Source organism: Dendropsophus ebraccatus, chromosome 8 (assembly GCF_027789765.1).
Source record: "Dendropsophus ebraccatus isolate aDenEbr1 chromosome 8, aDenEbr1.pat, whole genome shotgun sequence".
Classification (NCBI taxonomy): Eukaryota; Metazoa; Chordata; class Amphibia; order Anura; family Hylidae; genus Dendropsophus; species Dendropsophus ebraccatus.
The window spans coordinates 28,884,956-29,458,488 of record NC_091461.1 but is presented as its reverse complement, the minus strand read 5'-3'; the positions used below and the strand labels follow the sequence as shown (position 1 = coordinate 29,458,488).

Genomic DNA, 573,533 nt, shown 5'->3' with positions numbered 1-573,533 from the left:
TGCTCCTGATCCTGAGAAATCTATTGATCACAACACCAGCATCACCTCCTAATGACTCATAATAACATCTTCTATAGCAACAGAGAATGTTGGAGAGTTATTCTCATCTGATGACCTATTGCTCACCTATTGCTTTGGCACTGGGGGGATGGGGGGCTCATGGGGCGGGATGCAGCAATACTGAGCTGAATCAGCTCGGCATTGCTGTGCCTCCCACCGAGGTTACACATGTCTCTAGGGACAATCCAAGCCCTGGAGATGTGTATAAGCTGAGTGGGAGACGTAGAGGGAGTGAAAGTACTTACCGCACCCAAGGATCCAAGCCTCCGCTCTCACAGCTAAGAGAGGTGGTCGGGAACCTAGGCAATGAGCTGTCAGCTGTACAGGGAGAGAAAGGGGCCAGACTACAAAGAAAGCAATTTTGCTGATGCAAAGCATATGCAAAATTGCTTTATTTCACGCTCCCTATCACCTAACAAAAGTTTACCCAGTTTATGAGATTACCCAGGGCCGTCTTAACAGCATTATGGGCCCCTGGGCAGAGCTGTGAATTGCCCCCTCACCCCAGCCTTGCAACCTCTCCAGCCTTTCCAGCCATATCGGAAGCCACCCTACTCCATTTCCCCAGACCGCCCCTAGCCACTTACTCTCTTACTGCTTTTGAGGCCCCACCTGGCATACCCACTCACGATAATTATGATGATATAATTGTGCGGTGTGTGGGTCAGTCAACCTCTCGTCACAGGGATTTGTGAAGTGCAGCTTCTAGTAAGTTCTGGGGGGGGGGGGGGGGAGACAACTGACCCACCACGAGGCTGCCCGCAGGGGAACCAGGGAAGTCTCAAACCCCTGAGCAAGAATGCCTTCCAGTCAGCAAGTCCACCGCCAAGGTGCAGGACCGGGAACTTCCTATGCAGGTGCTGCCTACACAGTCAGAAGCTCACAGAGTAGATAAAGGTACCAAAGCCTCAGAAGTAGAGAGAAACAGTAACAAAGGTGATGTAATACTATACAGGGACACTGAGGGGGCCTATCTACTAAACAGGGACACAGAGAGGGCCTAACTACTAAACAGGGACACAGAGAGGGCCTATCTACTAAACAGGGGCAGGTAGGGGCTTATAGTAGACAGGGAGCACAAGAGTAGAGGGGGCTAACTCCTGTATGGGGGTACAGAGTAGCATAAAGGTATACAGAGGCAAAGGGGGGCTGATATTAGATCTACTATATGGGGGGGCACAAAGTAGGCATGCCATATTAATGCCTATAAACCGCACTGATTGCTAGATATAGCAGACACATACAGCTGTACACCTCACTCCCCCGACTCGCTGTTCAATCCGACTTGTATCAGAAGGCGACCTCCATAGACTTGCAATGGAGCCACTCTCAGGGAGTGAAGCGCATAGTTGAACACTTCTCCCAGCCATTTAGTGATCAGAGTGGCTTTCAGCAGAGACCCCAACCAATAAAAAAATTTGTGTGACTTGTCATATTTCCCTTTAAGTGACAGTATTATTGCTTTTAAGTCAAAGAGTTTATTGTTCTTATTCCAGCAACGTTTTCTTGAAGAATATGTAAAGGTCACACTAAATTATTCGAAGCTCTTTGCTTACAGGACTAACTGATTTTTTTTTTTTTTTTGTCCTGGGGCAAATTCCAGACGTTACAGCTCTTCATATGTGCAGCACAGTTTCTCCAGACAATCACTGGCAGTAAGCGCTGATATACTCATCTATACGCAATGACATTGACAGTCTATTGATCCGCCATGAATAGCAGGGAGCGCCTTCTGGAAGATGTTAATAACTAGAATATTTTCTTACTACATTGGCTTTGAACTAAGGGTGGTATTCCACGGTCCGATGATAACTGTAAACGAGCGCCGATCTGCTAGATCGGCTCTCGTTTACTGGGCCTATTCCACGGCACGATTATCGTTTAACAAGGGCTGCATGGACATCGTTACCAATTACCTTGCAGCCCTTGCTTAAACTTTATACATTACCTGTCCAGGCTGCAGGGCTCCTCTTGCGGTCTTCTTCTCCCCGGGTCCCGCACACTTCAGCTTCAGAGCAGCCTGTCTCAGCTGACAGGCCGCTCAGCCAATCACTGGCTGCGGCGGTCCCGGCCATTGATTGGCTGAGCGGCCTGTCAGCTCAGAAAGGCCGCTCTGAATCTGGTGCGTGCAGGATCCGGGGAGAAGACCGCAAGAGGAGCCCTGCAGCCTGGACAGGTAATGTAAATGGTCAGTCGCCGGTCGCGCACCGCTATTACAAGTAGAGATGCACGGTCAGCGCCCGACAATTATAGGTTCAAACCTATATCAAGGATCAGCCGATAATCATTGTCATCGGCTGATCGTTGTATTTATTACACGAAGCGATAATAGGCCGAATTGGACCGATTCCTCCGATTATCGGTCTGTGTAATAGAACCCTTAGTTGTGCTTACTTCTAATTACAAAGCAATGGGGACAGAGGCAGAATCCTCCATGAAAGGATCTATGTCTGGGAAGAACAGCTGATGTGGGGTCAGTGGAGTTTCCACTTGCCAGGAGCTTCTCAGCATTACTTGGAATATCACAGTGCAGGAGGAGAAGATGTCATCTTCTATTCCATATAGTGCTGCACCATTACCCTGATTCATCTGGATGGATTTGGCTTTGTTTTCTGAAGACCCTGCGGTTTGCCCTTCATGGACACGGACCAACCAAATGTAACCTTCTATTGTTCATAATGTCTCATAATATGGAAAATATATCTTGTAAATAGAGTATTTTTGCATTATAACTGGCCTGTTAGGGCACGTTAACAACATAGAGAGGGGTCGGTCTTTCATGAAATAAAATTCCAGACTACTTTATTAGAATTCATGCGAACGGGCGACATGCATTATTATATTACCTCTAAAAAACTTTGATCTTGGACAAACTGATCAGACCCTCTAAGACAGCAGTAAGGAACCTTGGCTCTCCAGCTGTTGCAAAACTACAACTCCCATCATGCCTGGACAGCCAAAGCTAAAGCTTTGGCTGTCCAGGCATGATGGGAGTTGTAGTTTTGCAACAGCTGGAGAGCCAAGGTTCCCTACCGCCGCTCTAAGGGGTTATCCTATTCTTCAGAATAGGCCTTGAAGGGGTTATCCAGTGAAAATCTTTTTCTTTCATGTCAATTGGTTTCAGAAGGTTACACTGATTTGTAATTTAATTTTATTTAAAAATCTCAAGTCTTCCCATACTTATCAGCTGCTGTTTGTCCTGCAGGAAGTGTTTTTTTTTTGTTTTTTTGCCTGACACAGTGCTCTTTGCTGCCACCTCTGTCCATGTCAGGAACTGTCCAGAGAAGTACAGGTTTGCTGCTGCTCTGGACAGTTATTGTCTCGGACAGAGGTGGCAGCAGAGAGCAGTGTGTCAGGCTGGAAAGACATTTTCTACAAGACATACAGCAGCTGATAAGTATGGGAAAAGTTGTAATTTCTAAATAGAAGTAAATTACAAATCTATATAACTTTCTGACACCAGTTGATTTGAAAGAAATTTTTTTTACTGGACAACCCCTTTAAATATTACATTGTCAAGGATCCTACTTCTAGCCCCCTCTGCAAGTGAATATTTCAAAGGACCTATGGTGTTTACCAGTGCTCTGTAGCTGCAATCCCAGTATCGGCAGCAGTGGTGCAAGATACTTCAATATACTTGTTCTTTCCATTCTCTCCTTGAATGGGACAACACCACTTAGCTTGCACCACCTCTACTAATAGTGAATGCAGGTACAGGGCACTTGTATATACCGCAACTGTCACACAACTGATGGGGTGCCGTGAGTCAGACTCCCGCCCATCTAATATCGATGACCTATCCAGAAAGTAGGCCATCGATTTTGAAGGCTGGATAACCAACTACATCATAGACGTCTATTGGGAGAAGGGAGGTTGCCTAAACCAGTGTCGGACTTGGGTATCTGGGGGCCGCCAGAGGAAATGATCCTGGGGGCCCACTAATAAAGAACCAGGGAGAAACAACATATCAGTCAGTGTTTGTGCAGGTTCTAAGGCTGGGGCCCAATGGAGGATTCTCCCGTCCTCCGGTGGGCTAGTCCGACACTGGCCTAAACCCTATTCTTCGAGCCGAGGTCATTGACAACACACACAGGAGATTTAAAAAGTGAGGTGCACCTATAGGTGGCGCTCTCCACAGAAGTCTATAAGGGGGCAAATACAGGTGAGACCCCGGTCTATTAGACATCTGGGATAGTTATTGTACACACCTCTGATCACCGATCACCCCCATTGATCCATCATTTTCGTGATCAATGAAGTTCCCAGCACCTGAACCACCACTGACCTGTTACTAGGACTTTGATTCTGTTATAATTTCATTTAAGCCTGCTAGGAGCTGTAATGGCAGCTATAGTGATAGTCACCCAGCTTTCCTAGGAACTGAACACTTAAAGGGGTTATCCAGCGCTACAAAAACATGGCCACTTCACTTTTACCACGCTCTTGTCTCGAGATTGGGTGGGGTTTGAAACTCAGTTCCATTGAAGTAAATGGAGCATTATTGCAAACCACACCTGACCTGGAGACAAGAGAGGGGAAAAGTGGCCATGTTTTTGTAGCGCTGGATAATCCCTTTAAGTGTAAGGAGAGAAGAGAATGTAATTTGTATCCTTTATTATTCCCTATAGGTGACTGTGCGGCCGGCTGTGCTGAGGCGTCCCCCCCCCCCCCTTGACCCCCGGGCCGCAGGCTCCGCCCCCTGACACTCCGCACCGCACCACCGATCAACCCTTGTTATTGTTTATTATTTTGCTCTAATGCCGCTGTCATGACGTCACCTCTCAGCCGCTTAAGACGCGGCTTCCTATTGGCCGCCAGCCCCACGCAGCTCAGCCAATCGCAGTCGTCTCCGGCCTCGGGTGCAGGGTGACGTCACGCAGTTCCCGTCTGCTTTATTTTGCTTCTTCGGTCTCCGGAGCCGCCATTACAGGAAGGGGGAGAAAAATAACGAGAAGAACCGAGCCGAGCTGGAGAACTCCGGAGCGGGACAGAGCTGGGGGGACCGGACGAGCGGAAACGAGGGGGAGTCCGGTCCCGGGGGAGATGAACGGGGGAGGGAAGCCGGCAACGGGATAAAGCCAGGTGAGCGCCCGGTGAGCCGCGGAGTGTACACCGGAGGCCACTCTTCTAGTCACTTCCATGGAGCGGGGTGGGGGGCGGTCGCCATGGAGACCCCCGAGGGCCCCGCGGTGGCAGCCGTTAGAGTGTAAGCTCTTGGGTCGGGCCGCTGTGAGGGGACACCTGTCCGGCTGCTGTACCGGTCCTCAGCCGCCATAGGCATAGGAGTCCTTGAGCCGTCCTCTCCCCTTAGTGTCTGGGAAAGCTGGGTGACCTCCCTCATAGCCGCCATGACACTTCCCTCAGGGATGCTCACCCAGCTTTCCCAGACCCCTGCTACCTGATGGGTTAATCCAGTGCAGGATTTCCTATGCGGCGCTCTATGGCAGGGGCCGGACTACAACTCCCATCATCCTCTGATAGGTAACTGATTACAGAACTACAACTCCCATCATGCCCTGATAGGTAACTGGTTATAGAACTACAACTCCCATCATGCCCTGATAGGTAACTGGTTATAGAACTACAACTCCCATCATGCCCTGATAGGTAACTGGTTATAGAACTACAACTCCCATCATGCCCTGATGGGTTAATGGTTATAGAACTACAACTCTCATGAGTTGCCAGCTGAAGGGTTACAGAACTACAACCCCTATCATCCCCTGACAGCTGAAGGGTTTCAGAACTACAACTCTCATGATAGACAAATGGTTTATAGAACTACAGCTCCCGTCATCCACTGACAACTGAAGGGTTATAGATCTACAACTCTCATGATAGGTAAAGGGTGATAGAAGCACAACCCCCATCATGCCCTGATAGGTAAAGGGTTATAGAAGCACAACCCCCATCATGCCCTGATAGGTAAAGGGTTATAGAAGTACAACCCCCATCATGCCCTGATAGGTAAAGGGTGATAGAAGCACAACCCCCATCATGCCCTGATAGGTAAATGGTTATAGAAGTACAACCCCCATCATGCCCTGATAGGTAAAGGGTGATAGAAGCACAACCCCCATCATGCCCTGATAGGTAAAGGGTGATAGAAGCACAACCCCCATCATGCCCTGACAGCTATAGGGTTATGAAACTACAAATCCAATCATGCCCTGATAGGTTAAGGGTTACAGAATTACAACTCCCATCATTCCCTGACAACTACAAGGTGACAGAACTACAACTTCCATCATGCCCCAACCACTGAAGGGCTCTAAACATGTCAAAAGGCTCTGGTTGCATGATGAGAGTTGTTGTTTTGCTGTAACTGCAGGTAGGGGCGGAGCCTGGCCTGTCGGCTGTTCCCACCAATAGGAATTGCAGTTAACAGTTGCGGTGATACCCATTGGCTTAGCATGTTTGGTTGACAGTCTGTCTCTTGGATGTCAGCTCCCATAGAGAATGCATGCACTGGATGGAGTCTGGGTCCCATTCTGAAGATTGCAGGGGCTCCCAGCTTTTTGGACCCTCTGCGATCTTATCCCCTTTCTGCAAGACGAGTTACTTTAACCTCTGACCTCTGGGACCCCCCCCAGTCATAAGAACAGAGATCAGTTGCTCCATGAGTGAATGGCTCCACAGTGTACATGGTCGGTGTACAATGTACATGATGAAGTTCACTGGTCAGCAATGTTCTGAAGCCCCATAGAGAATGGGTGGCTGGAGGCTCCCCATTCTTGTGGGCAGAGCCCCCGCCATCAGCTGGTTTTCCCCCATGTGGATAGGGGATGGCGTTTCATTTTGTGGTTGGCGTTTTGGAATTGGCCTGTGGCTTTCTGTATATTGGTATAGACTAGAAATCTGCTTACAAAAGAGTCATCTTCTATCTATACATCTATCTTATGTAAAGGGCCTGGTTCCAGCGCAGGGGGCCAGGGGAAAGGGAAGGGAATATTGCAGAATTTATTCCCCTAGTATTGTACCGGCTGTCGGCACAGGTTACTGTAGAACACAGGTGTCAAACTCCCATCATGCCTGGAGAGTTAAAGCTTTGGTTGTCCAGGCATGATGGGAATTGTAGTTTTGTGACAGCTGGAGGGCCACAGCTTTGACACCCCAGCTGTAGAAGTTGTTGGAGGAGTGGAGGATCAGGACCTTCCCAGTTCTTGTTCTCAGAGAGATTAGCCGCCACTGTGTAACTTACCTCGCCCCTCTCCATTCAAAACACCTGATCCCTTAAAGGGGTTATCCAGCGCTACAAAAACATGGCTACTTTTCCCCCTCTCTTGTCTCCAGGTCAGGTGCGGTTTGCAACTAAGCTCCATTTACTTAAATGAAACTGCGTTTGAAATCCCACCCAGTCTGGAGACAAGAGGGGGGAAAGTGGCCATGTTTTTGTAGCGCTGGATATCCCCTTTAAAACTCCACACACCTGATCTTTCTGTTTTCGGTCCTCCTCTGCCACTGGTGGGTCAGGAGGCCCCCATACAAATTAGACAGTCAGCCTGTCTTTCTCAAATTGGTAGGTTCAGTTGACTGTCATCTAATTTGTGTGAGGGCCTTAAAATCGCCTGGACTATTGAATTCTGCATAAAAATATGAAACAGTAAACCTATTGTCACAGTTTAGAGCTGTATTGAGAACAACTAGAAACTATGTCCAATACATGTTCTTACTTATTATTCTGGACGTTACTGCTCTCCATGCGTCATGTATTACTATACACACACACTGGTTATTGTTATTTATGGTGATATAAGGTATATACTGCGGTAATAACAGGTTTACCTGCTGACTAGTGAGGTTACTCTGTCCGCTGCACTCCTTTAGTCAGTTCTTGTATGAGATATCACCTTCAAGGCGCTCATCAATCATATGTGCATGATGCAAGCGCAGCCACATAACAGCGTGTCCTGAGACGCCAGCGTTACTCACTACACATGTGAATAGATGGGACAGTCACCTTGGGCAGAAGTAACCCGCACCGCAGAGCCGTATATCACCGTCACTTCCACTTCCACCAAACACAATGTGAATAATGTTTACTATGGGAAACCATCCAGCCAAGTGTAAAGACTGGAGTACAATGCTGTGACATAGGAGCCAGCGCTCTGCTGTCACCGTGCCCCATGTTGACAGGCCATCTCTATAAGGGGGATGGGCGAGCTTGTCGACCCAGTGTTTTCTGCAGTTTCCACCCAGTCTGACCATTGTAGCAGAGAATAAGAGAATTAGCTGCACATTGTGTGACCTGTGCATATGCCTCTGTGATGACAGCTGATGCTGATAATGGCCTGTAAACCACTGGGCTCATCCAGCGCAGGCTCCCCACATGCTTTTCACTAGATTTGGGTTTGCATTCCAATTTTGGCTGCATTTGCTTTACACCCTGTTGTACTAGTTTCACCCCCCCCCCCCTTTGATGTGATTGTATGATGACTTGTCTTGTGACTCAACCGTTCCCTCCGACTAATATTTACATTGTGCCGGGATCTGGTTCTGGCGCGTCTATTATTGGACATGACGCGTCTTTAGCTGTCAGAATAAATCCTTTACTGGGGACGTTACCAATAGTTATATATGCTGCCAATTCTTTCCAGTCTAAGCTGTTCTTGGAAGCCTGGGTGACTACCTTTCAGGCTAAATATAGTTGTGTATGTATGTATAATTATATATATATATATATATATATATATATACATATATATATATCATAGGTCACAGCTGCAGGCTATCTGGACATGTATTGTAGCTGTACAGATAGTTTGGTGATGCCCAACCAGAGGCTCTCTACCTTTTGTGAAACTACAACTCCCAGCATGCCCGGACAGCTGGAGAGCCACAGGCTGGGCATGACTGATGTGGAGGAAACATGAGATCCTAGTTCAATGTATATGTTCTTATTTGCTGAGCACTAAATGGGGAATCTGGATGTTCTCTGCTGCCCTCTTAGATCCTGCACCAAGCGTAACAATGGATCAGACTTGCCTGGAGCGCTCCTATAATTGCTTGAAAGTTGTGCTGCAGTGTTACTATATTCATCAGCTATACTACATTTGTTCTGTTTTGAATCCTTTGTAGTAATATACTTAGATAGTGAGTGTAAGGGAAAGGTCAAAATCCAGGGCTCAAAGCCATAAAGATGTGCAAAGGTTACTCCTGCTATGTTACCTAAGTCCTTGTTCACATTATGCTTTTTGCCGTTTGTTGGCCTTCTGTCAAAAAGGGGATACCCATAGTGATATTCCCAGGCCAATAGAGCTAAATGTAGCCTCATTGTGACTGTGTTCATATATTCTCTGTGTTCAGTATTTGCTGATATAAAATAGAGACTGCTTGGTGCAAAGCAGAACAGCCATCTATAGAGTATGCCAGCCAAATGTTCACTCAGCAGATAACCATGCCTCCCAACCACATCAGCCGGGCATGCACATGTTCTGTGAAGGGATAGGGGGATAAGCCAGAGTTTGTGAGCCCCGGGAATAAAAGGATCAGGCATGTTGAAATCCAACTGGCTGATCGTTCTCTTCCCCTAACATCTGCTGTTAGTAGCCCCCATATACATTATATCACAGGTGTCAAACTTGCAATTTCCATCATGCTAAAGCAGGGATGAGGAACCTTCAGCCCTCCAGCTGTTGCAAAACTACAATACCCATCATGCTTGGTAAGCCAAAGCTTTAGCTGTCCAGGCATGATGGGAATTGTAGTTTTGCAATTGCTGGGGGGCTGAAGGTTCACCATCTATGTGCTAAAGCTTTGGCTGTCCGGGCATGATGGGAATTGTAGCTTTACAACAGCTGGAGGGTTATGAATTTGACACCGGCACCATAGAGCTTGTGGGGCACAGCAAATGTGTTAGTTGCGTGAAGGCCATGCCCCTTTGACACTTTCCTCAAGAAACTTTAAGGGTACAAACCCACACACCGTATACGCAGCAATTACGCAGCAGATTTGATGGTGCAGATTTGATGCTGTGTTCAGTTATTTAGATCTAATCTGCTGTGTATCGCAGCAGTAAATACGCTGCATATACGGTGTGTGGGTTTATACCCTAAGAGGTTATCCAGCATTAGAAAAACATGGCCATTTTCTTCTAGAGACTGCACCGCTCTTGTCTCCAGCTCAGGTGTAGTTTGCAGTTAAGCTCCATTCATTTCAATGGAATAGAGTTGCAAAACCTCCACCCAGACTGGAGACAAGAGTTGTGTTGTATCTGGAAGAAAGTGGCCATGGGGTGTTCCAGGATTAGAAAAACCTGGGCACTTTCTTCCAGAAACAGCGCTACTCCTGTCCTTGGTTTGGGTGGGGCTTTTCAGCTCCGTTCCATTAAGAGGAATGGAGGTGAATTGTAATACCACATATAACGTGAAGACAGGGGTTGCACTGTCTTTGCAGGAAAGTAGATGTGCTTTTTCTAATTCTGGATAACCCCTTTAATCTCTGTCCTCTTTTTAGTGGCATAAAACCAGAAAGTGTCAAATCTTCTGTACATAAACCTGGCATACAAAGTGTAATAAAGGGATACAGTATATTCAAGCTCCATTGCTGTGTGCATGAGAACTAAAACTGCCAGGAGACCTACAGTGTGTACTTTAGCAGCTGCTCTGTTTGTGGTACTTGAGGTAAAATTGATGCCAGGGTGTTGTGGTGAGTTGCGGCCTCCATTGCCTTCAGTCCCTCCATTCAGCAGAGCTGCTGTTTACATGACTATTCTGGGTGCAGAGGTCAGGCCTGTTAGCTGATATTTGCAGTAAGGGTTAAGGGGCGAATGTATTTTGAGGCCCTTGTCTGGGCCGCCGGGAGGAGCGTGGATGCGAATTGCCTTGTAGCGTGGTAACAGGATTCCACAGAGCATGGCCGTCCCTTCACACGTCTATTGCTGTCTGTGGAATGCGGCTTACATGCTTCTACATTACAACGTGATCACACATTCCTCTCCTGGATGTCCTTCACTTCATGGGGGAATTATCCTTTATTACATTCTTGTCTTATGAGTGGAATCGAAGTCGGGTGGATCCGAGGCCAATGGATTTCCAGTGTGAATGTGCATCAGGTTTGGCGGGAACCTCCTCGTTTGTAAATATGCCAGGGCCGTGTATATGGAGCTAATGGCCGTGTTCACACTGCAGAACCACAGCAGATTTGATCTAAATAACTGAACACTGCATGAAATCTGCTGTGGTTCCTGTACGTGTGAATGCACCCTTAAAGGGGTTATCCACCCCTACAAAAACATGGCCACTTTTCCCCCTCTCTTGTCTCCAGATTGGATGGGGTTTCAAACTCTGTTCCATTGAAGTAAATGGAGCTTAATTGCAAACCACACCTGAACTGGAGACTAGAGTGGGGGAAAAGTGGCCATGTTTTTGTAGCACTGGATAACCCTTTTTAAGCGACTATTAAACCACAATCTAAACCCCACAAACCACTTGTACCGTCAGATAGCTGCTTTTAATCCAAGATCTGTCCTGGTGTCCGTTTGGCAGGTGATGCAGTTATTGTCCTAAAAAACAACTTTTAGGGTACAAACCCACTTACCGGATCTGCAGCGAGTCTCCTTGCTGCGTTTTTGCAGCGAGACTCGCTGCAGATCCCAGCCCTATACTTTCATTAGCAGAGAAACTCGCAGCAGGGATGTACATCCCTGCTGCGATTTTGTCTGCAGCCCTCCCCATTAACCCCCTAGCCGCCGGACATTATACATTACCGGGTCCCCGTTCCTGCTTGCTTCGGGGCTCCCGATGTCTTCACGGGCCCCCCGGCCAATCAGTGCGCTGCGGCAGGGCAGCGCACTGATTGGCCGGGCGGAACGTGCCGGGAGCCGCCGAAGCAAGCAGGAGCGGGGACCTGGTAATGTATATCCTGCCCGCCCCCCCTGCAGCCCCGATCGCCCCCAGCCCCCGGCCGCATGATCGCCCCCCGCACCCCCCTGGCCGCATTATCGCCCCCCGCACCCCCCGGCCGCATGATCGACCCCCGGCTGCACGATCGCCCCCGGCCGCACTGGCTGCGGGGGGCGATCATGCGGCCAGGGGCTGCGGGGGGCGATCGTACGGCCGGGGGGTGCGGGGGGCGATCATGTGGCTGGGGGCGATCGGGGCTGCAGGGGATGCGGGCAGGATATACATTACTAGGTCCCCGCTCCTGCTTGCTTCGGCGGCTCCCGGCACGTTCCGCCCGGCCAATCAGTGCGCTGCCCCGCCGCAGCGCACTGATTGGCCGGGCGGGCCGTGAAGACATCGGGAGCCCCGAAGCAAGCAGGAACGGGGACCCGGTAATGTATAATGTCCGGCGGCTAGGGAGTTAATGGGGAGGGCTGCAGACAAAATCGCAGCAGGGATGTACATCCCTGCTGCGAGTTTCTCTGCTAATGAAAGTATAGGGCTGGGATCTGCAGCGAGTCTCGCTGCAAAAACGCAGCAAGGAGGCTCGCTGCAGATCAGGCAAGTGGGTTTGAACCCTTAAACTTGCAGCCCTGTGCCCAACAGCCATGGCCTAAATTGTGTATGCATCAGGCTGGCACAACCTCTCCGTCCCTCCTCCCCACCCTCCTCATCATTAGGAATGCTCCAGGCAGATTTTCTCCTATTCATTAGCTGTGTGAGCACGGCACATGGGCTGGATTGTTAAGACACCTGTGCAGTTTTCACTGCAGAGGAATAGGAAAAAATCCTGCCAGTGGCATTCCTAATGATAATGAGGGTGGGGAGGAGGGACGGAGGGGTGGTGCAAGGTTAGGGCACGGATATTCTAGGCCACGGCCGTTTGGCACAGGGCTGCAAGTTTAAGGGAACAAACACACACACCGTATACACAGCGGATACGCAGCAGATCTGCAGCAGATTTGATGGTGCAGATTTGATGCTGTGTTCAGGTACAAGCGGTTTGGGAGGACAGATTGTGGGTACAGAGTCACTTTAAAGGGGTTATCCAGCAGTACAAAAAATAGGCACTTTCTTCCAGAGACAGCACCATTCTTGTCCCTGTTTGGGCGGGGTTCTGTAACTCTGGCTATGTGTTGCTTGGTAGCAGATAAGACCATACGAGAATAAAGACCTAATGTGAAGTTTTAGGTTTCTTTACCCAAAAATCAATATGGTTGCATAACTTGCACCGTGTTGCATTGATGTGAATTGTCCCTTTTAGACCATCAGTCAGTTTTACCTTGTCAGCTATTACTGTGTAGATGACTGAACCCTCCTGTTTACAAGCAGTGAGAACAGACATCAGGCTGTTCACTTGACAGCAGTGATCAATGGTAATGATTCCTGCAAGTAAAGCTGTTCACACTTTAGTCTCCATTGGTCTCTAGTTACCCATACACATGCAATAGTTGTTGACTAATCCCACCCCGATCCTTCCAAACGCCTGAATGTTGGGCTTGGCCAAGCAGTCATGTGTTCTGAATGGAGAGACGGCGTAAGCTGGTGGCGGCTTATTACAGGAACAAAACTTTACCATAGACGTCTGCCATCTATCACTCTCTTTCGGGTCACCAAAAATGGTCTGAATCTGCTTTCAGGTGTCCAAAATGTCTATTGTCTGGCCAGTTGTGTGTGCATGTAAAGCCTTCCTCCTCCATAGGGATGAAGCACTAAGACATCAGGCTGTATAGTCTGCACTGTATATATGAGGTGCCTGTGCACATTGTGAGGTTTGGGTGTGAAGGCGACGCTTGTTACATGGATAGGCACACTATGTGGGTAGAAACTTGGCAGTCTTACTATGTGAAGCTTGCGCCCATCCTACGTGATGTGTAACACTCATCTTTTGTATCCTGATGAAGCGTTCCTTTTAGACATTGTCCGTCCAGTTTTGTAGCTTCACACACAAGATGTGGCCACAATTTGCCTTAATAGACTTGCCATATGTGTGTATATATAGATTGTGCTACGTGTACGTGAATGCATAAAAGCCTCCGTGCTCCCTACATTGAGATATTGGGGGCAGGGATTTCAGACATTACATAACGTGATGTGAAGGCGTCTGCGAGATGGAATATGTCGGCCTATATGGACATCTCTGATTAAGAAGCATAGATGACGACGCATTAATCCTCTAGCGTCAGAGGAAATCCTTTATCCTGCTTGTAGAGGCTGCAAGGCTTATACTCGGCTGGCCAATACAAAACAGGAGGCTTTGATTTTTTTTTTTTCCCCCTAAGACACTTGATGGTAAATTACACTTTGAAGGACTTTCAGAAGTGAAGATCAGGATGTTGTCCATGGTACATCATGTGATCAGCAGGTGACAACTGCTGGGACACGTCTGTCGCCAGTGAAGAATTTCTAAGAAATGAACTTGATCTTGGAATGACTTGTCTCTGTCGGCTTGTGTTTCACCGCTCCGCAAGCCACATTCTTATCCATGCCAGAGGTGCCCGTTACGGAGTTTTAATTATTAAGCGCATGCCACTTTATCCCCTGTTCTGTATTACGTCCAGATAGGAGATAAGCACGTATTAATCACGGAGGGTAGTATGCTTTATTCCAGCTAGGAGAGCTCTGCTTGTCTACTGTGTGCCAGGCCGTCTGGCTGAAGGTGATAGGATGGGCTTCATGGGGCACGGTGAAATCTGATATGATTTTATCTGAAACGATAATAAATGGACTAATGCAGAGCTAGACAAAGACGGAGCCGGGTATCGGAGCACCTAGAAATCTGATGCCAGTTCCTTATTACGGTCCACCACATATTACATAGCGCTGCAGCATTGATGAGATAAGAGCCAGTTTGTTAGCTTGATACTACTAAATAGATGCGGAATAAAAGCGTCAGCTGCCACACAAAGCCCCTGGGGGGGGGGGGGGGTTCTCTGGATTAAAGGGGTATTTTGAAATCAGTAGAAACCCAAAAACGCATAACCTACCAATTAATGCCACAGACAGAGGAGCAGACAAGGAATGGCACAGCTGCTGGTGCATACCTGCTGTGTAGAGCGATGTTCTGCAGCAGCTCTGACTGGGAAATTGGTGGGAGTGCTATAGAGAGGGGTGGCAGAGCTTGAAGAAAGCAGTGCATTCTGGGAATTGTAGTACTGAGCAACTGCTAAACCAGAAAGCATACTATCCGGTATGGGAAGAGACCCACAAACACTCTAAACACATACAGCTAGGGCAGATGGGTAAGCCATGCTGTCGGCTACTGCAGTTTGAATACCCCCTTAAAAACAATATCACACCTGTCCTCTGGTTGTGTGTGGTATTACAGCTTGGCTCCAGTGTGGGACGGAGCTGCAATACCACAAATGAACTGAGGACAAAAGTGATGCTCTTATTGGAAGAAAGGAACTATGTTTAGTTTTTTTTCCTTAATTTTGCCTAATCCCAGTGTATATCCTATAGTATCACCTATAGCAGGGAACCCCCTGGTGCGGAAGAACAGGGACGTTTACATTGAGCTGTGGTGAAACGTGCCCTGCCTCTCAATTTACAGTCCATTGGATTAGTAGTGAGAAAAGAAGCCACTACCACTCCTGTCTAATCCCAGTAATATATGTTACCTATCCTATAGGAAATCCAATTGATCCAGCCTTCCCTAACCTGTGGCTGTTGCAAAACTCCGACTCCTATCCTGCCCGCACAGCCTAGAGCAGGATGGTGGGAATACTTATCTGTAACTGAGTACGTTGGTAGAGGAGCAGATGGGAGCATAGTCTCCTTATTGAATTATCATTGGTTTGGCCTTGTAGCTATAATGTTGCTTTACATCAGGCATCCTGTTTTATGGGTTAACAATCCATAGACACTCTCCTAAGCTGCATAGAGGTGACTGGAGCTGATCTCCTGGATGCCAGCTGTGCCGCGGATGACAGGCCGGGTACAGCCGCTCTAGCATTGGATGGCGCAGGTTTGCAGTCTGTGTGGATTGCTGGAAGATGTCACAGCACATGTTGTACTATCAGCTGGACGTCACAGAAATGTTTGTGTCCTGCCACGCAGGATAAAACTGTTCTTAATGTGAGAAGGTAAAGTGTCGTGCAGGGTCAAAGAACAGAAGTCGCAGCATTTCCTTGCGCCTTTGTTAGTTTCTTTGGTTTCCCTGTGAAAGTGATGAAGGGCTGATCTGATGTCGTGTTCCCATGACCTCTATACTGTGCTTTCTGACAGTCTGCGTATTGTCACTGACTTTCACTCCTTAGCCACTTGATGCTGCATACATACATGATGTCTCTCCTAGCCATACAGGTTTTCATGCACCTCTTGAACACCTCTCTATTAATATGGTGAGTCCCAGTGATTGATTCCTCCCTTGATCAGACACTTAGAGCCCTATTCCACCGGACGATTATCGTTAAATCGTTCGAATCTAAACGATAATCGTTTGGTTGAAATGCAGTTAACGATTAACGACCGAACGAGAAATCGTTGATCGCTTTTATCGTTGCTCGTTCGCAAAACGTTTGAAAATCGTTCGCATTGAATAACACATCGTTCGCAATAGATACGACCGCAATAGCGAATAAATAGCGAAGAAAAAACTATCGCAATTACGATCATAAGTAACGATTATCGTTCCATGGAAATGAGTGAACGTTTTCAGGTCTTTCGCAATAGCGGTCTTTTGAGATCGTTAATCATTAACGATTATGCAAGCGATAATTGTCCGGTGGAATAGGACCCTTACAGCATTGCTCAGATCCGTATCAGATTGGTCAGAGGGTCATAGGCTGCTATAACACCAATCAGCTGTTTGATAGGGGGTCTGGGGAGTGCAGCATCCCCATCACTATTTGCCTGGCACATGTCCATGCTTTTAGTAGTGCTGGTGTGTGATATTACACTTTACTACTGTAAACTGCGATTCTACCATGGACTGCATACGTCTGCCACCATAAAGGCAATTATGACCGCCAAGTCTTCTTAAAGGGCATAAGAATAGAAGTTGATTTAAAAAAAAAAAAAAAAAAAAAAAAAATGTCCTAGAGAGATGTCAAAGGTTTTGCCTGGTCAGGTCTGGGTGAAGGCATAACTTTTTGTATGTTGCTGCCCATTGTAAGACTAACAATTCATTCCATACTTGTTATCTATTCAGTCTCCTTCCCCCAGTTCTGAGCTGTCTGAGACTTGTACGAAGTACACACAAATCTGCGTGTGAGCTTTTCTCTTAATCTCTCACTCTTCCTCCTCCTCCTCCTAACTACAGTGAGTTCATCAGCACCTTTATATCAGATTTAGGCCTTCCTGCATTACAAAGAGGCTAAATAGTTGCAGATACAGCCTGCCAGGGACTTGTTTACATCAGCCGAATCAAAAAGGGAGGGAGACGGAGAGAAAAGCTCCCACACAGATTTTTGTGTCTTCAGCAGAAAGCGGCAGATGAGAACTGGGGGAAGGAGACTGAATAGATAGGTATGGAATGAATTGTTAGTCTCACCATGTGCGGCAACATATGAAAAGTTATGTTTGAAAACCCCTTTAATTCCACCACAAATGCAGGAGATGTTTTCAGCTAGACTCTTCATTCCCGATGGGCACCATAGACTTACTATGGAGGCAGCGAAGTCGGGGAGTGAAGTGCTTAGGTGAGTTCTTCTCCTTGTCTGTATCAGATCCAACTAATCAGAACATTTGTCTCTAGAAAGTGTTTTTTTTGAGAATGCCCATTAAAGGGGTTATTCCAAGATCAAAGGTTTTGTCGTCTCCACAGGGTGGCAGATAACTTGCTTGTCGGCAGTGGTCAGACCACTGATCTTTACCCCTGGTATAATGGCGCCTGACATGAGCATACCCAATGACATGTGAGTCTATGGACATGGTGACTATAGTGAAATGTGTACTCGGGGACTTTCCACATCTTCTCCATTACAGTGAAATGAATACAAAGCATATTCTCTGTCGGATATTTTCTAATGGCCGGCTATATTTGGCCTCAGCCTGCTCTGATGCATCACTGGGTGACATTGCCGAGCAGTTTTATTAATGGTTTTATCTCTTTTGGCCGGAACCTTTCCAAACATGGCAAATAAGGAAGTTGTCTAATAGGATTTCACGCTGTAAAGTTTTTGCTTTTAGGAGTCTGGTGAATGTTCAGGAAGACCCAGCAGGACAGGGATTATGTCTTTAGCCCACATGGTTTATTGCGGTACCGGGAAGCTGTCATCTCCATTATATATAGTTCACTTGCGTCATTGGTGACATGTCAGCTTGGCTGTATGTGGGCATCCAGTCATGGCATCACATAGACAGGGCAGAGCTATAGGCTCAGGGCGACAATCACATCCATGTATATCCTTGATCTGAGCAGTGCCGTGAAAGACGTCTCTGATCTTTTGCTGCCTTTACATTTGTGCATTTGACAGATTGGGATGAAGGCATTGAGCGAATGCTAAACATGGAGCCACTCTGCAGTGCTGCGGGGGTTAAGAAGCCCATCTTGGAGCTGTGGGCTATAAGCACAGATGAACACCATGTACAATACATTGCACATATTCTATGATGCTGAATAGATTGTATAATGGTGGAGGGTTCCCTGCGTGTTATTCTCTTGTGTTCCTGCTGTGTGGGCATTTCATACATGGCGTATATAATGCATATAACCAGTGTGTAAAATCTCCCTCCATAAGGGAACAATGTCAGCTCTGAGCGCAGATAAGGATGCATGTCGGATGGGAAGAGACTGCATTCTGCAGATTTCTTATAGATTACATTGATAGACCATGCACATCAGGTCATCCATGTACTTCTGAGAAAACCTCTTCCTCCTGGAGATGCAATAGCAGAGGTTGTAAGACTCATGAGTATTAATGGCTTAAAGGGGTTATCAGGATTAGAAAAAGCACAGCTATTTTCTTGCAAAAAGAGCGTCCGTCTGTCCTCAGGTTGTGTGTGGTATTACAGTTCAGCTCCATTCACTTTAAAGGGGTACTCCGGCAAACACTTTTTTTCTTTCAAATTAACTTGTTTCAGAAAGTTTATATAGATTTGCAATTTACTTCTGTTTAAAAATCTCCAGTCTTCCAGTACTTATCAGCTGCTGTATGTCCCGCAGGAAGTGGTGTATTCTTTCCAGCCTGACACAGTGCTCTCTACTGCCACCTCTTTCCAAGTCAGAAACTGTCCAGAGCAGGAGAGATTTTCTATGTGGATTTGCTACTGCTCTGGACAGTTCCTGACCTGGACAGCGGTGGCAGCGGAGAGCACTGTCAGGCTGGAAAGAATACACCACTTCCTGCAAGACATACAGCAGCTGATAAGTACTGGAAGACTTGATATTTTTTAATAGAGGTAAATTACAAATCTATATAACTTTCTGAAACCAGTTGATTTTGAAAGAAAAATATTTTCTCCGGAGTACCCCTTTAATGGAACTGAGCTGAAAGACTACACCTAAACTGAAGACAGGAGTGGTGCTGTTTCTGAAAAGTGTTGCCTTGTCTTTTTGAGCCTTGATAACCCCTTTAACAGTATTCCCCTATTTCCTTTCAGTGTCTGTGCTCTATGGTGCTTCTACATTGCAGACTGTGTGTATTGTGACTCCTCAGATGAGCCAGTACTGAATGTTCAGCAGGATGGGGGAGTAGGTGCCGGTCTTATGTTCCTGTCTTCAGTGTTTCTTCGCTTTCATACGGCGCTGTGTGTAATAGCCTACCCAGTACAATGGTTATGTCATCTCCTGGTGCCGTCTTGTTTAGTCCCTGCTGCGTTTAGCAATTTCTCGGGTTATGACTGTTCTATCAAGTGACCTATTCACCTAAAGTGTCAAGTGTGCACTTTATTCTGTAATGGTAATGTTGTCTTCGGAAAGGATACTACTATATAATGTAGCACAGGCCAGAGGGTACAGTGCGCTGATAGAGTCGGGATGCTAGCAAATAAGTGTCCACAAAATACAAGAGCCAAAGTTATCAAGGATCAGAGAGAATATAATCTGCGTCTTTCAAAAACAGCGCCCCTCTTGTTCTCCGCTTGTGTGTGGTATTGCACTCTGTTGATGTGAAGTGAATGGAGTTGTAATGCTCCAGGACAAGTGTGGTGCTGTTTTTGGGAGAAGTTAAAGGGGTATTTTGGCCAGGGAGGGGGTGAATGAAAGCAACGACGTCCCCCTTACCTCCCAGGTTCCAGCGCTGCTCCGGCTTCCGGTTCTCAGACGCTTCTTCGTTCATGATGCAGCTTGAGACGTGACGTTCTAAGCCTGCTCAGCCATTCAGCTGCTGGGGTCCTGCCTCTACCGCTGAATGGCTGATCAAGCTCAAAATGTCAAAAGCTAAAGATCTGGCTGTCCAGACATGATGGGAATTGTAGTTTAGCAACAGCTGGAGGACCACAAGTTTGACACCCTTGTACTAGACCAGCACTGGTCACTTTCTAGACTGGTCTTCATATTGTTATACTGTGTTCTCCAGCTGTTGCAAAACTACAACTCCCATCATACCGGTGCATCCCCCACCCACCCCCAAATATCTCCAGCCTACAGCTGACAGTTCATGATGGGAGTTGTAGTTATGAGAACACTTCTTTTTATTGTACTCAATAATAACCCTGTATTTGGTAAGTACTGGCATCCTGGATTAGAATATATTTGGCTATGTCACATTGGTGCCAGCGCTGTCCGCTTTCAGCTGTTACAGCTCATTTACTTCAATGGAGTTGAACTGCAATACCAGACTCAATCTGTGGACAGGGGTGGTGCAGTTTTTATGAAGAAATTAGTAATGTTATTAATCATATAAAACTCCTTTTAACTCTAGGCACTGTTGGCATCTAGGAGCCAAATGACATCTTAACTTCTATTTGGCTTCATAAGATGAGTAGACGGTCTACTACGCGTTTAATGCTTTTGGTGCCTTTTCCACCATGGCCAGACAATCCCATTATGAAATTTTTTTTCCCCTCCTTTTTTGCAAAAGCCATCTGGCACTGTATCCCAAGGGGATTCTTCTAATGATAGAAAGCTGACCTAGTATATGTTCCCCATATTGTCATGCCTTCCAGTTACATCATGATGTCATCAGCAGTTACCATAGCAACTCCCGGTGAGTGATGCGTTTCAGCCGTCGTACATCTGGGAGCTCGAAGCGCTCCAAGACACATTTGTGTGGCTGGGAGCCGTCAGTAGATGCATAAAACATAGATGTTTGCCTTTAAAAGAAAACCAGATCCCCAGGCGCTCTATGGATAAGTGCAGAAACCCACTTAAAAGCTGAGTTTTTCTGCCGTTCAGGCAAACCTTAATAGAAAGTCCATCAGAGGGAAGATGGAGCGGCAGCTCTTAGCTGTCATTGTTAGGATACCGCCCGGAGCAGGTTTTAGTGGTCGCAGTCCAAAGGTTTAAATAGATACTGGGCTGGAGGTTTTCACTGCTAACCAAAACAGTGTCAGGTTTTATGGCTGAGCTCTGTGTTAAAGTCGCCATAAGAAGGGAGAACCCCTGGTCCGATTGGACCCAGTATTAGGAATGGATCACTAAGGGCAAAACCTGACTTGATCTCTGGGGAATCTTATCTGAATATGCCCTAATAGTCTTATTGTACAGCCCAACCCCTGCCCAACACACTGGGGGGATCTACTAAATCGGTTAACATTTACTGAGCCTATTACATAGTATCTGTGCAGCCCTTTACTACTTTTCATCAACCATGCATTTTCTTTTGCACGGGGAGATGTGCAGCTTACAAATGAGGATTTTTCGGATGGGTTAAAACCAGCCGACCTATGACGAGACGCTTATTCATTGGCTGAACACACAGATCTATCCCATTCAGCTGCTAATAATAATGTGATAGGGCACTAAAGGCCCCATTACACAATACGATTATCAGCTGTATTTGGCCGATTATCTTTGTGTAATAAAAGACAACTGTCAGCCGACATGCACGATGTTGGCTAATCGTTGTCTTTCAGCATGTTGAAGAAGAAACTATTTGGATAGCAATGATCTGCTGCCGTCTCCCCGGCGGCAGCAGACCTCCTTTTCCATACCCCACTTTGGATTATCACGCAAGGTATGGTTCACTTCACACTGCGTTTTTGTTTTCATTTAACATCTTCAGTGTTCAGTCCCATAAGGCCCAATTACACAAAGCGATTATCAGCCGTATGTCAGCTGATCGTTGTCTTTCAATGCCCCCGCCAACACTGCTGTCGGTGCGATTGGCCAATGTAATAGGGGCTTTAAATACCAGTGATTGGCAGAGCAGCAGTGTCTTGTACCAATCCCAGCATCATAGTGAAGATCCATGATAGTGACAGCTGCAAAATCAGTCTCCTCCCCCCTCTGGCAGATGGGAGTATAACCTCCTCTAATTTCCCAACAGCCAGGTAACATAGGATGTGAAGTAGTGCCGACCTGTACTGTTATTGTACCTACAATGTGCACTTAAAGGAGAAGTCCGGAGAAAATTTTTATTAAAGTATTGCTCCCTTGCATTACAGGAAATGCTTATAAAAGTGCTTTTTTTCCCTGCACCTACTACTGCATCAAGGCTTCACTTCCTGGATAAAATGGTGATGTCACCACCCAAATCCCAGAGCTGTGCGGCTGTGGCTGCTGGAGAGGATGATGGCAGAGATGGTGGCTCAGTGTCCCTCCAGTGCCCTGTGTCCCTCAGTGTCCCCCTGCCGTCGTCCTCTCCAGCAGACACGGCCCGCACAGCTCTGGGAGTCTGGTAGTGACATCACCATGTTATCCGGGAAGTGACATCACCATGTTATCCAGGAAGTGAAGCTTTGATGCAGTAGTAAGTGCAAGGAAAAAAGCACTTCATGTGTATTTCCTGTAATAAGTGTATATTGGTGATTTGTATAACTTTTTTGGGGGGGGGGGCAATACAATACGTTAATAAATTTTTTAAAAACCAGTAAAAAGGTAATGAAACTAAACATAGACTGAGCATGTGCAAGGTTCCCGTCCCTGGGGTGTGACTGAGCATGTGTGTCCTCCATCACTCAGATCAGTGCACATGCACATCCGGTGACACCATACGGCGTAAGTTAATGTCATAATAACCCTTCGCAGGCTTGTTTACCAGCTTGTAAACATAGTTCATCTTTTATGCTTTGTATAATGAATATATTTAATGGTGGGAGAGCCACTTGAAGCCAGCTATTAATAGTAAAGCTATGCAGATGATTCATGTATTGGTTATCTATTAATATGCAGAAGGGAGGTTATTGTGGAGCTAGTCATGGCGGACTTTTATTGTAACATCTTGTTTGACTTAGCAGTCCTATATATACACACTCTAGTAGATGTATTTGGGATAAGTAGTGTTTAGTTTTAGTGCCTAATCTAGGGGTAAAGGAGATGTGCTGTTTATGTCTATATCTCCTCTTACAAGACTGGTTAGTGGAGACTTCTGCCCGCGTCAGTCTGGCTCCATTGCTTCTGGGTATAGTAGTTACATCTCGTGTTTGTGTACAGCGATCAGCGTAGGTATGTTCTTCAGGATTACTCTCCCCCCTCTTGTGCTGGAAAATCCTATTTATAACATTAGGTAACACATGCTGTATACCAGGGATAGGGAACCTCCCACTGTTGCAAAACTACAATTCCCATCATGCCTGGTCAGCAAAAGCTAAAGCTTTGGCTGTCCAGGCCCAATGGGAATTGTAGTTTTGCAGCTGGAGCTTTATATAAACAGTAAGCGCTCTATTACACGGGATGATTTTCGTTCCACAAAAAATCATTTAGTGTAATAGCAGACAACGATTAAACGACTAACGAGAAATCGTTGGTCGTTTGATAGAATTTGGATCTATTTTTATCGCTGATTGTTTGCAAATCATCCGCATGGAATAAGACGTCGTTTGCAGTAGCGACACCAAGCCGACCACAAGAACGATCATAAGTAACAATCAACGTTCCGTGTAATTGGGTGGACGATTTCTGGTTCGTTTGAGATCATTTATCGCCGAAAAATCACTTTGTGTAATAGTACCCTAAGACCCTATGAATTGCCTGCTGATGCTAGCCTCAGGTTTGCATCTAGGATGTGAGTGTTACACGGGTTTAACCTCCGTCCCGTCACTTGTGAGCAGTAGTGGTGAGCACAGGATCATGTAACCCATCTGAATATTACCATTCCCAGTTTTCTAGCCGCCACAAAAAAAAAAGGGAAAAAAAAAGGTTAGTTTCCTTGTTACTTATTGTGTAAGGAAACAATTCCTGCTGATTTCCTGTCTCTATTTAGATATCAATGATCAGGATCGCATGGACCTCATTCAGCACAGGCCGCTGTGGCTCTGCCTGCCAGGATGTAGGGGCAAGAAGCCGAGCTGGGTGTTTCTTGGGAAAGAATGTCAAAGATTTTCATGAGAGATATTTTATTTTATTCCTTTGTTTCGGCAAAAAGAATTGTACAGAGACTGTGTTAGCAGCTATTACATCAGGAGAGTACAACAAAGCAGTACCCTCGCGGAGGCAATGTGACACTATGTAGGATGAGGACAGATCAAGACGTGGGTCTACGAAGAAATGTGAAGTGCCTTATGTGCTGTAAACAGGATCATGACATAGGGCCAATAACCACTAGAAGGGCGAGGATGGCTTTGTAGGTGGTAGACCATTGTTATAGTAAGCAACAAGACATCTGGAAGCAGAGCTCTGTTTTGCACCGGTGCACTATGGACTCATTCCTATTTTCCTATTACAGTCCCGGTTTGAGATGTCTGTTCAGGTCAGCAAAACAGAAACTGTCTGTATTACACTAGTGTAAAACCAGCCCAAGGTGACTGTTCCCAAAGGAGATGTAAAGCAGCTGAAGCCATGCCGACCCGCATCAGCCAAGTTGGTTAGGGACTTGGCAACAAATAGTGTAAATTGGGAGGGGGTAGAGGCCTCAGACTAAGGTACTGCATGGTAGAAAAGTGGTTGGGTACAGTGCATGGAAACCCTCTTGCCTAAAGATACCAAGTGTCAAGGTGGTCCAGGAGCCTTCTGGAAACTCCCTTTCCTACTCTTAGGGTGCATTCCCACGTTCCGTGATCCTGACTGATCACGGACGTGGAATGCCAGTACCGGAGTCCCCCCCCCCCCCCCCCGCACCCGGACAGCATCTGTAATTAGATGCTGGGAGCGGGGGAGACTGTATTCATAAGTGCCGTGCTGTAATGAAGCAGCCGCGCGGTGCTGTTACTACAGCGCGGCGCTTATGAATACAGTCTCCCCCGCTCTCAGCATCTAATTACAGATGCTGTCCAGCCGCGGGGGGACTCCGGTACATGCATTCCACGTCCGTGATCCGTCAAGATCACGGAACGTGGGAATGCAGCCTTAGTAGAATTTTTTTCGTTTTGAAACAGATTACGCTCCATCTATGGTAATTAAACTGTCTCTGTAAAAAAAAAAACTTGCCAAAAGTAGTTTAATCTGTGGCTATCTTGGTTTTCAGACCCCCATAGTTTACTAGGTAGAGGTAGAAGAATTGCTCTGGGTGTTCCTCTCCCCAAATTGTGGTGGTTTCTGTTTTACTCAGGAGACTTTATAGATCTACAAAAGAGACCTGTCTCCTGCAATGAGTCAGGGAGTGAAGCGCTCAGCAGTGCACTTCTCCTGGCGCTCTATAAAATTCAGTGCAGGTCTGAACACCCAGATCCAGACCAATCAAAACTGTTGACATGTCTCTGTCTCATCTATGATAAATACATGTAAACTTGATTTATGCCAAGAAAATCCAACATCTTATGAAAATTGATTCGCATTGGGAATTTGCATGGGTTTGTCATGGCTTTTCCCCATTGTACTCAGTTGAATAGAGGAAATCCACAGTCCGATCCTAGTGTTGTCTTAACTGCGCAACCGCAAATATTAAGAATATTGGGAAAAGACACATAAAACCTTCCATACACTCCTATCTGCAGTCACATGAGTATAGTTGAGAGCAATGGAGGGGACCAGGGAAGTGACGCCAAGGGAGAAGAATGGGAAGGTATACTCTGCAATAGATTGGGAAGGTATACATTATATAGAGTATACTGTAGTAAGTCAACAAATAGGTAATTGGCTTGGTAAAGGCCTACTTAGCTAAATTCCCTTTTGTGACCTAGGAACAGACCTATGCAGAGAGAAGAGCTAGTAGTCTGTGGGTGTAGTTGTCATCTACCTCCTTTATTACACCACTATCTATGCACCTTGCAGCATATATTTTACATATGGTCAGCCCCTTTTAATAGGGTTCTTCAACTTAAGTTATCCAGCGTTACCAAAACATGGCCACTTTTCCCCTTCTCTTGTCTCCAGATTGGGTGGGGTTTCAAACTCAGTTCCATTAAAGAGTAACTGTCATGTTGTTGTTTTTTTATTGCAGACATCAGTAGTATAAGCGATTTTAAGAAACTCTGTAATAGGTTTCATCAGCCAAAAAAGCCTCCTTCTGTACTCAAGAAGCAATCTCCCTGCCTCCCCCCCCTGACTTCTTATCTGTGCATTATCTGGCAAACATGTCTTCATTACAGGGAAGCCAGTGAAGACGGGTTCTGCTCTCTCCATTCTATCCTTATGGAGGGGGGAGGGGCCGAGGGAGATGAGGGAGCAGGAAGAGGTGACATGAAGGTCAGCTGTTTGTAGACTCTCTGGGCACCTAAAACGCTAAATTCAGGTGTCAGAAAGGTCAGTGCTTATCTATGAACTTACTGAGAGAAGATTGCAGGGTGTTGTGCTTTGCAGGACTGCTCCGTGCTCAGTCACTCCTAACAGCCCCTCCCCTCTCCATAGCCACATAATGGAGACAGAAATCCTGCTTCATTTGATGTGAGGGGGGAGGCTGGGAGATTGCTTTTTCACTACAGAAGGAAACTCTTTTAGTACATAAAACCTATTACAGAGTTTCTTAAAATCGCTTGTACTGTTGATATTTAATGTTTTCAGAAAAATGACCCTGAAATGACAGTTACTCTTTAAAGTAAATGGAGCTTAATTGCAAACCAAACCGGAACTGGAGACAAGAGAGGGGGAAAAGTGGCCATGTTCTTGTAGCGCTGGATAACCCCTTTAATAAAAAAGCAAACCACATGCTGCTAGGGGTATACATAAACTATAATGTACTCACCTTGCCCAGTCCCTGTTTACTTCCCCAATGACTCCCAGTGAGGTTCCACATCCTGCAGCCTTAGTGATAGGCATTACCCAATAATAGATGGATACAACACCTGTCACAGAGGGCGCTCTTGTGGCAGTCTGAAGCAGGTGTAATGCCCTCCCTGAGTGCCCGCATGTGCCATAGTAAATAGGGCAGGTTAGCCTTTAGTGACCCTTCCCTTATATAACAATTCATAGTATTTTAGGCGGCCTGTATGTACATTTACTAGGAGAGGTTTTCCTTGCACAGGACTTGCTGCCTTTGCTTGCGCTGCATCCGTCCTCTGGAATTTGTTCTCTGCTTCTATTCCCAAACAATGTAACCTGAGAAGCAGAAGCTTTATAGGAGTCTGGATCGGCTGCCAGGGTCCACCCTTCCTCCTCAGGCCTCTTTTACAACACAACAGAAACTCTCCCCGGTCTCCCCGCAGTGTGCTCATTGTGGGGTTACTTGCTACCCATAAATGTTGGTTGCTTTCTGCCGTCTCTTGCTGCGCTTTACTGGAGCTTGGGAAAGTGAGAAGATTTAGTCACTGCTCTGGAAGGAGAATTATTGTTTGCATACGTTTTATGACTGACATTAGTGGGGGAGGGGGGGTCTGGTTTTAGTATACTTATTAATGTATAATTAATCTACATATAATAATGTATACAATTTTTTTTTTTTTTTTTAAGAACCCCCCCCCTCCCCTTTTATATATCAAATCCTGGTTTTCAAACTTGCATCGATTAGGATGGGGGGGGGGGGGGGGGGTAAAGGTCGGGGAATACATAGGATGAGAAGTGTCTGAGGTCAGACAACCTCTTATGATCATCTGTAGATTTGACTGGATTTCCTTGTCTCTCTGTTCCAAAAATACCATGAAGGCTTAAGGGGGGTCCTGATATGTCATTGGTTGCTTAGAAGCTGTATAGAATGTGCTTTTGGTGTAACCAGTGACTCAGACATTTGCATTTTATTTTTCTTTTAGTAGAGGAAGTCATGTAAGCAGGGAATGTTTCTGGATATATACAGAGAAGTCGGGTTACATTGTAATTTTCTTCTGGTACAGAGAGTGGCATTATTATGTAATATAAGGAAAGCCGCGGTACATCCATTTATTGGAGGAAAGAACTGGGTGAAACAATATAAAATCTGAGCGAGGCAGGAAACCCGAGTGTACGGAAGAGAGGGTGCCAGCAGGAATTCGACATGTGTTTCTCCCCCCCCCCCCCCCCTTTTCTTGTGCAGAATCCCTTAGTATTCAGGCTAGGTTCACGCAACGTCACTTTTTTTTGGGGGGGGGGGCCGTTTGGCGTCCGTCTTTTTCAATGTCCATCATTTTGGATGATGGTTGTTCAAAAAGATGGCCCTCAAAAAATATGGTGTGTGAACCTAGCCCCAAGGTGTTGTCATGCTTAATAACATTTTTTTATTACGGCAGCCAAATGTTTGATAGCTGCCAATTGGAAGTCCACGACCCCCCCCTTTTAGAGAGCAATTACTGGGGAAAATAGCAGATATAAGGCAAATGGAATATCTCTCGGCTCTTAATAATTCAAGAATGGATAAGTTTAGACAGATTTGGGACTCCTGGGACCTGGTCCATGGCAGCAAGATAAGACCTACTACCTCCACCCCTCCTCCCTGCTTTCCTATTGTTTTCCCCCCTTTGTGTTTAGTAATGTCCTCGATGTAGTTTATAACCTTTATGTGTTTCCTATTCTTTTCGTAGTTTGAATTTTGTTACGGATTTACAATGTTTATGTGATTCCCTCAGCTGGAGTCCGGAGTTCCCCTATCAGCAGTTACCAGTTTATTGAGGTGGCACATTACAGGCAGTTAGGGACAAACACTGTTAAGGAAATGGTGTTCAGATTGTATTTTTTTCTTTATATCCTACTCTCATAGATGATTAGTTATACTTTGATTGCTAAAGTTTGGTAAGAAATGTTTGCTATCACTACCACTCCTGGACTTGGAATGTATTGTGTTATTGTAAAATAAAAAAACTGAACAATAAACAGTTTAAAAAAAATAACATTTTTTTAGCTATGGTCTCAGTCTGAATTAAAAATGGGAGAGATTCTCTTGCTGAGTCTCCCACTGCTGTCATCCTTGTGCCTAGCAAATCTTCCACTACAACCAGTCATTGGCTAAGCAGACCTTTTCTTGTGATGCTCAGCCATGAACGGGCCCCATCAGGATGGCAGCGGCCAGTGATCACTCAGGGGTTATCCAGTCAGGTAAAATAAATGTTGAATCCCCCCCCCCTCTCTGTAGCTGTTGAACTCCTCTTAGGGTGGTATTACACGGACCGATGGGGGCCCGATAATACCTGTAAACGAGCAGCGATCTGCTAGATCGTCGCTCGTTTACTGGGCCTATTACACGGCCCGATAATCGTTTAACACGTTACCGTTACCGATGTCCTTGCAGCACTTGTTTAAACTGCATACATTACCTATCCACGTTCTAGGGCTGCTCCTGCGCTCTGCTTCTCCACAGGTCCTGCTCGCTCTAGCTTCAGAGTGGCCTGTCAGCCGACAGGCCGCTCAGCCAATCACAGGCAGGGACCGCCGCGGCCTGTGATTGGCCGGGCGGCCTGTCAGCTGACAGCCCACTCTAAAGCTAGAGCGCACAGGACCCGGGAAGAAGGCGGCAGGAGCAGCCCTGGAACGTGGATAGGTAATGTATATCATCAGTCGCCGGCCGCGCACAGCTATTACACATAGCGGTGCGTGGTCGGCACCCGACGAAAAAGGGTCAGAACCTATATCAACGATCAGTCGATCGTTGTATTTATTACATGGAGCGATAATCGACCGAATCGGGCCGATTATCGTTCCATGTAATAGTACACTTACAGTCTTCTCACGCTTATGTGTCGCAGTTCTCGTGACACTCAACACTATAAAAACATGCAAATCTGCTTGTTGGGCACGCTTGGGGGCATTCCTTGCCCCCCCCCCCCCCCCAAGCAACCGCCCTCGCCTCCAATGCCTACACCTATTGATGCATACCAGCAGGCTGAAATATACATCTGGACGGGTCAGCAGAACACCCCCCCCCCCCAGTGCTTCTAACAAATGAATGCAATTTTGCAATTTTTATATACGGTAATTATCAAGAAATCTGTTGCACTAAAAGAGTGCAAGCTACTGTATGCATGATCCTGCTTTTCATTAAAGGGGTTTTCCAGGTAAAATAGACCGAACTATCCACCATTAGTCACTGATCAGAGTCTGCACTATACAGTAAGCAGGGCTGTAAGCAGTTGGCTCTGTTTCCTGTGTAGTGGCCGAACCTGGTTACTGCATCAGCTCCCGTTTACTTGAATGGGAACTGAGCTTGAGCTGCAGTTACAGGACACCTCCACTATACAGTGAACAGAGCCAATTGCATCCAGCCTTGTTCACTGTGTAGTGTCATTTAGCGACCAGTTGATGCCAAAGATGCCGTATGTCACACGTACAGGATCTGCAGCCGATTTGATGAGGCACATTGGAAGTTGCTGCAGATCCTGTACGTGTGAATGCACCCTTAAGATCAGCATTAATAAAATCCCCCAGTATGCCCTGCCATTCTCCTGAAAGAAGTGCTGCAACGAGATATCTGTACTTGGAAAAGGTGACGCTGAGACTAGCAGTTGGAAAGCCCCTTTAAGACCTTTTATAGTAAAGTATTGTCTGACAGTGGTTACTTATTTCCACATTCTCGTCGCTTATTTAGAAAGACTTCCTGTTAATCTGATCCGATTGGGTTGTTTTTCATTATTACCGCTTCTCTGCTTCCCACTGTTTACGGGAGGGTGCGGATCACGGCACTGACGCCTATGTACAAGCACATGGTGACATAGTACATTACAATCTAAAAACTATTTTTGGCCTGTCAGTCTTGGCCTATTTCTGGACAATAATAACCCTTGAGCTCTGCGTTTTCCACGGCTGAGAATCCTCTATTCTGATTTAGGATAATGATGGGGCCGGGGCCTGACACGCTGCGTGTCGGTGTAGTGTTCACGCTTTATGGCACAATGATGCAATGAGGAGACAGCGATAGCATGAAGGGTTGTCCCCTTTTTTAGATGCCCTCTATGTGCTCTCTAAGCAAAATCTTGTTAGTGAACCACACTGGGAAAGTTTGCCTGAGCAGGAGGTCACCTCTGTGTGGTTCTACCCTTTGGCATATAGCGGGGGTCCTGAACATTAGGCACAAAACTTATAAAAGCCATTCAGAAAACTTCTTGCAGGACTAGACCACAGAAGGCACCCACTCAGGACAGGTGCCTCGCCTCTGCCCTGTGCCCTAGTTGGATGTGTGGATATTTTACAAGCCAGCGTGTAATATTTATAAAGGCCGTGCACGGACTTTGCTCCTCTGGTTGCTGGCAGAGACTGGATCATTCTTGTGAGGCTTCAGCTCCATTACAGACATATTATTTAGTCTATTGTTCTGTAGTTTGGAATAGTTGTGGGAAATGGTTCTAAATAAAGCGAAACCAGGAATTTGAGCGTTGTATGTGTAAGGTTTGGCGTCCTTATCCTGGTACGCATGAGATGTAAAGTGTCCTGTGTGTCCTAGAAAACTGCTGAGTGTTGCCGGTGGGTGACGTCAGGTCCAGACAGTCGCTGTTGCACTAGTAATGACATGGTTCCATCTTCTTATCTAATATACTTTGATTTTTCTTTTTTTTTTCTTTTCCAGCTTCCTGACAGACACAATTGTCCGACCCTGGGAGTGTCACAATGACTGAGCATGGCATAAAGTGGGCTTGCGAATATTGTACCTATGAGAACTGGCCGTCTGCCATCAAGTGCACAATGTGTCGTGCTCAAAGACCCAGCGGTGCTATCATCACAGAAGAACCATTCAAAAGTAGCGCCCCGAGTGTGGGTACTATAGAAAGAAGTGGGGGCAGTCCATTAATATGCCCCGACTCCAGCGCCAGACCACGCGTAAAAACCTCATTTAGCATGGAAAACAGCAGTAAGTGGTCATGCCACATGTGTACCTACCTGAACTGGCCCAGGGCCATCCGATGCACACAGTGTTTGTCTCAACGTAGGACACGTAGCCCAACAGAATCTCCACAATCCTCTGGATCAGGTTTACGCTCTGTTCCCAGCCCCGTTGACCCATGTGAGGAATATAATGACCGCAATAAACTGAACATTAAAGGTCAGCACTGGACTTGTTCAGCTTGTACGTACGAGAATGGTGCAAAGGCCAAAAAATGTGTTGTATGTGACCACCCTTCTCCCAACAACATAGACTCCATAGAGCTGGCAGATACTGATGAGGCCTCCTCTATTATAAACGAGCAAGACCGGGCTCGCTGGAGAAGTGGCTGCAGCAGCGGTGGCAACAGCCAGCGCCGCTCCCCACCCATGTCCAAGCGGGATTCGGAGATGGATTTCCAAAGGATTGAACTTGCTGGGGCGGTGGGCAGCAAGGACGAGCTGGAACTGGACCTCAAGAAATTGAAGCAAATTAAAAACCGAATGAGGAAGACAGACTGGCTGTTCCTGAACGCATGTGTGGGTAAGTGCTGGTGTCTAGCAGGGGTACAGTACCTTGCGAGCCTTCAGAATCGCTGTACATGTTACACAGTACAAGATCATTAACAGCCTTCACCATTCACACAGAAAATATTGGCACCTACTAACATGCACTTCATTACCTGAGATCTCAAGGATCGTGTGAATCTACAGTAAGGACCCTACAACAAATGAGCAGATGTTTGTTAACAGCTCATTGTCCAAGTTACTGACCACCTTTCTGCTCTTAAAGCAGTGTTGCATATGTATAGATAATGTAGATGTATAAAGACCTCGGGGGACACTTATAAAGGCTGCGGCTGGGTTTTATGCCAAGGAGAAGGCGTAAATTTGCCCCGGCGTACGCCTGCTGTATTGCCTGATAGGCGGGCGGGGGGGGGGAAGGACACGGCAAGGCAGGGAGGATTTATCATAATTTATGCCTGTTCGCTGGAAGCAGGTGTAGATTTGTTGCGCTGAGCCGGCCAGGTTTACTAAGAAGCCGCTTAGTAAATCTGTCAGTGAAAAAGAGGAAGGGGCTTTATTTAATACCAGCGTACTCTTAGGAGGGGGGAAGTTTGCTAAATGAATGTATTTGCAGAAATATATAACTTGAGTCTTACCTCTATATTGATTGAGCTGGTAATACCCGTTTAAAGGGGTTATCCATTGCTACAAAAACATGGCCACTTTTCCCCCTCTTGTCTCCAGTTCAGGTGTGGTTTGCAATTAAGCTCCATTTTCGTCAATGGAACTGAGTTTGAAACCTCACCCAATCTGGAGACAAGAGAGGGAGGAAAAGTGGCCATGTTTTTGTAGCGCTGGATAACCCCTTTAAGCCTTGTAATAGGCTCTGTAAATGATCACCCATTCACTACATCCACACTAGTGATGGAGCCCTAGGAGTCACTGAACCTGTATTGGCCCTCAGTATTTCTTAGACTTATAAAAGTTGTTTTGATTCCCCCAGAGAGGTTTGGGATGAGACTCTGGACACGGATACCAGGCATCTCTGAGGAATCAGAACAATTGGAAAACAAGAACTTTTACAATACGCTTTTTTCAGGTTGGACGCTTACTGAAGATTTGCTCCCCTCTAGTCCCCATCACTTTGCCTCCTTTCTCTGCCTTACACACAGACTTTATCCACAGGGTTAATACCCATCAGCAGTGGATGTCTGCTCCTCTTCTGAAGAGCGATGTTTACTGTCTCTTACCTAAATGTGTTACAAGAACGGCAGGAGGAGACAGATGTGCGCTGAATGTTTGTGCTTGATGGAGTGGCTGGGATTTCTATATATAGTGTGGGATGAGTCACGGCTCGGCCTGTGTAAAGTGCATGCACTGGAGCCAGCCATCTGAATGTGTGGGTTGTGTTCTACATTTACTGTAATTGCCTTTGTCCAGTTGTTTTTCTCCTTTGTAGTTGCTCACACTCCTATTATTCCCGCTCCAACTTGTCCTGTATACTCCTGGCTGCAGTTTAATGTTGAAAATAATGTGACTATAGATAGTTACTATGCATGTATTACATTAACAATACCTCTAGTAAAACCAATGCAATCAATTAGTACAGGTACGATAGAGATAGAAAAGAGGAGCATCATTACCTCGTGTGCCAAGAGGCTTATGGTATCACATGGTTTCCTTGGCAATTGTACCGCTATCTGCGTCTCCCACCATCAGAGTGCTTGAGACATGACGTTTCAAGCCCGCTCAGCAAGCCAGTCAGTGGCAGAGGTGGGATCCTGCCTCTGCCACTGACTGGCTGAGCGGACTTGAAACGTCACGTCTCTAGACCCTGCAGAGACCAGGAAGTGGCCGGGCAGCGCTGACCAGGAGCGGGGAGGTAAGCGGACGTCATTGACCTCATCCACCTCCTCCCCGGCCATAGGAAAAAAAGCCCTCCAGCCCGGAGTACCCCTTTAAGAAGACATTTTAGAAGACACACAGGCTTTATACAGGTCTATATCAAATGTGCAGCATCTAAGCTTGTGGATGGTGCAGAAAACCGTGCATAGTGTAAGGGGGGTGACAGCATCACTTTGACTGTGTGCTCCAGACTAGCTTGCTGACCCTGACCCTGGCTGTCCACAATTCCGGCTGCTCCCTTAGGCTAAGGCCACAAATCTATTCAGAGTTCCTGATAAGAAATCTGATAGAGATGAGTGAACTGGGTTCGGGTTCGAGTCCATCCGAACCCGAACGTTCGGCATTTGATTAGCGGGGGCTGCTGAACTTGGATAGAGCTCTAAGGTTGTCTGGAAAACATGGATACAGCCAATGACTGTCCATGTCTTCCACATAGCCTGAGGGCTTTATTCAACTTCAGCAGCCACCGCTAATCAAATGCTGAAAAGTTCGGGTTTGGATTGACTCGAGCATGCTCCAGGTTCGCTCATCTCTAAAATCTGATTTTCCTGACATGTTCATTTGAGGACATATATCTATGCCATGGCTGATGCCCCATGGGCATGTATTATAACAGGGCCATAGCAGTGTGTTATCTCTAACCATGGGTCATGTTACTGCTTCCTCTTAGGGCCTTATGACACCAACAGATTATCTGACAGATTTTTAGACAGGTCAGCACTCGCTTGCTCCTCCAGATTGGCCTGTGTAATAGGGGCTTAAAATCACAAGTGTGATAAATGTACATTATGAAGCTCCCGCTATGGATAATATAAGAGCTAGTTATTCCTGGGCTACAAATCCACCTATGTGCCCATTTTGTTGGTGATTATTGGCACAGGATTCTGCAGTGATAGAAATCCACAGCCTTGTAGCAGAAGCTGTCAGACAACGTAACCACCTCCATTTTATTAAGATAAAACTCCTTAAGTCCTGTAAGGCTCCATACACCTCTTTTGGGGCCTCATCAGGTTTTCTGCAGCATGGTGCTACGACATGGTTGTGTTTTAAGGTCCTTGTCCATTGAAGACAATTGGACAGTGAAGGCTTGGTGCCCCCTGGTGGCCTCTCCTGTCAATAACAACCTAAGATTTCAGTAACACATGGGGTAAAGTCAGGAAAGTCATCATAGTCTTACCTGATTGCATCCAATGGACAATGTATATGGTAACCGGTCATTTCGGTTGGTACTTTACACTTGAGGTGACCTTCTCACAGCTAAGCAGATAGTACGTGATGGTTTTATTGCTTCCTCAATTGTCTAAACTGAACTCTTGTTTCAGGGAGTTCTCTCTACTATCACAGGTTTATTCTCTACCTATGACGCATCGCTCTACTTTATTATCTTATGAGTCATTCTCTGGTGTGAATGGTAGCGGGGATGAGGAGGAGAGAGCCTTGTCAGGTTGCGTAGTAAGTGTAGCCCCCACTAGCATTAAAGGGAACCAAACATCCCTGCGGTATTGCATACAGTGATATATATATATATATATATATATATATATATATATATAATAATGTTATATGATCAGAATCTGTGCTGGGGCTTTAAAGGATTGTAAAGTTGTCTCAACAAGACAACCACTTATCAGAAATAAAGACAGCCCACCTTCATGTGACTGCCAGAAGTATTTAAGGTGCCAGGCATGAAAATCAGCTGGTTGGTGTCAGGGCCAGCTATACATTTGCTGCAGGGAACACTTGTACTATTACACATGCTGCCTAGTAGGAGACGCACTTTCTTTGAACTCCATAGTAAGACATGAACACAAGCATTAATATTATGGTCGTAATTTTAATGTCATTTCATGATGACCTATTGCTAAAAATCTGTGTGTGATCATATCTAATGGGGTCAAGTATTGTTGTATTGTCTCCAGCTTGTAGAAACCATGTCCTGTCTTTTAGGTGTGGTGGAGGGCGACCTGTCAGCAGTGGAAGCTTACAAGACATCAGGAGGAGACATCGCTCGGCAACTTTCAGCCGATGAAGTTCGTCTATTGAACCGTCCGTCGGCCTTTGATGTGGGTTACACTCTGGTGCATCTATCTATTCGCTTCCAGAGGCAGGACATGCTGGCCATACTTCTAACAGAAGTGAGCAGCTTTTATAGTCTGGCTTGGTGCTTCCTTCCTGTGTTACACCTATGTACAGAATGTTTCATCATCTATATTATCATGCTGATAACTTTTTATTAATTTAAGGTATTTTGGAAGATTCTCGTTTTAAATCTCGTGGGTTTTTTTTTCTCTTTTGCTAAACAGAATGATTGATTTTTTCTCCTTGCAGCATCAGATACTATTTTAATGACATTTGAGACAGCAACTATATTGCTTTGCACTGTGAAAGTGCTCCTCCTGTGCCCCATATAAGTAGTTTCCCCCAATATGTACCACTCTGTGCTCCCATATAGTATTGGAGATCTGCTTTGTGCCTCCATCTAGGTAGGGTGTAATAGTGGAGGTATAGTGGATGAGGGGTGTAGTACTAGTAGTACAGGTATAGATGAGGAGTGACTGGGGCAGCTGGGGGTGACTGAGGGGAGCTAGGGTCGACTGGTGCAGCTGGGAGAGACTGAGGGGGGACTGGGGCAGCTGGGGGTGACTAAGATGGGACTGGGGCAGCTGGACACACACCTCTCCTGCTCTCACACCCGACACAGGCGCTCTCCTCCCGGACACACATGGAGCTCTCTGGTCTCTGGAGGAGGCTGCGGGGACTGCAGGGTAAGGTGATCGCGTCGCTGAAGGTCCTGGGGCTGTACAGCAGGATCGGGGGTCTGCACTGCACCCCCTGATTCTGCTGAACAGCTCCAGGACTCGCAGTGATGCGATCACCTTACCCTGCAGTGCCCACAGCCTCCTCCAGAGACCAGGGAGCTTCATGTTCGGCCGCCGCTGCACACACTGCCACCTGCAATGATTTTTTTGTGAAAATCGAATTTACGATTTTCACAAAATCTGTTCTAAAATTCTGGGCGAATTAGATTTATCGCCCATCCCTACCCTAGTGATGTCCAGACACTAGACCATTCACTGTAGCCTCCTTGGGAACAATGATGCGAAGGCTTGTTGTGTGTTTTGGTGTATGTCACTATCGCAGGGGCTGAATAACATCCAATATCAGGATTATTCCTGAAATAAAAGGCTACCATTATATAATGCCTGGTGACAAATGGTTCATGTTCTTGTGTAACTCATATGTGGCTTATATAATTGCAGGTTTCTCAGCATGCAGCCAAATGTATCCCAGCCATGGTGTGTCCTGAACTTACAGAGCAGATCAGGAGGGAAATCGCAGCTTCCATGCACCAGAGGAAAGGCGACTTTGCATGTTACTTCCTGACAGACCTTGTCACTTTCACTTTACCTGCAGGTAAATATTTGGCGATGTTGCTTGCCTGAGAATAATGTGTTCTAATAACAGAGCCATTGTGTTGACCCATTTATTCATTAATCTTAGTGGGTGATACTGCTCTAGTATAGTCACTCCTGGTATACATGTCCATGGAGGAATATATTGGGAAGAGGACAGTGTGTCTTTCCAGGATGTCCATAGCTGGAAAAGTAGGCACATGTTGATGGATTTGTCACACAAAAGGTCCTAGTACAAGAAACAATTATCGACTGCACTTGGCCAATTAACCCCTTCAGGACCAGGCAAATTTTTGTTTTTGCGGTTTCATTTTTTTTCCTCCTAGTCTTTAAAAGGTCATGGCACTTGCATTTTTTCACCTACAGACCCACATGAGCCTTTATATTTTGCGCCACTAATTGTACTTTACAGTGGATCAGATTATTGCTGTATTAGTCTGGTCTGCAGCAGACCAGATAGATGGATTGCTGGGATCAGTGTCAGTGCGACACTGAGCCCCGGCCCGGTAAGCAGGGAAAGGGGCAGATCATTTAAATGTAGCTGTCAGTTTTGACAGCTGCATTTAAATGTATAATTAGCGAGCGCAACAATAGGACTGCCGCGGTCCCGGGCTACACATAGCACCTGGGGTCGCGGTGGTTCAGAGCGTGGTCGCTGCCTGACCCCTCTCTGATTCCCCACCTCCCGCATCAGGACGTAAATGTACTGACTGATGCGGGAAGGGGTTAATCAGTCTTAACAGTTGGTAGTGTAATAGTGCGTGTTGGAAGGCAACAATCAGCTGGCGTGCACAATGTCAGCTGATCGTGGTCTTTTAATATGCTGAAAAATCACGATTATGTCACAGACTGCCTACTGACATATTAGGGCCAGAAGCAGCAGCAGACCGCCGCGGATGTCAATGGGTAGCTTGAACAAGCAACCCTCCTACTCCTCCCCGCTCTGTTTGTACATGTACATGCACAGGCAGCCAGCTGAAAACTAGGGGGAAGAGAGTGCCGACCTGACAGGTTGGCGCTCGCTTCCCCTGTAAAATCATGCTGTGTAATGCGGCCTTAACTTCTGCAGATCTGTTACATATCCTGTATATGCAAATTGGTTTTGAAATTCTTGCACACATAGGCAATGGATTTTCTGTTGCAGAAATTTCTGGAATAAATCTGCTATGTGACTTGCCCTTTAAGGAAAACCTTGTTATCCGGTACCCACTGGTGTATCTGTTTCCAGCTGTATTGATCTACTCGCTCTTCACTGTGTAGCGAGGTGAAATATTATGCTGTTGACTCATTATTGACTTCTCTGTTTGCAGACATCGAGGATCTGCCTCCCTCCGTTCAGGAGAAACTGTTTGATGAAGTTCTGGACCGGGATGTTCAGAAAGGCAAGTCTTGTGCTTAGTGTACAAACATCCTATCTAACCCTATGCTGAATAATTCACTTACCTGCCTGCTCCATTGCAGAGCTAGAGGAGGAATCTCCTATTATTAATTGGTCACTTGAGCTGGGGACCCGTCTGGACAGCAGACTTTATGCACTTTGGAACCGCACTGCAGGTGACTGCCTGCTGGACTCTGTACTACAAGCAACCTGGGGCATCTACGACAAAGACTCGGTGCTAAGAAAGGCTCTGCACGACAGCCTCCACGACTGCTCCCACTGGTAAGTGCAGCGGGAAAACCTTACAGTTTCTGTTTCTGCTATTTAGAAGTTGTCTGCTTATTGGCCTGATCCGTAAGTTTAGAGTTTTGTGTTCTTGTCATAGTGATTTGTTCTGATTAGATCTTCTAAAATTGTTTGTTATAGCATTAAGTGTGACGTAGATGACGCTTGATTACTGAATCTCCTGACCGGCTTTACCATTACCCCTTTTTTGTTCAGGTTTTACAGCCGTTGGAAGGAGTGGGAATCTTGGTACTCGCAGAGCTTTGGACTACACTTCTCTCTAAGAGAGGAACAATGGCAGGAAGACTGGGCTTTTATTCTCTCGCTAGCAAGCCAGGTAAGTAGTGGAATTCCTGATACAGGTGCACATTTTAGGCTATATTCACACGTTCAGAACGCGGACGTGGAATGCCTGTAACACTCTTCCCCCGCCCAGGCAGCATCTGTGATAAGATGCTGGGAGTAGGGGAACTGTACAGATATGCGCTGTAATGAATCAGCCGCGCTGTCATTACAGTGCGGAGCATATCTGTACAGTTCCCCTGCTCCCAGCATCTTATCACAGATGCTGCCTGGGCAGGGGGAGAGTCCATTACTGGCATTCCACGTCCGTGTTCTATGCGGAACACGGAATGTGAATCCAGCCTTACTGACATGTGCCTGTCAGGCTTCAGGACATTTCAACCTATGTCGGCAGCTTGGAAGTTCAAAGTGTCTGAGTTTTGTGCTCGAGTCTATGGCAACCTAAACTTCTGATAGCAGCTGCACATGGAAGTTCCGGAGCCTAAACCTTGACTGGCGCACTTAAATGAGTTCCCATTATGTATCCAAGCTTGTATGTAGTATATAGACTTGGTGGTGACAAATTACATTTTCTCACAGCCATGCCACTATTTCCTACAGATTCACAGGTTCCAGAATTACAGTCTGTGCATGGAAGAGATGTTATGGAGCGGAATCTAAAACCCTTTAAATCTTTGGGCTACTATATTGATGCGGTGTCAGTACAGTAGCGTAAAGATTTTAACAGTTTCCAAGCTCCTAGCATCATAATGATTGATGATGCCGGAATCTTCATCTCCATTCCATGGCACATTGGCCATATTAACAGGCTGTGCACGGAACATGTGACCTCTAACTATGCAGAATTTTAATTCGAATAACAATATGTCTGCCTACGCAAGAGTAACGAAGCTAAAGGTTTTCTGTGAAGTTTGTTGCTTTTTATTAGCACAAACTTTGCATGATTCCCCATAAGCGGTATGGGTCCCTCTAATACAATTCTCCACCTCACAATCCCATACTCCCTGCTCTCTGAACGAGAGAGGTTATTGAAGATGTAAACATGAGGACGGCGTTTCAAGCTGTCCTCTTTCTGGTGCAGTTTTGTAAACGCATTGTAGCAAGTCCATTGGTTTGTGTGCTCTGTTATACAGCACCATTAGAACATGTTATGTGTGTGATCTCTCTTCTGTAAATTATTTATTGACCTGTCTTATGTAAAGCCACTTATTGACCCAGTGTGTTTTTATCTTTTTGTTGTAGCCAGGGGCCAGCCTGGAACAAACGCACATCTTTGTTCTTGCGCATATTCTCAGAAGACCAATCATAGTATATGGAGTTAAATATTACAAGAGCTTCCGTGGGGAGACATTGGGATACACTCGATTTCAAGGTATTGCTAATGTCTAGTATATCATGGATAATCTATGTACACTTATGCCCATGTCCAGGTCAAGTCATGTATGGGCACCAGAATAACACACAATTCTGTCTCCTTTACTCAAGCTTAAAGTGACTCTGTACCCCTAATCTGACCCCCCAAAACCACTTGTACCTTTTAATCTAAGATCTGTCCTGGGGTCCGTTTGGCAGGTGATGCAGTTATTGTCCTAAGAAAATACTTTTAAACTTGAAGCCCCGTGCCAAACGGGAGTATCTGTGCCCGAACTTTGCACCACCCCTCCGTCCCTCCTCCCCACCCTCTTCATCATTAGGAATGCTCCAGGCAGATTGCTTCCTATTCCCCACCTGTATCATCCCGGCACATGGGCTGGATCGTTAAGGACCTGTGCAATGTTAAGCATGGAGAAAATGTTTCAGTGGCATTCCTAATGATGAAGAGGGTGGAGGGGTGGTGCAAAGTTAGGGCACAGATACTCCAGTTTGGCACGGGGCTTCAAATTTAAAAGTATTTTTTTAGGACAATAACTGCATCACCTGCCGAACGGACCCCAGGACAGATCTTGGATTAAAAGCAGCTATCTGGAGGTACAATTGTTTTTGTTTTTTTTTGGGGGGGGGGGTCAGATTGTGGGTACAGAGTCGCTTTAATGTTCACCTATCTTGTAATGGACATGGGAATACTTCATTAAATCCTTTGCAGATATGTGGATGCCAAAAAACAATATGCTGCTGATGTTTTAGGTTTTTAGACTCCTGCTTAGGCTGGAATCGGTAATATAGGCATAAGACACCCATGTGGGCATGTAAAGCAACGGGAAACCTACATATAAGTATGGGATTTGCAGCTGATCACCTTGATGCTCTCTCTTTTCCAGGAGTGTATTTGCCACTTCTGTGGGAGCAGAGTTTCTGCTGGAAAAGCCCAATTGCTTTGGGCTACACAAGGGGACACTTCTCTGCCCTGGTAGCAATGGAGAACGATGGCTATGACAATCGCGGGGCTGGTGCAAATCTGAACACAGACGACGATGTAACGGTTACATTTCTGCCTCTGGTAGACAGTGAACGGAAGCTCTTACACATTCACTTCTTATCAGCGCAAGAGGTAAGAGGTCATGGTAATCCCATAATAGCTCGATGCTTTGCACATAGATGCCTGTCTATATGTCTGAGCCTATCCTTAGAAATGATGTTAGTCTTCTAGACAAACAGATGCCCTAATAATGAAAAGTTGGTTATGATGTTTGCAGCCATGAGCTGCTTACTCTAATCCCTGATTGAGAGCAGTCCAGCTCTATAGGCTGAACAGCCTGGGATCCATCACTGGCACCATTGATGAAGCTTAGAAACCGGATGGACCCAGTTGTAAGTCCGTTAGATGGCTGTCGTGGCTTTATGAATGAAAGCCATGATTGTAGTGTAAACACAGGCTTAGATTTTTATTTAGATTCTACCATTTCCCTTTGTAAACTGAGCATTACATATGGCACAAACTGTGAGCTGAGAAAACAGAGCACTTTAATCTCTGCTGCTTTCTTGCAAAGATACTACATCACGTTTGCTGCTTTAGAAGTAGTGGATACAGTCACTTTGTGTCTGTCCCCTTGATGCCAGATCTTCAGCATATTTTTCCTTGTACTTGTCCTTTATCGATGCAGTCCATTAATGACCTTATACTATGTGCCCAAAGTTCTATTCTATTGTGTAGATGAGTCTTAAGTATGCATACTCATGTTGACATATCCTACATCCCCCCACCATAAAAAGCTTATTACACAAGTGTTCCTTGTCTTTCAGCTTGGCAACGAGGACCAGCAGGAAAAGCTCCTGCGCGAATGGTTGGATTGTTGTGTGACTGAAGGTGGCGTGTTGGTAGCCATGCAGAAAAGCTCTCGCCGTCGTAACCACCCCCTAGTGACGCAGATGGTGGAAAAATGGCTAGATGGTTATCGTCAGATCCGCCCGTGTACGGCACTGTCTGATGGAGAGGAAGATGAAGATGATGAGGATGAGTGAGAAGAAGCTGTAGTGTTGAAGGCTATATGTATGAACCGCACATGATGTGGGTCATGACTGGGACCTGAGGTAATGGGACCCTGCCTCAACTACTTGAGGCCTGACACAGGGAGGAATGCTCGAGCCCACCTAATCCTGAGGAGATGGCACCTGTAGCTCTGAAGAAGACATCCTTGTCATTGGGACTGGACACTATTTTTCATTTTGTCTCTCCCTCCTCCTCTGGATTGTAAATCTTGGCGTATAATGCATGTGTTGTGCAATGGTGGGGGGGAGAGTATTCTGAAGGTGAAAACCCCATGGTCAACCCATAAGTATAATGGGCTGGTCACTTTTTGCTTTCCCCTAGTTCCTGACCTTCTTTTTTTTTTTTTTTTTTTTTTTCCTTTTTAATTTTTTTCCATTTCACTTCTTTTAATTGCCCCTCACTCAATTTTTAACCCTGGCATTACTGGACAGGCCAAGATCCGTATATTGCACAGTTACAGACAAAAGGCTTGTGTCTGTCTTAAGCAATAAAGGGGTTAATCCATTACCTTTTTTTTTTTTTAGGATGCTATTCACAAGTGGTAAGAACACAGATCAGGCTAAGCGGCCTGCCTTCCTGCACAAGCAATGATGGTCTCAGATGTCAGACCGAATCAGTTTTGGTTTTATTTTCCTTTTGTTTTGTGGTATTGAAATAGTTAAGGGTTCAGTGGAGAAAGGTTGAATACATTATTTCTGTTTTGGGTCCCCCCTTTTTTTTTTTTTTTTTTTTTTAATTCCCCTTCATCTTACACCCAAGTATTTTTTGTTGTCCTTTGCAGAAACCTTTTTATATTTATTTGTCCTTAGACACTTGTCCCTTCCCCTTCATGCAGGAATTAGGTTCTAAAGCGATTGTGTGCAGTTTTCCAGCTTGGACTTGATTGCGAATGTGGCACAAATACATCGTCTTGCTGTGAACATCTCGCACTGCTTTCTGTGTCACTTTGTACTTACTTTGATCTGGAAGGATTGAACCTTCTAAGGCATTTCTCACTAGGAAAAGGTCTCTTTACATCTGTTACATTAACAAGATGTGTTATTACACCAAATTACTGCCTGCAATTCAGTCACCACAGGCCCATCCGCCCACTTCAGTAGACTTGGGATGGGTCCCTTGATGCTCCTTCCTCCAAGCATGTTAGAGTAAAACCTTGTGTTGCTGTCAAGTAAAGATTTGATTAAAGGGGTTCTCCAGGCTTACAAAAACACAGCCACTTTTTTCACAAAAAGTGCCACTCTAGCTCCATTCCCTTCAATGTAACTGAGCTGCAACACCCACACTAAGAGCAAAAGTGTAATACCGCACTCAAGAAATTAAGATTATTATTTTTTTTTAAATAATAATTCTGGATAACCCCTTTAAAGCGACTCTGTACTCACAATCTGTCCCCCCCCCAAAGCCAATTGTACCTTCAGATAGCTGCTTTTAATCCAAGATCTGTCCTGGGGTCCGTTCGGCAGGGGTTGCAGTTATAGTGATGAAAACAACTTTTAATCCTGCAGCGCTGTGTCTAACGGCCGGGGCTTACATTTGTATATGCATTAGGCTGACACAACCTCTCTGTCCTTCCTCCCCACCCCCCTCATCATTAGGAATACTCCAGGCAGATTGCTTCCTATTCCCCACCTGTGGCAGCATGGCACATGGGCTGGATCGTTAATACACCTGTGCAAAGCTCAAACAGCAGTAACTGTTCCTGGATCATTCCTAATAATGAGGAGGGTGGGGAGGAAGGACAGAGAGGTGGTGCCAGCCTAATGCATATACAAATGTCATCCCCGGCCCTTAGACACAGCGCTGCTGGATTAAAAGTTGTTTTTAGGACAATAACTGCATCCCCTACCGAACGGACCACAGGACAGATCTTGGATTAAAAGCAGCTATCTGACAGTACAAGTGGTTTGGGGGGGACAGATTGTGGGTACAGAGTCTCTTTAAGTGCTTCTTGCCTTGTTGCACATCACAGCTCCATAGACTTTGAAAAAATGGGAGAGGGAAAGAAGAGTTTAGCAGAGCACTTCTCCCTTTCCGTTCTAATGTTGGGATTTTAGCACCCAGACCCCAATCAATCAATTTTTTTTTACTGGTTTTCCCCTGTAATTCCCTTACCTTAACTAGCATTTTATGGGTGCAGTGACTGGACAATAAAATAAGGTGTTATACTGTAAAGGGAGCCTGTCCTGATGATAGTCTTTTACATTCTGATTTGACACTGGTGACGGGGTTAGTAACACCTGGCTCAGTCGTTGACCCTGTGACTCCCTATATATGAGCATGCTTGGAGTTGTAGTTCTGCAACAACTACAATCCTGACTCGCTGCTTCTATATCCATTTATTGTCTCATAGTTGTCAATCCAAAATTAGAACAAAAAAAATTCCATATTGGATCTTCTTTTGCTGAGATCCTGTACTGGGCCATGTTCAGATGGGGCAGATGTGACTCCCTTTGCTGTGGACTGTGCTGCAGATTTCACTCCATACAATTTGCAGGGCCTGCATTTACCACATGCATAAGGTTTCCACTACGAAAGTTGCTAACTGTACATCAACCTTACAAACTGCGCCTCTCCTGTTCATACACTGCATTACATCTAGAACACATGAGACCTGCACCAGCTTTTTTACATTTTATTTGTACTTCAAAGTGACTGGGCTAGTTTTCCGTCGCCTGAATTTATAGTCCATTTCAAAAATGACAACCCAGTTGAGAACACACAGTATGAGGTGAAACGCTAGAGTCATTCTAGGAGGACCTAAGGGTAAAATGGACATATAAAGAAAAATAGTGGAATCCAGAATAACAAAATACAGTTACTTTGTATGTAGACGATAGACTTGAGATTTCCTGAGCCAGTGGATCATAAGGACAAACGAGAGACAAACATCACACTAATAGATCCCGTCCAGTCTGGTGTCATACGAATGCAGGACTAATCTGTCACGTTGCTGCTGTAGAGATGTTCCTGTATCGTACCTTGGTCCCTCCACAGGTTGCACTGAACAGTAGGCTATGGTTTGTGATTCACATTAGTTGCATGGTAAAATGGATGTAGAGTCTGCTTCTTAACCCTGTCGTGTCTGGTTCCCCAGTATGTTGAGGCTGTACTGGCTGCTGGTTTATGACCTTGTGACCATGTTTTGTTAGCTGCACTTTTTTTTGTCCCGAGTTGCAACATGGTCCCTTTGTCAGTCAGTAGCCTGTGTGATTGCCAGAGCCGCTTCCTATTGCTAAATGCAGTGCAGCCTTTGTGTGTGAGGCTGCTGGACGGTATGGGCACTGAGGGATGAGAAGAGTCAGGTGTATCCCTTGTAGTGGGGTAATCCTGACTGCAGGAGGGCTGGCGGGAGCTGATAAGGGACCTGGAGGGAGAATGAACAAAGAGTTAACAAAAGTTACTGAACAAATTCTATTACTCTTGTGAGAGATTTAGCATGTTTCAATGCAAGTTTTTATACAGGAAATCTTTAAAATCAATTGCTAACTGAGTTGATGGTCTGTACATGGCTTATATCTCAGATTCAACTCCGGTCACCATGGAAGATCAGCTGCTCAAATCCTGATCAGCACAGCGCTGTAGATTTTGCGGTGGCTGCTCCTGGTACTGCACGTAGTTCCTTTCACTGGAATAGGGCTGAGCAGTGATACCAGCCCACAATATGTACAAAGTCTGCAGCATGATCCTCACTGATCATCTATTGAGGGTCCATCCTAACATATATAACACTACATTCTTCGGTCATGAACCCATTTTAGCCACTGTGCATTAGTCGGGTTAGTGTAACCTGTCTGTACTAATACACACCCGTTTCTTCATAATATCACTGCTATGGGCTTTGCAGGAGATTTCTTAGTGTGTGGTGTGAATGTATCCCCAAGTTTATTTTCATTTTATCTTGTATGATTTCAATAACCCCAACCGTGTGGGCTAATGATGAGAACATCAATAGGTAAGAATGCTATATACCATATTGCTTGTGTATTTTATTACTACATTAAAGATCTCGCACCTGCAACATTTCTTAGTAGTAATAGATTAGTCTGTACATCTAGGTCCCAGTCTACCTGGTGTTACATAGGGGGAATGTACTGTATCTGCCCGGTAACAGACAGGCCACAGATTATACACTACACTGAGACCAGAGTATACAGGGGGTTTACTTTATTAGCTTTATTAGAAGAATATTCTTATAAACTAAAGTTTACACTTGGGAACTGGCTGCAAATAACTATCTTGGTTATTCTAATGCAGCTCTGAAAAAGAGAAACCACATTAGGTTTATTGAGCTAGCTCTGGGGTGGGGAACCTTGACTCTCCCGCTGTTGCAAAACTACAACTCCCATCATGCCTGGACAGCCAAAGCTTCAGCTGTTGCGAAACTATAACTCTCATCATGCCTGGACAGTTAAAGCTTTGGCTGTCCAGGCATGATGGGAGTTGTAGTTTTGCAACAGCTGGAGAGCTTCCCTGAGCTTGAGGCTGATGTACTCACTAGCAGTCTTCAAAGTTTACATACATATGAAGTTAGTAGTAGTTATATAGAGCTACATTGGATAGGGAATGCCCTGGTGACAATACTGCTTTCCTCATTTCCTTTGAACACAGGGTCAATCTAGCTGCATTGTCTGACAATCTGGGTGCTAGGGCTATGCTGCCTGCAACCCTTTACTGGTTGTCAAGCAGAATAGAGCTAGCAACCAGTTCATCTTTCATTCCTGTTCAGCTTTAGGCTGGTATCAGACTATAAGGCCACAAGTCCTGGGCTGATGGTGGGTCTGGTAACCCTATCTGACTATATCATTTACTACCATGCAGTCAGCCTGGGTCACTAGACCACCTTGTTAGACCATCACTTGCAGCCTTAATACATGTGTCAAGGAGGAGGCTTGTTATGCCTCTCAGCCCCTTACTTGTCTTAAAAAAATATATATATATATATATATATTATAAAGCCAGTTTAAAAAAAAAAAAACCTTTATACCAATACAAGACTCAATCTTGTGTACTGGATCTTATATTCCAAATATGCTTAAACTGTAGTGAAGATCTTTACCAACCCTAATAAAAAGGAAATGTTACTTTGAAGAACATGGATGTGCATATTTACTTACCTGATGTATATTTGTAACAGAAAGCTGCAGTAACACAAGCAGCCACATGGTGTCAGCAGCCTTATTAAATAGAATGTTATACAGAAACTGATCTGACAATGTAACCAGCCACAACTTAGGTTTGGAATAATGTAATTCCTTGATGTTTCTAAAATCTCTAGTTAGTGAAACTAATTCACATCCATGTGGGAGAACCCACACAGGCTTAAAGGAGTATTCTGTCCCTAGAGTGGAAAAAAAAAAAATGAATATGCTGCCAGGGGAATTTCATTCCAATTCGCTTCCATTTAGGCCCCAGTTCTCACTTCTGTTGAGCGAGCTGGACCTGCTTCCAAGTGCTCATCAGCAATCACTTGCTGTGGTGGTGTCCTGTCAGTGATTGGCTAAGACAGCGGAACCAAGCACTATTATTGGAAAACGGACGAAAGTAAGGTGATTGGGGCTAGATAAGTATATTTCTTACTCAAGGGCTGGAATATCCTTTAAGGCTATGTTCACGGGGGGCATGAACATCAACTGGATACGTATCACTTGATTTTAATTGGAATGAGGGCACACTAAGGTATGGCCTTGAGCCATACTTTATACTGAGCATAGCCTATTTTCTATGGCTGCTGGTCAATGGACTGCAGATGTAGTAAACAGATTTGTTATTTACTACGGCCGTAGCGTTCCTTACACTTCAATGTAATTGTGTGCTGTCACTAAACAACGGCCATTTATTGCAAAGAAAAATCCAGTGTGTGCACCTAATACTGCAGCCACCTGAGGAATTGTTAGTTGTATCCTATGCAGTTTCTCATGTCTCACAGCTAAATGTTTGCTGCACTCTATTGGGTAAGAGTTCTATTGTGGGTTTTGTCCACCTACAAGCTGCATTATTAATGGAGAGGGGAAAAAAACCAACCCCCCCCTCCATAGGGAAACATTGAGGTTGCTTTAGACTTATGTCTGCACAACATTTTTGCAAGAACATTGTCATTTACTGACAGTAAACAGGGAGAAGTTGGCATATTCTCTCCTGAATGTAGATGGTGCCCTTGCCCCCAAGGGGTGTGGCTTTATACAATGGTCTACATCTAAACTTGGACTAGACAGTCTTCAGATACCAGATTTATCTATCACACATTGGAAGACAAAGCTTGAAGATTTCAAATATTAAATGGTTTTCATAGATCCAGGCCCCTCCTTCTTAGGTTGAGGTGTTTCAGCTTTGCCTAGACCTGTAATGTAGCTGCTGAATGTGGATGGTGCCTCAGTGATCCAAGAATAGATGTCTACATGAAACCGCTCACTATCAGTTGTATGAAAATGTTTGAGTTTGATTGAACCTATGTCTTCCCGGCCCGTGGGGAAGGAGGACACAGCCCGAGTACGGCCTAAAATTCCAGGCAGTACCCGGGCTGTCTCCTTCCCCACGGGCCGGGAAGGCATCGGAAATCAAATGCTGCACGTTTGAAAATGTGAGTTTAATCGAACCTAAGATTTCCCAATGTTCGATCATCTCTAATCACATATTAGGCTTTTAGAGAAAACATAGCCTTATTGTAAAGGTGCCATAGAACATCACTGCCCCTGGATTATCAGGGTATCTTTACACAAAGTTTCATCGCATTAACACAATGAAGGACGGCTATACAGTAGTTAATTGCAGTAATTAATCATGTAAGAGATGCATTACTGCATGTGGGAACACATCCTCAGACAGTCAACTAAAGCAGGCAAGTTTTATTTCTGTATTTTTTATTTTACATTGGAGAAGGTATATTGCTCTACAGATGTAATAATTATCATCTGTAATTCAAGGATTAGAAAAACATACAAGCTTTCTACCAGAAAAGGCGCCACACTGGTATTTAGATTGTATGGGCTGTTGGAGCTTAGTTCTATTGATGTGAATGAAGCGAAGCTGTAATACCACACATACAACCGGACCGTGAATAACCTTTTTAAAAAGGTGCCCATTGTTTGAATTAAAAGGAAATATTTTTTTTTTGTATTTTTATTTTTTCAGAGAGATCTATCAACTGTAATTCACATTCCAATGAACACATTCATTGTGGAAGAGGAGAGGCACAAGAGAAATCCCATTAAGCAAAAGAGGCTGAATTTACAAATGACTCCATGTGCAAGGGCCCATACAGCATATCAGGGGATTGGGAAAGCCTCTAACTCCTTGTACCAGAGAATAAAAGCATTTTCTATGTTCTGGAAGCACAGACAGATATATAAGGAGACACATGGCACCTTTCATATAACAGTGGCAGCAGTTTGGAACATGAATTACAGCTGACAGATTTACCATAAATTGAGAGGGGGGCTATGACTTTCTCCATTGTAGTGTTAAAGTGTTACTTTTTATTGAATTTTTATCATTAGAAATGTTGTCATTAGAATTTTTATCATGAAAAAGCAGTTTACTTTCTCTTTCTCCATAGGAAAACCATAAAGACAGGGGGAGAGCTTCAGAGGCAGCAAAACAGAACAACAAAGAGTTATTTTACATTCACATTACAGGCTCTCTCCTCTGCAGTCCCCACTAACCTCTCTGACCTCTGAATAGCACTCTAAATAGCTCCCCTGCTGTGCAATACTTTGTTCTCGGCTCTCAGCTGCCCGCTGATCTCGCTCCTTCCCCCTCCCCTCTTCATAGACCAGACAGATCCGACTGATGAAAAAAACAGTCGAGATTTCCTGATTCTGAGGAGTGGATGACAGAAAGGAGAGAAGGGGGGGGGGGGCCTGGGAAAAGGCTTTACTACACTTGCGATATGGAACACTGCCTGAACAAGGCTGGTGCAGCCCTGCTGTTCATGACCCAGTCATTGGTGGGCTGTCACTTGTAATTTTTCTAAACATTTTTTAGGCCGGGTTAACACTACATAAGACACCGGACTGTACTACAGTACTGTACGAATGAACTTCAATTCTATTGAATTGGGATGTGGACGCATCCGTGTGTGCCCACATCCCAATTCACTATAGAAGACAATGGAGAGTGCGGCCGGAGCAGCACTTTCCATTGTGTGAACAGCAGGGCTGTGGAGTCGGGGGTCAGAGCTAGCTTTGGCTGGAGTAGGAAAAAAATGTAACCGACTCAGACTACAGTTTTAAAAGACAAAACTTAGAACAATTCAGAATGAATTGTTAGAATGTTGCTCATAATATATATTCATGAGCAAAACTTAGAATAGGACATTGGCCCTATTACATAAGGGGGGGGTCATGGTAAAGTTGTAAGTCACTATTTGGCAGTTTGTTTCTGAGCTATGGCTGCAGCAGGCTGTGTGTGTGTGTGTGTGTGTGTGTGTGTGTGTGTGTGTGTGTGTGCGTGCATGCTATGGCTGCCGCAGGCTGTGTGTGTGTGTGTATGTGCGTGCTATGGCTGCAGCAGGCTGTGTGTGTGTGTGTGTATGTGCGTGCTATGGCTGCAGCAGGCTGTGTGTGTGCGTGCTATGGCTGCAGCAGGCTGTGTGTGTGTGTGTGTGAGTGCTATGGCTGCAGCAGGCTGTGTGTGTGCGTGTGTGTGTGTATGTACTATGGCTGCAGCAGTGTGTGTGTGTGTGTATGTATGTACTATGGCTGCAGCAGTGTGTGTGTGTGTGTGTGTGTGTGTGTGTGTGTGTACTATGGCTGCAGCAGTGTGTGTGTGTGTGTGTGTATGTACTATGGCTGCAGCAGTGTGTGTGTGTGTGTGTGTGTGTGTGTATGTACTATGGCTGCAGCAGTGTGTGTGTGTGTGTGTGTGTGTGTGTGTGTGTGTGTGTGTGTGTGTGTGTGTGTGTGCGCGCACGCGCGCTCGCTATGGCTGCATCAGGCTGTGTGAGTGTGCGCTATGGCTGCAGCAGGCTGTGTGTGCGCGCTATGGCGTGCCCCCACACCCACAGGCACCCCTCTATATCACTATGTTTGACCTCTATATTACAGGTATCTGGCATTATTAGCAGTATTACTAAGTGTATGGTGAATATTTAGTTAGAAACTAAAAGACCACCTGCTCCTTCTAGTCTAATTGTGAATAGTTCAGGACATGGAGGCTGGAGACTGGCTGCATCCACTGCACACATAGGAAAATCTGCTTTATATCTTCCCTCATTCCCTCAGAAGTCGCCCCAGGATCATGTAGGACATTAGGGAGAAGCTGCTGAGCCAGTGTGATAAATAACTCCCCTGGTATCTGACCGGCCATTTATGAAGGAGCCGGACCTGATAAAATTCAGGAGTCTGAGTCACAGCTTACCGACTCCACAGCCCTAATGCAATGTGAAGTTTCTATTAATCATGGCCATGATTAATAGAAATTTTATGTTGTGTGAACTTAACTGTAAAAAAAAATGTAAGGCTATTACGCCAAATATTTTAATGACGTACTCGCCCGGATCCCCCTGGGCTGCCATACATTGTGTGACATGGTGTGACCTTGGCTCCTGTACCTGCACTCCTTAGCAGTGGGTGTCGACTGCAATGGCTGTGATTGGGGGGTAGGGCCTGAGAAGATGCCAGTGTTACACTGACCGGTACAATCTGCTGCAGAACAGAATTAAGACAGTGTATTACAGGAGCGATACAATGACTTCTCAAACTTTTTGTACCTGGACCTCACTAGGCATCTATCCATGTTCATGCTGGGGCTCCTTCAACAAACACTTATTACTGCATATTGTCAAATACCACCATGTAATGCAATTAATACAGACCCAGCTGTAGTATAACTGCCGCCAGGTGGGCATGGGGGCAGTGTTGGTTTATCTTCCTAACCCCCAATAGTAGCTAACCTCTCCCCTCTTTCACAGCTCAAACGGGGTAAAGTGCTGTAGGGGAACAAAGATATATTGTAGGACAGTAAGGTCCAGGGAGAAGTGGACAGGCTAGGGGGTGATGCTGCAGGAGGGTCCCTCTGGTTATCTCTTATAGCACATTTTTTTACATCTTGTCGCCATTAGAAAACAAACATATTCTCACCTCTCTGCGCTCCCTCGCCTTCCTCACTCCCAAGAAGAGCTTGTCTCATAAGTAATTGCAGCTACAATCACTGGCTGCGGAGCTGTCCCATCTTAGTCAGTTTCTAATATGGCAGCAAGGTATATTAAAAAAAAAAATATATATATATATGCTAGCGCCGGATAACCCCTTTAAGTTTCTGCAGAGCCATTTACTCTTGCACTGCCCCCTAGGTCATGGGTCTCCAGACTTTGGTTCTCCAGCTGTTGCAATACTACATTTCCCCATCATGCCGGGCATGATGGGAATTGTGCCCATGCCCTCCTAGGTAAAGGACCATGTCCGTAAGTGCAGAGTCTGCATGGAAAACGGAGAGCTGCCATTGTAGCCTCTGTTCTGGAGTCCCTGCCGTGTACACATTATGGGGCATGGTGCGTCAACACTGGAATTTGGAGGGAAGATTTTTATTATACAAACTTAGCGAAAACAGTACAAAATTTAAAAATGTGAAAAAGTCAGACGTGCTAGGTTTTTTGTTCTTCCATCTCTCCAAGTAAGAAGCAGTTATATGTACACTAAACAGGGCTGAAATGAAAATTACAAGTCGTCCTGTAAATAAAAAAAAAAAAACAACAAAAGACATCAAGTAGCCATCAACAGAAAAAAAAAAGCGGTCTCAGCACCTAATACCCACTGATTAAAACTTCTGCTGTGTCAGAGGTTTACTTTAACGTGTACCTGTACATCCCTGTGCACAACACATGAAGTCATTTAGAAAGAACTATTGTGCACAGTGCAGCCCCCCCCCCCCAACAAACAAAAAAATAAGGTGTAGTAAGGCCTTACACACACACACGCACACGTTCTACATTCACAGGCATGCCATCCACTGAAGGCCTGTGGTGGAGTCCCCTGCGGCTGCTTCATTACAGTGATGTGAATATTATAAGGCTTTCCCCACTCCCAGCATCATATTGGTAGAGGATACCGTGTGGGGTGGGGGACCCCACTACAGGGCTTCCACGGACAGCACCTCCATGAAACATGGAACGTGTGTATAAGGCCTAAAGGGGATAAAATAATACGTATATAAAAAGGCAAAAACTATTCAGTACGAAATATACAAGGAGGCAAATACTTCCTAAAGATAATGCATCATCTGAAAATAACCCAGTGTTTACATCCAGTTTTTTATATTAAAAATCTTTGTGTAAGAATTTAGATGTTTTTCTAATTTTCCATTACACTACTCCCAGACTGTGTTGCCTATGTCCATGAAGTTCATCTCCAACAGCTCAAGCAAGATGGATGGCCACATATTTAAAGTGATTCTGTCATTTTTCAGAAGTCAATAAATTGTACAAGCAATTTTAGGAAAAGCTGTAATAGGTTTTATTAAGCAAAGTTTCTTTCTGTAATAAAAAAAAGCTGTTTTCCTACCTCCCCCTCACTTCAGAAGAAGCAGGATTTCTGTGTCCATTATGCTCTATGGAGATGGGAGGGGGTCGAGGGGGGAGGAGTCAAGGTGGAGGGGTGAGCACAGACAGGAGAGAAGGCAGCCCTCTAAAACACTACATCCTGCAATATTATCTCACCATGTTCCCAGATATGCACTGACCTTTCTGACCTGTGAATCCAGCTTTTTCTGTGCCCAGACAGAGCAAAGAACTCCCTGCTCACTGATCCCCCTCGATCCCTCCCCCCTCCATAGGTTATAATGCACTCAGCAAACCAGTCTTCAGTATAGAGAAGCAAAATGAAGACGGCTTTGCCCGATAAGCTGGAAAACAACTTTTTGAGTAAAGAAAGAGGCTTAAAATCACTTGTACTATTGATTTCTGCAAAAATTACACGTTTGTAAATTAAAAGTTTACACTTAAAAGCACACAGGAAAATTGGGGTTACAATATCACTTTTTTTGTACACTAGTCATTGTTGGACAGTGTCACTAAGGAAGAGGTTAGCCTCTGTTGAACCCCCTCTCCCCGCCTCATCACAGGGAAAGCGTGGATAACAGCACTGGACAGAGTCAGGCAGAGGGTGTGCAACGGACATTGTCCAACAATGATAAAATGTACACAGGAAAACTGGGGAATCAGTATGACATTAAGGGGGGGGAAAAAAAAAGTACATTGAAACCATTTAAAAAAAAAGTAGAAGTAGAAGAGGAAAAAAAAAACAAAAAAAAAAAAATGAACATGCATCAGTATATGATTTTAAGTCAGTAAAAAAAAAATATTTAGGCAGTACCTTCAATTTTAACACATGGCAAGAAGATAGGGGGGCTGTCAGGTACTTACATAGTGGAAGCTGTGATCAGCGCTTCTCTCCCTGGAGAGGCTGCACACACACGGATCTAGACAAACACAAATGTGAATCTTGTCATTGATGCTTATTACAGTCTAATAAATGTTCTTCATAAGCGACTGGCATCTCGTTTATTGTCTTATTCTGATCTTTGCAATATAATAAATGGCATCTTACCTGTAGGGGGCGCCATTCAGATCCATGTTGGTCCCTGTTTGCTCAATGGTAGGCCACTGTGTTGTTGCCACTAAAAATTCTTTGTTTACACAATTTCGTAGACTGTCTGGAATTCGACCTTTAGGACAATTGAAATCAGAGTATTTGTAGATAACTGAATAATCATGACTGTACACCACAGATCCTAGATCCATACAGTATGGGGATAGCAGGTAAGGAACGGACCACCTCACATTCATGGCAGGGACTATGGAGTAGAGGTCAATATCCTGCCAGACCTGACAATTAACACAGGTCTCTTTTTCTTCCCTTAAAGAGACTTTCCAAGGAAAAAAAAAAAAAAAAAAGAAGGATGACCCATTCTCAGGGTAGAACAGCTCAACATTTTTTCCCCCAGTAAACCAGTGAAGGAGGCGGGATCCGAGCAGACTTCAAAAGGATCCCGCCTCCTTCACTGAGTGGCTTAGCGGCCCTGAGATGTAGCGTCAGACACCAGGAAGCGGCCGGGAACCGGGGACCGGAGCGCCGCGATGAGTGACCCGCCGCTGGAACCGGGGAGGTGAGTGGACGTCTTTTATTTCAGCCACCTCCTCCCCAAAAAGTGCCCCCAGGCTGGAGCACCCCTTTAATCAGGTTCCTAGGGATCTCTGAAGCTGAGATCTGGGCTGTTGTATGTAGGGTTCTTACTGAGGTACTGCTTGCATGCTTGGGCTATAAAGAAGAGAAGCTAGTAGTTTGGCTAGATTGATACTAGGTTTTCGTAGCCATCAAAACAGGCGCAGTGTCCTTCACAACAGGTAAAACATACTGACAGGATCCTGTTCTTTTTGCCCTTTTCTGGACGCATACTGGGCCTTAAAGAGATATTTTCATCTCAACTAATATAGTTATACTTGTAGGGCTTGTAAAATTATATATTTTTGCAAGTACATTAATTTAGTCTCCTGATATGCCGCTTCTTCTCTTCCGTGGTCGACAGCTCGTTGTATAGGTTACCGACCACCACTCTGCTCTGAAAACAATGGTCTGGCTGGATATAGAGATAGATATAGAGATTATATATATATATATATATATATATATATATATATATATATATATATATATATATATTTATTATAATATATCTATTATTATATATTATAATATATATATATTATTATATATTATAATATATATATATATTATGCCTTGGATTACGAGCATAATTCGTTCCGGGACGGTGCTTGTAATCCAAATCCACTCTTAAACCAAAGCAAATTTTCCCATAAGAAATCATGTAAATGCAGGCAATTGGTTCCACACCCCAAAAATAATGATTTTATATTCTGAATAACATGTAGAACAGATCAAACAAACAATTATAAACAGCTGAATATGTGATATTATAAGTTACTGTACAGAATAGCAATCAGCATGTGGAGTATAATGTATAGTAACTGCATAAACCTGAAAAACAGCAGCAGTTTGTAGATACAGGATGGAACTGCAGATCCCTATAATGTAGTAGTGTAGTACAACAGGCTAGAATAGAGAAGCAGGGCTGCTGTCAGAGGTTTGTGTGGTCACATGACAGCAATGGGGAAAGGGGTGGGTTCAGCATGGACCCATTAAGACTGACAGAGACTGCAGGGAGACTGAAGGAATGAGCAGTGCAGATGTGGGCACAATGTAGCAGCACTTTCTGTCCGAGAAGACGGGTTACAGCTATGGCGAGATTACCTCCACAGTCCTGTCCCCTGATGCAAGCCCCAGCCTGAAGTGTATCTGCTATGATTTGGAAGGTGAGGGAGACTTCAGAGGTCAGAGTACAGGGCTATATACCCTGCAATACAGAATATGCCCCTCACCAACTCGCCCTCCCACCCAGTACAGGGAGCTCTTAAACCAAAACAATGCTCTTAAACCAAGTCACAATTTTGAAAAACTGTGAGCTCTTAAACCGAAACGCTCTTAAACCAAGTTACTCTTAAACCAAGGTACCACTGTGTATATATATATTTGTGTATACATATACACTCACCCTCTATACACCTACATTATAGCTATATATACACACACACCAGCCAGACCACTGCTCTTAGAGCAGACAAACCTAGACAAAAAGCTGTCCCCAATGGGAAGGAAAAAGCAGCTTAAAAAGGATTTAACTTGACAAGTCCTACAAGTGTTACTAGGTTAGTCGAGATGAGATGAGGTAATCCAGGATTTTAAAACTGCAGAAGCTCAGAACTACTGATAACAAGTTTAGGGAGAGAGTAACAGTTACTACTAAATGGAAGTTTCAAAACTTCCTCTATATTTTACCCCATCCTAGAATAAGCGATCCTCTTACCTGTGACAGCTCTGCGCATCTCGGTGGCTGCAGCTTCTCTCATCTCCAGGGATGCCTGCTCACTGTACCATGCTGTATGCGGGGTGCAGATCAGATTGGGGGCATCCTTTAGTGGACCCTGAGCGTATCTGTAAGGTACAAGAAATTCTGGTAACAATACTGAATACTGTTGGATGCAGCTCTAAGGCTCCCTTGAAAACATGGATACAACTATAGGCCATAGGCTGTATCCATGTTTTACAGGACTTCTGGGGCTGCATCCAACTTCTTCAGCTACCGGTAAGCCAATGCAAAGCGTTCAGGTTCGCTTATCTATAATATACACTTTTTTTTGACCCTGGACACCCCCTTTAATGCATACTTGGGATATGGATGGGTTGCATGTGCAATACTCACATGAAAGGTTCAGACTCGTGAACATCTAGAGCGGCTCCTCTGATTCTGCCTTCCTTCAGTGCCTGAGCCAAAGCCTTTTCATCTACTAAACCTCCGCGAGCTGTATTCACAAGGAAAGCTCCTTGCCTCATCTGCAGACATAGAGTAGATTGAACATTATGACTATGGCCTGCTCTAAGTATAGGAATACCAAAGTGATAGTCATATGCATCACCTGTACTAGAAATTGTCCCTTTTTCATGTGGACAATCTCAGAACTAGAGAACAACAACATTTTCCCTCCACTGAAGACAATAATATCCTTTTATTGTTTTATGCAATTTTCTTTAGTATGTTTTTGTAACTCAATTGACTTTAAATTAATCTGTGAGCTTTGCTATATAGATTGGGACGGAGGCAGCAGAGGACAATGGATGATGGCTTAATTATATTTCTGGAGGCCTAAATAACCCTATACACAGAGATAAGCAGGGCCGTATTTACCACTAGGCACCAGGGGGAAAGGGGAAGGAAACTAATTTTTTTTTTTGCCCCCACCTCCCGTTTGGACTAGCCAGTAAATCTAGTGTATTTTCAAGGAGGGGGGGGGTTTAAATGTCAGGCCTGGAGCTATTACCTACCAATCCTGTGGTGAGAATTCTCTCAGACTTTATGCAGACCGCTCTATTCTTTGATTCAATTTGGAAATTTGTTTTTGTTTTAAGCAGTTAAAAAACGAGAAAAAACACGATTCAAACAATGTTTCTCCCCCAGCTCCGGGGCGTCTTCAGGTTTAGTGCCTAGGGCAGCAGCAGCTGTTAATATGGCCCTGGAGATAAGGCTGTGTATGCAACTCTCCCTGGTCTTGGGGTTATACTCCATTACTTCCTGAAGCCTATTCACACTAAAAGTTCTAATACACCGCAACGAAACCCAACAGGCCCCATTATATTAGTGGGGTCCACTGGGCACAGTGGTCAGTCATTGCCACCGTGGTTTCTGTTGTAATACAAGCAGTGTCTTGACCCTACTGCACTGTCTATACACCCCATACATGAATTTAATTAAATTAAAAGGAAAATAAATATTATGCTCAAACATTAATTGGTTGTGATTTACCTACACTTGTTCCACTAGGTACTTTTATAAGTACTGCCATAGACTGTATCCAACTTCAACAACCAGTATTCAAATGCTGAATAATCAGACTCTAGCATGCTCAAGTAATGATCGATCAGTGATGATAACTAGCCATTTAGCAGCGGACGATTCTGATGTTATTGCATTTACAGATTGCCGTTATAAACCATCATTTTTATGGCCGTTAATCATTCCTCAGGACAACCCACACAGCATGTTTTATCTGCGAATGACTTATTACACAAGCAGATTTGCGAACGATCCAGCCATAACTTTGACATGTTGAAAGACAACAACAATTAGATTTTTTTTTTTTAATTTTTGATTGTTGAGCGTTTATCATTTAGTGCGATTCTCTGCATTAAAAACACTGGAACCATCTAGCACTGTGCAGGTCCTCAGATTATATCCACTGTAAGGGTATATTCACACTAAGCAAACGTGGCGGAATTCAGCGCTGCCTATGGAAGGTCTCGCGCACCTCAGCTGGAAGAATTGACATGTCATTGATATGTCCCTCCCATAGAGATAGTGTCACACTGAGGCAGACGGGATTCCGCCACATTTGCTCAGTGTGAACATACCCTAATGTACATAGACCTATAACCCCGTGTGTGATTGACAGTCAGAAGTGATATAGCCGTCATTTACCTGTTTGATTGTGAAGTCGTTTATGAGGTGGTGGTTGTGTTCATTCAGGTTGCAGTGCAGAGACACGCAGTCGCTTTGGTAAAGCAAGTCCTGCAGTGTGTACACCCTCTGCACGCCCAGCGAGCGCTCCGTCCCGTCCTGCAGGTATGGGTCATAAAAGATAACATTGAAGCCAAACACCTTGGCCCTTACAGCCACTGCCTGTCCTACACGACCTGCGAGAGAAAAACATCACCGGAGAGGAGGAGTCAGCTGAACTATACTCACCGCATACAACACTCCACTAAAAACATGGCTCTAAAATAACAACACTTATTCATTCATAGGGAAGGAAAATGCTGGACTGCTAACAGATTGCATAGAACAGTTTATTGATTCATCTGACTTCTGCACTCTGTAAGCCAATGTATGGACTGAGCAGATCTGGCAAAAGTTAACCCTGGGGAATATATCTAATGCCCCAGGATAGCGGGTCGGAGTTAGACGTCATGTAAGCGTTCTATCTACAGCAGGTTAGCCAATTACGTGCAGTGAGTGCTAAGAAGATATAAGCTGCAGAGTACAGGGGATTACAGATTACGAACAGAAAGCCAGAGTTAATAACTCAACTGTTGACACAGTTTACATCTGTGCCAGTGCAAGTAAATATCAACATACAGGGAAGGTGTGGTGCTCCACCACTGGTATTTCTCTTGTGCACCTGTCCTAAAGTTTGCACTCAGTGGGGAAACTGAAGTACTACATCCACCACTTAACCCAAGTGTCCCTACTGTATTTATATATGTATTATTTCTTAACATATGAACTTCATCCTATCACCATCTTCCTCTCTCTTACCCAGACTTAACCCCTACCACTCACAGGAGGGTTTAGATTGTACCTCTGTAGGAGGATTTACACTGGTGGAGGAAGTGAGTTGTCTAGTCCTAGTTTCTAGTGAGAGAGGCCACAACAAACCAAGTTCCTGCGGAAGTTAAGCCAGGGACTAGCTTTGGCCAGGACCCCTGAAAGAAGATTTCTCTATGCAAGTAACCACTAGTGCTAAGCCACTGTAGGGGAGAGCAGCCACAAAAGGAATACCCTAGCCCATTCCAGAAACTTCTCAAAAATGTGCAGGGCGATATCCTGTTAACAGAGAGATCGAGCGCAGTAGGACAAAGCTACCAGTCTTTAAAAAAGGTCTACGTATCCTACTGCGCAGTGCATGTCGACTGGGAAAACTCCGGCACCTTGCTAAACCCAGATAACCAACAACTGAGGCTCAAGCTACCCACTTAGAACCGGTTCTACGTAGCTAGGAGGCAGAAGGCCATAGGTCTAAACGTGAGTAAGAGTATAACTTATCTACTTATATCTACACTACAGTTCCAGCAGAGTACAGGATCTACACTGGGCAAGGGCTCCACTGGCAAACTCCTCTCCTCTCCACAAAACACTACTACTTTTACCTAAGCTCCTATACTTTTCAAGCGCCTACTTCTAAAGCACTAAGTCAGCACCATTTCCAAAGCGTGTACTGTTCACCTGCAACATTATACAGTAAATTGTTATACTTTTGTACGCACAGGACTCTGTCTCTATCCGCACCTGCACCCATACACACCACCGTACACCTTGGCTTACTTTTCCAATTCTCTGTGGGTGGTGGTACAGACTTCCTGGGTGGGTCAACTACCAACAAGGCCAGAGGTTGCCGACCATTTGGGGACATTTGAAACCGGCCATATACAAAGCAGGTACCAACATCACACCTGTGCACTGTTACAGTGCTGGAGTCACGACAAGTAACATCTACATCACTGGCAGAGTACCAGAAAGGGAATAAACACTATTACAGTGGGAATATAAAATATACAAAGTTGCACTGGCCAAACACATAAGACAAGCAGTAGTCTGAGCTCTTGTTAATAGTTTAATCTCTCTCAGTAAACCCATCCACATGGATGCTCAGCTAAGAGTGCACTTGTCTTCAATTGGAAGAGGAGAGAAATTTGCTGTCAGGCTGGTGGTGGCGGCTTCTCTCCCCAAGAATATTAAAAGTTAATAGTCAATATTCCTGATCCTTCTTCCCTTTAACATTGGCCATTGTGTGATGGTCATACCCCACCACAAAACATGTGTATAATGTGTATGGTCAGCTTCAACGATTGGTACGGCATAAGGAACTGCTCCACCTGATCAACAGGAACAAGTGATCCTGAACTGATCTGGAGGAGGAAGCTGAACATAATTAGCCAATGGTGCTCAGCTTCCTGCAAGGATAACACTGGAGGAATAAAGATACATAGAGGACAGTGACTTTTGGTCTGTCCAACAAAAAAAAAGCTGAACGGAAGACAACACCACACCGGGAGGCAGGGATCAACCCAGCTAAGTAGGTGCGTCACATTCTTGGCCTCTTTAATGGCATGTTAAAGTGTCTGGTCAGACCTTGCTCCCTGGCGCTCAGCTCGTATACACCAGGGAGACGCCAGCCACTAAGTGATCAGCTGATCTTTGACATCCTTTCATTAGTCTAGCTGGGGTGTTACAATAACCTAGACCACAAAGGCTAACAAATTAGAGGCATGGTACTATTATCCTCTATACTTAAAACCAAAATGCATACCTCCAAACAGTCCCGGATCCAGCGGGACAGTCCCGGTTTTGGGGTGATTTCCCGCAGTCCCGGAACGGCCCCCATGTGTCCCGCTGTCCCCCACCCCAGCACCGGCAGCTGCCGGGTGCAGACTGCGGCCCTTACACTGAGCGCTCCTAAAGAGCGCTCACATCGACACCTACTGGCCGGGCGTACGCCGCTCCCGACGCTGAGGAGGCCAAGGAGATGATGCACAGGCTTCTGGTGCAGGCTTCCTCTTCCAGCCCCGCGGCGCCCACACTCCTCTCCTGATTGGCACAGATGATGTGAGAAGAGTGCAGGCGCTGTGGAGCTGGAAAAGGAAGCCCATAGTTGCCAACAGTATGACCCGGTAAGCCCCGCCCCCTGTGCCCACCACATGGCTAACTAACCAGCAGAGTATCCCGGGCCAGAGGAGGAGAGACGCCATGGACAACATTAAATATGGTAAGTGTAATGGGTCAGTCTCTTACCATATTTCTAGTTGTCCATGGCGTCTCTCCTCCTCTGGCCCTGTGTACTCTGCTGGTTAGTTAGCCCCGCGGTGGGCACCGGGGGTGGGGCTTACCGGGTCATACTGTTTGCAACTATGGAAGCCTGCACCAGAAGATTGAGTACTAAGGGGCATACTAAGAAGGTACTAAGGGGGTACACTAAGAAGGTACTAAGGGACATACTAAGGGGGTACTAAGAAGGTAAAAATGGGGGTACTAAAGGGCATACTGAGGGGGTACTAAGAGGCATTCTAAGAGGGTACTAAGGGCGTACTAATGGGCATACTAAAAGGATACTAAGAGGCATACAACATAGGGGCATGCTATATACCATGTGGGGGCTAAAAAGGAGGGGTTATATTATGTGGGGGCTATACTATGTGCCTTTTGGGGGGCTCCTGCACACGAATGGGGCCTATACTATATAGGGGCTGCTACAGGGGAGGGCTATACTCTATGGGGACTGCTGCACAGGGGGAAGGGAAAGATGGCAAGAAACACAAAACTGAAGCAGAGAAGACTTCCCCTGTGAGTCACTGAATACCTGCAATACAATCACCTATAAGGTCTGCAGGTGTACAGACTCATCTACCACTATATTGTCACTGCTGAGGGAGAGTACTGCTCTGTGTACAGCCTCATCTACCGCTATATTGTCACTGCTGAGGGAGAGTAATGCTCTGTGTATACTGGATGTTATGTAGTAATGGTATAAGGGGATAAGTCACTATCTGGTGAAGATCTATTATTTGTTTCTTATGTAATGGTAACAGGTGATGCGGTTATGAGGGACGTGGCACATTGCCGTGACTGTCCCTCTTTGCTCTGCTCAAAAGTTGGGAGGTATGCAAAATGGAATACCACCAAGACGCTCTACCCACATAGACCACCTGGCACCTGACTTTATCTAGTCATACTTATGTTGTATAACACTATTTATCTGGGGCCTACAAGTACAGACAAAGTTCAGAGGCAAATTATTTGGTTAGTAAGAATGGGTTCACTTATGTCTGGTGATCCAGAACCATCCCTGATGGTAATGGATGAGGACACTGGATGCCACAAGCTGGGTCTTTAGCATCCAGCATCCACTCTAAAGGCACATTATCCACCGTATTTGCCATCCGGCACGGATTCACTGGATCAAAAAAAACAATACGTACAATGCTTATTGATCCTATGCCTGCCCACCGCATAGCAAATATGCCGGATGATGGAGATATGTGTCACACAGATTACAAGACAAAGGCTTACAGGGAACACCAACTACAACCTATTAGGGATACAACCAATAAACGTGATAAATTCATCAAAGCCTGCAGTTAATCACTTACCAAATCCTATCAAGCCTAGAGTCTCCCCACGGACACGGGCCGCCCCAGATGCCGCCTCTCTTATCTGTTCTACGCTGTGTACCCTTGTCCCCTCCCGCAATGCTTGATACAGCCATGTGTTCCTCCGATACAGATTCAGAATATGGCAGATAGTAGAATCGGCCGTCTCCTCCACAGCAGCCGAAGGGATATTACACACCGCCACTCCTGGAATAAGGAAATGTACACAATACACATTCTGATGATAAATGTGTAGAACAATTAGTAATATAAAACATCTAAAAGCTAATACTGCAAAATGTATTTACTGCTGCAAAAACTGCACGAAAGAGAAAGAGAGAGAGAGAGAGAGAGAGAGAGAGAGAGAGAGAGAGAGAGAGAGAGAGACAGAGAGAGAGAGAGAGAGCGAAAGAAAGAAAGAGAAGGAAAGAGAGAAAGAAAGAAAAAAAGAAAGAAAGAAAGAAAAAAAAAAGAAAAAAAGAAAAAAAAAGAAAGAAAAAAAGAAAGAAAGAAAAAAAAAAAAAGAAAGAAAGAAAGAAAGAAAGAAAGAAAGAAAGAAAGTGAACGATACACATAGCATAGTACTGCAGAAGTATAGGTATAATGGTAGAGAAGCGAGGAACGCCGCTCACCTTGGGCGCACCGCCAGAAGCTTAGAATAGATATAGCAATCTGCTGCCTTTCCATGGGACCGTATAGAAGATCTAAGGGAATTAGAACCCTGAAGACAGACCAGACATGCAGGAGATCCGGGATGTGTAGACGCTGATCAGGTGAGCACTTAAAGGATGATGGGAGTTGTGGTGAACGTAAAAACAAGTCTTTATTCAATGGGCAAGATGTTTTGAGGCATACCCTCTCCATCAGGTGTCCCTCGAAATGCGTTGTCCATTGAATAAAGCCTTGTTTTTAAACGTTCACCATGACTCCCATCATCCTTATTGAGCTAACCTCCAACTTGCCGATCAGCACCTACCCATGCCAGATTGCCTGTCTGGACCTCCAGGGTGCTAATTCTCTTCGAGGTTGTAGCAAAAATTGTAATACCGTGCCCCCTTCTCCTCGTGATTCCCCAATATTCTGGTAAAGCCACTTTGCAGTGGATATGAATGCTCACAATGCAAAGGTGTCGGCCACACCAGCACTATACAGCAGGCTAGAGAAATCTCCAACTATTATTGCACAGTAACCAGCTGTTCTGTAGTGTATGGCTACCGCAGGCTAGTTAGCAGATTTTGGAATCAATGTTGTAAAGTGCGGGGTTGGTTTATATCCAGGTATAGCGCAAGGGAGGGGGATGTACATTTTTACACCTTCTCTACCCATAGACTGTCATTAATCTCTCTTTACTAAAACAGCACAGCCCCCCTGATAGTCTCATAGGCCCAATCTCTCCCCCTTTACCACTATAACATCCTGCAGTGGTGCGCTAAGGCTGAACAGTTTCGGTGTTTAAAGGCAATATTGCCAATTAAAATATCATGAAGGTAATGCGCCTGCAGAGCGTACAGCATATTGTTGAATTATTAACCAGCCAGAACCACCGAGGTGAATCGCTAATGATCCGATATTCCTAAGAATTACTGCAAACCAGTGACATCACGGAGCTCCGGGGCATCGGACTAGCTGCGGAATGATTATTCATGTGACTGGAGAGCTATTAGGTTACAGTAATATACTGGAGGAGTAGATGGTATAAGGATATTATATAAGGCTACTAGGAAATATTCAGCTAATGCGTTCCCAGGAAATTCTCTGCATCTGTCATCATCTATGTAACAATGATAAAGTATCCACACCAGCTACTGCCAGCTAATGATAGAGCCGGGACAGTTCTGGCATCTCCACACTTCACCGACGGCAAATAGAGTGAAAGAACAGGAGACAGAGTTCCGCAGTACCTACCCAGATCTCCGGCGGCCTTGATGTCAATGTTGTCATATCCGCTGCCTATCCGCACTATGACACGAAGAGACTTAAACTTCTCCAAGTCTTCACGTGTCAGTGTAATAGTGTGATACATCATGGCGCCCACCGCTTCATTCAGAACCTACAACACAGATATTGTCATATTCATTAGCCGTTATTTACATAGTGCTGACATATACCGCAGCATTGTACATAGAGAACATGAACAAACAATCAGTTATTGTTCCTGGTGAGCTTCACAATCAATCTCCAGATCCACAAGAAGCCAAATGACACTGACAGGTGTGGAATGTTAACAAAATGCAATATTGCCATTTTGGGGGGTTAAGGGGTGGGGGGGGGTTATGCTAGTTACTGCAGTAAAGAACTTACATGTTAACTCTACTCTGCAGGTTGGTATGAGCAGTAGCAGCAAACTTAAAGGGGTATTCCACTCAAACATAACTTTTGATATGTTGCTGCCCATGGTGAGATAACAACAAGTATGGAAGGAATTGTTTATCTATTCTGTCTCCTTCCCCTAGCTCTAAGCTGCTGCTTTCTGCTGAAGACACAAACCCTGTGTGTGGGTTTTTCTCTCTGTCTCCCCCTCCCTTCTGAGACAGCTGATGTAACCAAGCCCCTGGATGGCTTCATCTGCAACTTTTGTAGCTTCTTTCAATGCTGGGAGGGTTATTATGAGGTCAAGTTGCTGATAAGCTCATTGTTATCCCTCCCAGCATTATAAAGTTGCAGATAGGGACTTGTTTACATTATCTGTCTCAGAAAGGAGGGGGGAGGAGGGGGAAACAATCTCACCCACAGATTTCTGTGTCTTCAGCAGAAAGCAGCAGCTCAGAACTGGGAGAAGGAGACTGAATAAATAATAAGTATGAAAGGAATTGTTAGTCTCACCATGGCCAGCAACACATGGAAAGTTATGTTTGAGCGGAATACCCCTTTAACATTTTAACAGTCAAAATATAATGTAATTTAATCCCCTATGTTCAATAACATTTATATTTCTTTCTTTTCAATCATCTTTTTATCGAGTTTCAGAATAAGCAGACAGCACATCTGCTTGTAACAAAACGTTAAAAAAAAAATCTCAAGCCTTTCATTACATATCAGCTGCTGTAGGTCCTGCAGGAGAGGTTTTTTATGGTTATTTGCTCCGGCTCTGGACAGTTCCTGACATAAACAGAGGTGGCAGCAGGGCGCACTGTGTCAGACTTAGAATACACCACTTCCTGCAGGACATACAGCAGCTGATAAGTATGGGAAGACTTGAGACTGTTTAATAGAAATTGGTACCAGTTGATTTGAAAGATAGGTCATTTTACTGAACTATCCCTCAAAAATTAAAAAAAATTATGCAAGTGTTTACACCAGTAGCAGATGTCTCTTAAAGAGTCACTGTCATCATAGAATACTTTTGATATGTCTCTATTGGTCTGAGTCTGAGTGTTCAGACCCGTAGCGATCATCAGAACGAGCTGCGAGAGGATGTGCTGCAGCGTGTCTGCTCCCCGCTCTGTGTCAGCATAATCAGTCGGGCTCTATAGACTTACATTATGAGCAAGACTGATCACATGACACAGAGCGGGGAGACGGCCGGTGAATGGTGACCGTGACACCAAGTATGATAAAACACCCCCACAATAGACCACGCCGCATAGAACACACCCACAGTGGGATGTTCAGCAAAACATTATCCAATCTTGGGCTGAGGGGGATTTGGTAGATTTTTAAAATTTCTTTAAAAACTTTGCCAGAAATTCTGGAGTATTCTGCATGTCCACCATACATGCATGTAAGCCCCTACAACAGAAATCTGAAGTGGAAGGGAAGTAGAAGTGGAAGGTTTTTTTTTTCTGGTGTAATATACCATCTAGTGAATTTTGTATGTGTTAACAGTTAGAGGGGTCATGTGTGGATTGGTATATAAGCGATTCCTGGTGAAATTGTTTTGCCTAGATCTTTCTCCCATTGGAGGACATAATCTCCTTTCAGAGTGGTGTTTATGGAGAGTAGATGGGAATACAGGGTAGACTGAAGTTTCTAAACTTCTTGTTCTTCTATGTGAGACTCTTTCAGAAGTACTGAGATGGCCGGCACTAGGACCCCAGCTGCCACCTTAAAAAAAAAGTGTCCTTGTTACCCCTCCACCCCACCTCCCACTTGACTCTACACAATCTCAGTCCAGCGTATTATAAGTCTAAAAGTCAATAGGGCTGTCCAGAGAAGCTAGATGGAGCTCGCTGTGAACTGGAGCATGATGCACTTCTTCCTGCTTGTGGGGATCTGAGCACTGACAATCTGACTAATCAAAACTTTACATTTCCCTGTCATTTAAAAAAAGAGTTTGGCACCTGCAGTGTGTGAACTTGGCTCCACCACACTTCATTCTTAAAACATATGTGGTAGTTGTCCTGCCCTGCGACCGGTCACTTGCTAGATGGTGATGTGTGACGCCACTTCTATGGTGGATGGTCGGTGGAATATAGCTCAGCCAGTTAGGACGTTGTGGTGACGCCAGTGCTAACTCAGCACACAGGTGTGATGGTATACATGCTTTTAGTTTTTTGTAGCTGGCTATATTGATCCCCAATGGTGGGTGACCTGTTATGATGGGTCCCTTGGGCGCTTATCACGGTGGTCCAGTGTGGAGATATGACCCACCCGGACTGTCGGTACTGCCACCCACAGAAAGGGGAAATGACCCAAGGACAGTGTAGCTTGTGTGTGTAGGTGCTGGTGCAATGATCACTGAGTCCCAGTAGAATAAATAAAGCTGTTCTTGGCTTAACTGTACTTGGCTGATACTACTAGATCTGTACTGAGAGTTGCTGAGGTGGAGAGTAAGATAGCGATGCTGACTTTGTTACATGCTGAGAAGAGTAGAGAGTTCAGAGAAGTGGAGAGGAGTTTGTCTTGAGAGTCCCAACCCAATGTAGTACTGTGCTCTGCCAGAACTTAAGAGATACTTGAGAAGTGAATACTTGAAGGAAAAAGAATACTTGTGCCTGTGTTTCGACCTTTGTCGCTATATCACCTTCTACCCAGTGTCAAGCTACCTGTCCTACAAGGGTGACACAAGCCCCAGTCGTAGTTACCCGAGTTGAGCAAAGTGTCCAAAAATATCCGGTGTCATCTGCGCTGCGAGATAGAGTACGTAGACCATTGCGGTAGCTTTGCTCTATCCGGATCAGTTACTCTGCCTTAGGGTACGGTCCTGCACTGTGTAGATATGTTCACAGCGTGGGTTGGGGTGTCCTCTGACTCATCCTCTCTTTAGTGTTTAGCACTGCATTGTTGGTTGAAGCGTTGCTTTAAGAAAGAAAGTCTGTGTGTTCTCTTTCCCAGACAGGGAACCTGGCAGAGCTAAGCTCAGCAGGGATCTGTGTTCTACTCTTCAGAGAATCAGAGAACTACTGAACTGCACTTCCTCTCCCCATGTGACTACTACCTCCTACTGTAATCTATGCATTCTCTTCTCCACCACTCACAGAGGTTACATACAGAAGAGAAAAAAAACAGGGATAGGTAGAGAAAGAACCGCATCTCTCCTTGGTGTACAGGATCCCAAAATACAATACAGTAACCCTTAGGTGACTACAGCTGTGCAGCATCTATACATAGTGACATCTAAATGGCAAAACTTATACAATACTTCGTCACCACTTAACTTTTGAAGTATCAGGCTTTTGCAAGGGGTTTTCAAAACAAACACCACACGTTCATGTACATAAAATGTCAGGAAGAGTAAATAAAATAGCACTACAGCTTTACATGGGTTGTCTCTGGTATTGTAGTTTGACGCCATTGAAGTGAATAGGGCTGAGCTGCAATATCAAAAACACAACCTGTGGACAGGTGGGGCAATCCACTTTAGACAAATCCACTTGTTAGGAGGGCCAGACATAAACAAGCCATGGCATAGTCCTTGTGGTCCAGCACTGTGCTCAAACTCCACATATAATTGCTACATTGCCACCACATTTCTCTTCTCTACTCATATCCCTTGAATTTTTCTCCATTACCTTTTCATGGATCTCCTGTGTAGACTGGGCATCACAAAATGCCACAGTGGCCAAGTCTTTTAGGATTGGCATCTCCACTGTGCAGTCCCTTCCATCCAACAGAGCAATAAGTGGGCGAGGATGCATCGGACCATTGACTGTCTGGGGCCTCATACCTAGAAGATAGAAACAAAGTAGGAAGATCAGATGAATGACATACAAGCCTATAGAGATACACGGGATGCCGATGGGCAATTACATCATAGCATAGCTCCCGGCCAAAATTAAATAAATAAGGGATGGAGGAATACAATGGAATTTGATGTGACATCTACTGTAAACTGTTTTACATCTCCCCGTATTCTTCCCAGATTGTCACCACGGTTCTAATTTACACATACACTAAACATTTTCACCGTATTTCTATATCCTTCATCTGCACTCTCCTAAACTCTTGCTCAGTGTGTAACAAACTCACAAAGTTTCAGGATCTCTTCATCACCAAATCCCTCACCCTTCTGGCTTTCCCTGAAACCTGGCTACAACCATACGAGACTGCTTCCCCTGCTGCTCTATCCTATGGTGGTCTTCATCACTCCCACGCCTGAGGGTAGGCATGGTGGAGGAGTTTGTGTTCTTCCCTCCCCACACTTTCCTGGTCATTTCCCCTGAACCCTCACTCTCACTAGGCTCCTTTGAGGTTCACACCCTCAATCTCGTCTGCCCACTTTCCTTCAGAGTTGCTGTTATCTATAGCCCTCCTGGCTCACCCCAACAATTCCTCAACCACTTTGCCACCTGGCTCCCTCACTACTTATTCACAGATGTTCCCACAATAATAGTCTGAGATTTCAACATTCCCATCTGTATCCGAATCTCCTTTCCCACCTCTCATCTCCTCTCCTTCACCTCTTCTTTTTTGGCCTCTTGCAGCTAATCAAATCTGCTAGACAGAAGGGTGGAAAAACACTAATCATCTTCCGTCAATTTCAAACTTTCCAAATGACCATTTTAGTTATCAGACCACAGTGTTCTCTCTTTCTCAGTCACAAACATCTGCCCCACTCTTGACACTGCTTCCCCATCCATATACAGAAATACGCGTGGTATTAACACTCGTCAACTCCAAGACTCCCTGCATGCATGACCCCCAATCACATCCCTCACCTGGCCCAATATGGTGGCCAAACACTCTTTAAGCTAAAAGCTCAGACACCCATCACTGACCTCTTTGCTGAAGACCTGGCCTCCTGCTTCAAATCTAAAATGGACACTGATCTGCTTTGACATCACCCCAGCTCCAAAGTCCCATAGATTCCATTCCCTCTACTACTTCATGATTCCCAGTTTTTGATCCAGTGACAGAGGATGGAGTCTCCAAGCTTCGCTCTTCCTCTCATCCAACTGCCCTAGTGACCTATGCCCTAACACCTTATCCAGTTACTCTCTCCTGCAGTCACTACTCCTCACTAAAATATTCAACCTCTTCCTCTCTGGTATCTTTTCCTCCTCCTTCAAACATTATATTATAACCTCACTACTGGAGGGAAAACACACACACACACACACACACACACACACACCTTTGCATCTAACCATCGACCGGTCTCTGATCTACCTTTCATCTCTAAACTCCTGGAGTGTGTGGTCTATTCTCGCCTAGCCCGCTAGCTTTCTGATAACTTTCTAATCGACCTCTTTAGTCCAGTTTCCGATCCCTTCACTCCACTGAAATCGCTCTAACCAAGGTGTCAAGAGATCTCCTGAAGGCCAAGTCACAAGGAAGCTACTCCTTGCCGATTCTCCTTAATCTCAGCAGCGTTTGACACCGTATACCACCCTGGTGTCCCCCCACAGTTGCTTTTGCCTCTCCTTGCACCTCTCAAAAAGTCTCCTCAACAGGTTAAGTGGTGATAAAGAGTAATTTGCAGTTTTACCACTAGATGTCAGTGTTGTGCATTTCTATGTATTGCACAGCTGAGGAGGATATTGGGTTACTGTTCTATGTGTACCATGTACCGATAGGAGGTGTTTTCTTCTTCTGACCTCTCTTCCCCCCCCCCCCCCTCTTTTGCACACACTCATCCCCACCACTCACAGGGTAGATTACTTAGCCCCTGTAGGAAGTTAGTCACTTGGTGGAGGAAGTACAAATGAGTCTTATCCAGATTCTTGTTGGAGAAAGACACACAGAGCAAGTGTCCCTGCTGTAGCCAAGCCAGGGCCTGGCTTATGCCAGGCCCTTTGTCCGGGACCAAAGTGCAGTCTAGTCTAGACACCCCAGTGTTCAAATGCAGCTAGAGACAACCAGTTTGTTTACTACTGATACTATATCTACCATGCAGTGCTAAGCACTTAAAGGGAGAAGAGTCCAGGACCACCCTAACCCACAATGTAAACCAGTCTAGAAAGTGCAGGGCAATATCCAGAAACACAAGAGGAACTAGCCTGGATAGGACAAAGCTACCAAGGAAGATCTACATACCCCACCTCTCAGTGCAGGTAACTGGGACACCCCCAGAAATTTAGCTTCACCCAGATAACCATGACTAGGGCTTGTATCACCCTATTAGGACGGGTCACTGGACACTGTAGGGTGGAAGGTGGTCAGACAGTCTATACACGGTTAAAAGGAAACGCCTCACTACAGTTTTTCTCCAATGTTCTGGCAGAGTACATTGCAAAATTGGGTTAGGACCCCCTCTACAATCTCTTCTCTACTCTCAAGGTGTGTTGTACTATTGAAAGACTGCACAGTAAAGCTGTTCTATTTTTCCGCTTCCATTATTTTTCCGCTTCCTGTGGATGGTGGTACAGATAGTTCGGTGGGTCAATTGCCACTCAGGACTACCGTGACAAGAGCCCAAGGGACCCACTACAACCCAGCAGGTTACCAACCATTGGGGAATACAGCCAGCCACATAAACAAGCAGGGACAAACATTACACCTGTGTGCTGGACAAGCACTGGCGTCACAACACTAACACCTTTGGCTGAGCTGACGCAACCACCAGTCATAACATCACCCGGTGGATCATCATTCATCTTGCCCGCCACCACACCACCAGCTCCGTGCTCATTCTCTTGGCCTCAATGGCTCTGCCTTTTCCTGTTTTTCTTCCTACCTCTGACCACTCCTTAAGTGTTCTTCTCCTTTACCTTTTACTGTTGGGGTCCCCCAGGGATCAGTCCTTGGTCCCCTCCTTTCTTCCCTCTATACAGCCCCATCTGACAGACCATCAGCAGGTTTGGCCTTAAAGGGGTTATCCAGGGCTACAAAAACATGGCCACTTTCTTTCAGAGACAGCACGACTCTTGTCTTCAGTTCAGGTGCGGTTTGCAAATAAGTTCCATTCACTTCAATGGAATTGGAGCAGCAAAACCACGCCCAAGCTGGAGACAAGAGTGGGGCTGTCTCTGGAAGAAAGTGGCCATGTATTTGTAGCACTGGATAACCCCTTTAAATACCATCTTTACGCTGAGGACACCCAGCTATACACCTCTTCTCGTGACATCACCAGTGTCTATCTGCTCTCTCTAATATTATGATCTATTTCTCAAACTTAATCTTTCTAAAACAGAACTTCTTGTATTCCCTCCCTCTAACCAACCTCAACCCGACATCTCACTCTCGGTCTGTGCTGCTAGTATAACTGCATCAAGCTCAATGTCTGGGGGTTATGCTAGACTCTGATCTATCTTTTACTGCTTATATTCAAGCTCTTGCAGCTCCTGTCACCTACACCTCAAAAAGATCTCCAGAATCCGTCCATTTCTTACCATTGACACAGATCCCTTCTAGTCTTGACTACTGCAACTCCCTACTAAAGCTATACAAAATTACTATTATTTAACCAGATTTATATTTCCTTTTTTTAGCACCATTATGTTCTGCAGGTCGTACAAGGAACATTTCCAATCATATCAACCCCCGATACCAACTGGATTTACAATGTAATATCGGCCATCAGCCATAACATTAAAGGAGAAGTCTGGCAATTTTTTTTTTAATTAAAGTATTGTATGGCACCCCATAAGTTATACAAATTACCAATATACACTTTTTCCCTGCACTTACTACTACATCAAGGCTTCACTTCCTGGATAACATGGTGATGTCACGACCCGACTCCCAGAGCTGTGCGGGCTGTGGCTGCTGGAGAGGATGATGGCAGGGAGACACTGAGGGACACAGGGCACTGGAGGGACACTGAGCTCTGCCATCATCCTCTCCAGCAGTCACAGCCCACACAGCTCTGGGAGTCGGGTCGTGACGTCACCATGTTATCCAGGAAGTGACACCATGTTATCCAGGAAGTGAAGCCTTGATGCAGCAGTAAGTACAGGGAAAAAAGCACTTTATAAGCATTTCCTGTAATAAGTGTATATTTGTGATTTGTAAAACTTCTGGGGGGGGGGGGGGGGGCAATATAATACTTTAATAAAAATTTTCACTGGACTTAAAGAGTGTAGTGAGTAACGTGGATTATCAGGGGACAACAGCGCCTTAAAGGGGTGAGATACGAGGCAGAAAGTGATCAATCAGCTATTGAATTTGGAAGGAAGGAATAATGGGCAATAGAAAATGTTCAAACAACTTCTAATGCTTACAACTCAGCGCTGGAGTGATGGATTAAAATAGGAGTAATCTCTTCCAATTCAAGGCAAGCATCCATATTGTAAACAGCCTTTACTTCAGTCAATACAAATAAGATAAGAGATCCGCTTTAAGGGTCCATTCATACATAACGTATAGCAGCAGAGTTCACGCTATACTGATTTCTATCAAAGCCCACGGCACTCCATTGGATTTTCATTCCGCTGCAAAAGTACATAGTGACATAGCCTTGTAAAAAAGTTAACTATTTAGCTTCCACTCCCCAAGAGCAAAAAATATATATATATTTAATAATAAAAAAAAAATTACAGCAACATGCCAAAGGGGTTTAACCATCAGACAATTATGCCCCATCCACAGACCTTTTAACTATATAATTTGGAACTGACAGTCAATATGACAGCACTTGGGAGGGGTCCATTTCAGTTGTCGCTCAATGAAGGGCAAGGAGCAAGATAGTCCGGAGGAGCAGCCACAATGAAAGCATTGACAGGTCTGACACATACTAGAGGGGAGCACATAAGATAGGCCCTTGTCCCATGAACCTGGTCAAAACCAGATATTGTCTGCGTGTGTATAACCTGCTACTTTGGACTTCAGGATTAGGATATAGTATGAAATCTGCTCTGTTACACACCAGTCTAGACCTTGCATACAACCAGGTCGATGAGATTACGAAACAGTCAACTGTGCCTGACAATATATAACAAAGGTTAGAGTCCCCGTTATATTGTGGGATAAGTTACATGAGGTCATCTGCTTTTTAAAATTGCTTTAAAGGGGGTGGGGGGAACTGTTGACCAGGTTATGTATATTTGTAGATGTTTTGTATATTTAGTGAAGTAAAACATGGCACCGACCTTCTAAACACGTAGAGATCTTTACTTCCATAAGCTTTAAGGAATGTTAGCTCTAGTGCCATGCAAGTAACTCTTTTCGTACCTCAGCCAATGAAGTACTGACAAGTCTTTGTAGAAGAGCACCTGCCCCCAGGATATATATACTGGCTGCCATCTTTGAATAAGCAAGATCAACTTTGACCATCAGTGTGTCCGGATGATTCTTTAGTGCGCACTATAAACCTAACAAGGTAATTTGAAAGAAACAGTCGATATCACAGCACTCTTGGGGTGCATCCATTCCAGTACTACTGTTTGTAAACATAACACATCAGTTTAACCAAAATAGCTCCTAAGTAATATCGTTTTCTCAGTGCTGTGCCGCCACCACAGTAACACACCACTGGATGCTGATGTGTGCTACCGTAACAGTTGAACACACATCAAGAATGTATTGCTGTGACCGCAACGACACTGGGATATACTGAAGATGCAGATGTCCACACAACAGTCAATAGGAAGGCTGGGCAACGCAAAATGAGTAAAAGTCGCTTCACGTGGAAAAAAGTTGTAATCTAATATTGTCGCTAATAACAGCAAAGAAGCAAAGGGAGGACAAGTTATCAGAAATATTGACCTCTATAGGTTGCACATTGATATTTAAGGCCCTATTCCACCAACAGATCTGACGACAGATTATCTGCCAAAGATTTGAAGCCAAACCCAGGAGTGGATTTGAAAAGAGGAGAAATCCAGTCTTTCCTTTATGACCTGTTCTCTGATTATAGTCTGTTCCTGGGTTTGGCTTCAAATCTTTGGCAGATAATCTGTCGTCAGATCTGTTGGTGGAATAGGGCCTTTACAGTGGTAGCCTAGAACTAAAAGGCACCCCGCTCAGACCTCCGTCTACAGGGTGGAAAGCAGATAAAGAGAATGCCCCTCACTCTGGAGGAAGCATCATGTCCATGCTTTACACAAATAGCTCCTCGCTTCAAATAGTAACAGTCTAGTACTTAGAGGTCTATACCCATTTCCTAAAGTTACTCCAGATCCACAAAAAGAATGAATGGAGTGCTGGCTGTGCAAGTATAGTGAGCACCATTCATTCTTGTGTTTGGTGGGGATGCACCAATGATCAGCTTATTATCCCCTAATGCATTTATTTAATTCTGGGAACAATTCACTAGTTATGTAGGGAAGCTTCAAGGTGTTCAGTTACTCCTCTTCCCCTGCAGCAGCAACTGTCAGTGTGCAGCTTCTCCACTCCTCTTCCTCTGTTCAGACATTGGAGGGGAGCAGGAAGAAGCCTGAGCTCATAGTGAGGAGGTGGGGGAGGGGCCCAGGGGTGCAAGGGAGGTGTCTCTACACCTTCCTGCCCATCATAATCAATGTTTCTATACAGTAGGATGCCAGGCTTTTGAATTTAACTTTTAAAGCTTGTATCTGAGCACTGGAGCGACAGATTGAAATAAGAGTTATAGCTCCTGATTAAGAAGCCATATTGTACACTACTTTAAACCTATAAAAAGGTGTACTGTATATTTAAGTTAGTTGCACACACACTTAAATTAGAATATTATTCTTTCCCAATTTGTAGGTGTTTTATATACTTTTACTTTAGTCAGCAAAACTTTGACAAGTTGACAAGGACAACATTTTGACAAGTTTACAAAACATTTCACATTCCTTGCTATGTACTTAAAGGGGATTTCTGGGATAAGCTATTAATCTATGCTGTGGCTGAGGCTATGGGGGACAGTACACTCTGGGTGCTTCGCGTTTGTTACACCTGTAACAAAAGAGGTCAGTACATATATTAACCTATGGGAGATGCTCTTTCTTTCTGGCCTATCACTCTTTTCTTTGTACACATTCCTTACCACCACTTACAGGGTGAATGACACATCCCCTGTAGGAGGTTACTTGGTGGGAGAAGGTGTAGCATCAGTTCTACCTAGATTCTTGTGGGAGGGCACACCGAGCAGACATCTGTGCTGTAGCCAAGCCAGGGCCTGGCTCTGCCAGGACACTAGTCCAAAAAAGTTCAGTTTAGACGGAGTCTAATATGTGCTAGGCTAAAATAAATTTAAAAAAAAGGCGCCATAAGGCGATATTGTCAGGCAATAATATGAACAAGGGGAGCACAAATGGTTATGCTCACCTTTTGATGTTGTACAGAGAGTACGACACCTTTTAGCGCTATCAGTGATGGTAAAGATATCCGCAGCAGCCAGTCCAAACGCACGGTCTAGGATCTTGAGCCACGAGATCCCAGACTCCAAATGGATAGGAAGGTGTGTCACAGCCTTGGAGTTTACTTGGGATGAGGTATGGAGGACTTGATTCGCCGCTGGACGGTATTCAACACAATTATTTAAGATGTCAGTTATTTATTGTCTCATTAAAACCTATGAGACAAATAACTGACATTTTAGGTCAGCAGTGGGGAACCTCCGGCCCCTGAGACCTCCCGATGCGGCTCCCGTGATGTACGCGCTGCTCTGGTGGGGCAGGAGCTGGCATTCACAGCATCCTCCTGTGTGCGACCGCTGCCAGACACAGGAGAATGCTGAGAGTGCCGCCCCCGTCCCCACCAGAACGGCGGACGTCTTCCTTCTCCTGCGGGCCGCGCGCAATGACGTCATTTCATCGCGTGCCGCCTGCAAGAGAAGATGGGCACTGGTTAGAGGAGAGAGAAGAGGACCTAGGCAGCGTGGGAGCGGAGGAAAGATGAGTGGGATGTTTATTTTTTTTTATTTGGGACAGGCACTGGGGGTTAACTAGGCTACAAGGGGCATCACTGGGGGTTAACTACAATAGCAGGGGCACTAGGATAACTAACTGCCGTGCACAGTATGCAGCCCTCGACTGATTTTGTTAATGCCCGACTGGCCCTCTACATGAAGAAGGCTCCCCACCAGTTTTAAATAATCGTGTTGAATATCATCCAGTCCTGAATCAAGTCCTCCATACCTCATCCCCGGTAAACTCAGAGGCTGTGACACACTCCTATCCTAGTCTGAGTCTAAGACACACGTGTATGCAGAAGCAACCAGAGACACTCAATTCTTTCAATATTCCTACTAGATCTACTATGCAGTGCTAGAGACACTACAAGAGGGAGAAAAGTCAGGGGATCAACCTAGCCCACACCGTGAACCAATCTAAAAGGTGCAGAGCAGTATCCTACTACACAAGAGGAACTAGCCTGGATAGAACAAAGCTACCAGAAGGTCTATGTATTCTATCTCGCAGTGCAAGTACACCGGGAAACCTCGGACACTTCAGCTTCACCCAGGTAACTTCACCAGGGGCTTGTATCACCCTATTAGGACGAGTACCTCGACACTGTAGGGCAAGAGGTGGTCAGACCATAGTCTAAACATGGGTAAAAGTAAACTTCTCACTCTCAAGTATTCTTCTAAAGTTCTGGCACAGCAGAGTACTACATTGGCATGAACCGCAGTGAACCATGGACCTGCATGAACCAAGTTCTGTACAAAGATTATCTATTTGCTGCCAAAGTGTTTTGCATTTTCAAGAGACTATATACTGTAAAGATGTTCTATTTTTCCTTCACTGGGGCTCTATCATCCTTTCCTCAGCACCAGCATCTATACACACTAGCCATACACCTTAGGTTAATTTTCCCCTTTCTGTGGGTGGCGGTATGGATAGTCCGGGTGGGTTGATTGCCACTCAGGACTACTGTGACAAGAGCCGAAGGGGCCCATCACAGCCCGGCAGGTCACCAACCTTTTCAGGGGAATACAGTCAGCCACTCTACAAAGCAGGTACTAGCATCACACCTGTGTGCTGGAGTAGCACTGGCGTCACAACACTATCATCTCTGGCTGAGCTGTATCATGCCACTAACAATATCTCCCTCCCAGTGGTCACCACAGTATACCTACCTGTCCCACTTTGGCACAGCTGCTGGCTCCTGGCCTCTCACTTTCCTTTGCTCTTCGTCATGGTCAGTGTTTTCACAACATCCACTGACGCGCCATACCCACAGGAAATGGCCACTTAGCTTAGTATAGACAACATGCAGTCTATGCTGAGTGGCCATTCTGGTGGGAGTGGAATATCTGCAGATGTAGTGAAAACACGGACCACGACGAAGAGCAAAGGAAAGTGAGAGGCCAGGAGCCAGCAGCTGTGCCAAAGTGGGAGAGGTAAGTATACCACAGTGTAGTGCAAGCTGTAGCCCACAAATTCATAGTTTATCCCAGACATCCCCTTTAAAAAGGTTCTGTCATCTCTCTTGACCTGTCCATTTTGGTAAATACACGTACTTCCCATGAAATAACCATTTTTTCATCAACGAAACACTGTTAAAATGCGTGTATGTATACATTGATTATTTCTCTCTGTACATCATTGTATACCCAAGTGAATTTGCTATAATTTAATGGGCATCATGCGACCCCATACTTTAGGTCTCTCCTTTTCTGTATTGTGTGTGGATCTTTTCTTATAGCTCAATAACAAAGTGGGTTGTCAACTCAGCACATCACAAAAGCTATAGAAATAGGAGATCCAGAATAATTTCATGGGCAGATATAATTTTTGCTAAAACATACAGGTCAGGAGTGGTGACAGATGCTTTTTGAAGGGGTTATCCCAAGATTAAAAGTTATTCTAGGACAAGGAACAGCTACCTGATCAGTAGGAGTGCGAGCACTGGGACAGCCCCTAATCACAGTAACAGAGCAGCAACTGACGTAGAGACACTTCTCGATGGAGCTTCCGATCAGAGCACTGAGGAAATATTGGGAAGCCCCACAAAGGATGATTGGAGGGAAGACTGAACATGAGGCGGCCGCTACTTTACCCCCATGAGGCAAGTGACCTCCGGCCTTGTAATTGGCAGGAAGTTGGGACCCCAACAGAGGGAATAACTCAATCTTGTGCCAACCCTTTTAAAGGGAATCTGTTATATAGCAGTTAGGTCAGGAAGACACACAGTACCTTTTATATAGCGGTCTGTGCTTCCATAACATATACCTTTATTCTATAGTGTAACGTGCCAAAAGAGGCGTTCCCAAGCCACTTGCTGCAATCTGGAATGCTTCCTCACTCCCCCTACCATCCCCGCCCCTGCTTGATTGACAGCAGGTCAAGGATTAGATTTTTTTTTTTTTTTTTTGGGGGGGGGGGGGGGGGGGGGGGGTACTAAACATTCCAGATTGCAGCATTTTAGGAGCTTAGGAATGTTTTTTTTATGTTTTGGATGCTCGAATACATAAAAAAGTGTCCTAACAGCTATCTAATGGTGCCTTTACACAGAGAGATTTATCTGACAGATTTCGGAAGCCAAAGCCAGGAATGGATTTGGAAAGAGGAGAGATCTCAGTTTTTCCTTTATGACTTGTCCCCTGTTTATAGTCTGTTCCTGGCTTTGGCTTCAAAAATCTGTGAGATAAATCTCTGTGTAAACGCACCATAACAGGGTCATCACTTTGGCATGTGAACTGTAGCTGAAAGATTCACTTTAAATCCTAAATGATAGATACATATTAGGAACCCCACTCACTTTATTTGGCATTAATGCTTCTAAATACAGAAAATGTGAATGAGACAAACCCAATTGTACAAGGACAACTCTGCAACACGTTCACCTGCAGCCCCAACATGACTGCTGCCATACTCAAAAGTCTGTGTCCCAACACATATACATGTCCATCAAGTCCAGCCTATAATATTTAAGTACCAACTGGCCCATACTAGAAGAAAAAATCCTTCCCAACAACAAAATGCCTGGACGAATGTCCCATCTGCAGAAACCAAGCACCAGAACCTGTAATATATTCCTCAAGACTTTCAGGCCCCTCTTAAATTTGTTCAGGGAATCAACCATCACATATCATGTAGTGTTCCACATCTCACTGCTGTTACAGTAAAGAATCCGCATCTGTGGTGATGGTGACATGGTCTTTCCTCTTAAAAACAGATTTTACCCTCTTGTCACAATGGACAAACAAACAAAATCATCCCAGTCATGTAGTCCAGTCTGAAATGAATGTGACGGCCAAAGCACAGATCAGACGCTGAGGATCAGATCTGAAAATCACACCGTGACTGTATCAGCCAATCAGATAACGGCTTTTACATTCTAAGTAGAATCATTTAACTAGTTGCTATGGAAACCCCCACTATGCATCCATAACATTATCCCCTCTGTGCGTGTTGGCTTCAGAATACAGCACACATGTATATGACGTATTCTACATCTACACGCTTTTCGTTCATAGTACAGATATTTTGAAAGTAGAATGGTCCAATCTAAGCGACTTTTTACACAACCGACCTGGTGTCACAAACCAGATCAGAACTCATTTAAAGGGGTTATCCAGTGCTACAAAAACATGGCCACTTTTCCCCCTCTCTTTTCTCCAGATTGGGTGGGCTTTCAAACTCTGTTCTATTGAAGTAAATGGAGCTTAATTGCAAACCACACCTGACCTGGAGACAAGAGAGGGGGAAAAAGTGGCCATGTTTTTGTAGCGCTGGATAATCCCTTTAAAGAGACTGTACAAGGCTCAATAAATCGGCTGCACAAATGATCAGTGTATCGTTCCTGTGGCTCATTAATATCATAGTCATGGCCCACTCCAGTTTACATGGGAAGATGTGCAACCAACCGGCAATGATTTTATGGGCTCTACAAGAGATGCAATGCTGATCGCTGGCCCTTTTACACAGGCTGATGATCAACAATATGCACTCCTGCCTGCAGATCAGCCTGTGCAAGAAGGCCTTAACACTAACACCCCACTATAAGCAGAGACTACTGTATAACTGTATATAGGTGTCTTTTCAGCTGATAAACTCTAAGGCTGGGTTCACACGCTGCCATAAATTGCTTAATGACCAATTACCACAAAGCAAAACTGCATGTGTCCTACTGTGAATTGGCTGCACAGACTTTACAGATGAAAAAAAAAAAAACTAGTTAATTGTAAACTCCGCCTAAAGATCTTATGGACGTCACCGACGCCACACACCCAACACGTAAAATTTACTACTGCTGCTCACACGTGGCAGATTAACGGCAAAACTTTATGTATCCATCCCATGCATGTGAACAGGGCAGTTTCTGTAAGCTCCAGTCAGATAAATGGGATAGCTGCAGATCTGCAACGTGTAGCTATAACTCTAAGCAAAAAGGTGTAAAAATCACTTCCCTCCAGCCGCTGCAAAACTACAATTCCCATCATGCCTGGACAGCCAAAGCTTTGGCTGTCCAGGCATGATGGGAATTGTAGTTTTGCAATGGCTGGAGGGAAGAGAGTTTGACACCTTTGCCCTAAAGGGCTCACAGAGGGTGCCCCTAGGGAATCTATCCCCTAGTTAATTCTTATAAAAACAAAAGCACCAAGTACTATACACGTCACCCAGACAGAATGCACCTTTGTAATGTAAAAATAATAAAGTAATTTCTTGGCTTTTTTTAAAACAATAAGGCCGGGTTCACATATAGTATTTGCATCACTATTTTTAGCCAAAACAGGAGCAGAAACATAAAGAGCAGAGCTATAATGGAAAGATTTGCACATTTTTCTATGTTTGGATCCACTCCTGGTTAAGGTTATAAGTACCAACCAAAATGCTGAGTGTGAACCCAGCCCAATAGTGAGAAATGACTTACAGATAGACACTAGACAGGCATCTGCTGCCTATAGCCTAAGGTCAATCTGCAGGCCCAGCCACTAAATAGTATACAGTGCTATAAGACCTAAGAAAGTGACTATATAATTGGGAATAAAACATATTCAATTGGGAGACAAGCTAGCATTCACATTACTATCATCAGGATGGGGTACAGTTTATAAAGTAATTTTGGAGCTAAATAAACTAGAATTACTTGGCTCTGGAGATGCCATGGTGGAGACAATGATGGGTGGTCCAGTCCGTCTGGTTACTTTCTGGTAGGGCGAGTGGAGAGAGGGCTGACTGGCTATATTAGGTGGCTGGTAGTTTAGTGAGGTCTCCAGATGGCTCCCCTGTTTGCGTAGTAGTTGTGGGCTGCAGTGTGGGCTGTGCACCGGTGAGGTGGGAGGGAGGCGCTCTCTCTTCATCAGCTCCATGGGCACAGTGTAGCTTGTAGGGTAAGCCGTCTTTGGCCCAGTGCTGACATTGGTGTGTACAACAGTCATTGGGATGCCGGACTGAGCGGGGTAAGCAGAAGCAGGTCGAGGCTGCACAGGAACAGAGTAAGCTGCAGTTTGCATGAACTGTGGATTATGGACACCCATTCCAGTTGGGTAGCTGGCAGTTTCCAACAGGTGCTGGGATGGGGCACTAGATGGCCGGCGGTTTAGTTCAGCCATGCGGGGCGAAACTGGTTGCAAAGACAAGGAATGGGGTGGAAGAGGAGCTCCATCCATCACTGCATTGCTAAGAGGCTGTGTATTGAATTCACCGCGTAGAAGATCTCCGCGATGACTAAAGCTGTTGGAGCGAGCTCGGGCTCTCAGAGAGTTGTTTTTCTGCTGGTCTTGTCTCAGCAGCTGCAGATCTGTCCTGTAGCTCTTGATGAGTCCTGAAAGCAGTCTTGCCTGGCCAAGATTAGCAGCTACTGATTTAATGTCGTGTTCTTCCATGACAGCCAATGAACTGGGCGTGTCAAAGCCTTGCTGTATTAGCGCGCTAATAGTACTTTCCGAGAGGCCTTCGTTTCGCAGGACCGCAAAGAACTCCATATCCACAGTCCTCTTCAGTTCAGATCCAGAGAGTGACATAGGAATCTGGACATGAGCTGGAGCTACAGAGTTATCATAGGTGTCATAAGCCATCTTTGCACCGATGCTCTCTCTTGCCGAGCCATGATAACCACGATTTGCAGAAATAGATGAAGTCCCTAGTGTGCCATCCATAGCAGCGGATTCACTGGGCTCCACCACAAGGCAGGTAGGAGCAGTCTGCCTCCCTGTCGAGGGATCAATGGATCTTTCCATCATCTCATTATACAGCTGTCTACTGGGGAACGTGGATGCCTCAGAGCCATACCTGGGGTTGGGCGTTTCTATGGTGTATCTGGCAGGGGAAGAATCACGACTTCTTGAACGCTGTCCCTCAGTGATGACTCTCCCTGTAGGATCTCTATACATGCGGCCCACTTCTTGTGGGTGATAGGGACGTACAGGAGACTGATCCCAGGCTGTCCGGCTTGTAGGGGGCGCATAAGTGTGTCCAGCACGGTTAAGCATTGGGTCTCTATAATATCGAGGATCCTCCAGGGACCTACCCGGCAAAGAAGGCTCATTATAATAATCGTGAGTGTGCAAAGATCCACGCCCAGACATTGCCACCTGTCTCTCGTAGGGATTGCTGAAGTCTGGAACGGAGTTATTCCTTACTGGCCTGCGATCCTGACGCACTAAGTGACCTTGCTGACCTCGGATATATGCGTCTGGGTAGGAAGACACGTCCGCCTTTATCTCCAAGCTGCCTGGCACGATAATATCGCGGGATCTGCTGCTTGGCAGCTTGTAGAAAGCTTCCTCTCCGTTGTAGGTCAGAGAATTGTTTATGCCGGCTGCTCTGTGATATCCTGATGAGACGTCTCCCTCCCAGCTGCCTTCATACCAACCTGCAGCATCCCAGCTACGAGAACGGCTGATGTTTGTATGCTTGCTTGGAACCGGCATTGGAAAAAAAAAAACCTCTCGGCTTAGATACTTAGAGGAGGAGGCAAGGAATCGTCTCAGCTAAAATCTTCTGTTACACGTATTAAAAAAAAAAAAAAAACCTACACACAATAAACAGACGTAGCTGCACCTGAGCTCTCTGGAGGCACAGACAGAAACAGGCGGCTTGAGTTACAAAAGTATCGGCTGAATTATTAATCCCAGGTAATAGAAGATGACACAGTACGACACCCCGTAGATAGCGGTTTCAGCAGGCTTCAGGCACAGACTGGGTGCCCACAACTAATCCTCCCAGCTCTGCCTGGACGCGGAGGGGACATTTTATTTGTATGGATAACTGTGTGCAGATTAGAAAACCTGCAAAGCCCTAATCCTGTGTGACAGAGTGGGCCCAGCGAGAGACCCTCCCAGCATGGCAGTAGACTGCTGATCTCTCGTGTCAGAAGGAAAAAAAAAAAAGAAAACATCTCCAACCAAATCTCACCAATGAAAGAGTCATCCAGCAGAGGAAGGGTTTAATAATGGCACGATACAGCGCTGGGCGGCTTTTCTCTGAGAGATTTGGGGGGATTGAGAGAAAACACTGATGAACACTGACACGCTGAGTAAAAACTGCAGTAGAGGAGGGACTGTACCAACATCACCAGGCAACATCTCGTCTTCATTCTTCAGCCCTAACAGAACAATCTACCGTAAATAATGTGCAGATTTATTCATCCAGAAAGTACAACATAGGAAAAGCAACTCCTGTTTAATATACTGCAAACAAATATTATATGTCAGTACCCTATGTGAATATATACGGAACATATAATGCACGGGCAGCCCCCCCCCCCCCATCCATACCCTAAATCCTTGAAGAAGATCCTGTATCCAGGATTGCTTGAAGCCTCCTCTATATCTAGTAATATGTATCAGCTTAGGTTTACTATACCAAGCTATTTATGAGTAGTAAAGTGTATAGATGGATGTCTGGCAATAGATGAATAAGGAATATTTCCTGTGTCGTTGATCTAGTATTTAGGAGGCTAAAGGAAGCCATTCCACCTGAAGACCCAAATCCATTTACACTTAAATGCATCCTTAGCATAATGAATTTCCTGATCCAGCTTGTCACTACCCAAACCAGCGGCTTATTGCTGCCCATCACACTAACTCACACTGACCTTAATCCCTGCAGGATCACGCCGTAATCCCTAAATCTATATGCAGAGGACAAATATACGGCACAGGCAGGCATCATGGTGTAATTGCTATCATACAGAAAGTTACTCTGTGCCTACTGAAAATAGTCGTCATTGCGTGGAATTCCTCTACATTTCAGCGGTTGCAGTACTTGCCTTGAAGACCGTACAGCGCAAAACATAAACTCCCGAGAAAACATGGAGGTAGCAGATGTGCGTCTTATTAGCTCGCCATGTTGAGATTAGGCGGGATTTAACCCATTCACAGCTGTTTAACCCTTCCAAAATGGGTCACGGCAAATGGCTGTTATGTAAGATTTCATGCGGCGACCAAGCTTCATCATCTACTACAGGATTAAGAGTAATGGAGGTTAAATATCCTCCTTCATGGAGAATTACCAAGAAAGGAGCTTGCAGGGCGTCATCCAAGAAAGGTTAGGACAGGGGGCACACTTTGTCTCCAATTCCTTAGCACAAACGTTACATCATATGCTGCACTGCCACAGCAACCTGGTCCATAGCCTGGTTGCCTAAGGGCCCTATTCCACCGGACAATTATCGTTCAGATTATCGTTAAATCGTTCGAATCTAAACGATAATCGTTCAGTTAAAATGCAGTTAACAATTAACGACCGAACGAGAAATCGTTGATCGCTTTGTAAGACCTGGACCTATTTTTATCGTTGCTCGTTCGCAAATCGTTCGCATTGAATAAGACATCGTTCGGTCGTTCGCAATAGATACGAACGCAATAAATAGCAAAGAAAAAAATCGCAATTACGATCATAAGTAACGATTATCGTTCCATGGAAATGAGTGAACGTTTTCAGGTCTTTCTCTCAATAGCAGTCGTTTGAGATTGTTAATCGTTAACGATTATGCAAACGATAATCGTCCGGTGAAATAGGGCCCTAAACCTGTTCTTCAGACAGCTTCTTCTTAGTAGGGCTGTGGAGTCGGTAAGCCGCAGCTCCGACTCCAACTCCTGAATTTTATCAGGACCGACTCAGACTCCCGACTCCTGCTACTTCATAAATGGCCAGTCATATACCAGGGGAGTTATTTATCACACTGGCTCAGCAGCTTCTCCCTAATGTCCTACATGATTTCTGAGGGAATAAGGAAACATATAAAGCAGCTTCTCCTGTGTGTGCAGTGGATGCAGCCAGTCTCCAGCCTCCATGTCCTGAACAACTCAGAACTAGACTAGATAGAGCAGGTAATCTTTTCCTGCTGACAGTCTATGTTTCTGACTAATTATTCACCATACACACAGAAACACTGCTAACAATGCTAAATACTGTACCTGTAATATAGAGGCCAGCCATAGTGATATACAGGGGTTCACACATAGTGATATAGAGAAGGGTCACACAGTGATATAGAAGGTCACTGTGGGGGCACGCCATAGCATACACACACAGCCTGCTGCAGCCATAGCGCACACACACACACAGCTTGCTGCAGCCATAGCACAGACACACACAGCTTGCTGCAGCCATAGCGCACACCACACACACACACACGCACACACACACACAGCCTACTGCAGCCATAGTACACACACAGCCTACCGCAGCCATAGTACACACACAGCCTACCGCAGCCATAGCGCACACACACAGCCTACTGCAGCCATACCACATACACACAGCTGCAGCCATTGAACACTGAAGAAAAACACACAATATTCTCCTAAAGAGAAGACACCACACTGAGGACAGAGGTTACTGCTATACTACTTATGTCTTCTCCTCCTCCTCTATATTACACAGGATATCTTCATATTACACTGCTGCTCATATACAGTCATCCAGCATCCAGGAAGAGAACAGCACAGATCTCCCCCCACACAATGGACTCTTCCTGCTCAGAAACAAACTGCCAAAAAGTGACCGACAACTTTTCCATGACCCTCCCCTTATGTAATAGGGCCAGTGTCCTATTAGAATGTTGCTCATAATATATATTCATGAGCAAAACTTATTTAAAATTCATATCAAAATTCAATTCTACATCTTTAAAGATTTTTTTTTTAAAGCTGGAGTCGGAACATTTTTTTTTCTGACTCCAACTCCGACTCCAGCCAAAACTAGCTCCGACTCAGACTCCACAGCCCTGCTTCCTAGTGACAATATACTTAAAGGAGAAGTCTGGGGAATTTTTTTTTTTTTTTAAGTATTGTATTTTCCCCAAAAAGTTATACAAATCACCAATATACACTTATTATGGGAAATGCTTATAAAGAGCTTTTCTCCCTGCACTTACTACTGCATCAAGGCTTCACTTCCTGGATAAAATGGTGATGTTACTTCCTGGATAACATGGTGATGTCACGACCAGACTTCCAGAGCTGTGCGGGCTGTGGCTGCTGGAGAGGATGATGGAAGGAAGTGACATCACCATGTTATCCAGGAAGTGAAGCCTTGATGCAGTAGTAAGTGCAGGGAAAAAAAGCAATTTATAAGCATTTCCTATAATAAGTGTATATTGATCAAGTTTTGGGGGACAATACAATACTTTAATAAAAATGGTCGCTGGACTTCTCTTTTAAAGAAATCATCCCCCTTATTAGATAGAAGTGGGGGAAAAAATATATATAAAATAAATAAATTTCCATATTTTGCCCTTGTTCATGCACAGGTTTCAGCTACTTTTTGATGCTGAGAATATCAGACTACTGCATTACTTTTTCCTGAAAAATAAAAATAATTTGGAAATTCAATGGGGATAAGAATATGGGATCTGCCGGGATCTATTACACAATGGATGTGCTATGACTGCTGTAATAAGATCATCAACAGATCATTACCAGTCATGAATCATCAATGCTTTATCAATTGAAGTAACCAATATTACAGACAGGTTGTGAAAACCACTATGGAACCTTTTACTATGATTATCAATGTCAAGTATCACATGCATCTTATATCATCATTTTACTTTAATCCAGTTTTTTGGGACCAACTCTTATAGGGGCACACTGGGGCCGTCACGGTCATTGTGCCGAGCTGTCACTGTGGCTTTCCATGGAAGTACTGTAGCCATCATTGTTAGGAGGACTGGCCCTGTATTTCTCTATCTATCTATCTATCTATCCATCTATCTATATATTCTAAAAAAAGACTCCTAGATAAAAAAAAAAAAAAAAAAAAGTCCTGAAACTAAATGAATTGTCCAAAAAATGAATGGTCTGAAACATACTGTCTGCTACAGCAAGTATCCTTCAATCTGTCTGAGGATTAGCAGACTGTGTCAGTGTTAACTAAAGTATCCATTTCTACAGGAACATGATCGCTCGCTGGTTATGTTCACGTCCGCACTGTTTCCAAAGCAGAGGAGTCTTCATCATACAGTGTGCTACAAACCGAAGGGACAGGAGGACAAAAGCTCATCAACCCCCAAAGGAGGGCACAGCTCTCATATCAGGAAGGTTAAAGGGCACAGGGATCTGTTACTGATCAGCAGAGGCCCATAAATAAATAACACCATGATGAATGCATCGCTGATCACGTTTCAAAACGTCGCAACAACAAAGTAACCAGGAATAACATTAAATGCTGGGACATGGGGATGATCTACACATTAGGAGGGCGAGCTCAACTGATCAAAAAAAATAAAATAAAAATTATATTACATATATATATTAATTAATATTATTATAATAATTCGGCCCATTGTTAAATAACTTTTCCACACAAGATAACAGGAGAGGGGTCTCTTTTTTTTTTTTTTTTTTCAAATTTGAGGAAACCCGTTGTGCAAGACAGGTACAATAACATTGCAATGGCTGGGATTGAAGAAAACTCAGATCCTGCCTACATAATCTTTGCAATGCAGCAATCACTTGTGACTGTACATGACTATTTATATATTTCATCCTCCTTTCTCATTGTCAGTTCTCGAACATGCTTGGAGAGAGCCATAGGCTGTATCAAAGTTTTCCCAGACTCTCTAGGGCTGCATCCAACTTCTTCAGCCACCGGTAATTAAACGCCACGCGCTCTGGTTCGGAGGGACCCTAGCATGGTCGAGTTGCGTTCAGCTCTAACAAGGAACCCATATAGTCTCGTAGATTTCTGGACACAGTCAAAAGCCTTCATACATATTAGATCACAAGTGTCAGACTGCAGCCCACCATCTGTTTGCTAAACTTTAATTCCCATCATGCCTGGAGAGCTAAAGCTTTGGCTGTCCATGCATGATGGGAATTGTAGTTCTGCTGGAGAGCCATGAGTTTGACACCCCAGCATTAGATTAATAATGAAAAGTCCATCAGCTCCCAGTATTTCAGTCCCAATGCAGGAGGTCACCAGTCCCAGGTTCGCTGACCAATATAAAACATTGTAGAAAAAGGCCGACAGCATCAGTGGTGGTTCAGAGGTTCATATTGTTTTTTATTGTGTGACCTGGTACAGATACAACGTTTCAACGTCTTGGTTCTTTATCAAGTTTGTCAACAAAATAAATCTGGAAAATAAGTTTGTAGGAGTCTGGGAGCTAACAATGACCTGGAGATGGAGAGAGTCCACTGGGCACTTACTGCCCTCACTTGTAACCCATTCCTTCATGATGTGCACTTCACATGTAAGGGGTTAACAGTGCTAGCACACAATTTCCTACATGCAATGCTTGTTAAATTATGTATATTCCTAGTTTTATAAAGGAAAGACATCTGCAGCCGTGTCTGAGAGTGAGGAATCCTATCTGTTGCTGCAACGTGTATAATGGAAGATATCACTGTGATATCCAACTATAAGAGTCCGGATCACATAATCTGGAGTATATAGGCTATACTAGGAATCAGGACTCCTGCTATTAAGCTCTGCCAGTATTTTCCAAGTTGACTGCTCAGTACTGGGCACATCACTCAAGATGCACAGTACAACCCTCCAAGTATCACCCCACCTGAATGTAAAATTCATTACTATGAGTCACGGGGGTGACATGAGGACAACAATCTGCAGGAAATGAAATACTTTAGCTGGCCATACACATTAGACGCGTGGCCGCTGAAACCATGGGTTTTGCCAGGAATACCTACTATCTAATATGCATGGGTTCTTCCTGACTGCCCATAATGTAGTCACTACCACACTTTCCCATATTGCCTCCTAAGATAAGGCATGGTGAAATCCAACTTACCTGATACTTTGGTGTCCCATGGGTGTTTCTTGTCTGTACACCCTTCGCAAAAGTCTGTACTTCAAAGTGGAAGTGGTAATGAAGTAGTACCTAAGTTTTGCCACTAGATGTCGCTAGTATGTATATTGTGTACCTAAGTATTGCACAGCTGTAGGTAACCAAAGGGTTATTGTTTTTAGTACCTGTGCTCTCTCTTTTCACCCACTCACAGCACACATTATAGATGCTGTAGAAGGAAGTCACATGGGGAAAGGAAGTGTAGCTACACCTTTAGTAAGTCTTATGGTGCGTTTACACAGAAAGATTTATCTGACAGATTTTTGAAGCCAAAACCAGGAACAGACTATAAACAGGGGACAGGTCATAAAAAAAGACTGAGATTTTTCCTCTTTCCAAATCAATTCGTGGCTTTGGCTTCCAAAATCTGCCAGATAAATCTGTCTGTGTAAACACACCATTACTCTAGCTTGGCAGAGGAAGGACGCAAGCCAAAATGGTCCTTGTCATAGCCAAGTAGGGCCCTGGCTTATGCCAGGTCCCCTGTGGAGAGTCTTGGGTTGGTCTCTGTAGAGAACGGACACACATGAGACACCTTAGCACTTGTTTCTTGAGAGCAGCACTTCTATACACTATGCAGTGCTGAATGCTCACTTAGAGGATCACCCCACCCCACGCCGAGAACCAGTATAACCACGTAGGACAGTATCCTGAAGGAAGAGGAACTGATCCGGATAGAGCAAAGTTGATAAAAGCCTACGAATTCTCTCTCTCGCAGCGCAGATGTCAGAGAACTCTGACCACTCTGCTCATCCCAGGTGACAAGGTCTGGGGCTTGTGTCTCCCTCTAGCACGAGTTGCCCGACACTGGTGGGCAATAGGTGGTGCAAAGACCAAAGAGACAAAAAATGGGCACAAGTATTCTGTCTACTCTCAAATATTCTATATATTCTCCTTCTAAAGTTCCGGCAGAGAACAGTACTACATTAGGTTGGGACTCTCTTGACATCCTCCTCTCTGCTTCTCTAAACCTCTTCTATCTCTCAGCACGCAACTCAGTCAGCACCACTGTACCTCTCTAAGCTCTCAGCACAGGTCGTGTCATTAAAGGGGTTATCCAGCGCTACAGAAACATGGCAACTTTCCCCTTACAGTTGTCTCCAGTTTGGGTGGGGTTTTGAAACTCCGTTCCATTGAAGTAAATGGAGCTTAATTGCAAACCACACCTGAACTAGAGACAACAGTAGGGGGAAAAGTGGCCATGTTTTTGTAGCGCTGGATAACCCCTTTAAAGATTAAAAGTATATCATCAAGTCAAGATCCTACTGTATATCACCGTATTAAGCCTTCCTGCAATGAAGTTAATTCTTTCTATCTGGACTCAGTGGTTATTTGTGAAGCACTTACACAGCCATTACATCTTCCTTGGGTCATCTCCCCTTTCTGTGGGTGGCAATACCAATAGTCCGGGTGGGTCATAACTCCACTCCAGACCACCGTGATAAGCGCCCAACGGACCCCCAAACAATTCTGGCAGGTTACTGACCACAGGGGAAAGGGTATAGCCAGCCTACCAAAAATAAAAGCAGGTGTGCCACCATACCCGTGTGCCCAACCAGCACTGACGTCACGACTACCTAACATCTGGCTGAGGCTATCCCCTGACCAACCGCTACTGTAGTGGAGTCACACTTCACCATCTGGCAAGTGACCGGTCGTGCCACCACATCAGTGGCTTACCACACATCACAATACTACTCAGGACACCCCATACACAAGATATGGTCCTGATGAAATCTGCAGGTTTGGCTGATTTTACTCCAATGTGCAATATTATACATAGGAGAAACACATATAGGAAAAACTTCCTGAGTAAAATAAATAAATAAAAATCTTACACAGTCCAGTCTGGATAAACCAGTAGTCCTAGACTACTAACCTAATGATCAGGCAAAGCTCTTATAAAGCTCCAAACCTCACTAAATTAGGCAGCCATTTACTGCTGTACCGTTCTGTTCCACCTCCTTCCGGGCTCTGATCTATGGGGAGGAAAGGAAGCTGGATGCAATGTGCACTTGGCATCCAACTTCCTAACATGACAGAGCAACATACTACAATAGTTTATGGAGGTTAAAATTAGACCAAAATGTCAGGCAGAAGTCACTGAGGGTCTTTCAACTACAACCTACTAAGGGAATTGTCCTTATTAAAATCAGTTTATGTGCATGTTAGTGCTGTAGAGCTGTGTGTATGTTCATGCAGCAGCCGTATGTATATGTAGAAAAGTTGTATAACAAACACACAATACTTTGGAACTTCATTTTTCCCTAAGGCCTCATTCACACGTCAGTATATTTTTGCAGACTATATTTTCTGTGTGCATTTTTGCATCCGCAATCTGCTAGACCATTCAAAGTGCACACCCATAGTGTCCGGGGTTTTTTTGCGGATCCCCAGAAATTGTACGGTGTAGTCAATATTCAGACAATAAAACTGAACTAGCTGTTTTGTGATCTGCATTTTATTGCAGATGTTTTGCTGATTGTGGAGGCTCGAACAGATTTCTGTGCCGCAATTGCTGTCTGCACTACAACCAGTCTTTATTGCCTCACGTAATAGCAGAGCCAAAACATGCAGACGTGGCAATGGCCCCATTGAAAACAATGCGTTCTAAATTTGGCCACGATTGCAGATGCTTAATTGCAGACGTGTGAATTCCATTTTTTGGAATGACCAAATTCTGGCCTTGAAGGGAAACTGAAGAATCTAACCTGTAGATAGATAGTAAGATCCTTATGACAATTGGGTGGTTTGGACCACTGGTGTCAGGACTACCTAGCCCCTGACCGCCTCTTGTGATAAAAATCAAGGAAGCGTATCTGCAGAGCCGGATCAATGTTCTGGAGGTGGTAGCTCCTTCCCCAGTGCTCCAAACCGCCTGATTAGCATAAGGATCTAACTATTAACTGCACAGGAATGGCACTGACGATGAAGGCGAGAGAGACTTACCGCTTGACTTACTTTCCTTTTAAAAGGACCACCAGAATTTGTTTTTCTTTAATTATGCTACAAAATTAAATTTTTTTTTCCAAACCCTGTTTACCACAACTGTCAAAATAACACTATGTCCAATTATGAGTTGGCATGCACCAGTCAGGACCCAGTTCAAGATCATGGGGAATCCTAGCGAACGTACCCTCCATTATCTGACACTAAAGAGGCATTTTTAACTTGGAATAACCCCTTTAAATCCGGGAGCAATCCATCTTCTGCTTTGCAAGGTTCTTTCTCTACAGTTTTTTTTTTTTTTTTTAAATATTATAATTATTTGTATTCTTTACAGTGGGTAAAGTGCTCTCAAGTTCTAACCGGTTTAACACTAGCACAATATAAATGAATATTTGCGTCTATGTTACAGCTGCAAGTCCGAACTTGACTATGGCTCTAAAGCTCCAAGCTGACAGCTGTCAGTTTTGGTCATTAGATCCATGGTCAGGACTGGCAGCTGTAACACGGGGGCAAAAATGCATCCATATTAAGCTAGTGTGAAAGCAGCTTAAAGTTTACTATATAGGTTACTTGTGCTCCTAAACAGAAGGGCTAAAACCTAAGAAACAAGACACTAATCCTATTCTGTATAACCGCTCAAAGTCTGTACAAGGCATACTCCTCTGCTTTAAGAACACCCTACTGTTTAGTGTACAATGTAGCAGAGCTAAAGGTGTACCAGAGCCGACAGGTAAACCATTCACAAACACAACTCTGCTACACCGTCAGATCAGGATTATATTAATCAGGAACTTGAGCAGCACGACTAACAGACATAAGAAGCAGCAAGCAGATTTCACTACAACGCAACCTCCCTACTCTCTTTTTTTGGAAGCACCGCAGGCGAATGGCGTTCCTTTCTAATAATTGCATCATGTGAATACACATCCTGTATCAGAGGGATCAGCTGGTCCTGCATCTATTTATATACACAATATCCAGGTGCAGATCCTGTAATAACGCGCATTACGTCACTATTTACCGAGCACATCTGTGACTTATTCATGTCGCTGGCTGCATAGTGAGTGGCAGATGGTGCAGCAGGAAGGATTGGGAAGCAGAGTCTTGTGTGCCCCCTACTGAGCGGCCACTTAAGGTAAAGACTAGAGATTACAGAGCCCAGCTAAGGACGCCTTAGTCATGGCATGGGAACAAACGTCAACCTGGAATATTTTAAGAGACTGTGACTTAGGGTGCGATTTTGCATCTTAAAGGGCAGTGGTAGCCATCTTGTGGGCTGTATAAGCACTTAAACACTTGTGATTTAGTATAATATAAAAGAAAATCCTGACCTCTGTGTATGTATGTATGTATGTATGTATGTATGTATGTATGTATATATATATGTATGTGTAATATATATTACATAACTAGGTTTAGATGGCAAATCTGCCCAACCAAAAGAGCACGCCAGAGACTGAAAAAAAAAAAAAATATATCAAATACATTGCTTTAATAACATTATACTACTGTGTAATGCTGTGACCCTCTGCTGCCACCAAGGTTTGTGTCAGGAACTACAGCCACAGGATCCTGTTGCCCTTGAGCATGCTTGAGTCCGATCGTTCAGCATTTAAATACTGATGGCTGAAGAAGTTTGATGCAGCCGTAGGGAGTCCAGGCAAACATGGATACAGCCATATTTGGCATTAAAATGCTGAACCATCAGACCCATGCATGCTTCATTACTATTGTAAAACTTTTCACAGAATACCACAGTAAGTATACCATTCTGTTATGTACCCTGCAAACCCAGCTCTCATTACAATAATATATATCTATTTATATATCAAAACCTAACATGGAGGTTTAAACCCATTGCCTTGACGAAACTTTGAATCATGTATCTATGCCTTCGATACTAAATGTTGTATACAAAAAAATGGTATACTGTAGTAGGAAACAGTTCCTGTTTTTCCCCCACGAACAGCACCATCTTGTCTATTGGCTGTGCCTGGTATTGCACCATTTACCAGATCCAGTTTTTTAACCAGAGCAGCATCTATCAAGGACCCCCCCCCCTTTTTAACTTCATACACCTCCTCTAAGGGTATATTCACACGGGCGGGCTCGCAGCGAGATTCTCGCTGCGAGCCCGGCAGGTCCTGTCAGTTCCCATAAAGTACATACTTGCTGCGGTCTAAACGACCGCAGCGAGTATGTAATTATACCGCGCTTAACCCCTTCTACTCCCGCCGGCCCCCCCGCTGTAAGCAGCATACATTACCGGTCCTTGCTGCACGGGTCCGGCGTCCTGCTCTCCCGCCCGGCCAATCAGTGGCTGCGGCTGGGCAACACACTAATTGGCCGGACGGGAGAGCAGGACGCCGGACCCGTGCAGCAAGGACAGGTAATGTATGCTGCTTACAGCCGGCGGGAGTAGAAGGGGTTAAGCGCGGTATAATTACATACTCGCTGCGGTCGTTTAGACCGCAGCAAGTATGTAGTTTATGGGAACTGACAGGACCTGCCGGGCTCGCAGCGAGAATCTCGCTGCGAGCCCGCCCGTGTGAATATACCCTAAAGCAGTGCTTCTCAATTACAGTCCTCAGGCCTCACCAACAGGTCATGTTTTGAGGATATCCCATACAAAGAACACCTGTCAGAATACCAGATGCACTGAGTATAATTATATCACCTGTGAAATACTAAGGAAATCCTCAAAACATGACCTGTGGGTGAGGCCTGAGGACTGGAATTGAGAAGCACTGCTCTAAAGCATTGCCCCAGCTACCTACAAAACAACTCAGTATGTGTGCCCTCACATACATATGTAGAAACAGCAGATGGACCACCACCTGGTCCATCTAGTCCACCTTTATATCATTTGCTTTTTTATTATCTTAGGATAGATATATGGTTATGCCAGGCAGGTTTAAACTCAGTTGTTGTAGATTTACCAACCACATCTGCTGGGAGTTTCTACCAAGAAAAAAAAATATATTTCCTCTTGTTACTTCCAGTCTTTCCTCCAGCTAACCTCATATTGTGCCCCCTTCTTGTGCTCAGTTACCCCTCCCTCCTGCCCCTCATTTATCCCTTTAATATACAGACACATGCCTGGGCCACAGAAGGGAAGGAGCACAGCGGGCTCAGGGTGAGGACCATCCATCCCTGCACATGCTTTTCAGTTCAACATTTCTGTAATGCCTTGTGTACAGCGCCCTCTTCAGGTCATAGTGCAGCATCTCAATAGGCGTAAGGTCATTGTGTTTTGTCATCCCAAACCTCTCAAGCCTTAGGTCATGAACTGCTGCCTTTAAAAAGTATCAAATCTTTTTACAGGAGATTTTACTTCCCTTAATAGTCTCAAGGCGTCCAGGGCCTGAAGCAGCCCCCAACCATCCTGCGCCCTCCACCGGGACTCACAGATGTAACAAGGTTTCGATGTAAAGTGCAGCATTCTCCTTCATCTATACACAGCATTGTGCAATTGTCAGAGTTACCTCCATGTCTTATTTGTCCATTTTTCCAGAAGCTTAGAACAAGCATGACGTTTGTGGTGGCCCATCTGAGGTTTCCTTGAGACCACCTGGATGTTTCTCTGTCTTTTCAAACAGTGGATACATGAACAGTTTCTATTGCTTTTTTATGCCCTTCTAAATTGTACTCTTGGAGTGATCCTAAACAGGATGGGAAGCCAGAGGTACAAAAATTGTTGACGAATGGGGAAAATTCTGGGTTTTTGTGAATCGACTCATCTGTAGCAGGGATCATGTAGATTTTTCTAGCTTCATGCACCTCTTCTGAATGTTGTTTGCACTGAGGCACAGTTTACACTAACCAAGAAATTATGCACCAGACCCTTTATTTAAGGTGTCTATTTTTGTCTATGATTGTGATGATAAAAGGGACCACATTTCATAATCATCATTGCAGAAATCCAGGTAATTCAAAAGGGTTCACTTATTTTTTGTATCAGCATTCTGTGGAAGCGGACTGGACATACTACTCCTCATTTCCATTGCTCATCAATAAGCCTTGGGAGCCCATGGGCCTGACAGGTTTTTCTTCCCAGGTCCATTTATGGTAGGTACTAACTACTATATACCAAGAAAACCACAATAGTCCTGCCATTCTGAAGATACTATCACACATCAAATATCAACCTGGTACACAAAGTTCCAGAAATCACAAAGTAGTGAATGATAGCTTATGAAAATAGTTGCATCAAAACCAAAATGTGTAGAAACTCTTTGCAAGTTAGATAGTTTTGCTGGAACTTTACCGACGACCTATCCTCAGGATGTATTATCACCTGACTGACCCCCCTACTGATAGTTTGCCAGAACAGCAGTGCCTGTTTCTGCAGCTCCCATTCCAATGTGGCCACTACACAATGTAAGGAACCATCTGCTTCTGGCTCTATCCTATATGTATGTGGATGCCATGGCTCTAAAAGCTGACCAGCAGGGGTGCAGAGTATCAGACGAGTAACCACATGCAGAATGCCTATCATACAGAAAATAATCGGTATCCAATGTTTTGTACGGTGGGCATCCACATGTGGTCTAGCACACCTTGTGTGCGTATTTATTCTATATATTTGTTTATCTTTATTCTGTCTCTATTGAACCCGAAAAGGAAGTTTCTAAACCCCAAAACACACTTATTTCCCCAAGAGCACAGAGGCCTCAAAAACTCTTAAACTGAAGAAGACAACCAGGACCTAGCTGGCTACCACACCAAAGTAATTGGTGGAGAAGGGCCATGGTAAGAGATGTGACCAAGAACCCAATGGTCACTATGGCGGAGCTCCAAAGATCGTGTGTGCAGGTGGCAGAAACTTCCAGAAGGTCACCATCACTGCAGCCTCCACCAGTCCAGGCACTATTGCAGTGTGGCCAAAACAAATGAACACATGAAAGCCGCCTAAAGTTTGCATCTAAAAAGGTCTTGAGACTGAGAAACAAGAATCTCTGGTCTGAGAAAGCCAAGATTGAACTTTTTGGCCTTAATTCTAAGCGTCATCTCTAAAGAACACCAGGCCCCTGCCCTGTACCAGCCCTACAGTGAGACATGGTGGGTCCGCATCGTACTGTGGGGTTGCCTTTCAGGAGCTGGTCAAGGTTAAGGGAGAACTAAATGGAGCAAAGTAAAGAGATATAACTGCAGACCTGTGGACCTCAGTCTGGGCTGACTGCTCACCTAGAAGATAACAGGGGAATTATCAAACCTTGCAGGAAGGAAGAGTGGAATAGTTACCCATAGCAACCAGATTCCAGCTTTCATATTTTAGGCCTTTTTGAAAGTGAAAGCTGATTGGTTGCTATGGACAACTGCTCCATTGTTTCTTTGCACTAGGCTTGATAAATCTCTCCCAAGACAAAAAGGGGGTGGCGTAGGGACAGCTCTGAATGCCCCTAAGTGACCCAGTAGCCAAATCCCTGACCTGGACCCCATCAAACATCTCTGAAGACCCAAAAATAGCGCCCACTGATGGTCCCCATCCACCCTGATAGAGCCTGCAGAGAAGAATGGCAGAAAATACCCTAATCCGGGTATAAACCCTTGTGGCCTCATAGACAAGACGACTGGGGGCTGGAAACACTGCCAAAAGGCCCCAGCTAAGTACTGAGTAAAGGTTCCAAATACTTCAATAATGCAATGTTTCAGTTTCTCATTTTCAATAAGTTTGCAAAGATTTTAGTTTTTCTCATGATGGGATACAAAGTGCAGAATGATGGGAGAAGACTTGATTTTTTAAATTTAACACAAGGCCTCAACATAAGTGAAAAGGTCTGAAGAGTCTCTGCATGCATGTTCAGCGATCCGCTCACCTTCACAGATCTGGTCCAGCCGCAGCCTCTTGACTTTCTGCCTTTCCAGCATGTCCATCTTCTGCGGTGGGCACTGTGCTATACCCTGGCATATCTATCCCATGTCACCACTCGCCAGGCTGCAAAGAAGCAAGAAGTCAAATAGGTTGTGGAAGAAGAAGATCAGCTGGTATGATGATACTGCTATACAATATAACAGCAGGTACATACAGCCAGATGAAGGAACAGGCTCTGCATGTGCAACAGAACATTATATTGTTACATAAGACGACACCAAGATTGCTTATATGTTACTGACAGACATGGACCAACACCACAACACATGGAAGAGCACACACACATTGTCCCAAAATCCCCCTTCCTTGCAGGCTCAGCAGAGACCAATTGCTATCACTACCTGGAGATTGCAGTTGATTGAGGAGGTCTCGCCCAACTTAGTGGGTTATACCCATGGGCAACAGTTTTATCAAAACAATGCAGGTAGAAATACATGTCGCTTCACAAAAGGGAGGGCAGATAATCACATTGGGGGACAGTCGGCCCACCTCCAGTGCTTCATGCCGTGCACGGGATTCTGGCCGCAGTTTTAAAAAAAAAAAAAAAAATGCTTCATGCCTATGGTCTATTCATGTAAAAAACAAAAGCAATGTACCAGTAGTACATTCCCTTTAAATATATTAAAAATCAGTTTAGTCCTAATTTTCTTAATGACACAACCACCTGTACTATTGTCTTTTGGACACGCCAGATTCTGTGGATTGTTTCCCCAACATCGGCATCATAATTCTTTATTTCATTTCACACTGGCTGGGCATGATGGGACTTTTGCTGAAGCACCAGAGATTGTGGAACACTGACTTAAAACTTATGTGTCACTCTGTTAAGTAAAATGATAACAGTGTAAGGGGCCTATTCCACGGAGCGATTGTTCATTTAGGTTCAGACCTAAAATCATCGTTCGCCACCAGCGCATCACTACGGTGGAATAGCGGTGCACGGCGGCGACAGACAATTTCAGCAGCATCATACATTACCTGTCTGGGCTGCAGCTCTTCTTCTCCCGGTCCCGCGCCACAGCAGCTTCGGAGCGGGGCTGTCTAAACTGACAGACCCGTTTAGCCAATCACTGGCCGCCCGGACAGGTAATGTATGAAACAAGGGATGCAAGGACAGGTAACAATGTCCCTGCACCCTTTGCTTAACAATCATCGGGGCCGTGGAATAGGCCCAGTAAACAAGCGCCGATCTAGCAGATCAGCGCTCGTTTACATTGTTGATCGGGCCCTGCTCGGCCAATAGAATAGGTCCCTAAGTGCCATCACTTCTCTAACAAATCTGACATCATTTCTATTGTCACCACTAGAGGGCAGTGTTACACTAGAAGTCTTCAAAGGCAGCTAGTACTGGATTTAAATTTTACTTTGTATATTTTGCGTATATTGTTTACTTTGTTATTATTTGGATTAACCCCTTCCGGCTGCTGCTGGTTTGTGCCCTAATGACCAAACTAATTTTTCCAAATCTAACATGCCTCCTTTATGTAGGTATAGCTCTGTGATGCTTTAACTTATGTTCGGGATTCAGAGAAAGTTTCTATCTTCCGGGTCTGATGCCAAAGTGTGGAGTGTAGGCATCGATTATAGTGGACCTCTGCCATCCCTCCTTGGGCCAATTTTGGTATCTAATATGTATATATACACACACACACACACACACACCTGGAACACCCTACAAGACCTGACATTCTGCAGATGCGGTGACCCAGTCATCTTAACATCACATATTGGTTTTCGTCAAAGTTGCTCAGATTCTTCCATCTGCCCATGATTCCTTCTACAGACTGACAATATGCTGCCTAACACATCCCACACCTTGACAGGGGCCATGGTCTCCAGATAATCAGTGCTATTCACTTCAGGGGTTTTTAATGTTATGGCTGATCTGTATCAATCATACATCAATGAGGAGAGTAAATGAACAGTAAATAAACACATTTATTTAGCATGTTTTACACATGTCTACTAAGCACAATCAGGGATAAAATTGCTTACAGTGTTTAAAGAAGCCCTCCGGGCTTTGGTTGTTTTGTTTTCATATAAAGCACACTCTCCATCTCTTGTCCTACACAGCCATCTATTTCATTCCTTCATCATTGTAACTGGGTCATGTGATCACCAGCCTGACCCACAGAAAATCACAGTGTTCAATGTGTCAGATGAAGTGGTCTGCCCTGGCTTAGTAGAGTTCACTTATGTGAACTCCAGAACCAGCAGCCCAATTAGGTGAACTGTGATGAGACTCCACCCCTTAGATCTGCAAAGCCAGATGCATCATGGGATGTGTAGGCATTTCCCTGGGTGCTCCTTTAATGTGATGCCCAACTGCGTAATCTAAGACAACTCACAGAAAACACATTTATATCCTAACACGTGTTCCGGATGGCAGTAAATGTGTGAGAGGATGTAGACTGGATTTACATTGTTCTGTGTTCTGATGATAACAATACATGATATACCCCCTCAGAAAAGCATCTATATCTAATCATTAGAGGATACCATGTTGTCACCCATAAACTACAAACATTTCAGGCACCGAGCACACAAAAGCCGACATCTCTGAAGGTCATTATAAGAGAGTTGCTAAGCAACATAATGGAGAATTACAACTTAAATATGCAACGGGAAGCGTGATTTTATTAGCCTTGACAGTCATGTTTCCTGACAAGTTCTGCCTCATCCTCCTGCTATTGATAGTCACGTTACACACAGTCAATGGGGATAAGATATTGGGGACCCAAACTAACATAGGGCAAAGGTCAGTTACACGGATATTAGCTTTCCAGCTGATAAAACATTACAACTCCCTTTGTGTCCCAACAGTCACAGGTCAGAAAACAGTGGCATAAAGCATATAGTGTTACCCTAAACAGGGCCGGCGTCAACACAGGGCTCCTAAGGGCCCAGAGATAGGGGCCTGGTGGTGTATGTTCAGCCCCCTCACTGTAGTGCAGGGTGAGCAGGTTGAACATCAAAAGACATAGGTGACAAGCAGGACCTGAGAGAGAAAAGGGTGAAGGACCCGATCACATGACCTGAAGGTCCTCAACCTTACAGTGTGGAGAGCAGTTCAACAGAGAAGTCAGTGTAGTGTCTGTGTGTATGTGTATGTGTATGTTAGTGGTGTCTCTCAAGTGATTGTACATAGTGAATGGATGAGGTGCCCGCAGAGTCTGTTGTCCAAGGGCCCACAAAAAAACAGGTGCCAGCCCTGCCCTTAAAGCTCTAGTGGTTGAATTTTGAAACTGTGGCTTTTTACAACAAAGGGTTTATCCCATGATAAGAATGTATAACCTATATAGAGGATAGGTAAGGAGTATCTAATTGGGGGGGTCTGACCTCCAGGGTCACCACTGATCAAGAGAAGTGGAGATGTGGTTGGACATTGACGGCAGCTTCATTCACTAGCTGTGGCACTGCTAAATACAGCCAAGAGCTGCATGGAAGTACAGGGTCGGGAGCTCTATATCAATAACCCCTCTCTAATTGTACAATGGGTAAGATATTTTGCCAAAATAGCTATACAGCATCAATATAGCTCCATTAATCTGGTCACATATTGATGTTCTCGCCCTACAATACAGTGCCTACATAGTGTCGGAGACAACGTAATAGAGAGTCCCTGTGTTCTTTAATCATACAGCAATACTGTGCTCATAGGACGCCAAATAGTACATAGAGCTAAACAATGTAAACAGTGCCACACCGCCCCAACCTGTGATCAGATATAGCATACAGTGGTCCCTCAACATACGATATTAATTGGTTCCAGGACGACCATTGTGAGACCAAAACTCTATGGAAAACTGGTAATTGCTTCTAAAATCCCCCAAAATGAGAAAAAAATTTTAAAGGAAAATAAGCAGCTAACTAATATGGATACAGCCAGGGCCGCTTCTGCCATGAGGCAGAATGAGTATCCTCAGACGGCAGATTCTGCGGTCTCGGAGGGGGCGGCATAATCTTCCACACCGCTGTCATTTTAGTTAAGTTTAACTTAACTAAAATGACAGCAGCCAGGGCCCCTCTCAGTCAGAGTGTAGCTGCTCACCTATCCCAATGTCCTGCTGCCCGTGCTCACCGCCATCTGGAAGTACCGCCGGGCTCTGTCTCTGACGTCACCCGGCAACCTTCCAGCAATCAGCTGGCGGCAGGACGTCGGGACAGGTGAGCAGCTACCCTCAGACTGAGAGGGGCCCTGGTTGCTGACATTTTAGTTAAGTTAAACTTAACTAAAATTACAGCGGCGTGGAAGATTATGCCAAAGTGCAGAAGGAGGTGGGTGATGAGAGTGCAGCTCTCAATCAGGTGCGTGTGCCGCGGCCATACGCTGCAGAGCTGCACTCTCATCACCCACCTCCTCCTGCACTTTAGTGAGTATACTCACGGGTGGGCAGGTAGCACGCTGGGGTTGGGGGGGGGCGGCGGCAGCTCAGGTTTGCCCCAGGCGGCAGAAAGCCTATAAACAGCCCTGGATAAAGAAAGTCCTTACATATAACAGTCAGAAAGAAATTTAGAGTCTGTTGTAGCTCTTTCTATGTAGAGGACTGGAGCATTTTCAGGGTTTTGTACAGGTCACGCAGGGTCCCAAAAAATAAAGTTAAGCCACCCTCACCTGGTGCTCAAAAGGCACAGCTCATCCTGGTACAGGTAAAGAACAGTACAGGACATGTAGTATCACACTGTACTGTAGAGAAGAGATACCAGACAGCCAACCAGTACCGGCACTTCACTAATAGTGGGATTTTATCAGTAAAATGGCCACTTTCATTGGTCGATCAGCTTGGTTTTTTTTACAGGTTCCACAGATCTGGACTGTCTGTAGCATTGTATGTTGAGTCTGGTCTCAATTTATGATGGTCCAGAAAGGAACACTGCATGTTGAAAATATTGTATCTTGAGGCTATTGTAAGATGGATCACTGTACTTTGATACGGTGCTGATGAAGTGGTAAGGCTGTGTTCACTCCTAAAACGGAAGAAGAAAGGAGACAAAAAAAAAAAGAAGACTAAAGAAAGAAGACGACCAGGGCCCAATTGAGCACATTGACTTCACAGGGGCCCTCTGGTTTCCAGCATGGTGTTTTTGTAGCATTATCTCCAATTTTGTTCAGAAGGAGAGAGAGAGGAAAAAAAAAAAAAAAGTTTTTCAGCTCTGTCCACGAGATACTGAAATGTGGTTTTCAATAGGAAGGCGCTGTAGGATTATTTGCCTTGAACGCCTTCTGAAAATGAGCAGTTCTTAAAAGCCTGCCCCCCTGCTGATAGCTTATGATACATCATTATCGCCGTACAAGAAGAACATAATAGGGTTAGCACCCCCCGAAACGCTCCCACCGTATGTAACTACCGCCACATATTTACAAAGCTCTGCTACATATGGCGTATACAATTACACTGAAGACGATTGGAAGCCGGCTCTCCCCATTGTGGCCACCGCTGCCTGATTGTATTATTGACACGCTATTGATCTCGTTTTCTGGACCTATCAAGACGGTTCATTAAAGATTCAATAAGAGCGATAATTGACTTGGAAGGGGCTCTCCACTATGAAGCACATTGGGATAGAGCCTAACAAAGACCTCTGTGTAATAACTATAGACACTGAGGTGAAATAACCTGACACAGCCCCTGTGACTCCTGATCCTATACATTAAGGTGGTCACCCTGGGTAACATTAGCACTCAGGAGGGTGGTGAACAAACTGGAAGGTCACAACGCCAACCAAGAGGAGATGCCACCGAATCCTAGAAACACTGCCCGATCTTATCCGGAAGAAAAATAGTCATAGCAGCCCAATAAGGAGGTCCAGCACGTCAATCCAGAAAGGGCCCCTGGGGTGCATCACTAGCCACCAGGGCCATTGTTATGTCAATACACAGACAGCACCCTTATGAGATTCAAGTCACTGGAACAATGTTTTTTTTTTTTTGTTTTTTTGCATAAGTCATCTCCATAACCACACATCCTTACGACAGGAACATCACTTAGAATCTCTAAGACAAGGAGAGGCCACAGTTGTTCTCTGGAGAGATAATAAAAGGCACTTAGAGGGGAAAATGTGTTCTGTAAACGACAAGATAAATATTCACAAGGGTTCAACAAAATACTACAGACTAGGAGCCGTACACAGACCCCCCTCCTGGAGCCACCCGTGTATCCTTAGGGGCCCATCTAGAAGAGGACTCATAAGGTCAATAGAAAAATAAAAGAAAAATTAGGTGCTAGGAGAACATTTCTGGATGCAGTGACTACCTGGCCCCTGCAGTTGGTTCATTGATGATCATTCAACTAGTTCACATTGACAGTCTTTTTTTTTTTAATCAAATCTAAAATGAAAGATTACTGCAGTTACTATGGTAACAGACAACCAATAAATCCAGGGTAGTCTGATCCTGCAGTCATATTCCCACCCATTCATCCTCTACTTTTTCTACACATTTGTTGGTTCACTTAGTGAAAAGTACAGTAAAAGTAAGGACAGACAGACGGGAGTATGAGCATGACCAGACTACACAGGGAGTGTTTGTTGTCTGTTACTATGGAGACACATAGGTCTGTACGGGAGCTTGGAAAAAATAAATAAATATTTACCTAAAAGATTGTTTGTGAAGGTGGAAAGTGCCTTTGAAGTGCTGTTATTAAACTCCTGATGTGTGGGGGTCCTGCTGCCAAGACCCACACCACTTGCTAGAATTTAGCCAGAGCCAACTAATCAACTTCTGTCTGTATGCCATGGGCTAGTCTACATTGATTACCTGACTGATTCCCATTGACATTAGTGGTTGTTGCATAAATAGCACTGTAGACCAAGGTGTAGGGGCCAGGGGTCTTGATTGGGAAACAGGTGTAAAGGCACTTATACACAGATTATTGAAGCCAAAGCCAGGAATGAGTTTGAAAAGAGAGGAAATCTCAGTCTTACCTTTAGGACCTGTTTATAGCCTGTTCTTTGGCAATAATCAGTCAGATATCTGTGTGTATTAGGGCCTTAAAGGGGTTGTCCAGCAAAAAATTTTCTTTCAAATCAATTGGTTTCAGAAAGTTATATAGATTTGTAGTTTACTTCAATTTCAAAATCTCAAGTCTTCCCATATGTATCAGCTGCTGTATGCCCTGTAGGAAATTTCTCCTTTTCAGGCCGACACGGTGCTCTCTGCTGCCACCTCTGTCCAGACAGGAGAGGTTTTCTATGGGAATTTGCTGCTGCTCTGGACAGTTCCTGACATGGACAGAGGTGGCAGCAGAGAGCTCTGTGTCAGACTGAAAAGAATACACCACTTCCCAAACAATATCAGCTGCTGTATGTCCTGCAGGAAGACTTGAGATTTCGAAATAGAAGTAAATTACAAATCTATATAAAATGTTCTGAAACCAGTTGTTTCGAAAGAAAAAGATTTTAGCTGGATAACCCCTCGCAGGTACAGTAGGACCCGTATTTAGCAGACATTTATAACACAGCCATAAACATCCCCCTGGGAATACCCCTTTAAGGCCTAACAAACACAGCAGAGCCATGTGCAGGATGCTGCACTGTACAGTGTATCGCTGCATAGGGCTTGGTTTGTATTACAGAATTATTCTCCCCTAGAGTAAAAATATGACATCAAATGAAGCATGCCCCTATAAGACTGAAAGCAAACAGAAGGCCCCATAGGAAGCTATGGCATATAACACTTCCATACATCTCGGAGGCTGGACAGTGCTGCTATACTATAAATTGCCTGCTTTAATCACATCTCCTAATGCACAGAGCACAATACAGCCTTATGGACAAGACAGAACATAGACTGATCCTATCTGTATAATGTAATGATAGAGTGATTGTCCTCTGCTCAGGGTATAATGTCGTTTTCTGTATGCTCTGACGTCTCTCCAGGATACACTATAATCCCCCATGCCATCCAGATGCCAGACCCCCCAAGTCCTTCCTATTTTCTAATTGTACTGCTAATGAAAGAGACAGAACTCACAGGGTACAGGCAGGAGCTGGCAGCAGCAGCGCTGTCATCCATTACGGGGCTCTGGCGGCTCCATTCACTGAACACTAATTGGCAGCTAATGTCCATTGAATACAAGGCAATCTGAGCGCTAATAACCTGACAAAGAGCGTTACGGCCTCTGGTGATCACCGGCACACAGCAGGCCCTGCAGGGCCCTGTAGTAGGGGTACACTAGGAGGACTGTAGATCCAGGAGTGGTGGAAAGCTTATTTTCAGGCCATTTGCAACCCCCACTCCAGGATTACAGATGACTATATTTATGTGTTTACATCTGCCATTAAACTCAATGGCATGACATAAGATAATTTTTTTTTTAAGGCCTCGCGCACAATGTTGCACATACGGAATCAGATTCCCAACACCAGCCGCCGCCAATCTGTTTAAAGGGGCTGTGGTACTCAAACATGGCAGCCTCTTCATGGATTGGCATCACTTGCCCTAGTCTGGGCACCTTCAAACACCTCATCAGTGGGGGTAAATTGAGTTTGACACCTGTCAATCTAATGTTGTTCTAGATAGGCCATCAGTTTTTACAGGATGGATAACCCCTTTAACTACTTTACAACCACCAGCTGTAAATACATATCTACATATGCTGGGCTTTGTGCACAGCCAGAATAAATCACTGGATCAACATCCCTTCTCCAGACTGGATTAACCTGCAATATTAGGCTTTAGGCCCCTTTGGTCTCTTTTATTGAGTTCACCATGACTACTTCCTCTGGCACAGTTTGCCACAGTGTCACTGCTCTTACAGTAAAGAAGCCCTTACTATGCTGGTGTAGAAAGATTCTTTCCTCTAGGCATAGACAATATAGATATAGTTGTGGGTGACAATATCAATCATAGGAAAAGTCTCTGTGTTACCCCAGATATATTTCTACATATAGCTATTAATATCAGGTCCAGGTTAGCTCACTGGAATCCTGATGCCACTACCAGCTTCTGGTCCTGGTGTCTCTCACGGGCACAGATGTGAATCCTGTGATCACCATCATTATGCTCACAGACAAAGTTTGTAGTAGCAGCACATATCCCCGTGGTCTGTGATGAATAAAATCCAATCTAGTCAGAGAGATAGGAAAAGAGAAGCGCTTACATAGGACATTAAAGGGGAACTCTGGCAAAACTTTTTTGTCTCTCAAATCAACTGGTGTCAAAAAGTTATATAGATTTGTAAATTTCTTCCATTTAAAAATCTCCAGTCTTCCAGTACTTCTCAGCTGCTGAATGTCCTGCAGGAAGTGGTGTATTCTCTCCAGCTTGACACAGTGCTCTCTGCTGACACCTCTCTCCATGACAGGAACTGTACAAAGCAGCAGCAAATCCCCATAGAAATCCTCTCCTGCTCTGTACAGTTCCTGTCACAGACAGAGGTGGCAGCAGAGAGCACTGTGTCAGACTAGAAAACAGCACATCCTGCACGATATACAGCAGCTGATAAGTACTGGAGAACCTGAGATTTTTAAATAGAGGCAAATTACAAATCTATATTACTTTCTACACCAGCCGATTTGAGAGAAAATATTTTTTCTGCCAGAGCACCCCTTTAACCCCTCCTGGCAGTGTTACTTAAATTACCTCTATTTTACATGTGCATTACCATCAGGTATATCATGCAGTGGGCAACCCTGTGCTGTGACACGGCAGTGTGCTTCACTCTTCAACTTTAAGTTGGATGGAGCAGCGAGCTGGGCAGTGAGGCACATTTCCCTGGCTACATCTGGGGCTATTAATAAAGGTCTCAGCACTGGGACCCCCACATCTAAAGTATTTTTTAACATCACAGTAACGCTTTAAATGTGACAAAATCTGCTAAGTTTCAGTGTGAAAGTAATCCAATTTATGGCAATACAGAAGTATAACACCGGCTGTTCTGTGATCCGGTTGGGACACAGAACGGCCAGTGTTACTGAAGATCATACCGGCCGGTACTGCAGAACCAGCCGGATGATCTTCACTTCTGCTGAATTCGGATGCGGGCGCACCCCTGTGTGCTCGCATCCAGATTCACCGCTGCACACAATGGAACGTGCAGCCGGAGCCGCACGCTCCATTGTGCAAACTGACAAGGTTCTCTGCAGCCGGCATTCAATGAATAGCCATATGTCAGTTTTTTGCATGGCCGCTATCACTCCTGGCCGAAGTGTATACTAAGTGTATACACTCCGGCCGTGATTCCATAGACGGCAGCACAAAATTTCATATTAATCACCGCCAAATCGGCAACAACGGCAGTGACTAATATGAAACTTATGTAGTATGAACATAGCCTATAGATCAGGGGTGGGGAACCTCCGGCCCGCGGGCCGCATCCGGCCCCTGACACCTCCGGATGTGGCCCGCGGCTCCCCTGTGACATGCGCCGCTCTGGAGGAGAAGGAGCCGACACACACGGCATCCTCCTGTGTCTGTGACAGTTACCAGGAGGATGCTGTGAGTGTTGGCTCCTTCCCCTCAGAGCGGTGCACATCTTCTGACTCCTGCCCTCCTGTGACGTGCGCCGCGCTGGTGAGGCAGGAGCTGGCACAGACACAGGAAGATGTGTTGTATGCCAGCTCCTGCCTTACCAGCGCGGCGCAGAGCGGCGCACGTCTTCTGACTCCTGCGGGCCGCGCGCGATGACGTAATTTCATCGCGCGCCGCCTGCAGGAGAAGACCGGCACAGAAGAGAGGAGGGAGAAGAGGACCTGGACAGGGTGGGAGCGGAGGAAAGGTGAGTGGGATGTTTATTTTTTTCATTTGGGGCAGACACTGGGGGTTAACTAGGCCACCAGGGACATGACTGGGGGGTTAACTAGGCCACAAGGGACATGACTGGGGGGTTAACTAGGCCACCAGGGACATGACTGGGGGGTTAACTAGGCTACCAGGGACATGACTGGGGGGGGGGGTTAACTAGGCTACCAGGGACATGACTGGGGGGGGGGGGGGTTAACTATGCCACCAGGGACATGACTGGGGGGTTAACTAGGCTACCAGGGACATGACCGGGGGGGGGTTAACTAGGCCACCAGGGACATGACTGGGGGGTTAACTAGGCTACCAGGGACATGACCGGGGGGGGGTTAACTAGGCCACCAGGGACATGACTGGGGGGTTAACTAGGCTACCAGGGACATGACTGAGGAGTTAACTAGGCTACCAGGGACATGACTGGGGGGAGTTAACTAGGCCACCAGGGACATGACTGGGGGGTTAACTAGGCCACCAGGGACATGACTGGGGGGTTAACTAGGCTACCAGGGACATGACTGGGGGGTTAACTAGGCTACCAGGGACATGACTGGGGGGGGGGGGGTTAACTAGGCTACCAGGGACATGACTGGGGGGGGTTAACTAGGCCACCAGGGACATGACTGGGGGGTTAACTAGGCCACCAGGGACATGACTGGGGGGTTAACTAGGCTACCAGGGACATGACTGGGGGGGGGTTAACTAGGCCACCAGGGACATGACTGGGGGGGGGGTTAACTAGGCCACCAGGGACATGACTGGGGGGGGGGTTAACTAGGCCACCAGGGACATGACTGGGGGGTTAACTAGGCTACCAGGGACATGACTGAGGAGTTAACTAGGCTACCAGGGACATGACTGGGGGGAGTTAACTAGGCCACCAGGGACATGGCTGGGGGGTTAACTAGGCTACCAGGGTATCACTAAGGATTCAAATCAGGTACAAGGGGCATCACAGAGGGTTAACTACAATAGCAGGGGCATTAGGGGAACAATACTTTGCCTTGTTCGGGTGCTGCAAACCCCCGCTACTAACTGCCGCGCACGGTATAACATTGAGTGCGGCCCTCGAATGATTTTATTAAGGCCCGACCGGCCCTCGACATGGAAAAGGTTCCCCACCCCTGCTATAGATGGTGCAAACAGACTAAAGAATCTGTAGATGAGCAGAGTGTAAGAATGTGGCTTAATACAATTTATTGTCCTTCATTCTTCATGGCTTCCTAGCACAGGAGCACAGTAATCCTCTGTAATCCTCAACATGATGACATAGTGGACGTGAAGATGAAGGTTGAGGAAAAGATCTAGATCGCTCCCATAGCCCATCATCCAACATAAGAGTCCCGGCTTTGGTATTCCCCGAGCTAGATTATGATCTAATAACTGGGCCGTAATGGGTAATCGCATCTCATCCTGTTCTATGTAAGCCAAGAACCGGAAGAGAAAAATTAATTTGTATATTTTATATCAATACACTTTTATATAGTATACTATAAATCCTACAATGTATAACCAGAAGCTTGGTCGTGCCAGCAGGGTGAATATCTGACGGGGTTACTATACTGTATCATGTACTGTTTGCATACATTTATACGTTCTTTGCATTAATAGAAATGTAATAGCAGACCCCCGCCCCTCCCCCGACCTCCTGCAGTCTGAAAAAAAAAAAAAAAAAAAAAAAAAAAAAAAGAAAAAAAGTCATCTTACTGCTGAAAATTCAAGTGAATATACGTCTAAAAAAAAAAAGAAAAAGGCGCAGTGTAAGTGAACAATGATCTTTAACATATGCCGGGGCTGCTATTTATAGAGAACTGACTCCTCTCACAGACTTTGTTACAAGAAGTACAGAAAAAGCTCAATAATTATTAGCTGACAACTACAGATGCATCAATGGAGCCACAATGGAGAATCCGCTTGTGTTTTGGCAATTGTCCTTGTGTACGCGGAAATGAGCAAGTATTACAGAGCTGTATGTACGGTGCACGATGGCCTGCAAAACCACCATGTGTATAAGTTTACACCACCACATACTGGCTCCTATATAGTGACCAATGGTCACATGTTGTATCAGCAAAATCGAAATACACAAAAGTAGCTTTAAAAAGGTTATCTAGTATTAGAAATTAAAAAAATAAAAATGCGCCACTCTTCTTGTAAGTTTGTGTGTGGTACTGCTGCTCAGGTTCATTAAAAGTGAAGAAAGAAAAGTTGTAATTAAGAGATGAGCGAACCTGGAGCATGCTCGAGTCGATCCGAACCCGAACTTTCGGCATTTGATTAGCGGTGGCTGCTGAAGTTGGATAAAGCCCTAAGGCTATGTGGAAAACATGGATATAGTCATTGGCTGTATCTATGTTTTCCAGACAACCTTAGAGCTTTATCCAAGTTCAGCAGCCACCGCTAATCAAATGCCGAACGTTCGGGTTCGGATCGACTCGAACCCGAACCCGGTTCGCTCATCTCTAGTCGTAATACCACACGTGAGGACACAGGTATGGCGCACAGGTACTGTATGGCAGGGTGTGGTGCCTCACCCATCAAAACTTTGACAAGTCCAAAATTAGTTAAAAGGGGTTATCTGGCACTCGCACATTTTTGACATATTGCCGCCATATAAGAAACAAACATGCTATGCTTACCTCTCTGTGTTCCCACAGTGTCCTGACGTCTGCAACCACCATTACTTCTCAGACAAGAGACTGCTCAACAAGCCCCTGGCCGCGGCGCTGTCCCGTCTCAGTCAGAGATTGGCTGATGGGCTGAAACTTCTGAGACTAACTCATGTCGGAAGTAACAGTGGCTACAGACAGCGGGGGACCCCCGGCAACACCACACAGGATACATGGGGATCACGGAGAGGTAAGCATAACATGTTTCATAGGTTTTCATAAATGGCAGCAACATGTTCTAAACGTGGTAGCGCCGGATAACCCCTTTAAATGACAGAGGCACTTTCAAGGTCTTTAACTAAGTCCTTTTGTGGTCCTCTTCAACCAAATTCTTCTACAGTCAATGTGAACTCAGTGGCCCAGTGGCCTTCAAGGATCGACAGAAGAGAACCTACACAACCTGTCCATATCAGAGCAGGAAAAAGGAGCGCATCGAGGGGGGCAAAGGGCTGCCATATGTGTCGGGCCCCTTCATTCTGCTGATCAATGGGGGTCCTTGCAGTGAACCCCCACTTATCACCCAGCATTCACTATTATGTACTCTCATCTAATACAACTTAAGGCTACGTTCACACTATGTAAAACAACTGTTATTTCTGAAAAAGTGTGAACATAGGCTAAGAATAAACTAGACTAAACACATGAAAACTTTTGCTTGTAAGAGAGAATGGCCTCGGCACTACTAGTTCGTGGCAATCAACATCGGCTGTGCAGGTGAGTTTAGGAAAAACATGGGGTGGGCTGGTGTTTGCAATTATATGGTGGTGCTCAACTTGAGAAACACAGTCTTTGATAAATGCAAGTCAAAAAGAATTCAGTGGCACTCACCAATAGAAATTTGCAAGCTTAGTTTCTTTATTTCATCACTGGTCACTGGGATGGGTGCAAACAGGCGACGATCGTTTCGCGTGCTCAGCTGATGCACGCTTTGTCTCAGCCTCAAGCCTCAAGAGGCTGAGACAAAGCGTGCATCAGCTGAGCACGCGAAACGATCGTCGCCTGTTTGCACCCATCCCAGTGACCAGTGATGAAATAAAGAAACTAAGCTTGCAAATTTCTATTGGTGAGTGCCACTGAATTCTTTTTGACTTACATGAAAACTTTTGATATGTCAGAAGTTTTCTGCAATGACAATCACACTAAATTAGGAGAGAACTCTGCATGTAACACATCGCCATGGCATAAACATCCACTGAATCTATTGCAGTACAGTTGTCAGAGCCATGCAGCTCAATGGTCATCACGTGGCCAGGACAGACTTTGGGTATGTGCACACTACGGAAATGACGCATATAACTTGCCACAGATTCACTCTCCGTCCATCCCACAGACTCCATTCTTTGGTCAGGCGGATTCCACCGTCCGTCCATAGAATGTACAGGTTCATTCTTTTGGCGGACGGCGGAATCTGCCTGACCTTAGAATGGAGTCTATGGGATGGATGGAAAGTAAAGTTGGAGCGTGCAGCAGAATCCTCGGCAAATTATCCGCATGATTTCCATAGTGTGCACATACACGTATAGGCCATGCTTTTGTCCTGCAGGCTACTGTCGTGTCTCAGACTGCTTGCCTTTGTATTCTTATTAAGCAGACGTTACCCATACACCTATTTACTATAATAACCCTATTACCACAGCAGGGTATATTCACCAATGTAGATACAGTGCAGTGCATACTGGAGGAACATGGCGCCACAATAGATCTATGCCAGGTTCAGTCATTGATATAAATTGCTTCCTGTCATGTGACAGACGGCTTGTGACACAGAGCAGTATCTCATCCCATGCTGTGCCCCTCACCCCCATGTGCTCATCACATGACCAGGACACATAAAAGGTTAAGAATAAAGATCAGCACTCAGCAAGCAGAGATACTGAAAACCAGATATGGAAAATATATAGGCTGACAGCATGGCTGTAGCTATTCTGCAACCTCCAGGCATCTAATAGCATCACAGATCTGCCGCAACCTCTTTGTCTTGCCGGCAGGTAAACTTTACGTTGTGTCCCGCAAGGGCGTCTGTACGAGAGGCGCAATTTATATGCAACCGTAATCCATTACTAACTTGACTGGGAGAGCGGAATATAAATGGTTTCCATAAATTGGGTGGACAGTAAATGCGAAATGTATCCTTAATCTGGGGGAGATAAACAGGTTTCCCCGCCGCCTATCACCTTATTAAGCGGAATCCTCATGCATACAAATTAGCAACAAGCAGTGACATTTCCGAGATGAAACCTTCTCATTTACAAACTATTCTGGAGCGCTTTAAAGCTGTCACATTCATTTCCCTCTGCAGATCTTGTAAATGTCACAGATCCTGGAAGAGGGATGGCGGCATTGTTTTTTAAATGTGCTGTTTTATTTGGTCCAAGGTGAATCATCAATCGGTCACGGAGAGCGCCTGACATCTGCAGTGATTATGGCTTCACTTTCTGCCTCTTCTTCTTCAGGGAGCTGATGAATGGTTTGTCACACAAGATAAGGACGCAGCCCTTTCTGGCCAGGACCATAGCCGCTTAATGGCATGGGCCAATTGAATTAACTCCTATACGACCGCCACACACCCTACGGCCCCTTTTATCTCACACCCTAATGTTTAATGCACTGGTACAACCACCACAATAGTGTCACTACAGGAAGTGGAGAGTACAGAGAGTTTACTGTTCTCAATTGAATCAACTATTTCACGGCTCAACCACTGGCCAAGGGTTGTTGTACTGATGGGACATTGCTAAGATAGGTCCAGGTCAGACTACTGTGACCCCTGAAGACTGCTGCAAGCCTAGGAAAGGTCCATGACACCAGTGTATCTATTTTACTAAGAGACTCAGAAGTTCTCATACTGCAAACAGTCAAATTCAGGGTGTTTTCACATATTGTACAGAAGTAACATGTGTAGAACAGATTTTACAGTATCGAAAACAGACAAATAACGAGGACATATCTATGTAGTTTGCCCTTATATTTTGTTTTTTAGTACTTCAAAATAGACAGCCCTGCATATATTGTTGCCCATGAAAGGCGGGGGGGAGGGGGGATGAGACCTCCATTGTAGTCATTGTGGTCCCATCGCTCGAACCTCGACCAGACACGTCACCATAGATGAGCGCCTTTTACTGGAAAACCCATTTGAAGAGGAACCCCAGCCATCACTGTGATTATAGGCAGAGATAAGCAAATCGCTTTGTTTGATCAGAATGCGATCAGCCTGCTGCCCTTTAACTCTGTTCCGCTCCCCGACACTCCTCACCGGGTGTTGGGAAAAGCTGGAACCAGCCCAGGCGCCTTGTGTATTACCTCAGGTACAAGGGAGAAAAAGTAGATGCAACGCTGTCCACCCCTTGGGCTTTATGCACATCACCCTAATCAGATGTGGGGTACACCGAAGATCAGGAGCCAGGAAGATGGTTCCTCCTTTGTCCAAGTTTACTTGTGTAGTTCCAGGACTGTAGGGACTGCAGACGTTGACTGTACCAATAGACGGGATGCTCCCAGACAGGGGCCCGTACAAAGCAATAAACCAATTTAAAAACAAAATGGAAAAGAAATGGTACTAGCAGTGGTCAGCGCGGTCCCAAAGAGTCCAGACAGATTGCTGGGGGAAAACTGTAAAATTTACTGTACAGCACCAGCTAGAACAACCCATGCTACTACCATTTCTTTTCCATTTTTTTTTTTTTTTTTTGTTCATCAAAAATTTGATCCCTCAAAAAAAAAAAAAAAAAGGGGGGGGGGGGGGGAAATGGACAGGAATCATGGTAAACTAGTTCTTTGAAGAGTCACAGTCATTTGTGTGTCAAATATATTCCAAAAGTTTTGATCAGTAAGATACATTGCCATGACTCCCTAAGATTGTTGGAAATAGTAGGGAGAAGTGTTCCGCTACTCTCTTCTCTCCCCTCCTAAGTTCATGGATCGCGCCCCCTATGTGGTGAGGAGAGGGATAGCGGGAAAAGCACTTAACTTAGAACTTCTCCTGTTTTGTTCTATCAGTAAGTGTCACAGCACCCAGACCCTGACCAATAAAGGCTTTTGTCAGGCATCCATGACACATCAAAAGTAGTTGGTTTCTTTTAATGATCGTTACACTGGACCTGTGGTCTCATGACAAGTCCTTAGTAAACAGTTCTCCGTTAGGTTATATGTCCACACAGTTTGTAGCATATGTTTAGAGATGTACTGTAAAACATTGCAGTTTACATTGTAAGGGTCCTATTTCACGGGCCTATGGGGGCCCGATCAATAATGTAAACGGGCGCCGATCTGCTAGATCTGCTCGTTTACTGGGCCGATTACACGGCCCGATAATCGTTTAGCGAGGACTGCAGGGACATTGTTGTCCTTGCAGCCCTTGTTTAAACACAATACTTTACCTAAACATGCTGCAGGTCTTCTCCTGCACTCCTTCTTCCCCACGTTCCGGTACCAGCTGAGCGGTCTGTCAGCTCAGACAGGCCGCACCGAAGCTGCTGCTGCACGCGGGGCCGGGAGGAAGAAGGAGCGCAGGAGAAGACCTGCAACATGCTAGGTAAAGTATGGTGCTTCTAAAATAGTCGGCCGCCGTGCATCGCTATTCCACGCAGTACGGTCGGTGCCCGATTATTTTATTGCTATTTATTGCTATTTCACAAAGCAATAATCGGCCCGATTTGCAAATAATGGGCGTTGTTTGCGCAACTACGGCTGTTAGTATGAAATATGGCCGTGTTTTTTACGTAGTGCGAACCCGGCCTAAGGTTGAAAACACACAGCAGTTTTTTGGGGAAAACTGTCGTTGCGGTTTTTGTGCCAAAATCAGAAGATCCAACAGAAAAGAGGAGTACAAGATCCCCCCCCTCCCACTATATATTCCCATCCCATTTGAATCCACCTCTGGTTTTGGCACACAAAACCGTCTTGATTTTATCTGACACCCTCCACCATTTTTCTGGCAAGTCTTTGGACCCATTCTATTTTATCAATATCTTTATGTAGGTGAGGTCTCCAGAACTGGATGCAGTATTCCAGATGTGGTCTCACTAGGACTCTGAACCACAACTGTAATCTTCCTGAGCCCTTTTCCCACTAGTTATACTTTTATGTTGCTGCTATTGTTTATTAAAAACAAAAACATAGAACGTGACGTGCTAAGAAGCAATAATACTAAAGGCCAGTTCACACCTCCCCAGCATAGTGACACAGTATTGCTGCAATCCTGCCCCACAGTCATAAGATGAACTGCTCCAAGATGCACACTGGAAATAATACAATATTTTGTATTTTTGAATTTATCACTCAAACACAAAAATATTATAAATCTCCATGTATCCACCCATTATATTGTTCTCCCCAGCACACATATTCAGTGATTATACATGGGAGGGTGGAGGCCAGGAGCTGGGGCTGTCACATCACCGCTGCAGGGCGAGCTGCCTACAAGACATGGCGGATTCTAATTAAAAGACAAAATATTACAAAACTGCTCTCCTGGAGGCTGCACTATAATATCTATCAAATTTAATGAATTTTGCAAGGAAATTTCCACTAAGCCTGATGTAGCACAATCTGGATGAACTCCAAAAAGGATGCAGGACAGCTGGAGGCGTGATGGACGGAAGCTGAAAGTGACATCCACGGCTGCTGGCCCGACCTACACACATGATCACACAACTAGTTCAGTCACTAGAACTTGTGTGTGTGTGTGTGTGTGTATTATATATATATATATATATATATATATATATATATATAACCAATAGTGACACCTAAAATTCTGTAGCCCCCCCCCCTGAACCAGCTCTGACCTGTTGAGGCCTGTACTATACATAACCTGTGATATCCGGCAACAAGACGCTAGAATCAGATCCTATAAGTTATGAGATGGGATCTCCGTGGATTGGAGATAGAGGCTCCTTGATCTGTCATGTTCACACTAGCTCTGCCCATAGTAATCCTGGAGCCATCCCGTCTCCTGCTAAGTCACACACATGCACCTGGGCGTGCATATGATATAGAAGAAGAAATAATTCATCAGGCCGCTTTCTTCCATAGCTCCATGTTCCAGTCCTGATGCTGATGTGCCCCATGTAGAGCTATTGGCAGTGAACTGGGGTCAGCACGGACATCCTGACCACTCTGCAGCTACACCACCTCATATAAAGCACCACTGACAACTTTCTACTAGAGATGAGCAAACCGGGTTCGGGTTCGAGTCGATACGATCCCGAACGTTCGGTATTTGATTAGCTGTGGCTGCTGAACTTGGATAAAGCTCTAAGGTTGTCTGGAAAACATGGATACAGCCAATGACTATATCCATGTTTTCCACATAGCCTTAGGGCTTTATCCAAGTTCAGCAGCCACCGCTAATCAAATGCCGAAAGTTCGGGTTCGGATCGACTCAGCATTTCAGCATCAAACTATTTGAAGGGGATTCAACCACTGGGACCCCCTGAAATCTTGAGATCAGGTTCCCAAATTTTCACTTGGTCACAATCAAAGCACATCGGCTATCCATAGCCCCTAATGTGTTTTAATGGCCATGACCCTCTCACCAACATCAACTTCACGAACTGATTGATCACTCGCTGCCTCATACAAATAGTCAGGGCTAGTCATTTTCCCTGTCAGTGGTTTTAATGTTATGGCTGATCAGTGTACATTACAGTATACAGTATATAGACACACAAAGGGAACAGCACTATATCCAGTGTAGACAAATCCCTGGGGACTGTAGGGGCAGGTAGAACACCTGGGGAACCAGCTGAACGGCAGTGTGGTTGAGCAATAAGAAATTCTAGCAAAATCAACCCAAAAAAGTTATCAGCTCTGTAGCTGCATCGGCCGCCGACTCCTGTTCTAGCTGTAACCTGTTATTCCAGGACACAAGGCAGGAAGGTAATACAGCAGGTTCACACTTATTTATACCAGAATACATCACACATTATTACAGGGCACACAATGCATTATGCATGGTACACACATACACCATCATTGTTATCACACCCAACACATCATATACTAATACCTTCCATACATGATAGTATATGGGGGAAATAGGTACAATAACCTATCACTATACATTACATAGAAGACATATCATATTGCACAGATATTACTACACTGTACTCATCATATATTACTATAGTCCACACACCATACATTATTATACTGAAAACATATACTACATGGCACACATATATCTCACATTATTGTACATCACACATCCCATACCACACGCATTATGATCCATCACCCATACATTACTCTCTATCACGCGCCACATACATTACTGTAGAGCACACACATACATGATTTTCCATCACCCATACCGTTCTCTCTATTACCCATACATACTCTCCATCACACATACATACAGTACCCTCCATCACCCATACAATGTACATCACCCATACATACAGTACCTTCCATCATACATACAATGTCAATCACCCATACATACAGTATCTATTATATCTAGTATACATACAATATCCATCACACATACAGTCCTCTCCATCACCCATACAATATCCATCATACATACAGTACCATCCATCACCCATACATACAGTACCCTCCATCACCCATAGAGCACACATCTGCCCCCGGCCTCCCCCTCTCACAGCCCGGATCACTGACACAAAGGCTTCTTCTCTCCGGTAAAGTTGCTTCTCCCCGGTGCCCGCCCCCATCCCTGCCCGTGGGCACAGCCATGCTCCGTGTGCCCTCCTGCCCCCCAGGCTGCTGCCATGTACGCGGCGTCTCCCCAGCAGACAATGAGCCGCACACGTGCCCGTAGAGCAGAGCTGTGTATGTACCTGGCTCCATGCTGGGGCCCCGCACCGATCCCGCCGCCCCGATACACTCCTGCTCACACTGCGCGGTCCTCTGCGGCACTGAGCCGGACACCGAGCTGCAGGGGGCTCCTTCCTCCCGACCACCTCCCCTCACTTTTGGTTAGGCGTGGCCTGGGAGTGCAGACCAATAACACGGGACTGGGCAGCCGGACGGTGGGCACACGGTACCGGGGCTAAGGACCCCCTACCCTAACCGTATGGACCGGCACCTGTGCAGGGGTCACCCCCGGCTCCTCACGCAGCAATTGGAAAAACGCAACGCAAGTTTCAAGCATTTTAGCGGTTTTTCATTTTGTTACATTGGCTACAGTCACACATGGCAGAAACCACACAGTGGCACACAGTGCGGATTTATTGCGGATTTTCTCCAAAGACTTCAATTAGGGAAAGTCAAGGTATATTCACACGCTGCAGTTTTTTTCCTTATTGAAGTTAATTGGTAAAATCTGCAACGTGTGAACAAACCCTAAGGGAGCAAAAACCAGGAACAGGTCATAAAGGAAAGACTGCGATTTTTCCTCTTTTCAAATCCATCCCTGGCTTTGGCTTCAATAATCTGTCAGAAATCTTTATGTGTAAAGGCACCATCAGAAACAGAAGATTGTCAGCAGAAAAATTGTGTGTGTGTCCAAGACATGTTTACATTCAGTTATTGTAGATTTACCTACCACATCTGCTGGAAGTTTGTTTCAAGTATCTACTACTCTTTTAGTGAAATAATTTCTGCTTTGGGGCTAAAATAATAAGCTGTCCAAAAAGTGGCCATAAAACCATTAAAAAAAACAGCCTAAGGGTGCGTTCACACCTACAGGATCTGCAGCAGATTTGATGCTGTGTTCAGTTATTTAAATGAAATCTGCTGCAGAAAATCAGCTGCAGATCCTGTAGGTGTGAACGCACCATAAGGGTATAAACCCACACACCGTATAAGCAGCGTATTTACTGCTGCGATACGCAGCAAATACGCAGCAAAAACGCAGCAGATTATATCTAAATAACTGAACACAGCATCAAATCTGTACCAACAAATCTGCTGCGTATTTGCTGCGTATTTGTTGCGTATCTGCTGTGTGGGTTTGTACCCTAAGGGTACAAACACACACACACACCGTATATGCAGCAGATCTGCAGCATATTTGATTGTGCAGATTTGATGCTGTGTTCAGTTATTTAGATCTAATCTGCTGCATATCTGCTGTGTATCGCAGCATGAAATACGCTGCGTTTACGGTGTGTGTGTGTGTGTTTGTACCCTAAGGGTACAAACACACACCGTATACGCAGCTGATACGCAGCAGATTTGATGGAGTGTTCAGTTATTTAGATCTAATCTGCTGCGTATTTGTTGCGTATTTGCTGCGTATTGCAGCAGTAAATACCCTGTATATACGGTGTGTGTGTTTATACCCTCAGGGTGCGTTCACACCTACAGGATCTGCAGCAGATTTGATGCTGTGTTCAGTTATTTTAATGAAATCTGCTGCAGATCCGCAGCAGAAAATCAGCTGCGGATCCGGTAAGTGTGAACGTACCCTTAAAGGTTTTGATTATTTCCCTCATTCCCTTCAGACTATACAGATTTAAATCCTTAAAAAGGGGTTATTCAGAAATGAAAAATAAGTACTTTCAAATCAACTGGTGCCAGAAAGTTGCATATTACTTCTACTTAAAAAAAAAAAAAAAAAATCTCCAGTCTTCCAGTACTTATCAGCTGCTGTATGTCCTGCAGGACGTGGTGTATTCTTTCCAATCTAACAGTGCTCTCTGCTGCCACCTCTGTCCATGTCAGGAACTGTCCAGAGCAGTAGCTCTCCAAACTGGAAAGAATACACCACTTCCTCCAGGACATACAGCAGCTAATAAGTATTGGAAGACTTGAGATTACTTTAATAGAAGTAAAATTAAAAATTTCTGACACAGATAATTTGAAAGAAAAATGCTGAACTACCCCTTTAAATCTTAACTTCTGCCCCCCCCCCCCCCCCATCCCACCAGACTCCCTGCTCCTGTAGAGTACTGTAACATGAGAGGCAATGCATATACACAGCAGCGTCACATTATTATAACCAGTAGTTAGGGCCATGTACGGAGCAGCTAGCTGGGTGTGGAGTTAAGGCCCTATTCCACGGAACAATTATCGGGCGTTACGGCCGATAATCTTCTCGTAGAATAGAAGGCAACAATCAGCCGACATCGTTCATGTCGGCTGATCGTTGCAATTGTTTGTTTTCCAACATGTTGAAAAATAAACAACTGATACAGCAACGATCTGCTGCAGTCGCTCCGTGGAATAGGAGCGGCGACAGAAGTCCGCTGCTGTATGCTATGGGCTGCCCAGACAATCTAGCGATCACCCCCCTGCACCTCCCCCAGGACTCACCCGCTCGCTGCTGCCGCGCGGAATTGCTGCGGCAGCGAGCGGGGAATGAGGTGCAAACGAGCGCTGATAGTGCTTGTTTGCTCCTCATAGTCGCCCCATGGAATAGGGCCTTTACTCTAGGTCCTGGTAGGTGTTACAGGTGTGTGGAGCCATGCTGACTGCATCCCACAGCTACTGGAGGGTAAGTGGGGGAGGGACAAGACCATTAAAGGGGTACTCCGGCCCAGCTGTATAATCCGTTTCTGGCTGGGGAGGGGGTGGAAATAGAAGGCTCCGGGGACTTACCTCCCCGGTTCCAGTGCCGGCTCCTGGATCGCGCCACCCCGTACTCCCGTCCTGCGGCCGCTTCCTGGTCAGAGCTGCTGCATGTGACGTTTCAAGGCAGCTCAGCCATTCAGCGGTCGTAGCGGAGTCCTGCCTTGGCCGCTGAGCTGCCACAGCTTAGTCCAGGAAGTGGCCGCACGATCCGGGAGCCGCAACCGGGGAGGTAAGTCACCAGAGCCTTCTATTCCCTCCCCGGACAGATACGGATTATACAACTGGCGCAGAGTACCCCTTTAAGGTGCTTCCACACAAGCTCAATAGGGTTCAAGTCTGGGGAATAAGTGACCCCTAATTTCCCAGACTTGAACCCAATTGAGCTTATGTGGAAGCACCTTAATGGTCTTGTCCCTCCCCCACTCACCCTCCAGCCGCTGTGGGATGCAGTCAGCATGGCTGCACATACCTGTAGTATGCTTGGAAGTCATGGTCATGTTGGACGTTCCCAGCTGGATGACATGTCGTATAGTCTTGCTGGAAGATCCTATCCACCACAGGTGAAACAATCAGCATGTATGGAAGGACTCCTACCCATATGGGCTGAGAGCACCTCCACATGGATGCTGGGCCCAGAGCATGCCATGACCACACAACATGCCCAGGCCGGAACACTGCCCCCACCAGCTTGTGTTTTTCCAGCAATGGTTGCAGGTTGTTTGTTCTCTAATGTTTCTCACCTGATCACAGCCAAAGTCCATCCATTCTTTACCAATCAGCAGGGGCCCAATGCTGCCAATATGTGGCCCCCACAACCCACCCCAAGCCGCCGGTACCTTTTGGCAGTTGATAATAAAAGAAATCCATGGCTGCGTTCATAGAAGTTGTCTGTGCTGTTATGTGTGGGGGGGAAAAAAAGGACTTTTATTCTGATGGGCAGGAGGGGTCAAAGAGGCGGGGCCTAGGGCTGCCACACCTCCCTGCCGTTCAGCAACGCCCCCTGGGCTTTATCAAACATGGCGTAAAGTGAAACTGGCTCAGTTGCCCCTAGCAACCAATCAGATTCCACCTTTCATTTTCCAAAGAGTCTGTGAGGAATGAAAGGAGGACTCCACATAGGGATAGACCCATATAGAAGCATCTAATGCAGGGGTAGGGAACCTTGGGCTGTCCAGACATGATGGGAGTTGTAGTTTTGCAACAGCTGGAAAGCCAAGGTTCCCAACCCCTGATCTAGTGACTGTAAAACTGTGCCATTAGAACAACTGGTATGAGACCTCAGGGTCGGAGTTCTTGCACAAGTTTCTCCTTACAGGGTTGGGTTTGGGCGCTGTATCTTCCAACATCATCCCAAAAACACTTAAAAAGATTGATGTATCTGAAACCTCTTCAAGACAACCAGGCAGCATATAAAGGATATAAGGGAGCTGTAAACCCACCCACTAATCTATGTCAGGGTGGTCTTTGGCCGTTTTCACCATATGTGCAGTATACATAAAATACTGAAAACAGCCTCCATGTTATGAAGCTAATTCCATCCTGATCTCTGCTGTTTCCCTATAATCCCATATGGTGTAATGTGCTCCATAAAGGCCGCCATTCCGCTTCCGGCCCATAGCGCTGTGCACGCAGGCAGATTTCATTACATCTGTAAACTCTTTCCTTGAGAGCGAACATGCACTGTTTTTGCCCTGGCCCCAGGCTGTTTTTGTCACTGTATATTTGACATTGCAGGCGGTGACCCATGAGCTGAGAGCGTTCAACTCCTCCAGCTGAATTAATAAATGAACAGGAACATGGAAAACGCTAGTTCATAGGGACACAGAAAAGCTGTACCCCATACTGAGACAACATGGCAGTATAAGGGAGGGAGGGAGGGGGGGTCACCATTGCCGAAACCAGAAGCGGAACATACACAGGGTGTCAGTATATCGGAAAGTTGTATGGTTTTTGGATCCACTCCTGGTTTTGGCTAATACTACTGACTGAAATCCTGTCATGTTTGCCCTAGGATGATCTAACATTTAGGCGATTTTCTTATCTTAGCTTCACCCGTTATTATGCTGCTTCCTGGTCTGTGTGGGGTCCCATCTCAGCCGCAGACCAGGAAGCGGCTGGGGGATCGGGAACTGGAGCAGGGCACGGCGGACCCCTGTGCTGGAGCCGGGGAGGTAGGTGCATGTTGTTCTGTTCAGCCCAGGCTGTTTTTAAAAAAAAAATGTCTGACACTGGACTCCCCCTTAAAGGCGCTCTGAAATCTATTTAGTGCAACTCACTTATTACTAGACAAATGTTTCCTGCCTCATAGTTTATCATGTACGTACACCAGCATATTCATCACTAGTATATGCAGCACTGCCATACTAGCCACAATCCATCTTTTTTCAATCCTGCTGGATTGGAGTGGCTTCACACATAATATATGCACAGTACAATGTATGCAATCAGCTGCGCATACTTTCAGTGGATTTGACAGTGCTGATTTGATGCTGTGTTCATTCATTTAGGGTACTATTACACTGAACGATAATCGGTCCGATTCGGCCGATTATTGCTCCATGTAATAAATACAACGATCAGCCGATGACAACAATCATCAGCTGATCGTTGATATAGGTTTGGACCTATATTCGTCGGGCGCCGACTGTGCACCGCTACGTGTTACCTATTCACGTTCCAGGGCTGCTCCTGCGGTCTTCTTCTCCCCGGGTCCCGCGCGCTCTAACTTCAGAGTGGCCTGTCAGCTGACAGACTGCCCGGCCAATCACAGGCCGCGGCGGTTCCGGGATGTGATTGGCTAAGCGGCCTGTCAGCTGACAGGCCACTCTGAAGTTAGAGCGCGCGGGACCCGTGGAGAAGAAGACCACACAGCAGCCCTGGAACGTGGATAGGTATTGTATATAGTTAAGCAAGGACATCGGTAACGATGTCCCTGCAGCCCTTGTTTTACGATTATTGGGCCGTGTAATAGGTCCAGTAAATGAGCGACAATCTAGCAGATCGCTGCTCATTTACAGGTATTATCGGGCCCCCATCGGCCCGTGTAATACTACCCTTATGGTCCTTTTACACGGAACGATTTATCGTTCGAATTTGCACAATAACGATCTAATTCAAGCGATAATCGTACATGTAAACGCAGTGAACGATCAAACGACAAGCGATAAATCGTTCATTTTGATCTTTCAACATGTTCACAAATCATCGTTGATCGTTCGCAAAAAATTCACAGATCGTTCAGTGTAAACAGTCTCAACGATTTCACCTATGTGTGAGATAGGCTTAAATGATCGCATAGCGAATTTTCCGTATGATGTATCGTTCCGTCTAAACGCTGATCGTTATAAAAAAACATTGATCATTCAAAATCGTTAATCATGCGATTGGGCGAATTATCGCTCCGTGTAAAAGTACCATTAGTCGAATCTGCTGCCAATCAGCAGCAGAAAATCCACTGCGATACGGTACGTGTGAAGCTACCCTAAGGGTAGCATCACACATACCAGATCTGCAGCGGATATCACACTGCAAGTTTGCAGCGAAATCCGCTGCGGATGCTGGTAGTGTGAAGGTCTATAGGGTTACATATCCGCAGCGGAATTTTCGTTCCACTGCGGATATGTAACGCGGCCCCTTTAACCGCCCACAGCACTTTTTACACAGCATTATTCTAATTTGTGTTTTTAGGGTGCCTTCACACGTAACGGATCCGCAGCAGATTTCACAATGCGAAATCAGCTGCAGATCCAGTGCCATTCATCCCTATGAGAACACATACTCGCAGCGGGATTGACAGTAAGTTAACCAAACTCCAAACTGCTGTTGCAAAACTACATTTCCCATCATGCCTGGACAGCCAAATCCAAAGCTTTAGCTGTCCAGGCATGATGGGAGTTGTGGTTTCGCAACAGCTGGAGGGCCGCAGTTTGGAGACCCATGCATTACCTGCTCAGCGCCGTGGCTGCATACGAGGCTCCCGGCTCCGGTCAGCTGCGGCACTGAGTAAGTAATGTATACTCTCAGCGGCGGGGGTGGGTGAGTTAACTCACATACTCGCAGGGATGTCAATCCCACTGCGGGTATGTGTTCGCATAGGAATGAATGGCACTGGATCCGCAGTGTGAAATCCACTGCAGATCTGCTCCGTGTGAAGGCGTTAAGCCAAAACCAGGAATGGATGTTGTATCTAGTTCTCCAGAAACCAAGGAGAACACGGACTCTTCACTGGCTCAATGAGATGTTTATCTGTTCTATAATACCTCCAGTTAGGCCATGTACTAAGTGGAAGTAATACAGCTCAGAGACAGCTGAGGATTGTGTCAGTGAAGCAGTCATATTCTAGGTTTCTGTGACGTAACCGGAGGAACTCATTGGGACTTGAGCTGGTGCAGGCAGCACCTGTAAACTCTTTCCTCTAATGCTGGATTTACACGGAACGATTATCGTGCAAATTTGCACGATAACATTTGAATTCGAACGATTATCGTACATGTAAACGCAGCGAAACGATCAATCAACGAGCAAGAAATTGTTCATTTTGATCTTTGAACATGTTCTTAAATCGTCGCTGGTCGTTCGCAAAAAATTCGCACATCATTCCGTGTAAACAGTCGTTCACCGATTGAACCTATGTGCGAGATAGGCTTAAGCGATCGCAAAATGATCGCAAAACGATTTTTCCGTACAATATATCCTTCCGTCTAAATGCTGATCGTTATTTAAAAAATCCTTACTTTGAAATCGCTAATCGTACGATCGGGCGAATTATCGCTCCGTGTAAACCCAGCATAAGGCTACTGTGGTGCCCTGAGCGTATATCTATACTTTTATTACCACTGCCAGTGATGTATCCGAGTAACATCGCCTGTTTTATCTTCATTTACTATACAGACTACATACACACGTTCCGTAAGTTTGTCTGTAATTGCAGGTCCACAATTATGGACATATTTAGGGTCCACTGATTTCTATCGGGCTGTTCACACTGTCTGTAATTTTAAGGATCCGTCATCAATGTTTTACAGATCTGCAAAAATTACTGACAAGCTGTAGTACGGACCAAATTGTCCCATAGAAGTCTATGGGGACGTCCATAATTTTTATGGAAAAATCTGTAACATCCAAAAATCCGTAAAAAAAAAATGGATGTTATCATTCTATACCATTATCAGTTATTTAACTATCACCTTCCCCTTCCTTGCTGATCCACAAAAAAATACAGATTATGGATACTTTACGTATGAATTGTTTGCAGATTGCGGATGATTGCAGACATCATATACGGTCCTGAAAAATTAATGTGTGAATGTCAGCCAATCGGTGCGCTGTCGTGCCGCAGCCACCTATTGGCTGAGTGGGGCGTGCAGATGCCAGGACCCCCCAGAAGCAAGCCTGAGCGCGAAGCACATAATGTAAGCTCCGGCCGGCGGGGGGTTAACTTGCATACTTACAGTGGGATGTCAATCCCACTGCAAGCATGTATTCTCATAGAAAATACAGGGCAATGGATCCGCAGCGGATTTTGCTGCCAATTCGCAGCGTTAAATCCACTGCGGATCCGGTATGTGTAAAGTCACCCTACAGCCGGGAATAGAATCTATCTATCTATCTATAGAACTGTAAGGCTATGTTCACACTACATATGTATCCGGCCGTAGTGCGAACCGCGAATATTCGCACGTAGTTTTGTGGTTGATGCGTTCGCTTGAAAGTATACGATCTACGTCCTCACAATGCACACTACGTATGAGCTTACGGCCGGATCGTATACGGCGCCGTGAAAAATGAACAAGGCCATTGTTTGAGGAAATGTTGAAACTCACGGCCGTGGATTCCCATGCGGTCCTGTACGAAGTACTTATTTCAGCCAAATTGAACTTGAGTTTTAGATCCAAAAGGTTCTGTGTGGTTTACAGGGCTGGGCGAAGATTTCCAAGTAAATGACCTGTTTCAGATCACCTCGAAACAAGCTAGGGAAGCATAACTGTACTACTGGCGTATGTTCGCGGTGCGTACGCATCCAGCCACATGTCGATTTTTCGCACGCCCGTAGTTTCAGCCGCACATGTACGGCAGCGTAAGACCTGCGTATGGATTCGTACGCAGTGTGAACATAGCCTAAAGGGCATTCACACGTACAGGATCCACAGCAGGTTTGATGCTTTGTTCAGTTAGTCAAATCTGCTGCGGATTCTGTATGTGTAAAGCAACCCAAAAGGCAAGATTTGTATCCCTTCTGTAGTTTTGGCTAGTACCAGTATACACTGTCTCCTGTGTAGCAGCTATGCAATATATTGCTGTTTGGTTGCTTGCTTTAATGTGCCCATCTTAGAGTCAGTACCAGGACTTTCCTTTCCCCCTGGAGGTTCATATCCAGCTCCAGCCCCTAAAGTGACAGCAAAAAGTGCAATAATGAAGCATAATGCAGGGTGTCAGCCGCTCCCCCATCGCCCATGATCACTAATGTGTGAATAAGCAACCTGCAAACATTTTAGACCTGGCAGCCACATGCAGACAATAAGGCTGTTATTATGCTGTTTCCATGGTCACCACATTAGCATTAATGAATAGGTAATGACAGGGACTTTGTTACATAGGAGTTGGGCTAGTTGTTACATTATGTGAACAATGAATTCAGCAAGAGAAACATATTATATCAATATATATTTACATCCCCTACAAGCAAAGTGGAAGAAAACTGGAGGAGAATCAAGTATGCATTGGCCCCTCCATTAGTCCTCTGCCTGCCAGTATGGTTGGCTGTGCCACACTCTCGCTTTACTGCCAATAACGTGACAATGAGCCCTGGGTTCCAAACACATTCACTTTTTATCACTTCTGTATAAAAATATCCTGAGGCTTCATGGTTATATATGTTACAGAGTGACTGAGGGACAAAACTGGGTTCATTACACAGGACATGGGGGACCGGCAATGTCATTTATACCCACAAACCCCATTTATATCGCTGTACATATAATAAGGACAAAGGATACCCCATGTATCCCCCAGGTACTGCAGGGTATTATATGAACAGTCAAGAGATCACACATTTTGACCCAGTGGACCGCGCCAATGTTCATTTTTGTGTTTTCATTTTTTTCATTTTTTTCATTTTTCTATCTACAGGGCCATGTGAGGGCTTGTTTTTTTTCAGGAATACTTGTACTTTGTTATGGCGGGTTCACACTTCGGAATTCTTGCGGATAAACTCAGCGGAATTCCGCAGAGTTTATCCGCGGGAATTCCTCAATGTGAACCCACCCTTATGGCGCCTTTCATTCTACCACAACATGTATGATGGAACCCCCAAAATATTATTTATGAAGATATAAATTGGTGAAATTGGGAAAAAAAATGCAATATGGTAACTTTTCCTGTGGCTACGTAATGCACATGTTCAAAGATCAAAATTAACAATTTCTTGCTCGTCGCTTGATCGTTTCGCTGCGTTTACATGTACGATAATCGTTCGAATTCAAACGTTATCGTGCAATATGGTAACTTTTCCTGTGTCTACGTAATGCACTATATGGTAAAAGCGACATGATACCATTATTCTATAGGTCAGTCCGAACACAACCATATGCAGGTTACACAGATTCCTTTATGTTATATATTTGTTTCTTATGAAATCCTTTTTTTTTTTTGCAATTAATTATTAATAAAACGGCCCTATTGTGACGCTTATAATAAGTTTTATTTTTCACCTACAAAGTACACTTGGTCCTTAAAGAACAAGCCCTTACATGGCCCTCTACTGTAGATGGAGAAATACCAGCGCTATAGCTCTTAGAATGTGAGGAGGAAAAAAAGAAAATGCAAAAATTTTAATTGGCGCATTGTTTAACAGCACTGCTTTATTGCATAGCAGTGTATAGAACAACGGCCGTAGTGTACAACGGCTGCACAAAATAACTGACAGGTCTATTTTGTACAACGCTGTTTAGTGAACAAAATAATCTGTGCTCACAGTGTATGGCTCCCGGACGTATTTTACACTGTGGTCTATGGCAAACTGAAGTGCGGGCAAACCCGAATATGCCCAAATTCCAATTAAAATAAATTAATTTTCATCCGGCCGATACTGCAGTATCGGCCGGGTGAACATATCAGACAGCGGCCATCGTTTGACACGGCCGTGGCATACAACGTCCGCTGTACTTACAGTGTCTGAATATGGCCCAAAGTTTTTTTTCAGGTCTTTGATACTGTATTTATGGCATATGAAATCATACTGGTGTATGTCCAACTCCCAGCACCCGCACTGATCATGTGACTGTAGGAGCTAAAGAATGTACACTGCTGGGCCCAGAACTATGGGGAAGCCTTGCTTATCAGGGCCCTGTGACTGCCGTCAATCACCAGATTATTGGGGGTGTCAGGAGTTGGTATAATGATGGCTTATTAAAGACTTGGGATAGAAATAACAGCCTGTGACCACTCTGTATAGAGCCATAGTCTGCCCTCAGGATACGCAGCATCTTACATGAGCCTGCACAGCTTCGGCATCACACTTACACAGAAAGGTCCATTTGTTCCGTTATAATATATTTTGACAGGACATCTTTCTTGGTTACCATGGTAGCAGAATGGAGAGCATTAAGCAGGTGTTAACAGAATTGCAATCAATATGAATCAGTTCATGGCCCATCATCCCAGGGAATGTGTGGGGATAAATCACGTTATATTTGCCTAAAGATTCTCTACTGTGCGCAGTTTATGTCAAAATACAACGGGATGTATTGAACGGCCGCGAACTGGAGCCTCATTTGTCTTGGTTGTCTGATACATCGGGGAGGCAGGTTTTGTGGGACAAAAATGATAAATAAATCCATTTTGTGCACTTTGTTTCCTTTTTATGGATTCTGAGATCGGAACAAAGTGGGATTTATTTCCGTGTATGTGTCATCTACATAATATATATGATATACACCGCTGAGGGTGTTATAGTGCTCAAGTGTATGTATATGTTATGATTTGGTCATGAAAAAGGCAATAAATCCATCCATGTACAGTACCTTGTATGCAGTTGCAAAAAAAAAAAGTAAGTGAACCCCATGTAATTACCTGGATCTCAGCATTGTTTACTAGTAAGATGTGATCTGATGGACTGGGGCATATATAGCCTAACTAATATAATAGCACACAAACATTAGTACTGGTTATGTCTCTTATTTAGCTCAATGGGTAAACATCCACAGTGCAGGGAGAGAAAGTAAGGAAATCATTGAATTTGATAGCCTGTAGATCCCCTTTGCAGCAATCACACCTACTGAACGTTTCCTATAACTGTGAATAACATTTGCACAACATTAGGGAGTAGTGGTAAGCAGATTTGCCTAACTGTTTGGGTTTGGCAATGTTCTCCAAACCTGAACACTGGGCATTTGACTCCTGGAAGATGGAGAAGTTGGATGATACCAAAGTGCTGTCAGGATGCTGCCTTAGTGCTGGCAGAAAAAAAAAAAAAAGGATACAGCCTATGTTTTCCCAGACTGTGCTTGTTTGCTGAGCCTATTACTCGGCTCGATAATCATGCAGCAAGGGCTATATATATAGCCAAAAAGGAAATAGTAGAACGGCACTGTGCAGACTTTAAGTCAAATGGCTTCCAGCTGGTGGGTGCACGTCCGTCAGTAGTCGACCCTCGACTCCACTGGATACTAAATCAGGAACAGGAAGACGGCACTCCAGTTGTGAAAATGCGTGATAGCGTTAGCGATGTCCATGCAGCCTTAGCTGTATATAGTACATAATAAAATATAAACATACACACTCCCTGGTGTTTTTCTTCTGCCCGTTACCTGCAGCTGCCAATGGAACTTTAGGGTGGTATTACACGGAGCGTTCGAAAAATCATTAAATCGTTCGGATTTGAACGATAATCATTTCATGTAACAGCAGGCAACAATTAAACGACCAACGAGAAATTGTTGATCGTTTAATAGGATCCGGACCTATTTTTATCGTTTGATCGTTCGCACATTGTTCGGTGGAATAAGAATTCGCAGCTAAAACGTACGCAATAGCGACAACTAAACAACCGCAAGAACGATCATAAGTAACGATCAACGTTCCGTGTAATTGGGCAAACGATTTCGGGTCGTTTGCCTTAGCGGTCGTTTAAGATCGTTTATCGTTAATCGTTAGTCTCGAAAAATTGCTTCGTGTAATAGTACCCTTAGAGTCGGTCTCTGAGGTGAAAGGTCACTCAGCCAATCACTGCCTGAAACAGGACAGTGCCAAAGCCAGTAATTGGCCTGTCACTTCAGAGACCAGTGTAGAAGCTTCAGAGGCGGGCAGAAGCAAGAAGAACACCGGGGAGTGATGACAGGTACGTAGAGTATACAGTTTTTGCACCGATATTACATGTAGAGATGCACGGTCGTTGGGCGATGATTTATAGGCAGGACCAAAAGACACAATGATCTTTGTCATCTGCTGATCATTGTCTTTAATACAAAGAGTAATAATCTGCCAAATCGGCCTGATTTGATTATTGATTATCGCTCCGTGTAATAGGGCCCTTAAGGTGGCATACAACTTCTTCAGCCACCGGTATTCAAATGCTGAGCGGTCGGAGTTAGATAACGTTGCAGAACCTAAACAGTTCGGCAAATCTGCTCAAAGTGACAGAAAGTGCAAGCAGTGCTGAGCGGAGACAAACAAGCATAACACTCAGCTGAGCACTTCTGCCTATTTATTTTAGTGATTGGTTGGGGTCTTAGCATCTGGGCCCTCACCAATCGAAACTTATGACCTGTCGTTAGAAGAAGTCAAAAGTTTGTTAAAGGGATACTCACTCTGTAAAATTGCTTCTGTAGAAAATAAGAGTGTTTACTAGGTTTCAAAATAATATGATGGATATGGCTGAAAGCACTAAAAAATAATAAGCCATGATTGTCCTATGTATTGTATAAATAGGATTCTTCAATAGCTGCTACATCATGAAAATAACCTTCACTATTAGATGCACAAGGATATGTTTTCTGCCTCCAAATGTAGAAATTATAATTCACTGAGGGAAGTAGGGGTGTAAGTGGTTACCTGTACTTACCTGTACTATAATAGAAACCAAATTTGAAATCAAGGCAAAGAATACCTGAAATGAATATTATATACAATATTAAAGGCAGTATAAACCTAGCTTAAAGAGCTAATATACACTGCTCAAAAAATAAAGGGAACACTTAAACAACACAATATAACTCCAAGTAAATCAAACTTCTGTAAAATTAAACTGTCCACTTAGGAAGCAACACTGATTGACAATCAATTTTACATGCTGTTAGCAAGACACGCTCATTAAAGGAGTGGTTCTACAGGTGGGACCACAGACCACTTCTCAGTACCTCTGCTTTCTGACTGTTTGGGTCACTTTTGAATGTTGGTAGTGCTTTCACACATGTGGTAGCATGAGATGGACTCTACAACCCACACAAGTGGCTCAGGTAGTGCAGCTCATCCAGGATGGCACATCAATGCGAGCTGTGGCAAAGTTTGCTGTGTCTGTCAGAGTAGTGTCCAGAGGCTGGAGGCGCTACCAAGCGACAGGCCAGTATACCAGGAGACGTGGAGGAGGCCGTAGGAGGGCAACAACCCAGCTGCAGGACCGCTACCCTTGCCTTTGTGCAAGGAGGAACTGGAGAAGGACAGCCATAGCCCTGCAAAATGACCTCTAGCAGGCAACAAATGTGCAGTTGTCGGAAAGGAGGATGGTATGTGGGCCCAACGTCCACAGATGGGGGTTGTACTCACAGCCCAACACAGTGCAGGACGCTTGACATTTACCAGAAAACACCAGGATTGGCAAATTCGCCACTGGGGCCCTGTGCTCTTCACAGATCAAAGCAGGTTCACACTGAGCACATGTGACAGACGTGACAGAGTCTGGAGACGCCGCGGAGAATTATCCACTTTTCTGTGGTCTTTTATGCTGGAGGAGTTATATTCAAGAAGGTATAGTATAAAGGAGAGTGATGTGGTTGAATTCCCAGCTAGAGTGTACGCAGGAATAGGAAGTCAGTTACAGTATGCAGAAGGAAATCATGAAAGAACACAAAAGGCAGTACAATAACTTTATTTACCAATATATGTTTATTTATTAGACAATTAAAAGGTATTTCATTATCAGACATCGTTTTTAAAGTGGTAGTCAGCTGGAAAAAAATTCTTTCAAATCAACTAACGTCAGAACTTTATGTAGACTTTTAATTTCCTTCCATTTACAAATCTCAAGTTTTTCAGTACTTATCAGCTGCTGCATGTCCGTCCTGCAGGAAGTGGTGTATTCTTTCAAGTCTGACACAGTGCTCACTACTGCCACCTCTGTCCATGTCAGGAAGTATCCAAAGCAGAAGAGGTGTTTCATGAGGATTTGCTACTGCTCTGGACGGTTCCTGACATGGACAGAGGTGGCAGCACTGGACTAGACTGGAAAGAATACACCACCTCCTGCAGGACATACAGCAGCTCATAAGTACTGGAAGAGTTGAGATTTTTAAATAGAAGTACAATACAATTCTATATAACTTCTTTACACCAGTTCATATAAAAGAACAACATTTTGCCAGAGTTCCCCTTTAAAGCTTTAGAATATTTTCCAGTTCGGTAAAATGCCTGTCTCTGGGTATAGCACATACAACATCTCTGCTGTCTGAGGTACTATTTAGCAGCATGATATATAAAGTGTTCGCACCTAGCTCATTGTATTTAATGTACAAACCAACACCTCTCTCAGCAGCCATAGCAGCGTAGATATGTGTGAATTCTGTATTTGTAATTCAGAGGCTCGCACCTGCATAGATGGACTTCTTGTATAGAAGCATCACTGCGGCTCCTGGAGACGACCTGGACATAAAGAAGAGAAACCATTTATATGACACCGTTCATCTCTGTAGAATACCAGCAGAGTGTATTCTACATGGTATTTGATGTAATAGCTTTCTTGAAGGATCAATACGCCATGTGTCTCTAAATGTAACCAAGTGAATATGTCTGTAAAGAATACTATGTACTGCTGGGGAGGAAGAAGCCTTCTATATAGAATCTATTCATTTTCAGCTTCACATGAGACTGTCATTATCCTGCACAAGTAACAGGGGGAAGCTGCAGGTGGCTGCACACGGGACATGCAGTATATAGAAGAGATAACCATGCGATATGTCATCTATAAATAAAAATAGTTTCACTGCATCACTGTAGAAACCCCACCATTAAAATTTAAAGGGGTTGTCTGGCCGCACAAAATGTTCACAATCCATACAGATTAACATACAGATTAAGGTCACGTTCACACAATGTATATTTTCACTAACTAACGGCGGTTGTTGCTGGATTGCACAGTATACACTCCGGCCGGGATTTCATGCGGCAGCAGTCAAAACTGATATGTCAGTTTTGTGCGGCCGCTATTCATTGAAATTGACAGTGCAGACAATTTCATGAAATTGACAATGCAGACAATGTAAAGTGCGGCTCCGGCTGCACTTTACATTGTCTGCAATGGTTAATAGGAACGTGAATGTGCCCGCATTCCAATTTAAAAGAAATGAAGTTAATCAATTAAGTACTGCAGTACCGGCTGGGTTGAACTTCACAGACAGCGGCCATTATGTGACACATACATTGTTTGAACCCGGCCTAAAGGGGAAGTTAAAGGAAAACTCTGGCACTGCCTTGATTTTTTCAAAAGGCAGGGGGGTGACATAATAACTTCCTCTATTCACCTGTCCCTGTGCCTGTCCAGCACTGAATTGCCGCTCCAGGAACTTCTTCTCAGCTAACGTCATGACCCGCCTGATTGACAGCCCGTTCAGCCAGTCAGTGCCTGGGGCGGGATACCGCTCCAGTCATTGATTGGCTGAGCAGGCAATCCATCAGCCGGGTAAGGCATTTTTCCCCGAGTTGTGACGTCATTACAACTCAGGGTAAAATACCTTCTGGCGGGTCAGCGCCTCACGGGCACAGGAAGAGGTAATTAGTGCTTGGTTATTATGTTCTCCCCTGCCCCTATCGGCAGTTTTTTTTTTAATTGCTGGACCTCCCCTTTAAGACTGTGAGCCCTAATGGGTACACGCACTTATGAAAACTATGTACTGTGCTGCTGAATAAGTTGGCTATATATAAATATATATTTATTTATTTATGTAATACTAACTTTCCTCTTCAATAGTTGCCAGAGAAAAAAATGTATGGGTCAGCCATGGCTTTATTAGCTAGGCCCACATTCATCTGCTGACTACCGGCCGGCTAAGGGGTCACGAGAGAACCAACCCTCTCAAGGACGAATGCAAGTTGAATTTGCAAGATGGAGGATGGTAAACACAAGGTGGAGGAACTCATACTCATTCCAAGCATGTATATAGTTGATATATCAGAAAGTGGCATTGGTAAAACACAGGAGCGGATCTGTACACCATACGTTATGTGATCTATCTCAATTTATTCTCCATGTCCCAATGACAAGCTGAAAGGTGGCCGAGCCCTTGAGTCAACACAACGGGTGTCATGCCTGGCTGCATTCCTATAATCCATGATCTTGACAATACTATAGAAATACTATATTTGTACTTGAGGGACCAAAATGAGCCATTACGCTTTCTTTCCTCTAATTTTTAGCGTTATTGCAAATGGCTGAAAAATCAAATCGATATCTGTTATTGCAATCACGGCTGTCCTTTATATTAAGGAGAAGAAGAAAAAAAGGCCCAACAACAATGTCTGACCCTCGTAAACCTCACCCCGTGCACCCTGGCACCTAGTCCAGATTTAAGTACCATGTGTTTATAATCAAGGCCGTGCAGAAGTTAAGTGAGCAAGTAAATCAGTTATTGATTGCTTGTGCCTTGAGGCATTACCCTTTTATAGGCTCATCATGAAAGCAGCAGGGTCTGGAGGAAAACCAATTTAAATATGAGCAGGCCTAACCCTTTATGTGACATCCGCGCCGCTCTCTGCGGCTCTGCTCAATAACTAGAAACATATACCATTCCGAAACACAACTTTATTTGTTTCAGCAGCGAATTAGTAATGAGACCTTAATACATTATACAGTATAAATGTATTGAATTGCTACCCACACAAATACGCTGAATGGAAGCATTCATTCAGAAATAGTTGGGGCACAGGATGCTATTTTCATAGAGCAGCTCTCTTCTCTGCCTTAATGGATAGCAATTTATTTGGAGGCTTGTGTTTTTATAGCTCTATATAAATTACCATAAGTTCACCCCTCACCAGTGGCTTTTAAGGGGAATGGAATGATGGATTAATCAACTCAGGGTTTTATTATAAAACAGATTTTAAATTTTTATTATTTCATTTTATTTTTTTTGTTTCTTTGAGAGGACTATAATAATAAAAATAAAAGGGCTGACATTTCCTTTTAAAGCTTTGCTGTGTTGACTGGGACAGAGTTAGGACCGTATTACACGACCCAAAATCCTGGGTAATCGAGCAAAAATCTGCTGGATTGGCGCTTACTTACAGAGCCTCGATTATATATAAAATTAGCGATGTCCTTTGCTTTAAAGGTGTAAAATACTAAATATGTACTTACCTGTCCACGTTCCCCCAGTGCCCTCAGCGTTCCCTGTGGGATTCCCCAGTCCCCATCGCAGCTACAACTCACACTTCTTGTCAAGACGGGACAGCGACACAGCCAGTGATTTCTTGAACGGCCTGTAACTTTAGAGACAGGTTCAGAAGGTGGCTGCAGTGAGCAGGGAATCGCAGGAAGAAGGCAGGAGAACACCGGGGGAACATGGACAGGTAAGTATACGTCTCTATTATTTCCTTTACCCTCGCATCAGCCATTGGCCTTGCAACACTATTAGGGCCTGTTCACACTATGGATTCTACTCGGAATCCCCCCAATCCCCCCCCCCCGCCGCGGGCTCCGCAGCGAGTCCCGCCTTCTATTTCTTTTAATGGGAGGCCTCGCCTGCCTCAGCTCTCCGTGCCTTTCCGCTCAAAGAAATGACATCTCCGCACCGATTCCGTAGTGCGAATGGGCCCTTACATGTAACAATGCTTGGCTGGCGGATAATGATTTTTAAACATGTGGAAATAAAACGATCGGTAAATTAGCTGGTCATTGTCTTCGTCAGATAATTGCTCCAAGTAATAGGGCCCTTAGCAGATGATTTGAGATTTATATTGCAAGAGGAGTAGATAAGATGGGATGACAACACTATACACACGGATATGACTCTGAATACTGCTCATGGGTGGGGGGTTGCACTCTTTGTCACTGTTCAATTAATTTCACAGCAGTTTTACACTTGGATATTTGTAAAGAATGATGACAAAATGACAGCTTGTTGCTGATTTAGAGGTGATAATATGGCCTCCTTCTTGTTGACACTTTTCTAAATATACCTGCCACAGCTGAATAGAAAAAGGCCTTTATCTATGTAAATAATACATATGTAATTGCCGAACTTTGGCCATTGCCCTGCTATTTGATATTTACAGAACCCTGATGGATCCCCTTAAAGTGAGTAAGGTTCTTCAGGGTTTGCTAAAACAGATCCAGCATAATTGTCATTGTTATAAGCAAACCCATCATGCTTGGGTGACCAGTCTTAAAGGGGGTTTCTGACTGAAAATCCTCATCGTTTCCTTTCAACTTTCAACTCTTTACATATACATTATAATGGCCAAACAGTGGTCCACTCTCCCTCCGTGCCGATATTTAGGAAGTCCTAGTCCTTTGTGTGTTAACACAAGGAAAGACACTTGTCCATTATGCAGGTTGTATATCAACTGAGGACAATTAACTTTTGCTAATTATATTCTCTGCTCTGCAGCTTACCAGAAGACAATGCTCTTTGTTATTGGAACAATTTAGTCAGTATAATGTCTGGTTACAGAGGTTTTGGTGCTACACGACAGGAGAGCTGACCATACAATGTGAGCACCCCCAGGATTCTCTGCAACTGAATATGGACAGGCAGCAGCTGTATACATGAGCAGTGAAGGGAGACACCTAGTGGCCATATGTATAACATTGACTAACATAACATAAAAAAACTTAAAAAAGAGAGAGTATTGTGCAAAACTGCTTGTGATCACAACCCCTGTTGTTTTTTAAAAAAAATAGCTCTCTTTATTGATCCTTGGGCATGTATTCTAAAAGAGTAGAGGGGAGAGAACCCCTGCCAGCTATCCTTGGTGGAAGACCAAAAGGACTGGGCATGCTGAAATCCTGTCTTGGCCACTATACACATTAGATGGTCGTTTGATTCTGAGAAAATTGGCAAATTCTGCCGACTTTATTGTTCATTCCCAGCTATATTCCTGAAATAATCCTTTAGTGGAAAAAAAAAAACCTTTGGAGAATCCCAGAACAGCAGACCAGCCATACACCGCAGCAGGTGCTCCGCCATTATAACTCCATTAATGGTTATAGATAGATATCTTTTTGCCTGCAGTGATATATTGGCCTTAGATAAGAAGGCTGCTATTAGCGCCCACTCTCCAGGATAATGCCTGCTGTATTCTCCATCACTATCACTAGTGTTTCTTCCCAGTGTGTTTGTATAACAAGGGAGAACCAGAAAAGAAATGTCACTCATGGGTGCGGTAGATGTACTTTCCAATGTAACATCCTTTTGTGTCAGTCCTGCTCTTTGTGAGAGAAAGCAGGGTGGCTGTCCTTGCAGCAGAGGGACATTATCAGAGGACAGTGACAGATGCCATCTGCTTTCTTTGTGATAGAGTCATCGTTGTAGTTTGAACGGCCAGCAGCCGGCCAGACTCGCTATCTCCTCCACACTCTTCACATTCTCCGCCATCTGTTAGGAAAGTGTGTGTATGAACAAGTTCATCATCTGCAGCAGAATGTTCACAGCTTCTGCCATCGCTTGCCACCATCTGCCGCAGTCACATCACCTCCTCGGTGACGTCTGCTTTTTCTATGTACATTTCCGAAAAGGGAAAAAAAAAATATTCGGAGCAAATCTATGTGATTGTATCTCTCCGATTTACAGTAGAATCAATTAATAACTAAGGACTAACAATAATACACAAAAACAGTCAAACAGCCTATCAGTCACCTAAGACCAAGATTTCCTATTCAGGACCCTCCACTACTGCAACTACAACAACTGGAGGGATCAGCACATTGTTACATCATTGCATGGAGCCTATTGATTTGAATGGGAATAGTGCTTCATTTTCCCTTTTGTGTCGCTGCAAGTAGTTTAAAAACATATTGCAGGCTTCCTCCATAGGTTAAATAAGCAGCACATCCTGTAAGTAACATAGTATTAAAGGGGTTGTTTACCCCTTTAATTTACTTCTATTAAAAAAAAAAAAAATCTTCAGTCTTCCAGTACTTATCAGCTGCTGTATGTCCTGCAGGAAGTGGTGTATTCTTTCCAGTCTAGAGAGCAGAATAGGTTTTCAATGGAGATTTGCTCCTGCTCTGGACAGTTCCTGACATAGACAGAGGTGGCAGCAGAGATTACTCTGTAAGACTGGTGAGACTGATAAGTACTGGAAGACTCAAGATTTTTTTTAATCAAAGTAAATTACAAATATCTGGAATTTTCTGGCACCAGTTGATTTGAAAAAAAAAAAAAGAAAAAAAGTTTGGTGAACAACCCTTTTAAAGGATTCTTGTTAACTGGTGACCATGAAACTGGTGTTAACTGGTGACCATGAAAATTAGACTCTTCTTTGGTATAATGTTTGGTATATAGAGCAAGAATCGCTGAGCAGATTTATATTTATCTCTGTAAGAAAAGAATCAATATACAATAACTTATTCATTGAAATCCCTGCAATTTCTATTCTTAGGAGTTCAGTGGGTGGTGTCATTCAATGATAGGACCTCCCACTGGACTCCTAAGCAAGGAAAGACCAGGCCAGCGAGAAGGGAGAAGCAAACGCTAGGTGTATTCTAATATCTGAAGTCTATGGAGCCTGTCTATTGTGTGTGGACAAAGCTCACAGCAAGCTGGGAGGTGAAGTGTACATCACACTCTTCTGTCCTATCATTCTATCAGTACAATTCAGAACACTCAGACCCCGACCAAGTAAAAGTTTTGACATGTCGCTGTAAATGAGAGGACACTTTAAAGTGAATCTGTCAGCTGTAATCCATGTTAATTAAATGCTGACACTATTAGTTAGCTGGTAGATCAAAGAGACACATGGTACCATTTATATATCCATCTGTACTTCCAGGATGTACAAACATAGAAACAGGGTTAGGTATGGGAGGGGGAATAAGGAGGTGTTACACCTTGCTGTACTTCAGGAGCTCGGGAAAGCCTTTTTGACTCTTTGTGCTATAGAATGAAATTATTTTTATATGGCCTGGAAGCACATCTGGACATATGAAAGGTACCATGTGTCCCCGATCTAACAGCCACCTGTGTCAGCAGTGAATTACAGCTGACAGATTCCCTTTAAATGGGCATTGTCATTTGACAATGCCCATTGTACACTGCCTATTATAAATTTCCCTGATTTATTTCCTCTGTATTTATTGAGTGGTGCCCGCCTCTTAATAAATCCAGCATAGTGGAGGCTGTTGTGCAACAGGCTAAAAAATGTTAAGCTAATTTATTTTTTGTAATTGGGGTGCAAATATTGATAAATGTGCCGGGCCCCCTTCCTGCCCATATGGCAAACAAAATGCAAACCTGAGAGGGGAAAAAAAAAAACCCAGGTTTTGTGCACAGGGGTCCTCATGCAAAAAATTGCGCTTTTTGTTTGCACTAAGCACAGAATTTGATTAGTGCTCTCCGCTCAAACAATTGACATGTCAATTCTCTGAGTGGAGAGCGTCAGAATCCGAGGCACGCGAGCCCTCCCATTGAAACAGATGGCAGAAACGGAGCTCTCCACTGCAGAATCCCACCGATTTTACTCTGTGTGAACTGGGCCTAAGGGTATTTCCTCCCAGCTATGTAACATGTGACCAAGATGGACTCGTAATGTAAGCCTATAGAACTGTCCTGGCCCCACAAACACAAAGTGGTCTGTATATTTTCCTTGTATTCTCCATGAAATAACACACCTGGCCCATCTTCTCTTATAGCTCTGTGATGTGCTGTCCATTTATTATTCCTCCTAGAAGTGTATGAGTCAATAACCAACTGGGTGTTACCCACTGGGGGTGTTCCTGGCATGGTTATCTCTTATTGGAGAGTTTAAAACAATGTAGGTACACCCCCCCCCCCCCCCCCCCCCCCCCCCCCCCTTCCACAAGCGGGTAACACTAAGTTGGGAATTTAGTCATGTATTTCTACAACAACAACAACAACAAAAAACACTAAACAAAGGGACAGCACAGGGCAGAGCTATAAGAAACGTTGTTGCATAATTGTTATTTTATTGGTTATACATTAATTTACATAAACAGGTCCACAGGTTCTGGGAGAAAGAAATTTCAGGAAACCGCTTGTGGACATAGAACAGATGATATGGTAGAGGATGGAAACATCTGTATAAGAATATAAATCTACCTTTTTCTCCCAATCTCCTGCATTATGTCATTGCAATGCCTGAATCCCAAACAAAACGGATGCAATTCACGACATCGGTACCTAAAATAAGTATAGGGAAGGCCTGGAGCAGTTTAAATGCAGTTTGTTTCACTTACCAGTCTTCCCAAACACCTTGGTGTTAGACTGCCATCTAGTGGTAGCATTGATTATTACATTAGCAATGGTTAGTGCTTATTTACTGTAATCAGATGATACGGATATGTCTATGATACGGATATGTATACGGATATGTAAGGGTCCATTGTGCCCATAAGCAGATTGAGAAGGACCTAGCCAATCTTTAACAATTACAGAAAAGTTTACCAGCTTTGATATTTAATATAAAAAATATTCTGTTCCTGTTGTTTTCTAATGTGTGGGGCTGCATTCACACTACGTATATTTCAGTCAGTATATTTCAGTCAGTATTGCAACCAAAACCAGGAGTGGATTAAAAACACAGAAAGGATCTGTTCACACAATGGTGAAATTGAGTGGATGGCCGCCATATAACAGTAAATAACGGCCATTATTTCAATATAACAGCCGTTGTTCTAAAATAACAGCAAATATTTGCCATTAAATGGCGGCCATCCACTCAATTACAACATTATGTGAACAGATCCTTTCTGTGTTTTTAATCCACTCCTGGTTTTGGTTGCAATACTGACTGAAATATACATATACTGACTGAAATATACATAGTGTGAACGAAGCCTAATAGGCTATGTTCACACTGCGTATGAATCCGTCCGTAGATCGTACGCCTCCGTACATGTGAGGCTGAAACTACGGCCGTGGTAAAAATCGACATGCGGTCGGATGCGTACGAACGGCGAACATACTCCCGCAGTACAGTTACGCTTCCCTAGCCTGTTTCGAAGCGATCTGAGGCAGGTCATTTACTTGGAAATCTTCGCCCAGCCCCGTAAACCACACAGAACCTTTTGGATTGAAAAATCAAGTTCAATTTGGCTGAAATAAGTACTTTGTACGGGACCGCATGGAAATCCATGGCCGTGAATTTCAACATTTCCATCCTCAAACAATGGTCTTGTTCATTTTTTCATGGCGCCGTATACGATCCGGCCGTAAGCTCATACGTAGTGTGCATTGTGCGGGCGTATATCGTATACTTCCCAGCGAACGCATCAACCTCAAAACTACGTGCGTATATTCGCGTTTCGCTCTACGGACGGATATATACGCAGTGTGAACATAGCCATATGCTGTAATGTATCAGCAACTACAGTAAGCAGCTAATGGTGTGTGTACAATGTAATAGTCCGCTACCTCCTCTGAGCCCACTGTCAGTACTCTTCAGTATAGTTTGGTATCATTGCCACTGTATACCCTGAATGGTTGGAGAAAATGGGATCCAATGTTTTGCACATATGCACCCTCCCTTATTTGTCTGCATCCTGCTGGGAACTGCTTTTACTTGCCCTTGTATCAGGATGTATGACCCTTTTTTGTGATTACATAAACTCTTTACCAAAAATTCTTAGCATTGTCCTCAATATAACATATAAAAATAGCAACAATGCATTCCTACAGGATACGTGTTACCGTATACATAATGTGCATTCATAGCTGGCAAAGCATGCAAATTCACAGCTGCTTACAATGGAGCGTGCGGCCGGAGTCGCACGCTCCATTGTGTGGACTGACAGGTTTTCTGCAACCGCTATTCAATGAATAGCGGGCGCCACAGAAAACGGACATGTCTGTTTTTTGTGTGGCCGCTAGCAATTCCGGCCAGAGTGTATCCTATGTGTATACACTCCGGCCGGGATTCCCTCTAGCTGCAGCACAATGTAAGTTAAGAATTAATCACGACTGTTGTTGCATATCGGCAACAACAGCCGTGATTAATACTTAACTTACGTTGTGTGAACATGGCCTAAATCTGTGTATTGATATGTGGGAAATTGCAGCACTGCCATCTGGTGGTCATCAGTGTTACTTACAGGGCGCATTATATCCATCGAGCAACCTCAGCAGCAGAAATGTTGTAGATGTCTTAAGACAGTGTTCCCTAACCTGAGGCTCTCTGCATATTGAAAAACTGCAACTCCCAGCATGCCCTAGCAAAAACTGATGTAATACTGATTAAGTGCAAATTCGTACACTTTTAAAACATTGTTGTCTTCAGCTGCCAGGGCTCTTGCAACAGCTGGGGAGCCCAAGGTGGAGGTAGACTGTCCTAATATAACTGAACTAATAAACCCAGCTACCTAAATTGTCACCTAAAATGAAGTATGAACATACCGCGGCCCCATCACCTCCATGGCAGTCCAGTGCTGGGTCATTTGATTAATGTGTTCATGTGTATCTGTAATTACACATAAATAGCAAACAACTGGTGAACAGAGGAATTACTACATGTGCTAGCTGAACATTTTATACCATTAGGCTATGTGCAAACTACGGATTACGAACGGAGAACGTCAAGCGGAATCCGCCGCTCGCCTCCGCTTGAAGTCCCGCCTGTCCCATCCACCCAAAGACACTTACATGTCAATTCTTTGGGTTGACGCCTGAGATCACTTGTGGGATTGAGGTACAAGAGACCGATCTGTATATATTTATACACATTGGGGTCTATATACAAGAGTGGCAATATATTTATTATCACAATAATTATATATATTGTATATATTCACCGTTTTCCCCCCAAAATAAGTCAGTGTCTTATTTTCGAGGTATGTCTTCTCTTCTCATCTATGCTTAAGGGCCGGTGAGGCCAGAAACGCGTCAGACGGTGTGTCCTGCATGTTTTTTCTATGGACTTTGTTATACGATTTTAAAGATTATGAATAAATGGATTTTTACCAGCAAGTGCTGACTTCTACAAGTTTCTTCATACTAGTGTGTTCAGGATTCAAAGGTCATCTGGTAGTGCTCTATCCAGGTGAGCTGGTCATCTCCATCTGTTTGCTATGTCTTCTCTGGGGGAGAGAAATAAGACATCCCCCCCCCCCCCCCCGGACCTCCCCGAAATAGTCTCATCCCTGCTTAAGCAAAAGCGCATTAGCAGTGGGACCAAGAGGGCATCAGCAGCGGGACATGTCGGCGGGACATGTGTGATGTGCGGCAAGCATGCGGTGGCGTGCAATGGGACGTGCGGAGGACGTGGGGGATTAGGCGAGTCCTGGGTGGTGGCAAGTGTGGCAACAGGCAGCCTTAGTTTCGGGGGAGCCTTACTTTTAGGGGGTGCCTTAGTTTAGAGTACGTGTGCCCTATTTTCAGGGGGATGCCTTACTTTAGGCTAGGGTAGGGTAGTTGGGGTGTCTTATTTTAGGAGGACTTCTTATTTTCGGGGGCACACGGTATATATTATGTTACACTTTTGTATACACATGTATATATGGTTATACTGTGATGAGAGATCCAACAACACAATTTTTTCTATTGGGTTCGTGTGTGGAGACTGGCTAGGCCACTCCTTCTTACAGAGCCCCTCCTCTCCCTGGCTGTGTGTTTCGGGTCATTGTCATGCTGGAAGAACCAGCCACAACCAATCTTCAATTCTCTTACTGAGAGAAGGAGCCTGTTGGCCCAAATGTTGCGATACATGGCCCATCCATCCTCCCTTTAATATGGTACAGTCGTCCTGTCCTCTTTGCAAAAAAAAATATATATATATATGATCTTTCACCCCCATGCTTCATGGTTGGGACTGTGTTCTTGGGGTTGTACTCATCCTTCTTCTTCCTCCAAACGTGGAGAGTGGACATGTGCTGGTGTAAGCAGGGGGGATTGTGCGTACACAGTAGGATTTTAATCCATGACGGTGTTGTGTGTTACTAATGGTAATTTATGAGACTATGGTAGCTCTATTCAGGTCATTGACCAGGTCCTCCCATGTAGTTCTGGGCTGATTCTTGTCCTCATCTTTACCCCACGAGGCAAGATCTTGCATGGACAGTCATCTTGTGTTTCTTCCATTTTCAAATAATTGTGCCAACAGTTGTTGCCTTCTCATCAAGCTGCTTGCCTTTTTATCCCGTAGCCCATACCAGTCTTGTGCAGGTCTACAATTTTATTCCTGGCCCTTAGACAGCTCACTAGTCTTGGCCATGGTGGAGAGGTTGGAGGTTGGTTGATTGATTGAATGTGTGGACAGGTGTTCTTTTTATACAGGTAATGAGTTCAAACAAGTGCAATTAATACAGATAATGAGTATAGAGTAGGAGGAGCTTCTTAAAGAAAAACTAAGAGGTCTGTGAAAATTACAGACCTCTCCATTCTTTGAAGGTGGGAAAACTTGCGAAATCAGCAGTGTATCAAATGCCTATTTTTATGTATATATCAAAGGATTGAATAAAGATCATACATCCAACACCGGATGAGATGAGCAACGTGTTCCTTAAATCACATGTGTAAGCAGGAGAGGTCCTCTCCTGGTGCCTTCACTCATATGTCATACAGAAACAAGTGTTGCAGGTACATGGTTTATGATATATAACTGTGCAAGCTTTAGGGCATGGGTCACAATTTTTATAACCAAAAGGTCTGGTTTGTCTCTAGCATTATACATTGTTTCCCCTGTACCAACTGCCCCTATAATTAATATGGTGTGTGTGTGTGTGTGTGTGTGTGTGTGTGTGTGTGTGTGTGTGTGTGTGTGTGTGTGTGTGGTGGTGGTGGTGGTGGTGGGGGGGGGGGGGTGCATCCAATTTCCCTGAATAAAACATTAGGAGTCTGTGTAGCATTCAACCATATATATTGGGAGGAAGATATTTACCCATTTACTTCATCCCATGTTGCACCTAGTGTAAGTATCAGCGTGTATTCACAACCTCATCCCTGTATCCATAACTAGAATGCCAAGCTGAGATAATTAAAGCCATACCTGATGAATAGTACTAAAAACAAGTAAACACATCACTCTTCTGTGTTCACTAAGGCTTTATATAGGAATGTAGAATAGTGGTATTTCCATTAGAATTCCATTACTGATGTAGGTTAGTGCAGCTTATTACACTATCTATAACACTAGATGACTTAATAGGAAACTGTTGTAAAGAACAACTCCGGCTAGAATACCAACCACTAATATTATTGTAAGTACTGACCTTGGCGAGAAGACGCCTCCTATACATAAGTCATACATAGCATTGTGAAGCTATTGAGGTCATTTGAGAACCATCACAACACTGTAAAGGTTATCTGGGGTTATTATGTTCCATAGGAAAATGAGTTGATGGTGGATGAATGTTTCTATAAAAACCATCAGTGCTCTAAGGACAAAGGTGGGGTCAATCTAGATGTGATCAACATGTATATCTATACCTGATATCAGGAAATATCGCCTTGCAAGGCTATTTCACCACTGTATAGACTGGATCCAGGGCACAGCTTATTATTCCAACTACAACTACTGAGGCTAGTCTGACATCCCCATAGCACTCCCAGGCAATATGAAGCAATCTCTGATGTTCAGGAATAGGATGGTAACATGGAAAGCTTGTAAAATACTTAAAAATCATCAATGTCATTTTCAACAACTCCTGCCCCATATGATAGCCTATGTGATTCCTAATATAATTGTAAATCACTTAATTTACTAGAAATGACTAATCATCCTTAAAAAAAAAAAATTAAAAGTCTTGTCCACTAGGTGTCAGTCTGCAGTCCTGTTTTAAGAGGAAAACTGTCATTAGTAACAAAAACACCAAGTTAGGCTGGGTTCACGCTACATTTTTGCAATCCGTTTTTTTCATCAAAACTGATCAAAACAGATCCATTTTTTTTAACGTACACCAGAACGTAGTCAACCCTTATTTTTGTGTCCGTTAAAAAAAAAAAAACTGATCCGTTTTAATCCGTTTTTTTTTCTATAATAGAAGTCAATGAAAGAACGGATCAAAACGGAGGCAAACAAATGCATGTTTTTTCATCCATTTTTCATGCATTTTTTTTTTGCAAAAGAAGTATTGCAAAAACGTAGTATAGAATGTAGGAAGTGTGGGGGGTGGGGCTTAGCTTATGCTTTGTGCTGGAGAAAAGAGAGAAAAGGCTGTATACCTGCAAGCTGTTCACCTGAAGAACAACACTATCCCTGTGTAACGCTGCCAAACGAGATTCACCGGCGGCGTTCTTCTGCTGTGCTCCATGCTTGTCCTGGGGCTGCTTGTGTCTTCTGGTGTCTCCTTCCTACTTCTGCTGCAATGACACCTCTCCCCCTGCTACTGCCGTCTGCCAATTCAGAGCCACCTGCACCTATTTAAACCAGCTCCACCTGACCCTTCTTGCCTGAGTGTTGTGCATTTAAGCATTCTAAGCAAAGGTGCGTTTCTGTGATCTTGCTGATTCTCTGTGCCCTGACCTGTGTCTGTTTTTTGAATTACGCCTCCTACCTGACTCATTGTTTAATGTGTGCTTTTCCTGTTGCTGACTCGGATTGTCTGACCTGCCTCTGAAACCACTTACATTAACCCTTCGCTTGTCTAAGACTCCTGTCTCATCCCTGGTAATGCACTGACTCTCCTGCTGAAGACCCGGCCTGCTGACTACGTTTACTTGATCTGTTCTCTGGTGCCTTGCACTGACTCTGCATAAATGGGGACGCTATCGCCCCCACAGTGAATAGAGCGCCCAGCATAATGAGATTAGGATTATGGACCTTTTAATTTGAACTCCCCTGTTGGATCTACACTTCAGATTTAAACAATGTTCAACAACACTCTTATGGGCAAGGGAACTCCAGGATTTAGAGGTCTTTGAGGTTGAAAATTAATAAGAAAAAATAAAATTAATAAAAGACAGTGGGAAACATTTTTCAAACTGATGCATAATGCTACTTATGAATTTCATATCCGCAGGCACCAGGCAGGACTTTGGTCCTGCTCATCTATTCAAATTTTTGGACTTAAATTACAGAGATGATTACACATTACTGGAATATTGTTTGAACTATTAAGTCGTAATCTTTGTTCTTTTCACTCTATCCAATTATGTAAGCCTGCTCCTACTGGAAGACCCCAAGTATCAGACCACCAGCATAATACAGGCCACAGTGTCAGACCACTAGCATAATACAGACCACAGTATCAGACCACCAGCATAATACAGACCACAGTGTCAGACCACCAGCATAATACAGACCCCAGTATCAGACCACCAGCATAATACAGCATTTAATAAACCCCAATATTAAAGCTCTTGTAAATAACAGACCTCAATATTGGGTCCCCAGCATAATACAGACCCCAGTATCAGGCACCCAATATTATACAGGCCCCAGCTTAAAGGGGTAGTGCGGAGCTAAAAAATTATTCACAGAATAACACACATTACAAAGTTATACAACTTTGTAATGTATGTTATGTCTGTGAATAGCCCCCTTCCCCGTGTCCCACCACCCCCGCCCGTGTACCCGGAAGTGTGTGGTGCATTATACATTACCTGATCGAGGGCCGTCCGCCATTTTGTGCCAATCATCATCTTCGGTCGGACGGCCGAATCCCTGCCGCCCGTCCCCCCTTCGCCGCGTCACAACTGTCCTCAGCAGCGATTGGCTGAGCACAGTTATGTTCAGCCAATCGCGGCTGAGCATAGGGTGACGCTGCAGAGGGCGGCCGGCATTCGGAAACAGACGGAGCTGTTCGCCGGCCGGCCGGCCGGCCGAAGAAGACGTCACTGAATGAAGATCAGAGACGGGTGTCAGCACGTGACAGGTGAGTATATTGCACCACACTTCCGGGTACACGGGTGGGGGTGGTGGGACACGGGGAAGGGGGCCATTCACAGACATAACATACATTACAAAGTTGTATAACTTCCCCTACCCCTTTAATACAGATCCTAGTATAAGAAACAATATCTGAACCGCTGCATAATACAGACCCCAGTATCTGGAGCACTGCATAATAAAGATCCCAGTATCCAGACCCCTGGATAATACGTACCGCAGTTTCCGGACCCCTGCATAATACAGACCACAGTATCCGCATCCTTGCATAATACAGACCACTGTATCCAGACCACTGAATTATACAGACCACAGTATCTGAAACCCTGCATAATAGAGACCCCAGTGTAAAGCCCTCAGCACAGTACAGACCCCAGAATCAGGCCTCCAGCATATTATAGACCCCAATGTCAGACCCCCCATATATTACACACCTCAGTATCAGGAATGCAACATCTTATAGACCCCAATATCTGACTTAAGAATCTGACCTAAGAATAATACAATATCTGGCAGAATAATACAGAACCCAGTATCAGGCCTGCAGGATAATACAGAGCCTAGACTAAGATCTCATTATTAGACCCCCAGCATCTTATAGACCTCAGTATCAGGCCCTAAACAAATAATATACCCCACTATTAGACCCCCTGCATATTATACACCCTAGTAACAGGCCACCGGGTTATTATAGACCCCAGCATATTATAGACCCCAATATCAGCTCTCAGCATATTACAGAGCAGACCAAGGTATCAAGGCCTTAGGAAACTATATGCGGTGTCTCATCACAGGTGTTTTTAGTCTTTACACCCTTCACAAAAGTCTGTACTCAGTTTTGCTGCTAGATGTCGCTGTTATGTGTATTATGTACCTAGGTATTGTGTGGCTGGATGTAACTAAAGGGTCATTGTTTTAGGACCTGTGCACCAATGGGAGTTCTTTCTCTTTTCCTCCTATCTCTATCCTTCTCTTTCTCTTGCACTCTTTTCTCACCCACTCACAGCACACCTTATAACGGCTGTAGAAGGAAGTCACATAGGGAGAGGAAGTGTAACCACACCTTAGTGAATCTTACTCTGTTTTTTATATATATATATATATATATATATATATATATTTAATGGTTGTTTTTGGGTGTGGGAGGAAACCGGAGTACCTGGAGGAAACCCACGCAAACACGGAGAGAACATACAAACTCTGCAGATGTTGCCCTTACTCTGGCTTTTGAAGAGGAAGGACGCAAGCCAGATCGGTCCCTGAAATAGCCGAGAAGGGCCCTGGCTCCTGCCAGGTCCCCTGTGGACAGTCTTACTCTGGTCTCTGTAGTGAACAGATGCACATGAGACACCTTAGCACTCTTTTCTTGAAAGCGGCATTTCCACACACTATACAGTGCTGAACACACTCATAGGGTGTGTACACACTACGGAATTCCCGCGTATGACCCCGTAGTGTGCATGCACCCTAGAGAGGACAAGTCAGGGATCACCCCAACCCACGTTGAAAACCAGTCTAAAAGAGCAGGACAGCATACAGCAGAAGAAAGGAACTGATCCAGATAGAGCAAAGTTGCTAGGAGCCTTTGTACTCTATCTAGCAGCGTGGGTGTAATCAGAAAATTCTGCCCAGGTAACAAGGTCTGGGGCTTGTGCCACCCTCTAGGAAGGGTCGTCTGATACTGGTGGGCTATAGGTGGTGCAAAGACCAAAGAGTCAAAACACGGGCACAAGTATTCTCTCTACTCTCAAGTATTCTACTTATTCTCCTTCTAAAGTTTCGGCAGAGCACACTTCTACCCTGGGTTGGGACTCTCTCGACATCCTCCTCTCTACTTCTCAGAACTTCTACTACCTCTCAACACTCAACTCAGTTGGCACGACTGTATCTCTCCCTCACAACTTCCCAGCACAGTTCGAGTTACTAAAGATATTATCAAGTCAAGATCTTCATATATATGACTGTATTGAGTCTTCCTACAGTAATGAAGAGTTTATTTATTTTAACTGGACTCAGTGGTTATTCGCTAAGCACCTACACAGCCATTGCTTCCTCCTTGAGTCATCTCCCCTTTCTGTGGGTGGCGGTACCAATAGTCCGGGTGGGTCATAACTCCACTCCGGACCACCGTCATAAGCACCCAACCCCTTTGAAATAAAAGCAGGTGTGCCAGCATACCTGTGTACCCAACCGGCACTGGCGTTACGACAACCCAACATCTGGCTGAGCTATATTCCGACCAACCACCATAGAAGTGGTGTCACACATTACCACCTAGCAAGTGACTGGTCGAGCGTATATAATAGACCTCAGCATATTACAAACCCCAGTGTTAGGCCCAGCATATTACAGTGTCAGTATAAGACCCACCGGTATAATACAGACTCAAGTATGGCTGCTCCAGCATAATATAGATCTTAGTATTAGACCCACAGCATATTATAGATCTCAGTATTAGACCCACAGCATATTATAGACCTTAATATATACTGACCTCTGATATATACTGCCTCCCAAGGGGCCCCTCTGTCATATATACTGCTCCCATGTGCCTTCTCTACCATATACACTGCTCCCATGTCCCCATCTCACATATATACTAAACTCTTGAGCCCCCCCTTCCATATACTGCTTCTGTATGCCTTCTGTCTCATACACGGCTGTTATTAGCCCCCTACATAGGCTGACCTCCCTCCCAATCCTCTTCCCATCTGCTTTCCTTGTTGCTGCCTTCTCCTCTTCCTCCGTGCTTTATGTACAGTGGAGGTGAAAGGACCTGTGATCACATCATCATGGAGGTTCTTATCCCTCCTTTGTGTTTCTGTGCTGGTCTATGTGACTTATGCAGCCTAAACAGCAAGGGGACATTCTGCAGATTGTTTTGGCAATACCTTAGCTGTTCAGGCACAGATGTCAGGGCCCACAAAAGGAGACGAGAGTCCCAGGACAGTCATTTGCTGCGACTGTTGCTTGGGACAGTTTCCTGAAAGCACCTGGGACCTGGGTTCACGTCCCACCAAGGCAAATATCCGTTAGGAGTTCTATGGTCTCACCGTGTTTGGATTCATCTGGGTACTCCAGTTTCCTCCCCTACTCCAAATGCATACAAATAGGTGAATTTAGATTGTGAGCTTAATGGGAACAGAGGCTGATATATATTCAGTGCAGAGGAGCAAGTTGGGATTATATAAAGAAATTATATATATTATTTGCTTGATTGTAACCTATTCCGGGAATGCCAACAAGCAGCCTGTAGTAGTGTTGAGTGGACTTGCTGGACTGGTCGGGTTCAGCAACATTCTCCGAACACAAACACTTGGCATTGAACTCCCGGTGGCTGGAGAAGTTGGATGCCACCCAAGGGCTGCCAGAAAAGCATGGATACAACCTATGACTGTATCCATGTTTTCCAGGACTCCCTAGGACAGCATTCAACTTCTCCAGCCACCGGGAGTTAAATGCCAAGTGTTTGTGTTCGGAGAATGTTGCTGAACCCGACCAGTCCAGCAAGTCCACTCAACACTAGCCCATAGTTCCCATAGTTCCAGCCAGGTCTGATTTAGCATTGCCCTTTACTGTTGCTCTCAGCTTTCCTCCTTTCTGCACCTGAACATCACGATGCCATTGTGTCTTGGCTTCTGGATGGCAGCATCCTGGCACCTATTTAAAGGGGTCTTTACTGAAGAGAAAGGTATAGCCTTAGCTTGAAATTTTTCATGTTGCTATATTTCCTCATGTCCTTGTTCCCAGATTATGCTCCTGTCTGTCTTCTGACTAGAATTCCATTGTATCCTCCATCTTAGGCTATGTTCACACCTTGTTTGCAACGGCCGTTATTTTGAGGCCAAAACAATGGCCGTAGAATTACTATCGTACGGGCTAGTCGTGAAACTACGGCCATTGTTTAATTTTGATTCCTAGCATGATTATAAACAGGATGAAACAGGTCATTTACTTTAAATACTGCGCCCAGCCCGAGAAACCACTCAGAAATTTTTTTACATCAAAATCAAGTTTAATTCGGCAGATATAAGTTTTACGTTCGCGGCCGCATTGAAATCCACGGCCACTGTTGCAGTATAACCGGCCGGAAATAATTGACATGTTTATTTTTCACGGGGCCGTATAAACAACGGCCGTTATCTGATACGTAGTGTGAACATAGCCCTAATTGCATCAAACACCAATGAGTCATTATGCTAGAGATGGGTGTTCCATGGTATGGCTGAATAACATTGTCTTTTCCATAATCTTTCAGGTAAAATTAAATAATTAAATAATCAGATTATATACTATAATGGGTGTATGTGCATTTAAGGAACACAAATATGTTAATCATAAAAATAATGTGAGTACTTTTAAGCATTTAAACATCTTAGACTTGTGGCACTTGTCAAACTTTTGCACAGCGTGAGATTCATGTGTTTGTTGTTTCTAAACAGATGGTTGGTTTCTCCAGTTATATAAAGTATGTTCAGATATCTTACCGCTATCCCCTGCGACCGTTCCATATGGTCTTGTAACAAGCCACAAAAAATAAACAGTTTAGGAAGCCGGATATTTGGTAAATTCGGGACTGTATTCACTTACGATGTATTACAAGTTTATGGCTGTATAACCCTAAGTACTCTCAAAGAATAAAATAAAGGTCTGGGTCCAACAAAAAAGCTCAGAATTGCATCATCCTCAGGGCAAAGATGACATTAAAGAGGAGATTAAAAAACAGCAGGCGGGGGGGGGGGGGGGGGGGGGTTTGTGAGAGAATAATAAACAAGTAAACTCACCCTTCCCCGGGTCTCCATTGCGCCACTCCTGGGTCACGTTAACGGCCCCGGGCTGTCTACTTCAGCTGGAATCCGGGTAAATTACATGCCCGGCTCTTTCAGCTGCAACATCACGGCCTGGCTGTTTCAGCTGCAATGTCATGGCCTGGCTTAGCAATTGCTCACACAGTCTGTGGCGGCGTTCTGCCCCAGTCACTGATCGGCTGAGCAAGGTATTGTAGTACCACTGGGGCACTTGTCACAGTGGCAAAGGGTGATAGGTTACACACCGCTGGATACACTGACATGGCTGCTGTTGGTTGTAGGGTAGGTGTTGGGGAATGTGTTGAGTAACAAACTTGAAACAGGCAAAGTCTTGCATAACTAGTATTGCACTACAAAGTTAGGGCCCTATTCCACAGGACGATTATCGTTCACATAATCGTTAACGATAAACAATCCAAACGACCGCTATTATGAAAGACCTAAAATCGTTTGCCCATTTACATGGAAAGATAATAGTTACTTATGATCTTTCTTGCGGTCGTCTTGTCGTCGCTATTGCTATGGGACACTACAATAAGGCTGGTGCCAATGCAGATGCATTTTATTGTATCACTGCTGCAAGACCTGGTTCCCACATGGTGCCAGGGTGGGCGTCAGCACCCGACTTACTCGGGCAAGTGCCAGGGACCACAGCACCTCAAGGGGCCCCCTGGAATTGACACCCCCCCCCCCTCCACTCCCCAGGATTCAGGGCCGGCGTCGCAAGTGACAGCAAGTGTCGAGTGACAGCTCCCCCAATCCTCCCCCCCTGGACTCACGCAGGCCAAGTACAAGTGACACATATTGCTGCATGATGTCACTTGCCTCGGCAGCCTTTAGCAGCGCCTCTCTGTTGTTCCACCTCCTGCAGCAAAGACAGCACCTGGTGAGTAATCTGGTGGGGGGGGGGGGGGGGGGGGGTGTTTATGGCATTTTCTAATATCATTATATGGGCCCTTGATACCCCTCCCCCCCAGACCCGCCAACAATGATGCCCCATGATTTGCTAATTTGCTATAAAAAGGGGGCTGCTGAAGCTCTGTCACCCAAGGGCCCACAAAAACCTGGAGCCGGCCCTGCATGATGCTTAAAAGGGTATCCTGATGTTGGGTAAAAAAAAAATGCAAAGACTACATATATATATATATATATATATATATATATATATAGCATTGCTTTTCCTTACCTGTATACATTATGTACACAATACCCGTGTGCCCCTATTCTGAAACCTCCAAATCAGTATTGTGTTTGCAATTCTTTCCCCTTTCATGTCCTCTTAACTACTTTGGTTGAGCAGTTGCTCAGTACAATTCCCAGAATGCATTGCTTTTTTTACGCTCTCCATCACTGTCACTTGTCCATATCCAGAGAAGTAACTACCACCATAGCAGCCATAGTGGCTGCTACGGGACCCACAGGATCAGTAGGCTCACAGCTGCAGTACACTGGGCCCCCTGAGCAGGGCCGGATTAAGGTTGGTGGAGGCCCTGGGCAACAATTTTGTTGGGGCCCCCCCCATTTTCTTCCCCCACAAATAAACCATACAGCAATCTATACAGGTGGCTACTTACTGTAGCGGACTTAGCACATACCCCTCCTCACTCCTGGCTGTATGGCTCAGCATCCTCCTCTGTTCTGCATATGATGGTCCCTAGAGGCTGCAGTCCAGAGGAAGATGCCAGGCCCTAGAGACAGGATGGGGGAGGGGTGAGCATTGCGGTGTGTTCCTACTTAATTCAATGCGAGAACACAGCACTTTAGCACTTTCTGTGCTCTCTTGCCCACTGTGTTAGCCACCACAGCTAGCATATGCAGTTGTGAATCGCAGGCAGAACCTGGACTTGCAAGTCTAGGTCCCATCTTCAGGTCCCAACCATATAAACTACCTGAAGCAGTAAAGAGCAACCAGAAAGTACTTTGTGTAGAATATATAGCGGATATGGTACATGTGAATATACCCTGAGGATCATGGCATATATAGCTGCACACAGGCTACATGTCATATGCTGCACACAGGCTACATGTCATATGCTGCACACAGGCTATATATATATCATACACTGCACACAGGCTACATGTCATATGCTGCACACAGGCTATATACCATACACTGCACACAGGCTATATATCATACACTGCACACAGGCTATTTACCATATGCTGCACACAGGCCATCTACCATACACTGCACACAGGCTGTATATCATACACTGCACACAGGCTATATACCATACACTGCACACAGGCTATATACCATTCACTGCAGACAGGCTATATACCATATGCTGCACACAGGCCGTATACCATACACTGCACACAGGCTGTATATCATACACTGCACACAGGCTACATGTCATATGCTGCACACAGGCTATATATAATAGGCTGCACACAGGCTATATATACACCATATGCTGCACAAAGGCTACAAGTCATATGCTGCACACAGGCTACATATCATATGCTGCACACAGGCTACATATCATATGCTGCACACAGGCTACATATCATATGCTGCATACAGGCTATATAACATACACTGCACACAGGCTATATATCATACACTGCACACAGGCTATATACACTCACCGGCCACTTTATTAGGTACACCTGTCCAACTGCACGTTACCACTTAATTTCTAATCAGCCAATCACATGGCGGCAACTCAGTGCATTTAGGCATGTAGACATGGTCAAGAAAATCTCCTGCAGTTCAAACCGAGCATCAGTATGGGGAAGAAAGGTGATTTGAGTGCCTTTGAACGTGGCATGGTTGTTGGTGCCAGAAGGGCTGGTCTGAGTATTTCAGAAACTGCTGATCTACTGGGATTTTTACGCACAACCATCCTAGGGTTTACAGAGAATGGTCCGAAAAAGAAAAAACATCCAGTGAGCGGCAGTTCTGTGGGCGGAAATGCCTTGTTGATGCCAGAGGACAGAGGAGAATGGGCAGACTGGTTCGAGCTGATAGAAAGGCAACAGTGACTCAAATAGCCAACCGTTACAACCAAAGTAGGCAGAAGAGCATCTCTGAACCCACAGTACGTCGAACTTTGAGGCAGATGGGCTACAGCAGCAGAAGACCACACCGGGTGCCACTCCTTTCAGCTAAGAACAGGAAACTGAGGCTACAATTTGCACAAGCTCATCGAAATTGGACAGTAGAAGATTGGAAAAACGTTGCCTGGTCTGATGAGTCTCGATTTCTGCTGCGACATTCGGATGGTAGGGTCAGAATTTGGCGTCAACAACATGAAAGCATGGATCCATCCTGCCTTGTATCAACGGTTCAGGCTGGTGGTGGTGGTGTCATGGTGTGGGGAATATTTTCTTGCCACTCTTTGGGCCCCTTGGTACCAATTGAGCATCGTTGCAACGCCACAGCCTACCTGAGTATTGTTGCTTACCATGTCCATCCCTTTATGACCACAATGTACCCAACATCTGATGGCTACTTTCAGCAGGATAATGCGCCATGTCATAAAGCTAGAATCATCTCAGACTGGTTTCTTGAACATGACAATGAGTTCACTGTACTCCAATGGCCTGCACAGTCACCAGATCTCAATCCAATAGAGCATCTTTGGGATGTGGTGGAACGGGAGATTCGCATCATGGATGTGCAGCCGACAAATCTGCGGCAACTGTGTGATGCCATCATGTCAATATGGACCAAAATCTCTGAGGAATGCTTCCAGCACCTTGTTGAATCTATGCCACGAAGAATTGAGGCAGTTCTGAAGGCAAAAGGGGGTCCAACCCGTTACTAGCATGGTGTACCTAATAAAGTGGCCGGTGAGTGTATAATAGGCTGCACACAGGCTATATACCATACACTGCACACAGGCTATATATCATACACTGCACACAGGCTATATATCATACACTGCATACAGGCTATATATATCATACACTGCACTCAGGCTACATGTATATATGCTGCACACAGGCTCTGATATATGCCCCCATAGTATATACCCCTGCTCTGATATATGCCCCATAGTATATACCCCTGCTCTGATATATGCCCCATAGTATATGCCCCCTGCTCTTATATATGGCCCTATAGTATATACCCCTGCTCTGATATATGCCCCTATAGTACATACCCCTGATCTGATATATGCCCCCATAGTATATGCCCCCTGCTCTGATATATGCCCCTATAGTATATATCCCTGCTCTGGTGTGCCAATACAAAACAAAGCCTCATACTCACCTGATCTGGGCAGATGACAGGTCTTCTCTCCTCTGGCTCTTCTCTGTTCCTTCAGCCTGAAAGCCACTGTGACAAATCCTCCAGCATGCTTCATGATGTCACATCCCTGCTGGAGAGATTAGGTTTCCTTGCTGAGGTCCCACGCTGTCCTCTTCTCAGAGAGGGGGAGGGGCGAGGGGTGAATGAGGCCCTCGTCAGGAGACAGATACCCAGAAGCTTGACAGGAAGAATCCATTCAAAGACCCACCAGGGGGGAGTCTGAGCCTGCCAGGAGGGAGATGCTTACACAGGATTAACCCTACACCTCCCTCCCTCCCTGGACAGCATGCAGTGTGACCAGTGCTGTGTCCAGGTAGGGTTTCCACATGCTTTTTGCGCGTGGGACTGGCTCCCAGACACCACTTCCAGGTTTGGGCTGGTGGAGGCCCCCTAGTGGTGGAGGCCCCTGAGCACGTGCCCCTGGTACCCTCCCTTTAATCCGGCCCTGCCCCGGAGCCGTCATTATTTGCAGCACCCAGTGGCTGAGCGGGCCTCCTGGATGCTGCAAATCTCCCTTTAACTGTAAGTGCTCCTGGCGAACTCCTGCAGTTAAATGTTTAAGGTTATGACTATGTGGTGTCCAACCACAGGTGTTACTTGTCTTTACATCCCTTGCAAAAGGCTGTACTACAAAGTAGGTAAAGTAGGTAGTGGTAATGAAGTAGTACCTAAGTTTTACCACTAGATGTCGCTAGTATGTATATTGTATGCTTAAGTATTGCACAGCTGTAGGTAACTAAAGTGTTATTGTTTCTGTGATTTGTGCACCAATGAGAGCTCTTTTTCTTCTTTACCTCTCCCTCTTACCTCTTCTTTCTCCTCTTGCACTCTCTTTTATTCCACTCACAGCACATGTTACATATGCTGGGGGAAACCAGAAAATTCTTACCACTCTGCTCCTCCCAGGTAACAAGGTCTGGGGCTTGTGTCACCCTCTAGGACAGGTTGCCCGACACTGGTGGGCAATAGGTGGTGCAAAGACCAAGGAGTCAAAACACGGGCACAGGTATTCTCTCTACTCTCAAGTATTCTACTTCTTAAGTCCTAGCAGAGCACAGTACTACTTTGGGTTGGGTCTCTCTCAACATCCTCCTCCTTACTTCTTTGAACTTACTCTACTTCTCAGCACACAACCAAGCCAGCACGGCTATTCTACCTCTTAAGCTCTCAAGTCTTGTCAGTCAAGTCCAAAGTGTGTTATCAAGCCAAAAGTCTATTGTGTATCAGTGTATCAAGTATTCCTGCAGTAAAGAAAAGTTTATTTATTGTAACAGGATTCTATTATTCTTGTCTAAGCACCTACACAGCCATTGCATTTTCCTTGGATCATCTACCCTTTCTGTGGGTGGCGGTGCCAATAGTCCAGGTGGGTCACAACTCCACTCCAAACCACTGCAATAAGCGTCCAAGGGACCCCCAAACATCCCAGTAGGTTACTGACCACAGCGGAAAGGGTATAGCCAGGCTCACTAAAATAAAAGCAGGAGTGCTTCCATACCTGTGTGCCCAATCGGCACTGGCGTCATGACAACATAACACCTGGCTGAGCTATATCTCGACCACCCACTATATTAGTGAAGTCACACAGCCCCATCTAGTAGGTGACCAGTGGCGCTGCACAGTAGTGCACCACCACAACTACACTTTGGGTTTGTTGTCAGCCGGGGTGGGGGCAATTAAAAGTTTGCTCTGGGGCCCAGCTATTTTTAGTTATACCCCTGTCCATATGATTCCTGCCAGTCCTCCACTCAGAGCTATTCTCTCTCTCTGCATAACAGTTTTGCAAAAGCTGATGTATCATTTCCTGTCTGTTCTGGTGCCCTTGCCATTGCTCAGCACAAGAAAGTATGCTATAAACACCTCATTTCACTCTAAATGTCCCAATAAAGATATATGACTATAACTGGGAGAAGGTTATGTAGGTTTTAGGTGCTGAGCAGAGATGATGACTAGAGATGAGCAAACTTTTCAAAAGTTTGTTCTGACCGGATTTTTTTAAAAAGTTCGGTTCGACCGAATTTCGGATTTCATAGTTTAAAGCATCTATATGATACGGGGGTAGTGTATTTGGTTGAATTTAGGGCTCTAGATGTCAGTAACATCATTATCTTTTCAATATCTCAAAGTCACAATTTTTTTAGACTTCAATATTCACCATTACAGGGTCTATGCAGGAAATTCACCATTACAGGGTCTATGCAGGAAAAAGGTTTTATTCTACACACATGCACGAGGTATATATTTGTGCCTCAGGAAACCACCTATGTCATATACACTCTCGCAAGGGTGACAGTATAGTACTTGGATATCTGTATAGCACGTTTTTGTACTGTGCACCCTTTGCTCTCCTATGCCTAATCTATCTACCTATCTATCTTTCGCCCTCTCTATTTTTCTCTCTCAATCACTATATGTTTCTCATCTCCGCTTTCCTAATAATCTTTTTGTCTTTGCTTTTGTACAATATCTTCTCAGTGCAGCAGCAGCGTTTTGTCACTGACGAGCTCTGTGCACTGCTAACAGTCTCCTTCTTCTCTCTTTGCATACTGCCTCATGCGGTCCGTGTGACCGCTCCTCTTAAAGCAGTGCCGACGTCACACAGGGGGTGAGCTAGTGCAACATCCCTGCTGATTGGATGTGTTCCGGGCATCATAGGAAAGCGCTTTTCCCGCCCAGAACACTTCCTGTTTTCTAAAATGGCGGCTGCTATTTTAGTAAGCAAGAAAAAATAAATTTGGAGCAGACTTCCAAAAATCCGAATCCGACGGGACTTGGACTTTTGGAAAAATCCGAACTGGATCCCATACCGGCCGAACCAGTTCGCTCATCTCTAATGATGACAACACTCAGGGGATGAGGCTAGAGCAAGACAAGATCCAGCAAAGCCTCGTGTGACATCAGAAGATGATGAGTTGTCTTGAGAGGATCCAGGGAGCTGGAGACAATACCCTATTGTGTTGTTCTTCAACTTCCCCTCAGGGATGAATCAAGCAAAAATCTTCTGTAGATTGACAGTGAGCATTATAGCTAATTTATTAAATGTGCTTTCCCATAATCAAAACTCATCACCTGTTAACAATATAGGTCATGTGCCTGATCAATGGCCATCCAACCATGGTGAGACGGCGCCTTGTCCATGTAGCTATAACATGCGCACTGCAGCTCTCTTTATAGCTTCTGTGACTCGGATGGCAGATGTATTTTTCTAAAAGTCTCTGCAGGTCATATACTAAAATCTTGTAAATAATTTAATGTAAAATAAATGTAACCAACGTGAGTATCTAGAACTGCTTTGTAAAGGTAAAGCTTGTACTATTGATCACACTGTCAGTAACAGAACAACATGGGCAACAACATTATAATAAAAAAAATGCAAATGACAATCAACTTGTTCCAATATTACACTCAGGAGAAAAGAGAGGAACAGATCAATCTTATTCTACTATCCAAAGTATAATTCAATCCAGAATGATTATGTGTCTGGTGAAGAACTGGCAGGATATTATACAATATCAGATCCAATCACCTGATGTACAGAGGATGAAGTGTTCTCCTAGGCCCGCTTTCCAGTGGGCACATTTAGTGGCATTACACCATAGTGGTTCAGGGAGTCTTCAGGTCCGCTTATAGGTCTGCTATTTTTACTCCATGATCCGTGAAAAATGGTGAATAACTGCATCTGTAGTGCGTCCGCATCCGCTAAAATTGTACAGTGCTAGTTAATAAAGTTGAACTGGTAAAAAAAATTTTTTCACTGGCTTGCCCATATATGATACACGGACATCACTGATGTCTGCAAAGTTACATGAATCCCATAGACTTCTATTCACTATTCTGCAGTATACGGGCACTAACTTGGTCTGTGATAGCTAAAATTGTACACTGCTAAAGCTGAACTGGTAAAAAATGTTTTTCACGAACGTCACTGATGTCAGCAAAAAACATAATTCCTTAGACTTCTATTGGCTATTCTGTACCACGATCACGATCCGTACTATTTTCCCGCACAATCCACAATTATGATCCACACTTTGTTTTTAGAGAATGGATTGTGGATCCAAGAAAAGGCAGATAGTGTGAATAGCACAATCGAATTAACTAACTTAGTCGGGCACTAACTTAGATTGCGGATCTACAATCACAGACAACTTTTTGGGACATGCGAATAAAGCCTAAGAATGCTTTCAGAAATAGAAATGTCAATTCTTTGAGCGGAGAAGCGCACAAGAGCTCCTATTGAAAGAGATAGTAGGTGGGATTGGGCGCAGAGTCCACGTACAAGGGTTCAGAGTGGAATTTCCGCTCTCTCCCTGTCAGCGCGCTTGGCGGGGATGAGTGACAGGAAAAGAGGTCTGTTACTGGCGCCTCTCCCTGTCACTCATCCTGCTGAACACTCTGACAAGGAGAGAGCGGTGACTAGGCATGGACGGGGAGCTGCTCAGATGACTACCTGCCGCCCCTCTCCCTGCCGCCCCTCTCCCTGCCGCACGCCCAGGGATTAAACCGAATTTTCTCCGGCATAAAGCTGCTGCTGCAGCCGCGAGCTGCACTGCAGCTTTATACAGTGCAGCAGGAAACCTAATCAGCCCCTTTAAGGGTGTTCGTAGCCAATACTACCATATGGGTCAGGAAATCTGTCTGGATTTCTTATTTGTAAAAGGGGCCTCACCAGTGGCCTAAGCCCCGAATGATTTCTGCCTAGCCCCGAAAGTTATTTGCTGCCACGGGCTCTGACCCCTGGCCTGACCCACACGTCTGATTGGCTGCCCTCGGCGAGCGATACCTGAGGGCGCAGCTTCAGTGACATCACCCGTGCATTGAGAAAAAGCAATGTTGAGGCAGCACATCCGAAAAACTTCGCTTTTATTCACACCAGTGCATTGGATTCACCCGTGCATTGGATACAGCCGCGGCGAACGCATCCAATGCACGAGTGACGGGTGACGTCACTGAAGCTGCGCCCTCAGGTTCCGCTCGCTGAGGGCAGCCATGCTCCTGCCCAGCCTAGCCTCTCTCCATGTAATCACCCGGCAAGTTCCTTTGTGATGGGGTGACCCGCTGGGAGTAGTAGTTGTCAGCGGTGGTAGGTCGGACCCGGGTAGCCAGTTGCCAGATGTTAGGTCACGGTTATGGCACGAGGGGAGCTGACTAACCCACGGGGTCCTGACCATGCGGGGCCCAAGCAATGCTTCGTTGCCTCTAGTCATGGCACCAATAACTAGACCAATGCCAGGGTTCAGAAACAACGGTAGTTGTGCGTTTATTATAACGGTAGTAGTCAGTAGCAACCAGGAATAGGTAGACTTGTATATAACTAAGCAGATGGGTGATGCTGCAATAGGCCGTGGTGTGACAGAGTTACTTGGAGTGGAAGGAATCTCAGCGGAGAATGAGGGTAGTAGTTCTCTGGGAATGATGCTGGGTGGAATAGACTGAATAGAATACTTGCTGTTGATGATGATGAGAGAAGTAGTGACTGAAGAACGACACCCAGATCTTGAAAGACTGAAGAATCTTGAAGATGAGACTGGTCAGGACTGGACCGGAATCTGTCTCTGGAACAGGGGAGCGGATCACCCTGAGTTGCGGCCTGGTTTGGAAGCAGCAGAGCACGTTCTCCCTCCTGAAGGTGGAGGAGAGAACAACACGACCTCCTCTCTTGAGGGTAGAGAGAAGACTACTGAGGTAAAAGGGAAGTGACTAACTGACCCCAGCCAAAAGCTCGACAGCTATTGGGGTTACTATGGCAGCCGGGGAAGTCACATGACACTAGGCCAGTTGCATCATCACACCACTAAATAACAGGCAAATGAATATACATAGAGAAATATGAGAAATACCAGACTTGAACACTGGGGGCAACATAACACAACCAGTTTGCAGTGGCCATTAACCCTTTCCAGTACAGGGACAAATGAAATACAAATATACACAGCAGGGGCGTAGCTAGGGGTTAAGCCTAGGGGGGGCGAGCAAGTCTGAGTGGGCCCCCAAACGATTATGTTACCCAAAGGGAACCTCACTTGACGACACTGCTTTCTTAATAATAAAGGGTATATTTTGCTCCATTGCTCATAGTGAATTAAGATTAAGATCAGTGTTAGAGGCTTCTACATTTCACATATATAAACACATTTAAAAAAAATATAACATTATGGACAATTCTTGATTTTAATCTCGATTTTATAATTTTTTTTATTTTTTTTGCTAAATCTATCACTATCTGTACCTATCCCTACTCTTTCCTGCATTATCCCCCCAGCTGCCAGTAGCTGTATATACTGTGTTAGTAGAGTGACTGTATAAACAGCACCAGAGCCAGCACAGTATACATGGAGGAGACAATACAGAGTGTGAATATACTGTGACAGTCTCCTCCATACATGGAGGACTATACATATGAGTATATAGAGAGAGAGTGTGCACTCTGTGTGTATATGTGTATATGTGTCTATGCACAGTGCACACACCTTATAGAGAGAGATCACAGTACACTCTCTCTGAATTGTGCATATGCACAGTGCCACTGTGGTCTTTCTCTATAAGGTGTGTGCACTGTGCATATACACAAATACACACACAGTGCACACTCTCTCTCTATATACTCATATGGATAGTCCTCCATGTATGGAGGAGACTGTCACAGTATATTCAAACTCTGTATTGTCTCCTCCATGTACACTGTGCTGGTACTGTGTACATGGAGGACTATACATATGAGTGTGTGTGTATATACTGTATACTGTGCATGCATATACAGTGCACACACCTTATAGAGAGAAAGACCACAGTGCACACTCTACCTCACTCTATACAGTATATACACACACTCATATGTATAGTCCTCCATGTACACAGTACCAGCACAGTGTACATGGAGGAGACAATACAGAGTTTGAATATACTGTGACAGTCTCCTCCATACATGGAGGACTATCCATATGAGTATATAGAGAGAGAGTGTGCACTGTGTGTGTATATGTGTATATGCACAGTGCACACACCTTATAGAGAAAGACCACAGTGGCACTGTGCATATGCACAATTCAGAGAGAGTGTACTGTGGTCTCTCTCTATAAGGTGTGTGCACTGTGCATATACACATATACACACACAGTGCACACTCTCTCTCTATATACTCATATGTATAGTCCTCCATGTATGGAGGAGACTGTCACAGTATATTCACACTCTGTATTGTCTCCTCCATGTACACTGTGCTGGTACTGTGTACATGGAGGACTATACATATGAGCGTGTGTGTACAGGCCTGTATTTAGAGTTCATGCTGCCCTAGGCACTTTGCATGCCGAGGCGCCCCCCCCCCCCCCCCCCCCGGCGAACTAGTGCCCCCTTCCCCTCGGCACTGGCAGGTTACATGCATGGTGTATACCCTGGCACAGCTGGCAGGCCGGCACTCCAGCACCCAGTACTACTGAGCGGCACCCCCCGACTGTCAGTAGTACTGGGGTGCCCTTTTGCTTGATGCCCGCTCTTCTCATCATCAGACGTGATGGAGGAAGGAGGGCGGGGACTTAATTTGGGGACAGCTTCTGTCCAGTGTCGGACTGGGGCACCTGGAGCCACCAATATAGAACCAGTGAGACGCGACATGCTGACCCCGCTCCTTTCCTGGATTTATCTGTATCTGTGACAAATCTCAGAACACCCTCCATTTATACAGCTCTCAGGGTATGCTGGGATTTGTAGTCTCTGAGAGGACAACCCTTTAATAAATCACTGTGTGCAGAGTCTCCTGGTGGCTGCAATCTGTGGGTGACAACCATCAGCCCTGAGGGTCCAGCAATACATCTGTCTACACTGTACTACAACTCCCAGCATACTCTGAGGGCTGCAGACTGTCAGTACATGCTGGGAGTTGTAGTGCATGCAGCTGTTAGGTCCTAGGAGGCTTGGTGGAAGATCAGAATACATAGATCTGTGGGGTCAGTGCAGGGAAGTGACCCCAGAACATCACTAATAGGGGATAGAACAACAACATCTACTCCTATCCCCTATTAGTGATGTTCTGGGGTCACTTCCCTGCACTGAGCCCCCACAGATCTATGTATTCCTATATGTCGTATAATGCACCTAGGACCCAACTAGAACAGCTGCAGGCACTACAACTCCCAGCATATCCCGAGGGCTGCAGACTCAGTACATGCTGGGAGTTGTAGTGCCTGCAGCTGTTGTAGTTGGGTCCTATACACTGGATGCTTTGTGGCATATAAGAATACATAGATCTGTGGGGGCTCAGTGCAGGGAAGTGACCCCAGAACATCACTAATAGGGATAGGGGGAGATGTTGTTGTTCTATCCCCTATTAGTGATGTTCTGCGGTCACTTCCCTGCACTGAGCCCCTACAAATCTATGTATTCTGATCTCCCACAAAGCACCTAGTGTATAGGACCCAACTACAACAGCTGCAGGCACTACAACTCCCAGCATGTACTGAAAGTCTGCAGCCCTCAGGATATGCTGGGAGTTTTAGTACCTGCAGCTGTTGTAGTTGCATTCTAGTTTAAAAGTTTGTGCTAGTGTACTGTAGTGACCGCAGGGCTGTGTCAGTACACTACCGCAAACAATACACTGACCCATTGAGACCCCAATGGTACACAGGCTCTGCACACTATAGAAGTGATTACAGTGCAGTTACTAATGACTCACAGGTGACGTCTTCTCCGATTGCCGTTGCTCACTTTTTTCTTTCTTCTCCATCTGGTGCAGCCATCATGATGACTTCTCCGACCACAACTGGTCTGCAGGCGGGCAGAGCAGGGTGACTGGGGAAGGGAGGCAGCTGGGTGTAACTGGGGAAAGGAGGCAGCTGGGGATGGCAGGAGGAACAGCTGGGGTGATAGGGGGAGGGGGAGAAGCTGGGGAGTAGCTGGAGTGACAGGGGGAGCAGGAGAAGCTGGGGAACAGGGGGAGCAGCTGGGGCGATGAAGGCAGCTGGGGCAATGGGGAGAAGCTGGGGCGACAGGGGGAGAAGATGGGGTGGCAGATGGGGTGGCAGGGGGAGGGGGATAAGCTGGGGTGACAGGGGGAGGGCGAGAAGCTGGGGAACAGGGGGAGCAGCTGGGGCGACGGGGGAGGGGGAGCAGCTAGGGGTGGCAGGGGGAGAAGATGGGAGGGCAGCTGGGGTGGCAGGGGGAGAAGCTGGGGTGACAGGGGGAGAACCTGGGGCGACAGGGGGAGAACCTGGGGCGACAGGGGGAGCAGCTGGGGAACAGGGGGAGCAGCTGGGGCGACAGGGGGGCAGTCGGGTTAAAAGGGAGGGGAGAAGCTGGGGAACAGGGGGAGAAGCTAGGGGGAGGGGGAGCAGCTAGGGGTGGCAGGGAAAGGCGGAGAAGCTGGGTAACAGGGGCAGCAGCTGGGGCGACAGGGAGGGGGAGCAACTAGGGGTGGCAGGGAAAGGGGGAGAAGCTGGGTAACAGGGGGAGCAGCTGGGGCGACAGGGGGAGGGGGAGCAGGGGGAGAAGATGGGAGGGCAGCTGGGGTGGCAGGGGAGCAGCCGGGGGGGGGGGGGTCAGGGGGACCAGCGGGGGGGGGGGGGGATGGCAGAGGGACCAGCTGGGGGGGATGCAGAGGGACCAGCGGGGGGGGGGGGGGGGATGGCAGAGGGACCAGCTGGGGGGGATGCAGAGGGACCAGCGGGGGGGGGGGGGATGGCAGAGGGACCAGCTGGGGGGGATGCAGAGGGACCAGCTGGGGGGGATGCAGAGGGACCAGCTGGGGGGGATGCAGAGGGACCAGCGGGGGGGGGGGATGGCAGAGGGACCAGCTGGGGGGGATGCAGAGGGACCAGCGGGGGGGGGGGGGGGGGGATGTCAGAGGGACCAGCTGGGGGGGATGCAGAGGGACCAGCTGGGGGGGATGCAGAGGGACCAGCTGGGGGGGATGCAGAGGGACCAGCGGGGGGGGGGGGGGATGGCAGAGGGACCAGCTGGGGGGGATGCAGAGGGACCAGCTGGGGGGGATGCAGAGGGACCAGCTGGAGGGGGGCAGAGGGACCAGCGGGGGGGGGGGGGGCGGGGGATCAGTCGGGCGGCAGGAACAGAGGCAGGCTGGGAAGGAAGGGCCCCCTATGCAGGGCCGGCGTGAGCTTCCGGCACAGACTGTCACACAGGCCGGAAGCTCACAGCGCGGCCCCGCGATGCCCAAACTTCCCTGCTCAGCAGCGTGCGTGTGACGTCATCACGCCGCTGCTGAGCAGGGAAGTTCGGGCATCGCGGTACTGCACTGTGAGCTTCCGGCCTGTGTGACAGTCTATGCCAGAAGCTCACGCCGGCCCTGCATAGGGGGACCTTCCTTCCCAGCCTGCCTCTGTTCCTGCCGCCCGACTGACCCCCCCCCCCCCCCCCCCGCACCACCCGGGCGCGGATGTCAGCGGCGGGGCGGCGGAGGGGGTAAAAAAAAAAAAAAAAATTAAATAAATAAAAGAAATGTGTCCTGCGGGTGCAGCCCCCCGCAGGGCGCCGCCCTAGGCACCGGACCACGGGTGCCTAGTGGCAAATACGGCCCTGTGTGTGTATATACTGTATACTGTGCATGCATATACAGTGCACACACCTTATAGAGAGAAAGACCACAGTGCACACTCTACCTCACTCTATACAGTATATACACACACTCATATGTATAGTCCTCCATGTACACAGTACCAGCACAGTGTACATGGAGGAGACAATACAGAGTTTGAATATACTGTGACAGTCTCCTCCATACATGGAGGACTATACATATGAGTATATAGAGAGAGAGTGTGCACTGTGTGTGTATTTGTGTATATGCACAGTGCACACACCTTATAGAGAAAGACCACAGTGGCACTGTGCATATGCACAATTCAGAGAGAGTGTACTGTGGTCTCTCTCTATAAGGTGTGTGCACTGTGCATATACACATATACACACACAGTGCACACTCTCTCTCTATATACTCATATGTATAGTCCTCCATGTATGGAGGAGACTGTCACAGTATATTCACACTCTGTATTGTCTCCTCCATGTACACTGTGCTGGTACTGTGTACATGGAGGACTATACATATGAGTGTGTGTATATACTGTATAGAGTGAGGTAGAGTGTGCACTGTGGTCTTTCTCTCTATAAGGTGTGTGCACTGTATATGCATGCACAGTATACAGTATATACACACTCATATGTATAGTCCTCCATGTACACAGTACCAGCACAGTGTACATGGAGGAGACAATACAGAGTGTGAATATACTGTGACAGTCTCCTCCATACATGGAGGACTATACATATGAGTATATAGAGAGAGAGAGTGTGCACTGTGTGTGTATATGTGTATATGCACAGTACACACACCTTATAGAGAGAAAGACCACAGTGCAGACACACAGACACACACACAGATCACACCTTAGAGATGAGAACGGGGGCTGTGCGGTGGCCTGGACAGCTGTCCCTGGAGTCCCGGCAGGCTGACACCAGAGTGTGTGTGGCTAGGGCCACAGGCTCTGCAGCGGCGGCCTAGAGAGACCTCCTCCAGACTCCCGGAAGCCAGACAGGCGTGCCTCCCTGTATGACAGGTGCGGGTGTAGCGGGCAGCACTTGGGGCTAGAGGCTGTGCAGCGGCAGCCTGGAGAGGAGTCCCCCAGACTCCCGGTAGGCTGGCCAGTGTGTCCCCTGCGTGGCTGTTTGAAGATCGCGGCCCAGCGGCGATCTCATTGGTCCGGTCGGGCGGCCCAGCAGGTGGCGCTCTGACCTGCAGAGAAGCAGCTTGCCGCTCCAGGCCCCGCTCAGGCCAGGAGCTGCTGGTAACTGCTGCTAAGCGTCCTCTTGTGGCTGGAGGCAGAATTGTTCTGCCTTCGGCCACAGGAATGATTAAATGGCCAGGATCAGCACCCAGCGGGGCCCTGCACTTGCTGAATGCTAGGGGGCCCAATACAGCCAATATTTTCTGGGGATCCCAGTGGGCCCCTGCCAGGGTGGGCCCAGGGGCGGCCGCCCCCTCTGCCCCCACCTAATTTCGCTACTGATACACAGGGATATAGAGAAAAACCTTCTGTACTGGGACACTGCACCTTCACTGTCTGCACCTCCCGCTGACACCCTCACCACCACATGCAGTGACAGGAGGAGCAGGCATCACCACTGGTGCCATCTGCTGCCTGTACTTACCACCTGCAGCCTCCCCCTCCACTGACAGTAACAGTAGGAGCGAGTGCCACCTGCCAGCACCCAAAGCCCCCCCTCCACCACTACACTGACAGCAGGGTCAGGTGTGGCGGCCCTGTTGGCACACTTTTCCATCGCCCCCCAATCCTCCTTCACCCGGCAAGCTCCTTCAAGCAACCGGCAAGAGCCTCTTCACCTCAGGGCACCTGAGGGTCCGGTAGGGGTAGTGTGTTTGTGTATGTGTGTGGGGGGGGGGGTAGTGTATGGGGGTCAGGTGGTGTGTGTGGTGTCAGTTGAGGTAGTTTGTGTGTGGGGGGGTCAGGTTGTGTGTGTGGTGTCAGGTGAGGTAGTGTGTATGGGGGGTCAGGTGGTGTGTGTGTGGTGTCAGGTGAGGTAGTGTGTGTGTGTGTGTGTGGTGTCAGGTAAGGTAGTGTGTGTGGGGGGTGTCAGGTGGTGTTTGTGTGTTGTCAGGTGAGGTAGTATGTGTGTGGTGTCAGTTGAGGTAGTATGTGTGTGGGGGGTCAGGTAGTGTGTGTGTGGTGTGTGTGGTGTCAGGTAAGGTAGTATGTGTGTGGTGTCAGTTGAGGTAGTATGTGTGTGGGGGGTGTCAGGTGAGGTAATATGTGTGTGGGGGTGTCAGATGAGGTAGTATGTGTGGGGGGGTCAGGTGGTGTGTGTGTGTTGTCAGGTGAGGTAGTGTGTGGGGGGGGTCAGGTGGTGTGTATGTGGTGTCAGGTGAGGTAGCATGTGTGTGTGGGGGGTTAGGTGGTGTGTGTGGGGGGGTGTCAGGTGGTGTGTGTGTTCGGTGTCAGGTAAGGTATAGTGTGTGGGGGGTCAGGTGGTGTGGGGGGGGGGGTGGGATGGCGGTCAGGTTAATTGCAGGCTGGGGGAACTAAATTACTATGGTGGGTACAGCAGGAGCATTATTACTATATAGGGACACAGCTGGGGACATTATTACTAAATGGAGGGCACAGCAGGAGACAAATTACTATATAGGGGCACAACAGGGGACATTATTACTATATGGAGGGCACAGTTGAAGGCATTAATACTATATAGGGGCCCACTGGGGGCATTATTGCTATATAGGGGCACAGCAGGAGACATAATTCCTGTATGTAGCACAGCAGGAGGCATTATTACTATATAGGGGCACAACAGGGGGCATTATTACTATATAGGGACACAACAGGGGGCATTATTATATGGAGGGCACACTGGGGGCATTATTACTATTTAGAGGGCACAGCAGGGTCATTATAATTATATGAGGAAACACAACAGGAGCCATTATTACTATATGGGAGCACAGCAGGGGACATTATTACTATATGGAGCACAGCAGGGGCATTATTACTATATGGGGTAACACAACTATAGCCATTATTACTATATGGGGCACAGCAGGGGGCATTATTACTATATAAGGGTGCACAGCAGGGGGCATTTTACAATGTGGGGTAACACAGCAGGAGGCATCATTACTATAGGGCACAACACTGGACATTATTACTATATGGGTGCACAGCAGGGGATCCTACATACAGGGGGCAACACACTTACCTACCTACTCACTGACACCAGGCTGTGTAACTACTAATGTATGGAACCTACAGGTGGGAAAAGGGAAGGAAGTTTAAGGAAAAGTGCAGAGCCTAATATGTTTGTCTGGCAGGTTCTGAAGTGATGAATTGCAGCTTGAAGAAATCATCACGGTGGCCCGTGCTGGATGGCGCGGAAAAGGAAAGTGACCCCTTAGATCAAAGAAGACATCACCTGTGAGGTTTCTGCATTTTGTAGAATGTTATCTGGTAGGAGTTCCCTGAGGCAGAAAAGGTTGGAAACACTGGCCTAGAGCAGTGCTTCTCAATTCCAGTCCTCAGGCCTCACCAACAGGTCATGTTTTGAGGATTTCCTTGGTATTTCACAGGTGATATAATTATACTCAGTGCATCAGGTATTCTCACAGGTGTTCTCTGTATGGGAGATCCTCAAAACATGACCTGTTAGTGAGGCCTGTTAGTGAGGCCTCAGTGCATCAGGTATTAGCACAGGTGATCTCTGTATGGGATATCCTCAAAACATGACCTGTTGGTAAGGCCTTAGGACTGGAATTGAGAAGCACTAGCTTAGAGGATAGGAATTAGGGCAGAACTCCCAGAGGCTGTGTGTACAGGGGGAGCTGTGAAGAAGTTGCCTGGGTAGTGGTGTGCACCACTCCCAGGAGCATCAGTATCAGAATTAAAGGGAACCAATGGTGGAGATATTACAGATAAAGGTATGCAAAAGAGGGGTCCGTGGAGTCTCAGTTACGAGTATCAAAACACGGGAATAGCCGGATATCCCTCCAGGGGAGGGAAGCCTATTGCCAAGGAGGTGCCTCCCAGTGGGGAGATCACCAAACCACCCTGATACCACCCTGGCCCCTTTTATACCACCCTGGTATTTCCCTATTTATTTTCCAATACTCGCAACCGAGTGGGACTTAAGGGGCTACGTATCAGGGTGGTTTGGTGATCTCCCCACTGGGAGGCACCCCCTTGGCAATAGGCTTCCCTCCCCTGGAGGGATATCTGGCTATTCCCGTGTTTTGAGACTCGTAACTGAGACTCCACGGACCCTTCTTTTGCATATTTAAATTTATAGGGGGCAATGCATCAGTGGAGACTCTTCAGTGAGTACTCAATTTGATTTTTTTGTCGCTGGTCTGCCTAAGCTCAGCGATTGCTGTGTTTTACAGATAAATAAATTGCAGTGGACAATAGTTGTGATACTATTATTTCTAACATATCTTTGTCAGCTGCTTTGGTAATGTTAGGGGCAGGAAAACAGACTTTTATTCTGGCGTGTAGGAACGCTAACTAGGCATCAGAGTGGACATCCGCACAGCACAGAGCCCTGCTGATACCCTGCACATGCACCATATTGCCGCACAGGCACAGACAGAGAGTGAGGCCGATGGATAACTCAGCACACTCACTGCCCTTGCACCGCAGGGGAATAGGGGAAAGGAACCTCCATCCCAGCTGTCAGTCTGCCCACACACCTGTGAGACTCTTAACTCTTTGTCTGACATTGTAACAATGCATGTGCTGCTAGGACACATATCTCTTCCTGCATCCCATGCAACAAATGTAAATGAACAGTGTATACACAAGTTTTATTAAAATATTGTATTGCCCCCCCCCCTTCCAAGTTATACAAATCACCAATATACACTTATTACGGGAAATGCACATAAAGTGCTTTTTTCCGTGCACTTACCACTGTATCAAGGCTTCACTTCCTGGATAACATGGTGATGTCACGACTCCCAGAGCTGTGCGGGTTGTGGCTGCTGGAGAGGATGATGGCAGGGGGACACTGAGGGACACAGGGCACTGGAGGGACACTGAGCATCCCCATGCCATCATCCTCTCCAGCAGCCACAGCCCGCACAGCTCTGGGAGTCGGGTCGTGACACCACCATGTTATCCAGGAAGTGACATAACCATTTTATCCAGGAAGTGACATCACCATTTTATCCAGGAAGTGAATCCTTGATACAGTAATAAGTGCAGGGAAAAAAATCACTTTATAAGCATTTCCTGTAATAAGTGTATATTGGTGATTTGTAAAACTTTGGGGGGGGGGGGGGAACCAAAACATTAATAAAAATTTTCGCCGGACTTCTCATTTAAATATTGAGATAGTACAGACCATGGATGAAAAGAACAGAAGGGTGAACAAAGATATCGTGGAGGGTGCAATGCAAAATACACTGATGATATTGCAAGTTTTCCCACTCACAAAGAATGGAGAGGTCTGTAATTTGTATTATATGTACACTTCACCTGTGAGAGACATAATACAATAGAAAAACAGAACCTAATATTTAGTCCTGAAACCTTTGTTTGCAGTTACAGAGGTCAGACGTTTCCTGTTTGCAGACACTGCAGCAGGGATTGTGTCCCCCTCCTCCATACACATCTTCTCCAGATCTTTCAGGTCTTGGGGTCGTCAATGGGCAACATTGAGTTTAGCTTGCTCCCAAGATTTTCTATTGGGTTCAGGCTTGGAGACTGGCTGTGCTGCTCCATGACCTTGAATGCTTCTTACCCCCTTAGTTGTTCCAGGTCATTGTCATGCTGGAAGACCCAGCCACCACCCATCTTTAATCCTCTTACTGAGGAAAGGAGGTTATTGGCCTAAATCTCGCAAGACATGGCCCCATAAATCCTCCTTCAATGCTCTTACTGCACAAAAGAGGTATCGGGCCAAAATTGCCCGATACCTGGCCCCATCCATCATCCTGTCAATACGATGCAGTCGTCCTGTTGCCTTTGGAGAAAAGCACCCCCCAAAGTATGATGTTTCTACCCCCATCTACTCATCGTTCTTCCACAAAACATGGCGAGTGGAGTTCATACCAAAAAGTTCTATAAAGGTTTTATCTGACCATATGACCTTCTCCTATGCCTCCTTTTGGATTATCCAGATGTCACTCACGAACTTCAAACAGGCCTAGAGATGTGCTGGTGTGAATAGGGGGACCTTGCGTACCCTGCAGGATTTTTATCCATGAACCCCCCCCCCATCTTCAGGTCATTGACCAGGTCCTTCTATGTATTATGGGCTGATTCATGACCTTTTCCAAAATCATTCTTACCCCACAAGGAAAGATCTTGCATGGAGCCCCAGACCGAGGAAGTTTGGCAGTCTTCTTTTGTTTCTCCCATTTTTTAACAATTGCAACAACAGTTGTTGCCTTCTCACCAAGCTGCTTGCCTATTGTTCTGTAGCCCACCCCAGCCTTGTGCAGGTCTACAAGTTATACAATGTGATTTTTTTTTTTTTAGGATTTTTTTTAAATAGATTCGGTCTCTCACAGGTGAAGTGTACACATGATAAATATTTTCCCCACTGTATGTAGGTCTCATTCACATAGCCTTGTGCACTTTGGCCAATAATACTGATACAAAGTGGAATACTAAAAGAGAACGTAAAGACATGAGTGTATAGATATTATATTTGAGTTCCCTTTTCAGAACCCAAGAATGAAGATTCTGTATAAGCGCCTCTTGAATTATCTCCATGGAGTTGTTTTGGTATATTAAATATTGTATTGATTAACTGTAGAAAGTGCTGGTATTTGTAATGCCTGGAGTAGTGGATCCACTGGACCGTCACCAGCGATGGCACTAACCTCACCAGGGAGCGGAGTCTAAGGGGCCGCTGGTTTTCACCAGAGCCCGCCGCAAGGCGGGATGGACTTGCTGCGGCAGGCGACCCCCAGGTCGCTACCCCTGGCTTGGTTGCTAGTGATGGCAGGCGAGGCGTGGCAGGAGCAGTAGGCAGGAGATGGTGCTGGCAGAGGACTGTAGGCGTAACCGCAGGAGTCAGGCTGAACACAGGAGCAATGGTATGACAGGGGAGCAGGAACCAGGAACAAGGACTAGGGACCAGGTAGCGGATAGGAATCAGGAACAAGGACTAGGGAACAGGTAGCGGATAGGAATCAGGAACAACAGGGAGCTGGGCCAAACGCTATGGGAAGCATGTAGAGGCTCCAACACCTGTAGTGGGGCAGGGTAGGAATTTATAGGGAGTGGTAGAGTGCAATACCAATTAGGGGCGGACTGGCCCTTTAAATCTGAGACAGCCAGCGCGCGCGCCCTAGGAGGCGGGGACGCGCGCGCCGGCCGGCACAGACGGAGACAGGAGCGGGACCAGGTAAGGCGCCCCCCGGGGCCGAACATGTAGCAGCGCCGGGTCCCTGCACAAGGCCCCCTGCAGCTGCATGGGACAGAGGGAGGTCGCGGCGGCGGCCCGGAGCACGTGCCGCGGCCGTGACAGTACCCCCCCCCCCCTTTGGCCTCCCCCTCTTTCTAGCCTGCAGGAACCTCTTGATGAGATCTTGGTCCAGGATGTTAGCCTCGGGTTCCCAGGACCTCTCCTCAGGACCAAATCCTTTCCAGTCCACCAGGAAGAACCTTCTCCCTCTGACAGTTTTCATGGCCAGAATGTCTTTAACAGCGTAGATGTCGTCAGAGACGGCTTGTGGAGCAGAGAACGAAGACTCGTCGGAGAACCGGTTCAGGACCACTGGTTTTAAGAGGGAAACATGGAAGGCGTTCGGAATCCACATAGTAGGGGGTAGGCGGAGTTTGTAGGTGACAGGGTTGATGCGTCTTAGCACCGAGAAAGGACCGAGGAATCGAGGGCCCAACTTGTAGCTGGGAATCTTGAGTCGGACATATTTGGCCGAGAGCCAGACTTCAGAGAGGCAGAGGAGGACGAGGATGATGCCCGTAGACCACATAGAAAGGAGACTTGCCTGTGGAAGTCGAGTCCAGATGGTTATATGAGAACTCTGCCAATGGAAGTAGATCGGACCAGTTGTCTTGGCGGCTGGAAACAAAATGACGTAGGTAGTTACCCAGAATCTGATTGACTCTCTCCACTTGCCCGTTTGTCTGAGGATGATAGGCCGATGAGAAGTCCAGCTTCACTTGGAGTTGCGAGCAGAGGGCACGCCAAAACTTAGAGACAAATTGAGAGCCTCGGTCGGACACAATGTGAAGAGGAAGTCCATGCAGGCGGAAGATGTGTCGGAAGAACAACTGAGCCAGACGAGGAGCAGAGGGTAGGCCAGGAAGAGCCACGAAGTGAGCCATTTTAGAGAAGCGGTCCGTCACCACCCAAATAACTGTATTGCCCGCAGATGGAGGTAGGTCTGTGATGAAATCCATCCCAATGTGGTGCCAGGGATGGTCTGGGACTGGCAAGGGCAAAAGTAGGCCGGCAGGTCTTAGACGGGGAGACTTATTCCTGGCACAGACTGCACAGGAAGCCACAAAGTCCTTGACATCCTGGAGGAGATTGGGCCACCAGTAGTGACGGGAGATCAATTGCCCGGTCTTTTGAGCTCCTGGATGCCCGGCCACCAAAGAGGAATGCCCCCACTTCAAGATGCGTTTTCGGAGTGCGGGGCGCACATAAGTCTGCAGAGCAGAAGTGGCAACTGGTACTAGGCGGTCGGGAGGTATTATGTGACGAGGAGATTCCTCTTGCCCCATGACATCGGATGCTCGGGATAATGCATCGGCCTTTAAATTCTTCTCGGCTGGACGGAAATGGATGGTAAAGTTGAACCGAGAGAAGAAGAGGGACCACCTGGCCTGCCGGGGATTGAGGCGTTGAGCCGATTGGAGGTAGAGGAGGTTCTTGTGGTCCGTGTAGATGTTAACGGGATGTTTAGCCCCCTCTAGTAGATGACGCCACTCCTCCAGTGCCAACTTAATAGCCAGGAGTTCACGGTCCCCAATTGTATAGTTCCTCTCGGCCGGGGAGAAAGTCTTAGAAAAGAACCCACAGGTTCTGGTCTTGCCTGATGTGTCCCTTTGCGAGAGAACGGCTCCTGTGCCCACAGAAGATGCATCGACTTCAAGAGAAAACGGCCTGGAGACATCCGGGCGGACTAGAGCAGGAGCAGAGGCAAAGGCAGACTTAAGGCTATTGAAGACTTGTTCGGCCTCTGGAGGCCAACGTCTGGGGTCCGCCTTCTTCTTAGTGAGAGCCACTATGGGTGCGACCAGGGTAGAGAAGTGAGGGATGAATTGCCGATAATAGTTGGCGAATCCAAGGAAACGTTGGATAGCTTAAGTCCCACAGGGTGTGGCCATTGGAGGACAGCTGAGAGCTTGGCCGGATCCATTTGTAGACCCTGGTCGGAGACGATATAGCCAAGAAATGGAAGACTGCGCTGATGGAAAACGCACTTCTCTAGCTTGGCGTATAGATGATTGGCCCGTAGTCTTTGTAGGACCTGACGCACTTGTGCCACATGAGTCTGCTGGTCCGGGGAGAAGACCAAAATGTCGTCCAAATAGACAATGACGCAGACATAGAGGAGGTCTCGGAAGATATCGTTCACGAATTCCTGGAAGACCGCTGGGGCATTGCATAGGCCGAATGGCATGACCAGATATTCGTAGTGCCCATCTCTGGTGTTGAAAGCGGTCTTCCATTCCTCTCCTTTACGAATACGGATCAAGTTATACGCTCCCCTGAGATCCAGCTTGGAGAAGATCCTAGCTCCACGAAGACAATCGAATAGTTCGGGAATTAGCGGAAGCGGATAGCGGTTCTTAACAGTCACCTTATTCAAGCCCCGGTAGTCTATGCATGGGCGGAGGGAACCGTCCTTCTTCTGAACAAAGAAAAATCCAGCGCCAGCGGGAGACGTGGATTTACGGATGAAGCCCTTCTGTAAGTTCTCCCGGATGTAGGAGGACATGGCTTCAGTCTCGGGCACAGAGAGAGGGTATACTCGACCACGTGGAGGAGAAGCCCCTGGAAGAAGGTCTATAGGGCAATCATAGGCCCGATGAGGTGGTAGAGAGTCCGCCTCCTTGGCCGAGAAGACATCAACAAAGTCTTGGTAGTCCTCCGGTAGTCCGGATAGAGGCTTGGCATAAGCAGGTGACCTCGTAGAGCAGTTGGGTTGAGGAGACCTCAGACACCTATTTGGACAGTCCTGGCCCCAACTGAGAACCTCCCCAGTTCTCCAGTCCAGCTTAGGGGTATGTAATTGCAGCCAAGGAAGACCCAGCAGGATGTTGGAAGAGGAATGACGCAAGACGTAGAAGGAGATCCTCTCCTGATGTAAGGCGCCCACCTGGAGGACTAGGGGTGCCGTCTGGCAGTGCACAGCTTCGGTAAGAATCTCCCCCGTAACCGAAGAGATAGACCGGGGTTGGGCTAGCTGAATCACGGGTAGCTGCCATCTTTGGACCAACGAAGCAGAAATGAAACTGCCAGCAGCGCCAGAGTCAATAAGGGCAGTAGTCTGGAGAAGCTGCCCTGAGGGTGTCTGGATGGAGACTGGCATAGTCAACCTGGGAGAGGTGGCATTCACACCTAGGGAGGCCTCTCCCACCGGACCTAGGTGCGAGCGTTTCCCGGATGCTGAGGATGTTGGGGACATCTCTGCCTATAGTGATCAGCGCCACCGCAATAGAGGCAGAGATTCAGGTCCAGTCTACGGGTCCTCTCATCAGTCGTCAGGCGAGCTCGTTCCACCTGCATAGGAACTTCTGGAGACGACTGGGACATAGGAGCAACGGGATTCTGGAACACCGGTGCCAGCCGAGGATGGCGACGGGGCAGACTCAGAAGCCGTTCTTGCCGGACCTCCTCCTCTCTCTCGGAAAACCTGGTGTAGACTCTGGTAGCCAGGAGGATGAGTTCGTTCAAAGAGGTAGGCAGGTCTCGGGCAGCGAGCACATCTTTCACTCGGCTGGACAGGCCCTTTTTAAAGGTGGCAATTAGAGCGGACTCATTCCAGTCTAGTTCTGCCGCCAGGGTGCGGAACTGAATGGCATAATCACCAACGAAGGCAGTTCCTTGGGATAGGTTGAGGAGAGCAGTCTCAGCCGAAGACGCACGGGCAGGTTCCTCAAAGACAGAGCGGAACTCGACCAGGAAGGTTCGGAGATTAGCAGCAACAGGGTCTTCACGGTCCCACAGTGGTGTGGCCCAGGCCAGAGCTCTACCTTCCAATAGGCTGATGATGAAAGCCACTTTAGAGCGCTCGGTGGCAAACTGACTGCTTAGAAGTTCGATATGCATGGTGCATTGGGTCAGGAATCCTCTGCACAACTTGGGGTCACCTCCATATTTACTCGGGAGAGCCAGTCGGAGCTTAGCAGAGGCTGCAGGAGGTAATGACTGCTGAGCGGTGGTATGCTGCTGTACGGCTGCAGTCAGTTGTTGGATCAGCTGTGACTGTTGCTGGATTTGTTGAGCCTGTAGGGCGACCATCCGGGCGACTTCGCGGATATCAGGCACCTCGCCGGGATCCATGGTTGGAGCCTACTGTAACGCCTGGAGTAGTGGATCCACTGGACCATCACCAGCGATGGCACTAACCTCACCAGGGAGCGGAGTCTAAGGGGCCGCTGGTTTTCACCAGAGCCCGCCGCAAGGCGGGATGGACTTGCTGCGGCAGGCGACCCCCAGGTCGCTACCCCTGGCTTGGTTGCTAGTGACGGCATGGTGAGGCGTGGCAGGAGCAGTAGGCAGGAGATGGTGCTGGCAGAGGCCTGTAGGCGTAACCGCAGGAGTCAGGCTGAACACAGGAGCAATGGTATGATAGGGGAGCAGGAACCAGGAACAAGGACTAGGGACCAGGTAGAGGATAGGAATCAGGAACAAGGACTAGGGAACAGGTAGCGGATAGGAATCAGGAACAACAGGGAGCTGGGCCAAACGCTATGGGAAGCATGTAGAGGCTTCAACACCTGTAGTGGGGCAGGGTAGGAATTTATAGGGAGTGGTAGAGTGCAACACCAATTAGGGGCGGACTGGCCCTTTAAAACTGAGACAGCCGGCGAGCGCGCGCCCTAGGAGGCGGGGACGCGCGCGCCGGCCGGCACAGACGGAGACAGGAGCGGGACCAGGTAAGGCGCCCCCCGGGGCCGAACATGTAGCAGCGCCGGGTCCCTGCACAAGGACCCCGGCAGCTGCATGGGACAGAAGGAGGTCGCGGCGGTGGGCCGGAGCACGGGACGCCACCGCAGCCGTGACAGTATTCCCCACAAATATATGTTCCAGGTATAAGAACATACCAGAAAGTATACATTGAGAAGCCGTCGCTGTGTGATAGCCAAGGCCAAGCCAATGTTATACATTTTTCACTGAAGAAAAAGTATAAGCCTTTTGACTCGCGCTACAATGTATACACATTCCAGAATGTTTTTCAGGTACAATTCCACATCATGGAGTGTTGTACAGACCCACAATAAGGGATACTAGACCTCCATATGACACTAATATCATACACATTGGGGAAGTTTATCATCAGGGTATTTCTTTTTAGGTTTGTGGTCTCTTGCTGCAGTGTGAGCAATAGGCTGCGGTACTGAAAGTAAAATTTATTAACAGGTGAGCAGCTAGTCTTTTTGAGGATTATTGCTGCATACAACTATTTTTTTTATTTATTTTTTTTACAAAATATCACAAAAGCAGCATACATTTTAATAAAGTCACACATTTTTCTTTGCACAACTACGCAACTTTTGTTTGCTTGTCAATGGGTTTCTTTGATAAATTCCCCCAACGTGGGCATACAACATATAACAGCAAATTGAATGGGAAATAGCTGTTGAATGATCTAATGGTTATTACTGAAAAAGCTGCACAGTACTGGGTTTAGCAGGCAGGTGATATATTATACATAATATACTCAATATACTCGATACATAATATATTCGATTCGACACAACTTCATACTTACAAATGGAATAAGATGGAACCAAATATACCATGTGTTGAGAATAGAAGTTATGTTTTAGAATAAGATGTGCAGTCAGTGTGAAGTAGTTTATTGCATTTCTTAAGGCTTCTGGGCCCCAATTCAAAATCTTCAACTGGGCCCCCAGCTATAATAGTCCACTTACAGTACTGATCTCAAGACCCTATGGGCCCCTTACGTTTGTGGGGCTGGATGCAGCTTCCCATTTTTTACCTGCTATAGCAGGGATAGGGAACCTTGGCTTTCCAGCTGTACAAAGCTACAACTCCCATCATGCCTTGACAGCCAAAGCTAATTTTTTGTCTGTCTAGGCATGATGAGAGTTGTAGTTTTGCAACAGCTTGACAGCCATCGTTCCTTACCCCTGCCTGCCCTATAGTCACCTTCCTAATAGATCATAGGGGGAAATTTATCAAGGGTTTTGTGCCTATTTTTCAGTGAATAATTGGATTTTTCAGCCATTTTTGTTCTATTCTAAGTTCTATTTATAAACCAGTAATTTTCAGGCGAATATTTTTTAAATGCAACTTTTTTTTAATCTGCCTGTTTTGAGTATTCACCCAAAAGTTCATATAATTCGGGATGAGCGCCCAATTTATCATTTGCGACTTTTTGGAAAGTCACACAAACAGGTGCAGGCTTACGTCTGGTCAGTACCAGGTGTATATACTGTAACTGCGCAATTTTTTTTCATATTTGCAACTTTTTACTTAGATACATTTACTATGGCAGTGCTACATATTTTAATGAATCAGTCACAAGATATTGGAACAAAATACACACCAATCTCCATTAGAATAGTTACACACATTAGACTCCTTAATAAATGTCCCCCATAGTGTTTGGGTTGTTAAAAAAAAAAGAATGTTTTGGTGCATTAATGACTAATGTCCACTAGAGGACGCCCAAAGACCATTCTGCTTACATATGAGAGCTCCATAGTGCAATGGACCTGCTAAGTAATATATTTTGTATATTGATCTCTTTTTACATTAATGTCTGTACTGGTGCATTTTGTTTTTTTATTTTCAATGATCATTCATTAGTATAAAACAACATAGAAGAAAATAAACAATCATAAAAAAGGGCAAATTAACCAAAATAATAAAAAAGCAAATGGGGCAGGTTGAGTTGTATGGATAATAAAAAATGAAGTTTTAAGGTAATTTCTCTTCTCCTGTCTGCCTCACATCATCCCAAAATTGTGCAAAAAATAATCATAAATTAAATAGTGCAATACAATAGTGGTAGAGCAGATGCAGTCACAGGCAGACTATCTCCAGAGCTGCAATCCTTGCCTCCTATTGATATTTTGTGGTTATAAATCCATGTAGGGCTGATGACTGTGATCACTGGGTTACAATATATCCAGCTTCTATTATTTGGGCATTAGGTTTGTAATGAAAGGAGAATTTCTCAGGAGCAGAGAGTGTGAATGTGAAGAAGAAGTGCATTTACATGACATCTCTGGGTAATAGGGGACACTTTATCCGGCTATTGTCTGGGTATTCATTCTGTGCAGAGCCGCATCCTGGCTGACAGATCAGCTCTACATATACTCACTGCACAACTTAGGATGATATTACAGGCCCTGACCATACAGAGCCAGAGGAAGGGGTCTATAAAGAGACAGAAGAGCCCCCTGACTGCTGGGCAGCTACTGACAGCAAGGAGACATCCTGAGCACAGCTGCCATGGGATTAACCCCCTACACACCGGGCTGTGCCACAACTGCAGGCTCATTCTCTCTATAGACTCAGAATCTGGCCATAGGTGATGGATGGCATATATATATATATATATATATATATATATATATATATATATATATATATATATATAATATTCATTACCGAAGAATAAGCAGAAGATTTTACATGATAATGAATATAGGAACAGAAAGATTCGTATGGATTGTCAATATTCAGGAATAAAATAAAAAAAATAGTTCATGGTTTTGTATTGTATTTAAATGATTGTTCTCACGTTTTATGTTCAAACAATTAAACAAATATAAAGAATAATAGAATATATAGTTACCCTAAGTTTATATACAATAGTGTTAAAAGTGTTAAAAAATATCTATACTTGTTATTATTATTATTATTATTATTATTACTAATTATTATTATTATTATTATTATTATTATTATAGTATATAAATTAGTCAATGGAACTTTTCTCAGAAAAGTGTTCACTACAAAACTACAGCTCCCATCATGTCCTGACAGCCTTCAGCTGGAGATCAGTGAATTAAGGGGTACAAAATAATAAAATTACAAACAAAAAAAAAATTATGAGCCTAAAGGCTGTCAGGGTATGATGGGAGTTGTAGTGTTGCACCAGATGGAGAGCTACAGGTTGGGGGTTAGTGAATATAGGAAAATAATAATAATAATAATAATAATAATAATAATAATAATATTATAACATAATTGCAATGATACGAATAAATAGAAGGTCTGCATTATTGGTGTTATTTATTTTAATTATTTATCTAATGCGAGCAAATGTTATATGTATAATTTGTTATATTAATTCATAACATTTGTATTATTATTTTTGCTGTTACATTGTTAAAACTATTACATAGTTTCTTGTATAATTATATTTAAAATCAGCTTTTTATGATGATGATTATTATTATTATTATTATTAGTGTAATAAATAAAGATGCTACTACATGTTCTGAATCAAGCTTTCTCCCTCCCAGCTCCATCAAGAGTCTGTCTTCTTTATTCTATAATAAATCCATAATAATCCCCTATATCCGAATGCAGACTACAGGGCAGCAGCCAATGCAGGGGATAAGTGTAATACACACAACAAGTGTCTGCGACAAATCATCATCCAGCGACATCTCCACCAGGAGACACACATCTGCTCTTCTCATATATTGATCGCCTATAATACACAAGCTACTCTCACCTATAATCCAATAGAATGTCAATATCATCCTAATATAATACAAAGGACAGCATCAACTGGTTGTAGGGGGATCAAGGAAAAGCTGTGAGAAAGAACTGCAGGATGAGGGCAAAATCACCAATTCTTTATAATATGTTAAAAAATTGCAAATTGTAACATATATATATATATATATATATATATATATATATATATATATACATACATATATATATATGACATTCTGTGCTATATATATATATATATATATATATATATATATATATATATATATGACATTTGTATGAAAGGAGTTGTTATAGTAGCCGAACATATTCATCCTACAGAGATGAGCTACAGAACCAGACGGAATATATTGTGGCAGAGCTCTGTACCTATATGAGTCCTGCTGAGTGAGCAGGATATAATGCTTTCTAATGATATATTTATTTGTATAAGAATAATATTCATCATAATTCTAATAACCAAGTGCAATAAAACACTAGATCCCAATGTGCAAATCATTACTGCAACAGTTAAACAATTCACTGAATCCAGTCTATGAATTATAATGGGATTAACCCTTTAGGTTTATACAATCAGATGATAAATAAGTAGGGGACACTATATATATCCACCCATATGTTCTGTCATTGATCTGGAGGAGCACAGAATAGCCTATAAAGCAATCAGCTGTAATAGCTGCTGAAACTAGTGTTACATTGTAAAGGATCTGCTGTTATTCTGTATCTGGGGGCACAATGAACATGGATGTGTTATGGTTTTCTCAGAATTTTGCAGCTATTTATGCCTATGGCAGCAGGAGCAGTGATAGGTACAAGTTGTTGTTTTTTTTAACCCGAATCCACTATATTTACAGCGAAAAATGGAAACATGAACGAATCAATGTGAAATATAATCACTATAAAATCATAAGAGAGAACTTTATTCTATGGGGACACAGGAGATGAGTACAGAAATTACATAGCAGAGAACTGAGAATATAAAGACATCAAATATAGAGGACAACTTGTATATACATATATATAGGAGTTCCCTGAGGATGAATGGATAGATAGATAGATAGATAGATAGATAGATAGATAGATAGATAGATAGATAGATAGATAGATAGATAGGCAGGCACATAGGTGGGGGATGTGTAAATGTGCCCTGGGAATCCTGGTGTTTGTGTAATGTATATAGTGTGTATATCCTGTGTATATAATGGGACAGAGGTCTGAGAGGGAATTGGGGACCTTGTCATTTCAGGACTATATTAATGGCAGCAGTTTGTCACTCTGGGCAATCAGGACAGGTCACATCCCATCATTTCTCATTCATTCTGGAAGACAGGCCCTCTCCTATATCCATATATAACCCTCTCCATGTGGAGGGTCTCAGCACAGAATAATATCTCCAGGAGAGGCAGAGAGGGGGCTCTGCAGACTTTTACAATGGAAGCTTCAGAACAAAAGCCCCAATGAGGAGAAGCCATTGTAGTGTGTGACGGCTGGATACACAATCTGCATTTACTGTTTCTATTGTCTTTTGCCTGTAACATACATCCTACCTCCAATGTGTGTGACTGTAATATCCCACCGCCTGCTACATATACTGTCTGCAAAACGGCAGCATTATAGGGTCAATCCAACCTGAAATGGGACATGAGTATATATATATATATATATATATATATATATATAATACAAATATTCTAATAAATAGTAATAATAAGAAACTACAATAATATTGATAATACCAGCAGTAAAATCTGTTATATACTACTACTACTAATAATAATAATAAAAATACTTACAATACTACTACAATAATAATACCAGCTGTAAAATATGTTATATACTACTACTACTACTACTACTATTAATAATAATAATAATAATAATAATAATAATAACAACAACAATAATAATAATAGCAGCAGCAGCAGTAAAATATGTTAATATACTACTACTACTAATAATAATACTAACAACGACAATAATAATAATAATAATAATAATAACAACAATAATAGCAGCAGCAGTAAAATATGTTATACTACTACTACTAATAATAATAATAATACTAACAATAACAACTACAATAATACTACCAGTAAAATGTGATATACTAATAATACTAACAAAAACAAAACAATAAAATAGTACCATTATAAAGTTATATACGAATAATAATGCTAACAATAATAGTGCTACAACCATTCATAATAATAAACCAACAATGAGAACACTAAAACTAATAAAAAACAACAGTTGTAATCCTAAATATAGAAATACTATTCAAACTACTATGTACAGTACTATAGACAACAGTAAATAAATAAACTAATACTAAATGCAACAACACTACAAGCAATGCAGCATCACTATAATTACCAATAACAACAATATTACCACTATATATAGCAATCACACTGATACAAGTATGTATAATACCAATAACACTACTATTGATATCAGCTATACTAATAATATAGCAATAAGAATTTATACTACTAGTGATATAATCTATAGCAGATGCATTGCCATGTCGCATGCAGAATCCCCATCGATGCTACAAGTTGTAGCTGCTTAGAATCAGTGAGCACAATGAGGTCCAGTGGAGATGGATTTGCTCTCAGTGATTTATAAGAACCCAATATATACACGGCTGCTGTTGCTTCCCTGTGTATAATTATTTACTATACATCACTGTAATAGATGCAGGATTATTGTAGTTTATTTTTTTGCCTTTTTAACTAAGACAAATTAATCCTCATCCCATAATGACCATCACATTTCCATCCCCCCCCCCCTTTCTCCCTGTGATGAGATCCAGGGCTATATATTCCCATTTAAAGCCAGAGCCTCACTAAACTCTCATTGAATGGGATTTATTTAGTGGTTGGAGAGATAAATCAGTGTGTGGATTTACAGCCATGTAAAGCACCTGACTTTATCATCAGAGCTTCATTTAGTGCAGGCAGTGACGTGTATGCAGAGCAGGGGCCTGGGCTGAGAGCTGACCAATCAGGGGGCGAGGCTGGCAGGTGGCTGGCCAGTTATCAGTGCATGGGAATGACTGGGTGGCAGTGGGATGTGTGCTGGACTCAGGCTGGGGACACTCAGCTCCTCCAGGATTAATACACTGCACCCAGCAGGAAGCAGCAGCAGCAGCAGCAGCAGCAGCAGGGACACCATAGACTGGATGCTTGTGGCTGATCATTGCTCCAGAGACATCAGTGCCAATCCACAGAAACTTCCCCTGGAGGCTGCAGGACTGGTCTGGCTTTCCACATAGGCTGAGGCAGATCTGGATGCTCAACACCAATGTTAGCTGTGGGGCAGATGGATACTAACAGACAGAGTGCATTCGTGCTTAGCAGTACCCCCCTGGCTGCTCTGCACAACATGGCAGAGATGAAGACCACCTTGTTCCCCTATGCCTTGCAGAACCCTAACTTCAAGGCTCCAAACTTGTCCTCCCTAAACACACAGATCCCCCTGGGGACGCCTCATGGGATTAGTGACATTCTCAGCAGGCCCCTGGGGGCCACACTGGGGGCATCCAGCAACCTGCTCTCCAGCCTGCCTCGTATCAATGGACTTGCCACCTCCACCGGGATGTATTTTAACCCAGCAGCTGTGTCCAGATACCCCAAGCCCTTGGCTGAGCTGCCAGGGAGACCCCCTATCTTCTGGCCGGGAGTTATGCAGACTTCTCCATGGAGGGATCCCAGGCTGGGCTGTCCTGGTAAGTACACGTCTATGCCTGATAGCAGAGGTCCTCCAGAACTACAACTCCCAGCATGCTCACTGCCTTATAGTGTATGAGTGTTTTATTCTGCTATGTAATTCTCTGACCTAATAATTTCAAAATAAATTAATACTATGTATAAAATAGTATAAGCAGTATAGTATAGTAGTATTATTTATCGCACAATAATCTATATCATTAAACCCAATTTTTCCTGGATATTGATATTATTATTATTATTTATTTGTACTTTTGTCACTTTCAGGAGTCAATTGTTTTGATAAATATTGTTGCCTTATATCAAATATTTACAGTAGAAAAAAAATAAGATATAATATATATATATTTCTTTTTCTACTGTAAATATTTATGATATAAGGCAACAATATTTATGAAAAAAATTGACTCCTGAATAAATAAATATATATATATATATATATATATATATATATATATATATATATATATATATATATATATATACATATAACACTGGTACTGACGCTAAGCAACTTGTGGCTCTCCACTTGCTGTGGAACTACAACTCCCAGCACTGGTGTATCGTGTACATTAGTGGACAGTGTATAACTTGCTGTTGTTGGCCATGTCTTTAGCACAAGCCGGGATGGTGCTGGACAAGGATGGGAAGAAGAAGCACTCCAGACCCACATTCTCAGGGCAGCAGATTTTTGCACTGGAGAAAACCTTTGAACAGACTAAATACCTGGCAGGGCCGGAGAGGGCAAGGCTGGCATATTCCCTGGGCATGACCGAGTCTCAGGTCAAGGTAAGAGCTTGCACTCCTATTTGTAATTTACTTTTATCACTATCCACTATTATAACTATATATTGTGTATAGAATAGTATCCCATAGATACATTATTATACAGGTCACACACTATAAGGTTTCTCAGTATAAAAGAAGAGCTCTCACTCCTATATATAATGCACTTGTATTACTATATAGCAGGAAGATTATATATCGTGTGTACTTTATATACTATCACAATTGCATTAGGTTCAATATAAAAAGTTCAATAGTAGAACATTACATAGAGGAGCTTGTACTCCTACTTGTATGCTGCACTTTTATTACTATACAATATATATCGAGTGTTCTTTGCATTAGGTGCATTAAGTTACTACATGTCATTCAAGTTTCTCAGTACAAACATGTTAAAGTGTGTGTGTGTGTGTATATATATATACACACACACACATTATACAAATATATATATATATATATATATATATATATATATATATATATATATATATACATACACACTTTCCTATATTTATTTAACTCGCTATTTTTTACTATGACAGTATGTTCTGTCCCCATCATCTGGAGCTTTATAAAAAGATGATAAAACATACACTGCTCCTAAGAGCTTACAATCCAATATATAATAATGATCCTAATAGCAGTGATCAGGCATTACCATATCATCTGTATTGGACATGATTACCATGAACAGGTCCTGATCGCTACTAATAATTATAGATGACAAGTCCTTTACATGACACATCACTGAGCTGTCACTTATTCTATACATGTCAATTACAGCAGCTCTGGGCTGGACTTCACCAATGTGCTTATGTTATATGAGATCACAGTATTTTACTTTTTTATTATTATCAATTAATTACTGTAAACGTGAGATTTTTTTTTTTTTTAGAACAGAGCGTTACGTTTATCGCTATATATATATATATATATATATATATATATATATATATATATATATATATATACACACACACACACTGGAATATAATGTATGCTGAACTCCAATAATCCGACGCTCATTTTCTACTGTAGTCGCCGAAATATATTTAATTTTTAAACAAAACAGTAGTTTCTTTTTTTTTTTTTTTTTTTTTTTTAAACCAAATCATCTATGTACCGGGTACACAAACCACATAGCCTTAATAGACTGTTTAGAACCTAGTAGCAAATTATAGTATACACACATTATAAAACAGTATACATACGCAATATATATATATATATATATATATATATATATATATATATATATATATATATATATATATATATACTATATTACAGGATTGTAGGTAGGATTTTTAATCGCTGGCAGGATAATATGTGACTGTGCTGGATAATAAAGGGATATGGAGCTACTATCCATGTGGCCATGTGAGTCAGTGGACAGAGCCTACTATATAGCTCATACCTAGAATTATAATCACACATGCAATATAGATTTTACATATTAGATTATAAACAGTAACATGTAAGAGACAGACGTGTAAGGGTTATTGTATTAAAAAATAAATAAATAATACAATACACAAATATGTTGTATAGATTGCACTGACGCAATTTATTTAGCATTTGTCTTCCTATTATTTCATATCTCTCTCTCTCTCTCTCTCTCTCTCTCTCTCTCTCTCTCTCTCTCTCTCTCTCTCTATATATATATATATATATATATATATATATATATATATATATATATAGAATTATTTTTCTTCATGGCAGTGTCATATGGGGCTGGAACTTTTGTTTTCATATATATACACGCATAACTATATATTGTGCACAATGTAGGTGTTGTAAACACTTTACAGACATGAGACTAAATTATTATATTTAATTAGTGTAATGCATTGGTTCACAGTCTTGCTAAGGTCAGGGTCTATATACGACCAGCCCGCACACTGCAGTATATTATTATATAACTTGGTGCTATATAAGAACTAGTATATAATGCATCGATAATACATTGTACATGATATACAATATATAATACGTTATGCTCTTGCAGTACATATTGATATTGTACATATTATACACGTTGTTATATGTATGTGTGTATATATATATAATATATATATATATATATATATCATATGCAATGCGTCTATTTTTTTTATATTTAAAGTGTATTAGTATTTCATAAATAGTTAATGCATTATATATACACATATACATGCAATTGGCATTATACACATACAACTTTCTAGTGTATGTAGATATGTAATTAGTAGTAGCAGTGGGTCACACACACACACATATTATATATATATATATATATATATATATATATATATATATATATATATATATATATATACACACACACACACACTTTACATATAGAGCTGTGATGTGATACAAGGTTTCTCATGCTGCATTGTCTGCTTCTTCCAGGTTTGGTTCCAGAATCGCAGGACAAAGTGGAGGAAAAGACACGCAGCAGAGATGGCCTCGGCCAAGAGGAAGCACGACTCAGAGACTGAGAAGATGAAGGAGAGCTCAGACAATGAGGACGATGATGAATACAATAAACCCCTGGACCCCAACTCAGATGATGAGAAAATCTCCAGGTTGTTGAAAAAGCACAAAACCACAAACTTGAATCTGCTGAGTCCATGCAGCAATAACTCGGACACCTTGTGATCTCCCCCCCCCCCCCCCAGAGACTGCCACTTTCTCCCCTTCTTCATTACTTATCCTCTAGAGACTGCACCTCTTTCTTCCCTCCTTATCCCTCACAGACTGCTCCTCTTTCTTCCCTCCTTATCCCTTACAGACTGCTCCTCTTTCTTCCCTCCTTATCCCTTACAGACTGCACCTCTTTCTTCCCTCCTTATCCCTCACAGACTGCTCCTCTTTCTTCCCTCCTTATCCCTTACAGACTGCACATCTTTCTTCCCTCCTTATCCCTCACAGACTGCACCTCTTTTTTCCCTCCTTATCCCTCAGAGACTGCTCCTCTTTCTTCCCTTCTTTCTTTTCCTCCAGAGATTGATCCCCTTTCCCTTCTTCTCCTTTCTCCCCACCAGGACCTCGCATCCTATTGACCCCCTTCATGCCAGGATCTCTCACCACCCCCCAGACTGTGCCTCAGCCTCCCCCCTCCCCCCTCCTGGAGACTGCACCTCCTCCCTTCCCTCCTCACCCCAGGAACCTCTTTATAAAGCGCTTTACCAGCTGAGATGACCAGGGTATTCACATTATAAATAAGAGTTGTATGTGTATGTAAGTGCTATGTGTTGTACAGACTAAATTGTATGTTGAGATGTATATATATTTTTTACAGAATAAGTTATAAAAAATGATCTTATGGCTTGTGTAATATAGACTGAAGAGGAATCATTCCCTGTCGGGGGGGAAGAAGAAGGGTTAAATAATCCCTCTCCCCCTCGGACCCCCCTGTCATTCAGTTATTATATGGACAGACGTTTTGTTACTTTTTGTACAGATTTCCCTGTCACTTTGTATATAGGAGATTATAAACTTTTTTCTGGTGTGTTCTTTTCCAATGCAATAAAACCAAGCTCTTTTCATTCCTCTCAAGTCCCCCGAAAAGGCCTGTACCCCCCAAACCTGCCAAAAATACAGTGACAGGAAATCAGAATCATTGGATTAAAATATTGTTCTCCAGATACTGGAAAAAAACCAACTTTGTATATTAAAATAAATTATTTAACAACTTATCCGGAGATTGTCGCCTGTGTCCCGTGTCTGCACTGTGACTACAATCGTCTTGCGTGTGACCGTTAAGAGTGACCGTTAATTAACCGAAATATTTTTTTTTTTATTGCTGAGGTTTAAATTTTAAATAACCGTTTTTTTTAAATAATGCAAAACTTTGTTCACAGATTATATATATATATATATATATATATATATATATATATATATATATATATATATATATATTATTAGGCAGATGTGTGGAGCAGTGTCAGAAATTTCTGCGACATATGTGAGCATGTGAATATGTTCTCATCCATGTGGCAGGGTTGTCAGTCACAAGTGATGGTGGTGGGGGGTGGGCTACTGTATCTGCCAAGAGTGGGGCTGACCTCCTAACAGCCATGTCCATTTAATCTGATAGTAAAAGACACTTGCTACTAATATTATTAATAGAGGATATAGAGTAAATTCAGTCTCGTGTTCTTGTTGTGAATATTAAAACACTGACTACAATAGCAAGTAAATGCTAAAGCTATAAATAAAGGTAAAATCTATTGTATGTATGATATAATATATTTTTTAAGGAAGAACACGTAGGATACTATGTATAGACTTATGTGGCTTGCTATTGCAACTAGTGATCATCATCCTACTTATCACCTTACACATGTATCAATGCTTACACCAGAATATTAGCATATAAAACTAAAAAATTGCCGCGCAATGCTTTCATAACATAGAAAAGTCGCATATTCGTATATGTATAAAAGTCGCATACAAGTTCATGAATTGTTGCATGTGTATATAGCTGGAGGGCATGTATTGCACTTTACAACCCCCCTCTGAAGTATATCACCCGGGCTGAGCTTGGCTGTCAAGCAGATTTCTACTGTGGAAAATGTATTTTTTGGGGAAATTTTGAACACACCCTCTAGACCGATTGTGAGATTGTAGAAAAATATGTGAAATAGTGGTGCACATGCTTAGTTATTTATTTATTTCCATTCCAAACCAACTTGAATGATAGGTCTATGTTGTTGTTTTTTTTTTTAAATAAATGTTGTTATTGGTCTTTCATACAGGTAGAATATTTATGTCCCCAATAGTCTCTTGCTTAGGATCTGAGGACTCTGACAAGGGTGACCTCATGATGGCTGGAGGACTGGGTCACAGCATCTGTACAACATAGGTATTGTCAGGTGTTCATGGTGCACAAGGTCTAGTTCCCACCAAAAAGACAATTGGTGAACTGGTGCCAGGGTCATAGGTGGTACAGTGATGTGTGTAGGGGCAAAGGCAGCCTGTCTGGTCTGACCACAGGAAGGTCCTTACCTGCACAAAAGTGCCCACTCCATAGTCTACTGTCTGCACACTGCACTGCCTTATGGCCACTCCATAGTCTACTGTCTGCACACTGCACTGCCTTATGGCCACTCAGCCTTATACATATAACAGAGACTTACAAACCCAGTAAAAACTTGCTGCTGCTGTTATAATAGAGTTAACACTTTGATCCTAAATCAGAAAAAAAAATGTAAGAGTAAATGCAGCCATAATTGTCAGGGGGTGATCACAGGATGGGGATCTGCTGTGGATTTTTTTTGCAACTGATCCACAGGGGATCCCTGTCATTTCCACTCCTGATTTTGGTTGTAAAAAGAACGACCAAAACACTGAGGGAAATACTGTGTGTGAACATAGTCTTAGATTAGGTTCACACAGCGTCTTTTTTTTTTTTTTTTTTTTTTGGCTGTTTGACTCCTGTCTTTTTAGATGTCCATCATTTTGAGGGCAAATATCGTCCGTTATTTTGCAATGAAGCATATGATTTTATAATAACGGACGTCCAAACAGATGGACGTCATATGGCCAAAAAAAGACTAAGGCTATGTTCACACAGTTTTTTTTTCTCTCTTGAAAAGAAAAAAATGACATCTGTCATTTTGAGTTTGAAATGATGGATGTTATTTGCTGTTTGGCCACCTGTTAGTGCAATGACGGCTGTTGGTACGTTCAGGTGGACTGATTGGCCTTTGGATGTGTTTTTAATTCAAAATTCCATTGAATTTAATCATGAAAACAGTGAAAGGACGGTGAAAGAGCAAAACTACGTGAGAACAACTTAAAAATAACATTTGTGTTTGCAAAGACGTCCGAAAAGAATTGTCATGATTATTTTGACGTCCGCATAGACAACTTCCCTCATTTTATACACTGTGTGCATTAGACGTCCGCTATCCCCTTGATTTCAATGCATTGCATTGAAGTCAATTAAATCAGCAAAAACGGACGTCTTTCTAAATAGAAAAAGCAGCCGCCTTTTCTCTTTTTTTTGACATTGTGTGAACATAGCCTAATAGTGTAACGATTGTAAATTATAAGTTTTTTTTTTTCTAAAAAGGTCCAATGTGTCATAAATGTAGGTGGGAGGAAAATGTTGCAAATACTGAATGAATTTCTTAGTAAGAGGTTTCCTTTGTGGTCAGTTTGAGTCCAATAGAAAGGATTAGAATCAGGTGGGTTACATAACAGATGAAAAAACACTCAAAAACTATAATGAAAAGCACAAAAATAAGTAAACCGCCAAAGATTTTCCTGGATTCGCCCTTTTCAGTCCCCCTTAAAAAAAAAAAAAAAAATTATATATATATATATATATATATATATATATATATATATATATATATATATATTTTTTTTTTTTTAATTCTTAACTTCTATGAGACTTTAACTTTTGGACAAGTGCAATAGAGAAAAAAAAACATCTCTTTGATTTCTTATTTATAGCCGATAGATTGATGAGGCCGGGTTAACACTGCATTTGTCCCCTATGTTTAGTGTCTACAGTAAACATATCTATAGTGGTTTATTGGTCAGACACAGTCCTGTCAATATACCACAAAAACCAAATGAAGGATGGAACTGAGCAGTAGACGCTGGTATATCAATAGATAGGATCCTGTACAGAAAACCTATACATTAAACAGACCCCATCTTAGTCTATGGCTGACAGGTGCCAATGGCTTTTCAATAACTTATCACGTATCAGTTAAAAGGGGTATTGTCCTTTCACAAAGTCATAACTAGTGGATCAGTGGGAGTCTGGGTACATCCAATAAGACTCCACAATTCTAGAAAATGCAGGAAAATCATGGCCCAACTAGAACTCCATTCATTCACTATGAACACAGGCCAGAAAAGCAGTGTGAACTACTAATGTACAAAATTATACATCAGTAAGGAAATCACAATGGTACAAACATATTTTTTTTTTTGCTTTTATGATAGTATGAAACATTTTTTCCTCTTTGTGACAATTTTTTTTTTAGTTCAAACACAGCATGTTTTTGGTATAGGGGGTAATTTCTGGTATTCCACACAAGTTAGAGTGAATCTGTCAGCTGTAATTCACTTCAAAGCTGCAGACACTGTAAGGCTGGGTTTACATATATAAGTTGGCATCAGTTCTGTTTTTTGCCTAAAAACTGACCACAACTGATGTCACAACTGATGCCAAAAATGCATCAGTTGTGATCAGTTTTTCTATCCGTCTTTTCGTTAAAAACCATCAGTTTCCATCAGTTCCCATCAGTTGTCACAAGTTGCGCTCATCAGTTGACATTTTTTTCCCCAGTATGTTTTCCTGTCATTTTTAATGGGATTTGCGGGGGAGCGCACGGGGGCTATATACTAAATTGGGGGAGCTCACAGGGGGGCTATACACTACAAGGGGAGAGCGCACAGGGGGGCTATATGGGAGGGGGAGAGCGCACATGGGGGGCTATATACTATTGGGGGAGAGCGCACAGCAATGCTGTATACTAATTGGGGGAGAGCACACAGGGAAGCTAAATATTACTGGGGGGGCAACAGGGGGGCTATATACTACTGGAGGAGAAACAGGGGGGGTGATATACTACTGGGGGACCAAGGGGGGACTATAGGGGAGGGGGAGAGCACACAGGGGGAGATATATGTTTATTTTGTGTACTATTTGCCTGAACGCCGGATGCCAGAGCCGAACGACATGCGTCCTGCCCGGCGAGGCATCCGGCGCTCTATTCGATTGAATTGGTGCGGCGCCGCATCACCGGAGCGGCGGTCCGCCAGGATGCTGCAAGATGCGTCCTAACGCACCGACGGTCCGGCGATGCGGCGGCCACTAGTTCACCGCCGCACATTTTGAAGGATCCCATTGAAAACAATGGGATCAGTTCAAAGATGCGTTTCCCTCCGGCGCCGGAGGGAAACGCCGCCGCACCGCCGGACATATGTAAACCCGGCCTTAGAGTGAATCTGTCAGCTGTAATTCACTTCAAAGCTGCAGACACTGTAAGGCTGGGTTTACATATATAAGGCCGGGTTTACATATGTCCGGCGGCGTTTCCCTCCGGCGCAGGAGAAAAGCGCCGGAGGGAAACGCATCTTTGAACTGATCCCATTGTTTTCAATGGGATCGTTCAAAATGTGCGGCAATGAACTAGTGGCCGCCGCATCGCCGGACCGTCGGTGCGTTAGGACGCATCTTGCAGCGTCCTGGCGGACCGCCGCTCCGGTGATGCGGCGCCGCACCAATTCAATCGAATAGAGCGCCGGATGCCTCGCCGGGCAGGACGCATGCCGTTCGGCTCTGGCATCCGGCGTTCAGGCAAATAGTACACAAAATAAACATATATCTCCCCCTGTGTGCTCTCCCCCTCCCCTATAGTCCCCCCTTGGTCCCCCAGTAGTATATCACCCCCCCTGTTTCTCCTCCAGTAGTATATAGCCCCCCCAGTAATATTTAGCTTCCCTGTGTGCTCTCCCCCAATTAGTATACAGCATTGCTGTGCGCTCTCCCCCAATAGTATATAGCCCCCCATGTGCGCTCTCCCCCTCCCATATAGCCCCCCTGTGCGCTCTCCCCCTCCCATATAGCCCCTCTGTGTGCTCTCCCCCCTCCCATATAGGCCCCTTGTGAGCTCCTCCAATTAGTATATAGCCCCCGTGCGCTCCCCCGCAAATCCCATTGAAAATGACAGGAAAACATACTGGGGAAAAAAATGTCAACTGATGAGCGCAACTTGTGACAACTGATGACAACTGATGGCAACTGATGGTTTTTAATGAAAAGACGGATAGAAAAACTGATCACAACTGATGCATTTTTGGCATCAGTTGTGACATCAGTTGTAGTCAGTTTTTAGGCAAAAAACGCAACTGATGCCAACTTATATATGTAAACCCAGCCTAAGTTGGCATCAGTTGCGTTTTTTGTCTAAAAACTGACTACAACTGATGTCACAACTGATGCCAAAAATGCATCAGTTGCCATCAGTTTTTCTATCCTTCTTTTCATTAAAAACCATCAGTTGCCATCAGTTGCTCTCATCAGTTGACATTTTTTCCCCCAGTATGTTTTCCTGTCATTTTCAATGGGATTTGCGGGGGAGCGCACAGGGGGGCTATATACTAATTGGGGGAGCTCACAGGGGGCAATATACTACAAGGGGATAGCGCACAGGGGGGCTATTTGGGAGGGGGAGAGCGCACATAGGGGGCTATATACTACTGGGGGAGAGCGCACATGGAAGCTAAATACTACTGGGGGGCAACAAGGGGGCTATACACTACTGGGGGAGAGAGCACAGGGAAGCTAAATACTACTGGGGGGGCAACAGGGGGGCTATATACTAATGGAAAAGCAACAGGGGGGGCTATATACTACTGGGGGAGCAACGGGGGGGCTATAGGGGAGGGGGAGAGCCCACAGGGGGAGATATATGTTTATTTTTTTACATTGTGCTGCTACATGCCGGATGCCAGAGCCGAACGGCATGCGTCCTGCCCGGCGAGGCATCCGGCGCTCCATTCACTTTAGTGGATGCGGCGCCGCACAGCCTTGCGGGCCGCACAGGAGTACACTGCATGCTCCGTTCTCCCGTGCGGTCGGTCCGGCGGTGCGGCGTCACTATTTACACGCCGCATATATTGAACGATCCCATTGAAAACAATGGGATCAGTTCAATAATGCGTTTCCCTCCGGCGCTTTTCTCATGCGCCAGAGGGAAACGCCGCCGGACAAATGTAAACCCGGCCTTAGACAGCTGATGGGTCAAGGAGACACAAGGTTCCTTTCATATATTCAGCTGTACTTCCAGAAGGCACAAAAATGCTTTTGTTCTCCAGGGCAAAGAGTCAACAAGGTTTTTCCAAGATGCTGCAGTGTAAGTGCTGAGGCCTGCAATGCTGCTCCCTTCCCCTCTCATCACCGATCCTCCTTAATTGTCAGACAGAGCTCAGATAAGATAGGAATGGGAAGGGGAGCAAGGAAGCTTTGCAGTTCATAGCACTTGCATTTCAGGATCTTAGGAAATAACGGATAAAAGCATTATTCTATTTCCTGGAAGCACAGACAGATATATGAAAGGTACAATGTGTCTCCTTCCCCTAACAGCTATATAACAGTGTCAGCAGTTTGGAACATGAATTACAGTTGACAGATTCCCATTAACAATGCCAGGAACAATGTATGGTGAAAACCAAGCTCAAAGACTATTTTCTCCTCGATAGTATATTATTTAAATTTAATATTTAATGTATATACAAATATATGATTTATTCTTTGTATAATTTTAAACGCCTATTCTAGATATATGTTCAAGTTGTGACGCCATGGAGTGCATGTCAGTTTGTATATATAAGGTCTGTTGTTACAAATGTGTTGTATGGAATATCAAATAGCTTTTCTCCTACCTACCATGTATACTCTCTGATGTCTAGTTTAGCTGAGCAATGCTCAACAAAAGATCCCAGTTACTTTTGTTTGTTAATTCATAAGATAAGTGTAAAATGGCTCCAATAAAACAAAGTCTGACCTTATAGTGGTACTCTTAAATTACATAAAAAATACACATGCTTCAGAAGCAGATAGCATTGCTTACTGGAGATGAGCGCAACGAGCATGCTTGAGTCTGATCATTCGGCATTTGATTACCACTGGCTGAAGAAGTTGGAAGCAGCCCTAGAGAGTCCTGGAAAACATGGACACAGCCATAGGCCACCCCCTTCCCGTTACACACCTGTGACATCAGAGGATGTGTTGTTGGTAGGTGGGTGGGGAGAGGCAGAGCTGGGAGTTGGAGACAATACACATCTTGTAGTTCTTTTAATTTCAACTGTCTGTCAGGGGGGAATGATGCAGAAGCACACTGAAGTCAGTACTATGGGTGATTGCACCATATTGGTAAAGTAGCCTAGGGTGATTGTTTTATTTACATACAGTTTTCTGATACTGGAATTCCCTTTAAGGCTATGTTCCCACACAGTATTTTTGCTCAGCATTTTGGTCAGTGTTTTTGCCACTAAAAACACAGAAAGGCTATGATCACACACTTATGAAATTAAGTGGATAGCCACCATTAAATGCAAATAAGTGTCGTTATTTTAAAACAACAGGGGTTGTTTTTAAACAAGGGACGTTATTTCGCATTAAATGATGGACATCCACTACATTTTAACAGCGTGTGAGCATAGCCTTTCTGTGATTTCATTTGCAAAAACACTGACCAAAATGCTGAGCAAAAATACTGTGTGGGAACATAGCCTTAAAAGAGTTATGCAGGATTAGAAAAACATGGCCACTTTCTTCCAGTAACTCGTCTTCAGTTTGGGTCTGGATTTGCAATTAGGATTTCACTGCATTGAGCGCTTTCACTAGCAGCCGGCAGTGTGGCCCTATAAGTCAAAGTAATGACAAAGGGAAAAGCAAGGACAAGTATCCATCCACAGACAGCTGTATTGCCCACTTTAACCAGCAGCCAGCAGTGTTTTTTTTTGGCTGGTCTCCCTGAGATCAGTGATCTGCTTCTCTTATGGCTCTACTAGGCATTGCTCCTACCTAGTCAGAATCCTGCTCCACACTGATGAGGGGCAACACCCCGAAACAGCTGTATGTGGATGGTTACCTAGCCTTGGTTTATCCCTTGTCATTACATTGACTTATAGGACCACTTAATATGGTGGTTTTGGTGGTTTCCTTACAGGAGCCACCCATTGGCTAGGTCCTTCCCTGAGGGATATCTGGCTAGCCCTGTTTCGAGACTCTTCAGTGAGGCTTTCACAGGCTCTTCTTTTGCATATTCATGTTTCCCAGGGGGCAATGCACCTAGGACTTCACTGCATTGAGCACTTTTACTAGCAGCCGGCAGTGTTATCGTTTGGCTGGCCTCCCTGAGATCAACGATTTGTTTCTCTTATGGATTTGCAATGAGGCTCCATTCACTTCAATGGAACCAAGTTGCAAAGCCCCACCCAAACAGGGTAGTTGTGCTCTTTTTGGAAGAGATTGGCCATGTTTATCTAAGCTTGGATAACCCCTTTAAACTTTATTCAAGGCTTAGCAAACCAGAAAACTTACATCCATGATAAAATTTTTGTGACCACATATGGCTTAATCCGAAAGTGGGATATATGTCGGACATTAAATATATATGGCAGCATTTAAAAATAACATCACACCACCAATGTGGACATTTTGTTGCCGCAACAACAAAAAAATAAACTTAAAATAAGAGTCCTGTGATGGGGCTCTCAGGGATGCGGAAACTGATGAACAACCCAGGTACATATACCTAATAGGACCTAACGGTCCCTTCATAGCGTACAGGAACTGAAGTTTATAAAAGGCTAGTATAGAGGACATTGTGTGATTGCCTTAGAGGGTATTTCCTGTGTGTAAGGACATAGAACGGGAAATTCTGAGAAGTAGGACCAGCACCACTGAAACAACACCAGAGAGGGATCATGGAGAGGTGAGTAAATTTTTTTTTTCTTTTTTTGCAAAACTTGGAAAAGTTTTTTTTTTGTTGAAGAATATTTCAGTGAATCAATTATTAATTTGTTTTTACAGATTTATTTGGCGAGACAAAGGAATTGCCAAAGATAAGCAAAAAAAAAAAAAAATCACACTATTTGCTCGAAAATGGGCTCTGTCAACAGACTCTGTTCGGTCCACTACACTCAATAGGTCCAGCAGGGGTACACCATGGCATACATCAGTTTAAGTCTATGTTCACACAACGTTTTTTCAGCTCAGTCTAAAATGATGGAAGTCATTTAGCTGTCTGGCCTCCCCTGACGGCTGTTGGTAAATTATTCTACTTTGGGATTACTAATTGGCCTTTCACTGTGTCTTTAATTGAAAAGTCCATTGAATTTAAATAATAAAAACTGAAAAAGGACGATGAAAAAAGAAAAACTCTGTGTGAACAACTAAAAAATAACGCCCGCTGTTTGCAATAGACATCTGAAAATAAATGACAATCATTATTTTGACGTCTGAGCAGATAACGTCTGTCATTTTATACACTGTGCGCATTGGACGTCCATCATTTCATTGACTTCAATGCATTTCAGTTTCTCTTTTTTTTTTACGTTGTGTGAACATAGCCTATAACTTTACCAGTATGTCAATCTATAAGCTGTCTTGCTTCAGTCAGTGATTGACTGAGTGGGCTGTCGCTGTCGCTGCCGAGACTGTCTTGGAAGTGGCCACAGAAATGTTGAACTGGGGACCTGAAGATCATGCTGGAGGTCCCTGGAGGAGCATAATTATTATTATTTTTTTTAAAAAATATTCTTTATTTAATGTTTTATATTTTAAGGGTAGGAATATATAACACATTTTAAAGAGCCGGAGTACCTCTTTAAGCTGGTCTTAGATTCTCAGCCAAAACCACCAATTTGACTATGAGGTTATAGAGATAGCTTTTTTCACTGTAGAGGGAGATAAACACCCTGAGCATACATGTGTATGGGGGAATCAGGAGAAATAGTTGTATTAAATGCATATGGTCAGCATTACACTCAACTTAGAAGTAGGTTTGACACAAAATTCAGATAAACAATTGCATACAGTAGTCAGACATAAGACAAAAAAAAATGCATACAATACTCAGATATTTAGCGCCATACACTGCATCCCCACACTACTCTGTGATGTTGGTGCGTTCAGGTGGTGCCCATTTGGGCAGAGGTAATCATTAAAGGAAGAAAAACCCACAATGGTTACTGAAATAACTTGATAACAACAATAGTAATAAAATAATTGTGGTCCAAAAGGAAAATGTACAAAAACAAAAACAAACAAACCAATAAAACTGGCCTAGACACAAATGACGGTTCCTAAACTTAACATTTAGTTGTAGAACCTTTTCCGGCTGTCTCAGGTTTGAAAAGCGCCTTCTTCAGAATGTATGTTCAGCTCCTTCAACAGGATTGAGATCAGGGCTCATAGAAGCCACTACAAAATACAGTGGTACCTTGATTCTTGACCATCTTTGTGTTAAAACAATTTGGTATTCAAACAAAAATAAACCTGGGGGAGATAACTGTTGGCTCAACTATTGTTTAGTGCACAGTTATTGAAGGTGGTATGGCACCACTGCACATCCCCACTTAACCATTTCCTCCAGCATACAGTGTGCTCAGACCAGTAGGTCTGAGAAGGGGTTAAGTGGTCATGCACAGAATCCCCACTTAACTCCTGCATGGCTGGTAAACTGAGCAGGAGGCTCAGCAGCAAAACTTACAGGAGCGAGGAATCCCCACTCTAAACTTTGTTTCCCCACTCAAGAGCAGAAAGCTTCTGCTAGTGAGTATACAGTGTATGTCTTCAGCTCTGTACTGCTGCTGAGCTGGAGACATACACTGTATGCCTCCTGCTCAGTTTGCCAGCCAGGCAGGAGTTAAGAGGTGATGCACAACATCACCAGTTAGACCCCTAAGAGGCGCAGAACATGTGTCAAAATGATGGGTTTTCTGCAACTCTTTAGGAAGATATCACTTACCGCTCCTGGTTGTGTATTGATGTGTACTACCTACGGGCTCTAGTAATGGTCATGTGACCACCACTAGAGGCTGCAGAACAGACACAGCCAGGAGTCGGGAGTGGTACCTGACAGCTCCTCAAAGAGTAGCAGAACATCTATTATTTTAACAGGTGTTCTGCTCCTCCTAGGGGCTTAAGTGGTGATGCTGTGCATAGCATCACCACTAAACCTCTGCCTGGCTGGCAAACTGAGCAGGAGGCATACAGTGTATATGTCTCCAGATCAGCAGCAGTACAGACACAGCCCTCAAGGATAAGAAGCCTTCTGCTCTTGAGTGGGAAACCCTGTTTAGAGCAGGGATTCCTTTTATTCCATGAAGGGATTCCCCACTCCTGCAGTAAGGAGGTAAGTGGTGATGCTACTGCATCACTACTTAACTCTTTACAATATGTGGGGCCAGGAACTCTGCACCTGGCCCATGGGGTGCAATTGAACAGATTTACATTATTCCCTAAGGGAAGACACTGCTCAGTTCTGGAACAGCTTCCAGAAGGGAATGTGTTTGAGAACAGAGGTATGAGTGCAGTCCAATGCTTTGTTCATTGCAAAAAAAAAAAACATCCAAGAATGCCTCTGTCTTTTGGGCCATAATCATTTTGGAGTGCTCATGACTTGTGTCTGAGAAAAAAAACAACTTTCTTACACTGGGCAGCACATATCACACCAGAATGACTTAAAGGTCTTGAAATTTCATTGTAGCCTGCACAGATTAAGGAACCCCTATTCAAAATGCAGCCCCAACACATAACAGAGCCTCCTCCATGTCTCACAATAGATACAATGTTCCTTTAATAGTAGGCTCAATTTTTGTATCTGAACATAGAGCTGACGTATTCCCAAAAAGCTCCAGTTTTGTCTCGATTGGCCAAAGAACATGGTCTCAGCAGATCTGTGGTTTGTCATAATGCACTTTGTGCTATTTCCATTCTTGCTTCTTTATGGTTTGCTTTCAACAGTGGTTTCCACTAGAGATGAGCGAACCGGGTTCGGGTTCGAGTCGATCCGAACCCGAACATTCGGTATTTGATTAGCGGGGGCTGCTGAACTTGAATAAAGCTCTATGGTTGTCTGGAAAACATGGATACAGCCAATGACTATATCCATCTTTTCCACATAGCCTTAGGGCTTTATCCAACTTCAGGAGCCACCGCTAATCAAATGCCGAAAGTTTGGGTTCGGATCAACTCGAGCATGCTTGAGGTTCGCTCATATCTAGTTTCCACCTTGGTTGTCTTCCATGAAGTCAACTTTGTCAAAGAGTGATGGTGTGATCTGTCACTGATGTATTTTGACTAGGGATGAGCAAATTTACAGTAATAGCAAAGTGAAGCGCTTTGCTAGCCTCAGCAGTCGGCTGCCTTTGAACTCCATGCTACCTCCCTAATCTTGACCTTGGAGCTGGACTTTAATCTCTTTGGAAGTTGTTTTGGGATCTTTGGTTAGCATTCGTATTATCTGTCTCTTCAATTTGTCATCACTTCTCCCAGCCAGGTCCTGGAAGATTTCTAATCAGTACTACTCCCCTCTCTAATACAGTCACTTTTCCTGTTAGGAATATAAATCAGCCTCACGTTTCTACGGTGGTGTATCCAGCTCCTATTAGTGCAAGCATTCACATAAAAATAGTCCAGAATGAAACAGAGGAAACTCACTGCTCTCTTTAAAGTGACAATTTATTAGTATTAAAGCGTGGAACAAAAACCAATATCAATGGCAATTGATCCAATATTAATGCTGTAGCAGGCGAGGATGCTTAGACATGAACACAAGTGAGTAGCAGCTGTTTTGAGAGCATGCATACTTCTTCAGACTCCTCGATCCCACCATACATATTGATGTTCCTTTTCTCCTAACTTTATCTGTTGGAGGAGAGATGGAAGGCCCCCTATACGTTAGATGGTTGTCTGGTCCCACCATAGATGGAGGGTTGGGATAACTATTTAGTAATGTGTATGAGAGCCTTTACATTATTCTGCCTTAATATTATATAATTTACAATTAGTCTATGGATGTCATTGTAACCTTGTTGCTGACCTATACCAGGTGTTACAATGGGATGTTACATGACTGATGTCATGTTAACTCCTATTCAGTTAGCTTTTAGGCCGCATTCACACGTTCCTTGTTCCGCACGGAACATGGACGTGGAATGCCTGTAACGTAGAAGGTCTTTTCTAGAGCTTAGCATTGTTGTAAGTATCGTCATTACGGGAGCTCAGCTATAAGTGTGTGTCTATAGCTACATACAAAGCATTCTACAATAGTTACAAAGCTGTAATCCAGGAACCATGCAACAACATAATGTAAAGTATTTTACAAAGTTACCCAACTTTAGTCCAAAGTTGGAGATACCCTACCACGGGGACTTCTTAAGTTTTCTTTCGGTGTTTCCCCTTTGTAACAGGTTCAGTAGCAGCTATGTAGGTTTTTTTTCTCTGACAGGGCGTGTGAGTGAGAACTGCTGTTCAGGCAATACTGGTATAGTTGTAGCAAGGACTATTCTTTGCTGCAGTAGTATTAGGGAAGGTCCAGAAAGCGCATTTGCTGTGGCAGTAATATAGCAATAGCAGTTATGTAATACAGATGTCGCCGCCAATAAATTCTGCATCACTTTTCACCAGTGGGGAAGGCGAGTCAGACTGCTTTGTTTAAGATGGACTAGAGGGGGGAAACTCCAGAGAGACAAGTGTCATTATTATTATTTATTCTTAAAACACCCCAGATTCCAGAGTGATATACAAGTAATAGGGGGTGACAAACAGAACATACAAAATCAGAACACATTACATGAATAAGGTAAATGACAGGAGGAGAAGGAAGATATAGCGGACAGACACATTGGCATCCTGTATAGCAGAGAGTTAGATCTGAGTGTCATCGGTGTAGAGGTGGTAATTTAAGCTGTGGGATTCTAGAATTTGTCTTGAAATGACTGTATTTTCAGTCTCTCCACAAATCTTCACAACAAAATCTGCAAAGTTCACATTAGTTTTTACACGCTCATCCGTCTCGTAGATCTTCTGTAAACAAATCCATCACACCTGAAAGCGCCCACACTGTAGATCTAGAAACATGGGTCATATGTACTGTTTAATAGCCATCTCAATCCTAATAAAAAGACCTCTAAGCAGTGCATAGGTTGTATAAGCATGAAGCTGCGTAAACTACAACAGCAAATAACTAAGAATCATTTCCTTCTAATGGATTTTGTACTTTAGTGAATATACGCAATAAATCCCAATGACTGAATGATTGTATTGACAGAGTGTGATCACTGCATGGATCTTAGGAGAAAAATGAGACAAGTCCCTGCCAAAAGCTTGTGACAGATACATAATAGAAACCATTTATTTAGCATAGGATGTATAGGAACTACGTGTATTTATATTGAGAAACAACAACTCATGTAAACTGCGGCCGATCAGTTCATTATAGCGGAGATACTGCAGCACGTAACTGGCCTTGAACCTTTGACTGCTTAAAGGGGTTGCCCCACAATGGACATTTATCACATAATCACAGGACAGGCGGTACAGGTCTGATTTCTGGTTGCTCCACTGCTGAGGGTCCCCACTGAATATAGGTCCTGAATAGAGATAAGTGACCATGGAGCATGCAGAATGTATTACTGAATGCAGCCCTAGGGAGTCCTGGAAAATATGAATACCGCCTCTAGTGCTGAACTCCCAATTCAACCTCACTTCACATCTGCAGTGAATAGTAGTTTGTGGACACCTTTAAGGTCTTTTCAACACATTACTTACAAATGTGTATCACTTAATTTAATCTCTTTACTAGAGATGAGCGAACCTGGAGCATGCTCGAGTCCATCCGAACCCGAGCATTCGGCATTTGATTAGCGGTGGCTGCTGAAGTTGGATAAAGCCCTAAGGCTATCTGGAAAACATAGTTATAGTCATTGGCTGTATCCATGTTTTCCAGACAACCTTAGAGCTTTATCCAAGTTCAGCAGCCACCGCTAATCAAATGTTGATCGTTCGGGTTCGGATGGACTCGAACCCGAACCCGGTTCGCTCATCTCAACTCTTTACCACACACACAGAAGCAACGCTAAAGATTTGGCCACTAGGTCCCAGCAATCTGTTGTCCACTACCTGTTCCGAGACTAAGGGTGGTATTACACGGAACGATTATCGTTCGAAAAATCATTAATTCTTTCGAATTTGAACTATAATCGTTTAGTGTAATAGCAGAAGATTAAATTACCAACGAGAAATCGTTGCTCTTTAAATAGAATTTGGACCTATTTTTATCATCGATCGCTTGCCAATCGTTCGCATGTAATAAGACGTCATTCGGAGTAGTGGCGAACGCAGTGGCGACGACATGATGAACGCAACAACGGTCATAAGTAACGATCATTGTTCCGTGTAATTGGGTGAACGATTTCAGGCCATTCACCGAAGCAGTCGTTTGAGTTTATCGTTAATCATCGAATGGATGGTGGGTTGTACGTGGTGAGTTTAGCACTGGTGCGGCCTTACATACAGTACTGTATAAGACTGCTGGAGTGAATATACAGTACAGTAGTAGTACAGTCAGTACACCACCATCTCCCATCCTGTACTGTATAAAACTGCTGGATGGGGGGACTCTATACAGTAAAGGATGAGTGAAGAGTTAGTGACTGCTGTACTATAATTGCTGGTTTGGTTGAATGTTTCTTGTGTATAATGTACTGTACAGTATATAGTGCTGATCCGTTCTGTACTGTAAGGATTATACTGGGCATTATACAACGTCATTTATGGGTACTGTAGGTAATTATTGGTGGGTGCTGGAGCCAATTAAACTCATTTACATTTCCTATGGGAAGACACTGCTCGGTTCTCAAACTTCCTTCCGGAACCAATTAAAGGACAAGTGCCATGAAAAACTTTTTCCCAGTAATTGAAGCACATTACAAAGTTATATAACTCTGTAATATGCTTCAATCACCTATCTGACTCCCTTCCCTGTCTTTTCCCCCCTCCACCCCCCACCAGGAAGTGTCCTAACTCACACAGACCTGATTACTGTCGTCAGTCACCAAGCTCTTCTCTCAGCTCCTTCTCCTGTTACACCAGCCTCCCCCCTCCCCTGCCTTGTCAGGTGACAAGCTTGCTCAGCTCCCATTGGCTGAACAACTGCAAGCCATCACTTGTCACATCTCACTTGCTTATCTTCCCTCAGACTGACTCCGGCACATAGGCAGCTCCCCCCTCCCCTCATACCCTCTCTCCTGCTGCCGTGGACTCAGTGAAGGAGTCATGTCACTAGAGAAGATAAGCTGAGCAAGCAGAGTCACCTGACAAGGAGGGGGAGGGGCGGCTGCTGTAACAGGAGCTAGAGCAGCCCTCCTGCTGATGACTCATCCTCACAAGAAGGAGCTGCCTGGTGACAGTGATGACAGTAATCAGGTCTGTGTGAGTTAGGACACTTCCTGGTGGGGGGTGGAGGGGGGAAAGACAGGGAAGGGAGGCAGATAGGTGATTGAAGCATATTACAGAGTTATATAACTTTGAAATGTGCTTCAATTACTGGGAAAAAGTTTTTCATGGCACTTGTCCTTTAAGTTCGAGAACCGAGGTATCACTGTATTTGTAAATCTGCTCCTATGTATGAAATGTATTTCTTACAGTATTTTACTGGCCAAACCTTCTATACTGGATATAGGATCTACACCAGCTGGAGGGGCCTGAGTTTGACATCCCTGATCTACACCATGTATTCAGTCTTAAAGGAGAAGTCTGGTGAAAATTTTTATTAAAGTATTGTATTGCCCCCCAAAAGGTATACAAATTACCAATATATACTTATTACAGGAAATGCTTATAAAGTAATTATTTCTTGCAGTTCTACTGCATCAAGGCTTCACTTCCTGGATAAAATGGTGATGTCACGACCAGACTCTCAGAGCTGTGCGGGCTGTGGCTGCTGGAGAGGATGGAGTACTTCCTCAAGTAAGTACGATTACAACGATATGTAACTTGTGTACATTTTATTTTATCTGATGGCTTTTAAAAAAATAAATCTTTGCTCTATTCCCATCCTTATAACGCTTTTATCCTTTGGTCTATGGGGCTATGTGAGGTTTAATTTTTTGCGCCATGATTTGTTCTTTCTATCGGTACCTTGATTGCATTTATGTAACTTTTTGTCACTTTTTATTACAATTTTTCTGGATTTAATGTGACAAAAAATAGCAAATTTTTGCACTTTGGTAAGTTTTTGCGCTTACGCCATTTATCTTGAGAGATCCCGAATGTGAATGTAATAGTTCGAGCGATTGCGCAAGCGGCAATACCAAATATGTTTATTCATTTATAAAATGGGGAAAGGGGGGGTGATTCAAACTTTTATTAGGGGAGGGGATATTTTAATTTTTTTAATTTTTTTTTTAATTTTTACACACTTACTAGAAGTCCCCCAGCTGGTATTCTAGTATTAAAACTCTGATCTCTCATTGAGATCTATGCAGTATAGATATACTGCATAGATCAATGAGATAGGTGATCTATTGCTCTCACTTGCTGCAGCCATGAACAATAGTTCGCCGAGCCAGGATCAGCGCTATTCCAGTGCACCCCCCCGGCCACAGCAGATGCAAAGACCACTCCTTTGCAATAGCGTCACGGGGGTGGGGGGTGGGGGGGGGGTGTTGATCCCCCCCACTAGACCACCAGGTATGGAAAAAACAGCCTTTTAAATGCAGCTGTCAACTGACGCACGGCACCCCTCTGAATGCCCCTAACGATGCCAGGGCGTACGCCCTGTGTCGTTACAGGGTTTTCAAAGATCACAGTATATTCTGGAAAACACCTTTATTTTACAAAGCATCAAAAACACCCTTTTTTTTCTTTTTTAACAGTTTGGAAAAAGAAAGACTATTGACTACCAGCTCCATGACCTTTCTCCAAGGAGTGATGTCATATCTACAGGGGAAATCACAAATCTCTCCCGCCCCCCCCTCAGACATGCTTGACTGACCTATTCAGTGCAGGGTAAAGTTTTTGCAAACTTTGAGGCATCTTAGAAAAGTGTCACAACATTGTCAATCAACTAATGGGCCCAGTATGTGAGGCACTAGGGACCTGAGAAGTTCCCTTTAAAACTTACAATCATTTTAAAAACGTTTGACATCTCATACAGACACGTCTTAAGGTTTAAATGGTCAGGGTATGGGCGTTCACACCCCACCAACCACAAGAATGAGCTGGCTGAGAACTTCTCCCCTTTTCATCACAGGAGATTGGTTGGAAGTCCACAGACTTAAGGCCCTATTCCACGGAACGATTATCGTCCGTATTCGGCCGATATTGGCCGCTACGGATGATAATCGTTCCGTAGAATAGAGTGCAACGATCAGCCGACATCGTTCATGTCGGCTGATCGTTGCAGTCGCTTGTTTTTCAACATGTTGAAAAACAAGCGACTGATATAGCAGCGATCTTCTGCCATCGCTCCGTTGAATAGGAGCGTCGGCAGCAGATGCTGCTGTATCCTATGGGCTGCCCGGACGATCAGGATCACCCGGGCAGCCCCTCCCGCACTCACCCGCTCGCTGCAGCCGCGTTGAATAGCGGCGGCAGCGAGCGGGTAACGAGGAGCAAACGAGCGCTGAGAGCGCTCGTTTGCTTCTCTGACGACCCGTGTAATAGGCCCTTTAGGGCCCTAATTCACCGGACGATTATCGTTCAGATTATAGTTAAATCGTTCGAATCTAAACGATAATCGCTCGGTTGAAATGCAGTTAACGATTAACGACGAACAAAAAATCGTTGATCGCTTTATAAGACCTGGACCTATTTTTGCTCGTTCGCAAAACGTTCGCAAATCGTTCGCATTGAATAAGACATCGTTCGGTCGTTCACAATAGATACGAACGCAATAGCGAATAAATAGCGAAGAAAACACGATCGCAAGTACGGTCATAAGTAACGATTATCGTTCCATGGAAACGAGTGAACGTTTTCAGGTCTTTCGCAATAGCGTTCGTTTGAGATAGTTAATCGTTAACGATTATGCAAACGATAATCGTCCGGTGGAATAGGGCCCTTAGGGTCGTATTACACTAAGCGTTTTTTAACGATTACCGACTAACGCTAAACGATCGCAAACGAGATTGTTTATCGTTAACCTGAAATCGTTCATATTACACAGAACGATAATCGTTAAGATCGTTACTATGATCGTTATTGCGATCGTTACTATGATTGTTTATTCCTTCTGATCCCAGAAAAACAATGGACAATGTGCCATTACACTGAACGATTAGTGAAAAAACGCGGAACTTGAGCGAACGAATGTGGAATTACAGCGAATGATTAGCGAACGATTAACGATAATTTAAGTTTCAGATCTATATCAACGATCAATGACATACGAACGATTTTTCGATCGTTGCCTGCAATTACACAGAACGATTATCGTTTAAATTCTAACAATTTAACAATTTTTCGCACGATAATCGTCCCTTAGGGCCCTATTACACTGAGCGATTATCATGTGAAAAATTGTTCTAATTTGATTGAAAATCATCCTGTGGAATTGCAGGCAACAATAAAAAAAACAGTTTGTGTGTAGTTGATCGTTGCTTTAGATCTGACCCTAAAATCATTGTTAATCATTTGCAGTAATTCCACATTTGTTCGCTGTAGTTTCGCATTTGTTCACTAATCATTCAGTGTAATTGCACATCGTTCATTCTTCTGCGGGGATTAGAATAAACGACCGTAGTAACAATAGTAACGTAATATGGAGAAAGATTTCAGGTTAATAATTGTGTTAAAAAAATGCTTAATTTAATAGGATCCCTAGATCGTTGCTCCATGTAATAAAGACAATGATCATAGGCTGATTGTGCCTTTTGGTTTTGACCTAAAATCATTGGCCGTTGACTGCGCATCGCTAGGTCCAATAGCTGATGACTGTAAAAAAATAAACTTACACACACATGACCATGCTCCTTGATGTCCTACTGGCTTTGGCTCACTGCCGGCAGTGTCTGAAGTGACAGGCGGCTCAGCTTATCGCTGCCCGTGGCACTGTCCCAGTGATTGGTTGAGTAGCCTCTGACCTCAGACACTGCCAGGAGCGGGTCAAAAATGTCCCGATCTAGCAGATCGGCACTCGCTTACATCAAGTCATTGGGCCGCGTAATACCCATCTTCTGCAGTGAGATAGGAAGAGCAGAGCACAGCTTAACATTTATCCCAGCTTGTTCTAGTGCTCAGTGGGGGTCTGAACACCCAGATCTTGACAGAAAAAACTTTTGACTTTAAATCATTGTAAGACTAAACTATTTAATTGCTCTGCCTCCAAGGAAGACAAATATGCAAAAAAGAACCTTTGGAGCCTCATTTAAGTGTCTCGAAACACAGGACTAGCTAGATATCCCTCCGGGAAGGGACCAGCCAGGGGATGGCTCCTTTAGGGAAACCACCAAAACCACTATATTAAGTGGCCCTATAAGTCAAAGTAATGACAAAGGGAAAACCAAGGACAAGTATCCATCCACAGACAGCTGTATTGCCCACTTTACCTGCAGCCGACAGTGTTTTCTTTGGCTGGTCTCCCTGAGATCAGTGATCTGTTTCCTGTATGGCTTTACTAGGCATTGCTCTCAACTAGCCAGAATCCCGCTCTACACTGATGAGGGGCAACATCCTGAAACAGCTGTCTGCGGATGGATACCTGGCCTTGGTTTTTCCGTTGTCATTACACTGACTTATAGGGCCACTTAATGTGGTGGTGGTTTTCCTACAGGACCCACCTCTTAGCCAAGCCCTTCCCGGAGGGATATCTGGCTAGTCCTATGTTTTGAGACTCTTAAATGAGGCTCCACTGCTCTTTTATGCATATTCGTATTTCCCAGGGAGCAATGTATCTAGGATTTCACTGCATTGAGCGCTTTAACCAGCAGCTGACAGTGTTATCTTTGGCTGGTCTCCCTGAGATCAGTGATCTGTTTCCAAGGAAGACCAGGCCTAGTAAGCCAATAAATGCACAAGGTTCAAGAGAAGATGCAGATTAAAAGGCAAAGAAAACTAGATTCAAGACTATATTATTTTCTTGCTGTTCAGTCTCTTTAAAAATCACTTTAATCGATGGAGTACATGCACTGAAAACCACAAGGTTAGTTACTCTGGTATAAACGCCAGACGCAAAGTTTCTCAGTTCTTGAGCCAAGTTGTCCTACCAGACTCCATAAAATAATGGTTAACTAGAACACAGATGTAACATTATAAGAGCTATTGTAATTTAAAAATAAGTTTATAATTTGGACAGACTGACTTTAATATATTTAGCCCACCAGATTAGAGCAGCAGATGCTCAGAGAACCCTTACTAGAACATTTGCAGTGGTATAATAAGGTGAGAAGCTTGCCAAGATAGAGAGCCGAGAGCAATAATGTTAAGATAAGGGATATGCTGAGATCACAAAACAATTTAGAAAATTACTTACAACTTTTCAGATAACTTAATTGCCTCTTCAATACAAGTCCCTCTCCTGTTTTTCTTGAGCACATTACCAGTCCCTGCGCTGGCGATTAATCTTCTCACCAGCTCATTATTGAGAGGATCCACGTAACGCCAATATGTACGGCTCCCTTTAATTCTAAATTAAAACATTTCAGCACATCGAGGATTCTTGAATTACTATTAACCCTTTAAATATAAGATGTATACCACTTTTAAAGGAAGTTTTTTAAAAAATTTTTTACTGCATTATTTTTTTTCCATAATAATATATTATACATATATACATACATACATATAAATATACACACACACACACACACATATACACACATGAAATATTAAGGTTTCCAAACTGGTCACAGAACACAGTGGCTGAACCTTCCTTTTTATGGCTCTCCTGCAAGCTTTGCTGTGTGTATTTAGACAGGACAAGCATGGTGAGGGAGATTTAAAAGTTTTCTAGTCGCAAACTTATCACTTTTCATCTGGATAGGTGGTAAATGTTACCATGTTTGTAGGAGTCATCCATCACTGACTGCTAGTATAGGGGACCCCCAGTCCACATGCCTTCCCGCTGCCGAGTATGAAAGGAGTTATGTGCAGTACTGATCTACTCTACACAACTAAGGACTTCTGGAATCCAGAGCAACTGCAATTGGTGTTTTTAACTCCATGGACAGTCTCCTTTTTTCACCAGATTTATGATGGAACTCAAATTACCATGTAGTAACTAATAAGCCTGGCATAAAAATGATAGCTGGTTCACAAGCACAGCCCAGACCTAATCTGTGTAGAGCACACCATCATTGGATACATATCCTACCAACTTGGACCAATAAAGTATAATATATGGAGTGCACCCAACTAAACCTTGCCAGGAGTGTCTGGCTATAAATAGGAGATAAGAGTCAGCTGAAGAATTGGCATGTCTATAGCTGGATGAGACCAACAGATTCAATGTATTGTGTGGAAAACATAAGATTGCATGGCTGAGGTCCAACAATGATTCTCAAAAATTCTGCATATTCTCTTTAATCCAGGACCCAGCCCTTTCAGTTGCAATTGTTTAGTAGACCAAACAGGACATCATACAGATATATTAAGGCTGCATTCACACGTTCAGTGTTTTTCCCGGTCCGTGATTGTGGTCCGGCAGCTACCTTCGTGATCCGTGCAAAACAGTCTGTTTTTCAACCGTTTTGCATCAGTGTCCGTTTTTTCACGGATCTGTGTTAAAGCATTTTAAATTACATTTATTACATCACATCTGTTTTTCACGAATGAACACGGATGTCACATCCGTGTACATCAGTGAAAAACACGGATCTCATTGATTTCTATGGGGAATCCTTTCTTTGCATCCGTTCCGAGTAATGACATGTCCTATTTTTTAACGGAACGGATCACGGATCCGTGAAATCACGGAACATCTGAATAGGCCAATAGAAAGCAATGGACTGTAAAATTGCCCGTGCGCACGGATCCGTGAGCACTGACAACTTCCCGGAACATGTGAATGCAGCCGAAGGACTTTACAACTGTCTCAAGCTCTGGAGGTCAATAAGAATCCATATAGTTTTCTGATATTTAGTTGTCTAGTAAAAATGGTAGGATGTACAGAGCCTTAATCTTTATCTAATGGATGATGCAACAATAAAGTGGATCTATAATGAAGGCAACTGTCTGGAAGATCCTTGGTAAACAAACAGAAAACACATCACGCTGGTGACAAGTAGATCCAGTCCATATTTCTGAAGAGAAACAGATCGCTGATCTCAGGGAGACCAGCTAAACAAGAACACTGCCGGCTGCTAGTGAAAGAGCTCAATGCAGTGAAATCCTAGATGCATTGCCCCCTGGGAAACATGAATATGTAAAAGAAGAGCCTGTGGAGCCTCATTGAAGAGTCTCGAAACTTAAGACTAGCCAGATATCCCTCCAGGAAGGACCCAGCCATGGGGTGGCTCCTGTATCATTTGGCTGGTCTCCCTGAGATCAGCGATCTTTTTCTCTTATGGCTCTACTAGGCATTGCTCCCACCTAGCCAGAATCTGCTCCACACTGATGAGGGGCAACACCCCAAAACAGCTTATGTGGATGGACACCTGGCCGTGGTTTTTCTTGTCATTACATTGACTTATAGGCCACTTAATATGGTGATTTTCTTACAGGAGCCATCCCATGGCTGGGTCCTTCCTGGAAGGATATCTGGCTAGTCCTGTGTTGAGACTCTTCAATGAGGCTCTACAGGCTCTTCTTTTGCATATTAATGTTTCCCAGGGGGCAATGCACTTAGAATTTCACTGCATTGAGTGCTTTCACTAGCAGCCGGCAGTGTTATTGCTTGGCTGGTCTCCCCGAGTTCAGCGATCTGTTTCTCTTATGGCTCTACTAGGCATTGTTCTCATCTAGCCAGAATCCTGCTTCACACTGATGAGGGGCAACATCCCGAAACAGCTGTATGTGGCTGGATACCTGGCCGTGGTTTTCCCTTGTCATTACATTGACTTATAGGGCCACTTAATATGGTGGTTTTCTTGCAGGAGCCACCCCTTGGCTAGGTCCTTCCCGGAGGGATATCTGGCTAGTGTTTTGAGACTCTTCAATGAGGCTCCACAGGCTCTTCTTTTGCGTATTCCTGAAGGGTAGAGATGAATGCAACTCAAACATGTTAAAGTTCGATCGTTTGGCATTTAATTACCAGTGGATGACGTTTGATGCAGCCCTAAAAGTCCAGGAAGACATGGATATAGCCTATAGCACATACATATATCATATATATTTATTTTACATTTCTTTAATAGTGATATAACTAATATTTTTTTTTCTACATTGAGTAGCAGCAGTAAGTCATCAAGGGCTGTTTCAGACACTGCAGGGCTGCAGAAGCCCTGGTTCTAATGTCTATTAGAAAAGACTCAGTATGGTTATGTAACCGTTTGGGACAGTGCAGTTCCTGACACAGCCATTGGTAGCAGCAGAGAGGCTGTGTCATCTTTTATTGCTGCCACTTAATGTAAACAATGTTTTATACTGTATTTATAAAATTTTAATTTTTTTTTAAATTAATAATTGGAATACACCTTTGAGCAACTTTCTAGATTGAAACTTTTCCACCACTTTGCTGAGGATTTCAGAATAGCTCAAAGTGTGGACGGTTGGGAGAGCATACATGGAGGGTAGCTTTCACAGGCTGGAGCTAGGGAGAAAGGCAATGAAAGGGGTTTAAAGGGAAGAATCATATGGGGCAAACACGCAGACCTCACATCCAACATGTATTAAAAGGATGACACAGAAATGGGCTGCAAACTGAACTTCAGGGGTTCTGAAAATTAAGAAATGAGGATTTCAGAGGAACTTCTAAAAATGGGTTTATAGTCTTTAAATATATTGAGCCCCATAATAACCAATTTCATTAGTTATTGTTTCAAGCCCAACAGACAGTTTGGGGCAAAACAGAATGTATTATTCCAGAATTATCATTCAATGAGATATAAAGTCCAAGTATGAAGTGTACCACTAATTTACAGGAAAATCTATCACAAATACGAATGCGTACATTAGCACAGAACAAAAACATTGTTCCAATGTCACTTTTGACTTTTGGAATAATTCAAGATACAGTATCACAATTCTAGCAAAATTTTCTGCCTTCATATAACATGTTGTGTAAATGACATCCTTGATAGTTTTAATATTCTCTTAATTTGTAATTGCTGCTGACCTCATTGCTCGGGGAGTAATAAAGGACAACTTCATTATCTCACTTTGCTAAGATTTGTTACCTTTTTTCCCCCTACAAATAAGCAATAGTAGAAATAGCTTTGCAGTTGCAGCCTGTGGACCCGGCCTAATTGTCAGGACTTAATCTCACCAGACAAACAATTTACTAAACTTTGTTTTGAGCGGCACTTTCTTCTGTATTCCCTCTAATATCATTGACTTTCATTTGAAAGATTAGCATGCAACCTAATTAAAAGCCATTTCATTAATCATCTCCGGCAGATGAGAAGCACACAGCTGCAACATCTCTAATTAGAATTTGATGATGTAATAAATAGGCTCAATTTATTACTTTCGTTCTTGGTTACTCAGGAGAGACCAAACCCTTTCGAGCCCAGTAAAGCAATGTGATGGAGGGAAATCCAGAAGAGAACAGGTGACAAGGACACAAACAATCTTTTTTTTTTTTTGGGGGGGGGGGGGTTCTTTGAAAATGTACTCCAGATCTGAGTTGGCTTAGCTTTCAATCATTGTGCAGCAAGGGCTCCACAGACAGTTAGTGATGTCCGTTCAGCCCTTGCCTAGTGTAAAATAGTAAAGTTCATACAGGCTGTGGCCAGTGAACGGATGAGCGGCCTGTCACTTCAGTGGCTAGCTTTGCAGTTCAACAGGCGGCCGTGGATAGCGGGCAGAAGACAGGAAGGTATCGAGGAGCGTGAAAAAGTATGGATAAACGTTATATATATATATATATTTTTTAAACACAACTGTGAGCAGTGTATCACTATTACACATAGCGATGCGTGCCCAGCAGACGATTTTAGGTCAGAACCTAAAGACACGATCAGCTGATGATAGTGGTCATCGGCTGATCGTTGTCTATATTACATGGAGTGATGATCTGACGTATATCCCGATTTGGCAGATTATTGCTCTGTGTATTAGGGCTCTAAGTCCATGATAGAACTCCTCAAAGTGGGTAAAGGATGTGATCTTACAAAGTCTAGTACATGCAAAATCACTAACCTTGCTGCACTTGAGAATGGTTTGAAAGCAGCACTTTGACACCGTCTGAAAACTTTAATAAGACAAAAACAGGGGTGGGGGGGGGGTTGGAATATTGACAAACTGCAGTCACTCCTGTGATATGCGAGTAGGAGTCTTTTTTTGTGGTAAGAACTGAGCATTTAGTTTACATAGAATTATGCTGGTCATGCGCATAATACAGACCCGTCCATATGTACTGTATGTGTGTTATTCTACAGGAGGTATTTGCTAGTACTTAATTGGGAATAAGGAATTATGCATGGCATCTACCAATAGGAGTCCGGTCAGCTTATCCTGCCAGGCTTGATGTGATCACCCAACAATGATTGAAGTTGGAACCTGACATTTGTGTAATGTATAAGACTAGCTTAAATGGGTATTCCAGCTGCTGTGTAAAGTTAGTATGCTTTGAGGAGAGAAACATTAAAACGAAGCTTACTTAAAGGGGTTGTCCAGCGAAAATCTTTTTTTTTTTTTCAGATCAACTGATATCAGACAGTTAGATAGATTTGTAATTTACTTCTATTAAAAAATCTCAAGTCTTTCCATACTTATCAGCTACTATATGTCATGCAGGATATGCTTTATTTTCAGTCTGACACAGCGCTCTCTGCTGACCTCTCTGGCCGAGACAGGAACTGTGCAGAGCAGGAGAGGTTTTCTATGGGGATTCATAGAAAACCAAGACAGAGTTCCTGTCTCGGCCAGAGAGGTCAGCAGAGAGCACTGTGTCAGACTGAAAATAAAACATTTCCTGCATGACATATTGTAGATAATAAGTATGGGAAGACTTGAGGCTGGATAACCCCTTTACCCGCTCCTGTTAGTCTGAGTTTTGCGCAAGAGACGGACCTGCCAACTCGGACAATCACTGGTTAGGCACAGAGACAGCAGGTTTTGATAATTTTGGAAGCAGGAAGGGGAGAGAAAACCAGGTGACTGGACAGAGGTGAATTGGAGCTATTGGGAGGGGGGGACACTTAGGCATGTTTTTTGTTGTCTAAACACACTGGCTGGAATACCCCTTAATGCTTTGAATGAAGGCACCTATTTATTATACTACAACACTGTGTATAAAATGGACCTCACTCACCCTACCTGGACTAATATATTCCTGGTGGTTGCACTTAATCTCACTCTTCTAATGTATGTGGCAAGTCGATTAGATCTAAATACAGGAAAAAGGAAATATTAATTTCAATTGTGTGTTCACCTAGGTGTATTACTTATTAAGGAAAAAAAATATAGTGGGCAAAGATAAGGGAGAGAACATTTTGCCATTTGGCACAAAGTCTGCTGAAATAGAAAAACTATAATTATTACAACTACAATAGGTTCTAAACAAAATCAATGTTCTGCATGACAGCTCTGAATAGATCCCGTTGCAGGTCCTACAATATATGATTTAAAGAACAATGACTGAAGCCATGAGGAAACCTGACTGACCCCACGGGAACGGTTAGGTGTTGCAAGCATTGTACAACCAATCAGGCTTGATCTCCTGACCAGCACTTGCAGTTAAAGAAGCACTCTGGATTTTTTTTCCCCTCCTGCTGCATGCTGGTGCGTATACTCACCACTGATCGGTGTTCCGTGGCGCAGCTTCGTTCTGATCCTGCGGCACTATTCAAATCCCACTGGCATTCACGTCATCCCTCTTCTGTCTCCATGCCGATTGAAGGCCGAAAGTCACGCTCTCCCATAGAGATACATTGGAGCGCGTGACTTCCGGCCTTCAATCGAGAATAGAGACAGAAGTGGCGTCAGAAGAGCAGATAAGTGAACGCACACGAGATTTGAATGGTGCTGCAGGACCAGAATGAAGCTCCGCTGTGGGACACTTATCGTTGTTTGAGTTTACGCGCCAGCCCACAGCGGGGGGCAAATACAAAAGAAAATTACGAAGTGCTTCTTTAAATGTTATGACTACACTTGATGGGTTGATGTATCCATCTCAGCTTGTTAACCCCTATCCATCGCAAATTGGAAAACAAGCTGATCGCTGGGGATCTGACAGATGGGACCCCCACAATCTCAGGGATGCAATTGTGACTGCAGTGAATTGAGTGCTCACTGCACCTAAGCAGCCTGCGATCCTTTCATACTCTTTGGAGTCACCAAACATGTCTAAGCACTGCATTCATTGCAGGAACAATTGCTTCCCTGAGATCCGTGAGGGTGTCCGTGGTTGGACCCCTAGGAATTAGGGGATAACATGTTGAGATGGGACTAACCTTTTAGGGTGGATTTACGCATGCCTTATCGCAGCGAAATCCTCTTTGATACTGATCTCTATTAAAACCTATGGCACTCCATTCCGGCAATGGATTTAAAATCCACTGCAAGAATGTATCGAATTAACTATTTAGCCCCCGACACCAAGCTTACCTACCCACCAAGCTTGCCAAGTAGTTAATTTTTACAAGTCTATAGTACGATATTCTCACAATGAAATTTAAATCCACTGCTTGGAGTGCCATAGACTTTTATAGAAAACAGTATTGCATTGGTTTTTAAAGCCAGAAAATTACATGTGTTGTGTGAATCTACCCTTATAAATATTGGCCAAGGATTTCCTATTTAGTCAGTGGTTATTGGGTTAACAGGACTAGTAAGTTGTCAGTGATTGAAAACAATGTTTGTCATAATTAATGCACTGACTGTTCTAGCGGCTTATAAAAAATGTGTCATCTATGACACATGGCGCATGATACACATACTGTGTTTCAGTGTCCAGTTGTTGTAAGAGTATGATGCTGTTATATTAGATGCCAGATAATCACTGTCTATCAGTACATCACACATTCTTATAATGGGGAGAGGGGGCATTCACTTTAATTGCTGTTCAAATGGCAACTGACATGTATTCTTCCAGTCCTGCCCATATGGATGCTCTGCTTGGCCAAGTTGTGCATGCCCTTTGAATAGAATAAGGGGCAAAAAGCCTCTGTTCGACTCCTCCGACAGTGGCTTATCCTTCAGAACAAGAGGATTGAGTATACTCTAATGTTGGAAAAAGCTAGTGCACACCCACTATTAACAAGGGTGGGCAGGAAAACCCCCCAAAACAAAACAATTTAGCATCATTAGATGTCAGTGGAGAGAGGAGTCAAGTGTGTTGGATTTTGTGTGCCTGGCCCTTTTGTTCTGCGAAGGATAAACCATCCCCAATACAGTTTGGCTGCAGCTTCCTCTCTACACCTGTATATGGGGAGGAAGGGGGAGACAACTATTAGAAGAACAACTATTCGGCCAACAGTTTTATTGAAAATGCATGACCACCTTCAGGCGTTGTCATATTAGGTTTTATATAATTATTTAATAAGAAAATTCAAATGCAAATTAAAAGGGATCTACTAATGTCCAGTAGATATAGTTACCGCTGCAACATGCAGGTATTGGACATCAGGAGGGGGGTTTCATTCCTAACTTGGTACCCCATCACCTCTCTTTTTTTTGAGCCATTAATGGCTGGCGGGAAAAAACAAACAGTTTTTATAATCTGTTTATAGCTTATAATGCTGTGTGGGAACTTAGCCTGGATCAGTGATATCGGATCTGTTTTTACAGGGCTCAAAAACACATCGACCTATGCTCCTAGATTTTTGCAGGTCCCCTACATTATGGTTAATGGACGATGGTTAACTGATGCACAAAACCACATCAGGTTGCATTAGTTTTACAACCCATTTTTCAATTCCTTGATTTTAATGGTGCATGGCAGGATCCATTTTTCCGCCCTACTGACCTTAATGGGACAGAAAGACAAACTTTGTTCAGGGGGCTTTTGATTGAACGAATATTGTGAAAAGATTTAAAGAATATGCACACTGACGTTACATATTACAACAATTGTACAAATCAGCATTAGTCATTAAAGTTAGTAAATCAATAGCACCCTCTATCTTATTGAGTAATCCCTGCTACACAGACATAAAATGAAAAAATAAAAAAATAAATCACAAAAAGGAGACCAGGCTGCCACAATAAACAGTTTATTGCTTGAAGGTGAGAACCAGATTGCCCATGTTGTTAAAGGCGATTCGCACATCTAAAAAGTGGAATTTTTCATTTTCAAGAACACACTTTTGTGATATTACAACGAACATGGCACGTTAACAAAATACATCCTCCATCTTTTGTACACACTAACAAATGTGCATGTGGGAAGACGGATTCTGCAAGAGGACATAACATAATTTCCAAATAGTAGTGATTTATACCAAAAATATATATAGAGCTTTAATCTAATGCAAATCACATAGTCCTTAAACTCTGTAGTGTTCCGAATACAACTAAAAAGTAGAAACTCTCTAAATCACCTTTAACATGATGTAGTCTGGACTAGGGGGCCACCTGCCAACAGTGACATTTTTTTCCTAAAAATAAAAAAAGAAAAAAATCTAAAACTTGATTCTACCTTAACTAGGCTATTCTAAAAACTCTACATGATGGGTCTCCCATGTCATCATTTGTGTATAGAGTGTAATTGGCACCATGATACAGTAACAAAAAGACAAAAAAAACTGTTTACAAAACCTTTAAAAGATACACCCAAATCTAGCTAGAAACTTCACATTCAGTCCTTAATATATCACATACAAATAATTTACAAGAGTAATAAAGTGAAAACTGCTACTTGTATATACCTATTGTATCGACTATGGTGTTTTTCGTATCAAGGAGGACGACACAAAAAGGTTACATAGAAATTTTGGTTGCTGATGTACATATATATTTATATATAGATATCTAAAACTGCTACTCCTGAATGTTTCGTTACTGATATGGCACACGCGCCAGTACTGGAAAGAATACTTAGCATAGGTTTTGGTAAGATTTATAAATTATTTTAAAAAGTATATATTTTTTTATATTTATATATATATACTATATATATAAAAATGAAAAGCAGCTGCTGTGTGACTTGAAAAAACAAACCATGTTACATGGCAGTGTAGTAAATAACATGGAAAGTGGAAACCTCTTTCTATAAACAGTAAAATGAAGGGCGGGGGTGGTAAGGGGGTTTAAGATCTTGAGTGTGACGCTATTGACATTTGGTAATGGCTATTGATTTCAATGGTCACTTTATTATTATTGCACTTTAGTGGCTACACCCCTAGCTAGCCTAACATTAGGCACACAGGCCGCAATGAAAACGTATTTAAAACCATCCAAATCTTCACGACGCCTAGCAAAAATTCCCAATGCTTGTCGAGGCATCTGCTGCTAAACTTCCAAGTCTTTATGACTTTTTTAGAGTTTCAGTCTTAAGAAATGTAAGCAGGAAATGGTGACGTGATAACAGGCCGCTTGCAGACTTCCACCGGCATGTAGTGGGCATGTATTGGTAATGACATGATTGATCCATCCAGCAAGGAAGGGTTTATCCCTTACAATACTGCACTGCCCCCCGGTTGCCGATGACTGGAGAGGTTGATTGACCTCCACAACGTGATCGTGCTTGCACAAGCTCGGCTACCGTTCTGCGATGCAACAGGAGGGGGAGATTGTCAGATTTGTATTGTCTGCTAGCGTTTTGGCAACACAAGTGATGTAAAAAAATATATACAAGTGTCCATGTTTCTACGGGATGTTACATAACCGTACAAGAAAGTGAGGTATGTGAGCCTTGTTGGAAAGATGAAGCCTAGTAGATGATCCATAATGTACAAGGGTAGCTGTGAGGACCGCACAGCCCAACGATCGAGGAGTCTGCTATACGGCAGGTGGACATCCTCACAGGGTGGTCTCTCGGTAGATCTTTTCGTTATTTTGGCATCTTTTCCCTGTCAAACAGGCAAGTTTCTTTAATAAAAAAAAGGATACAGATTCATGTAAACAAGTAACCCAACATGCAGAAACAAAATCAAATCAAATCACACCACTAAAAATCAAAAAAATATAAAGAAATTGATATTTACCACCACATCACTGCACGATACAACACTTGTGTACATGTGCATTAGCTTTACCTGCCCCAGCGGCTATTCGGAAGGACAGGAAGACAGGCTGCACAAAGAGAAATCATCATTAGATATGACAAATACCCAACACTGTAAAGGTTCATAGTATATATATCAAACAAACTACTAAAGAAAAGCACTAGCATTCACTGAAAAGAATTTTTTTTTCTTCCAAAAACTGTAGACTAGCAGTGGTCCCCAACCAAAAGGCATGTGACTTAGTGTCAGTTGCCAGTGAATATAGTGTAACTATAAGACATATCCTAGTTCAAGGTACCTCACAAGTACCAAACAAAGTTAGGGACCTCTGGGATTAAGGCTTAAAGGGGTTATCCAGCATTAGAAAAACATGGCCACTTTCTCTAAGAGAAAGCACCACTCTTGTTTCCAGTTTAGGTGTGGTTTGCAAATAAGATCCATTCACTTCAATGGAACAGAGTTGCAAAATATACACCCAAACTTGGAGACAAGAGTGGTGCTGTCTCTGGAAGAAAGTGTTCATGTTTTTCAAACGTTGAAAAACACTGACCGCCCTCCCCCCTTACTCTAAGTGCAGTTCTTCACACCATCCCCAAGCTTCCATGCTGCACATTTGATATATATCTGTAAACTTGTCTGTTATTTTTCTGCTCTAAAATCGCTTCATTTCATTAGTTGAAAGTGTCACCTAGGCGGGGCTTCACGGAAGTTGGGCCCTCTTCCAAATGTTGTGAAGCCCCGCATGTTTGACACTGTCCACCGATAAAATAAAGCGAGTGTAAGGCTGGGTTCACACTACGTATTTTTCATGTGTTTTTTTGCAAAAAGACAAATGGAAAAAACGGATGCATGTGCATGCATCTGTTTTTTAAAATGCATTTTATTATAAAAAAAAGCATCAAAACAGATCCGTTTTTTTTTTAACGGACACAAAAATTAGGTCGACTACATTTTTGTGTACGTTAAAAAAACGTTTTGATCTTTTTTTTTTATAATGGAATCCAATGAAAAAACGGATCAAAACATGAATAAAAAAAAAAAAAAAAAACGGATTGCAAAAACAGTGTAAACCCAGCCTAAGGGGGATAACTATCACTTTAAAGGCTACTTGACACAAAAGTTGATTTCTCAGTGGCAGCTGTTTGAGACTAATCCACATCAACCCGATCTTCTCGAGCTTTGTCTGTATGCCAATCGGGAGAGATCAGATTTGTGACATGTACCCTTCAATACTAGAGCTCCTTTGTACAAAGCCAACTATATATCATCATGTAAAGTGCATTTTCATACGAGTCTCGACAGCCATGTGTAAAGTCCCTATTACATGTGCCGATCAGAAAAAAGCCTTGATATATTTATTGCAATTGTTACCCAGCTGGCGTCATGACACTCAAATGTATTATTGTGACCCTGGAGCATTGTGTGAAATGTTGATATGTTAATAACACAAATCTGGTGTTAGGTGAATCATGACATAAAACTAGGAGGTGTAGAGAAGAAAAGCACACAACCCCCCCAAAACCCAGAAGACAGAAGAGCTAGAAACGTTATTGCTATTCTACCTGACCAAGCTCAAAGGATGAAGCAAAGTAAAAGCTGTACTTTACCTTGTGGTCCCCCATGCAGATATTAGGCCCAATGCTGTCATAAATCACTATCCTGTCATCATTTTCAGACTGGAAAACAACGTATAGGCAAAAAAAATTATTTACCATCCTCCTGTATGACAACTTGAAACATGGTTGGATATAATGTTACCAGATGATGAGTGGAGAAGGATCTACGGCCTCGCAATAAAACAGGTAAGCTATTCGAAAATCAATAATTCTTTGTTGGATTTGCCAGTTTATTACAAGTGGCTGATGACCTGTGGTCTTATCGGACACTACTATATGCACCATATAGTCATGTCATGTCAGCTGCAATTTACGTTCCAAACTGCTGACACTGTTAGATAGCTGTTCAGACAGCACATGGCACCTTCGTAATATCTGTCTGTGCTTCCAGAACCCAGAAAAAAGGTTTTTATTCTCCAGTTAAAGGGGTAGTGCGGTGGTAAACAATTATTCACAGAATAACACACATTACAAAGTTATACAATTTTGTAATGAATGTTATGTCTGTAAATCGCCCCCTTCCCGTGTCCCAACATCCCCGCACGTGTATGCGGAAGTGTGGTGCATTATACATACCTGATCAGTGTCACGCCCGTCCGCCATCTTGTGCCAAGACTTCATCTGCCGCGTCATAACTGTGCTCAGCCGCGATTGGCTGAGCACAGTTATGCTCAGCCAATCGCGGCTGAGCAGCTGATGACGCTGCAGAAGGTGGCCGGTCCTAGGGACAGTCGGAGAGGTTCGGCCGTCCGTCCGAAGATGACGTCTTGGCACAAGTTGGCGGACATGCGCGACACGGATCAGGTATGTATAATGCACCACACTTCCGGGTACACGTGCGGGGGTGGTGGGACACGGGAAGAGGGCGATTCACAGACATAACATACATTACAAAGTTGTATAACTTTGTTATGTGTGTTATTCTGTGAATAATTTCTTAGCGCCGCACTACCCCTTTAAAGAGAGGTTTCCAGGAACCTAAAGTGCTGAGGGACTGAACCACCTTCTAGCTCCTAGGGATGGGAGGGGGGAAGGAGGTGGTATATTATGGAAGCACAGATGTATGAACGGTACCATGTGTCTTCTTGACCTAAAAGTCAGCAATTTGGAACCAGAATTGCAGCTGACAGTTTCGACTTAAGAGTGTCTGAAATTACAGATCTGCAAATATCCGTGCTGGCAGTTTCATAGGTACCTTTAGTGGTGCTGTGTGATCCAGCGTCTTTGGTAAGTCTATATTTCAGGTTGACAGAGGTGAGTCTGTGCCACTGTGTGCCCGCCCCTCTCTCTGGCCTCTGCTCTGTCTTCAGGCTGCAGAATGATTGACAGTAAACTCATCTTCGGCTGCACAGGATTTTATTGTGAACCTACTGTCAATCATTCTGGAGGAGAGAGGAGGGGTGGCTGGAAGACAGCAGCAGCTGGAAAAGCTGGGTGGGCACAGACAGTATCACAGACCCTCCTCTGTAACACTGTCAAACCTGAAGTAAAGATAATTCTTACCAAAGACGCTGGATCAGATAGTATCGCTAAATTAAGACGTGGAAACTGGCTGCAGATATTGCATTTTCCATTTAAAGCACAAGCTTTGTTATTCTCATTATTCTGTGACTCTTAGAATTAATCCTATTCGCTGCATTTTGACTTGAATGGTAAAGTATGGCTTAAAAACTGAGAAGCACTGTGCCACTTGCACCTGACAATTATATTACAAAGTTGCAGGATGGTATATAAGACTACTAATCTAGTGTGCTTAAAGGGAACCAGTCACCATTAACAAGCTACCTCAGCTATTGGCATCATGTTATAGAGCAGAAGGAGCTGAGCAGATTGATATATCTCTTTATGGGAAATGATTCAGTATAACTTGTCATTTATTGATTGAAATCTCTGATGTTCCCAGGCTGAAGAATTCAAGCCAATGGGTGACACCGCCCACTGGACTCCTTAACACAGAATGACCAGGGATTTTAATCAACATGTTACAAATTATGCTGAATATTTTCCCATAAAGATACATATTAATCTGCTCCATTCCTCCTGCTCTATAACATGAAGGCAATAGATTTAATAGCATTGTCTTGGTGACAGGTTCCCTTTAACAAAATTGTGATGTGTGTGAAAGCCATTGTTTGGAATACACATTTTACCACCTAGCAAGATTTCCAAGCATATAGACCTGAGAACATATTTTGTTTGCTCCATGCACATAATTTAATAGAAAGAAATACTATGTAACTATCACAATTGGACTTGTTTGCCGCTCATTTGAATAGAATATTTGCCAGAATATTTAATAAAAGGCAAAAAAATATGTATTCCCACAGCGCAAATACTGTAAAGTTCTCTTAATGACAACCTCTCCCGGCATGCAGTGATGACATGTCAGCCATTAGATTTTTTTTTTCTTCAATCAGTCAAGTCTGAATGAATGAGTGTGTAATATATACATCACCGTTTGGGCTAAAAAACTAAATTATGTTAATGCATTAGACTGGCTTAAGGTCAGGTTTACTTTATATTATGATTGCCTGCCAAAACCATAGAAGAAAACATAACCTTCCGCATTGTATGCATGAGCACTTTCCAATATTTCAAGATCATAATGGCACTTCCTTTGCGAGTGGAAAAGCATTCATCAAATAGAGACTTGATAATTTAGAAAGGCAGCATAAAATTGTGGATTTCCAACTGTATAATCTTTAGACAGATAAACAAATTACAGCACTGCACAAGCAGGAACAGGGCACACTTGGCTGAGCATTCATTACTGCATGCTATCAGGCGTCAACGTGACTCGCAAGCAGTGGGCAACCTTTGGTGTTTTAGGGCTCAGGAAGCATAAAATAACATGATGGTGAGGTAACCGAGCATGGCATGATAGATGGTGCAGCATGAAAGCGGTTTACAGCCCCATGTCTGTACAATCTGTAACGCCTAGCAGGCGAAGCTCCACATGCTGTGTGCTAATTTGTAAAGACCATCCATTTTATGAGCAGAGACAGTGCGGAGTGCGGTAGATACAATCAGGTTTTTTTTCTTTAATCACTGAAATCTAGCTGGATCAGCACTTTGTTTCTAAGACTAGATTATAGGGTGTGCCCTCTGTGCATAGTAAAGCTTGAAGGGCCTTCAGATAATTTTTACATGAGCTATAGGGAAAGAAGCAGACGCTAGAAAAAGCATGCCGAAACTTCAGTCTTCTAATACGTATAGGTCTATTGTAAGAAGGGATTTCTTTATTAGTAGATTGATATAATAAATTCATAGGTTTCCTCCAGCCTCTGAATACAGGCCGCCATAAACAGCAACCTGGACAAGGAAAGGGCATGGATATTTCAGTTCTGCTTATAAGGTGTGTGTGTGTGGGGGGTTATATATCTAAAGGTCACCATTTCTGTTGGTAACACTCATTTGGCCTACTTCCCATACGTACATACTTGGCTGGACCAAATATTCATGTTTGGGATGCTGGAATGGTGGTGAGGAGAATAACCAGCAGGATAGGTAAAATGTAACATGCCCATTCCTTCCCTACGCTGACACCATCTGTCAGGGGAGAGACAAGAGGTCTCCATATACATTAGACAGTTAGCTAGTCCTAATGAATTAGGCAGGTTCAAAAGACTCTTATCTAAGGTATGAGGACCTTAATGCAGATATATTGTGAGTAGTATTGAGTGGACTTGTCAAACTGTTTGGGATTTGACCCCCACCGCTTGCAGAAATTTGATGTCCCCCTAGAGAGAGTAGGCCACAGGCTGTAAAAAAGTTTTCCTGGGGGCCCTAGGGTGGCATCAAAATTCGCCAGCCACTGGCAGTCAAATGCAAACGTTGCCAAACCTGAATAATTCGGCAAGTCCGCTGAACACCAACTAAACAGGTTGGAGGTCACAGATCAAGGATTTGGAGGGAAAAAATCCCCAAGGATATAAAAGTTAACCTAGTTGATCCAAAAGGAAGGTGAAAACCACCCCTGAAGGGTAAAGATACATTCGCCAAAAGTAGGAGAAATTCCTTTCTGATCCGCCTGATCAACATTGTACATTAATAGCAGTAACCCCCCAGTCACATTATAACAGGAATATAAACATTCTATTATGGCACAGATGGTTTTACCTTTAAAAGGAGTTCTTTAGCAGAGTGTGACATTAGTATTCGATCGCACCAGGCTGGACATCGTGTATTCATGTATTGCTTTCCTTGACTGCTGTCTTCACTGTACGGATAACTAGAAGAGAGTCAATACAGACATGTCAGGCCTGGGTGGTCTACAAGTCACTTGAGTTCTGTACAAAATGGAAAACATTCAGTCTAAAGGGAACAACACTGTCAACAATTGTGTAATTTTTTTTTATTACATAATGGCAAGAAAAACAAAACAAAAAACGACATGAATGAAATTAAGTCTCTCGTACTTTAAAACCCCAAAACATTAACTTATCCAAAATAGAGGCAAAACCACCATTCTACTGGAGAAACTGCAAGGACTCATGGACCTGCATGTACTGACCAGAAGTGAAAGGGGTTTTCGGCACCACAATATTTGTTTGGCTCAAATTAGCTTAAAAATAGAGTTACTCTCATTGGTGCCACTTTCCGCTTAAGCTTTGACATGTAGGAAAAGCCTACTCAAACAAGCACACCTCAGCTACTGAAAATGGAACCCAGCACAACACCCTCAGATTCAGAGAGGAAAAACATTAACATTTCGGCTCCTATTTCTTAAAAGTTGTAAAAGAAAAATCACCAAGATCCCAATGCATTTTAGGCAGGTGCGACCATAACCATGGCTGAGTGTCACATGCACATGTGTGAACTAAGAATATGGCCTCCTACTGAAAAGTGTCTCTTAATACTAATCAGACCCCTCTCTTCCAGAGTCCAAAGTAATGGAAGCCAGAGGGTGGAAATGTTGAGGGTGGAAGGGTGTTTCTCTAGCGACTGGCTAAGCAGTATTTCCTAGAATGGTGGAAGCAAGGATTTGGGAGGGAGTGTTTAAGTATAGGCTTGGGCCATCTTAGATTAAAGTGGTTGTCAGACACCATTACATTTTTTACTTCTAGAAGCAAAAATACCCTTCCCACTAAAGTGCCAAGTTTATTATATCTGGGTTAAACTTTCCTGACCAAAAGGCCAGCAATGCAAATTCTGAACGTAAGCCAGGTAGATCAACCAGGTCCAAAAGAGGTGCTACTCTTCTCTAGTGCTTTTACAAGTTGGCACTAACTAGCGATGGGTAGGGGGTCCCAATATATGACTAATGCCACTCCTGAGATATTGCATTAAAGATTATAGTACCTATTGCTTTAAGAATCGGATGACCTAGTACAGGTCCATTTAGTGACAATAATCTGGTATATTTGTTGAAGGACATAACACAACCATTTACCTACAGAATTGACAGATTCTTTACAGTGACAAAACATGGGCTAACTATTACTCCGTACACTGTTCAATTAGACTAGATTAAGTATTGAGCTGCTTGTCCTAAGACTTAAAGGACTGGTTTAGGAGTATTGACAAATGATCGCTTATTCCTAAACTGATTTACAATGCAAAAAGAAAAAGGAAAAAAAAGGTTATCTAATGTCATTTCAATGGAGGTAATTCATTATCCAAAGTGACATTTCTGCACCTGATAGAACAAGCTAATTGAATTTTACAGCACTATCATCTCCAGCTAAGGTATTATGACTGTTCTGGGTTAACTACAGCTATATATGAACAGGAGACTATGAGTGAAGGAATAGACTGTAGTCGCCCTGTTGCACTCCTTTATCACCTTGATGTCTCCAAGCTGTCCCCTTTAAATAATTATGCAACAGTCAATTACAGATAAGTTGAAGAGCCATGTACTCTATTGCTTATGGTCTATGGTGAAGCAGATTCACCCAAACGTGCTGTGAAAAACAACATGCACATAAGACTTATAATCTCTTATTCACTTGTCTCATACCATGAATTGAGGTTAATTTTGTCTGTGCAAATCTACTAAAAATTTGCAGCAAATCCGCCATATGTGAATTCACTATAAATGTTCGAAACCCTCCTTAGCAACAAAAGAAAAAAACTCTAGTCAAAAAGTAACAGTAAGGAATAGCCAGAGAAGAGGGGGATGAAGCTGCAGGAGTCTTCCTTCCCATTCTTTGTGAAACAGCATGCTGCGAGAGGGGAGGAGGAGCAGCTGATTGACTCAAAGCTCAGCACGCATGTAGAGAAAAGCAAGAACACATTAAACGTTTGTATGAAATCTTTTGAAACTGGTCAATGAGTGGTCGTAGTTTAAAAACACCTATTTATGGTAACATCCAGTTGTCAATTTATTAATTTCCTGGTAGAACAATAGAGAAACTGCACAAGATAAACCTCCAAGGAGGGGGGGGGGGGAAAAAAGGATCTTCAGAATTGCTTAATGTAACTTTTCACTTTATAGTATGTATAAGAATATAAGGCTGCTTATAAGATGATGTTACAATACATGTTAGAATTTGGAACAAACACCGGAATAGACTAAGCTTGAATTTTGAATCCAGTGATTAAATGGCGGCATTCCTTCAGACAGCCGTAAATATAAGAAATGGCTTGATAAATGTAAATGTAAGGAAATTGCTTGATGCTTGAGCAGAAACTTATTTACCACCCTGCTTGGTGTGATAATACAACAGCCTTCTCCAAATGGGTTTACAAGCGCCTGCTCCATTAAAAAGGCATTAGGGATGGCAAGATGCCAGGAGCAATGCATCGAGCTGCACTCTACAGATCTAGCGGTATCACTACCTTTCTTGTTTCCACCTCATCAAACCTTACAAGGCTCATTCATGAAACATTATAAGAATTCAATTTGCTATGCGACTGAAAGAGAAACTATGTTTAGCAGGTCCATGAAACAAAGTGCAGGGTGGTAGTTTACATATTACAGTGAACAATGAAATATTGAAATTTATGTGATTGCCATGAGACTATTGATTAGGCAGTGTGCGTTCTTCGCGTGGGTTGGGTAGGGTGTGCCAAGAAGGTCACAACACACACCAAGATATATTTCTGTATGACCAACATACTATTCATCTGAACTATTGATGTTTAACTCTTTCAATCCCAGGAATTTTGGTGCTAGAAAATTTGCTCACATGGTTGGAAAATTTCTTTGAGGTTGTGTCCTAAAGGGGACTTTTTTGCCTATATAATGCACAATCACTAGTCCTACATTGCCATCTATATCATTCCAGCTCAGCTGCATCCATACATGTCAGTACAGTAGCTGGGTCATGTGACCAGAAACCAGACCACCAGAAAAAAACATGGGTTTATGTTTAACAGGAAGTGGTCTGTCCTGGCTCTGAAGGCTTTCTGTGTACTACAAAATGATATCCCCTATCAGATCCCTGCTGGAAGTTGGAAGTTTACAGACTGGTCCCAGCTCGCTCATATATATATATATATATATATATATATATATATATATATATATATATATATATATATATATATATATATATATATATATATATATACACACACTGATCATGATACATAATAAACACTACTTTTTATTTTAGATAATTTGTCTTCATGGCAATATACATCTAAGCACATCTTAAATAAATAAAAATTTATATTCGAGATTGTAAAACAAAAACAAAAATTTAAAAAGTGTACAGTGCTGCTTTAAGGCCATTAGCTACAGCAGCACATGACAATCTCTGTGTTTGATCCCCATTGTACAGAAGCAAACAAAACACAATACACAGTTCATCGGCTACAAGTAAACAGAGGCCCGGGAAGGTCAGATGCTACTGTTGACAGACGAGTGTATGAACTCTTTATACAGAAACCAAAGAGCATTTCAGAACAGTAATCCAAGTGGTGCTGAACCATATGAGGTAACGCTATAAATATTTATATATATATATATATATATATATATATATATATATATATATATATATATATATATATACACATATACATATGCCCCAAAAGAACGGCCAACACTTGTATACTCCATTTTTATACAAGATTTTTTTTAACACCATATATATTTCCTATTGTTATTGATACATTTATATAGTGCATAGACCCATTATAATCACTAATATCAGCCTAGGGCTATTTAGGTTTGTACACAGTCAAAATGACAGCAGTTTTTATTGGACGGCCTCAATTTAACAGCAAATCACAGCCGTTATTATAATGATGACAGCCATTGATTTAAGATAACGACTGTTATTTGCCATTAAATAGCGGCCATCCAATGAAAACGGCCCCTCATTGTGACAGTGTGTGAACACAGCCTATGTCTGTAATGGAACCCAGAATCTAATGTCTTCATCTAAGACAACGGATTAGCTTTTCAGGAATCTGACTTGAAAACTTGTGCCTTTCACACTTTATCAAGTTTTTATAAGCAGATTTTTCAGAATTTTCTATTTTGAATAAGCTAGATTTGGCTACGATTGACAGGTAAAAAAAACAAAACAAAAAAAAAATACAATTTTAATACCTCTAAATCAGGCCCCACACCTGCTGTCACATACATCATTCACAGAACTGTGCAGCCAATCACAGGCCTCAGTGGTTACGTGTCAGACATGCAGGAAGGGATTGCCGAGGCCAGCGATCTATAAGAGTAGGTTCAGACTACAGAATCCGTGCGGATACATTTCGGCCATGCAAGTCTCCGCCCGTGCCATAGACACCATTCTATGGCGGGGCCGACTCAGTCATCAGCTAAAAGAATTTACATGTCGGTTCTTTCAGGGGAAGCTGGAATCCGCCCGGCCATAGAATGGTATCTATGGCACGGGCGGAGGTACGAGCGACAGAATCTGACGGAACTTCTCCACGCGGATTCCGTAGTGTGGACCCACCCCTAAGGTCTAGTGAGAATAACAAATATCGAGACATAAGGGGACCTAACAAATTTCTTTTTTTTTTTTAAATCACAATTACCTTTTCGGTCCTCTGCCTTTTTATACTGCACCAAGGGTTCGTTCATGTAAGGTGCCATCTTTGATCTCTAAATCCCTTTATTTTCCTTCTACATGTTTTTGCTCCTGTACATTATCTGGTTGCTTATTTCCACATGTGGCTCTTCTTTGGACCCTACCAAGTGTAAGGGCTTGGGAGCTGTAAAGTTTTGTGCTTTTTGTGATGTGTCTGATATTTAATAAAATCTCTTAGGCTATGTTCACACTATATATATGTCCGGCCGCATATTTTTCGCGGCCGGACATATACGTGTAAAACTCCGGCCAGGATTTACACAAGTTGCGGCCGGCTACATAGGGTCCGTGAGCTTACGCCCGTAAGCTACGTACGCTTCCCGAGCGGCGTACGTAGCGATCTGACAGCGGTATTTTACTGGGATATCTTCGGCTAGCCCCGGACACCCCACAGCACCTTTTGGATCGGCAAATCAAAGTGGAAAAAAGAAGAAATCACCACTCCGTACGGGACCGCATGTTACGCTACGGGCATAACAGCATTTCCGTCCTCAAACAATGGTCTGGTTTATTTTTTACGGCGCCGCATACGATCCGGGCGTAAGTTCTTACGTAGTGTGAACTGTGCAGCTGTAGATCGTATACTTTCCATTGTACGCAAACTACGTAAATCTCCGGCCGCTTATTCATGGAGCGCGCTACGGCCGGAAACGTACGTAGTGTGAACCTAGCCTTATACTGGAGGTGCAGTCATGGTATAGGTCTGTTCTCTTAATGTGTTTCTTATTAGTGGATCCCAAATCCCAACTGTGGTAGTCGGCAGTATACTATTAACGTTATCTCGTATATACTGCAGTGTGATCCGATAATGATACTGTATTAATGATTTGAATTTTTCATTTATTTTTTTTTTTTTTAATAACAGGTTGCTCCCCTGAGAACAGGGACCACTCAAAGGCAGTGTCTGGTATTGCATCTCATCCCCATTTAAATAAAGGATTCTGAGCCTTAATTTTAGACCCATTAACATGAGTGATGATGTTTGTAGGGGAACAAAGAAAACTTTTGATGACTTCTACGTTTCTGATGCACAAACCTTTTCAACACCAGTTGCAAATAACTGCAATGAAGTATTCCATGTACCACTAAGGGCACAGGTAACTACTTGTCTACAAGCAAGATGATCAAGTTACACTTGTGCAACCTAAAGGAAATTTCCAAGTATAACTTTCGTTTGTAGACATAGTTAAATAAAAGGAATCAAAGGCACGGAGCTGTGAGCTAACTAGCTGCGATGTATATATATCATTCACACTAAAATCGGGAGGGCAAACACAGGCCTGCAAACAGGGAAATAGTACAATGTGTTAAAACAGCTGCTACTTCTGAATGTTACATAAAAACCATGGAGATCCAGCGAACAATCACAGCGGCCATAAAGAGGAGGTCAAGCAGACAATTCTGCAGCCAGGGTAAATAAGACCAGAGCCATAACTTTACACACCACGGGACAGAGGTCAACAGGCTAATGTCATCCATGGCCAGCTCTATATATGCATTAATATGTAGGGAAGATGGAGAAGATTTGTAGTAACCATGCAGGCATTCTCTAGATACAGCTAGAAGTAAACAAACAACCCCCTGGTCGTATAAATATAAGATGGGCTGGCCCCAGGCAAACCTATACATTTTGTTAGGCTGGGTTTATGAAGATCATCATGCCAGGTACTTCTCTCCACCATCATCTGTGGGTGGATAGGCAGGAGGCCCTCATACACCTCATACTGACATCTAAACCCACCTTTAGGGCACGGTCAGACTACGGAATCCATATAGAACATCCCATGGATTCTGCCACTTGCCCCCGCTTGCCAGTGCCACAGACTTCATTCTATGCTTGGACAGGCCAATCCTTAGGGCGGATGGCAGAATCCGCCTCAGCCTAGAATTGAGTCTATGGCACGGACGGAGTCTCAATCGGGAACGTGGGATGTTCTCTCTGTGGATTCCTCGGTGAGAACGAGCCCTTAAAGGGAATCTATCAGCTCTATATCATGCTCAGACAAGATAGGAAGATTAATGATACCTGTCTCTGTCTGCAAAAAGTATAAAATCGCATTTTCATTTCCAGCTCAAGGAGGCCGTGCTGAGCTACAGCATGCATGCTGCCCCCCTCCTCTCCCTATTTAGCTTTCAGCACTAAACCATGTATAAAACTATCATCACATAGGAGCTAAGGTTGCCATACACATTAGATTAACATTGGCTAAACCTATCAATTTGACAGGACCAGATGAAATGTAATGTGCATTTAATTTAGATGGAAGTCTGGAAATTAGTCTGGAAATCTGCAGGTTTAGCCAAATTATGTGTATGGAGTCCTAAAGACTCTCCACTGATGTTGGGGGGAGGGAATAACTAGCAGACCGCTATTAAAAGTATACAACTACCTTCAATACTTCATATAGCCCTGATTCTTTATATTTTCTGAAGCTGCATTATACATTTGCGCAAACAGTTCATAGAGTGCAATGTTTGCACACGGCTCCGGCTGAATAAAACAGAACCAAATACTTCAAGCGTATAGTAAACTGGCTCCAGTAAAGAGATGGCTCATAACAGAAACTTATACATAAATACATAGACTTATGACACGTATGTTGATTTAAAGTGAAAATCCAATCTAAATGACCTCCTGTAATGATATGTCAGAGACACATGTGAAGATCAGATTGATGGAGTAACCGTTCCCGGTTAATCCCTTTGAGATTTCCCGTAACTCAAGATTTCAAAGCGGGACCAGAGACTCCTATCTAAGCAAAGCTCCATTGATTTAAATGGCCAAGCAATTAAAACGCTGTATAAGATGGCCAAGCAATTAAAACGCTGTATAAGATGTCCAGTCATTGAAATCTTTGTGGTGTTGAACGGGTTTGGTGAAGATGCAGGCTTCCATACTGCAAAGATATCTTCCAATCCCACTTTTTGGTGCATTGCCCTTTAAATAGGCTCTGGCAAACATTTACAGGACGAACATTTTAGAAATTTAGCTTTTGATATCCAACGTCTGACAGGAGGATTTACGCTCTATACCGACTGACACATCATCCAAACAAATTATTTAAAGTCAAGTGGAAAGCAAACTCACAGAAGAAATAAATCAAACCGGAGACTGAAAAGACTAAAAAATAAACACATAAAAGCGGCAACAAATATCTTAACCTCTGATCTGCATAATGATCTATTACAGGCCCATACACATAATATATACTTATTTACAGGATGAGAAAAAAAAAAAAAACGGACAGATGAATATAGATCCAGCTGGTAAACTTCATGACAGTTTAATGCCATGGCAAACACGAATAGGTCACTTTAAGGAAATGATTAATGCGTCAGATTACAGAGTATGCAGACTTATCGGAGAGTAAACTTGTAAGTGGGTGTGAACCTGTGGAAAAGTCAGCTCCTATCTGGGTTATATTACAGCGACAAGAGTAATTATCATAATTAATGGAGCAAGGTGATAACATTAACAATTGCCCACCTGTATCTTGGATAACCACCATTCCTTCATTCCTCCATTCACACCTATTTCTCCTTCTCCCTCAATGATTACCGAGCATTGCCCTGCATTCTAGCCCGTGTGGAGCGCACTGTTTGTTCATGGTGTCCAGGAAGTCCTTGTTGCCTCTGGCAAGATGCAGGCGCTAGCTTTGCACAGACTGGATAGTGTTGCTATGGTGCCTATTAGATTACACAGAATAACATGGAAAAAATCTACCTGGGTGTATGTACAGCTTTCCTTTCTTCATTTCCCCTTGAAGGTCTGACCACTGACTTTCCTGGAATAACTCATTGTGACTACGCATTTCTTATTTAGCAAATCTCAACCAATCCATTGCTTCCAATGGACTAACGCTTACTGTACCAAAAGCCATCAATTTGCCATTCTAGGTTTACATGATCATTTAAGGCTGAATTCACACATGCATTTTTATTCAAACACAGCAGAGATTCCTAAACATGGGCAATAAGGAGCCTTATACCTTAAAGGAGAAGTCCAGCAAAAATTGATATTAAAGTATTGTATTGTCCCCAAAAGTTATACAAATCCCCAATATAAACTTATTACAGGAAATGCACATAAAGTGTTTTTTCCCCCTGCACTTACTACTGCATCAAGGCTTCACTTCCTGGATAACATTGTGATATCACTTCCTGGATAAAATGGTGATGTCACTTCCTGGATAACATGGTGATGTCACGACCCGACTCCCAGAGCTGTGTGGGCTGTGGCTGCTGGAGAGGATGATTGCAGAGGGATGCTTAGTGTCCCTCCAGTGCCCAGTGTCCCCCTGCCATCATCCTCTCCAGCAGCCACAGCCCGCACAGCTCTGGGAGTCGGGTCGTGACATCACCATTTTATCCAGGAAGTGACATCACCATGTTATCTAGGAAGTGAAGCCTTGATGCAGTAGTAAGTGCAGGAAAAAAAGCACTTTATGTGCAAGTGTATATTGGGGATTTGTATAACTTTTGGGGGGGCAAAACAATACTTTAATAAAAAATTTTGCTGGACTTCTCCTTTAAGAGTAGGGAATGTTACAATACAAAATCGGGTACCGGGGAGGGGGTGCGGTGATGACCCTCCCACTCCAGACCAAACTGTGGTAGATCGTACATGTTTACAATGACTGGCTGTTATCTTTTCTTTATTTCATTCTTGTATATGTTTGAATTTTCGTATGCATTTTTGCTATGCAGTATATGTAAACAATGTGTTGTCCTTTATTGAGGGGAGGGGTGGTGTTGTTGCTGCTCCACCTCCTTTGTGTAATCCAAAATAAAAAAAATAAAAAAAAGAGTAGGGAATGTGTCAAACTCTACCCCCCACATACCAGAGCTGATGCTTGATCAAAGGAAGCAGTTTTGTCTGATAAGATATTTTAAATTCTAATTTTTCCTTAAATTATTGATCTATTGATAGCCTCTTTAGGCACGTAGGTATTTATCTCCAAGTATTCCCTTCATTTTACCTTGGGGGGTATCTAAGGGGGCTTTAAAGGACCATAGCTTTCCTCCCCACATCTACAGAAAACACAGTGAGGGATATTTCTGTGGCACAAGAATACCCTTTGTGGGAAGCTGGAAGAGAGATGCTAAATGGCTGCCTTCTTGGACACATGAAAACTTATTTGGCATGCAATGTAGGACAACACATCATTTAAACAGGGGCGATTTGAAGTCCAGAGTATTTTTTTTTTTTACTTCCGCTTTAAATTCAAAACTGATGTTTTAAAACCCTGCTAATACTCACTGAAAGACTTCAGCAATGACATGACGTTTCCCATTGAATAAGCATTTGCTATCTGTAACAGTAAATCTAAATAAAAACACTATGTAATTGGCAATCAGTCAGAGCTGGGATTTATGGCCGCCTGCTACATCTGCTGACATGTCTGACACAGAATTATAGACACTACTGTTCAAAGGTAGTAAAATATTACCCACCACAACCAGACACACAGACACTATCACTGATCCAGAGCCAACCAGAGGCTCCTATAAATATAACATATAAAGTGATTTCATAAAGTCTTGTTGATAAATCAGTGCCCATCATCATAGCAAATAATGTCATGTAAATGCAGCACCATAAAATAGGATATATAGAGAACACAACTCAAATTAGTGTCCAATGTGACAGTAGGCAACCTCGGCACAAACACCCCCTTATAAATGTCCTATGTGTGCCGATAATTATAACTGATTGAGAGATTATATTATAGTCAGCTATAATGGTTATACCATATCTTAGGCTGGGGCACTGTCATAATGTGGGTGCAAAAATGGACCCATATATAGACTTATGTGAGACTAATGTGGTACCCCCAACTCATCATAAGGAGGGTCCCTTGTGTCTCCAGAGAATAGGGCCGCAGCACACATGCTTGACCACCCCACTATTCACGCTCTGTGAGGGAAGAGGAACCTTCCAAAGGCCGATGAGCTCTGTTTATTCTTTTGAACCCCTATAGAAAATGAATGGCGTGGTGAAGGAGAATACACTGCTCCTCCATTTATTCCGGGGAAAGAAACTCCTGTCCACGTGATCAGTGGGGGCCCCGGCAGATTAATTCCTTCCAATCAGACACTAATGGAATATATGTGGGAGCAGTAAATGGGCACAAAAGGCAAAGAAAACATGGGGGCGGCCACTTCCTAAATATGTGATGCATGAACACTGAGGTTTCCTATAAGAGACATGGATAGCAGAAGTCAGCCAGACCTGGAAAACCAGGTTAAAAAAATTAATTCTGGATCTAGACAGAGTACAGATGACCCCAATGAACAAACACTGTATGTGGGTATTAGCGGTAATATTGACCGATTTCTTTTTAGGTCAATATCCAGGTAAACAGATTAAGAACACTGGGTCAACTCATGTCTGGTAAGCTACTATCACGTACATTGGCAATATGAAGTAACGAGAAAATGTATGCTACCGAGCGTGACCCTTTGAGCAAGTTCCCATGGAAGTTTAAGACACAGTCACTTGTTCACTCATTGCCATAGATGTGACGAGTTTAGCGGATGTATGTTAGCTTGCTAACAGCTTCAGTTCAGCATTAAACACCAGACGGAGAAGAGACAGCAGTGTGTCCATTACTATCCCTCTGTCTGGAGTCTGTACATAAAGTATGCTGCGGCTGGAGAGGCCTTCTACCTGGCTAGTTCTGATAAAGTAGCTGAACTAGACTGATATAGAAAAGTATATGGAAGGATAAAAGGGTTAGAATGGAAAGTTATAATATAATATAACTTTGCTGGACTACTGTCACATCAAGCAATGTCCTAGGTCAATAAGCTTATACATTATACAGTGCTGTCTACAATGTTCTGTAGAAAAAAATATATATATATATTAAATATAAATATATATTATACACACACACATTAATATATTAATATATATATATATATATATATATATATATATATACACACACACACACACACACACACACACACACACACACACACACACACACACACACACACAACTCAGGAGTGTACACCAAATTTATGTAAATGTAGTATTATATTGTGCATATGTTCAGTAATAGTTTTATTTGGCACCACAGAGAAAACGTCACAAAATTAAAGCAAATGCCCAATCCAGACTTTATTAATATTCCTGCAATTATAAGAGAACCCCATGAATCACAGGGCCGCATTTGTTAGGACAGCTAACAGAGCCATTCCTATATTACGCACCTGATCTCAGTCCCTGCCCTCTGTGCTGTAAACTAGTGGATGAAGGCCTTGGAGTCAGATGCCAGCACTCCATCACTGCCGGTGTCTTGCCTTCCTGGCTCCAGGGCCACAGCTAACATGGAAAGGCAAAATTCATCACAAGGGTGAGCAGTGATCAGTGCAGCCAAGCCTGACCTGACAGATGACTCCTTCAGTGAGCTCTGGATTTACCGCTGGTGCCAGAGTCTAGGTGACTTTATGCCACTTTTAACTCAGCTTTGCCGAGAAAGATGAGAAATGAATTACACACATTCTCATTCACTACACATAATTAAATATTGGATACTCTATAAAACAACAGCATCATCATTCTCAATGATTCTCAAGTATAAAGATTACTTCTGATATAGGGTTTTACTAGGATTTACTGAAGTTATATTACCCATATGCAAACAACTGGGCCCTTGTGCTTTAGGATGGCCTGGCTGAGAGTGCATGTGTCATGAATAGGAAGAATGGAGAAAAGCATAAAACTAATGACAGCAATGCCATTTACAACTAATTACTACTCATCTTATAAAAAGCCTTTCTCCCAATATCCTTGTTGAGCGCAGGGAAGTTGTCCTTCCCTTTATGTGCATGCTCCCATCAATCCTTGATATTTATGAGGACTGGTTCTCTCCATCGACTTGCGGACATCTGCCTACACTGTATATAAGGAGGAAGCTATCAAATCAGTGGTGAGGGGAGTGGCTCCCTTGGATATTAGGATCTGCCATTCTTAGGGCAGCATAGACCTGTAACAGATTCCCTTTAAGGTGGTTGTCAAGGCGTTTAAATGGGTTATCCGGCACTACAAAAACATGGCCATTTTTCCCCCTCGTCTCCAGTTCAGCTGCGGTTTGCAATTAAGCTCAATTTACTTCAATGGAACAGAGTTTAAAACCCCACCTAATCTGGAGACTAGAGAAGGGAAAAAGTGGCCATGTTTTTGTAGCACTGGATAACCCCTTCAATATTGATGGCCTATCAATACTACTTAGCAGCACTCAAGTAACCAGGAACCACCACTAAACAAGGAATAGAGGAATCTGCTTTCATCCTTTTACAGCATAGGTGCTGTAGTAACTGATGAGTAGGGGTGCCAGATAATGTTCAATCCCGTGCATAGAGCCTTGTGAGATAAAAAAACTAGCCTTGTGTTAGCGTGTAGCCTCCTCTTGTTTAAAGGGGAAGTCCGGTGAAAATTTTTATTAAAGTATTGTATTGCCCCCCAAAAGTTATACAAATCACCAATATACACTTATTATGGGAAATGCTTATAAAGTGCTTTTTTCCTCACACTTACTACTGCATCAAGGCTTCACTTCCTGGATAACATGGTGATGTCACGACCAGACTCCCAGAGCTGGGCGGGCTGTGGCTGCTGGAGAGGATGATGGCAGAGGGATGCTCAGTCTCCCTACAGTGCCCTGTGTCCCTCAGTGTCCCCTGCCATCATGCTCTCCAGCAGCCACAGCCCGCACAGCTCTGGGAGTCAGGTCGTGACATCACCATTTTATCCAGGAAGTGAAGCCTTGATGCAATAGTAAGTGCAGGGAAAAAAATAAGTGTATATTGGTGTAGTAAGTGTATATTGGTGATTTGTATAACTTTTGGGGGACACAATACTTTAATAAAAATTTTCACCTGACTTCTCCTTTAAGGGGAGTGTAATCTTTGTGTGCACAGGGCACTTCCCTGGTTGGTTTCATTCCCCATTAACTGGACGACAAGAACTTATATTTTAGTCCCTTCTCTCCAAAGGAAAAAACCCAAATGGTTCTGTAAAAGACCCTTATGGGCTGGCAGCAAAACCAGACACCATAATGGAGCCCCATTTTGACCTTTGCTAGAAGTGCCCACTTTTCTTTGTAAACCATCTGTACATAAGTGTACCACCCATGGAACTGCAATCCCAGTGATTAGGTTGGCAATTTTAAGTCTTGAATACATAGAAATATATTGTAAAGGGTTTTCTAGAGAAATCAGCAGAACTGGTTTTGGACACTATGTAGTACGTGATATGTACTGTAAAACGCATTTATGTATTGAAAGAAAAAACCCAACCAACCATGTATAGCTCATTTACCATAATGGTACAATATCTAAAAGCAGAAGGAATCAAGGTAACTGAGGCTTAAGCTGTCGGCAAATCCTATCCATTTGATAATGACATGTCTATGAGAAGCGGCAGACAGTCCCCTGACATCTGCCATTGTGGATAACAAGAGTCAGACAGGTTGGATTTTTACCTATCCAATCCAATAGTTTATTGGATATAAGTGGCACCGGTGAGGTTTGTCAGCAGCTTATCTCCCCTGCTCCATCATGCTCATTCAGCAGAGCCAAGTGTGCGTGTTAATGGAGGAATCTAACTTATATGACGGGCATTAGTGTAGAATCCGGAATGACTAATGTGAAATTCCTTGAAACATAGAACGGCAATTCAGGGAAACATACAAAAGTAGTATAATATATTACTGCCATTATATTGGAGTGGCAGCAAGCACTGGGCATTATTATGGTCTAGGGCACAGATTCCCAACCTTAACATTGGCTAAAATGTATCTCCATTTCCAAAACGTGTATTGATAACTACTACGTAAAAAAAACTCACCATACAAGTGAGTAAAGCTAAGCATGTGTTTCCTAGCTCTATGGCCTAAGTAACTTTGCCAACTCCACTACAGCCTTCCATTAAACTCCTGACCAGGTTTCAGAAAACATGGCCGCCTCTGGTTTAGTGTAATATAGCAAGGCTCTTAGGAGTGAGTACTATCATTTCAGACATGAAGCAGACTGCAAAGACACTCCTTTCTAAACGTATGAATCATGCAGACAATAAAAAGGGAAAAAAACATTACATACCGAAATGTATGGAACGCAATACTATTACTAAGTCCGTAAATTGCAAGGATAGGCGTGGTGTCTAGGCTGTGTACAGCTCAGTACACTGTTATTAACCTGGATCTGTCCTGGATGGGATAGTTCGCTAATTGTGTCTCCTCTGATCTATGTGGTAGTAGTGAAGCACGGCTACAAACCAGTCGGCTACGTTTTTGGACAATAGCCATTTAATGCACCTCCATAAAAATTGTGAAGGTGCAGACCACATATTTCTACCATGTAAACGCATCTTTTGAATAGTCATGTGGCTTAGGCAGAGGTTGTGCCAAGTGCAGTAGAAGTAATTTTTATTTATATAGCCCCAACATATTGCGCAGAACTTACAATTCTGGGGGTACATACATAGACAACAATCAGACATTACAGACATTTAATTAGCCAAGTCAAACATAAAGAGTGAGGGGGCTCTACACAGGTTGTAGGGTACTAATAATTCCTTGAGGTTGCACCAATTAAGCTGTTTTGTTTGTAATTCTGGATGGTTGACAGTGTTGATGCTATATATCCACTTACGGTGCAGTGGATGGGATTAGGGATGGTCCGAACCTGCCGAGGTTCGGGTTCGTATAAACCCGAACGCTCGGCATCAGATTCCCGCTGTCTGCCCGCTCCGTGGAGCGGGCGGATACAGTGGGAGGAATGCCTGGAAAACTGGGATACAGCCTATGGCTATGGCTGTATCCCAGTTTTCCAGGCAGTCCTCCCGCTGGATCCGCCTGCTGCACGGATCGGGCAGACAGCAGGAATCATTACCGAGGGTTCGGGTTCTTACAACCCGAACCGAACTCTGTTCGGACCATCCCTAGATGGGATATCGCTTATTGCATCAGGCATTCCCATCAAAGATATTTAGTATCCCTTTTTTTTCGCTACATGAAAATACTGTCAGAATAAACCAATGGTTCATGGTATGGTTTCCAAATACCTGGCAATACTAAGAGCTCACACAAATTTCAATGTTACCAGGTGCTCAATGAGCTATAGGTATCTCCAATGGAAGTGAAAGGCACAGCAGCACTGACTACAGACACTGTGGGAGGATATAAATGTGCGCATACCCTTTAGGCATAGTAAATTGAGATTTAGAAATCACAACAGAGCCTGAGTCAATACAGACCTTGACCCAAGCAACTTGTCAAACAATGCTGTGACATTATATGAGGAAATATCAGCTACAGCGCTGAAGCAGACAAGATTCAACACTCACAAAGCAAAAGCAAACAACTAAAAACACCTCCCCAGATCATATCTGAATGCATGAATGTGAAGCAGCATAGTCTGCATAGGTGTCAGTACTGACAGGCTTACAAGAAAATGGTTTTACATATATCTAGACTGAATCGTGACTTCTCTTCAATGTAGGCCCGACAAGGAGAGAAAGCTGCTGGGACGTGGAAATACTCAAATAGGGGATTCATTTCAGAAAATTATATTATATATTTTTCAAAGTTGTCTATTTCAGCTTGTTACAATCCAATAGGAACCTTGTTTAGGCTGGGTTCACACTGTTTTTGCAGTTAAAAAGAATATATTTATGGGGGGGGGGGGGGGGGGGGGGAACATAAAAAAAATGGATAAAGCTGCCTTCTGTTTTGGTCTCTGCACCGACAGGCTGCTCAGCCAATCACAGGTCACAGTCCTGTCTCTGCCAGTGATGGTCTGAGCGGCCTTGTCCTTGCAGACACCGGAACAGAAGGCAGAGCTCCAGAGACCAAGGAAGGCCCAAGGAACATGGTAAAGTAAATACTTTATTTCATACTACAATCATCAGCTGTCGGCCAAGCATAGATATTACACATAGCGATGCGTGGCTGATGCCTGATGATTTTAGATCTGGGCCTAAAGAAACAATCAGCTGATTACTCTCTATTATGCTGCATTTACGCGGAGCGATAATTTGCCCAATCGATCGTTTAAAGATTTTGAAGCAACGATTTGGTTTTTATAACGATCAGCGTTTAGATGGATAAATAGTTAGAAAATTCGTCAGAAAAATAGTTATTGCGATTGTGTGTGAGATGGTCTTAAGCGATCTTAAAAACTGAGTGAATCTTTGAAAGACTGTTTACATGAAGTGATCTGCAAATTTTTTGTGAACGCCCAATGACGATTTGAGAGCATGTTGAAAGATCATAATGAACGATTTTTCGCTCGTCGCTTGATCATTCGCTGTGTTTACACGAGCAGATTATCGCTCAAATGCTCAAAAGGAGCAGCTGTGCACATGCCTGACCGCAGCTCTCTTCATTCACTATAGGTCTGCCAAAGATAGGGTGCAGCTGATCAGTCCCCTAAACATGCAGCCCTAGTTAAGGGCAGCATATTTCAGAGGCAGATCTGCTGTTCTATAAATGGTTTAGTTAAATTTCACTGTATTCACAAGGGAAGTACTTTCCTCCCATAAGTGATTGACAGATGTCAAGAAAAACTTTGTGTCATTTTGGCCAATAGCATAGCAGACCTTTCATAGGCCAATATGATAGCAGCGTAGATGGCATAGATCATAAGACACTGATAACTACAGTTCTTTTGACCATTCAGGTTTTATTTCTTACAATAAGATTACACATAAAACTGTAGAAACCAACCCCAAGATATGTTTTTCTACTTAAAGGTCAATTGTTAGACTAGAAATCATCCTTCAGTTTTTATTAGCCAAAGCTAACAATGAATATTGGTTGTGGGACAGAAATGAAGGTGCACCCACACTTCAAGCTGTAGCAGGAAATAGGACCCAGCAGACTGGTATGGGCTTCCACATTTCACCAGTTAGTGACAAGGTCCCTATAGATTTTATAACTCTGGGGCAAATGCCAAGTGCAGGTTAATGGAACAATAAAAATGGCAATAACCCACAATTCATCAGAGAACATCTTCTGCTGTATGGATCCCAAAGTCCTTACAAACGGGATTTCATACTCACCCTTAAATCAAGAACCCCTTAACACTACTGGCTGGGGGTATACAACTAATGGCAGACCCTGAGATTTACACACTTCTGCCCTTCCGTCATCATAATCAATCAGTAAGAACAATCGAGAGCTGCAGCCACCTTGTCAAGCGCGGTTCTGACCTCCCGGGGGACAAGTATAATCAGAACCTCAGCTGGCAGCTCCGAGGTGGTTGGGTTGTGGTAACAGCAAGAAACGCTTCACTGCATTCCCTTTACTGGGATGTTAAGCTGTAAAAGGATGCGATCCCCACAACTTGCATTATACTCCAACAATGGATTAGAATACAGAAAAAAAAGAACATCCTTAGTAAATGTAAAAAAAAAAAAATAACTTTAAATAGTAGGGTGTGGGGGTTAGGTAGCCAAATGTGAGCGAATGTAGAAAGGTTAATAAATGGTCTTAAAACACAGATCTGAAATGAATGACTAGTAGAGATATTTATGCAATAAATAGCATCCACTTATTCCTTACACGGTTATCCCTAAACTTTTATATCCCGTCCAGCCTTACCAATGGCTCGGTGACGCTCTTACCTGGGAGGAAAGGAGATGTCCAGTTCATACAATCTGTCTTTAAACACTGATAACTCCTTGTCAAATTCTAAAAGCTGAAAGACAAATGAGACAGACAGTAAGAATAGTGTAAGTACAGACTGACAGACACCCGCGATAACCAACTTGTGTCCATTTTAGACACCATCTTTCTGGCTCACATCAGTGATACTTGTAGAGTATTGTTGTACCATGTTAGCCATAGAAATCAGTAGAATAGAGAAGAAATCAGGTGATGCCTTTAGCATTCATCTTGCTGGAAGAATTTTCTCGGAAGATGTTCAGTGTCATAAGCATAGCAATGATCTTACTGTATTTATTTCTGCGGGATAAATATGCAAGTCTGCCCCCCCCTCCCCTCCCCCTCCCAACTTTAGAACCGTGTGTGCAATAACCAATTGCCTATACACACATTGATTGGCGCTTGTCAAAGAAAATTTTATTGTGAGATTATTCAGAAAGGTCATCTCCCTTATTGTTAGCAGTCAAGAAACTAACGTTTGTCATGTTTTTTATTAAACGCCTTTGGCAAGGAGTGATATAACATGTATACTGCAATGTTCAGTGATTAACGTATCAATGTATTATTAAGAGTGATAAAGCAGCATAAACATGCTTACAGGTACACTACTACAAGAAACCCGTACAGTACTGATGGCAATCCTCAGCATCATCGGAGGCTACTTCCTGGACCAACAATGGTGTCATCAGGAGCTGATCCTCCTCCTCCTCCGGCTCAGCGTTTACCCAGCATCCATTAATCATGTCCCATCTCACAGCTGTGCTGATACCATTGTATGGGTTGGAGATGTTCTGGAGGAAATTACATTTTGTCCTTTTTTGCCCCTTGCCTGCTCATAAATCATCTTGGAGACGTGCAATTAGCAGCTATCTGTACACATTAATTATCAATGTGACGAGCAGCTACCGGAGCCCCCTGTATTACTGAGCACATAGGCAGCCATGCGTCCGCCAGAAAAACTTTTAAGAAGTTTACCCATGAGCCGAGAAGGAGACGGCATACCACAAACTGCACTGAACACGTATCCTGAGCATTTCATTCTTAACCCCTTCTCTACAGTATTCTTTATGGGAAGATTTATCAAGCTGTCCGATAGTAAGATTGTTGCCTATACCAACCATTCACCAACTAAGACTCCTGCTGTAAGGCAGCGCCATAAATATCATTTTTCATTCTTTACCTCTACAAAACTTGTGCCTCTGACACTCCTATTCATAGAGGATTTGTATTACTATTGTATTATGTATGGCAGGTGGCTTTTCAATTTACAGGCTTTTTTTTTTAGTTTTGTATTATTCAAGACTATGTATATGACCCATTTTTGGTCTGCCTGTAGAGCTAGAGAAAAGTGTTGAGTGGAACTCACACACTGTTAAGGCTTGGCAGCATTCTCCAAATCCAAACACTTACCATTTAATTCCCTGCGGCTGCAAAAGTTGGATGCCCCCATAGGGAGTCCTGTAAAACATTGATATAGCCATAGGCTGTATTCATGTTTTTCTGGCAGCCTTAGGGAGTCATTAAACTTCTGCAGTGGTGGGGTATCAAATCCCGAATGTTTGGGTTCTAAGAATATTGTTGAACCTAAACAGTGTGACAGGTCCGCTCAACACTACCAGAGATCTATTTCTTTATTGTCCCTATACAGGTCTCTTACACCCTCAATAAAATTTAAAAGGAGAACTCCACTCTAACTAAAAATACAGTGCAGGCAGGTGCTTTGGGGGGGGGGGGGGATGAATGACATAAGGATATATACTTACCTATTTACTGTATCTTACAGTCAAATTAATTTTCTTCCAGCTTCCTATTATGTTACAACCATGGGGAAAGTACCCTGTCAGCAGCGGTGTCCCATCTGTCACTGACCGAATAAGCAGGCATTCCTGAGCCGTGAATTTGCAGGAGTGGGTACTTGTGAGTTATCCCTAGGTATCTCTCATTGTGATACTGGTACTCTTTTAAACTCTATTCTGGGTGTTTTATACCTTTGGTAGAGTACATATTGTTTACTATTTACAGCACCACTTGCCTCTAGCAGTGTTATACCCAGTGTTTGTGAGAAGAAGTTTCTACACTGATCTCCTATGTATTCCACAAATGTATGACTATGTTGTTACTTGTTGAAATGTATATTGTGCTTTATTGGGACTATTTCCCGAATGTCAAAATGCTGTTTTCTGCTATTTCTTGTTCTTATTTTAAAAACTGCTAAATAAACTAAATGTACAAAAAAAATTTTGTTGCAGGAGTGGGAACAAGAGGCGGCCTGGTGTGGGTTCGGAAGCAGTGATGAAGCGCTGTGGGAGCACAGGGACGGGTAAGTATACATTCTTTGTTATGCCCCCCCCCCCCCCTCCGCCTGCACTGGAGGTTTTGTTGGGAGTTTTCCTTTAATTTAAAAAAAAATTATAATTTAAATTATTTTGGAAAGATTGTAATTTTTATCTATATCCATCTATACACACACAATAGATTGCCTCATTTTAGAGATATATCCCAGTAACTAATATAGAGGGGATGCATTTATAAGATTTACATACAGCTTTCCCAACAAAAGTGGGAACATGAATTTAATAATTGCGCCAATCGGAGGAAAAAAAAACACCTAAACACTTTGGATTCTCTTCACATGGCTGCTCGGCTATACGCTTCATGCTAAAAAATATACAAAGATCTTGAGGGGAAAGTGGGAAGTGGATCCCATTGAAGTAGGATGTAGAGTGGTCCATACAACCCGGAAATGTGCCTTTAATTTTCTTGTTCTATGCAATTATTAGAATGGAGAAATGCAATCTGGTCTTCATCCACCAACAAATGAATGTTGTGTAATTTCTCCATCTGAGTCACGTGCGATACCGTTAACAGATAAAGTAGAGGACTCAGTCAATAGAAAACAATTTAGGCCGTTTTATCTGGAAATAGAAAGATACCCTGCAAAAGGTCACTGTCCACAGGGACATGGCCATGAGCTGCCTCGTCTGAAATCACTGTAGTATGAACCCTTTATAACAGGGCAACTTAATTCAGTCATTGGAGTAGAACAACAGCAATTACTCATCAAGACCCGCGACCAAACTCAGAGCATTGTTAGATCAAGAGGTGATATTAGCAGCATTTGTCAAATCCATCGCCAGCACACACGCGGGAATTCACAGCTGTGCAAGGGAAATGAAGTTTAGGATCCAAGGCAAGGAGAAGAAAAGAAAACTAACCGGCATTCATGTGTGATTTCAAGGGAATATTAAATAGACATATTATTCTACAAGCACGTGGGGACTAATGACCGGAAATACATAGGGCGACAACTCTTTCATTCCCAGTCTGGAAATATCAGTAAAACATGCATCCAAATGATTAGAGTCATCCATGTTTTGTTTTCCACCATTTTGCATTTGTTTAGATTTTAGATGCATTTTAGCATCAGGATAAGAATTGTCAATGAGTTCAAGTTAGTAATAAAATCTAGTATTTATACAGCCTGAACCCAGGAACTGCTATGTACCTCTAGCAAGGGGACCAAACTATCATACCAAACAGATACATGTTCACATTCCATATGCCAATAAAAATAGTTAGACACGTTAATACAGTACCCTGCACAATAACAACAGCGAGGGAACAGGGAGAGGTGAGGAGTTTTACTTTTTTTTTAGCCTAACTATACTGTAGTGGGGGACTAAGGGTGAATATACACAGAAAGATTAACTGACAGATTATTTGCCAAAGATTTGAAACCAAAGCCAGAAACAGACTATAAACAAAGATCAGGTCATAAAGGAAAGCCTGAGATTTCTCCTCTTTTCATTTCTGCTTTGGCTTCAAATTATTGGCAGATAATCTTTCTGTGTAAATGGACCCTAAAGTGGGAACAATATGTTTGCCACGATTATGGTTTAGGCCAACATGGATCGGGAGTTTAACAGGAGGTGGAAAAGGTACTAGAAAGGCAAGGCACCTCCAATGTTTGTCTGGCCTTCATACCATATACAGACACTGTATGGCTATGTTCACACAGTTTTTTCTTTTTAAAAGAATGGACGCCGATTGCAATGAAATCAATATCAATTTTTTTCTGCCTGAGCAGCAATGCAATGAATTCAATGTAATGCCGCCTGCTGTGTGCAGACATTGTTATTTTATGAGAAAAAAACAAAACCAGAAAGTGCAACATCAAAAGACAGATGCAATCGCTTACCGTACATACTCACCGGTGTACACACCATAAAAACCTGTTCTATAGATATAAAAAAATGAGGATCTTAGCAAACTGATGAAAGTGTACCATGTCACCCTGTTAAGGTGTCCTCAGAGGCACGGTCCCAATATAGCATTCTCACACTAGCAACGACCTCTTCTGGGCTAAATAAGCCTACAACTGGGCAGATAGGAGCCAAATCTCTATTTCTAATATTCACAAGACATGGGTGGAGTGCAAGCCAACATCCCCCCAACATATAACAGAAAAAAAGGGGGACTTTGCTCTTATCTGCCCAGTTGTAGGCTTATTTAGCTCAGGAGAGGCCATTGCTAGTGTGAGAATGCTAGAGTAGGACCATGTCTCTAAGGACACCTTAACATGGTGACATGTACACCCTGATCAAGTAGTTTGCCAAGATCCTCAATTTTTAATATCTACAGAGCAGGTTCTTGTCGTGTGTACGCTTTGGGGGGGGGGGGGGGGGGTGTTGGGAATGTATAGTAAGCACTTGCACCTGCAGGTTTGCTTCTTTTGCCTGTACTTAAAGGACAAGTGCCATGAAAACCTTTTTCCCAGTAATTGAAGCACATTACAAAGTTATATAACTCTGTAATATGCTTCAATCACCTATCTGCCTCCCTTCCCTGTCTTTTCCCCCCTCCACCCCCCACCAGGAAGTGTCCTAGCTCACACAGACCTAATGACTGTCGTCACCGTCACCAAGCTCTTCTCTCAGCTCCTTCTCCTGTTACACTAGCCTCCCCCCTCCCCTGCCTTGTCAGGTGACTCAGCTTGCTCAGCTCCCATTGGCTGAACAACTGCAAGCCATCACTTGGACTGGGGAGGGGCGGCTGCTGTAACAGGACCTAGAGCAGCTCTCCTGCTGATGACTCATCCTCACAAGAAGGAGCTGCCTGGTGACGGTGATGACAGTAATCAGGTCTGTGGGAGTTAGGACACTTCCTGGTGGGGAGTAGAGGGTGGAAAAGACAGGGAAGGGAGGCAGATAGGTGATTGAAGCATATTACACTGTTATATAACTTTGTAATGTGCTTCAATTACTGGGGAAAAGTTTTTCATGGCACTTGACCTTTAAGCCACATGCAGCATGCAACCTACAGTGGTGCGGCCAATTTTTCCTTTTTATCATATTTTAACATTTGTTATGCCTAGTAAACAATAGCTGTTCGCACAATGTAAACTGACGGTGTTATAGCTGTCTGGACAGGGCCTACAACAGTAATTTTAGTCTTTGTATAGTGGCTCTTATTTAGTAACAGTATGGTGGTAATGTGTGGCCAAGACTGTAATATTTGGTAACAGTATAACAATCAATGACTAATAAATATATCTGGCCGTATAATTTGATAACAAGATATTATTTAGTCATTAGTGATATGTGGCAGCATTATCCGTCCCTGATATAGGTAATATTCTTCTTGGTACAACTGGTATAGCAATATTATTTGGCAACTATTATTCCTACAATATAAGCACATCCTACTACATGTAGTGGCGGTCTTACACCATTGCTATATAGCGGAAACTAGCCAAGAATGACTTCTGATGGGCCAAAGGTACTCTACTCCAGCACTGCTAAGAGTAAGGGCAAAATGTGTGTGTGTGTACACATACATATATATATATATATATATATATATATATACATACACATACATACACATATATACAGTATGTGTGTGTGTATATGTGTGTGTGTGTGTGTGTGTGCGTGTGTGTATATGTGTGTATGTGTGTATATGTGTGTATGTGTGTATATGTGTATATGTGTGTATGTGTGTATATGTGTATATGTGTGTATGTGTGTATATGTGTATATGTGTGTATGTGTGTATATGTGTGTATGTGTGTATATGTGTGTATATGTGTATATGTGTGTATATGTGTATGTGTGTGTATGTGTGTATGTGTGTATGTGTGTGTATGTGTGTATGTGTGTATATGTGTGTGTGTATATGTGTGTGTGTATATGTGTGTGTGTATATGTGTGTGTGTGTATATGTGTGTGTGTATATGTGTGTGTGTATATGTGTGTGTGTATATGTGTGTGTGTGTATATGTGTGTGTGTATATGTGTGTGTGTATATGTGTGTGTGTATATGTGTGTGTGTATATGTGTGTGTGTATATGTGTGTGTGTATATGTGTGTGTGTATATGTGTGTGTGTATATGTGTGTGTGTATATGTGTGTGTGTATATGTGTGTGTGACAATTTATCTAGGAACATTTGATCTCCTGATTGTAGTTGAGGTTATTGCAGCCAAATTTCCGGCTACATTAGGAAGGAATAATGAGCTCAATTACATGGAACTGAGAAATCACACTACTGAGATATGTAATGTGGGATATGGAAAGGACGTACAGTCAGGTGCTCGCCGCAGGAAGTAAGACGACAAGAGGGAAATCATCTCTGTCATCTCTTATTTGTTAGCAGCAATATACAGAACATTTGGAGCTTAATGCTTCCTGTATAATTTCTCTGCACTTGCGGATGGTTAGAAGCCAGAGACTGCAAATAATCAACCCCACTACAAATGATGGTAATTATGGAGCCCTCCAATACATATATACCAGGGAATGTAGATCTCATATAAAACAACTCATCATTTAAGTGTACCTAAATATGAAGGCTGGAGCAAAGCACAAAATAAAAGCAAATAGAAGTCCAGTATTTCCCCCCACTATATCTTGAAAGTGCTACAAGATATACTGTATATGCACCATACATAAAACATTTCTGCGCTGTCCTTGTTGTAGATAGGAATTGTAGTTTTGCAAAAACTGGAGTGTAAAAAGGTTCCCCAGCACCGACACCGTCCAATAGGATAAGGTGGGCACTCTTTTACTGATTAAGATGCACCATGGTACCGATACATTTCGGGCTCTTAATGCTTTTAATGAGCCCCTAAGAGCCACCTCCATGGACCAGTGCTGCATTGTAAACAGCCACCCTAAGCTATATGGATGGTGACAGATGTTGGAAGCCTTTATTTACCTTTGAGGGACCTTGTATTATTTTCAGCAGGCAGAGTGGCTTAGGTACACAGACCAGGCCCACCCCCCACTTCCAGCAATGTGTCCTGATCTAGCTGTTACTAGAGACAGATGTTCACTGGCAACAGGAGAGAAAATTGAAAGAAGGCCATCTAGTGGCCAATATATTTGTGTAGGGTTAGAAGTTAAGTGATGTACAAATAACTCGGAATCATATTTGCTATCAGTTGGAGGGCAATTGTTTAAAACCATGACCATTTTGATATTCATAAAATCTCAAGCAAATAGTCAGAATTACAGAATGTAAAAAAAATAAGATGGGATGGAGATGGATTTGGTCTTGTTAACGTCTCATTTCATATTCTAATATTGTCCTGATGAGCATAAAAGGCAATATTCTAAAAACATACTGAGTCAATATGCACAATTGCTTAGCTTACTCTGTTGATATCAATCTGTATAATGTCACCATGGTGCAGTGCTGTTTATCAGTAATACGACTCTGCAATTCGCTATTAAAATGTGCTACACTACATCTGACAACACAGATCTGAACAAAGCTATCAGTCCGCTCTCGCAGAACATGACAAGCAAACTAAGCTCCTAATTGCCCCCTGACAGTTCTTCAATTGACCCTTTGCAGAGTCTTGCAAGCAATGTTGTTTAATGTACAGTACGGGGAGAGCTGTCAGCATAAATAAGGATGGCACCGCTGCCTCACAGAGGTAATTAGTATATACATCTCTGCATTAACCCAATAAGTTACTTTTAGGTTTGCAAATACTATGTGACATACACTGGATAAATGCATTTCTATCTCGATGCACACTCCACATCTATATAGGAGATTTTTGGAGTAATACAAATACAATGAGTCAGTGTCACAGACTTTTCTATATAGTGTGCAATGCATAACTTGTAACATGACCACTAGCACCACACTGGAACATGTGCATATACAGCCAGAATAAATTAAGAAAGTGATTCTCAATGGATTACTAGTATTAGTGACCGGTCATTTTAGGTTACCATCCTCCTTGTATGCAGAGATATGTAGCGTCCCAGTACAGGTGTGCCACCAGGATATGCTTTCCTCCTGTAAAAAGGTATTTGTCAGTAGAGATGATCGAACAGGGCCGAAGTTCAGGTTCGTACGAACCCGAACCATCGGCATTTGACTCCTGCTGCCTTCCCGTTGTGTGGGGAAGGTGGAGAAAGCCTGAGTACCGCCTGGAAAACAGTGTTACCTAGGCTGTATCCCGGTTTTCTAGGCAGTTATCAGGCTGTCTCCACCTTCCCCATGGAACGGGAAGTCAGCGGGAGTCAAATGCTGATGGTTCTGTTCATACGAACCTGAACTTCGGCCCTGTTCGATCATCTCTGTCACGTGACACACTCTGGGTTGATGGGTGCCTTTCAACACCATCACCACTTGGTGTCACTCTCCTTTTCCCTTCAGCTGTGCACAAAGAACAAAGGGTTAACACTGCCAACTGTGAGGTTCTACCTATCAAACTCCTAAACCTCACCTCTTCTAGCACTTTCCCTACCAATAGGGAGGGGGGGATGTTACCCCCTATTTAGGAAGGCTAGCTCCTGGTGGGAAGGTCTTTAGTGGATGGTGAAGGACAGAGTTGGACCAAAACCGTTCCTGCTGAGACGTATAGCCAGGCCTAGCCTGAGGGCCAGAGCATGTGTCAGTAATAAAGCCTATAGATTTTTATGAAAGGCTTTGAGAGAACTACTATGCACTGCTAAACCCTCTGATGGGGAGACTATCACCTGAGTTCAACCTTACCTATGCCTGGGATCCTTTTACAGTCAGGACAATACAAAGCCAGGATTGATCCACAGTGGAGCAAATAGCATAAGCTGAAGTACTCCGTTGAACCTTGCTCGGCTTACTTGGGTAATCTTGAGAAGTTCGCTTTGCCCAGTTGTTCAAGTGTGGGACTCATACTACCAAACCTGGAATAAGGTGGTCTTCTTCACTAATCTCAACTGTCAGTACGAGTGTCTTCTTTTACACAGTCACTAAAACCATTCCATCAGAGTACTGCACTACTGAGGCAAGATCCCCAAGACAGCCCCCTAACTTACTCAACTCAACTTACAAAACACTAACTAACCCAATGCTAACACCTAGCAACCCCAGATTACAGCAGATACAGACCAATCTTACAATATTTTTCTCATGTAGTCCCAAAAATTTTATTGTACTGCAGGTAATCCCAAAGCGGTCGAGAACATATGGTCATTCAAAGCCTTGTATTCATGAATACAGCTACAGAACTGATGGAGGCAGAGCACAAAGTTAACTCTTCACAATTTAATCCCCATTCTCTTTGGAAAAGTAGGTAACCTCTAGTGTTAGGCAGACTGGCCAAACTGTTTGGGTTCGGCAATGTTCTCCAAACCCCAACACAAAGCATTTGACTCCCAACTGCTAAAGAAGTTGGATGCTGCCCTGGGAAGTCCTACAAAACATGGATACAGCCATAGTCTGTATCCATGTCTTTACGGCAGCCCTAGGGCTACATTCAACTTTAACAGCTGCCAGAAGTCAAAATGATGAGGGTTCGGGGTTATGTTGTGGAACCTGAACAGTTCAGCAAGTCCGCTCAACACCAGTAACCGCCCTTTTATATGATTTGTATATAAGATTTCTAACAGGCACCTTTGTACCTTCACGTTTTATATTAATCTTGGTTAAAAAACCAAATGTAAAAACAAAAACAGATTAAGGGGACGTTCACACCTACCGGATCCGCAGCGGATTTGACGCTGCGGATCCAGTACTGTGAATTTGAATGGGTCCGATACACGCAGCGGATCTGCTGCATGTATGGAACCCGTCCCCTTTAACCCCCGCGCCGCCGGCCGAAAGCCTGCCCGTCTGCAGCCCCGGTCCCCCACCCCAAGCACACATTACCAGCTCGGCGCCACAGCTTGATTCAGGCTCCCCTCGCTCTTCAGCCAATCAGGGCTGCCGTGCACTGATTGGCTGAAGAGGAGTGAGGGAAGCCGGGAGCTTCACACGGCCACGGCACTGAGCTGGTAATGTATGCTCGGAGCGGCCGGCGGACGGATCCGCTGCGTGTATGGGACCCATTCAAATTCACAGTACTGAAACCGCAGTGGATTCCGCTGCTAACACGCAGCATCAAATCCGCTGCGGATCCGGTAGGCGTGAACGTACCCTAAAGAATTTTCTCTAGTATAAAACATACTAGACAAGATGCATCAATGTGCAGTCAAAATTACAAATGAATATGGCCACTAGTGACATCGCTGGCATAAAGGCATTTGTTGCTCTATTCCTGAAGAGTCACTTTCAACTGAATTTGCTTCCCTCAGGATGCAGATACAGTTGAGTACAATGGTGGGGAATCAGCTTCCTGCTCTACAATTCACCCTATGAATACCGCCATGGGCGTCCTGTTGTCTTGTACATTGCAGGACTAAACTGCTCTGTAACCAAGAAAAAGGGACCGTATCGGACGATTGTACAGGAAGGAAAAGTCCTATAGAATTAGATGACCGGCCGCTCAGCCAATCATAGGCCAGGAGGTAATGTATGCCACTTAGGGCAAGAGCTGCACAGACATTGCTAATGATGTCCGTGCAGCCCTTGCTAAACGATTATCAAGCCGTGTAATAGGCACAGTAAAAAAGTAAAAAAACGATCTAGCAGCTCAGCACTCGTTTACATTATTGATTAGCCATCTAATGGGACCATAAGTTCACATGGCCATAGCCTGTGTTTCAAGCGCAATGGCTTTGAGATATAGTGACATGTCACTACTTTTCAGTGAATTTGCATTGAAGTCAAGCAGAGTTTAGGGCAGTAGCACTGCAGTCTTTTTGTAATGCATAAATGTGTTTTCTGGGTTCAAAACTGTTTAAAAGGTAATTCAGACCCATACCAGGTACAGAGATGCCTTTGTTGATGGCCGTTTGCAGAGTAAAAAGCATTTTCCCTTGTAAGTGCCACAGAAGTGATACTGAGCCACAGCATGCACGCTTTTTCGCCCACTTCTCCCTTTTTTGACTAATGTACAGGGATGGAAGCTCAACCCTGTACAGTCAGTCAAGACAGGGAGGAAGGAGGCATGCATGCTGTGGCTCAGCATCACTTCTTATCTCCCTATAATCTATCTGCCTGTGTCTGCAGCTCTGTACGTGGTACAGGTCTGACAGATTTCCTTTAATGCTCGTGTGACTGTACCCTATATTTAAAAAGCAAAAAAACAACAACTTTGTAATAACACTTTAGCACTGTGTGGAGCCCAGTGTAGAACACAAGGTCTGGATTAAGAAAATACTGTTTTCAAATGGATGCAGGGGAATAATCTGTTTTGGTGTACAGTTTCCAGGTATAAGGAACTGCCCAGGGGGGACAGTAGGTTACTCTGAAGTGGTATCAAGTGCACATTAAAGTGTCACTGTGGTTTAATTTTTTTTTGCAGAAATCAATAGTACAGGCAATTTTAAGAAACTGTAATTGCGTTTCTTAGCTGAAAAATTCATTTTTATCATGAAAAAGCAGTTTGAAGCTCCTCCCCTGTCTTCATGGTTTTCTATGGCAAGGGGAGGGGTGGAGGGAGATGAGGCACCAAAACAGGACAACAAAGTTAAATTACAGCAACATCGACAGGCTCTCTCCTCTGACAGTCAGCACTGACCTCTCGAACCTCTTATACTGGCTTTCACACAGGTCCCGCTGTGCAATCCTTTGTTCTCGTCTCTCTGCTGGCGACTAATCTCCCCCCTCCCCTCTCCATAAGTTAGACAGGCTCCATAGGCTCGATTGATGTAAAAGAGTCGAGATTTCCTGATAATGAGCAGTGGGTGAGAGAGAGGAGGGGAGGGGGGACCTGGGGAAAGTCTTGTTGAATGCAGATAATGGCATATTTGCCTAATAAACCCAATTACAAATTTTCTTAAAATCGCCTGGACTATTGATTTCTGCAAAAAACAACAACAACAACAAAAAAAAAAACGACAGTGACTAAGTATTAGCTGATCCAAAAGTCTGGCTCCAATTGATTCACTATTTATCTAATCCTGCATAACTCCTACAAAGTATATGGTACATATCACAGTTAGTGGGTACAATGCTACTGCTCTCTTTGCCTCCCCTAGTTTTGCCACTAAAGTAGACAACTGGTCTTCGAGCAACTACAAGAGCTGAGCCAAACTTACCCCCCTGCACCCTCAATTTACACGAGGCAGCGTAATGTAGTCAACAGGGTTATAAGAAATTAAAAACTAACAAAATGTAGGTCTTCATCCTTTTATTAACCTTTCTATTAAATTTCTGTACTATGCCCCCTCTTCTATTCAGCAATGTTATTTTAGCGGAGAATAAAACATGCAAAGACATTCTAGGACTCTGAGTGATGAGAATAGAATTAAACTAGGAGATCAAATATTAATAACTTTAGGGTATAATGTTCACCCTTAGGTCTTCAGGAAATAAAAAATAAAACTGCTGATAAAACATGCATTATCCCAAAGCCGTATCCACTGGGTACGACTGCAGAGATCAAAAACTACAAGTCTGAGGCTTTTCAGAATGAAAATTGCATCTTGGCCGTTGAGGAAAAAAAAAAGTGATCTATTATAGGTTTTTTATAAGTATGATAACTATTTTATGTATCAGGGACATCTATCTCTTAAATTACACTGGGAAAAGAGAAGAGAGGCGAAATAAATATATAAATAAAAAAAAATAAAAAAACCCCTCTCCACGGACAATGATAAAGTAGTTAGCGGATAATAAATATTTGTCAGGTCTTGTCACATCTGCACAAATTCCGCTATTAGTGAAGAGACGCTGCACAGATAGAAATAAATAGAGGCTAGAAAATCAATGCATCTTGAGCTCAAGCAGTTGCTAAACACACAGAAAAACATCTTTATCCAACAAGCAGTGCGCTGAGAAAATTCCCAAGTCTTGCCTCGCTGCAGCGAAGGAAAATTTAATCTTCCCAAATACTCATCAGGGCACTCCATCCTGCAGACCTGACAGCCCCACTTATAATTAATTATACAATTTCGATGGGAATATCGACTAAACCCAGCCATATATCATAGCAAAAGTCAATAGCCATGGACACATTCAATCATGTCCCAGCCAATGATTACTACTCTTAAAATACAATAATTATTTTCAGGAGCCAGCTCGAATTAAATTTCTGTCAGCCCGGTACAAGACCAGTGCTTGATGAAGGATGCAATGGATTTTTTTGGGTTGAATTCGGCCCAGGAACATTCATCCTTTAAGATAGGTAGTTTGTTTTTTAGCGATCATGGTGCTGCGTATTTAACTAGACCATGAAGATTAGATTATCTCCTCTGACTCATTATATCATTTATCTTTTTCTGGCTTCTGTGGCCAGGTATGAGGATTCTCTGCAAGCACAGAAGAGCTAGCGGCTTCTCCTTACAGCTATATGCTATGTAGTCTACAGATAAAATCCAACATATAAAGGGTGCTGCCTTAGGTCTATCAAAAAAGTGGTCCTGGATTAGAAAAATTGGGCAGACTTTTTCAAAAACAGCGCCACTCTTGTCCATGGGCAGTGTTTGGTATTACAGCATATATCACTAGAGATGAGCGAACCGGGTTCGGGTTTGAGTCGATCAGAACCCAAACGTTCGGTATTTGATTAGCGGAGGCTGCTGAAGTTGGACAAAGCTCTAAGGTTGTCTGGAAAACATGGATACAGCCAATGACTATATCCATGATTTCCACATAGCCTTAGGGCTTTATCCAACTTCAGCAGCCACCGCTAATCAAATGCTGAACGTTCAGGTTCGGATGGACTCAAGCATGCTCAAGGTTCGCTCATCTCTACATATCCTCATTTATGTTAAAAGGGTTTTCTTGTGAAGATGTTTAAAAGGCTATGGCACTGGAGTCCCAATGCTCACCACTTCCTGACATGCAAAAAATGCCTGCTCAGCCAATCAGTGGTGGAGGTGGGTTACTTTGTGTTTTTCTGTACACTTTTAAAGGAGTATTTTGCTCATAATTTATGCTATTGGCCTTGGGGAGAACAAGATAGCCTATTCTTACCTTTCAGTGCTCCTCAGGTGACCCCTTATGTAATTTTCAGATTCCATCTAACCGGTTCCACCTCCACTTTCAAAACTGATTGGTCTCGGTAGTGACAGTGCACTTAGCCAATCACTGACAGACAGGACTGAGCAGCGGCCAGTGATTGGCTGAGCGGGTTGTCACTACAAAGACCAATTTGACTCGGAAATGGAGGGTTTTTTTTGGCTAGGACCCGATGATGACTTAGGAGGATACCAAGCACACAATGGTAAGAATAGCCAGTTTATTATGCTCTCCCCAAGGCAGCAACATACTAAATGCTTTAGAAAGCAACACAGAAACAGATGCCCGCATCGTAGCAGCGTATAATAGCAATAAGCAGGTGTTGCATTTTTGGCAATAAAGCAGGTCCCTGGGTTTTGGCTTCAACAAACCCTTAAAAGACTCAACTGGTGAGTGTGACCCATTTTCTATTTGTACACATATTAAATGTTTTAGTTTTAGCGGAATATCCCCATAAGGCATACTGTCCTTCTGACATTTTAGCTGCAAAACATATTTAACTTGAAAAGGAGCCAAGTTGTAATACCAGACGCAGACGGTGGTCAAAAGTAGCGCTGTTTCTGAGGTGAAAAAAAATTGTTCTCTGATCTGACAAATGTTTAAAGTGAACAAAGACAAGCGTAAGAAGTGTGTCTCAATGGATAAAATATGACCAGGCCAAGTACACGTCCCGCAATCCGGTATGAATGCAGGATTTTTGGGCATTGTATGGTAAGTCAGATGCAATGGATCTTGCGTGTTGCTCATGGCATTCCACCCAGGATAGTACCCCCATAGGAAAGGGGGTCCCACTTACATTGGTGACCTAGTCTTTGCCTGTACAGATTCATATTGTAAACATATCCATAACATTATAAAAAAACACCTCTGGTCTAGTGGAATAGGGCCGTATAGGCCACATATCCCACTGTATGCTAGTAGAGTTGTTGGATCCTAGGCCACCGTGTATCACTTGCATAGCCAAAATCCATTTGTGTTAAAGGGGTTGTCCAGCGAAAATTTTTCTTTCAAATCAACTGGTGTCAGAAAGTTATATAGATTTGTAATTTACTTCTATTAAAAAAAATCTCAAGTCTTCCCATACTTATCAGCTGCTTTATGTCCTGCAGGAAATGTTTTATTTTCAGTCTGACACAGTACTCTCTGCTGCCATCTCTGTCTGAAACAGGACCTGTCCTGAGCAGGAGGGGTTTTCTATAGGGATTCATATAAAACAAAGAGAGTTCGTGTCCCGGCCAGAGATGTCAGCAGAAAGCACAGTGTCTACATTTTAATAAAACATTTCCTGCAGGATATACAGCAGCTGATAAGTATGGGAAGACTTGAGATTTAATAGAAATAAATTACAAATCTATACAACTTTCTGATATCAGTTGATTTGAAATAAAAAGATTATCTCTGGACAACCCCTTAATCCTTTCCATATGGGAAACAAAATAACCCTGTAAATGTTCCCATGTTTGTCAATGGGACAGCTCCTGTTTATTGTTGCCCATGTTCACAGGTCCTTCTGTAAAGCATATCCCTAAATAGAGTTCAAGCAAGACAGCTGCCCCCATATTAATGTAAAAAGATAATTAAAATTAGAACACAAGACCTCCCCCCGCCCCCCCTAAAAACAACAAAAAAAACAAAACAGGTTTGAGTAATTGAAGACTTACCGCAGTGCCATTGTTATCTCTAAAAACTTCTTGATTAAAATAATCAAATAATTTTTTTTCTATTTGTAGCACGACCTGGCAGAAAGAGGGAATGAAAAGAACGTTGTTAGAGAGCAGTCAAAATTGAGAGTATCCACAAAATAGAACATAAAGGCGTGTGCCTTTATATTTTTTGTTTTATGAACATAAGTTTTGGAAAGTGTGGTCACGTTGTACATTTTATTGGTTGCAAGTTTATTTTCAGGCTACAAAAATCTGAAAACTACTAATGAACCGGAGCATATGATACATATAATATTTAACATATTTCTGTCATTCAAAGAAACTTTTGTCATAGCGACATAGCAAAAGTTTTGATCTGAGTTTTCAGCTTCGGACAGATCACGAGGACGAGACAGAAGTCGTCAGCGCTTAGTGCATTCCATCCTGTGTCACATGACCAGGATAGACTCAACACAAGACTAGGGGGCCCTCGAGGTCTCAGAGCGAGGAGAGGAATATGCAGCAGCACAGTGTCAGACTGGGGTATCTGGAGCCCACCAGAGGAAATGATCCTGGGGGCCCACTAATGAAGAACCAGTGAGAAACAGCATGTCAGTCCGTGTTTGTGCAGGTTCTGAGCTGGGGGCCCACCGGAGGATCCTCTGGTGGGCCAGTCCGACACTGCAGCAGCATGATTGTCTCCCCACTTATTCAGTCAGGGTCTGAAGACACAGATCCAGCCAGATATGAAGTTTTAATGAGCGACTGGTGCACTTTAAGCTACATAACCAACCATTTTTTCATGCAGTATATACCCATGTATAGGTAGGGGGGGACCACCAGACAGACATGCAATAGACTAAATATTTATGGCACGATAACCAAGAATAGATTACGGCAATAACACACCATCAAAAACCAAACCACTAAACTATTACAAAGAATAATTTGATTGATTATTAAAATATCAAAAATAAAAATAAATAATGAGTGCAACCAACAGATGAGCTACAACTGAAAAACAAGGGGGAGGGGGGCATACAATGTGAATGGCAGATGATAAAATGCTAAAGTGCAAAAGTATATACTTGTAGTGATTGGTAGGTAAGCCATCCAGATGTGGCCCCCACCTCAATCACTACAGGTATATACTTTTGCACTTTAGCATTTTCTTTTGCACATGCTCTAATGCTGTAGGTTTGCACATTGCCTTTTGTAAATCTGACCGTTATGGATGAATTTTTTCTTACATGAACATAACATTGTGTATACTATTACAGTCATCCGCTATCCACATTGTATGCTCCTGACTTGTAGGCTGGCCACCTCCTTGTTGATCAGTCGTGGATCATCTGTTTTTGCATCTATTATTTTTATATATCTTTATTTGGATATTTTAATAAATGTATTACTTAATGTATTAATAAGTATTACTTTAGAGGTTTTGTTTTAAGGCAGTAGCTGCGTGAAAAGAATAAGGGTTTATTCATATTGGAGCTCCAATGCAGAATCTACTTCGACAGAAGAACCCACACGGACACGTAAACAGACATGATGGAAACCTGATGGACCCCATTAAAGTCAATGGGATCCATTAAGGTCACATTTTCACATCAAATGTGACTACATACCTTGCGATCATTCTCAGATTCTCGGAATACCAACTTGTCTACTGTGCTGCTGTCTGTTGCATGGACAGTCTGCATTGTAGTTTTTGCACAAAGTGTCTGAAAGAAAAAAAAAAAGTTTTAGGCAAAGTTAGCACAGATGTGATGGCATAATATTTAAAGACTGGAAATGAAAGAACACCAATAATCCAGAACTTCTCCATAACATAATAAGGCCTTCTAAGAGAAAGCTGTTTTTCACACAAAGACATATATAGCTCAGGCGTTCTGGCCCCGGTCCAAACCTACGGTTTAATTGTAGTATTACCAGCATTTTATTAACTTGTGATTAAAATGTTTTGCTGAATTAATTACGTTTGCCAACAAATGACTGGATTATATAGTGGGCAGAACACCCCGAGGGCATTGGCTTGTGGTCTATGGTCTGTTCCTTTCATAGCCTTCTCTTTCAATAAACAAAATCAACGTAAAAATTTTGCAATACCCATTTTTTCCTTAACCATCTGCGCCCCCCTGCACATTCAAATGCCGGGATTCACAAGCGAGCGGTTCCCAAGAGCGTTCCTCTCTGATACCAGGCATTGAAATTCAAAGCACAGATTAGCTAATCGGGTCAAGCCCAAAAAGAAGGCCTTTGGACTTCTGTGTCACAAATCAGTCTGGTCGCCTTTAAACAGCACACAAGATTAGAACAAGCATTAGGAACAAGCCAGAGGGGCAAACCGGACGCTTTCTAAAGCTGGTTTGTAAAGCCCTAACAAATCGCTCCATCTTTCACTCATTTAAACTTTCCAAATGAGGGTCAATATGCTCTCCTAGCATCCACATGCTAATGCGCTTAAGTGCGCTTAAGCAGCTTTGCAGAGTGAAAGGGCCAAAAAAGGCCTCCCAAAACACAAGGGAGAGCTCCTGCCACTGCCGCAGTCATTGTAGCCATCAGAGAGCAGTGGCAATTCAAGAAATTCATGATTTCTGTCCCTTAAAAGCATCTGCTTCAGAAGGCATTTCCCCTGCCGCAGCTTTATCTCTTGGCCCTCTTCGTAAGCTCTAGAAACTTAGCAACTTCTGCAAAGCAGCGGAGAGGGAGAACTACATGCATGGGCTTTTTTCTTCTTCTGTGTGGTCAAAGAAAAAAAAAAAAAAAAGTTACAAAATGACGTGAAATCCATTCGATTATACCAAGGTTCATTTCATATGCAATCGGGGCATTGTTCTTTTGAACTGCTGCAGTCGCGGGCAACCAAGCAGAACATTTTCGAGAGCCCGATCGACCGCTTATCAAAAGGATCTGATTTCAAGTATTTACCAAATAATATAATATTGTAGTCAAGCAGCTGAACAAAATAAGAGAATTCCCTATGAAATAAGGGACGATTGTCTTAATATCCTCTTAAGTTTTTGATTCACTTTAAGATATGGGGCAAAGGAAATTACTAAAATGAATGATTTAGTAGAGGATAAAACTATGGAAACTTCCAGCACCAGTATAGAAAAAGCTTGGCATGGCATCAGAGCAGGTGTTGGTACAGTCATGTCAGCAACAGCCAGGGCTGGATCAGCTTTGCGGAGCAAAGAGACAGATGCTATTTTATCGATGGGACACGTAGGAGACAGCAGTAGTTAATAAGTATAATGTACCTGGTAGAGTTATAAAGGGAGATAAAATACAGAAGACTTACTATATTAGTTTAGTGGTTTGAACCCATGTCAATGGAAGTCACAGTAACGTACAAGTTCAGATCAGTGGGGGTGTGAATACCGAAATCTCTGATCCCTGGAACTTACTGGCAAATGCTCAGCCAAGTGTTATGTCACCTTTGGCTTAACACGGGAGAACAGAAGAATGATGCATATGGGTGCATGGAGAGTCTATGGCTCATACAGGTCCAGTGCCTAAAGCAGAGCTGGTGCACGGTAAACCAACGCAAAGCGGGAATCAGGCAGCGTTTTGTAAAAAGGACCATGCCCCCGGGATTCCCACACCGATCCAGTAATGTAGAAGGAAAAATGGTACATTCACTTTAAATGAGGGTGAATTGGTGAGGAAATTGGACAAATGGAGAAAATTCGGGCAAATTAGATCCCGTAGCACTTTGTATGAGATCTCTGCAGCTAAGTGAGTGACTACTTTCTATGCAGGTCAGTGGAGGGAGAAAGGAGAAATTAGAAGTGCTAAATAAGGAGGTAATCTCATTTTGTGGTATAACTCCATTAAAGAGTACAAAAATTAATATCAGCAAACTATCTGCAAAACATGCCTGCTGTTCAGTAATAAAAACATGATAGTTTAAAGGGGTTGTCCCAACACCAATATAAATCCCTAACCCCAAAAGGATAAGGGATATATGCAGTGTCAGACTGGCCCATCAGACGCCCCCAGCTTTAGAACCTGCACTAACACTGACTGGTTCTTCATTGGTGGGCCCCAGGATGATTTCCTCTGGTGGGCCCCAGATTCCCCCAGTACGATACTGGATATATGTATGATTTGCTGGCATTCTAACCAATCCCATAGAGTCCTAATACCAATAAATGGTGCAGCAATACATGCAAGACAGCTGTGCTATTAAAAAAAAAAAGGGGGGGGGGGGGGGGCTTTTTTTTTTTTTTTTTTAAAGGCTTAACTGCATCAAGAACTAAGTAGAAATCCTATTACACACGCAGATTTATCTGACAGATCATTGAAGCCAAAGCCAGGAACATACTATAAACAGTACAGGTCATAAAGGAAAGATTGAGATTTCTTCTCTTTACAAATCCATTCCTGACTTTGGCTTCAAAAATCTGTCAGATAAATCTGTGTGTAATGGGGCCTATAGAGACATGGATTTCATATGAATGGGAAGTATCAAGGAATGACCTCTCCTACTTCCTGGATTCTTTGCTTGCGTTGACTCAACTCTGATTTAAAGACATTTATTTTAAAAAAACTGGCCCAAGGCTAGGTTCAAAGATTGAGAGGAATGGGAACCTTTTTTGAAATCTTATTGAAATTTATCAATAATTATATATATATATATATATATATATATATATATATATATATATTTCAAAAATTGGGGCAAAAATAGATTCCATATCAAGTATGACAAAAGATGTGAGACAAAGTTCTAAGCAAGACAGTAACACTGTAAAATACAATGTATGAGCCAAAAATGCAAAAGTTCCAGCAATCACATGTTGGGTTTTATTTGGGGTACGGATACATTTTACAGCGGTTTACAGCAAAAATGCATTTTTACACTCATTTGAATAAACATGTTAAAAACATGCAATTTCCAGTGATTTCGCAAGACCGACTAAACTGTAGTAGTATCACAAAAGCATCACAAATAAAACACAATGTGTGAACAGTGTCTTATGTCATAGTCATTTTGTGTCTGTAATTGTCAAAGACATAAGATTTAGTAATAGACATTTTTGGGCCATGAAATGACGAAATGTGTCCATATTTTGGAACACATTCCAGGATAAAACTCCAGCAAAAATCTTGGCTTTAACTTTTGCAGTAACTCAATAATACCTACTGAAAAGTAACAAAACAAAAACAAAAAAAACATTAAAATTTGGCAAAAAAAAAAAAAAAATGCTTAAAACGCCTGAAAGGTTGAAAGGTTAAGACTTTCTTCCTAAAAACAAAAAAAATCTTTTTGATGGTCGAAGTGATCCCCTCAAAAAACAGTGCACACACAGCTTTAGAGTAAACGTTTAGCTGTAGATCTGAGGTCTACGAGCCTTTACCAGCCACGACTACCAGACTGCTCTCTATTGGTCGTACAGATAATTGAATGAAGGAATTAGCGGCAACTGGGGGGCAATAGAAATGCACAAGGCTTGAAGGAGGAACACTTGAGAACTTAAAAAAACCAAATCTGATCAAAGAATTCTGTAATGAGATCACAGACTTCTGAGCCGCTCCTAAATTAATCACAATTGAGATCTTAAGAGTCTGGGAAGGAAAAGGGGTTTTCTGTGCAATAAAAGGTAAAAGGGCTAATGTATATAAAATATACGCTTGAGGGAGCAGGGGGTTAACTCCTACATTGCTGGTCAAGCTCCATGGCACCCATACTCTAGCCACCCAAGAGAGAAAGGGATAAAAAGTTTATTTGGTTTTATAGACTTTGCCTTTTACTTAGCACATGTATGCTTCTAGATTATGGAAGGGAACTGGAATGTCCAGTAGGTATGTACAGGTAGGTTAAAGAAATCAGTTTAAGTTCAGTTCCCACACAGTATTTTGGAGTTTTTAAAAAATACGGCTGTTATTTGCCATTAAATGATGGTGTGAACATGAGTGTGTGAACATAGCCTCTGTGTTTAATACACTCCGGGTTTTGGTTGCAAAATACTGAGCAAAAATACTGTGTTTGAATATAAATATGTGTTATGACATTTATATATATATATATATATATATATATATATATATATATATATATATATATATATATATAGATAGATAGATATAGACACACACTGGAGTTCAGGGGTTCTCTCCTTTTGGTCCATACATTGGGAGGCATAGGTAGATACTGGAGTACTGACTACAATTTAAATATTGGGCAACAAGAAAACGACTAGAAGTGGCCAGTTCTGGACCCTGATGTTTTGCCTGTTCATTAAAGTTTATCCAGCGGTGCATGGCTGCCCATGGGGTTTTCCTGTCTCAGCCAGTGATTGGCTGAGCGGGCTGTCCCTCCTGAGAAGAAATAGTCTCAGAAAAAGCAGAGCTGCAGTCAATGTGGGACACCGGAGAGGCTGCATTGGGACAACGGGGGGAGTGCGGAGCAATAGGCATAACATTTATTATGTTTACCAACAGTATATATTAAAAAAATTTAACTTTGGATAATCCCTTTAAAACTACAGCAAATGATGTAAAATGGTAACACTGAACTCTACTGCAACTCTACAGAGTTGCTTTTGTAAAGATGAAAATTTGTAGAATTGTGTAAAAATCATAAATTATTGTACTCTAAACTAAATTGCTAATCCGTTATACCATCACTCCTCCCCTTAAATCTTCCTAAGGAAGTCTGGTTGTGTTAAGCTTACTCCTAACTTACGTAACAACTTTAGGGGGAAAGTGGCGGACCACCAAGATGCCCAATAAAGCAAACGGAGGACACCCCCATATAGAACACTTCTAGGGTTACAAACCTGGGCAATTATGTATATTTTAGGAAATTGGTCAAAAAGTGTGCCAGAAAGCATTAACCATTTAATAAAGTGCCTAATCTCATCCTTTCCCTTTATTTCCCCATCCCGGTTTCCGCCAGGCTATTTTGTTTCCTAATCAGACAGATTGCACAATCATTTCTTGCCGCAGACATCACTGAGCGGCAGCAAATAGACCGAGCAGATACATAAAACAGTTGTTCATCTGGACTCCTGGACATGGAGACGTGTTCATCTGCAGCCACATATTGCAAAGTGCTTTTCATCCCTGCAGCAAAGCAAGAGCAAAATGTAAAGTACAGATGTCAAATAACCCTCTATGGGTGAGGTTATTCCCAGAGACATACGAGCCATGGTGCACAGCACTCTGTATGGGTATTTATATCCACCTCATGGCTTTGCCAAAGCAAATCATCAACTAGGATCATCAAAAACATGGATATCCCTTTCTCCCTTCCCGGTACCATTGACTGGAGACTACTTCATAATCTTCCTATCATAGATGATTATTTTTTCTCCAGCCTAACGTATAGCTATGAAAGCAGGGACGTATTGGCTTATATTTGCTTTTAAAAAGGTGCAATTAAGGGTCAATTGATCTTTTTCTCCCCAAGAAATAGCAGAACTCTTGTCCACAGGCCGTATCTAGTAATACAGCAAAAAGGGGCTAAGCTGCAATACCGGGCACAGCCTATAGGTGAGAACTGTGCAGAGTGCAACATAAAACGCATTACACAATATGATGGATGAAAACATTTAGTATAATAAGTAGGGTTGTCCTGGCTCAATTTAAAGGGATACTGTGGGGATTTTTTTTCTTTCCAATCTCTTAATAGCTTACTTATGAGCTGCTGTATGTCCTGCAGGAAGTGGTGTATTCTTTCCAGTTTGGAGAGCAGGAGAGGTTTTCTATGGGGATTTGCAGCAGCCTTTCTTCTGTTTGTAATGTATATAGAGATCTTTATATAGTGTCCTTTAAAGATTAAATATTTTAAATAAAACATTTGGGTGGCTGCCTACCTCCCTGTTTTTTTTTCTAGACTTCTGCAAACGTCGGGTGATCTGGCTAAAACTTTAAAGGTGTTATGCAGGATTAGAAAAGCATGGCAAAACAGCAATTTTTTTTCTTCAACTCAACTGGTTCCATAAAGTGCCCGAGATTTGTACTTTTACCTCTAAAAAAAAAGTCTTCCAGTACTTATCAGTTACGGTATGACCTACAGGAAGAGGTGTATTTTTTCCAGCCTAGAGAGTGGGAGAGGTTTTTATGGGGATTTGCTACGTCTCTAGGCAGTTCCTGTCTTGGCCAGAGGTGGCAGCAGAGAGCACTGTATCAGACTGAAGAGAATACACCGCTTCCTGCAGGACATACAGCAGCTGATAAGTACTGGAAGAATGGAGATTTTTTAATAGAAGTAAATTACAAATCTCTAATCTCTGGCACTTTGACACCAGTTGATTTGAAAGAAGAAACTTGAAAGTACCCCCTTAAGTTGTATGTGGCTTTGCAGCTCCACTTTATTCACTTTCATGGAAAAGAGCTGCAATACCACACACAAACGAGGACGAGAGTTCTGCCATTTCTGGAAGAAATTAAAGCCCCCCCCCATCCTGCTGACTGCAGCCATCTCCACTTTCGAGCTGAACTTGTCTCAGCAGTGACAGCACACTCAGCTAATCACTGACAGACAGGACATTGGCGCGGCCAGTGATTGGCTAAGCGGGCTGTCACTATCGAGAAGTCTTGGATGTGGTCAGCAGGGGACAAGGAACGACAGGAGGGTGCAGAGAGGCAAGGATAAGATAGTATATATATATCCAGCATTATCTCAGTTTCCCTAAAATTCTTAGTAAGAGCTGGTGAGAACTAGTTACATACAATGTGTGAGGAGACATATCTCTACATCAAAGACCACAGGATAGCATGCAGATCTAGTTTTTAAAGTAATACCAAAATGAAAAATTATACATATATACATACACACACAATAATATATATATATATATATATATACTTGAGAAAGGCTCAGTATGTATTTTTGAAGGGCCGAAACGTTGTCTGATATTTTTGTACGCATATGGCTAAAATAAAATAAAAGAAGAAACTTTTTTGATATTCTAAAAGACGCTGTCTTCAATTGCGATTTTGTTGTATATATATATATATATATATATATATATATATATATATATATACACACACACACACATACACACACATTATATAATTATTATTATTATATATGTATATAACCATGCAACAGACACTATGTAAAGGCTACACTAATACAGATTAGTAGAACACTCATTGTATCAATGGCTCACAGTGATAACAAGTCCTTCTGTGCATTTGCATTGATGACATTTTAACCAGTACATGATTGGTTAAAACAATGGCTGCCTCCCATTAACATCTGTGACTCCCTGTTATATCTCTAAGTGCTGTTAAATTCATTTGTCATTTGATCGAATGCCAATAGGCTACAAATCGCCGCACACCTCCCGGGGTGACCGCTGACAGGAGCATTCTGTTTTACCATAGGAAAACATTTGTGTGCTCTTCTGTTCGCTCATACATGCTTTTCTAACTCATCTGCCTTCCTATTCTTCCTTCCTGGGAGGACAAATTGCTCTCAGTGGCTTCTTTTCAGAGGCAGCCCAGCGCGCAAAAAATTGTCACTGAGCAGAAACACAAGAAACAGGGACATAAAAATTCATCACTTTGGCCTCTTGACCTCTTAGCACTGGGTATTGGTGCACCCAGCCCTTAAAGGAAGGGGGGGGGGGATAGCACCCAGGGAGGCTAGGGCAGACTGTCCGAGGTAAAGTACAGACAAGAAAATATCTTGGCCACGTGAAAAAGCCTACCAGATGCTTCATTGTCTCGGAGAAGCGGTTCTGGAAACAGGGGGTGATCAGCCACATGGTACACTGGGTGGAATAAGGAAGACCTTTGTTTCAGTGCCGCTCTGTCACTTCTCTGACTGCAGTACAAAAGGGGTGTAAAGGCGAGATTTAATCCCGACTCAGCAGATTAAAACCAAACATGCCAGATGTCCACCGGACTGTTTAACATACAGGGGGCATTTTCCTTAATACACTGAGAAGTAAAGTCTGCATCTCTATCTATATACTTACTCCATGGACTAATGACTGGCAAACACTTTCCTCAGGTAAGGCGGAAATAAAGTTCTCTATTAAGACTGATCCCATTCATTTCTATCCTGACATCTTCTCTAGTAATACTGCCACAGGGAACCTTGAGGGTTGTACACTGGACCAGCGCTAAATCCACAGAACAAGCAGAATAAGCTTGGAATAAAAAAGGTCTCTCTCTCTATCTGTAGGGCTATAGTTGCACCACTCCATGTGTGGGCTAAGCTCACATGCACAAAGCACGTGTGCACAAGCTCCTATGGACATAACATATAGGGGATGTCGGCATACAACTGCCTGGCATATCAGCATACCTAGTGGAGGGGGCATCACCACACATTGATTGGTAATGTAGTAATACATGGGACTATTACAGCCCAAGACATACCCAGATCATGTGCGGATTGAACATGTGAATAGTATGAAGCGGACCAGCTTTAAGAAATTGGATGCTGGCATCCATCTATTCCAAACGCCTGGAGTCAAATGCTGAGTAGTCTGGTTCTGAAAACATTACCGAACCCAAACAGTTCAGCAAGTCGAAATGCAGTGTGTATACAGCCTTAACCATTCACACACTACAGGCAGCAGGCATGGATATATATTTGGAATCAGGGTATGTATCGCTGCATAGGGCCCCATAACATTTAGTTACTTTAAATTGGGGAGAAGAAATTGGGGGGGGGGGGGGGGATTTACGAAGACCGGTGTACAAGTACGCCGGTCTTCTGTTAGGCCCCGCCCCCTTTTTCCCGACAGGATTCCGGCTGGCCAGGTGCCCGAATCTGCGCCCGGTGTACTAAATCTACACCTGCTTCCAGCAGTTGAAGATTTTGATCATGATTTACGCCTGCGAGCAGGCATAAATCATGATAAATGAGGCACAGGAGGGGGCCACGCCTCCTCCCCACCTTATCCCCTCCGCAAGCTCTGCCAGCCCGCCTATCTGGAGGCTTACGCCAGGTAGAAGGGGCGAATCTGCACCTGCTTTCTGGCGTACGCTTTGTAAATCGCCCCCATTGTGTACACATTATATTGTTGAATTCTACAAGATGACATGGGCTAGCAGATAATGGTACAGTAACATGAACAGTACCTTTGTAGAAGGTGGTTTTTATTCTGGCTGAAGTGTCAAGGAGGCGGGACTGAAGCATCAAGGAGGCGAGGCTGAAGTGCTAACTCACTGCCTTGGGAATTCACTAAAACTTACATTTATTTTATTATTAAAAACTGATCAGCCGGATGTGAAAAAGAACCAAAAATTCCAACCTAACACCAAATCAAAAAAAAAATAAAAATATATGAACAATTAAACACAGTTCTGGTAAAAAAACCACCACCTGTGATCATATCCCAGGTTATCACTCTATGCCGATATGATAATCGGACTTATATTCCCGTCAATGCCGGTGCGGTGACCGGACTTATAGTTCCAACCTGTAAATTAAAGGGAAAGAAAAACGAACACTATGGATGGGGGTGCTGCAGCACTACCCACCCTCCTGGCCACCCCTCTCCTCCTGGCTCTATATAATTTGACATACATGGTTTAGCCCATAGCACTGAGAAGTTGTGTATCTTTTTTCCGCCCTCCTCTTGGATCAACACTGCAAAACTGACTAAACTGGATGGACTTTTTTTCCTTTTTACATGATTTTGCCACTTGACAACTTGTAATACTTTGGGGCTTACAGAGGATTTTATAGGTTTTTCCCAGGTTCGGGAGGCAGCTTGACTAGAGAAATGTGCAATGCAGGACTATCAGAGGTGGATGGATAGCCGAGTGACAACCAATAGGATCTATAAAACAAATGGTGGAAAGCACATTTTCTATTTAATGAAATATATAAAGAAGTTCATGGGTGATACGTCCAGGCTTTTACTTATACTGTGGATGTAATAGCGCCTCCTTTCTGCACATTCTGCTGTGCTCCCTTGGCATCTTGGATGCCATTTTTCTTTTAGGGACACTAAATTGAAATTGCTTAATGGGTACAACACTTCTGTCATAACACTTTGCCGAAGTCACCTTGCAAGTCTTTAAAAGGAGCATCTGAGGTGCTGTAATCCTATAATGTCTGACAGAGTAGACTTTAATGTACTTGCAACTTGCAGCTTTGGCACAAAGTATACGCGTTACCTCCTGTGTCCTCCTTGTATATATAAGACTGGGATATAACCTTTCCAGTCAGCCGGCTAATGAACAGAGAAGTATAACCGAGATCTAAGGTCAAGGCAAAATCTTTTTCCAGGTAAATGAGTTTTTTCCAACCTACGATCATTAATACCTTCTGCCTTTTAACGGCCTTGTCTATGGAGCCCGGTTAAGAGGGACAATCTGCTTTAGGGCTCATGCACTTGACCATAATACAGCTCTGCTCAACTACTGTATGGAGCCATAGTAACCACCTATAGGAAAGGTAAACTGTACCTGTGTATACCTCCAGCTTCATATAGAAACATGAAGGTTCTTTGTATTGCATAGGCTAACATACTGGTTAACAAGGGATTATCAATAATGTGGTACCATATGGTGGCACACACTGCCTACAGCACCAAAAATCATTGTGTGTACAATGTTCAATGCTGCTTGTATGCAGGATACCTTTAAAGCAAGGATGGGGAACCTTCGGTCCTCCAGCTGTTCCAAAACCACAATTCCCATCACGCCTGGACAGCTAGGGCGCGTGATGGGAATTGTAGTTTTGCAACAGCTGGAGGACCGAAGGTTTCCCCATCTCTGCTTTAAAGGAGAAGTCCGGCAAAATTTTCTATTTAAGTAAATGTATTGCCCCACAAAATTTATACAAATCGCCAATACACACTTATGGGAAATGCTTATAAAGTTCTTTTTTCACTGCACTTACTAGTGCATCAAGGCTTCACTTCCTGGATAACATGGTGATGTCACTTCCTGGATAAAATGGTGATGTCACTTCCTGGATAAAATGGTGATGTCACCACCTGACTCCCAGAGCTGTGCGGGCTGTGGCTGCTGGAGAGGATGATGGCAGGGGGACACTGAGGGACACAGGAGGGACACTGAGCATCCCTCTGCCATCATCCTCTCCAGCAGCCACAGCCCGCACAGCTCTGGGAGTCGGGTGGTGACATCACCATGTTATCCAGGAAGTGACATCACCATTTTATCCAGGAAGTGACATCACCATTTTATCCAGGAAGTGAAGTCTTGATGTAGTAGTAAGTGCAGTGAAAAAAGCACTTTATAAGCATGTCCCATAATAAGTGTATATTGGTGATTTGTATAAATTTTGTGTGGCAATACAATACTTTAATAAACATTTTCTCCAGACTTCTCCTTTAAAGTGTCACTTTTACTATACAGAAACGTGTCAAAAGCTTTGATCAGTCAAACAAATCTGAATGTTCAGACCCCTGCTCTTAAGATATAGCCAGGAGAAGGGATTCTTTCCCCTGCTCGCTGCAAGAGATGGGCTCCATTATGGGTCTACGAAACTCATCTCACACAGAAAGACTTGCACTTCTCCTGGCTGTATATTGAGATCCATGGGGGTCGAAGCACTCCGACATCGACCAGTCATAACTTTTGATGTGTCTGCCTACATTAAGGCCCTATTCCATGGAATGATTATCGTCCGTATTCGGCAGATATCGGCCGCTACGGACGATAATCGTCCCGTGGAATAGAGTGCAACGATCAGCCTACATCGTTCATGTCGGCTGATTGTTGCAGTCGCTTGTTTTTCAACATGTTGAAAAACAAGCGACTGATACAGCAACGATATGCTGCCGTCGCTCCGGTGAATAGGAGCATCGGCAGCAGACGCTGCTGTATCCTATGGGCTGCCCAGACTATCAGCGATCACCCGGGCAGCCCCCCCCCGCAGCCCCTCCCGCACTCACCCGCTCGCTGCCGCTGCATTGAATAGCGGCGGCAGCGAGCGGGGAACGAGGAGAAAAAGAGCCCCGTGGAATAGGGGCTTTATATACTGACAGGGACATAGGTTCTTGCCTTATCTGAAAATAAGACTGATAAAACCAGCAGCTTTATACCGAACAGTCGGACATGCATAACTGGAAAGACTATCCCCATGTAGTCTCAATCTGAAATTTTGTGCATTAACCAATCGACTGCTCACAAAAAGTAAGTGCATGCCCCCTTCTCCCTCCCCCCACCCCCCAAAAAAAATGAGACTGTGTCCAAACTAGACAGTTAGCTGGGTGGCCCTAACAGTGTTTCTTACCAATTTTTCATGCCCATCCCTCTAAATGTGACCCTGTATCCAAAGCTTTTATTTGTCTGACAACTTAAAGCAGAAAAACATGCAGCCCCTCTGATACCATGAAATTGGCAACAATAGCCGGGCAAACAAAGGGTTGAGCTGGGGCCGATTCCTGCCTCAAACAGATGTTCTGAAGATCTCCTTTCTGAGCAAGCTGAAAAGAACGAGTAAAAAAAAATAAAATAAATAAAAGCACAAGCAGCAGCGCCCCAGTGCACTCCACATGTAAAGGACCGGGCCATTAAAGATAAGCAGCAATAAACTGGCACAATAGCATCAGCTGGGTGGTTCATCGACAAACGAAAGATCATTAAACATTAGATCTGGCTACAAATTGTCAATATTCATGGGGATGTCACCCTGCGGAGAAAGACGACCCCTTTGAGCCAAGAGGAAGAATAAAAGGAAGTGAAAGGAAAACTTATTTTAGAGCTTTTTTAGAGCTTTGCACATGCAGTCTGTAAACCTGGCCCCGGATCATTACGCTGCACCTGTTTAAACTAGTAACTTCATATTGAGGGTTGTCCGAGCCCTGGAATTTACAAGTCTTGATTGACATCTTTAAATCTCCCCATTCTAAAGCACACTGGGAAGGCAACACAACAATGGCTGCTCCAGCTTCCAATAAGGGACAATAGAAGGTTTAGATACCATTTCCCTGCTTTATTCTCACTATACACAAGAGTGAGTGCCTGTTGAATGTTAACCCATTACCATATCATTAATCTAAATAGGCCAATTGAGGAAGCTCAAAAACTTGGCCATCTTGTAACTAGGCAAAAGGAGGAAGAATCATCTCAATGACCCGGAGTCAAAGCCAGTTTATCACTTGGGAGAGCCAAATAAAATTCTGCAGTCATGATCTCTCTCAAATATATTAGAGGGGGGGAGAAAAAAAGCAGAAAAGCTGCAGTCCAAAGAGTCATGTAGCTGGCCTCTATAATACTAGATGCAAGCCTCAATAGCTACTTCAGTAAATAGTTAACAGGAGAAGAGCAATCAGATTTATGTACAAAACGTGAAGAAATCACATTTTTTACTGTATAGGGCTATAATTGTTTATCCATCCAAGGCCTGCTGGAGATGTTGACCCACTGGACTGCTCCGAAATGGGTATTGGGCTAAGGTTGTCACTTTAAAGCAAAAATTATAAATTTATAACAAGAAAAAAAAAAAAGGTTTTAGTAGGGATCTCTGTATCGGTGCCCCGACTCTTGTTTTGGATCAGTCAGCGCGTGGCCTGCGGCACTGTTCATTCTCTACTGAGCCAACGGAAAGTGTTGAGTACTGTGCTCTGCTCTCTCCGGCAGCTCCACTGCAGGTCATGTGCCGACCAGTGGCTCTATTCAAAACAAGAGTTGGGGTGCCGATACAGAGATCCGAGGGGCCAATGAGAATACCCCCTTAATTTGACACATACAGAGTGGGGAATAGCACTGGGCTGTGATATAGACTTCAATAGTTTTACAAGTGACGAGCCATGGATGTTATACATCCACTCTGAGCCCGTTTGTACGCTGTGTTGGAATATCAATAAACTACAACACGACTGTTGAAAGCCCCTGAGTACAGCTTCTTTATTTGGAGGTCTAATATGTAATGAAATTAAACTATTGAAGTCTAAAGGCCAAAGTCTACATGCTACGATATGAAGGAAGCAAGCGTCAACCTGTCAGGTCAGCGCTTGCTTCCTCCTCGTTCCCTGCTTGCTGCCTGTGCTATTACATGCACAGACAGCGAGCAAGAAAAGCGGGAAGGGCTGCAGGGAGCTGCCCGGATGATTCTCAGATCATATGGGTAGCCCATTGAAGTCAGTAGCGGTCTGCTGCCACCGCTCCTATTACATGGAGTGTGGAGCAGCAGACTGACGATGCCATGATCGGCCTGTTTCAACATGTTCAAAGACCACGATCAGCCGACATTGTGCATGTCGGCTGATTGTGGTCTTTTGCCATATGCTATTACACCAAACAGACGATAATAGTTTGGTGTAATAAGGCCTTAAGGGTATGTTCACACAGAGTGTCATTGTGTACCGTAATGAAGGCCAGTTGGACTGCAATTAAAAATGACCAATAACTGCAATTAAATGATGCATTTACATTGCAGTTTTATTGCGTTACTACATGTGTGAACACAGCCTATACCACAGCACTACTCCCACTCTATATGCATCTGAAGTGTTGTTACTATTGAACTTTCTAGAAAAGCTGGTTGGAATATCAGGATCTGTTGAACTTTTTGAATACTCTTAAACCCATATTTCATGTAATTAAAAAAAAAAAAAAAATACACAAAACCATTTTTTTTAATCGCTCCAACCAATCTGCAATAAAACAACTTTGTAAACCGTGCAAAAAGTCAGAACATAAATTGTATAGCTGACCTCTTTACATTCAGACGGCTTCGGTATATCTACATTTTAGATTTGGTTCTACTAGTACAAAAGGCAACCTGCTCCGCTTGTCCTCTTTAAGCCCATTGAGCGGCATAAATAATTAATTATACTTTTATACTTTCTTGAATAGGACGTGACAAACATTTAGCAAATACACGAAACGCGCTAAAACGCAAGACATTCCTTCAGCCCTAATTCAGAAGCCTAGAGGAGGATAATAAACCTTGCCAAATTGAAGGCTTCTATTAGCGAGTACGTGACCGCAGGGGAGAAATCTATTACAGCGCTGAAAATAATACTAGACTGTAGAGGTCAGAAATTGACTGACATCACTGTGTACAAGCATTATTAAGATACACAAAGAATCGCTTGTGCCTGTAAGCCAACGGCGCATTGTCATTCAGTAAATGAAAAGGCACTATTATGAGATGTTGTTGTCAATATCGGAGACAAATCTTTTCTTGCTCCAAATAATACAGTTGTAAAATGTCTGTCGGTAGGAAGCACATGTGATTAGGCAGCATTAACTCCTCCGCCAAATGTAAGATCAGGGCATGCGTAACTCGGGTAATCTTAGTATTAAATGCTGACAAAGTTGGTGCAGTGATCATGGGGATTGACAGGACAGAATAGATAGGATGTATAACTGGGGGGAAAACTAAAATTATACGCTAATATCAGCAAAAAGGTAAGACTTATCATTTGTCATAATGGATTTAAAAAACATAGGTGCAAAAAGGAGAGCAGTTGTCAAAGTAACTGTATAACAAAAACAAAAAAACTTATTGAACTTTTCATGCTTGAGGAAGGTCCCTGTAAGATGTACCAAAACGCATGGCATTCAACAAAAAGTCTCCATCAGTCAGGAGTTTACACAGGCTAAGCCCATGGACCTGTTCATCCAGTTGCAGCCCAAGCTGGAGTTCAGATTTTAAACTTTGTCCATAACCTTGTCCATGGGTATTGTGAGATGACCTGACCTGTTAGAGTTCTGCCACTCTATAGCCCAATTATGACTGACCTCTGTTCATCATGCTGTGTGGACTAAATCAATATTGCACTAGGGAGCGCCCTTGTTTTTATGTTCTCTTTTAGGACTATATACATTTATTCCTGTCCTAGAAGATTTAGGCCTAGTCCCAATTGCTTGAGTCTTCCATGGTTTCATCACTTGATTGATTTTACTATTGTGTGTTAAAAAGGGTTATCCACCTAGGAGCTAAAAAATTAAATGCTCCCAGACCTAGCTGATCTTACTCTCCAAGCCCTCCTGAGTATTTTGAGCCATCTCTTTTCTTTCTAGCTGCTGCCATTCCCAAGTTACAAGTTTTTGCAAAAGCTGATCTATATCCAAGATGGCGCCAGCCACGAAACTAAATTTCCCATCATGCATCTCCCTGATTGGTCCGTTTGTGTACTCGCCCCCTTAGCTTTCTTTTCTGCCCACTGCTGTCATTGCTATTTCACAGTAAACACAGGACTGCTCTTTTTACTGATTTTGCATCACCCCAGTATGTATTCCATACTAGCTGACTTAGCAGAGCTGAGACACGCATGGTGTAGCCATGTGCTGCATAAAAGCATCTGTTTATTGGGGGTAGGGGGTGGAGTGCAGGGGTAGATCTCTGCTTGCTGAGTGTGAATGAAAACATTCTAGTTCCATCCAAACTCTAAGAACATCCATAGCACTTACAATTTACAGAGCTGTGACACAAAGATAGGTACATATGACAGCTAACCCGGCCCCCAAAAAGGGGGAAGGGAGAAGGAGCAGCATGTTGTCAGAGTGGACTTAAAATGATTTTAGACGTCCAGAGCTGGTATGAGCGGAGAGAAAAAAAAAAAAAAAAAAAAAAAACACAGGGAGAAGGTGCACGATAGGTTATACATGTATATTAGGGTTATACATGTATATTAGAGGTATGGTGCTATTGGGAAGGGGTATCATTTAGAATATCATTTTTTTTACCCGGAAAACCCCTTTAAGACTATATCCTATGGCTGAGTCATATCAACCAACTAACTGGATGTCAATGCTTTTTTTTTTTTTTTTAACAATATTTTGGAAAACCAAACCTGCATTTTGATGTGGCTATAGGCAACTGCGCAACAGTTAGCGGGCAGTGACATATGTCGAAAGCTCTGAAATTGTTTAAACATTTGCGTTACTGTACAGATACAGCGACCCGGCTGGGACACTCTCCTTGTCACATCACTTATGGTGCGTTTACACAGAGATTTATCTGACAGATTTTTGAAGCCAAAGCCAGAAATGGAATTGAAAAAAAGAGGATAGATCCCAGTCTATCCTTTATGACCTGTTCCTTGTTTATAGTTTGTGAGATAAATCTCAGAATATACAATTTCATTTAACCATTCACTAGTGACAAATTGATGCAATGATCGTTGTTATATTTGAGGCCCGTAATCATCCGCATGAGCATTCAGTTGACTTCATTCACTCTGGATGCAATAGCCAATGACGGCATAGTTTTTCAGGTAATACCACCATTTGTTGCATCCATCCATGACAGATTGGTAATTGTTGATCCTGATGAATTCAGAATTAAAACTGGTCATCAGGCAGATCAATATTACCAGATTCATATATAATTTCCCAACTGAGATCAGACACCTTCAGACTATACAGTGTTTAAAGGGATTCTGTAGTTAGTAATTTAATATACAAAAATAAAACCATAGAGGTCAGTGAATCATTCCAGCGCCGGGGTTGTTATCCAGCTGGCTCTATTGCAGCTGGAGTGATTTAACTACTGACCACTCAGGCTGCCGCTTTTGCAGCTCAACGTGGAAGTGATTAAGGTCTTATGGAGCTAGTGATATCCTGCCCCACACAATTAATCCTTTTAACCCTGGAAGCCGCTTCCAAAGCAGGGTCAATGTATGCTTCACAAGCCTGTACCGTCTGTAACTCAACAAAAGACACAATTCCTTTTCTATATAGCATTAAAAATCTGAACCCAGGAATGCATTTTGCTGTATCATCCTACAAAAAAAACAAACAAAAAAAAACAAAAAAAAAAAAAAAAAAAAAAAAAAGTAAAAACATGGGTTTTCTGTAGTCAAATAAGGCTGGTTGTTATTCGTTTTTTGCAAATTGTGGATGCAATTGTGGTTGCATTTGAAGGGGTGGGGGTCAACTATACCTGTAAACTGAAAAGTATCAAGGTGTGGGATATATAAGGGTGCGTTTACACAGATTTATCTGACAGATTATTGAAGCCAAAGCCAGGAACTGATTTGATAAGAAGAAATCCCAGTCTTTCCCTTATGACCTGTTCTTTGTGTATAGTCTGTTCCTGGCTTTGGCTTCAATAATGTTAGATAAATATGTCTGTGTAAATACACCCTGTGGCTATTTTCACACACAGTTTTCTCAGCTCCGCTTAAAATTACGTCATTTTGGGTCTAAAATTACAGACGTCATTTAGCTGTCTGGCCGTCATTAGCCGTCTGGCTGTTGGTACATTATTCTAGTTTAGGTGGAATAATTGGCCTTTGTGTGTGTCTTGCACTAAAGTCAATTAAATTGCGTCAAAAATGGACCTCTTTTTAAATAGCAAAAGGGCCCCCCTTTTCTCTTTTTTGACGTTGTGTGAACATAGCCTAAGGCTGTAAGTGAACAGTCACCACTAAAAAAGGTGGCAAAAATAGTTCTTTCATATCAACTGGTGTCAAAAAGTTATATAACATATTTTCTGGCGTAAAAGACAACTTTTTAACCCCAAAAAATCTTCTTAAAAGTCAGAGGTCATCTTATACGCTGGATATGGTCGCCCCATATGGTAGGGGAGCTCAAAAATGGCCGCATCCCCACCGTATGGGGTGACCACAATATAAAAACAAACAGTTACCTCACCTGTAACCCGTTCCCGGCAGCCGCGCGTCTCCTGTCCCGTTCCTGGTGCAGGCGGTGTGACGTACACTGCCTGCGCCGGAGATCCCCGAAACTCTCCTGAGCAGCAGAGCATCTCATTGGAAAAGCTTGGAGACGCTCGGCTGCTGGAGAGCTTTGGGAGAATGACAGACACCAGAAGTTCCAGAAGCCTCTGTCATTCTCCCGAAGCTCTGCTGCCCGGGAGAGCTTCGGGCATCTCCGGCGCAGTTAGTGTACGTTACACTGCCTGCGCCAGGAACGGGACCAAAAATGCACGGCTGCCGGGAACAGGTCACAGGTGAGTTAACTGTTTACATTTTCCGGCATATAAGGCGAACCGCTGACAATCTTCTTAAAAAGTCAGGGGTTGTCTGATACGCTGAAAAAATGTTAGATTTGTAATTTCCTTCCGTTTAAAAAAAAAATCTTAAGACTTCCACAACTTATCAGCTGCTTTATGTCCTGCAGGAATGACATTTTTAATTGTTAAATTACAAATCTATATAACATTATGAATAGTAGTGATTTGGTTGAACTTAAAGGGCTACTACAGCGAAAAAAAAAAAAAGATTTTAAATTAACTGGTGTCATAACATTATATAGATTTGTGATTTAATAATTAAAAATCTTAAGTCTTCAAGTACTTATCAGCTGCTGTATGTCCTGCAGGAAGTGGTGTATTTTTTCCAGCCTGACAGTGCTCTCTGCTGCCAACCCTGACTTAATTTCTCTTAGAGATTTCCCGTTTTGTACTCTTTGTTGTATTTTTATTTGTTGTGTAATCAACATTAAAATAAAACAGTTAAAAGTGTCACTGTTGTGAATTTTTTTTTTTTGCAGAAATCAATAGTCCAGGCGATTTTAAGAAACTTTGTAATTGTGTTTATTAGCCGAAAAATGCATTTTTATCATGAAAAAGCAGTTTGAAGCTCTCCCCCTGTCTTCATTGTTCTCCTATGGAGAGAGCTAAATAAAACACCAAAACAGGACAACAAAGAGTTAATTTACAAATACCTCACCCTTTATCTCCTCTGACAGTCAGCACTGACCTCTCTGAGCTCTGATTACAGCTGTCACCCAGCTCAGTGTTGTGTAATCCTCTGTTATCTGCTTTCTGCTGTCGGCTAACTCCCTCCTTGCTCCTCTCCCCTCCCCTCTCTATAGAACAGACTGGGTACGTCTGAAGCAACAAGTCACAATTTCCTGATTTTTTACAGTGGATGGAAAAGAGGGAGGGAGGGGGGGACCTGGGAAAAGGCTTTTTAAATGCATTTAATGGCATATTTGGCTAATAAACCCAATTACAAAGTTTCTTGAAGTCGCCTGGACTATTGATTTCTGCAAAAAAAAAACAAAAAAACACGACAGTGACTCTTTAACAGACAGGTTGATAGGTGTCAGAACATGCTGGAACTTGACCTCTGTGCAGTGCTGAAAGTGTCTACAGCAGATATTTGATCCCCAGAACTGGACCATTACACAATGGCAGATGGTAGGGCGGTCTGAAGAATAAAGCTTTTTTTTGTACATTATGGGGGAGATTTATCAAAAGGTGTAAAATTTAAACTGGTGCAAACTGCCGACAGCAACCAATCACAGCTCAGCTTCCAGCGCTGGTAAAGTGAAAGAGGAGCTGTGATTGGTTGCTGTGGGCAGTTTGCACCAGTCTAAGTTTTACACCCTTTGATAAATCCCCCCCCGATGTGAACGGCTAGGAGCTGTGTCCTTACCTGGAGAACAGATGACCACAGGATCCACTATGAAAAGCAGCGTAAGCATCGAGATGCTCTATGCATGTGATGGAACATTAGGCAGCAGTATTCCTTAATGGCACTGGCCTTTTCAAGCAGGATAAATGTGCCTGCCATCATGTAAACGTTCAGAAATGGTTTTAAGCATTCAAGGGATGATTTAAAACCCAAAATACACCAAATCTCAATCTGACTGGGATTGGATGTTTTTTCTAGCACATCCCATGTATGTTCGGAGGCAGTGTCGAACTGGGGTATCTGGGGGCCACCAGAGGAAATTATCTTGGGGGCCCACCAATGAAGAACCAGAAAGAAACATGTCAGTCAGTGTTCATGCAGGTTCTAAAGCTGGGGGCCCACCGGAGGATCCTCTGGTGGGTCAGTCCGACACTGTTCGGAGGCTGAACCTCTCAACTTACAGGACTGTTGCTAATGCCTTGGTGCCGTACCATAAGACATCTTTAAGCTTATGCATTCACAGGTCAGGTTTTTTTCCCAACCATATGAGGATAGAACTACAAATAAGAAAAATGGACAGAGTTTGTGTGGTGAGCAGAAGACTGGTCAAGTCTACTGCTCCCTGGCGCTCACTCCCTACTTTCCATCAATCATCACATACAGGCAAAACCATGCCCACACGTGATTTCCAATTTTCCCGTCTTGGAAAGTATATTTCCGAGACATGGAAATGCAGGGAGTGTGGGATCAGAAGGCTTGAGCCCTCTTCTATGACCTCTATAAGCTGCTTCCACTAGAAGGGTCAAAAAAACACCACCTATGGTTGGGATTTGCATAAAGGCCCCCTTTTTTCAGCCTGGTTTTCATGAAAGTTGCGCCAAAATCAGGACTATTTGTTAATATGCAAGGAAGATCAAAACAATAAGAGGCCGGTGGGTTAATGTTATGGCTTCCACTTCTAGATTGTAAGCCTTTGTGGGCAGGATACTCTATGCCTCTGTATCAGTAGGACACCTACTGTTTCCCATTTATACTAGTTGTGTTACGTGTTTCAATCATGTGCAGCACCCTGAAATCAAGGATGGTAAAAGAAAAAAAAATAACTGGTGGGTATCCGATAGCAGCTATGGCATACAGTCATAATATTGGGAATTAGTGAGGTTTGAGCCTTGGGTGGTCATGCTAATGACCAATTCATAATCAAACAGATCTGTGTTGGTATTAAAGGAGAAGTTTGGTGAAAATTTTTATTGAAGTATTGTATTGCCCCCCAAAAGTTATACAAATCGCCAATATACACTTATTACAGGAAATGCTTATAAAGTGCTTTTTTTCCTGCACTTACTACTGCATCAAGGCTTCACTTCCTGGATAACATGGCGATGTCACTTCCTGGATAACATGGCGATGTCACTTCCTGGATAACATGGCGATGTCCCTTCCTGGATAACACGGTGATGCCACTTCCTGGATAAAATGGTGATGTCACGAGCCGACTCCCAAAGCTGTGTGGGCTGTGGCTGCTGGAGATGATGATGGCAGGGGGAGACAGGGACACAGGACACTGGAGGGACACTAAGCATCCCCCTGCCATTATCCTCTCCAGCAGCCACAGCCCGCACAGCTCTGGGAGTCGGGTCGTGACATCACCATTTTATCCAGGTAGTGACATCTCCATGTTAACCAGGAAGTGAAGCCTTGATGCAGTAGTGCAGAAAAAAAGCACTTTATAAGCATATATTGGTGATTTATAACTTTTGGGGGGCAATACTATACTTTAATTTAAAATTTTCACGGGACTTCTCCTTTAATGATGAAGACCACTGAAAACCCCTAAACATTGTGCAGCTTGGACAAAGGCCGTTATTATAACAATCGCAGGTAAAAAGATCTGTCTGGATGGTTTCTGAAGAATTCCAGGTGACCGTAAACCATTATAGGCTTGTCAATGGTGGCAAATCAGTGAGTTTTCCCGATGCCCTCGTCTTAGCAAAGATCATGTGAAAATGGAGAACACTCCTGAAAAAAACACTTTAAAGCACTGTCCCCTACCCCTTCACGTTAAGAACTAAAAACCATAAAATAAAAGCTTACAGCTTGTCGGGAAATACGTCCTTAAAATAAAAAAGAATAAGTCATCAGTAGGGAAACACAGGGCAGAAAAGCTTCTTAATAGTCATCTATCACAATGACTGTCATCTAGGTGATGAATGGCAGGTGTGGTAGACGCAGACTATAGTATCCATTGAGCGAGGGACAGGGGCTGCTGGTACTGCTGTCATCCTTTTGTCATGCCGTGCCAGCTGAGTCTTGCAGCTGCCAGTTGCTGCCATGCAAGAAATAAAACATACACTTCCAACAATCACAACAGCATTGCCGGAGTTGATTGACTGTGATATTAATGAGATTAATGACGCTCGGCACTGTTAAAAAACACTCGATAATTGTATTTAATTTGTGTATGTTTTAATTACAGCGGAGGCAGCGTGGAGCTTGATCCCCGCCGTTGTCTTCTGTACAGCGCTTTCTGTATTCATTTGCATGTGAATAAGGAAAGAAGGGGCTGTAAATTCCTACAGGGAATAAAAACATTCTTAATTTTTTAAAATGTGTCATCTTTAACATGGAGCCGCCCCCCCGGGGGACCTCCGCCTGCCGATAACAGTAATCTTTAGCTGTAGCCACAAATTAAAAAACGCCAGGTTTACGGCCACATGCTGCTACTTCCCCTTGGGGGCTAGGAACGTGTGAGCCTTATAACAATTCATTTACTCAACCCTCCCTTTTCCCAGCCTACTCCCCTCTTCTCGGATGATGGAGGTAGAAACAATTGCATCATTTAATTTACTATTGCAACAAGGATATGGCTCATTGGCCCCTCGTTGTTTTGAAGATGGATTTAATTAACCTCCAATGAATCTTGCCAGCAAAGCGTGGCGGCGTGAGACGGCAATCAGATATGTCACAAGTGCTGCTGAAAAGAAGGGTAATCAGCACTAAACCTGGCGCAAGGTTGTGATTAAAATCCTTGGCCCATGAATAAATTAGGCAAACATGAGTACAATGGGACACAAACACAAAGTGTTAAATCATAGCAAAAGCCTTACTAACTTAGCCTAAGGACATAATGCCGTAATCTGATGATGTTAATAGATCAAGACTCATTTGGTCGCTGGTATACAGCTGCAGATAATTGAAAAATGAAATACACATAAAGCTGTCAGGCTTAACCCTTCAAAGGACACAACGCTGGTCCTGCTACAGTATCTACAGCCGACCAGGAGGTTTACGGCATTGGCTGCACTTGCGGCTATTTATTCAGCATTTCTCCAGGAGTGTGCGCTATTAAAACGCCATCTTTTTATTTTATAAATCGCACGTCTTGCCATATGGCATAGCTATTTTCTGCCTGACTTATCCCCCTATTAAAACCAATAGGAGTCATACGAAAGGGAATTAATACTACTAAAACCTAGGGCAAGCATTTATGATAAACCGTGAAGCTTCACAAGTCTTCTTGTACACTTCCCCAAGGGCTGCGACTGGCGGCCTAGTAGCTGAAGCCAAAATGTGCCATATTAGCTATATCTTCTGGCCAAAATCCTTCTTCTGTCAGTCGACCAGTACAACACAATGCAAATCAATGGATGTGGTTCCAATAGGCAGTAGCCAGGCATTATCAGACAGACAGCTGGATGTAGGAGTCTACTGCGAGACCGTGACTGCATGTGCCAGAAACTGAGGGTTGATGAGGGCTGGCATTGTGCGGCACCACTTATATAGATGCCATATGACACTATCTGGATTCTCCATGACTAATTACTTTGGCAATGTACTATTTATCTGGTATGGTGTCAGAGTGCCCAGTTTCCAGGAAACCTATTGCTCTACTCACTAGCTGGAAAGCAGGGGGAAAAGGGAGAGAGATTGCCCAGGGTACATGACAGCTGTCATCATATAAGTCTCCTGGCCCCTTTATACTAAATCAAAGTGCAAAGAACATGAGTTTATTATTCCGTGCACCAGTGTAGAACAAAATTAAACTGTGCAACTTTTTGTCCTAAAACCGGACTTGCATATACAAACTCCCATTTTCATAACATTTTGTACAAAAATGGGTCTTCTGCAAACTTTTTGCCACTCCAAAAAAAAATATCCAGATGCTTGTCAACTTGTCTTAGGGTCCTATTCCACAGGCCGATAGGGGCCCGATCAACAATGTAAATGAGCGCAGATGTGCTAGATCGGTGCTCGTTTACTGGGCCTATTCCATGGCCCGATAATAGTTTAGCGAGGACTGCAGGGACATTGTTACTGATGTCCTTGCAGCCCTTGTTTAAACATCATACTTTACCTATCCAGGCAGCAGGTCTTCTCCTACGCTCCTTCTTCCCGGGTCCCGCGCAGAGCAGCAGCTTCAGCGGCCTGTCTGAGCTGACAGACCGCTCAGCCAGTCACTGACTGCAGCGGTCCTAGCCAGTGATTGGATAGGTAACGTATAAGGTTTTTAAATCGGTCGCCGGCCACGCACTGCTATTCCATGTGGCAATGCATGGTTGGTGCCAGATTTTAGGTTTGCACCTAAATAATCAGCCGATGGCCTTAAAATAAAAAGTTAAAACACACAAGAACTTTTGACATGTCTTATAGACCAATTGCAACAGATTCCCTTTGAGGATGTTGAAAACATTATCCTTACATCCAATAGTTTTTTCCATTTCCATTTCTTGGCACAATGGCGGAATAGCGGTATGTTTAACCACTATTATGTACTATTCTGTGTAAACCCAGCATATGCAAGCTGTTCTGTGGCCTCAGTTATCAATTCTCTACCCTGTATAGGAAATTCAATATCAGGCTTATTATATAACTTATTAAGGTTTATTATATGGCCACATTACACTAACTACTTTGGCTCTGTCTGTGTTCTCCTAGCTGAGGTTTGGAAAAATTCCCTGACCTATACTTCTGATTAAAGTCTCCAACATATGCCAAATCACTTGTGTATTGACCCAAACTGCATAAAAAATAAAATTCATTTTAATTTTTTTACTTTGCAAATATACTTTGACAACCAATAGGTCTGTTTGTTTTTAATCTGAGGGTACACAGACATTCGGCACAGCTTTGTACAGAGAACCTGTACAGTGGCACATGATGGTCTACTGCAGATCAATCTGCGGTTTAAAGTAAGGTGCTACAGGTTAAAAAAAAACAAAACTTTTTACCTTTTTATAAAAGAATAAAGAAAAAAAGAAAAACTAAGGCCACGACCACACATTGTCTTTATTTGGCCATTCCATGAACAACGGCCATAGTTTTGAAATATGGAATGTTATTTGGGCCGTGAATGACCCTCTGAAAAAAATGGAAGTCAAATGGACAAAAAAAAAAAAAAAAGACTGGTTGTGGCCTAAAACTGTATTCATCCTCATTAAAACCAGAAGCATGACTGTTGTACACTTCTGCCATGTTATGACCACATGAAATATAATCCTACTGCTCAAAGCTTTAATAGTTCTTTAAGCAGAATAGAAAACATTTGTATTAAAATGATTAAAAAACAAAAAAAAAATATATAACAAATAAAATCATGGAAATACACAAGTCATGTAAACTAAATAGGAAACAGGACCTATGTTCATTGGCAAAGGGAAAAAAAAACACTTTACTTTCCTGTAAAATATCTCATATTTACATGTCAGGTTAACAAGAAGGTCAATTGAATTACTGAGTGAAACCCCTAGCTTCAGGGGCCCTGGACAGTAATCAGGAATTATTCATTGTAATGTAAATGGGACTACAAATGCAAGTGACACAGGAATGTACAGAATCGTGTATGGTGCTAATAATCCCATTAATGTCACAATAGCCTCGAGGAGAAAGAACGAAAGCAGACCGAGCACCATTTGCTGCATACAAGCAATGACTAAACGGCAAATTAAATATGGTTAAAAAAGGAATCTGGTGATGTACGTGCTTTACAGAGACATCGGCAGGTGGATGAAGTAACCCGACTGATAAAGACCTTGACAGGCAACAAAAAAAGTACTTCACCAAGAAGAAACAAGTTCTCAAAGTATTTGTTAATAAAAGATACTGACTTTGCTTTATGAATAATCTATACAAACACTTGAGAAGCCACTCAGCAATTCACAGGTGACTGCTGGAAATCTATGCTCTCCTGTAGACCATCATCATTCTCTTTGCTAAGTAAGTGTTGGTTTTGTTTGGTTCATGGGTCATCGTCACTTTCACCACTAAGCTGCATCTTATTTTCTCTACTCTAAGTGATAACTGTTATTACGCAAATTAAGCTTAAAGTGAATCTGTCACTAGGTTTATGCTGCCTTAAATAAGGGCAGCATAAACTAGTGACAAAAAAAATGAACAGATTGGTAAATTACTTATATCATTCTGTTCAGCTGTTCTCTTAATATGCAGGAGAATAGGATTTTTGCCACACCCCTCCCCCTGCCCTCCAGCTACTGATTGGCAGTTATTTATCCATGCTGTGTATAGACAGTCAACTGCCAATCAGCAGCTGGTGGGTGGAGTTTTCTGTTTCTTATGAATATCCAGGACCACTGGGCTCATGCTTATAATGGAGAGGACTACTTATTTTCAATGTTGGTCAGGAGGATCTCACTGAATCAGCTGCACAAAACAATGTAAGCGACACATCATTATGTTCAGTATTTTATACTACCCTGAGATAGGACAGTATAAACCTCCTGAAAGAGTATCCAGGGGGTTTCTCCAGTGGGGCAAGAGCCTATGCAGTACAGCCAAATGCCATCTTCATCCCCATCCTATGGTCTTCTGGCTAGTCCTGTGTTTTGAGACTCTTCAGTGAGGCTCCACGGGCTCCTCTTTTGCATATTCATGTTTCCCAGGGGGCAATGCACCTAGGACTTCACTGCATTGGGCGCTTTCACTAGCAGCCGGCAGTGTTGTTGTTGGCTGGTCTCCCTGAGTTCAGCAATCTGTTTCTCTTATAGCTACTACATAAAGCAGACATGGGCTGCACTTGCCTAGGCTATATCTGTACTGGGAACGCTCCCCTTGGCACTTTCATATTAGCAAAAAGGCTTCCATCTTGAACATGATGGAGTGTGCTTTGAAAGAAAGCCCTACCTAGCCACAAACTTATTTACACCCATTTTCGAGTTGACAGGTCCTCTTTAAGACGGGTATAAACAGTAAACGTCATTCCAATATATATTTGCTATACAACCTAAATAACCACCCCTGGTGAAAGGATTTGAGTTGGCTACTTGGGTCCTTAGTACTACAGGGCAAAAGTGCCATGAATGCAGCTAAAAGAATCTACAACAAAAATGTAAAAGAGAATATATATGCACAGAGAACACATCAATCATGGACGCCGGTCCACACAAAGACATGGGAAGGGAGCAGCTTAGTGGGCTACAAGCCAGCCAGCCCAGTGTAGACTTTTTACACATTTGCAAATTGGGGTCATGACCCTACTTTTGCCCTAAAACTAATAGATGCACCTTTATAGTGAAGTTTTCTACTCTAGAAGGTATACTTATTCTGCAAAGTGACTATGTAAGGAAAAAAAATCACTAAGCTTAAATATTTCCTACAAACGTTTAGGACATCTACTAACCGCTCACATTGCAGGAGCCTGTGTGGTCTATGGATGGCTCAGTGGGAAGCAGGCAATATAAGTTGTTCTTACACAGTGATTGACAGTCAGTCATTGATATGGTCACTGGCAGCGAGATGCTGCTATATTTCACTCACACCGCCTCCTCCTCTAATTCCCAACAACAAAAGAGACCTGACAAATACTCTGGTCTGTATTCATGCCAATCTGAATCTAGTCTTAAATGGGTGACCCAAGCACATTTGTGAATATCATTGTTTCTGCTGTATAAGTGGTTCCTCTTCCATTGAGCCACTACACAACAGAATGTAATAAAAACTTAAAACAAACCCTTCCTAATGTATCCAACGATGAAGTGGATGGTACAGACTGGTGAAAGACTAGGCATAAGTTCATATCTTATAAAGGTGATGGTACATCCAAGACATCCACCGGTGATCACTGGTTGGGGTCCAAGAAGCTGGACCCTTACCTATAATAACGTTATTGTATTTATGGCACTATATGTGTATCACCTGTAAAATACTAAGGATATCCTTAAAATATGACCCGCTGATGGGCCACAAGGACTAGAATTGAGAAGCACTGCCTTACAGGTTGAAAGTGGAGGGGAGGAAATGTAGGTTGAAGAGTGGAGGGGGTCTATTGGGGAAAGAGAAGGCTACAAACTCTGTCTGGAAGATACAACATGTTTATGCATTGTACAAACTATTACTTTCAAAGAGACCGGTGTAATACTTCAATCACCCTGTGGAGGCACTGCAGGGAAACACTTGATAATGTACCAGAAAACAGTAGAGGAACGTTTCCTTTCCCGCCACTCCCACACTGGGTGTGAGTAGACTGCTACCTGGGCTTGTAAAAACAACAGAATACACCTCACTGAGGTCTATTTGCAGAATATACAATACTATTAAAAGTTGTCATTAGAAATGTGTTGGTTATGATTCAGCAAGAAAGAATCCTAGGAATTGTTACTATCCAAAGTATTACCACTCCTTAAATGAAAGCTCAACAACGTGTCTTCCTAGAACACCCACACTTTTTTACGACATTGAAACAGTAAAAAGGCACGGTTGAGAGATCTGCGAGCTAAAAAGGGATTCTTCTTTTCAGTGACTAAACGACCACTAGGACGGCAATGAAGGATGATTTACAGTAAGCTAATTACTTACACGCCAGCATTGTCCGAAACGGCCATAAACAAGGTACAAAAGTATGAACCAGGAGAGCAAACACAGCTGTTGTAGAGGCGATTAGGAGAATAATGAGGCTCAGCTACAGGTACACTATCTGCTGAGGGTAGACACCAATTACCAAGGTGTAAAGACCCAGCAATTGATTAGGTGTGCAGGGCAACAGAGCAATGAAGTCATGTGTATTTGTAAGAGCTTCTGTGCGCGCAATGTTTAATGCTTTTTTTTCCTCTTAAAGAAAAAAAAAAAAAGAATTTTTTTTTCCAGATTACAGAAATGGTAGAAATTAGTACATCATAGTGGTGTCAGTGTTCAGAATTATATTATATCTGGAATGTTAAAGTTTACCTGTTATTTATTTCATCCTGCCCGTCATTAGGGCAGTCCAGACAGCTTCTCCCTGCCCCCCCCTGCCTAGACTATAGATGTGTGTCTGGATAAGGAAATAAAATCTATTACAGTGTGGCTGGAGGGGCGGGGAATAACCACAGGGAACCGCCCTAATGACTCTTTGTTTGGGCATCAAGAAAGTAATAAGGTTTAAGCGACTGTACCACCGGGCCCAGGCTGAAACACTGGAGGCGGGCCGACCCACCCCCAGTGGGAAAAACCCCCAGCCCCTCCATGACGTGACTCCATTAGAATCAATAGAACCCTATCATAGGGGGGTGGGGGTTTCCTTCCACTATGGGTGGGTCGGCCCGCCTCCAGTGCTTTAGCCTGGGCCTGGTGGTACAGTCACTTTAAAAGGTGTCCATACACACTAGATCAGGGGTGTCAAACTCAGACCCTCCAGCTGTTACAAAACTACAACTCCCATGATGCCTGGACAGCCAAAGCTTTAGAGCCTTGGCTGTCCAGGGATGATGGGAACTGTAGTTTTGTAACAGCTGGAGAGCTTGAGTTTGATACCTGTGCACAAGATAAATTTGAAGGGAAACGGACAGTACTTAAGCATATGCAATGTTACCAGTTACTTAACAAGATTTCTAGTTACCTTTTATTGCTGATCATTGTGAAAAAAGCCGTTAATTTACAGGGACACAGTGTGGGAAGTGTATGCCCGACACTGCTGGTGGCCCACCCTGCTCTATCTCCAGGCCGCCCCCATCTCCTCACTGAACGATTGACAGCAGAATCTTCATCATCTGCACAGGATTTCAATGCAGCCAAAGGTGAAAAATATTTTGAGGCGAAGTAGGGCAGCCAAGCAATCTTGTGGGCGATGTCGGGCATAGGAGCGGCCAAAGGTAGTCTTGTGGGTGCAACCATAGGGCGGCAAACTTGTGGGTGTGGGCAGGCACACGACAGCTGGCAGCAATCTTTTAGGCATAGGGCGGACGGCGGCGATCACTTGGGTGTGGGCATGCAGTCCTGCTCTGACCTGCAGGAGGAGCAGCTCGCCCAGAGCACCACTGCTCCCCCTACAGGTCAGAGTGCACATTTTTTTTATTTTTTAAATCGAATTTACAATTTTCCAAAAAGTTCAAATCAAGTCACAAATTCTAGGTGAATTACTCAAATTTGATTAATAACCCAGCTCTACTTTCAGCAATACATTGCGTCAACGTGTTGCCAGAATGAGAATTAGTCCTTCACCTGGTGCCACCGATTGAGTATGACTAGATTTAACTGTAATAACCAATACAGACTAAAATGCGTATGGCTGTGTCTGCTGTATGCCTGTTCATTTAAAAACGGACATAAAAACCTTTAACATTCAGCCTATTGAAAAAAAATGGTGTGGAAAAATGATTACACAAAAGCTCCATCAAGAGTCATCTTGGCTGAAAGTCGTCACTGATCTGGCTGCTCGGATCTATATAGAGCTAAACTGCTGCTTGTGCCATAGAACCAAGCTGCTATCCAATTCATACTTGGCAGTTTACTGTAGTTTCTCACCTGCATTTCTTGGCAGGAGAAAAATCTAAATAGAAAAAAAACTCACTCAAACTTTAAAAAAAAAAAAAAAAATAAAACTGCTAGAGTTTTATATTTATTCTAATGCCAGTAATTCCTCCAAGTTTCATCTTTGTGGCACAACAGTGCATGATAGAAGGGAAAAGAAGCTTGTAAAATATATAATTTAGATGGAAATAAGGAGCAATGAAAGAATCTAACATTCTTGTACATGATATTTAACAGGCACAAAGATTTAGTAAAATATTGCAAGGCTTACCTCTACCACTGATTTTAAATCCAGTCGAAAATTAAAATCTCCAAAGACGAAGTAGGGAACTTTCTCAAATCGATGATCTGTAATACTGAATGATGTGAGAATGTCAGTCATATCACAGTATTCTATTTTACGGAGTATAAGAAAAACACAGAAAAACATTTTCCAAACATGACTAAACATAAGCTTTACATAAACGTGAAGACATTTCTGCAATTGTTCCATTCACAAGGCGATCAGTGTCTCGTTTGCAGTAACTTCCGATGGCATGAGAAATCGCATGAATGATCGCTCATGCAGCCATGGAAACTGTATATAGGATACATGTATATATCTGTGATGTCACTTTCCAGGTCACAAGCAGCAGTCTATTCTTATAAGCTACTCTGCTTGTGTTACGGCATCTGGCTATCCGTTCGGCTGTATCTTCAGGCCCCGCCCCTTCAGCTTTTAATCATTCCGGAAGAGGTGGCGGCATGAAGTTCCAGCAATGGCCGGAGTACCGGAGAAGCAAATGCCAGATCACAAGCAGCGTGGCTGGTATATATAGACTGCTGCTTGTGATCTGGAAACTGACAGCAGATATATACATATTCCAGACCCCAATATTAACATATCTGTGCTGTCAGTTTCTCTTTAGCTTTCCCCTGTTTACACAGGGACACGTGCGGCTAATAAAGATACATTTTTAAGCACGGTGAAAAGATGCGATCAGCCAATATTCTTTGGCTTATCGCCTCTCTTTTACACTGGCCAGTTTTCGGCAGCAGGAGCATGTCTAGCGATGCTCCTGGCCGATAATCAGCCTGGGTAACAGCACCCTAAGATGGTCTCATGTTATGCGCACAGATCAAGAGGGAGTTTCTCTCCTCACTCATTGATAATATTGATCCCCATTAATCAAAATGTCTCTACAACATAAGGCATACTTCTATCCTTCATCACATTGGTAAAAAGTCTATTTTATCTGGTTAAACAGCATTCCAAATGGCAAATCTGACATCTATTGCAATTGGGCATGCGGGGGTTTAAGGGGCCAGGTCCCATGCAGGCAGCGGATCCGCCGAGTGTATGGGACCAAGTGAGCTTCACAGTACAGGATCCGCAGCTGATTTCGCTGCAAACTCGCAGCATAAAAATCAGCTGCGGATCCGGTAGGTGTGAACGTACCCTTAATAAGAAAATAAAATTTTAAAGTTAAACTGTAAAAGGAAATTCCATTTAGGAAAAACAGTCTCCTCTAGGTCCTGTGTTAATGAGGGTGTCCGCGCCATTGGAGGAGACCACAACAGGATCAATTTAACAAAAAAAAAAAATATATATATATACACACACACACACACACACACACACACACTCCTCATCAATTGCCCATTTTTAATTTTATTTTTTGAAGAACTATCTTTAAACCAACTTTTTTAAAGAACCATCCATGCCTAATATTTTACACTTTAGTTACCATGTTAGGCACCTTCACATCTCATAACAGATAAGGATGTGGTTGGACAAAAAACGGACACATGATGAGGGAAGATGACGGAATGCAGCGCTATATATACCGAAATATATCTCAACTTTAACTAGAATCAATGTCATATATACGTCAAAGGAGGTGTCAATACCGGTCACTGAACAACAGTACATTTCTCTACAAAAGTTCCAACCATTCCTGTTAGGTTCATACCACAATTCATAACACATTAACTTTAAACAAAGACATTTTGGCCTTTGCCAATTTCAGTAATTCATTTCGATTTTTGGCATTGCTCAAGGTCATTTACAGCTAACATAAAAATAATGAATGTTGGTGAAGTGGCAGAAAGGCGTGACGGATTGCTTTTTAAATAAATTGATTTTTCAAGGAAGGTATGTGCAGCTAATTTTTCCCCAAAGTCATTTTTTTAAATTGACACTTCTTGCCAAAGAACTGCTACTTACGGCTTGTTAACTAAATGGATATCACAAGTCAAAAATGATGGAGTCAAGGGAAAAAAAAATCCGGGCCAGAAACAAAAAGAAATCAGTTAATTAAAGCTCAATTACATTACTTTTACACATTTAGGGATTTCATAAAAATGATAAGTTTCACCTCGGTTATGAAGATCACATTGTGCCCTGAAGGCGCAGAGAGGCAGGCCCCAGTATTCCAGCTATGCATTGTAGGCTGTGCATGGTGGGAAATGTTCTTTCCCAAAGGCGGAAGGCCAAAGACACAGTACACTGTACAATTAGCTCGGTCTCACAGAAGTTTGTCAATTTGAGTTTGTTTCTCAGAAACTTTGTTCATTCAGTATGTTTTTTGTAATTGAAAAATCCATTGCAGATTCTGTTGCAGAAATCCAAGGAATACCCTACCACACATTTTAGCCTCTGATTGGGCTGCAGATTAATGCAACTGGGCTAGTCTGCGTGTAGGTCCCGGAGGCAATTTCTATGTCAAGGGGTGACCTGTATAACTGAAATACACCAAAATAAAAAAAAGGTGCAGATTCCAACATGTGACAGTATTAAAATAAAATATATATAGCCACTTACCAACCTAGAAGATTAAAAAAACACCCACACTTATCCATGCGCTGTGCCGCATATTGCATCTCATCTGTATTCAAGTGAATGCAGTACCAGACACAGCCCAAGAGTAGAGCTGTTCTTGGAAAGTAGCAGTCTCTTCTCATAATTGATAGGACCTTTAAGTTGTACCTTACAACCTTAATTTTTTTTTAAACATTTTGTACTGATCAACAGAAAGGGCAGAGAAGTGCATGGCTAAGCGCTTCTCTCCTTGCTCTCTGGAATCTGCATTAATCACTGGAATAGAGCTGGGAGGGACCACTCTTAGCGGACAGTTCTCCAGACTTTCTCTTGTGATCGATCTGGGTATAAATACTTTGATGCCAACAGATCCGATCTTTGGACAGGTCTGCAATAAAAAAAAATGTTTTTTTTTTGCCCAAGTAGGCATTTACCCAGGACTCCTGCTGCACAAACGTAGCTTTATGCCAACTATGCAATGCTGACATGGGTTGCACGCAGTCTAAAGTGGTGTCATGTGACCATTTAACAAGACCAAATTAGCCAACTTATATTTTATCACTCAATTTAAAGTGCAAATCTTACAACTAAATTAAAAAACAAAACAAAAAAAACAACAAAACACCACATTGTTTTTAACATCTAACCCTATCTATACAGGTCTGAAGTTTCTGCGCCCTAGGATTCCACCATTCTTCTACTTATAATAGAAGCTGGGTATGTAATGGCTACCTCGGCATTACCTATAGTTATTTGAGTTGTTACATTACACCCTGTGCAATGTAAGTGAGGACTTTATTCTAAATTCATATAATCTGGGATAAAGAGAATAGACATTTCAATACAATGTCATATTGCAATAAGCTAAAAAACTTATACCGGCAATGGTAATCCTCCATGCTTACCGTCATTTGCTCTACACCTAGACAGCTGCAGAACCAAGATCACACAGCAGCTGAAAGGTAAAGACTTTGAGCAGGAACGATAACCAAAATAAATACATAAAGCCATGATAAATTAAAATGGCTTCCTCTATTTTGCAGCTTTATGGCTGCGGCTAAGGATTTTATAAATGTTATCACATGAAGAAGTCATAAGTTGTCCCTGTGAGGGCATCCATTGGTAAATGGTACAAGGGATACATCATAACAATAAGCAGCAAGATAGCATGATTCATTCTACAAAGGGTGAGCAGGAGGTTAACTAGTAACAATGTTAGCTGTATATAAAAATATCACAATACATCATGGAAAGGCTCAAAAATGCAAATTTTCTAATGGCTCCTGAGAACCTGGATGTTTAAAAAGGGACAATTTCTTCAAAATGTGGCTCCCTTAAATGAACAAACGTAATAGAGAAAAAATAATGTTAGCACTTGAGTAGATTTAAAGGGAACCTGTCCTCTCCAAAATGTCACTAAGCGTATAGTAAGACAAAGGTATAACCTAGCATGTGCTACCTACTATAAGTCAGGTGGATGGTCATGTCTCAGGACGAATCATACAACTCCAAGCAAATGAACTGCCCTTGGCCTGAGAGCCAGGACTGCATGACTCCTGAGAAGGGACCACCCACATGACTATTCAGGCAGCAATTTCTACATAATTAAAAAAAAAAAAAAAAAAAAGAGCAAAGTATTTTAAACTTTTATTGGGGGGGGGGGGGGTTATATAAGGTTGTTTTTTTTAAAATACTTTGTAAAAAAAAAAAAAAAAAAAAGTAATAAAAAAAAAATACGTTTTTAACTTAAAGTGTCACTGTCGTGAATTTTTTTTTTGCAGAAATCAATAGTCCAGGCGATTTTAAGAAACTTTGTAATTGGGTTTATTATCCGAAAAATGCATTTTTATCATGAAAAAGCAGTTTGAAGCTCTCCCCCCTGTCTTCATTGTTCTCCTATGGAGAGAGCTAAAGAAAAGACCAAAACAGGACAACAAAGAGTTAATCTATGTGCTTACTGTGACCTTACAAATCTGGTATTGTTCTTGTTTCTGTTCATATATGAAAACAATAAAAATATGTTTTAAAAAAAAGAGTTAATCTACAAATCCCTCACGGGATATCTCCTGTGACAGTCACCAGTGACCTCCCTGAGCTCGGATTACAGCTGTCACCCAGCTCCGTGCCTGTAATCCTCTGTTATCTGCTTTCTGCTGCCGGCTAACTCCCTCCTTCCTCCTCCCCCCTCCCCTCTCCCTAGAACAGACAGGGGACGACTCCTGCAACAAGTCACAATTTTCAGATTTTTCAGAGTGGATGAAAAAGAGGAAGGAGGGGGGGACCTGGGAAAAGGCTTTTTACATGCAGATAATGGCAGATTTGGCTAATAAACCCAATTACAAAGTTTCTTAAAATCGCCTGGACTATTGATTTCTGCAAAAAAAAAAAAAAACGACAGTGACTCTTTAACCCTTTAAGGACATGGCCCATTTTCGTTTTTACGTTTTCGGTTTTTCCTCCTTGTGTTTAAAAGGTCATAGCACTTGCATTTTTCCACCTAGAAACCCACATGACCCCTTATTTTTTGCGTCATTAATTGTACTTTGCAATTACAGGCTGAATTTTTGCATAAAGTACACTGCGAAACCAGAAAAAAATTCGAAGTGTGGTGAAATTGAAAAAAAAAACGCATTTCTTTTATTTGGGGGAAATGTGTTTTTACGCCATTCACCCTGGGGTAAAACTGACTTGTTATGCATGTTCCTCAAGTCGTTACGATTAAAACGATATATAACATGTATAACTTATATTGTATCTGATGGCCTGTAAAAAATTCAAACCGTTGTTAACCAATATACGTTCCTTAAAATCGCTCCATTCCCAGGCTTATAACGCTTTTATCCTTTAGTCTATGGGGCTGTGCGAGGTGTCATTTTTTGCGCCATGATGTGATCTTTCTATCGGTACCTTGATTGCCCATATACGTCTTTTTGATCGCTTTTTATTACATTTTTTCTGGATTTGATGCGACCAAAAATGCGCAATTTTGCACTTTGGGATTTTTTTGCGCTGACGCCGTTTACCGTACGAGATCAGGAATGTGATTAATTAATAGTTCGGGCGATTACGCACGCGGCGATAGCAAACATGTTTATTTATTTATTTATTTGTTTACTTTTATTTAAAACCTGGGAAAAGGGGGGTGATTCAGACTTTTATTAGGGGAGGGGGCTTTTTACTATTAACAACACTTTTTTTTTTTTTTTACACATATACTAGAAGCCCCCCTGGGGGACTTCTAGTATATACACTGTGATCTCTCATTGAGATCTCTGCAGCATAGATATGCTGCAGAGATCCATGAGATCGGCACTCGTTTGCTTTCGGCTGCTGCAGCCGAATACAAACGAGTGCCGAGCCGAGGACGGCGCCATCTTGGACGCGTCCCCGGCCGGCATCAGTAACGGAGATCGCTCCTCCGGGACAAGGTCCCGGAGGAGCGATCTCCCCCACTAGACACCAGGGAAACGTTGCCTCCGGTAATCGGAGGCAGCTGTCAACTTTGACAGCTGCCTCCGATTAGCTAATTAGCGGGCACGGCGATCAGACCGTGCCCGCTAATAGCGGCGGTCCCGGGCTACACGCGGCACCCGGGATCGCGGCACTTCAAAGCGGGGCCGCCGCGCGGCCCCGCTTTGAAGTGCAAGTGAGGACATAGGACGTACCGGTACGTCCTATGTCCTTAAGAGGTTAAAACATGCAATCAATTGCATGTACTGGTCTGCACATGTACTGGCATAGCAAAGCATAGATTCAGCGATCTGTACGTAGAGCCTGCATGACATACCCCTGCCAGACGGTACAAGCGATCGGGACCCCTGCAGCATGGCTGTGAGGGTCCTGATCAGTGACAGGAGCTTGTCTTGTCACTGACTACCTTAAACACACTGATTGCTGTGCATCGCAGTGTTAAAGGGGTTAATGACAGGCAGCCACGGGATCGCAGCTGTCTTTCATTATCCTCAGCTCTCCAGACACGGATATGTGCAGGGCCGCCCTCACTGCAGTGGTCCCGCACATATTTACAACCTCTCAGTCAGGAACGTATATATACATTCCTACTGCACGGGGTATGAGCAGTATATACACAGATAAATGACGTGAAGGGGTTGATATGTGGCTTTTTTTAGTCTCCCAAATTCATTATTTATATTATAAAATAATCCTTAAATCTTGCAGTTCTCTTTCTGGCCAGTAGTCCTAAAACTAAGCAGAGACTTGCTGTTCTGTCTGGGCTGCTGGAAAGTGATCTATACAGTGAAAGGTGATACCAGTAAATAGCAAAGACGACAACAGTAGCTCAGTCTCATCCACTCAGTGCAATGAGGCCACATTGCATACTTACAAACCTGTCCCATACAAAATATGGCCTAGATCTATTTACTGTGTCATGTCCAGAAGGCTAGTCTTAAAGTGTCACTGTTTGTAAAATCTTTTGGCATGTCAGACATGAAAAGTGAAAAGTTTTGATCGGTCAAGGTCTGAGTGCTCAGACCTGAACCGATCGGGAGAACAAAGGTGGGAGACCACCACACCAAGCATGATCCTCTCCCAGCTCTAGGTTACGTTATTGCCTATGTAAGTCTTTAGGCCCTATTACACAAAGCGATTATCGGCCGTATTCAGCCAATAATCGCTTTGTTTAATAGAAGACAATAATCAGCTGACATGCATGATGTCGGCTGATCGTTGTCTTTCAACAGGCTGAAACACAAACGATCAGCCTAGCAATGATCTGCTGCCGTCGCTCCGTGCAATAGGATGGCTATGGGCTGCTCAGACGATCTGACAATTGCCTGGGCAGCCCCCCCATCCCGCTCGCTGTCAGTGCGTGTAATAGCGCAGGCAGAGAGCGGGGTACAAGCAGCAAGCAAGAGCTGACCTGGCGCTTGCTCTTTTTAATGGGAACCTGTCACCGAAGAATAGAGGGAAGAGCCCGCCGGAACCCCCGGTGGAGCGCGGACACTTACCTCATGCTGCAAGTCCTGCCGCGAAGAAATCGCCGCCCAGTCTGCGCGCGTTATATAAATGAGAAGAGATGAGTCCAACACCCTTAGGAAATCACTGGAGCAGTGGTTTCCTATGGACGTCGGACTTTTCTCTACTCATTTACACATCGCGCGCAGTCAGGCGGAGATTTCGGCTCCTGGAGCTGGACTTGCAGGATGAGGTAAGTATCCGGGGCGTCGGGCGGGCTCTTCCCTCTGTTCTCCTGTGACAGGTTCCCTTTAAATCGGGCCTTTAGGAGCCCGACTGATACCATGTGACAGAGCTGGAAGATGGTCGCCATGTCCATCACCTATTGTAATTGGTGGATCCTGTGTTATCTATATAGAGAGTGACACATTTTACTGTAACCCTGCCAAAGACTATAATGCTGAGAAACTAGGATTTGTGGCCAGAATTCTATATAAATTGTCAAACTTATCAAAAATAAATCGAAGCGTTTCTTATAAATATTTCTATAGGTATACTGCATTTCACTAACTTTAACGATACATGCAACTTGGTGTTCCTTATAAAGACAATAAGTTAAACAAAAGACAATAAAGATTTAAATCATGCTAAAAAACGGAGAAAATAATTAATATAACTTAAATAAAGCCGGCTTAATTTTCTTTTTCACAGCCCTCATCCGCAACCACTATTTCACGGCCCCAGTTTTATTTCAGTAAAGGAGAACAAAACTTTGGCAATAACATGCATCAAGAAGGGATGACAGCTTTCTCCAGATATGCATGGAGCTGGAAAAAAAAAAAAAAAACCCTCAGACAAATGCAACCAATTTAAAGTGGGAGGCGGCGGAGCATAAGTCAATGTGACAAGGGGCACACTGATTTAGCTAAACCATTTCTCAGGGTACTTTGTAAGGAGGATCATCTGTATTATTCCTCTAATAGCCATGCCTAATGCAATAGCCTGGAGGGTTTTGTCCCAGACCAAGGTATCAGCTGCAGGTCAGAAGGTAACATTCTGTTTACACGATTATTTCCTAAAGCACTTATCAGGCATTCGGTGTGAAAGTTGACTTTACTGTTTTTGAGGAGGCCCAAAGAATTGAAGGAATGAGAAAAATTAGCCACACTGAAGTAGAGCTGAATGGCAGAGGTGGGAGGTCTGAATAAGCCCCTCTGTGGTTCTCAGCAGGGTACCTTATTAGTCGCGTCATTGCAGTTCATTCAAGCAAACCACAACAGTGTCACCAACATTCCCACACAAAGACAAAGTTCTTCACACAGTCTATAAACATGCTTCCTCCGGCCAATTCATTCTGCCTTGACACCAATAAAAGAGTCTGCAGTTTTGTTTTGTTTTTTTTAATAAAAAGTGCTGAGGGTGTCTGCAGAAATAATGTTCATTTCCTGGGAAGTTCAATATTTGGGAATATTGCATAATAAGAAAGTTTTATTACCTAATAAGTATCAGGTAGGTAAGTAATGTGGATAGTCAGCTATATTCTGTGGATAGGGTAAGAACTGTTTTTACGAGGTCATCCAAAATTCGAAAAACACTAATACTTTGTTTTGTAAGAAACAGCACCACATCTGTCGTCAGGTTGTGTGTGGTATTACAATTCGGCTCTATTCACTTTTGTGGAACTGAGCTGTAATACCACACACAAGCAGAGGCCAACAGCGGCGCCATTTCTAGAATAAAGAAGCTATCCTTTTTTTAAAGGTTCCCATACACTTTATACTTCTGATTGGTGTACCTACCGCTCAGCCATCAGTATACCATGTTTGAGGGTTACCTAGAGGGGGGTGGGCCGAAAATACTTCCCAACCAGTTTGTTTTAGAGAAGGTAAGCCGTAGCCAGAGCAGTCTGGCTGCAGCTTAACCCACTCCTCCGCATACACAGGAATGCTCCTGTGTACAGGGAAGATGGGGAGAGAACTGCTAGCCGAGTGATCGCACAGCTGTCAGTTACTGAAGGTGTATGGCCACCTTAAAGGGGTTATCCAGGATTCAAGAAAACATGACATTTTACCCAAAAACAGTGCCACGCCTATCCTTAGTTCTGTCTGTGTAGTATTACAACTCTGCTCCATTCCCTTAAATGGAACTGAGCTGCAATACCACACACAAAATGACGACAAGAGTGGCGCTCTTTCTGGAAGAAAGCAGATGTTTTTTTGACTCCTGGATTACCCCCTTTAAGGTTGCCTAGAGGTCTGCCATTCGGTCCACAGATAAGCAGTGCCAGATTTGTGACAATTACCCACTATCCCAGCCTGCATCAATGGAAAGACAAAGAATATAGTCAAATGTAGAAATGTCCACAACTTTTCCTTTCCACATAATGAGGCATGTAGAAATATTCTCTCATAACCCCAAAGAAATAGAAATGATTTTTGCATTTACTTCTGCAGCAAAGCTGCGGTGTCTGAACACGTCCTATGGGTGCAGAACGGCGACAATCAATTACAGGTCATCTTGAACCATTTAAATGGATTGGTTTTATAGTGTATTTTTATGGCGTTGTGGTTGTATTAAAGCTTAATATGTATAGTGTACAAACACTATACAAATCCCCCTATATAAATTGTGAATTGTAGACAAAAAGTTCACCATAATGCAAATATTTTCCAAAGAGATGAACATGGTTAACCCCCAAAATAACACTCACCAGTATATAGGAGGTAGATAGGATTAAAAATCTAGTAATATTCAATTTTTCTGCCATTCACTTTAGGGACCACCACTACCAATCGGCTTAATTTCTTAACCTTTTGATCTAGAAAGGACCCATTTAAATATGAATCTTGTGAAAGTAGCCGGGAAGACTTCTGTCAGTTCTGCGAGACGCAGAGAGGACCCTGTATAGCTACGGGACAATAGACAACTTTGCATAGCAGCTAGGTGCAAGGGAATTGTGCGGTACCCCACTGTCCACAATTACAACAAAGAGGACTTTCTCTGGCTTGTAGTATTGTCAAGAGAAGGTCAGCTAAAGGTGACTGGACAAAGCCCCCATCTAATGGGATCTGGGGGAAGTCTTCCAGTTACCTTCTCAATCCCACCCCAATGGTAAAAAGCTGCATTACATATAGCAGAAGTTTTACTAGTGTTGTAGGGACTAGTGCTGGTTATCCTCGACTTTTCCCCTTAAAACAAAATTATGCAGCTAAGTGTCCTTTTCCACGGGCAGATTATCGGCAACGATCATTGCTCATATCCGACCCCTGTTAAAGTGTCAGCGACCAGCCAGTGGGAACACACGCACTCATCGGCTGATGGCATTATTTGTGCAAGTCTATAAATCAATGTTTATCCCCTGCACATCTCCCGGTTTACAGATGTTTGGCCGATAGCAGTACATTTAAAGGGCCGCACAAACCTTACAGAAATTGTGTGTGTGGCCTGGCTACTCAACTAGTTGTGCCATGTAAAGGCACTGCAAACAAGCACTGATCTCGCTGATCGGCGCTCGTTTGCAGCTGTGGATGGCCGAAGGTAGTTTAAATGTAGGGGTACTATTACAAGGCCCGATAATAACTAAACTAGTGCCTATTACACAGGGCCTATTACACGGGCCGATAATAGTTCAACAAGGGCTGCATGGACATTGTTACCGATGTCCTTGCAGCCCTTGCTTAAACTGCATACATTACCTGTCTCCCCGGTTCCGCGCTACATCTGTAGAGCAGCCTCTCAGCTGACAGGCTGCTATGAAGCTGCAGCGCGCGGGAACCGGGGAGAAGCGGACCACCAGGGGAGCCCTGGACCGTGGATGGGTAATGTATACACTTTACAGGGCTCCTCTTGCACTCTGCTTCTCACCGGGTCCCGCTTGCTGCAGGTCCAGAGCAGCCTGTCTCAGCTGGGGCCAGTCACCGGCCACGGCGGTCCCGGCCTGTCAGCTGAGACAGGCCGCTCTGAAGCTGGAGCGCATGAGACTCGGTGGGTAGCAGAGCGCAAGAGGAGCCCTGCAGCATGGATAGTTAATGTTACATGTTAACTATTACACGTAGTGATGCGCGGTTGGCACCCGACAAATATAGGTCCAAACCTATATCAACTATCAGCCGATGTTGCATCGTCTGGTACTCCAGAACTTTAATAATCTGTATAACTTTCTGATACCAATTGTAAAGGTTAAATCTATTTAAGTGTTCAGTCTTCCAGTACTTATCAGGTCCTGTAGGAAGTGGTGGATTCTTTCCAGTCTGACACAGTGCTCTCTGCTGCCACCTCTGTCCATGTCAGGAACTGTCCAGAGCAGCAGCAAATCCACATAGTGGCAGAGGTGGCAGCAGAGAACACTGTCAGGCTGGAAAGAATCACGCCACTTCCTACAGCAGCTGATAAGTATTGGAAAACAGGAGGTTTTTTTTTTTGTTTTTTTTTTATAGAATTTACAAATCTGTATGGCTTTCTGGTACCAGCTGATTTGAATTTTGTTTTTATTTTTTGCTTTTAACATTACATATATAGCATGTGACAATTTTTTTCACTTTTAAACATAACACGAATTGACAAAGGCTATGTTCACACATGCTATGTAACTGGTAATTTTAAGGTTTTCTCCAACAGTTGCTGTAAACATGTAACATGACAATGCACCTTAGGCTTTATTCATCAGCCAAAAATCGTGGATAGAACCTGCAGAAAAAAAAGTCTAATGTACAAAAACTACCCCTTTCTTACATACACACACACTACCGTTCAAAAGTTTGGGGTCACATTGAAATGTCCTTATTTTTGAAGGAAAAGCACTGTACTTTTCAATGAAGATAACTTTAAACTACGCCTATACGCCTAACTTTAAACAAATACACTCTATACATTGCTAATGTGGTAACTGACTATTCTAGCTGCAAATTTCTGGTTTTTGGTGCAATATCTACATAGGTGTATAGAGGCCCATTTCCAGCAACTATCACTCCAGTGTTCTAATGGTACAATGTGTTTGCTCATTGGCTCAGAAGGCTAATTGATGATTAGAAAACCCTTGTGCAATCATGTTCACACATCTGAAAACAGTCTAGCTCGTTACAGAAGCTACAAAACTGACCTTCCTTTGAGCAGATTGTGTTTCTGGAGCATCACATTTGTGGGGTCAAACGCTCAAAATGGCCAGAAAAAGAGAACTTTCATCTGAAACTTGACAGTCTATTCTTGTTCTTAGAAATGAAGGCTATTCCATGCAAGAAATTGCTAAGAAATTGAAGATTTCCTACAACGGTGTGTACTACTCCCTTCAGAGGACAGCACAAACAGGCTCTAACCAGAGTAGAAAAAGAAGTGGGAGGCCGCGTTGCACAACTAAGCAAGAAGATAAGCACATTAGAGTCTCTAGTTTGAGAAACAGACGCCTCACAGGTCCCCAACTGGCATCTTCATTAAATAGTACCCGCAAAACACCAGTGTCAACATTTACAGTAAAGAGGCAGCTGCGGGATTTTGGGCTTCAGGGCAGAGTGGCAAAGAAAAAGCCATATCTGAGACTGGCCAATAAAAGAAAAATATTAAGATGGACAAAAGAACACAGACATTGGACAGAGGAAGACTGGAAAAAAGTGTTGTGAACGGATGAATCCAAGTTTGAGGTGTTTGGATCACAAAGAAGAACGTTTGTGAGACGCAGAAGAAATGAAAAGATGCTGGAAGAATGCCTGACGCCATCTGTTAAGCATGGTGGAGGTAATGTGATGGTCTGGGGTTGGTGCTGGTAAGGTGGGAGATTTGTACAGGGTAAAAGGGATTCTGAATAAGGAAGGCTATCCCTGAATTTTGCACCGCCATGCCATACCCAGTGGACAGCGCTTGATTGGAGCCAATTTCATCCTACAACAGGACAATGACCCTAAACACACCTCCAAATTGTGCAAGAACTATTTACAGCAGAAGCAGCAGCTGGTATTCTATCGGTAATGGAGTGGCCAGCGCAGTCACCAGATCTGTACCCCATTGAGCTGTTGTGGGAGCAGCTTGACCGTATGGTACGCCAGAAGTGCCCATCCAACCAATCCAACTTGTGGGAGCTGCTTCTAGAAGCGTGGGGTGCAATTTCTCCAGCTTACCTCAACAGATTAATAGCTAGAATGCCAAAGGTGTGCAATGCTGTAATTGCTGCAAAAGGAGGATTCTTTGACGAAAGAAAAGTTTGATGTAAAAACAATGTTATTTCAAATACCAATCATTATTTCTAACTTTGTCAATGTCTTGACTATTTTTTATTCATTTCACAACCTATGGTGGTGAAGAAGTGTGACTTTTCATGGAAAACACAAAATTGTTTGGGTGACCCAAAACTTTTGAACGGTAGAGTATATATAAAATTATAGATATTTTTTAAATATATATATATATATATAAAAATTAATAATAATTAATAATTATCTTGCAGCATAAGGAGATCAGGAATCAAATCTAACAGATAAAACATGTCTGTAAGAGAACATAAGTAGGTTTGAAAAAAAAAAAAAATAATGTAAAAACCAAAACAACCCTGCCCCCCCCCCCCCCAATTCCTAATAATAAATATACAAGTACAAAAAACATGCAGAACCACCAGTGAACTGCACTAAAACTTCTTATACCATAGTAAAATGTAGGTTTTATGGGGACTCCTAGTGGAAAAACTGTAGATATACACATTGAATTGAAACATTTATTTTTTTTAAGCATTCCTTCTACCAAGTCTGTGTGGTCAGTCACCGCTGAGAGGTCCCATGCACCTTCTAGGAATAATCTCTCTTTCTAGACCTGAAATGTGCTTGAAAAAACAAGAATAAAATCACATCCAGTGTTTGGATTCTTTTGTATTAGGTTTTTTTTAAACACAAAATGACAGCTTGCAGTTTTCCGGCCTTATTGTTTCTTATGCATCTGAGGCCATTTTTTCTCCAGATACTATATACCTTAGATACAAAATCAAGCCAAACCATTAAGCATTTGCTAAATTTGGGACTCGCCATTCATATGTTCACCTTCAAATACAAAACTAAAGTGTGCAGAGAGGGTCACGCCGGGAAATTCCATTGTGTGCACAGACAGACAAAATGCAATATTTCTCCTTTACATAGAGCAAAAGGGGATTTTTAACGGGCGGAATTCTGCGCACTTTTTGCTGCAAAATTCCACGAGAATTTTTCAGTGTGTACATACCCTTATCCAGGAAGTGAAGCCTTGATGCAGTAGTAAGTGCAGGGAAAAAAAGCACTTTATAAGCATTTCCCATAATAAGTGTATATTGGGGATTTGTATTGCTTTTGGGGGGCAATACAATACTTCAATAAAAATTATGCCGGATTTCTCCTTTAAATGACAGCCAATGTTTTCAATCCACTCCTGGTTTTGGTTGCAAAATACTGGCCAAAAATACTGTGTGGGAAACTGGGAATAAAGCCATTCAGTGGGGGATTAGGGCTGGTGAGTAAAAAAGTGTTTTTCTATTTTCAGTGCAGCCCATCCTCTTAAATAGGTCAAGATTTACCAGGAAAGTTACAAGGAATTTATTCTGTTTATCGACAAAAAAAATAAATAAAAATTAACGTGCAAATATGATATCATTGGGCGTATGAGAGTGTGTCTCAGAAGAGTGTCTTATCACACAAATACTCCTGGGGGTCTTGATATAAAAGCTTATGACTATTAATAATAAGCCACCGGTCAGAATGGATGAGGATGTTAAACACTGGATGTGTTGTCACACCAGGGCCGTAATTAATTTTCTACATTACAGCATTTGCCAGACGCTTTGGATTAAGATGCAACGTCCATTTTTAATTTCAATAGAACCATTTGGAAGACAAAATGTTGTATTTTGTTAAATTAATGACCTTGTCAGTAGCTATTTAAGATGAAAAGCAAAAAAAATGCATCCATTTAATAAACTTAATCTAAGCTACGAAAGTCATAGATTCAAATATTCCCTTACAGGGAAGAAGAGATACATCATTGTTGAGTGATCATTACCTATAAAGCAGCTGAGATTTTTAATACTCAGACTAGGAAGTATCAGCCAAATGTATCAGTGTATTTATACATAAAAGTTTAGAAATTGCATCATATACATAAGAGAATACGTTAAATACTTTAAAATTAGCTGGTATGTGGAAAAAAAAGAAAAAACAAATGTTTGATAACGTTAAAGTGTCATTATGTAGGTAACGTTAAGTTTTGAAAGACTGGAGACTTTTAAATAGAAGTAATACTTATCAGCTGCTGCATGTCCTGCAGGAAGTAGTGTACGCTTTTCACTGACTCCCTGCTGCCACCTCTGTCCCTTACTCTCAGCAATGATTCCCGCTGTCTTAAACCTCCGTGGAGAGGGTGGAAAAAGCGGGAAAACCGCCTGGAAAACTGGGATACAGCCTATGGCTGTATCCCGGTTTTCTAGGCGGCCCTCCCGTTGTATCCACCCTCTGCACGGAGGTTTAAGACAGCGGGAATCATTGCCGAGAGTAAGGGATCATACGAACCCGAACCTCGGCAGGTTCGGACCATCCCTAGTTTTAATGTTCTTACTGATGGTTGGTATTATTGCTTCAAAGCACTTGATGCATATAGGGATGCAGCCCTAGTGTCCTGGAAAACATTGTAACATACAGGCTGTATCCAGGGCTCCCTAGGGCTGCATCCAAATTCTGCGGCCGCGGGGAGTCAAATAGGGGTTCAGAGAATGTTGCCAAACCTGAACAGTTCGGCTTCTCCGCCAAACACTACTGGTGAGTAACAAACTGCAGTCTGATCATCCTCTCACTACATATTATACAGGATGGGAATATATGCACATGCATACTGTAGGATAAACCTTTTTTTGGAGACTTGTGGGAGGAGACAATTATACAGACAAAGTACATAGAGAAAGTTGAAGGTAAATAAATTGAAAATAGAGATAAGTAAAATTATAGTAATAACGAAGCCAAGTGCTTCATTATCTCGGTAATTAGCTCATCAGTCTGCTGCTTTTTAACTCAGTGCCGCTCCTCCCTGGGTGCTGGGAAAAGCTGGATCAAGTCCTGGGAAACTAGGAGAAAATTCCCAGGACTGTATCCAGCTTTTCCCAGCATCCAGGAAGGAGTGGCACAGAGTCAGAAGGCAGCAAGCTGATGAGCAGATTGGTAATACATTTGCTAATCTGTAATTAAAAACTCAAAAAAAGTCCAGGCTCGCTCCGGTTTCCAGCCTTTTCTAGGTCTGAGTAGGCAGGGGTGGATTAGCTTTACCATAGGCCCCGGGCTGCTGACACCCCCCCACCCCCCACCCCACCGTAACTATGGCAGCACTAGCATGGTGTTCATAGTACAGGATAGATAACGTTGTTATGTCCTGATTTGTGTAAAATTGCTGTAAAAAAGCTGCAATTTTTTGCAAATCATGGCAGAACTGTATACAGGAGACAGTACACCACTGAAATTGTAAGTCTTTTTTGGTGGCCATAGGCCCCCCAGGAGCTCAGGGCCCTAGGCTACTGCCTGAAAAGGACCTATTATAATCCGCTACTGTGAGTAGGGGAGGAGGTGGGTAAACATAACATGTGCTGGGGTCCGCTGTCATCTGCTCCGGTTCCCGGCTGCTTCTCACCTTGGCCGCTGACTGGCTAAGCGTGCCAGACATGTCACATGACGAGAAGCAGCCGGGGCAGAGAACCAGAGCGGATAGCAGAGAACCAGAGCGGATGACAGCGGACCCCAGCACATGTTATGTTTACCTATCTCCTCCCCAGCTGTTTTGAGGGAAGAAAAAAAAAAAAGTCAGAGCTCAGATATTTCCTTAAGGGTATAAACCCACACACCGTATATGCAGCAGATATGCAACAAATACGCAGCAGATTTGTTGGTACAGATTTGATGCTGTGTTCAGTTATTTAGATCTAATCTGCTGCGATTTTGCTGCGAGTTTGCTGCGTATCGCAGCAGTAAATACGCTGCATATACGGTGTGTGGGTTTATACCCTAAGGGTGCGTTCACACGTACAGGATCTACAGCAGATTTGATAGCCCAGAGTTACTTTGCATTGAATCTGCAACTTCAAATCTGCTGCAGATCCTGTATGTGTGAATGCACCCTTAAGGACCAAAGTACAGTGACTGGCTAAGATATGAATTACATACAGGAGGTAGAAAGTATATGAAACCAGAGAACCTGGTATGAAAGTCTGTGTTTTCACTCAAATTCCTTTCTTCACAACTCATCTAAATCCCAAACTTCAAAAAAAGTGAAATGAAAAATTCTGTTTACAAACATATTAAAATTCCATTAGTAACCTGGTACTGCTCTCTCCTCTAAGTATACACATGTATGTACTATATATCCTCTTACGGCAGTCAAAAAACAAAACCAAAAACAAATGACTAGTGTTGGACATTCAGTGACCCCTAAAATTTGCTTCAACTACTGTCAGTTCTAGGCCAAAAAGACAGAGCACCCCCTTAAAAATAAGAATGATTTATATCCCCTTGCCACGAGAAAACATTCGAGCCCTTCTGCCGGCATAGAAAGAGTTAAGCTGAAAAACAAGGAGGAAATATCTGCTGAGCAATCACATTTACTCATTATATTGCTGTTTGATGAATGCGGGGATTTTTCAAGACCATTTGTTTGCAAGAAAGAAAAAAAAAAAGGCACATTACTCTTGTGTTCGGCATTTCTCAACTGAGAGCATTATTGTAAATGAAACCTGGCTGTAAGCGTTTTACATTAATACAAATTAACAGCTGACTGATCTGTCCGATCACTCATGATCAGCTCGCACAAAACTTTTACAATCACAGGTCAAAACTCCAGTTAAAGAAAGCAAAAGGCAACTACAGAAAGCCAGAAGTACAAACGCCCAGACAGGCACTGGTCACAATACATATTAGTAACACATTATCTGGATAGTATAACGTGGCGTGCACAGATCACTTCAGCTGCCGCCTCCTTCTCACCAGACAGAACAGGAAGTCTTGGCGTAGTGGTGATACTGCAACCTGCAAGATGTCAGCATTTTAAAAGTATAAATAGTAAAACGGGGATCCCCCCCGAATAGACTGATGTATCACTTACTGTTCTGTGCACTGGATTCAGAGATATTTTCCTGAACAAGGACCACACACTAGTTCTCCCTATTATGAGTGTGTGCTCAGAAGTCCGTGATATTCATGAGGACCAGTACTTTGCCCACCAAATTGGCAGTTGTCCATCTATACTGTGTACACACTTATGGCAGTCTATCGGCAGCCGGAGGGAGTGGCGCGACACGAAGCCCATTTTCTTGCATATGACATTTCCACGAGGAGTGACAGAGCTCTGAATTTATAATACGGAAACTGGAGAGAAAGGAACTGCTGCACATCCCATCTATGGCTGATACTAATGCCGCTTGGCCTATATCAAAAATCAACACCAGAGCGTCTGTATAACCAGAGGACCTGCACGTTGGTACACGGGGCTATTATGGTTTGATCAAATCATATACAGACACTCTGGTGTTGATTTTTAATATAGGCCTAGCGGCATTAGTATCAGCCATAGATTGGATGTGCAGCCGTTCCTTTCTCTCCAGTTTCTCCGAATTTATAATTAGTCTAAGAAACAGTGCTTTGTTAGTTATTTTATTGACTCCTCTACTGTGCAGTAAAACATTTGTTGCCAAAGGGCAGTACTAGGTGCAGCTTCCTATCAGGAGTCCTAAACTCAGTAACATCCTCCATGAGTAGAAATGGCAGCCTTCTTGGTTGTCTTCATAAGGGGAACAGTACCTTGCAAACAGGATGCTGCAGTTTCATTAAAGTGTCACGGTTGTTACAACTTTCAAAATCGCAAACATGGGATGTGATTTAAAACAAGTTTGCAATTTATATTAATATTTTTTTTGTTCTGATGCTTTAACACAAAGCTATACTTGTATCCAGGTCCAGTCTTACTGAAGGCAGCTTTTTACTCTTGTGCTGTTTTTTTTTTTTTTAAAAGCTAAACGCAGGGAGACCAGGCCAGTACAGAGGGTCACTGTTCAATGCATACATCAATCCAATGACTGCCTTTCTATAAGTGTGCAGATGACCACAACTTCCTGCCTTTGGTCGCTTTTTTCAACCAGCACAAGACTGAAAAGCTGCCTTTAGGAGACTGGACCAGGATACAAGTATAGCTTTGTTTTAAAGCATCATATAAAAAAAAAAGGGGGATGTAAATTGCAAACTTGCTTTTTATCACATTCCCTGCCAATTTAGATTTTGAAATATGACAATATATATTTGAAAAATAAAATGACAGGTACACTTTAAGGCTGGGTTCACACTACGTATATTTCAGTTAGTATTGTGGTCCTCATATTGCAACCAAAACCAGCAGTAAATTGAATACACAGAAAGGTTCTGTTCACACAATGTTGAAATTGAGTGGATGGCCGCCATTTAATGGCAAATATTTGCTGGTATTTTAAAACAGCTGTTATATTGAAATAATGGCATTTACTGTTATATGGCGGCCATCCACTTAATTTCAACATTGTGTAAACAGATCCTTTCTGTGTTTTTAATCCACTCCTGGTTTTGGTTGCAATATGAGGACCACAATACTGACTGAAATATACGTAGTGTAAACCCAGCCTAAATAGGTCTAATAAGTCTAAACTGAAAAGAATACAGACCTATGGTAGTGCTGGCCAACTCTAAGTGAAGACTACAGGTGTTCCAATGTGCCGTAATTCAGCCAGCGTGTATGTAATATACCGTCTACAGAGGAGGATATACTGGTTAACCACTTGTCTGCAGTGAAGTTACGAAGATACTTACCCATCCCACACTAAATAAGGCCCCAAAAGGATCTCACTGCCAAACAGTTCTTGGCTATAAGAACAATAAACACGTTCTGTGTTAGCAACAGTATCCAACAACATGTCTGCTGTCACTAGTCCATTCAGATAGGTCAGGATAATAAACTGAAGTAGATTACAATTTAGATTTAAAAGAAAAAAAATCTTACCTAAGCAATTAAGTCATATAATCTAATGTCAAATGCACAAACAAAATGCATCTTTATATTTGTATGTATAAAAGCAAACCGGGAAGACTCTCTCCTTCCTGATCCCTCAGTGCAAGTGATGCAAACTGCCAAATGGCACCAAATCTTTTGGATAAATGGCAGCTTGCCCAAACATTTTATGACTCTTCCCTTCTGCAGTCTGGTCCTGGTGTTCACATTACCCCCCACCAACTTGTTTACAGCACCTATGCATACATAGGTTGTTCAGAGGTTATATCGGAGTTGAGTAGTCATACTGCTCTGTATCTGTCCCCTACATCATTGCCTGGGTTCACACATAGTAATTTGATTGTTTTTATGTTTTTATTTTTTATTTATTTATTTTTTTAACACCCCTAAAATCAGTGGTGGTTGCAAACACAGAAAACCAAATTAACCAACCAAATTGCTAGTATAAAACCTACCGTCAAAATGTGGAAAAAAAGAGTATGACTGCAAGATCAGACTACACAGGTTTTGTAGTCTGTAGCCATGGAGACGTAATCTTTTAGCTGCATAAAGCATGCTAAAGATGCTGACATTTTTTTCCCAAACGTTCTTGATAAATCAGTTTTTTTTAATTTTTGATTATATTAAAAAAAATAAAAATAAAATTGAGACACTGACCATGGAGAACAAAAAACATGAACTTATTGAATAAGATCAAATATTTTATTGTCTCACTACTCCTCTCAACATTCACTTTGGTTCAATCCGGACCCAATGAGCTTCTATTAACTACGGCTGAACACTTTGCAATTCAAAGCTTGGCCTGACATGTCCATTATAAATCGGTATACTTACAGGATATAAATAAAACCACAAGATTCATTCATTTTCATTTTCTTCTAATCTAATCATATAATATCAAGTGGCATTAGCATTTATGGATTTTCCTTCATTTTCATTAGAAAGAAAACTAACATAAAACGCGTCTGCTTCAGATGAGGCTTTTTTTTTATGATGATTCAATTAATTTGTAGTGACAGTGAAATATAATTGCTAAACCAATATACTATATATAAATACAGATACCCTATTAGAGTTGTATCTTTTCTATTGATCGATTACGAACATATCTTGATTGGAAATTAAATGTAAACATGTTCGTGATATAAGCTAAGAAACTGCGCAAAAAGACATCTGTATGTATGAACAGAATAGGAATATGAAGTCTATGGAAGCCTATAGATTCCCCAAGTGCAGATTAACAGGGAAAGTCAGAGCTCGGGGAAAGTGTGGCGAGACGGACTGGATTCTAAAAGTATTCTATGACATTGGACAACACAGACTCACAGGGAAAGTCGATCATGAACTAGGACTCAATTATATGGAGCTGAACTGCAATATCAGATAGTCCATGGGCAAATATGGCACCATTTCTGGAAGTAAGCTGTCATGTTTCTCTATCCCAATATATTTTCTAACCCCATCATACTTATGTAATCATTTGTTTACAAAACATGCAATACAAGATTAGTCTGGAAGTCACTTAATGCCCCCCCCCCCCAAATCTCAATTGGTTGTATTGTCAGGGGAGTAAGTTGTTTACCCCTTCATGTCAGCAATATGTAGATATACGTTCCTGCTGCACATACCAAGTATATGCATATATGCATGTTCCTGACTGAAAGGGCTGTACATGTGTGCAGGACCGCTGCAGTGAGAGTGGTCCTGCACACAGTGTCCGGGTAGCCGAGGAGAATGAGAGGCAGCTGCGATCCCGCAACTGCCACTCATTAACCCCTTAAAACGCTGCGATCTATAGCGATCGCGACACTTAGGTACTCCTGTCACTGAGTCATCGGGTCCTGATCGCATGTACCGATGGCCGGGGGTAAGCCTCTTACCTCTGTCCTGTCGGTTCAGGATCTGTGCATAGAGTCTGCTCTAAGGCAGGCTCTATGCCTAGATCATCGATAACACTAATCTATACCCCCCAACAAAAGTTTAAAATACATCCTTGCCCATTATAAAAATAGTAAAATAAAACAAAGTAGCGTGCAGAATTGTCTGATATATTAACATTACATTGTTCCTGCACGGTGAATGGCGTAAAAAAACAAAAACACCAGGATTGCTGATTTTTTAAAATTATGTATCAGAAAGAGGGAGAAAAAAAAAAGCGATCAAAAATTCTGTTACCCCAATATGATATTAAAGGGGTACTCTGGCCCAGGGGTATTTTTGGAGCTATGGCCAGGGGGGTGGTTATAGACTGCGGCAGTCACTTACCTCTTTTACCTCCCCTGGCCATTCCGCTACGGCCGCTGAATGGCTTAGCTGCCTTGAGACATCACATCTCATGCAGCAGCTCACACCAGAAGTGGCCACAGGGCGGGTGTACGGGGCGGCGCAATCTGGGACCCGGCGCTGGAACCAGGGAGTTAAGTGACCGCGGCAGCCTATAACCACCTCCTCTACGGCCATAGCTCAAAAATACCCCCGGGCCAGAGTACCCCTTTTATAAGAACTAGAGATCATGGCGCAAAAAAAAAGGACATCGCAACCGGCCCTGTAGGTGGAAAAATAAAAGCGCTATGGCTCTTAGAAGGTGAGGAGGAACATTGCTTTAATTTGGCCCTGACATCCTGGCACGAATGACCTCGGGCTGTAAGGGGTTAATTCTTGCAAGGTCTTTAAACTGATTGCAGGAGGATCTTAGGACCTCCACTAATCAGCACAAAATATTTTTCCAGACACAGTGCCGCACATACAAGTATATTGTAACTCCGCTTTATATTCGTGCATATGGGGTGATCTTCAGTGCCAGACATGGCCATACCTGTATGTACGTCGCTGTACCTGGGTAAACCATGACAAGATTCCATTTTCTCTTGCTATTCTAAATACTTTGTCTACCAGGGATTGGAAACCAGACTGACAGTCTTTCATGGACCATTAGAGGTCTAGGAATTAGCCATCAAGAGTCCAAGAAAGCCCATTTAAAGCTGAAAGAATCAAAGCTTCAGGCATTTACCTGGAACCATTGCGGTATCCAAGACTTTTTCGTATATAAATCACAATAACGCTTTCATTTTAGCAGCAGCCTGCACGTTACTTATGGCAAGTTCTCCTTCGTACTATACTTGTTATGCCTGCTCTGCCAAGACGTCTAGCTTTGCTGTTTACGGTTGAGCCAGTTGCCAGCAACAGTTTTTGCTTAATAGGCCTGGGCCGGGCTTTTGTTGGTTCAGGCTTGAGGTGTTGCCTCAGTCTATTTAAAAGAGAACCCATCACTTTCATGAGCAAGACATTGGGGCAATCCCTGAGGGCTTCTATCCAGGCGGTTTCCTTCCAGAAAAACCACCACCCCTTTAAAGGGGGGGGTTTGCAGTTCAGTGCCAATGAAGTGAAGCCAAACAAATGCCACACGCAATCTGAGCACAGGGGCGGCACAGTTTTTTCTTCTTTGCAAGAAAAGTAGCTATTTTCTTCCCCCACATTCTGGATAACCCCTTTAAATTGGCTAAACACCTCAAATTCTTTATCGGCGTTAAGTTGCTGACTACATTCTGCAAGCTTTTCTATTGGCAAGTCTCTCTTCATGTGGGGCAGTTTAGCATCTTGTAATAAAACATTTGCCTGGGAGAAGGGAAAATTATTTACTTGGGTCCTTTCCTGTTAGACTATTTCCTTTAGAATGTGTTATTGTATTTATATGCTCTTCTCCCCTCTGTCTGCACATTATCTGAACCATCTTGCGAGGCGGCTACTACTCTTCTGGCACGGATACAAGCTTTTACAAATTCTTAGTACCACTGCTGGCTGGTTTCCCCGTTCCAACCTACCATAAGTCCTGGGGGTAGCGGAGTTCTGGGTGCCATTGTTAGAACTGACAAAAGGCGCTGCTAAAGGTAAAGCCTGGTTCTGAAGCCTAGCAACTTATTACAGCGTTATATTTATAGTTGTATATAGGCGTTTCCGATTCCTTCAGATTGACAGTTTTCCTCCTGACGCCGCTACTGCTGCTTCCATCCTGAGGATGAATATTTATCATGTTCCTGACCAGAATGACGCACGATGCAATTGGTTGCTGGAACGTCAGGTCCTTAACATAACAAAAGAGCGAGAACATGATTTACCCTCAGGAAGAAAAGGTGTGGTGTTTGCCAGTCCAGCAACGTTTCCCAACGACCCAGTTTTTTTTTTCTTCTGGGCTTTAAGTCATTTTATACTTAGAAACCAGGGGGCTCCTCTCGGCTTCTTTCAGCTGCTAGTTCTGGGAAAGAGAGGAGATTGGAGGGGTCTTTGAGACCCTTTGACAGATGACTAATGAGTATCCATAAAACCACAAAGAATAGCTGTGTGGAGCCTGTGCATCACATCTCCTCTCCCTGGGAAACTAATTGCTCCGAATTGTTAACAGTAACATTAATTTTCTTGCAATCATTCCCTCTCAATGCCCAAAATGAGCATGAAGCAGGTCTTTTGACCAGACATAAAAGTTAAACGTCCCAATGTTGATCAAATTAACTTCAGCTATGCAACAATGGACTATATTTGTGAGAAAATAATGAGGGGCACAAAGGGCTGCTTTATGCCCGGATTTCACAGTTCCAATGTAAAAATGTTTCTGTTGAACTAGACGAGGCAGCATTTCCAAAAGAGAACAGGAGCCATGTCAAACCCTCAAAATGAAATCTCATTTCACGGACCTGGACTCCAAGGACGACGTCAGGGTGTTATGCTGACATGATCACCAAGAGGTCAGCCATGACATATCAGCACGGCGCTACGGCTGCACGTCTCCTGGAGCGCTGGAAGGGTAATATGGACAACAGTCACCCGGGACACACAAGACAATGGGATAAAGTAAAGAATTTTACCATTAACAGACTACCTAGGGGGCAAACGTGAAGCCACTTATGAGAGTCAGGAAGAAAAAGAAAAGACTTCCTATATAGGATTAGCTCCCCCTACAGGACAGCTCCAGCATTACAGTGAGATAGCTACTGACAGGGGGCAGAAATACGGTATTGCAGACGTGATGTTTTAGGTTAGGTTACATTGTAGTCAGCTGTTGGCTTTTAAAGATAAGATACCCTATGGGCTGATGTAGATTGAGGTGAGCGATCTTGAGTCTAAAAGGAGAGTTCACATTTGTTGCATTAATTTCAGTAAAGGAAAGTTTCATTCTTCCAGATGAAGACATTTTACATTTAGGAAAGTAATAAATCTGCCATGTGTGAATTCATTCTAAGAGTATGTGCACATTTACTGTATATGCTGAAGATAACTGCAACATGTAGCCTTTCTGCACAAAATTGGCACCTGAAGAATTTTTTTTTTTAAAGATTAGAGGGAATATTTAAACTCATTGATGCCGACCCAGCTTTCTCAGAGCCCTGAAAGTAAGCCTACCAAGCAAGGCAGTCTAACACTGCCTCTTTGCTGTTTTCAATATTTATGTCTGGGAAAGCCGAGTGGCAACCCAGTTTTTTAGAAACAGGAAACACTGTAAAGAAGGAGTGTTGCCTTGACAGACAAGGACACAGGGCACATTTCAGCATGTTAGGAGATTTCACCAGACAGACAATCCTATAGGGCCGGTAATCAGCTCTTCGCTGGGAAAGGTGCATCTCCCTAAATTTCTTCCCTGTCACAATCGTTGTGGAATTGTCCGCTTTGTCTGGCGCACTATAGAGTTAAACGCTCTTTAGCCATTTAAAGCCTTAAGAGGAAAAGACTTATCGGCTTCTGTTTTCAGAGGCACTAAATCTGCATTATTAGGCCGTGCAGTTAAAGGGATTTAAAGGCCTGACTTTAAACCTCTCCCCTGTGTTTATCTGACACTGAATGGCTCCTGTTGCTCGGCTGGAAATGTCCATCTATGCAGCTTTAAGAGGGGATTACAGGCAAGAAAAGAAGCACTTTCTTCATATATATGTTCTCACTTTCTCCTTTCCTACTGTCTGGAGGAGTGGTGCTAGACAATGGTGAAAGATGGTTCCCAAAACCTTGAATAGAGACACTGTTGGTGGTAGCATTCATTCAAAGTGAGCTTCAGTGTATTGTCCACCCCAATCAGCCGATCAGAATAGAGTGTGCTGGTGGCTGCCAAAAGGTTAGCAGTGCGGATGAAAAGGGTTAGTCATTATTCACTGCTTTTACAGAACTGCTCTTTTGTGCTGCTCAGCCCATCATTTCACTATGGAGGTCCGGATCTGCGGCTCGGTGCTCCCTGAAAATGGCCAGTTCGTGTGAATGCAATTCCACAAGTGGCAGAACAACCCTGGATCCAGGGCTCACCCCCCCCGCCATGGAAGGATGAGATGCAAAGGCACTTTCTTGGCAAATGTCACATTTTAATGATACTAGTCGCAGTAACATCACTGACCCAAAGTTAACACTAGAAAATACTGTCACTTTCCCGCCCTCTCTGCCAGGCCAACGTGGGAGGTCTGGGCACACAAAATTAGTTTAATGAAGCGGGAGGTGACAAGACATTGAAGACAGTATTCAGATGGACCCTGTGTTTCCCCCCAATGACTGATTTACAGTAACAAATATGACAGCCGCAGGAAAAAAAGGACAATGGAGGGATTTAACATCACAAAGCTCTAATGTTTAACTGGCTTCACCTGCATCTGTTATTAACCGACTGCCATTTATAACCAACAGGAGACACTTTTACACAAGGGGGCAGTCACAATGCAATGGAATCCATTATTCCTGGGGTGAGGATTAGATAAATACAGAATGGATTCCCATACAGTAATACAATTGGTGAAAGTCTGCTGGGAGGGAAGCCATCTGTGACAACCCACTGATGTTTTGACGCATTTCAGACACATCCAGTTATTATCAGGCTCGTACCATGGGTATAGTCTTTTTATATATCTATGTAATGCCCTTAGTGAACACAATGGAGTCATAAAATGTTGCAATGTCGGAATTGCCCACTTTTTTTGGGGGGGGGGGGGGGGGGGGGGGGAACTGGGCCTTTTATACACAAGTCCAATCAAAAAGGTATGTAGAAACCAGTTTAGTAAATGTTAAGAAACATCACCTACATTAAAGAAAAATACTTATTCATACCATAGAAATTATGGCAACTTTCCAGCCTTGCAAACTTGGGCTTTGATCAGTTGCCATTTTTGCCTGCACAAGATTTCGGTTTGAAGAGTTTTTGCCCAAAAGGGCAATTGGCAGCTTTTGCTACATTTTTGGACTTTTTAGTTAAAATGACCCATTAAAGTGGCTGATACAAAGCGTACATCATTCACGATTGTATCGACAAGCGAAAAAGTAAAAATTCTTCATCTTTCCCTGGGTCCCTTATTGCTGTGTGACATCATACTCAAGCACCATCTTCTAAACAGGAAGCACAGACACGTACACACAGGAAAAAAAGTCAATGTGTCCTACAGGCAACCTTTGTTTAAAACAAATAGTATGAAAAGGTCCCAGTGTCAGAGTGGCATGCATGATGTGAATGGGATAAGGAGCTATTGTCTCTGCCCCTATGTATAACATAGTACAGATAATGACAAAGAAATGGCAGAGTGAGAAAAGACGTTTGTTTCTCCCATTGTCCTAGGCGCTGAGGCACGGATAGTTTAATTTATTGTATACTTGCCTGAATCATCAGTATTCCATCAGATTGCCCAGTGATGGGAAGAGTGTCAAGGATCTCGAAAATAAATTAGTCAGTTGAACGAGCACAACTATGAGCTACATACTGACCCCTGGACTGGAGAAATGCTCTGCACAAAACCCTGAACATTCTGGGCTGAAAGTTACACTTTGTTTGGTGTGTCACCACCTTAGGCTGCTCCACGTGAGAGATGCATCAGCTGTCCAGTCTCTACACATTATAAGAGGGGGGAGGTATCATAAGCGGAAATCTGAATACTTACTAAAATATATGTGCAACATTTCTTCTACTTCATCACCTATTCAACACAAAGAAAAAAAGCCTAACAAAAAACGAGGATCTACAGACAGGTCTTAAAATAAAGTACAATAAGTGAACAGTTTCATGAAGTAAAGCAATAACTGTGTAAGTGAATGTTTCTAAGTGCCTACTTAATTTTTTTTTCCCAGGATTTCTCTTTGGTCTATTAGTAGCAGCAGGGGTCTGACATTTGTGCGCTGTTGTGAAAGCAGACAGCTCCATACATTGTTTGGTGGCTGTGCTGGGTTACTGCAGCTCAGCCCCTATTCACTTCAGTATAAGCCAAGCTGCAATAACTCAGTGTGGCCACTGCACAATGCACACAGCTGTCTGCTTCTAAACTTTTACAGCGTCTCTTCATGATCAGTGAGCGTGCCAGGTATCAATGACTTATCTTCAGGATAAGCATCAAAGAGTCTCAGAAAAAAAAACCTTTAAAAAGTGCACAAACTACCTCATGAGAATCACTGGTTCCTAAACTCCCCTCCTAAAGAGAATTGCACTAGTTTTAAATATACAGCTATAAAAAAGGAAATCATTCAGACACAGTGGTGCCATGGATCAAGAGAATAATTTGTTTCAGGAACGGGCTTGTGTTTCAAATTATTACTCTTCAAATTAAAACTCTTATAGCAAAGCAAAATTTCCCATAAGAAATCAATAAAATGCAGACAATTGGTTCCACACCCCAAACATAATGATTTTATTTTATTCTGAACATGTAAAACAAATAAAATATTTATAAACAGCTGAATCTGTGATATTGTAAGTTATTGTACAGTATAGCAACCAGCATGTGGAGTATAATGTATAGTAAGTGCATTAACCTGAAAAACACTGCAGCAGTTTGTAGATACAGGATGGAGCTGCAGATCCCCATAATGCAGTAGTGTAGCACAACAGGCTAGAATAGAGAAGCAGGGCTGCTGTCAGAGGTCTGTGTGGTCACATGACAGCAATGGGGAAGGGGTGTGTGTTCAGCATGGACCAATCAGGAAGTGGGAATCAGGGAGCTGTGCAGGAGGACAGTGACAGAAAATTTTCTATTCAGCAGTGTGAATTGCTGAGTGTAAGTGCAGGCACATTGTAGCAGGAATGGAGGGTAGGGAAAACACAAGGACTGAGACTGCAGGGAGCATGAAGGAATGAGCAGGGCAGATGTGGGCACATACATGCAGCACTCCCTGTCCAGGAAGAAGGGGGGGGTTACAGTTATGGAGACATTACCTTCACAGTCCTGTCCCCTGATGCAAGCCCCAGCCTGAAGTGGATGTGCCATGATTTGGAAGGTAAGGGAGACTTCCTGGGTCAGAGTACAGGGCTGGAGACCATGCTATGCAGATCAAGACTCCCCCCCACTCCCCATCCCACCCAGAACAGAAAGCTCTTAAACCAAACCAATGCTCTTAAACCAAGCTACAATTACAATAGCTCAGGCATATAGCAATAATAGTGCAGAGTACATCTAGACAACTAGTCATATTTGCCATTTGGGAAGCCAGAAAAGTCTTGTGTTGCTCTATTGGTGGTCGCTAAACCTTAATCTGGAAACAGTTAAAAAAAAAAAAAAAAACAGCCAGACAGAATTCCAGAAATTTTATCCAACCGTAATCTTGTCCTATGAGGTCCTCAGTTTTTGGTGGGACACACATTACTACATCACAGAATCTGTGCCATAACAGCCAAATGATCCCAGCAAGTTAAGAGTATTCTGGGGGGAAATATTTATATGTAATTTGTGCTTCAGCTACTGTCAAACTGAAGGAAAACATACTTGCCTTCCTTGTTCCCTCACCCTTCTGTATGAGCCCTGAGCAGTTCCTCTGGGGTTGGACTCAACACATGGAACTGCCCACTCAGACAATGAGGGTAAGGCAGGACAGGACTTTTGGCCACCGATTCTCTGATTGGGCAATTTCGTGTCCCAACTGTTAACCCTTGAAGTGCTGTGGAGCAGGACTGGGGCAGCATGAGAGCGGTGGTGGAAGGGAAGGTGAGCGAGGGGAGAAAGTTTATTCTACTTGCCAAACTGGAGCACAAATTATCTATAAAAAAAATTCCACCAGAGGGAACAAGTATCCCGACTGCAGACTCTTCCCCCATCATCAATATAGGCACAAGGAATAATTCACTTACCTATTTAAAACATAACTTAGAGCCTTCTGCCGTATTCCTGAGTAGCTGGACGGGCTGGATTCCCATGCGATTAAATTGGAAGCATCATGGAAAAGGTGAATGTTCACCAAGTCAAAGGCACTGGAGAAAAAGGGATAAATTCTAATCTAAGACAAAGACCACGTAAAAACTTTTGACAAGTCATACAAACATGTCCAAAGTGCCTGTAAGTCATGGTCTGTATTTAGACCACCACTGATCCTTAAAGTGATATTTGTCACCACCTGTTTACCTGCTGAACTGGCATCCAAGCATGATGGGAGTTGTAGTTTTGAAACAGCTGGAGAGCCAAGGTTCCTTACCCAAGATTTATAACATACCTGTGTTTGTGTTCTTATCTTAATAAAAAAGGCTCCTATTTGGGCTAAGAATAGTGTCAATAGGTGGGGCCTATTGGTCACTGGGCTCAAACACTGCTAGCCAATCATAGTACTGACTCCACTACTATATCATTGTACTCCCAGTTACCTTAAGGGAGAACATTTTTATTAAAGTATTGTATTGCCCCCCCAAAAAGTTATATAAATCACCAATATACACTTATGGGAAATGCTTATAAAAAGTGTTTTTTTCCTGCACTTACTACTTCATCAAGGCGTCACTTCCTGGATAAAGTGGTGAGGTCACTTCCTGGATAAAGTGGTGAGGTCACTTCCTGGATAAAGTGGTGAGGTCACTTCCTGGATAAAGTGGTGAGGTCACTTCCTGGATAAAGTGGTGAGGTCACTTCCTGGATAAAGTGGTGAGGTCACCTCAAGACTCCCAGAGCGGTGTGGGCTGTGGCTGCTGGAGAGGATGATGGCAGAGGGGACACTGAGGGACACAGGGCACTGGAGGGACACTGAGCATCCCTCTGCCCCCATCCTCTCCAGCAGCCACATCCCGCACAGCTCTGGGAGTTGGGTCGTGACATCACCATTTTATCCAGGAAGTGAAGCCTTAAGCACTTTATAAGCATTTGTATAACTTTTGGGGGCAATACAATACAAAAAAATACTATAATAAAATTTTTCGCCACACTTCTCCTTTAAAAAGGGCAGACATAAAACCTTTAGCAATACTATGCAAGGAAAGGAGGGACATGTCCTGTATGTCCTGCAGGAAGAGGTGTATTCTCTCCAGTCTAGACAGCATGAGAGGTTTTCTATAGGAATTTGCTACTGCTCTGGACAGTTCCTGACATGGACAGAGGTGGCAGCAGAAAGCACTGTGTCAGACTGGAAATAATCCACCACTTCCTGCAGGACATACAGCAGCCGATAAGTACTGGAAGAATGGAGATTTTTTTTTTTTTAAATAGAAGTAAATTACAAATCTCTGGCACCACTTTATTTAAAAGAAAATGTTTTTGGGGGGTGAACAACCCCTTTAAGTGAATCTGTTTTGATCCATTTTCCACTGACTTCCATTATTAAAAAAAAACGCAACTGTTAAACAAAAAAACAAACAAAATAAAACAAAAGGCTTTCTTTAGCGAACACAAAAACGTGGTCACCCACATTTTTGTGTACACTTCCATTTCTAGTGTAACCCACAACAAAGATGTGAACAGAGTCTGCTGGTATAATCTAAGATCACCTGTCAGACATGTAAAATTCCTGCAATATGTTACCTATAGGTGTCTCAGAACCCGGATTATTGTACACTAAAGTTTAGCAATAAAACAAAGGAACGGCAACAATCATCAATCTCCATTAAAGTTAGAACAGAAGCCGCCCAGGATCGGAGTAATTTCATTAAACTTTACTATTTTTAATAGTTTCCATCCCTGAACTATTCAACCACAAGGACATTAATTGGAATGGCTTAGTGCTTAAACAGGTTCTCAATCACATACTGCGAATCTGTTACACTGTGTGAGGGACAGGGATATTACAATACGTACCAGTCAGTAATACACCATCGCGTCCGAATAAAGCCTTTTCTAGATGATTTGCTCTGAAAGAGAAACACAATATAAAAGTAGATTTTAATACACAGAAAAGCAGCTGCCACTAATGAGAAAAACAGTACGATGATATTAATTTCACAACTGAGAGAGTAAGCAGCACCATTGTGTCTCTATAGCAGACTAGCCACGCGGTAACATCACGTATATTGCATAAATGATTAATGGTTATCTAAGTGTTGTGTATATAAACAAGTCACAGGTCTCACTCCACCACATTGGGTGTTGGTGGAGCGTTCTATGTTCAGGGGTACTCTTCAAAAAGGGGTAAATCACATGCCTCTAGTCACAATCATGTTAGAGGCCATCTAGGCTCTGTAAAACTTATAATTATAATAGAAAAAAGTATATTTGAATAAACAAAAAAAAATTATTATATATAATTATATATATACATATATATATATATATATATATATATATATATAACATTAATATATAATATATATATATATATTATAATATATACACAATATTAATATAAATATATAAATATATATACACAAAATTAATATAAATATATATAATATATTATATATATATATATATATCACACACACAATATTAATATAATATATATATATATATATATATATATATATATTATACATATATATTATACACAATATATATATATATATATATATATATATATATATTATACATATATATTATACACAATATATATATATATATATATATATATATATATATATATATATATTATACATATATATTATACACAATATATATATATATATATATATATATATATATATATATATATATATATATATATATATATATATATACATATACATATATACACACAATAATATATTTTGTATATATAATTATATACACACACACATACATACACATAATTTTTGGGTTTCTACAACCAGCAGTCAGGATCTAGAGATGAGCAAATCTTATGCACACTCCGATTCATCCAAACCAGAGCATTCAGCATTGGATCACTGGTGATTAGAAAGGTTGGATGCAACCCCAAGGCTGCCTGGAGAACATAGAAACAGCAATAGGCCATAGGCTGTATCCATGTTTTCCTGGACTCCATCAAACTTCTTCAGCCACCGGTAATCAAATGCTGCACGCTCTGGTTCGGATGAATCGGAGTGAGCAAATCTCATGCACATCTCTTGTGGGATCAATCTGACATTTATGGCATTTTACCCATTAATGTAAAAATGTGACTACCCCTTTAATGTCAACTTGTAATGGTACAGTATGTGTTACTGGGACACTGCATGTAGGCCTCACCACCACAGTAAGGGTCCTATTAAACGGAACAATAATCGGCCCTATCCGGCAGATTATCGATCCGTATAATAAACACAATGATCAGCTGATGACAACGATCATCAGCTGATCTTTGATATAGGTTTGGACCTATAATTGTCAGACACAGACCACGAATAGCTACGTGTAATAGCGGTGCGAGGCCGGCGGCTGATGATTTCCAAACTCTATACATTACCTATCCATGCTGCACGGCTCCTCTTGCAATCTTCTTCTTACCAGGTCCCGCAAGTTGCAGCTCCAGAGTGGCCTGTCTGAGATGACAGTCCCCTCAGCCAATCACTGGCTGGGACCACCGCAGCCAGTGATTGGCTGGGCGGCCTGTCAGCTCAGGAGCTGCAGTGCGCAGGACCCTGTGAAAGGACCGCAAGAGGAGCCCTGCAGCATGGCTAGGTAATGTATAGAGTTTAAGCAAGGACTGCAAGGACATCGGTAACGATGTCCATGCAGCTCTTGTTAAACAATTATTGGGCCGTGTAATAGGCCCAGTAAACGAGCGCTATCTAGCAGATCAGCGCTCGTTTACAGTCAGGGCTGTGGAGTCGGTAAGCGGCAGCTCCGACTCCTGAATTTTATCAGGACCAACTCAGACTCCCAACTCTGACTCCTGCTCCTTCATAAATGGCCTGTCAGATACCAGGGGAGTTATTTATCACACTGGCTCAGCAGCTTCTCCCTAATGTCCTACATGATCCTGGGGCGACTTCTGGGGAATGAGGAAATATATAAAGCAGCTTCTCCTGTGTGTGCAGTGGATGCAGCCAGTTACCAGCCTCCATGTCCTGAACTACTCACAACTAGACTAGATGGAGCAGGTAATCTTTTCCTGCTGACAGTCTATGTTTCTAACTAAATATTCACCATACTTAAAGCGTAACTGTCATTTCAGGGTCATTTTTCTGAAAACATTAAATATCAATAGTACAAGAGATTTTAAGAAACTCTGTAATAGGTTTTATGTACTAAAAAAGTTTCCTTCTGTAGTGAAAAAGCAATCTCCCAGCCTCCCCCCTCACTGCAGAAGCAGCAGGATTTCTGTCTCCATTATGTGGCTATGGAGAGTGGAGGGGCTGTTAGGAGTGACTGAGCACGGAGCAGTCCTGCACAGCACACCACCCTGCAATCTTCTCTCAGTAAGTTCATAGATAAGCAGACCTTTCTGACACCTGAATTTAGCGTTTTAGGTGCCCAGAGAGTCTACAAACAGCTGACCTTCATGTCACCTCTTCCTGCTCCCTCATCTCCCTCAGCCCCTCCCCCCTCCATAGGCTTACAATGGAGAGAGCAGAGCCCGTCTTCACTGGCTTCTCTGTAATGAAGACGTGTTTGCCTGATAATGCACAGATAAGAAGTCAGGGGGGGGAGGCTGGGAAATTGCTTTTTGAGTACAGAAGGAGGCTTTTTTGGCTGATAAAACCTATTACAGAGTTTCTTAAAATCGTTTTTACTACTGATTTCTGCAATAAAAAAAAAAAAAAAACATGACAGTTACTCTTTAACGAAACACTGCTAACAATGCCAAATACCTGTACCTATAAAATTCATATCAATACTCAATTTTAAATTGTTCTAAGATGTTTTTTTAAGCTGGAGACTCCACAGCCCTGTTTACAGTTATTATCGGGCCCCCATGGGCCTGTGTAATAGTATCCTAAGTTTCAGATATATTCCAGTGGTTGTTTCATCAGCACCTTGCCCTATAGGACCATTGTCAGACAGAGACGCTGTGTAGACCAGGTAACACAATGACAACATTTTTGAGCACACACAAATGAAGGACATAGGATTTATTACCAGAAGAAGAACTGCCCAAAGAAAATCAGGCACATTTAACTGCAGTCATAAATCAAGGAACAAGTATTACTACCATACTCTCTCTTTAGCAACTCAAAAGTTATTATTGGGCCCCACAGGAATCATTCAGCCTGTGACTTATAGCATTGAAGAGGAACCCTGATGTCTGTCAGACCTGCCGCCCCTGTAGTAGTGGTGAGCAGGGTTGTAAACACCAAAAATGTATGTTATATACTATCAGCATACTGAGCCGTACAAAAGACTAAAAATTCCTTTATATTACCGTATTGTTTGCTAAAAAACACTAAATGAGACTTGTTTTAATCTAATCTATTCACAAGGTGTTACTTATTTTAACAGTACTGAGACTAAGTCTGAGACTGTGTTTATCTGCACTTTTACCCTGAACTGTAAGACAGGTGGAAAGTTTGCTGCAAAAGTACAATGAAGGTGATGCTCAGGGGGTGTGATGAGGAGGATGAGGTGGGGGAATCATGCTTGACAGATTATGAAACTCCTCACACTAATAGCCCACCATTGCAATAAAGTTTCCCTCATCGGCTAATTCAGTAAAAAGTGCAGATTGACAACCAAACCGTAAAATCCTACAACTCTGGACTGTGTAGCGAGAAAGTAAATCCAGCAATAGAATTAGGTCACCAGTGGTGACAGGATATATATAAAAAGATATACTGTACCTATCTATCTCTTTAAACTGGCTATAGGTCCACTTTAAGATTCCTGTTGGAAGTGTATGCCAAGGAGTATGTCTTCTGATTAAATGCTGCATTGTATTTCACTGGAAAGACATGCCCACCCCCCAAAAGATCTCAGGGAGACCAGCTAGAGACAACACTGCAGGCTGCTAGTAAAAGTGCTAGTGACAACCTAGGTGCATTGCCCTCTGGGAAATACAAATATGCAAAAAGAGTCCATGGGGCTTCATTTAAGAGTCTCGAAACATGGGACTAGCCAGTCATCCCTCTAGCAGGTGTTTGGGCAATCGTCAGATAGGCTATTGCCTGTAGCGATGAGCAGTCGGCGCCCAACGATTTTAGGTCCAAACCTAAACCAACCATTTGCCGATGATCGTGATCATCGACTGATCACTGTCTCTATTACACGGGTGATAATCGGCCAAATCGGGCCCTAAGGATACAACAAGGGAAATACCGGAGCCAGGTATCCATCTACAGACGTCCGTTCCTGGTGTTGCGCCTTACCAGTGTGGAGCAGGATTCTGGCTACGCCGAAGCAAAACCTAGTAGACCACCACAGTGAGCACATCGGGAAGACCAAAGACCTTTTTATAGGGACTATAAAACGATGATTGTCCTTGCAAATAAAGGATCATTTGAATAAAACATTTTTACACAATTTTCCTGTAAGTATATGTAATACTCTAATTCTACATATTGATTTCTCAGATTCCTGATCTGTTACTCAGCTCCTATATGTACAGTTGTTCACCATGAATGGACTTCGGATGTAGTCACTCACTCTATGATTAATAACCTTTTTCACATTTGTACTGTGGTCTACGCCTTCAAGCACAAAAAACACGAAACCAAACAAATCTTCCAACACTTTACAAACACATTTTACTGCAAGTAAAAAAAATATTCTTATCAGCATCTATGAAGGCGAGATAGGTGAACCTTGACACAAAACGGTCAGGACTCAATATTCTTATCTAAAACAAAATATCAGCCGATTTAAAAGTCATTTGGTATTGATTTAGGGAATAAATAGCCGGCAATTTGGAGACACCTTTCAATGTTATTCCAATTTTCGTTTGTCAAATGGCTGATTCATACATGACGATCAAGAATATCGGCTAACATGTATATTTAGCATTGCAGAGGGCAGAATATGATGTGTGAGCAGACTGCTCTACGCAATATATGAGGCAGTATAAGTGGTGAGCAAAGAAAAACATTTCCAAGCAGACATTTCTGGGTGCTAGAATCATAAGGTTCTGTAAGACTAATGAAAGCCATTAAAGGGGTACGCCAGCAAAAATCTCTTTCAAATCAACTGGTTTCAAAAACTTGTAAAGATGTGTAATTTACTTTTATTAAAAAAAAAAAAAAAATCTAAATTCTTCCCATACTTATCAGCTGCTGTATGTCCTGCAGGAAATGTTTTATTTCCAGTCTGACACAGTGCTCTCTGCTGACATCTCTGGCCGAGACAGGAACTGTCCAGAGTAGGAGAGGCTTTCTATGTGAATCCCTATAGAAAACCTTTCCTGCTCTGGACAGTTCCTATCTCGGAGAGAGATGTCAGCACAGAACACTGTGTCAGACTGAAAATAAAACATTTCCTGCAGGACATACAGCAGCTGATAAGTATAAGAATTAAGATTTTTTTTTTTTTTTTTTTAATAGAAGTAAATTGCACATCTATATAACTTTCTGACACCGGCTGAATTGAAAGAAAGATTTTCGATGGACAAACCCTTTAACATGTCAACCAGTCTGTTGGCCAAGTTGGTACGGATGTTGACCAAAGATTTTCTAATAAACATTTGCGTTTTCAATCTCAGGACTGTCTCCATTCGCCATCATTATATTTCCTCATGGATTCTGAGAAAAATTTGTAAATACTATGAGAAATTACATGGGCAGTCATAGATCACAAATATACCCAGTGTATTACTCTGCAAATCAGTCCTGGCAAATATTGTATGACCAAGAAAACACCTACCTATGGCACTATGTGCACACTGCATGCAGTAGGCTACCTCCAGTAGGTGGCACTGTAGAGAAAGCTATTTTTCTTCTGGAAAATAGCTACTTTGCATAGTATTTTCCCATAAAGCATTGCACTTTGTTGGTCTCCTCAATGAGACCCATAACTCTTCTAGTGGTGCTCTGCAGGAATAGATACTGCTTATCTGGGCATTGTAGATCACGATTCATCCACACACTGTTTGTATACTAATACATAAATCTAGAATCTGTCCATTTTTTCTATCTCTTAAAAACCTGAGGAATATTTTGTTCATATGTACTAGCAACGGAGATGGGGGATTGGAGGAAAAAAAAAAAAAATGACCACCATCACAGACATTCACACTTTTTTTTTTACCTTCGAATACCCATTCTACCCTTCAGAGTGATCTATGAAACAGAAAAGATTTCGGAAAGGTGACGCCATGGTAAAGTTTTATGAAAAGCTAAATGGTTCTGTCTGGCAGTGGTCATTTTCCTTCCACCCTTTTAGTATCTACAGGTTGCAATGTATTTCACTTGCTACATTTAAGAAATCCATTGCTTCCAGAAAGTGTGATTAGAAGCAATGCTGAAGCTTGTTCACTGATGAATCTCAACTATAAATACCAGTCTAGTTCCCCAATGTCACTTCAAATCTCTCGATTACAGATCTGCCTTCAAATAAAAGGCCTTTTCTCTTTACAATTGCTGGATGAAATGGGACACCCAGGAACAGACTTGTGATCATTTAGCACCTGCAAAACGTACTTCAGAGGCAAGAGGCAGAATGATTCTGACCGCTGCAATGGCCGACATTAACTTAAACATCAAGCACCATTGCGGAGCTGCCAAAGTCAAAATCATTTTGAAACCAAAGGAAAAAAAATGTGCTCGCTTTCTAACTTCTAGATTGCTTACAGTAAATAAAAAAAAAACTAAAGCTCTTTTATGTATTGATTTTCCCAGGGCAGCCATGGTTTACAGGGGATTTTTTGGAACAGTTCATAAACCGCAGAATATATAAAGATTAAAACGACTGCCGGTTGCCATCTAGAATAAATACGGAGTTTATGAAAAATTACCGACTGCTCTATATGAACGTCTGACCTAGACTCTACACAGTTGACTTGATATATTTGGTTTGTTCTTTCATTCATGTTTCTGACTGATGCAGTGAAAGATTTAAAGGGGTATTCGGGGGGTCTTAAATCAGATGGTGCTATAAAATTAGGTAAGTAAAAAACAAAGAACAAACTAAACAAAACTCCCCACTTTATGGTTAGAGATATGTGGACATCAAAGCAATGCCACCTTAGGTCCAGTTCACACAGAGCAAAATTGGCGTAATTCTGCCTGTCTCAGTCTCACACAGTTTGTCTATGGGAGGGCTTGCGCATCTACGCTTCGGTCGCTCTCCGCTCAAAGAATTAACATGTCAATTCTTTGAGCGGAGAGGGTAGGCGCACAAGCCCTCTCAGAGGCTGTGAAACTGAGCCAGGCAGAATTCCGATGATTTTGCTTCTTGTGAACTGTCCCTTACGATACATGGGACTGGAAATTAAAGCCGGAGGTCACCTACCTCCCCTGTTCCAGTGTCTGCGCCCATATCGCGTGACGTGACAAGGCAGCGGTCGAGGCGGGACCCTGCTACGCCCGCTGATTGTCAGAGCTGCCTAGAGACATCACGTCTCACGCGGCAGCTCTGACCAGGAAGCGGCCGCGGGACGGAAGTACCAGGTGGCGCTGGAACGGGGGAGGTAAGTGACCTCCGGCTTAAATCTCCCCGGCCCGGGGTACCCCTTTAAGGCCCTGTTACACAGAACAATTATGGTTTTAAAAAGGACAGAAAATGAGCAACTATTAGTCTGTGTACCACGCGATCAAGCGACTAAGCATAAGCCGTTCATAGTCTTTCAACAGGTCTAAAAATTGTTGGTAGTTCGATTACTCTCATATCAGTTTGTCCAATAGGTCATTTACAAATTATACATGCTTTGTGGAATGTCCTGAGTGAGCATATAACAATCGCAATAATGATAGTTAATGCCTACAAGGGCACAAACTTCCATTGCTTCACAGTTCAATTCTGATGCTCATGTACCCACTGAAGGAATATTCACTAGTGGATAAAGGCCAGCAGAGACACTCTGACCAGTCTGCATTACAGCTTGCTGGGTTATGGGGGTTGAGCATGTTCAGACACCTTTATCACTGCCTGCATTAATGCTTTGAGCCATGGATGCCCAAGACTAATCCAAATTCACATACTGCCTTTCCTTGAGTAGGCACTGTACTAAACACTTTACTAACCCCTCCACTCCAACCAAGAGCTGCTATTAAACTGGAGATGCTCTGATAAAGTCCTCTTACCATCACAATCTGGTGGTTGTCAAAGACACTGCGATACTTATGTCAGCCCATATTAGCTTCCAACACAACTTCAAGAACTAGTTTAGGAAATATCTAGGGAAGGGATGAGGAACCTTTGGCCGTCGAGCTGTTGCAAAACTACAATTCCCATCATGCCTGGACAGCCAACGTGAACCTTTGGCTGTCCAGGCATGATGGGAATTGTGGTTTTGCAACGGCTGTGGGGCCAAGGTTTCCCCATCCCTGCTCTAGGGAAAGATTAGTGCGAATTAGTCCCCATATTCCCATGTTTTGTTTTATTCCTGGCCACTGTCATTTGTTTCCAACATCCAAAACATTATCCCCAGTTTTAGTTATAAACATTTATTTGCCATCTCCTTGTTACCTTCACATACTGATACAGGCTTCTATGCTTTCCTTTGCTGCTGCCGCCTACTGGTCATTCTATTCTGCTCTACTGGGTCCATGTGAGTTGCAAAATTAGGACCTAGGAAAGGCAACCATAAAGATGAAGCACCAGCAGGTGTCACATTGTTATAGCTTATTCCTATTGCAGGTGTCACATTGTTATAGCTTATTCCTATTTGATACAATAGGCTGAGCTGAAGACCAGAGTGGTGCATTTCCTAGAATACAAAAAAAAATAAAAACACTAAATATCAGATGCTCCTTTTTACGCTTTTTTTTTTTAAAAGTATGTGTAATATTATAATAAAAAAAAAAAAAAAAATAAAAATTATATATATATATATATATATATATATATATATATATATATATATATATATATATACATACATACATACTGTATATATAAACAAAACACAACAATCACTGAACTCAGGGAGAACAGTGAAAAATTCCATTGGAGTACTCCATTGGAATTTTTCACTGTTCTCCCTGAGTTCAGTGATTGTTGTGTTTTGTTGGTCTATTTATCATTGCCCCAGTAGCCAGAATCCTGCTCCACACTGACGAGGGGCAAATACCCCGAAACTGCAGTCTGTGGATGGATGCCTAGCCTTGGTAACCCTTGTCTTATGTCGTTATACTCGCCACAGAGTTAGACTTTGACTCACAGGGGCCACCCTGGTGTTTCCCTATTTAGGTCCTAAAGCTCGCAACAGAGTGAGGACCTGAGGGACTACGTATCAGGGTGGTTTGGTGCTCTCCCCACTAGGAGGCACCCCTTGGCAATGGGCTTCCTTCTCTGGAGAGAGGGATATCTGGCTATTCCCGTGTTTTGAATATATATATATATATATATATATATATATATATATATATATATATATATATATATATATATATATATATTCAGTATTATGCTGCAACAAGTTAGATTTTACAGTCACTGATGAAGAATTCAGATTTCTATCACCCGACAGTTCAAATCCAAAGTGGCCGATATTTTCCAGGTTATAATACCATCTGACATAATTGTTTATTCCCCACTGGTCCTGAAAACTTTGCACTGGGGAGCCGGGTATGGATTAAACATGTGCCCAATATACAAAATTCACTACTCAAGGTAAGTACACTTTTATATCTTCCAGCTTACAACAAGGAGTCTCGCAGGGCTTTAATAATAAGATTCCTTCAGGCAGCAGACTGATTGTGAACAGAAGCAGTTTCATCTGCTAAAAGACGGCATAAATCACGGCTGAGAAAGGAGAGGCTGCGGGGAGGTTATCACCACACAGCCTTCTCTATGAAAGGTTTGCATTAGAGCATTAGTGAAATTAATTCCTCTTTCATAAGAGCCTGGAGCAGTATCTGTGATCTATGACAAGCAGCCATTTCTCACTATGGCTAAAGAAAACATATATATATTTCTATACGGCTCAACCCTGATGGACTACACAAATCTGCTGTGTTTTTTTTTTTTTTTTAAATGATCTAACATTATCTGGAGTGCTGCTCCCAAAGGGCGATTTCCTGCCTCGGATCTTGCCAAGAGGCCTTATAAATTAAGAGGGAAAGTTTTGTTCATTTTCAATGCTGCCGCTTGTAATTATTTGGAACAACATTATATCTCAATCACTGTAATTACTGTTAGATAATCCCTAAACGGCGGCTATAAAGAGGGGGGAGAGATCACTCCGCGCCAACTGAGGTTTTGCATATTTTATTTTTTTTTTACCTTTGCTGCAAATCACAAGCTGTTTATGGCATCGGGAGGAAGATAATCTGTGTCGCGCAGTAATTGCTTGTTAACTGACAGGGCCTATTATCGTTTTTGCCTCAGACTAAATGTTGTCATGGAGGGACAATGGCACACATTACCTCTCCGTTGTTATGTATGTTTGTCCCAATGAATAGCGGCAGTAAATCAAGGAGGAAAGAGATTGAGATATTGTTGGAAAGGAACAGAACAATGGATTAGGCAAATATATCACCCCTGTGGGAATTCTATTGGAGCGCAGGTGTCCATAGAGGTTAAGTATAATGTGTACTTCTATTAAACTGGAATGTAAGGTTGTATTTATAGGGGGCTCCGTAGCGTGGCATCCGGTACACTAATACGGCAAAACCATAGGCATTTCACTGCAAGTTGTCCTGGCAATCGTGGAGAGGTTTTTACAGTAGAAACGTCACATGATAGTATACTAGTGACTCATGGGACGGTTTTCCAGGAATTCTGCTCAGAGTGAATACTTGCCAGCCGGCTGCAAGATTGTAATAAGTTCATAGCTGTAGCGGTGGCAACTTCAGAGCTCAGCTCCTGTTTAAGTGAATGGCAGCAGAGTTGCACCAACCAGGTCCAGCACTATACATTGAATGAAGACAACTGCTTCTGGCCCCATTCATTGCACAGTGTGGATAATGAACAGTTCATCAAGGGGGGGTGGCTGGTTTTGGCACCCCAACATTAAATGACTTATAAACCTATCCTGAGGGTAGTTCAGGCAGTTTACCCATAAAATCCCTATAACTGTGTTCATCCTACATAGGACACTAAACAAATTTTAGGGAAAAACTTACACAACAAGTCAATCTATGGCTTCTGCATCAGTTTCTAAAAAGGGAGAAATACTGGAAGAGCACACAGCGCCGACTTTGGAAAGGGATGGTGTTTGATAGCACCAGCTGGAAGACCTGGATCTACATTCTCCATGTACTTGCTGTTGGGTGGGACCCTTTGGCCACTGAATACATTAAAAAGGAAGCAAAAGCATTGCTAAGGAAGTTTTTTTTAAATCCCGATATAATACTTTGCCAAGAAAAGCTTTCCAAAGCTGGGGACAAAATAGATAGAGGCCGCCATACTGGGGCAACTCTTAAGATGATTATGAAGAAAAAGGTTGGTTCTACCCATTCCGTCATATCTATGATGACCATTTCAAACATCGTAAATGAATACCTTATCTAAATGTGACAATGCGGACAACGGAAGATTTCCTGTGGGAGAGCAACCAAATGCCTTGAAAAGATCAGGCCAACAGCTATTTCTTCCGATTTCCCCACACATACACACTGCTATGCTGAACATACGTGTTTATATGGGTCATTTTACATTAAGAGTGTCACAGTTATAAAAAAAATAAAATAAATGTGAATTATCTCTGACATTTCAAAGTTTTAATCAGTCTGAGTGTTCAGACCCATACAGATTGTGAAAACGAGCCGAGAGAAGACTGAGAGTGCTTAGCGCAGTCCTCTTCCAGCTTTATCACACGAGTTGGGCTCCTAATGTAAGTCTACGGAGCCCAAAATATGCCATTGGTCAGAGCAAACTAAAGGATAAACTTTCTTTGTGGTAAAAGTGCTCATGCAAATGTAGAATGAAGCTGGTTCAATAGGACATGTACAGAAAGCATATAAATAACATCGGAGCCATTGATCTGATTGGTGGTATAGGCATTCCAGTAAAATCCTTTGCTTTACTGTCCGATAAAAATCCTATTAAAGAACAGATACGCTGATAATTCCATAACAAATACATAAAAGGATTTCCAAATACCATATCAGAACGTGAAGCTGCTCATTTGTAACCAATACAATACATACCTCTGGGAAAAACTCCTGAGGGAATTTCTCCTTCTCCAGCATCGGAGTGCTTTCTAATGTGTCTGAGTAAATCTCTTTGCCTGTTACTTTTCTGTACTTTTTTGCTAAGGAGAAAAAGATAAAGTTTCAATGCAACTGCCCTTATGCTCACCAATTCCTGTGACAAAAAAAACCTAAAATTAATGAATGAATCTTTACAATTTCCATATAATTCTCACTCACGCCCCACGATTCCTACAGTGCCATCTGCTTCATCCCAGCTCTGCTACATCCAAATGTTTAATTTCTGTTATTAGTTAATGTGAACAGCAGAAAAATTACATGGTTGAGTCTCAGGAAGTGGTCTGTTACGGGTCAGCTGACTTCCTGTGAAGTACAGGAAGACATCACCTACCAGATCCCTACTGGCAGTTCCCAGACTACTCCTCTACCAACTCAATTTGTATGATGCTGCTGCTCTTTTGGGGTCAGGCCATATCGGCCCTCTTGTGTTTGTCACCAATTTTGCTGTTGAAATTTACCTCAATCACTGCAACTATTTGATTGTGACCAAAACAAAAAAATGCAACAACTAAACAAAACTTTGAGACAGTTTCGGCCTAATCACTTTCTTTTCATGGCAACATGTCTCTACAAAAAAGAAAAATGCATCAAGCTGAGGTGTAATATTGACACTAAGAAACCATTGAAAGCTCGCTCCGCAAGGGTCTGTTCACACTTCGTAAAAGAGGCCGAATTCTGTGCGAAGAGTTCTGAGTGGAGTCCGTGGCAGGGGCTCCGTGCAGAATTCCGCCTGTTTTAGGGTGCGTTCACACTGAGGAATCTGTGCAAAGAACATCCCGCAGATTCTGCTGCTTGCCCCCGTATCTCCGCCCCTGCCATAAACTCCATTTAAGGCTTGGGCAGATTCCGCTGTCTGCAAAAAGTTAAAATGTCAATTCTTTGGGTGGGTGCCAGAATCTTTGTGGGTGGGTGGGGGGGGGAACACGGGGAAGGGGACCTTTTATTTACATAACACATGTTACAAAGTTGTATAACTTTGTAATGTGTGTTATTTTGTGAATAAATGTTTAACGCCGCACTACCCCTTTAAGGTTTCTGGACTATGCCTTAAATCCTGCATTGTGCTTACACAGTGAAAAAACAATTTTTACTTTTTTTTTTTTTACGTTTCTCTTCTGTTACACTAAAATCTTTTAGGAGCTGTCCTAACAAGTCTGTTTATAGCCTTAAAGGGTGCGTTCACACGTACAGGATATGCAGCAGATTTTATGGCGCAGATTTGACGCAAAACTGCAGCTTCATATCTGCGCCATCAAATCTGCTGCAGACCCTGTAGGGTGAACCCACCCTAAGGGGTATTTTGCTCAAACATAACTTTTCATATGTTGCTGACCATGGTGAGACTAACTGTTCATTCAATACTTGTTATTCTTTATTCAGTCTCCTTTCCCCCAGTTCTCAAAACTGTGAGCTACTCTCTCTATCCCCCCTCCCTTCTGAGACGAACGATGTAAGAGAGTCTCTGGCAGACTATCTTTGCAATGCTGGGAGGGTTAACCTGAGGTCAAGTTGTTGATTAATTCACTGTGCTAATGGTACATTCGCTTTAAATCAACTGGTGTCAAAGTTATATCGTTTTCTAATTTTATTCAATTAAAAAAAAAAAATCTCAAGTCGTCCACTACTTAGCTGCTGCATGTCCTGCAGAAAGTAGCATTTTCTGTCCAGTCTGACACTGTGCTCTCTGCTGCCCCCTCTGTCCGTGACAGGAAATGTCCAAAGCCGTATCAATTCCCCATAGAAAACCTCTACTGCTCTGGACAGGCTTTCTATGGGGGTTTGATACTGTTCTGGACAGTTCCTGTCACAGACAGAGGTGGCAGCAGAGAGCACTGTGTCAGACTAGAAAGAAAACACTACTTCCTGCAGGACATACAGCAGCTGATCAGGACTGGAAGACTTGAGATTTTTAAAATAGAACTTACAATTCTATATAACTTTCTGAAACCAGTTGATAAAAAGAATTCTCACCCAAGTACCAGTTTAAGGGTACAAACCCACTTGCCGGATCTGCAGCGAGTCTCCTTGCTGCGTTTTTGCAGCGAGACTCGCTGCAGATCCTGGCCCTATACTTGCAATAGCAGAGAAACTCGCAGCAGGGATGTACATCCCTGCTGCGATTTTGTCTGCAGCCCGCCCCATTAACCCCCCGGCCGCCGGACATTATACATTACCGGGTCCCCGTTCCTGCTTGCTTCGGGGCTCCCGGTGTCTTCACGGCCCGCCCGGCCAATCAGTGCGCTGCGGCAGGGCAGCGCACTGATTGGCCGGGCAGAACGTGCCGGGAGCCGCCGAAGCAAGCAGGAGCGGGGACCTGGTAATGTATATCCTGCCCGCAGCCCCGGCCGCCCGATCGCCCCCCCGCAGACCCGGCCGCCCCCCCGCAGCCACGGCCACCCGATCGCAGCCCCGGCCGCCCGATCGCCCCCCCGCAGACCCGGCCGCCCCCCCGCAGCCACGGCCACCCGATCGTCCCCCCGCAGCCCCGGCCGCCCGATCGTCCCCCCGCAGCCCCGGCCGCCCGATCGTCCCCCCGCAGCCCCGGCCGCCCGATCGCCGGGGCTGCAGGGGGGCGTGTAAGCGATCAGTGCTGCGGGGGGACGGGCGATTGGGCGGCCGGGGCTGCCGGGGGACGATCGGGCGGCCGGGGCTGCGGGGGGACGATCGGGCGGCCGGGGCTGCGGGGGGACGATCGGGCGGCCGGGGCTGCGGGGGGACGATCGGGCGGCCGGGGCTGCGGGGGGACGATCGGGCGGCCGGGGCTGCGGGGGGACGATCGGGCGGCCGGGGCTGCGGGGGGACGATCGGGCGGCCGGGGCTGCGGGGGGGACGATCGGGCGGCCGGGGCTGCGGGGGGACGATCGGGCGGCCGGGGCTGCGGGGCTGCGATCGGGTGGCCGTGGCTGCGGGGGGGCGGCCGGGTCTGCGGGGGGGCGATCGGGCGGCCGGGGCTGCGGGCAGGATATACATTACCAGGTCCCCGCTCCTGCTTGCTTCGGCGGCTCCCGGCACGTTCTGCCCGGCCAATCAGTGCGCTGCCCTGCCGCAGCGCACTGATTGGCCGGGCGGGCCGTGAAGACACCGGGAGCCCCGAAGCAAGCAGGAACGGGGACCCGGTAATGTATAATGTCCGGCGGCCGGGGGGTTAATGGGGCGGGCTGCAGACAAAATCGCAGCAGGGATGTACATCCCTGCTGCGAGTTTCTCTGCTATTGAAAGTATAGGGCCGGGATCTGCAGCGAGTCTCGCTGCAAAAACGCAGCAAGGAGACTCGCTGCAGATCCGGCAAGTGGGTTTGTACCCTAAGGGTACAAACACACACACCATATACGCAGCGTATTTACTGCTGCGATACGCAGCAGATTAGATCTAAATAACTGAACACAGCATCGTATCTGCTGCGTATCTGCTGCGTATCTGCTGCGTATCTGCTGCGTATCTGCTGCGTATCTGCTGCGTATCTGCTGCGTATCTGCTGCGTATCTGCTGCGTATCTGCTGCGTATCTGCTGCGTATCTGCTGCGTATCTGCTGCGTATCTGCTGCGTATCTGCTGCGTATCTGCTGCGTATCTGCTGCGTATCCATTGTGTGTGTTTGTACCCTGAGGGTACAAACACACACAGCAGATATGCAGCAGATCTGCAGCAGACTTGGTGGTTCAGATTTGATGCTGTGTTCAGTTATTTAGATCTAATCTGCTGCGTATTTGTTGCGTATTTGCTGCGTATCGCAGCAGTAAATGCGCTGCGTATACGGTGTGTGTGTGTTTATACTAAAAGTTCAAAGGAACAATCAGGAATTACAAGTATAATCTAAATCAAAATGACTTTTCAGAAAAAGAAGAAGCACCATTCGGAACAAAAGTTAAATTATACAAAATTTATTCTCGTTTCAATTTGTTTTATGGCACATGCTAAATATGTCCCATCTACATCAATCTCATTCACTGTCTCCTTGATTAAGATCATCAACTTTTTATGCTTAGAGACCATTAAACTCTTTAGAGGTGGGAGAGGGGAAGCTGTGGTCAGACAATCCTCATTAAGAGTCATGCGTCGTTCTAGTGAAAAATCATGGAGCGTTGTTGCCCAGAAATACAATAAAATGTTAATGGTTTTTTAATACTGTTATCTAATTTTATTTCGCCCAGCATTATAGATGATTGAGGCTTTTGGCACGAAAAAAAAAAATGACTGATGACTGTAAAACTTTGAAACGCTATGTCTACAGGAATGCCACTCAAATATCTTACAGTGGTGAGACCCTATACCCTCAATTATAAGACCAGAGGTAATTTGGCTCTCGACAGGAAAGGAAAAAAAAAATACATTAATGAAAAGGTATAAATCGAGCCAATTAGTTCATTTCACAGTTATTGCCACTTCATGACGTTTCAAATTAATGTGATGTAAAGGGCCGATTAATGTGGTCTGGCCCGACCATTTACAATGGGATGTGTTAAAGAAATGAGCAAGTCATAAATTACGTAGGTGACTAATCTGGAAAATAACCAACTTTTTTTTTTTTTTCTTTTTTTATATATATTCTTGAAGGAAAAAAAGAGAAACAGTCAACTACATTTTCTGAAACCAGCTTTAGAATTCTTAATTTCTACACACAGTTGACAATCCCATAATCCAGTGCAGATTAGAGATAGGCGGATAGCTTGGCAATCTGCTTATCAGCCTGCTGCCTTTTAACTTGGGTGCCTGGAAGAGCTGGATCTAGCCCTAGGAAACTTCTCTGTTTCCCAGCACTGGATCTAGCTTTTCCAGGCACCTGGGGAAGAGCAGCAATAAGTTAAAAAGGCAGCAGGTTGATAAGCCTATCGCCGAGCTAATGAATCGTGGTTAGGGGACTGTAGACGAAGAGCAAAAATGTCCTAGTATGGGATTAGTCTACAGTCCCCTAACCTCAATTCACTAGCTCGGCGATATGCTTATCAACCTGCTGCCTTTTAACTCATTGCTGCTCTTTCCCAGGTGCCTGGAAAAGCTGGATCCAGTGCTGGGAAACTGAGTGAAGTTTCCTAGGGCTAGATCCAACTCTTCCAGGCACCCAAGTTAAAAGGCAGCAGGTTGATAAGCCGATCGCTGAGCTAATGAATGGAGGTTAGGGGACTGTAGACTAATCCCATACAAGGACATTTTTGCTCTTCATCGGATGGGGCCCCAGAGTTCTGTATAACGTGTGCCAGGAAAGCAGTACGATTATAGACTAGTTAAAATGGAATGAAAACCTTTAGTACACATTTGTTTATCATCAATTAATGATTATGGGGTTCACATCACATTTTGTGCTTCCATAGCACATATGCTTCAGCAAAATCTCAACCAGCTGCCAATATCTGAGCTCATATCAACAGTGTCCAAACTTAAAGGGGTATTCTGCTGAAGACACAAAAAAACTGTGTGTGAGCCTCTGTCTCCCTCTCCTCCCTTCTGACACAGCTCATGTAAACAAAGTCATTGACAGGCTTTATCTAAAACTTTGGTTTTTGTTTCATGAAAAAGACAACAGCACAAGGATCCCTAGCAATAAATTTTACACAATTATGGAACAATGGTCTTGATCGGTGGGGTTTTACATCCATGAAAACAATGGGCTCACACTTTGCAGGTGACTACTTATATTCTGCTGCTTCCAATGGTTACAAGCGGATGAAGTTCAGCCTCTATTGGGATTAGTAATAAAATGTTATGGAGTTTATTAAATCCACTCAAGTGTCAAGGCAAAAATAATCCTGTGTGCACATCCCTATTACACAGCACTCTTTATAAGCATCATGCATTGTCTCAGGACAGCTTACCTTTGAAGTCATACTGATAGACGTTCTTCAAAGACTCGTGGAGAAAGTAAAAACTTCCGAGAGCCTAAAAGGAAAAAAGATTCCACAATCAATAAACACGAACACACGCCAAACCGGAATACAAGATTCTCTACACCAGATCAAGGGGAATTCTAACTAACAAAGTTATCCCCTATACTACAGTTAGCAAGCTGATTGTGGGGGGAAACACTGTCCCTCGGGGCATAAGGCAAATGATTCTTCTTTTTTTTTTTAAGCATTTGATACAAATGTTGTGTACTGCATATATTTAGGCAGAATTTATTTATACAATGAAGAGTATTATTTAAGAATAAACTATTTCGGCAACAAATAACCATGAAAGGCCTCACTTTTCAAAGCTTATTTTAAAAACATTTACATATGAAGCATTTGTACTAGCATACTAACTTTAGACAATTTGAACATACATATAATGTAAATAAAACCCAAATGGGATTATAAATACCTACATATATATTTCTGCTACATATAAATTCTGAACATACACACACGTACAATATGTACAAACAATTTTTTTTTTCTCTTTCTTTTTTTTTCTTGTAAAAAGGTGACAGATGCCCGGCTGGCAGTGTGGTCTTGGCTCAGTGGCTTCTGCATAATTTATGACAAGCTGCACATCCAGAAATTAAAGATTTGCTGATTTGTCAGAAGCGCCTGCATGAGGTCCTACCCATCTCCTTGACATACAAGTTAATCCTACAAAACATACTGGTATACACTTAATTGATGAGAAGACTTCGTAGCGATCTTGGCAGCTGCCTTAATGTTTCCGGTTTACATTTCCAGTGCATAGAAATCTTATAGTCATAATAATTGTAACCTATTTTGCACACGTACCTAAACTGCAACCCTGTAACTTTTAAAAGATTTAAAAAAAAAAAAAAAAAACCCTGCATTGTTTTGTCAGATTAACACTTCAGACTGGTAAAAACGCAATTCTAGTGCTCTGAGCACCCACCAGGGTACAGAGAAATTTCTTATTCTCCTCACTGCTATGCCATAACATGATAGTGCTAGTGAACATGGACTAAACAGGCTGGTATTTACATAGTACACTACTGTGAAAGAATGGGTTACTGATGCATCAACTTTGCAAGATGCTGTGTGAGCCTGTTTATGCACCTCTGTGACTTGTAACTAAATTCTACTTTGCATAGTAAGTGCTACAGATTCGACAGCACTTGGCAGCCCTGTGGACACTGGTTTTTACGCAAGGGACAGCCACCCCAAATATTATGGGTGATAAAAGATGAGGGGAAGCAGGGAACTACCTTTCAGGAGTATTTGTCAAGCTCTCTACAGCACATGCTAAACCCAAACCGCTTTTCCTTGACTTTTTCTTGCGCCATTTGTTACTAGACACAGATTTCCCCTACCAACAGAGAGTGGACAGCAGGAAGGAGACACTAAGTGGCCAAGACTTTAGAAAGGGCAAGTTATCTTCGGTAAATGTAGAGATTTAGAAATAATGTTAGGAATCACACTGGCTATGAAATGACGGGAAGCTGTTTGAAATTACAGTGATCCTTTACATTCATTTTGCATCGCATAGTGACCGAGCCTAGGAAAGCAGTTTTCTCCATCTATAAGTTACTGGGGTCAGTGTGAAGGGGACTTCACAGGTTTCCTATAAAAAAGGGGCACTACTGTGAAATTTTTCTTCTTTCAAATCAACTGTTTTGAAAAAGTTTTAGAGATTTGTAACTTACTTCTATTAAAAAAAAATCAAAAAAAAATCTTGTCTTCCAGTACTAAGCTGAAACATGTCCTGCAGAAAGTGGTGTATTGTTTTCAGTCGGACAGAGGTAGCAGTAAAGAGTTGAACTGCCCAGAACACTTCAACTTTCCTGCTCTGGACAGTTCCGGTCATGGACAGAGATGGCAGCAAAGAGCACTGTGCCAGACAGGAGAGGATACACCACTTCCTACAAGATGTACAGCAGCTGTTAAATACTGGAAGATTTGAGATTTTTAAAAGTAGATATATTGCAGACCTATATAAAACTTTCTGGCACCAGTTGATTTGAAAGAAAAATATTTTCGCCAGAGAGCCCCTTTAAAATATGAGCATGTTTTGAGTCTACATACTGGGGTAGGTGAGCAAATAAAAGTGAACTCGCTCATCCTCGTGCCTCCATTGCGCCGCTCCGGGGTCCCGTTCACCACCGCCTGTCACTTTTCAGCTGGACACCGGGAACATCATCTACGTGGCTCTTTCAGCAGCAACATCACGGCCCGGCTGAGCGATTGCCCCAGTCACTGACTGGCTGAGCGAGCATTGTCCTGCCCAAGACACCGATTGGGGGCAATTACTAAGCTGGCGTAGTGACACTGCATCTAGCAGAGCTGCAATACCCCAGCTGCTGTGAACAGGACCAGAGAGCAGTGCTACAAGGGAAAAGGAGGGGTGAGTTTACTTATTATTCCCCCCTCCCGATTTTCGTGTTTTGGGACTTTTCTTTTAACCAGCCCAATATACTGAGCCTATTGCAATACAATCTGCCACGTGGTTTCTCTACACACTACCAGCTCACCAATGGGCTGGTATCCAAAACAGCAGCCGTCTGACCTTGTTGTCAGGCATCTTGGGCTCGTCATTAGTCATGTAAGTAGAGCAGTTGGTGGCCGGCTCTGGCCTCCCTAAGGTATTGACAACAGGCAACAATACACTATCAAAAGCAGATCTACCCAGACAAGCTCTCCAAATTTACTTGTGCTCAGAACAAACATTTAATGCATTACCTCAGGCAAAAAGATCGAGCTAATATGATAGTCTGAATATTAAAATAAATATATGTCAAATAGATTGCCTATAATGACACAGAAGCCGTAATTCATGCAGTCATAAAATCTATAATTAGCTAGAATGAATATTGAAAGTTAAAGTTCAACAGAACTTCTGAAATGTTTAACCCGCTCTATCAATACAGTTCAATGATTCCATTTGTTAATGGACATGCCATAGATGGAATATTAATCAGGTCGGGCAGCGCTGACAGGAAGTCCTTATCTCTAACCAGTCCCTTCAACCCAAGTGTGTGTCAACAGTATTTCTGTCACATCGGACTTTATTGATTACATGTCTGTATTCTTTAGGAGAGAAGAAAAAAAATAAAAAAATATTTTACATATTTATAAAGCAGATTGTCAGAAACACACATTATATTCCCATTAGGAGAGATGCAGTCTATTATACCACGTCGGAAAACAGGCAGCGGCAACAGATTTGTGGGAAATTTACATTTACATCATCCGAAGGCTGCACGCAGCCAGGTCTTAGTGACTGTCAGACATCTCATTCCCATTAGATATAATTTATGTAGCAATTATCTTAAAACAAGATGAGAGCAGGCAATATGTTTTACATCCCATCCGAGGGGAGGGGGAACGCTGGTTGTTGTTACCATTTACTTTAGTAAAAGTGTTGTCATGTTCGGCAGGAAAGTATTGCTGGCCTCCTATGATACAGAGGCATCATGTGATTCTATACGGCAATACATCTCTATTGTTACACAGCAGGTATTACTTAAAGGGGTTCATCCCACCGAAATTATGCATGGCATATGCATCAGATATTTCATAAGGGTCTCATAGGATTTCACTGGCTGAGTGGGCCTGCCACGTCTTGGAACCCTGGAAGTGGCCAAACACCAAGCACTGGAAAAGTAGAAGGTGGGTGGCAGCGATTGAGCCAGGGAGGTAAGTGGATGTAATTGTTCTCTACCACCCCCTCCAGAAGCACTGCCGAAGGAAACAAAAAAAAAAAAAAAAAAAAAAAAAAAGGTGGTCCTTGTCAGACAACTTCTTGATGTTGTTAAATATGCTGTTCTCTTTTAAAGAGGTTACCAGAATTAGAAGGAAAACAAAGCAAAAAAACAGGTTCCCCAAGTTGTGTGCATCATTGCAATTCAGCTCCATACCCTTCAAAGGAACGGAGCTGCAAAACCAGCACCCAAACTCAGGACAAGAGTAGTGTCGTTACTGGAAGAAAGTGACCATGTTTTATAAATCCCGGATAACCCCTTTAAAGCCATTTTCTATGGCCACAGTTGGGTGGAAACTCTAGTAAAAGTTGCTATCCAAGGTATCAACACTCCATGACACCAGAGTTTCCCACAAAAAGTGTAGTGCTCCTCTCCTAGAGACATCATAGGAGTGCCCCATATAAACATAACCTCTCTGTATAGCCAAAGAGTTCAATGATGAAATTCTGCAGCTGCCGCTAGGGTTAGTCGGCTACAAGGACACAGAACTCAAATGTAATATAATGAAAAACAAAAAAAAAATGTGTGTGGGGGGGGGGGGGGGGGGAAACTTACTAAATTTTCTCACTTCTATTTTTCACTAATGGCCCAGTCACTATGAAAGTGGTACCAGGACAAAAAGTATTTGTCACCTATACCTACCCATGCACTTAACCATCGCTAAACGCAAGGCTAAAGCTTATACAGTACGTCATTATTGGTGGGGAACCCGTCCTGCACCCAACTCAGCTGCCATTAAAATATGTCAACACTATTTGCAGACAAATTAATAGGGAGCAATCCATCATTCCTGTATTAGACTTATCAGGAAAAGTACATATTATACAACTGTTGTGCTCGGATTTTTAGGTTTGGTTCTGACACAGCGACATATAAAAGAAAGCAGAAGAAAAGGCCATATGTAGTTAGGCAATTTCTTCAAGTAATCTTGGGTGGGACTCAAGACAAGCCTATAGGTTTACAAAGAAACAGGAACTGGACCTACCCTCCAATCAATGTCCTGACAATCAGCTGGAAAGGGAGGGGTTAATCTTATCGGCATTATTCATTTGGGTCTAGTGAAAAGCTCTTCTACCACTATCTGTACAACAAGGTGCAATAAAGATATAAATAACCTGCTGTTAAGGTTAACATAATAAAGTCAGCTGTGTATGAATAAGAGCGGTCATTACACAATGAAGTAGTTTATACTGTCAGGCTGCGCGATACGCTATTGTGTGATTCATTCTTCACTTTTTTTAGATGCGTTTTCTATTTTATGGTATACCAACATATGAGCTCACAATCTTATCATGGAGAATTGTAAAGGGTGTGCTCTGACACATCAATGCCATTATGGATACAAATGTTTAATGAAGGGAGGAAAACCTGGTAAAGCCGGAGAAATACGTTTAATTTGCATTATTAAATTAAAATGATGGGCAACAACTTGTATACCATAGTGTAATGAGGATGTTGGTGCAACTAATCTGCTCTGTGTTGGCTTTAATGTAGACATTGCAGAAAGGTCACTTTAGGCCCTATTACACAGGCCGATTCAGAGGAGCAGGCAAACGCCGACCTGTCAGGCTGCTGGCACTATTACACCCACAGCAAGCGAGCAGGTAAGTCCGGGGGAGGGGGGGTGGATGTCTGATCGTTTGTTTCAGCCTGTTAAAAGACTACGATCAACCGATTGTTTTCTTTTATTACATAAAGTGATAATCGCTTGTATCGGCCGATAGTCGCTTTGTGTAATTGGCCTTTTGATGTCCGAGGCGTAGAGAGCTTTTATATTAGTGGGGGCTACCAACTGAAACAGTGGGGAGAAGAGCAGGACTGGGCATTGCCACTAAAGGAAGCCTTTATAGAAAGTCTATGGAGCTAGTCTTCAGTGGGAAGACCCAACGCTCCCCTGTGCACTTTTTCACGGCGGTCACTAAGGTGTTAAAGCGACTCTGTACCCACAATCTGACCCCCCCAAACCACTTGTACCTTCAGATAGATGCTTTTAATCCAAGATCTGTCCTGGGGTCCGTTCAGCAGGGGATGCAGTTATTGTCCTAAAAACAACTTTTAATCCTGCAGCGCTGTGTCTAACGGCCGGGGCTTACATTTGTATATGCATTAGGCTGGCACAACCTCTCTGTCCTTTCTCCCCACCCTCCTCATCATTAGGAATGCTCCAGGCAGATTGCTTCCTATTCCCCACCTGTGTGTATAATGAACATGGGCTGGATAGTTAATACACCTGTGCAAAGCTCAAATAGCAGTAAATGTTCCCGGATCATTCCTAATGAGGAGGAAGGACGGAGAGGTGGTGCCAGCCTAATGCATATACAAATGTAAGCCCCGGCCGTTAGACACAGCGCTGCAGGATTAAAAGTTGTTTTTAGGACAATAACTGCATCCCCTGCCAAACGGACCCCAGGACAGATCTTTGATTAAAAGCAGCTACCCGAAGGTACAAGTGGTTTGGGGGGGACAGATTGTGGGTAAACAGTCACTTTAACCCCTTAGTGACCGCCGTGCTGCCTTTTCACAGCGGCCACTAATGAGCTTTATTCTGATGCGTCCGCCTTTTAACGGCATACGCATCGGAATGAATTACAGCCCGGCGGCGGTAGCAAGGCGGGGGATCAGCGGTCAGTGTGACTGCTGACCCCCCCCACCCCTGTAACTGCCCGGAGCGGAGGATTCTCCACTCCGGGCAGTTTAACCCGTTACAAATGCCACTGTCAAACTATGACAGCGGCATCTAACGGGTTCGGGTCGGCGCTGTGGGTCGCTTACGTGATTGCGATGTCCCGCGGCGCCGTCCGGTCCTCCGATGTCTCCATGGTGATCCCGGGGTCCTAATGAAGGTCCCCAGGGTCACCATGGAGATGCCTCATGCTGACAGGGGTGGCCGTGGCTATTGCCTGTCAGCATAAGGCATGATACAATACATTGCAGTACATTAGGTACTGCAGTGTATTGTATCAGTGATCAAAGTATTTTACACTAGTGTACAGTAATGAACACTAGTGTAAAAGTAAAAAAAAAGTGAAAAAAAAAAAAAATGTGCACCAAACACAGCCGCCCCCCCCTAGCAAGATGCATTACATTCCCTATACCCAATAAAACGTGACATAAAAGTGATCAAAAACACAAATCCTATACATATTTGGTATCGTTAAAAACCGTAGCAGAATAGCTGTATTTTATCAATCCACTTTAGAAAATACGGCATAAAAGAGATCAAAAAGTCATATACATATAAAACTTGGTATCAATAGAAACTACAGATCTTCCCGCAAAAAATAAGCCCCAAACCAGCTGTATCGCGCAAAAGATAAGAACGATATGGATCTTGCAACGCGGCGACAGTTTTTGTGGGTTTTTACTAGGAAGATAGTTTCTATTGCGGCAAAGTTTCTATTGCGGCAAAGTGGTAATAGTTAAAAAAAAACTATACAAATGTGGTATCGCCGTAACCGTAGCGACCCAGAGAATACATGAATTATGTTATTAGTGAGCGCAGTTACGGATTTTTACGGCGATCACTAATGGGCTCTATTCTGCTGTCATCAGCTCTTTATGGCGATGGCGCAGAATAGTGCAGTGGCGCCGGTAATGCCCGCAGCCCCGGTAATGCCCGCAGTCCCCTCCTCTCAGCTACCATAGGTCGCTGAGGGGTTGGGACAGAATGTGGGGTCAGTCCCGGCCAGTCCCCTCACGGCGATCACCGTTATTACCAGTATATCGGCGGCCACCGGTAACGGACATTGCCAGCGCAGCTGAATGCTTTCATCTCTTCTCACCGTGAATCCACGGTGAGAGGAGATGAAAACATGTCCCCCCCCCCTGTCCCCAGAATTAACCCTAGTGACCTGGTCACTGACCCTCCCCTCCCTGGGCGGCCACCTGATCCAAAATGGCCGCCACCATCACTGTGAACAGACTGTTCACAGTGATGGAATTTCTAAAAATGATCAAAGCTCCATTCTCTCCACCACCAGAGGTGGCAGAGAGCATGGGGCAATGATCGGGGACCACCCGGTGTGGTCCCAGTACAAGCTATCAGCGGTATATACTATATACCGCTGATCGCTTGTTCCAAATGGTGCAGGCACTTTTTTACCCGTCACCAAGGTCAAGTGCCCTGATTTGCCAGTCACCTCCCCAGACTGCCCGTCACCATCGCAGATTGCCACAGACTGCCCGTAGCTATCCCAGATTGCCCATAACCACCCCCAGATTGCCCATAACCACCCCCAGATTGGCACAGACTGCTCGTTACCACCCCAGATTGCCCATAACCACACCCAGATTGCCCATAACCACCCCAGATTGCCCAATATGTGAGATTAAACACTCACATATTGCCTGTAACTAAAATGACACTCCTTCCCTTCTGAGCCCTGCTGTGTGCCCATATAGTGGTTTATGCCCACATATGGGGTACCATTGTACTCAGGAGAATCTCCATTACAAATGTTGGGGTGCTTTTTCTCCCCTGTTCCTAGTGAAATTGAGAAATTTCAAACTAAACAAATATGCTGTTGGAAAAATGCAATTTTTTTCATTTTTACGGTCTAGTTTTGAATACTTTCCTCCAATACCTGTGGGGTCAAAATACTCACCACACCCCTAGATGTATTCTTTGAGGGGTGAACTTTCCAAAATGGGGTGACTTTTGGGGGGGGGGGGGGGTTCTATTCTGTGGACACTACAGGGGAACTGCACATGCACCTAGCACTCAAACTTCAGCAAAATCATGCACTGAAAATGCTAATTGGCGCCCCCTTCCTTCTGAGCCCCGCTGTGTGCCCATACAGTGGTTTATGCCCACGTATGGGGTACTGTTATACTCAGGAGAACCTGCGTTACATATATTGGGGTGAGTTTTCTCCCCTGTTCGTGAAATTGAGAAATTTCAAACTAAACAAACATATTATTGGAAAAATTCTACTTTTTCATTTTTACTGTCTTCTTTTGAATACTTTCCTCTAATACCTGTGGGGTCAAAATGGTCACCACACCCCAAGATGTATTCTTTGAGGGGTGTACGTTCCAAAATGGGGTGACTTTTGTGTGGGGGGGGGGGTTATTCTGCTGACACTACAGGGGCGCTGCAAACACACCTGGCGCTCAGAAACTTCAGCAACATCTGAACTGGAAATGCTAATAGGAGCTCCTTCCCTTCTGAGCCCTGCTGTGTGCCATTACAGTGGTTTATGCCCACATATGGGGTACCGTTGTACTCAGGAGAACCTGCGTTACAAAATTTGGGGTGCATTTTCTCTCATGTTTATTATGAAAATGAGATACTTTAATCTTAACAAATATATTATTGGAAAATTTCTATTTTCCATTTTTTCCGGCCTAATTGTGAATACTTTCCTCCAGCCCTTGTAGGGTTAAAATGCTCATTATACCCCTAGATTAATTCTTTAAGGTGTCTAGATCCAAAATAGGGTCACTTATGGGGGGTTCCAGTATACAAGCCTCCTAAATCAACTTAAAAAAAAGAACTGGACCCTAAAAAAAAAATAATCAGTTTTGGAATTTTTATGAAAATTTTGCTGATACACTTATTTCACTTTTTTAGGGTGTTACGGGGCTTATATGTTTACGAAATGAAGCCAGAATAAAGAGGACATATTGATAATGTGACTTACTAACTAATTTTTGTCATTTGACTTTCCTTTTTTTTTTAGAAGCAAAGAATTTCAAAATTCGTGAAGTGCTAATTTTTCAAATTTTTCATGATATTTTGATGTTTTTCACAAAATACACAAGACAGTGACCAAATTTTGCCACTAATATAAAGTACCATATGTTAGGAAAAAACAATCTCAGAATCGCTAGCATACGTTAAAGCATCACTGAGCTATAAGCGCATAAAGTGAGACAGGTCAGATTTTGAAAAAGGAGCCTGGTCATTAAAAGGGTAGTGCGGCGGTAAAGAATTATTCACAGAACAACACACATTACAAAGTTATACAACTTTGTAATGTATGTTATGTCTGTGAATCGCCCCCTTCCCGTGTCCCCCCACCCCCACCCGTGTACCCGGAAGTGTGTGGTGCATTATACATTACCTGATCTGTGTCGAGGGCCGTCCACCATTTTGTGCCAAACATCATCTTCGGACGGACGGACGAATCCCTGCCGCCGTCCCCCCTCGCCGCGTCACAACTGTGCTCAGCCGTGATTGGCTGAGCACAGTTATGCTCAGCCGTGATTGGCTGAGCACAGTTATGCTCAGCCATGATTGGCTGAGCACAGTTATGCTCAGCCAATCGTGGCTGAGCATCTGATGACGCTGCAGAGGGCGGCCAGCATTCGGAACAGTCGGAGCTGTTAGCCGGCCGGCCGAAGAAGACGTCACTGACTGAAGATCGGAGACGGGTGTCGGCACGTGACAGGTATGTATAGCGCACCACACTTCCGGGTACACGGGTGGGGGTGGTGGGACACGGGGAAGGGGGCCATTCACAGACATAACATACATTACAAAGTTGTATAACTTTGTAATGTGTGTTATTCTGTCAATTCTTTACCGCCACACTACCCCTTTATGGTCCAAATAGGCTTGGTCCCTAAGGGGTTAAATATCAATTAGGATTGGATTCACATTCACGGAACAGGTAAATGATTACTTTTAACATACAGAAAGCCTGGTCAACCATGTTTGTATGTAAGCAACAAAAATAATGGAAGTCAGTGGAAAAACTGATCCAAAACAGATGCACACAATTGCGTCCATGTTTTTTGTTTTCCCATAAAATGCATATATGTTAAACGCAGTGTGAACCCAGCCTAAGGCCCCTATTTAATGGAAAGATAATCGGCCCTATCCGGCCAATTATTGCTCTGTGTAATGAACACAATGATTGTTGATACAGGTTTGGACCTATAATTGTCAGGCGCAGAGCTACGGGTAATAGCGGTGCGCGGCTGGCGGCTGATTATTTCCAAACTCTATACATTACCTATCCATGCTGCAGGGCTCCTCTTGCGGTCTGCCGTGACCAGTGATTGGCTGAGCGGCCTGTCAGCTCAGACAGGCCGCTCTGAAGCTGTAGCGCGCGGGACCCGGGGAGAAGACCACCGCAAGAGGATAGGTAATGTATAGAGTTTAAGCAAGGGCTGCTAGGACATTGGTAACAATGTCCATACAGCCCTTGTTAAACGATTATTGGGACATGTAATAGACCCAGTAAACGAGTGTCTATCTGCTAGATTGTAAATCTGCTCGTTTACAGTTATCAGGCCCCCATCGGCCAGTGTAATGGTACCCTAACAGTTATACTGTAAGGCTTGGCCTAAATGGCATCATTAGGTTCACAAGTCCTGATCAAATTGTGAGATATAACTGCATTAACATTAATTACTGAACACTTCTTACAACAGTCACAAGGTCAACTGTAATCGTTTACTTGGCTGTACCTCCAGCTTTGACCATAACCTCCATTATCTGACAGATTATATGCCAAAGATTTGAAGCCAAAGCCAGGAATGGGTTTGAAAAGCAGAGAAATCTCAGGCTTTCCTTTATGACCTGATCTCTGTTTATACTCTGTTTCTGGCTTTGGCTTTAAATCTTTGGCAGATAATCTGTCAGATAATCTTTAAATCTTTGGCAGATAATCTGTCAGATAATCTTTGTGTAAATGGACCCTTATACCTGTGTAAATGGACCCTTATACCTGTGAATAATGGGATCAGGATTACCACTTCATTCAGAGTATGAGCCTCATAGTCTATCACTAGAGATAAGCACAACGGCAGCAAGCTAGAGTTCCATAGCTTGGTATTTGAATACCAGTGGCAGAAGTTGGATGCAGCCCTAGGGAGTCCTGGAAAACATGGATACAGCCTATGGTGGTATCCATGTTGTCAAGGCAGCCTTAGGGCAGTTTCCTACTTCTGCTATGGGTATTCAAATACTGAACACTGAACAATCAGACTTTATGATGCTAGAATTGTGCTCCTCCCTATGTGACATCCCATTACCTGTAAGTATCGCTCTTAGTGCTTCCCTTTGGCCCCAACATTAATATGATGGTCTGCGCAATAAGTTACTTTAAGGGGTTAAAAAGGCTTAGAAAAACATGTTCCATTTCTCCAAGAAACAGCATCTCTCCTTTCCTCAGTCTGGATGTGGTTTTGCAGCCCATCTCCATTGAAGTGAATGAAGGAAAATTGCAATACTACACACAACCTGAGAACCAGGGTGGTGCTGTTTTGCAAGCAGCTTTATTTTTTAATCTTGAATAACCCCCTTTAAAAGGGCAGGGCTTAGTTGCATGTCCTCCTGGAGTTAGCCTGAAATTATAGAGGAAGTGGTGCACCAAATAAGAGGTACGTGTATCTTGCTTGAATCTAATGCTGGTCTTCAGAAATTCTCCCTTATAAAGGGCCCACAAGCTACACATGCTCCATGCACAAGACTGTTACAATATAAGCAATCCCGCTAATACAAACATGCTGTATGCATCCCAATAACGGGAATCATAAGGAGGAGATAAGTCAATAAGCCTCATGCAGTTTTACATCTAGGGCACTTGCAACTCATGTGATAAAAATAGTTAGCATGTCATTGGTATGGGGCTCGGCCTCCATGTAGAAACCCTTGTAACTGCCTCAAAATGAGAGATGATTGATTTACAAAGCACCATATTTTATATTTTATATGCCCAAGCTAAACATGAAATAATTGGACAAAGTTGTTCCCCTGTCTGACCCACCACAATCAAGCCCCTTTCAAGGTTGACTGCCTCTATGAGAAATATGTGCATAATTTCATTTTGTCTGCCGTCCAACATCCAATGTTAGAAGTTAATTAAATTGCTTGTCCATTGTATTCATCCACTTACAAAGTTAATGATATTCTGCTCCTGAATTAAAGAGAATTTTATAAAGCTTGCTCTATGGAAGCTGGCAGACAATGCATTGAGGAGCTGAACTCTGTCAAAGTTTGTGATTGCTGCCCCTCTAATTAGGAGACAAAATAAATGTTTTCATGTCTGCCAATGCAGAAGACAAGCCATCCTGACGGGCTAAATGTATTTTATTTTTCTACAATGGCAACTTAATAATAGCCATAGCTTAGCCATAATAAATTCCACTAGATTAATAAACCTGTTAAATTAGTGAATTACAATAACAAAGATAAAGTGCACTCCGACAAGACTGCACCCCTAGAAAACTAGATGAGGCCTGCGGGGAAGAGACCATGGGTTTTCTCAAGGACATACTTGGCTAAGGAAAAACAAATTAGCCCTGTGCAGGCTTAAAGGCGCTACGGATACTGTGACAGTGACGGATGCCGCTCCCCCCCACCTTCTCAGAGTGTTAATTTGAAGATGACATAGAACATTGACTTGTTTAATTTTGCAACTTAGTGTCTTTTGTGTTTGTTACCTCGGGACCCTGCACTCTGGATCCTTTCTGATCAGTTCTTTCCTTGTGTTTGTATTTTACCATACGCAAAGTTTTGGTTATCAGAAAAACCCCATACCAAAGTGAAAAATTACTTACAATTCAGACGTAATTGTTTAAGGCCCTATTACACTAATGGTGGTTTTACACAGAGCGATAAATTCGCCCAATCGCACGATTAACGATTTTGAATGAACAATTTTTTTTTTTATAACGATCGGTGTTTAGACTGAACGATACATCGTACAGAATATTCGCGATCGCTTAAGCCTATCTCACACATAAGGGAAATCGTTGAAAGACTGTTTACACTGAACGATCTGCAAATTTTTTGTGAACGATCAACGACGATTTGAGAACTTGTTGAAAGATCAAAATGAACAATTTTTCGCTCGTCGCTTGATCGTTCGCTGCGTTTACACGTACGATTATCGTTTCAATTCGACAGTTATCGTGCAAATTCGAACGATACATTGTTCCGTGTAAAACCACCACCAACGGGACCCGTGCCGGCTAATAGAGGCACTGCCCGGCTGCAGATTGCAGCCGGGATAGGTGCCGTTCAGAGCGAGGTCCCGGCGGTCCCGCTCTGAACACCCCCCGCGGCACCATGACGTACCAGGTACGTCATGGGTTGCTAAGGAGTTAAAAGAGCAGAAGCTATATGGCTGCCCCTATTTGAAACGTACCAAAAATATACACTCACCGGCCACTTTATTAGGTACACCATACTAGTAACGGGTTGGACCCCCTTTTGCCTTCAGAACTGCCTCAATTCTTTGTGGCATAGATTCAACAAGGTGCTGGAAGCATTCCTCAGAGATTTTGGTCCATATTGACATGACGGCATCACACAGTTGATTTGTCGGCCGCAGATTTGTCGGCTGCACATCCATGATGCGAATCTCCCGTTCCACCACATCCCAAAGATGCTCTATTGAATTGAGATCTGGTGACTGTGGAGGCCATTGGAGTACAGTGAACTCATTGTCATGTTCAAGAAACCAGTCTGAGATGATTCTAGCTTTATGACATGGCGCATTATCCTGCTGAAAGTAGCCATCAGATGTTGGGTACATTGTGGTCATAAAGGGATGGACATGGTCAGCAACAATACTCAGGTAGGCTGTGGCATTGCAACGATGCTCAATTGGCACCAAGGGGCCCAAAGAGTGCCAAGAAAATATTCCCCACACCATGACACCACCACCACCAGCCTAAACCGTTGATACAAGGCAGGATGGATCCATGCTTTCATGTTGTTGACGCCAAATTCTGACCCTACCATCTGAATGTCGCAGAAGAAATCGAGACTCATCAGACCAGGCAACGTTTTTCCAATCTTTTACTGTCCAATTTCGATGAGCTTGTGCAAATTGTAGCCTCAGTTTCCTGTTCTTAGCTGAAAGGAGTGGCACCCGGTGTGGTCTTCTGCTGCTGTAGCCCATCTGCCTCAAAGTTCGAGGTACTGTGCGTTCAGAGATGCTCTTCTGCCTACCTTGGTTGTAACGGTTGGCTATTTGAGTCACTGTTGCCTTTCTATCAGCTCGAACCAGTCTGCCCATTCTCCTCTGACCTCTGGCATCAACAAGGCATTTCCGCCCACAGAACTGCCGCTTACTGGATGTTTTTTCTTTTTCGGACCATTCTCTGTAAACCCTAGAGATGGTTGTGCGTGAAAATCCCAGTAGATCAGCAGTTTCTGAAATACTCAGACCAGCCCTTCTGGCACCAACAACCATGCCACGTTCAAAAGGCACTCAAATCACCTTTCTTCCCCATACTGATGCTCGGTTTGAACTGCAGGAGATTGTCTTGACCATGTCTACATGCCTAAATGCACTGAGTTGCCGCCATGTGATTGGCTGATTAGAAATTAAGTGGTAACGTGCAGTTGGACAGGTGTACCTAATAAAGTGGCCGGTGAGTGTATATATACAAACCCCCCAAAACATTATAGTACCTGAAATATAGTAAGAGCTAAACATACGCTAAAGACCGATGCTACTGCTGTTTTCAATAGTTTATCATTACAATACAATACTTAAATAAAATTTTCGCTGGACTTCTCCTTTAAACAATGACCATATTACAATAGAAGACAATGCTGTTACCTGGAGCGAAGACATACCATTATTGGTAATAGAAATGACTTGTTTTGCTTTGAGTCAATGTCCTATAACTCGCTGCAAGATTAACATAGGTTTTCTATTCATTTGTTAGCCGACATACAGCGGCGTGATAAAACTTATCGTATACTTCATTAGACAGGAGTAACAGATTGCAGGATCTTAGCAATCTCCATGCACAGGTTTCCGGAGCGATAGATCAAACAATAGAGAAGGTAAACTCACACAAAGCGCTATAGGGATGTAAATGGCCGCCTCCATATTATTATGATTTATAATCCTAGGTAAGCACCAAAAACAACTTAATTTTATGAAGTGCCTCTGTGCCTCAAACAATGCCAAAGTGCATCGCAAAATATGCATATTTCACAGTTAACTTTACAAAATTACAATCCGGTAAGAATAATGCCCATCCTATTAAACCTTTTAGCGCAGCAAAATAGAATTCCAATTTCTAGCATGCATCCAATTATAAAATTAGCTTTATTGCATTATGCCACTTTGTATATCAAAAAGGTTATGCAAAACAAAGGTAATCCATACATTTTCTCATTAATTAAATCACATGGGACGTTTATGTCATTAATAAAATCCTCAACCTCTTGATCCCTTAACATCATTATCCTTTCAATACCATAACTGAATTCACACAGATTACAATGGTAGATGCATAATGCAGATGATCTAACATAATTAAAGTGAAAGGCATTTTCATGGGCACGGCCAACACCGCGCACAATGCTTCGGTGAGCGAGCACTTTCTGGATACCCGTCCTCTGCAAATAACACACAGCTAATGGTTTCTAGATTGGGCTCATTACTCTGTATACAAGACTTCCCAAAGTTGTTTTTATTCCTATTTAAACTTTTGTAATGTCGAAAATGGCAAGAGGTGCTTCAGTTTTGATGAACAGATTATACAGAGAATCCCCATGGAACAAATACACACAAACACTTGGAGTTTAATAGGAACATGGGCCGAATTTGTTAGTTTACTGATGTATAAACTTTACATTGCACAACTGAACAGAGCGCTTGTCGGCGAGTGTAAGGCATATGCAAGGTCGTACTAACAGCTGCTGCCGCCCTAGACACTAAACCTGAAGACGCCCCATCTTCACTCACCAAATAGTATTGTGATTTTCTAGTTTCTGATCATCATATTAATATCTGATCAGTCTTAGGCTATGTTCGGACGTGGTAAGCAGGGCTGTGGAGTCGGAGTCTGAGTCGGTGCCAGTTTTGGCTGGAGTTGGAGTCGGTACATTTTTTTTACTCCAGCTTAAAAAAAAAAATCTTTTAAAAATGTAGAATTGAATTTTGATGTGAATTTTACAAGTTTTGTTCATGAACATATATTATGAGCAACATTCTAATAGGACACTGGCCCTATTACATAAGGGGGGTCATGGAAAAGTTGTCGGTCACTATTTGGCAGCTTGTTTCTGAGCTGGAAGAGTCCATTGTGTGGGGGGAGATCTGTGCTGTTCTCTTCCTGGATGCTGGATGACTGTATATGAGCAGCAGTGTAATATTAAGATATCCTGTGTAATATAGAGGAGGAGAAGACACAAGTAGTGTAGCAGTAACCTCTGTCCTCAGTGTGGTGTTTTCTCTCTGGGAGAAGATTGTGTGTTTTTTTTCAGTGTTCTATGTGTGTGCGCGCGCTATGGCTGCAGCAGGCTGTGTGTGTGTGCTATAGCTGCAGCAGGCTGTGTGTGTGTGCGTGCTATTGTGTGCCCCCACAGTGGACTTCTATGTCACTATGTGTGACCCCTCTCTATATCACTATGGCTGACCTTTATATCACAGGGATCTGGCATTGTTAGCAGTGTTTCTGTGTGTATGGTGAATATTTAGTTAGAAACAGAATATTGTCAGCAGGAAAAGACCACCTGCTCCATCTAGTCTAGTTCTGAGTTGTTCAGGACATGGAGGCTGGAGACTGGTCGCATCCACTGCACACACAGGAGAAGCTGCTTTAGAAGTCGCCCCAGGATCATGACATTAGGGAGAAGCTGCTGAGCCAGTGTGATAAATAACTCCCCTGGTATCTGACTGGCCGGGAGTCGGTCCTGATAAAATTCAGGAGTTGGAGCTGCGGCTTACAGACTCCACAGCCCTGGTGGTAAGACACCGCCTGTTCCGTGACGTGGCTGGGTCACAGAAATGCCGGTGTCAGAAAAGCACATCCTGGCCGGATGATCTTTACTACCGCTAAATTCTGATGCGGGCGTATCCGTGCACATCCGCATCAGAAATCCCCACTGCTCACAATGGAGCGTGGGGCCAGAGCCGCATGCTCCATTGTGAGCATTGATAGGTTTTCTGAGGCCGCTATTCACTGAATAGCAGCAGCAGAAAGCTGACATGTCAGTTTCTTGCGGCGCTGCTAGGGATCCCGCCTGGAGTGTATACCATGTGTATGCACTCCTGGAGGGCCACATGTTTGACACTTGTGATCTAAAAATCAAAACATCTACTCTATTGTGGTTGCAGAAATCCCCTCAAAGTGGCATATTTGTCAACATAAACATTAAACAGTTTAAAAAGAAAAGGCTAGAGGCTAAAAAGAGTTAACCCAAGTTACAATGACAATTTGGTAAAAATAAATGTGCAATGTATTAAATATAAAGAGCGTTTTTTCGACTCGTCTTATTCCGAGCAAATTCATCAGCTCTGACAAAGTACAAAATGGTAACAAACTGCTTCAAAAAATTGAAAATGAAAAACATGGGGTGAAAGGGCAAAGGTAGCGCAGAGGGGCAATCTCCTTATAGAATGGGTGATTGAAGCAGCTGTCTGTATGTGACATCAGGCGGGGGATTGGGAATCATCAACCACCGAGTGAATTAACAGCCTCAAACCTTAGACAATCTTCCGTTACTGTACATTAATAGACTACTATAGCTGATGAGTTTTCTTCTGCCTAAAAAGCACCTGGCAGTGATTCCTATAGACTAGAAATGGCTGTGACACATGAAGCCATGTCTGAAGGAGCAGCGGCCTACTGTCTCAGCTTCTGGAGAAACAACATTGTTCTTAACACCAACGTGTATATTATGTTTATTACTATAAAGCCTCATCCATACATTGGGGGCACCATATATTGGTTTCCATCTATATATTCTAGAATATTAAATGTTGCGTTAAGTTTAGTGTGGATTTCGCAGCTCCATTGAAATAAGGTAAATGGAGCTGAACTGCAAAACCATACAACCTGAGGTGGGGCTACTTCTGCAAGAAAGTAGCAGTGTTTTTTTCTGTTTTTAAGGGATCACCCAGGATTAGAGAAAAAAAAAAAAAAACACAAAATATTTCAGTTGTCTTACTGGGCACTACAGCAGTCACAATAAATTGACACTTCTAGCTCAGTTTTCTGCTTTGCTGTACAGACTGGGATAAAACCATCAGAGTCTGGCAGTTTTTCCTGGAGTTTTTTGGAGGCCAGAAAAAAACGCCACAAAAAACCTAAGATTATCTTTCAGGCAAAAAAACCAAACAAAAAACCATGCACATAAGTAGTGGCATTTTTAGATGAAAAAGCAATTCCATTGATGTCTATTGAGGTCAGAAGCGAAAAGCCACAGCAAAAAAATAAATCCCAAAACATCAGCAGGCTGCATTTTGGGAAAACTACCAGAGAGCCTAAAAAAAGGCCAGAGAGCAACACTACACACAGACAAAAAAAAAAAAAAAGTGTAAGGAATTTCATTAACTTCCAGCTAACATCTGTCCACTGGCGTTTTTGCCAAAACTTAAGGCTGTGTGAAACCAGCCTAAGTGCATAGCATTATGACTGCTCTATTATACCGTTGGAGAGTTAGGTAAGGAAGGCGAGAGATATACTATTTTATGCATATACAGATTCCTCACAAAAGTGAGATTTCCAGAAGACTAAGGCCTTATTCACATATCCCATCATATGGTCTGTGGTTGCAGATCCGCGACCACGGACAATTTTAGGGCCCACTGAATCCTGTGTGTGCATTCACACCATCCATGCAGTGATCCTTACCGCAAAAAGTTAGGACAGGTCAGTGCGGATGGCGGTATGGATGCCTCTCGCCCGCTCCCATCTCCCGTGTGTCACTGCTCCTGTCAGCTCCTCCCCCCTTTATGGCACTTTATGCCAAAACTCTGTGCCACAAGTTTGTTGCATGTTGTCACATTTTAAGCATCTCAGGTAAACCTCCACCAGGGAACAGTCGGGCTGTATGTGAAATCTACACTAGCTCAGCTCTGTTGGAGATTTCAGCTAAAGCCTATGCGCAGGCCTAAGTGTTATTAAGTCTGATAGGCACCAGGCTCCACCTATTCGTTAAGCACTGCTATAGAAAGTGATAACAGACCCAGTATAACGTGTGTTCTGTAAAAGAGGATAACATCTAATTAACCTGAAATGGAAGCAAATCTGTCAGGGGATTCGTGCCATCACTGCAAGACCTCAAGGAGAAACCCACCCATGCCCTGTGATTTACCACTTAAGTTGTGCTAGCGGGACTCTCTATGGGAGTCCTGTCAGGATTTACTTTTTACTTAGAAATTTCTAAAATAAAAACCTATAAATCAAAGAGCTCTGCTTTTCTTATCTATCACATTCTGCTCTCGGAAAGGGGAACATAAATCACCCAGTTCACTGTAAAGGCTATGGACAGCTTTGCACCATTTTTATTTATTGTAGTTTCCTGAATGCAAAATGAAGCAACTTTATAAACTGTCTTCATTATAAATTTACTACCATTTAGCTGCTGCTCAGAGAAGAATAAGTCAAAGACTTCCTTCTCTCTGGGGGAGAAAGAGGGTCACAGCTATTCAGATAGACAAGCAGAGCAGAAGCCCCAGAACAGGGATAGGGAACCTTTGGCCCTCAAGCTGTTGCCAAACTACAATTCCCATCATGCCAGGAGGGCCAAAGCTAAAGCTTTGTCTGTCCAGGCATGATGGGAATTGTAGTTTTGCAACAGCTGGAGGGCCAGAGGTTTCCCATATCTGCCCTAGAGGAGAGTTTACATAGACTGGTAAGAATGAGAAAGATACAGGGCAGTCTGAAGTGGAGAATCTAGGCTGTTTGTAAGTATCGAGAAAAACAACAAAAGTACACACTAAAAAACTATAGAAACAAAAAGGAAAAATTTTAATTAAAAAGACCTAGTGAGAATTCCTTTGTGTCCTTGTCATAATATACTGTGAAACCACAAGAGTACCCAGATAAAATCTATTAGGTCAATGGGGTTTGTTTGGAACTGGAAGCCAATAAATTCTAGATCCAAGAGATCAGGCATCGCAGTTAGGGATAGTTTATAAAAAAAAAGGTGTGTGTGTGTGTGTGTGTATCTATCCAGCCATCTAAGTATGTGAATTTATCAATCCCCAACCCAGAGCTTTGGTGTGATTTGCAGATTTATTACTAAAACTTACATCAGAGAGCTGGTGTATGCTGTAGCTAGAATTTAGGAGCTGGAGTAAATTTCGCTACAAAGTGCACCACATCAAGGCCCCGTTCACACATTGGACATTCAAAGTGGAGAGGCGCACGCTCTCCCATTATAACTGATAGAAGGCAGGAGTCAGCGCAGAGTCCACCCGAAATCTCTGCACCGATTCCATAGTGTGAGCGGGGCCTAAGATGTAGGGAGCCGGTAAGAGCTGCCTTTTAAACTCTAGGACGATAATCGCTTGGTATAATAGCTAAACGGCCAATAATTGGCTGAATAAGGCCGATAATTGCTTGGTGTAATAGAGCCTAAGGGTCCATTTATACAGAAAGGTTATCTGCCAAAGATTTGTAGACAATCTGTCAGAAAATCTTTCTATGTAAATAAATCCTTAGGCCTCTGGATGTAAAGAAGAGAATTACTTACTATTGCTAGTTTGTCACTTTATTGTATTGTTATTTTTGCAGTGTATTGCACAATTATATAGACATTCAATCACAATTCAATCACTATCTGTGACTTCATTTTTGTAGAGCGAAAAAAAAAAATTAAAAATCTACCCTTTCTGTATACATACACTAAATAGCCTCCAACAGCAGCAAATCAGAAACCAGCATCCACATACGGTATATATGTTTTCTAGTAAAAACCCATTAGACTTTCCTTGTAATACATATAGATGAATGAAAAAAGCCAATAGATATCTACATAAATTTAAATTACCGTAGCACAGGACCCAAGAATACAGATATACCACACGGCATCAGTTTAATACCCACCATTCATCACCATCGAGAGACAGGACGGCTGTCTGAGGTAACCGGCCCTACTGACTTAATAAGGAAAAATTTATATCAGTCTGCATAGCAATGATAAATGAAGTATTTAAAGGTTCAATGATTCAAACACTTTCCGGGGCCTAAACTCTGACCCAGCCAGTCAGAAATTTAAATAAAAGGTTAAAAGTCTGCCCTTATGCATTATCTGGTCTTTTGAATCTCAACCTACACAGAAATTTTAACATGCCATTTATAAAATTATTCAGGAAACGCATCTATACAGATCACATCTCCAGAGCGATGTTCAGGCCAACTTGACATGAGGAAGAAATATGGTCATTTTGTGAAGAGGAGGACATTCAGCATTCAAAGCTAGTTTTTTTCTACTATGCCCTTTAGAGTCAAGAACCGGTCTTAATATTTTTAATACAATTTTATTTCAGCCGTGTCAAGGGGCCAAGATAACATTTAGATTTCTTGCCCAAAATGCAAGCAGTAACTGGCAAATATATTATGTGCCAATCTGAAAAAAGCCCATAAAGGACCCAGTGCTTAAAAAGCCAGATAGGAAAAATATGTACATGGGCAGAAATAGGGGAGATATAACTTAATTTTTTTTTTTTTTTTTAAATATTCTAAAATTTATTATTGTATTAAAAGCACGCCAAGCCTCACCAAAAAGGGGAAATAGCAGAAGAGTGCTAAAAAAAATAAATTGTAAAATTATTAGAGATGAGTGAATTTACAGTAGTAGCTAAGCAGTTTGCAAGGCTTGCAGGTCGGCACCCTTTGAACTTTATACTGCTCTGTTCCAGGTGCCTGGAAAAGCTGGATCCAGTTCTGGGAAACTTCTCCCAGTTTCCCAGGACTGGATCCAGCTTTTCCAGGCACCAGGAACAGAGCAGGTTAAAGTTCAAAGGAAGCCAGCTGACAAGTTGACCCTATTGAACCACTTTGCTTCGCTACAGAGAGATTGGTCCTGGCCCCACCCATACACAGTACAACCCCTATTTATCTATGCACAGCCAAACTTATCACAACAATTACTAAGACTATTAGTGCATACATCCCAAGTGTGTTTCCAGTTTTAATAAACCTTTTTTTTACGTTGCTCTAGAAATTGTCTGGTTTCTTTAAGTATTATAGAATATTAAATAAGCATGTTTAGTCTATCACGTGGTGCAAGTTGGATACTAAAAATGGTTATAGTTCAATCATGTAACATTATGACATTACAGATTCCTTCTGGGGGGCACAAAGAAACGATTAAGCCATTGTGCGTCCTTGTCACCTATTTGATGGTGGGTCCCTGCAAATGTGGACAGTCACTGAAACACATTTGGAATCCTGTCTGCAGGTGCGGCTTCGCAATATATTATATATATATATGATATATAAATGTGACCTAAGGATGCAATCACACATACAGGATCGATCTGCAATTTGCAGCAGAGCATGTGTGTGACTGCATCCTTGAATTAAAAAGTATAGAAAGGTCTAAGCTTTTCCTAGAGTGACCCGTCCAAATAGTGGGAGGTATGATAGTCACATATACATAATGTATAAACAGATAAAACAGATGCTATAACTTTACTCAGTATAGTATAATGTATACTAGTTATAGTACAGCCAAACAGTAATCAGTTAGAAGCTGTGCAGATAGTGAACCCCTTTAGCTATTAATCAGAATTAAAGGATAACTCTAGCAAAACTGATACAAACTATGATGCACAAGTTATATTTGGTGTCCATTAAGTTCTGTACCGTGCACCACCTTCTTCAGGAGTTGCACTGGGTTTTGCGTCTAGCATTTCTGAGCAATAGACACATTGTACAGCAACTGGTGTCTGAACAGCATAGGCTTTGTTACTGACAAACATATGGCTGAAAAATCCTAAGTAGATCTCAAAGATGTATAGGAGAGAAATCACATATAGGATTAACAGGCCAGAAAAGAGATGCTAAGCCTTGACCTCCTGGACATGTATAACAAGCAGGCTGAGTGACAGCTGACTGGTGATACATGATTCCTTAACCCTTACAGACTCAGTCATTGTGTGTCAGTCAATCATACTACAGCACTGCCATATCTTATTACATATCTGACTGATACTGAGAATAACACATCTGTCAGTCAGTATAACAGATCACCCACACATTCAGTTCATCTGCGACAGGCAACATGTCAGACGCTCAATGTATATAATAGTAGTGTAACTGCAGCCACAGAAGCTCTGATTGGCTATTTTTTGATGGAGACAGACAGGCATGTGTCCTTATTTTAAAGGGGTTGGCCACTTTATAGTAAAATTATTGAGTGTGCAGTAAGTGTGCTCAATGTACTTGCTGACAGCAGCTCCCCATGCAACTCAGAGCTAAAATCAGACTCCCCTTCTCCAGATTGCCAGGATGAAGGAGCATGTGACCATGACCTGCCCCAAGTGTCCTCCACAGGCATATACAGGTTCAGTGGTAGACAGAGGGGGCGGGGAATGGTCACATGCTCCTCCATGCCAGCAATCTTATGGACAGAATTACCACAGAGCAGGACAGCACAGCCTTGAGGAGGGGAGTCATATCAGCGCTGTGAGGTACACAGGGAGCTGCTGTCAGTAAATGCAGTGAGCAGTGGCGTAGCTACCATAGAGGCAGGGTAGGCAGTTGCTATGGGGCCCGTGCAGGAGGGGGGCCTAAGGGGGAGAAGGTAAGAGCGTGTGTCCTTCTGCTTAACCTGTTATGTACTGCAGTGTGTAAGTGACCCACTGTTTACTTACATGCTGCAACACAAAAAAGGGTTGACAAGCAGAAGACAGATCTCTGCTTCACTGCACTGATAACCCCTGACCTCTGTTCTCCAGCTGGCAATCAAGTAGAAAAGGAAAATGTGCAGAGGTCAGGGGTTATCAGTGCATTAGCAGTAAAGCAGTAGGGGAGGGCCTTAAAATTTTTTGCTATGGGGCCCCGTGAATCCTAGCTACGCCCCTGGCAGTTAGTTCTCTGCTCATTGTACAGTATTAGTAAATTTTACTATAAAGTGGTCAACCCCTTTATGAGTCTCAAAATGGGTCAGAGATGGCCTAATACTGTCCTTCTGTATGCTTGCGCCAGCTACACGGACTTCTATGGGACTTGATACCAAGTGCAAACAAAATACAGTATTTGATTGGAGGATAGCTACAGTTGTGTATTTCTTGTACTGTAATAGTAAGTCTCCCAGCATAATATGAACGCTGCCTTGCTGGGCAGTCCTTTCACTATAAACAAGAGATTATTACGTAGACCGACATTTCCTATAAGAGATGCACAGTCAGCAGAATAAGCGACGTTCATGCCACAGCTTGTCGATGATCTCCGGTAAGTAACTTTCATATTTCCTAGAAACAAGGAACATTAACCAGAATCTGTAAAAAAAAAGTTACACTTTCTAAAAATTCCCTTCTGTCTTTTGTTAAATGTATTAAGGGGGGGCGAAGAGGTCAGTGCTCCCGAATTTGCTAGATAAATAAATATTGGTGCGGCGGATGAATCACAGGAGAATTGGTGCATGGCAGCGAATGAATAACCGGCAAATGCTTCCCAAACCCCATTATTTTCCTTTTTTCCAGCAGGCCAAAGATTCATGTCCCTGCATGCAGCCAGTTCATTACAGAGAAATATCATTTCTCTTCTGGCACAGGCCGGACGGCCCTCTCAGCCCCACGAGGACCCTTTAATGTTTAATTCCCCATCATCTGCTCCAGTGAACAGCTTAATCTCTGCTTGTATGATCAATACTATATCAGTGTAAATTAAAATGACAATTTTAAAGTAATTAAGCCTGTTAATGCTCGATTCAAATGTCATTATTTGCACAAGGGATAGAGGAGAAATTACATCGTGTCTTGGGTGACATGAAATGTTTGAGCCCTCTCAATCCTGTTGCCGCTGCGCCACTGGGGGCTTTAGCAAAGCAGATTAACTTCAGGCTCCCCCTGCCAAGATACCTATCCAATTTCAAGAGAGGATAACGCAATTTGATAAATTTGATTTCAGTTTCTAAACCCAATTATTGTGATATGGGATGAAAACTGGGTGGAGCCTCCTAAGCAGAAGCCATAGTAAAACGAAAGCCGGAATGAGATACAATTGTAAATCGTGTGATTAGATTTACGCAAGTCCTCTTTTTCATTTCATTCTTTAAAGAAAATCCTTTAAATAATTGCAATCGTTAGGAGAACAACCGAGATTTATGAAATGGCTTTTGACTTCTGGGGGAGCGGCGGCTGCCATGGCAGAGATTTCATTCTCAATGAACACGGCTTTTCTATGACCGTGCTTGTAATCCAAATCCACTCTTAAACCAAAGCAAAGCTTCTCATAAGAAATCATAGAAATGCAAACAGTTGGTTCCACACCCCAAAAATGATGATTTATTATTCTGAATAACATGTAAAACAAATGAAACAAACATTTAGAAACAGTGGAATATGTGATATTATAAGTTACTGTACAATATAGCAATCAGCATGTGGAGTATAATGTATAGTAACTGCATAAACCTGAAAAACAGCAGCAGTTTGTGGATACAGGATGGAACTGCAGATCCCCATAATGAAGAGGATGGGAAACACAAGGGCTGACAGACTGTAGGGAGTATGAATTAATAAGCAGGGGCTAGAGTGAGCACAGTTTAGCAGCACTCTGTCTGGGGAGCTATGAGGAGATTACCTCCACAGTCCTGTCCCCTGATGTAAGCCCCAGCCTGAAGTGGATCTGCCATGATTTAGAAGGTGATGGAGACTTCCTGGGTCAGAGTACAGGACTGTAGACCACCCCCATGCCCCTCCCAACTCTCGCTCCCATCCAGTACAGGGAGCTCCTAAACTAAATCAATGCTCTTAAACCAAGTTACACTTTTAAAAAACTGAGCTCAAAATGCTCTTAATCCAAGTTACTCTTAAACCAAGGCATGCATATACACACACACACACACACTAACTGGGAGGAATTAGGAAAAAAAAGGCTCTATAAAAAGGAACAAGCACCCAAAAAAAAAATGCAATTGGAGTAAAAGAAAAATTAAAGGGGTTATCCCGCACTCGCACATTAACATGTTGCTGCCATATAAGCAAACATGTTATGCTTCCCCCGCTGTGCTCCCCTGAGGTCCTGTTGCAGTGTCCCCCACTGTCTGTAGCTGCCTTGTCTCAGGAGTGACAGCCCGCTCAGCAAACTGACGGCACTATCCCGTCTCAGTCAGTGATTAGCTGAGCGGGATGTCCCTTCCAAGAGTAGCTCGTTTCGGAAGTAACTGGGGCTGTAGACAGCGGGGGACACCACAACAAGACACCAGGGGAGCGTGGAAAGTATAACATATTTGTTATTTTTCTAATATAGCAGCAATATCTTAAAAATGTGCCAGTGCCGGATAACCCTGGAAGGAAGAGCTGCACCAGTAGGATCCTGGGCTGGCTTCCATCACTAGCTGTGTCCTGTGTAAATGTCAGTGATACAGCAGACTGGTGGTGGGCAGTGCTCAGTGGTAGGGATCAGCTAGCCAACATGCCATAATTCCTTATGAGTTAGTAGTGACACCAACCTCCCAGTTTGTGCTCTCTAAATTGGAAGTGCCATGGTTTTCTTTCACCACCAGCAATAGGAAGTAAGGTTGGCTTTCATTATGGTGTACTGTTCTGTAAAATGAGAAGGACTATGTTCACATGCCTCTCCAAGGCAATAAACCACTGGACGTTGCAGCCCTCTGATCATTTCAGGATTACTCTGGAGTTGCACCTGGATTTGCATAGCTCTAAAACAGTACTACAAACCTATAAACACTTTGAGGGAGATTTATCAAGCTGGTGTAAAGTTGAATTGTCTTAGTTGCCCCTTGCAATCAGATTCCAGCCATTGGAACAGGCTGGCCTAAAGGTCTAGGCCCCACCCCCTTTAGGTCAGCCCATACCAATGGGTGTTGAGGGGGCTGGGCCTATGTGCTGTTTACGACACTTAGGAGCGGGGCAAACTGTGGGCTGTGGGAGGGGCTAAGTGGTGCTGCTGTGAAGCCCCGCCCACTTAGCACAATCTGAAGTTGATAAAAGATCACTTTTTACTTGAACAAGCACCATGACGTATGATATAAAATAAGGTATGAAAACTGCTAAATTTACCCTTTACACCTGTGTAGAGAAGTCAGAATGAACAAAGGGGTGACCGTGTCACTTTAAAGGGCCCGAAGGCAGGGTTACAATGTGTCTTACCTGCTTATAGCTGACAGTCCTAACTTTTGCTGTTTGCAATAAGTGAGATTATATCTTGGCTGGAATATAGCAAAACTTGGAGCCTGCGTGCCATGTTCTTTACATAGGCCTGGGGGGTCTGTGTGGTGTAAGTGGTTAATACATGGGACCTGTATAGGTTGTCAGAAGGATGAATAAAAGCCCTATTACACCAACAGATCTGACGACAGATTATCTGCCAAAGATTTGAAGCCAAACCCAGGAACAGATTATAATCAGAGAACAGGTCATAAGGGAAAGACTGGATTTCTCCTCTTTTCAAATCCACTCCTGGGTTTGGCTTCAAAACTTTGGCAGATAATCTGTCGTCAGATCTGTTGGTGGAATAGGGCCTTTAGATGGACCACCAGAACGGACAATCTACAATTAATAGACACTGACTTGGGGGTCTTTATATCTGGCATGTGTAGTATTTGGTGCTTGCAGTGTATGTTAACAGGAATTGTAGAGTTCTTCCTTTATATAGATCTTACAGAACAGTCATGTCAAACGCTGGCCCACGGGCTAAAACTGGCCCGTGGTGCTATTATTTTTGGCCTGTCATGCTTTTCCATTGCGGTGTTAAATCTGGCCCTCCTGACGTTAATGTGTGGTCTGGATGGCCGCTCAGACCGCCCATATTATAATCTCGTAGGCCACTACATAAGAGACTATTTTAGGGACTGGCTTCTATACAAGACACAATTAAGGAGGGCTGGCTACTATATCAGAGATTATTGGTAGGGCTGGATACTATATTGGGCACTATTAGAAGGGCTGGATACTATGTAAGACACTATTTGGGGGGGGCTACTATATAAGACACTATTGAGGGCTGGCTACTATATGGGACACTATTTGGGGGTCTGGCTACTATATTGGGCACTATTGGGTGTGTTGGCTACTATGTGGGACTCTAATAGTAGGCCTGGCTAGTATGTGGGGCACTACTGGGGGGGGGGCTACTACATGGGGTACAATTATGGGATTACCTACTGCTTGAGGGATATAATGGGTAACTACTATGTGGGGACAATTACTTTAGAATAGGCAGTGCCAGAAATGCCACATGCGCTTTTCATTAAATATCAAGATTGGCCCGCGACTTTGTTAATTTTTTTTAATATTGGCCCACTGTGTATTTGAGTTTGACACCCCTATTACAGGAGGATGGCAGCCCCTCGTTCACTCAAAATCACTATATTAATTGAGTTGCCACCTATCCAATGGTAGGTCATACAGCTAATAACGAACAATGAAACTCTGCTCAACTGTAGCCCAGGGTTGGTCAGACGTGTGTTAACATATCTATTGCTAAATGCAACAGTGCATATATTTATCCCCCTGAACCTTTGATGGGACGTCAGGAGATTGATAGAACATGTTCTTTATCTGCAAACACATCAATCAGGTAACACTGCTGTGATGGACTGCTGACGGCTGTAGCATTGGGCTTGATGATAATTAATAAGATTTCTTAGACAAATGTGGCCAAGATCCACATGATGAATAGACGCTCGGCACACTGGAAAACAATTAGCTCTCTATGTAGCTTCATGTCCATTACAATTTCCTATTAACATTGGACAACAGACAGCCTCAGCATTGAATTAAGACATTTTAAATTCTAAATGAAGCAAGCATTTACAAGGACATTAAAGGGAACGTGGCATCACAAAATGACCTATTGTTTAAATGAAGTTTTTAATGTCAAAAACCTTGTTTGAGATTTCCATCTTTCTATCTTTACTTTTAAAAAAATCTTGCAGTATTTATTCTTGCCACTAGGTGTAACGCTAAGCTGAGATTGTGATGAGGAGGCGGCTAAAGGGATCTGTACAGCATTACAGTAAATGGTGACACCACTAGATAGACAGCACTGGTATAAGACAATAGTAGCTCCCTGCTTAACAACCCCTTCTAGAGTCACAGTGTATGCTCAGTAATGTTTCACATTTATCTTAAAGCGACTCTGTACCCACAATCTGACCCCCCAAACCACTTGTACCTTCGGATTGCTGCTTTTAATCAAAGATCTGTCCTGGGGTCCGTTCAGCAGGTGATGCAGTTATTGTCCTAAAAACTTTTAAACTGGCAGCCCCGTGCCCAATAGCCGGGGCTTAGAATGTCTATGCATTAGGCTGGCACACCCTCTCTGTCCCTCCTCATCATTAGGAATGCTCCAGGCAGATTGTCTCCTATTCCTCACCTGTTTGAATACTAAACATGGGCTGGATCGTTAAGGCACCTGTGCAATGGTCAGACAGGAGAAAATGTTCCAGTGGCATTCCTAATGATGAAGAGGGTTGGGAGGAGGAACGGAGGGGTGGTGCAAAGTTAGGGCACAGATACAGCCACGGCTGTTGGGCACGGGGCTGCAAGTTTAAAAGTTGTTTTTCAGGACAATAACTGCATAACCTGCCAAACAGACCCCAGGATAGATCTTGGATTAAAAGCAGCTATCCAAAAAGGTACAAGTGGTTTGGGGGGGGAGGGGGCAGATTGTGGATACAGAGTTACTTTAAGGGATCCTGTCTATTGTTGTCTATATCTATGGGGCTTGCTGTAAAACATGTGACTAAATGCTGTTAAAAACAGTCCAGGCCACATGGCAGCCCACATAATGTACAAAAAAATAAAATTACGATTAAAAAAAAGAATTCAGGTGATCCATGCCCTTTAAAATGTGAATTTGGAGGGGAAAAAAAAAAAAAAAAAAAAAAGCTACCATTCCCATTGAGCCTGGATAGCCAAAGCCCATCAGCTTTAGTGGTTTGACACTTGTGTTCTATATGCATCATGCCTACTGTTGAGAAATGTCTAATTTACACAGAAATATTCTGACAGATTTTTGAAGCCAAAGTCTTTGGCTTCAAAAACCTGTCAGATAAATCTGTCTGTGTAAATGCACCTTTAGGGAACAGTGCGCTGACAAATTACCCACTAGGTTTCACATACAAAAAAATCCTACTCCTCTGGGAGGGCTTTGGCCTTTTTCAGGAGCCTCCAGATGTTCTTGGAGAGTTGACAACGCTGTCTAAATGTGAAGTCATAAAACTCTACATAATACGTTATATTTATAGCCAGAGTCAAATCAATATAAGATGGTAACAAACTAAGCAGCCAGTAAAATATAAGTAACGACATGTACATTAAAATAGCAAACACACTCGTTAACAGATGGGGGGGGAGGGGACGACCTACAAGATACTGGCAGAGACCTCTAGATCTCTATTTGGGATTTCCATGGATTGTGAAAAAAAACACAAAACACAAAATTCTGCAGTTCATGCTGTAGTAAAAGCATTTCTGGATGGGTTTACTTTGAAGACTACCTCCCACGCGGCTCACTGATTAAAGGATTTCTAGCAACAAAAAATAAAATAAAATAAAATAAATAAAAATAAAAATATAGCGGGGGGTCTACAGCCCTGTAATCTGACCCAGGAAGTCTCTCTCACCTTCCAAATTATAGCAGATCCACTTCAGGCTGGGGCTCACATCAGGGGACAGGACTGTGGCGGTAATCTCTTCATAGCTGTAACCCCGCTCTTCCCATACAGAGAGCGCCGTATGTATGTGCCCACATCTGCCCTGCTCGTTCCTTCATGTTCCCTGCAGTCAGTCCTTGTGTTTCCCATCGTCTCCATTACTGTACAGTAACTTATATCATCACATACTTTGCTGTTTCTGAATGTTTGTTTCATTTGTTTTACTTGTTATTCAGAATAATAAATTATTATTTTTGTGGCGTGGAACCAATTGTCTGCATTTCTATGATTTCTTATGGGTAAACTTGCTTTGGTTTAAGAGTGGATTTGGATTACAAGCACAGTCCCAGGTCGAATTATGCTTGTAATCCAAGGCACCACTGTGTATAATATCTATATATTACAAAAAAACATTTACATGTGAAAATATCTAATTGAGATAGGTAGAGAAAAAGCCAACTAGTGACCAAAAAGCAGTCCGAATCTGGGCCATACATAAAGCTCTGGGTCTGCCCAAATGGCTAGTTACCCTGCTCCTGGCTAGTTTTAGCCTGACTCGGGACCAGGGAGGATTTTTTCAATGTTCACCTCAAACAAGAGAAGACCTGTGAGACCTTGAGTGTGTGCTGGACTAACTCCCCCTCTGAAGGACTCACTATAAGGAAATCGTAGAGGTACGGAACGATGACTATACTGGATTCCCTGACATGGGCCATCACTTCTGAACAGCCTTGGGGCCTGGGCTAACCAGAAAGGACGAGCCTGAAACTGATAGTGATGAATCTCCCACTCCATCTATACTGCCACTCAAGAACTTCTGATGTTTGGGACAAGGTAATATGCATCTCTCAGGTCTAGGGTTACCATGTCGTCAGAAAAACAGAATTTTATATTATTTCTATTTAAAAATCTCTAGTCTTCTAGTTTTTATGCGCTGCTGTATGTCATATAATTATAATATATATATATATATATATATATATATATATATATATATATATATATATATATATATATATATATATTATGCTATATTCTTTACATAGTCTTACATAGTGCTCTCTGCAGCCACCTCTGTCCATGTTCGGAACTGACCGTACTCTGTTGTCCCCTCTGTGTCAGGAACATTCCAAAGCTGAAGATCGCCTCAAGAAACCCCTCCTTCCCTGGACAGTTCCTGACATGGACAGAGGTGGCAGCAGAGCACTGTCAGACTGGAAAGAATACACCACTTCCTGCAGGACATACAGCAGCTGATAAATACTGGAAGACCCCAGTTGTTTAAATAAAAGCACTTTTCATTAAGCCCTTTTCTGGCCTCTGCCCTCAGTTGACCTGACTGGATACTAGAGCTTTAAGTCATCTGAAAGGAGGGTCCACATATGCCCTCATATGCCATGGTTTATGTAAGCTGCATGACAAAGATGTCAGGTTTTAAAGGGGTTGTCCAATGAAAATCTTTCAAATCAACTGATATCATAAATTTTTATAGCTTAGTAATTTACTTCTATAAAAAAAAAAAAAAATCTCAAGTCTTCCTATACTTATTAGCTGCTGTATGTCATGCATGAAGTGTTATTTTCAGTCTGACACAGTGTCCTCTGCTGACATCTCTGACCGAGACTGTCCATAGCGGGAGAGGTTTTCTATCGGGATTTATAGAAAACCGAGACAGTTCCTGTCTCAGCTAGGAGGTGGCAGCAGAGAGCACTGTGAAAATAAAACACTTTCTGCATGACAAATAGCTAACAAGTACTGGAAGACTGAGATTTAAAAAGGAAAAATTTCTCGCTGGACAATCCCTTTAAACTTCCCTCCCTAATCCTCTGATAAACTGCTGACAGGTCCAACTTAACATTAAAAAGTTATAAGCAGCAGATAAAAACAAAAAGAACAAACTGTGTAGTATGAAAGATCCAAACCAAAAACACACAAAACCTGAAGCTATAAAAATAGAAAAGGTTTCCGATCCCAAAGCCGAATCAATCGTTGGGAAAGGTTACCCGGTGCCTCAGAGCAAACATCCTGACCAAACATGGATTTAGCAGTTAAAGACAATTTCTTACACTTTTTAGGAAGTAAATAATGGGGAATCAATTCAACAAGGGAAAAAAAAAAAAATAAAAAAATAAATAAATAAATAAAAAAAAAATCCCAGAACCCTGAATTCTGACATGCCGACACATTTATTGCTGAGCGCCTCATCTTGGCTGACCTGAATATTTCTGAAGGTGTTTATTTACTTTCAACACCTTCCGAGGATCAATATTTTTAATTTGGCTCCAAGTTATTATTTTTCACATCACAGCATTGGGGAGCAGAGTAAAGTGGCTCATATTTTAGTGCTAAAAAGATCGATACGACAGTTTCACCTTCGCTGTAGACCCTTGAAGTTGACTGCTGCACATCATAATCTGCGGAGGAGGGGCAGAGGTGCGGGGCGATGGCAAGGAAGGGGGGGGGGGCATAGTCCAGGTGGCTTGGTTGTGGGATCATATTATTTAACAGCGATGACCTTAGACAGATGTGATTTAGCTTATCATGAAAAGCCCGATGCCCTTAGAAAACCAATCTTACATCTTTCACTTTATCAAGCCTGTCTGTTTAACCCAGCCAACACACTGGAGGGATGAGAAGAACAGAAGGGGGGGGGGGGGGTTATCCTCTTGATCAGTTTCCTAAAAGCAGATTACATCCTCCATCAGAAATGCATCCAATTTCTTTTAAGTCAAAACCAGGGAACATCTGTAAACTATAATTAATTTTTCATAAATTTCTAAGAAAATTATTCAAAAGCTGAAACCAGGGCTCCAGAACCAGTAACAATCAGTCATTTCCAATGGCGGCCTCATTGATCGCTTCTATGTATGGCTGAGGGCAAGGGGAGAAGAATTATGACTTCAGTGTATTACGGCACTGACATTCACTTCATTTAAATGGTTTAAGTCTGGGCTGCCTTTCCCATATCACAAGCTGGAAGGAAGAAAAGGGAGGGTGGGGGGGACTGAGAAGTGATCGACTACAGCTTGTTTGAGCACAGACATCTTATATCAAAGCTAGATTTCCCCCGTTCATATACTTGGAAATTTGCAACAGCCCAGTTCATGACAAACATAAAACATTATTATTGTGTGCGGGATGGTCCAATCATAGCGAGTGATAAAAGAAATTTATACCATACAACTGATTTCCTCCTTTCAATTCAATATGAATAAAACCATAAAAGGAGTCGGCTAAATACCCTTGAGCCGGGGGTGATAGATGCATGAAGTCATGGAGGAGGCCATAACTCAGCCGCTCCTTTTTCTCTGCTGGATGCCAGTTACGGTTATTCGTGTAGGTGTGGACAAAAATTAAAAATAATGGACACGTTGTGATGAAGAGGACTAAATTAGTCATATGATATATGACATAGGGTGTTTATAAGTGCTCGATAAGCCTCAGATTCCTTCACCTATGGAAGTTTGTCTGCTCAGGGACCCGGAAATAGAGTAGGAGCAGATAGAGACTCTTGCTTTAAGAACTTAGCATTAGGCCGCGTTCACATTACAACTGAGCAAGTATCAAATCTGATGTCTAGTAGAGATGAGAGAACTTCGAGGGAGAACTCTGGTTTGTCCGGGCTGAGATTGCGTCATTATTAGTGGATGAAGTTGGATGAGGTTTACGGCCACTGAAGGCACGTCGTTGTGTACGAACGTACGAAGTGACTGGAGAACCAACACACATGTACATGGGCAGGGAAAGTTGAAGAGACACTCTTATGGTCTTTTTAAGTGAGCGATAAATTGCTCAATCATTTAAGGATTTTGAAGCCACAATTTATTTTTTTTTTATGCTGATGAGCCTTTAGACAAAGATAAATAGTTTGGAAAAAAATGTATTTATGGTCGCTTTAAAAAGAGGACCTGTCACCCCCCGTGCCAGGGTGACAGGCTCCCGACCCCCTGTTAGATCCCCTTATACGTACCTCATCCCGCTGCCAGAGCCGGTCCCGGGACAGAGATATCCCGGTCAGAAGCCGGCTCGCACGGCTCCATTCATTCTCTATGGACGCCGGACCCCTCTCCAGAGCACGCGCCGGCTTCTGACCGGGATATCTCCGTCCCGGGACCGCCTCCGGCAGTGGGACTCGGCGGGATGAGGTACATATAAGGGAATCTAACTGGGGGTCGGGATCCTGTCAGCCCGGCACTGGGGGGGTGACAGGTCTCCTTTAAGATCGCTTAAGGCCATCTCACACACAGATGCAGGTGTCAAACTAAGGCCCTGCTCTAAAACTACAATTCCCATCATGCCTGGAAAGCCAAAGCTAAAGTTTTGCAGCAGGAGTTTGACAGCCCTGGTTTAGACTAAGGTTCCTATTACATGGAGCGACTTAGCAATTAACGACTAATGATCAACGATCACAAACTAGATTGTTTACCTTTAACCTGAAATTGTTCACCATATTACACGGAACGATGGTCGTTAGATACTATCGTTACTACGATTAACTCCTTCTGTTCCCAGCAAAACAACGGACAATGTGCAATTACACTGAACTATTAGCAAAAAAAAAAATGTGGAACTTGAGCGAACGAATGTGAAATTACACTGAACGATTAGCGAGCGATTAACGATGATTTTAGGTTCAGATCTAAATCAACGACGCAAACAGTTTTCCGATTGTTGCCTGCAATTACACAGAACATTCATCATTTGAATAATAACGATTTTTCGCACGATAATCGTCCCGTGTAATAGGTCTGTAAATTATCAACGATCGATCAGCGACTATTTGAGAACATGTTGAAAGCCCACGTTGAACTATTTCTTGCTCATTGTTGATAAGCTGTACTTACACGAGCCGATAATCGCTCAAATGTGATAGTTATCGCGCATATTTAAGCCATTAGGAACCACTTGCAGAATCTCTATGCACATTGGTTATAAACGTTTGGGTCGAATAAGATCATAAAGGGTCACAATATAATACCCATCTGTAGATGGACGACACACTCACCAGGACCTCAGCTACCAACCACCTTTATGGATAAATCTCATCCTTAATGGCCTGAAGAGTAAATATTCAACAAGCTGGAAAATCCTTTGTGTGGCCTGGCCAGACTACTCACATCTACCATTAGATATCATACAAAGACTCAATGTTCTATAGAACTCAAAAATGCCAAATAGAACAAAAACCCAGAAGTTGAAGCAAACTGTGTCCCAGTATTACTGTACCCAGAGGTTTTCCTTGCTGCGCTGGCTGATGTATGCCATGTGATGGGATTACTATTCATGGTTGATCTGATAGTTTATGGGTGTTTTAAAGGAAAATAAATCATATGGCATAAAACAAAATGTATTGAAATTGTACTCTGTGCAGACTGTAGACGGCGGTAAATAACCTGTACATTTATACAGGGATGATTGATCTTAGGTTTGCCATTTAATCTCACTCAGAAGCCTCCTTACATCTCTGTCCATGTTAAGTCCTTACTTACAGAGGTTATCCAGGATTAAAAGGTGGTGGTGGTGGTGGTGGTGGTGGGGGTTAATTTCTTGCAACAGCAGCACCACCTCCATCCTCAGGATGTGTATGGTATTACAGTTCATCTTCATTCACTTCAATAGAACGGAGCTGCAAAATTACACCCATACTGAGGACGAGGGGTACTGTTACTGGAAGAACGAGGCCATATTTGTCGAACACTGGATAATCCCTTTAAGGGTGCGTTCACACGTACAGGATCTGCAGCAGATATATGATGGCGCAGATTTGATGCTGTGTTATTTAGATACACTGATATAAAATCTGCTGCGGATCCTGTAGGTGTGAACGCACCCTAATAAAGTTTAAACATTTATCTTCTATTGAATTACTGTATATAGGAGTCATCACTATCTGTCCTCTATATCAGTAAAGACGGAGGCATGCATGCCAGGGCTCAGAAACATCTCTACACTTTAGTTCCAAGAATGTCAGCTCTATACCATTCTTATAATTGAAAACATGTGGTTTTCTATTTGGAAACAGCACCACTCTTGTCCTCAGTTTGTACGTGGTATTACAGCTCAATGACACTGAAGTGAACAGAAGAGTTGTAAAAAATTTTTATAATTCTGGATAACCCCTTTAACACTGCAATATATCATATAGTGGTACCTTGGTTTAAGAGTAACTTGGATTGAAGAAGAGCTCACAGTTTTTCTAAATTGTTTAAGAGCATTGTTTTGTTTTAAGAGCTGAGAGTATTGGGTGGGAGGGGGAGCGGGGCATTGTTTGCATAGCGGGGTCTACAGCCCTGTACTCTGACCCAGGAAGTCTCCCTCACCTTCCAAATCATAGCAGATCCACTTCAGGCTGGGGCTTACATCAGGGGACAGGACCGTGGAGGTAATCTTTTCATAGCTGTAACCCCTCTCTCCCCAGAGAGCTGCATTTATGAGCCCAAATACACTGTTCATTCCTTCATACTTCCTGCAGTCTGTCAGCTCTTGTATTCCCATCCTCTCCATTCTTGCTATAATGTGCCTGCACTTACACTCGCTATACACACTGCTTCTATAATGTACCTACACTTACACTTGGCTATAAACACTGCTGCTATAATGTACCTACACTTACACTCGGCTATACACACTGCTGTATAATGTGCCTGCACTTACACTCAGCTATAGACAATGCTGCTATAATGTGCCTGCACTTACACTCTGCTATACACACTGCTGCTGCTATAATGTGCCTGCACTTACACTTAGCTATACACACTGCTGTATAATGTGCCTGCACTCACACTCTGCTATACACACTGCTGTATAATGTGCCTGCACTCACACTCAAACTTTTCTATACAGCAGTGTGAAGGGCTGTCACAGTCCTCTTGCACAGCTCTGTGATTCTCACTTCGTGATTGGTCCATGCTGAGCACACACCCCCTTCCATATTGCCATCATGTGACCACACAGACCTCTGACAGCAGCCCTGCTTCTCTATTCTAACATGTTGTACTACGCTACTGCATTATGGGGATCTGCAGTTTCATCCTGTATCTACAACTGCTGTTTTATCAGGTTTATGCCCTTACTATACATTATACACCACATGCTGATTGCTATACTGTACAGTAACTTATAATGTTTCTCATAGTTTCATCTGCTCTACATATTATTGAGAATAAAAATCATTTTTGGGGTGTGGAACCAATTGTCTACATATCAATGATTTCTTGTGGGAAAATTTGCTTTGGTTTAAGAATGGATTACATATAATTTCACTAAAAAGGATAAACTGCTGCACTAAAAAAAAAAAAAAAGAAAATGTAAAATTATAGCTAAATAAAGATGTTATTTCCTCTTCATTTAGCCATTTTGGAGGCTGGGGCATAGGAAAGCCATTATGTTATGTCCGCTTATCGATGCTCGTAGCCTTTCAGGGGATAAATAATGTTTTTTCTATACTTCTCAGTGTGGCCAGTTAAATGAGACATTATTTCTGCGCAGTTAGCACAGTGATCAATAGACTCCTGGACGGCCTAAGTGACGGCAGGATTTCAATATCAAGCTGAAATACATGTATACACTGCCAGAACTGTGTCCACTATGAGCATAAATAAACCTACAATAATCATCACACATATCTTATGTCCAAATGATAGCCTGATCTATATAGTAAGCAGCAAGAAATAATTCTACATCATAAAGGAGCAGATGTGAGCTTCTCCTGCCAAAGCGGTAACCGTTCTATTTATCCAGGGCATCAATATATGTTTTTGGAAAAGCTGGATGTCTACTAATATGGGAAGTAGTGTCACCCAGCTTTCCTACACTATTGAACCAACCAGATTTGCCAATTCTTTTTTCCCCATATAGCACTAACATATTCTAGACAAAGGGTAGGGAACCTCGGATCTCCAACTGTTGCAAAACTACAACTCCCATCATGCCTGGACAGCCAAAGCTAAAGCTTTGGCTGTCCAGGCATGATGGGAGTTGTAGTTTTGCAACAGCTGGAGGTCCAAGGTTGACTACCCAGTTTTAGAAAGTCATCATTAAAGAGGTACTCCTCTGGTTTACTACTGCTCCGGACAGCTCCTGACACGAACAGAGGTGGAAGCAGAGAGACTTGTCAGACTGCAAAGAATCACACCACATCCTGGAGAACATACAGCAGCTGCTAAGGCTAGGTTCACACTGCGTTTTCAGCATCCGTTTAACGGATCCGTTTTTTTTTAACGTCCACAAAAATAGGGTCAGCAACGTTTTTTGGTCCGTTTTGGTCCGCCAAAAAAAACGGATCCGTTTTTTTTTTATAATGGAAGTCAATGGAAAAACGGATGCACACAAGTGAATCCGTTTTTTGCAATCCGTTTTTCATGCGTTTTTTGCAAAAAACGGATGCGTTAAACGGATGCTGAAAACGCAGTGTGAACCTAGCCTACAAGATTTTTTTTTTTTTTTTTTTTTTTTATCATTTACAAGTCTCTACAACCCTTTAATCCAATTATTTCCTCCATCTCAAAACACCCCAAGATTCACAGCTGATGTTACTGAATGAAAATGTCGCCCATGATTAGATTCTAACCCACCACACTGCTGCTATTCAGCGATACCACAACACAGGTAGCATCTGTAGTACAGAGGTTCAGATGACCACTCAAGAGGAATTGTAAAAAGGGGCTATATTAATTGTGTCATAGATTGGTGCCCCAGAAATAAACCCCCCCCCCCCCCCCCAAGAAAAAAAATAAATAAAATTTGAATACAACTTTTTAATACCTCAATTTTAAACCTCCAGGACCACCACAGCAGATTACCCCCGTCATACTGATAAGACGCCTAGCTGAGGGCAGGTCTCCTGTATTAGCAGAAGCCAGTACCTAACAATGATGTATACAACGGTTTCTCCTTGGCCAGATAGCCAGTAAGAGCCATGAATTACTGTGCAGGGGTCAGACTAGATATTTTATATGGTGAACAGTATCATAATTCTCCTTCTCCGCACGGACTGTGTCCCAATACTGAAAGGGTTACTGCCATGCCAATAACAGGCGGCAGAGTTGTTTCCAAACATCAATAAAGCTATTATGTGGAATAAGCAAACAGAACCCAGATATATATACACTGCATCCAGTCAGCGGCCTCTTATTTATGATGCAATTACGATGCTTTAGGCCAACGCATTAGGAGCTTCTATTAAGTGTATTTCATTAAGTCTCCGGCAATTAATGTCACATTTTGGGCAAGCCGCTCTCAGCCACTTATACATGGCATACCAAGCAATGATGTAGTACTGTCCCGACCCAGAGACGGCCATGTTCTGGGGAAGCTGCTCAGAGGATTAGAGGACTGATCATTGTCACAGAGGTCATGTATGAGATTTAAAAAAAAGGGTATTTCCACCCAAAACGAGACAGCCCCTATGTATTACAGGTAAACTCTGCAAGAGACGTTTCCCCATCCAGTACACGGCCCGGTCAGGTGTCCTGAATGGCTGCGTCAGGGTCAGCTTTCCTGCCAGGGTTTTACTACCATACAGCAGCATTGCCTACAAAGGGACAAAACTGTATGTGCCAGTGTTCTGTAAACAATAAAAACTCGTAGTTGTATTACTTTTATATGTTTTTACAGGGATAACACTTTAGTAACCTAAAACCCAGAACACTCCATTGATAGAGCTATCCTGGTGACAGCGTGCCATCAATCTCCAGTTGGTGGTGGCTGCTAGAAGAGGCCCATTACATACAATATCCTACCAATGTTATCAAACAGCTGATCATCTACCAGCAAGTGCATCCCACAGCGCCACCACAGGAGAAAGCAAGTATTACATTAGACTGGGTTATAGGATTAAAGAGTAACTGTCATGTTTTTTTTATTGCAGAAATCAGTAGTATAAGCGATTTTAAGAAACTCTGTAATAGGTTTCATCAGCCAAAAAAGCCTCCTTCTGTACTCAAGAAGCAATCTCCCAGTCCCCCCCCCCCTGACTTCTTATCTGTGCATTATCAGGCAAACACGTCTTCATTACAGAGAAGCCAGTGAAGACGGGCTCTGCTCTCTCCATTCTATCCTTATGGAGGGGGGAGGGGCCGAGGGAGATGAGGGAGCAGGAAGAGGTGACATGAAGGTCAGCTGTCTGTAGACTCTCTGGGCACCTAAACCGCAGGATTCAGGTTTCAGAAAGGTCAGTGCTTATCTATGAACTTACTGAGAGAAGATTGCAGGTTGTTGTGCTGTGCAGGACTGCTCCGTGCTCAGTCACTCCTAACAGCCCCTCCCCTCTCCATAGCCACATAATGGAGACAGAAATCCTGCTTCATCTGATGTGAGGGGGGAGGCTGGGAGATTGCTTTTTCACTACAGAAGGAAACTCTTAGTACATAAAACCTATTACAGAGTTTCTTAAAAATCGCTTGTACTATTGATATTTAATGTTTTCAGAAAAATGACCCTGAAATGACAGTTACGCTTTAACCTGTTCTCTACACTAGCAAAGAAAGATGCATATTTAGCCGCTGAGAGTAGAAAGGAAGGAACCGCCCCAACCAATGGGAACGTGCCCAGAAAACTCAATTTTATTTTTTTTTCCTTTTTAACCCAGCCTTACAAGTCGTGTAAACTGGAGCAGTACTCAATGCCAAGAATAATACCGTAGACAATCCTATGCAATGACAGGGCAAGAACTACATAAAGTTCTGACAATTATTATGTAGATAAATACGTATTGTACACTGTATAAATCGGAAGGGCAGATTGTGAAGATCTAGAATACAGGTGTATTAGTTCTCATAGCATAGAGAGATGAGAAAACCATAGAACAGGGTTATCCTCCTCTCTAACATGTAAAGCCTCTCACCCCACATTGGTAATACAAGACTCAGCATAGCGTCCTACAAAATGATCTACACAAAATGGAAGTCTGCTGCCATCATGTGGACAAAATCCATATGACTCATGATTAGATTTATACAGTGATGTGGAGGGAAGCTAAAGGACACAAGATGCAGGATAAAGACTAAAAGATCAGCAGGATTAAGATTCTGCTTTAGACCCAGTACCGGCAGACTGATGGGGTCAGCTGCTGGGAACCCTAATGAGAAAAGAGGGTTCCTTGCCTTAATGTACAGTATGCAGGACCTTCTTACTACATGCCTCTCTATGGAATGGCGCAGCAGCATAATGGGGCTCTCTGTATGAGGAATGCCCATAGATATTTCAGGCACATATAGCAAACCACTCAGGGGAGGGAGAAATAAAGCCATATTATAATAATGCCCCCCAGGCACATACAGGTCGGCCAAATGGAATGCCGCTCTATGCATGGACAGCCACCATTAATTTCATTGGCTCAGCCATAGTCAGCGACTACATCTGGGTCATTTTCTGAATGTATACATGCATTTGTACATAGACCCTAAAGCATTGTATGTTTTAGAGGAAAAACGCACATGCAAATAATGGCACCTACATAGGCAAAGTGTCAAGCTAGGTTGCCAATGTATCCATGCTTTGGAAGACAACTTTATTTCCATCATCCATCCTGCCTTCCTCTCCCTAAACCGCTAGCCGGATTGTCCCGACAGCAGACAACCACTAGTCACAGCATTCCCCCATCCCATAACTTCCCTATGGGCAGCAGCATTGTATCGCATGAATATAATGACACTGCTTGTCCCTCACCCATTCTAGCCAGTGTAAGAGGTAAACTCTGTAAATCCTCCAGACCCATCTATGAGAAAAACACTGGCCGTGCACATCCTCAGTGCTGTGCCATACAACCTCCATTAGGTGCTACAAACCATATTCAGGCCTAGTAGCAAAGCTTGAAATTAAGAAATCAGAGGCAAATAAAAAGGTACAGTAGTGGCATCCTATGTAACTTTAGTACAGAGTGTCCCCATAGAGAGAATCATAGTGCAGCAATAATGTGGACCCCAGCAATACTTTATGTAGACACCGGCAGTAATGGCTTAGGGAAACTCATCGCAATTTGTATTTACATAAAGCCTTAAAGGGCCAATGGTGCAGCTTTGTAAGAAATGGTTAAACTGTTAAAATATATGCAAAGGTTATTACAGTCTAATAGTTACATTTCTCTAAACTCAATAATACAGAAGCAGAAATAAAACCAAAGTGTACTAAGAGATAAATAGGCAGAAATCCTCTGAATTCTGGTAACACAGCGCCCCCTCCTGGTGAAGAATAGTAACAGCTTCATGTGCAGTTCTATACATTTACTATCTATGCATTGTGCAAGCAAACAAAAGATAATTGGCAAGTATGCTCCCGAGATCCCACCACTTCTGGGAAGACGCTGGCGTGGCGTGCGGCCCATTAACATCAGCGAGAGGCTGAAGGCCGGGAATAAATCAGGGGAAATTTCCTTTTTCAATTAATGGCCAATTAACACAAGCAGACTCCACTAAAAATATTACAGAGATCCCATTAATCTGCGAAAAATTAACTTCACCTTTCTGTTAGTAAAACAGGCATAATTCCTAAGGGGGAAGAGAGGACGGTGACACCTTATTAAGAGAAAAAGGTTTAATTTTTATTAACCGCATTCTCCCAGTCTCTTAAATCTGTTCTGTATTGTAGAGGAGAGAGGCGAGAGGGAATTGTTAATGGAGATGAAATATTCCCAGCATATGGACGAATCATGGGGAGTAAGAGAAATGCACGGAGATTGAATGAAATATATTATATATATATGTATTTCATTATATATGTATTTCACAGTGTGCACACATTGCCTAGGTCTGTATTATTAGGCAGGCCCTGTGTCTATCCATCTACGAGTAAATGTATATTTTCGGACAAAAACACATCCTTGGCTGGATGAAAATTGCGGCTCAGATGCCAGATGCAGTTTCCACTTAAAAACCAGGAAGAAACATTGCGGTATGAGGATGTTCAGCCTGGTGAATCTTTACAACCTGGAACCCACCTAGCAGCGGTTTGGAGCCACATAGGGTAGATGGCTGTGAACTCTCCAGACCCTTTCCACTAAAGTCTACAGGCGTTGAGATAACTGAACTAGGGCACTGTGGTCACATCTACACAGTCAAACTGGTTACTCTCTGCAGTCTAGAGAGCAGGAAAGGTTTTCCATGGGGATTTGTTACTGCTACTGACAGTTCCTGACATGGACAGAGGTGGCAGCAGAGAGCACTGTGTCAGACTGAAATGAATACACCGCTTTTTGCAGGACATACAGCAGCTGATAAGCACTGGAAGACTGGAGTGTTTTTTTTTTTTTGTTTTATTTAATAGCCGTAGATTACAAATCTCTGGCACTCTGGCGACTCTGTACCCACAATCTAACCGCCCCCCCCCAAACCGCTTGTACCTTCGGATAGCTGCTTTTAATCCAAGATCTGTCCTGGGGTCCGTTCGGCAGGTGATGCACTTATTGTCCTAAAAAACAACTTTTAAACTTGCATCCTGTGCCAAATGGGAGTATCTGTGCCCTAACTTTGCACCACCTCTGTCCCTCCTCCCCACCCTCATCATCATTAGGAATGCTCCAGGCAGATTGCCTCCTATTCCTCACCTGTGTCAGCCCGGCACATGGGCTGGATCGTTAAGTACCTGCACAATGTTCAGCATGTAGGAAATGTTCCAGTAGCATTCCTAATGAAGAGGAGGGTGGGGAGGAGGGACACAGGGGTGGTGCAAAGTTAGGGCACAGATACTCCCATTTGGCCCGGGCTGCAAGTTTAAAAGTTGTTTTTTTTAGGACAATAACTGCATCACCTGCTAAACGGACCCCAGGACAGATCTTGGATTAAAATCAGCTATCCAAAGGTACAAGCCGTTTTGGAGGGGTCAGATTGTGGGTACAGAGTCACTTTAAATCGACATATGAAAAGCACCATTACAAGTTTACTTTGATTTGGTTGCAGACAGCTGGCATCACAATATTAACATATCACATATCACATATTAACAGTCATAGCTATAAAAGCAAATACACAACATTAAGTTGCAATAAAAGTTTATAGACTGAAGTTGATAACAAAGAAATCCCTGCAACTACTTGTAGCATACAGACTAAAGATACAGTAAATGAATCCATATAGCAGTATATAACACTGACAGCTGTAGAGACGCATTGATGATCGAGCCATTAAGCCGAGCTTGTGGTATTATCTGACATTTAAAAAAAACAAAAACACTTTTGACATGTTAAAGGGGTACTTCAGCGAAAATCTCTTAAATCAACTGGTTTCAGGAAGTTTACTTTAAATTGAAGTTGCAAATTCATATAAAGTCTTCCAGTACTTCTCAGCTGCTGTATGTCCTGCAGGAAATGTTCTTTTTTCAGTCTGACAGTGCTCTCTGCTGCCACCTCTGTCCAAGACAGGAACGGTCCAGAGCAGGAGAGGTTTCCTGTGAGGATTTGCTACGGCTCTCTGCCGACATCTGTCAGACAGAACTGCAGAGAGTGCTGTGTCAGAGCGGAAAAAAACAACCTTTCCTGCAGGGCATACAGCAGCTGATAAGTGATGGAAGACTTGAGATTTTTAAATGAAAGTTACATAACTTTTAAATTTACTTCTGACAGTTGCTTTGAAATAAAAATATTTTTGCCAGAGTACCCCTTTGAAGTCCCATGACACTGTTAAAAAAACAAAATGTGGGGCTGGGAAGGTCATTGTGGAGACAAAGTTTACTTGGAAGGTATCCTCGCGCCCTGTAGAAATTCTCCCGGATCCAGCTGACAGCCGCTGGTCTCCTGCAGCTCTTCCCAGTGCAACGTCACATACATGGCTGAGGGATTGCCCGCCCAGCCAATCAGTGACCGGCTGAGCGGACAACCACTCTGCTGGGCCATGACATTGCAACTGGAAGAGCCGGGTAAGCGACGTACCTACATTCCAGCCAAAAATGACAGCCAGTGGCCATCAGTGAGAACAAGGAGCGGCGCTACAGAGGCACTAGGACTGGCAAGTACACATTGTTCATTAAAGGGGTTACCCAGTGCTACAAAGACATGGCCACTTTCTTCCAGAGACAGAACCACTCTTGTCTCCAGCTTGGGCGGGGTTTTGCCGCTCAGTTCCATTGAAGTGAATGGAGCTTAATTGCAAACCGCACCTGAACTGGAGACAAGAGTCATGTTGTCTCTGAAAGAAAGTGGCCATGTTTTTGTAGCGCCGGATAACCCCTTTAAGCTCCATTCACTTCAATGGAACGGAGCAGAAAAACCCCGCCCAAGCTGAAGACAAGAGTGGTGCTGTCTCAGAAAGTGGCCATGTTTTTGTAGCGCTGGATAAGCCCTTTAAAGCAGTATTTCAGCGAAAATCTTTTTCTTTCAAATCAACTGGTGTCAAAGTTATATAGATTTGTTATTCATTTCTATAAAGAAGTCTCAAGTCTTCCCATACTCATCAGCTGCTGTATGTCCTGCAGGAAAGGTTTTAATTTCAGTCTGACACAGGGCTCTCTGCTGACCTCTGGCTCAGACAGGAACTGTCCAGAGCAGGAGAGGTTTTCTATGGGGATTCATAGAAAACCAAGACATAGTCTCGGACAGAGGTGGCAGCAGAGAGCACTGTGTCAAGACTGAAAATAAAACATTTCCTGCAGGACATACAGCAGCTAAAAAATATTGGAAGACTTGAGGATTTTCTATAGAAGTAAATTACAAATCTATAACTTTCTGAAACCAGTTGATATAAAAGAAAAAGATTTTCTCTGGACAAGCCCTTTAAGTTTGGTTATTCCAGTCAGCCTGGCTTTTTTTTATTTTCATGAGACTTGCCATTGAAGTTTTGATTGGTCATTATGTCACTAATGAGACCCCCCACTAATATGTAGATAGGCTAGTATTTCACTTATCGGATTGCAGGTATCCCTGCCCAGGCAGCTCCATAATAACTTCATGGGGCCTGGACATAAATGACCCTTTTGTCTCCATGATCGGCGGAGGTTTCAGCAGTGAGACCCCTACTGACCAAAACATGGCATAAGAGTGAAGTGGAAAAATGTGTGTATAATCTCCTTGTAGTTATTTACAGTAGTTACACAATTCTTACATAGCTGGCCGGTTTGGAGCAGAACTGTCCGATACATATAGCTGTAACACTGGACAGACCTGCCCTTCACTCAGCACTGGAATACACTACCTCTGTATCCTGATGAACTCGCAGACAGACTATTCTCCCGCCAGGTAATAAAGAACACTCATACATATCGGCTTTGGTAATAGAGCATAGGAACTACAATCCCTAATTATTGTTGATGGAAACCTGCCAGAATCTAATAAAACACAAATTAAGGACAAAGAGCTAAATGTGCAGCCGGAATGACCCCTGGGATTGCAGCTCTAGATGGTTTCCATTCTTACTGGAAGGAAATGGTTTATTTTACTTGCAGGACGAAGGCATGGAGTATTTTTAGTCTCTAAATACAGGACTGAGCTTCCTAGAACGGGCCAAGAGCCTGACAGACTCTGTATTTACACCCAGTGCCAAGAATATAGTCTGTGTTTCCAAAGCCTAATTTAGTAGGAGAACATGTGTCTGAGACTTTATATCACACAGTAAAAACTTCAGCGGAGCAATGCCTCAAGTACTGAAGAGTTATTAAAGGGCCACCAAACCTCTCACATAAAGACTACAGCGATCGTAAACCCTACAAATACACAACGCCATAAAATATATATATTAGAGGGTGGTAGAGTTCTGTATCCGTCTGCCCGAGACCTAGACAAGACTATTATAGCAGCACCACACATTGTATATGCAGCTAGGTAGATATCTATATCTCACGTTAGAAGGCATATATAGGTTATTGTGGAACTAAAATGCAGGAGGACACAGCCCATGTGACTCTCCCCTACAAGCCTGTGTGATCTCCCCTCCATCTACAGCCCATGCGAGTCCACCACCTTGTGTGTGATCTCCTCTCCATCTACAGCCCATGCGACTCCACCACCTTGTGTGTGATCTCCTCTCCATCTACAGCCCATGTGACCACCACCTTGTGTGTGATCTCCTCTCCATCTACAGCCCATGTGACCACCACCTTGTGTGTGATCTCCTCTCCATCTACAGCCCAAGCGACTCCACCACCTTGTGTGTGATATCACTCTACAGCATATGCGACTCTCCCCTACAATCAGTGTGTGATCATTGATCTGTACAATGATTCTATCTGCAGATCTGCCGCTAATGACAGGAAATTTATGAGTAGTAAACCTAAATTAAAAGCTATATAAAATTGGTTCTCTGTAATTTTATCCACTAGAAATCCACTACCAACTCACAGAACATGTTCATTTTACCATAACTTGCATGGCATAAAAACAAAACCCCAACATCTGCAAAGTGGCATTTTTTTGCTGTACATTTTATGGTATAATGAAAGGAGTCATTAGAAGTGTATGAAAAAATAGAAATGTCTGTAGAAAATTTAGGCAAGTTAGAAAAAAAAGAGGGTTAATCTTACATTTAGGAAGCATTCAGCAAAAAAAAAAAAGAAAAAAAAAAAAAGGTGTTTAAAAGTTATCCCCAATCCATAGGACAAGGTGCAACAAACTGTACAGTGGGAGTTGGTGTTGAGAAAACCTGTCAAACATTTGGGGAACTGTACAGATATGCGCCGCTCTGTAATGACAGAGCTGCACAGCTGATTCATTACAGCGTGGCACATTTCTGTACAGTTCCCCCGCTCCCAGCATCTTATCACAGATGCTGCCCGGACGTGGGGGAGAGTTTTGTTACAGGCATTCCACATCCATGTTCAACACAGAACGTGTGAATGCAGCCTTAGTCTCTCTCTGCAAATATCTCAAAAATGTTGTACAAATTTAGCATTTATGACCAGGCCACCTAGATGGCTTAGGAAGGGAAGGGGGGGAACATGTCATCTGCGCAGTAATAAGCCCCCAATAGCTCAGAAGAGCTTGGGGTATTTGCATGTGGAGAATCTACAGTAACACAGTACCACAGTAACACAGATGTGGATGAAACTTTACCAACACAAAGATGATCTGCATGGAAACAAATTATTTTATTGATGCAGGAACACTGCAGATCCACAGCAATATCCACAACTAGGGCTATTTAAAGTGTCACTGTAGTTAATTTTTTTTGCAGAAATCAATAGTTTTAAGATTTTAAAGAAACTTTGTAGTTGGGTTCATTAGCTAAAAAATACATTTTTAATCATGAAAAAGCAGTTTAAAGCTCTCCCCCTGTCTTAATGGTTTTCTATGGAGAGGGGAGGGATGAAGGGAGATGAGGCACCACAACAGAACAACAAAGTTAATTTACAGCTACAAGTTAATTACAGCTACATAGGCTTTATAAAAAAAAAAAAAGTGTCCGTCCCTCACAAGTTAATGGAGATTGTAGTAAGCCAGTGAGTGAAGTGCACATCCCTGCTGGGGGGGGGGGGGGGGGGAACCAAACTTTACAGGTCTGAAAAGTCAAGACACTAATACTCTGTCACATGTGGAGGTCCATAGGAGTCATACAGCAAGTTAGGGCTGGTCAAAATACTGCTGAAATACACAAGTGCTCTAGGACCATTTCTACACAAGCAGAAGTGACAGCCGTATCCTGCTCTGTTCCTCATGGAGAATCATCCTGCAGGTCACAGAACAGGAAGAGCTCTAATGTTACAGATGTAGCATACCGTGAAGTTTTCCTGTGACTTGTAGTTTTCATCTAGATATACTCGGGCTCTGTTGTATTCTTTCATAGCGTCACTTGAAAGCAGGTCCCTGAGAAGAGAAATAAAGAGGATTTAGTCTCGTATAATGCTTATTGCCAGTGTACAGCTGCATTCACATGTTCCGTAGCATGCTCCGGAATAGTTGACCCACAACAATGGACAGAACTCAAGTCCCATTCATAGTCTGTCACTCATTCTGTGCGCATACTGGGCTGTGAAATTATTATATATTTCACAATGTTAAAGTTTATACTTTAAACCTGTGGTTTTGGGGACCTGTGACAACCTGCATCTCTCAGGCATGATGGAAATTGTAGTTTGTAAGGTAAGACATTGGAGATCCCTGATCTATTCTACGCTCAGTCCTGCTGTAAAACAAACTACAAAGTCTCCACTAGAGGGCACCATTCCCCAACTTTAGCAGTTCAGATGCGGCAGAACTGGAAACAGAAAATATTTGTTGGATGAACATCATATTGTTTGACAGCCCAAAGCTTTTCCCTCAGTCATCAAGAAAAAAAAGCAGCTGAAATGTATTTGTTTTACAAATTGAACGGTAATCTCGCATTGCTATCTAGCCACGGCTGAAGGCCGATTTCACAGAGAATCTAGTATGATCATAGATAACAGGCAAGGAGCTGAAATTCAGGACAGGTTTGCTTTTTAAAAATGGCAAGAAAGCAAAAAATTAAGTATGAATAGTGGGGAAGGGAACATAAAGCAACATGGGGTCTTCTATGTCAAAGCTTAGTCTCTAGTCTTGTAGCATTGAGCAGGTCTCTACCTACTTGACCAACTTGTCAACGTGGGCCATAGATGCTTCATAATTCTTCCCACCGACCTCTTGACAGTGCAATGATAAAAACTGAGGCTTCTGTGCGTGTACAGTCTGAAAGACACAAGAACAGCATGCATGACAGCTTAAAGGAACATTGCCAATGTGAACAGCGCTCAACAACCATTACTGCTGTATGACTGATCGGCTATAAGCAGAGGGCATAGAGCAGGTGACCGGCTAGAAGCCCTGGATGCATTGGTCATGTCAGACCAGTATTTGCTTCTGAGGACAAACCTTGCGATTGATATAAACTGACAGATAATGTATATCTTATCTCACAACCAGAACAAGAGAATGTTCCAGAAACTCAACTTTTATAGACACACCTGAACAGTAAGGGCCCTATTACACCAACAGATTATCGGACAGATTTTTTTTAACCAAAAGCCAGAAATGGATTTGAAAAGAGGAGAAATCTTGGTATTTCCTTTAATACCTGTTCTCTGTTTAAAGTCCATTCTTGGTTTTGGCTCAAAAAAAATCTGTCAGATAAGGAAGGGGGGGGGGGGTGGGGGGGGGGGAGAGAGAAAAGAAAAAAAATACAAACCCCCCCCCCCCCCCCCCCCCCCCCCCAAAGAATATAAAATTATATATCAAATGTCAACAGGATACTGCAAACCCTAAAGTGTTACACGTGGTTGTTATAGCAGATTTTGACCTTTAAAAGGACTCAGTCTGGTAACTCAGAACAGAAGGCCTGGTCTCAGCTATGAAACGTGGCTTTATTATGGCCATCTATATTGGCCTATAGCCACATTTACATTGGAACGCCTTCCTTACCACACGAGTAGACAGAATCTGCAGCAGACGCTCGTGGCCTAGTGACTTTAAAGGGCCTGAGCGTAGTTGGCTAATGTGTGTTCAGATCATTTTCCAAAAATATGTTTGGCTCTGAGCCAAAAACTGGTTTACCAAACTTGTGTCCAAGCCCACAAAAGTCTAGACGTAGAAAGAGACCTGAACAAGTCAGTGGGGTTCATGCTTTTCCTTTACCGGTACGTGGATAGGATGTAAACATTAATTATATTTTTTCCCTCTCCCAAAGACCTATGTTTTATCACATTACGATGCTTGTAATAATGTAAGGGCCCTATTCCACCAGACGATTATCGTTAAATCGTTCGAATCTTAACGATAATCGTTCAGTTGAAATACAGTTAACGATTAACGGCCGAAGGAGAAATCGTTGATCGCTTTATAAGACCTGGACCTATTTTTATCGTTGCTCGTTCGCAAAACGTTCGCATTGAATAAGACATCGTTCGGTCGTTCGCAATAGATACGAACGCAATAGCGAATAAATAGCGAAGAAAAAACGATCGCAATTACGATTATAAGTAACTATTATCGTTTCATGGAAATGAGTGAACGTTTTCAGGTCTTTCGCAATAGCGGTCGCTTGAAATCGTTAATTGTTAACAATTATGCAAACGATAATCGTCCGGTGGAATAGGGCCCTAAGAGACTATACTGGTAAATGGGAGTCTTTTACTGCACAGTGCCACTCCTGGCCACATAGGGAATTATGGTCAGTCTAAACCACTAGATTGGCCTCCAGTTGTATTGGAAAATGCAAGGAGGCTTCACTGTGTGGGGAAAACAGTAAGGGGACATTGCACTATACCAACACTGTCCTCCACTTTATGATCAGTGGGAGCCCCAACAAATAATAAAGTGGTGACCTAGCCGAGTCGTATCCTAATACTTAGTGAAATGGAAATAACCCTTATGGTGGTCATACGCATAAAATAGCCAATTGCAGTGCTCTCATCTCCCTCATATACATGCATGCTGTACTTGTCGAGCATGCATGCTTATATCAATAGGAACAGATGACCGGCTGCCAGATGTCCAATCTATTTTCTCTCTCCGATTAACATTCACATTAGTCCGAGCTCAAGGTACAGACTAACAGCAGGTTCTCGCTCCTGGGAGTAACTGTATGAGTTACCGTCTCGCACAATGCAGTTGTTCTTTTAAGTCAGGCCTTTAAGTGAAGTAGTTTTACCTGTCAGCGCTAATGAAAATAAACCCTTTTTGTACCAAGACACCTCCACACATTCCTGAGCCGCAAATACTCCAGAAATGTGAGTGCGGAGCCCATTTCCCTGGAATGTACAACAAGACTAATATTACTGTTATTATATCTGCAGGCTGCTCCCTCTACTGTAATTACAAACTCAATAACATTAGCCTATCCCTCCGGTGCAGCCCACCATCCGCAGTCACAACCAGAGGTCGCTGATGTCTCACCCGCTACACCCCCCACCCGTTACACACACTTTCACCCGTTATACTACTGCGCTCAGGCCTATTAAAAATTTAAGGTGATGCACATGAAGCCTTTCTACATTAAATATGCATTGTGCCGCAGATTCAGTGTGGTGATAAACACCTGAAAAATTCATTTGCTAAATATCTGTAATGAAATAGTCATCTGACAGGAGCCTTATGTATTACTCCAACAAGCAGCCGGGCTCCAGATTAATGGCAGATTAATCAACTCAATCCAAATTAACAGTGTCAGGAAAGGGATTGTAACGGCAGTACTGTACGAGTAAGGCCGCCGCTGTTATCATGCTGAGGTGTTCGTGATCAGCATATTCTGCTTCTGGCTGGTGTCAGCTTTACATATATATGACATACCTTACAGCTGGCTGCTTCAGGATAAGTCATTAGGTGTAGCACCAATTCTGGCCAATATACAACTCTTTTCTAGATCAGTCATCCCTGAAGCAGTGTCTGCTATGTCCCCCATACCCTGTGCAGGTACAGAGGATGGTGCTCACACATCCAAGCAGTAGCAGCATGGAGGATATGACTGAGCAGCATAGCTGAGCATCAAACCCTGAGGTGGAATGTAATGCACAGTAAGCTTGTATACTGCTGGCTTCTGGCTCTCTGTGGCCACCTGCTCTGCTCTTTAAAAGACGCGTACTGTATAGGCAGCATGTAAACTGATTCCTCAGTGAGTATTGTAAAAAAAAAAAAAGGGAGGTACACAGCCTAAAGAGAACTGTGGCTTATGAGGGTGACTAGAGGACTGCTTCTCCTACTCACAGGGGTAGAGACGGTCCCATAAACTTGCATTATGTGACTGTCTTTGTCACATAGCTTAGAGCTAGGGGTAGAACACGCTTAGCGATTGGTTGGGGTCTGACCACTAACGGCCATCCTTACCAATAGACTGTTGTCTTTCGGCACTAAAATGATGACTGTCAAGATGTATTCCCATGTCACTGAATGGCTACAAGTTCTAACGCTTCTTCACTGCTCCTTCCATCCTGATTTGTGCTCGACTATCAGCTGGAAGCTGCGCCCCAAGGAGGGGGAGCGAGGAAGCATTAGAGCCTTCAGAAATTCAGGGGCTTGACAACACCTGTACTGCACTGACACCCTGTATCAGTACAGTAGTGTGAACACTTAATTATGCCAGTAGTTCTGCAATACATCATTCATGCTCAGAACACGTGAGGGCCCTAAGTGGCATTATTATTATTATTATTATTATTATTCTACAGGTATAACTATTTGAGATGGTAATATCCCTTTAATGACCCCCTAAGTCACTAGTACAGGAATGATAAAAATACAACATTCTCTTCATTTAAACAAATGCAGTATAATGCGGTCAGTTCTCAGACATCTATACACATAAGACTAGCAGGGTAGGTTCCCACTCAGGAGTATCGCGTACACATGGAGAGAGATACGGGAGGAGATTCAGAGCAGCTTCATCAGGATAAGTTATGTAACACAGAGCCTCATGAAAGCGCTGGCACTTGCTGCCCTGGAAGCTGCAATAACCAGAGACAGCTGTGGATCACAACATCAGAGAAACAGGGCAGGAGCAGAATAAATCCAAACTGTATTCAAGGAGTCTTATATTTAGAAATCCAAGAGTGCGGTAATGACAGATTTTGGAAAAGATGCCGTTTGGCAAATGGGAATTGTGCCGTGCAATTAAACCCTCTCATCCGCTCCTCTCCCCCCTATATTATCTCAATTATAATTATAACCAGGGTTTTTTTCTTCTTTATGCAAAAGCTTCAATTGCCTGAAAAATAGTATTTAAATAGAACTCAGATTAACCCTTTAGTAGAGGGAGACCCCTGCCAAGACAACCATATGATCTAACAATCCCATCATCCCCTTCTTTGTGCATTGTATTACTTTGTTTATTGGAAGTCTATAAATTTAACAGAAATAAATTCTTAATGAGATGCCAGGAGAAAGTTACTCAGGCGCAGGTCACAAAAGGGTCATTGCTGTGTAAACAGTGTCCGCTACCCATGTGACACGTTTTATGAACGATCCATTGACTTTAGAAGGGATATTCCTATAGCTAGGTTAGAGCATGATTTATGATCACCTAAATCAGGGATGGGGAAACCTTCAGCAAAATTACAATTCCCGTCATGCCTGGTTAGCCAAAGCTTTAGCTGTCCAGGTATGATGGGAATTGTGGTTTTGCAACAGCTAGAGAGCCAAGGTTCCCCATCCCTGACCTAGATGCTCACAATCAAAAGGCCACGGTTCTCCCATCCCCTCAATTACTTCTCTATGCATGAGCAATCCGGCTGAAGCAGAACTATTTAAGTAAATAGAGCTGGCCATAGGACCTCCAATGAGCTGGTGGGACAATCAATTTATAATAAGAGTACCCCCTCAATGGCTGCAGACTTCCCTATTTTATGCTTCACCACACAACCTCTGAGTTGTAAGGAAACATAACAAAAAGGCCAAAAAAGTACTCAAAAGGTATCCCAAAAGGTGAGCTGTGAGCAGATAGACAGCACTGCAAGGAATAGGTTACACTAAGCACTGAGATGCTCCTGAAAACTAGTCTACAGGCTAAGGGTATGTTGACACTGAGTAAATAAGAGGAATCCCATCTACCTCAGTGTTCCTATGGGATGACTCCACTCCCGCCACTCTCCGCTCAAAGAATTAACATGTCAATTCTATAAGAGGAGAGCGACTGAAGCGGAGGAGCAGGAGTCAAGCCATAGGAACACTGAGGAAGGCTGACTACCACAGTGGGGGTCTCAATCGCAAAATTCTGCCAATTTTACTCAGTGTGAACAGGCCCTAAAAGGGAGAGATGCGGTGCACATAGCACAAACAGCGGCACAGCAAGGAAGTACTAAGTACTGAAACGGTTACTGTTAAGATGAGAGAAGCTTTGTTTTACCTTGCATGGAAAATGCAGATGATCTCATGACCCCATGCTAAGCCCTCACATCCTGCAAGTTGTCTTGCAGTGTCTGTTACTAGAGACAGAATTTCCCTAACAAGCAGTCAACAGCAGATTGCAGAAAAGTGAGACACCTAGAGGCCAATACTTTAGAGACATGTCACTGGGGTAGGCTTTTGTTAAGTGGATTTTTATTCGGAATCACAGGTTATTAAACTGAAATACATTTATATCTATCTTCCTTAAGTGTGGTCTCTGGCCAAAAAAAAAAAAATATTAGTGTTTACTTCTATTTCTCAAATCTTCCTGCAGGACTTACAGCAGCTGATAAATATTGGAAGTGAAATTTTCTTTCCAGTCTGACACAGTGCCCTCTGCAGCCACCTCTGTCCATGTCAGGAACTTGTCCAGAGCAGGAGAGGTTTTCTATGGGGATTTGCTGCTGCTCTGGACAGTTCCTGACATGGACAGAGATGGCAGCAGAGAGAAGTGTATAAGACTGGAAATCATGCACCACTTCCTGCAGGACACACAGCAGCTGATAAGTACTGGTAGTCAAAATTTTAAATAATTACAAATATATATAACTAATATATGACACTAATTTATTTAAAAGAAAAAAAATTGATATTCTCCTTATAATGGAATTCTGGCTATTTAAATACACTAAAATTATCTGTTCTACAGTGACAGCTTAAGTACATATTATAGTGTAACAGGAAGAAAGCTGAAGATGCCTTGTTGTAGCAACATAATAAATTATAGGAGATCTGTTGACAAATGGCTTTGTGACACTATTATTTTACAATGCTCTTATGTACAGAGATTAATGGAACACTTGGCTTTTCCAAAACATTTTGACTCCGGATCACGTTGATGGTGGAAGAAAACGCTTCCTAAAGGCAGACGCATAAATCACAAAATTAAAAAGGTCAGTGTGCCCATCCAACTCATTTATTAGCTGAAATTACATGTTAATGCCTTGCTCTACAATTTCAGATATCAATACATCTCAACCACCACTCGTAACATTATATGTGACATCCAGGAAGGCCTCAGTACTTATTTCTTAAGCTGTGCACCAAACACATACAAACCTGTGTAATTCATCACAGTCCTCCAGCAATGTGTGCTTTCATTCCCCTATCTACTGCCCTGTGTGATCTGCCCTTACTGATAATTTGGCTAGCAGGAATGGAGAGGATGGGAAACAAGGGCGGACAGAGACTGCAGGGAGCATGAAGGAATGAGCAGGGTATATGTGGGCACATACATGCAGCACTCTCTGTCCGGGGAGAGAGGGGTTACAGCTATGGGGAGATTACCTCCACAGTCCTGTCCCCTGATTTAAGCCCCAGCCTGAAGTGGATCCGATATGATTTAGAAGGTGATGGAGACATCCTGGGTCAGAGTACAGGGCTGTAGACCCTGCTATTCAGACCATGCCCCTCCTCCACTCCCCCTCCCACCCAGTACAGGGAGCCATTAAAACCAAAGCAATGCTCTTAATCCAAGTTACACTTGAAAAACTGAGCTGTTGCAAATTGCTCTCAAACCAAGTTACTCTTACACCGAGGTACCACTGTATTTAAGCCAACTAACCCCCATCAAAAGAAATTGTAATCAAGTACCTCCAAATGCATGTGGACTAGAGATGGTCCGAACAGAGTTCGGTTCGGGTTCGTACGAACACAGCCATAGCCATAGGCTGTATCCCAGTTTTCCAGGCGGTTCTCCCGCTGTATTCACCCGCTGCACGGAGCGGGCAGACAGCGGGAATCTGATGCAGAGCGTTAGGGTTCATACCAACCCGAACCTTCGGCAGTTTCGGACCATCCCTAATGTGGACCGCTTTTTATCCATGCAAGATATTTCTATTTCATGAAAAAAATCCAATATAAGTTTATTTCCCTTTAGTACAATGAGTATTTGCTTCAATTTAAAAGAGTTTCCTCTTATTGCAGGAAGTTGACTAAACTTCCCATGTATTTAGTGTACAGCAAATTTTACATATGACCTAAAAGGAGATGACAGTGTTTTACTGTCACAATAAAAAACCCTTTTAACAGTCTCCATAGAGGCCACCCACATTATATTTATCCTATTTCTTTTAATAGAATAGCTCTGGCAAAACCACCACAGTGCCAAGAAGAGATGAGCTACTGACAGTCCTTCATATTACTTAAGTAGAAAGCACTTGTGTAGGGAGGAGCGCCAAGACAGTGACTACAAACAGCACCATCACAAAAGAGGCAGTAAGGTGTAAGGAAACTCTGCTAGGAGGAGTGTGGGGTCTTCTATTTGTAAACTGGAACACGACCAATCACGCAAAGTATTCCATTTAATAGATCAAACATTGTCTACTAGTGACAAGGATTTCACCAACACATATGGGTATTTTGTGGGGCTCAAAAGCGCAGCAGCAAACCCTACATTTAGATAGCGAAGCACACACACACACACACACACACACACACACACACTTGCAATCAATTTGCCAATTAGGCACAGACTGGCAGCAGGTAGGGTATTGTGTGGGTAACTATATACCAAGAACTACCCTGCAGCATACACCACCAACAGTGAATGCAGTAAACCCTTATGGATACAATGGCTGCTGTCATGTAACCGGAAGGTATCCTCTGTAGCACAATGGAGTAGTAAGTGCGTACCCAACAATGCTCAGGTTAAACAGACTACAAAACAAGGGTCCTAGGTATATTGTACAGCGTGTTAGAAACTCTAGTTTATGGGCATTCAGCACCTGTATAGAGGTCCTGGAGACCAAACCCCTATGGAAAACTGGTATTTTTTTCAAGAGACCCCAAAATACCATCCCAAAAGGTAAATAAATAAAAATTAAAAGTGTAACCCATTTAACACATTGTTGCAGAAAATAGTACAAGCGATTTAATAAGCTTTGTAATGATTTTGCCTAATAAAACCTATTTATTTCTGTGCTCAAAAAGCTGTCTCCCCCCCCCCCCCCCCCCCAAACACTTATCTGTACATTGTCAGGCAGTTGTCAATAATACAAAGTAAAGAGGGGTTTGCTGTGTCTATTATAACTATATAATTATAATATGAAGGTGGGAGGATTCTAGGGGGATGAGTGAGCAGGAAGAGGAGGCAAACAGCCTGTGCACTTTGGAGACTTTGTCTTAAAAAAAAAACAAAAAAAAAAACACACAAGATTCACAGGTCAGACTGCTCAGTGCAGTTACCTAGCCAGAAGAGTCCACTTGCCATGGCGGCATCCAGGAGGTCTACAGAGATGGGAAGTTAACGCTGACATCTCATCAGGAACGATTGGTTGGGTACAGTAATTCTGTGCAAGGATATTAATTGTCTCCTGAATCCAAACCAAAACACAAACATCCCTTCTAACATCCCTGGAGCCTTTAAGGACCTCCCTGTCCACTAGCACCTTTACAGATAGCTGGTGTGATATCAACCCTGATGAGTATTCACTATTCAGTACCTCATTTTCATGTTTCTCCTGTAATTTCCAAGGTAGTGAAAATAACTCCTGGATATTCTGAACTCCACTGGTAGATTTCTCCCATCTCGATTCAACTGATAGAATCGACCCTCCACCAATTACTACCCCGCCTCAAGAGAACCCTGCGCTCCCAGGAAAGACGTATGTGACACTCACATGGCTTCCAAATATACCACCACCACCACCATTATGTGTAATCCTACAGTCTTTTCTTTAGAAATTAGCAGATCACTACTCTCCGACACTCATGGATGCCAGGCAGGAAGTGTCAGCAGGAAAGGCAAGATCAGCTCAAACTAGAACACAAGATTATTATTTACTAATGAAAAGTATAAAAATGGCACACAAAAAAAAAAAAAAAAAAGAAAAAAGAAAAAAGCCCTTCACGATAGCATCCTACCCAGTACTGCTGGACATCAGGCATGTGAAACGTGCCCTAGTAAAACACTTTAATTTTGCATTGGTAGGGAACATGGAAGGTCACCTGCTCATGACCTAGCAGCTCTCCCTCCTGATGACTCCTAGCTTGTATACAGATCTCGGAGTCTTTTGTTGCTCCTGACATCTAGCACAGTGAAGCAGGAGTTCATGGTAACAAAATGCAGAATATGAAGCACTCCGTCGCTTCAGCCATTTGCAGCATCTGTACATCTATTGATCTGAAGTGCCGTGCGTTTCCTTTTTCACCTGGAAGCCTTTTGTTCGACTGATCTTACAATAGTTTCTAAAATTAACACTAGATGTACCGCTCAATTATCGTTCTGTGGAACACAGGGGGGACGGACATCAAAGCACAAGCAAGGGCTTTATTTTAGGAAGTGTGCAGCTACACCGAAGAAGAATGGCATTTGGGGTTACCCAGAAACACGTCGACTCTTATGTCGAAAACCTTTTATGGCAAAAGAACAAGGAGCTAGGATATGGAGGGCGCCACCGCCTTATTCTTGATTGTTTGCATTGCTGACAATATGACACAAGCCAAATTCTACTGGACTGTGTATTGAAGGCTGAGCCATGGTGCAATAAGCAGCAGAAGAGCTTTAGGAACAAATTTGGGCTCCAGGAAGAAAGCAGGTGATGTTCTAATAGAAACGCCTCCCATGTAAGGGATGTCATCACTCCGACACCACTTGGCTGTGCGGCAGACTTACAGCGGCTCCACTGCTTCTCTGGGCTATAATACATACATTGTTCAGCCAAATGTGATATGTATTCAATGGTTATTCTGCAAATATTGCTGATCAGATCATGGGAGGGGAGAAGCAAGTGTGAATGCCTTCCAAAACAAAGGCAGTGTATGGATACTCGTGAAAAGCATTTTTTTTTATCTATTACTTTGTGCTTGTTCTGTGAGCACATTTATCCAGAAGATATTATAAAATGTTGCTTTGTTTTACTTCAGTTTGCAGAGGTTCTCTCTACAGTCCATGAGATTCTGCAAACTGCCTTTTGTGAGCTTTCCTCTCCATCTACAGCTTGTCCAAGGTTTCTCTCCTAGGATCACTAGAGGGCGATCACAAAAGTAACGTTATTTCATGAGATGAGTATATTGGTCATTTGTATAACTATTGGGGAGGCAATACAATACTTTAATAAAAAATTTTACCGAAGTTCTCCTTTAATTCTCAAAATCAGTTGCTATGACAGAATGGCGTCTTTGATACATCCCTAAATCACTGATAAAACAGGTATAAGTAAAAAAGTCGGACCTAGCATAACACAAGTAGTGATACTCACCCTAGTCACCCAAAGCTCCTTCCAATCTTCTACTGCTCGTCTTCTCCTTGCTTAAAAAGAAAAGGTTTCGGAGCAGAATTTGCTAACTCAGCTGATGACTAAAAGAAGAGGAAGAAGAAACAAGCAGCACAGGAATGGAAGGAGCCACAATATGAGCAGCAGGGGACTGGGGTAGGCAAGTATCAGGTTTGCCCCCTCTCGTTACCCCGGGCCAAGTTAAGTTCAATTTTCTTTCCCAGAATGATTTAAATTTATCACCGATTTCAGCCAATAGCTGGGGACGCCATAGGAAGACAACTTGTAAATAAATGGAATGAAAATAAAAAAAATAAAAATAAAGTTTGAAATGAAGGGACAAGGAGATGGAGAAGGCTCAAAGTCTGTAATAAAGTTATTTTCCTGCCTTACATTTCCATAAAAAGCCATATAATCCTTACAAACCTTCAGGGTGTCGGGTAAATATAGGAACACAATGGTATATTGAGTTATTGCCATTAGCCAATTATGTCAAAATCTAGGTAAATCCCGCCAGCTTCTGTGCCTTATAAAGTCTCTCCTCATCACAACAATGACATGTTTATACAACCTTTCTAATATACAAGAGTGTTACAGTTTTCGGGGGATGCTGCCATGGCTACACGCGCAAACAGGAAAAATAGCTAATGGTATATTTGCTCAGAGAATACAAGATGACCTTTTATATTAACCCACAGCATCTGTGCGAGCCTCTCCCGGCCTGATGTAACACAGGCAGGGGGTGAAGCAATGCTTCTCCTTACACATAGCCAGCACGTCTACACTGACCATTAGACCCAGTGCCAGTTATGGGAACTCTGCTATTAAAGTGTCACTGTCATTTATTTTTTTTTTTGCAGAAATCAATAGTACAGGCGATTTTAAGAAGCTTTGTAATTGGGGTTATTAGCCGAAAAATGCATTTTTATCATGAAAAAGCAGTTTGAAGCTCTCCCCCCCCCCCCAGTCTTCGATTGTTTTCTATGGAAAAGGGGAGGGGTGGAGGGAGACTAGGCACCAAAACAGAACAAAGTTAATTTACAGCTACATCACCAGGCTATCTCCTCTGAGGTCAGCAGAAACAGTGACACTTTAAGACTAGGTTTAGACTATAGGCTGCATTCCCACGTTCCATGATCCTAACGGATCACGGACGTGGAATGCATGTACCGGAGTCCCCCCGCACCCGGACAGCATCTGTAATTAGATGCTGGGAGCGGGGGGGGGGGGGGGGGGGGGGGGACTGTATTCATAAGCGCCACGCTGTAGTAACAGCATTACAGCGGCGCGGCGCTTATGAATACAGTCTCCCCCGCCCCCAGCATCTAATTACAGATGCTGTCCGGGCGCGGGGGGACTCCGGTACATGCATTCCACGTCCGTGATCCGTCAGGATCACAAAACGTGGGAATGCAGCCTTAGACAGAAGTTAGGCCACATAGGATTTTTTGCTCAATTTATACACAAGGCAGGTCAGGGGAGACCTATATTATGTGCAGTGTCTCTAGTGTAGTCTATGAGATGTAGCTGCACACCGCTCTTCATTCTGCCTCCTGCTTTATCCTGGAGATCCATGGTCAGCATCTGGGGGTTTAGGTGCCCAACTGACTGCTATAACCAGTGGGGAGAAGTGATCACTAGGAGGGTTCTCTCCCTGCTCTGTCCTCCTGGCAGGAGATAGACTCCTATAATGAGACGCTTGCAACACTAGTTATTTAGGGTCCAGGTTGCAGGAATCTTTGAAATCTTTAAAAGGGGAGTAAAATGTTTTACAGGTTTGTAATTATCTTCTATTAAAAAAATCTTCAGTCTTTCAGTATATAGCAGCTGCTGGAAGTGGTGTTTGCTACTGCTCTGGACAGTTCCTGACACGAACAGAGGTGGCAGCAGAGAGCACTGTGTCAGACTGAAAAGAATACACCCCTTCCTGCAGGGCATACAGCAGCTGATAAGTACAGGAAGAGTTGTGAATTTTAAATAGAGGTTAGTTAAGAATCTTTCAATGACACCAGTTGATTTAATGACACCAGTTGATTTAATGACACCAGTTGATTTAAAAGTTTTTTCCCCCCAGTAGTTAGTTTATTTTTTGTTAAAATTACATTAGTATCTGAATAACTAATTAACCCCTTCACATCAACAGTACTAATTATATATATATATATATATATATATATATATATATATATATATATATATATATATATATATATATATATATATAATGTATGTTATATTCCTGACTGAGGGGCTTTAGATGTGTGTGGTACAGCTTCAGTGTGAGCTGCCTCACACACTGTGTCCAGAGCAGAGGATGACAACAGGTAGCTGATTGGCATTAAAGGGGTAGTGAGGTGTAAAGCACTATTTTACTAAATAACACATTATAAAAGTTATAACGTGCTAGACCCGGAAGTGTGATGCTGTATACTTGAGAAATCACTGTCGACCCCGGCCGCCACCTTGGGACGCTCACGTAGTCTTCAGGAGGCCGGACGGACCACTCCAGCCCTCCCTCATGCCGCCCCCCCTCCAGCACGTCATTGGCTGAGCATAACTATGATGAGCGCAACTCGGGCATGCTCAAGCCCACTCGTTTGTTCAACATTAGACTGTGGCTGCAGCCTAAGGCTGGGTTCACACTACGTATATTTCAGTCAGTATTGTGGTCCTCGTATGGCAACCAAAACCAGGAGTGGAATAAAAACACAGAAAGGATCTGTTCACACAATGTTGAAATTGAGTGGATGGCGGCCATATAACGGTAAAGAACTGCCATTATTTCAATATAACAGCCGTTGTTTTAAAATAACAGCAAATATTTGTCATTAAATGGCGGCCGTCCACTCAATTTCACCATTGTGTTTTTAATCCACTCCTGGTTTTGGTTGCAATATGAGGACCACAATACTGACTGAAATATACGTAGTGTAAGGCTGGGTTTACATATATAAGTTGGCATCAGTTGCGTTTTTTGCCTAAAAACTGACCACAACTGATGTCACAACTGATGCCAAAAATGCATCAGTTGTGATCAGTTTTTCTATCCGTCTTTTCATTAAAAACCATCAGTTGCCATCAGTTTCCATCAGTTGTCATCAGTTGACACAAGTTGCGCTCATCAGTTGACATTTTTTCCCCAGTATGTTTTCCTGTCATTTTCAATGGGATTTGCGGGGGAGCGCACGGGGGGGTTATATACTAATTGGAGGAGCTCACAGGGGGCTATATACTACAAGGGGAGAGCGCACAGGGGGGCTATATGGGAGGGGGAGAGCGCACAGGGGGGCTATATGGGAGGGGGAGAGCACACAGGGGGGGCTATATGGGAGGGGGAGAGCACACAGGGGGGGCTATATACTATTGGGGGAGAGCGCACAGCAATGCTGTATACTAATTGGGGGAGAGCACACAGGGAAGCTTAATATTACTGGGGGGGCAACAGGGGGGCTATATACTACTGGAGGAGAAACAGGGGGGGTGATATACTACTGGGGGACCAAGAGGGGACTATAGGGGAGGGGGAGAGCACACAGGGGGAGATATAGGTTTATTTTGTGTACTATTTGCCTGAACGCCGGATGCCAGAGCCGAACGGCATGCGTCCTGCCCGGCGAGGCATCCGGCGCTCTATTCGATTGAATTGGTGCGGCGCCGCATCACCGGAGCGGTGGTCCGCCAGGACGCTGCAAGATGCGTCCCAACGCACCGACGGTCCGGTGATGCGGCGGCCACTAGTTCACCGCCGCACATTTTGAACGATCCCGCCGCACCGCCGGACGTATGTAAACCCGGCCTAAACCCAGCCCAAGAGTCTGAAAAATCATGGATACAGCCGTAGGGTATATCCACTTCTTCCAGGACTCCCCAAGGCTGCATCCAACTTCAGCTACCGGTATGCAAATGCTGAACGATGGGGACAAGTTGTGCTCCTCTCCACCCACTACACCGCACCACAAGTCTTCCTTATTTTATGCAATATTAATCAGGACTTTACAGAAAGCTGCAGCTCATCTCTCGGTCTACAGAAAACACCCTTGTTTGCCATTTAGAAAAGAGTCAGTCAGCAGTGAACAAACAGATGTTGGCACAGCCCGACTCTCACACCACAGCCTGAAGAGGGGTTCCATGGGATAGTGGTTAGGAAAGATTAATAGGCTCTAAGTAATCTAATCCAATATACGTCAATATCTTATAAACCCGGTTAACCCCATCATGTGACTCAATTTAAGAGTGTACACAAATATTCTTTTACTAATATTTGGTACTTTCACACACTAAAAGCCTGTTTTGATGGGAAAAAAAATACCCCAAAAAAATAATATTTGGCTTTTAAAGCTTAGGGGGGAGGGGAGAGGAGGAAGAGGAAGAAGAGGAGGAGGAGGACTTACATTACATTGAACTGCAGCACTGTCAGGAAGCTGCTGCCAGGGTAAAAGTAGTGAGTTGTCTAAAGTGTCATAGATAGAGATGACAAAAACCATAGTCATACCATTGTATAAATTACTAGTCAGGCTGCGATTGGATATTGTGCACAGTGCAAAAGGGTATAGCAGTCTGCCATGTACAGTACAGTGTACGGCTACATTGTGTATACAGGGATTATGTGCTACAGACCAGACTTCACATACACATATGTATTATCTTAAGCACCAGAGAATTGTTCACCTGTGACCTACTAGAGTTCTGCAAAGCAGCATCAAAAATTGTTAAGACTACAGTACCCAGAAAGATGCTAACAAAACTTAGGTTACATTTAGTTCGGAGAAAGTAAAGTTAAAAAAAAAAAAAAAAAAAAAAAAAAAGCCTTCAAGTTCAACCTATGACCCTACTGTGTTGAGCCTCAAAAACCCTCCTCATGAGGTAGATGACAATTGCCCCATTCCTTCTCGATCCAGGGATTTATTTTTCCGACTGACAGATTTGGAGGAGTTGAGAAGCTAGCTTTCCTCTGTCCAAACCACAGATGTTACATGGAGATATGCTGCAATGTATTAAAAGGAGAAGTCCCGCGGGTTATAAAATCCGGGAGCCGGCAGAGGGGGAAATTGATTACAAGTAATAACTTACCTCTCCCCATGCCCGCCGTGAGCAGCAAGACAAGCCATGGGACACCTGCAGTATACATCATGCACCATAACAGGTTTTTGTTCCTAGTTTGCTGGGAGCTTTCATTTGCAGATGAGTTTATACAGAAGCCACGAGCCATACGGGAGCTCCTATCTACTAAGCCAGCTGTTCATAGCTTGTTTTATGGACCTCTTAAGAAGCAAACACTTGTTTGCTTACAATGCATCAAACAAGTCACAACCACCCTACGGAGACAGTTCAGGCGTCCTGTGAGCGGAGGCACAGATTATATTAACCAGTCATTTAGAGGATTAGAAGTTGAAGCAATGTCAGCCATGTTAATGCCTTCTGATGTGCGGGCATTAGGAATGCTAGTGGTGCCAAGTGCCGAGGGTGTTCCTGTTTACCCAAGGGCCAATTCTATTATTTCAATTACTAAAAAAAAAAAAAAAGTTATGCAGAATAGTCGTGTCACACAACAGGCTGTGGAAACAACGAGAATCTTCAGTCATGATGGAAAAAAAAAAGTTGTGGTTTGTGGTCGCTCTGTGGTTTGCTCTATACACGTTGATAAAGCCTGAACTTGCTAAACTATTTTCCAGTGCTTTTTTGGCATTTTCGGGTTCATCTCCGAGCTCGCTGACAAAACGCCACACACAGCTAACATCTTGTATAGAGGAGACAAGGAATTCTTTCATTATGGCTTCGTCTCGGAAAGAATGAATGGGAGAATTATCACACAGAAAGGTTTTGCCAAAGGGCTTAATGTGAGTAAACTGAAGGGAAAAACACACACACACACACACACACACACACACACTAAGTAGTCGTCAATGTGGGCAGTACAGAGGGTTTAAACTACAGGACGCACATAGAACGCTATACCAGACAGGGCTGACGTAGTAGGTCACCATGACCTGGAACAGACCGGACCGATATATAATTGTCTCCAAGGGAACCTGGAAAGGGTTTGGTTATTTGGGTGTGCACCGCAGAGCGGAGCCCGCACACTTGGCTGTTACCATTGTGTCTTCTCCAGCAATTACTACATTTATACATCCAATTCCAGATGAACAGATATAGCTTAAGGCTAAAAGAAAATTACACTCTTTAACGGGAAAATCATTTCAATTACAATTTCAATTAGCATATAAGCTGATGGAAAACCCACGGCCATTTCTCCACCACGGAGCTCCTTAGTCTTGGCTTCAACTTGAAGAATTTAGAGAGCCAGACCTCAGGACAAGGTGGACTGCAGGCTGACAAGTATACTAGCCCATGATTTCTTTCCCGCAGAACAGTATTCCGGTGCTCAGATACCGTTCGGATCCCATTGGCGATGAGGTCACATCTCTTCTGACTCACTAAATTCTCTGGTGCTTTAAAGGGAACCTGACAACTGTGGACTGCCCCCCAAACTCTCCCTACCCCTGGATACGGTCCCCCATGCAGACATACAGCCACCCGCTCATCTGCGCACTCAATATGCAGATGAGCAGAGAGGTCAGACGTCCATTAGAAATCGGTGCTCTAGTGATTTCCTATGGACGTTGGATTCCCCTCCACACATCTGTATATCTGTGGTGTGGCGGACAGATATACTAAGGACATGCTGTATGGGTAACGTGCAATAACTTCTGATGATATTTACTCTTTTGATCATTCACTGTGAGCTTTACATTGTCTGTTTGTGATATGTCCAGTTTATATGTATGTAGGTTATGTATTTACGGTATCCATGAACTGTAATGTTCGTAATGTGAGGCAATCTACCTCTATCCACCCTACGTTGGGGATTCTGTATAGGCTCCAGCTCTTATCAATATATTTTACCAAAGTTTGTTTTTTTGGAAAATATTCAATAAAAATAAATGTAAATTTTTTTTTTATATATTTTGGTTTTGCATTTAGTTTGGTCGGAGGTTTTTTTTGGTTTGTGTTTCACCCCAGGCCTATGTTTTCTTTTGTTGGTTTAGCACACCACACATCTACTAAAGTAATATTATCTGGGAATGGTTCGTAAAGATGATCTGCCTCCTGTCATCTCTCACCCCTTAATTAAAAGCATCTGAAAACATTTGTGGTTTGATCTAAAGAGTCAAGGGGGTGGGGGGGGGTGGGGGGGGAGGGGGGGGGGGGGGGGGGGAGTAGTTCTTCCACTTAAATCTGCATCAAAAACCACACGGGTCACACAGGTCTGAGGAACTTAAGCCCTAAGAGCTACACTCCCACAGTAAAAAGTAAGGGGGGGATTCATACTGCATTAAAGCAGTGTCTGGCAGGTGTACCTGTCATTAAAAAAAACAAAAAAAAAACCCAGCATGGTTGACAAAGACCCAAGGGGTTGAAATGTTTCAGCTGTGATGGAGTAGGAACTTACTGGTTGCTGTTTGACTTCTCCATTGTTTTTATTGGTCAGCATCGGGATAGCCGACACTCCAGCATGCATCCCCTCAATACCAGCTAAAGCTAGCTATCTGGACTTGTTCCCATTGCGCTGCTGAACTTGGATATGTCAGAGATAAGTCAAAAATTCTGGGGAGTACCGCACATCTGCTCCCTGCTGTCATGGTCCATTTACACAGAAAGATTATCGCACAGATTATCTGCCAAAGATTTGAAACCAAAGCCAGAAAACAGACTGTAAACAGAGATCGGGTCATAAAGGAAGTCCTGAGATTTCTCTTCTTTTCAAATCCATTCCTGGCTTTGGCTTCAAATCTTGGCAGATAATCTGTGTAAACACACATTTATGGTGGTATAATATCTGTAAACGAGCAGCGATCTGCTAGATCGTCGCTTGTTTACTGGGCCTATTACACTGCCCGATAATCGTTATACAAGGGCTGCAAGGACATAGTTACCGATGTCCTTGCAGCCCTTGCATAACGATATACATTACCAATCCACGTTCCAGGGCTGCTGCGGTCTTCTCCCCGGGTCCCGCGCACTGTAACGTCAGAGGCCTGTCAGCTGACAGGCCACTCAGCCAATCACAGGCCGGGACTGCCGCGGCCTGTGATTAGCCGGGCGGCCTGTCAGCTGACAGGCCACTGACGTTACAACGCGCGGGACTCGGGGAGAAGATCGCAGCAGCAGCCCTGGAACGTGGATGGGTAATGTATATGGTTAGTCTCGCCCGCGCACCGCTATTACACGTAGCGGTACACGGTCGGCACCTGACAAAAATAGGTCAGAACCTATATCAACGATCAGCCGATGATCGTTGTCATCCGCTGATCGTTGTATTTATTACATGGAACGATAATCGGCCGAATCGGGCTGATTTGGCCGATTATCTTTCCATGTAATAGTACCCATAGGGTGCCTTTACACAGGGAGATTTATCTGACAGATTTTTTAAGCCAAAGCCAGGAACAGGTCATAAAAAGGAAATACTGAGATTCCTGCTCTTTTCAAATCCATTCCTGGCTTTGGCTTAAAAAATCTGTCAGATAAATCTCCCTGTGTAAAGGCACCCTTAGACGGCCAATCAGACGAAGCCTGAATGATCACATGACACAGCAAAGGAGAGGTTCATTCTTAGCGCGGTCTTCTCCCAATTGGTACAGTTCTGAACAGAGTCCTGGACAGATCGAAAGTTTTGACATGTCTGCCGTGTCAAAGGTTTTTTTTTTAAAACAGTGACACTTTAAAAGCGTCAGCAGGTCCTAGTGCAGATATTGATCCACAGATTTCCCATTCACCTCTCAATGCCTTTGTATACGTTATCAATACTCTGCTATTGCAGCAAAAACCTAGCACATAAACTCATTTATAAATTAAAAAGAACCATGTACCCTCCTTCCCCGATCCTCCACCATTCCATCAATGTCTAGCCCCAGTACTCAGGACTTTCATGTGTCTGTCTTGAAGGTAGAAGTGGCTGAGAAACCAATTATTTAGCCAGTAAGTAGTCCTAGCCCAAGGAAGTGGCACTAAGCGCCAATTTGTAAAATATATCTATGCAAATCTGCTCAGATATGGGAGCCTTGGTAAAAGGGTAGAAAAGCAAAGTCTAATCTATAAACTGCAGTTCCAACATATCAAAATCTTTGGTAACCAACTTCCAATGGTTTAGTACGATTAGTATTTTTCCTATAGATTATAGGGATCACCACCCTGCCTGATCTCCTCTATAGTTCGTAGAGATTACTGTGTCCATGTGGCTGCTGTGAAGTACAGGTCACATCCAGGCTTCAGTTTCATATGGTAGACTGTTGTGGACATGCTCTGTGACATTGTCCAAGGAGGGAGACCTGTGATATGCAAATGGATTACTTAGATTTAAGTCCCTATTCCACGGAACGATTATCGGCCGTATTCAGTCCGATAATCGTCCCGTGGAATAGGAGGCAACAATCAGCTAACATTGTTCATGTCAGCTGATCATTGAAGTCATTTGTCTTTCAACATGTTGAAAGACAAACGACTTATATAGCAGCTATCTGCTGCTGCCACTCCATGGAATATCCTATGGGCTGCCCCCTGCAGCTCCCCCCAGCCCTCCCCGGACTCACTCGCTCGCTGCTGACGGGTGTAATAGCGACGACAGTGAGCGGGAAACTAGGAACAAACGAGCGCCGACAGCGCTGGTTTGCTCCTCAGAGTCGGGCCGTGGAATTTAGCCTTTACTATGGAGCCTATAGTGTGCAGCAACAAGCAAAACAGGGAGAGAAGCACTTGGCTGAGCAGTTCTCCAGCCTGGTTCCAGTGATCAATTGGGGTCTGAACACTTCTACACCACCTGACTAACCAAAGTTCATGTCAGTCTTGAAGGTACATTTTAAAGGGGTTATCCAGGATTAGCGAAAGCACAGCTACTTTCTTGCACAAACAGCACCACCCCTGTCCTCAGACTGTGTGCCGTATTACAATTCAGCTCCATTCACCTCACTAGAGCTGAGTTGCAAAACCTCACACCCAAACCGAGTCATGCTGTTTTTGGAAAAAAAGGTGAAGTTTTTCTAAGATTGGATAACCCATTTAAAGTCTTTAATCCTTGTTCGTATAGTATATAGTAAATCCAGTACGGATTAGAAAATGTTCCTTTAATATAGCACGAGTTTACAATCCAAGCCATTACACAACCATCAGCTGAATCATGCGGGTCCATACCTGATAAAATTCCCGTAGCCAGTTTTTCTGAAGGTTTTCGGTCTGAAAATAAAAGAAAAAAAACATGTCAGTATTAAGCAGGAACATTGGGCTCACTCAGGACTTATTTTTTTTTAGACTTTTGGTAAAGTTTGTGAAACAAGAGGGACAAAGTTTCCGGTTTATTTAAGAAGATAAAAGGAAGCTGGATCCATTCCACTAACTGCAGTGACTTGCTAAATTCAGGCGACAGTTTTCCCGGGGCAGACACTGAGCAACAATCCTCCCATTGTGGAGGTCAATATGGCAAATATACAGACTGTATATTTTACCCAAAATGAACGCCCAAACTGGGGAACATTGCCAAACGCTTGGCATTTGAGCCCCGGTGGCTAAAGTTGTTGGATGCCACCCTAGGGACTCTGGCATAACATGGATATAGCCATAGGCCATGTTCCTGGCAGTCAAATGCAGAGCGTTCTGCATCTGAGAACATTGAAGCTCAGCACCATATATGCGAAGTCTAAGTGCGCTTACAGAATTCTCGCGGTTAACTTTATTCAAATTCCGCCACTCGCATCTCCACCCGTCCCATAGCCTTCATTCTATGTTCAGGCAGAATCCACATACAACCAAACTCCGCATGTGGCGTTCCCTTGAACTTGCCACGGCAAGCTTGAACTTTGTTTTTTCCAATCCAAGCAAAGATTATGAGCACTACACAAGAAAACAAACATTAAGAACTTGAGGGGTCAAAACATGCCGGTTTTAATGTGACTATGTAATAAAGATATGGATTGTTTTAGAGCTGAAGAGAATCAGTTTCTCCTTTCTATATGGCAAATCCTGGTGTCCAGGGGCATCAAGACTTAATGGCCTAGAGACAGAAGGCACAAACTTGGTATTTCCAGGAGTGCTGACCACACTTTTGGTTACTCTGTATGAGCCCGACTCAGTCAAAGCTGCCAGCCGGTTAGGGAGTAAAGCACAATGCCAGGTACTTCACTTTTACTACTGCTTTAAAGTATGTTAACATACCTTTAGGCTAGCTTTACACATACTGTGTTGCAGCGGATTTGATCATGCGGACCAGCGGCAGAGCCAATCTAAATAACTGAACACCGCATCAAATCTGTTGCAGATCCTGTACGTGTGAACTAACCTTTAACCCCTTAACGACACAGGGCGTATATTTACGCCCTGTGGTCGCCTCGGGGACTTCAGAGGGGGGCCGCGTGGCAACCCTGCTCTGAACCGCTGCCGTCCCGGGTGCCGCATGTAGCCCGGGACCTCTGCTATTAGCGGGCACGGTGCGATCGCGGTGCCCGCTAATAAAGCAATCAGATGCAGCTGTCAAAAGTTGACAGCTGCATCTGATTGCTTGCTGTCCTTCATACCTGGTGGTCTAGTGGGGTGGATCGCCCTCCAGGACATTGTCCCAGAGGAGAAATCCACACATCCTCTGCCCGCCGGGTCTGCGCCGTATTATCGCTGATCCCGGCTCGGCACTCTGTAGTTTTCGGCTGCAGCAGCCGGAAGCAATCGAGTGCCGATCTCATTGATCTATGCTGTATAACTATATACAGCATAGATCAATGAGAGATCAGTGTGCATATACTGGAAGTCCCCCAGGGGAAGAACCCTAACCCCAGGGGGGCTTCTAGTATAGGAAATAAATAAATGTTATTATTGATAAAAATAAAAAAAACTCCCCTAATAAAAGTTTGAATCACCCCCCTTTTTCCAAGTTATAAATAAAAACAAACATGTTTGGTATCGCCGTGTGCGTAATCACCCAAACTATTAATTTATTTCATTCCTGATCTTGCACGGTAAACGGCGTAAGCACAAAAAATCCCAAAGTGGAAAATTTTTGGTAGCATCAAATCCAGAAAAAATGTAATAAAAAAAGTGATCAAAAAGTCGCATATGCGCAATCAAGGTACCGATAGAAGGAACACATCATGGCGCAATACAGACAGCCCCATAGACCAAAGGATAAAAGCGCTATAAGCCTGGGAATAGAGCGATTTTAAGGAACATGTTTACGTTAACAATGGTTTGAATTTTTTTACAAGCCATCAGATATAAGTTATACAGGTTACATATCGTAATTGTAGCGACTTGAGGAACATATATAAACAAGTCAGTTTTACCCCAGGGCGAACGGCGTAAAAACAAACACCCCCCAAATAAACAAAACGCGGGGTTTTTTTTGTTTTGTTCTTTTATTTTAACACATTTATTTTTTTTCTATTTTTTTATGAAAGAAATAAAATAAAAAAAATCTGTCATTGCAAAGTACAATTAGTGGTGCAAAATATAAGGGCTTATGTGGGTTTTTAAGTGAAAAAATGCAACTGCTATGGCCTTTTAAGCACAAGGAGGATAAAAACGGAAAAGCAAAAATCGAAATTGGCTCTGTCTTTAAGGAGTTGAAAGGGGTTATCCAGGTTTAGAAACACATGTTCACCTTTTCCAGAACAAGCAGCACTCCTGTCCTCTGTCTGGGTGTGGGGTTTTACAGCTCAGTTCCACTGAAGTAAAGGTGAACTGTAATACCACATACAACCTAAGGACAGGGGTGGTGTAGTTATTGAGAGAGATGTGTTGTTACCAAGGCTGGATAACTCCTTTACAGAGTTTGCCTAGTAAGGCCACTTTTCTTAAACCTATGCACCAGCAAAGCCTTAAGCTGCTGGGGTGCCCACAAAAAACAGTGGGGTAATATACACAGCTAATGAATAAATAGACAAAACAAGTCAAAAGCCAAAAGACTCATTGCGGAGGTGTCCACCCCTTCTTTCTGGTTTCCCAAGGCCATAGCAGACACAGAGGCTTACCCTGATGACCCTACATTGAGCAATCGGTGGTGACATGGGCAATGAAATTCTAGTTAAAAAACTAGATTAGTCATATGAAACCTCTAAAAGCAGAACATTTCCTCATCTTCTCTGACCATAGCCGGCGGCATTGCTCTGCTTATTATGACCACAAAAAGAAAACTCTACAAACCTCAGAGATATAAATATTCTCATATAGGAGAGGTAATGAAAAGCGACATCATACAGTGTCAGGAATAAATCCAGATTACTTTACAGCTGTATAAGAGGACTGTGATGGCACCGTCACTGCTGGATCATTACCAAGTGTTTCCTCGCCTGAGGGCAGCTACACAATATTATTCCTTCAGAGATACCAACCTTGGCCGAACGCCAACCTCAACCTGGATTAACTACACCTATGACTTCTTCCATTAAAAGTCCACAAACTGCTGGCATAGAACACAACCACATGTAACCCGGGCTCCTATACTATCCATCCCACTACAGAAACCAGAACACATGTAATCCGGGCTCCTATACTATCCATCCCACTACAGAAACCAGAACACATGTAACCCGGGCTCCTATACTATCCATCCCACTACAGAAACCAGAACGCGTGTAACCCGGGCTCCTATACTATCCATCCCACTACAGAAACCAGAACGCGTGTAACCCGGGCTCCTATACTATCCATCCCACTACAGAACCACCACATGTAACCCAGGCTCCTATACTATCCATCCCACTACAGAACCACCACCACATGTAACCCGGGCTCCTATACTATCCATCCCACTACAGAACCACCACCACATGTAACCCGGGCTCCTATACTATCCATCCCACTACAGAACCACCACCACATGTAACCCGGGCTCCTATACTATCCATCCCACTACAGAACCACCACCACATGTAACCCGGGCTCCTATACTATCCATCCCACTACAGAACCACCACCACATGTAACCCGGGCTCCTATACTATCCATCCCACTACAGAAACCAGAACACATGTAATCCGGGCTCCTATACTATCCATCCCACTACAGAACCACCACATGTAACCCAGGATCCTATACTATCCATCTCACTACAGAACCACCACCACATGTAACCCGGGCTCCTATACTATCCATCCCACTACAGAACCACCACCACATGTAACCCGGGCTCCTATACTAGCCATCCCACTACAGAAACCAGAACACATGTAATCCGGGCTCCTATACTATCCATCCCACTACAGAAACCAGAACACATGTAATCCGGGCTCCTATACTATCCATCCCAATACAGAAACAAGAACACGTGGGCTCTTTTAAAGAGTCATGGTCAACTCAGCATTTACTTAATGTGGAGTGAGAACTAGGAGTCATATTTTGGGGGACCATGGACGGACATGTGACGTTCAGGCAACTGGCACAAGCCTCCTACACATGTAATAAGAAAATACACAGTAAGGAATCTAAAGGGAAACTTACTGAAAACAGATTTATCCTACAAAACTAGATTAAGGAAATATTATTCTCATTAATCTCCGGTCATTCTGTGACTGTCAACCTGAGGAGGGAGGGCCGCTATCATGACTGCTACCTGTGTACAAGTGAGCAGTCAGAGTAGGAGCACTCACTTTACTACTTACTGCTCATTCTGTGATAAAGCAGTCAGGTGGGTGGTCCTAATAATCAATCCCCAAAGTACACACTTTTCAATTTTGCAAGTCTTCCAGTACTTATCAGCTGCTGTATGTCCTGTAGGAAGCGGCGTATGCTTTCCAGTCTGACAGTGATCTCTGCTCTGTCCGTATCTGGAGCTGTCCATAGCAGGAGAAGTTTTACATGGGGATTTGCTGCTGCTTTGGACAGTTCCTGACATGGACAGAGGTGGCAGCAGAGAGCACTGTCATACTGGGAAAAATACACCCCTTCCTGCAGGGCATACAGCAGCTGATAAGTACTGGAAGACTGGAGATTTTTTAATAGAAGTAATTTACTAAGTCTAAAACTATCTGCTACCACTAGAAAACTTTCTGCTACCACTAGAAAACTTTCTGCTACCAGTCAATTTGATTAATTTTTCCGCCCGAGTTCCCCTTTAAATGAAAGAATGTAGTTTGTTACTTGAACACATTGTACCTCCTAAATACTTTAAAAAGACTTCAAAAACTTACAGCATTCTCCTTACCTGATCTACGGTAATAGCGACAAATTATGGGTGAAAATGACTGCTAACTGCCGGGTAACCAGCACATAAGAGCCAATTGACTTCCAAATGAGATCTTTCTATAGTGGATAATGGTGACATTTCAGGAGGCCTCATTACAACCCGGCCCAGCTGGTGAACACTTCCTTTGAAGTTCTGCTTGATAAATATTCACAGACTTGAAGGCAAACGCTGTAAGAGGGAATCATCCTTAAATGCATTGCATCCTAATTGGGATTGCTTCACTGGTAATGTATGTACATACTATTACATAGAGCAAGGACTCAAAGAACGACTGGGGACTTACTACTACATGTTAATAGATTTCTGGTAACAGGTTATTATAGAGGAGCTGTCACCACTCCCCACACCGTGATTTACCTAGTACTCACTTTTCCCTGTGAAATTTATATGGGTTACACTTAATCTCTGTATCGCACTATTCTCCTTAGTTCTTGTAAAGTAGAGGCGTCTCTACAGTGTGCACACAGCCTTACATTGCGGACTGAATTTTGAGCCTTGAGAACAGTTTCTATAATCAATATCAGATGTTTTCTGGCATCCGGCAAGTAAATTCAGAGACTGGCACTCATGTATAGCAGCGACTACAGCCAGATTCAATGAAAGGTGTCAGGGTTCACATATCAGTCAACGCGTTTCAGCCCACTAGACCCTTTTTATTGAACATTTGTCAAAGACTTAAGCGATTACCGACTGTCAAAAAACGACATCTGGAATACTGTGTCCACTTCTGCAGAACTCACCTACAAGATATCATCGATAGAACAGGTCCAAAGACTGGCTACAAAAATGGCGGACGTATGAGGCGTTAGACTGGTTTCACACTGCTCTAAAATCTTGGAAAACCACCAATAGAAATGCCATAGCTTTTTTTGTAAAAACCCCAGCGTTGTATGAGGGCACCCTAACACATAAGGAAAGACTTAAAGGTGATACAGTCACCCACTTTCTGAACTCTACACAGCTGTAAAGCGTAAATGCTGCCGTTTTCATATCTTACTTTATAATTTGTTGCTTGGTCCAGTAAAAAATGCTTTATATCGTTGGTGGATTGTGCCACCTGGGTGGGGTTTCAGTTACTTAGCCACACCCACATTGACTGTGGGCCCCACCCCTCAGTGACGTTACCACCATCTAGGCCCCGTCTGCTGGGTGGCCATTGAAACAGGCGGGCCTAGAGGTCTAGGCCCCACCCCTCAAGGTCGGCCCTTTCTAATGCTCTACGAGGGGGCAGGGCGTAGACAGTGATGTCACGGAGGGGTGGGCCCATGGAGCTGGTGTGGGCAGGGCTTAGTGGCGCTGCAGCCACGAAGCCCCGTCCAGGTGGCACAATCCACCAACAATAAAAACCATTTTTCACTGGACCAAGCAACAAGAAAACTATAACAAAGGTATGAAAACTGCAGAACTTTCCAGCTGTGTAGAGAACTCCGCATACACAAAAGGGGGCGACAGTGTCACTTTAAGTATTTGATTTTTTATTGTCTGGAGGAAAAAGGGGAAAGGAGGGACATGATCGAAACCTTTATACTTTATAAACTTATAATAAGTTTATATAAATAAGTTAATAAAGCTTATAAACTTATTATAAGTTGGACTCCTTCAGGACCGGGCTAATTTGTTTTAAACACAAGGATGAAAAAAAGACAAAAGTGCAAAAAGTCTGTAGTGCTTGTATTTCACCAACAGACCTTACATAAGCCCTTACTTTTTGCAACACCAATTGAACTTTGCAATGAGACTTCATTTTCCATAAAATATGCTGCAAAAACCAGAAAATTTGCACGGTGAAATTGAAAAGCAAAAACAAAACAAAACATACCTTTTAAATTTGGGTGGGGGTTCAAGCTTACGCCCTATGGTAAAACTGACATCTTGTTATCTATGATACTCAAGTCAGTATGCTTACAATGATAGGCAACTTGTACAACTTTTTGACTACTTTAAAAAAAAATTAAGAGAACTAAAGTGGGTTTATGGGATATTCTAGTGTAAGAACTCTACCTAATAGTACAGTTAGGGTGAGGGGTGTGTAGCGAGTGCACTACTTGGTTGGCACCAAAAACCAGCAATTGTGAATAGTAGTAGTAGTAGGCTCTCTAGCATAACCCCCTTAAATAGATCTAAAAGAGTATAGCATAGGGGATTAAGGATAATATTGTAGTTCATATATAAGTTAAAGTAGTATGTAGAAATAAACACTTTATATTCATAAAACCAAAAATAAAAATAAAATAAGGACACATTTAAAATATATAATATATAACGGTAGCAGAATTCACAAGCATAAAAAATATATCAAAAAATATGTCACTTGAAACATATCCTTGTGTGGTATATTTCATGAAATGATCATAGGCAGAATTATGTCCATATGCTCAATGTTTGTAATCACTGTGCTTGTATTGAGTAAATAGTCATTCCTCTATTTATCAGTTTGGGATATGTTGTAACAGTTAGTAGTGTCTATTCCCGTATTTTGCAGAGGCGATACACAAGATAATAGAGAAAAACGGTGATAGTACACCTCTCTGGTGTAGTTAGAACAGTTTTATTTTTGGTCTTTGGGGGCTGTGTGAGGTGTCCTCTTTTGTGCCATTATCTGCACTTTCTATCGGTATGTTGCCTGCTTTTATGCAATTTTTTTATAAAATTACTATAATTTTTCATGACTTGATGTGACAAAAAAAAATCAGCAGTTGTGCATTTAACCTTTTTTGCACTTACACTGTTTACTGTGCGAGATCAGGAATGCTATAATTTAAGGGGGTACTCCAGCCCAAGGGTATTTTTAAACTATGGCCGGGGAGGGGTGATTATAGACGGCGGCAGTCACTTACCTCCCCAGTTCCACCGCCGGGCCCTGGATCGCACCACCCCATACACCCGTCCCGCTTCCTGGTGTGAGCTGCAGCATGACTCAGCCGAGGCGGGACTCCACTACGTCCGCTGATTGGCCGAGCTGCCTCGAGACGTCACGTCTCATGCCGCAGCTCACACCAGGAAACTGCCGCGGGACGGGTGTACGGGGTGGCGCAATCCAGGACCTGGCGCTGGAACCGGAGAGGTAAGTGACTGCCGCCGTCTATAACCACCCCCTCCCCCAGCCATAGCTTAAAAATGAATACAGCAAAAAGGAAAATCAGCTCACCCTATGGCCAATGGTGACTTGTGCAGTTTCCCAGGAATGGAACACGTGGATCACGGTGGCGGGCCGTCACCCGTATGCAATGTCCAAAGGAATAGATTTTCCACAGCTCCTTGAAGTGTAGCAAAACTTTATTCGTACAACATAAAAATAAAAAATTCTAAAACCGCGCCGCTGTTTTAGAATTTTTTATTTTTATGTTGTACGAATAAAGTTTTGCTACACTTCAAGGAGCTGTGGAAAATCTATTCCTTTGGACATAGCTTAAAAATACCCCAGTAATAGTTTGCGTGATTGCAAATTTATAAATTAATAAATAAATAAATTTGCAAAGAAGGGGTGATTTAAACTTACTGTGGGATAGAGATTATATATATCACACATATACATACAGTAACTCGTAGTAGTAGCCCTGCATGTACTGCATTGATCTATGAGATCAGTGCTTGACTACTATGCACTACTGGAGCCCATAGTAAAAGATTGCACACCTATGTACACCCCCACTAATGTGCAAGAATACCTGCTACCTTATACTTCAGTCTGTTAAATGTGTGAATTACCATGAACAAATCATATGCACAGTGAAAGTGCTGCATAGGCTGAAGCAACACGCGAGAAAGCAGAACAGCTCTGCAAGGAGAGAGATGTTTGGGCCTTTTCACAGATAGGAGGCTCCTCTTCAGTGTAAGTGTATGGGCCCATTAGTCATCTTTCCTACACCGCAGCATATACCATTAGCGTCACTTTTAGTCTAGGCCATATGCAGCCCTTAATGGAGTTGACCAGTCTTGCATAAACAAAGCTTAACCATCGTAAAAAGCGACTGAACGTCAAATCAGAAAACCCTGAGGGCAAAATCGGTGAACGGCAAATTTACTCGATCACATCCAAAATGATGAAAACCCATCCTGACAAAGTGCGGCGTTATATTACCACGTATCAAATGTAGCTAGGAGCAAAATAGACCTGACAGCTGAGATTTTTGTTGCAGAATCTTAATGCGCAGGAGAGAGGTGTAACACTTTCCCCATATGGATTAAGTGCTTCATATTGTTGTAAAGCTTACACTGACACGCAAAGTGTCTCAGTCATCTGGAAAAGTGTGCAAATGTCTGGATGGTCACACCCCTACTGATCTTTCTAATTATAAGGGGAGAAACATGGACTATACGAGCAAACATCCTCACACGAGGATTGTACTCTGTCACTGTGTATGGGGAGAGTAACCAGAAAACATACCCTAGCACTAAGAGGGTGGGGACAAATAGATACCCATTAGAAATTAGTACTTTAAAAGAGGTAGCCAGCTAAAAAAACTTTCAAATCAAAATCTGATAGTTCATTTAGGTTCAGACCTAAAATAATTGTTCGCCACCAGCGCATTGCTATGGTGGAATAGCGTTGCGCGGTGGCGACCGGCGTTTTTGGCAGCATCATATATTACCTGTCCGGGCTGCAGGTCTTCTTCCTCCCGGTCCCGCGCCGCACCAGCTTCAGAGTGGGGCTGTCTGAACTGACAGACAGTTTAGCCAATCACTGGCCAGAACCGCTGCGGCCAGTGATTGGCTGAGCGGGCTGTCCGTTCAGACAGCCCCACTCTGAAGCTGCTGCGGCACGGGATCGGGAGGAAGAAGACCTGCAGCTCGGACAGGTAATGTAGGAAACAAGGGCTGCAAGGACATCGGTAACAATGTCCCTGCAGCCCTCGCTTAACCATCATCGGGACCGTGGAATAGGCCCAGTAAACGAGCGCTGATCTACCAGATCAACGCTCATTTACATCGTTGATCGGCCCGTGGAATAGGACCCTAAAAGGTTTTCTATAGGGGTTTGCTGCTGCTCTGGACAGTTCCTCTCACGGCAGAGGTGGCAGCAGAGAGCAAGGTCAGACAGGAAAGAAAACACCACTTCCTGCAGGACATACAGCAGTTGATAAGTACTAGAAGACAAATCTATATAAAACTTTCTGAAATAAGTTGAATTGAAAGAAAAAGATTTTCGCCGAGTACCCAATAATAGTTCATTATATTGGCCCCACTGCAGCCTTAATCTAAAGCCTGGTCCAGGCTGCTGTTTGCCAGAATTATCAGGTCACAGTGATCCAATCTAAAAAGCCAGAGTTGTGTAGCGTGCACGCTGGGTCAGGCTCAGATGTTGGTAGTTTATTATCTATGAGCACAGCTCCGGAGATAAGCCTCCACCATAAAATCACTGCAGACTCATTTCATAAGGAGGAAGGTAATAAAAATGTAATAAAATTAATTTGGCAAGATAAAACCTCATGAGCTCTGGTCACGCAGACATCACCTACAATGTCCTGAGGGGGATTATTGGGTTCATAAACTTATAATATAGCGGCACATGTAAATACATTGAAGTCTGGTCCTAGATGCTTCACAGATGGGCCCCAGGACCTGACAGGTGGGATAAGCATGTTCTACTCTGATGCCACATAGAACTTACCTGGACAGGAATATAGTCATGCAGCAGTGGACGTTGCGGCTCCAGTCACACCATCCTCCCAACCTGACCAGCCTGGGACATGGCAGTGCTGGGACATGGCAGACACTCACCGACTGGTGGGAGGAGAGGCAGTGTGCATGACTAGAACCACCATTATGGATCTAAAGTGAAGACCCAAGAAAACAGGATATTATAAATTATTCCTGCACTAAGTGGACAAAGCCTGCAAAAAATCCTCGCCCTTTTGCAGCAGAAATTGGCATTCTGTGATTAAGCTTTCTGCATCACACAAACATTTTACAGTCTAATACATTTTCGGTGCTGCTCCATCCTGCAGCAGACTTTCCAGTTGCAAATCTGTGTAGAAAGTCCACATAAAAAAGGTCTAATATCTGAGAATTTAGCCCAATACTGCGTACAGATTACAGCTAGCCATTGGGCAGCACAAACTCTTAATCTGCTTATTGCTGGAAGACACTTCAAACCACCCCTTTAAAGCTTTTGCCAACTCTGCAGGACGTGCACCTGTATCTTAAAAAAAAAAAAAAAAAAAAAAAACTCCTCTTAAATATATAGTAAAAACCCCCTTTCTTCGCCACGCACCATGGAGCTTGGACCCCACTCCGTTGGGTCATTTTCCTAAAGTCAGGGATTTGATCAAACTCCTGAACTGTTTCAGCGAGATGATCAAATGAACAAGCCTGGTGCCTGATTCAATGCACATAGGAGCCAGGATGCCAGCACCATCTTGGGCCTCCTGCTCCCAGTCATCACTGCCATGTATAGTACATGAATGCTGCAGCCTCCTACCAATTCCTGGCCCCTTCCCCTCACCATCTACACACTGGCTGGGGGGAGTAATTTAATAAGCCTCAAGCCTGGTTCAAGGACAGGGAGCAGGAGGACCATATGTGCATTGAACCAGGCTTGAGGCTTGTTCATTTCACTGAAACTGTTCAGGGATTTGATCAAATCTCTGACTTTCTTCAGGGAAATGACCCAACGGAGTGTCATTTTAAAACCCAAAGTAAACCCTTATTACAATAATACCACAAATGAAATACATAATCCAAAAATGTATCAATAATTCCCAAAACATCACCTAAAAACATACACATAGGACGTTTAAAAACAAGGTGGAGGGGCAACATATCACAAAGTCACAATAATTCATATAGCAATGGGTACTAAACACATCAAATTAAATTGATGCTGTACTAAAAAGCCTTTGAAGTGCCAGTGCAATGTAATACAATTAATAAAATTATATAGAATCCATTCAATATATGTAAACTATCAAGAGCTAGTGTGCCCACGCAATGGTGGCTGGTAAGCCACACTAGTACAGCAAGGTAGCGTCCCGCATGCTACAAAGACCCCTCCACCTCACCCTCCAACGCGTTTTGCCCAGTCTTTCTAAAGGAGTAGTGATGTGGTAGGGGCACAGACAGCCTTAAATACCCAATAAGGAGCGTCATTTTATCATTTCCCGGGATTTGATCAAAACCCTGATTTTATCATTTCCCTACAACATACATATAGATTGGAATATATATGATGCAAATGAGAGGAACCATCAAAGTGGGAAGACGTGGTGGACGCAACTCCTCAGTGTGAAACTGAAATAGAACTCTAAATAAAAGGTTACAAGTTCTGGCAAGACAATGTATAAACAATCCTCTAAGGCAGGGATGGGGACCCTTCATACCACCAGTTGTTGCAAAACTACAACTCCCATCGTGCCTGGACAGCCGAAGAGGCTCTTCGCTAACACTTTTTTATTCCTTTATTGAAAACGTGATTTTGGATTGTGAAACCACTGCCAACACGTGAGCCGTGCGGTTAGTTTGTATGATGTCCATGACGGCTCTGCGGCAGGGGAGTGCGAGTGTGGACAGAGCCGGTGTGAAATGTCAGCCAGTCCCCTGGGAGATCATAGACGCTCATAGTCCAGATGTCACATTACCCCGGATAGATGCAATCATACTGCACAGTGTTTTCCAACCTATGGTCGTCCAGCTGTTGCATTAACTACAAGTCCCAGCAAAACCCAACTATTAGGTTTCATATTAACACGCTGCATTCTGCAAAAAGACTTTACCATAGCTCTCCTCCTCAGCCCGATAATAAGTCCCAGTGAACACAGCCTGGTATCGGAGACATTTGCTGTAAGACCTATGACATTTCACGGTTATTGAAGGGTTTTACATAGATCCAGAACTGTTGACCATAATGAATTTGCCCTGCTGCCCCTTAGGGCACCATACACTCAGAGGCATGACAGCTGTAATGACCCTATACTCGGGGTTCAGTAATGCCGCCTGCACTGATCTGGGGGTGTAGATGACAGCACATCATTACTGGTCCTCAGAGACCCCACTGGGTCCAGCTCCAATTACCAGAGAGCAATACCAGAAAGGTTATCATACTGACAATACCAGGAGTCATATGATTAAGCCGAGGAGATTACACAGTCTCTAGTCTGACTTCTATGGAAACAAAAGGGCAAGTCATGCAAAAATTGTAACACTGGTTACATCATGACAAGGGCACCTGTCAGCAGGTGGGATACATAAAGCAGCAAGGGATCAGTCTGTCCCAGATGTCTGAAGACGACTGAGCTAGCCATCACAATTTGCCAATTATATAAAATAGCAGGTCTTGTGGGGTGATCCTTGGACCACTCTTGGTAGGTACTAACCAACGACCGGGTCATGGGAGCCCAAGGCTCATTGAGGGAAGTAAAGGCTAGCCTCCTGATGGAAGATACTGCTGCCTATGGGAGAACGTGGAACAGTGCAGGAGCCCATGTTGCCCCCCTGTCCATTACTGAAAGCTCCTACAATAGAGCTTTGACAAGGTGGCTTGTGGGGTCACATTTTGTGAGATGTCACTACTGTGATGTGAACCCCTTGTTTTAACCCCTTCACGGCAGCAGGATTCCTGGCCTTTCCCCCGGCTACACCGCAAAAGTTGTTCAGGAATGGTTTGTGTTGACTAGCGATAAATGGAGGCTGCCCCTCCCAACTTACAGGACATATCGTGTGTGGCACTAGGTTCCTTAAAGGGTATGTTCACACGTGCAAAGCCACATGTGTGAATATATACTAGCTCACCAATAGGATTTAAAGGCCAAATGTTACATTAATCTTTTAGGCAAGACAATATAAGTGATACCTTATTACTATAGCCAGAGTTAAGAAAATTAGGGGGAATAGTTTGTTACTACATGTTCATCCGGAAGGTTTCTAGACAACTGCACGCTTCTCCCTCAGGACCGGACTGTTTTGCAGGCTATTAATTAAAATCAATGGTACACCAACTCTGGGGGGAGAACGCAGACACTGGCGGAAGCAGAAAAACCCAAGTACGCACCAACTACATCCACTTGTAGATCAATATAGCGTAGCATTATGTATGAATTGCGCTACATCTGCCATTCACTGCAGGGAAATTAAACAAAATGTGGGAGGAAGACTCTGCTCCCGTTCACATACTGAAGCCTTTAATTCACTTACGGCCAGAATATTGCTTGTCTAATGTCAGGATACGTATGGACGGACAAGTTACCCTGATTTTCCTGAGACCGATAGATGTGGAAAGCAATTTAACTCTATAGGGGACAACTCAAGGAGTTTGGAGTCACCTCCTAAGGAAAAGCCACTCTGAGGGACTCCGAATCTGATTACTACTAAATGAGATTTGTTATCGGCCAGGTTACATAAAACTTACATGAAGTTACAGAACAGACAGCGCCTCTAAATTCAATGAAAAAAAAAAGGTTTCTCCATTCCAGTGTGATGTATTAAGCTGCACCGGCCCTGCCATAGCAGTCAATGTAATTTGTGATGGGCGTCAGGACTGACAATATTACCGTCAGATAAAAGTGTCACGAACATTTTTTCTGTCAAGCGAGAGAGAGATGTCAGTCATGAAGCGTGGACAATCTGATGCCCCTGCACATTACTGGGGCAAAGCAGATTCCTATTTAAAACAATACAGATTTAACTGGTACCAGGAGAGCAGCCACAAGGAATATCATCTCTGCACTGCTGATTTTCTCTATTACAGAGATTGCCAGTATATCAAAGTTCAGTTTTGCCATTTTTTGTGGCTGCAGGCTGTGTTCACACTTCAGTTTCTAATCCCTTTAGCAGCCCTTCAAAAAAAAAAAAAAAAAAAAAAAAAAAAAAAAAAATTTACTGTTCCATTCAATTTAGATTTCTTGCACTTTCCATTTTGGCCACTAGGACTAACACTACGGGGGAGATTTATCAAACACGGTGTAAAGTGAAACTGGCTCAGTTGCCCATAGCAACCAATCAGATTCCACCTTTCATTTCTCAGACTATGGAAAATGAAAGGTGGAATCTGATTGGTTGCTAGGGGCAACTGAGCCAGTTTCACTTTACACCATGTTTGATAAATCTGCAGAACATTTCCCAGCATTGTCCCTTTCGCAGACATGAGTACAGTGGTGTGTGCCTGTTCCATCTATACACCGTGGGAGGGATTCATTGGGCATACAGTAAAGCATATTTTTAAATGCTGTTAAAAGTGGCATTCCCTTTAAAACAGAACAGACTTTCCAGTGACAGAGGCAAATTTTATGTGGATTTCAGGACAATAGAAAGGATACAGTCTCCATGTGGAGACTCCATGTGAACATGCCTTTAAAGGGGTAGTGCGGCGGGAAAAAATTATTCACAGAATAACACACATTACAAAGTTATACAACTTTGTAATGTAGGTTATGTCTGTGAATGGCCCCCTTCTCCGTGTCCAACCACCCCCACCCGTGTACCCGGAAGTGTAGTGCTTTATACATACCTGATCCGTGCCGACACGCGTCCGCCATCTTCTGCCAAACGTCATCTTCGGCCGGCCGGCCCGAACACCTTCGATCTTCCCGAGTGCCGGCCGCGTCATCAGCTGCTCAGCCGCGATTGGCTGATCATAACTGTGCTCGGCCAGTCGCGGCTCAGCGGCTGATGACGCGGCCGGCACTCAGGAAGATCGAAGGTGTTCGGGCCGGCCGACCGAAGATGACGTTTGGCACAAGATGGCGGACGCGTGTCGGCACGGATCAGGTATGTATAAAGCACTACACTTCCGGGTACACGGGTGGGGGTGGTTGGACACGGAGAAGGGGGCCATTCACAGACATAACATACATTACAAAGTTGTATAACTTTGTAATGTGTGTTATTCTGTGAATATTTTTTTACCGCTGCACTACCCCTTTAATTTAAAGGGGTTATCCAGCGCTACAAAAACATGTCCACTTTTCGCCCTACTGTTGTCTCCAGTTCAGGTGCAGCTTGCAATTAAAGGAGAAGTTCGGCGGAAATTTTTATGTAAGTATTGTATTGCCCCCCAAGAGTTATACAAATCACCAATATACACTTATTACGGGAAATGCTTATAAAGTGCTTTTTTTCCCTGCACTTACTACTGCATCAAGGCTTCACTTCCTGGATAACATGGTGATGTCACTTCCTGGATAACATGGTAATGTCACGACTTGACTCCCAGAGCTGTGCGGGCTGTGGCTGCTGGAGAGGATGATGGCAGAGTGTTGCTCAGTGTCCCTCCAGTGCCCTGTGTCCCTCAGTGTCCCCCTTCCATCATCCTCTCCAGCAGCCACAGCCCGCACAGCTCTGGGAGTCGGGTCGTGACATCACCATGTTATCCAGGAAGTGAAGCCTTGATGCAGTAGTAAGTGCAGGGAAAAAAAACTAAAAAAACCCAAACACTTTTTATGCATTTCCCGTAATAAGTGTATATTGGTGATTTGTATAACTTTTGAGGGGCAATACAATACTTTAATAAAAATTTTCACAGGACTTCTCCTTTAAGCTCCATTTACTTCAATGGAACAGAGTTTTAAAACCCCACCCAATCTGGAGACAACAGTAGGGGGAAGTGGCCATGTTTTTGTAGCGCTGGATAACCACTTTAAGTCACAATAGGCAACCTGCTGTATCTGCTTTGGCTTGTAATATGGAGCGTGCCAGCTTTGCGGCAGCTAAAAATCCACATTGAAATGCATGACAACCTCAAATAAGGGAACTGGCTGAGAAAGAGGCCTCTCACACAAGGCGCACAATGCAGATAATATGAGCTGCAGGCAGTACATTTTCTTATATCCATCTCAATCTCAATGAATTAGCTCTACCATAAAACAAAAACTACAAGGAGGAAAAAAAAAATGTACACATATATACGAAGCTTCCATTTTGGCTGAACAATCTTCAGCCAGCTACAGCCACAAACTAGAGATCACCGCTCGCTCAAAGTGTCTTTACACAGAAAAAACAACAACTTATCGCCGGTCTGGGCCGCACGATCGATCCCTGTATCATTTGTGCGGGCACTTAAACACATTGCAATCAGGTGCACATTTCCTGCTTACACAGGGAGATGTGCGGCTGGTGAACAATGTATAGGCAGTAAATAATATATAGGGCTGCTCAAAAGACGTGATCAGCTGAAGAATGAGCATTCTCCAGCTTCTTCATCTGGTCACAGGCAGATTATCAGCCAAATAAACGTTTCTAGTAGGGCTTGTTATGAATAATCAGCCTGTGTCAAAGGGCCTTTTGTTTCAGGTCCACCTACAGAAATGCAGAATCCTGGCCGTGCCGATGACAGATGATCCAAGGAGGGACTGGGAACCTTCAGCCCCCTCCAGTTACTGCAAAACTACAAATCCTTCCATGCCCGGACAGCCACAGCTAATAAGGAGAGTTGTAGAATGAAGGTTCCCCACCTCTGTCCTAAAGGGTCACCTCAGGATGGTTGGATTAGTCTCAAAACCACAATCTTGCCATCAACAGGCAATGGGTGCTAAAAATTAAAAAAAATTTACTAACAAAGAGTTGAGTTTACATTAAACCATATATGATACCCTCCTCTTTATAGCTCTGGTGTGCTGTTCCTGTATCCAGGAAGTGATCCAGAATTCTTTATTGAGCATTGCGTGCATCTGCCCCTTTAATTCCCCAAATAAAAATTAAAAGCGTTTCCTGCCTTCCGACCTCAGAACCTTTACTTATCGGAGTATAACGTTTTCCTGAGCACTTTGTATCCTGCATTTCTCCTCTTGCGCAGCTTTTCCTATATATAAAATAAGCGGCAGTGTTTATTTTAAGACCTTCACAGTGATTATTTTATTTTGCTAAAACATGATCTATTCGGTTTAGTTTTGTGGCTTTCTGTTTACATGTGAGCGGATCTGTTATCCTCTGGCCGACGCGAAAATTACTACTATGTAAGTGTGTAGATAAAACACATGGGCCCGCCGTCTACAGAGAGCACACACCGAGCAAGCGGAGGATTCTGAGCCTAAAACGACCCATTCTCTGGGGTCCGGGCCCACCTCTCCTAATCAAAAACACTGGAGATCCTGGAAGCTTTTAATGGGTCAAATGCAAGAAGAAGTTTTACCCAAATGTTTGCGCACTTGCAGACATATTGTTGAGGTAGAATGGGGAACCCTGAAAGATTTCCTAAAGTAGTTGTATATGATTATGCTATCATATGGAGGTAATCTCATAAATTAGCAGGGGTAGGACGTCTCGGCTTTCCAGCTGTTGCAAAACTACAACTCCCATCATGCCAGGACAGCCAAAGCGTTAGCTTTGGCTGTCCAGGCATGATGGGAGTTGTAGTTTTGCAACAGCTGGGAAGCAGAGAACCCCTACCCCTGGATTACAGGAACATCATTACCGGATGAGGAATAAGCCATCGCTTCCAGCACATAAAACCAATTATTTTTCTATACATAGACATCGGAATAATTTACCATTCATGCCTTGAAGTTTCATTGTTTGGCTTGTTAGTTGTTGCTGACTGACAGAATAACCTGTTTGTGACCATAAGTAAAGTTACAGATCTGAATCTATTAGGAGTCTAATTAGATTTTTAGCTGTCAGGCCCCTTCCTGGCGCGGAGCCAAGCGGCGGTAATAACCTGCCAGCTAAACAGCCTGCCCAAAATTAATATTTGCAAAAGTTGTAATTATAGCCCAGAAGCACCAGGCCATCATTAATGTGCCTATATTATGTAACATTCGGAGAATGAATATGCAGAGAATGGAGTCAGCGGGCTGCTGGCAGGTGAGTGATGTGGCATAGGGTTTAGCAGGGACTGTGGGCAATTTGCTTTCTCACAACGGATAAGTAATCCTTTAATTAGACGCCTGCTTAACGACTGCTAGGGACCGTCACCCAGGTAGTGCAGGGCTTGGAGAGGTTATATAAGCCATTTCTTAGGTCTCTAAAGAGCTTATTACCAAGCTATTATTGGCCGTATTTGGATGATAATCGCTTGGTGTAATAGCCAGTGTTAAAAGGCAACGATCAGAAGACATACACAATGTGTCGGGTGATCCTTGTCTTCCAACATGTTGGGAAAAAATTACAATGACAGTCTGCCGGCCATCGCTCCGTGTAATAGGAGATGGCGGCGGTCTGTGGTCACCACTCTTATGGGCCCCCCGGATGATATAAAAGAGTCGAAAGCCCCTCCTGCAACCTCCCAACTCTTAAAGCATCACTGTCGTTAATTTATTTATTTATTTTTTTGCAGAAATCAATAGACAAGGCGATTTTAAGAAACTTTGTAATTGGGTTTATTATTAGCCAAATATGCCATTATCTGCATTTAAAAAGCCTTTTCCCAGGTCCCCCCCTCCTCTCCTTTCTGTCATCCACTGCTCAGAATCAGGAAATCTCGACTGCTTTTTCAATCAGTCTATCTGTCTAGACTATGAAGAGGGGAGGGGGGAGGGGAAAGGAGCGAGATTAGCGGGCAGCTGAAACCCAAGAACAAAGGATTGCTCAGCGGGGGAGCTATTCAGAGCCCTAATTAGAGGTCAGAGGTCCATGGTGCCTGTCAGAGGAGAGAGCCCGCAATGGGAATGTAAATTAACTTTGTTTTCCTGTTTTGCTGCTTTTACCTACTCTCTCTCCATAGGAAAACCATGAAGACAGGGGGAGAGCTTCAAAATTCATTTTTCGGCTAATAAACCCATTAAAAAAGCTTCTTAAAATCGCCTGTACTGTTGATTTCTGCAATACAAATTTTAACGACAGTGACACTTTAAGAGCGGGGGGCTTTGGGGTTTCAGGAGGGGCTCTCCCGACAATCTTTAGAACGAGGAGCAAGCGATTGCTGATCTGACAGGTTGGCGCTTGCTTCTCCCGATCGGCCTGTGTAATAGGGCCTTTAGTCACAACTCTAGGATGTAGAGTACAAAATAGCACACACATTCACATCTATGTTGGTAGAAGTGCAACAATCACATACTGTAGGTTGTGGGTACAGGAACAATATAGGATTATAGGAACGCAAACCTGCCTGAACCACAAATCACTGGGTGGTGGTGGTGGTGGGGGTCTCTCTTTGCCCCTTCAGCTTTGATTGATTTTTCGCTATACCTGAAGAGGATGGAAGCTCCACTGCTCAGAGTCACCTGTCAAGTCTTCTGTACCTCTCAATCCTGCGAGATCACAGCGCCACCAAAACAGACTTTGCCCAGAGTACCCCTTTAAAAGGCATGTTCATGTTTACACCAATTAAACAGATACACTCACCATGTTTTTAGATGCAATAACATGCATTTCCAGTGGAGAAACTATAGACATTAAATAGTCTGTTGTGCTGCAGCTCGGGCCCCACACTGACACATTCTCCCCTCAAAGATCAGGCACAGCGCTACTAAGTCATGGGCGGCATAAGGAGGAGTTACAGCTTGCTATACTTTTTGTATTTGGAGGATTTTCCAAACTTCCAAAGTATTCTTTTAACGTTCTGGAAGCACAAATTGATACATGAAGGCACCATGTGTCTCCTTGACCCATCAGCAGTTCAGAACATGAATTACTTCCCTCTAAACCATCCTTTGGATAGGGGTTACCTTTAACTCTTTGATGAACCCCATTAACATTTTATCCCATACATCTCAGATGTATACCAGAGAAACAGATACAGTAAATCTAATCTCGGCAGCCTATAGAAGATTGAGTGCAGCTCTGAACTATAATACAGCAGAGAAGATTAGTAATGTAATATTCAAACTCACTCCAATTTTAATGTTCCTTTTCAAGCAAAAAATTTTGCCATAACACATTTGGAATTAATCTGCATAAAAAACACAAAAAAAAAAAAAAACACTCCAATTGCGAAACATACAAATATTTTAGATACACACAGTTCTTGAATTTTTAAGATTCAAAGAATTCATACAGCTCTAACCCAGAGGGAACAAAATCCTCAAACACTAAACCACAAAAAGCAAACATCTTGTGCAAAATTACACCAGAACAATGTATAACAAATCATAGACTACAGCAAATACTTAGAAGGGTTTGAGCAACAGGGAGAAGCAAAACTACGAATTCAGAAACAGGCCGACCCAGAATGTGTGAGGAGGACTTCATGTCTGCCGGCAACATCCACCAAAACCCAAACCGATCCTGTGCAGCAGAAAGATGCAAACCTCAGTATTCCCAAACCTGTAGCTCTTTAGCTGCTGCAAAACACTCTGCATGCATGATGGGAGTTGTCGTTTTGCAACAGCTGGCTCTAAAGCTTATGCAGTTCAGGCCTCAGGTGGTTTATTGGCTTCCTACACCTATAGTCCATGAGGTCAACATCTGCATTGTTTCCTTCACCACCACGTGTAATAGTGCACAACAGTGAGCCTCCGCACCTGGGATACATAAATTTGTTTTACAGCACAACCAGCTCACCCATAAAACTCCCAGACACCGGTGAGAGAACACAGATTACTCGCTGTAGTAAGAACAGGTCACCAAGGGCCTGTGCACACACTACAGCCATGTGCCTGGGCACCGTACAGCAACACTAACTATATTGTTATTTTTGGAGCAGAATTTACCAGTGGTCAAAACCCGTCCAATGATAAAGTGTTGGCACACAAATGCTATCATACTTAAAGGGGAAGTTCGGCGATTTCTAAAATCCTGCAAGGGGAGGGGGGAAAATTCATTACACAACTTACCGTACCACTCCCTATGCCTGTGGTGAACGTCAGGACCCCAGGATCTCCGGGTTGTCCACATCATGACCCGGTGGATGGACTGGCTGCTCAGCAAGTTTGACTGTGAAAGGACATCCACAATTTTAAAGGGGATATTCCCATCTCAATTAATAGTTATTTTTGTAGGGTCGTGAAGTTATAGATTTTTGCAAACATTCATCTAGAAAAACTTGCCTCCTTCACCTGAGGCTGCTCTTTTCCGCCTATTGTTGACAGCTCGTTGTCTAGGTTACCGACCACCACTCTGCATATGCACACACACAGTCACTGTTTTTAGACCATACAAATTCATATATTATACAGTATATACACACACACACACACACACACACCACATCTACAGCTATAAATACACCAGTCAGAGCACTGTTTTAGAGCAGAGTGGTGTTGGTAACCTAGACTACTAGCTGTCAACAGTGAAAGGAAAAGAGCACCATATCAGGAGAAGACAAGTTTGCTAAATGAATGTATTTGCAGAAAATAGTTAAAACGAGATGTACCATCAGGTACATTGATTGCTTTTTTTTTACATTACTGGATAAGCGTTGGCGCAGTCATCCCGGTGGCACATAGGGGAGGGTATATCACCACACTAGGGGCCCTCCAGTGTATAGTCGGCCGGTGCATGGAAAAAAAAGTGTGATGCAGAGCATGGGAAATCGGGCAAAGTTATAAAAAAAAAAAAAAAAACTGCGCCACTGGAATCCCCACACCGATGCCAATCTAGTAATATCTGTGTTCACATATTGCAGTTTGTGTTACTGAATTATTTCCATTACTTATTCATTTCATTGCTGTCCCACCTGCACAGCACACAGTCACTACCTGTAACACCACACAGCACGCTGTATTCTCTACCTGTAACACCACACAGCACACTGTATTCTCCACCTGTAACACCACACAGCACACTGTATTCTCCACCTGTAACACCACACAGCACACTGTATTCTCCACCTGTAACACCACACAGCACACTGTATTCTCCACCTGTAACACCACACAGCACACTGTATTCTCCACCTGTAACACCACACAGCACACTGTATTCTCTACCTGTAACACCACACTGTATTCTCTACCTGTAACACCACACAGCACACTGTATTCTCTACCTGTAACACCACACAGCACACTGTATTCTCTACCTGTAATACCACACAGCACACTGTATTCTCTACCTGTAACACCACACAGCACACTGTATTCTCTACCTGTAACACCACTCAGCACACTGTATTCTCCACCTGTAACACCACACAGCACACTGTATTCTCTACCTGTAACACCACACAGCACACAGTCACTACCTGTAACACCACACAGCACGCTGTATTCTCTACCTGTAACACCACACAGCACGCTGTATTCTCTACCTGTAACACCACACAGCACACTGTATTCTCTACCTGTAACACCACACAGCACACTGTATTCTCTACCTGTAACACCACACAGCACACAGTCACTACCTGTAACACCACACAGCACGCTGTATTCTCTACCTGTAACACCACACAGCACGCTGTATTCTCTACCTGTAACACCACACAGCACACTGTATTCTCTACCTGTAACACCACACAGCACACTGTATTCTCTACCTGTAACACCACACAGCACACTGTATTCTCCACCTGTAACACCACACAGCACACTGTATTCTCTACCTGTAACACCACACAGCACACAGTCACTACCTGTAACACCACACAGCACGCTGTATTCTCTACCTGTAACACCACACAGCACGCTGTATTCTCTACCTGTAACACCACACTGTATTCTCTATCTGTAACACCACACAGCGCTGTATTCTCTACCTGTAACACCACACAGCACACTGTATTCTCTACCTGTAACACCACACAGCACGCTGTATTCTCTACCTGTAACACCACGCAGCACGCTGTATTCCCTACCTGTAACACCACACAGCACACTGTATTCTCTACCTGTAACACCACACAGCACGCTGTATTCTCTACCTGTAACACCACACAGCACATTGTATTCTCTACCTGTAACACCACACAGCACATTGTATTCTCTACCTGTAACACCACACAGCGCACTGTATTCTCTACCTGTAACACCACACAGCACGCTGTATTCTCTACCTGTAACACCACACAGCACACTGTATTCTCCACCTGTAACACCACACAGCACACTGTATTCTCCACCTGTAACACCACACAGCACACTGTATTCTCTACCTGTAACACCACACAGCACACTGTATTCTCTACCTGTAACACCACACAGCACACTGTATTCTCTACCTGTAACACCACACAGCACACTGTATTCTCTACCTGTAATACCACACAGCACACTGTATTCTCTACCTGTAACACCACACAGCACACTGTATTCTCTACCTGTAACACCACTCAGCACACTGTATTCTCCACCTGTAACACCACACAGCACACTGTATTCTCTACCTGTAACACCACACAGCACACAGTCACTACCTGTAACACCACACAGCACGCTGTATTCTCTACCTGTAACACCACACAGCACGCTGTATTCTCTACCTGTAACACCACACAGCACACTGTATTCTCTACCTGTAACACCACACAGCACACTGTATTCTCTACCTGTAACACCACACAGCACACAGTCACTACCTGTAACACCACACAGCACGCTGTATTCTCTACCTGTAACACCACACAGCACGCTGTATTCTCTACCTGTAACACCACACAGCACACTGTATTCTCTACCTGTAACACCACACAGCACACTGTATTCTCTACCTGTAACACCACACAGCACACTGTATTCTCCACCTGTAACACCACACAGCACACTGTATTCTCTACCTGTAACACCACACAGCACACAGTCACTACCTGTAACACCACACAGCACGCTGTATTCTCTACCTGTAACACCACACAGCACGCTGTATTCTCTACCTGTAACACCACACTGTATTCTCTATCTGTAACACCACACAGCGCTGTATTCTCTACCTGTAACACCACACAGCACACTGTATTCTCTACCTGTAACACCACACAGCACGCTGTATTCTCTACCTGTAACACCACGCAGCACGCTGTATTCCCTACCTGTAACACCACACAGCACACTGTATTCTCTACCTGTAACACCACACAGCACGCTGTATTCTCTACCTGTAACACCACACAGCACATTGTATTCTCTACCTGTAACACCACACAGCACATTGTATTCTCTACCTGTAACACCACACAGCGCACTGTATTCTCTACCTGTAACACCACACAGCACGCTGTATTCTCTACCTGTAACACCACACAGCACACTGTATTCTCTACCTGTAACACCACACAGCACACTGTATTCTCTACCTGTACCACCACAGCACACTATTCTCTACCCGTAACACCACACAGCACACTGTATTCTCTACCTGTAACACCACACAGCACGCTGTATTCTCTACCTGTAACACCACACTGTATTCTCTACCTGTAACGCTGATATTGGAATAAAGAACTTTTTGAATTTTTTTTTTCCTTTTCATTTCCACGCACATATTATGATCAAGCATCTGTTATCTTCGAAGTTGAGCCGCACAATAAGGCTCTGATCCTTTCTGCCGTTTAGCATCATTTACTTGTGTTACTGCATCATTTTTGTGAATACGCTGCAGTACTATCAGAGAAATCAGTGCAACACCTGCTTCTGGCTGGTCAGAGATTGTAAATCACTCGGGGGGATTGGGGGATCCAGCCAAGCCTCCTGTGACATCACACCCTGCCCCCTGTCTGCATCTTCAGCCTGATCTCAGCAACACACACACACACACACACACACACACACACACTGTGAGACAGAGGCATGGAAGACTTGTCTTCAAAGGGGGGAGAGCAGAGGGACCAGGAGACCATGTGGATTTGCACAGGGGCCATTTTTTTTCTTCACTTCCTGGATTTCTATCAGCTACCAGTGTGGCAGAACAGTACAGATACGGTAATACATTGTATAGACATATTTAACTTTTAATGTACTTTTAATAGAAAACAAGGTTTAACTTATCCGGAGTTCCCCTTTAAAGCATACGGCATGGTGTGCCTATTGACTTCAATTGACAAAACTCCGTAAATAGTGCATAGTAAAACATGATGTACCCTTTTGCACTAACAAAAAGCACAAATTTCCACTGAACACACCGATTCCAACACCATTATGGATTCGGATCCTGCCCAGCGAGATGCTCTTACATGCCACCAAGTTCAAAGTTAGCGTCCGGGATCTGCAAGCAATTTCCTCAGGAAATCCTGCCTTATGCCCTCCTCTTATCCTTAAGGAAAGTAATTTCCCTTCATTACAGAGAAGGGCAGTTTATTTCTCTGTAACAATGACTACATCTAAATATAGTGTAGACAGTCAGCAGAACCGCGAGGCGCTGGCAGACAGCGGGGTATAAATAGAACTCAAATAGGTTTAGTAGTGGAAAACCATATACACGGCCGGGATTATTTATTTATGGAAGAGAATAAGCAGCAGGCAGGGGAGCGCTGGCCTGTATGGCCGACACACATCTCATATATACAATGAAGGCTTTGTGCTAGAGAAAGCATAGGACTTGTATAGGAGAGAGTCACCTCCACTGTGTTCATAGAAAGGAACATCAGGGATCCATTTCTTGTACTAAAGTAAAAACGTAAATCAGTTTTCCGCAGAAGGGTGAAGTCACAAGTGACGCTCAGGGCATTTACCAGAAAAGCATTCCTACTGTCAGAAGGAAACCAGCAATGGCCAGATGTGGATCTAAATGAAGTTTAAAGTGATTTTCCACATTCTAAAAACATGCTTGTTATTGGAACTTAAAGGAATATTCCCATATGGACATTTATGTAATATCCCAATGTCTGAGATTTTACGTCCCACCTCTGGGACCTAGCTGAGAAATCAAGGGTCTCCCTGGCCTGGTGGTGGCTGAGAGAAATTCGGCAACGTCCACTGACGTTAACTGTTTGCGCAACTTGCATTAAAGTGACTGTACCACCAGGCCCAGGCTGAAGCACTGGAGGCGGGCCGACCCACCCATAGTGGGAGGAAACCCCAGCCCCTCTATGATAGGGTTCCATTGGTTCTAATGGAGTCACATCATGGAGGGGCTGGAGTTTCTTCCCACTAAGGGTGGGTTGGCCCGCCTACAGTGCTTCAGGAGAGAAGGGAGGGCTGTCAAAGTGCAGTGCCGCAATTGAGGTGTTCAATCAATAGTGATGTTGCTTTAGGCCAGGGATGGGGAACCTTTGGCCCTCCAGCTGTTGCAATACTACAATTCTCATCATGCCTAGACCAGGCATGATGGGAATTGTAGTATTGCAACAGCTGGAGGGCCAAAAGGTTACCCATTCCTGCTTTAGGCCATAAAATCACATCTATCAGACAATTCTAGAATATCCTGTAGATTTTCCAGTGGTGTCAGACTTGCAGCTGGTGCAAAACTACAATGCCCACCAAGCTTTGACTGTCCATGCATCATGGGGATTGTAGTTTTGCAAAAGCTTAAGGGCCACGGACAGGCTATAAGTGGCCAGAGGGGAATACCCCTTTGGGGGGGGAGCTTCAACACTACAATACACAGGGAGTGGCTCAAATTATTTTGGCAGTTGTCCAAGGTGCACAAAAACTTCATTGCTATTCTACTTTATATACAGAGCCAGGGCTGGTCAGCTAGATGACCCATCAGACACAAACATTTGAAGCTCCTACTAATAAGCATAGACAACTAAAGAAAAAGAACAGGAAGCACAGACACATTATACATTATCTATAGGAAAAAAGCTTGCCAGCTGACGTGTGCCATGTCAGTGTTGTTGCCGCGATACTCTGTAAACTATATTTATGGACTTCCTCTTACATTCTTTATCTCAAGCCTCATGCGAGTTCTGGGTTCCAGCTTAACGGAAGGAGAGACTTTAGTGTGCTCCGCAGCAAGCCGCTCGGCATCTCCGTCCTCTCGAGTAAGTCTATATTAAGGTTTATTAATAGTATGTGACCCTTCTACAAACTGTTTACATTGCCCTACATCTAAAGACAGCGAAAGCAGAGGAGCGCCCAAGACTTAAAGAAAAACTTCCAAGTTTGGAAAAAGAGGCTGGAAAGTTTGCATTTTGCAGATAAGCGATAAAAGCTAAAAAAAAAAAAAATAATTTTCATTGAGCTATATAAAAACAAAAATTGAATCCGATAAAGGCTTCTGTCTGACGTAAAAGGGAAACGTGACATTTAGAAGGAACTAAAAATGACCTGGAGATAAAACATCTTGACCACTAAAGACGTTAACGTCAAGTTACAGAAAACTATTTAGTGCCCAGAACACAGTGATGCATTTAGGTTTGTTTTTCTGTGGCGTTATGCAACTACAAATCCCAAAATGCACTGGGGGCCTCTGGCCTGGAGTTGTCACCACAGTTTCCAGACCACTGCTCTGAATTAGACATCAATGACTTGATATACACAATATGTTGTATGTGACTGCAGCTGGGATGAGCTCCAGATCCAATAAGTGGAGCAGCATGGCACCGAGTGGGTGGACAGTTTGATTACGGAGGGGGAAGATTTGCGTTGCACTTCTGTATATCTTTTTGTGGGTATTGTCAGTAATCTGCAGAAGTCACAATGTAGAATTGGACCCATGCCTGGCAAAACCATAACAGCGCATTATGAATGCCTCAAAACATACGGGGTCTGTGCACTATACAGCTACATATGGAGTCACTATGGCTCTAAACTGCTAAGCAGTAGGCACTTTACGGGCTGCTGTAAATCCCCCTAGCTACCTCCTCCAGACATATCTTCCACATGTGATGCGTGCAGCAAGAGGTACAGTATAGTGTCCATTGACTGGTCAGAGGCCCACGTACACAAATATTTGAATACTTTTTAAAGTGTCTGAGGCGGCATGGCAAGGGGGTTTTCATGTAGCTTCTTGGAAAAAACACTGAATTACAGTATGTTGGGTTATATTTGGTAAAGTCTCAGAGCACGACTCAAAGCATTGCCTGTCCGGGCATGGATTGGAATTGTAGTCTTGGAACAGCTGGAGAGCCAAAAGGTTCCCCATCCCCAGATGTTCCTATCCTCATTGTACCCCCTTAATTCCTACTGAAACCATGGGCAGACACTATTACAAAGCAAAAAGATGCCCCACAATTAAAACAATGGAATAAAATCTTACACATTTATAAAACTTTTTTGAGGGTGGAGAGGAAAAAAAAAAAAAAACACACACACGACTACAGCACAGGCAAATTTGTATACACACACACACACACACACACACACACAGGTACCAAAATCAAGTAGAGTATGCGCGCATGCACAGGACAGACAACCACCCCCCGCCCCATACAGCGCTATTCAGGGACAGTGAAGAATGTGTGGGCACCAATCTCAATATCCACTGGTGGACATTACGCCAAAACCAGCTCTGGACATGAGCCACAAGCTAATACTTTATAATAGAGGCATTCTGCTGAATAGATGACAGAATTGGGCTAATGTCTGGAAAATGTCAATGTGTCTATTTACACGAAAGCAAAAAAAAAAGAGCAAGAAACTTCATAATAGGAAACTACATAAGAAACTAAACCAAATGTTCCCGATAATCAGAAAGAGCACAAAGTCCTCCGTATGTACCTATATAGCGCAATAGAGGCCTCAGTATTACTTTAAGCGTCAGACTTGATCTCTGACCAATTGAAATAACTTTAGAACAGGCCAGCCAGCTGACATTTAGCATTACACACCCACAGTAAAAATAACCTAACAAGGCTGAATGTGAGAACTGTTCAGTTGCCAAGTTCGGCAGAATATGCTCTGGAAGCCCCAATGTACATTTAAAAAAGGAAAAAAAAAAAAAATTGACTTCTTAACAGAGGCGACAGCTGCCAAAACGTTATCGCAGCAGATAACCGGCAGAGACAAGAACTACAGGCCCAGAAATGTCATCCGTCATTTATAGCAGAAATACGATCTTTCGTACAGAGCCGTACAATGAATGCTGCTACAAAAGTAACATTCACAAGTACCTCCATATGGAGACGTTCCCGGAATAGGACTTAGCATTCGACAACATGTGAAATATGCTGTGATGGAGCGGGAAAAAGGAAGTTTTGCAAGTTATCCTGAGGTAGAAAATCCCTTTAAACTGCCATATCCTGTCCTCACGCCTCCATAGAGTCGCTCCTGGTTCCCGACGACAACCACTGCATAAAATTTTCAGCTGGAAACCGGGGACATGGCTCTCCCAGCTGCAATGTCACAGTCCAGCTAAACGATTGCCCGTGTAGCCAGTGATGGAGGCAGTGTGCCTCCCTAGTCATAGTTTGGCTAAGCGGTCACTCAACCAGGTAAGTGACACTGTAGCTGGGAAAGGCGCAGGACAATGGCAGCTGTCAACAGGACCTAGGTAATTTTAATACTCCTTTAGGGTACAAACACACACACACCCAGGGCCGTATTTACCACCAGGCACCCGTGGTCCGGTGCCTAGGGCAGCACCTTGCAGGGGGGCAGCAGCAGGGAGCAGGGGGACAGAAAAGACTTAAATTTTTTTTTTTTTTTAGTTTCTCTCCTCCTGTTCAGACTTGCCAGTAAATCTGGTGTCTTTTCCAGGGGGGTGGGGGTGGGGGGGTATGGTGGTATTGGTCAGGTCTGGTATCGCCAATAGGTGCGTGTAGATGGGGCGTCTCCAGGTTTAGTGCCTAGGGCAGCAGCAGCTGTTAATAGGGCCCTGCACACACCATATACGCAGCAGATCTGCAGCCGATTTGATGCTGTGTTCGGTTATTTAGATCTAATCTGCTGCGTATTGCAGCAGTAAATACACTGCGTATACGGTGTGTGTGTGTGTGTGTGTGTGTGTTTATACCCTTATAGTTGTCCATTGGATTGTGTGCACAGTATGACTATAAATAAACACAGACGAAAAGATCTGTCTCCCCCCCCGCCCCCCCCCCCCCCCAAACCCCTTGTACCGTCCGATAGCTGCTTTTAATCCAAGATCTGTCCTGGGGTCCGCTCGGCAGGTGATGCAGTATTGTCCTAAAAAACAACTTTTAAACTGGCAGCCCTGTGTCAAACTGTCGTGGCCTAGAGTGCGTGCACATTAAGCTGGCACAACCTCTATGTCCCTCCCTCCCCACCCTCATCATTAGGAATGCCGCAGGCAGATTGTCTCCTATTCATCAGCTATGAGAACACAACACAATTGGCTGGATCGTTAAGGCACCTGTGCAGTGAACAGGAAGCAGAGGAATAGGAAAAAAGACGGGGAGGAGGGACGGAGGGGTGGTGCAAGGTTAGGGCACAGATACGCTAGGCCACAGCAGTTTGACACAGGGATGCAAGTTTAAAAGTTGTTTTTTAGGACAATAACTGCATCACCTGCCGAACAGACCCCAGGACAGATCTTGGATTAAAAGCAGCTGACCGTACAAGCGGTTTGGGGGGGGGGGGGCAAATTGTGGGTACAGAGTCACTTTAAAGCATTGCAATTACCTTCTTAGATAGGTCTTCACCATTTCTAATCTGCTTACAGACTCTTCCCAGTCCATCAGCAGTTTCATACTAGATGGATTTTGAACTTCATTAGTCCCTTTACAAGATCTGTAAGGCCACATTGCAGCGCTCATTTTAAGCAGAGTGCACCAATTGTATGAGGACTTTGAGGCATAGTGTGTAATTCTCAGGAAATCAAGCACTGGGAGCAGATGGAGCATCTCTACAACTCACTCAGCCTCCATGGTCCATGACTCTCCCTTGAGCGGCTGCTTCCAGTAGACCAGATGCTGCTGACAGCCGCTCACAACATATACAGAACACAGGGGACAGCCAGAGTGAGCCCAGACAGATGTAACACTGTTAAGTTTTCTCCAAATGTTTTATTACATAGGAATAGGGGGTTCAAGCCTGATCAAAAAAAAAAAAAGTTTTCCATTTCAATTTTTTTTTTAACCAAGTAACAGTCTCTTGCATAAAGAGTTGTATTTGATAAATATGAAGATTACCTATAAATATTCTGTGACTCAAACCGCAATCAAATGTCATCTGATTAAATAAAACCACATGTATATCTGCCTATATGCACTGCACAGAGGGGACCACTGTCCTTGTGCCAGGTCCTTGTGCAAATGTAACACACAGGTGGTCCTGTCCCAGACAGAGAGCTGTACTGATGCAATAAGCTACACAGGTTTAAAAAAAAAAAAAAAAAAAAAAAGTGTCCCCCTGCCTGGCTTTATCTGCAACATTGTAGCTTCTTTGTAAGGGTATGTTCGCACTAGGGAACAGGCGCAGACATTTTGAGTGGAGGTTGTGCAGCATACTCATCCTAAAGTTCCTGCTGTCCCATTGACTAAATGATATTCTCAAGCTCAGCCAGCCATCCGCCCAAAGAATTGACATTTCATTTGCCAAAAGCCATGTGCTACTCACAGCGTACCCCATTCATAGGTGGGGGTGAACATCCAGAGGCTGCCAGAAAAAAAAAAAAAAAAGTCAAATGTTTTTGCAAATTACAGGGACACTTGAGGCACCTTTAAAACCTAGTGGTCAGGCTTCCTGCTACCTAATGGAAAGAGGATATAATGTCCAAGGTGGCAAAAACAAAAAAAAAAACAAAAAACAAACAAAGGATACAGCCTGTGGCAAAGCCCCGACAATCCCTTTTAGACAAAACTGCAGGTTGGCCACTTTATAGTAGCAAGTGTACTCACTGCCCTTACAGACAGCAGCCCCCAGGGTGAAAATCAGACTACCCTCTTCCAGGCTGTGCTCTCCTGCTCTGTGGCAATCCTTTCCATAAGATGGAAGAGCATGTGATCTCCCTCCCCAGTGTCATCCGTATGCATATACAGGCTCGGTGGAGAACAGAGAGGCCAGGATATGGTCACATGCTCCTCCATCTTATGGACAGAATCGCCATAGAGCAGGAGAGTGATATTAGCTCTACTAAAAAAAAAAAAAAAAAAAGTCACACCTGAAGCTGCTGTCAGTACACTGAACTATTTTTCTATAAAGTGACAACCCCTTGAAGGCTCTGATTATCTAAACCAAGAAATGCATCAAAACCGCAGGTTTGCCATCTATTTTTAAAGTTGGGATTAATGCTGGGTTTACACGAAGCAATAAATCGCCCGATCGTACGATTAACGATTTCGAAGTAACGATTTATTTTTTTTATAACGATCAGCGTTTAGACGGAATATATCGTACAGAAAAATCGTTTTGCGATCGCTTAAGCCTATCTCGCACATAGGTTAAAAAACGGTGAACGACTGTTTACACGGAACGACCAACAACGATTTGAGCACATGTTTAAAAATCAAAATGAACGATTTCTCGCTCGTCGCTTGATAGTTTTTTGAATCAGATAATTTTTTTTATTTAAGTCACAAAAAACTTTGCATTTCTTTTTTGAAAATACAATCAAACAGGACACAAAAATGACAAAGCGCAAGTACAATAAGAGCAGGAAGTCCGTAAGAACTGTACATATTAGTAAATGATTGGCGAGTCAACTTTCAAAGTTGTGTATACTGCCTCCCGGCGAACATTGTACTTGAACAGGTAACATAAAAACACTTTAAGGGTATATTCACACGGGCGGGCTCGCAGCGAGATTCTTGCTGCGAGCCCGGCAGGTCCTGTCAGTTCCCATACACTACATACTTGCTGCGGTCTAAACGACCGCAGCGAGTATGTAATTATACCGCCCTTAACCCCTTCTGCTCCCCCGCTGTAAGCAGCATACATTACCTGTCCTTGCTGCACGGGTCCGGCGTCCTGCTCTCCCGTCCGGCCAATTAGTGTGTTGCCCAGCCGCAGCCACTGATTGGCCGGGCGGGAGAGCAGGACGCCGGACTTGTGCAGCAAGGACAGGTAATGTATGCTGCTTACAGCGGGGGAGCTGGCGGGAGCAGAAGGGGTTAAGCGCGGTATAATTACATACTCGCTGCAGTATGTAGTGTACGGGAACTGACAGGACCTGCCGGGCTCGCAGCGAGAATCTCGCTGCGAGCCCGCCCGTGTGAATATACCCTTACACAAGCTAAATAAAACATCTATCAGAACTACTCGTACATGTCCACAGTTCCGCACACAGGAATAGCCCAGTTGAGCCGGCTAGAAAAATAGAGCGTCCCACTACACATATCTAAATATACCCACATAAGTGATCTGAATACCACAGTTTTACATAGCGTTAAAGAGCATCTGAAGTGGGTTCCTACAGATCCGCAGTAATGTGTCAATCCGCTTCCCCCATATTGCCTCAAATTTGCGCATGCATTTCCTCTTAATGTATACCCCTCGCTCCAATCTTATCACTGTCTTCATTCTGTTCTTAAATTCCTTTAAGGTAGGTGAGTCTGAGTGGGTCCACTTGGAGGCTATAGTCTTCCTGGCTTGGAATAAAACACGCTGAATACTTAGGGCAGTGGAATCCTCTAAATGCAGTTCATCGAGAAGACCCATTATACATTGTTTAGGCGTGTGGCCCAGCGGAATGCCAAAGACATCTTTTATTAGACCAAGTATACCCTTCCAATATCCCTCTAACTCCCTACAGCTCCAAAACATATGCAATATGTGCGTATCCAGTTCTCCACACCTAGGACAATCAGAGCTTGGTCTATAACCTATTTTATGGAGCATATAAGGTGTTCTATATACCCTGTGAAGTAGGAACAATTGGGGCATCCGCTGGGCCTCACCCAACGATAGGGTCGGAGTCAAGGAAAGGAATTTGTCCCACTGTGCATCGTCCACCTCCCCCACATCAGCACTCCATTTAGCCCGCACCTGTAGCGGCTGCCGACTGACCCTCGCACTGAGCAGTTCACCATAGGCTGTCGTGATGGTACCTCGTACACTTCCCCTACCACCCACCTCTACCAGCAAAGAGTGCGATCCCAGGTTCAGTGGTGTTTTGGAATGTTGGGTCTGGAGGGCATGTCTAATCTGCAGGTATTGGTAGAACACCCTATTCGGGAGTATATAATCATCCTTTAGCTTTTCAAACTCCACTATACGGCCATCTTTCCATACTTGACTAACAGTGTATCCCCAGCCTAGACCATGGGGAAAAACCCTCCAACTTAAACACCTCCGGAAGTTTCGGGTTCTTCCATAGTGGGGTATACGCAGTGAACCCGTCCAATCCCAACATGGCTTTAACTTTGTCCCACACTCTAACAATCAAAACTAGCGTAGGAAGTGATTTAGACTTATTAACTATGCATCTAGTCTCCACTGCCGTCAGAGGGGGAGAGTGTCCCGTAATCCAAGAAACCAGCCTACCCGATATTCCCAGGTCATTCGTCTCACCCCACCCTTCCATAAGCTGTAGCTGTGCCGACAGAAAATACAGGTACGGATCAGGGACCGCTAGCCCCCCAGTCGCTTGATAGTTAGCTGCGTTTACACGTACGATTATCGTTCTAATTTGATCGTTATTGTGCACATTCGCACGATAATCGTTCCGTGTAAACGCAGCATTAGAGGTCTGTATCAGTGAAATGAACATCTGAACACAATGACGATATATTAAGATACAGTCACCACTACATTAAGTGGAGAGTCCTTTTACTTTGCATGTCAGGCCTTCATAGCATTCAGTAGGGATTGTGCCATGACTAACGAATATGCATTAAATGGATAAGAATATCTGTATGAATGTTACTTCTGCTGTTCCCAGCTAAAACGTTAACTTGTTAGTGTACTTGAGTGTTACTTATTTGGCAGCAGGCACAATTGTGAAAATAGACAGCTAAGCAATAAGTAGTATTGGAAAACCACCCAAGAAATAGGAAAATAAAAAATGTCAAACTATACACATACTAAGTTACTAAGCGCCGACCTGTTAGGTAAAGAGGGGAGGGGGGGGGGGGGGGGGGGGGGGGGGGGGGGAGAATCCACGGGGAGCTGCTTCGTGTAACAAGGCCTTAAGCAATTCACTTTGTTTGTACTTTGGATTTGAATGCCTAGTAGAGAGGAGTGAATTTAGACATGACTACCTGTAATTTTGCAGCAACAGGAGTGCCGCATATACCCCAGCACTGCCACGTGTCTACAAATAATCTAAAAGAGCGATGCCCGGGAAACTTACAGGAAGGACCAATTGATTTTAAAGCATAGTGTTTGCATCCTGCTTTAATTCACCATTGTGGCCGGCCGGGTGTCCTACCGGAACAAGCCTTTATACAGCAGTTATCCCAGGAATAATTTTCACAGCAAAAATAGTTCTACCCGCGTTTCTAGCATGCCAAATGGGGATGGGCGATTAATCTAATTAATTTAATTCACCTATATTTTGAGAAATAGATTTCAGATTTCAAATTTCTAGGAGAGAAAAAAAAAAAAACAAAACCAAAAAAGCAAAAATGCCCTCCGACCTGCAGGGAGAACAGTGGCGCTCCAGGCAAGCTGCTCCTCCTGCAGGTCAGAGTGGGACCGCACGCCAGCACCCGGAGAACCGCTAAATTCTTTGCACATTTAAAGCAGTTATCTCGCATGAGAGTGGGGTGCGACAAAAGCTGTGGATCCATTACACGTCAGACACAGATCTGCCTGCTAGACCCTATACATTTATTGGTAGCCATCTGGTTTACCGGCATGTGGGACAAAATAGCAACATTTCTAATGTCACCTACTGAAGCCACCAACACAGGAGTGCACTCGTATCAGTTATATACCATGCATACTTATTACATACTTTACTTTGGGTGATCATTTACAGAAGAAGATTTTAAATTTTGTGCCAATTAGAACTTAAGAGAATTAACTACAGTATTAACATGTATGGGAGCACTGTGGGCATGCTCTGTGAAGGAGTCAATGTGCAAGATGGCTCTGGCTCCAGTTTAACAACAAAGGTGTTACCTTTCAATATAATCCTGCTTACCGATATTGCTAGCTCCTGGACTGAAAAAAACTATTAGCCTTTTGTTCATTAATTTGCCATATTACTCTACAGGTTATCTTCCTATTCATTTGAGAAAGACAATAAAAGGCCTAGGTTGGATGGCATGCCCACACTCCCTCGCTGTGGTTGATGTGGCAACGCTTCTATACTTACCCAAGCTTCTGGCTGTTGGGAGAGTGTTGGTTGTAAGCAGTGCCAAGGCCCTCCCCCGTGAGCACAGGACAAACTGTATTAGTTCTCAGTATTATCAGATAAATGTTGTTATTACACTACAAGCTCCCGGAAGCAACATGAACCCAGGAGGACGACAGCGCTGCCACAGGAGGTGCGAAACCTATTAGGGGGTTTGCTTCAACCATCTCCATTATATTCCCTCTATGGGAATCAAAGGCAGCCACATTTCATCAGCTCATGAGAGCAATACACAATCTGAGGTTCACTGGTAAGTGGATATTAAGTACACAAGAGATGTTCTTTGCTTCCTTGGCACCAGGACTTAACATCCACTTATATTTGATGGGTACAAGAAAATGTGGAGGAGTCTGCACATCCCCACAGCTCCGGATCAAGCTCCAACCTGTGGCTCTCCAGCTGTAGGAAAGCTACTCCCAGCACACCAGGGCTATAGTTTTGCATTGGCCTGTAGTAGGGCATGCTGGTATTTGTAGTTTTGCTACAGCCTTACAGGATGGATATTAATTACATGGTTACACTGTGCACCATTGACAGCACTTGGCAATGTAGTAGAAAGCAAACACTGAGAAATGCCTGGACAATGTCAGGTTAGCTAGGTTTCCTATTGTCATAATTCTTCTGACTGTTTTGTCTGGGTAATAAACCTTTTAGGACTGAAATAAATTGGGAATAAGTCAACGACACAATGCCCCTTGTAGGTATTCTTACCACAGGCATCAAGAGCATGCTGATCCATCAAGTGGGGTACAAGTCTGGAATAGAGGTTCCTTTTTGATATGTCCCATTTAGTATCATACCATTTTGCAAAGTTGTTGTGAAGCTTAAAGAAGATGTACCACCTGGTACATCCTCTTAATCTGAACCCACCCATCGAACAGCGCCGCCACGGTGCACGGCGCCGTTCTATGCACGGGAACCGGCCGGTGCTCAAGCACTGGAGGCCGGCCCGCCCCCAAGTCGGAGGGAATTCCCTCCCCTGTATGACGTGGCTCCATTAGAATGAACTGAGCCGCGTCATACAGGGGAGGGAATTCCCTCCCACTGGAGGCGGGCAGGCCAGCCTCCAGTGCTTGAGCACCGGCCGGTTCCCGTGCATAGAACGGCGCCGTGCACGGGAACGGGGCCTCGGTCCGAAAAACGGACCTCGGCACAGGCTTCCCCGTGCCGGCGCGGTTCAATCAGTGGGTTCAGGTTAAAGAGGATGTACCAGGTGGTACATCCTCTTTAAAGGAAAATCTTTATTAAGTATTGTATTGTCCCCCTAAAGCTATACAAAATCACCAATATACACTTATTACGGGAAATGCCCTGTGTCCCCCTGTCATCATCCTCTCCAGCAGCCACAGCCGCACAACTCGGAGTCTGGTAGTGACATCACCATGTTATCCAGGAAGTGACATCACCATGCTATCCAGAAAGTGAGGCCTTGATGCAGTAGTAAGTGCAGGGAAAAAAGCACTTTAAAAGGAATTCCCGTTAGGGATTGTCCGAACCTGCCGAGGTTCGGGTTCGTATGAACCCGAACGCTCGGCAGCAGATTCCTGCTGTCTGCCCGCTCCATGGAGCGGGCAGATCCAGTGGGAATAACGCCTGGAAAACTGGGATACAGCTGTATCCCAGTTTTCCAGGCGGTCCTCCCGCTGGATCCGCCCGCTCCACGGAGCGGGCAGACAGCGGGAATCATTACCGAGGGTTCGGGTTCATACGAACCCGAACCGAACTCTGTTTGGACCATCCCCAATTCCCGTAATAAGAATATTGGTCATTTGTAAAACTTTGGGGGGGGGGGGCAATACAAAACTTTATAAAAAATTTTATATATAGGAGGACTGTTCCTACAACATCAGTAGCCTTATCACTACACAAGCCTTCTATTGTAAAAATACAGAATTAGCTGGCTCCATGGTGCACAAAAATAAAAATAAAAAAAAATTCCCTGTCACCACAATAAGGGTTAATATAAAACCCATGTAGGTTGTTTTAGGTTTACACAAAAACACCTAAAAGGAGATATTCTCTATCCGTTTAGTAATCCAGACAGAATATAAAAAGAAAAATCCTCTGCTTTACCACAGCCTGAACCGAAATCCATTAACCTCAAATCACAAGCTGCCATCTAGCCGGCTACTCTACATGTATTAGAAGGGTAGTTCAGGAAATCAGATGGCGGGTTTTGACACTGACTTACCAGCCATTGACTACAGTAACACCATGTTCTATCGTAAAGATACAGGAACACCTCTCAAAACAGCAACTGCCCCAATTGGACAAGCAAGTTATCCAATTAAACATGTGTGATGGTTTTGAAAGATCTAGAATTAAATAAAAAAAAAAAAAATATATATATAGATAATCTATTTCTAGCTATCCATCACCAGTAAGATATTTAGTAATGGAGGCTTCCAGACAGTGTTTAAAAAGGGGTTGACCAGGATTAGTTGACCCGGTAATCCACTGTTCATATGTACATGCTTAACAGCAGAGGGCGCAATGCTGGAGAGCAATTGCAAGTATAAAAATAGAGGCACTGGCAAAAGAATTGGGGGCGAAGTTCAGAGATTGGGAGGTTATGAAAGACATTCCTATTATGTGACAGTAGACAGGACACCTGACACTGTAATTTATTGCCATTATAGAAGATAATTTGGATTCCCAGCTGGTGTCATTACACTTGCACTATAGTCTTTGGTCGGAGATCCTTCATACTGTATAGAAGAGCGGTGGCTGTACCATAGGATATAGTAATTCTCCGAACTGTCTGACCTTTCCTCAGGAGTAATTAACCATGTAATCTATTGCTGTTCTGCATTATCTGGATTCACCGGGGAATGTCGGCCGTCCCTGGAGAAAGTCCACAATCTTGTCTTGTAACATAATGAGAGCGGTTTCCAATCTTCCAATTCAGATCTCTCCACTTAGAGAAGGGAAAGAAAAAACAAGCAGTACTGTCTAGTTAGAGCAATACTAAAGGATAGAAGAATATGTTGTGTCTCCCATCATTGCTCCCTACAATCATGGGTCCCCTATACACATAGCACCAAGATTGTCAGTATTACAGTCATTACCATGTAAGAAACAGCTGAGGAGAATAAGGCTCTTATGTGTGTTGTCTATCAATGGTTTCAAATGCCTAAAGGAATAAAGGAAAGAACCATGACATACGTGACATTCAGAAATGTGGAATCTGACCCCTGAGGGTATTGTTCACACATTCAGGATTTGACATGCACATGACAGATCTCCAGTGCAGAATCAATGTCAAAATACAAAGGAGTTTCTACAATTCCTTTAACATGGATGGGGAGTCATGTGCTTGGATCCGCAATGTCACAGATGACAGCGGAGTCACACCGCATGCCACGGACCATGCTCCATTGATTTCCACTGAGTTTTACCCACAGAGTGCATCTTAGTGTCACCAGAATGTAATACCGCCATATACCCAGGAATACACATGCAATGAACTTTGATAAGGTAAGAGAAGCGGCTCCGAGATCCTGCAGATCAGTCACATCTCCAGGTAAACTCTACAAAGCTAATTCTTCTGCACACATTCATCTCATGCCAAGCACGTATCTTGGCTGTAACTGTTAGAGGGATACGTAGACGATACATGCTCAGTCACAGGTCGGATACTCCTTACAGGGATTGTTTTATCTGCTGGAGCCATCATTCCCACAGAAGAAAAGCCTTTGATCTCTATTTGGACACAATTGACCCGACTTATCAATGTGGTGCAGGTTGTCTGATAAATCAATCTCACTCCAACTTTAGACCAACTGTTGGGTTCCTTAAAGGAAGACAGAATTCAGAGTATGATTGTGGCACAGTGTTACATATAAGGACCATGCATACTTTTTGGGGCAAACAAATACTAAGTGTCAGTTTTTAGAGAGATTTAATGTGTAGACATTAATACATTTGAGCAAAAGAAAGGTCAAGCTTTATTTTTATGTTAAAAGAAATCTGACTAAACAGCTCTGGGAGTCTGGTCGTGACATCACCATGTTATCCAGGAAGTGACATCACCATGTTATCCAGGAAGTGAAGCCTTGATGCAGTAGTAGGTGCAGGGGAAAAAAAGCTCTTTGTAAGCATTTCCCGTAATAAGTGTATATTGGTGATTTGTATAACTTTTGGGGGGGCAATATAATACTTTAAAGAAAAAAAAATTTGCCAGACTTCTACTTTAAAGGGGTATTCCACTTAAATTGCTTTCAAAATCAACTGGTACCAGAAAGTGTCAGATTTGTTACTTCTATTAAAAGTCTTCCAGGACTTAACGTCTGCGTGTCTTGCAGGAGGTGGTGTATTCTTTCCAGTCTGCAGAGCAGTAGAGGTTTTCTATGGGGATTTGCTACTGCTCTGGACAGTTCCTGACATGAACAGAGGGGGCAGCAGAGAGAAGAGTGTCAGACCAGAAAGAATACACCACTTCTTGCAGGACAAACAGCAGCTAATAAGGACTGAAGATTTTTTTTTACTAGAAGTTACAAGTCTGTCACCAAAATCTTTCTTGCACCAGTTGATTTGAAAGAATTTTTATTATAAAGTAATCTGGAATCCGAGAATGCGGAGGGCTGCTCGCTGCGGATCTGCCCAGTGTGTTTGTACCCTAACAGAGCATTGTCTCCTGGTCAGCTGCAGAGCAGATAATACATCTTGCAACTAACCTGTAGCGATAATTTTTTTTTTTAACAATATTGAATTAGCTGTCCATTTTTAGTGGTCAGTCATGCCTGACGTATCTACATTTCAGTTAAGTTATCTGATAAAAATACAGCCCTTTACTATATATATATATATATATAACATGTATATAGTAGTTTTTTTTCTCCTTAGACAACCTCTTAGCTCAGAGAAGATTAATAGTGTGTCAGGCGCATATTCCCGCTTCCCAGTTTTCAACACTGAGCCGTTCTACAAAAACTTTTCTTCCTGACTTGAACGTTCTATTCTTGGATGTTTATATGGAAGGATATACAAAATTCTGAAAACCTTTACATGGGAACAGATTAAACTTTGCCGACGTCACAGGCTGAGGCAAAGCCAAGCGCTCGCCGACATTATCAAGGAGCAAAAAGCTTCTTAGAAGAAGATTGAAGCAGCACAGTCCCAGCTAAGAAACTGAGGAGGGATCTCCAGATCCTCTTCGTGCCGAGGAGATTATTGGCCAATTAACCCCTTTTTTCAGAAAGGCTGACTACCAACTATATACTCATTCAGGGGTAGAGAGGATGGACAAGAGCAGCAGGAATGGGGAACCTTTGGCCCACCAGCTGTTGCAAAACTACAATTCCCATCGGCTTTGGCTGTCTGGGCATGGTGGGAATTGTAGTTTTGCAACAGCTGGAGGGCCGCAGTTTGGAGACCCATGGACGAGAGAATGAATCTGTCTCCATTGTACTGAGACAATCCAAGATTTACCCACCAATATACAATGTTACATGCACTTTGTGACCAGGAAACCACAGCAGGATCTGTACAGGTTACACTTTTAATACAGTGAACAACATTTCACCAAGACACACACCAAACCTAGTTACTACATATAAACAAAGGTATAAAAAGGGGAATTCCTAATCAGACATTTAGGCCATATGCCCTTTATATCCCATGAATGTCTGGAAGGTACAGACTACTGCTCCAGATGCTGACCCCATGTCCAAAACAGTGTCCTGACAGTCTAGGCAGTGACATACAAATTACATACATGTGCAGAAAATGGACCAAACTGTCTGCAGCCACCTGCTCAGCCCACTACCCTCACTGAGCTTTCTGCTGGACAGGTTTCCAATAAATATCTGACCCGCTCGATTCACATTGAGTTTCCCCAATAGAAGTCCCTAAAGTTAACAGAGTGTCGATCACCTATGTATCCCACACCTGGTGTGCTGTGGTCACAAGTGGGTCAGGGGGAACCCCTAAATGTGACAGCAGGTCCAGGAGGATATATGGCCAGACATCACTTAACATAATACAGTGGTTATTTTGTCAAACTACAGAAGTACCATTCTCATAATGCAGATTGTGGCTCAGAGTTGACACCTGTTCTCTGGAGACCTATATATAGACAGCATAGGAGATTCCCAGGATGCTATCTAAGTTATAAGGCTGCTGGTCAGACCAGGATGTGTGGCCACAATACAAGACAGAAATATGCTAGTATTACATTTACATGAAACTGGCCTTAGGGGGTGTTTTTATATATACTCTCTACAAACGTCATTATACTGAGAGATACACCAAGAAGCCCCGGCCTTCTGACCACGCACCACTCTCCTGATGTAATACATGTATCTTTGTGCAGATTCTCGGTGACCTATATATCCAGAGACACTCAATCCGCATTAAGAGAGGAGAAATAAAGATGTGATGCAGAGAAGGGGGAAAAAAAAAAAATGCAATCTATAACCTGACAGATAAAGCAATGATAATGGAACATTCGAAATAAAAAGATTACATTTATATGGAGGACGATGGAAGAAGAGGTCACAACATGAGTAATTTACAAACACACCAAGACAAATCTATCAGCAAACCGAGGAAGAAATAAAATCAGATGCTGGAAACCCAGAGAGCAATTTATTATGGCTGCCGGCAAAGAAAAAGGATAGAGATTGCACATAAATGGAGGGCAAGGGAGGCCCCACTGGAAAAAGCCCTTGGCACAACATCAAGAAAACAGACAGCGGATTTTCCTTCTTTACAGCGGCCGTCCTGTAAAGAAATATTTGTTTTGCATGAAGGGAGAAGAGATATTTAGTTACATGCATGACCCATTAGTAGTTTACACGAACGCGATAATCAGATATAGCCGCAGAATCACAATGTCATCCTCTATATAACAAAAACCCCTAACAGCGCGAGGGGAGGCAGCGTCCGGACTGATACAGACATCCCACTAGTGCCGTACTATCACAAATCTGGTCAAAGTCAGCAAACAGGTCAATTGGAAACAAATCGTAAAGTGAAGCAAAGTCTGCCAAACCTGCCGAATTCTGTGGGAACGTCCCCTCTTGTGTCTAAGGGGAAGGTAGTGCCAGGCATGGACAAGGTCAAAGCCTGGACCTTTTGTTTTTAGCAATTTAAAGGGGTTCTCCAGGCTTACAAAAACATGGGCGCTTTCTTGCAGCAACAGCACCACTCATGTCCTCTGTTTGGGTGAGGGGATTTGCAGCTCAGTCCCTGTACTGTCAGGTATTGTGAGCTCGGATTGGACAGTCAGACAGTAGGGACAACTGGTAATACTAGACACGCATTGCTAGGAGGATCACCGCTTTTCATAGAGAATTCAAATATTTACTAAAAACAGAGTTCAAAATGGATTTGGATTCTAGGGGAACAATCGGGACCAAGCAGCTGTACAATGTTATATATTCACCAAACATATGACAGGTGGCATCAGGAGACGTTTAGCAGATTAGCTTAGAGGCGGCAGATTTAGGGACCAATTACACGGGACGATCATGTGGAATAGTTACATTGTGAGAAAATTTAAACTATAAATCGTTCTGGTCCACAAACCTAAGGGCCCTATTACACGGGACGATTATCGTGCAAAAAATCGTTATAGTGTTCCAATTTCAACGATAATCGTCCTGTGTAATTGCAGGCAACGATCGAAAAGTCGTTCGTATGTCGTTGATTTAGATCTGAACCTAAAATCGTTAGCTAACCGTTCACTGTAATTTCACATTGTCCATTGTTTTGCTGGGATCAGAAGGAATAAACGATCATAGTAACGATCACAGTAACGATCGTATCTAACGACCACCGTTCTGTGTAATTTGGTCAATTTCAGGTTAACGATAAACACTCATTTGCGATCGTTTATCGTTAGTTATTGCCCCGTGTAATAGGACCCTAAGCGCACAATTCTAAGCCCCCTGAATGTAAGCATTAAGCAGCTAAATGCAGCTTTAGCTCCAGGGTTTGACCTTTGCCCTTTACAGTTTACTTTAATGGATACAAATTGGTTTGAGTAAATAAGAAACAAATACTCGTAATTATCATCTTACTAGGATGAGAAGCAACAAGAACACATTGCGTCTCCCTCCATACAACCTAGAGGCGTTCTGACAGACCAGCTAACCTTGAAACATTTTTGTAAGATTCTTTAAATAGAAAAATGTAGCAGAGAGAAGCTTTCCCCTTCGACAATGTCACCGAGGGTAAGGACAAGATGCACATATGTATCTGCCAGACACCCCTTCAGTCCCCTTTTAGTCTAAAAAGGACCACAAAATCACTGGGACCCCCATCCAGCAGCCATAACCACCAGCAATGGCCAAGATAGAATCAAACACGTCAATCCTTATATTACTTGACATTCAGGCTATAAGCAAAGGACGTTGGATTTCTACTGGATACCCCGACCACTGACAAGGAATCTGCATAGAGAATGTTAAGGTGTTGAGAATGAGAAAAAGTTGTTTTTCACCTGAACTCTGCTCCATTATCAAAGCTGCACTGCAATACCACAGACAAACTGAGGACATGGGTGGCAGTGTTTCAGGAACAAAATCTTTACCAATATATCAAGCCTAAAGCTGCTGATACTCCACGACGTGCTTCCGTAGCTGAAAAGGTACAGGAAAACCTGAAGAGTAGAGCGTGAGCCAAGTGTCACATTAGAGCAGGGGTGGGGAACCTCCGGCCCGCGGGCCGCATCCGGCCCCTGAGACCTCCCGATGCGGCCCGCGGCCCGCAGGTCCCCTGTGATGCGCGCTGCTCTGGAGGAGGAAGGAGCCGGCATACACAGCATCCTCCGGTGTCTGTGACAGCTGCCGGACACAGGAGGATGCTGTCTATGCCGGCTTCTTCCCCAGCAGAGCGGCGCGTGTCTTCAGTCTCCTGCGGGCCGCGCGCGATGACGTCATTTCATCGCGCGCCGCCTGCAGGAGAAGACCGGCACAGAGGACCTGGGACAGAGAGGACATGGGCAGCGTGGGAGCAGAGGTAAGGTGAGTGGGATGTTTATTTTTTATTTGGGGGTTAACTAGGCCACCAGGGACATGCCTGATGGGGGTTAACTAGGCCACCAGGGACATGCCTGATTGGGGTTAACTAGGCCACCAGGGACATGCCTGATTGGGGTTAACTAGGCCACCAGGGACAAGACTGATGGGGGTTAACTAGGCCTACCAGAGGCATCACTGGGGGGGTTAACTACAATAGCAGGGGCACTAGGGGAACAATACTTTGCCTTGCCCCGGGTGCTGCAAACCCACACTACTAACTGCCGCACACGGTATGCGGCCCTCGAATGATTTTATTAATGCCCGACCGGACCTAGACATGGAAAAGGTTCCCCACCCCTGCATTAGAGCATTACTGATAATGCCGACCTCTATGTAATATGGCAGATCCGTCACTGTGACATGACCAGCTTATTAAAGTTACAATCTTCACTGCAGCCAAAACCAATGTACCCTACGGTGTGGCCTTGGCTAAACATATGCAAATGGATGAAGTCAGCATCAAATAGTGTCCGTCAAAATGCCACCTATATGTAATAGACATGCCGGTAACTTGGGTCATAACTGATATTTACACCGAAAACCAGAAGGAGGTTCCCGCAAAGCTTCATGAAAGACCACTGTACAGGAGCTTCTCGGAAAGGCCGGCGAGGGGTGGAAAAATACAAGGAGGAAAGTTTCTGCTGGCTCCAAATAGGAGGAACCTGTCACTGTGTGTAAATAGGAAAAATGTTAATGGCCTAAAAGCTATTTGTCCTGACCCCCTCCCTATACAGATGTTGGACTTGGCCAAACATGAATGTTCTTCAATGGTGAAGTACACCACTGCCAGTCACCTCTCCAGAAATAGGATTGTGCACTGAAACTCAACAAGTCCAATTCTTCTGTGTGCCGACATCTGTGAGGAGATATGGGAAGTCCTCATACACATCAGCCATTAATACCTGAGCACCGGTATATACAGGTTAGTGTCCACCTCGGATATCCGCTTCCATGCTGCCCGCTGAGCCCTCACACTAAGCATCTATCTAAATACACACAGAAAATAAAATCTGTTAAAACTAAATTCCCTTTAGAGAATAAGCGTTGTGCAGCTTGAAGAGCCTCAGATCTCGCGGCGGCGATTTCCTTCCCTGTGATGTATACAAATATAGTCGGCACTTAAGGAATTCTGCTTCTCTGTTGCAGAACTACAAAAAAAAAAAAAAAAAAAAAAAAAGTGTTTCTCCATCACCCCATAGAAGACCTGTCATACATCTCTTGTTCTAGGAACTCATACATAGTAATTATATGGGAGAGGGTCCTCCTGGCATTACTTCAGGAGGGTCCTCAAGGCTTAAATGGCTCCACCAGGGACCACAAGTGCCTAGGAATAGATCTGTCTGTCCTAATAATCTTGTGCCTGAAAGAAAAACCCACAAAGAATTAAACGGGTACTCCGGCAGGGGGGAGGAAGTGGCTAAGGGAAACAACTTCCACTCACCTCCCCGATTCCAGCCGTGGGTCCCGCATTGCGGCGCTCCGGTCCCCGGCCGCTTCCTGGTGTCTGACGCGGACCCGAGACAATACGTCTCAGGTCCGCTCAGCCAGTCAGTGACAGAGGCGGGATCTGAGCAGACTTGAAACGGATCCCGCCTCAGTCACCGACTGGCTGAGCGGACCAGAGACGTCACGAGCGCCGCGGGACCCGCCGCTGGAACCGGGGAGGTGAGTGGACGTAGTTTCCCTCAGCCACCTATTGAGGGAAACTCGGGGGGGGAATTCAAATCAACTAGTGTCAGAAAGTCTTCCAGTACTTATCAGCTGATGTATGTCCTGCAGGAAGTGGTACATTCTTTCTAGTCTGACACTGCTCTGCTGCCACCTCTGTCCGTCAAAAGGAACTGGCCAGAGTATCATGCAACAGTCTAAGTGAGAGGTATCTTCTAACAACTTGACAGAAGAGGACTGGCTTAAAAGGGAATCTGTCAGATGCAATTTACTTTCCAAACAGCTGACACATGGTAGCTTATATATGCATCTGTGGTTCCAGTCCAAAGTTCCAGATAGGCTTTCCCGAGCGCCTGAACTAAAGCAAGCTTCTAGGCTGCATTCACATGTCCTTAATTTTGCGGACGTTACAGACGCACGGCTGTCACTACAGTGCACTGAGATTTAAACATTTTCCCCTGCTGCCAGCAGGATACTGATGCATCATGCCAGGTGGGGAAACAGGTCTGTCACAGGCCTTCACCATTCATAAAGTCCTCAAAATTCACGGATGTGTTAATATGGAATAATGCCTCCTTACTCCTCTCCCATACTTGAGGCTGCTTGGGACTCAGCTTCTAGGTGTCATTTGGAGGACGCTTGAAGACACCTCAGAGTCATGGAGCAAAAAGGAAGTGTACAGACATATGAAGGGTACCATGTGTCTCCTTGATCTAACTGCATCTAACAGTGTCAGCAGTTTGGAATGTGAATTAAAGCTGACAGATTTACTTTAAAGCACACACACTTAAAGGGGTTGGGCAAATCGTTGGCCATGCATCCCTATTATATGTAGCAATGCGGTCAGCGGCTGATTGTTGATCTGGGCCTAAAGAAATGACTAGCAGACGATAGTTTCATTGGCATTTGTGTCTCTTACACGCAGCGATAACCGAACAAATTGGGCCAATTCTGTATAATAGGGCCCTTACCGAGACCTCTACAAACTGAAAGGTGTTGAGCACCCGTGGTCCCTACACTGCAACAGTAACTAGTTGTATTTCTCCATCCCTATAGACTGAATGGAGCAGCAACATTGATGGGAAGGTTTCCTCACTGTGGACGTGTGATGGAGGAACAGAAAACAAAAGATTTAAATAGGCTCTTAACGTGGTTGAAACATGTCAAAAAGTTGACCTCTCTGGGTCTGAGCATTCAAACCAGAGCCATGTATCAGAATGAGCCAGGAAGTACATGCCAAGTGCTCTGGCCAAGAGGATACCACTGCTTCTCTTCCTGCTGCTTCTATCGGTCAGTTGGGGTCTGAACTTTGAGCCAAACTTTTCACATATCTACATTATGGGAAAGTTTTTTTTTTTTTTTTTTAAGGGACGCTTAAAGGGTGAGGGGGAGCATATTAAAGAGTATACTTACCTAATCTTGTGTCCATGATGTGCCACATCACCGTGCTCCCAAACCCCGCCAGATGTCCCATTTTCCCCAGCTATGGGGTACATCATGACCCAGCTGAAACGTCAAAGGGTGGGATTTAGCCTACTTAGCCAATCAGTGACTGCAGCAGTGTCGCGTCCCAGTCACTGACTGAGTGAGGCATATGTCAGCCGGGTCGTCAAGTAGCAGCAGAAGATATATGCAGACTGTCGGCGGGGTCCAGGAGCAGATCACGTTGCTGCACAGAGACAGGTAAGTTCAGCTTCTATATTATGTTGCCCCCCACCCCCTTCCCGAAATTATTTTTCCCCCGGGGCTGGATATCTCCTTTAAGGCCGCATGTACTATTGTACTATGTTCCAGTAAACCGGCCCAATCAGTGGCTAGGTAATTTCTTAGGGGGAGGGGGGGGGGAATAAGACTGCAAAGGAAAGAGGGTGCACTTTATTGCCACCGACCAGCTGCTATGGATAACTACACCACTTCCAATGTTCACATAATTCCAAGCATAAATACAAATTTTTCATGCGTCACCCATTCCACCCAGACCCGCTGGCCCTTCCTTGTGTATTACTAACAACTGTTGCCACTTTGAAGTCTGTCAGCCCCTTTGTTGACCTACATTCAGTATGTATATATAGAAAGCAGCTCCGCAAACTCACCAGAGTGAACGGAGAAGCAGCAATGAAAGGCCGACTGTCAAAACGGCCAGGAGACGTGTACACATAGATAAGAGGCGTCCTCCCATAGTAGTATTAATGCATTACTAATAGCTTTTTTTTTTATTTAATACAACCCGTCACTATATGGATGTTTCCTATCACTTGCTGTCAACTAATCGACAAAAAGTGAAGTGTCAGAAATCTGAGGCTAGCCTCTGAATTTATGCCAAGTAAAAAGTCTCTACCCCCTTTAAACTTCCTGTATGAACATACCCCTATTGTATAGCAATGAGTAAGGGCCCTATTACACGGGACGATTATCGGGCGAAAAATAGTTATATCGTTCGAATTTAAATGATTATCGTTCTGTGTATTTGCAGACAACAATCGAAAAATCGTTCAACTGTCGTTGATAGTTGATTTAGATCTGAACCTAAAATTATAGTTCGCTGTAATTCGACATTCATTTGCTCAAGTTCTGCAGTTTTTCACTAAGCGTTCAGCGTAATTGCACATTATTGTTTTGCTGGGATCAGAAGGAATAAACGATCATAGTAATGATCTCAATAACGATCACAGTAACGATGGTATCTATCGACAATCGTTCTGTGTAATGTGGTGAATGTTTATCGTTAACCTGAAATCAATCTTGTTTATGATAGCTTATCATTAAAAATCGCTTTGTGTAATAGGACCCTAAGGATACAGCCATTTGAGAAAAGGAACGGTAACATCCAGCTGCCACTATGCATAGCAGGACAGGGACAATGCAGAGTTCTAAGAAAAGATTGTTGGAGAATCCATTTACCAAAACTGAGGACAAGTTCTCTTTCAAAGATACAAGATAGATTTGTAAAGCATCTGGGAATGCTACATGACCTGCAGAGCATTGTGCTCCACCAGATCAGATGAAATGGGCAGCATCAGGTCAGATACATGTGGCCTAGATGCATAAGCCAACCAATAGCCGATCTAAACTTTGGCCCATATTAGTGAGAAATGCGCTCGGTTACAGAGTCTTTACAATGCACGATCAGTCACGCAGCCGGGCTGTAGAAATGATCTTGCAGTCACCTGTCAGCAGAAAGATGTCCGACAAGTGTCACCCCAATAACCCATGCATATAGTGGAGATATCCATTGGCAACACTGCGTTCTAGACAGGGATTCTGTCTGGTGCCAGATTTCACATACAATGACATAATATACCATCCCAGTTAAGATACAATAGTAATAACGCACAGCGAGATGCTGATCTCCCGCTGCTTCTGCTTTCCACACCAGTGACAGCTTCTATGCTTGATCTGGGAATATAAACATTCAGCTTTTTGATAAGAGCGAAAAAAACAAACAAAAAAAAAACTGGACGACAATAGTCTGACAGCTCCGGCATTCATCCACTAGGTACAGCAGACAATGGTCATTCCTCAAGGTTGCTCTTCAAAACCATCCTCTATGGGCCGACGTCTGCCTGGCAGAAGAAACGTCACGTTTTGCCTTATTCCTTGGGACAATAAGAACTCCTTTCCTGGGCCTTGACACAAGGTTGAGAAAACGAGATTCCTAAGCACAGGGAGGAGGAAGCCCGAGAGAGAGAGAGGGAGCTAAAAAGCAATAGGAATAAATGAGCTGCTGGCATCCGCTGCTGGGACTGGCACTAAATCACAGCTCAAGCAACGTATTGTAAGTGAAGGGTCCTATTGTTCACCATCAATAGTGCCCCAGTCACTAGAGCGGTCAAGGAGGTGACACAATAGACGCTCCTTTGCTTTAACAAGCCACTGTTCTAATAATAAATGAAGCGGCCAGGAGTCCCGGCTGATGCCAAGAAGCTGTGAATGCTAATGAAACCCAATGCCAGTCACAGACGCAACAACATCTTCTATACAGCTACTTTACCTCCAGAAGGATTACAAGACAGGTAGATGCCGGAAATCCACTCCACACAGAGGCACTGGAGCGTGAAGGTTTCTTGTATAAGAGAAGATCCTGGCGAATTCAAGAACAAGATGGAAAGTTCAATGCTCGGCAGAACTTATCCTCCGTTCATAAATAAAATATAGAATTTTAGAACGCAGATTTCAGGGGTATAGTGTGCAGATTCAGGGGGAAATCACATGAGACAGACATTGCTGTGAATGTCATAAGCCTGCCGTGTGTGAATTCATGTTTACAGTGAGACTGCCTATTGGATTATCACTCATTGCACACACGCATTAAGGGTCAAGCACGTCAGAGTATAAATAAAGCGCTAAGGCCCCATTCACATGACACTTCTGTCTGCTCTCATGAAGTATACAGTCATGTAGCCATGGGCCTGTGTATACACTGTATATATCGGCAGATCAGGCTGGGGAAAATTAGTGCACTTGGGGTGGTAGCCCTTAACCCAGTGCACCAAAACTATTTATTTGCATATGGATTATACTCTTAAAAGGGGAACTATCAGCAAGTTAGAAGAATCTAACCTGCTGATATGTCCCTACTACACAGGAGACACCAAGAGGGGTGGAGAGGCCAGTGGCGGATTAGATTAGTCTAAGCCGCTGATAGTTTCCCTTTATTATTGCGGATATGGTGCTAATGATGGAATTACAGCAGGTTAGCCATTACTATTCTTCTCCCTCAAGCAGCCCATATACATTGGGTCACATCTTTATTATGTTACTGATTCATTTCCATTTCGGAGTATACATACTAAATCTGGCATCTTCCTCTAGTTGGGGGATGAATTATAGAGAGCTGTGCAGAGTTTTATGCCTGTCTATGCTGTAATAAACAGCAGTGTGTAAATAAGCTCTGTGTACAAGTATAAGCCCTGCTGTGTCGGCAGACCGGGCATAAACAGCCGCACAGCTATGGCTGCCAGCAAGCGTTACACTGAACAGTGGTCAAAATCACTTGGGGTCTGCCAAATGTTCAATTTCTATAGGGATCTTATTCAACGTGGGGATGATTCCTGGTTGATGCACATAGTATATTATAATGGACGGTGCGAGAACATGATTTGCACAGGGGACACTCAGTTTCTTGTGATCAAGGTCCCAGAACTCAGACTTCGCATTTAGATAGATGTCTGTGCTCCCTTACTATGGCAACCTGTTTTTACCTGCAGAATTAGCATTTTCAGATGATCACCCCTTATTGTTCTAGAATTACTTTTAAGAGGATAACATAATTCTCTGCTACACTTAAAGAGTCACTGTCGTATTTTTTTTTTTTTGCAGAAATCAATAGTTCAGGCGATTTTAAGAAACTTTGTAATTGGGTTTATTAGCCAAATCTGCCATTATCTGCATGTAAAAAGCCTTTTCCCAGGTCCCCCCCTCCTTCCTCTTTTTCATCCACTCTGAAAAATCTGAAAATTGTGACTTGTTGCAGGAGTCGTCCCCTGTCTGCTCTAGGGAGAGGGGAGGGGGGGAGGAGGAAGGAGGGAGTTAGCCGGCAGCAGAAAGCAGATAACAGAGGATTACAGGCACGGAGCTGGGTGACAGCTGTAATCCGAGCTCAGACAGGTCAGTGGTGACTGTCACAGGAGATATCCCGTGAGGTATTTGTAGATTAACTCTTTGTTGTCCTGTTTTGGCCTTTTCTTTAGCTCTCTCCATAGGAGAACAATGAAGACAGGGGGGAGAGCTTCAAACTGATTTTTAATGATAAAAATGCATTTTTCGGATAATAAACCCAATTACAAAGTTTCTTAAAATCGCCTGGACTATTGATTTCTGCAAAAAAAAATTTCACGACAGTGACACTTTAAGCTAAGAAAATATTTGCCAGCAATTACAATAATTTCCTTTGTTTAATCGCCATGGAGAGTTTCATGAGGCCAGTATGTTCATTGGTTGTGCGAGTTGTACATTTGCTATGATGCAAGTTAGAAGAGGAGTTGTGTATCTCCTTGAGGAGACTGCCAAGGTGGGGTACGGGAAATGCTCCATGGGAAAGTATACCGAGTGGCCGTCCACTCAAAAGCTTGCTCCTTACTGCCACCTATTGGAGACATCACCCCTTCACATTAATGATCAGCTAGTTGATTCTACGCCAGGTCAGGATGTCTCCAGAGACCAAAACAAATTACATGATTACAGCTACACGTGCACTGCATACACAACGTAAACATCTCACCTCCCACAGGGAAGCAGCAATTGGGTCAGATCTGGGCGACAGTCTTACTACCCTCACTACATGTGTATGTGGTTCTGTAACGCAACATAAAGAACAAAGTTTTGCATTGGGGATAGATATCAGAATATTGTAGGCTGGAAACAAAGTGATTTTTTTTGCCTCAACCATGGTCAAAGTAGATAGTCACCTGGATTCGTAACCTCATATTACCATGAGGTCAGTCATTAAATCCTATGTCAGGCCTTATACCCATGGTACTAAAGTAAAGTTCATGTGAATTAAGCCTTAGACACCCAAGACTATAAAATCAGCAGTTACTTAACACCATTTTGAAATAAGACCTCCCAATCACATTCAATATCAATATAAAATTATATACATTTTATCCCTTTTATTTCTTTTCAGCAATCTGCACTTCTTAGCAGAGAAACCAATGTCAGAGCTTATATACCATATTTTCCAGAAGTTCATGTGCGCACAAACCCGAACCATCAGTATTTGAATTCTACCGCAAGTGACTGCATCAAACTTTCAAATTCTTCGGGTTCGTGCAAACCCTAACTTTCAGCAGGTTCGCTCATCTATTATAATAAAAAAATAATGGATACAGGCAGACATGTATACTTGCCATTGATTACCAATTTTCAGCGACGTGGCTTTATTATAGTGGTACAGGCCCCGCTAATAATCCCCACATGACCTCTTCTCATCAGCTATGGGCCAGCCGGTGGCCGGCAGTCACAATGCCTCCCCAACTTAAAGTCTTCAAAATAAACGGGTAACGAAGATGGTCAGAAGAGCCGCAACATCACTGCCAGCAGGACCCAAACAGCACCATACTACTGGAATGGAGCTGCATTGCTGGTAAGTATGGTAAGTATTCATATCAGCCAGAAGCAGGGGAGGAAATAAAAAATAAAATAAAGTGCACTGCTTCTTTAATAGCAGAAGTGTCTACAAGTTTGTCATGTGTTAATAAACCCTGAGGCTATATACATATACGCCTATTTTTCGTCAGTAACTGTTTTTCTGTTGAATTTCAGCTGTAAGAAGCAGCAACATATTCCTAACTCCAAACCTGTTATGTGCACTTTATTCATGCATTATGTTGCATAACTTTGCTCGCAAGTTTTGCTTAACTGGTAAGCTAAGCCTTGTTCTGTGAAACATACATGCTAAAAAAGTGTTCTTAAGCAAAAGATGTATTAAAAAAAAATATATATATATTTTTGCTTTCAGGTATTTTTTTCAGGAGTTTTTAATACATGTAGAAAGCAACCAGAAGCCCATCATGCCCAGATATCCTGGTAGTCAGAGCATGGTGAGAGTTGTATTTCTGAGACAGGCTGAACAAGGCTGTACGGTATACACCTGGGTACTACGACCCTTTCAGACATATGAACCCATCATATCAGCAAGGTGATTCTCCTACACCAGGCAATAAACTGGACTTTAATAATCTGCAACACCTGGCAGCGGCAATAAAATGCGGCAATATGAGCACATGCCTTATGGCATCCAAGTTTCCGATGTAGCGGCCCATAAGCTTTTATACATATTGTCAAAAGGCTACACATTAGTCCAGCAATAAACCATCAATAAGCTGGCTAACAGATCCGACCAGTCCAGGGCAAGATCACACTGGTTTCATCCAACCTGGTAACCACCACAATATGATCAGCCACTGGGATATTTTATACCAGTGATAGGATAAGAAACCTTTGGCCCTCCAGCCAGTGGCGTAGCTACCATAGAGGAAGGCCAGGCAGCTGCTATGGGGCCCGTGCTGCTGCCCCCCCCAAAGATTACCTACATGCTGCAGCACAAAAACAGGTAAAAAAAAAAAATCAGAAGACAATGAGCTCTCTGCTTCACTGCTCATGCACTGATAACCCCTGACCTCAAAGCTTGCAGCAGGGAAATCTGAGGTCAGGGCTTATCAGTGCACGAGCAGTGAAGCAGAGAGCTCATTGTCTTCTGCTTTTTAACCCGTTTTTGTGCTGCAGCATGTAAGTGAACTTTGTGGGTCACTTACACACTGCAGTACATAAGGGGTTAAGCAGAAGGTAGCCTTCGGCTCTGGCTGTCCAGGCGTGATGGGAATTATAGTTTAGCAACCGCTGGAGGGCCGAAGGTTCCCCATCCGTGTCTTATACTGTAGCAGAGATGGCACAGTGTGCACCTGGTCTTACAGCAGCAGAATGATATTTTGCACGTACATCAAGTTTTTTTTTTATTTCACATCGAGCTCCAGAGGAAGAAATGCAAATCAAGAGCAGATTGAAAGCAGCGGAAAGTTCATTGGTTCTCAGTCACTTCTATTACAAATCAGGGCTAATGGACCTTTTATGTTTTACTTACTGCATCTCCAATGATTTCACTTCATATAATCCTCCCATCATGTTCAAAAGTGGATATTTTATATACCATTAAAAAAGGCATTATACATTGAAAGCAAAGCCTTTATGCCAATTGTGAAGGGATAATCGCTCCGCCGCTTTCTCTAGGCAGCTGCGATATTCTGGGATTCCCAGACACCCAGCCATCCCTATTGTCTCTGCAGTATATATGGATCACATAGGTGCTTATGCAAAGGAGCAGATTCCAGCTTTTATTACGTTGTTATGGGGTCCTGTGCACCAGGTTGGATAAATCCCGAATGTTTCTTAAAAGGAACTAATCACCAAAAAAAAAACTAGTTAGACCGAAAGAAACTCCCAGGTGACTACATGGAAGAAATTGGCATACAGCGCGGGAATTGATAAGTGTGTTTTCTCTGTATACCTGGCAGGCAGCCAGGCTATACACATACGTTTGGGATATATTAGGGTGCGTTCACACGTACAGCATCCGCAGAAGATTTGATTTACTTTGAATCTGCGACTTCAAATCTGCTACAAATCTTGTACGTGTGAATGCACCCTTACAGTGGATTAAAGGGGTACTCCTATTATTTCCACTCTGACACACTGGTCTCTCTGCTGCCACCTCTGTCCATGACAGGAACTGTCCAGAGCAGGAGGGGTTTTCTAAGGGGATTTGGACAGAGGTGGCAGCAGAGAGAGCAGTGTGTCAGAGTGGAAATAATAGGAGTACCCCTTTAATCCACTGTAAGGGTGCATTCACACGTACAAGATTTGTAGCAGATTTGAAGTCGCAGATTCAAAGTAAATCAAATCTTCTGCGGATGCTGTACGTGTGAACGCACCCTAATATACCCCAAACGTATGTGTATAGCCTGGCTGCCTGCCAGGTATACAGAGAAAACACACTTATCAATTCCTGCGCTGTATGCCAATTTCTTCCATGTAGTCACCTGGGAGTTTCTTTCGGTCTAACTAGTCCCGGAGCTGGGTTTCACTGTAGTCATACCTCTATGGGCTCTGTCATGCAATCGCCATCAGGTGGGTCTAGCAGTGCCGCTGCCTCTTATCTCTGTACTTCGCATGTCTGATGGCAGAATGAGTCTGAGGCAGTCTCAGACATCCACAGTACAGCAGAGATGGACACAGCTGTACTGTGCACATCTGCCAGACGCAGCTACGCACTGCTAGACCTGTCCGCCTGATGGCAATCCTATGACTGAGCCAAAGAGGTGGAATTACAGCGAAACCCAGCCCTGGGACTGACTAGTCACAGCAAATAAAACGTCCAGAAGACTACATTGAACAAATTAAAGTTTGTTATAGGTGTATTACCGTTGATAAATTGCGCTATACCCGTGTAGGTGATCAGTGCACACTTGGAAAAAAAAAAACGCAAAAGTTTAAGCAAACTAGTATCCAAAAGTTATACAGGTTTGTAACTTTTTAAAAATCTCAAGTGTTCAGATACCTACAGTTAGGGCTGGGCGATATTGGCCTAAATTATTATCGCGGTTAATCGTACATAAAGCCGCGGTAACGATAACTGAGCGATAATTATGACACGCCCCTTTTGCAAGCCACACCCACTTGACCGTGCAAACCTGGTGATACTTTTTTTTATACTCTTATTAAAAAAAGTAACTCACTGAGCAGCAACACAAGGCTGGGCCATATAGGCTATTGTCATTATTATTTGTCATTATTAGGGGTCTCAGCAGAGACCTGGATGTGTATATACAGGTATACAGCCATTACAGGATATGTATACACAGGTATACAGCTATGTACATAGTACAGTATCTGTATATACAGCTATGTACACACTACAGGACGTTTATATACAGGTATACAGCAACATAGCTGTATACATGTCCTGTACTGTGTACATAGCCCTATACCAGTATATATACATCCGGTAGTGTGTACATCGCTGTATACCTTTTATATACATGTTCTGTAGTGTGTACATAGCTGTATACCTTTAATATACATGTTCTGTAGTGTGCACATAGCTGTATACCTGTATATACACATCCTGTAGTGTTTACGTAGCTGTATACTCAAATATGCAAGTCCTGTAGTGGCAGTATTATTTATGTATTTATGCACACACACTACAAGATATGTATATACAGGTATACAGCTATGCAGATTTTCCATTAATAACTCATGCACACTCAGCTAAGCTGAGCATTCATATGTATTATAGAATTACAAGAAATAGTTAGGGGGATCTGGGCAGAAGGGGGGGGGGGGGGGGGGGAGCGCAGCAGCGGGATCTAGGGCCGCAGTGCAGATCCCCGATCCCGCTATTCAGCTCCAGCACCCGCAGGGACACCATCACATGATCCTGCGGTCTCCTCCTCCAGAGACCGGGATCTGCCTGTATGAACGTCCGACGGGGCCACAAGCGTACCAATGCTGAGTGGGTTACAATGGGAGGAGGAGATACAGCTTATGTACCCCCGGCCGCTCACTCCCGGGTATGTGGAGCGGGTCAGCGCCTGTCCGGCTGGGGAGGTTATAGGCTGGTGCAGGATTGCAGGGCGCAGGGGCCGTTGGGGGGCGCTCTGTCAGGCATGGCGGGACGGCAAGTGCTATGACACATACAGCACACTGTGCAGCACTGAAATACCGCAAATACCGTCCTGGCGCAGTTGAGGTCGGTTTACTGACGCCAGAGACGGTATCGGTATTTTCACGGTATACCGCCCAGCCCTACCTACAGTAGCTGCTGCTGTATGTCCTGCAGGTAGTGGTGTATTCTCAGTCTGACAGTGCTCTCTGCTGCCATCTGTGCCCATGCCAGGAACTGTCCAGAGCAGGAAAAGTTTTCTAGGAGGATTTGCTCCTGCTCTGAACAGTTCCTGTCACAGAGAGAGGTGGCAGCAGAGCACACTGTCAGACTAAAGAAAACACCACTTCCTGCAGGACATACAGCAGGTGATAAGTACTGGATATTTTTTTAAAGAATTTACTAAATATGTATTACTTTCTGACACCAGTTGATTAACTTTCCTTCAGAGTACCCCTTTATGCATGGATCAGCAGCTTGTGTAAATAACCAGCTAGGTATAATAACACATCTATACAAGGTGCTGTCACCAATCTATACTAAGAACTCTGTCACTTGTATATTTCACTGCTGCTTAGTTTTCTACAGAGACCACCGAGCACAGCCCCAACCTAACGCACAAAATAGTAATCTTTGAAGTATTTGAACAAAATTTGTGAATCCTTGGTATAGTATACGAAAAAGTCTGCTCCCCCCTACAGAGACAGCCCCACTTCTGTCCAGGGACCATGTCTGGTACTGCAGCTCAGCCTCTGGGGGGTGAAGACCTGCTCTTGTGATCCCGGATAACTAATATGATGTAAACTAGATCCCAATGCAGAGAACACAGGGGAAATGAACATTTATTCATGGGATTTAATCCTATAATTTCATCAGCGTCTATACTATAGACATACGACAGTCCATGACATACAGCTGGCGCTGCCACTGCTGCCCAGAACAGACATAACCACAGGGGAAATTATACAAATACTATCTAGGTCACTTGTCTTCATCCTAATATAATGTGATTTACTCCTTAACCGCTTCATTGCTGCATTGATAACTTATCACACCACAACAATGGGGACATAAAGCGGCTGTACCCGCCCATCTTTACATCGCTGCTACCAGTGTGTGATGAATAAAGGGGTACTCTGGCAAAAAAATAATAAATTGATTCAAATCAGAAAATATAAATGTAATTTACTTCTATTTAAAAATCTCAAGTCTTCCAGTACTTATCAGCTGCTGTATGTCCTGCAGTAAGTGGTGTTTTCTTTTCAGTCTTACAAAGTGCTCTCTGCTGCCACCTCTGTCCGAGACAGGAACTGTGCAGAGCAGTAGCAAATCCCCACAGAAAACCTCTCCTGCTCTGGACAGTTCCTGTCTCGGACAGAGGTGGCAGCCGAGAGCACTGTGTCAGACTGAAAAGAAAAAAACACACTACCTGCAGGGCATACAGCAGCTAAGTACTTGAGAATTTTAAATAGAAGTAAATTACAAATCTATATAGCTTTCTGAAACCAGTTTTAAAAGAAAGATTTGCCGGAGTACCCCTTTAAGTATTGGAGAATAGCCCCATAAGCATAGCACAGAAGCTAGTATAAGGTCAGAGGTATAGTCAGGCTAGGTCCACATCTGCTGAATGTGCAACATGTGGATTTGGTTGCCGTTCACCATGGATTCTTAGGAAGCGGCGTTCCGCCCGGAAACCATAAGGACAGACGTGGCGGGGGATTGCATGCATTTACAAATCAATGTGTTTAACAAGAACGAGTTGTACATGTCCCTAATGCATCAGACATGTTTATCTACGACACAAAAGCTGCTGATGGTGTCTGATCAATCCCGTAAAACCTCCCAGGTGGAATAAGCAGGCGCGCACTATTTGTACTGTACAGATTGCTGCTGTTGGGCACGCTTCATTGTGTTGCCACATAAGTTTTACACCTTTGTCGAGCGTGACAATTCACAGGTACAGGATGCTGGGGCGCTGAACACATCTATACTTATTAGATCCTGAATATCACAACCCCATTAGCCATGTGTAAGGTGCCACCTGCAGATTATCCTCCAAGCGTCTACATCACTGAAGAGATGAAAGTGCTGGAGACAGTATAGTTCTCCTGCGTATAGACTGGTATAGAGTCGCTGTGTCAGATCAGCACAATACCATCTACAACACAGCAAATAGAGGGGAACTAAGAGGTGTCATCATACCAGAGCTGGCACAGGAGTCCCCCATGGTTTGGGGTTATAAAGCACAGGTGGCAAACTCACAACTCACAGATGCTGCAGGGTCAGCAATGCCTCCTTGACAGTCAAGCACAGTATAGAGCAGACAGATTCAGCCCCAAATTGCAGTAGATCCAGAAGGTGCCTCAGCTACTGTACATGGTACAAACCCCGGGTGTGCAGGACTTTTCAATGAACCACTTAAGAGTGTGTTCACACAACAGATCCGCAACGGATCCCTGCCCTGTACACACTATGGGCAGACAAACGAGCAGCAGGATGTACAGGTTATCCAGCAAAAATCACTTTCAAGTGAACAGGTTTCAAAAAGTTATATAGATTCCTATACTCAGCTGCTGTATGTCCTGCAGGAAATCTTTTCTTTTCAGTTTGACATAGTGCTCTGTGCTGCCACCTCTGTCCGACACAGGAACCGTCCCAAGCAGGAGAGGTTTTCTATGGAAATTTGCTATTGCTCTGGACAGTTCCTGTCTCGGACAGAGGTGGCAGCAAAGAGCACTGTGTCAGAATGAAAAAGAACACATTTCCTGCAGGACATACAGCAGCTGAAAAGTATGGAAAGACTTATTTTTAAATAGAAGTAAAATTACAAATCTGTAACTTTCTGAAAACAAAAAAAGATTTTCACTGGTTAAGAGCTACAAACCAATCTCCGCTTCCACAAGTTATTGAGTAATGTCTGATAGGTGTCAGCACCATCTCTCCAGGGAGATAACCAGGATTCCAGAAACCACCAAGCTTGCTATGTTGCACAGGTAGTGAATGGGAGTTACAGAAACTACATAGACTAACAGGCCTTGGTGCTTCTATAATACTAGCAACCTCACCATGTAGGACTGGGCTCAGGAGTCCCAGTACCGGAGATATATATGACCCTACCCCTATCAGTGAGATGGGGAATCTTCAGCCCTCCAACTACAACTCCCATCATGCCTGGACAGAAAGCTTTGGTTGTCCAGGCATGACAGGAACTGGAGGTCTGCAATTCCTGTGTCACTTTTACAGTATATCCTGTGTATATACACCCAGTACAGTAAAGCCACAAAAATGGCACACACGACTTCTACGATAATCTTTGTACAATTGCCGTCTTTACCAGAAGACCTTAATCCGCCAGCATTTTACTAAAGTATTTGCATCATTACGTTAAACTTGGATGACTTCATCAAAGCCTCTAATAGGATCCACACTAGTCCCTTATAGCCCTGACAGCTGACGGAGAGAAGATGCTCCTAAACATTCCTCAAGAGGCCGGAAGATAAGGAACTCCTCCGCCCAACAAGGAAAACAAGCAGGATAATGGAGGCTTCTCTAGTCCTGTACAAGTCTCAAGTGAATGGTCAGCAGCCAACACTGAACTTTGAGAAGACTTCACCATGTACATGGCCGGCAAATCAGACTGAAACCACTAGAAAATCTTCACAGCTCCTGCCAGGGGCATGGATCACTCCAACCCAGGCTAAACCAGACCACCATTATAAACCAATGGAGCCTTTAGGGGATGACTTGTCATTTGGGAAAAGCAAGTGTCACAATAAGAATCAGACAGCATGAGAACGTGGGACGTGATAGTAAACAGGTTTCACCCACTGGGATTTCATCACGTATGGTTGGTGCCAGGGCTTCTAACATATCATCTAGTAATTTTACATATTCATAACTAAAAGTAGGAAATATGGCACCTCCTACGTACAGTATATTAATGCGGAGTGAGCAGTATTTATTGCTTTATCCTAGATCTACGACGAGGCTAAAAAGTCACCAAAACACAATCAATAAAACAGGTAATAGGCACCTGGTCAATGGTTACCCTGCAGTATTATGGAAGAGATAGACAAGCCAGCCATGGATACTAGGTACTGTGCGTGTCCCACACATATTGGTAATTTGATTTAAAAAAAAAAATTTCAATTTTCCCCTTTTCCTTCTTCTGGGCTTCTGAAGTTTATCTGCAGTATGTATCCACATCTACAGACCCCTTTATAGTAGATACAAGGTGTGTGGATCAACTACTAGTCATACAATGTAACTTGTAATGCAAGTGAAACATTTATTTTCTCCTCAGTCTTAATGGATACACGTTAACACCTATCTTGGGCAAAAGAATGAAATCTGAAATGCTTAGTACGACAGAAGGTGACCCAGGATCCATGGTACCTGCAACACCACTTACACAATGCATGGCTAGGTATAATGTATGCCAGCTCTCTGACGTTAAGAGACACCAACCTGCACCCTGGATTTTCAATGTATTTTCTATACAGAATGAGAGACGTCACTTACAGCCATTTATATGAAACACGCAGTGGACAGAAATATTATAGTTTTCATTCTGGATTTTTCCAGCTGCAAGCGGATGAGATCTGACCAGTCTCCTGAAAACTAACCCACAATGCCGGCTTCTAAACTCCCAATCCTGTTGCTGCAGAACTCCCCTCCTGACTCCCATAGCCGGAGAAGGAACATTATGTATTGCTGCGGACAGGCAGCTAAACCCTAAAAAAGCAGCAGTGAATCTCTACCAAAACTCCCATCATTTGTCACTGGTTTCTCTTATGAACATGTAAGTAACAAGTCCGTCCCATGAACATGAACCACTGGATCCAGTGCATGTTTTGGCTCTGAAACACATCAGACTGCACGTGTGATTGTAACCTCGGGGGCCCTTGTGCTGGTTTGATCCATTTATTTTAAGCTCAAACTAGAAGGGGATTATAAAAAAATAAAAAAATTGTCCCTATACAATTTTGCTCTCTCAAGATATAAAGCCTATCACAGAGCCCGTCTACAATGACCCTGTACCTGTTGTGCACTGCAGGTTGTGATGGTGTAAGTTATAAGCAGATACATTACACTAGATTCCATAAAGCAGCAGAAGGGTTACAGTCTATTCCCAGGGGGTAGGGTGAGCCTCCCCAACCCTGTACAAGAATTAACCCCTACAGGCCTCTAGTGTCAGCGATCACTCTAGTAAACTCAGCGATGCTTACACCACAAAACTCACAGAAACGGCACTGCTCAACCAAACATTTCTTCCGCAACGTGGGAGGCAGAAGGCTGAGAGTCGGGTTCAGGCACAACTTTTGAAAAGTAAAAGCACTCGATTACAGACTGCAGCTCTAGTGTATAGATGTAGCAGAGCTGAATGGGTTATTTACCTGCGCTGTGGCTGAACGGCAACACCCAACTAACCAGTGAGAAGAGAAGACTTTCACATCACTTCTTAGAGGTCTGTGATGTGTAGAAGGGTTTGTGCTGTTCTAGTGTAAGGCGGCCGGGGATGATGGGAGGGAATATCTATGGGGAAAGTGCGAGACACCACATTGGACTCTTTGCAGCAGTTGCAAAGTCGCTTTCTGTCCTGTAGAGGAACATAATTTGAGACATTGCCAGCCCTTAAAGGGGTACTACAGTTATTTATATTTTTCCCCCAAAAAACAGCTACTGTGAGAAGTTATATAGATTTGTAATTTGCTTCCATTTCAAAATCTTTATCAGCTGCTGTATGTCCTGCAGGAAGTGGTGTATTTTCTCCAGTCTGACAGTGCTCTCTGCTGCCACCTCTGTCCATGTCAGAAACTGTCAAGAGGAGAGGTTTTCTATGGGATTTGCTCCTGCTCTGGACAGTTCCTGTCACGGACAGAGGTGGCAGCAGAGAGCACTGTGTCAGAAAGAAAATACAGCAGCTGATAAATACTTAAGATTTTGAAATGGAAGCAAATTAAAAATCTATAAGTATTTATCAGCTGCTGTATGTCCTGCAGGAAGTGGTGTATTTTCTCTTTCTGACAGTGCTCTCTGCAGCCACCTCTGTCCATGTCAGGAACTGTCCACAGCCATAGCAAACACCCATAGAAAACCTCTCCTCTTGACAGTTTCTGACATGGACAGAGATGGCAGCAGAGAGCACTGTGTCAGAGTGGAAAGAATACACAACTTCTGATAAGTACTGGAAGAATGGAGATTTTGAAATTGGAGCAAGTTACAAATCTGTATAACTTTGACACTAGCTGATTTGAAAGTTTTTTTTTTCTCTCTCATTGGAGTACCTTTAAGACCTCAGAGAACACGCCATTCCAGAAAGACCACTTCCCACTATAGCTTCAGTGTGGAAACAACTACTGGGAGGGGGTGCAGTCAGCACTGTGTTTCTATCCAGGTGTACAGTGAGACCTCTAAATAACATAGCTGGCTTCCTGCCTATGGGGGTCTTAGGGAGATGTGGCCCTTGCGTCGTATTGCAGCTCAGTTCTATTGAAGTGGATGGTGGAGTTGTAATACCACACACAACCTGAAGACAGGGGTGGCACTGTTTTTTGGAAGGTCTTCTGTTCTCCTGGATGATGCATATTTCCATTAGCGACGATATCATCCCAATAATCCCAGATAACTATACACATATTAACCATTGGGATCTAGCATCAAACACAGTGGCTGCACAACTACAACTCCCAGCATGCCCTCATGCTGGGAGTTGTAGTTTTGCAGCAACTGGAGAGCCACTAGTGCAAACTATCCTGTAAGGTCTTATCAGCAACAAGCATCCTATAGAGATGTAGGAGTGTGACAGGTCGCACAGCCATCACTCATCTGATAACCCAGCCCCATCCATCACCTGTCATATCACACACTGACAGGGATCACATCTTCTCCCCACACCTATACACCAGTCGTGCAGTCCTATGTAAGACCATTTCTGTACGACCGGCACCGGGGGGAGGAGGGGGGGGGACACATGCCATAGACACAGGAGTTTTAGGAAGCATCCCAGTTAACAAGAGGCTGATGCTGCAGATTTATCACACATTTCCCGGCTACTAGAATGGAGATGTTATAATCTGCAGCATACACATCATGTGTGAACATAGCCCGAGGACGTGCTAAAAAGCCATGCAGGTGTGGCTGCAGGTCCCATGCTGATTTCCGCACAGTTCTGCATGAAAACCATTGACTTAAATGGAAATTCCACCGTGCCACAAACAGTAAATATAATAATATATTAACATGGGGAGAGAGGAGACATTGTCACTCCCACTAAAGCTCAGGTTCTTACAGAGATTTTCTTTCACTCTTAATTGTCAAGTAAACAAATCCAAAGAGGTCAGGCTACAATTATGACAGCAAAACTACAACTCCCAGCATGCCCTGAGGCTCACCTGCTAACTACAACTCATGACATGTCCCAACAACCCAGTGGCAAAACTGCAACTCCCAGCATGCCCTGATACAGAACTGCAACTCCCAGCATGCCCTGATACAGAACTGCAACTCCCAGCATGCCCTGATACAGAACTACAACTCCCAGCATGCCCTTACAGCTCAGTGAGTTCTTACTAGTTGCAAAGCTACAACTACAACTCCCAGCATGCCCTGAGAGCCCAGTAAGTTCTTACCATTTTCAAAGCTACAACTCCCAGCATGCCCTGATACTACAGCTGTTACAGGGATAGCTTTGTGGCACTCCAATTGTTGCAGAACTACAACTCCCAGCATGCCCTGACAGTTTTGGGCTGTCAGGGCATGCTGGGAGATGTAGTTTTGCAAAAGCTGGAGAGCATCAGGGCATGCTGGGAGTTGTAGTTTTAGCTATGCACCAGGCTGTCAGGGCATGCTGGGAGTTGTAGTTTTAGCTATGCACCAGGCTGTCAGGGCATGCTGGGAGTTGTAGTTTTAGCTATGCACCAGGCTGTCAGGGCATGCTGGGAGTTGTAGTTTTAGCTATGCACCAGGCTGTCAGGGCATGCTGGGAGTTGTAGTTTTAGCTATGCACCAGGCTGTCAGGGCATGCTGGGAGTTGTAGTTTTAGCTATGCACCAGGCTGTCAGGGCATGCTGGGAGTTGTAGTTTTAGCTATGCACCAGGCTGTCAGGGCATGCTGGGAGTTGTAGTTTTAGCTATGCACCAGGCTGTCAGGGCATGCTGGGAGTTGTAGTTTTAGCTATGCACCAGGCTGTCAGGGCATGCTGGGAGTTGTAGTTGTAGCTGTGCACCGGTCTGTCAGGGCATGCTGGGAGTTGTAGTTTTAGCTATGCACCAGGCTGTCAGGGCATGCTGGGAGTTGTAGTTTTAGCTATGCACCAGGCTGTCAGGGCATGCTGGGAGTTGTAGTTTTAGCTATGCACCAGGCTGTCAGGGCATGCTGGGAGTTGTAGTTTTAGCTATGCACCAGGCTGTCAGGGCATGCTGGGAGTTGTAGTTTTAGCTATGCACCAGGCTGTCAGGGCATGCTGGGAGTTGTAGCTCTGCACCGGTCTGTCAGGGCATGCTGGGAGTTGTAGCTCTGCACCGGTCTGTCAGGGCATGCTGGGAGTTGTAGTGCTGCAGGTTGGGGGATCACTGATCGGCACCGGTACATTAGATAATTCCCGCAGCACCGGAGGGTCAGAGATGTCTCCCGGCCGCAGCTCCGGGGACTCCTGTGCGACATCCACTAGTTTGACAAGTGATGCGGACTGTGCGGACTGTGCGGCATTTGATGCATCTGTCGCCTCCGTACAGAGCGCCCGGTGTGCCGGGACTACTACTCACATCATCGAAGAGAGTGCCGACGTTGGCGGTGACCAGCAGGATCCCGGTGCCCGGGGCAGCCGCTTTCCCCGCCATACTGTTCCCGGATCAGCCGCGTCTAGTGCCGAGCAGAGTGCGGAGCGCAGAACATGGACGGGAAGCGGCGGCGGCGGCTCCGGTGTCTCCAGCAGCAGCGGCGGCGGCGCTCAGGGACGGCTCCGGCACATCCCCCGGCCCCTCCAGCGCCTCTAGATCCCCCGGCTGCCCGCAGCAGATGAAGCCATGACGATCCGCCGAGCCCGGCCGAGGAAGTTCCCGCTGCCCGCTGAGGGCTCTCCGTCCGTCCGTCCGTGCGCCGCAGGGTCTCAGTGTCCGGGAGGGAGAGCGGGCAGCACCGTGCGGGAGACTCCGGCTCCTTCAGCCCCTCAGCACCGCTCCTCTACAGCAGAGCTGCCGGGACTGAGCGAGTGGCAGGGGCAGGGGGCGGGGATATAGGAGGGGCTCCGTGACGTCACTACACAGGGACCGCCCCTGCTCTCTTAAAGGCGCAGCGCTGCCACTTCTGGTGGAAAAAAATAAATTAAAAAAATTGATAACAACCAGAGTAAATAAGGGAAAGTGTAATAAACTATATATATATATATATATATATATATATATATATATATAATCTGTACATATATAGCTGTGTTCAAACGTATTATTTGCAACTTTTCCACTTCTCTTTTGAAGCCTGCAGTTTTCAATATTTAAAATAATAAAATAATTTGGAATATGAAATAAAACGTCATCGAGGATCAAGGGAAGAAACTTACTTTAATTCTCTGAGTCCCGTGCGTTAGATGCTTCTAGCCTGCTGATGGTTTCCCTTTAACCATTAAGCCACAGCGGCAGCTCGGTATAGTGTATGTTTGCAGTTGGCACCATATCTCCCTGTAAGATAAGGGATCCAAGGACCATTCGTGCCCCCCTCTCCAGACAATTGCAGAATCAGGTAGTGTGCTCTGTAAGGGTGGGTTCACACTGAGGAATTCTCGCGGATAAATTCTGCGGAATTCCATCGCCTGTACACGCTCACGGACGTGCGCCTTTCCGCCGGTTCCAAGACACCATTCTATAGGCCGTCTGATTCCGCCGAAAGAATTGACGTGTCAGACACATGTAAGTCTATGGAAGCAGCACAGGTGCATGGAGATGATGCAGATAATGTCTCCTGGGGGTCGAGTCACTTAGTAAATAGACAGTTAACCCGGCCCCCAGAGAGGAGATCACATGTCCTGTGACTACAAAGGGAGTGAGGAAGAGGGACCTGAGTGTGGTCAGAGTAGACACAGAGTAGAGGATTTTAGACATCCAGCGTGGATAAGAATGAGATAATAAAAAAGAGAAAGGGTGCCCCTGACAGATCTGTATAACCAATCCCTGCTAACAGGAGATGTCCCCGATGATTGGAGAACAGCCAATGTTATACCTATTCCACAAGAAGGGGAATAGAGAAGAGCCCAGTAACTACAGGCCAGTGAGCTTAACATCTGTAGTAGTGAAAATAATGGAAACTCTTCTAAAAAAGAAGATAATGGATCACCTAAGAATCAACAATATGATGGATCCAAACCAGCATGGCTTTACTGAGGGCCGATCATGTCAGACTAATCTCATTGATTTCTTTAATTATGCCACAAAAGTGCTGGATGAAGGAGGTGCTGTGGATATCGCCTATCTGGACTTCAGCAAAGCTTTTGTTTTTTTTTTTAAACTGTAAATTTTTATTATTATTAAAGTTTTTGACAAGGATTTTCACAAACAAATAAACGAACCAGTCTGACCATAAAATAAAAGTCAGCATAGAATTTCAGCATGCTTGATATAAAGTATCAAAAGAGACTCGGAAAACAAGTGATATACACCAACCAAGGAACATAACATCGCATAACCAGCATAATACTCTGACTAAGGAGTACAGAGGCAGACCACATAGAACAGAACAGAAAGGACAACACAAAACAATCAGGAAATAAAGGCGGGGGGGGGGGGGGCAGGGTCAGCCCAAGGCCTCTACGCTCCGCTATCTGAAATACTGTATGAGTCCCAAGGAGACCAAATGGACTCAAACTGGGCCATCTTATTATTCAGAGACGCTGTCAATTTCTCCAGGGACCTCAACTCAGCAATCCGAGCCTTAAGACTACTCAATGAGGGAGGAATAATTTGTTTCCAACCTCTAGCTATTAATGACTTAGATGCAGTCAGGATCACTAGGAGTAACTTTGCAGGTTTCTTCCCCAGCTTTTTTGGAAACAAATTAAGGAGGCATATTGCCGGGTCCAAAGGAATTTCGGTCTGAAGTACCGTGGAGGACAAGGAGCAGGCCCCCCTCCAGAACCCTTGCACAAGAGGACATTCCCAGAAAACATGAATGAGGGAACCAACCGCTCTCTGGCAACGCCAGCATTGAGAGGAAATACTATTATTTAATTTATGTAGGAGCTCGGGAGTATGGTACCAGAACATCAGTAGCTTGTAATGGGACTCCTTATACGTAGTGCAGATGGAGGAGGTCGCTGCCCTGTCCCACACAGTAGCCCAGCACTCCGGAGGAAGCTGCCTCCCCAGGAAGGATTCCCATCTGTCCATGTATTTATGTCTGACCTGGGCTCCCCCACTCGGGGACAGTAGAATTCGGTATATATCCGATATCAACCCCTTAGTAGACGTACCCGCCCTTACCAGCTGCTCAAAAGGGGATGGCTTGGACACTGTGAGGGAACCCAGGCGGGACATCATAAAGTGGCGTATCTGAATATAAGAAAAATGTTCAGAGGAAGGGAGATCAAATCTGTCCATTAACCTCTCAAACGAAAGTAAAGTACGGGTAAGGGGGTCCACCAAATCAGCGAACTGAAAGAGCTTTTTGGAGCCCCAGGTACGAACCATTTGAGACTGCAGTCCTGACTGAAAGTTTGGAAAGAGCAAAAAGGAATTAAGAGGGGATATAGGGGAAGACAACCCAAATTTAGTTACACAAGAGGACCAAACATGCATGGTGAATCTGATGGGGCCAAGCAGTAGAAGGTGGGACGATTTAGGAGGGGAGGAGTGCCATAGGAAGGAGTTTGGGTGGTATGGGGCCAACCAAATTTTTTCTATTTCTGTCCATTTCTTATACGCCGAATAAGTAGACCATGCTGGTATCTGCCTTAAGTGTGCCGCCCAATAGTAGTAAATTACATTCGGAACACCTAGCCCTCCTTGGGATTTGCTGGCCAGCATTACCGAGTTGGGTATACGGTGTCGTTTGGATTGCCAAATAAATTTAAATATGTCCTTTTGAATGGCTTTTAGTTCACTCATGGGTATACGGACAGGCAGGGTCTCGAAATGGTATAGGAGCTTGGGGAGGATGGTCATTTTCACTGACGCTATACGACCCAGGAGGGAGATGTAATGGGAGGACCATTTGGAGAGCAAAGACCGAACATTTCTAAATAAGCCCGGGTAGTTGGCGGAGTACAGGGAGGAATAGGAGGGGGTCAGGTAGATGCCTAGATATTTAATAGATGAGGGGGTCCAACGGAACTTGAAAGTGGAACTCAATTGTGAGACCACTGAATTAGGGATATTAAGGGGCATGGCCTCTGATTTAGAAGTATTTACCTTATATCCCGACACAGCCCCGTATCTAAGCAATAGTGCTTGGAGATTAGGCAAGGTAGTTACCGGTTCCGACAAGGTAAGGAGGACATCATCAGCGAACAACATTACTTTAAACTCTCTCCCCCTAACTAGGACCCCCTTAATGTCAGGGCAGTCACGGATGGCAGCCGCCAGAGGCTCAATGCACAGAACAAAAAGCAAGGGTGAAAGGGGACACCCCTGGCGGGTGCCATTCATGAGAGGGAAGGCATCAGAGAGGCCATGGGAGAATTTAAGAGCCGCCGTAGGCTTCGCATACAAGCTATGGATCGCAGTTAGAAAAGGGCCAGAGAAGCCAAAACGAGTCAGTGTTTCGAACATAAAAGACCACCCAAGGCGGTCAAACGCCTTCTCTGCATCAAGGCTCAGTACTAAGGCTCTGTCCAACTGCTGATCCACCGCATCAATGATGTCAATTGCTCTTCTAGTATTATCCCCACCCTGTCGACCCGGGACAAACCCCACCTGGTCGGCATGAATCAAGGAGGGCAGCCAGTAACCCAGTCTGGTGGCCAGAATCTTGGTAAATAATTTGAAATCAGAGTTCAGGAGGGAAATGGGGCGATAGTTGGCACAGTCTAACGGGTCTTTGCCTGGTTTGGGGATAAGGGTAATGTAGGAATGGGACATAGAAGCTGGTATGGGGGATCCCTGTAAAAAAGAGTTAAATACAGAAAGTAGCTTAGGTGACAATTCAGAAGAGAATGTTTTATAATATAGATATGTGAAACCATCTGGACCCGGAGCACGCCCCGTGGGAAGAGATTTAAGAACTTCAGATAGCTCTTCATCAGTGATAGGCGAGTTTAACTCCTCCAAAGCAGTGCTGGAAAGAGAAGGTAAACTACAACCTTGAAGAAATTCATTGATGCGCATGGAGCGAGCTTCCGGGTCCGAGGGCAAGGTAGAGGCTAGGGAATAAAGTTTTGAGTAGTAGTCACGGAAGATCGAGGAGACCTCGTGTGGATGATAGGTAACTACCCCTTGGTTGTTCCTTAGGGCCTGCGGAGACTGGGCGGCTGAGCGCTCACCCAATAATCTGGCTAAAAGGGTGTGGGCTTTATTGCCCTTTTCATAAAAGCGTTGTCTGGAGTAGAGAAGCAATCTCTCCACTTTAAACAAGGCTAGTTCCTTAAGTCGAGCCCTCGCCGCCACAAGTCGACGCAGAGTACCCACCGAAGGGCGCCCAGCAAGAGTCCGCTCCAGGGCAACAACCGAACTCTTGGCCTCTTCCATGGCTACTCGGGTGTCCCTTTTCAGGCGCGCCCCCAGGGCTATGCAGTGGCCCCGAACAACAGCCTTATGGGCCTCCCATAAAACCGATTCAGAGGACACTGAGCCACCATTCTCTTGAAAGTAATTAACTATGGAATTTTTAATAGAGTCCCTGGAAATCTGATTTTTTAGCAGACTTTCATTTAGCCGCCAATGGCACTGGCGGGTAGGGGTAAGAAGGTCCTTCAAGCAAACCAGGATGGGGCCATGGTCAGACCATGAAATGGGTTCAATATAGGCACTCTGGAGAAGACGGACCATGGGGATATTACCAAAAAAATAGTCGATCCTGGAGTGCATTTTATGGGGGTGGGAAAAGAAAGTGTAAGATCGTTCCGTAGGGTGGTCTATTCTCCAGAGATCATACAATCCATGGGTGCGGACAAGTTTCCGGAATTCCCTGGACAGTTTTGCTTGGTCAGCTGAAACAGGTCTACCCTCCACAGAGTGCCTATCAGTGAGCTCCGAAAAAGGAACATTAAAGTCGCCTCCTACCAACCTCGGGCCTGAGGGATACTTAGAGAGTCGGGCAAGTACTCTACGGAGGAAAGGAATTTGTGCCCTGTTAGGCGCATAAACATTACAAAACACTAGGCATTTACCCTGTACTGTACCCTCCACAATTACAAACCTCCCTCCTGGGTCCGCATAAGTAGAGGATATGGTTATGGGGCATGTGTGTGAAAACAAGATGGCCACACCTGCAGTTTTGTTCCCCTTCGAGGCAGATATTACTGTGGGAAAGGAAAATTTGGCAAATTGGAAGTTTGCTGAGGTATCAAAGTGGGTCTCCTGTAGGAAAGCCACGTCCGCTCTGAGATTACGCAGTTCCCTCAAGGCCAGGCGCCTTTTTGAGTTAGAGTTTAGGCCCTTGACATTCAGGGAAACACAGTTAATCATCGGGACAATTGGAAGGATAGGACAAGTAAATGAAGTGGCTTACCCGGGTCCAGCGAGCAGAGAAGGGAGGCATTTCTGGCAACAGATGACCAAACTGAAAATCTTGGACCAACCCTGGAAGGAAAGACTGAGGGGAAGGAGGACAGGGGAACAAACAGACAATTTACATTAAAACAAGACAAAACTAGTACGGACCCAAAAGGATCCCAGGCACACGGCCACTCATCCTGACCAAACATATCAGGACAGGGGGAGTAACAACCCAAGAAGGTCTCAGAAACGATGGATTCTATAGAATGAGACCAGCAGGTTGTAAACAGGTACCCCAGAGGGGGGAGAGAGAAACGCCATAAGAGGGAGAACATGTAACAAAACCACATTTGTTCCAACAGTGCTCGTCCACACAGCTAAGGTAAGAAAACAGCGAATTGAGACCCAAATAATCTTAAGGAAGGGTATAGACCACAAAGTCAAACTATGAAACGAATAACCGGCTTAGGGAAGCCAACTAGTCAACCGCATGAGACTCCAGAGTAGCACAGTCCATCAGATCTAGACATCGTTCCCCCGGGCAGGGATGGTAGAACTTCCCGATCGGCGGCGTCTCTTCTGGCTTCGGGCCTTCTCCCAGACCACAGGTGGGGGTGGGGGAGGGGGGGCAACTGACCACTCAGAGATTTTGGGGACAGGTATGTCCAAGGTAGAACAAAAGTCTGCAAGGTCCGCCAATGTACGTAGAACCGCGGAGCGACCATTTCTCCTAGCAGACAGGGCAAAGGGGAAATTCCACCGGTACTGAATTTCGTGATCCCTAAGGGTGGTGAGTAGAGGACGTAGGAAGCGTCTTTTTTGCAAAGTGATCCAGGACAGGTCTGGGTATAGCTGAACAGGAGCACCGTCAAATTCAAAGTCGCGCAGCTGCCGAGCTTGAGCCATTATTTTTTCTTTAACAGTATAATCGTGTAAACAGCAAATAACGTCCCTGGGGGGGCCCGAGGATGGTTTGGGCCGTAGGGCCCTGTGCGCCCTATCAAACTTAATTTTGTGAGAAGACGGTTCTTTTAGGATAATATTGAACAAGCCCTCCAAAGTGGAAATCAAGTCATCATCCTGAGTCGCCTCTGGCAGCCCACGGACCCTGATGTTACACCTCCGTCCCCGATTATCCAAATCTTCCACGTGCCGCTGCATATCTTCCAGGGCGGCTGTTTGTGAGCAGACAGTAGATTGCAATTGTCCGATATAGGTGCGCGTGGAGTCATGATCATCTTCCAAAGTGTCAACACGCTCAGAAATATGGTGGATATCTTTACGCATCTCAGCAATTTCAACTCTGCACGCTTCTCTGACCTCAGCAATGAGGGACTGGAAATCCTCTTTGGTCGGGAGTTGGGAAAGCATATCACGAAAGACTTGCTGTGAAGGGCCCCCCGCATGCGAAGCATCGGAATCTGAGTCTGTGTGTTGGGGCCAATTCCCATCTTTTTTAGTCGTGGCTCTAGTGGAGCAAGACATTTTCCTACCACCTGTTACTGGCTGTCCTCTCTTGCGCTGGGGCTTAGGAGCAGCGTGCATCAGATAGTCAGAAATGCGTTGCTGCCCCTTCAATAGGGCTGGACTTGCTGCAGACGGGTTGCCCCCAGAATCAGAATTACGCTGCTGCCCCTTTAAAGGAGTTGGACTTGCCGCTGGTAGGCTGCCCCCAAGCTCAGAAATGTGATGCTGCCCCAGTAATGAAGCTGGACTTGCTGCAGGCAGGGTGCCCCTAGAGTCAGAGACGTGTTGCCGCCCCTTAAAGAGAGCTGGACTTGCTGCAGACAGGGTGCCCCCAGAGTCAGAGATGTGCTGCTGCCCCTGTGAGAGAACTGGACTTGCTGCAATCAGGACGCCCCCAGAGTCAGAGATATGTTGCTGCCCCTGTAAGAGAGCTGGACTTGCTGCAGGCAGGTCACCCCCAGGATCAGGAAAGTGTTGTTGCCCCTTTAAGCGTGTTAGATTGGCTGCAGGCAGGCTACCCTCAGGGGAGATGGGCTTGAAGGGGTGAGATACAGCGTCCACTATGTCCCTATATGCAGGCTGGATATGTGGGCAAGCCAGAGTGCAGCCAGCAAGTGAGGAGAGGGTCGTGCTGGGGCTTCCTATGACGGGCAAAATGGCGACTCACCACGTGGGGACCTGGCTGGTAGAGGAGGATCTCCACGTCGTTCAGGGGAACTGTCGGTACCAGTCGAAGCCGGAGCACCACGGCGGTCTGAGGATCCTCAGGAGGGAGGAAGAGGACAGGGACTCCCGGCAGCAGCAAGGGCGTCAGGTGGACTCCTGGGCCGGACAATGGCGACGGTCCCGAATGTGCGGTAGGAGAGAGCGGGACCCTGCTGAGAGAGGGGGGCCTTTCACCACACCAGATCCGCGTCGGCACCCGCCGGGGCAAGACCTCCGCCGCGGGTCCAGAGTCCCAGGAAGGAGAGAGGTGGCGGGCACTCCCAGCAGCAGCTGCAGCAGCGGCGTGTCTCCCGGTCAGGCCGAGGTAATGGCGGCGGCCTCAGAAGGGTACTGTGGCTGAGCAAACTGGGTCTAAGAGCTATGCGGCAGCGGGGGGATGATCAGCTGGGTCTCCCAATGCTTCCCGGCCAATGTTGGGGTGCAAAAAGTTTCCGAGTCTGCTAATGTAGCTGTGTGGAGCGGGAGCTCAGCTACCACACGTCCGTCCTCATCGGCGGTTCGCCACGCCCCCCTCTCAGCAAAGCTTTTGATACAGTTCTCCATAAAGAGCTGAGAGAAAAGTTGGAGAAATTTGGACTTAAAGGGGTTGTCCGGCGATAAAAAATTATTCACAGAATAACACACATTACAAAGTTATACAACTTTGTAATGTATGTTATGTCTGTGAATGGCCCCCTTCCCCGTGTCCCACCACCCCCACCCGTGTACCCGGAAGTGTGGTGCGCTATACATTACCTGTCACGTGCCGACCACGGTCTCCGATCCTCAGCAGTGACGTCTTCTTCGGGAGGCCAGCGGATCTTCCCGAGTGCCGGCCGCCCTCTGCAGCGTCATCCGAAGCTGTTCATCCAATCGCGGCTGAGCAGCTGATGACGTGGCCGCGTCATCCGAAGCTGTTCATCCAATCGCGGCTGAGCAGCTGATGACGTGGCCGCGTCATCAGCCGCTCAGCCGCGATTGGCTGAGCACAGTTATGCTCAGCCAATCGCGGCTGAGCTTCGGATAACGCTGCAGAGGGCGGCCGGCACTCGGGAAGATCCGCTGGCCTCCCGAAGAAGACGTCACTGCTGACGATCGGAGACCGTGGACGACACGAGATGCGGTGAGTATAATGCACCACACTTCCGGGTCTAGCGTGGGTGGGGGGAAACACGGGGAAGGGGGCCATTCACAGACATAACATACATTACAAAGTTGTATAACTTTGTAATGTGTGTTATTCTGTGAATAATTTTTTATCGCCGGACAACCCCTTTAATCCCTGGATAGTTCAGTGGATTTGTGGTTGGCTGAAGGAGAGATATCAGAGGGTTGTTGGTAATGGTGTATATTCCGAGCAGAGACTGGTTACAAGTGGTGTGCCACAAGGGTCTGTTCTGGGTCCTATTCTTTTTAATATGTTTGTAAGTGACATAGGAGAAGGGTTGGTAGGTAAAGTTTGTCTGTTTGCTGACGACACAAATGTGTGCAATAGGGTTGATATTCCTGGAGGTGTCAGTAATATGGAAAATGATTTAGCTTTGCTAGATAAGTGGTCCAAACATTAGAAATTGAAGTTCAATGTTTCCTAATGTAAAATAATCCACTTGCGGAGGAGGAATCCTCTATCCGAGTATCACATCAGCAGTACTGTGTTGGAAAAGACTTCAGAAGAGAAAGATTTAGGGGTAGTGATTTCTGACAGCCTTAAAATGAGTCACCAGTGCAACCAGGCGGTGGGGAAAGCAAATCGTATGCTGGGGTGTATAGCTAGAGGTATAACCAGTAGGAAGAGGGAGATTGTGATCCCGCTGTATAGAGCTCTGGTGAGGCCACATCTGGAATACTGTGTCCAGTTCTGGAGAACTCATCTAATAAAGGACATTGATAAAATAGAACGGGTCCAAAGACGGGCTACAAAAATGGTGGAGGGTGTGAGGCATAAACAATATCAGGAAAGACTTAAGGACTTGAATCTGTATAGTCTGGAGGAAAGACGGGAAAGGGGGGACATGATTGAAACCTTTAAGTATGTTACAGGACTAAATAAGGTTCAAGAGGGAAGTGTTTTTAATAAAAAAACTGAGCTCAAGAACAAGAGGACACAGTGAGAGGTTAGTTGGGGGAAAGATCAGAAGCAATGTGAGAAAATATTATTTTACTGAAAGAGTAGTAGATACCTGGAACAAACTTCCAGCAGAGGTGGTTGGTAAATCTACAATAACAGAATTTAAACACGCCTGGGATACACATATATCTATCCAAAGATAAGAAAGAAAATACTAAAAGGGCAGACTAGATGGACCCAGTGTTTTTTTTCTGCCGACAATCTTCTATGTTTCTATAAGTTATACATGTATATTAGACCTAGGGTGGTATTGGGAAGGGGGATTATTTAGGATATTGTTTTTGTTACCCGAATAACCCCTTTAAGGACATTTATTATAAACAAAGAGAAGTGTCAAACATGATCCATGATGCAACTAGTACTGCATGTATCACTGCTCCCCTAGGCTACCTTCCATAGTAGAGGCAAATGATGCCAGTGCAGGTATGTGCAGCAATGTGCTCTATAATCATTTGGCTAAATTACTTCCACTTATGATCATTTCTGCACAGACCAGCTTTGTCCGAGCTGCCTGCTGCCACTTGCTATTCATTAGGAGACAATTCCCGTCTCCAGCACCGGATCCAGTGCCGGTGACTGTAATGTGATTCTACATCTTTGGATCCAGTGCTGGAGATAGGAGCTGAGGAGACAGAGTGGGGCGCCATGTCTCCTGATACATAGCAAGGAGCAGCTGGCAGCACGGACCATGGCCGTTCCAAGCAGCTATTATCTAAAAGGAAAGTCAGTTAGCAAAATAATTATAGTTCACATTCCTGCACTATAATGATTTTCCTTCATAATTAGAGGTATACTATGTGGGCAGCGATGCATGCAATACTGCCTATACATACTATACTGCCCATACGTACTATACTGCCCATAGACACTATACTGCTCATACATAGTACTGTATACTGCCCATAATACTATACCGCCCATACATACAGTACTATACTGCCCATATGTACTATACTGCTCATACACACTATACTGCCCATACACACTATACTGCTCATACATAGTACTGTATACTGCCCATAATACTATACCGCCCGTACATACTATGCTGCTTATATTTACTATACTGCTTATATTTACTATACTGCTCATACATACTATACTGCCCATATGTACTATACTGCCCATATGTACTATACTGCCCATACACTCTATACTGTCCATACATAGTACTGTATACTTCCCATAATACTATACCGCCCGTACATACTATACTGCTTATATTTACTATACTGCTCATACATACTTTACTGCCCATATGTACTATACTGCCCATATGTACTATACTGCCCATATGTACTATACTGCCCATACACTCTATACTGCCCATACATACTATACTGCTCATACATAGTACTGTATACTGCCCATAATACTATACCGCCCGTACATACTATACTGCTTATATGTACTATACTGCTTATATTTACTATACTGCTCATACATACTTTACTGCCCATACATACTATACTGCCCATATGTACTATACTGCCCATATGTACTATACTGCCCATATGTACTATACTGCCCATACACTCTATACTGCCCATACATACTATACTGCTCATACATAGTACTGTATACTGCCCATAATACTATACCGCCCGTATATACTATACTGCTTATATGTACTATACTGCTTATATTTACTATACTGCTCATACATACTATACTGCCCATATGTACTATACTGCCCATACACTCTATACTGCCCATACATACTATACTGCCCATACATACTATACTGCCCATACATACTATACTGCCCATACACTCTATAGTGCCCATACATACTATACTGCCCATATGTACTATACTGCCCATACACTCTATACTGCCCATACACTCTATACTGCCCATACATACTATACTGCCCATACATAGTACTGTATACTGCCCATAATACTATACCGCCCGTACATACTATACTGCTTATATGTACTATACTGCTTATAATTACTATACTGCTCATACATACTATACTGCCCATATGTACTATACTGCCCATACACTCTATACTGCCCATACATACTATACTGCCCATACATACTATACTGCTCATACATACTACTGTATACTGCCCATAATACTATACCACCCATACATACTATACTGCTCATACGTACTATACTGCTCACAGAATCAAGACAAAAATTATAATAAATCTTGCGCTCGATGCTGTGCCCCCTCTCCGCCCATAGGGTGCAAAACAGTAAAAGTCACATAATTTTAGCGCAAGCATGGCTTTGTGCAAATATTTACAACTTATGGCTATGTTCACACTACGTAAGTTCCGCAGAAATTACAACAACCGTGATTTCTGCAGGACTTACGTAGTGCTGCAGGCTGAGGGAATCCCAGCCGGAGTGTTTACACATTGGGGGACATTTATCAAACTAATTGCGCCTGTTTTTAGTCTAATATACCTAGTTCGCGCTCAGAATAAATCTAGTATGAATTTATGAAGCTTTTTTAGAAAAGACTATCCAAATTAGATGCAACTTTTTTAATTTGATTTTTTGTTTTTAATTAGATCGAAAGTGCGCCAGAAGTCTTCTTTAGCTAAATTTATGAACTGTGCAATTTTTTAAAAAGTCGCATATATTGGCGCATCGCTACGTCTGCTCCGAACCAGGTGAATTTATTAGACTAATTAAAAGACCATTATTTTTAAAACACATTTACTATGCTATTAGACAATTTACATACATTTGACTAAACACATTAAATTGGAAATTATGCCAAAACATCTTCGACAAAATCATGTTTTTAGATTTGTTAGTAAATATCCCCCATAGTATACGCTCCGGCCGGGATCCCTAGTGGCACCGCAAGTCAGTTTTCTGCGGCCACTATTCACTGAATAGCGGCCGCAGAAAACCCTGTCAGTTCACACAATGGAGCTCTACTGTGTGCAGTGGGGAGTTCTGATGGGGGCGGGCACGGATGCGCCCGCATTAGAACTCAGCGGCGCTAAAGATAATCTGGCCGGTACTGCAGTAACGACCGGGATGATCTTTTCTGAGACCAGCCGTTCCGTGACCCAGCCGGGTCACAGAACTGCCGGTCTCTTACCAAATGTGGTCCCTTACCTATTGCCGGTCTCTTACCTATTGATGGGCTGCGCTAGGCACGGACCATGATACATCTGCTCCTTGGCCGTTGGTTCACACAATGTATAAAGTAACGCCTGCTGTTTGCAGCGGTCATCAAATTAATGTTTGTGTCATTAATTTGCAGTTTATTTTGTATTGTTCACACATAGATTTTTTTTTTCCCATTGTCTTTCCAATTAAATTGAATAGACCTTTTAAATTTGGCCACACCCAAAAGGGTCATCATTAACCTAAACGAGAATAATGGACCAATGCCAAAGTATGTTAAATAACGACCATGGTTTTGAGTATGAAATAATGGCTGTTGAAAATCATTGTGTGAACATAGCCCTAGACAACAACTCTTCTTCTGTTGCAGCAAATGGACAACATGTTTCGAGGGCCCTGCATCGCCCTCTTTGTCAGGTCCTCCTAGAGAGTTGGCTTGGCCTCAGCTTTCCCTGGATTCTGATGGGCAGGAGCGCCATTTAGAGCCATCATTTTGCTATCTTCCATTGTATCCATTGATTCGCCGATCCCAGGAGGGATCGCTGTGTCCTGCAGCCTCTGCACAGCGAGCTGTGATTGCTGTTACTGCTCGCTGTGCTAATGGTCCTACCTCTCACTGTAGTGAGGCTGTCACACACAGCGATCATGTCGGGCAGCCTCCCCCAGATACTTTTACTGGGGTTATTAGAAAAAAAAAATGACTATTGCCTTTTTTCCTGAATATTATGCCATTTACTGTGCCGCAAAAAATACATTTCCCGTATTCTGAAGTTCCAGTATAAATACAATTATACCAAATATATACACAAAGTGGGAGGAGTTCAGTGTAACAGGGGTAGGTCTCCATTGCCCCGAGGGTTTTTTACAGTACACTCCAGTAACTAATGTGAACTATAGCAGAAATCTAGGCTAGCTTGGAGCTGGTGTAGATGTCTACAGGCAGCGTATGGGTACGCAGATTCATTAGGAGGTACATGCTTAAAGGGGTACTCCAACATCAGGTAAAACAATGAACATACTACAGAAGCCTATAGCATTGCTTACCTGTGTGCCCCAGTTCCAAAACTAACAAAAATCCATTTGTTTGGTGGCCTAGTTCTGTATTTGGTGGTTGTACTTCCTGGTTGAGCAGTTCATTAATATTACAAGTTCCATAATGCATTGCTAGTGGTAATGGCAGTGGATGACTAAGGCTTCTCTCTTTTATATACCGGTTTAGCTCAGGTACGAGGAGATGGCTGATGTGCTGCTCAGTGATTGAGAGTGACAATCAAACTCGTGGGATAGCTGGGCCTTGCAGTGCGCTCGTGAAGGGCAGAGGGCTTCCTCAGAAGGGTGCATCCCCCCTCTGGCTCTTGCTCTTAGAGATTTTAGTGAGAACTGCATCTGTTGTTCTTGATTGTAGTGGTCTGTGGAGTAGACCTTGGGGTTCCCCCAGGATAACCCATGATACTGCTGTCTGGGATGAAGACAAGATGGCGGAGACACTCTTTATGTTGTTTTACCAAACAACAGGGAGATGAGGAGGGAGCTGATGAAACAGTAATGTCTTTACCAAACATAAGCACTTGTACAATCCAGTCCTTACAGTTCTTCTAATGGCTGGCGGCCTGACATGGGTGACTGTGCTTGTGAGGAGATGTGTTTGTGGTCGCCTGTAACTAAAAGTGTCACTAACCAGCGGAGCTTTTCCCAACTCCTGTCATGGGAACCTTCTGACTGGGTTCTAGGCCGGGCCAGGAGCCAACTAAGAACCGTCACTAGAAATATCCAAGGGTGCCTCGAATCCTTCCCCCTCATAAACTCAGAAAGTGACGTTACAGAGGCCAAGTTAGCTCTGCTACTGCTTCAACATACTCAAGTCTATTCCCTCCAGTCTTTCTCCTCCTCCTCAGACTCCCTGTCTGCGCGGACTGACTACACTCTCCTGTCACCTGCCGCTGTGCTCCCTTCTGCTCCATATCTCCTTCTCAACAGATTCCTGTCACTGGAATCTTCCCTCACTAACTGTAAGGGCCCTATTCCACCGGACGATTATCGTTCGCATAATCGTTAACAATTAACAATCTCAAACGATCGCTATTGCGTAAGACCTGAAAACGTTCACTCATATCCATGGAACGATAATCGTTACTTATGATCGTATTTGCGATAGTTTTTTCTTTGCCATTTCTTCGCTATTGCGTTCGTAACTACTGCAAATGACCGAATGACGTCTTATTCAATGCGAACGTTTTGCGAACGTTTTGTGAAGGAGCAACGATAAAAATAGGTCCAGGTCTTATAAAGCGTTTAGATTCGAACGATTTAACGATAATCTGAACGATAATCGTCCGGTGGAATAGGGCCCTAACACTGCATTTAGGAGGCTGTTGGTGGTGCTGCTGCCTAACAGCCAGGTGTAGGTGTATGTGTGACTGTAAGCTCCTCTGCTGCCAGTAACACTGCCGTCACAGACACATTACATTCATAAATACCTTTTCCTGTCAGGGTTAAATCACACAAAAGCCACTAAAACCAGTACTATTGGTGACACAACATGAGGAAGGTTCATGCCTTGGAGTGGTAGTTTTATTAAAAGACAATTTTTTATTTTTTACAATTTTTTTAAAGGGAATACTCCTTTAATTGATCTGCCACATCCTAAGGGGGCATTTATACATTTGGTGCATGGTCCATAAATATAGATAATGTAGTATGGCCTCTAGGTCGGCTCACAGCAATGGCTGTGGAGGGGTAGGGCCTAGGAGATGATAAAATCACTGAGGGGAGGGGCCTATGACACAGATGTAGGTGGAGATATGGGGCACCATGGCCATTAAGCCCCGCCCCTATGCCACTGTCCGCCAACAATAACATGCATTTTTGAGGGGAGAGACCACAAAGAAATCCTTTATACTGTAAGATATGAAATGATCAGAATATAAGGTTATGAATGGTGCTCCTTATGTGGAAAAGGGGGACAATGTCACTTTAATTATAAATCTTTGCGATACAGTAGCTGCTGTACAGTAGCGCGAAGATTCAAACAGGTACGGAGCACACCATCCGTATACATGGACTGTGTACAGAGTGTGTGACTGCCCCCTAAGGCAGCAGGAATTTACTGAAAACTACCGAGTGAAATTCTCATCATATATATATATACAACGATACACCAGCAGCACTCGGTTCAGTAAAGTTCAAAAAAACGTGAATTTATTCCATGACAAAAGGGTGCCCTTTTGTCATGGAATAAATTCACGTTTTTTTGAACTTTACTGAACCGAGTGCTGCTGGTGTATCGTTGTATATTATTGAGGACCCGAGTCTAAGGTCCCACCTGCTGGCACCACCAACTGATATAGGAGTGCTGTTCTCATCCTTCAGCATATATATATATATATATATATATATATATATATATATATATATATACTGTATATATATATATATATATATATATATATATATATATATATTATATATATATATTTATTTTTTACTGTTTTCATTATTGGAGCTGTTTTAGGGCTAGCTAGCATCATCTATGTCCCTATAGCACAGGATGAGGATGGAGGTCATTTACTTACCTTGATCCTCTGTGCTATTATCGGGAATCTTAAATCAGCTGGTGTCAGAAAGTTATATAGATTTGTAATTTACTTCTTGAGATAAAAATCTCAAGTTTTCCAGTACTTATCAGCTGCTGTATGTCCTGCAGGAAGTGGTGTATTCTTTCCTGTCTGACACAAAGCTCTCTGCTGCCCCCTGTCTATGAGTGTTTTTCTATGGGGATTTCTCTAGACAGTTCCTGTCATGGACAGAGGTGGCAGCAGAGAGTTTTGTGTCAGACTGGAAAGAATACACCACTTCCTGCAGGACATACAGCAGGTGGTAAATACTGGAAGACTTGAGATTTTTAAATAAAGGTAAAATACAAATCTGTATAACTTTCTGATAACAGTTGAGTACCCCTTTAACATGCATTTCTGATTCTTTCTCTTTTGTTTTCCAGATCCAATTAGTTACACTATTTGAAACAATCTGACAGATTTCCTTTCATGCTAAGCTCACACAAAGAATAAAACTCTTGTACGTGAGTAAACCTCATTTAACAGACAACTGAATAAGCTCTAATTTGTAATCGCTGTCATAACAGATTCCTATTACAGCCACTTAGAGTAATACAATCTGACAGTGTGGCCCTGAGATCCATAAAGGTTGTGGTCTATGGAAACCCATATATATATATATACACATCTCCATTCCCTTATCATTACAGAAGCTGGTACACTAGAAACAGTAACTGGTGCATTACATAAGCAGGTCATAGAGGAAGAACATAGGTGAGGAGAGATAATCAGAGTATACTCCGTCACATGGGAATAATATAATGCTGAAGGCTTATGTTACTGAAATCAGGTCATCTAACCAAAGGATAGCATGGTGGATCCTTCATCATACATAGCCTCATAATAGCACACACAGGAATAACAGGTATGAGGAATACATCCAATAGATGTCTGTGGTGACCTATAATTGATGAGGAATGTAGCTAGCAAACCATACAAAAAGCTAAGGTCATCTTAAAGGGAATGTGTTACCTAAATTTTCTTTTATTGATTAGAGTCAGATACAAAAAAAAATGTTCTGTTTATAATTTTTGACTATTTTTTTTTTTTTGCCATATTACCTAAGTTGTTCTTAACAGCATTTAGTGAAATGCTTTACAGCAAGACTCATGGACATAGACGACAATGGACAGAGTCTCTCCCCCTCCTCCTCCATTTCTCCAAATATCTTTTTCCATTGCGTTTTTTGTGCTAGTTTACCATACGCATCTGGAAATCTTCCAGCTTACATGGTAAACATATCAATTGAACCCCATTACCAGATAGAGACCAGAAGAATGTTATTTTAGCTTATGTTTGGGTAGTTTATATGAGGGTTTATGTTTATTTGCTGTATGGAATAACACAGGCTGCAGCAACATGGCCAGAACTGGTGCCAGAAATTTGTAATTTACTTCTATAAAAAAAAAAAAAAAATCTCAAATCTTCCTATACTTATCAGCTGCTGTATGTCCTGCAGAAAGCGGTGTTTTCCTTCCAGTCTGACACAGTGCTCTCTGCTGACACCTCTGTTCATATCAGGAATTGTCTAGAACAGTATCAAATCTCCTTAGAAAACCTCTCCTGCTCTCTAGACTGGAAAGAATTCCACTTTCTGCAGGACATACAGCAGCTGAAAGACTTGATATTTTTAATAGAAGTAAATTACAAATCTATGGCACTTTCTGGCACCAGTTGATTTGGAAGAATTTTTTTTGCTGAAACTAAAATATTCCTTACTTTTATTATGCCCAAAGTGAGAATTAAAAAACCCTCTTTATTTAAAGACATACCTTTATAATAAAGAAAACCCCTGACATATCACAGAGACATATCAAAAGTTTTCAAGGGTAAAGACATAACTTTACAAGGACAGCTATCCTGTACATTACTTGCTGGGGACATTTATTTATTGCCTAATCATGACTTTGGTATTGCAGAGTACGGCTCCCATACGCCACAATCCCAATGCCAAGCCCCCTTTCCGTTACACCCCTGCCCTCCCTTTTCTTTCCACCCCCACCCCCCTTGAAACTTCCATCCCAGCTCCTCCCCCCCTTGAATAATGACACAACCACTGTTTGGATAATAATGGCCACAGCAGCCAATATTTATTAACAGATAAAACATACAAGTTATTAACAGTATAAACCGATACTCTAACTAACCATTGAGGGAGGTCCTTGTAGCTACATAGATCTGACGCCCGACTAACACATCGGTTAGTTATCTATATATATGTATATATATATATTGCCCCCAGCCGCCCCCCAGACTCAGGGACACCAAGCCCAATATGGCTACCATGCCAACCACCAACTCTCCGGTGATAAACCTTCCTTGAGAGTCCACATGCGCCAGACCACCATTTAATTACTTCCAGAAATGAGGAGGAGGGTCATACCCCGGATGAACCCCCCATCCCCCGTCAATTTACCTCCAACTACAAGGACCCCCCCCGCCTGGCTGCAATGACACCTGCACCCCATAATGTACCCAAAAATGCCGTGACCCCCCCCCCCCCCTCAAACAAAAAACCCCCCACCAAACCGGTAGCAACCAACAAACAAAAAGGGGAGGGAGGGTGGGACTGCTCCGTGGTTCCCGCCGACTGATTAGCGCCTCCCCCGGCCGTCAGTGCATACATTATCTAAGCTCCGCCCCCCACGTAACTACGTACGCCTCCTACAAACCCCAGTCATGCGGGCCTCCTCACATGACTGCGTCCCTGCTCCGGCCCTCCTTGACTTTGGTATTGCAGAGTACGGCTCCCATACGCCACAATCCCAATGCCAAGCCCCCTTTCCGTTACACCCCTGCCCTCCCTTTTCTTTCCACCCCCACCCCCCTTGAAACTTCCATCCCAGCTCCTCCCCCCCTTGAATAATGACACAACCACTGTTTGGATAATAATGGCCACAGCAGCCAATATTTATTAACAGATAAAACATACAAGTTATTAACAGTATAAACCGATACTCTAACTAACCATTGAGGGAGGTCCTTGTAGCTACATAGATCTGACGCCCGACTAAGGGTACTATTACACCAACAGATCTGACGAAAGATTATCTGCCAAAGATTTGAAGCCAAACCCAGGAACGGACTATAAACAGAGAACAGGTCATAAAGGAAAGACTGGATTTCTCCTCTTTTTAAATCCACTCCTGGGTTTGGCTTCAAATCTTTGGCAGATAATCTTTCGTCAGATCTGTTGGTGTAATAGTACCCTAACACATCGGTTAGTTATCTATATATATGTATATATATATATTGCCCCCAGCCGCCCCCCAGACTCAGGGACACCAAGCCCAATATGGCTACCATGCCAACCACCAACTCTCCGGTGATAAACCTTCCTTGAGAGTCCACATGCGCCAGACCACCATTTAATTACTTCCAGAAATGAGGAGGAGGGTCATACCCCGGATGAACCCCCCATCCCCCCGTCAATTTACCTCCAACTACAAGGACCCCCCCCGCCACAACGAGCAGGCCTTGACCCCCTCAAGCATGCGAGTTACCCCACAGGATCAAAGCTCTCTCTACCCCCTCTTGCAATGCCAGAGCCCATAGGTCCATGCCCACCGCATTCAGATGCACACCATCCGTAAGCCAGTAATCCTCCCCCCTGTTTTCCAAATAAATGTGTCTCACCGCCAGCCCCCCATTCCGGATCACAAAACCAGACACAGCCCTGTTCACTTTCACCCTAGCCCTGTTAAGTTTATCCACAGATCGCGCCGTGCGCCAGGTAGCTCGAGGCACGATCTCTGACCATACCGTAATCAGGCCCGGATATTGGACCCAAATCCTGAACAAGTCGTTCCTAATATCCCTAATAAGCTCCCGCATGGGCCGAACCCCCAAATCATTGCCCCCAACATGGAGCACCAACACATCAGGGACTCTGTCAAGCAATGAAGCCTTCCGTAGTTCCGGCAAGACCCTGCTCCACACTAAACCACTAAAACCCAGCCACCTGATCACCGCTGCCTCTCTCGGGAACCCAAGCTGCCTTCCATTCGGGCGCACATCCGCCCGCCGGGCCCCCCTAGCCACATAGGAATGCCCAAAGATCCACACCAGGCAAGGAGGTCTAACTGCAACGAGAGAAAAAAAGAAAAAAGAGACGTGACAGAAACAACCCAACACTCCCCTTACACTCCTACCTTCCCCTTGCCTTCAAACTAGATGTGGCCTCACATACGTTCTAAAACGCTCAGATTCCCATCGCCCAATCCGCTTGACTACATCGGCACCCAAGCCCCAACCAGCGGCTTCCGTAGCCGCCCCTATACGAAACGAATGAGGGGCAAAACAGGATGCATCCAACCCCAGCTCCGTCAAACACCTCCTAAAAACAACCGTGAACTGGTATCGGGACAGAAAGGTCCCATCCGCATGACATAACAAAGGGGCCACCCCTGAAGGACGCACCCCCCAATACCGCCCTAAACAATGGACCGGACACATGTCAGAACCCGTCAGCTTACCCAAGACCACCCGTCGGCCCCTACCAACCTGATCCGTCTTCGACCGCCGGATCCAAAATTCTATCCTATCCTGATGCAATACTACATCCTCTTTCAACAAACCCCCGACCCTCTTACCACTGGGAGCTACCAATTCCCCAACTCGCAATGCTCCAAAAAAGGCCAATGAGAACGCGAGTCTAAAGAGCACACCCTCATACCGGGAACTACAAACACCACTAGTCTGCTCCCCCAACCGCTCCAACAACTGAAAACAAACCGGCCTCCTACCATCCCGAGCCACGACACCTCTCCTGAAACCCTTAGCCGCCTGCACTACCAAAAAATCCTTGGTCACATCCCGGTGCCCCCGTAGCTTAAGCCCGAAAGCCAAACCCGCCAACACTCTATTCAATCTAGCCACGGACCAGCCAGAGGCCGACATGAACCCCACCCAACACAACAGAGCCAACTTCATGTCCTCATCTGACCCGACCCCCCCACACTCAACGCACCATTTCTCCCAAAGTTCCCATGCAGCCGCATAGGCTTTCCACGTACCAGGTGCCAGGGAACCTTGAATCAATTGCCCTGCCGCTCGAAGCCCAGCTCCCACAGGTGTTGAGGGCATTCCAGCCCTTGAGACTCCGCCTCTGGCGCCAGCTCCCGAAATCGGTCGAACTGCGAGCGGGAGAGAGAATCAGCAATTGAGTTAAGGATTCCCGGCACATGCACAGCCACCACCCAAGCATTCCGTTTCAAGCACTCCAACACCAGACAACGAAGAAGCCGAACCACTGGAGGGGATGATGCCGTCAGGTTATTAATGGTCGATACTACTGCCATATTATCGCAATGAAACCTGACTTTCCTGTTCCGAAACTCCTCCCCCCACAAGAACACAGCAACCACTATGGGGAACAATTCCAGGAAGGCCAGATTCCGCCCCAACGCCGAGCCGACCCATCCGGGCGGCCACCGCGCCGCGCACCATTGCCCTTGGCAATAGGCCCCAAAGCCCACACTACCTGCCGCATCAGTGAAGAGGTCGAAGTCAGCGCTATCCATGACCTCCGACATCAACAGCGATCTCCCATTATACTGCTCCAGGAACGACCCCCAAACCCCAAGATCATCCCTATGCTCCCTAGTAAGGCGAACATAATGATGAGGAGCCGTTACCCCGGAGGTAGCAGCCGCCAACCTCCGGCAAAACACCCTCCCCATAGGGATAATCCTGCAGGCGAAGTTCAGCCTGCCTACCAAGACCTGCAACTCTCTCAGCTGGACCTTCTTCTGGCGCGCCATTTTTTCCACACCCTCCCGCAAGGACTGGAGCTTGTCCTCCGGCAGTCGACACTCAAAGGCCACGGAATCAATGGTGATCCCCAAAAAGGAGAGCTCCGTAGTAGGGCCCTCCGTCTTGTCCGGCGCCAAAGGGACGCCAAACGACCCAGCCACCCACTCCACCGTACCCAGCAGTGACCGACAGACAGGGGAGCCAGACGGACCAATGCACAGAAAGTCGTCGAGGTAGTGAATCAGGGACGCCACACCGGCCACGTCCCGCACTGTCCACTCCAGGAACGAACTAAAGGCCTCGAAGTATGCACATGAGATGGAACATCCCATGGGCAGACACCGATCCACATAATATGCACCGTCCCAATGACACCCCAGCAGCCGGACACTGTCCGGATGCACCGGCAACAGGCGGAAGGCCGCCTCCACATCCGTTTTAGCCATCAACGCCCCCCTCCCATAGAACCTGACCCATTTCAACGCCGCATCAAACGACGTATAGACCACGGAGCATAAGTCCGGATCTATGCCGTCATTGACCGAGGAACCCCTGGGGTGCGAAAGATGGTGTATTAGCCTAAATTTATTAGGCTCCTTCTTAGGCACCACCCCCAAGGGAGAAACCACCAGGCCCTCCACCGGAGGGAGGCGATAAGGGCCCGCCATCCGTCCCAGGGCTACTTCCTTTGCCAACTTCTCACTAACCACCCGGGGAAACTGATAAGCCGATTTAAGGTTCCGCAACGATAAGGGGACGTGATGAGAAGGGGAGGGAATTACAAAACCGTCACGGAAACCACCAATCAATAAATTCGCTTTTTGCCGATCAGGGAATCTATTTAGATGCGGGAGCATCGCGGTTAGATTCACCAGCGTCTCCCCCTTGCGAATTCGCCTGCCCGGCCCCTCTACCCCGCCCTCTCTTAAAACATTTTGCCGACCCATGGGTGGTACCGTTACATACGGAACAGACGTGTTTAAACCGGCAACTATAGCCCCATCTGCATTGGCCGTCATTAAACTGCCAGCAGACTCCTGATTTTTGCCCCCCCTTGTTGCCCGGACTGAGCTGACGATCCCGCACCACTCGTCTGGCCGGCAGCGCCGGCCCCTCCCTGAAAGGGGTGCCCATAACGCGTCGGGGCCATAACCCTAAGCCAAAGACCAATGTCCTTGTGATCCCATCGTATGCTCGGACGTATCGCCTTCCGCTGCCGGAACTGCTCATCGTACCGGAGCCAAGCCTGGCCGCCGTATGTACGATGAGCCTCCCCAATGGCGTCCATATAACAGAAAAGCGCGGAACAGTGGTCCGGCGTCTTTTCCCCTACTACGCTCGCCAAAATGGCGAACGCCTGCAGCCAGTTACTGAATGTCTGAGGGATCAACCGCCACCTCCTCTTCTCCTCTTCCTCCTTCTTGCTATCCTCCTTCTTCCCCTTATCTAGGTTGAACTTCTCCAGAGGAAGGAGCGAAAATATTTCTATATATTCGTCCTTCCATATTTTTTCCCGAACCTCTTTTTTCAAATGCGACCCTAACGGTCCCTCGAAACAGACGTACACCTCCCCCTTTGCCCTATCATCCAACCGCACTTGCTCTACCTTTTCCTGTTCCGTCTGAACCGACACCGACACCCCACAGCTGCTAGGAACCCCCACACTCTGACTGGCCACCACTGCGCTAGCCCCCCCCGCTCCCGATACCTGTTCATTCACCCAAGCCCGCACGGGGGACACCCCGATTCACAACGGGCCAAGAGCTCCCGCACACTCCCCAATAACTCACTTATACTATCCCCATATCCACTAGCCCCCTCCCCCAACCCGCTCAAGGAGAGACCCGGGGAACCCAAGGGGGGTCTAACACTAGCACCCTGCGACATCAATATAGGTGGGAAAGGATGGGACAAGGACAGACACTCACCGAGCTGCGTAGGTGCTGTGGGCCCACCAGCTGACTGCGGAGAATCCATACGCTGGTCAATTGATCCCGGGACCCCCAGGGGGGCCTCTTCATTTGCCCGGTCTGCAGAAAGGCCGGAGCTCGACTGCCCAGCCGCTGGAACCACTGCCGCCCGGGGATCACGCCCCACTGCCAGAGGTCGATGCTGTGAGGCCCCAAGAGGGTGTTGCTGGGGGGCAGCATGGAGCCCCTGTAATGAGGCTGCCTGTGAGCGCCGCTGGGACGCTGCTTGGAGCGGCACCCCGCTCACACCTATCTCCCCCGAGCTGCTTCTAGTGCTGGGCCCGGGCCGGGGCCTACTTAATGCTGGGGTCAGGAAGTCAGGCAGGGAAGCCGGCGGCCCGACCGGAGCATCGCCGGGGCGCGCCGCCGAAGAGGTAGCACGTGCTGTTGAGGAAGCGGGCGAAGGCCCCGCCCCCCTGCCGGGGGGAGACCTGCGCCGCGCCGCTGGACCAGGCCGCCTCTGCGGATTCCTACCGGACCGAGCCCGCCTGCCGCCGGCTGTAGGCCGCGGGCCTCGGGCCGGAGGGTCCCTGGAGGGGCTCCGCCGGCGCCGCCTGGAACCAAGAGCCTCCTGCTCTGGACTGAGGCGAGCAGGAGGCCGGGTGCGTCGGGCTACCCGCCGGGGGGCCTGGACGGGAGGGGGGGAATCAGGAGCGGAGAATAAGGGAGGGGACAAGGCGGGAGGGAGAGCAGGAGGAGACAGGGAGGCAGAGGGAAAGGAGCCAGACCCCGACGGGACCTCGTCCAACAGACCTCGAAGCCGCTCCTGCAGCCAGACCGCGTCCGCAGTGCCGGCAGCAGCCCGCAGCTGCTCCAGGAGTTCCATGACGGCGGCCATTGCAGGAGAGGCAGAGTGCGGGGACCTAACTGCTCCGTGGTTCCCGACGACTGATTAGCGCCTCCCCCGGCCGTCAGTGCATACATTATCTAAGCTCCGCCCCCCACGTAACTACGTACGCCTCCTACAAACCCCAGTCATGCGGGCCTCCTCACATGACTGCGTCCCTGCTCCGGCCCTCCTTTTCTCTAGAAAGATGATGAATGTAACTCCTTCTGGCCCCAGAGCTTATACATATGTCATAGACAAGGATGACTATACATAGCCGGGTGCTCTGCCCTGCACAATCACACCTCAGGTCACAGCCTTTTAACACTTAAAGTACCACAGTCATTGATGATCATGGTGTTATCTAAATGTCAATTAAGTAAGGGGCTCTTAAAGGGATATTCCCCAATTCCGTAACTTTTGTTAGGAGATGGGAAATGGGTTATCCAGCGCTACATAAACATGGCCACTTTCTTCCAGAGACAGTCCCACTCTTGTCTCCAGCTTGGCTGGGGTTTTGCTGCTCAGTTCCATTGAAGTGAATGGAGCTTAATTGCAAAACGCACCTGAACTGGAGACAACAGTCGAAAGAAAGTGGCCATGTTTTTGTAGCACTGAATAACCCCTTTAAGGGAGAAGTCCAGTAAAATGCAAACTTGAATGCCGGCAGGGGGTGGGGAAACATAATAAAGAAAGTATACTTACCGGTTCCCATGCCTGCGCAGTGCTGTGTCACTGGGCTCCCGGACCCAGCTTGTTGTCATTTTCTCCCAGCTTCGAGATACGTCATGACCTGGCAGGAAAGGGTGGGATATAGCTGCATCGGTATCCTGCTGCAGTAACTGAGCAGGCATCCATTAGCCAGGTTGTGACGTTCCTGGACGGATAGCGAGATACGGTGCTGCAACGGCACAGGGAGCGATAAATATACTTTCTTTATTATGTTCCCCACACTTCCAACCCGAACTGAATTTTCTTTTCTTGACTGACTTCTCCTTTAAGGGTGATCCTTAAAGTTGCCTGGCTGCAAGGAGGAAATGTACAGTATTTTTGCATGTGATTTTGTATTTAGGATTTACCATCCAATCTGCATTAGAAATAGAGGATCAAAGTTGTCCAAGGATCATCAGATCAACTTGGGTCCAGCTTCAGAAACCACATGCAGTGAATGTCCCCCAAATTGCGATGCATGTAATACAAAGGCAGACCAGATCCACATGTTTGCAGATGATCCCTGATCTGGTTATTAAGTGAGGGAACGCTCTATGGTAATCACATTCTCTAATAGGACACATAGACAGGTGTTGGTGTAAGGGCCATTTAGATGGGCAGACCACTGGACAATACGAACATGGCAGCCAATGTATGACAGATATCACCTAAAGGAGAACTCTGGGCAGGACACTTTTTTCCAATATGCCCTGAGAGGAGGTGGGCGACACCAATAGTGTGTCCCTAGCCGCTTCCTGGTGGTGAGAAGGAACCTAGGTTGTGATGTGGCAGGCCCAATCAGTCAATCAGTGGCTGTAGCGTTGTTGCACCTCTGCTTCTGACTGGCTTAGCATTCCAGGTCCCTTTTTACTACCAGGAAGCAGCTGGGAAGCCCGGAGTTCTCCTTTAATTTGAAAAAAGATAAAACACCATTTACAATAGCAAAAACTAGAGCTCAGCCACTCTGTAAAATAACCTCTGCACAGGTCACAGACCATGCCCAGAAAATTATCCCACTTATGTCATTAGGGTCTAACCCAGTCTATGTTCCTATTACTATGGGGCTCAAGTAAGACGGCTGCTTATGTAATGTAATGTACCAAAAATAAAAAGAAATTACAATCAGAAAACAGAAAAGATTGGACTACAAAAACATGTTCCAATATCTGGCTCTAATCAGTAAAAAAAATCTGTAAAAAATCTTTTCGCATTCACTTTAAGAGACAACCTAATAACAAGCAGTTTTAACACATTTTATACAGCTATAGAAAAAGACTAAATAAAAAGCAGATGAAAAGGTAGCATCAGATTTCCCTCTACAGTAAACAATGTGCAAAAAAGAGAGAAGCAGCAATTAAAAGTAATTAAGATGCTTCACAGAAATTAGGTTTTTCTTTGCTGACTATAAAGTCAGTGTTAATCAGATGTAAAGTCAGACGCTATACACGTCCTCCGGCTCTGAACAAGGAGGATGGGAGCACATGCACGTGACGTCAGCCTTCTAACCCCAGGGATATATTAATAACAAGGCAGACAGATAAATTAGGAACACAAATTGTAGAAGCAAATTCATACACAGTAATGAGAGATATTCCAATGCGCAGTCCAAGAGAAATGTAGGCCAGTCAGACAGACTGATTCAGGCATAAACAGAGAATTATCATAAATATAGGAAATAGACTTCAATGAGACTGTTCAGGTCTGACCCAAACAATACACGAGCATATGTGACAGCTATCTCTTTGTCTACACCCACATCTCAGCACTTTATACATGTGATTATTATTTTTATTGATTGTTGACATCTCATTGTTTAGGTTACCGACCAGCACTCTGCTCTAAAAGCAGTGGTCTGGCTGGTGTATATATATATATATATATATATATATATATATATATTTATATAGATATAGTATACATATTTATATTATACAGTATGTATACACTATACAACTGTTAATTAACCAGCCAGACCACTGCTTTTAGAGCAGAGTGGTGGCTGGTAAGGCTAGGTTCACACTGCGTTTTTGCAATCCGTTTTTTTCATCCGTTTTTTTTTTGCAAAAAACTGATGAAAAAAACAGATGCATTTGTGTGCATTCGTCTTTCCATTGACTTCCATTGTAAAAAAAACCCAGATCAAAACGGATCCGTTTTTTTTTTTTGACGGACACAAAAACGTAGCTGACACTACTTTTGTGTGCGTTAAAGAAAAACGGATCCATTTTGATCCGTTTTTTTTACAATGGAAGTCAAAACGGATCAAAACGGGTGCACACAAATGCATCCGTTTTTCATTCGTTTTTTTGCAAAAAACGGATGAAAAAAAAAAACGGATTGCAAAATCGCAGTGTGAACCTAGCCTAACCTACACAATGTTTTGCCAACAATGGGAGGGGAAGAGCAGCATATCAGGTTCGCTAAATAAATGTATTTAAAAAATATTTAACTCCATGAGCCGTACAGGTATAACTATGTTAGTTGAGATGGGAACACCCCTTTAAAGGGGAACTATAAGCAGGTTATATGAATCTGATAGCCCCAGTTTGCGCACGGGACACCGAGGAGGATGGTATGTCTCTTACCTTCCTCCTCGGCGCTGTTCCAGTGCTGTTAGTAGTTGAATCTTCTGTCCGGAATACTGTTCCGCCCCCATAGCACAGAACTAGCCCTCCTGTTCCATAGACTATGAGTAGAAGTAGCTGGCTGGCTCGGCGAGCTATAGGGGTGGGGCAGTGCTCCTAATGGTGCTCCAGACCGAGGATTACACTGCTAACAGCACGGAAACGGTGCCGTGAAGGAAGGTAAGAGACATTTCGTCATCCTTGTCCCCTCATGTGCAATAGGGGGCTATCTAACCCGCTGACAGTTCCCCTTCAAGACTGAATGAATAGACATAGCTCATACTGCTTTACTTCCCTGCTGTCCTATATGGACTGGGGTGTAACTACAGGGGGGTGCAAAGGTAACGGTCACCCTGAGGCCCTGGTGTTTCTGCCCCATAAGATGACAATGTTATTGGAAATGGCACATGGTGGACAAGGGGGCCTATTACACACTGTGCATTGGGGCCCAGAAGCTACAAGTTATGCCTCTGGGTATACACTAAAGATCTTAAGTGGGTAAAGATCCTAAATAAACAGTATACAGAAGAATTTATTATTAGTCATATTGCATTATGCAGGGAGAGTACAAGAGTACAGACAGGCTATAGTATGTTGACACAATGGATTATCCAGTTGGAAAAGTCGACTGCGGATTTGGAAGAGAATCCATGGACCCTTGGATTTCTGCCATGTATTTGCAGATACTGATATGAGTTTATATGACATGTAATCACCTGTAATGGGGTTCTTGTGTGTTTGGCTATGTGCCGCGGTTTCAGCATGCACTATACCATGGTCAATATACTGGGTAAAAACAGATAATACATTTACTGTCTATAGCATTTCCAAGTCCAGCACTCAACAATGTTCAGACGTCCCAGAGAAAATGTATGGAGTAGTGGCTTCATTCACCAGGGGGACTAAGAGGGGTCTCCATGGTTTGACCCCCACAGATCACCTAGTTATCCGCCATACTGTGGATAGGAAATAACTTTTAATCTTAGGACAACCCATTTAGCTCAGGGCAGACTGGGCCGGTCTCCTACGTCAATTTACTCTTAGGTAAATATTCATGGAGAATGTGGTTTTTCTGGTAATATTCCAGACATACCAGACTCAATATTGTTATCATAAACCTGATCCTAGATGTAGTAAAACATCAAATCCTACCTTGAAGGTACACTAAATTTCTTGTGATTGTCATTCAATGATTAAATCATTAGATTTGCTAAACTGACTGATATATATTGAGGACCCTGATTGGATTTCCACATGGTTAAAGGGGTACGCCAGCGAAAATCTTTTTCTTTCAAATCAACTGGTTTCAGAAAGTTATATAGATTTGTAATTTACTTCTATTTAAAAATCTTAACCCTTCCAGTACTTATGAGCTGCTGTATGTCCAGCAGGATGTAGAGTATTATTTCCAGTCTGGCACAGTGCTCTCTGCTGACATCTTTGTCCCAGACAGGAACTGTCCAGAGCAGCAGCAAATCCCCATTCCTGCTATGGACAGTTCCAGACATGGACAGAGGTGGCAGCAGAGAGCACTTTGTCAGACTGGAAAGTAAACATTTCCTGCAGGACATACAGCAGCTGATAAGTACTGGAAGACTTCAGATTTTTAAATAGAAGTAAATTACAAATCTATATAATTTTTGGAAACTAATTTGAAAGAAAAAGATTTTCGCTGGATAACCCCTTTAACCTTTGTATTCACAGGGGATAAGCCTGTATCAGAGGTGTCTGGCAGCTGGTTATTCCCATCTCCTATCCGGGCATGTTTGTGTTAGAATCAAGGGGAACAGCTGTCAGCCGAGCAATCATTCGACTGTCTGTATATGGCTGGCCTAAAGGTTTAATGTTTCTTGCTTCTATTCCATGGAGAACTCTCACTATTCCTGAAATACATGAAAGAAATGTGTCAGGGAAAGCAGCAGGGGGCAGCACAGAAACAGAGCCACACAGTAATTGAAAATGACACCATAGGAAATTTATTTTCATTTTATTATATTTTGTATTGTATTGTATATTATTATGCTTTGAGAATACAATATGCTATCCTATCATTTGCTTTGGTATATCCCTTATGAGCCTACACATACATTATAGTCAGTGCCCGACCATATAACTTCTAGAAAAAGCCAAGTAGAGCCAAAGAAGGCAAAGTGATGCAAGCTTCCCTTTCCTAGTAGTGTTGACCTTTCATTAGTGATTGGTTGGGGTCACGTTGATGTGACCCTCACTGATCAGATATTGATGCCATATCCTAGTTTTGTGGGTTCATGGTCTGTCCTGAGATAACCTTTTTTGACACTAGGTGCACACACAGTACTTGATCCTCATTTTGGTCAGTTTTTTTTTTTTTAGCCAAAACCAAAATTGGAACATTCACGCTCTTTCCTGTGTTTTGGACCCACTCCAGATTATGGCTATAAATACTGGTTAAAATACCATGGGAGAGATTTATCAAACATGGTGTAAAGTGAAACAGGCTCAGTTGCCCCTAGCAACCAATCAGATTCCACCTTCCATTTTTCAAAGAGTCTGTGAGGAATGAAAGGTGGAATCTGATTGGTTGCTAGGGGCAACTGAGCCAGTTTCACTTTACACCATGTTTGATAAATCTCCTCCAAACTGTTTACAAAAAGTTCCAAAAACATGATGTATAATTGAAAAGCTCCCCCTCATAGGTAGCTATTTCCATTTGCTGCTCTTTAAAGGATTTATCCCACTATAGCAGCGTATCCCCTAGGGATAGTGTAAGTGACTGATCATGGGTGGTCTGACTTCTGGGAGCCCCTGCGTGATCTTGAGCAAGACTACCTGGATCTCCCATCAGAATGGAGCAGCAGATAATACCACTCCATTTATTCTCTATTGGATCTGCTGGGGATACTCAAGCTCTTTACTAAGCTATCTCCAATGGTTTCCATGAAATGGAATGTTGGTACTGATGCATAGTTGCCAACAGTCCCGGTTTTGCCGGGACTGTCCTGATTCTGAGGAGACAGCCCAAGCAAAACCATGTCCCCGGTACATCCCGGGAAGCCCCGCCCCCGGAACGAGAAGCCCCACCCCTTCCAGCGTGAGTGATGTCACTCATGCAGAGCAGGGAGAGAAGTCCCTGGGGGACTAGAGGAATCATACTGGTGAGGTAAGTATAGTTTTTTTTGTTTTGAATACAGATGAAGGGACAAGAGGATGCTGAAGGGGGTAGTAGTATGATGATGGAGGTTCAGGAGGATGAGAGGGATAGTACTATGATGATGGAAGGGCAGGAGGATGAAGGGGGCATCAGTATGATGATGGATGGGCAGGAGGATGATGAAGTGGTAGTAATATGATGATGGAGGGGCAGGAGGAGGAAGGGGTAGTAGTATCATGATGGAGGAGCAGTAGGATAAAGGAGGTAGTAGTATAAGGATATGGGGTGCAGCTGCATCATATGCGTACAAACTACCAGTATGTACAGTCAGTCAGTAGAATGCTATCTAAGTCTCGGGCTACTCTGGCTGGGGTGATATATACTGGGGAACTGTAACTGGGGTGTCTAATATACTGGGGACTTAATACTGGGGTGTGTATTATACTGGGGACCTAATACTGGGGTGTGTAATATACTGGGGACCTAATACTGGGGTGTGTAATATACTGGGGACCTAATACTGGAGTGTGTAATATACTGGGGACCTAATACTGGGGTGTGTAATGCTCCTTTTGTTTTGTTCTGACTGTAAATTCTAAATGGAAAATTTTGAACCCGCACCCATGATAGGTCACACCCCACCAAGACCACACCCACAATAAGCCACATCCCCTTTTAACGCTAAAGTGTCCCTGGAAAAAATGTCAAATATTGGCAACTATGCTGATGTATAACCCCTGATTCTTTCTGACTTGGGTCCCTGTTCTGAAGATGGTGGGGTGGTCCCAGTATTTGGACCCTCTGTACTTTCACATAGCTCCTATGCTGTGGATAGGGGATAAGTTATTATGGTGGGACAACCCTTTTAATCCTCAAAGTCAGCTTCCTCCTTGGTGGGCCAAAGGTGAAACTAAAATTGTATTTCTAACTTCAAAGATGAATGAATGTTTACACATGACAGCAACAATAACCAGGATCTATTTTTTGCTTCCAGCATCCTGTCTTTATCTGTGAGGGGAAAGGACGGGATAGAATATGTTGCTGCCTATGATGGAAAAATGTGCCTGACTGATGATGTGATTCGGGAAGGCCTGGAGCCTTGACAGACTTTCAATTATCTGTATTGATTACAAAGTTAGCACACTTTGTTGAACAATGCCGGGCAGCCAGCTGTTATATAATGCGTGGCAGATGCATGGGGCTATTTAAAGACTTCTGTGTGGGTTACAGCACGTAAATAAGTATTCCATGTAACACAGCTCTGAAATAATGGACCACAATTCTATAGCACTGAGATTTTTCCAGTCTATCACATGACCATATATATAATAATTATAGTTACACAATTAAAGCTGAAGTCCGGCAAAAAAATGTATTAAAGAATTGTTTTGCCCCCTAAAAGTTATACAAATCCACAATATACACCTACTACAGGAAATGCACATAAAGTGTTTTTTTTCCCCTGCATCAAGGCTTCACTTCCTGGATAACATGGTGATGTCACTTCCTGGATAACATGGTGATGTCACTTCCTGGATAACATGGTGATGTCACTTCCTGGATAAAATGATGATGTCACGACCCGACTCCCAGAGCTGTGCGGGCTGTGGCTGCTGGAGAAGATGATGGCAGAGGGATGCTCAGTGTCTGGGCTATGTACCTGCAAATTGAGCCACTCTCCCTGCAGAAGATGATCCACACTGTTCCTCAATGGTAAATCAAAGATTTTCTTTAACCTCTGATCACCAATAAAGCACAGAGCAGCTGACCCTTATACAGGTTTAACAATCTCCCTCTTCATTTAGCTTTTCAACAGCAGCAGCAGCTCATTGCTTAGTTTAACCCTTTCCTTGCTGTGATGCTGCTGTTTCTTTACTTGCACCTTGCATCAGCAACCCCTTCTCCCCCCCCCCACTATACCATTTAGTACTATACTGTGTAAATCATCAGCTGTCACCCGTTTACTGCACTTTCATCAGCACTATGTGAAGGCATAGCAGAGAGAAGTGTGTGCTGAGCTCTGCTGTGAGTGGTCAGAGAAAGAAGGGAAAGAAAGTTCTGCATGTGTAATACTAGCAATAAGCTTTGATTTTATCCCCTGAAATGGAGAGAATGAGCAATAGCTGTGCACCATGGAGGGGACTCTCAGCTATAAGTTTGGCTTATTAAAGGGGTTATCCAGTGCTATAAAAACATGGCCACTTCCCCCCTGACTTCAGATTAGGGATGGTCCGAACCGAGTTCGGTTCAGGTTCTTACGAACCCGAACTCTCGGTAATGGTTCCCGCTGTCTGCCCGGGGAGACAGCGGGAATCTGATGCCGAGCATTTGGGTTCATACGAACCCAAACCTCGGAGGGTTCGGACCATCCCTACTTTCAGATGAAGCAGGATTTCTGTGTCCATTATGTGGCTATGGAGAGGGGAGGGGCTGAGAGGAGTGAATGAGCATGGAGCAGTCCTGCACAGCACAACACCCTGCAATCTTCTCTCAGCAAGTTCCTAGATAAGCACTGACCTTTCTGACCCCTAAATCCAGAGTTTTAGGTGCCCAGACAGTCTACAAACAGCTGACCTTCATGTCACCTCTTCCTGCTCACTCATCTCCCTCGGCCCCTACCCCCTTCCTAGGATATAGTGGACACAGCAGAACCCGTCTTCATTGGCTTCTCTGTAATGAAGACGGCTTTGCCTGATAATGCACAGATAAGAAGTTAGGGGGGGGGGGGGGAGGAGACTGGGAAACTACTTTTTTAGTACAGAAAGAGGCTTTTTTGCCTAATAAAACCTATTATTTTCTTAAAATTGCCTATACTACTGTTTTCTGCAATAAAAAAAATATGACAGTTACGCTTTAATTGCAAACTACACCTGAACTGGAGACAAGAGAGGGGGAAAAGTGGCCATGTTTTTGTAGCGCTGGATAACCCCTTTAACCCCATGGATGGGCCGGGACACCATTCCATAGCATGGACACAAAAATGCAATCCTAGCTTAATGCGTTATGAGATGGAAAGCGACATCTAATGCACAAAGAAGAAGTACAGTATTCGTCTAAATTTCTCTATTACAGCTCCATACAACACAGATTCATTTTTATCCATCATATTATTGGAGCCAAATCCTTGTCAATTCCTTGAAAATCTATTCCCATATTACTACAGGCCTGTTGTCTGGTAATGGACTCTAGATTACACTGTGGTGAAACGGGAACCTGACAGGAAAATTGAAGCACTTCAAGTTCCTCCACGTCCTGTATATCTATTATTATATTGTTCCCCTGTCTGCACTATGAGCGATTCCCATAACATCACTATATCAGGGAGCAAATAAAGGTTATTCTCCGTATACTCAGCTGTTTTATATTCTTTACTTTCTTTATTGTTTCCTTATGGTTTTCAAGATGTCTGCTTCTTGTCATCTAGCTGAAAGCTTCATTGTTTTTTTCCAGTGGATGGAAATCTGTCCTTATTTGCTGGAGGTTTAGGGCCCTATTCCACCGGACGATTATCGTTCGCATAATCGTTAACGATTAACCATCTCAAACGACCGCTATTGCGAAAGACCTGAAAACGTTCACTCATTTCCATGGAACGATAATCGTTACTTATGATCGTATTTGCGATCGTTTTTCTTCGCTATTGCTTTCGTATCTACTGCGAACGACCAAACGATTTGTGAACGTTTTGCTAACGAGCAACTATAAAAATATGTCCAGGTCTTAGGGCGATTATCGTTGAATCGTTCAAATATCTAAACGATAATCGTTCGGTTGAAATGCAGTTAACGATTAACGACCGAACGAGAAATCGCTGATCGCTTTATAAGACCTGGACCTATTTTTATCGTTGCTCGTTCGCAAAACGTTTGCAAATCGTTCGCATTGGATAAGACATCGTTCGTTTGCAATAGATACGAACGCAATAGCGAAGAAATAGCGAAGAAAAATGATCGCAATTACGATCATAAGTAATGATTATCGTTCCATGGAAATGAGTGAACGTTTTCAGGTCTTTCGCAATAGCGGTCGTTTGAGATCGTTAATCGTTAACGATTATGCAAACAATAATCGTCCGGTGGAATAGGGCCCTTATAAAGCAATCAGCGATTTCTCGTTCGGTCGTTAATCGTTAACTGCATTTCAACCGAACGATTATCGTTTAGAGATTCGAACGGTTTAACGACAATCTGAACGATAATTGTCCGGTGGAATAGGGCCCTTCAACTTGTGACATATCAAAAGTTTTCATATCGTTAAGACCCCCACCGATCTCTAAAACATGCCAGAAGAAGCACTCAGTTATGGGCTTCACTCTCTGTCTTACTGCACAAGACTAGCACCATTATAAGTCATAAAAAAGGTCACGGACTGTATCTGTTATATGGCAATTTTTACTTACTGCTTAGCTGTTAACCCTTTATTCATGTGCCATAAGCTTGTCTCATGTAGCTAGACTTGAAAGGTAGCGCAACAGGGAGAGAAGCCCATAACTGTGTGCTTCTCCCAGCTGACCTATCTCTGCGACATGTCAAAAGTCTTTTCTAACCATAGTGAAAACAATAGGATGAGCATGTAAGGTAGAACACAGATGCATTTACCTACTGAGATACATATTCATACCTAGACCGAGAGCAGAGGAACACTTTAGATTTTTTAGATTCAAAAGATACAATCCCATCAGGTTAAAGGGGTTATCCAGCAAAAATCTTTTTCTTTCGAATCAACTGGTTTCAGAAAGTTATATAGATTTGTAATTTACTTCTATTTAAAAATCTCAAGTATTCCCATACTTATCAGCTGCTGTATGTCCTGCAGGAAATGTAGTTTTCTTTTCAGTCTGACACAGTGCTCTCTGCTGCCACCTCTATCCGAGACAGGAACTTTCCAGAGCAGTAGCAAATCCCATAGAAAACCTCTCCTGCTCTGGGCAATTCCTGTCTCGGACAGAAGTGGCAGCAGAGAGCACTGTGTCAGGCTGAAAAGAAAACATTTCCTGCGAGGCGTGCAGCAGCTCTTTTTTTTGCTGGATAACCCCTTTTACTCATGTCTATGTGTGTCTATTGACTATACATATAGAAGAGGGACCTCCTCTTATCCATGAGACAGATTGGAGGTTGATGGGCTTGGTATAATCATGTGCTACATAGGTGGCCATTAAGAGGGTTATCCAGCGCTACAAAAACATGGCCACTTTCCCCCTCTCTTGCCTCCAGTTTAGGTGTGGTTTGCAATTAAGCTCCATTTACTTCAATGAAACAGAGTTTGAAACCCCACCCAATCTGGAGACAAGAGAGGGGGATAAGTGGCCATGTTTTTGTAGTGCTGGATAACCCCTTTAATCTGAATGGTCACCATGCAATACTACAGTTCTCCAGTAGGAGCCGCTGTAAGAGAAATGAACAAGTAACTTGATTCCTTCATAATAGATCCACAGTGATCAGCTGACAACTGCTATAGCTCTTTCTTAAGGAGTTATCTGTGATAACACATATATTATAGCATTGTTTTATATGTTTTCTATAACCATCTAATAGTCCAGAATATTGGATAATCTGGCTGATAAATGAGACCAAAGGGTCTTTTAGGATTAGAGAAATATACAGTAGCTGCTCTTTTTCCATACACAATGAAAGACGGGATTGGCCCTTAAAAAAATAAAAATAAATGTTTTTCTTATCCTGGACAACAATTCCAATCCTGGAATTTTAATGTACATACATTTTTAGCATTTTAATTTTTTTGGTTCCTGTTTAAATCTAATGGTATTTAGGCCAACAGAGGGCCTGCTTTCCATCAAAGCTCCCTCATTTAGCTGAACCTGCCTCGTACAGTACATGATAGGGATAGTCATTTTTTAGTTGTAGATAAGACACCCAGGGGAGCAGTGATTTAATACTAGGCTCAATGAGACGCAATGAAGCCAGCTGGGCGTACAGACGCACAATATCACTTATATAATAGATCAATATTGTATCCTTTATATAACGCTCCAGAAATACACAGGAACTTCTTTTATCAAATATTCTTAATTTTCTTTCACACAAGTGACACAATTTCCAGTTCACACTTATTCTTGGTGTCTTGGTTACAGTACGTGAACTCCGCAGAGACATCAACCTGCAAATAAAACTCTACCCATAGTTGTTTCTTATAATATGCTTATTAATACACAGTATATCTAATGTTACTTGTCATGTGTAAAACAACATATGCTGGGTTTACACGGAGCGATAATTCGCCCAATCGATTGTTTAACGATTTTGAAGCAACGATCAGCGTTTAGACGAATAAATCGTTAGAAAAATCGTAAGAAAATTCGTAAGAAAGATCGTTAATGCGATCGTTTTTGAGATTGCTTAAGCCCATCTTTTACATAGGGTGAATCTTTGAAAGACTGTTTACACGAAACGATCTGCGCATTTTTAGCGAACGATGAACGACGATTTGAGAACACGTTGAAAGATCAAAATAAACGCTCATCGCTTGATCGTTTGCTGTGTTTACACGGAACGATTATCGCTCAAATGCGATCGTTATTGCGTAAATTCGAATGATAATCGTTACGTGTAAACGCAGCATAACTAAAATGAATAAATGAATTAATTACTTTATACATTTAATAATACATGTAATTAACAAAGTAGAGAGATCCTAAGACACCAGAGGTCTCAAAAAACCACTGGTCCATAAAATACTGCAATGTTTTGGCCAATGGGATCTGTCGCACATCTTGGCTTCTATGGATCATTGAATAAATTAAGTGAATTTATGGGACCTGTGCTGCTTTCATCAATATTTTATAGCAAGAAAATTCACCTAATAATGTTATTGCTGTGTGTCTTCTGTAACCTGCTTGTAACCGTAACCTACCATGGATGGAAGATAGAAACTCTATGCAAACACTATCCCTGGTTGGATTCGCACCCAGGACCCCAGTGCAGAAGGTCAACAGTGCCGACCACTCGGCCACCCTGATTAAACTGATTCACTACTTCTGTATTCTGGAAAACGAGCAGGAAAATTTTGGAGTTAAAAAGTTGTCCAATGGATACAGACCTGAATTTACCATACGTTTTTTTTTGGCAATGAACAGCAACTCAATGCATCCCAAAAGAATTCTCTCACTTATGTATATGTAAAAGTATAAAACCTTATGGCTGCAAACATGACATGCGGCACTAAGAAATGATTCACAAAATAACACACATAACAAAGTTATACAACTTTGTAATGTATGTTATGTAAGTGAATGGCCTGATACGTGTCGACCCCCGTCCGCCGTCTTCTGACAGTAATGTAATCTTCGGGAGGCCAGCCGACCCGCTCCTGCCGTCCCTCATGCCGGCCCCCTCTGTTGCATCATAACTGTGCTCAGCCGCGATTGGCTGAGCATAACTGTGGGTCGGCCGGCCTCCCGAAGATTACATCACTGTCAAAAGACGGCGGACGGGGGTCGACAAGTATCAGGTATGTATAATGCACTACACTTCCGGGTCCACGAGCGGGGGGCGGGGAACACGGGGAAGGGGGCCATTCACATACATAACATACATTACAAAGTTGTATAACTTTGTAATGTGTGTTATTTTGTGAATAATTTCTTAGCGCCGCACTACCTATCACCTGCTGTATGTCCTGCAGGAAATGTTTTTTTTTTTTCCCAATGTGACACAGTGCTCAGTGCCACCTCTGTCCGAAACAGGCACTGTCCAGAGCAGGAGAGGTTTTCTATGGGGATTTTCTGCTGCTCTGGACAGTTCCTGTCTGGGAAAGAGGTGGCAGCAGAGAACACTGTGTCAGACTGAAAAGAAAACATTTCCTGCAGGACATACAGCAGCTGATAAGTATGGGAAGACTGGATATTTTTAAATCAAAGTTAATTACAAATCTATACAACTTTCTGAAACCAGATTAATTTGATTATTACTTTTATTTAAAATTGTGAGACATCGTTCTGACGTGGTGAAAATCATCAGTCAAGACAGAGGAGACAGATATCACCTGTGGCTTTTTTTTTATGTGTGCAAGTAGTACTTTTTACAGGCTGTGCATAATTTTACGGTTGTTATGCAAAAATTATCACTAGGCTCAAGTTTCTTAATAATTCTTGCGCAATTTTTTGAGCAAGTTTTCCCTAAAGCTGGTTTCACACTACGTTTTTTGCAATCTTTTTTTTCATCCATTTTTTCAAAAAACGGATGGAAAAACGAATGCAATTGTGTGCATCCGTTTTGATCCATTTTTTTCCATTGACTTCCATTATAAAAAAAGGCATCAAAACGCATCCGTTTTATTTAACGTACACAAAAACATACCTGACCTTATTTTTGTGTACGTAAAAAAAAAAAAAAAAAAAAGGGATGCGTTTTGAGCACTTTCTTTTGTAATGTATGGAAACAATTTTTTTGCAAAAATGGAGGTAAAAGAAAAAAAACTATAGCAAAAATGGAGTGTGAACCCGGCCTTAGCCAAAAAAAGAGTGCAAGCACATTGATACATATCCCGTCAAAAACTTACAAAGGGTTTGGCACTTTTGTTCTGTTATGGTGCATTTACACAGGCAGATTTATCTGACAGATTTTGGAAGCCAAAGCCAGGAATGGATTTGAAAAGAGAAGAAATGGTTATGGTCTTTTCCTGGCTTTGGCTTCAAAAATTTGTCAGATAAATCTGCCCGTGTAAACGCACCATAACACTCAGGGTTTACAAGGTAATAGATCTGCATTTATACTCTGTTAAACGCTACAATGACATCCCTCAGGCCACCGCCTCTTATAATAATAATTAGTAGTAATATAATATCTGTGACTAATGGAACGTAAACCTCCTATTATTGTTACCTGAAGATCCTTCTCCTTTCATCATAGCGAGGACATGAACCATGGAAGTAATACATGCATCTACGTATGGGGATTATATTTATTAGGTTTATTTTTTACCTGTTGCCTTCTGCACACAGAGCGTTGTCTGAATCCTGGCAGATGCCGTCTTGTCTTCAGGATGCTTTGATTAACATTTTTCAGCGACTTAAAATAGAAAGCAACACGTTCAGCCCCAACATTTGTAGCTATTTAAAGAAGATTCCCCAAAGCTAAAGCAGCTGTTGTTTTACAACTCCAAGAAATCCAAGAACTATTCGACCACGTTATATTAAGAAGAGTGAGACATGTACCATATTATATATAGTAATATATAACATATTAGGAAACACTGATATATATTTATTTGTGTATATATAGAACAAAAGAATAAGCGTCCATTTACACACAAAGATTATCTGACAGATTATCTGCCAAAGATTTGAAGCCAAAGCCAGAAACAGACTATAAACGGAGATCAGGTCATCAAGGAAAGCCTGAGATTTCTCCTCTTTTCAAATCCATTCCTGGCTTTGGCTTCAAATCTTTGGCAGATAATCTGTCAGATAATCTTTCTGTGTAAATGGACCCTACGGCTAGGCTCACACTGCATTTGTGTGCATCCGTTTTGATCCGTTTTTCCATTGACTTCCATTGTAAAAAACGGATCAAAGCGGATCAGTTTTTTTTAACAGACGCAAAAGTAGTGTCAGCTACGTTTTTGTCTTAGTAAAAAAAAACGGATCCGTTTTGATCCGTTTTTTTTTTACAATGGAAGTCAATGGAAAAACGGATTAAAACGGATGCACACAAATGCATCCGTTTTTTTCATCCGTTTTTTTTGCAAAAAAACGGATGAAAAAAAACGGATTGCAAAAACGCAGCGTGAACCCAGCCGTATAGTTTTGTTTTCCTCCTTGCTGTATAGAATGTTGTAATATACTATGTTTCCTATTTCTTACTGTGTTCAACATCTCTGTCTGCAGTCAGTAAATAGAAACATTAAAGGGGTTGTTCACCCTTTTTCCTTTCAAATCAACTGATTTGTAATTTACTTCTAATAAAAAAAAAAAAAAAATCTGTTCTTTCAGTGCCTATCAGCTGCTGTATGTCCTGCAGGTAATAATGTATTCTCTATAGCAGGGGTGGGGAACCTCCGGCCCGCGGGCCGCATCCGGCCCCTGAGACCTCCCGATGCGGCCCGCGGCCCGCGGCTCCCCTGTGACACGCGCTGCTTTGGAGGAGGAAGGAGCCGGCGCACACAGCATCCTCTGTGACAGCTGCCGCGCTGTCTGTGTCGGCTCCTTCCTCCTCCAAAGCGGCGCGTGTCTTCAGTCTCCTGCGGGCCGCGCGCGATGACGTCATTTCATCGCGCGCCGCCTGCAGGAGAAGACCGGCACAGAGGACCTGGGAGAGAAGAGGACCTGGACTGCGTGGGAACGGAGGTAAGGTGAGAGGGATGTTTATTTTTTTTTTATTTGGGGGTTAAATAGGCTACCAGGGACATGCCTGATGGGGGTGATAACTAGGCTGCCAGGGACATGCCTGATGGGGGTGATAACTAGGCTGCCAGGGACATGCCTGATGGGGGTGATAACTAGGCTGCCAGGGACATGCCTGATGGGGGGGGGGGGGGGATAACTAGGCTACCAGGGACATGCCTGATGGGGGGGGGATAACTAGGCTACCAGGGACATGCCTGATGGGGGGGGGGGATAACTAGGCTACCAGGGACATGCCTGATGGGGGGGGGGGGGATAACTAGGCTACCAGGGCCATGCCTGATGGGGGGGGGGGGGATAACTAGGCTACCAGGGACATGCCTGATGGGGGGGGATAACTAGGCTACCAGGGACATGCCTGATGGGGGGGGATAACTAGGCTACCAGGGACATGCCTGATGGGGGGGATAACTAGGCTACCAGGGACATGACTGATGGGGGGGGATAACTAGGCTACCAGGGACATGACTGATGGGGGGGATAACTAGGCTACCAGGGACATGACTGATGGGGGGGATAACTAGGCTACCAGGGACATGACTGATGGGGGGGGGGATAACTAGGCTACCAGGGACATGACTGATGGGGGGGGGGATAACTAGGCTACCAGGGACATGACTGATGGGGGGGGGGGGATAACTAGGCTACCAGGGACATGACTGATGGGGGGGGGGATAACTAGGCTACCAGGGACATGACTGATGGGGGGGGGATAACAAGGCTACCAGGGACATGACTGATGGGGGGGGGATAACTAGGCTACCAGGGACATGACTGATGGGGGGGGGATAACTAGGCTACCAGGGACATGACTGATGGGGGGGGATAACTAGGCCACCAGGGACATGACTGATGGGGGGGGGATAACTAGGCTACCAGGGACATGACTGATGGGGGTTAACTAGTCCACCAGGGACATGAGTGATGGGGGGGGGATAACTAGGCTACTAGGGACAAGACTGTTGGGGGTTAACTGGTCCACCAGGGACATGACTGTTGGGTGTTTACTGGTCCACCAGGCATATGACTGTTGGGGGTTAACTGGTCCACCAGGGACATGACTGTTGGGGGGGGGATAACTAGGCCACCAGGGACATGACTGTTGGGGGTTAACTGGTCCACCAGGCATATGACTGTTGGGGGTTAACTGGTCCACCAGGGACATGACTGTTGGGAGTTAACTAGGCTACCAGGGACATGACTGTTGGGGGTTAACTAGGCTACCAGGGACATGACTGTTGGGGGTTAACTAGGCCACCAGGGACATGACTGTTGGGGGTTAACTAGGCCACCAGGGACATGACTAATGGGGGTTAACTAGGCCACCAGGGACAGGCCTGATGGGGGGTTAACTAGGCTACCAGGGACATGCCTGATGGGGGGTTAACTAGGCTACCAGGGACATGACTGAGGGATTAACTAGGCTACCAGGGACATGACTGATGTGGGTTAACTAGGCTACCAGGGACATGACTGTTGTGGGTTAACTAGGCTACCAGGGACATGCCTGATGGGGGTTAACTGGTCCACCAGGGACAGGCCTGATGGGGGTTAGCTAGGCCACCAGGGACATGACTGTTGGGGGTTAACTAGGCCACCAGGGACATGACTAATGGGGGTTAATTAGGCTACCAGGGACATGCCTGATGGGGGTTAACTAGGCTACCAGGGACATGCCTGATGGGGGTTAACTAGGCTACCAGGGACATGCCTGATGGGGGTTAACTAGTCCACCAGGGACAAGACTGATGCGGGTTAACTAGGCTACCAGGGACATGACTGATGGGGGTTAACTAGGCTACCAGGGACATGCCTGATGGGGGTTAACTAGTCCACCAGGGACAAGACTGATGCGGGTTAACTAGGCTACCAGGGGCATGACTGATGGGGGTTAACTAGGCTACCAGGGACATGCCTGATGGGGGTTAACTAGGCTACCAGGGACATGGCTGGGGGGGTTAACTAGGCTACCAGGGGCATGGCTGGGGGGGTTAACTAGGCTACCAGGGACATGGCTGGGGGTTAACTACAATAGCAGGGGCACTAGGCGAACAATACTTTGCCTTGCCCTGGGTGCTGCAAACCCCCGCTACTAACTGCCGCGCACGGTATGCGGCCCTCGAATGATTTTATAAATGCCCGACCGGCCCTCGACATGGAAAAGGTTCCCCACCCCTGCTCTATAGTCTGACACAGTGCTCTCTGCTGCCACCTCTGTCCATGTCAGGAACTGTCCAGAGCAGCAGCAAATCCCTATAGAACGCCTCTCCTTCTCTCCAGACTGCAAAGAATACACCACTGCATGACATACAACAGCTGAGCAGTATTGGAAGACTTGAGATTTTTCAATAGAAGGAAATGACAAATCTATATAACTTTCTGGCACCAGATTTTTTTAGATTTTTGCCTAAAGGGATTTTCATGATTAAAAAACAAAACATGAAATGAAATATGATATTCCGGGACAGCCTCCTCATCTGTTTCTCCCTATATACCTGTTATGCTGGTTATGCTGGAGCAACCTGGAGTGAGTTCTGGTCAAGAGGAGAGATTTAGTCTGGTTCCCATTAGCGTAATACGGATGCTTTTATGGACATAGCTGTCTATCTGGGTTGTCAGGTTGTAATTCAGAGGCTAAAATCCATCAGCTTTATGAGTTATTGCTTAGTGGAAACATTACAGAAACCCAAGCGGCTGTGAGCGGGACCTAGTCGGGATGGTTTTTCTGGCTTTTCAGGTGTGATGTGATATCATAATAGCTGCACAATGATGCATTTACACTAGCTGGGATTATTTACAGCATAGCTGAGCATGGGGAGGGGGCTGCTATACTGTATTTCACCGTCACTCAGGCATTTTAAAGTGTCCCTGTCTCTTTAAAATAACTTTAAAATACATATCTAGATTGCTATAAGCATACATACATAGGCATATATATGGTTGAAAAAATACCACCCAAAATGCTGATGGAAATACTGTGTGAGAACATAGGCTATGTTCACACAACGTACGGACAACGGCTGTTGTATTGAGTGGCGAACAGCGGCCTTTGTTGCATTGAAAATTACATTGAAATCAATGCACAACGGATGGAAATAATTGACATGTCAATTGTTTCAATGGCCTATCAAACAACGGCCGTCGCCCAATACATTGTGTGAACAGTGGCCGTTGACTTCAATGCAACACAGTTCCCTATGAAATGAACGGTCATTGTTTGATTGAAAACAACGGCTCTTTTTTTAATAAAATGTACCTTTTGTAAACATAGCCTAAATGTTCCCTGAGGGTATAAACCCACACACCGTATATACAGCGTATTTACTGCTGCGATACGCAGCAAACTCGCAGCAAACTCGCAGCAGATTAGATCTAAATAACTGAACACAGCATCAAATCTGTACCAACAAATCTGCTGCGTATTTGTTGCATATCTGCTGCGTATACGGTGTGTGGGTTTATACCCTGAATGTCTAGGAAAATGGAAGCAGATTTTAAGGGGTTATCCAATGCTACATAAACATGGCCACTTTTCCCCTCTCTTGTCTCCAGATTGGGTGGGGGTTTGAAACTCAGTTCCATTGAAGTAAATGGAGCTTAATTGCAAACCACACCTGACCTGGAGACAAGAGTGGGGGGAAAAGTGGCCATGTTTTTATAGCACTGGATAACCCCTTTAATCCAAAGTTGTCGTCTAACTTGTAACGAGGATGACGTATTTCTAGGAAAGTGATTCCCTGCCTGTTGCTCTGCGACTCTTGTAAAACTACAACTCTCAACAATGCAGCTAGAAAGCTACAGGTTGGGAGTCCCTACCCTAGAATATACCCCCGATGTGTGATCACTATGTGGATACCATACTTTAGGCTATAGTGACAATGTTTTTGAGGGAAAAATACAGCTGTAAATAAAGAGCATGATCATTATTTACAGCCGTATTAACAAAAAACAAACAAAAAACAAAAAACCAGCCAACAAACAAACAAACCTAGTGTGAACATTACTTTAGATAGCTAAATATTTCTGTATCTAAACCTTTAGATGGTTGAACATATTCATTTTGGTGGTTTCCTGTTATTAAAGGTTCTTCTAGAGCAGGGGTAGGGAACCTTTGACCATCCAGCTGTTGCAAAACTACAACTCCCATCATGCCTGGATAGCCAAAAAGTTAGCTTTGGCTGTCCAGGCATGATGGGAGTTGTAGTTTTGCAACAGCTGTGGAGTCAAGGCTCCCTTCCCTACTTCAAATATATGCCTTCTCCATAGAAGCCTATGGATGGCAGTGTACAGTATATATAGCTGGATGTTTCTCTACTAAAAGTATGGTGAAATCATGTGTTAATAGAGACACAAAAGTCTGTGGCTGCCTATCTGTACTGGCATTGTTTCAGTATAAATGGATTTTTTTTAAAATAATTTAGGTGTATATAACAATTGTAGCAATATATTTCCCCCATGATAGGGTGAACCGGTCCTGTACACCTCCCATTAATATACAATACAATCTCTCATCTGCCAGAGATTTCACCATTTACCACCGTAAACCTCTCAGGCATTTATAAGCCCTTCTACAAAGCCTTCCTTTCAGCACAAATGTGAGATTGGAGATAGCATGTGGAAATTCTTGTTTGAGAACCAGGTGATTAAAATGGGCTGTCTGAGCGAGGAAGTGTTTTTGTACAAGTTAGAAACGAAAACCACACAAAGTGGAACTCCACCCCCCCCCCCCCGCCTAATGGAAAAAATGATGCAGCAACTGCACTGTGTACAAATATGTCATCTTTGACCCTCGTTCCCCTGCTTTCACATTCATTCAGACAAATATAGTAAAACCCTGATGTTACGGGGAGACGGTTGTGAGCCGTTCAGACAAATTTGTCTCGTTTCATAGTGGGGAACTTTGCCAAGGTTTGTGACACAGCGGAGCTCGAGAGCCAGAGATACAAATGGAGTTGATGCAATGTTTTTGTACTGGAGAACAATAAGCTGAATAGGGATCCCTCTGCGAGGACTTATTGATGGCTGTGCAGTTATTAAAGGGGCCATCCAGCCTTATGAAAGTGATGATAGGGTATAATATTAGACCACTGAACCAGCAACCCCTGCCTTTCAGCTGTTTAAAGGGAATCTGTCACTAGGTTTATGTAGCCTTAAATGAGGGCGGCATAAACTAGTGATATAGATGCTGAACAGATCGATGCATTACTAACATCATTCTGTTCAGCCGTTCTAATATGCAGGAGAATAAGATTCTTGCCACACCCACCCCCCGCCCTCCAGCTGCTGATTGACAGTTGACTGCCTATACACAGCATGGATAGATAACTGCTAATCAGCAGCTGGTGGGCGGGGTTTTCTGCTTCTCATGAATATCCAGGACTACTGGGCTCATGCACATAATGGAGAGGACTACTCATTGTCCATGTTATTTAGCGGGATATCTCTGGATCAGCTGCACAGAACAATGTAAGTGATACATCATGCTGTTCAGCTTCTCTGTCACAAGATTATGCTACCCTGAGGTAGGACACCATAAACCTACTGACAGAGTCTCTTTAAAGAGCCCCACCTCTCATGGAAAGAACGCAGCCTCTTCTTCGTTTACTGCAGCGTTGTCCTGTTCACTTAAATAGGATAATGTTGCAGAATCTTTCATCATCACTATAGAAAGTGAACCTTTAGGAAAGCTAAATGTAAAAATAAAGAGTGCACAATAATAGCTTAGATGGGGGAAGGATCAGAAAATATTATTTTACTGAAAAAATAGTAGATCCTTCTAGCTGACATGGTTGGTAATTCTTCAGTACGGCTATCTGTTTATATTTTTTTCCTGTCCATTTTTTCTCCTCAAAATGACGTCTGTCAATGACGCCAATTGTTGATTGAATTACGGGTAAACCCAATGGTGCTCACAATTCACTTGTAAAAAGATAAAGTTCCAAGAACGTGCCGAACGCCGCCCAGTGTCTAGCAGTATAACACCCTCCGTTGCTATGCAATGGACTGTACTATAGTATTTGTGAACATAGCCTTTGGGTGCATTTATAAGTTCCGTTTTGTCAGTACAGTAGCAGGAAGATTTAAACTGTTTCGGAGCTCCTAACATCATAATAAACCAAAATGTCGGGAGTTCCAAATTCCATTCTATAACACATCTTCCGTGTATGGACTGTAATTATTGAACGTGCTAATACTCCCTTAAAGGGGAACTCCGGATAAGAAAAACTTGTTTTCTATTAAAAGTACATTTAAAAGTTATATAGATGTGTCTATACAATGTATTACCATATCTGTACAGTTCTGCCACACTGGTAGCTGATAGAAATCCAGGAAGTGAAAAAATATGGCCTCTGTACAGATCCACATTGTCTCCTGCTCCTGCTGCTATCCCCCCCTAGGAGACAAATCTTACATGTCTCTGTCTCTGAGCTGAGCGCAGGCTGATGATACAGACAGGAGGCAGGGCGTGATCTCACAGGAGGCTAGGCTGGATAACCCAATCCCCTGAGTGATCCACCATCTCTGATTGGCCAGAAGCAGGTGCAGCACTAATTTTACTGATTGTAATGGGTGGGGGCTGTGATGATCACATGAGGGATTGCATTCTAGGAAATGCCAAACCAGGAAGAACAGAAACACAAAACAGAGCAAACCCCCCCCCCCCCCCCCCAAACAAATGGATTTTTGGTAGTTTCAAAACTGGTAAGGTAAGTAATGCGTTATGCTTCTGCAGAAGTTTCATTTTTTTCAACCTCTACCTGGAGTTCCCCTTTAATGAAACTGTCCTCTGGCTTTATCCATGCAGATCTGACTTTTTCTAACCCTTTCGCGTCAGTAACATGTATATATTCATTCCTACTGCACATACCCCGTGCAGTAGGAATGTATATATACGTTCCTACACTAACGGGGGCTTTGTGATGTGAATGGGAGCGCTGCAGAGAGAGCTATCCCGCTCACATCTGTGTCCAGCGGCGGAGGTAATGAGAGTCAGCTGCGATCCCGCAGCCTATGAGAGTCAGCTGCGATCCCGCAGCCGACTCTCATTAACCCCTTAAACAATGCGATCTACAGCGAGCGCGGCATTTAAGGTGCTCAGTGACAGATCAAGCATCTGTCACTGAGCGATCAGGACCCCCGCAGCCGTGCTGCGGGGGTCCCGATCGCTTGTGCTGACAGACGGGGGTAAGCTCCTTACCTCTGTCCTGTCGGTTTGGCGATCCATGTACAGAGTCTGCTCTGGCATAGCATAGATAAATGTAAAGAGTCTGGCATAGCATAGATCAGTATATGCAATCTAATAATTGCATATTTTACAGTAAATAAAAGTGTCCAAAAAAAAAAAAAAGTGTAATAAAAAAAGTTTTTATAAGTATTGAAAAACCCCTTATAAACCCCCTCCCAATAAAAGTTTAAAAGACCCCCGTGCTCATTATAAGGCTGGGTTCACACTACGTATATTTCAGGCAGTATTTGGCCCTCTTGTCAGGTCCTCATAGCAACCAAAACCAGGAGTGGATTGAAAACACAGAAAGGATCTGTTCACACAATGTTGAAACTGAGTGGATGGCCGCCATATAACAGTAAATAACTTCCATTATTTCAATCTAACAGCCGTTGTTTTAAAATAACAGCAAATATTTGCCATTAAATGGCGGCCATCCACTCAATCAGGGCCGCCATCAGGAATTTCGGGGCCCCATACAACCAAAGTGTCGGGGCCCCCCACATTAATTAAAAAAAAAATGTGTTCGCCCCACGCCTTGCTGGGAGGTATAATTTGGTTCAGATCAATTCTAGAGAACTGGCTCATATTCCCCATTTTCCCCAGTGGCTTAAAATGTAACCTCTGTTATACAGTTATAAAATTGTAGAAATTAAATGTGAACAAGGTGCAATTCAAATAGACACTTACTTGTATAGCTGCCTCTTGTGCTCTGTATGCAGTGCATTATATTCACCCCTGCAACGTACAATTTATAGCGTGTCTACAAGCCCAGCGGGGCTCATTATGATGGAGACTAAAACTTATACAAGAGTGGGGTAGGGGTTCCCCTGTATTCAGAATGCTGTTGAGTACTAGGCAATGCCCCGTTTGGGGTTATTGAATTTCGAGGGTCTGGGGGGGGCTGTTTGATTTGTATATGTTCACCAATATCCCCCCCCCCCCCCCCGGTATGCTCACTAACATAGAATATGTTGATAAGGCTAATATAATGAGGCTGTTCCATGTTAGTGAGCATATACAAATCACCCCCCCCCCCCCAGGCAGACTAGTTTAGCTCACCCAAGCCAGTGATAGCGAATACATGGCGGTGAGAACGCTTTCTAGGAGATCCTGTTTGTGCAGCAGAGGTGTCTTTATCCTGCTCTGCATAGACCCTCGAAATTCAATAATCCCAGATGGGGCATTGCCTAGTACTCAACAGCATTCTGAATACAGGGGAACCCCTACCCCACTCTTGTATAAGTTTTAGTCTCCATCATAATGAGCCCCGCTGGGCTTGTAGACACGCTATAAATTGTACGTTGCAAGGGTGAATATAATGCACTGCATACAGAGCACAAGAGGCAGCTATACAAGTAAGTGTCTATTTGAATTGCACCTTGTTCACATTTAATTTCTACAATTTTATAACTGTATAACAGAGGTTACATTTTAAGCCACTGGGGAAAATGGGGTATATGTGCCAGTTCTCTAGAATTGATCTCACACACAGACACCAGCACACATGTATACAGACACCAGCACACATGTATACAGACATACAGACACCAGCACACATGTATACACACATACAGACACCAGCACACCAGGGCACGATGAAGTTTGAACTTCTGCAACCTGGAGAAATCACCTGATATCACCTGCAGTCCTATGTAACACCACATAACACAGTGGTATCTCTGAGTACAGATAATGTAGTAGATTTCACCTGCAGTCCTATGTAACAGCACAGATAACACAGTGATACCTCTGAGTATAGATCATGTAGTAGATGTCACCTGCAGTCCTATGTAACAGCACAGATAACACAGTGATATCCCTCTGAGTACAGATAATGTAGATGTCACCTGCAGTCCTATGTAACACCACAGATAACACAGTGATATCTCTGAGTACAGATAATGTAGTAGTCACCTGCAGTCCTATGTAACACCACAGATAACACAGTGATATCTCTTGAGTACAGATAATGTAGTAGCTGTCACCTGCAGTCCTATGTAACACTACAGATAACACAGTGATATCTCTGAGTACAGATAATGTAGTAGTCACCTGCAGTCCTATGTAACACAACAGATAACACAGTGATATCTCTGAGTACAGATAATGTAGTAGCTGTCACCTCGGGGCGCCCCTACTAAATGATGTTCTACAAAATAAGAAAAGTGTCATACAGTGACTCACAGGTGACGTCTTCTTTGATCTGAGGCCTCACTTTCCCTTTTCCTCTCCATCCGGCCCAGACCTCCATGATGATTCCTTCCAGATACGTTTCATCCCCTTAGAACCTGCGAGACAAACAATTTAGGCTCCGCACATTTCTAGCAACTTCCTTTCCTTTCTCCCCCCTGTAGGCTCCCATAGTAACTGCGCTGTGTGGGATGCCCCCTGTATGTAGGATCCCCTGCTGTGCCCCCTGTATGTAGGATTCCCAGCTATGCCCCCATGAGCTAATAATGCCCCTAGAGGTGGCCCCCATGAACTAATAATGCCCCCAGAGGTACCCCCATGCACTAATAATGCCCCCAGAGATGCCCCCATGAGTTAATAATGCCCCCAGAGGTGCCCCCATATACTAATAATGCCCCCAGAGGTTCCCCCATGAGCTAATAATGCCCCCAGAGGTGCCCCCATATACTAATAATGCCCCCAGAGGTGGCCCCATATACTAATAATGCCCCCAGAGGTGCCCCCATATACTAATAATGCCCCCAGAGGTGCCCCCATATACTAATAATGCCCCCAGAGGTCCCCCCATATACTAATAATGCCCCCAAAGGTGCCCCCATATACTAATAATGCCCCCAGAGGTGCCCCCATATACTAATAATGCCCCCAAAGGTGCCCCCATATACTAATAATGCCCCCAAAGGTGCCCCCATGAACTAATAATGCCCCCAGAGGTGCCCCCATGAACTAATAATGCCCCCAGAGGTTCCCCCATGAGCTAATAATGCCCCCAGAGGTGCCCCCATACACTAATAATGCCCCCAGAGGTGCCCCCATACACTAATAACGCCCCCAGAGGTGCCCCCATACACTAATAATGCCCCCAGAGGTGCCCCTAAAAAAAACAAACATCCTACTCACCTAATCTGCGCTGTGCAGGCAGCAGCTCTTCCTCCTCTTCTTCGGGCTCCATCTTGCGAGCCGCAGGGACGGGACTTCCGGCAGACGTGATGACGTCACATCATCACGCCTGCCGGAGGGGCACATGACCACGGCCCGGCCTCCCATAGGCTGCTGGTATGAAGTGCCGGCAGCCTATGGGAGAGAATACAGGAGGAGGACGCTGACAGGTCCTTCTCCTGTATTCTGATCGCTTTGATGTTCCGCCCGCTGTGCGGGCGGAACATTAAAGCGATCAGTGCATCCCGAGAAGCTGCGTGGCCGCAGCTTTTCGGGATGCTCAAAAACAGTTGGCAAGGGGGGCCGTGGGGGCCCCCCTAGCGTAGCGGTCGGGGGGCGGCGGCCGGCGGGCCCGCCGGGCCCCCCCCCCGTGTCTCTTAGGGTCCGGGCCCCATACGGCAGTACCACTTGTACTGCCCTATCGGCGGCCCTGCACTCAATTACAACATTATGTGAACAGAGCCTTTCTGTGTTTTAAATCCACTCCTGGTTTTGGTTGCTATACAGCCTCAAATATACGTAGTGTGAACCTAGCCTAAGGCTGCGTTCACACTACGTATATTTCAGTCAGTATATGTATATTTCAGTCAGTATTGCAACCAAAACCAGGAGTGGATTAAAAACACAGAAAGGATCTGTTCACACAATGTTGAAATTGAGTGGATGGCTGCCATTTAATGGCAAATATTTGCTGGTATTTTAGAACAACGGCTGTTATATTGAAATAATGTCAGTTATTTACTGTTATATGGCGGCCATCCACTCAAATTCAACATTGTGTGAACAGATCCTTTCTGTGTTTTTAATCCACTCCTGGTTTTGGTTGCAATACTGACTGAAATATACTGACTAAAATATACGTAGTGTGAACGCAGCCTAAAAATATAAATAAATAAACAAACATATTACATACCGTAGCGTGCGAAATTGTCCGATCCATTAAAATATAACATTATTGTTCCTGAATGGTGAATGGCGATTGCTGATTTTATTAAATTATATATCACAAAAAATTAATAGTGAGCAATCAAAATTTTTTGTTACACCAATATGATATTAATAAAAACTAGAGATCATGGCGCAAAAAATTACACCCCAACCAGCCCTGTAGGTGGAAAAATAAAAGCGCTATGGCTCTTAGAAGGCGGGGAGGAACATTGCATTAATTTGACCCCGACTTTTGTGCATCAATGGGCTCTGTCTTGAAGGGGTTAATCTCCTGTTATTGCTCCTACTGTGCCCTACTATACACTTCTCCTGAATGTCAGACAGTGTAAGGTGCAGATGATCTTGGTGCTCCGGTTCGGTTCACCATTATGGCTCATTCAAAGAAACAACAGGGCTATAAAGTGTATGCAGAGAAAAGTGGCCTTTATGAGACGACTGATTAACGCCAATTAACGAAAAAAACGTTGACATGTCATAGAGATCTTTTAATCCCTCAGATCCTGACTGATCCAAACTTTTTAAATATTCTTTACTATTTAAAGTCTGGCTTCAAATGCTGGCTTACATCTCCCTAGCCCATGCTTTATTCATGCTGCTTTTTAAGAGGTGACGTCATCCTACAAGAAGCTTCTCAACAGTTCACAGGCCAGATATTAAGCATGACAAATAGCACTCTATCATATTATTGAACTGTGTTTAATTTTTACTTATCCCTCTGGTGGCATACTTTAAAACCTATTATCCTTGACAATCCAATACAGGCCCTGCCAAGTTAAAGTACTGTGATACTGAGGTCAATCATTACTATATGTCTGTCTTGTATGCAGGGGAAACATTACCAGAATGTATAAAATGTATAGGTAAATAGGCAGTAATACATAGACGACAGATATTAATAGTGTTGCATTAATAATAATAATAATAATAATAATAATAATAATAATAATAATAATAATAATAATAATAATAATAATAATAATATTTTATAGCACTAACAGATTCTACTACCTTGTTGAGTTTTTTTTGTTTTTGTTTTTTTGATAATTGATATCCTACCTGCATGACTGCTGCAGTCTATTGTTCAGGGTTTACACTGGCCTATAATAACTGTACCACAGTATGTGTAGTGGTGCAAGAAACTGCAGCGTTTCCCTGTTCCTTATATAGAAACATAGTAGATTATCTGCAGAAAAAGACATCTTCCTCCATATGGTCTTCCCATATGTTATTTCATTTTTATTGCTATCTTAGCAATATCTTACATGTTTATCCCAATCAGGTTTAGATTCAGTTACTGTAGATTTACCAACCATGTCTGCTAGAAGTTTGTTCCATGCATCTACTACTCCTTCAGTAAAGTAATATTTTCTTCTGCTGCTTCCAATCTTTTTCCTAACTAACCTCAGATTGTGTCCCCTTGTTTTTGTGCTTAGTTACTTACTAAAAACTCTGGCTTCCCGAACCTTATTTTACCTTTTAACATGTGTAACCCTTTAACACACTGTAAGGTACCTGTATGTCATGGTGGTGGTTTGGGTAGTATAAATCCAGAGAAGTGGAAAACATTAAAGTGCACAAAATGAAAATTGGCCATAAGAGGTCAAAGATTTTGTTGATGTTGTTCCTATTTCTTCTTTCCTTCAGACTATAGAGAATTTATCAATTTTGCTTCTTTTTTAAGCTTGCAGTTTCTCCTAAATTCTTCTAATAAATGTGAGTAATAACTCACAACACTTATAACTGCACTTTTAAACTGGCATGCGTTAATAAATTGCTTTACGCTTGAGGTTGTCCACCATTTTTGTAGCCCGTCTTTGGACTTGTTCTATCTGATCAATATCTTTTTATAGGTGAGGACTCTAGAACTGGACACAGTATTTCAGATGTGATGTCACTAGAGCTCTATACAGCGGGATCACAATCTCCCTCTTTCTACCAGTTATACCTCTAGCTATACGCAGGGCCGTCTTACCCATTGGGCATGGTAGGCGGCTGCCCGGGGGCCCTTGCGTCCTAGGGGGCCCCTGCCCGCTGTCACAGCGGGCAGGGGCCCCCTAGGATGCAAGGGTCCCCGGGCAGCCGCCTCCCATGCCCAATGGGTAAGACGGCCCTGCGCGCCCCCCCTTCCCCTTCTCTTGCGACCGCAAGCACTTTCTTGCTTGCGGTCGCAAGAGGAAATCCGGCCCCGGCTTATGCGCCGCTCCCCGGGGGATTCTCCGGGAGCGCACACATCAGGAACCTCAGTGCGCGCCGCTGGGGCTTCCTGTACCGGAAGTCCCGGCCTGGGCGCACACTGAGCTTCCGGATGTGTGCGCTCCCTGAGAATCCCCCGGGGAGTGACGCATCAGCCGGGGGCAGAAGAGGAGAGGAAGCAGCGACGGGGGAGCGCTGGTAGGTGAGTTGGGTGTTTGTTTTTTTTATCTGCTTTGCAGGGGGGAGCCATCTATAAGGGGGGAATACGGGGAACCCATCTATAAGGGGGGAATACGGGGGAGCCATCTATAGGGGGGATACAGGGGGGAGCCATCTATAGTGGGGATACAGGGGGAGCCATCTATAGGGGGGGATACAGGGGGGAGCCATCTATAGGGGGGATACAGGGGGGAGCCATCTATAGGGGGGGATACAGGGGGGAGCCATCTATAGGGGGGGGATACAGGGGGGGAGCCATCTATAGGGGGGGATACAGGGGGAGCCATCTATAGGGGGGATACAGGGGGGAGCCATCTATAGGGAGGGATACAGGGGAGAGCCATCTATAGGGGGGATACAGGGGGAGCCATCTATAGGGGGGATACAGGGGGGAGCCACCTATAGGGGGGATACAGGGGGAGCCATCTATGGGGGGGATACAGGGGGGAGCTATCTATAGGGGGGATACAGGGGGATCCATCTATAGGGGGGGATACAGGGGGGAGCTATCTATGGGGGGATACAGGGGGGAGCCATCTATAAGGGGGGAATACGGGGGAGCCATCTATAGGGGGGGATACAGGGGGGAGCCATCTATAAGGGGGGAATACGGGGGAGCCATCTATACGGGGGGGATACAGGGGGGAGCCATCTATACGGGGGGGGATACAGGGGGGAGCCATCTATAAGGGGGTAATACAGGGGGGAGCCATCTATAAGGGGGTAATACAGGGGGGAGCCATCTATAAGGGGGTAATACAGGGGGAGCCATCTATAGGGGGGGGGGGATACAGGGGGGAGCCATCTATAAGGGGGGGGGATACAGGGGGAAGACATCTATAAGGGGGTAATACAGGGGGAGCTATCTATAAGGTGCCAATACAGATGTGCAGTGTGTAGAGAGATGAGGATGGTGACAGAGTGTGGAGCCTAATATGTCTGTCTGGCAGATTCTGTGGATTCGTGGCTCGGAGAAGTTCTCATAATGGCCCAGGACGGATGGAAAAGAAGATGAAAAGGGAAGAACTCCGATCAGAGAAGATGTCCCATGTGAGTCACTTGATGTATCTGCACTGTAATGTATATGGTGTACAGAACCTGTGTAGAGCTGGGTACCTCTATATGACTGGATGAGGTGATAGTGATCTGTGTACAGTGGATTAGTCAGTAGCAGCGGTGGTGTTAGTCAGTATGCGGTGGTAATATTTGTTGCTTGTTATCTGGCATATATATAGAGAAGGGCAAAACAACATGTCTCATATAGACAGAGGAGCAACAACATGACTATTATATTATATATGAACCATGTTGTTTCCCTGTATTCTGTATACAGGGAAACAACATGGTTCATATATAATATAATAGTCATGTTGTTGCCCCTCTGTATATATGAGACATGTTGTTTTGCCCTTCTCTATATATAAGCCATGTTGTTTCCCTGTATATTGTATTATACAGTACACATACAGGGAGACAACATGGTTCTCATATATAATAGTCATGTTGTTGCCCCTCTGTATATATGAGACATGTTGCACTGGTGTGACAATAAACCCTGCAGATTGCTGTTGGAAGTGCTGTCTCCATTGCGTTTTTTGGATACTTTGAAGCCAACCTGGTCTGGTTTGGTGAGGCATGCACGCACGTTTTTTTTTGTTTTTGCGCTGCTGAGAGACTGTGTTGTGAATTAAAGTTTATGTTAACAATAATTTGTATTTTTTATTGTACGTAATTGTACTGGCTAGGGGCGGGGTTGCAAAGATGGGGGGTTTTGATGGCGGTGGCCGCGGGGGGGTTGGGCCCAATTCGCACCTCTGCCCAGGGGCCCATAATGCTGCTAAGACAGCCCTGGCTATACGGCCCTGCATACCATTATATATACAGCCCAGCATATCCTTATATATATACAGCCCAGCATACCATTATATATATACAGCCCAGCATACCATTATATATATATATATATATATATATATATATATACAGCCCAGCATACAATTATATATACAGCCCAGCATACAATTATATATACAGCCCAGCATATCATTATATATATATATATATATATACACACAGCCCAGCATACCATTATATATATATATATATATATATATATATACACACAGCCCAGCATACCATTATATATATATATATATATATACAGCCCAGCATACCATTATATATACAGCCCAGCATACCATTATATATATACAGCCCAGCATACCATTATATATACAGCCCAGCATACCATTATATATATATATATATATATACAGCCCAGCATACAATTATATATACAGCCCAGCATACAATTATATATACAGCCCAGCATATCATTATATATATATATATACACACAGCCCAGCATACCATTATATATATATATATATATATATATATATATATATACACACAGCCCAGCATACCATTATATATATATATATATATATATATATATATACAGCCCAGCATACCATTATATATACAGCCCAGCATACCATTATATATATACAGCCCAGCATACCATTATATATACAGCCCAGCATACCATTATATATATATATATACAGCCCAGCATACAATTATATATACAGCCCAGCATACAATTATATATACAGCCCAGCATATCATTATATATATATATATACACACAGCCCAGCATACCATTATATATATGTATATATATATATATATATATATATATATATATACAGCCCAGCATACCATTATATATACAGCCCAGCATACCATTATATATACAGCCCAGCATACCATTATATATATACAGCCCAGCATACCATTATATATACAGCCCAGCATACCATTATATATATACAGCCCAGCATACCATTATATATACAGCCCAGCATACCATTATATATATACAGCCCAGCATACCATTATATATACAGCCCAGCATACCATTATATATGTATACAGCCCAGCATACCATTATATATGTATACAGCCCAGCATACCATTATATATGTATACAGCCCAGCATACCATTATATATATATATATATATATATACAGCCCAGCATACCATTATATATACAGCCCAGCATACCATCATACATATACAGCCCAGCATATCATTATACATACAGCCCAGCATACAATTATATATACAGCCCAGCATACCATTATATATACAGCCCAGCATACAATTTGCTTTCCCCACTGCCTGGTTGTACTGGTGACTCACTGTCCCTAAATTATTCTCTTCTGAAGTCTTTGCTAACACAGAACTGCCAATATAATACTCAGATAGAGGATTAATCCTCCCCAAGTGCATTATTTTATTTCCATTTTTTTAGCACTTATCTGGTAAAGCTAAATAATTTTCAAGATTACAGACACCTGTAGAAATATCAAGCCTCAATGGCAATTCCTCTATCCTTGTCAGAGATAAAGTCAATGGATATATTTTAAAATACAACCACAGCACACAATGCATGCAAATACATTTTGTAATATACTGTATCTAGTAAAATCTAGCAGTTTGTCTTTATATTGCAGACAAATAACATTAAGGACTACCGGTATCTTATACTTTGTCTACTTCTATGACAAACATTGGGTTGGTACCATATGTAAAAATGCTATTGCTGCCATGAAGGTACTTATTATATCTGTAAGCTAAAAATATATCCGACTGCATGTCTGTACAAATGTACAAACGGACGTTATTTTGGCATGAAACGGCTAAAAAAAGACATTATGTGGTTGTGGCCTTTAATCAGGCCCGGACTGGTAATCTGGCAAGGCGGGCAAATGCCCGCTGGGCTGGCCAGATTACCAGTCTGTGGGCCGCCCGGGCTGTCCAATAGAAAAAAAAAAAAATCACCGCTGCGGCCCGCTCCTGACATGCTCCTCCAGTCCAATCAACGTGGGGCCGATGCGGCCCGCCGCTGTGGCCCCTCGTTGATTGGCGGAGCACGTCAGGAGCGGGCCAGCCGGGCCAAAGTGAGCGGGCTGTGGTGGCGGGAGGTGGCGGGAGGGGGCTGCGGTGGCGTGTCTCCGCCCCGTTGTTCCCCTCCCAAGTGCCGAGGGCCGCAGACGTGCCGCGCGCAGGCACGTCTGCAGCCACCTCCACCAGGCCCCCAGCGGTGACGTCACTTCCCTGACGCGCCGCTGAGGACCTGGAGGAGAGATAGGAGAGCCGCCGCCGCCGTGGACCGAAGATCCAGCCGAGGAAGAAGCTGCTGGGAGCGAGGTGAGGTGAGAATTTTTGTTTTTTTTAACCCCTTCACATGTGGCCATGCAGGGGGGCTATTCTATATGGGAGGGGGTGCAGGGGGGGGGGCTATTTTATATAGGAGGAGGATGCAGGGGGGGCTATTTTATATAGGAGGAGGATGCAGGGGGGCTATTCTATATGGGGGGGTGCAGGGGGGGCTATTCTATATAGGAGGACGATGCAGGGGGGCTATTCTATATGGGAGGGGGTGCAGGGGGGGGCTATTCTATATAGGAGGAGGATGCAGGGGGGCTATTCTATATAGGAGGGGGATGCAGGGGGCTATTCTATATGGGAGGGGGTGCAGGGGGTCTATTCTATATAGGAGGGGGATGCAGGGGGCTATTCTATATGGGAGGGGGTGCAGGGGGGGGGCTATTCTATATAGGAGGAGGATGCAGGGGGCTATTCTATATGGGAGGGGGTGCAGGGGGGCTATTCTATATAGGAGGAGGATGCAGGGGGGCTATTCTATATGGGAGGGGGATGCAGGGGGGGGCTATTCTATATAGGAGGAGGATGAAGGGGGGCTATTCTATATGGGAGGGGGTGCAGGGGGGCTATTCTATATAGGAGGACGATGCAGGGGGGCTATTCTATATGGGAGGGGGTGCAGGGGGGGGCTATTCTATATAGGAGGGGGATGCAGGGGGCTATTCTATATGGGAGGGGGTGCAGGGGGGGGCTATTCTATATAGGAGGAGGATGCAGGGGGGCTATTCTATATGGGAGGGGGTGCAGGGGGGGGCTATTCTATATAGGAGGGGGATGCAGGGGGCTATTCTATATGGGAGGGGGTGCAGGGGGGGGGCTATTCTATATAGGAGGAGGATGCAGGGGGGCTATTCTATATGGGAGGGGGTGCAGGGGGGCTATTCTATATAGGAGGAGGATGCAGGGGGGCTATTCTATATGGGAGGGGGATGCAGGGGGGGGCTATTCTATATAGGAGGAGGATGAAGGGGGGCTATTCTATATGGGAGGGGGTGCAGGGGGGCTATTCAATATAGGAGGACGATGCAGGGGGGCTATTCTATATGGGAGGGGGTGCAGGGGGGGCTATTCTATATAGGAGGAGGATGCAGGGGGGCTATTCTATATGGGAGGGGGTGCAGGGGGGGGCTATTCTATATAGGAGGGGGATGCAGGGGGCTATTCTATATGGGAGGAGGATGCAGGGGGGGGCTATTCTATATAGGAGGAGGATGCAGGGGGGCTATTCTATATGGGAGGGGGTGCAGGGGGGCTATTCTATATAGGAGGAGGATGCAGGGGGGCTATTCTATATGGGAGGGGGATGCAGGGGGGGGCTATTCTATATAGGAGGAGGATGCAGGGGGGCTATTCTATATGGGAGGGGGATGCAAGGGGGCTATTCTATATAGGAGGGGGATGCAGGGGGCTATTCTATATGGGAGGGGGATGCAGGGGGGCTATTCTATATCGGAGGGGGATGCCGGGGGCTATTCTATATTGGAGGGGGATGCAGGGGGCTATTCTAAATGGGAGGGGGATGCAGGGGGCATTCTATGTAGGAGGGGGATGCAGGGGGGCTATTCTATATGGGGGGATGCAGGGGGCTATTCTATATGGGGGGTGCAGGGGGGCTATTCTATATGGGGGGTGCAGGGGGGCTATTCTATATAAGGGGATGTACAGCAGGGGGGCTATTCTATATGGAGAGATGTGCAGCGGGGGCTATTCTATATGGGGGATGTATAGATGAGGATGTTGCTGGAGCATGAAGCCTAAAATGTCTGTCTGGCAGATCCCGTGGAGAGGAGGAGTCATGGCCAGAGAAGCCTTCATGATGGCCGGAGCCAGATGGAGAAGAAAAGGAAAAGTGGACGTCTCGTCATGCAGAGAAGACACCTACTGTGAGTGACAGGATGTAACTGCACTATAATCACTTATAATGTCTGCAGAACCTTTATACAGCTGGGATCTACCTCAGTATCAGGGGTGTCACACTCCGGCCCTCCAGGTGTTGCAAAACTACAATTCCCGTCATGCTTTAGCTGTCCAGTCCTGATGGGATTTGTAGTTCTGTAACAGCTGGAGGGACAGAGTGTAACACCTGTGTTCTATTGTCACTGCTTTGGGAGAATATTGGTCTTTATATAGTGGCTGTTATTTGGTGCCAGTATAGTGGTATCCAGGCACTGTATGCTGAGAGTAGTGGGCATGGTGTGATGGTATAGGGGTATTATCCAGTCACCGTATGGTGAGAGTAGTGGGCATGGTGTGATGGTATAGTGGTATTATCCAGTCACTGTATGCTGAGGGTAGTGGGCATGGTGTGATGGTATTACTCGTATTATTGGTAATATTAGTGTTTTATATATGGATTGTATATATGGATATATATATATATATGGATATATATGTGGATTGTATTCAGTCACAGTGTAGCGGTATTAGTCATTATGTGGTGGTAATGGCAGTGCTCATGGTGTGGTGATATTATTTGTTACTTATATACTGGTAGTATTGGCAATATTGGTGGGTTTGCTTAGTGACAGTATGGCAGTAACGTGTACAGTGTGGTGATAATATTTGCTTACTGGTGTTATTAACTATGACAGTATTATCATGCACAGAAAATTCTTACCTATGTTACCATTATATATCCTTCAATTTTTCCTGGGGCCCTACTGATAGATAGATAGATAGATAGATAGATAGATAGATGGATATCCAGTAGGAAATGGCTATCTAGCAGCTTATTATGTAGCTTTGACTGCCATTATATGGTGTGCAAACATAGTCAGGATAAAAGGTATTTAAAAAATATTGTAACTTTTGTCCAAAAACAGCACCACCCTGTCCTCAGTGTATGGTTATTACAACTTGGCTCCATTCACTTCAATGGAACTGAGCTGCAATACCTCACACAAACTGAAGAAGAGTGTGGCGCTGTTTCTGGAAGAAAGTGGCCATGTTTTTCTCCTATAAAGGGAATCTGTGAGGTCCGTACCAGGTCTAGGGCTGTAGCTCTTAGCAGACAGGGGTGAGGGAGATATCACTGATCTTTAGTCCAGTGTAAACTTATATAATTGTCCTTTTCATTTCCAACTAAAGTCTCACAACAGCAGCGGCAGCAGCAGCCCCACCCTATACGTCCATCAGTCAGAGCAGGAAGGGGCGGGGCAGAAAGTGCTGCTGTGGCTCCACCTCTGTGACACTTCAGCTGGTAATGAAAAGAAAGATTATAGAGGTTTACACTGGACTAAAGATCCGATCCCTGACCTGTACGCTGGGATCTACAGCTGTGTTACCTGGTATAGACCTCACAGGTTCCCTTTAAGGGCACGTTCATACCTAATCCAATGCGGATTTGATGCTTCTGATTTAATCAGTTGAATGAGTGCATAAATATGCTGCATCAAATCCACAGCAGATTATGTTATAGCATTATTTTTAGGTGCTGATGGTGGGTTCACATGTTTAAGGGAGTAGTGGGGGACATGGCTAAATAAAGTAGAATTTGCAACAGCTCGTATTTTATACCGCTATCCATGATATATAGGGAGGGATATGATATGTGGGCTGCTGGGGTTTGATTGCCAGGGCTGATTTTAAGTCCCAGTCCGGCCCTGCCTTTAATTGTATATATTTTGTGCTGTACAGGCATATATATGTCACATACAAGGGCTTATGCACACAATCACTTTAAACAGCACCACTCCTGTCCTCAGTTTGGGTGCGCTTTTATCCTTAATACTTAACTGTATTAAAGGAGAACTCTGGCAAAATGGGTGAACATAAAGAAGCTATACTCCCGTTAAGCCAATCAGTGACTGCAGCAGTATCCCGTTTTAGCTGGGTTGTGACATTTCAGGAGCCGGAGATGCAGGTGGCAGTCCTGGATCTGTGAGCAGCGAGACAGTGTTGCGGGGACACCTGGAAGGTAAGTATAGCTTCTTTATTACTGTATGTTTCTCCACCCCCACTGCCAGCACTGGATTTCTCATTTTCACTTTCTTTAATAGCAAATGTGTGTGCTGTGACATAACATTGTGCCACAAAAGCATTCTCCAAAGCTGATATGGAGACCACTATTTTCTACTTTGGATAATTTTTTATGGGTTGGATGACAAATAACTTATATCCTTCTTCCAATTTGCAGTCTGCTTGTTAAAGGAGAAGACTGCCCTTGTGCTAGCTCAGGTCTTCTCTCAGGGCCCCTATTGCAGGGGGCGATTATCTGACCAATAAGGCCTATTCGGCAGGCCTCTCCTGGCTCACTGCAGCCGCCATTGAAACTGTCTCTGCAGTGACATGCCGCTCAGACAATCTCTGGCTGGAGCTCTCTCCCGCCACGGCTAGTGATTGGCTGAGTGGCTTGTCACTTCAGAGGTGTCTCAGAAGTGCCAGCATCGGCGTCAGGGAACGCAAGGAGAAGCAAAAGCATGGAAGGAAGCCAGGGAGCATAGAGAGGTAAAGTGTTGCAGCAAGGGCTGCACAGACATCATTAACAATATATATGCAGCCCTTGCTGCATGATCGTCAATTGACAGCCACTTTCAGCTCTTCCATTGGCAGCGGCATGTACCCAGGTGATGGACTACCCCTATCAGTGACTGACTGAGCAAGCAGTCGCTAAGCCAGGCTTTGATGTTACAGCTGGAAGAGCCGGGTATGTAATGTACCTGGATTCCAGCCGAAAATGACATCCTGCGGCCATCAGGAACGGGGCTACAGAGGCACGGAGAGGGGTCGTTTACTTTTTTATTTATTTTTTATTATTTTCCCGCAGCCCCTGCCTTCCTTCCATTTTTCTATTTCACTGGTCTTCTCCTTTAACAAAATAATTGTATTGCTCTAATTGTTTTGGACACAACAATACACATTCAGTGTAGATTTTTTTTTATTGTTTTATACTGTTTATATGTTCCATACTACTCCAGTTTTGCACAAATAAATAAATCAATATAAAAAAAATAAAAAATTAAAAAAATGGCACAGTGGTTTAGTAAGGCTATGTTCACACACAGTATTTTATCTCAGGATTTTGGTAAGTAAATTGCTACCAAAACCAGGGATGGATTGAAAACACAGAAAGGCTATGTTCACACACTGTTGAATTGATGGCCGCCATTTCATGACATATAATTACTGTTATTTAGCAACAACAGCTATTATTTGCCGTTAAATGACGGGCAGGCACTTAATGTCAACAGGGTGTGAACCTAGCTTTTATTTGTTTTCAATCCACTCCTGGTTTTGGTTGCAAAATACTGAGCAAAATACTGTGTGTGGGAACATAGCCTAAAAGTAAATTCCAAGCTGAAATTAATGTTAGATTAAATGAGTGGGTTTGCTCTACAAACTGTAAATCCACCAAGTGTTGATGTGGACTATACTATAAGAAATAATAAGTCTTTCATCTGCTCTCATTATTACAAGTGCCAACAGCACTATTGCTGCTGTGAAGATGATCTTAGGACTACAGATGTTTATGGTGACATTATAGGTTATTAAAAAGTAGAATGGTAGTAATCTTTCGGCATGGGGAAAGTAGCAGTAAATACATATAAAAGTCACTGTAAAGATAAAACGTGTACAACTGTCTAATAAAAAATACTTTTGAAATACTGTAAAGAGTAACTATCCTATTATGTACCTGCTATAAAAGAAAGTTCATGAAACATCACACTGTGTGCTGTTTCCTGCTGCATAACCAAAACAAAGTCATGTCTGGTTCTCATTGAATATAGTGCGAGCTGAGGATTACTGATCTAACACAGCAACAAAGCTGATACAACTGTCCTGCTGATATGTAATCACTAACCTGACACTACAGCTACATAACTACATAGTCCGTAGCCATGGGCCCCCAGCTACGGACAGCACCGAAGTGCATTCATAGTTGTCCATAACGCACAGACCTATTCATGGAAGTATTTGATACACTGACGATTTTACAAGTTTTCCCACCTACAAAGAATGGAGAGGTGTGCAATTTGTATTGTAGGTACATTTCACCCAAGAAAGACAGACTCTATAAAAAAAAATCTAGAAAAATCACATTGATTGATTTATAATTAATTAATTTGCATTTCATTGCATGAGATAAGTATTTGACTGCCTACCAACCAGCAAGAATTGTGGCTCTGTTAGTTTACCTTTAAGAAGCTCTTCCTACTCTCTACTCATTACCTGTATTAATTGCACCTTTTTGAACTTGTTACCTGTATGAAAAACACCTGTCCACACACTGAATCAATCACACTCCAACCTCTCCACCATGGCCAAGACCAAAGAACTATTTAAGGACACCAGGGACAAAATTGTAGACCTGCACAATGCTGGGATGGGCTATGGGACAATAGGCAAGCAGCTTGGTGAGAAGGCAACAACTGTTGGTCCAATTATTAGAAAATGGAAGAAATAAGACTGTTAGTCTCGGTCTGGCGCTCAATGCAAGATCTCGCCTAGTGAGGTAAAGATGATTATGAAAAAGGTCAGGAATAAGCCTAGAACTACACAGCAGAACCTGGCCAATGACCTGATGAGAACTGAAACCACAGTCTCAAAGATTACTTTTAGTAACATTCTATGCTGCCTTAGAATAAAATACTGCATGGCACATGTCCAGGCCCGTTTGAAGTTCACCAGTTACCATCTAGAAGAGAGGGTCATGTGGTCAGATGAGACCAAAATAGAACTTTTTGGTATTAAGGGCCCTATTCCACTGGACGATTATCGTTCAGATTATCGTTAAATAGTTCAACTCTAAATGCAGTTATTGATTAACGACCGAACGAGAAATCGTTAATCGCCTTATAAGACCTGGACCTATTTTTATCGTTGCTCGTTCGCAAAACGTTCGCAAATCGTTCGCATTGAATAAGACATCGTTCGATCGTTCGCAATAGATACGAACGCAATAGCGAAGATGAAACGATCGCAATTACCATCATAAGTAAAGATTATCGTTCCATGGATATGACTGAACGTTTTCAGGTCTTTCGCAATAGCGGTCGTTTGAGATCGTTAATCGTTAACGATTATGCAAACAATAAATCGTCCGGTGGAATAGGGCCCTAACTCCACTCAAAGGAGACAGAAGGAATGCAGAGTATTGACGGGAGGATGGGGGCCAGGTATTGAGAGATTTAAGTCAACAACCTCCTCTCTGTAAGAGAATTGAAGATGGGTTGTGGCTGGGTCTTCCACCATGACAATGACTTGAAACACACAGCCAGAGCAGCTAAGGAGCGGCTCAGTGAGAAGTATTTCATGGTCCTGAAGTGGCCTGAGACTAAAGGCCCTATTCCACCAACAGATCTGACGACAGATTATCTGCCAAAGATTTTAAGCCAAACCCAGGAGTGGATTTGAAAAGAGTAGAAATCCAGTCTTTCCTTTATTCCAGCCTTTACCTGATCTCTCTTTATAGTCTGTTCCTGGGTTTGGCTTCAAACCTTTGGCAGATAATCTGTCGTCAGATCTGTTGGTGGAATAGGGCCTTAAAACTCAATGTTGCCTAACGTCAGGCCCAAAACCTGTTAGATCTGATAAGACTGGTGCGTTTAAAGGAATGGTTCAATATCCCTTTAAGTTAAACATGTTGCCCTGTAAACTTAGCCGTAACACGTCAAATATACACGTAAAAAAATAAAAGTAGTGATTAATTTCGAGAACATTTTTCTGTTTCCAAAATATATCAGTCTACGGCTGTAAGTTTAGTGTGACCTCTCCAAACATGTCCCTCTCCTCTGTGGAAAATCATTTTCGTGAATCTTAGCCAGTCTTTTTTTCACGATGCTTGTATGAGGCAAACCTCTGATGAGAATTCATCTCCTGCCAAATAACTGCTTGTTTGGAACAGCCTTGTAAGATTCCACAGCCAGTCATATGTCTATATTAGGACAAATCACATCAGTGGAGGCAGTGCCGACATTTTCACTCTGTTTTGGAAAAAAAAATATATATACATTGCACATATGATTACAGCCATGAGATATATGACCTTCGCCTGCCTTTGTTACATTGCTCAGTCTCCAAAGTGCCAACAAGACTAGATTTTAAAGGGGTTATGCAGTGAAAATTGTTTTCTTTCAAATCGACTGGTTTCAGAAAGTTATATAGATTAGTGATTTAGTTCCATTTAAAAATCTCAAGTCTTCCCATACTTATCATCTGCTGTATGTCCTGCAGAAAACCCTCTCCTGCTCTGGACAGTTCCTATCTTGGACAGAGATGTCAGCAGAGAGCACTGTGTCAGACTGAAAAGAATATAATAATATTAATAATAATAATATTTATTTGTATAGCGACAACAGATTCCGCAGCGCTAAATATAAATATATATATATATATATATATATTACTAATAAAAGATATATATATATATATATATATATATATATATATATATATATATATATTTATATTTTTTTAATTAACACCAGATATTGTAATTCTGTATTCTGTTTTCTTTATATGATTATAGGGGTGAGTATGTTATCTAAGCATTTAGAGATATGCTTTGAGCAGGCAGATGGAACATAGAAAACAACAGACTGGAGCAGACCCTGTTGACTTCAATAGGAAAGATTTCTATGCACACTCTATGACCTGTGCAGAAGTGATTTGGGTGGGGGGGGGGTGAGGGGTGGAGGAGAGCTGTGACAACCACCTAATGTGAATGCTGGGTGGGTTAGGGTTTGTTCACATTTGAAAGTACCCCACACTGTCTGTATATGTCAGCATACAGTATGTTGCCTTGTACCTGATATCTGCCCATTCAATTCAAAGGACCAAACATGGGACTAGCGACTATATTCATTCTATTTCAAAACATACACTGTAATTTTGCAGACTGGAAACGTGTGGCTACTAAATTACAGTATACACTCAGAAATCAACTGAACATAGTCAGTAGTAGACTACATTCAGTCGATGGGCACAGCTTAGGTACTTGGCGGTATAGGTGCTGTGTACTAATGTACACAGTGAATGTAGAGCACCTAGCTCAGCTAAATATAGGTCTTATCTTTCATTGTAAGGCTATGTTTCCACTTCAGGAAAAGTAACATAGACGGCCGCTAATAATGATCATGATCTATTTAACAAGACGCCCACATTTACCTGATATTTTTCCAAAGTAGAAACATAGACTAACCCTGCTATGGATGAGATGAGTGCTGTGATCTTTACAGAACAGGAAGTGTCATCTTATTATTAGGCTTAGTGGCCAGAAAAAGAAACATAAGCTTTCTGGATTTTTTTAAAATGTAGTTATAGTGTCATAGTGTCCCCTTCCAGCATATAAGACCTGGATAATTGCATAGACTTGCATCGGGAGTCTGTCCAGGTTACATGACACATAGCGGGGAGGGGAGTTTGGTTGTGCCTCTGTGATGGCGCTATGGTGCTTAGGCAGATGTTGATTGCCTGTGTCAGCTCAGCCGATAGTGTTAATGTTGTGACGCCAGTGCTTGTCCAGCACACAGGTGTGATGTTCATACCTGCTTGTTTGTGTAGCTGGCTGTGTTACTCAAATGGTTGGTAACATGCTGGGTTGTTGCGGTTCCCTTGGGCTCTTGTCACGGCTGTCCTGAGTGGCAACTGACCCATCCAGACTGTCAGTACCGCCACCCACAGAGAGGGGAAAAACGCTGCTGTGTGTATAGGTGTTGGTTCAGATAGAAGATGACAGAATCCTGATAGTATTGATAGTATCCTGAGATATTTTTGTAGTGAGAAGTTTACTTGTATTTGTATATAGACTTTGGTCTGACCACTTTTTGCCCCCTGGTGTCATCCAACCTATCCCAGTAGGGTAATACAAGCCCCAACTGTGGTTATCTGGGTGTAGCTAAGTGTCCAGTATGTCCCAGTTACCTGCACTGAGCGATAGGATACGTAGACCTTCAGTACTGGCTGCTTTGTCCTATCAAGGCTAGTTCAGTTGTTTAAGGATACTGCTCTGCTGTATGTAGACGTGTTCTCAGCATGGGCCAGGGTGTTCCTTGGTGACCTCTCCCTTAAAAGTGCTTAGCACTGCATAATAAATAAAATAGTAGTAGTAAAATAACTGGTTGTCTTCACCTGCATCTGTACACTGTGCTATCTAGACTAGACTTTCCTCGCTGTCCCTGACAGGGGGTCCTGGTGTCAGCCAGGCCCTGGCTTAACTACTGCAGGAACAGTGTTTTTTGTGTCTTTCCTCCCTGAGAATCTGGATAAGACTGAACTGCACTTCCTCCACCAGTAAAACTCCTCCTACATGGGCCTCTGTATGCCTGATGAGTGTGTACAGGAGAAAAGAGATAGGCTAGAAGAAAACAGCACCTCCCATTGGTCAGCAATAAAAACACATGGCACACATAAAAAAATAACCCAATACTGACTTTATAAATAGAAAATACTGACAAATAGTGATGAAAATTTAGAAAATACTGACACCTAGTGGTGAAACTTTAGAATACCTCATCACCACTTTAACCTGAGAGAAAATGCTTTTGGAAAGGTGCACAGGAGAGACAAAAACACCCGTGGTGGGACACCACACCTCCTTCTGGTCAATTGCAGTGTGAACACTGAGACCCCAACAAATAACAACTTTTGATTTGTCTCTGATGTACCAGAAGAATGTTTTTTTTTAATGGCAGTACACTTTGTTTAATAACAGTTCTTTTTCTGGTAATACCTTCCCAGGGTTGTTCCTGGATAGTGATGAACAAGGGACTTAACTAGGAACTTCTCAGTCCTGATACTGGGGTATATGAAGACAATAAAAAGGGGTCATCCCCAAAAAATCCAAAGAGCTGTTCTGTTCTGCCAGTCTTATACAGTAGTTATAGGATTGCTCCTGGGAGCACAGGGCACAATGGTGTTATTAAAAATAAATGAAGTGACTACTATTTATGGAGTCTTGTGATGTCATCATTGACGTAGAGGTTACAAAGCTTCACATTAAAGCAAATGTATGACCGGTACATCGCTTTTGTGATTTTTACATGGATAGACTGGTGCCGGCGCGGGGATGCTGATGTTGCGGTCCTTTTTCTGAACCTTGGCCTGGTTCCTGTGTATGCTGCCGGTCTACTACTGAGCACCGGCTGGGGGTGAAGCACTGGAGACGGGCCAACACACCCAAAGTGGAAGGAAACTCCCTCCCCTCTGTGATGTGGCTTTTTTAGAATTAAAGGAGCCGCATCACAGAGGGGAGGGCCAATCATCTCACAATGCGATGTATTGGTGGTACATTTGCTTTAAGCGAGTTCACCGGGGAAAAGTTATTGTTGACCTATCTCCAAGATCATGCAGTTAAGCTGCCCCATCCTTATCCCCTTCAACATCTGCAGTCGTGGGAGACACGGGAGGCCACCATACAAATTAAAGCGACTCTGTACCCACAATCTGTCCTCCCAAACCACTTGTACTTTCGGATAGCCGCTTTTAATCTAAGATCTGTCCTGAGGTCCGTTTGGCAGGTGATGGAGTTATTGTCCTAAAAAACAACTTTTAAACTTGCAGCCCTGTGCCAAACTGCCATGGCCTATGGTATCCGTGCCCTAACCTTGCACCACCCCTCCGTCCCTCCTCCCCACACTCTTCATCATTAGGAATGCCACAATGCGATGTATTGGTGGTACATTTGCTTTAAGCGAGTTCACCGGGGAAAAGTTATTGTTGACCAATCCCCAAGATCATGCAGTTAAGCTGCCCAATCCTTATCCCCTTCAACATCTGCAGTCGTGGGAGACACGGGAGACCACCATACAAATTAAAGGGACTCTGTACCCACAATCTGTCCTCCCAAACCACTTGTACCTTCGGATAGCTGCTTTTAATCCAAGATCTGTCCTGGGGTCCGTTCAGCAGGTGATGCAGTTATTGTCCTAAAAAACAACTTTTAAACTTGCAGCCCTGTGCCAAACTGCCATGGCCTATGGTATCCGTGCCCTAACCTTGCACCACCCCTCCATCCCTCCTCCCCACACTCTTCATCATTAGGAATGCCACTGGCAGGATTTTTCCTATTCCTCTGCAATAAAAACTGCACAGGTGCCTTAAGGATCCAGCCCATGTGTCGGGTTCTCATAGCTGATGAATAGAAGAAAATCTGCCTGGAGCGTTCCTAATGATGAGGGGGGCAGGAAGGAGGGATGGAGGGGTCGTGCCAGCCTAATGCACAGACACTCTAAGCCACGACCATTTGGTACAGGGCTGCAAGTTTAAAAGTTGTTTTTTAGGACAATAACTGCATCACCTGCCGAACGGACCGCAGGACAGATCTTGGATTAAAAGCAGCTATTGGAAGATACAAGGGGTGGGTGGGGGGGGGGCAGATTGTGGGTACAGAGTCACTTTAAATATTCAGCAAGCCCCACCGAAAAACACTAGGTTCGTCTGACACCTGGGTATATGGCCAGCACTATGTTTTACTTACTTATTTATAGGATTTCCCAGCATTTCACAGAAAAGTAGCAGATCAATAATAATGTGTTTTCCTTCCTTTATTCTTTACTATTATGTAATAGCAATGAACCCATACAAAGTGCTTAAATAATACATGTTACAGACGTAGCGTTTGTTTTTGTATACACCTGTGAAAGTAAATGTTTGCTTTGCATAATTGTAATGGAAAAATGTCAAAGTGACAGACTGCGTTAAGGAATTCCACTTGTAATTGTTATACCTGTAGTTTTTCTACTATTACGGATCAGATGAGTCTATTGTAGAGCAACATTCTGTATCACGTTCGGTGACATGTTTTGTCTCTATAAATCAATCGGGATCAATAGTTGTCACTCAGTTATAGTAAACAGAACACAGTTCTGCTTTCCTAGCTCAATACTCAATACAATTGCATGAGTTAAGTTATGTTCCTACTTCAGAAACATATTAGCATCATTATTAGTGGCCGTCTATGTTACAACATGGCCGCCTTCCTCAATATGTTCCTGAACTGGGAACATAGCCATATACTGGAATCAAATTAGGCTGGGTTCACACTGTGTTTTTGCAATCTGTTTTTTTCATCCGTTTTAAAAAAACAAAAAACGGATGAAAAACAGATTGCAAAAACAGATGCATTTGTGTGCATCCGTTTTGATCCGTTTTTCCATTGACTTCCATTATAAAAAAAAAACGGATCAAAACGGATAAAAAAACATTGCTGACACTACTTTTGCGTCCGTTAAAACAAAAACGGATCTGTTAAACGTATGCTAAAAAAGCAGTGTGAACCCAGCCTTATCTACTATAAATATACCCACTATAAAATAAAATTAACCCTGACACCACAAGAGGTCTTGTTTCACCAACTTCGTCTACCTGAAGACAAAAGTCATCCCAGGGCCATTCTGCAGCTGGTTATTGCCTAGGGGTGCTGACTGGTGGTACACAAATGAAGTTTTTTTTTTTGTATCGATAAAATAGAGACGAGGGATGCACAGGTGAAACAGTAATAGTATTTTTAGACTACTTAGGCTAGGTTTCCACTGTGTTTTTAGCATCCGTTTAACGGATCAGTTTTTTTTTAACGGTCAAAAAAGTTGTGTCAACAGTACTTTATTGTGCGTTAAAAAAACGCACCCGTTTTGATCCGTTTTTTTTTTTTATAATGGAAGTCAATGGAAAAACGGATCAAAAACGGATGCAAACAAATGCATCCGTTTTTTTGCAAATAACGGATACGTTAAACGGATGTTGAAAATGCAGTGTGAACCTAGCCTTAGGTACACAGAATGGTACTAAAAGGAAGGTCTTAAAGGAGAAGTTGGGCAAGATTTTTTTTTAGCAAGAGCTTGGGAGGAGGATAAAATAAATGACATGCTCGTACCTCCTTGGCTCCAGCGCTGGTGGCCGCATACCGCAGCTTCGGTCACCGGCCGCTTCCAGGTCGTGACTTGTGAGGTCAGCTCAGCCAGTAGTGGGATCCCGCCTCAGCCACTGACTGGATGAGTGGACCTCACACGTCTTGACCCAGGTCCGGCTCAGACCAGGAAGCGGCTGAGGACCAGAGCGACGGTATGCAGCCACCAGGGAGGGAGGTACCAGCATGTTATTTCTTTTAACCTCCCCAGCACTTGATAACAAAATGGTCTGGCTGGACTTCTCCCTTGAAAGTACTTTAGGAGCACTACAATTACCACAACGTTTGAGGCAGGTTATTTCAAATCTTTGCACCCAATGGGGGAGATTTATCAAACATGGTGTAAAGTAAAGCAGGCTCAGTCGCCCCTAGCAACCAATCAGATTCCACCTTTCATTTTATAAAGAGTCTGTGAGGAATGAAAGGTGGAATCTGATTGGTTGCTAGGGGCAACTGAGCCAGTTTCACTTTACACCATGTTTGATAAATCTCCCCCAATATGTACGTCCATTGTATGTCCATGTGAATAAAGTCCTTATTGTTATCAACATTTACCAAGTTCCTGCCATCCGTAACCATAATCAAATGCTGAATTCTCTGATCTGTTTTCAGATGTTTTATTTTTTTTTTAATTTTTTTTTTAACTCAGTAAAAATACATAGAAAAAAGCAATGGATGCTTGGTAAAAAAATCCTCCAGCATTTTTTTTTTACTTATTTATACTCTGCAGTTATTTCATACTCAAAATAATGGTTGTTTCACATACTTTGGCGTTGGTCCATTATTCTAGTTCAGGTTGATCGTTACTCTTTTGGGTGGTGTTAATTTTAAAAGATCCATTGAACTTAATTGAAAAGACGCAGGAAAAAAAATCTATATGTAAAAAACTAAAATAACGGCCTCTAAACAGTGTCCGTGAATTAATGACACGAACATTAATTTGGCGGACGATTATTTTACACAGTGGCCGTTATTTTATGCATTGTGTGAACTAATGACCGTTGTTTCCGACGGCCATTATTTTACCAATAAGACAGTGTGTAAACATGGCCTTAAGCTGCCTGTTATATTTTAAGCTTGAGGAACACCGCGTACAAATGAAATACAATGTAATCAAAACAAACAATTCATTTTATGGCTCTTGGCACATTACATAGCTCGGCCATAGGAAAATTAATTTATGATTTTATTACAGTCGTGTCATTTAGTTGCCACCTGGTGGTTTTTCCACTGATCAGGCTGCTATTAAAGGGGTTATCCAGCAAAAATCTTTTTCTTTCAAATCCACTGGTTTCAGAAAGTTATATAGATTTGTAATTTACCTCTGTTTAAAAATCTCAAGTCTTCCCATACTTATCAGCTGCTGTATGTCCTGTAGGAAGTGGTTTTATTCTTTTAAGTCTGACACGGTGCTCTCTGCTGCCACCTCTGTCCATGTCAGGAACTGTCCAGAGCAGCAGCAAATCCCCATAGAAAACCTCTCCTGCTCTGGACAGTTCCTGACATGGACAGACGTGGCAGCTGAAAAGAAAACAACACTTTCTGAGATTTTTAAACAGAATAAATTACAAATCTATATAACTTTCTGAAACCAGTTGATTATTAAAAAAAAAAGAAAAAAAAAAGAAAAACGATTTTTGCTGGACAACTCCTTTAAGAGCAGGACATGGGTGCGGCCATTCATTTTTTTTTCCTCTAGTTTTAACTATTACTAAATATTTGCTAATTTTGTGAACAAGCCACAGCACAGCTTTGGCCGTCCAGGCATGATGGGATTTGTAGTTTTGCAACAGCTGGAGAGCCAAGGTTCCCAACCCCTGATCTAGTCCTTGGTGATTAGAGTCTGGCTGGGTATATTATGGACAGCAGGACCAAGGCATGATGGGAATTGTAGTTTTGCAATAGCTGAAGCGCTGTAGGTTCCCCATCCCTGATTTACTTACTATACATTACTACCTTATGCTACCTCAGTTATGTTAGTACGTTAGTGTTACATTGTGGTATTTATTACTAGGCCGTGCTGGGACTTGTAGTGCCCATTTACACACAGCAGCTGTTACGGGTCCTAGGAGTCTTGGGCTGTCCATCCCTAAGGCTAATGATTGGCTATAGGCCGCCATGGACCACTGACACCAGAAGAGCAGGGAGTGTGTGTCACACAGGGAAGGAAACAGAAGTAGTCGCGATGACTGATCGTGACGGACTCAGCGGGCAACAAGTTATTTGAAATCCCTCGAAGGCCGACTTTTTTCTATACCTCAGACAACCACTTTAATCCTCATCTGTTCTGAGCGGTCCCCGGGGACTAAAAAAAGCCAAATGCAGGCATCCTGTCTGATCTGGAGGTCTGTAAACACCACAATGACTAACAGAAAGATTAAGTATAATGTAAGCAAGATATCATCTGGTACAGGTAAAGGATCTGAATGTGGAAACTGAGATCAAAGGGGAAAAGAACAGAAAACAGAAATGTGTAGTTATGTATAAGCGTAACTTTCATCACTCATAGTGTAGAAAACATATGTCAGAACTTGTAACAGGAAGAAAAAAACTATTGCTAAAAGGAAGATGTATACATTACCATAGGATTTCCATATCCCACAGCTGCCCCTATGAAATAAACTGATGTTATGGCAGTCAAATGGATGCCTTGCGGATGGGTATCAGACTCCTATAAAACAGCCCTCAGCCTGTAGACATACTATGGGTTGTGTTTAGATTTAGCAAATATCACTCTATTACAGGGGTGCTCACTTGAATTTTTTTCTTTCAAATAAACTGGTGTCAAAAAGTTATATAGATTTGTAAATCACAAGTCTACCAGTACTTATCAGCTGCTGCATGTCCTGCAGGAAGTGGTGTATTCTTTATAGTCTCACACAGTCAGAATATACCTATAGAAATACCTATAGAAAAACCTCTCCCGTTTTGGACGGTTCCTGTTACACACAGAGGTGGCAGCAGAGAGCACTGTGTCAGACTGGAAATAATACACCACTTCCTGCAGGACATACAGCAGCTGATAAGTACTGGAAGACTTGAGATTTTTAAATAGAAGTAAATTACAACTCTATATAACATTCTGACACCAGTTGATTTAAAAAAAGCCATATTTCCCCTTTAGGAAAAAGTACACAATACAACTACTGTATTAACTATATACAAATTAGATCCAAAAACCCAAGTCTGGGGGAAAAAATTGAGCTCACGCCCATCTGACTATTAACTTGGTTGGAGGTTGGACCCCCCCTCTTACTTATCCCCTATCTTGTGGATAAGGGACAAGTTAGTTTTAACAGGAGAACCTCTTTAAGGTGCCCATTATACCAGCAAGATGTATGGGGGCCTCTCAACTCTTTGCTGATAGATCTCGGTGATGAAAAGAGTCAGGCGGGATGGATTTTCAACCCCTCCCCCCGGCCCTTTTTATCTTGGAGAGATAAGCTGGCACCAGAGCAGTATTGCTGCGGCTCACCCCTCCTCATAGAGAACATGTACACGTTTGATTGACAGTTATTAAAAGTTTATAAGCGCCTTTAGATTCTGCCACTATATGAATGAGGAATCCCTTATATAATAAGGACTATGAAGGAATATGCCGTCATCTTCTCTCCTGTGGTTTCTGTATAGGCTAGTAATAATATGACCGCCGGCAGCGGGTTATATTACTGCTGTGTGTACGACTCCTAAAAGCAGATGAAAAACCTCTGTGAAGTTCTTTCATGGAACACAAGTAAAAGTAAGGATCATGAACCTTTGGAAAACCACTCTCGGCAGTGTTTCCTATAATCCTTAAGTCAATAGAGGCTAGAAGCTTCAGCAGTCTTTGTAAATAGCCGTAATATGCAAACTCGCTGCTATTTGTTTTACAAAATTACCCCTTCAATTTATTATAGCTAGACTAATCTCTCCTTATGTTTCAGCTGTATTCTGTACACAGTATTACACAGCCGTCCAATCATCAGAATGCTTGTCCTATCGGGGTCAGATCTTCATGGCCATCCCATGCTATCATGTTGTTACGTGTAATATCATGTATCACTGCTATCAATATGGGTCTATTTTATTAAATTACAATCCTTACATAGATACCAGATAGATATCCTTCCTGAAATGTTTTTCTACATATATAGCGACTGTCATATATTAGTTACCAACTTCTTTGTGAGCCGGGATTTAGGACCCTGGCAAAAAGTAAAAATGTAAATGGTAATGAAATGTAATGATAAATAACTTATTTCGACGTCCAGGGACATCATTGTGGCTTAAGCCCCTTCTATTCAAAGCCGCCAACGTCTAATTAACCATTTAAATGCAGCTGTCAAAACTGTCAAAAGCACATCATTAGTGGTTTAGTGGCTGGATAAAGGGACGATCCGTTATACTCAGCGATGTAAAGACACTGATCCCAGCTCAGTAATCTATTACTATGGGCTCCAGCAGCCCTTAGTAATAAAGCACTCATTGATGAGATCCCTGCAGTACCTGCATTGATCTTTATGAGCAATCAGTGCATTGTTCATAGAAGAACCCTATAAGGACTACATATTACTGTAGGAAAAAATAAGTTTTTTTTTTTTAAATAAATAAAAAACCCTTCCCATGTCAAAAGTTTAAATCAACCCCTCTTAGGCCCCATTCACACGTCCGTGTCAGTTTTTACTGTCAGGAAATCCTGATCAGGAGACCTCAAATGTCATCAGGATAGTATCAGGATTTCCTGACAGTAATCCGTTTTTACCATCAGGAAACCATCAGGAAAAACCTTCAGGATTTCCTGATGAGATGGTCTAGTATGCCAACATAAATCACAGGTACCCACACAGCCCCTAGTGTACCTGGATGGCCACAGGCTGCAGAACTACAACTCCCATCATGGCCTGCCAGCAGAGCCATGATGGGAGTTGTACTTCTGCAACCTGGATGGCCACAGGCTGCAGAACTACAACTCCCATCATGGCCTGCCAGCAGAGCCATGATGGGAGTTGTACTTCTGCAACCTGGATGGCCACAGGCTGCAGAACTACAACTCCCATCATGGCCTGCCAGCAGAGCCATGATGGGAGTTGTACTTCTGCAACCTGGATGGCCACAGGATGCAGAACTACAACTCCCATCATGGCCTGCCAGCAGAGCCATGATGGGAGTTGTACTTCTGCAACCTGGATGGCCACAGGCTGCAGAACTACAACTCCCATCATGGCCTGCCAGCAGAGCCATGATGGGAGTTGTACTTCTGCAACCTGGATGGCCACAGGATGCAGAACTACAACTCCCATCATGGCCTGCCAGCAGAGCCATGATGGGAGTTGTACTTCTGCAACCTGGATGGCCACAGGATGCAGAACTACAACTCCCATCATGGCCTGTCAGCAGAGCCATGATGGGAGTTGTACTTCTGCAACCTGGATGGCCACAGGCTGCAGAACTGCAACTCCCATCATGGCCTGTCAGCAGAGCCATGATGGGAGTTGTACTTCTGCAACCTGGATGGCCACAGGCTGCAGAACTACAACTCCCATCATGGCCTGCCAGCAGAGCCATGATGGGAGTTGTACTTCTGCAACCTGGATGGCCACAGGATGCAGAACTACAACTCCCATCATGGCCTGCCAGCAGAGCCATGATGGGAGTTGTACTTCTGCAACCTGGATGGCCACAGGCTGCCGAACTACAACTCCCATCATGGCCTGTCAGCAGAGCCATGATGGGAGTTGTACTTCTGCAACCTGGATGGCCACAGGCTGCAGAACTACAACTCCCATCATGGCCTGTCAGCAGAGCCATGATGGGAGTTGTACTTCTGCAACCTGGATGGCCACAGGCTGCAGAACTACAACTCCCATCATGGCCTGTCAGCAGAGCCATGGTGGGAGTTGTACTTCTGCAACCTGGATGGCCACAGGCTGCCGAACTACAACTCCCATCATGGCCTGTCAGCAGAGCCATGATGGGAGTTGTACTTCTGCAACCTGGATGGCCACAGGCTGCAGAACTACAACTCCCATCATGGCCTGGCAACTCCATCAGAGCATGGTGGGAGTAGTAGTCCTAAAGGGGTAATCTCACCTGTCCTGGATCCTGCTCTGTCCGGGGAGCGAGGTTGAGGTCCGGGCAGAGTGCAGTGCAGAGATCCGGGCGGCGGCAGCGGTCGGAGGTCCGGAGCATGCGGCGGGCTGGTGGTGAGTTTCCGGGAGGGGGGGGGGGTGCGGGCGAGCGGGGCGGGCGGGCAAACGAGCGGGGCGGGCGGGCGATCGGAGCGGAGCTTGCGGGCGGGCAAGCGGAGCGGGCGGGCGATCTGAGCGGAGCGTAGCGGGCGGGCGGGCGAGCGGAGCGGAGCGGAGCTTGCGGGCGGGCGGGCGGGCGAGCGGAGCGGGCGGGCGAGCGAGCGGAGCGGGTGGTGAGGTCCCGTGGTGAGGTCCTGGCTCTCTACCATTCCGGAATCACGGGCACTTTCCTGATATACATCAGGAAAATGCCCGTGATTCCGGCGCTCCCATAGACTTCTATGGGGGCGTCCGTGCCGGATTTCCGGACGAAAATAGGACAGGATCTAAAAAATCCGGTCCTATTTTCCGGAACGGACACCCTTCCGGAAAAATCCGGAAGGGTGTCCGTGTCCAATGTTAGCCTATGAGTCCGGAAATCCGTCCGGATTTCCTGATAGGAAATCCGGACAGATTTTCCGGACGTGTGAAGGGGGCCTTACCATTTTATAAATAAAAATAAATAAGTAAATAAACATATTTGCTATCGCCACGTCCGTAATCGTCTGAACTATTAAAAGAACTGCAAATTTTTGGTTTCATCTAATCCATAAAAATTGTAATCAAAAGCGATCAAAAAGTCGCATATACCCAAGCAAAGTACCAATAGAAAGTACAAATCATGGCGCAAAAAATTACAGCTCACACAGCCCCATAGACCAAAAAATAAAAGCGTTACAAGGATGGTAATAGAGCAATTTTAAACACATTTTTTAATTAAAAAATTTAAAAGGCGTCAAATAAAATAAAAGGCATTCGAGTTGCCTATCATTGCAATTGTACTGACTTGAGGAACAAAGATAACATATCAGTTTTACCACAGTGTAACAATGGGGAAAAATTATGTCTGTCATTGAAAAGTACAATTGGGGGTGTAAAAAAAAAGGGCTCATGTGGGTCTGTAGGGAAAAAAATGCAAGCGCTATGGCCTTACAAGGAGAAAAAAAGTGCAAAAATGAAAGGTGGCTGAGGAGGGACGGGGATGTACTCTTGAGTAATATTTGTAACTTGTTTGTGCAAGACAATAAGTAGTTGATCTTCTGTAGTGTCCCATAGATATAGCTGTTCAATCATCACAGATGGTTCAGGATCTAAATATATGTCTTATAGACTCATCCCCCGAGATCCAATAAGCACAAGTAATCCAGCCACTCAGCTATAGTCTCTTTTGTTTCATCTTGGTGCCACTCCCTAATATCTGAGGGTACTAATAATTTCCCATAATTTTTATACACTATAGTAAGATCTATCTAATATCATGATTACAGTCTCCCCTAGTGGTGAACTACATCTATGGCATCCAAGTCTATAGGACCATGTAGAA

The 573,533-nt window shown here is 43.7% G+C and overlaps 4 protein-coding genes across 11 annotated transcripts; 2 read left to right on the top strand and 2 right to left on the bottom strand.

Annotated features, from left to right (window-relative positions):
• The first annotated feature begins 4,915 nt into the window (after positions 1 to 4,915).
• Positions 4,916 to 44,199, top strand: ZRANB1 (zinc finger RANBP2-type containing 1). Of its 3 annotated transcripts, none has more exons than XM_069980078.1 (10): positions 4,916 to 5,142; positions 31,763 to 32,599; positions 36,415 to 36,602; positions 37,728 to 37,881; positions 39,191 to 39,262; positions 39,342 to 39,540; positions 39,760 to 39,880; positions 41,089 to 41,218; positions 42,105 to 42,334; positions 43,027 to 44,199. In XM_069980078.1, the coding sequence occupies exons 2-10, from the start codon at positions 31,804 to 31,806 to the stop codon at positions 43,243 to 43,245; spliced, it is 2,109 nt and encodes a 702-aa protein (XP_069836179.1). In that variant the 5' UTR covers positions 4,916 to 5,142; positions 31,763 to 31,803; the 3' UTR covers positions 43,246 to 44,199. The 3 variants fall into 3 exon arrangements, with proteins under 3 accessions (XP_069836179.1, XP_069836180.1, XP_069836178.1); XM_069980079.1 differs by lacking the exon at positions 4,916 to 5,142 and adding an exon at positions 5,253 to 5,541 and having other exon boundaries at positions 36,415 to 36,530; XM_069980077.1 differs by lacking the exon at positions 4,916 to 5,142 and adding an exon at positions 5,254 to 5,541.
• Positions 44,200 to 45,895: 1,696 nt separating this feature from the next.
• Positions 45,896 to 125,867, bottom strand: CTBP2 (C-terminal binding protein 2). Of its 5 annotated transcripts, none has more exons than XM_069980074.1 (11): positions 125,734 to 125,867; positions 100,956 to 101,074; positions 70,710 to 70,864; positions 66,664 to 66,808; positions 64,759 to 64,965; positions 60,314 to 60,528; positions 58,544 to 58,674; positions 58,148 to 58,275; positions 55,813 to 55,930; positions 55,629 to 55,684; positions 45,896 to 46,637 (listed from the first exon to the last, which is right to left on the bottom strand). In XM_069980074.1, exons 2-10 carry the CDS (start codon positions 101,011 to 101,013, stop codon positions 55,645 to 55,647), a joined length of 1,197 nt encoding a protein of 398 aa, XP_069836175.1. In that variant the 5' UTR covers positions 101,014 to 101,074; positions 125,734 to 125,867; the 3' UTR covers positions 45,896 to 46,637; positions 55,629 to 55,644. The 5 variants fall into 5 exon arrangements, with proteins under 5 accessions (XP_069836175.1, XP_069836177.1, XP_069836174.1 ...); XM_069980076.1 differs by lacking the exon at positions 125,734 to 125,867 and adding an exon at positions 125,638 to 125,716; XM_069980073.1 differs by lacking the exon at positions 125,734 to 125,867 and adding an exon at positions 122,221 to 122,298.
• Positions 125,868 to 191,713: 65,846 nt separating this feature from the next.
• Positions 191,714 to 196,763, top strand: NKX6-2 (NK6 homeobox 2). Its single transcript, XM_069978950.1, has 3 exons — positions 191,714 to 192,287; positions 192,905 to 193,077; positions 195,475 to 196,763. The coding sequence occupies exons 1-3, from the start codon at positions 191,864 to 191,866 to the stop codon at positions 195,721 to 195,723; spliced, it is 846 nt and encodes a 281-aa protein (XP_069835051.1). The 5' UTR covers positions 191,714 to 191,863; the 3' UTR covers positions 195,724 to 196,763.
• Positions 196,764 to 226,850: 30,087 nt separating this feature from the next.
• Positions 226,851 to 492,324, bottom strand: INPP5A (inositol polyphosphate-5-phosphatase A). 2 transcript variants are annotated; one of them, XM_069980070.1, is made up of 16 exons: positions 491,877 to 492,324; positions 424,400 to 424,441; positions 403,711 to 403,811; positions 402,884 to 402,971; positions 352,940 to 353,003; positions 347,067 to 347,170; positions 334,792 to 334,844; positions 332,868 to 332,987; positions 302,348 to 302,432; positions 270,736 to 270,831; positions 269,123 to 269,197; positions 253,077 to 253,150; positions 234,555 to 234,666; positions 230,427 to 230,495; positions 228,799 to 228,886; positions 226,851 to 228,682 (listed from the first exon to the last, which is right to left on the bottom strand). In XM_069980070.1, the coding sequence occupies exons 1-15, from the start codon at positions 491,949 to 491,951 to the stop codon at positions 228,806 to 228,808; spliced, it is 1,239 nt and encodes a 412-aa protein (XP_069836171.1). In that variant the 5' UTR covers positions 491,952 to 492,324; the 3' UTR covers positions 226,851 to 228,682; positions 228,799 to 228,805. The 2 variants fall into 2 exon arrangements, with proteins under 2 accessions (XP_069836171.1, XP_069836170.1); XM_069980069.1 differs by having other exon boundaries at positions 226,851 to 228,663.
• Between the last annotated feature and the right edge of the window lie 81,209 nt (positions 492,325 to 573,533).

What these genes read in the sequence shown, in the direction of transcription:
- ZRANB1 (XM_069980078.1), top strand. Translation starts at nt 31,804, where the DNA reads ATGACTGAGCATGGCATAAAGTGGGCTTGCGAATATTGTACCTATGAG. An exon ending in TTCTCTCGCTAGCAAGCCAG is followed by an intron (nt 39,881 to 41,088) that starts GTAAGTAGTGGA and finishes TTTTTGTTGTAG; the next exon opens with CCAGGGGCCAGCCTGGAACA. An exon ending in ACTTCTTATCAGCGCAAGAG is followed by an intron (nt 42,335 to 43,026) that starts GTAAGAGGTCAT and finishes CTTGTCTTTCAG; the next exon opens with CTTGGCAACGAGGACCAGCA.
- CTBP2 (XM_069980071.1), bottom strand. Translation starts at nt 85,801, where the DNA reads ATGCCGGTTCCAAGCAAGCATACAAACATCAGCCGTTCTCGTAGCTGG. An exon ending in CACGAGTCTGAACCTTTCAT is followed by an intron (nt 58,276 to 58,543) that starts GTGAGTATTGCA and finishes TGTACCTTACAG; the next exon opens with ATACGCTCAGGGTCCACTAA. An exon ending in CTGAATGGCGCCCCCTACAG is followed by an intron (nt 55,685 to 55,812) that starts GTAAGATGCCAT and finishes GTGTTTGTCTAG; the next exon opens with ATCCGTGTGTGTGCAGCCTC.
- NKX6-2 (XM_069978950.1), top strand. Translation starts at nt 191,864, where the DNA reads ATGTTAGCTGTGGGGCAGATGGATACTAACAGACAGAGTGCATTCGTG. An exon ending in TCCCAGGCTGGGCTGTCCTG is followed by an intron (nt 192,288 to 192,904) that starts GTAAGTACACGT and finishes CCATGTCTTTAG; the next exon opens with CACAAGCCGGGATGGTGCTG. An exon ending in TGACCGAGTCTCAGGTCAAG is followed by an intron (nt 193,078 to 195,474) that starts GTAAGAGCTTGC and finishes TGCTTCTTCCAG; the next exon opens with GTTTGGTTCCAGAATCGCAG.
- INPP5A (XM_069980070.1), bottom strand. Translation starts at nt 491,951, where the DNA reads ATGGCGGGGAAAGCGGCTGCCCCGGGCACCGGGATCCTGCTGGTCACC. An exon ending in CACGTTGACAAGTTGGTCAA is followed by an intron (nt 402,972 to 403,710) that starts GTAGGTAGAGAC and finishes TTCTCTTCTCAG; the next exon opens with GGACCTGCTTTCAAGTGACG. An exon ending in CGATGGTGTATTACTGACTG is followed by an intron (nt 332,988 to 334,791) that starts GTACGTATTGTA and finishes CTTTTTCTCCAG; the next exon opens with TGCCTTTGACTTGGTGAACA.